General features: G+C 38.3%; 6 protein-coding genes, 1 non-coding gene and 1 pseudogene across 17 annotated transcripts; 4 read left to right on the forward strand and 4 right to left on the reverse strand.

The window, feature by feature from the left end:
- Window positions 1-46,879: 46,879 nt before the first annotated feature.
- NEB (nebulin) lies at window positions 46,880-271,665 on the forward strand. The gene is given in 176 exon segments (XM_019456312.2): window positions 46,880-46,977; window positions 47,597-47,681; window positions 48,207-48,272; window positions 51,924-51,965; window positions 53,638-53,859; window positions 55,648-55,755; window positions 56,232-56,336; window positions 57,039-57,143; window positions 57,819-57,923; window positions 62,846-62,950; window positions 69,366-69,470; window positions 70,095-70,202; window positions 72,697-72,813; window positions 74,679-74,783; window positions 74,870-74,977; window positions 75,075-75,179; window positions 75,577-75,675; window positions 76,721-76,825; window positions 77,800-77,907; window positions 77,993-78,106; window positions 79,512-79,613; window positions 79,715-79,822; window positions 79,912-80,016; window positions 81,023-81,121; window positions 82,143-82,247; window positions 82,792-82,899; window positions 82,985-83,098; window positions 85,756-85,953; window positions 87,604-87,711; window positions 89,189-89,287; window positions 90,061-90,165; window positions 90,254-90,361; window positions 91,730-92,041; window positions 92,141-92,347; window positions 94,402-94,506; window positions 95,205-95,312; window positions 97,115-97,426; window positions 98,546-98,752; window positions 100,543-100,647; window positions 101,726-101,833; window positions 103,232-103,543; window positions 104,107-104,313; window positions 104,782-104,886; window positions 105,041-105,148; window positions 105,794-106,105; window positions 107,241-107,357; window positions 107,359-107,448; window positions 109,067-109,171; window positions 110,163-110,270; window positions 111,767-112,078; window positions 112,219-112,425; window positions 113,110-113,214; window positions 114,204-114,311; window positions 119,164-119,475; window positions 119,663-119,866; window positions 123,109-123,213; window positions 124,638-124,745; window positions 125,097-125,408; window positions 125,849-126,052; window positions 126,599-126,703; window positions 126,790-126,897; window positions 128,148-128,459; window positions 128,758-128,961; window positions 129,429-129,533; window positions 132,447-132,554; window positions 134,179-134,377; window positions 134,380-134,486; window positions 136,908-137,111; window positions 137,425-137,529; window positions 139,026-139,133; window positions 140,321-140,632; window positions 141,300-141,503; window positions 142,223-142,327; window positions 147,031-147,138; window positions 148,259-148,570; window positions 149,925-150,128; window positions 150,596-150,700; window positions 151,659-151,766; window positions 153,039-153,350; window positions 155,329-155,532; window positions 157,091-157,195; window positions 157,337-157,444; window positions 157,834-158,145; window positions 158,857-159,060; window positions 160,390-160,494; window positions 165,476-165,583; window positions 166,942-167,253; window positions 168,053-168,256; window positions 168,739-168,843; window positions 168,985-169,092; window positions 169,482-169,793; window positions 170,505-170,708; window positions 172,031-172,135; window positions 177,117-177,224; window positions 178,583-178,894; window positions 179,694-179,897; window positions 180,627-180,731; window positions 181,323-181,430; window positions 182,471-182,782; window positions 185,527-185,730; window positions 186,100-186,204; window positions 190,122-190,226; window positions 190,327-190,638; window positions 191,377-191,481; window positions 192,075-192,173; window positions 192,369-192,470; window positions 192,605-192,712; window positions 193,127-193,438; window positions 194,789-194,893; window positions 194,986-195,090; window positions 195,464-195,571; window positions 196,365-196,472; window positions 196,573-196,686; window positions 197,114-197,311; window positions 197,927-198,031; window positions 198,723-198,827; window positions 198,925-199,029; window positions 202,222-202,329; window positions 204,288-204,401; window positions 204,699-204,896; window positions 205,198-205,302; window positions 206,183-206,287; window positions 207,935-208,042; window positions 209,405-209,512; window positions 210,707-210,814; window positions 211,364-211,468; window positions 211,568-211,672; window positions 212,315-212,413; window positions 212,773-212,883; window positions 221,332-221,436; window positions 222,068-222,172; window positions 222,437-222,541; window positions 225,158-225,262; window positions 225,420-225,524; window positions 226,142-226,246; window positions 227,264-227,368; window positions 228,677-228,781; window positions 229,395-229,499; window positions 231,188-231,292; window positions 231,672-231,779; window positions 233,811-233,915; window positions 235,539-235,643; window positions 236,043-236,147; window positions 236,813-236,917; window positions 237,007-237,117; window positions 237,826-237,936; window positions 238,180-238,281; window positions 238,391-238,495; window positions 239,147-239,257; window positions 239,998-240,102; window positions 240,641-240,745; window positions 242,131-242,235; window positions 243,478-243,588; window positions 244,014-244,124; window positions 245,200-245,313; window positions 246,052-246,156; window positions 249,254-249,358; window positions 249,902-250,006; window positions 250,663-250,755; window positions 252,005-252,097; window positions 254,533-254,625; window positions 255,117-255,209; window positions 256,192-256,284; window positions 258,013-258,105; window positions 259,062-259,154; window positions 259,720-259,812; window positions 260,365-260,457; window positions 262,191-262,283; window positions 262,582-262,674; window positions 262,997-263,089; window positions 264,132-264,239; window positions 264,346-264,529; window positions 264,835-264,927; window positions 265,818-265,982; window positions 266,300-266,406; window positions 270,888-271,665. Coding segments are annotated over 174 exon segments (24,156 nt in total). The 5' UTR covers window positions 46,880-46,977; window positions 47,597-47,681; window positions 48,207-48,236; the 3' UTR covers window positions 271,062-271,665.
- Window positions 271,666-283,025: 11,360 nt separating this feature from the next.
- Window positions 283,026-354,137, reverse strand: RIF1 (replication timing regulatory factor 1). Of its 6 annotated transcripts, XR_002081776.2 has the most exons (37): window positions 354,003-354,137; window positions 353,512-353,625; window positions 352,652-352,730; window positions 349,793-349,889; window positions 348,566-348,693; window positions 348,378-348,472; window positions 347,055-347,244; window positions 345,185-345,277; window positions 340,668-340,806; window positions 338,026-338,177; window positions 336,528-336,645; window positions 335,495-335,668; window positions 335,170-335,280; window positions 334,453-334,515; window positions 334,086-334,186; window positions 326,277-326,363; window positions 325,565-325,638; window positions 324,935-325,115; window positions 323,238-323,345; window positions 322,731-322,880; window positions 305,672-305,771; window positions 303,540-303,804; window positions 302,152-302,194; window positions 301,406-301,608; window positions 300,758-300,857; window positions 297,670-297,789; window positions 296,559-296,710; window positions 296,098-296,178; window positions 295,756-295,810; window positions 292,134-295,397; window positions 290,078-290,221; window positions 289,686-289,763; window positions 289,482-289,597; window positions 288,276-288,429; window positions 286,582-286,690; window positions 285,743-286,105; window positions 283,026-284,576 (listed from the first exon to the last, which is right to left on the reverse strand). XR_002081776.2 is itself a non-coding variant. In XM_019456042.2 (36 exons), the coding sequence occupies exons 2-36, from the start codon at window positions 353,613-353,615 to the stop codon at window positions 285,891-285,893; spliced, it is 7,419 nt and encodes a 2,472-aa protein (XP_019311587.2). In that variant the 5' UTR covers window positions 353,616-353,625; window positions 354,003-354,137; the 3' UTR covers window positions 284,627-285,890. The 6 variants fall into 6 exon arrangements, 5 of the variants coding, with proteins under 5 accessions (XP_019311587.2, XP_019311567.2, XP_019311576.2 ...); XM_019456042.2 differs by lacking the exon at window positions 283,026-284,576 and having other exon boundaries at window positions 284,627-286,105; window positions 326,301-326,363; XM_019456022.2 differs by lacking the exon at window positions 283,026-284,576 and having other exon boundaries at window positions 284,627-286,105.
- A 10,690-nt stretch (window positions 354,138-364,827) lies between these two features.
- On the reverse strand, window positions 364,828-365,302 carry LOC109269721 (protein phosphatase 1 regulatory subunit 1A-like; annotated as a pseudogene).
- A 1,192-nt stretch (window positions 365,303-366,494) lies between these two features.
- Window positions 366,495-366,710, reverse strand: LOC109270964 (40S ribosomal protein S28-like). Its single transcript, XM_053902282.1, has one exon. The coding sequence runs from the start codon at window positions 366,705-366,707 to the stop codon at window positions 366,498-366,500; it is 210 nt and encodes a 69-aa protein (XP_053758257.1). The 5' UTR covers window positions 366,708-366,710; the 3' UTR covers window positions 366,495-366,497.
- A 13,801-nt stretch (window positions 366,711-380,511) lies between these two features.
- TNFAIP6 (TNF alpha induced protein 6) lies at window positions 380,512-398,101 on the reverse strand. Its single transcript, XM_019456000.2, has 6 exons — window positions 397,926-398,101; window positions 393,058-393,195; window positions 391,205-391,366; window positions 387,169-387,397; window positions 384,924-384,964; window positions 380,512-381,205 (listed from the first exon to the last, which is right to left on the reverse strand). Exons 1-6 carry the CDS (start codon window positions 398,017-398,019, stop codon window positions 381,036-381,038), a joined length of 834 nt encoding a protein of 277 aa, XP_019311545.1. The 5' UTR covers window positions 398,020-398,101; the 3' UTR covers window positions 380,512-381,035.
- Window positions 398,102-411,459: 13,358 nt separating this feature from the next.
- On the forward strand, window positions 411,460-411,544 carry TRNAQ-UUG (transfer RNA glutamine (anticodon UUG)). The gene has a single exon. It is a non-coding gene; the product is annotated as a tRNA-Gln (tRNA).
- A 33,492-nt stretch (window positions 411,545-445,036) lies between these two features.
- On the forward strand, window positions 445,037-468,786 carry NMI (N-myc and STAT interactor). 5 transcript variants are annotated; one of them, XM_019455948.2, is made up of 10 exons: window positions 445,037-445,221; window positions 445,794-445,865; window positions 451,155-451,243; window positions 451,957-452,052; window positions 454,762-454,924; window positions 458,801-458,907; window positions 458,995-459,193; window positions 461,775-461,881; window positions 462,631-462,784; window positions 468,609-468,786. In XM_019455948.2, exons 3-10 carry the CDS (start codon window positions 451,160-451,162, stop codon window positions 468,689-468,691), a joined length of 993 nt encoding a protein of 330 aa, XP_019311493.1. In that variant the 5' UTR covers window positions 445,037-445,221; window positions 445,794-445,865; window positions 451,155-451,159; the 3' UTR covers window positions 468,692-468,786. The 5 variants fall into 5 exon arrangements, with proteins under 5 accessions (XP_019311493.1, XP_019311486.1, XP_053764884.1 ...); XM_019455941.2 differs by having other exon boundaries at window positions 445,794-445,861; XM_053908909.1 differs by lacking the exon at window positions 445,794-445,865 and having other exon boundaries at window positions 445,038-445,221.
- Window positions 468,787-469,116: 330 nt separating this feature from the next.
- Window positions 469,117-481,960, forward strand: RBM43 (RNA binding motif protein 43). Of its 2 annotated transcripts, none has more exons than XM_019455927.2 (4): window positions 469,117-469,221; window positions 475,333-475,549; window positions 478,455-478,543; window positions 479,326-481,960. In XM_019455927.2, the coding sequence occupies exons 1-4, from the start codon at window positions 469,219-469,221 to the stop codon at window positions 480,076-480,078; spliced, it is 1,062 nt and encodes a 353-aa protein (XP_019311472.2). In that variant the 5' UTR covers window positions 469,117-469,218; the 3' UTR covers window positions 480,079-481,960. The 2 variants fall into 2 exon arrangements, with proteins under 2 accessions (XP_019311472.2, XP_019311476.2); XM_019455931.2 differs by lacking the exon at window positions 469,117-469,221 and adding an exon at window positions 472,619-472,855.
- The last annotated feature ends 94,756 nt before the right edge of the window (window positions 481,961-576,716 follow it).

The raw sequence follows: 576,716 nt of genomic DNA on the forward strand, positions 1-576,716 counted from the left end.
AATTTTCCAAAAAGTAAGGATCTTTGAGCATGTGGGTGCTTTGTAGTTCATCATTGCTAATGTGTGTTAGAAAACTAGGGAAATCATGCTTCAGGGCCTTCTTGACAAGAAAACTTCATGGTGGCTGGAGGATATTTATGTTTTTGCAGAGGTTGGGAGGGAGTGGTAGATTGGAGTAGAGACCCCTCAATTGGTAAATCAGTCTGATCAGCTGCTTCGCAGATGTGTTAACTTCAGTATACTTACAACAGTGTTCTTATGTCCATAACTCACTAAACTGTCAAGCTCCAGAAATGTAAGGCATTGGTCAGGTGACCAGCGGTAGGGCCTTGTTTATTAAGAAATAAAGGAATCGTGTTAAGGTATGTTTGAGGGGAAATGACAAATAAGGTTTTACTTGTGAATTTCCATGTTTAATATGTATATTAACTTTTTTTTTAAGTTGCATGTTAACCTGGGATGAAGTGTTGCCTCTGCTTTATGCTTTGAGTAAAAAGGAAAAAAAAAAAAAGATGGGTTAAATTGTTACTCTATTATGTACTATTACATATACCTTTTCTTTTAGAAGGGGTTAATTATAATTATTATTCACAGATCTGTGTTGTCAGTGTTTTTATTCTGACTTATTCTCTGAATATGTTTAGATTTAGTGATGATAGCTTTACGTACTGGCCAGGGCTGGGTTCTGCAAATGCAATTGAAAAGATATGATAGCTGCATTATGCAAATGACGAAAAGATTGTCCTAATCTTCTCTAGGGACTTATGGAACTTAGATAATAAATACAGAGCTTTCTATCTTTTTCATCTGGATATTTGAATTGGCCATGAATCAGGTAAATAGCGACCAGTTTATGTGATTAATTTGTCTTAAAATATGAGAAAAGTCCAGTCATTTAAAATGAGTATCATTAAAGTGAACATTCATGAGAATGTCTGATAGTAAACAAGAAAAATGAAGAAAAGAATTTGGGGGTGAGGAGTTACTCCCATGCATATGCTTATTTGAAAATTGTGTGTCTCCCTCCACTGGAGTGTAAGCTCCAGGACAGCCAGTGACTATGAGTCTTATGTTTACCAGTTGGTATCTCTCCGAACTGAGCACAGTGCTGAGCATGTAAAAGGTGTTTGATTTATATATGTTGACGAATTAATGAGTGAACTATTAATATCTTTGTGGGTTTTCCCTCCACAGATAGGTTTTTCTTACCTATGTAATTATAACATACTGCTTGATTTAATTCTTAGTTCTTATTTAATTCTGCCTTATTTCAGACGGGATTGAAAGTGACTGTATGTTTTTCTCATTAGCTCTTGTGATAGAAATCAGATTTATTTCCTTAAAAATGATGTTCCTAAAAACATCATGCAGTGTAATAAGTATATACAAATTTTATTTATTTGAAACGTGTATGGATTGACAGCTAGGCATGTCAGGAATATACCAGAGTTTATTGTAAGCATCTGCAGACATTGAAATGGTAAATGATGCAACAGCTCTTTTGGAAAAAAATCTCTATCATCTTCCTGATCTTTATGCCTTTTTTTTTCATTTTTACATCTAGAGTATCCCCCTTTTGCTACTAAATAACTTTTGTCCCATGAAAGAATGAAATTTTCACAGCATAAAATAGCCTCTGACATTCCTGTGAACTGGTTTCTTATGACTGGTACCAACGTTTTGTGATTCTGGGACTTTGACTTGCCTAAATGACTAGTTATTCACATCACTACATGCCTTACATTTTAGCAAATCATTCTATATCAGCATGGATGAAATCCTTCTGAAACAGTTCCAATGTTTGGATGCTTCTAGGTTTAGGATTCCCAAATAACATTCTGCTGTATTTTCATTGTTTTCTTGTACCAGGAACATTGTGATGGACATATTCTACTGAAAGCTTTGTTCACAGTTAGGAGTATTTTTTTTGTAGTTAGCAATATTCTTTTGGCTAGAATTTCAGAAGTGCAACTACTCAGATTAAATGATACGGGATTTCAGAGTGTCTATTCATATTTAATTAATATTGTGGGTTTTTAAAAACCCTTTCCACTTAAATAAAAGGATAAGCGTGTTGTCTTATTTTGAACTTAATTATTTATTGATACTATTTTTCTGTGTATTTCAGTGTCTTATTCTTTCACTTTTTTCATTATTAGGATCTTAGTGTTTTTCTTATAAATCAGTCAAATCCTTTAATCATTATTTTTGCAGACTTCCCAGTGTGCCCCTTTAATTTTTATAATTATCTTTATAGCATATAAACATGTTTATTAATATAAAAAATTCACATAAGAAAACCAGGAAAGAGATATATAATAAGCAAAAAGAACATTAAAATCATCCATTGTCCCACCATTCTAAGAAAGTCAGTGTCAACACTTTGGGATGGACATGTATATATTTGAGTGTGTGTGTTGAACATAGAATTCTAAAATGCCCTGTAATTTTCCACAATATGCTATAGACATTTTTCACATATAAAAACTTATTTTAATGATGTATTTGCTGTTTGGGTCGTCCCAATTTATTTAACCTGTCTTCTGTTGATGTACATTAACTTGTTACTTATTTCTCACCATTAAAAACAATACTGCAATTAATACTTGAATTTAGTTTTCATTTAGTCTACAAGTCAAGTATCTGTGTCAAAGTGTATGGACTTTTAAAAGACATGACATATTTCCCAATTGTCTTCCCCAACGTATACATACATATATACAACCATATGTATGTATGTATACGTAGGTAACATACATATATGTGTAACATGCATAAATGTGTAACATACATATATGTGTAACACACACATATATATATAAAATATTCTTCCAGCTGACCCTTTTATTTAACATTGGGTAAGAATACTCTCCAGTTTTATCATGTAGCATTAGATGACCTGTCTTCCTTCTTAGTGATGCTTTCCTGCCAGCATGTCAGTGTACAACTCTCAGCATTCAATGCTATTTCTTTTACTTTTTTGTTAAAGTTTCTTTGTCTTACAGGAAGTTCATATTCGATTTAATAATTTGGACTATACTCTTTCCCAAGTGTGACTGAATTCCCATTTCATCATTCTTTCGTAGGAAAATTGCTTTTGATGAACAAGTTATTAAGTTGCAGGAACACATCTTTGTTTATTTCGAGTGATACTTGTTTCATTTTTTTAAGTCTCAGCTGATCTCTGGGTAAAAAGTGATACCTCACCTGTATAGTTACATTTCTTTGGTTTATAACTGAGTTTGAATATCTTCATAGATTTTTGGTCATTTTATATAAAAGTTTGTATCCTTTGTACATTTTGCTACTGGCTTTGCGGAAGTTCTTTTAAAGAATATTAATCTTTGGCCATGTGTCATTAATCTTTTTACCTTTTTTATGGTATCTTAAGTTGTTCTCATAACAGTTTAAAATTTTAGTTGAATATGTTAGACTTTATTGTTTGTGCCTCTTGTTCAAAATTTTTGTGTGGGTAGGATGGAAAATAACATAGCTAATGGTTGTGGGATATTTTTATCTGTACTTTGAGTGGATAATAGTGACTATTCCTTGCTCTCCTTTAATAAATGGTTTATAGTTAATGTTAATAATGGTTTATAGGATCAGTAAAGAGGATTGACTTAAGTGTTCATAAGGTTTTGCCTTTTTATCAGATCCTACCTAAGCCCTACATTGAATACAGTTCAGATATAAAAATAAGTGTTGGAAGTCCTGTGCTAATTCATTCAAAAAATACATTGAATGTCTATCTGTTAATGTCTGACATACTAAGGGATATATTAAATTACATGATGAAACATGTACGATTAAAATGTTTTTTACAAAGGTTTTAATAACATGGGGAAATGATGATTGTGACATGTTAAGTGGGAAAAATGGATACAAACTTTTAGATGTAGTATGACCTCAAAATAAGTATAGAAAAAAGAGGAAGAAAATATAATATTATTACAAGTTGTTGTAAGGCAATAGCATTATGGTTGGTATTTTTCTAATTCTTTATGCTTTTGTGTATCCTAAATATTCTATATCAGGCATATTACATTGATAATTAGAAAGCAGTATTGGATCATTTTTGTTTGTTTTTAGAATCATCTTGATGGCAAGGAATACAAAAATAGTTTTTAATTTATAAGTAAATGAGATGCTTGGGTTTTGTTTCTTTTTGTTTAATATTACATTTGGGGACATGAAGAGAGATCAAGATAATTAATAAAAATTGATTAACTAATACAATACCAATTGCAGTCTCCATTGCAAAGTTGAATGATTTTGATAGAATTCTCATCAATTGTTGTGGATATAAAAAGATTAACTACTGGGGCACCTAGGTGGCTCAGTTGGTTAAGTGTCTGACTTCGGCTCAGGTCATGATCTTGCAGTTCATGGGTTCGAGTCCCGCTTCGGGCTCTGTGCTGACAGCTCAAAGCCTGGAGCCTGCTTCAGATTCGTGTCTCCCTGTCGCTCTCTGCCCCTTCCCTGCTCGTGGTCTGTCTCTCTCAGTCTCTCAAAAATAAATGAACATTTATTTTTTTTAAAGATTTAAAAAATTTTTTCTTTTAAAGATTTACTGTTTTAATTTATTATCTTGATATTTCACTGCTTTTGAAGGTTTCTTGAGCATAGATCATCTTTATTCAGATGGTGATTTTTAAAAGATACAAGCAAAATGCAATGAGAATTAGAAAAAAGTATTATTTCTAGTGGGGGATTCAAGAAGTTTTCGTGTAAGTGCGGTGGTATTGTAAACTAGACACTGGACTGGATCACAGCCTGGGTTGTAAGCATAGGCCTGCTATTCCGGTATGCATGACTTTATGCATATTTCCAGTGCTTTAAAACCTCAACTTCACCAGTTTTCAAGACCTTTTTAAACAATGGAACCCTTTTTCACAAGTGGTATTCTGTGGAACGCTTGTATAAAAAACAGGTAAAGTTGTTTTATTTCTATGCATTTTCTGTTAGTTACCATAATATTTACTGGGTAAAAACAAGAGCAGTTTAATTAAAATTAAGTTTAATTAAAACTTTACATTTATTTTTAAATTTATTAATGTTTCACAGTCAATCTTTGAAAGTCAGAAAATAATTGACCAAAAATGGAAAGGATTGATTTACTAAAGATAGAAAGAAATGATAAGATTGGAGTTAATGGTCATACTGTACATATAAATGATGCTAACATTTTAGCTTTATGTTAATAAAACTTAAATTATGTTTTTTAGGGAGAGCAATAATTATTTTAAGAAAATGTAAAATCTTTTTCAGATTATAAAGTCACTTGCTTATTTTTGTATTTAAAATTATAGTTTAATGGACTGCTTTTACTAGTATTTGTCAGATAAGAACTTTTAATAAAAGATGGGACTTAAATTTATACAACATTTTATCATGGTGAATATGGCTTTCAAATATTTTGTTTTTTCTATTATTATTTGATTGAATAAACTAAGTTATTTGATTCAGAGAAAATAATTTGCTACCCCTTAAAATGAATATAAGAACCCTTCTATGAAAAAGCAAAATTGATATATGAATGAAGGTCGGAAGGGAATGACCCCAAATGGTTAACAGTAGCTTTCTCTAAGGAATGGGATTGTGGGAACAAGTCTAAGTTTTATATCAGGTCTAAAAATGACTTAGTTATAACTATTAAATTATTTTTTAATTTAATAATTATTAGGTTGAATTGTTAATTAGTATCAAATATTTAACAGTATGTTAATTATTGATAAGTTGGAAAACAGAAGTATAAGAAATATAAATATATTCAATAAATAATGAATATAAGCAAACTATATTATTTCTTAAGATTTTCTACTCTTAATATCAAAATTAATTGTAATACACTGAAAATTAGAAAACAAGAGAACGCTTTAAACAGTAATTGTTTCAAATGTATTAAATGTATTATAATTAAAACTACTTTGACTTTAGAAGGGAATTCAGGTAATTCATGCTAAACTTTCTTTTGATTTTAAGCTGCCAACTGATAGAGTGCAGAAATGATAACTTTCTGAATACTGTTGCTATAAACAAACACCTCTTCGGTTCCTGCTATGTGAAAAGGAGCCAAATGTAATGATTGTGGTCTTATTCAAGGACAGAGTGCTGATGATATCATTTCCATAGACAGCACAATGCTGCAGCTGGCTCTGTCAGTCTAGGAAGAGAGCTCACTTAAAAAAAGACCATGAAGTAATTTGCAATTCAGGGGCAATATTTTAAAGGAAGTGAACTCGAAGTCTACTCATTAAAATCAAAGAAAACCTTGTGCTTTTTTTTTTTTTTTTTTAATATTTTTGTCTCTTCAAGGTGTAACCGTACCAACTTGCATGGCCTACATTAGGAATTCAGGAAAAGGGGACAGTGTTAAGAATTTTGCTTGTTGGAAAAGTTCTTTAGAGTAAGACCTTGGAGGGAAAAATTATATAGGTGTCTGGAATTTAAACCTACGTTGCTAATTTCATGTAAGACATTTAAGAAATGTGTTTCAGAGGTATTTATTAGTTATCTGTTCCCTCACAGTGTCAGGCTGACCAGCATACAAGTGCATGAGTCCCAGTGGCATGAAAGCAGAGTCAGAATTCCCACCTTCCTTGGCTCAAAGGAAACAAATGAAGGGAGTAGCTTTCAATGGACCTGGCCAAAAATCCATTAAGTATGTATCTAATTTTCTTAGGGCAGTATTTTAGCTGCAAATGATTTTTTGATACTGTGTGTATCTCCTCACTCCACTTTTTTTATGCCCAAAAATATACCCTTTGGCTTACTATATACAGTAGCAAAATAAAATTCAGTAGAAAGCTGAGTACCTACCATGTCTTAGAAACTGAGGGGTCATGGATGTAGAGCATGAAACCACCTATGCTCCAGGGTTGCCTAGTCTGCTGGGGGGGGGGGGGGGTGTGGGGGGAGGGAGATATATGAACAAATAGCTTGTGCCGTGTAAAAAACATAACAGATACAAGTATTTCTGCTTCTAGTCATAAAATTTCTGACCTGTGTACTCTTGGAATGGCCCAAAGATTTATAAGAAGTAAATCTGTGCCAGAGCATCTCCCTTGAATTAGCTACTAAGCTAACAAGCTTGGTTCTTCTTATTGGGATATTTTTTATATGTCATCTGACGTTTTCACTCCTGCATTGTGGGTATTTCTCAAGACATGCCATGCTCTGCTACTTGAAGTCATCCAGGGTTTTACCAAACCTCCCTCTCCATCCTTGACCTTTGTTCTTTATTTAGACCCGCGTCACCTACTGACTCATGTTCCCTATGTGATTGTTCAGATGATGTCTGAAATGTGATGTGTATGTCAAAACCACCCACCTCCTGCTTCCTTCTTCCCAATTTTCCCAAGTTTCAGTACCATTGATCTTCTCGTGATCCTGCAAAGTAACAACTTCCTTCAATAGAATGGCCTCTCCTTGTTTTCTTTCTCCCCCTCTCTCTTCTTTCTGTCTTTGTTACTGCTATTTTTTTTTTCCTTTCAAACTCCCAACCTACAAATTTTGGAAGGTTCTGATTCTCATGAAACTCTACTCTGAAGTTTCCTTTTTAAAATACTACTGAAGTTATTTAATCAGTTACAGTGTTACAAAATTGCTGGTATATCAACATACTTTTAAATGACAGACTTAGTAGAACAATAGCATCATTATTTCAAATGGATGATTTCTGGTAATTACACATTTAAGTTAATGTTCTGAATGTACAAGTGTCTTGAATTCTGTGGCCACTCAACAATAATGGGATTAAAAACAATTCTAAAGTATTGTTTGAAAGCAAATGGATAGAGAATAGCTCTGAGTTAAACTTCTAACATATATTTAGAGATTTTGTAGTTGTCGAAACCATTATTCTTTCCTTCAAATATTGGAACAACCTAAATAAGCTTATTGAATCTTTTAGTATATAAGAACCGAAAATCCAAAAAAAAGAATCAGATGCTTCTGAATTCAGCTGGCTAATTTTCCACAGATTTACCTATAAACCAATTCTTTTATTTTTGGTGTAATATTCTTCTTAACAACTGTTCTTTAGAACAAAATAAGTCAGAGATTCCTCGAAGCTGTTTATTTCTCCCATAATTGTCCAGGGCAGGTGTTCCAGTTTGAAGGCCAGGTCCTTCCATCTTGCGACCCCACCATCCAGAGGGACTTGCTGTCATCTGCATCAAGCCTGAAGGTGAACAGAGAATGTGGAGGAGGTATGTCTGCTTCTTAAAGGCCTCAGCCCTAGAAGTGGAATGCCTCACTTCCTTTCACGTTCCATTGGCAAGAGCTAACTGTAGCCACCCTGAGACGCACTGTTGGCTCAGAAGTGTAATCCCTGCTAGGAATCCACTTCTCACTTAACCACCATACCCCAGTCATTGGGAAGCGTGTGGCTTGGTTTGCACGCTGTCACTGAGGGCATTTGGACAAATTAACATGATTACAGTACCACAGTAGAGAATACGTTTAACTCGGTTAACTCAGACCGGGGGACAGATCAAGAGAAGCTTTTGGGAAGAGATGGTATTTGAGCTGTGTTGTGAAAGAAGCAGGTAAGCTAACTAGGTGAAAAAGAGGTAAAAGATTTTAGGCAGAGAAAATACATGCGAAAGATATGCATACATGCAAAAAGTATGAAGGAATATGGCCTATCAGGGACAAAAGTAGTACAGTATAGGTGGGTTGGATTGTGGAACCATGATGATGTGGCAAAGAGTCTTTGGGTTCAAGGGCAAAATTACGTGTTCAAGAGATTTTTAGGATGTAGAACCCACGAAGTTGGGAATGACATAGGACCTCACTGAGGAGGAGTAGTCTGGTCCCTGAGGGTCTACACCGCATGCCAGGCAGAGGGAACCGCAAGTGCAGAGGCCTCAGGTGGGAATGGAGTTGGTGTGTCTGACGAGAATGAAGACTATGGCTGGAGCATATGTGGGAGGAGATGAGGTCTGAAAGGTACAGAGGCCATATCACTGAGGGCCTTTTAAACCATGAGGAAATTTTGGAGTTTATTCTAAATCCAATGGACGTGTTGGGCTCTGTGCTGACTGCAGAGCCTGGAGCATGCTTCAGGCCCTGTGTCTTCCTCTTTCTCTGCTCCTCCCGTGCTCATACTCTTTCTCTCTCTCTCCAAAATAAATAAACATTAAAAAAAAAATTTTTTTTTTTAAATCCAGTGGAGAGTTATTTGAAGATTTTAAGCAGGGAAGTGATATCTTTGTGCAGTAAGACTACACTAAAGACATATGTATTTATTCAGTCATAACAAACATATTCTCCCCAAAATACAGTGTTTTCTAAATGGTGCATGTCAATGCAGTGTACTAGTGTGGAATTCATCATTTTAGATTGACATTGACATGTTTATTTGAATTAATACTCTCAGCTGTCTCATGGTGAGAAAAACAAGTTCATATACAACAGAAATAGAGAAAGACAACAGGTATAGGGAGGGAACGGAATGAGAAAATAATGCCAAATGTTGCTCATCTTAATTTTTTTTTTTTTAATGGAACATTTTGGGTATGGTTTTGCAAAAGCCAAGCCAAGATCGTGTGTTGAAGGAGGTCCCCAACAGGAAAGTTTCTTTCATGTAAGATAATGGCGTCATTTTTCCCACAGGCTGTGCCCTGATTCTCTTGGAGTCTGTGGAAGGCACTGGCCCCACAACTTCATGTAGAGGATTCTGGGAAGAGTTCAAAAGAAATTAAAGAGAATTAGAAATTGGAAAATTCCTGCTTCTAAATAGGAATTTGGGACATGATAATCTGAAAATGCACTTTTAAAAGTGACTTCTTTAGACCCAAGGAATAGTTTTAGAAGAGGGGAAAGAGAGTTCTAGAGCAAACTGACACAGTTACCTATAGAATGTGATATGAGGGGCATTTCTGCAAGGATTTCTCATTCAAAGTGCCTCCCTGCAACCCCTCACTGACCCCAGGAACTTTCCCAAGTCCTTGTCATTAAAATGTCATTCTATTGGTTGGGGTAAGATTTTTATCTCTCTGAGAACAGGGGAAATACCCTTACCTGATACGGTGGATGCATCAACAGCTGGATTGTCTCCCAAGGCACCTAATTCAGCACATAGTCGATGCTCCTCCCCACTCATGAGGGTATTGCAATACTTCAGTGGACAAGTCATGTCGTCTCCACTTTGCTCCATCCCTAGCAGATAAAAGCTTTGTTTCATAATTTAAAAAATCAAGGCTATGGGGTATGAACTTCTTGATTTTCCTGCCCTCCTCAGCCTATTTTTGGGAATTTGTTCCCTCACTAAGACTGACTCAAGTCTCCTTCCATAACTACTCTTGGTTACATAGTCCGTCACATTAATTCCGTAAATGTTTGCTTCCTTCATTCTAAAACATTTTATTGAGCACCTGCTATGTGCATGCCTCTGCTTGAGGCTGGGAATATATATGTGATAATCAAGATGGTCATGGTCAGTTTTGACAAGAAGAATGTTTATTAGATTTTAAATCTCTTTCTCTTGAATGGCTCCATCCTCACAGTCTAAAACCATATCTAATTCTCTCCCTATTATAAACAAATAGAAAAAATTTTAATGTCTCTTGACTTTATGCCCTCTTCTTGTTAACTACTTCTATCCCTCCCTTGTCAGCCAAGCCTCTGGAGTAAATAATTAGTGTTTCTAAAACTTAAGTTCACATGAACATTAAAAAAATTTTTTTTAATGTCTATTTTTGAGAGAGAGTCAGAGCCTGAGTGGGGGAGAGGCAGAGAGAGGGAAACACAGAATCCAAAGCAGGCCCCAGGCTCTGAGCCATCAGCACAGAGCCTGACGCAGGGTTCAAACTTGGCAGACCACAAGATCATGACCTGAGCTGACGTCGGACACTTAATCAACTGAGCCTTCCAGGCACCTCTCACATGAGCCATTTTAAAATAAATTTGATCCATATTTGTGCCCTATAAAAAAATGAACTCAAAATGGAAGATAAACCTAACTATAAAACTTAAAACTATAAAACCTCATTAAAAAAACCTAGAAGAACATTTTTGTGACCTTGGGATAGGCAAAGATTTGTTAGATTATATTAACAAAATATGAGCCATAAAAGAAAAAAAATGACAGGTTGGGCTTCATCAAAGTTAAGAACTGTTCTTTGAAAGACACTGATAAAGAAAAGAAAAAATAAACCACACACTGGGACACGATGTATGCAATCACATCTAATTAAAAACTTGTATCCCAAACACAGAAAGAACTCAAAACTCAACAAGAAAATAAACCAACTTAATTAACAGGTAGGCAAAAGATCTGAACATGCATTTCACTAAAGTAGACCTACAGACGACAAATAAGCACATGAAAAGATGTTCAACAGCATCAGTCATTAGAAAAATGCACATTAAAACCACAAGGAGTTACCATTGCCCTCTGGAATTGCTAAAGTTAAAGGACTGATTAAACCAAGTGTTGGTAAAGATGAAAAGGAACTTGAGCTCATACACTGCTGGTGGGGATGTACAATAGTACAGTCCTTCTGGAGAATAGTTTATCTGTTCCTCAAAAAAGTTAACTCTACATTTATTGTATGACTCAGCCATTTCACTAGTAGGTATTTAACCCAAGTGAGAAAAAACATATGCCCCATACAAGGGCTTGTCCACAAATGTTCAGAGTAGCTTTATTTGCAGTAGTCCCAAACTGGAAACAAGTGAAAGGTCCCTGAGCAGATGCATGGATAGACACATTGAGCTCTAGCCTTATAATGGAATACTACACAGCTATAAAAAGGAATAAACTATTGATACATAAAACAACGAGCATGGATCTCAAAGTTACTGTGCTTGGCATATGCAAGACAAAAAAAGATTACATACCCCAAAATTCCATTTATATAAACTTCTAGAAAATGCAAAGTGATCTATAGTAACAGCAGTTCAGTAGTTGCCTGGAGCTGGGGGACTTGTGGGAGGTAGGATTATTACGTGGCATGAGGAAACATCATGGGATGATAGATATATTCATTATTTTCACAGAGATGATAGCTTTATATATGTACTGTATATATGTCAACTCATCACATCGTGCCCTTAAATATGTGCGATGAATTATATGTCAATTGTACTTCAACAAAGATAATTTTTAAAGGCTACATAATGTTCCATTTCCATTAATATGACATTTGTGGAAAAGCACAATTATAGGGACAAAAAAGTGGCATGGGGGACATTTTTGGAATGATGAAATTGTTCTCTATTTTGATTGTAGTGATGGCCACATGACTATACATTTGTCAAAATTCACAGGGCTCTACACTAAAGAGGGAGATTTTATTGTATATAAATTATGGCTTAAATTTAAAAATAAATAAGTTAATGAACCATCGTGTTTTAATTAAAATTCCACATAATGGTAGACATTTAAATCAAGTGTATTTTTATAAATGATGTTTATTATTTATACATTTAAACCAAAATAAATTTACAAATCCAATTTTAAAACTATAAATTCAGTACCATCCAAATAAGCAACATTAATTCAACAAGACAATGTTATTTTGCTGAAAATGAAACACTTGTGGGTGCAGAATCTTTCTCCGAGACCACTTAGCCGCACCCAACCCTCAGTGCAGAGCATACGCTCTCTCAATTCCTCTCTTCCCTCCCTCCCCCTAGACCTTTACAGCCTCTCCACCCCTCAGGGTGTTGTAACCTCACATATCAGTTGCCATTTTCTGCTCCCCACAGGTCTCCTTTTAGCTCTGAGAGTTTCTGATCCTAAAACAAAAAGAAGAGCAAGGAAGCCACCGCAGGGGCTGACCTGAGAAAAGAAAATCTGAAAAACAAACTGGGATGGTTGCACACCTACTGACATGAATCCTCTTTCTTCCACTAAAAGTGGACGTCCGTCTGTGTCACAGTACAGAAGGACCCCTTCTCTTACCTTAGCCTTGGAAGCACCAGGCTTGAGAGGGCAGAGAGAGGAGAATGCCAAGCTTGTCCTTTAAAGACAGTGGACTTGAAGTACAGTCTTTCATTAATCTTTGTATTCTCAGTGCCTTGCACTACCTGGCATGTGTCAGTTAATTAGTGAATGACTAAATGAGTAAATGAATAAATCATATTCAATTGCAATAAATAAAACATCAATGATTAAATGGGGCAACCTAAATACAAATTAATTTGCCTTGGTTTATCAATATGGGATAGGCATCTGGTTCATGCACCAGCCCTTAATAACACCCAGTTGATGTTTGTCTTTTTGAGATGCTCTATTATCTGACAGAGGCTTTGGGGACTTCACATAGGCTCCTGTGGAACTTGTCTTACTTGTCTTACTAAACAGCCTCAGAATTTCACATGTTTTGTTTTTTTGTTGTTTTTTGTTGTTTAAAGCAATCTACACCAAATGTGGGGCTTGAACTCATGACCTCCAGATCAAGAGTCACATACTCTACCTGCTGAACCAGCCAGGCGTCCCAGTCCACATATTTTTGAAACCAAAAGTACAGACTGTACACTTCGGCAAGTTATTTCTGACATTTAATTTCTTCTCAAATTGAGTAAAATGGGGTTACTAATAGCAACAACTTATTAGAGTTGATATGAAGAATGAGTCAATACACATAATGTGACCATACCCTTCCTTAAGCTTGCTTAGAATTCAAGGAATAGCCATCTGGCACAATTTCACTTGGGATCTCCAAAGGAAATAATTGCTTTTTATTTAAATTTGGGTAGAATAAATTCTGGGCACACAGAGTTTGTCCTTGAGAGAAAAAACAAGGAAGAAGAATGGCACTAAGTTGGAATGTGTTTTTTGCTCATACAGATTCCATAGAATTTGTTCTCTATTGAGTCTCTAGTCATCTAGGTGGAAAGTAGGTTTCCAAAAGGAAGGGGAGTATATGGTGGAGCTGTGTGGAGAAAAATGACCTTGCCCCGTGACCTTGTCTCTGCAGGGGAGTTGTAGGCTGGTGGTCGCCAGCATTCCAGCTGGATTGTTTTGAATCTTCTCTTCATCCCTTACTGGTTGTATGGTTTGGAGCAAATTACTCTCTTAGCCACCTCTTTCAGCTTTTGCTTTTGTTCACAAATGGGAATAGCATCTACTTACGTGAGGATTCAGTAAGGTCATACAAGTGTGGAGGAAAGAATATATGATTTAAAAACCTAATTTCACATGCTCCTGCATGAAAGGGCTTCAACAGGAAAATGTACCCTTTTGCTTAGGAACAGGCATCAATGGACCGTTTCGTTCTTCGTAGCAAACCTGAGCACCCATCTGGATGTGAGAGGTTGAGATAAAGTGAGTAGTAAAGGTAATTTGTAAGTAATGAAGTTATGGGAGTTTAATTTTTTTCCCCTGAAACCCACAAAAAGGCATTTGGACCCTGGAACTAGAGGAAAAAGAGATGGAGAGCTTGTCCAGAGCACTCTTTTGCAACAGGCAGAGTGGATGATAAAGTGAAGTTTGCTTTTCCTTTGGTGCTTTCTGTGTCTTCTACAAAGCTTTCAGCTTCCTTAGACTTGCATTAGCACTGCTTTGGGGAATCAAGGGAAGGTCATGCTCAGAGCAAGCTGGAGTAGCCCATAGGATGGCAATAGGGGATCAAGTTCTAGAACAGAGCAGCAGCGTGTGGCAAGAGGAAACACCAGGAAAATAGCTAGACTCTCCCTAGCTGTTAATATATTTAATATTATCTACTTATTAATATATTTGTATTTTATTGTCTTTATAGTCCTTTGAACTCAGAAAGCTGGAGGGCCAAGGGACAAGTGAAATGCACTTGCCCCTGCCACCCCCTTAGTATAAGCTGCTGCCTTCTCTGGTCTGGACTGTTCCATTGCCTCTAAATTAGTTTCTCTGCATCCTTTGTTGTTCCTTCCAATCCATCCTTTTTTTTTGTTTTGTTTTGTTTTGTTTTTTAAGTTTACTTATTTATTTTGAGAGAAAGAGAGAGGGTGGGAGACGGGCAGAGAGAAAGGGAGAGGGAGAGAATCCCAGGCAGGACTCAATCCCCTGAACCGCGAGATCATGACCTGAGCAGAAACCAAGAGCTGGACACTTCCCCAGCTGAGCCACCCAGGTGCCCTCTAATCCATTCTTTACACAATTGCCAGAACATATTTAAAGCATAAAATGGGTCAAGTTACCGACCTTCTTAAATCTTTTCATTGGCTTCCCAATTCTACCTTGGATAAAGTCACAACTCCTTACCTTGACCTAGAAGGTCCACATCCTCTGCCCCTGCTTCCATGAGCAGCCTCACATGGTATCCAGTGGCCCCTTCACCGACTGCGCTCCAGGACCTCCAGGGCACGAACTTTCCTCTCTTCCTGATCTCCTCCTCCTCCTATTCTGCACGCGTCTGGCTCATCACACTTTCAGGTCCCGGCACCAATGTCATCTCTTTGGTGAGACCTTTCCTGCTCACTCTAGGTAAATAGGTCTCACTCTCTGACCCTTGTCGTTTTGCAGCACCTGCTTGTTTCTTCATTACACTTCATGTGGTTTTCTGAGTATTCATCTTTTTGCTTTCCTATTTACTATCTCCATAGGGGCAAAGGCTTTGATTATTTCACAAACCCCACCATACATCTAGCACCTGGTTCAGTACCTGAACCCTGGTAGACATTAAATAAATGTTTAAAGGATGAATGAATGAACACATATCATTTTATGTACGTAGTATATGACGAATGTTATTGCAACATGTAATCAATGTAAAAATTACTAATGAGATATTTTACATTTTTTCATGCTAAGTCTTCAGAAGCTATTGTGTGTTTTACACTTAATGGCACATCTCCATTTGAACTCATCATATTTTATTTTATTTTTAATTTTTTTAAATGTTTATATTTGAGAGAGAAAGAGACAGAGCATGAGCAGGTGAGGGGGAGGCACGGGGGGCGGGTGGCGGCTGTGCAGAGATGGAGACAGAATCTGAAGCAGGCTCCAGACTCCGAGCTCCGAGCTGTCAGCACACAGCCTGATGTGGGGCTTGAACTCACAAGCAGTGAGATCATGACCTGAGCCAAAGTCAGACGCTTAACCGACTGAGCCACCCAGGTACCCCAGATCTTGTCATATTTTAAGTGTTTAATAGCCAAATGTGGCTATTGGTTCTCTATGGACAGTGCAGGTTTGGAGCATACTAGCGGCCAATATATGGTAGCTACTGGATAAAAATAATGCAAAGCTTCAGAAGAAAGGTTTATTTTAAGAGGTGGGTGAGAGAGCTATACCCATTGGCCAAGTCAACAGGATGAGGCTTCATTCACCTGTTAACATCTGGAACGGGAGGGATACCATGAGTGCCCTGGATGGATGAGTAAGACAGCTGGACCCAGAGGGAGGTGGACATCGGTGCAAAAGCCCTTGACTTTCAGATACCTGTGAAGAGCCTGGAGAGCAGAGGACAGCCCGAGGGCAACAGGCTTTGTTGCAGGAGTGGGAGGAGAGAGTAGGCAGCAGGCTTTGCTGGGAAGGCCTCTGCCAGCAGAGTATCTCAAAATGGAATGCATCCAGACACTATCAGAGATCTTGCAGAAACATACTGTTCCTGGAATTTGTTGGTGGCAGAATATGTAACACCGATTTTTTTTTTCTTCTTTAAAATTCCTTCCGCTAATTTGTGGCCAGCATGTTTCCATGTTTCCAGTTAGGAAGTTGGAACTAGATAACCAGGCGTCTACTGAAAAAAGTTTTACCCATGTTTCTGGGCAGGAAACTGTCCCCTAAAAAGTGACTTTTAGATGTGAGCCACTCACTAAAAATTATTCATCATCGTATTCATGGCACAGTGCTCAGGAGAAAAATCCATTATGTGTATTTAAAACTCAGTTTCAATACTATGAGAGTAAAATGTGTGTAGTGCAAAGAGATAAGCCACTTACTCTGGTATCCAAAGCAAAAACTGTCTCCTGCCCACATTTGACTATTGATTATGTTTCATTGCTCAATGCTGTTATCTCCTGTCATCAGAAGGACCAAAGAACAATTACTGCCAAGCCACCAAGCCCATCTCTTTGCTCCTAGAAGCAATCTGAGTGGTATATTCTGAATCATTTTGTACCGAGGGCTCCCAGAAGCATCAGTGGGGTATCTGTAAGCAGGAGTGAGTTTATAATATTTAAGGGAGAATTCTTCACTGCGGATACAAGAATCCAGCCCACAGCTCAGAGTGAATAATTTTAATATTTTGACTTCTCCAGAAAATGAAGACCCCACACCCCAAGTTTCAAAGAATATCTGCAGTAGTATTTTGCTGGGAATCCTGGGAATCCATGACTTACAAAAGGTATAGTACTTTTGGTGAGAGATTTCCAAGACAGGGGCAAGAAAGGTAAGGGGTTCCCAGGATGATTTCCCCAGCACTCAGAATGCTGCTAACTTGATAAAATATCAGCTGCTATTTGACAACAAACGGAAACACACCATGAAAGCACAACTGTTCTTTTCAGACTGTATTAATAGAAAAATCTGGTAAACAAGAAAGATTAGTACAAGAATGTTCTATCAAGTAGATCCAGTTTCTCTAGGGAGATGTTAATCCCTATTCACTACAGGCTTTCACATTAAAATGAGTCATTATTGTATCACTGATTAAGATTTTATAAAGGTTAACAGGTGTAGAGTCAAATGAGTCTTTTTATTTTTCCCCTTCAAATATTTGTAAGAACATTACAGATAATATTCTTAATGAAATAAAGCATTAAAATATATTTAAAGATTCTTAGGGCCGCCTCACCAATTTCATTCCTCTTTTTTCAGTAAACTTAAACTACACTGTTATGTCTCATTCCTTGCATGTTTTCTACTTGCTGTATATGTACGTATCTATAGATGAAATACAGTATTGCTTTTGCATATTTTTAATTTTAAATAAGTGGTAACTACTGCTACTAGTTTGTGTCTTGCAAAAATTTCTATGAACGTATAAGCATGTATACACACACACACAGACACTCTCATTTCTACACCTTGTGTTTTTCACTTAATGTATCTTAGGTATCTTTTGATATTCATCCATATAGATCTGCCTCATTTGGTTTAACAGCTGTAGGTATTCCATTTTAGATGGACTTTAATTTATTATCCTAATTTCTTATTGATGGACATCTAAGTTGTTTACTTTCCTCTACTGCAAACATTCCTGTATTACAAATACTGCTGAAGTTATTTCTACATACTCCTAAAAATATATCTGTGAGTTAAATTTCAAAAGGTGTGTTCATTTTAAAGTTTGACAGACATAACTAAATTCCTCTTCAAAAAGCATGAGAGTCACCCCTGTCAGAATGGCTACATTAACAACTCAGGCAACGACAGATGTTGGAGAGGATGTGGAGAAAGAGGAACCCTTTTGCACTGCTGGTGGGAATGCAGACTGGTGCAGCCACTCTGGAAAACAGTATGGAGTTTCCTCAAAAAATTAAACATAGAACTACCCTACGACCCAGCGATTGCACTACTAGGTATTTTTCCAAGGGATACAGGTATGCTGTTTTGAAGGGGCACACGCGCCCCAATGTTTATAGCAGCATTATTGGCAATGGCCACAGTGTGGAAAGAGACCCGATGTCCATCAACGGATGAATGGATAAAGAAGATGTGGTATATATATACAATGGAGTATTACTCAGCAATCAAAAAGAATGAAATCTTGCCATTTGCAACTATGTGGTTTGAACTAGAGGGTGTTATGCTAAGCAAAATTAGAGAAAGACAAATATCATATGACTTCACTCATATGAGGACTTTGAGAGACAAAACAGATGAACATAAGGGAAGGGAAACAAAAATAATATAAAAACAGGGAGGGGGACAAAACAGAAGAGACTCATAAATATGGAGAACAAACAGGGTTGCTGGAGGAGTTGTGGGAGGGGGGATGGGCTAAATGGGTGAGGGGCATTAAGGACTCTACTCCTGAAATCATTGTTGCACTATATGCTAAGTAACTTGGATGTAAATTAAATTTTTTTTTAAAAGTATGAGATGGGAATGCAAGCTGGTGAAGCCACTCTGGAAAACAGTATGGAGGTTCCTCAAAAAACTAAAAATAGAACTACCCTACGACCCAGCAATTGCACTACTAGGCATTTATCCACGGGATACAGGTGTGCTCTTTCAAAGGGACACATGCACCCCTATGTTTATAGCAGCACTATCAACAATAGCCAAAGTATGGAAAGAGCCCAAATGTCCATCGATGGGTGAATGGATAAAGAAAATGTGGTATATACTCGGCAATCAAAAAGAATGAAATCTTGCCATTTGCAACTACATGGATGGAACTGGAGGGTATTATGCTAAGTGAAATTAGTCAGAGAAAGATGAAAATCATATGAGGACTTTGAGAGACAAAACAGATGAATATAAGGGAAGGGAAACAAAAATAATATAAAATCAGGGAGGGGGACAAAACAGAAGACACTCATAAATATGGAGAACAAACTGAGGGTTACTGGAGGGATTGTGGGAGGGGGGATGGGCTAAATGGATAAGGGGCACTAAGGAATCTACTCCTGAAATCATTGTTGCACTATATGCTAACTAATTTGGATGTAAATTAAAAAAAAAAAAAGAAAAGCATGAGAGTGCCTGTCTTCCCATATTCTGGGTATTAACAAATGATTTAACATTAGTCAGGCATTGAAAAATGACATTTTGCTTCAATTTGCATTTCCTTAATTATGTGTGAGATTATAAACTCTTTTCATTTGTTTATTGGTCCTTTGTATATTTTTTTCCCCTTTGAACTGCCTATTCGTAGCCTGTTCTCATTTTTTTTTATTGAATTCCTTTTTCAAATCGCTACATGAGTGCTTTTGTATATGAGGGAAATTAACACCATTCTCATAAGTATTGCACCTTTTTTTAAACCAATTTATTTTCTTTTGACTTTGGTCCTGCAGAATTATATTCTTTCTTACTTTTCTTTCATACTCTAGACTGAGTTCTTGCCACTCAATGATTTCCTATTGAACAATTACAGAACCGAAGCAGAGCATTGCTAATAAACCTGCCTCACAGAATTGAGTCTGGGATCCCAGACTCTGGAATGTTTCAGGCAGGCATTAATGTTTATCTGACAGGAATGTTGTGTGGAGGACAGGGAGATTGGATTGGAAGATACTAGAGTTCCTTCCAATTCTCAATAAAGTCCATGGTGCTATGGAGTTTGTTTGAAGTTATTTTGTGGTCTTTCAGAATGAGCATTTTTTGGCTCCTTGGTCTGTGAAAAGTCTGTGGGGACTTTTCTTTCTTGGCTGTGATTTAAACCCATGTGGCACTCAGGAAAGAAAAGAAGTTAGAGCCGCAGCTCAGGCTGTGGCCAACATCCCCCATCCTCAACACACACACACACACACACACACACACACACACACACATTTCTGCCCTTGGAAGTCTGAGCACCACCCCCTCCCCCCCGGTACAGGTGGAGTAGGTTTGTGTAATGTGTGAGGCCCCCACAGGCTGCTGTGGGGTCATCTGTTGATCAGCCAGAACACAGCATAGTCCCCTTTCCGGCACACACGCTGTGTGTTTGCTAGCTACTTCTTGAAGATGGACACATTCCCTGTTCTGTTTACACCATGACACTCAATAAATAGCAAATGGTGGTATTCATAATAATCCTTGGCTGCCTCAAAAAACAAACCCTTGAGTAAAACCAGCATTAGTAGACTCCAAACAACTGTCACTTCTCAGGTGCCTCAGAGCAAGCTTGCTATTTGGTAGCCAATGACCTTTCAGGGCGAGCCCGCTCCTGGCTGTTAGAGAACCAGCCGCTTTCCCAGGGTGCACAGGGGTGGCTTCCGACAGCTGTGTTTGCCCAACTGTTTGAGGTCACCTCTCTATTTAGTCCATGGACTCAATCTGAGAAAAGAAAACACCAAACAACAAACTAAACTGTAAACATGATGTGGCAATGAAAATGGCTTGTTTGCTTAGCTATTGGGAATGCTCCATAGAGGCCAGGCTGAAGGCTGAAAAGGGTGGCTAAGCCAAAAATCTGGGTTGCCCTTTTCAGAATTAAGGCCTTCGAAAGTCCAGATTAGTTTAGCATGAAAATTCCTCAGATCTGGCCTTCCTCCCTTGGGCCTCTGACCAGAGGAGGCTAGTGAAGAGAGTGAACATCTTCCAACGTGCTGGTGTAGAACAGCAGTAAGAGACTCGCAGTGTTTCTGGAGAACAGACTGCTAGTTCTGGCTCTACTTTGGCCGAGACGTTATATTGCTAGGCTTAGTTTATGTCAATTTGCCCATCTATGTAATGGGAGGCTCAGACTTCATTAGATGATCCCTAAGGCCCTTTCTGGCCTCTCATTCTAAGACCTCCAGGAATCTTTGCAAAGTTAAATAGAGACCAGAAACTATCCAGGAGACCTTGACTTCATCCATAAGAAGGGTGTATAAATGTTGTAAAAGTCCTTGGTGAATTTTATGTAAATTTTGGCACTCCCTCAATCACGTTTCTTAGACTTTGTACCCTGAAGAGGACTGGAGAGATGGTGTAGTTTCATGATTTAATTCAGTGGAGTAGAGGGAGTTTGACAAGTTGGAACAATCGCTCCACCTCTTAAATTCCAAGTTCAGCTTTCGTCTGTTGTCACTGGTAACAGAAACAAGTATGTATCGAGTATTCCCAATAAATGAGGAACTTACTATACCAGGAACTTGGCTAAAGACAAAATCAGCTTTGGGGCACTTGGCTGGCTCACTCGGTAAAGCATGTGACTCTTGATCTCAGGGTTGTGAGTTCAAGACCCACTTTGGACATGGAACCTATGTAATATAAAACAAACAAACAAACAAAACCAAAATCTCCCTTGTGCCCAACAGGCTCAAACCGTCAGTGTAGAGGTAAATCTTAAATAACAAGGTAAAACACAGAGGGAGTGGCATTTTGTAGATGTGAGTTGAAAATGGGATGAGATGCTTTGTGGATGGGGAGAGCCCTGACAGGAGTCTTGAAGGAGGAGACCGCAGTGGTGCAGTGAAGGAGAGCTGGAAGCTTCTGCAAGCCAGAGGGATGTGATGAGTGGGACACACAAGAGCCATGTTTGTGAGACATTGAGCGGATGAATCTCTAAAAGGCAGGTCAAGACCAATGAAAGCAAGTGGGCAGTAGATTTGGCTGGAAGTGAGGTTCAAGGTTCAGACCCTGCTAGTTGCCTACCCCAGTATCTTTTCTTCTCTTAACCTAGCCCTGATTTTTAGCTGAGCTTCTTGCTGAGAAAGATTATATTTTCCAACCTTTTTTGCAGTTAAGTGTGGTCATGTGGATGAGTTCTGGACAATGAAATATAAGCAGAAATGTTCTGGGGGACTCTGGGAAAGTGCATGATTATATTCCCCCTTTCTTCCTTTGACTTGGAATGCAGATGAGATGGCTGGAGCTCTAGCGGCCATCTTAGACCAGGAGGTGACTTGAGAATGGGTATCATATATTGAAGTTTATAGAGAAGAAAAGGAGGCTGGGTCATTAATAATGCTTGTAAGCTGCATACTAGCCCAGGGCTACTTATTGCTTATCTTTAGACTTGTTTTACATAAGAGAGAATTTTAAGTTAGTGTTTTTCTATTGTGTGTGTGTGTGTGTGTGTGTGTGTGTGTGTATACATCTCCAATTTAAAGAAGAATCAGATTGTGCTAAATACAGGATTCCAGAATAAATTGTTTAGACTTAATCCTTTAGAAACTAGAAAACCCTACAGAGTTTTAAATCAATCTATAAAATGTATTTTGAACAACTGCTATTATACACTAGAGGTACACTACATTAGATGTAGACCCTAGATGTTGGAGAGATGTTAAGCTGACTTTCTGAAGACCACAATAATTTTGTTCATCTAAATTGAAGTATGGCTTCCTCTATAGCGACATATACATGCACTTTGGCTCATCATGCACCGTTAGAGAAATAGCCTTGGTTATGCTTTTCTTGCCCAAGAGCACCTACAATATACCAAATTCATGAGTGTGTTTGGCTGAGGTGGGAAGGCTGGAGCATTTTAAGCATATAAGCATTAATATGTTTAATGCTTGCTTAAAACATAAACTGGGAGCAAATTTAACAACTCCCTCCATGCCCTAAGCACTGAATCGAAAGTAGGGCAGCTGCCTCAAAGTTGATTTTCTAACCAGCTTTCAATGCCGCTGGCCCACAGACCACACTTTTTCTAGCAATTGTCTAGAAAAATGTTACTAACCCTAGGAAGTGCTTTTATTCAGCTTCTCATGGACCCTGTGCCATTAAGGATGACACCCAAGGCAAAGTAAGGAAAACATCGATGACCAAAGAATATTTGTGCTGTTCTAATGCTACGAATGTTACACCTCCAGGATGGCAATCCATTAGATCTTTAAGTACTCCTTGTAATAGCAATTAAAAAAAAATTATTTGAATTTGGGTATAGTTGACATACAATGTTACATTAGTTTCAGGTATACAACATAGTTTTGGGTGATTCAGCTCTATGCATTTTGCTATGCTCAAAGTATAAGAGTAGTAGCAATTTCTAATAAAGGTCATGATGAAGATGACAATGATTAACGATAGCTAGCCTTTGTTTTGTTGTTTTTTTTTTTTGAGTATTTACCATGTGTCAGATATCGCAAAAAGTATTATCTAATTTATTGCTAGCAGTAACTCTGTACGCTAAGTACTATTATAGTCTCCATATTTCACATGAGGAAACTGAGTCTTGGAGAAGTTCAGTAACTTTCCCAAGTTCACAGTGGCAATGGCAAATATTTCCCTTTTCTTTAAGGCTAGTGAGTCCTCTTTCACCGCAGAGAGATACGAGCTGAGTCAAAGATGCTGAGCAGAGATTTTTAGGCTAATGGGAGGATTCATGTGGCTGTTTCAGAGAAAAGGACATCAATTTCGACTCCCTGAGTTTTGAGGACATTTTGACAGTACCCTCCAAGCATGCTATCTGTGGTGATGTTCTTTTTAAATGTATCACAGAGAGAGAGCGAGAGCGAAAATATCAGAAATATACGTAACTGATTTCAAAAGGCAAACATAAACTCCCTGCTTGTAAATCTGTCTTCCTCCCTAAAGATTCAAAATGATGCATTTGGTATACAAAGATAAGAGCTTTCCTCATGAACCATGGATGAGTCACTATGACTTTAGGAAATGATGATTCAGCAAAATGATTCAACAAAAGATGACAGTAAGTGAACCATTCAAGCTGTCCTAGCATCTCAGGTCTGGAAGGCCGTGGGGTGCTGATGCCCCCCAGCATTCCTAATCAGAGGTTGTGCAGCCATCTTCTCTATTCTTTGAGTTACAATAACTGCTGCCTCACCTTGCAGGCTACCCCTTTTCCAACAGCTCTTAGTTATTAGAACATCCCTCTCTATATTAACCCCATGTCTATGTGTCTACAGCCTACCCTTGCCCTCCCTTGAGCCTTATTCTGCCCTTTGGAGCTGCTCAATTTCTGTCTACATAACACTAACATATGACCCTGTTTCCAAGTTCCAACTCTCAGTTGTCTGCCTCTGATCAAACAGTAACACTGTGTGTGTGTGTGTGTGTGTGTGTGTGTGTGCGTGTGTAGGTATTGGGGAAAGGAAGGAGAAAAGACAAAGTCAGGTAACTATTCAAGGACTATTTGACTACCTTTGGTGCCTGAACATGCATGTTTGAGTCCACCTTTGCAAAGTGCTAAATGGGCTTGTTAATTCTAAAGGCGGTTTTGCCCAGGGATCTCTAGCTTGGAACATCCAACTGTTCTTTCTGTTGTCGCTAAGTTACGACACGAGAGAGGATGAGAGTGACTCCTGGGAAAGGCAGGTGACTTTGACTTTGTCTCAGTCCTTGGAACACTCAGACAAAAGGTGTCCAGATGAGCTATTGTTCTAGAAAGCACCCTCTACGCCCACATGCCTCCCTCAAACCCCCAGCACATGTACCCTAAACTCTGAATCAAACATAGGGCTGCGGCCTCAGAGCTGATGAGGGATACTCAGCAGCTTGTTAAGAACCTGAGAGGCTATAGATTACTGCAGTCCCAAACGCATCCACCAGTGACTGGGACCCCCAAAGGGAGACCTGGAGGCTGCTAGAAGAGTTCGATGTGGGTGCCTAGCTGTGCATGTAGGAAAAGGGGCTCTGGTGTCAGTGCTGCAGCTCATTAGCAAAATTCCTTACCTTCTCTGAGGGCCAGTGTTTTCAGCTGCCCTGTGCAAATCCCTGCCTTGCAGGCTTTAGCACCTGAAGTTTACTAGATCGCTCTTAACTTCCTTTCTTGGCTCTATCTTTGAATGTTGAGGCAGGAAACCACTTACTGAATATCACTTACTTGAATTTCCCTTCCAGTTCATTAGAAACCAAAGACAGAGAGGGACGGACAGTCGGTTATGCGTCCGACTTTGGCTCAGGTCATGATCTCGCAGTTTGTGAGTTCGAGCCCTGTGGTGGGCTCTGTGCTGACAGCTCAGAGCCTGGAGCCTGCTTTGGATTCTGTGTCTGCCTCTCTCTCTGCTCCTCCCCCACTTGTGCTCTGTCTTTCTGTGTCTCTCAAAAATGAATAAACGTTTAAAAATTTTTTTTAAAAAAGAAAGAAAGAAAGAAAAGACAGAGATAGAGAAATCTTGGGCCTGGGAGAATCAGGACCCCCTGGTTCTGCTGCTAACTGGCTGTGTGATTTTGGGGGAAAACATTCTACCTTTCTAGGGAGGCCTCATTTTCCTCATTTCTACAATGAATGCTGTAAACGAGGAAGCAATTTCTAGTGTTTCATAGTATACAAAAAGTCGGACCCTGTCCTCACATTCAAGTTTATTGCATGCCTTTCACACACCAGAATGACCCCCCCCCCCCCGGTCCCTTTCAAGGTGCCTGTGTCCTGGGGAGAGAGACGGATAATAAATGGATGAATACATGGCAAGGGTCAGATGGTGATAAGCCCCACAAAAGGAAATAAAGCAGGGCAAAGTGATGGAGACGGATGTGGCTGGTGGGTGCTGGCTCATACACTGTGGGAGGCTAGAGCTCTTTGAGCGGAGAGCTTAATGACGGGAGGAAGGGAACCCAGCGACTATCTGGGGGAAGAATGTTCCAGGCAAGGGGCCACACAGCGGGTCTGAAGCCTGGAGCTCCCAGCAAGAAGGCCAAGGGATTGGAGCGCATTCAGTGCAGGAGAGGTGAGCCTGGGGGCACAGGCAGGAGGCGGAGGGAGGAGACAGGATTTCATTCCAAGTGTGAGGGCTTTCGTCCTGTGTCAGTTCTCAGAGCTGTAGTTCAGTCTGTGTGTGACCCGTGTCCTAAGTGGCAAGAAGGGAGAGATGGGACTTGGCTGGGAAGAGAAGAGGGATAGGCAGGCATGGTAGGGCTCCTTGGGGAGCTTGTAGGGTTCATGACTGAAGGAGGGAGGCTAGAAAGGGGATGCCTTCCAGTTCATCTCGTATTTTCAAACTCTGAACTCACAATGTAGAGCAATGAGGAGAGAAACCCTGAATCCTCCAACCTTCCCTTTTTCCCGTGTATTTTCTCCTCAAGCGAGAACATAGAGATAATTGATGTCATTGCCTATGTTTTGTCTCTTGGCTTACTTTTAAAATATTGGCAAAAGCCGAATCATTATGTGTTGTGCAGAAATTGTTGTCATATTATCTTCCAAAGTTGATATTTGATTAAAAAAAAAACCTTTTGAAAGCAAAAGAAAAGAAAAAGTCACTTGTTTCCTGGCCCTGGGTTTCTCCTGAGGGAGGGATGGTGTGGCGTGGCTGTGGGGCTGGTACAAGTGGACATCTACTTTCCAGAAGGGGTACAGGCATGTTCACATCCTCTAAAGCAAATAAAAGAACTAATAAAAAGTAAACTGATGGGGTGCCTGGGTGGCTCAGTTGGTTGAGCTTCTGACTTCAGCTGAGGTCATTATCTCACTGTTGGTGGGTTTGAGCCCTGTATCAGGCTCTGCGCTGACAGCTCAGAGCCTGGAGCCTGCTTTGCATTCTGTGTCTCCCTCTATCTCTACCCACCCCCTCTCGCACTCTGTCTCTCTCTGTCTCTTGAAAATAAATAAATGTTTAAACAATTAAGAAAAGTAAACTGATAAATAAATAGGAAGAGCCAGGCTGGAGCTGGATTAATGAGTTTAAAGCAAAGAGCAAATACAAACAATCCACATTGCCCAGCTACTGCTTCTCCCCCAGCACCTTTCCCGGAAGTCTATTGAGGAGGAGCAGCTCCAGAGGTGAGTAGCTGCAGTAAGGAGGGGAACAGGAAGCAGACTGATGCCCAGTTCCAGAATTAGCCCCATAGTGTCCAACAGACTTGGATCAGAATTTACTCTCCACAAGTAATAGGGGCCTTCTGGCCATCCCCGAAAAGTCTGCCAGGGACACCAGCCCACACATCACACCTAATGCCCTTTCCAAGGTTATTGATGGGATCCCACTTCCTGACCCCAAACCTTCCAAACACATAATCTAGACCAACAGCATCTGACCCTGACGTGTATTCCTCAAAGGTTCCTCGCTAATCCCCTCTGTGTCTCCCTTCCAGCCTTCTTGCCTTGGTTTCTGCTTGAATAGGTCAGGCCCATCCCTCGCTCAGGGCCTTTGCATTTGTTGTGTCCTCTGCCTGGAAGGGGCTCCCTCAGACACTCTCCACTCTGGCTGAGGGTTGTGCTCCAATAATACCTCCTCACAGAGTTCCCGTGGCTCTCCCAGACAGCTTGCCCTGCTGCCCTTCCCTCGCCTATTAGGATATTAAGCTGTCTATGCTCTGTTGCCCTCACTAGAATGTCAACTCGAGAGGGCAGAGACTTCATCTCTTTTAGACATTGTCATATCCATATTACAGTTCCTAGCACATAGTTGACACTTGATAAATATTTGCTGGGTGTATGCTTTGAGTTGAGGCAGAGTCCTGCTTGCTGGTCCATCCAGTGTCTGCTGTACAAGCTTGGTTCATGTGCCTACGGATATCACTTGCATTGGTTATATTGCCTGGTTTTTGTTTTGTTTTGTTTTGTGTGTGAGTGTGTGTGTGTGTGTGTGTGTGTGTGTGTGTGTGTTCATGCATGCATTTGCATGTTAAGAATAGCTCTAATAAATTGCAACTTTTTTTAACTTTGGAAAACTGTAAAAATAGTCATGGTTGGAAGTTCGGGATCTCACTTGGCCAGAAAACAGAGGAAAACTATGGAAGTGCAGTCTCAAAGGCTTGTGCTAGTGCGCAGAGAGAGAAGCTGGCATTCCTTCCTGCTGTCTCACCCTGCTGGTACATAGAGGAAATGCTGTTTAGGACAGGCCTGGCCTCTGGGCAGCGCTGAGGACAGATCTCAAAGAGGGGTTCTACCGATCTGGTACTGATGGGAGCTGTGACATATTGGCTCAGATCTCTTCAGGGCCCTCATAACTCCCATGCAGCTCCAAGACCTTGTGGCTTCACTTGCATTGGGTTGGGAGTTGTTTGGTTGTTTTGTTTTGTTTTGTTTTTTTCTGGTTTCTCTGTTCACGTGAAGTGTTCAAAGGTCATGAAAGGACCTCAGGATCTCTGAGTTCTCATTGCCCGGTTTCTTCTTCCTTCCCCGGGGGGAATAGCCGATGCTGCATCAAATGACTGTAGGCAGTCTCAAAAGTAGGGTCATCACCTGTGTGTCATTCCTACAGCTCTCGCTGAGGAGATCCTTTTGGTCTGGCTTGCATTCATAAGCAGTGGCATCATTTAGCATCTGCTAATCCAAACATCACTAAGCACATGTATTTTTAATCTCTTAGGCCATTCAGTAACTATTTACTGGATGCCTGCTATAATGCATTAAAACAAAAAATCAAATTCTGCCTTGCTCTTCAAGAGCTGAATTCCAGTATGTAAAGGAGGGGGGAATGTAGCAATTCTGCAGTAAGCTATTACTGAGGTAACCACTGAGGTTCCAAAGGCCATGGTCAGGAAGTCTCTAGACAAGAATGTTTTTAAATGCTTTAAAAAAACACCTGTTGGGGTGCCTGGGTGGCTCAGTCAGGTAAGCATCTGACTCTTGATCTCAGCTCGGATCTTGATCTCAGGGTCGTGAGTTCAAGCCCAGCATGGGCTTCACGCGGGGCACGAAGCCTACTTAAACAAAACAAAACAAAAATCTGTTCTTTTTTGGTCTGTATGAAAGTTGATTTTAGGTGACTTGCCCCCAGTTTAAACCTGTCTGGTTAGCCCTCTGGCACACTAGTGACATTTCTACTACTTGGCGGGTAGACAGGCCTGAGTGTTGATTTAGAGAAAGAAAGGACTTACAGTAACCAAGTTTCGCATCTAAAACACTTGTGCACCAAGGTATGCATCTAGACGAGTCAGAGTCCTCTAGATTTTCTGGTACCATGTTATTCAAACCGTATTAGGCAGTTAACATTCTGACCGTTGAACGTTAGGTCTATTTACTGTGTTGTGGTCAGTTTAGACAGTGGCAGGAAATATTTTTCTTTTTGGCAGCAGATTGGAACGTGGCTGCCCTGAATACTTGGATTTTCTGGATCTTTTCTCAGGCAATATGGGAAACAGATGGTGAGCACATAGTCATTCTCTTTCCCATCTGATCATCTGGGCAACTACTGAGGTTGACCGGATGGCTCTACTGTTGAAGTCATGATGGTTCTCTGTTAGAAATAACTCGATTTGCATCTAAGGATAAATAACAAAATACAACGTTTTCTGGTGAGATATAAATTGGACGTCTTTGAAGTTATACATTGTGAAGAATTTTAAATGTCCAGCATTTCAGAAAACACATAAACCTTCATGAGCTGATTTTTGTTTTACTATTCTTTTTCCTTTGGTTATTAATTTAATCTTTATATAACTGACATGTTTGATGGTTACATGACAATTTCCAACCAAACAGATGCATGTACAATAATCATTGTATTCACCCAAGTGAAAAGGTCATAAGGTATCAAATTAAATGGTGTAGACACCAACATCAGAAATCTATACACTCCCCCACACAGTACATGTGCTTAATGTATGGAGAGGGAGAAACACTGTATTACAGTTTATATCACCCAGATGTATACTTAACACTGAAGTGATACTCATTTTTAATTTTAAGGAGTTGTTTCCCAGGCAAATCAGTAAGGAGTGCCTTGTCTAGAACTTACTCTTAAAAAGACCCAAAGGCCAAGCGTGTAGCTCAGGTTAGGTAAATGCTGTGTGGTCATCTTGGTGTCCCAGGTCCCACAGTGTCCTTCAGGCCCATTTGCTGCCACCCTGACTTCTCATACCTGGCACCTGGCACCTCCTCATACTTACTAAGTTGGAAAGTAGTTCAATACTTGAGGGCTGGAGGCTGGAGGTGGCCAGCAGGTGGATCTTAGAGGTTCTTTGAGATTTATTTGCTCAAACAAGCAATTATTGAGCAATTGCTGTGTTCTGAGTTACAGGTGAATACACACGACAGCTGTTCATACCCTAGTGAGGGGAGACACTGTGATGCAGGGGACCCTGTTCTCACAGATGCCTTGGGCCACATAACAGAGGCTGTCAAAACAGAGGGAAAATGTAACCTTGCATAATCATTGCCTACAGATGCTGTAACAAAGTGGGTGCCTTAAAACTACAGACATTTATTGTCTCCCAGGTGTGGAGGCTGCAGGTCTGAAATCAAGGTGTCAGTAGGACCATGTTCCCTCTGAAACCTGTAGGGGAGAATCCTGGCTTGCTTTTTGTTTGCTGGCAAGCCTTGGCTTCATTGGCTTGTCGAGGCAGCGCTGGAATCTCCGCCTTTATCTCCACATGGTCATCATTTCCTTTGTGTCTCTCTCTTCTCTATGTCTCCTCTTCTTATGAGGACACCAGGCATACTGGATTGAGGGCCCACCCTATTCCATCACGACCTTCAAAAACCCTATTTCTGAATAAGGTCTCAGCTCCCGGGAGTTAGGACTTCCACCTGCCTTTTGGGGGGACATAATTCCACCCAAAACACTTTTTGAAAAAATAATATAAATTTTTTCATTTTGAAAAAAATAATATAAGGCTTCAGGAGACCCCATACATAGCCTATTCCACTTCCTCTCTGGAAATTCCTGATCTATTAAGAAATAATTTTTAGGGGCACCTGGGTGGCTCAGTCGGTTAAGCGTCCGACTTCGCTCAGGTCATGATCTCTCAGTCCGTGAGTTTGAGCCCCAGGTCGGGCTCTGTGCTGACGGCTCAGAGCCTGGAGCCTGTTTCAGATTCTGTGTCTCCCTCTCTCTGACCCTCCCCTGTTCATGCTCTGTCTCTCCCTGTCTCAAAAATAAAAATAAAAAAAACGTTAAATTGTTTAAAAAAAAAAGAATTTTTAGAAAATGTAGCAGGATTGACGACATTCTAAACATGGTGGGACACTAAATGTTTTCAATCGACAGGTTAATTTGTAACACAAAATAGTTTTAATATAATTATGTTATTCACAAGATGATGGAAGAATTTACTTAAACATCTTTATAGTGTATTCTGGGAAGTGGGATCCAAGTTTTAAGTTTCCTGATGCATGCCAGTTTATTTTAATCCCATCGGTTTATCTTGGTCAGCGATTATGTAACCTCACTAGACATAACTTCAGACGCCTACCCTTGAGGCTTTTTGTGAAAATGAGACTGGGCCACGAGGCCTGGGCTCCCCACAGATAGCATGCCCCCACTTTGGAAAGAAGCCATTTTTTAGTGAAGCGTGCCTAGATCCTTCCCATCTATCTGCTGAGCCACATTTGCTCTGGCATAGCTTTCCTCACACCCTCGTGCCCCTGACTCATGGCAGTGCCTGCTGTCTCCTGCCCTCTCCTTGTCTGCATCCTGCCCACTCTTTGCCAGAGGATGGACATGTTCCGTCGGGCCTGCAGGTGGCTGCTATTTGCAGCAGTGAGCTCTGCGGTCCACACTGTGCCGACCCGAGGTCGTAAGCCTCTTTGCTCTTGTTCAGTGACCCAGAGAAGACTCAAGGGCTTGAGACAGTTTTCCAAGTGCTGCAAGCATTCTCCTGAGACACCGTGATTGCTCCTATAATATATTGCCCACCTCCTGATGCAGAGGGATTGCTTTGCGTGATCACATTGCTATTGCCCCAGAGACATGATAGTAATAACTGAGAGTTATTGAACACTTACCAGGGCTTAGGCACTGTGCTCAACTCTCCACCTGAGTTGTCTCATCTAACCTACACAAAATCTTATGAGGCTGGTACAAATATCTAATTCATGTTACAGGCAAGGAATCCAAGGCACAAAGTAGGTAGGCTACTTGCCCGAGGCCACACTGTTGGTATCTTCGCAGAGCTGCTCACGTCAGGTGCTCTGACCCCAGGAACAAGACCGTTTACCACTCTAGCCACCTATGGAAGACAGTGGATAGATGACCAGTGAGTGGGTAGTTGGGTGGATGGACAATAGAGCAATAGATTGATCTCTGCACAGTGAGCACAGCTGGCCTGTCCTAGGCTATCTCAAGCCCTTCGGACAATGTCACCTACCTACAGTCACAAACATGCTCTTAGTGGGGAGCACACCGGGGTAAGAGTTTGGGCTCAGGGGTAACACTAACTGACTTTGAATCCCAGCTCCATCACTTCCAAGTTATGTAACCATGGGCAAGTTTTTTCCGTGTCTGTTTGCCTCCGTTTTCTCTTACATAAAAATAGGGAGAGCATCATGGTGTCTTTCTCATGGAGTATTACAAGGATTAAATAAAATGACACCTGTTAAACGCTGGGTTAGGGCCTGGCAGATAACAAATGCTCTCTGAACTCTGGCTAATGTAACTATTAGAATTACTTAACAATAATACCTTTTTGTCTTTTACTTTGAAGCTTTCAAAGCTTATTTAAAATGTTTTCTCATTTGAGGGGCACCTGGCTGGCTCAGTCAGAGGATCATGGGACTCTTGATCTTGGGGTCATGAGTTCGAGCCCCACATTGGGTGTAGAGATTACTTAATAAATGAACTTAAAAAAGAATGTTTTCTCATTTGAGTCTCAACCAGCCCTTTGGGATAGAGAAGGCAAGCATTTATCTCTGGTTTACAAAGAGTTTAGGTACATAAGAAATCCTAGAGCCTAAGATGGTAAATGCAGAAAGGGCTGGAAGCCACAAGGCCTGCCCGGGCCCTGAGGGGTAAGACTTCCCTGAGGAAAACTATAAAAGTAAAGAAAAATCTGGCTTTGCTTCCTCCCTCCTCTCTTCACAGATGTAGTCCTAGTTACTTTAAGCTCTAGATTCCCTCCAAAATTTGATGTTGCCTCGAAGGGTTTTTCTTTACATGCCTATGCTTTGTTTAAAGAGGGTCACTTAATGGCCATTAAGACCCTAAGGAGCTGACCTGTGTTAGAAAGATTTCAGTCTTTGAGGGGATGAATGGGGGGGTTGGGAGTGGTGGGTTATAGCTAGTTTGGTGTCTCTGGGTTCCAGGAAAATTAGACAAGCAGGAGGCTGTCATCACCAATGGCCTTGTATGCAGATGCTAAGGACCTCATATTTATGTTTAGATGGCAGGCTGCAATGGAAGCATGTGATGTGCTAAAGGGACACACTTGAGTTTTACACATACGAGCCCAGTGGCTGATGGGAAATAGGTGGGAGGCCTGCAGCAAGGAGGCTGCATTGATAATTCAGGTGAGAAATACTGATTGGAGTCAATGGAGGAGAAAAGAGGTTGCTGTGAGAGTGATTTATGAGGTGGCACTGAGAGTTTGAATGCACTGAATAAATGTGGAAGATGAATGGGAACTGGAGTAAGAGATTTTTACAGCCAAATGAGGGGTGGCAGGAAATACTTCCTACAACAGTAGTTCTCAAGCTATAGCATTCTCAAATTTTGCATAATACTTGGAAGGCTTTTGAAAATAGAGAGGCTAGTCCCCTACCCGAGAGAATCTGATTCCAGAGGCTGGAGCAGGACCCCAAATTTACGTTCCTAGCAAGTTCCTGGGTGATCCTAAGGCTGCTGGTCCTGGGACCACACTTTGAGAACCACTATCCTAGAGAATAGTATAATTACAGGTTGATGTGACTTCTAGAAAAGATTTAGACATAGAGTAGCTGAGAAGATGGAGGAGAGAATTTTAGGTGGGCTGAACAGCATTGGTAAGGCAATAATACAAGACCATGACTTGCCCACGAGAGTGGCCTCCTGAGAATCTACAGAAGCATGGCGGAGGTGAGACTTTCTTTTATAACCATGTCCCTTTGCAGTATTACGTGTTTTTGAGAACTTGACTTCCTCATGTTGTGAAATGGCCATTGGATATAACAAGTCTTAGCATGGTTTTCCCAAATGCAGGCACCTGAGAATGATTTAAGTGAAAGTATTCTATTTAAGAGGTTCAGGCAACTCCAGCAGAGAAAGGCGTGTTATACAGGGAAGAGAAGGCCTACCTATTAGGCCACAGATAAACTGGATTGGTACAAAGCACAAGCCTCAGAAGTAACCCAACCAAGGTGGGAGGGAGGCAGCTGGCGTGTTTGTCCATAAATGCCTGTCATTATTGTCGGTGGTACCTGGTGGTAGAGGTGCTGTGTCTGCGGCTTGCTGGGCCGTGCAGCTCTCCTTAGTCCTGAGGAAAAGAGCCTCGGGCACAGAGAAGCAGACGCAGCTTTAGAAGTGGTGGAATATATTCAAAGGGCTGAGGGAGAGACTGTATACCAATAGAGCACCACCTGGGCTAACCTCTAGCCAAATACCAGCAATGGTCCCTGTTTAGGCTCCTGGTCTGGGCCTGTCGGTAGCATGGCAAAGCAACAACCATTCTTGCGATTCTGCGTTCATTTGCATTTTGCACATCTGATGAAAAAGAATATCAATAAAATGAATTGAGGTGGAGTAGGGAGAAGGATTCCTTTTGCTTTTCTAAGGATGCCAAGCAGTTAGCCTCCAAGAATAGTGCATTTTACAGTTCATATTCTTTACCCATTCTTTCCATGTGGGACTACTCTTTCTTTTAATGTTTATTTTTTTATTTTTGAGAGAGACTGGGTGCGAGTGGGGGAGGGGCCAAGAGAGAGAGGGAGACACAGAATCCAAAGCAGGCTCCAGGCTCTGAGCTGTCGGCACAGAACCCGATACGGGGCTCAAACTCGCAAACTGTGAGATCATGACCTGAGCCAAAGTTGGACGCTTAACCGACTGAGCCACCCAGGTGCCCCACATGTGGGACCACTCTTTACTTCTTCCTTATCTGTAGAAATATTCTCTGCTTATTCCAAGAAGTAGAAGTTGCAAACTCTAATAGGGTTAGGATTTTGTTTTGGATATTCACCTGACATTAACACATTACTAGTTTATCTGTTTACTACTATTACTTTTTCTTGAAAATGTCATGACTTGGGTAATTCTTTTTTCTTCCCAGAAAATCCTATTTTCCTGGGCATCTAAACTAGATTTGCATTTTACTTGCAGATCCTCCCAGTCTCTGCAGCCTTGGATTCATTCTGAGATCAGCTGGAATGATATTCTTTTGGTCACCATTCAGAGGTGAGCAAAATGGCAGAGAAACTAAATGTTTCTGCTAGTTGTTAAGCTCCTGGGGTGTCTGAATGAGGCATACCTATAACCAATCAAGAAGTGTACTAATCACATTGAAAGGTTTTTTTTTTTTTTTTTTTTATCACTTTTCATAAAAAGCAAAAGGAAACAGCAGTAGGAATGTTTTAGGTAAAAAGTCATTATTAACTCCAGTGACTCCTGGAGTAGCTCTAAGGTACATCAAAATGCCTCTTGGATATTTTCCTGTCCAGAGAAATAGCTCAGTAAGTATTGGTTAGCTTTAAACTTTTTTTTTAAATAAAAATCAGGACTATCATTTACATTTATTAAATTAAAAAACATATAGCATTGCTTTATAATGTAATGTAATGTCTTAAAAATAGTGTAAAATATTTTTTCTTGGAGGTCAAATTGGTTTTGTTTGAAAGTTACCCCATGTCAGTCTTCAGCTATAAAATCATCCTGAGACCCAAGATGTGGGACATCTATTTATGGAGAATTAGCTATGGTGCCTGTCACTCAGCAGCCCAGCAGGGCAGTAGAGAGGTCAAGGTCTAAAGTGAACCTCACACACAGGAAGATATTTCATGCCATGACGGAGCTGAAAGGGTCACACAGCTCAGTCATTTTACAGATGAGGAAAATGAGTCCGAAAGCAGGGGGGTGATTTTAAGAGTAACACATTATTTAGTTGTAAATTGAATGGCATGCAGGTCAGAGATAGAGAAGATGGAAAACAGACTGTTCCCAGCCTTGGGTGCCGATTTTTTTCTGTGCCTGTCCAAAGCATTTGGGTTTAGACTGAGGCAGATCTGGAGTTGCCACTGTGGACAAGTGGGATTCACAAACTGTATTTTATGCGATGAAATGCACTGATGTGCTGATGATTGTGCTATGGTTAGGTAATTTTTAGACATGTAATATGAAACAAAAGAAGCCAGCAGGGTTCTTTTACTTTGAGGCTCCGTTTCTTGGAGCCATCACAACTGAATGTGCTTGCAAATCTCAGAGAAGGGTTATAATGCTCTGCATTTCCCACATTTGTTGGCAGTGGAACTCTCTTTTCATCAAACAAGTTGTGAGACTAATGATTCTCAAGAACTCAGATTGGGAAAAGCTGGTCCTAATTCCCTTGTTTACTTATGTGAAAAGAAAGCTACATAGAGGCTTTATGGGACTAGGCTTCCATTTTGGGAAAAAACCGTCCTCGAGTTTAACCAGGGCCCAAAATGTGCCCACTCCAGGCATCTGTCTACTGAAATAATAATTACAAAAGATACCACTTTAAGCTTTGGTTTGCATGTGAGGTTATCTGTTTAATTCAAGGCCCATAGTGCCATCTTGACTCTCCCTAAGGTGTATCTTAGGTCATTGGAGATGGTAGAATTGACCCAGTTTTTTGGTGACTTCCAAACCACTTACATTCAATAGGTCAGCTAGACTGTTCAGTCCATAATGAACCAGATTTTAACAATAGACCTGCGCCCCAGGGATCTTCCTGGCGCTAAACTGGACATGGAATCGACGGGGCAATTGTTGTCTATTTAGCTGCCCATGTTTGCTATATTGTCGAACATTCCAACCTCTAATGTTTTTGGCTGGCCACAAAAATTTATTACTGAAAAACTCTCATTTTCACTTTCCTTCTTGGAGAACAATCTGTTCTGGCCTCAGTGACAATGACAGAAAGATGAGTTAGATATTAGTTCAAACTCCATCAAATAAGTTAGGCATTTCCAGACTGCTTATTACTCATGCAGAGCACTGAGAACTACTTAATCAATCAAAAAAAGAACTATTTAATAAATCATTGTCTAAGGATGGCTTAGGTGGGTTGGCTTGTCCTATATGGGACCTCAGAAAATGCCACCTACTCGATACAGCCTTATCTTGCCAACTAGAAGTGGTACAACAGTTTCCTCCCCAAGACCAGCACATTTGAAAACTAATGATGAACATGGAAATGTATATTCCATTTAGAAAGTTGTCATCTAAGCTAGAGGAAACTTTTATGTTGTAAATTGTGCAACTGCCTCTATATTCGTATTTACACACACATGTATATATAAATAAATACATGTAATGAATAATTTTTTAACATTAGGCCTTATTTTTAACAATATAAGGACTTATATATTCAAACCAGTATTTGGGAAGTCTCTTTCCTGGGAAAGATACACACACATATGTATACACACATACGTATGCACACACACATGTGCATAGACATCTATAATTTGTGTGCAAGGAGACAATTGGAGGTACTTGTGCCTCACAAGTCACACAAGATAATCAGCTTTGCTAGTTTATCTTTATAGGTCATATTGGAAACTCCTTAGAAGTCAGCAATTTAAGGCTGGCATTGTTTTGAGACCCATTCATTTGTGAAGTCAGGGTGGCAATGGGCAGCAGGTTGTAGATTCTAATAATTTACTCCATAGCAATTGGGTAACCGGAATAGTGGGCTCAAAGAACAATTTTGGATAAGACTGTGGAGAGGGGATAATAGGAGCAAAACACAGAAAACCCTTGTTTGTTCTCAGTTCAATGCAGGGATCAAGAGACGCGTTGCCTAAAAAAGTGAGGACTCTCCTGACAATGAAGCTTACTGAAGAGCTCACATAGAAAATAAACCTATGTCCAAGTCCTACAAGAAATCAGGGAAATGGCCCAGAAGGTAATTTAACATTTTAAATCTCCCTGTACCACGTTTATGTATTTTTCATGGGGTTTGACTTCAGTGAACATCAGTAGGAGGAGGTAGGAGTATTTGGAAGGATGAGTGGGCAACATTGGTGAAACTTACTGTGTTCAACATGGATTTGGGGAAGCAAGTAACACCTGGGTGGCTTCATAATTTGAGAAAGCTCTTATTTACAGCTATATATCCTGCTGAGTTACTGGATCTGCATGTTCCACAATTGAATATGCTTAATTTTACACTGTATAATGCATGTTTCTGATGTATTTCCATTTTGCTAATATCTGATTGCCTTAAAGCTCTACACTATATAGAAGAGAGTAGCAACTTGAAAGGTCAGTATATATCATTTTCTACTCCTTAGCTAGGCATTCAGTGTCATCCATAGCATAGCTTCTACTCTATAGTCTTCCATTACTTCTCTACATATATCTTACTCGGTCTAAACCAAATATGCCACACACTTTCCCACCTCTATGTGAGTGTCCCTACTATCTATAATCCTGGAAAGCTCTTCTTCCTGTAATGTCCAACTCTTAAAGTTCTTTCCAAAATTTTCTCAAAATGCTATGTCCTTGCTTGGGATTCAAGATGGCTGACTGAGCACCCACATTTATTTTCACCCTTCTCAAACTCCTAATGAATGTCATAAAAAAAGTTAATAATAATAAATGATAAATCAGTAATAAAAAAGAAACTTGATAAGTAGCAGCTATTAGAAATTCTATACAAATCTCATTTATAGTGAAAATAAATGCTTTCATATACCTAGGAATACACTTGTACTGCTTGATGTCCAAGATCTATATAAAGAAAACCTTAAACCTTTACTGATGGATGTAAACAAGAATCTCGATAGCAAGATTAAATTATGAATGTGGTCAATTCTTGCAAAATAAATCCACAAATTCAATGCAATCATTAAAAAATAATCCAAGGATAATTTTTGTGAAACCTGATAAGCGAATTCTTAGTACTTCTAAAAAAACAAAAGTGTAAATAGCCAAGTGAATTTTAGAAGAATGAGGGTAGCTTGCCCTACAGATATAAAACATACTAAAGAGATATAATAATTAAAACAGCATGATACTGACTTAGGAAGAGTCAAATAGATTGGGGCATCTGGGTGGTTCCATTGGTTAAGCATCTGACTTCAGATCAGGTCATGATCTCACGGTTCTGAGTTTGAGCCCCACATCGGGCTCTGTGCTGTCAGCATAGAAATAAGTCAGAAAAAGACAAATACCAGATGATTTCACTCATATTTGGAATTTAAGGAACAAAACAAACAGATAAGCCCCTCTCCCACTCTTAAATACAGAGAACAAACTGGTCGTTACCAGAGGGGAAGTGGATGGGGGCAGGGGGAGACATAGGTAAAGGGGAATCAAAAGTACATTTATTGTTGGGGTGCCTGGGTGGATCAATCGGTTGAGCTTCTGACTTCGGCTCAGGTCACGATCTCACGGTCCATGAGTTCGAGCCTCGCATCAGACTCTGTGCTGACAGCTCAGAGCCTGGAGCCTGCTTCAGATTCTGTGTCCTTCTCTCTCTCTGCCCTCCCCTGCTCATGCTCTCTCTTGCCCTCTCTCTCTCAAAAATGAATAAACATTAAAAAAAATCTTTAAAAGAGTACGCTTATTGTGATGAGCACTGAGTAATGTAGAGAATTGTTGAATCATTATATTTTACACTTAAAACTAACATTGTATGTTAATTATACTTCAATAAAAAAAGAAAAAAGTTAAAATTTATATCAAATATCAAACACAAGAAGAGCGAAAACTCTCATAAGGATAAAACATGAAGTGGGAGGACTTGCTTTTCCAGATATCAAGGCAGATCAGAAAGCTACAGAATTAATACAGTGTGGTATTGGTGCAGGGATAGACAAATAGATCCATGGACAAATAGACAAATAGACCAGTGGATAGGGTAGGGAGCCCAGAAAAAATTCATACATATCTGGAAAAAATTGATAGCAGAGGAGGAATTTCACCCAGTGGGGAAACAATGAAATTTTTGATAAAAGTTGCTGGCACAATTGGCTATTGATACACAAAAAAATAAAATTAGATCTCTTGTTCATACCATATCCAAAAACATAAAATTTCCAGGGTGATTAAAGACTTAAATGTGAAAGGTAAACTCCAAGCTTAAAAAAAATTTTTTTACATTTATTTATTTTTGAGAGACAGAGGGAGACAGAGCACAAGTGGGGGAGGGGCAGAGAGAGAAGGAGACACAGAATCCGAAGCAGGCTCCAGGCTCTGAGCTGTCAGCACAGAACCTGATGCGGGGCTCGAACTCATGGACCACAAGATCATGACCTGAGCCAAAGTCAGACGCTCAACCAACTGAGCCACCCAGGTGCCCCAAACTCCAGGCTTTTAGAAGAGTATATAGGAACATATCTTCATGATCTTGGGGTAGAAGGATTTTTATTCTCCTAGTCATGAAGGAGAAAATTGATGAAGTTTACTACATGAAAATTAAGAACCCCTGTTCATCAAATTCCAGTATTAGAATAATAAAAAGACAAGCCACAGAGAGGAGGAAGATATTTGCAACACATATAACTATCAAAGGATTATTATCTAGAATAAAGAGCAATAGGCCAGCAACTGAGAAAAATGGGGGAGATTTAAACAGACACTTCTCAAAAAACACTAGAACACCCAAAAGTCTAATAAATGTGTGAAAAGAAGTTCAACTTTACTAGCAAGTCACAGAAATGCAAATTAAGACCATAAGATTATACTACTACGCATTTATCAGATAGACAAAATTTAGAAAGCTTTATCTCTTTTATCTCAAGGGGTAGGCAAGTTAGGAGCATACATGACTGTTGAGAACATAAATTGGTACCAATAGTGGAAAACAGGTAGTATTATTTATTAAAGTTGAAGATGAGCATATTCTTTGACCCATAATTTCCACTCCTACTTACTGGTCCACTTAGCTGCTCCTCTCGTACTTACTCTGATCATTTAATTGTTTATGACCACCAGAGTCCATGTACAAGAGTGTACAGTTTACCTAGTGTCTAGTTCTTAATTGACAAAAGCTGGAAATACTCAGTTCTGCCTCAACAGTAGAAGAGATAAATAGAAATAGTCATATATGGATATTCTATAATAATAACAAGCAACAGACATGATATTAAGTGAAAAGTAAAGTTATAAAAATTGCATATAGCATTAATCCATTATGTAAAATTTAAAAATAGACAAAACTAAACTATATTGTTTAGGAATGCATACAGATGTGGTAAAACTAAAAACAAAAGAAAGGAAATTATTACTGTCAAGGTCAGGATAGAAATGACCTTTCTGTGCCTGAGTGGTAATTACATGGATGCTTACTTTACCATCATTTGCTAAACTGTATACATAAGTTCTTTAAAATTTTCTGTTTATTATACTTCACAATAAAAAACAAAATCAAATAAAGTAAAAAATAAAAATAAAAACCCAGAAAGTAAAAATAAAAGAAGACAAGAAAAATCACAAAGACTCTAGAAACAGACATACACGCTTGTTCAATGTGTGCTGAACGTGGCATTTCCAATTCAACTCGTTCAATAAGTAGTGTCAAAAGTAGAAAGTAGGGATTGCCAGATTTGACCGCAAATAAATTTAAATCATCTCTATGGCTACGGACACCACAAACAACTTGGAGAAAATACTTACAACACCTATAAGACACAAATGACTAATATCCGTATGTTAAGAATGCTTATAAATCAGTGTAACAGGGGAGATATAGATAGTCAATACACAGAATGAAAGATACAAACAATGTATTTGAATTGTTTCAAATATGAAACAATAATAAATTTTATTAGAATTTGATAAAGTACAAAATAGAAAAACATAATATATATACAGGGAAATTTAAAATAATCACAATATAATCATTTGTAAAATTATATACTAAACTTAATAAGCCATAAAATAATTACAAAATATAAGAGCTAAGGAAGTCATTAAAGGATAAGTCTCCTTTTAGCTTTACCATTCTTTTTTTTTTTTAAATATATGAAATTTACTGTCAAATTGGTTTCCATACAACACCCAGTGCTCATCCCAAAAGGTGCCCTCCTCAATACCCATCACCCACCCTGCCCTCCCTCCCACCCTGCCCTCCCTCCCACCCCCCATCAACCCTCAGTTTGTTCTCAGTTTTTAACAGTCTCTTATGCTTTGGCTCTCTCCCACTCTAACCTCTTTTTTTTTTTTTTTTTTTTTTTTTTCCTTCCCCTCCCCCATGGGTTTCTGTTACGTTTCTCAGGATCCACATAAGAGTGAAACCATATGGTATCTGTCTTTCTCTGTATGGCTTATTTCACTTAGCATCACACTCTCCAGTTCCATCCATGTTGCTACAAAAGGCCATATTTCATTTTTTCTCATTGCCACGTAGTATTCCATTGTGTATATAAACCACAATTTCTTTATCCATTCATCAGTTGATGGACATTTAGGCTCTTTCCATAATTTGGCTATTGTTGAGAGTGCTGCTATAAACATTGGGGTACAAGTGCCCCTATGCATCAGTACTCCTGTATCCCTTGGGTAAATTCCTAGCAGTGCTATTGCTGGGTCATAGGGTAGGTCTATTTTTAATTTTCTGAGGAACCTCCACACTGCTTTCCAGAGCGGCTGCACCAATTTGCATTCCCACCAACAGTGCAAGAGGGTTCCCGTTTCTCCACATCCTCTCCAGCATCTATAGTCTCCTGATTTGTTCATTTTGGCCACTCTGACTGGCGTGAGGTGATATCTGAGTGTGGTTTTGATTTGTATTTCCCTGATAAGGAGCGACGTTGAACATCTTTTCATGTGCCTGTTGGCCATCCGGATGTCTTCTTTAGAGAAGTGTCTGTTCATGTTTTCTGCCCATTTCTTCACTGGGTTATTTGTTTTTCGGGTGTGGAGTTTGGTGAGCTCTTTATAGATTTTGGATACTAGCCCTTTGTCCGATATGTCATTTGCAAACATCTTTTCCCATTCCGTTGGTTGCCTTTTAGTTTTGTTGGTTGTTTCCTTTGCTGTGCAGAAGATTTTTATCTTCATAAGGTCCCAGTAATTCACTTTTGCTTTTAATTCCCTTGCCTTTGGGGATGTGTTGAGTAAGAGATTGCTATGGCTGAGGTCAGAGAAGCTTTACCAATTCTTTATACTTACCCTCATAGTCTCAAAATGGCTGCTCTGTCCCCTGACATTACATCTGTGTTCTAGGCATAGACAAGGGAAGAATGGAAGAGGACTATAGTACACGCCAGCTGAATCTGACCCTGCATATTGGTAGAATCGTACCTTTCCCAGAAGCCTTATTCTCTAGAATTACACTCAAATCTTACTGCCAAAAATGACACAGTTTACCCTTAACTCTTAGGGATTTATGGAAGAGTGTGTTTTTAAAATGAGCATATTTCTGTGCCAAACTAAATTATGATTTTGTTAATAAGCAAGAAGTGGAGCATATATATTGCTTAGTCAACTAGAGGTGCTGTGTGAAGGAAACACCTAGAACAGTGTTGGTACATTGTATATACTCAATAAACATTAGTTAGATAAAGGAATGGGAATTTGTTTTTGTTTTTTTAATTTTTTTTAAAGTTTATTTTTGAGACAGAGAGAGACAGAGCATGAATGGGGGAGGGTCACAGAGAGGGAGACACAGAATCAGAAGCAGGCTCCAGGCTCCAAGCTGTCAGCACAGAGCCCGACGTGGGGCTTGAACTCACGGACTGTGAGATCATGACCTGAGCCAAAGTCAGATGCTTAACCGACTGAGCCACCCAGGCGCCCCAGGGAATGGGAATTTGTATGTTACAATCTACATAATCCCCAGAATGACAGGGAAGGGGGATCAACATGAGAACCCAGGACCAGCTACAGAGGAAATTAGTGCAGGTTGAACAGAAGGCTCCCTGAAGTCTAGGATGAAATGGATACAATTATGGAATGTTACTTGAGGTCACTGAAAATACTGACAGCAGATTTACACGTAAAGTTTGAAGTAGTTAGTGATCTATCTCTAGAGTTGCGCTGATCAACACCTCAGCCACCAGCCACATGTGGCTAAGTTTAAATTAAAGAAAAAATATAACAACTCAGTTCTGCAGTCAGAGTCACATTTTGAATGTGAAGCTAGTGGCTACCATACTGGATGGGGCTGGGATAGGATGTTCCCATCATTGCAGAAAGTCCTATTGAATACTGCTTGTCTAGAAGAAAGAAGCCAAGGGAAAAGAGGGTGGGGAGAAATACCAATTCCCAGAAAAACTAACTCTTGTGCAGGAAAAGGAAAAGAATCATAATATATGGGGCTCCTTTGTGAATAAACTTTGCTAATCATAATAATATAAACATTGAATTCTGAATTCCGTAAGTAGAACTTAATTGGGAGGTTGCAGGGCTGAGAGGAGCCTTGTGTCTGGTAAGGGTGGGCGTTCGTGTGGAAGAGAGCTAAAGCTTCACCTTCCAAAGTGGAAACCTAACAGATAATGCTTCTGACCAAAAAAAATCAGAAGAGAGCAATCTAGACACTTTGTTAAATGCGTAGAGAAAAATAACAAAAGATTCGGCTAAGAGAGTTAAAACGATTGTCTCCAGAGAGGGAAAAATAGAGGACCAGGGAACCGATTTAGGAATGAGCCTCGCAAAACTATGTGATTCTCAAATCATGTGTAGATGTGATTGGATTAACATAATTAATAAAACAGAATAAACTGTAGGACAGTTACAGAATAAACTGTTACAATGCCACCTGCTCCATCAAGTCTCTTCTGGTCCGCAGTCATGATTCGTCTATACTTTGGTATTTACGAATGCATCATCTGAAAGTCTGCTCTTGGCACCTAACTGCACCATGCCTTGCTTTGCAGTCCATTATACAAGTTGATAGTCAAACTCCTATTGATTCATAAATTCTTAGACCAACTATCGCCTGATTTCATAAGCATCACAATATTTCAGTCTAATACAGAGTAAAGCATGAAGACTCCAATAAAATGTGTAAAAATGTTGGGGTGCCTGGGTGGCTCGGTTGAGCGTCCGACTTCGGCTCAGGTCACGATCTCTCTGGCTGTGAGTTCAAGCCCCACATCAGGCTCTGTGCTGACAGCTCAGAGGCTGGAGCCTGATTTGGATTCTGTGTCTCCCTCTCTCTCTGCCCCTCCCTCACTCATGCTCTGTCTCTGTCTCTCTCTGTCAAAAATAAATAAACGTTAAAAAAAAATTTAAATGCTAATAATAATTTAGAAATAATAATAGTTAACATCCATGGAGCACTGAGGATATGCAAGGCATACAATAAGAGCTTCCTACCAGTAAGCCAGGGTGTCAATTTATTCTTCTTCCACAGAGGAGGCCATAGATAGGGCAGAAAAATAGAGCAGCTCTTCCATACCCAGGGGACGTAGTTCCAGGTTAGCATTAGAATGTCTATGCTTTTTTTTTTTTTTTTACTTATATGATTTTGTGCTTTGTGTTTTAAAAAATGGGCCTGTATTATTTTTCAATTTAACACCATCTTTTAAAACACGTAACGAATAGTAAGTCAATTGTAGTTTACATCTGCTGGCTGGCGGAATGATCTCACGTTACACGCATGTCACTTGGTCATAGAACCTGTGAGAACATAGAAAACGAACAAGGTATAATCAGTTAAATGATAAAATGATGTGTCAATTTTATTTACCGCCATATGAATCACAGAAGGGGGAGGGGAGAGGTACATATGTTTGAAATGTGAGAATACTTACTAACAGCTAAAAAAGAGCTATTACAATATGTTTAATCCCAAATCCATGTCAAGATACGAGTGACCCACAGGGTTTTTGCCTTGGTACAGAGGAGTAGAGGGAGTTTAAATCTGTGAAAATTGTCTTTAGATAGAAAATTGTTAGGTAATTTTTACAAACTCAATGTCATACACTCTGACTTACCTAAGAGAGCATTAGCTTCTCCTAGTAATTTACTGATTTCGATTTTACCTGCTATTGTGTTTGGAAATTGAACCCTTTTGTGCTTGCATTCACACTTTGCCTCTAGAAGCCACCTGGCAAAAAGGAAAATCAGAAACCCAGTTACATATGAGAGAGGCTCTTCATTCCCAGCACCTGGCACTACTTAAGAAGGGAGTAGAAAATGAGTATGGTCTTGGCACCCCCCTCTGGTTTAGTAACAGAAAAATGATGGGGCCTATGCTCTCTAAATACACCCTGTGGTTATCTAGGGTCACATCAAATATTTTCACCTGTCATTTCGTTTTATCACGACTTTAAACATTGTTTTGCCAACTTGTTGTTTCATGAATTTTATTCCTTTATTTCTTTCACATTGACTCCTGAAACTTACCTGTAGCTCACCTGGTGAGCTGTACAAAAGGGGACAAATGACGTGAAGAAAGCAGCTACAGAAGGGTCACAGCCCCTCCAAGACATGCTTATTTTATCCTAATTTTTTTATGTGAATATGGTATTAAATAGGGTTGCAGGAAATGAGAGATTAAACCTAAATTTGAACTCCATATGCTGGAACTTAGGTAAAATTCCATTACATTTGAATAGTTCTAAGCAAGCAATTTGTTACCCTTTATCCTTTAGTGGAATTGATGAACAGGTGGTTTTTAGAAGATCACTCAGTATATTTAGCTTCTGAAATTCGAGCGACTCAGGGTCTGATTGGCTGCTGTTGCCACGTGATAATTGGGAGCCCAGGCACCAAGCTCGCTCTTGCCTGGGGTTCTCAGGAGGGGAGAGTTGGGAGAGGCTTTGCTGCTGAGGAAATTGATTTGATCGAGTAAAGGTAAGGCCAGTTTATGGCTTTTTCTGACATATTCTTTCTGGAGATGTTCTGCAGTTTCTGTTAAGTATTTTCCAAAGTTTGGGGTCATAACTGGGGAAGTTAGTGATGAAAGTGTGACTGGAAGAGCTTGTGACCCTATTGCCCTACTCAGGCCCTACTTACATCTGCCATGTGGTGTGTGATTAGAGTCAAGTCCTCTACTAACCAACTTACTGCTTGACTGAGTTGGCTTTCTCGTCCAAACAGAAAAATTTTTAAAAATGTTTTGCCTTTGATTTTTTTTTTTTCTAAATATATTAGGATGAAAAAGGATCTATGTTCTGCATTCCTATATTTATCCTGTTCTACTGGGCTTCATTTGCCTCAGAAGGAGTGGCAGTTTCGCCAGCTTAACAAAACCAGCCATGGCGGGGTATTGGTTTACATGGCAAATATCTTTGGGCGAAGGGACAGCTGCTCCAAGTCATCATCCACTTTTATCAGGAGAGTCCCACTCTGGCGTCAAACTAAGAAGGCCTTGGGAGATCCTTTCGTTAGTTCCTGAATTAGAAGCTTGGGCCAAAGACCCACAATCTTACACATACTTCAATCAGTGCTTTAAACGTTTCCTATTTTTCAGGTTTGAGGAAGAGCTACAGAAACAGAAGAGAAAAATCCATAGAAGCCAATGGTGTTCGGGGGGGAAATAACCCCATTGCCTTGAGGTTTCTATTTGTTCTTCTAAAACGATTGATTTGTTTTTCTGTGTTCTAATTTCAAGCGTAGGCTAGAATGCTACCATGTATTAGAGCGGCGTGGGGACCAAAAGCAGCCCTCTTAGAATTTTGATGCTGGGGGAAAGTTCTAACTTCTGGGAGCCAAGCTGACCTCCCTCTCACTAACGCTTTTGCTTGAAAATGTCTTTCGGCAAGTATTTAGAAATAGAAATACTCTGTTTCTTTGAATCCAAACCCTCTCGCTTTCTTCCCTCAACTTCCTTTTGCAAGTTGTACAATGAACTCAATTGATCCCGTAGCTAGAAGTACCAGTATTTAACACGTTCCTGAGGGAATCAAGAGAGAGTAATTTGAAGCCTCAGTTGTTTAGACCTGTATTTAAATATCTTGCTTAGCCTCCAAGAATCTATGGGTATGTAGACTGGATAAGTCTTAAATTCTGTTTTTGTCATGTTATGATTTCAGTCCTAGGGAGAGATTCTAATGTGTTTCTATTTTTTGGAATATGGAAAGTTTGTAGGGTGCCACTACTACTCTGGGAAAATGGCCGATGACGAAGAATATGAGGAGGTCGTGGAGGTAAGACTAAAACACCTGACTCTGACAGCCAAGTGTTTTATGTAGCAACAATCGAAGCTGTGTAGGTGAATTAATCACTTGAAAAATACATTGTCTATTATAACTTCACAAAGACTCATTATTAAAGCATGAGAAAGGAATATTTTATGTTCGGTTTCACTATAATTATGTGGGATTTAGAACTGAAAAGAAATATCACTGTTTCCCACTTGTGCTTTTCTTTAAACTCTCAGAAAAACATGGTGTGGGGGAAAGGCGGGTTTTCATTTGTCTTCTAAAACTCCTTCTTTCCCACCTGCCAACTCTCCTGATCAAAGGGACAGAGGAGATGAAGAGAAAGTTCCGAAAACTGAACTCTATTTTTTAGTTTCTGCAGAGCAATAGGGAAAAAAGAGCTATTTGCTCTTTGCTTCAACCAGCTGATCCTCTATAGGGTGATATGGATTCAATGTTCAGAATAAGATATATGAGATTATACACATATGTAAGACTATATATACACATATATATATATATATATATATATGTAAATGTGCACACATACCTGTAAATAGAAATTTGCCGTACTCACAAGTGACATTTGGAGCCAATCAGGATGTCAATCGGGGTCAGCTTTCTGACCAATCCTATTATATTTACCTAAGGGAACGAGACTAGCTTTTGCTTTTAAATTTTGGGGTGGGGGGAGGAAAGCAAAGACTGAAGTGGACATCTTAAAAAACTTCCTCTGGACATCTGACACATTTTACAAAGCTGTTAATTGTTTTATAAAAATTTTAAAATCACATTATGGTTTTTCTTCACCAGCTCTTGCCTTCAGCTTCACAGTCTAGAAACAAAACCTAAAGGCTTAGGGGCTATAATCCATATAAATATATTGCCATTGAATCTGAAAGTGCTTGATACTTCATAATTAATGATGATCTAAACATATGAAAATCTCCGAGTGCTGATGATACTTGGAGGTAGTTTTGAAAATCTGTGCTGCTTCATCAGAATGAAATTAAGAGCTACCCAGAACCAAATTCCAAATTAAAGTGCCAAAATTTGTCTTTGGAAGATTATTTTAGTGGCCAGTTTATGTTTAGGTGAAGAAAAATTTGTTATTCTACAAATAAAATTGCTTTTATTATTGAAGGATCTAGGGAAAAAAACACAGAATGAATCTCCTACAGTAGAACTTTCCACCTCTCTGGCTTAAGTGCCAAAGGCTACATTCTCAGTGCTCAGTATTATCACTGGTGTTATTGTTTTACATATGTCCTTATGGATCAGAATAATGTCTATTAAAACATTGACACAATTATACATTAGATTGCCTTCCCTATGGTGGTAATACCAGTGATAATTTTTAGCCTCCAACTTAAAAAAAAAAAATCCCTTGTTTTTCTTAAAATAATTGTATTCATTGGTCACTGGAAGTTATCCTCAGTGCTAGACTTGATTGATTTAACTAGATGTCATAAAAACGGAGGGGACTCCGTTTTTTTTTTTTTTTTTTGACATTTTGAAATTTTTAGGCATCTCATCCTTGCCATTTTGTTCCTAGTACTGCTTCTGGGTCTGACCAGCAGTTGCTAAATGGATAGACTTCCTGCCAGAGAGTGTTCAACCAAGGGCTCTCTGACCTCAGAAAAGATGCCATGAAGAACGGGATGGTGGCAAATTTGAGAAGATGGTCAGGGAAGAGTTCAAAAACAAGAGCTAGCTTTAAAAATATATCTTCTGGGGACCTTGGACATCTAAATAAAATTGTGCTATCCATCTCTATTCAAACTTAAACTTGGATTTGGGGCGCCTTGGTGGCTCAGTTGGTTAAGCATCCGACTTCGGCTCAGGTCATGATCTCACGGTCTGTGGGTTCGAGTCCCACGTCAGGCTCTGTGCTGACAGCTCAGAGCCTAGAGCCTGCTTCGGATTCTGTGTCTCCCTCTCTCTCTGACCCTCCCCCGTTCATGCTCTGTCTCTCTCTGTCTCAAAAATAAATAAACATTAAAATTTTTTTTTTTTAACTTGGATAGAAAGGACAAGAAGCAAGGATGTACTATCTAATTAGTGGCACAGCTCTAAAAAAAGTGAGATTTGGCATATATGTTAATGCCAACCATTTGGGTAACATTACTTTTTTTATAAGCTTCTTTCTGAGATACATTTACTAATGGTGAGAGCCCAGCAAAGGTAAAGTTGGATAGCTCACAAAGATCTGCTTTTGCTTGGGGGCTCAGAAAATCCAAAATAGTTGTGAATCATTCATTTTAGTTTAAAATTTCTTCTCAAGTCACTGATGTTTTGTGTGGCCACAGGCATGGCTGTGTGTGGATCAGCATTAAACAGTATTCCCTAAAATGTCCAAATGATATTTCCCGTGTGACGAAGGCACAGGCATATAAAAGAGAAATTCTCTGTCCTTTCGGAGTTTGTGGTTTCTGTCGCTCTGTGCAAGGACACACTGATAGAATTAGATTTTAAACTAAAGAAATAGTACAGGAGCAAAGAAAGCCCAAGAGTAGGAGACAGTAGGTAAATTTTCTCCTATCTTCCTGCAGACGAAATAGAGCCTGCGGCCTATTGACAATGGTTAAATAACTTGATAAGCGTTCACTGAACCAAGGGGCAAAACAACAGAGGCCAACTGAGGGAAATTAAGAAGTCAGTGTTTTACCCTCTCCCTGAGTATGTTTTGGTGGCAGGGAAAAGAAAAAGGAAGCATAAAATGTTATACATTTTGTTGATTGAGAAAATGAGCCAAATGTTTCCTTTTTATCCCTTTCCTTTGTGCCTCGGCCTGAGGCTTTGCTTCTTGCTGGGTGAGGCTGGGGGAAGGATTCCACTCCCCTTACGCATCTGAAACAAAATGTCAGCCAGTTCCCATCAGCATCTATTTATTGCCCGTGATGTCAGAAGTAGAACAAAAGTAGGTTTGATTTCAGATCCAGGCTGCAGGCACCTCGCAGCCGTCAGCTACAAACTGCAGCCTAACTTTCCCACATCTTGTGCTGAGAAATCTGCATTTTTTCACTCTCCCCTTGGCATTTGTAAATTTTCATCTTTGCATCCTTTCAAGACCATTGTGCTATGAAAGGATACACCCCGCACTCTGGAAGAAACTTTCATTCCTTAGTAATCAGGAGGGTGTACGGATAATCGAGATGTGTATATGCTTTCGGGTCTATTATTTCCATGATACAATCCAGTTAAAAATGTTATTCACATTGAGGTTTCTGTTTCGTTTTATTGTTAGTCACAAATAGTGAGTTACGGCAAGTTTTTTTTTTTTTTTTTTCTGCCCAACCCACATACTCAGGATATTGTTAGTATATTTTTTTCTGCAAATTCTGCCCTGGGTACTGTAAGAAAAAGTCTTACCTTGTCTCAAGTTAAATAACTGCCCCTAATAAATAATCAGCCTCAGACACCTTTCTCATCACTCTGCATCTCCTTGCCTTGTCTGGTAGCATTCACTTTAACTCCCCTGAAGTTTCACAAAGCTAAAATGGGTCCCAAAATGTGAAGACGCTCCCTTGTGTACTTGCTTCCCACAGATAGTGCACACTGGCTGAGCTAGTGAAATAATCCAGTGGTTCAGCTGAGGCAGAGGAGAGGTGATTTCTGCTTTGTTCTCATGATGATTCCTTTGTGCTCTATTTATAGTACTACACAGAAGAGACAGTCTATGAAGATGTGCCAGGAGAGGTAAGACCCAACCTGTGTCTGCATGAACTGCATGCTGATTAAAGCAGGCAGAGCCTTCCCCTCTCACAGACCTCCAGGGCTACAGGAGCTGGCAAAGGGAGAATCTGAGAAGAATCCCTCACCTACGTGTGCCCAGCAGCAGATGATACAAGAACGAATGCTGCTTGTCTGACAGAATACGTCCCTGTTCTTGCTATTGAACGTATCCAAAGTGATTGGGGATCATTCCCCCATTGTTCGTGTAGTATTTTTGGTGTAGGTGGTGCTCATTAAAGCAATATCAATGGCCATCACCACTCTGTGACTGCAGCAATCACATAGCCTTGGACATACGATTTGCATGGGAACCAGCTGTTTTATTATATAGAGTTGTAAGTTGTGGGGCACCGTCTCTGCCAACAGGGACAGCACCGCGAAGCCTATGTCCCTGATGGTGCAGTGAAGTGCCACTTAGATTTTAGCACATTAGGAATTCTAAGAAAGCCATTCCCATAGATATTCCAAGGTGGAACTTTTTTTCTAAGGTGAAATCCCTCACTCACGCTTTATTTTCTGAATAGAGCAGTTTTTCTTGATCGTGACAAACAGGGATGGCTATCCCTGGAGCCTGCTCCAAGAGCCTGTGATTGCATGAAACCTAACATTTGTAGATGCTGTGAACTGGTTCATTTCTCACCATCAACTGTACGTCAGTAATAATGGGCAGAAAGCCACCTATTAGCAATGATCTGACAACACTAGGGGAAGTTGTCGTAGAGGTACAATTTCCTTGCTACTTAAGTTTCTCTTCATCATTTGGTACAGATGATATTAGCTGTGAAGGAAATCATGCTGTGAGATGGATTGAAGACTTGTCTGCTTACCTTCTTTTCTTACATCCAGTATTTTTAACCTTGGACCACACCCAAACTTTGGGCCTTAGTTTCTTCCACTATACAGCCTGTTGTAAGAAACAGTCATTTCCCACCTACCGCATGCATAGGACTGTCGTAAGGATAATTACCCCCTTATGTTGTCATCGTTATCCTTGTCCACCTAAACATTTATTGGTGTAAATGGCACTCCGGTTCAGATTAATTAACTGACTAAGCCAAAAGAATGGTAATCACTTGTAATACTGATGTGATTCATTCTTTAGAATTCATTATTCTTTGTGTTAGACTGCAGGGGAGAATGCCCAAAGACCTGGGGAACAAGCAACCAACTTCTTCTTAGGCTCATTTGCAAGTGAATATAAAATCAAGAATTTGAGCTTTATTTGATCATCTTCATCTTTTGTTCTTTGATCCCACGTTTGCTTTTACTTTACCTAGACGATTTAAGATTTTAAACGGTTAAGAATACTGTATTTCTGATTTTCATCCAACCTTAAGGGGTTTGGGTTCTTTTCTACAAATGGAATGTTCTTTTCTACAAATTTCCTTAGCAAATTACTAAGGAGTATACTTTTTGTTCCACGCCATCTTGAACAGTCAGCATTCAGATTTATGTAACGTGATGTACTTTCATATGGACCGAGTATATGATTTACTGCTTTGACTGGCTTTAAATATGTAGGAATAACACTAGGAATGTAAGTCTGACTCGAGGTCAGAATAATGTGTATATACAAGATCATGATATCACGGTTTTTACTTACATAACAATGTTGAACTGCATGTCACATTTTCAGACAATAACAAAAGTCTATGAAACTACGACAACAAGGACAATCACATCTGACTATGAGCAATCAGAAACTTCCAAACCGGCACTGGTACAGCCAGTATCGGCAGAGCCGGTACCAGCCAAGCCACCGGAGAGGAAGAGGGTTATCCGGAAGAAATTGGATTCTTCTAAGTTCATGACGCCCTACATTGTACACAGTCAGAAAATGCAGGATCTCTTTAGCCCTGTAAGTTTCAAACCATTTCTGCTAATCTGGCTCTATTAGTGAGAAATTACTGATCTCTACCGACTCTGTTTTGGATGCTAGCTGGATTTTGTTTCTCAACCTCCTATGAGACAACAACTTATTCTGCAGAAATATAAGCTCTTGTGACTCTTTAATTTTCCTTTCCTCTAATTCATTTGCACCATTGCAGTATCAGGGAAAACATCCTTTCTGAAATTATTCCCACAAATTAAGCAGAAGGCCAATCGTACAGCATTTATTGGTATTTAATCACAATTTGTTAGCCAATCTAGAATAATGAAGTCCTGAATATATTCAGTTGAAATCAGTTCAAAGAAGCTAAATAATGTCTAATTAAAACTATGCCTGAGCAGGATACCCCTAAAGTAGACTAGTTAACCATACGTAAAATGATCTTTAAGAGTTGTATAGCGAAGAAGAATGTGTAGTTCAGAACACCAGGATCAGAGTAAGAACTCCTCTGAAATAAGGATTGGAATGTTCGACTATACCCCAGAACAGTGGATTTTAACTGTGGCCGCACATTGGGATCCTCTGGGAGGTTTAGAATTATGGATACCCAGGCTGTTCTGGTTTTATCCACGGTTGGGACCTGTGCATAAAGATTTTTAAAAGCGGCCCAGGTGGCTCTAACGTGCAGCCTTAGTCCAGAATCACTGCTGTTGAAGGTCCCTCGTCCTTAACTTTCCATGTGCAGTTAGACTGTAACAAGTTATACTGACTGGAAGCAGACTGGATCTCATTTATTGATTGTCCATGTGGGCTGAGGTCTCACTAGGTGGCATAGCCTCCAGCAGCTTTAAAAAAATGAAAAGCAGCTCAGGGGAACATTGGATTATATAGGACTAAATGCTTATGTCAAAAGCATCCTGTTGCGATTGGTCAGTAAATATTTATGTCTGGTTTAGTGTTAACTCCTGGGGACTATTTGGTAAATTTCTAGTTCAGAGTCTCGAATGATCTAAAACCTAGTTTTCTAAGACTTTGATCTGTAAAAACAAGATTATTTTGCCTCCTTTATCCTTGCGGTATTCAGCAAAAAATAGAAAATTTTTTGTCAGTTTGTTGCCATAAAGTCTCAAATTCTGACACTAATATCCTAGAACTTCTGCTAGCTTGAAGAAAATGTTGTCAAAGGTTTATAGTATTTTTAAAATGGTTACTGATAAAATCAAGAGTATAATTTAGATTGCTGACTACATTCAAGAGTACTATTGAAGCATTAATAATGATAAATTATACATGTTGTTATTAAAGTGAGAACTCTGTATATTTAGCAGAAATAACAAAATTGCATTCCTTTTCAAAATACTCCATAATTCAGACTTTCCATTAATTCAGCTGGTGTCTCAGCTATCTGAACCACTGAGATTGAACTCCTGAATGGAATATTTTTGCATTGTATTAGCAATCAAATCTTTTCAGATAATTTCTATATTTGCTAAAATTATTGAGGTTCTGGCTTTTTATGTGTGCATTTATGTGTGCAATAAAAACATTGAGAGAATCATTTTAGGGCATTTCCAAGACAATAGTCTGTAATAAAATTTCTACTGTCTCAAGTATCCAACTGTGTTTAGGAAGAGCAATTAACAAATCTATTTTAGTTTTTGCTGAGAATCAGGGTAGGGGACAAAAAGCTGTTATAACTGATAATTGTTAGAATTTGCAGGATTTTTTTTTTAATCTATTGGAGATAAATACATTGCCTGAAATTTCTGCTGCTGTCTTATCAGGTTTTAGGCTAATATCTGATACTCTTTTCAGAATAAATACAAGGAGAAGTATGAGAAAGCTAAAGGACAGCCATATGCCATCACATCCGATACCCCAGAACTTCGCCGAATCAAGAAAGTACAAGATCAACTCAGTGAGGTGGGCTGCATTGCTAAAAGAAAGAAGATAGACATGTCAAAAACATGCCCATCACTGGGAATTGAGGGCTTTAATTGGTGTAGAGAAAATGAGCAGTCGGATTGCTGTGAGCCAGTCCAGAAATCTAGAGGAAGTATTGGCTATAGATTATGTTGCTCTAAATGTGAACCCCAAGAGACCTCTAAAAGCTTGGCTTAGCAAGTTAGCTTAAGAGATAGGAGATGGTAAATTCGAATTCACTGTGGTCTTCCATGTAGGAGAGCAGGGAGGCTGAAATTCAGCCAGGAAAGCAGATATGCAATAAATGCAGGGACTCTGCAGATTTTTGGAGATCACAGTTTTCTACCTAAAATGTGGAAAGTCTGCTTTGTGGTGCAGACGTTGAGTCATTGGGTTAATGCCCTTTTGTTAGAAGATACCCTTTAGTATACTCACATGTGCATGCCTGTCATGAACTCTGTATATTATTTCTGCAGGTTAAGTATCGAATGGATGGCGATGTTGCTAAAACTATCTGTCACGTAGACGAAAAAGCAAAGGACATTGAACATGCAAAGAAAGTGTCGCAGCAAGTCAGTAAGGTGAGGTCATGTTATGGATGGCTGGGATGCTAAGTAGCACGTAGATTACCTCTACCTGGCCTTAGAGGAGAAAACTGGACAGGCCTGATCCTGCTCACCAGTCTCATTTAAATCCAGGGGCCTCATGAGCTCTGGTATCCACACATGTCAGGAAGGCTGCACAGATGACTGAAGTGGCCGTAGGACCTATGGTGGATTGGAGAGCATATGCCCTGCAACTCAGCTCCAGGCAGCTGCTATACAGAGTGCAGTCCCGATGTCCCCAAAGTCTCTGATTTATTTTTAAAGAGGCTAGGGAGCTTCATTTTTATGAGAAATGCTCAAATTTCAAATGTAGGCAACTAATTAAAAACATTTAAAAATAACACATAAGTCAAAAGAAACACGTTTACTATCCAAATTGAGCCAATGACCAGTAAGATTGCAGCCTTTAAAAGGAATCTATAGAGAATCATAATCATGATTTAGTTAAAAAAAAAAATCAGACTTTTCAAGTAAAAGCTTACTAATGCAGGAAAAGTATTATGGGATGTTGACATGGTCAATGTTTTCACCATTGATGCTAGTAAAACACAAAGGCACAAGGGCAGCCTCTTGTGTGAGGACACTTTGATAATGAAAGACTTCACAACACTGTGTTCTCTAAACCCTCATGCCCTTGGGGGAGACATCAACCACACGTCCTCTGCTCTTTCTGACTAGGTTTTATACAAGCAGAACTGGGAAGACACCAAGGATAAGTACCTGCTTCCCCCTGATGCCCCTGAACTTGTCCAGGCAGTTAAGAACACAGCCATGTTCAGTAAGGTAAGAGCTTCTGCTCTGTCATGACTTCTGTCTTCCTATGTCCTTCCAATGTGTAATTTAGAGGAATACCCAGTACTTTTGATAATCGGGAATGCAGTTCCTCAGTCTTTTTATGAGTATCCTTGAGCCATGCAGGTTGCAGGGGTAGGTGTTGGCAAGGAGGAACTGAGAAGAAAGCTGTGGAGTAGAGGAGAGGAGAGGGTCCTGGTGGGAGCCTGAGCAACCCTGATGAAGGAACACATTGGGAGAACGAAGATGCACCGGGGAACTGGCTCTGAGAGACCCACAAAGTATAGACCCTGGGCTACACTTTGGGTATTTCTGGCCATCACTCTTACTCAATGTTTATTTTCTGACAGAAACTATGCTAAGTGCCTCCCGGCTCCTTACACTTGGATTAGTACTTGTTGCAGGAAGCAGGTGAAGTCCCAGAGAAGAAACCAAGTCAGACACATTTACTCTTCTGAAAATAAGATTTGCCAGGAAAGCAGGACGAGCTATTAATAAATATGACTCTGACTGGGTGGAAAGGGGAAAGTTATCTGTGGATTCTATTTACCTTTGATCTCACCTTGCCCTTGGCTCTTTTTGCTATTGATGGATGAATTCAAAATTGTATATTTCTTGTAAGTGTGAGCTCACTTTCTCATAACTTTTCACTCTTTCCTGATTTAGAAACTATACACTGAAGACTGGGAAGCTGACAAGAGCTTGTTTTACCCATACAATGATAGTCCAGAGCTGAGGAGGGTTGCCCAAGCCCAGAAAGCCCTCAGTGATGTAAGTAAAATACAGTCAACCTCATTGGCAGGGTGGAATCAGAAGACCTCAGATTGTCTTCTGGCCACATGTTCATTGCAGTTCTTCTTTCGAAAAGACTAACTGTCATTATTGCAGATGAATACATCTAGAGTCATTATAATTTATGATGTCTACTTAAATCGGATTTTATAACTTATATTAGATATAATTTAGTCCAATCTTGTTTTTTCATAGGTGAAGAACCTGAGTCTAAGACCACATAGGTCATTAGTGGCAAAGCCCAGATTAGAGGCCTGGTCTTGTGATCTCAAGACCAGTGTTCTTTCCACTGCAGCATCTGCCCTCTGTCCCCTTGGCTGGGGTTGAAGTTTTTCTGTGACGTTACAGGGGCATTTTTAAAAACCTATTGAGATCATAGCCACTTTCCCAAACATATTAAGTGAAAAATGTTATTGAACTATCCTAATTATGAAGTCTGAATTGTGGTCTGTCCCCCTTTTTCTACATGGACTGCCATACTTGTCCAAACATGTTTGTGTAGTTACTTCGCAAAAAGCTCTTGCCATTGGGTGTACAAGGAGGATATTTCAGAGTTAGTAAAAATCAGCAGTCCCCTGGCCAGAATTTTAGCATTTTAGACCTTGAAAACAGTTAATTAGAGGAACTAAAAAGCCTAATAGTTTTAGTCCTTAGGTTGAAAGCAGTGGCAGCAGCAGAGAGCCCCACTCGATTCTAGCACTTTCCCTTGTTTTGAGGTTCTTTATTTCTTGACCCCTGGATTTGTTAGCTGCCGTATTGAAAAGACTACTACTCTAGTCTTCAGGAGAGCACTGTTTTATTATTTAACAAGTTGTTTTTCATTCAGTTGTCAACTAAGCCCCGGGAACCTCTTACATTCACTGTGAATGTAAGTCAGTTGAAATTTTCAACAAGTCAGTTGAAAATTACTGTGATTTACTTCCAGTGGATCTTAGGATCCTATCTTGCCCTGTACTGGAATTATGCATATTCATTTGATGGCATCTCCAGCTTTTGAGGTCTAATTTTTTATTGCCTCTCACTTGATATCATTTGCAAATTTAGTGGGCATATTTCTATCTCCATTTGCATATAATTGGTTAAAATATAGCATAGAAATACTCCTATCTTTCCATAGAGTAAGTTAGGAACTAATGAAGCCATAACAAAAATTTAAGGCCGTCTAATACACAGTACCCATTTTGATGTGTAGGGACCTCTTGTTTCTCTTTTAACTTAGCTTTTCGGTTCTGTATCTCATAAATCTACAATACTGTTGTGTAACCTTTATCAAGTGATCAATAGTTATCTGTTGAAAGTCCATTATGCATGCATACCTAGCAGGATAGAAAAGTATAAGAAGTTTTCATATCCTTTCCCTTGAGAATTTATAATCAGGCTGATAACATGAAAGTGTTATATATTAAATAACATGAAAAACTTTTTAATTTTTTTAATTTTATATTTTTATATTTATATAGAAAGCAAATTCTATAGTCTAATACTTGCTGAAAGACAGGGCACATGCAAGCAGTTAGCAAAGGCCATGTGGAAGTGGTAATCCAAAGGGAATGGGCAGTGATGAACAGGAAAGGCTTTTCAAGTAGAGCGAGCACTTGAACAAAGGGACAGAAGTGAAATGAGTCTAGAGAGGGCAAAGAAAGTGAATGCTGTGTGTGCCTAGTTAGGAGACCATGTTTAAGAAACTGGCAGCAGGACCTTGAAAATCAGGCAAAATCATATCATAGCTTTGACATGATATGTATTCAATAAGAGATATCGTATGATTTTGGTGGGGAAAACAATATGCTAAAAGCAAATGGAAAAATTTTACAGACAATACAGTGCATTGAGACTAGAAAAATTGTGATAATTTTAAGAAGGCTATTTTAAGTAATACAGAAGGATTGAAGGGATGACAGGGACAAAGGAGAAGAAGAACGGAATCTGAAGGTAGTAAGTATTGTAAAAGTGTTAAGGACATTGGATATTGGAGATGAAAGAAAGAAAGGAGCCATAGAGGAGTTAAGGTGAAAGACTGGTAGTCTGGGTATATAGGGGTACAATGGTAAATATGCATTCGTGGCAAGAGAAATGGAGTTGAGATAATGGAACATTCAGATCAAGACATTTTATAGATAAATTAGAAATTTCATACTGTTGCATAGGTGTGAGAGCAGGAAAGAGATTAACACTTGAGAGTCATCAGAATAAAAGTGACAGCTGCAGGCGTGACCATGTATGAGGGAGGCAGAACAGTGTATGCCCAAGGGCAGAGTTTTGGAGGACACCACACTTAGGACATCTGGAAAGGAGCCAGCCACGAACAAAGAAGTTGAAGGACAACCAGGAACTGCCATGTCATGTAAGCCTAGGAAGAGGTTTCCAAGAAGACACTTAATCTCCAAATGTCTCCCTTTACCCATAAAATGGAGAGATGAAGGGACACCTCATGCCACTCTAGTGCTATGGACTTTGAACAGTTAAAGTTGGCCACGTATTTTGAGATCTCTCAGTAGACTACATAATGGAGAATATATAACAATGAAGTAAAATCTTCCCATCTTTAGAAAAACTTGGCAGTTAAGGTATGGCTTTTATTCTTTATTTTTTATGTTTTGCAGATTAACTATGCACTAAGTATCAGATTACCAACATGCCTATGAATAATGTCAGTACCGTAAACTTCTACAGTTATTGGGCACAGAACCCTAAGCAAACTGTTGTTCACAGAACATACGACTGGATAGGCATGTAGATTTCAGACTAAGGGCTTGGATTCAGAGGCTTTCTCTCCCTCTCCTGCACCTTCTTCCAGTTTCTCTGAACCCTACTTACTATGTTTTTCTTGTTATCTAAGCAGAGACAAAATACTTTGCAAACCCCAAGAGAGTCCTTAAGCTGGCCAGAGTGCAGAATTCTAACTATACAGAATTCTGAATAAGATTCCTGAGAAGTTAGGACTTCCAGATCTGATTTCTCTGAAAATTCTTGACAGAATGTCATAGTTAGTAAACATTTTTCTTGATAGGATGTTGCATACTCTCTGAGGACTTAGCCAGCCATGGAAAATACCAATTGCCCTATGCCTAAAATAAAGTCTTCACTACTTAACAACAACAACAACAAAAAGATTGAGCAGTAGAATTAACATAAGTACATTTTAAAATTGCTCTTTTGTATCCCTGTTGATTTAATGTTCATAAAAGCTTTTGTTATAGGCAGTAGGTAGACATTATTAAGCTAAGACATAGCTAGACTTGGTTAAACCATGAAGGAGATGACTGGGACCCTTGAACTATCCAACTTCTTTATGTCGTAAATAAGAATACTGCCACATGGAAGGAGAAATAATTTGTAGAAGTCTCACAAGTGAGTAGGAGAAGAGTTGGGATGATAAATCTCCTTTTGTGATTTCCCCCAATGGCCACAGTGTATAAAACACACATTCAGAAATCAATCATTGAACCTTCACTCTAGTCAGTTTCTGTGCAAGCCACAAGTGTTCACAGATGAGCAGGTATGTTTTCTATCATCCCAGAGCTCATAGTCCAAGGTGGGACAGATGTGTAGGCAACCAATCACAGTGTCATCTGATAATTCCTTTAAAGGAAGTAAGGGCCAAGTTGAGTGAGATCCCAGGAAAAGGTCCTCAGGTTAGGGAGGGGAGACTGTGACGTGGAGAATGAGCAGCAGCTTGCAGGCACATGGGGAGAGTGTGGAGCTGGGGCATTCCAGGGAAAAGGGAACAGCAGGTACAAGGTTCAGAGGCATAAGAGGTTTTTGTGGGTCTGGGGACCTACAAATAGTTCTGCATTGTGGGGGCAGGGCTCAAGATTGGTGGAAGAAAATGTCTAAGTAGTCAGTAGTGGAGGAACAAAGGAGGGAAAGAGTGAAGGCGCTGCATGATTAATAGACATGATACTTATTTTAAGACAAGAGAGGCCTTTCACAGGCTGAAGGAAAGGAACCAATGAAGAGGGAGCAGTTGAAGCTGTCAAGAAAGAGAAGGGGCAATGGATGGATCTAGGTCCAGAGGGCTACTGGAGGGATCAGCTGTCTGAGTACAGGACTCCTGCCCTACAAGGGTTGATTCTCTGAACCATGCAGCAGGTGGGAAGGAGGGATGAGTACAGGGAAAGCTAAGCATATGTATAGCCTCCCTTTACTCTATGAGAGAGGAAGCTGAGAGTTGACTGGGGGCCTAAGGACAGTCTTGGGGTTTTACACTAGCCACTGAAAGTAGAGACTGACCAGAGATGCATAATGGGGTTTTCAAGCTTCATTGAAGGCAAAGTGGCAATTGGATACCATAAACTCAGAGTATCGGGCACAGAGCCCCAAGCAAGCTGTTGTTCATAAGCACGTATCACTAGGTAGGCACCCTGACTTCAAGCTAAGGGCTTAGGTTCAAGAGGCCCCCTCTCCCACTTCTGTACCTTCTTCCAGTGGCCCTTTTAATCATGCTTATCACATTATCATTATCCAATCAATAGAGTTGTGTGATTTTCTTCAGTGTCACTCATCATCCTGGATATAAGATTAGAGGAAGTGTGTAGTTGAGTTGATCCAGAGCTAGGGGTATGGTAGCTGATGTAAAGACAAGAGATTGGGAGTTGAGGATGCCAGTTAACAGAATAATTTCAACTGCAAATCATGGCATGGATATAAATGGAAGGAAACAGATCTAGGATTAATAATCTTGAAGAGGGAAGACTTAACGAAATAGGAATTGCTGGTAATACTGAGAGCAAGGGCGTGTAGCATCTGCAAGGATAAGTTACTGTTATGTGATAGACTAAAGTTTAAGACTTCAAATACAGATGAATACATGGTCTTTTTCAAAATTGCCAACAAATGGAACATGGGAAATAGAATAATTTTCTGTGGCTCATGAGCGTCTCTGTCTTTTATTTTGTCAGATCGCCTACAAAAAAGGTCATGCTGAACAGCAATCTCAATTCACATCTCTGCCGGATCCTCCAGATATAGAGTTTGCAAAGAAAGTGACCAATCAAGTGAGCAAGGTAAGTACATAGGACTGGCCTCCCTTGAAAACTCTGACTTAATAATCTCAAACATCAGAGAAAGTAAGTAAGGGGGATTTAAAGACCCAATGCCAACACTGTAAGGGTGTTTTTGCAATATGACTCTGAAAAGTCGGCAGCAAAAACATTACATCCATGAACATCATGGAACCATGTTAATAAATGTTTAGCCAGCTTAATGGCTCCGTGATGAGGAAATGTGAAAGCCGCATTTTGAAAACAGAACCTGTGCCCTGATGTCATTTAACATTTTGACTTGCAGGAGTGATACTAACAAAGAACTGAGTCCCCGCACGTTTTCTTTGGAGGATCTGATTGTTTTAATTCAGTGTACAGTTTTATAGCTGTCAGTCAGACATGGAGAAAATAAGAATGCATGTGTGATCTCTCAGACATAGCCATTAGTTTGACAGCCATGGGCAGTGCACCTCATAACTTTTAAAGCCCAGGCAAACAGCTTAGTCTGTCTATATTTAGGCTGGTAGGCTAGCTCTGAGGAATGCAGGCCTGACAGAGAATGCAGAGAGACAGATGTCCAACTGGTGACCAGACCCATGCTAAATTCCTATTTTAAATTGGTTCAAATCAGGCCACTTTCTCCTGGGATACTGCTGATTTTAAATACTTTTTTCTTGGCCCTCTGTGGAGTTGAGTCCCAGTTTGGTCTTCTGCTTGAATTTTGATGGAACCTCAAGGTTTCCATTTTGTTTAGGTATTTTGCAGGAAAGGATGTCTCTAGTAAAGAAGAAGGAAGAAAAGTTATGGATGATGAAGTCTATTCAATGATGTTTGTAGTGTCTGATATTGCAGACTACTAACTGTATAACCAGAGGCTATTTGGAGAATCTGCTAAGTACAGTAACTTTTCACTAATAGGAATGCCATGACCCTGAAATTTGCCCAGGACTAAGTGGAAATGAACTTTAGAACTGTCCATAAAGAGCCGGCCTACTGAAAGTGTTGATATTTAAATAAGATTGGGAAACAAGGGTGATGGAAAACAAGGGTGATGGACCTTTTTTTGAAGAAAAAGAAAAAGCTCCTTTCAAGTGGTTATTTGTAAAGAAAAATTTATTTTTAATTTTTATTTAAAACATATTTTAAAAGCTATCTTACTATTGCAACATGCTTTTACCTTGAGTGTGCAGTGTGGGTACTTGAATGTGATAAAAAATAAATCACTTTCACACTGCTCCAGTCTCCACTAATTTAGACACACCAGTCTAGAAGTGCACTCATCAATATAGTAGCCATCATCCACATGTGACTATTGAGCATTTGAAATGTGATTGTATAAACTGAGGGTCTTCTCTGTGTGAAATATACACTGGGAACACTTAGTATGACCAAATGAATGTAAAATAGCTCATTCATTATTTTTATACTGATTACAGGTTGAAATAATATTTTTGGACCTATTTGTTAAGTAAAAATATATTATTAAAATTAATTTCCCACCTGTTCCTTTTTACGTTTTAAAAATTGGCTACTAGAAAATCTAAAATTACACTGGCAGCTTGCATTATATGCCTGTTGGACTGTGCCACTCCAGCCGGATACGGTGGCATCATTAGCCACTTGAAAACCTCACCGGGGCTGGATTTGCCCTTGTGGAATAACAATGTGAGCCAAGGGAGAATGGGGGAGGATGAAAGTCACCATATTTGGCTGTTTATCCCAGTCTTCCCCAAATACCAAGTTCTTAATGGCTGCTGTGCATTCAAAATAACACTCACTTTAGGAGGAAATGCTTATGATCTGTAGCAGTCCATCCAAAAACAAACCATCCAATAAGAGAGGAGTCGGGCTGCAGGTGGAGGAGAAAGAGGTGATTTTGCTGTGGGACCTACCTCTTTTCTCTTGAAGTATTCCCCATGGTCATGGGCTCTGATGCATGTTTCAGTATCATCATTTCCTTTCTTTCCAAAATAGATTAAATCCCCTTATGTACTCACTCTTATGTATTTAAATTCAGCATTTCCTTGTCTGTGTCTCCCAATACATCCCTTTGTCTTATAGCCTTTATTTCATACATTAATATAATGATCGTATATCTGTAATGATTTATATTGCTTATATATTGATTATATTCTGTTTACCAGCTTTCCTTACTGTACCTGTCAGAATCAATTCTCTTACCTTTGTCTTTGGCCAAAGGCACCAGCTCCAATACCAGCACTCATCCTGGCTCAGCTGCATTTTGTAGCCCTAACACAGAAGGACAGGCAGGCAGGGTTGTTCATTAAGCAAGCCTTCCAGGTGAGGACACTATGCACACTACAGCCAGCTGAAAGTGGGGTCCTGAATGCAACATTGGGAAGTCCCTTTAGTTTCTCTGTGCTTGCTTCTCTGCTTCTTTCCAGATTCGTAAAAGGAGAAATGTGAGACTTCAGGTTAGAATTTCCAGTTCAGGGACGTAGAGTTGAAAGGAAAAGCTCTGTTTCCTCTACTCTCTATGCGTACTTCTGCCACCAAATGGGTTTTTTACCACACCAAACAAATTCTCTGACGCTAAATTGGTGTCCTATAATTCAGTTCAATTGACATTATCTTCTTGGAGTTAGCTCAGATCTCACAGGTTAAGGGCCCAGACCCATGAGACTACCCCTACTTCAGACACTAGTCATAAGTCTGGACCTCCCATACTTTGGACTATAAATCCGGGTTCCCATGATCCCCTCCTCAAGTTTAATAATTTGCTAATAATCGGCTCACAGAGCTCAGGGAAACCCTTTTTTATGTTTATTACATGATAAAGGACACCGATGAACAACCAAGAGAAAGAGGAACCTGGGGTGAGGTCCCGAAGGGTCCCAAGCACAGGACCTTCTGTCTCTGTGGAGCTGGGGCATACTACTCTTCCAGCATGTGGATGTGCTTACCAAAATGGAAGCTGTATGAATTGTGTCCTTCATGGATTTTTATGGAGGTTTCATCCCATAGGCCTAACTGATTATTAACTCCGTCTCCAGCCCCTCTCCCCTCCTCAGAAAATGAAGGGTGAGGTGGAAAATTCCAAGCTTCTAATCATGGCTTGGTCTTTCTCATGACCAGCCCCGATCATAAATCTATCCAGGAGTTGTCTCATTGAAACAAAAGACAACCCTATCACTCAGGAGATTACAAGGTTTAGGACTTCTGTGTTAGGAACTGGAGGCAGTGACCGATATATACTATTTCACTAGGATGTTTTTTAAAAAATATCTTTCAGGAAATACTGTTACACAGCATGAAGATGCCAAACTGTGATCTTCTAAAACCACGGAAAGTCCTCTATAATAAAGAATTAGGGGGAGATCTCCATTGATAGCAACAGAAGAGATTTGGTTGAGTAAGGAAAGCATCCCTGGGCCCACTGTAGGCAATGAAAATACCAGTTGGGAACCCCTCCACAATTCTGAGAGGATAACTTGTCTTCAAATGAAACTGTCAGAAGTCCCAGTATTTAGCTACTCATAGAAAAGAGTGAAGAGTGATTAACTAAACTGGCTTTGTATTCCTTCCGTTTGATAACCACATCAAAACCACAGATGCAGATAGGGAAAGTAGAAAATGAAACCATGTGTTTAAGTAGGACATTAGTGTGTCCAATTTGTGGCCCAATGGAAGCACTCTCAGCTCATTTCTGGGGAGGAAGGACTATGGGGAAGCAATTTTACTACATCTGTTAACATGCAGTTACTCTCTTGCCCACAGAAGGTGTTTCATAGCTTGTAATTGACTCAATGTACTTTCCTCTGTTAAGTGAACACAGAATCTTAGAGAATATTAAATTGATTCTTGCTGCCAGATTTCCATTGATTGGCTTTACCTATGACAGAGTTGGACAGAAGAATTAGAGTGGGGTTGGGGGGAAAGTTGGATGTTGGACCCTGGTACGGCTAACAATCTCTGTGTACCACATAAGTACTCAGGCCTTGCTGCCAGACTCGTAGAATAAGACCACTTGGTTGACAGAGGAGGTACCACATAGACACATACCTCACTCTCCTTCTCATTCCTCAAGCTGCAGGCCTTCAGCCTTTTAACTCCTCTCCTACCTATAGATGGAGGGGAAGGCCATAACTTCCTCAATAGATAACAAGCCCCAGCCTCTTTCCTTACAATGAAAATCTTCCCACACTTGGGAATACTCAGGGGTGGATTTTGAGAGATCCAACTCTATGGTGACTGGTTTATGAAGAGGAAGAAGTGGGGAAGGACTTTGGGTGAGGGTGCTGGATGGTCTTGTACTCTTATTTTTCATCGTGTTTTAATATCTTTTAAAAAATCAGACATCCATCTCTTAATGTAAGAATTTTAATTTTCTTAACAAATCTACATATGTGATTCTAATTATTTCTTCACAATAACCCAACTTTTGGATCTCATTAAGAGAATCTGCCTTCTCAATTTTAAATCCTATCACAAAGTTCTGGGGATATATCAGGCCCAATTGCCCCTATCCCCTAATCTTAAAGGTCTCTTCCTTTGCCAGCAAGCAGAGAAAGGGCAGTATTCCACCAAAAATGTGGATTTGGAGGTCTTAACCTGGGGTGTGTATACATCAAGAACCTCTGAAGTTGTGTTTATGGGCATTTTATAGCTTTCTCAGATTTCTGAAGAGGTCTATTAGCCAAAAAGATTAGAAATACTTCTATAGGCAATCAGCAAATCAAAACATCCGTTTTGACCAATTGAATTCAGTCAGTTTTGACTGACTAAAGAGTTGACTTCAATTTTTAAAACTTCCAAAGAAGAGAGTAGGCAAATTGACACTTAAATGTAAATATTAGCTCAACAAAGATTTTCACTGAAGAATACACATGCGTGTGCATACACAGACACACACACACAGAATTTTCTCCAGAGTTTCTTACTCTGTTATGCTAGCAATGTTGGCAACATTATTGTTATAATTATTATACCATACATTTGTTTAGCACTGAAGAGTTTGCAAAGGACTCTTCAGGGTATAAACTTATGTAAACTTTTCAACAGTCCTCTGTGGAAGGAATTATTATTGCCGGTGCTGTGGTTAAGAACCCTGAAACTTGGAGAGGCTAAGCCACATCTTTGGTAATGATGGACTTTAGTCTTGGGCTCAGAGCTTCTGAACTCCGTCCCAGGAATCTAAAATTTATAGTTATGAAAAACACTTGGCTAGCATTTAGCGTATTAGCCTCTTGAGAAGAATGGATAAAGGCATTTGAGAGAGGGCTGAGCATCCTTTAACTCAAACTCACTGGCTTTGCATATCACTCATCCTTGGTACTGGTTCTGTTGAAGGTATACCAGAAAATCACTTTCTTTTTTCCTGAAGAGTGAAGTGGGGGTGTAGGCATGCAGACACTTTGAGACTTGCTGGTTGTTAACACATTTCTATGAGCCAAGAAGGGGAAATTGTTATAACCCAGCTCTGGCTCATATGCCCAGGTTTGGGATTGACTGGTTGAATTTTATTGTAAACATATATATTTTTTTAATGTTTATTTATTTGAGAGAGAGAGAGAGATGGAGCATGAGTGGGGAAGGGGCAGAGAGAGAGGGAGATGCAGACTCTGAAGCAGGCTCCAGGCTCTGAGCTGTCAGCACAGAGCCTGATGTAGGGCTTGAACTCCCAAACCGTGAGATCATGACCTGAGCCAAAGCCAGACGCTTAACTGACTGAGCCACCCAGGTGCCCCTAATTTTATTTTAAGAACACTCTAGGCCAAGGCAGTTTGAAGTCACATATCATGGGCTTAGTTCAGTTTAGTTTTGTTGGACATGCATTTATGAGGTCACTTTTGTGTGATGCATTTTGTGTTAGATTCTGAGGATATAAACATAAAGAAGACATAATTCCTCTCAAGGCTGCTCACAGCCTGGGGTTCAGGTAGAATGGTGTGTGTGAATAAGATGGGGCAATTTTTGAATTACTTACGAGTTCTCATTAAAATTTCAAGTCTAAATTGGAAAGTGTTATTCATTAGCCTTCAAGCCAAATTTTGTGGTGGCATTCCTTTCTGGATAATTAGAAGTTTTGGTAAATCTCAGAAATTTATGGCTAATTTCATCTGGCATGGAAATGTGGGTTGAGTGGTTTTGTTATAACTCTGAAATATAAGTGGAGGATGTTCCTGAGTCTCTTCCCTCAAACATCAGGGAACATCCATAAGTTTTGAATGAACTAAGTTCCCAGACTCAACAAGAAGGTGGTCAATTATTACCTCTACCCTCTCGCCCAACTTTTTTGTTGGGTAAATTGATACTATCCTGGAACATTTGAAGACATCTATTAAGAACTTAAGGACCATAGTTAAGATATGTTTTAAGTTAAAAAAAATTTTTTTAAGCTGCCCATTACCACTTAGTTTTCTATCCTATTTGTCAATTTCTATATTTTCTATATTTCATCTTTTTTTTCTCCTAGAACAAATACAAGGAAGACTATGAAAATAAAGTCAAAGGCAAATGGAGTGAGACACCTTGCTTTGAAATTGCAACCGCCAGAATGAATGCTGATAATATCAGCACAGTAAGTAGGAAGGAATGACCAGATGTTCTTAGGTTGAAAGTGTGACCCTTTCTTTTATGACTTCAGACCCCCAGCTGCATCTAAAGTGGTACCAGAACATTAGAGTCCGGGTACCCCTTCATGGGGGTAAGATCTGTATAGAGTTCCTATCAAGAAAGAAATTCCCCTCTCTTTCGAGAAATACTGCTTTGATCAGATTCCATTATTCATGCCTCAACTTTCATATGAACAATACAGTTTCAAAGTGAGTACAGGTTAAGGGGGGCCCTTTTAAATTTATTCTTTGCCTGGGGAGCCCAAACAGTACATTTATGAAACTGATTAGTTTCTTCCCTGATTTTCTTCACTGAAAAACACTCTTTCTTTTCTCTTAAGTTCTCTACCCCTGGCCTTTTAGAGCTCCTTCTTGAAGGCTGGTTTTCAGCCTATTATAATTGCTCCAAATCTCTGTTAAGTTGCTAATTGTTTTTGTGATGGCACTGCATTCTCTCATTGTAACCTGACTTGTGTAAGCCAAGAGGAGCAGCTTTGTGTAACCTCTCCCACCAGCCCCTGTCCTCCCATGTGAAACCTGTGCACAGTCTATGCCCACAGCCATTCTCCAGTATGTGTAATGTCTTACAGAGGAAATACCAAGAAGACTTTGAGAGTATGAAAGACCAGATCTACTTCATGCAGACCGAAACACCAGAGTACAAAGTGAATAAACAAGCTGGGGTGGCAGCTAGCAAGGTATGAGGGGATGCTCTCATTTGTCATGATGGTCTTAGTGTGGGTGAATTTCCTATAACTCTTGCTTTTGTATATAATGGGGAAAAAAGCATTCTTGGGGAACAACAAAATAAATATTCTGGGGTTATAATAGGGCTACCAATTTTTGAAAAACTTGGCTGTGTGTGACCATTAACAATACTAAATAACCATCTTTAATATTTCATAAATGACGTTTTGATACCTGCAAGTAGAAAGGCTATCCTCTCAGATAGGAGGATCCCCCAAGAAAAGACAACTGGCGACCTTATATGAATATGGACACTCCCACACTCACCATTTCCATTATTTTTCTTATTTTCCTACTAATTGGTGAAAATCTAGTCACAGACAAGATAGACAAATTCATAGATATGCATATACTCTATAGACTAGACTTTGGTAAATAGAGTCCTTAGCATTCTAAAGCACTAGAAAAAGCATAAACTTCAAAGCCAATCAGACTTGATTCAAACCCTGGCCTTGGCTCTGCTGGAGCAGTGAAAGCAGGAGGATCATATCATCTAGGAAGCTATTTCAGGATTCAGGTGCAAAATAGTGATGTTTTGGATCAGGAACAGGGCAAGGCAAGTGATGAGATGTACTTTGAAAGGTAGAGCTGACCTAGTTTGCTTTTGGGTTGGATGTGGGATATGTGAGTAAAGTTTGGGTCTAAGCAACCAGACAGATGGGATTTCCCTTTATCAAGATAGAGAAGAATGTGGAAAGAGTGAATGATTATTTTTGGAGGGAAGACATGAGCTCAGCTTTCAACCTGTAAGATTTGAGATGTCTTTTAGACATCCAAGTGGAAATATTAAGTGGACAGTTGATTGCATGAGTCTGAAGTTTCTGGGGAGGCATCCAGAAGGATTATATAAATTTGGGAGTCATCAGTAGATGGATAGTATTTAATGTCATAAGACTAGAGGCCATTGAGGGAGCAAGTGTAGACCCAAAGCTCTGAGAACTGAACTCTGGAGTATCTCCATGTGAACACATCATCGAGGTGAGGTAGGAATAGAGTCAAGAGAAAGTGGGAAGTGAGTGAAGAGAGTGATCAGTTGTGTCAAATGTTTCTGAAGTGGATTTACCAATAGGTGGTCTCTGGTGAACTTAACAAGAGCAATTTGGTTGAGTCTGCTTAGAGAGGGCTCATGAGTGGATGAGAAGAGAGAAATAGAAAAGTGTAAGTATACTCAAGTTTTTAAAAGTATTTTCCTGAAAGGAAAAGAAGAAAATGGGGTAGTAGCTGAAGGATATGTGGATGAAGAGGGGATTCTTTTAAGATTGGAGACAAAGACACCATGTTTCTATGCTGATGGAAAAAAAATCCAGTGTGGGGCGAAAACGTGATGATGTCTGAGGAGGGAAGAGTGGCTGAAGTAATGCCCTTCAGTAGGTGAAAAGGGAAGCGTTCTGGTGCTTAACAGGAGGGGTAACTTTGCCATGGGTCTTGACAATTCATCCATAAACAGGAGAGGAGACCACATATCCCAGGTACAGGTAGGAAGATAGGAGGGTGTGTGGAACTCCTTTTCTGGTTGTTTCCATTTTTCAATGAAGCACATAATTCTATACTAGAGAAAGGTTATGTCTTTCATTCCTGTAGTGTATCCCCTATGAGTCTTCTTTGTGTGCTACAGGGGATAGTGCACCTGTGTTTCAGTTGTGTATCTCCTGCCTTTGGATACCAAGCTGGTTATGTCTGTTTTTCGAGGCTCTCAAATGTTAGTAGCTTATCTAGGATTCTTTGAATGTTCCTATATTCTATAGTTATATCGCCGGAATAAATGGCTGGCACTGTGGATCAAGAAATAGGATCCATTTCTTGTTCTTCTCCCTTTGGACATGCTCCTGACAGGGGCTTCTGAGCCCTTGTTTAAAGCTTCTGCTAAAGCTGGAATTAAAGGTGTAAAGCAGGAGGGGCAGAAAGAAGAGGAGAGGTTGTCATCCAGCCTCCAGCCCCTTCCTCCTCCTTCTGCATGTACATTAAATACACACATGCTTACACACAGTCATAGATGAGGCATTAAAGGGTAGATTGATGATGCTAGAGGCTTGCTTTCTTTAAAAATATGTTGGAAGTTAGGCAGCTAGAGGCTAAGAGCTCAATGAGGGTTGTGGAGCAGTAAGTGTCTGGGACATGATGCACTATCATTATTTGTGTGGCTATCTCTGTCTTTGAGGGCAGGGACTATATGTTATTCTTCCTTGCACCTGTCTCAGAGCCAGCAAGTAATTGATACCCTATGGATGTTTTTGAATGAATAAATGAATGGCAGGAAGTTATCCTGGAAATTTATGCAGTTTCTCTGCTACTGTTATGAGTTACTATGAGTATTTTGTTTGTAAAATGTCAAGCTGTCACTTTTCTAGAAAGTTGATTTATGGAACTATGTCGTAATATCCATAATAGAGACAAGAGCAAAAATAACCCAGAGAGTTACTTTATCACTTTATTTCGCTCCTACAGGTAAAATACAAAGAAGACTATGAAAAGAATAAAGGAAAAGCAGATTATAATGTACTTCCTGCTTCAGAGAACCCACTGCTCAAGCAGCTGAAGGCAGCAGGAAATGCCCTGAGTGATGTAAGTACATTCTTGTCAAAAAGTGTTTTTCCACCTTAGCTGCCAGAGAGGTGAAATTTCTCTCCTTCTATAATGGCTAAATGCAAGTATAACTTTGCAAATACTTTATGATTCTAGTGTAGCAGTTTCCCTGGAACTGTTTAACCACAGGAAGACATAAATGCCTCTGAGTATGATGTATGTCCATTTTGGGGGTTCTGTGTTCAATGGCAGAGAAATCTTCATTTGCTTATAGGCCCTGGTACTTCTATATGAACAAAGAGCAGGTTGTAGGAGATACATGTGATTTTGACACAGACAGGAGGAGACTTTGAAAGGGGAGGGGAGGGGGGCAAGAGAGAGGGATCAGGTTGTGTGTGTACCCTGCCCTTGTGTTCTTCGAGCCACTGGGAGAAGACCAGTGTCCTGTGTTTCACAGCTTTTCCCCCTCACCACCACCATTTTCTGTGCAGATGCTGGCCCTAGAAACCATCATTTGCAGACAGCATGACTTAAAAGATGGCTCCCTAAGTCTTCACAGGAATTTCTGCTTGTGGAAATAAAAGCCTGACCAATCCAATTACATTTAAAATAGATAAGTGAGAACTGGCATTAAGAGACTAACAGCCCAAAACCACTTTGACTATATAAGAGACTGAACATGTGATCAGTTGAGTTTTTCCCTTAGAGTTACACTGTGTTAAGCTTTCCTAATATTTGAGGATGAAACATGGTTCTCTTTGCAGGTTAGTTATCTTTTCTTTGTCCCTTGAATTCAGTCAGCACTGTAGAGATGCATACATGTGATTGAGGAATGGGGTGAGTGGAGTGGCAGGTGAGAAGGTGTCAGTGGGTCTGTCCACATAGCTCTGTTGGGAAATTAATGCAAAGCCTGTCTCCTGTTTCCTAAATGAAGATCATCTTTATCAAGCATATAAAAGCACAGGTCCAAATCTACTTTGTTGATAAAGAGAGCAATATAAAAATATAAAAACTGAGTTGCACCATTTACAATTTCAAAACCCAACATGAGAAAGTGACAATAGCCCACTTTATCAGTGTGCCTTTAAAATCCAATAGTTGTAGGGACACCTGGGTGGCTTAGTCGGTTGAGTCCAACTTCAGCTCAGGTCATGATCTCACAGTTCATGAGTTTGAGCCCTGCGTTGGGCTCGGTGCTGACAGCTTAGAGCCTGGAGCCTGCTTCAGATTCTGTGTCTCCCTCTCTCTCTGCCCTTCCCCCACTCACACTCTGTCTCTGTTTGTCTCTCAAAAATGAGTAAATGTTAAAAAAAATAAAATAAAATCCAACAGTTGTTACTGTTAGATTTAAATCCTAGCAGAGAAGAAGAGTGAGCAGGTTCATGATCCGAGTTCTTGTATATACCTTAATTTTAAGATATATTATCTGTATAATAAGGCATTTTCCCTTGGTAGAAGGAGGAAGAGAGACTGTCTTTCTCAACGTATACTAAACTTTTTCATGCATGTTTGTTAAAAAAAAAAAAATCACTGCTGCTCAGAATAGTCCTCTCTGTTGTGGCACTGTCAGTGAGGGACGTGTGTGAGTTGGGGCATAGAGGAAGTAGGAGTTCCAAAATACACCCAAACTCCACAACTAAGGGCTTGGTCTGAGGCAGCATTCTGGTTTCTTAATTTTTTTTTTTTTTTTTTTTTTGGTGAATGTTAAAAGCCTAAGCTTTACAGTAATTACTAATAGAAGAAACTTATTCACAACACCCCAGTGTTTGATCATCCGTTTTTAAGACAGTTGACAGGCGATATCTTTTTTCTGCTTCTTTTGTTTAGTGTTGGGAAATACAAGTGTTATAATCAGTGTAGGAGTGACAAGAATCTATTTTAACTGATTTTTTTTTCTTTTACAGAAACTATACAAAGAAAACTATGAAAAGACTAAGGCAAAGAGCATAAATTACTGTGAAACCCCCAAATTTCAACTTGATACAGTTCTGCAGAACTTCACTAGTGACGTAAGTAATCCTGTGGTTACTTCCTGTGTTAAGAAAAGATCCATTATTCCCCCCAATCAATACATGAAATATGTTTTGTCTTTCAGACTAAGTACAAAGATTCCTACGTAAAGAATGTTTTGGGACATTATGTAGGCAGCTTTGAGGATCCATATCACACACACTGCATGAAAGTCTCAGCTCAAAACAGTGATGTAAGTTGTAAGACCATTGTTTAGCTTTCCAGTGAACACATCTTTAGGGCATGAATAAAATGGTTGCATCCTTATGTCTGATGTCTTTTCCTCATAGAAAAACTACAAAGCAGAATATGAAGAAGACAGAGGCAAGGGCTTCTTCCCCCAGACCATAACTCAAGAATATGAAGCAATCAAGAAACTAGATCAATGTAAAGATGTAAGTCCGTAGCATGAACTTTGAACGTCCTGACCTCCATAGCCTCAGTGGTCAAAAGATAGTTAAAATTTTAACACTTTTCAAATATATGCAGGCAAGGAAATTATAAGAAACAAAACTTATTTGGTAGTAAACTGGTTTCCCCTGTGGTCACCAATACATTTCAAGAGCTAATTCTAGTTCATTTTCCCCAAGAAGAGTTATCAGAAATGTGAAGAATGAGAAAGTTTCTTGTACAGTGTGAAGGCATCTCTCAAAGACACTGCAGTCTAATGAGCAAAGAACCATGTGTTTTATTAACTACAAGTTTCTTTTGTTTTGGGCAATGTTTCTGCTTGCTTGGTCTATAGGTCAACTTGGATTTGACTGCTGAAACTATTCCTTTTTTCCTCCACAGCACACCTACAAAGTCCATCCAGATAAGACAAAATTCACTCAAGTCACGGACTCTCCCGTTCTGGTGCAAGCCCAAGTCAATTCCAAACAACTGAGTGATGTAAGTTCATCTAAATGTTCAAGAAATCCAATTATGAGGGATAACATCTCACAACTCCATATATAAAATCCAGTGACTTGTCACATTTACAAAAAAAAAGACTATTTCAGTTTTAGCAAATTTAACTTGTATATATTTGTAATCACCTAAAATAGTTCCTTATTTAGTTGCCTTGCATCTTCTTGGATGGATAACAATTATAGCGAAATGGTTCTATAAGGGAAACTAATGTAGCTTACCACACTGGAAAAGACCATGAGTTTTTGAGTCAGACAAAACTGGATTCAAATTGTACCTCTGTCATTTATGACCTGACATCACAGGCAAATCGTTTAACTTCAGTTTGCCTCATATTTCCCTTTTATAATTTGTGGTTGTTTTGAAGAGTAAATAAAAGGAGATATGTGCATAGTAAATACCCTGACCCAGAGCAGGTATTCAATACAGGGGACTTCTCTCTCTCAAATAAGTTTTTAGAAAATGGAGTCTTGGAGATAAGTTTTATCACATGAGTTTTAAGCATGAACCTCCAAGCTTGTGTTAAAACAAAATAAAACAATAAAAGTAATCCCAGTAGATTTATATCCAGAAATACTTCAGATGAGAGTATTAACAAACTGTAATGGATGTGAGGAGGTGTAAGTTCTCCAATACATGAGCATTGACAATAAAAAGAAAGAAAGGGCTGTGACTCTCAGAATCTACTGATTCTGGGGGCTGATTGTGATATGCATGGAGAGGAAGCATATATGAAAGAGCCACCTCCTTCCAGGACAGTTCTACCATGGTAACCAACATCAGCCACCATGTGTTCAGCACACAGGTTGTCAATGGGGGCCTACCCTAGCTCTAGACTTCTCTCTTGATCTTAACAACATTGCCAGTTGTTATTTATCAAAACGTATTTTACATTTTATTTTATGAAATGTACCACACAAAATTTTTGTATTTTGGAAAAATTCTTCTTCAGAACTAATTGTATCCCTTATTGCCTGTCTCTCTGTCCCTTTCTCTCTCTCTCTCTCTCTCCCCCTCTCCCTCTCAGCTGAACTACAAAGCGAAACATGAAAACGAAAAGTTCAAGTGCCACATACCTCCAGATACTCCTGCCTTCATCCAACACAAAGTCAATGCCTATAACCTGAGTGATGTATGTTCCTGTGTGCTATGCTATGGGATATCCTGACAACCTGTGTTTTTATTTCTGGATTGCTTCACTGAAAAAACATTTCATTAAAAATGGGAAGAATACTTAACATTTGTATCATGTTCCTATGCCTCTGCCCACATATCTTTGAACTCACCTTATAAATGTGGGTAGCAACATTGTTAGTAGCTTCATACAATTAGACAATCTTAATATGTTTTAATCAACCCTCAAAATGCCATCACTCATGTATGTTTAATTGCAAATGATAATGTTAGATCTTTTAGACACACATTCATTTATACTGTGCTATAATTTTCATCCAGGACCTCATTTTTTAGATATAATTTCATTTTATTTACTCCTCAGAGGTTTAATGTCCCTATTTTTACACAAATGGTGCTTATTTCTACATGTAAGAGAACTTTCACTAAGATATAGTGTATTCAGAAGGCATAAGACCAGGTGTCCGTTGCTATTTTTCATTTTCAAAACTTAATTTTATAGACAAGTCAAATTCTCCTTGTAGGGGAGATCTCAATTTCTTCAACAATTCTGTAAATAAGTGCTAAGATTATCCAGCATCAGTGAGTATTGTAATGATTCAGGAAATAATTTTTTCAAAGGACTTTGAGATCAAACTAAAGTGTTATCTTTAGATCCTAAAAAGTAAATTAACTATAGAATATTTGTGCCACTCTGTGAAATACTCCATGTTAGGATCAAATATTAGTATGGTAACTAGAATTAGGTTAATTTGATGAAAGATTCTAATGAAGAGCAGAAAATCTTGATCTTGGAAAATTCAAAGCTTTAGCTTGAGGAGAAATACCTAAAATATGCACGATTTTCTGAACAATGAAAATGATCCATTTATTTCATTCATACTAAGAGTATTGAGATATTCCTTTGTCTTTAAAGTGTGATAACATGCATGTCATTTTTACCAATTCCTTTGTTAAAATTTTTCTGTCCAGAATGTCTATAAGCAAGACTGGGAGAAGAGCAAAGCAAAGAAGTTTGACATTAAAGTGGACGCCATTCCCCTGCTGGCAGCCAAAGCTAACAGCAGGATCGCCAGCGATGTGAGTGTGGCCTGGGCACCTGGGCAGGGCGCCCTCACTGACCTTTCCTGATGGGTGGGCTCTGGCATGTGTGATGTCTTTACAGGTGATGTACAAGAAAGACTATGAGAAAAACAAAGGGAAAATGATCGGAGCCCTCAGCATTCATGATGATCCCAAGATGCTGCACTCTTTGAAGACGGCCAAAAACCAGAGTGATGTGAGTGTCTTTGTGAATCACCCTTATTTTCAGATGTGGTTGTACTTACAGTTTAATATAACTTTGGGTGGGATGTTAGTCCAAGTGAAATCTCAGATTCAGGATAACAAGTCAAGCATGAAAACCCAGTGGTAAAGATGATTAAGCTCTTCATTCTGTACTTTGAGATACCGGTGAATATTGTAAATGTTTCCTTAATCTCTTTAATGCCCTGTTTTCTTAAGGGGAAAAGATACTAGCAATAGCATTTTCTTTATTGTTTTTCTAGAAATGGGTTTAATATCTCAGTACCCATAAGTATATATTTATTCTGTCATGATCTGATCTAAGGTGCTTTGCAAAAATACATACAGAAAAAATTAGAGGAAAGAAGTGAGAAAATCAGGCTAAAGACAAAGTAGGAAAACTAGATGAAGCATAACCTCAAGAACAAAGTATTTTATTTTATAAAATAAAAAATTTATAAAATATTGATCTCATTTTAAAGACTAAAATATCCAAAATAAAATAAAACTCTTTACAAAAATTGCCTCTCTAATTCATGGCATAAAGGAAAAACTCCCTATTCTGTATCACTTATAAATATTCTTATTTTTATTGAGTATATTTTTGGATTTCTATCTGGGAGAATTAAGGAGAATGTGTAGAAATACATGCTACCTACAACAAAATGGAAAAAAAAAATCTTTTTGTGCATTATTACTATAAAGAAAAATATTAGATCTCAATGAGAAAATCCAACTTCCAAAGGTGTTATAAAATGTATTTTCATCGAGTGCTGAACTGAATACTTTTCTAGGACTGTGCCTGAGTATCTAAAGTCCACCTTCTACCTTTTACCTAATTTTGCACTATTTAAAAAATCCATTTTCCTTCAAACACATTCAAATGGAAAGAATTATTTAAAATTTTTTTAAACATGTATTTATTATTAAGAGACAGAGAGTCACAGAACATGAGTAGGGGGGTGGGGGAAGACACAGAATCCCAAACAGGCTCCAGGCTCTGAGCTATCAGCACAGAGTCCGATGCGAGGCTCAAACCCACAAATCGCGAGATCATGACCTGAGCTGAAGTCAATTGCCTAACCAACTGAGCCACCCAGGTGCCCCTGGAAAGAATTATCTTAAGACAAAAAATTGTTTAGAGAGCAGCATTGGTATATCCTGGTTTATTCTGGTGGAGAAATGTTAGGATAAATAATATAAGCATATATATGGTTATTAGCAGCCTAGATTATACAAGACATGAACCTCTGCCATATTCATTCTACTTTTTTTGCTTCATGGAAAGTACTGAAAAAATACAAAATTTTCCTTTTTGGTTAAGTATAGCAATGATGAGAATGGCTTTTATATCATGAGATACATATTTTTTATCGTTGTTTTTCTTTTTCCTTTGACAGAGATTATACAAAGAAAACTATGAGAAGACAAAAGCAAAGAGCATGAACTACTGTGAGACCCCCAAATATCAACTTGACACTCTGCTGAAGAACTTCAGTGAGGTTCGAAAGGCCATGGTTACCCCTGGAGTTTTGGGGCTTTTCTACCACTTGACAAATAACATATGTAATTGACATATTTGTCAATATGTTTTCTCTTTCAGGCTAAATACAAAGATTCATATGTACAGAATGTTTTGGGACATTATGTAGGCAGCTTCGAGGACCCATATCAAATACACTGCATGAAAGTTTCAGCACAAAACAGTGACGTAAGTTGAAGACAAATATCCATGCCTCTCAGTGATATTATTTGGGGGCAATAATAACCATGATCTATTTTTATTCTTTCTTATTCTAGAAAAATTACAAAGCAGAATATGAAGAAGATAAAGGGAAATGTTATTTCCCTCAGACAATAACGCAAGAATATGAAGCAATTAAGAAGCTAGACCAGTGCAAAGATGTAAGTCAGCTGCTCTGAATTCTTAAAATTGGGTTTGGGATTCTTGTGCCATCTAGTGGTAATTTTAGCAGGAGTTTCAATGCTAACATCTAGTGATTAGCAGGAGATGTTAAATTTTAAATTTTGGGTGGAATTGGAGAGCACAAAAATTACTGTGAAGAAAACTATTTGTTATGAAAATATCTTGGGTTTTAGAAATCTTTATGTCCGCTAGTTTATATATACATGGTTTGGGGAGTAAGGGAAAATAGGGAGATTTATGAGACATAGGTGTTCATTCATTTAACAAATTTACATGAGGAGCTAGCTTGTGTCAGACACTGTCCTTGGTGCTGGGGGAGAAGAGGGGACAAGATGGGCTGCCTCTTGGGAAGCATGAATTTTACTGGGAGAGGCAGAAAATAAAGAGCACAGAAACTTAAAAAAGATATCAGACAATGGTAAAACAACCCATGTAGAATGATGCTATAGAATTAAAATAGGATGATGTGGGAGAGAGAGACTGGATGGGCACCATAGACCAGGTGCTCAAGGAGGATCTAAGGCAGGAAAGTGCAGCCATGCCAAGATCAAGGTGAGAGCAACTGGAAAAACAGTCTAAGCAAAGAACAAGGAATTGAAAGGATGAGGTGGCTGAAGTGTACTGGAGGGAGGGATAGTAGGAAGAGGTGAAATGGTAACAGGTGAAGTTGGGGGTGGATTCTGTAGAGTAGGGTTCATCAGCCAGGGTACAATTTAGAGTGAAGCCATGTGCAATGGAGAGCCATTGTAAGGCTTCAACAGGAGGAAGATTAATCTGGTTGCTAAATTGCAGCAGGGAGGCCAGTTTAGAGGCAACTTCAGGAGAGAGAGAGAGAGAGAGAGAGAGAAGAAGTGAAAACATATCAACCAAGTTTTCAGGAAATAAACTCTATGTTTGACTGGAAATTTTTTATATGTTAGCGTGTATATGAACAAGAATATAAAGATACATTATGAAATTTCATTCAAGAACCTTTTTTTCTAGCATACATACAAAGTTCACCCAGATAAGACTAAATTCACAGCCGTCACTGATACTCCTGTACTGCTGCAAGCCCAGCTCAACACAAAACAGCTTAGCGACGTAAGTGCCCTGTTTGTGCAAGTGTGAGTGACCTGGAATGCTGTGTTTCTTTGAAAGAGAAGCATTTTCTTGCTTAATCTTCATGGTCTCATCTGTCATCCCAACGGTGTCATTTTTCAAGATTGGTTTAATAAAATGCAAATGAAGCCGCCAGATTGATTTGTAGCCTCAGGAAAGATGGTGTTAGATGAAAATAAAAATAACGAATATTTCTTCAATAAGTCACCAATTTTCAGTGGGGGATTTGCTCATTAGGATGTGTCACATACCCAAAATAATGCAGACTAAGACTTGATGACAACTTAAAGAAAAAAACAACAAGAGCATCTATCTGTGTAGGTAACAAGGCAAGCAGTCTCCATTCTTGAGTTTGCTAAGACTTTATAAGAAGATAAAAAGCACAGAAACAAGAAAGACACCTGGCAGTAATAAGAAAACTAATATGGGGTCATGAGACAGAATTCAAACAGAGTAATGGGAGAGGGGGTGAGTGGGGGGACACTTCAAATTGGGTGGTCAAAGCAGAACGGTCCAGCCATGTGAAGAACAGGGCAAGAACAGCAGTGCTTCTGAAACATTCACTTTCACGTGGATCACCCAGTGACCCTGCCAAAATATTCTGATTCAGTAGGTCTGGAGGGATATGTTGACTCTCTAACAAGCTTGTAGGTGATGCCGCTGCTGTTGGTAGACCACACTTTGAGTAGAAGATCACAGAATTTAATAGATTGAGTGTCCGTGTCCTGAAGGCACAGCCTAAAACTTTAGACAATGAGTTTCCCATACATACGTTGTGATAGCATTTACAAAATGACAATGCAAACTGGATTCCATCCCAATCCTGAAAGAGGGAGTGAGGGTCAAGGTTCTGTAATGGACTTTGATTGGATGGACTACCTCTTTGAGGCATTTTTTTTCTGAAAAGCGTAGGAGTACTTAGCCATATATATCAACACTCCTCTATATGCCCTCAAGGAAATTCTGATTCTGAACTGTTTGGATATCTTCTACTGTTTTCCAGCTGAATTACAAAGCAAAACATGAAAGTGAGAAATTCAAGTGCAACGTACCAGCAGATGCTCCACAGTTTATCCAACACAGAGTCAATGCCTATAATTTGAGTGACGTAAGTACCAAAGGCACAGAAATCTATCATTGCATGTACCTGCAAAGAGGAGATGTGATGGGTGTTGTAAAAAACCAGATTAGGAGTTCAGCAACTAAACAACTATGGAGATTGTTTTCAGAGTGTGAGTGGAGTTTTAAGGCCTAAATGTTCGGAAGGCTCTTACTTAGCTATCCTTTTTTCATTTCCCACATTCTCTGTTACCATCAGAAACATCCTCTGAATTATGCCCCTGCTAATCTCTAGAGTTTTGTAAGATCTGTCCTATAAATGTTGCATTTCACTTTCTCAAAATGGTTGTCATTATACATTGTCCTTTATACATCAGAGTAGTACAATCTTTAGAAAGTTCACAGAATGTTAAAAAGAATATAGGGGAGAAGCTGGATGACAGATTAATGAATAATTATACTATCATTTTGTAAATATGGTATTTGTAGGTGAAATAAGTCTATATACACAAATTTTCAATCTGTTTCTTTTACTGGATGAATCTGTGCTAGATTCATTCTTACAACTCCTCTGCTGAAATTTTTCTGTCCAGAATGTCTATAAGCAAGACTGGGAGAAGAGCAAAGCAAAGAAGTTTGACATTAAAGTGGACGCCATTCCCCTGCTGGCAGCCAAAGCCAACAGCAGGATCGCCAGCGATGTGAGTGTGGCCTGGGCACCTGGGCAGGGCGCCCTCACTGACCTTTCCTGATGGGTGGGCTCTGGCATGTGTGATGTCTTTACAGGTGATGTACAAGAAAGACTATGAGAAAAACAAAGGGAAAATGATTGGACCCCTCAGCATTCATGACGATCCCAAGATGCTGCACTCTTTGAAGACGGCCAAAAACCAGAGTGATGTGAGTGTCTTTGTGAATCTGTCTTGTTTTCAAGACAACATCCCTGTTAACATGCCCAAGGGTGGTAGCATGTAAAAGGATTCCATATCCAGGGGCACCTGGGTGGCTCAGTCAGTTGAGCATCCAACTTAGGCTTGGGTCATGATTCGTGGTTCGTAGGTTCAAGCCCTACATTGGGCTCTGTGCTGACAGCTCAGAGCCTGGAGCCTGCTTTCGATTCTGTGTCTACCTCTCTCTCTCTCTCTCTGCCCCTCCCCTGCTCATGCTCTCTCAAAAATAAATAAACATTTTAAAAATATTAAAAAGATTCCATATCCATGGGTTCTGTCATGTTCACAACAAATTGCTGAGGAGAAATTTTGGAAGTAGAATTATTTCCCAGATTCTTGTACCTCTCAATTTAAGGAGGGAAATTACTGATTTATACTTGATATCCATTACACTGTGAAAAATATATGCTTTAATATTTAATAGAATATTGATTTTAATTCTCAAAACTTTTTGGAAGACATCAGTAGATATTTTCATATTTTCTCCTAAAAATACCTTTAAAATGATTGTTTTAAAACTGTCTATATATTGGAAGAAAATCATGTATCACAGATAAAAATCTTACTATTGTTCTTTGTTAACTTTAGTCATTAGTATTGGCATAGGTTCAAGAAAAATACTCCATTGATTCTAGACCACCTTGAGAATCTGATAGAAGTCTTGGATCATTCTTCTAGATAGATGAACTTTTTCTTCATGCCTTCTGTCTGAATTTCAGAGAATTTATGAATTCCCTAAGGCTTCCCTATGTCCAAGTCTCATCTTTTGATTAAAATTCTTACTGCAGAGAAGAAAATATCTATTACAAATTGCAGTGTATACTGCTTAAAAAATGTTTAGAGAATTCCTTTAGAGTAAGAATTTCAAAATAGCTTGCAAATATTATTTTTCATAATTAAATAGAAGGATGTTTGTATCATTTACTTTCATTTCAACCGTGTGTTCATATAATGATCTATATATACCTTCTTTAATTCATTTCGCATTTGCTGTATAGTCGTATAACACTTTAAAACATCATATTCAGTATTCTCTAATAACTTCACACTGAATTATGTCAGTATACAGTGCTCACATACATAATACTGCGCTTTTCACTAGATCCTTATCCCTTCTCAACTCAAAAGTTTATAGCTGCCTGTTAACAGCACATGTATCTTTATCTTTTGTTCTTCATCTTATCACAGAACCCATTAGAACACTAAGCACAAAGTAAGTGTTCATAAAATACTTGGTAATTGACATCGGCAACCAAAAGAGATAGCCAATGATGAATCATTCTCACAGAATATCTAGGCTAAATGCTAGGCTGCAGATACAGAATGTGCATAGCTTTTAAAGAGAATCTTTTAAAGCCATTTGGACCTTTTGACAGCATTTTATAGACGCAGATATGTGTGAACTGGTATGAGCATGAACAAAAGAGTCAAAACAATTTAGTCAAAAACACTTCCCCACACTAATCCTGTTGTGACATTGCTTTATTGGTTTTTCAGTGTTCATGCATGCTGTCAGAAAATTTCCATATTTTATTTTTATAAACCAAAGTCTAGGTTTTATAATTAAGTGATAAGTTTATTCAGTAAAAGTAACTGCCCACAAAATATTTAGAAAGAAGATCGTATTCCCTAAGAAAGCTAAAAGATCAGATCATTTGCAAAAGGAATTTCTACAGAAGACTTATAAGGCATATTTATACTTACTAGCCTAGGTCACTGTCTTTAATGCTTATATGATTATGGGGAGATATAATGGGTTTAGAATTTTCCTAGAGGCACTGGGTCAGAATTTTTCTCTTAAGGTAATTGGTGAATGGACATGATAAAGCTGGGGCTTTGACCTAATTAGCACCCTAACATTCCAGAAAACCAGCCAATGAAAGTGCCTTCTGAGGCCCAGTCAAGGCATTTGGTTTATGAGAACACTGTAATAAGTGCCAAGGTTACTTTAATGGCTCAGTTTCACAAACTTTTCTCCTCTGAGGTCTTATTACTGCTGCAGTCTGAAGCTTCTTTTAAATTGTTACCAAAATTAAGCTTGGTATGAAAAACATTTGGGATTCTCAGTGGAGCTTATCTACTGTCAGAAGCATAGTCAGGTTGAAAAATCAGTAACCATTTAAAGATGATGTTAGAAAAGCCAAGCAGTCAAATGTATAGCTCTATTCATGAAGTAGTTATTTTATATAATCAGAAGTATGAAATGATTGTCATAGAATTCTCATCAATTAAAAAATACTTCCTTATTCGAAAACAATTCAAAGTTGAGATGGCTTTGGTAAAAATAATTCTTGTTAAAAGTCCTTGAAAACCCCTGTTTTAAAATAAAGTAATACCTGGTTGAAGCAGAAGCTGTGGGCTCCTAATGTCTGACATTGCTCTTTGAGCTAAAGAGAGATTTGAGAAAATCTGTCCATGTATGATTTTTTTTGGGGGGAGAAAGCATTCAGTAATGTGTAACATATGAACAAATTATAGGAAAAAATAAGTACTCAGATGTTTGAATGTGTTTCTCTAACTCGTGTTAGTTGTTTATGAGCGATTTCTGTGCTTTTCTGGAAATCCATTCAAGATTTGCAGTAATAAATGGAAATTTCCTATTCACAGCGTGAATATCGTAAAGACTATGAGAAGTCAAAAACCATCTACACTGCACCTCTTGATATGCTCCAAGTCACTCAAGCTAAGAAATCTCAGGAAATTGCCAGTGATGTGGACTATAAGCACATCTTACACAATTACAGCTACCCGCCTGATAGCATCAACGTGGATCTTGCCAAGAAGGCTTATGCACTACAGAGTGATGTGAGTAATCAGTTTTTCTCTATTCCCTCTTTCTAAGGTAGAAACTGAAGTGATCTTTAAGTGGAGTCATGTTTTTGACAATTCTCAGAAGTGTCTGCATTGTCTTCTGTATGTAGCAAGTATGTAATGGGAAGATGACCTTTGTGGTTCTATGAGACCATGCCCTTCAGAGTTAGAGAGACGTGACTCTAGCATGAACCCATCACTATATCCCTTCCTTGTAAAACTAGAATAAAAGAATTGTTTTGAGAATTTGAATTCATGCGAAATGCCTAGCTTAGTGTCAGGCCCTGGTGAAGTCTCAGTAAACATTCACTGTTATCATCACCATTGTCACAAAGATCTCCATTATTATCAACAATTTTTTTTATATAGGTAGCTATCTTGTCTACTTTTTGTTTCTTTGAGCTGGACTACTCTATAGACCTCATACATGCAGAGTCACTTGGTATTTGTCTTTTTGTTACTGGCTTAATTCACTTAATGTCATGTCCTCAACATTCATTCATGTTGCAGCATATGTCAGAATTTCCTTCCTTCTTGAGGCTGAATAATATTCCATTATATGTATATACCAAGTTTTGTTTATCCATTTATCTTCCAGTGGACATTTGGTTTGCTTCCAACTTTTGGCTACTGCGAATAATGGTTCTATGAATGTAGATGACAAATATTTATTTGAGACCCTGCTCTCAATTCTTTTGAGTGTACATTCAGAAATGGAGTTGCTAGGTCACATGGTAATTCTATTTTTAATTTTTTGAGGAACCACTCTACTATTTTTTACAGCAACTGTACAATTTGAAATTCCCATTACTAACAATCTTACTTTATGCATTATTATCTTATTTAGCTCTTTAATTTTGCTATGTTTCTTTCTCCTAAGTAGATTGTAAGCCTCTCAAAGGCAGGAAACAAATAGTTTCTTGATTTTTTTTTAATTCCAATTAAAAAGGCCCACACTAAACAGCAATTTGAATTTTGTATCTAGAATGTGAGTTTTAGGTACCTCCTATAGCCAGACAATAAGAGTGGCCTATTATTTTAATAACATTGAGTAACTGTCCCCAAAATAGGAGTAATTCCAAATGATAATGACCTTCCATAAACAAATTAATGAGTGCGACTATTTTAATGCGCATTGTTAATCAACGCAGAAACACTCCTAAACTAATCATTACATATGAAGGGCAATGTGTGCAAACACATATTGCAAATTAACTACTATCATATCTTATCTAATTAGAAAATGAGCGAAATTATCCATCTTCAATGTGGCCTTCAGCCCTAATTTGACTTAGAGTTCTAGCGAGCAAACATTTCACATTTGATTATCTAAATATAACAATTTTATTTCTTCCTTGAAATACAGCTTGCAGGGTAGCATTTGTCCAGTTTGGAACTTGAGTTCCATAAACTTCCCTTCAGTTGGAAATAAGGATCAAATGGAATATATGCCAGCTAGAAGAGCAGTGATAACCTAAGGGCTGTTAAAATCTCTCACGAAGGAAATTTTTTAAATAACCTTAATGTACAGAGGAAGAAGCTTTTCAGAAATCCTAAAAACATCCTTTTGGGTAAAATGTTAAGGGTCTTATGAGTAAGGATGATGCTGAGCAAAGAACAGTAACCTTTCTCTTGATGTTGTAGGTTGAATACAAAGCCGACTACAACAGCTGGATGAAAGGCTGTGGCTGGGTACCTTTTGGGTCCTTGGAAATGGAAAAGGCAAAGAGAGCTTCAGACATCCTGAATGAGGTAAAGCCGTCCTATGTGCTACATACAGAGAGAGAGTTGGGAACGTGCTATGTTAAAGCCCCCAAAACCACGCAAGCACCTTCTTTACTGCTTCATTCTCTAGTAATTGTTGCTGAGATTAAAAAAAACAAACAAACAACGTACCATATGCATGAATTACCCAGGTAGATAAGCATACCCCTTTATGTCACCAAAATCATTTAACCATTCATGATAAAAATATTTTTAAACAACTTTATCAAGGTATGATTTGCGTACCATAAAATTCACCTATTTGAAGTGCACACCTTGACAAGTTTTAATAAGTTCGTATAGTTGCACAGTCATCACCATAATTGAATTTTAAAATGCTTGTAGTATACCAAAGTTTCCTTGAAAAATTCCTGCTTCCATCTTCAACGCCAGGCAACCATAGATTTGCCTTCTTTCTCTATAGTTTTGCTTTTCTAGAAATTTCTTTTGTATTAGACTTTTTTGCACTTAGCACCATGTTTTTGCATGGGTCTGCAATATTTTCTGTATTACTGAGTAGTATTCCTTTGTATAGCTATATTGCAGTTTGGTTGTCTAACAGTGGAACATTCCCATTGCTGTCAGGCAAATCCATCATCAGGGAGGGTAGCCAAATAAAGAAGGAATAGAGGTGCTGAGTGAGGGTTTTCTTCCCACTCAAGTTTCTGTTCTGTGCTTTTGCTTGCTTTTGGTGAGCAACATTTTATCAGATTTTTTCAAAAAACTTCTAGGTTGGTAGTTTTCAGAAGTCTGAAGCTGGGTGGTGCTACTTTGTACACAGAAGTGGGATGTATAATATGCACAAAGGAAGACGACCAGGAGACTAGATGGAGAAGAATATAGGAATGTAGCTAGCAGTTGCCAGCTTCCGATGAGAATACCTTCCAACATCGTCTTTCCTGTGGCTCCTCAGCACTTTAGTGACAACCTGTGTACTAAGCACACGGGGGCTGCAGAACAAAAGTCCTCCCTCTCCTACAGGAACCACTCGCTGTTACCCTAATTCTTCTGTTCCTCCTCCCTCAGCCAGAGAGCTTCTTTACTTCTCTACCTCGGTTGGAGTGACAGGAACTTGAGAACCTGTTAGTGACAGGCAAAGACAATCCAGATTTCCTTGTGTGCTTTTCTGGTAATCCTTTAGAAAACTTTGTGGTGTTTCTGGGTTCTGTTTAGCTGAGAATACCCTCTTTCATTTCATTTTTCATTTCATAAGCAAGAAACAAAGTCTGGTTCCTGAAAGTTGTATTGGGCTGTACTGCCCCAGACAATCCAAAATTAAGCCAATTTTTAAAACACTGGCTTCTGTATTGTATTCATCTTTTCCCCCAAGCCAACCAAGAATCTGTTTACATTTTAAAATCAGGAAAAATCCTCATCTCTCCAAAATAAATTTCAAGGATTTTTTATATATTAGCCTTCAGTGAGAGTAAAATTATTGTTTTTCTTTTTTAAATTCACCAAACAGAAAAAATACCGCCAACATCCAGACACTCTCAAGTTTACCTCGATTGAAGATGCTCCGATTATAGTACAGTCTAAAATCAACCAGGCTCAGAGAAGTGATGTAAGTATTAATCCTATCTGTATTTTAATAAATATTAATTAATACAAGTACATTTGTATTCCTACTATACTGATTACCTGTAGTTATTATGCAGTCTGAAGAGACTCAGTTTTGTGAGCAACTGTAATTCTCCCAGCCTTTCATTAATAAAGCATACCTAATTCATATCTTTAGAGTATTATGTATACTAGGTTCACTGTCCTTTCAGCCATTTAACATTGCCGTCCAAGGAGAAGGTAAGAGGGACTTCTCTTGACGACAAAAAACACTACAAACCTATTTCTAGAAAAGACCAGGAAAATGAACATAGGCAACACATCTTATGGAGGAGTCACATTGTAAGTCAGAGCTAAGACATCATATAAACTACCCCTAAGTCCCATCAGTAACCCACAGATATAATATAGATGGTTTGTGTATCCTACCCAGTTAGCCTCTTCTGTGCTGACCAAAGTGTCTGCAGGTTAACATTTTTATCAGGTTACCTCCCTGGGCTAAGTTCCATGAGGTGCCCCTAACAAAATCCAGAGGTTCCTCAGGCATACCTAAGGACCTTTGCCAGGGCCGAACAGGGACCAAGATAGGGGACCCTGTACATTGCATATGAGACTTTGAAGGCCTACAGATCTTTGCGGGTGAATGTGGAGGTGACACAGGGAATGTCTTTCATAAAAAGCAACTCTCTGCAACATGATCACTCTGAAGTTATTTTCCTGTGTCATTTAACCCCTCTTCCCTACTTTGTTTGTTTATGCACTTTTTCCCTCTTTCAGGTTGCCTACAAAGCCAAAGGAGAAGAAGTGCTTCACAAATACAGTCTGCCACCAGACCTGCCCCAGTTCATCCAGGCTAAAGTTAATGCCTACAATATCAGTGAGGTGTGCACATGAGCTCAGCTGCTGATTGCATGTGAAGCCCTCTCTAAATGTGGCCTGAGTTGTATTCAGATGACTTTTTTTCTTTCAGAGTATGTACAAAACAGACTTGAAAGATTTGAGCAAGAAGGGATATGACCTGAGATCGGACGCGATTCCCATCAAAGCTGCCAAAGCTGCCAGACAGGCGGCGAGTGATGTAAGTAGAGCCGGTGGTCACCTGTGTGTAACTAGAAAGTGTGGGCAGGGTGGACTTGTTATCCCCAAGTCACCATGTCTGTTGTCCCTAATTGGAAGTGAGCCCTTCTGAAAACTATTGAGAAGGGGAAATTCCCTAAATAGATTTGAGTTTTCCTGGGGGTTAGGATTTGTAGAATCTTTACTGGCCAGTTCTCATCAAACACCCTAAGTTAAAGGTCTCATCCATATTGCTACACAGATTCACGTTATTTCTCTCGTGGAAATAAGTCACTCACTATTTAAATCCTTATAGCCTCCTAGTAGTAAGATTTTATCTCAAAACTTGCTTAATTTATATGAATTCCCTCTTTGCCTTACTTCTTTTTACTTCATTGCTTCCAGAGATGGATGAATTGGCCCCAAGTTTCACAGTAATCATTAGACTCATGAAAGTTAGGAATTTTGTTAGTCTTTGTTTCTTTTCCTTATCTTACTTTCACCCAGCTGTGGACTAGTTACTTTCCTCTTTGAGAGTTAAATCAAATTGACTCAAGCCCCTATCATTTGACCTAGAGCTGATGGAGTACCCTCCCCCTCAGCTTGCTGCAGATATTCTGAGGTTTATTGTCTTTTCATAACTCCAGCTCCTGGCTTGCACGTGATGATTTTGCTCTGGCTCACCTGGACTCCCCTACTCTAGATTCACTTCTCTTTCTGGTCTGCATGATCCAGAGATGGAACACAGTCCCCCGTTTTGGATTCCCCTTAAGTCGCAAGCACAACCTCACCGATTGTTTGAAATGAAGTTGACTTTGCACCAATGTAAATAAGTTACAATTGAATAATAAATATCTGTATCCTAAAAGCCCTGCCATCCAAAATTTCTTACCCACCCCCTTTCTCTGTGGGTACTCCTCCAGCTACTCCCCACCCCGACACATACACACAATCCTTCCTTCACGTCTCTGCTTCTCGTTTCCCATGCTTCTTCCCAGATCTCCCCGAGCAAGTTCACTTCTTCTCACCTTCTTATTCAGAGCTGATTCGTGTTTTCATACAACTGGTTCTGGGTCTCTCTTTGGGTATCCAAAGACTCATTAAAATTCTACTGCTACTATAATTCTATCTCGTCACTGATGTGAATTATGGTTAACACCCCCAACCCAACCTCTCTTGGGTGGCAGAAGTAGCTATAGACAATCAAATGGGCTCGATATAACATTTTAATTTTACCAGGCTACATTTCAAACTGTATACAAATGAATATCTAATTGTTTGGTTATTGAAGTAATTTCTGGGGAGCTCCATTGCTTTAAATCATGGTCTCATTGTTCAGTAAAATCTTCATAACTACATTTTAAAATATGCCCACTTTTGTTTCCAATAGGTTCAGTACAAAAAAGATTACGAAAAAGCCAAAGGGAAAATGGTTGGCTTCCAAAGTCTCCAAGATGATCCTAAACTGGTTCACTATATGAATGTGGCCAAGATGCAGTCAGACCGGGAGTATAAAAAAGACTATGAGAAGACAAAGACGAAATACAACACGCCCCATGATATGTTCAACGTTGTGGCAGCTAAGAAGGCTCAGGACGTTGCCAGCAATGTCAACTACAAGCATTCTCTCCATCATTACACCTACCTGCCTGACGCCATGGACCTGGAGTTGTCTAAAAACATGATGCACATACAGAGCGATGTAAGTGACACTCCACCAGACAGTCCCCCTCTGAGGTCAGAACCTGTGTGAGATCCTACCACTCAGGGCACTTACTCCTCTTCTTTCCCATTGCTGTAGAACGCCTACAAGGAAGACTACAACACCTGGATGAAAGGCATAGGCTGGATACCTATTGGCAGTCTGGATGTAGAAAAAGTTAAGAAGGCGGGTGATGCCCTGAACGAAAAGAAGTACAGACAACATCCAGACACCCTCAAATTTACGAGCATTGTGGACTCCCCAGTTATGGTCCAGGCAAAACAGAACACAAAACAAATCAGTGATGTAAGTACAATGAAAGAAAGGGGGCAAAGAACGGAGGGAGGCTTTAACAAAATAAACAGCCGCTCAATTTTTTTATTCTTCTGAGCCAATAATTTTCCTTGTATTTAATTTAAAAATAAAAATTAAAATTATTTTTAGTTTGGGCACTAATATTTTCATTTTCTTCTATCTTGCTATTTTCTTTCCTTTTTAAAACCTCCTTTTTAACTTCCTTTGAAATACTGCTATTGGATAAATTTGTCATGATGAACAAGTTCTGTAGTACTGCACATGTGTGCCTGTGTGCACATACACACAAAACTTAAGCTTAAGTCCCAGACACTTTGGCAAATATATCATATTCAATTCTATATTAAGTTGCTTATATTTGCTTTTCATATGTAAAATACTAACACAGGGAAGTAACTCATATGGGTATATGATTTTGCGTCTCAGAATTCATCATATATAAATATTATAGAGACTTTCAAAACCTTAGGTCTTAGAGATTAGTATATTGTTTGTCTGCCTGTCCATGAACAATGTATATGATCTGGCTAAAGTGAGATCCAAAGGAAAGTTAGATAGAAGAATTAAAGGGATATAAAAAGCATTAATTTATTAATTTATTGAATGAATGTTTTTGAATACCTTCCCTGTGCCAGGCACTGTATTATATGTTGAGGGTATAAAGATGACATAGACAAAGATTAGTGAGATACAGGATATGACAAAGATATAAGATAGGAGTATAAAATGGCATGGACGAAACCAGAGCATTGTCCTACTGAGAGGTGAATGCTACAGGAGAGGTATGTGCCAAATAAATATAAGGGAAGAGGTAACTGCCTGCCAAGGCTTCCCTGGCAAATAAGGGAAGGGTGCATTCTTGGCAAAAGAAAAAAACAGAAGGACCGTCAAGAGGTAATGAGTGGAAGGACAATGAAGGGTTTGGGATTGTTATTTCATCATTGAGGGTCTTGTGTCCTAATTTATACTCTGGACATCGTGGGGTGGGTAATGGGAAGTATTGAAGATCTTAATCCTTGGAGTTGCATTATCAGACTTGTGTTCTAAAAGATAGCTCTGACAAGTGCTGAGATTGCATTGTTGAGGGGAGAGATTGGAGGTAAGGGGGTGGATTAAAAGCTCTGACAGAAATCTAACAGAAGGCTCATTTGGGCTTCAACTAAAGCAGTAGCAATGGGAAAGGAGATGTGTGGAAGGTAGAACTGATGAGATTCTGTGAATGCTGTGAAAGCTTAGCTATGGTTTCTACAGGCAGTGAGGAAGTAAAGATAGCTCTTGGATTTCTGGAATGAATTATTTAGTATTTGAAGGTTCAAATAGATATCAGCCACTTTAGACTTTATTTATGATAAATGCATACCGGTTTATATGTGATGTTGTACATAGACGTGCCTAGGGATTTATAGGATTAATGACAGTCGGGATTGGTAATCTACTTGTGATTTCAGTTGGGTTTTAGTTTTAGAAATTAAGCAATTTCTTTTCTATTACCAAGAAAAGGATACAAGTTCTATACCATGCACTTAGATGTCTTTCAGACATCTGTAAAAGGATAAAGTACGGTAAATATGAAATGGTAAACCTTTTGAGTACACTGGGTTTATGTATAAGCGCCTTCATATACTGAAGAAATTACCATGTGGTTTTACCGCTGCAATTATAATTGGAAAGTTTTTAGCAGAAGTGAAAGACTCATTCTAACTGCCATTTTCTAAGACCTTAAGAAATTTTAATGCCACTAGCAAACGCTGAACGTTTCTGGCTTGGGTGAATCCTGTTTATTCATAATAGGGTTTCACATTTGAACTTATTTTCTATTCATCTCAGTCAAAGATGCCTGTTTTCTATTTTTCTCTCTATTTTAATACACAAAGCTTTGGGATCTTTCTAAAGACAAAATGTTTGAGTTTTTTAAAAATAGGAAAATACCTTTCATGATTTTTAACAATAGGAATCGTGGTGGACTGTGCTAAGTGTGCAATTAAAGCCTTTTCCGTTTTTGTGCTATCTTTAATGCATTTTATTTTTGTGATTGTGTGTTGCAGATCTTATACAAAGCTAAAGGAGAAGATGTGAAGCATAAATACACTATGAGTCCTGATCTTCCTCAGTTTCTCCAGGCCAAGTGCAACGCTTACAATATAAGTGATGTAAGTAGGGTTTTTGATAGTGTGTGAAATCCAGACATGATGGTAAAATAATAGAATTTTAGAGTAGAATGTGGCCTTGCTAATTATTTAGGTCAGTTTCCTACACACCCCGTATGAAGCCTATCTCCTGATGATGGCTCTCGCCTCTTGAGTCAGCCTTTTCCAGGGCAAGAAAACTCAAAAGGATATACCATTTTCCCTTACATGGAGCCCAACATCTGTTCCTCTAAAACTTCGGCTTATTTTTCCTAGTTTTGCAAATAGAGAAAGTTATTTTCCTGCAGAAACATAGGAATAAATGAAATCCTTTTATTACAATAATACTGAAGTTTCTAAAGCTAACCACTTGGTCTTCCCTTGACCTTCCTTTCATAAGACTAGACAACTTCATTTTCTGCAGTTGGTCCTCACATACCAGGGTTTCCAGAATCTTTATTCTAGATCCACTCCAGTTTCTCAGTATTCTGCTTCAGTATGTAGCCAAACCAGGTTTGGGTGAGTAATTGGTACAGAGTCCTATAATTTCATGCTACACAAAGTGTGATATTTTGCTAACGTGACTTCCTAAAACAGAACATGCGTTAGGAGATTCCTTTACTGTATAGCTGGAAAAGAATAAAACAATCCCAGCAACTGAGGAATCACTTTGGCTGATTAATACACAGCATGCTGACGTCCTTTTTCCTTTTATATCCCAGGTCTGTTATAAACGGGACTGGCATGATTTAATAGCCAAGGGCAACAATGTGCTGGGTGATGCTATTCCCATCACTGCAGCCAAAGCATCCAGAAACATTGCCAGCGATGTAAGTAAAAATTTTAGGTGAAATGTGGGTGATTGCCTTTTTAAACGGTAATTAAATGTGTGCTTGTCTAAATGATAAAACAGTATGTTGAATTAATGACATTCAAATTCTCCACAAAATATTGTTTTGAAAACCTGTCACTTTTTCAACATTCTGTGATTCTTTTCAGTTGACCCCACTTGGTAGAGCTGTCATAAATCTGAAAGCCACTTTCTCCCCGATTCATAGCCCAAATTACCTTTACTGACACATTACCCTGACAGCCCACATTTATTTTCAGTGTGAACACCCTAACTGGCACTAACACATTAAATTCAGATGACTGCCTGCATTATAATTGTATTAAGAAGATTGCAAAGATGTTATATAAAATGTAAAGATCTTATAAACCAAATGGTTAAAAGGCCCATTTTTCTAGAATATAATTTTGGCTTATGTAAATTGATGCCCATTTCATCTGTAATAGGAAAAGCATACACTTACATTTCTTCCCGTCATTGAAACTCAAAAATTTCAACAAGCAAGCATGCCCTGTAGACTTCACTGTCACATACTATTTTGGAGGCTTACAATCACGGTTTAGGAAAAAAGGAGAAAGAAACCACCCATGTGTACAGACCACTTGGGAGCTAGCGGTGTAAGAATTCTACAACTTTCCTTGTAGGGATGCCACTGAAAATGTGTTCTTCAAAGATTTGTACACTGTTATGAAATAAATTTCTAGTTTAAGGACAAAGTGAAAGTCTAAAGTACGACATTATCTTTTTTATTTTTTATTTTTATTTTTTTTAGAGCTTGCACAGAGGTTTGTCTAACATGCCTAGAAATGAAATGTCTTGATAATCCGATTGCCTGCTAAACTCTTATTTATAAATCAGTGCATATGTGACAAGAGCAGGGTATCTGCAGAGTTTAGGTGGATTTGCATTCGCTTACCTAAAAATTGAGGTTTTGACCTGTTATATACAGTACGACTCAATCTACATCCCATTGCCAGTTCCAACAGTGAGATACCATGGGCTGCAGAGCTTTTGTAGTTAGGTCTTTACTGATGGGGAAAGCTCACAGCCATTCCTGCCCTTACTGCAGCTCTTTAATTCCTCTGCAGCTGCTTCAGCAGTGAGCTTGGAAAGTACCTGCTGAGAAATTGGTGGGGAAGGCCCAGCTCCCTGCCCAAGCATCTAAATTGATGCCACCTAGAAAGAAGAGGGTTTTTATTTTATTTGGTCAGCCTGAGACAACAAAATAATGTTTTCTACCCCCACCCCAAGAAAAACTGAGTGTGAACTTGCACATGGAATCCTTTAGAGTTTCTTCTGCATCTGTTACATACATATCACTTGGCCAATGGGAAAAGCAAATGGAAGATTTTCTTAATTTCTAATATTCTGTGATGTATGATAACATTCTATGATGGTGATAATATATTGGCTTGGGAAAATTCACATCCCTAGGAAACCAAGAGGTATTGGCCTTATGTTTTGAATGTGTCTTGTTTATACTAAGCATGAAAATTCAACCGGCTTTACGTAAAGTTCTACATGCAAATGCATTTGTAGGATTTATAGCAAAGAAAGAAACGGGGCTTGAATTTATCATGCTACCCACTTGTAACCCAGCAGTATTGGATATAAATGTTTTCAGTCTGAACTTTCTGGAGGCAAATGGGGGTGGGTGGGTATGTTTTGCACTTCTTGTATAATCTCCCAGGAAGTCACAATGTTCTAAGTGCCTTTGTGTATGAATATACTTGCTATACCTATCAATGCCTAGGACTTTGCTAACCAAATTTTCCTTTGCAGTATAAATACAAGGAAGCTTATGAGAAGGCAAAGGGGAAGCATGTGGGTTTTAGAAGCCTCCAGGATGATCCCAAGCTGGTCCATTATATGAACGTGGCAAAGTTGCAGTCAGATCGTGAATACAAGAAGAACTATGAGAACACCAAAACCAGCTACCATACCCCTGGGGACATGGTTAGCATTACTGCTGCAAAGATGGCCCAGGATGTTGTCACCAACGTCAACTACAAACAGCCGATACATCATTACACATACCTACCCGATGCCATGAGTCTTGAGCATACCAGGAATGTGAATCAAATTCAGAGTGATGTAAGTATGTATAACATAACAGACCCAGAAATGTTGGTGCTTGAGGGACAATCATTTCCTCCCATTTTAGTTGACTTCACAATACAGTGATATTTGAAAAGTGCATTTTTCAGGGCACCTGGATGGCTCAGTCAGCTAAGTGTCCAACTCTTGATTTTGGCTCAGGTCATGATCCATAGTCATGAAATTGAGCCCCAGGTCCAGTTTGGCATGGTGCCTGCTTGGGATTCTCTCTCTCTCTCTCTCTCTCTCTCTCTCTCTCTCTGTCTCAAAAGAAAAAATATATATATAATAAACAATCATTATTGAAAGACTAACAAATGCATGGTAGACAAGCTATGTTTTTCCTGGCTTTCTGTGTTCCTATTGAAGTCATTGACATTGTCTTTATTATGGATCAAAGGTAAAACTTATTCCACTAAGTATATAAACCACCTTGATTCTCAACAAGAGGAAATGGTTGCTGCTTAAGTGCTGATATTCTTTATTCTTCTGAACCCAGAAAAGTTTTTTTTTCTTTTTTTAACCAAAAATCACACTCTCATGCATGTTAATCTATGTAATGAGTCATCTAAAATGAACCAGGAAGGCTTTGTGATTGCAGCATGATTCATGGAGAGCTGCATGGGGAGGGTGTTTAATATTCAGGGCATTTCCTTCTGCAGGAACCAGATTTCTGTAAGAATCATCCTCTGTAAGGGAAGATATGGTATTCATTTATAGTTGCTTAATAAAGGTGTCTCTCCCCAGCTGAGACCAGGAATAGCCTAGGTGGGCAGTATGGGTGAAATTCAAAGTGGTGGGGTTTTCAGTGAAATCAAAAAGAAAGCCCAATTTATTGTTGAAAGAGAAATCTTTTTTTTTTTTAGTATTACCCATGGAAATATGTGGCCTAGATTCTCTCTGCACTGTATAATGCACTCTAACAACAGACTGCTTTTTCTTATTACCAAATTCTGGGTAAGAAGCTCAGTGGCAGACATAGTGAAAAGCTTCTTTATAGACATGAGCATGCTGAAAGTGTTGCTATTCATTTCCTTTGGATAGAATTGAAGGTTTCAGAGACATCTTTTGAGTATTCTGTTGGATATCTCCTCATATGAGATTACTCTTTTACAGAATGTATATAAAGACGAGTATAACAACTTCTTCAAAGGCATTGGATGGATCCCTATTGGTTCTCTAGAGGTTGAGAAGGTCAGGAAAGCAGGTGATGCTTTAAATGAGAGGAAGTATCGACAGCACCCAGATACCATCAAGTTCACAAGTGTGCCTGATTCCATGGGCATGGTTTTGGCTCAGAAGAACACAAAGCAGCTAAGCGATGTAAGTAGTTTCCCTTCAAAAGGGTTTGTCCATGAATAACACCCACTCCACCATCCTTCTTTAATCCAACACTTGAAGGTGCATCTGTGTTAGCATATCAACTGCTTTCAGGGTAGAATAGGAAGGTTTCACTTTTGAAGCAACTTGGAACTTGAACATAAAGAGAACAGGGAAGGGAGAAGGAGGATTTTCCAAAGTTGCTTTATTTTCCAAATATAGAGAATATGTACTATTTATAAGCAGACCCCTATCATTATACACATGAAATGAAATAAAATGATTACTCTTATCATCTGTAATTCCATCTGAATGGTAAACCAAGCTATTTATTGCTCTGAGTTGCAACCGTTCTACCTGGTTACACGGGGAGAAGGAGCAATGTCCTAATCCTCTTGCATAAGAGCTCTGTGTTCTGAAAAGCAATCCCGAGAGTGGCCTCTGGGGAGGAGGTAAGCAGTTTACTTTCAGAGTCAGCTGAGTCTCATTTCTGAGCCCAGGTCTATCTGGACCCTTGCTATCTCTACCCTTGGTAGAGCCTAATCACAATATTTGGTGCTTCATCTCATTTGATAATTTCAAGTTCTGTTAAAATACCTCCACCAGAAAGAGAAGAGTAAGTAAAAAGCAAAGATGTGTATTCTTAGCCCCAGATATTAGAAGGTGGGGAATGCTTTGCTTGGCTCAGATCTGAGGATTATCTGTGGATTTTCTCAGGCCAGTCTCTGCTTTCACATTACCATGGATACTTTGAGATTAATTCTTTTTTAGTGGCAATAAATATGTAAATTCTTTTGATTTCTTTTGTACCGAGTGAGAGACTCACTGTGTTTTTCCAGTGAGCTAGGAGAACTGCACACTCACTAATTGTCTTCCCCATCCCAATAAATGCCATCAACATCTACCCAGTTACTCAAGCCAGAAACCTGGATGTTATTACTGATGTCTCCCTGTGTGATCCCTCCATCAATGCATCTGCTGAGCTAGCCTCCTAAATCTCTCCCAGCACCCTATGGAGCACTTTTCTGTCTTCCAGCTGCCCACAGTCCTAGTTTGGGCTTCCATATCTCTCATGGACACTTGCATGGTATCTGGACTCCCTGTCTGGGGTCACCCATGACCACCAGAAGAGCTATCTTAAAATATAAATCACATCCCTCTTACACTTTAAACTTTTTAGTAACTGCTCCTTGAACATCTAAACTTGTTACCTTGGCTGAAAAGGCCCTCAGTTCTGTGGCCATGTTCCCCATCCTGTTGAAGTCTGCCAGACCCCCTCAGCACACTCTAGCCCTGTGACACAGGCTGCCTTCAGTCCCTCACTCTGGCCGTGCTCTTTCCAGACTCGAGAGCTCTGCTTTGGCCTGGACTCCTCCCCTTTCTTCGTCTGGGCATAAATGTCACCTGCTTAGAGAGCCTTTGCTGACCATCCTTGTTTCTTTCCTAAAGTTATTCTATTTACAACATATCATACACTCTAGCTCTTCCAGTTTACATTTTTATTCTCTGTCTCCTCTACTGCACTATAACCTTCAAGAAGACATGTCTGCCTTTTTCAACAATTTACACGCAGAAACCTATCCCCCTACCTAGCCCATAGTGCTGCCCAGTAAATATTGGTGGAATAAGCAAATGGATAGGTCTGCTAACATCCTGCCATTTGATAGTACAGGTATTTGACTTGCATATGGCAAAACATGAATTATAACCTTCCTTTTTAAAGGAGTGTGTGCTTGATGAAACTTACATTATGTTAACTAATGACATTTGCATGCTGCCTCCTTTGTTTGTAGTTGAACTACAAAATAGAGGGAGAGAAACGGAAGCATAAGTACACTATGGACCCTGAATTGCCTCAGTTTATTCAGGCCAAGGTCAACGCCTTGAACATGAGTGATGTGAGTATTTGGCCTGGTGCCAGTCTAATATTGCTAACATGGGCCTCCTCTTTTCAGTTCTGTATAATTCTAGCAGTGAGAATTTTAAGGAGTATGGACCTTTTGAGTCTCTGTTGGAAAGTCATTGTGAAAACATGACTGCTGGTTAAACCTGAGGCTCCTCACCCCCTCCCCTGTCTTTGGAATGTCCATTCTGCCCACCATTCCCACAGTAGGAGACATTTTCAAGGATGCAGCCTTGATAGAGCAGTATGTTGTTGGGACCATCTGACTGGCATACGTGACTGAACCCAGTTAAGGCCTCTGTATAAACTTTGAAGATTGTGGTGGGCAGGTGAGGAGATCTACTTGTCTCATGGCCGCCCACGACAAGCCTTGTGTGTAAGTTCCCTTGTTTATTAAACCTGTCACCTGCCAATCTGCAGTGGTCTCCCTCTTTGTTCGGTCTCACCTTGCCCTCCATGTATGGGGGCCAATTTTTAAATCAGTCAACAGTAATGAATAGTCTGTAATAAGCACAAGTATTGCTTTGTCTAATTTTTGTTTCAGTCATTAAAACTTGTATAAAAGTTTATTATTAATTTTCTTTAGAAACTCTTTTTTGGCATATAAATAGCCTCTTGGGTAGTCTAGATACATAATTGGTGGTGATGTTTAAATTTACTATTATGAGTTGTTTCCTTTTGCTTTAAAAAAAGTTGGTAAATTCTAACTTAAAAATGTAATCAAACCTGGATAAAATTGTTCATTTCTTAAAAGATGTCTTAGTCATTCTTCCTAACATTCTAGGCTCTTTTGTCTCCAAATAAAATTTTTTGGTACTCATTTCTATACTTTTGGTTTATTTAAATTTTTTTCTGCTTTTGTAAGTAATATTTAAGCATTAATTAAATCTGGGTGGTACTACATCTGAATGTTTTATTTTAGTTTTCATACCTTTCTATAAGATTAAATTGCTTCATTATAAAAAATACAAGAAAATTAAAGTATTACATGCTTATTATAGAAAAGTTTGAAAATGTAGAAATATATTCAAGTAGAATAATAAAATAATAAAATACTCTTTCCTTTTTTCAAGGCTCATTATAAAGCAGACTGGAAGAAAACTCTTGCTAAGGGCTATGATTTGAGACCAGATGCCATTCCAATTGTTGCTGCAAAAAGTTCAAGAAATATTGCTAGTGATGTAAGTCTAATCTGAAAGTAGAAAACTCTTCTTCTATTTTTAAAACCTTTACATGGTATACGAGGATATATGAGGTAAATTAGGAAATAAAATATTATAGTATTAAAATATTTCCTAACATCCTAAGTGCCAGTGAATTATATTACTTTGCTTTAAAATCTTTATTTTTTTTTAATTTTTTTTAAATGTTTATTTATTTTTGAGACAGAGAGAGACAGAGCATGAACGGGGGAGGGTCAGAGAGAGAGGGAGACACAGAATCTGAAACAGGCTCCAGGCTCTGAGCTGTCAGCACAGAGCCTGACGCGGGGCTTGAACTCACGGACCGCGAGATCATGACCTGAGCCGAAGTCGGACGCTTAACCGACTGAGCCACCCAGGCGTCCCTAAAATCTTTAGAAATTCAATACAAAAAGAAAATTTTTTAAACTGTGAAAAATGTTTGGTACTCTCATTGAAGTTGGAAACTGCTTTTTATTTGAATTTTTTTTTCAAGAAAAAAACTTTGGCATACTAAAATGTCACTAAGTCAAAAAAAGTCTCCAAGTATTTTAAAAGAATAAAATTTTTTAACATAATTTTCACAAAGAAAAAATATGATAAAATATAGGGGCACCTGGGTGGCTTAGTTGGTTAAGCATCCGACTTTGACTCAGGTCATAATTTCACGGTCCGTGGGTTCGAGACCTGCATCAGGCTCTGTGCTAACAGGTCAGAGCCTGGAGCTTGTTTCGGATTCTGTGTCTCCCTCCCTCTCTGCCCTCCCCTGCTCACACTCTCTCTGTCTCTGTCTCTCTCTCTCTCTCAAAAAATAAACATTAAAAAAAATTTTAAAACTGATAAAATATGGAAAACCAGGAAGAATTATAGATTTAAATGAGAGGATTTTAGTTACTTACCTACTTATTTACTTTTTATAAGTTAAGTTATATTTTCTATGAGTTGATATAATAACTTGGTAGAGTAAAAATTCATTTGGAGTTGAATACACTAATTTGTATAAGAGCTCTGCTGAAATTTACTCAGGATTACACAAGTACTTTATAAAATAATGCAGTTCTTTTTGGAATTGATTATTAAAAAATATATATACACCAAATCCTTACTAGACTTTTCAGGAACCTTTGAGAATACTCAAAGAATCTACTTATAAATAATCTAGATGTAAACCACAAATTACCCCATTCTTAATTATCCCCAGAGCAAATCTCAAGACCCTCCATTAGAAATACTTTCCTAGTTATTTATTTAAAAATACTAAAAAACTTAGATGTTACCTGCATTCAGACCAAATTTGGCTATTGCTTAATTTGTTACGTAAATTCAGTATAACACTTTAGTATTTCCTGTAATTGACCCTATCAACCTTCTGTCTGTTTGTCTTTCTGTTTAATATAGTTCAAGTATAAAGAGGCTTATGAGAAAGCCAAAGGCAGGCAAATTGGATTTCTCAGTCTTCAGGATGATCCTAAACTGGTTCATTACATGAATGTAGCCAAAATCCAGTCAGATCGTGAGTACAAAAAGGGCTACGAAGCCAGCAAGACCAGGTATCACACACCCTTGGACATGTTCAGCGTGACAGCAGCCAAGAAATCTCAGGAGGCTGTTACCAACACCAACTACAGACAACCCTTCCACAGCTACACTCTGCTGCCTGATGCCTTGAATGTGGAGCATTCCAGGAATGCAATGCAGATCCAAAGCGATGTACGTAACAGTCAATACATTGTGGGCATAGAATTAGTTATCCGTTTATAGCCGGTGGGAGGGACAAACAAGAAATTGGCAATTCCATTTACTTCATCTTAAACCTGGCCGGACTCACTATAATTAGGGATCCTCTCCAGAATTTGGAGTTTTAGAATTTCACTCATGTGAACTATATATAGCTTTAACATTTTTGTTTTAGTTAGTGTGTGTGTGTGTGTGTGTGTGTGTGTGTGTTAGACACAGTATATGATATATTCTGTGAAAAGCTAAGAGGTTCAAATGAGTGCAATATACTGTCTTTCCAGTGTAAAATTCTTCTACCTTTTCCTCCAAGAAAGTTAAATTTAAAAAGGAATTATTGGGTCAGGTTTTCCTGTTCAAAATCACCAAGAATTCAATCACTTTGTAATTTGGTTTCTTTTCCAAAAGATGACAGGGAATAAAAAGCAGGTTACTCTCTTTTCCCTCTTTTTTTTTCCTTTTTGATAATGAGTAAATTATCTAGCCAAAGAAACTCACGCTCTGTTTCTGAAATGAAAATGTCCTTTTTCATTGTAAAGAATCTATATAAATCCGACTTCACCAACTGGATGAAAGGGATCGGCTGGGTCCCAATAGAGTCACTGGAGGTGGAGAAGGCGAAGAAAGCAGGAGAGATTCTTAGTGAGAAGAAGTATCGCCAGCATCCTGAGAAGCTGAAGTTCACCTATGCCATGGACACAATGGAACAAGCACTTAACAAAAGCAACAAACTGAATATGGATAAGGTAAGAACCCAACTGCTGGCCTCATTCCGAGAACCCTCATAGAACTCAAGTCATGAGCCTGGCAGTGCCACTATAATCTTCATCAGCATTTTTAATCTTTGTGATGGTCTTGGTGGTGGTGGGAGGGGGAATTCTGTAACTTTCATCATGTCTAGAGAGCTCTCACATACACTGATCCTCAGACCATCTGTGTGCACTACTCAGAGGGTGTGACAGAACTGCAAAACTCCATGTGGTGTGAGGTTGGGGCAACATGGCATGTGCTGTTTCAGTGGAAGGAGACTCCCTTCTTTGATAGGTTTTTCCCTCGTGTGTTCAGTCTCATCACCCCATCTTCTTGCCATTTTACCCATTTCCCAATATCAGATTTAATTTCTTCTATCATGGAGATGTGAGTCTGTTTCTCCTGATACCACTTTCACAAACTTGTCCTGCCTTACAGTCATGTGCCTGTCCTTCTTGTTGCAGAGGCTCTACACTGAAAAGTGGAACAAAGACAAGACCACCATTCACGTCATGCCAGACACTCCTGACATTTTGCTTTCCAGAATAAACCAAATCACCATGAGTGATGTAAGTAGATTGACAGCAACAAAGTGGGAGAGAAGGTTGGAGGGAACTAATATTTATGGGATGCCTCTCTTTTACATACCAACTGCTTCAAACTCAGGATTCCCATTCGAACCCAAATAACAAGCTGCAGGTGTTATTCTATTTTGTCATTTAGAAACTGTACAAAGCTGGCTGGGAAGAGGAGAAGAAGAAAGGATATGACCTGAGGCCTGATGCCATTCCAATAAGGGCTGCAAAAGCCTGTAGAGACATTGCCAGTGATGTAAGTACTTCCACTGGGCTTTCTTTAGGCTCAGCAAATGAGACACAAATGAGCCAAGTTCCTGTGCATATTCAAGAGCTGCAGTCAACTCTACCTAGTGTTGGTGGGATTATCATCCATGGAACACACAAGACACTTTCCTTCACCCAGTCCAAGGACCCTCTAATCATTTGTTCATTATTTGATGTAAAAAGTAACTGGGTCATGTTAAGACAAGTTGCTTTTAGAGTATTCAGATCATTTATAGGCAATCCTGGGTGAATGTAGGGATGCAATCTACACGTTTTACCCAAGAGACCCATGATCTGGCTCTTTCCTGAATTAAAGATGCACCAGGAGAAATTGTGCCTGTAGCCTTTTCTGATTAGACACCTGAGTGAGGAAAGCTGCTTTCTAAAGCACCCTAAAACAACTCATTTATGCATCTCTTTGATTAATTCTGAGATCATTTTCTTTCAATGGAGTCAAGTCTGGCAAGAAATTGGAAGTAAAAAGATTTTGTTCACAGCCCCCATGAGCTTCTCTCTAATTGTACAGTAGCTCTAAAACTGTACACCTATGACAAATCTCATGGCGTCTAATGAATTACATTTTGTTCTCGTTCCTTCACTAACTTCATCACCATGCTTTCTTTCCCATCCGCAGTACAAATACAAGCAAGCCTATGAACAAGCCAAAGGGAAACACATTGGCTTCCGGAGCCTAGAGGACGACCCCAAGTTGGTGCACTTCATGCAGGTGGCCAAGATGCAGTCAGATCGGGAATATAAGAAGGCATATGAGCAATCCAAGACCTCTTTCCACACCCCGGTGGACATGTTCAGTGTGGTGGCAGCCAAGAAGTCTCAGGAAGCAGCCACCAACACCAACTACAGAAATGTGATCCATACCTACAACATGCTTCCCGATGCCATGGGCTTTGAACTGGCCAAAAATATGATGCAGATTCAAAGTGATGTATGTGACAGCCATATCATTTGTAGAACATTTACTCTGGATAATAAGTGGATCATTAATGACCCTAAATCATTATGAAAATCCTGAAAGAAATTCATGTGTAGTTTCCCACCAAATTGTTTATATATATTTTTTAACTTAGATTGAATTTATTTATTTTAACAAAAGGGGATAAATTCTAGAAACTAAAGTCTTATTTTCCACCATTCTTGCTGTGAGGATTGTTGAATGCTGGATCCAGCAATCGCAAATGAAATTTTGTTGCAGAGAGCATGCTGAAGGAAACCTGTCTAGCAAAGAGAGTCAGAAGCATATGGCTTCTGATACAGAAGTAAGGGGAAAGGCAGAAAGTCAGATAACTTGGTAGCTCCTGCCCCTCACTCCTAACCAGCTTTCATTCCACTCCTTCCAACTTTGCAACTTGCTGATGAAACATTGAGGAGGTGAGGGCTGAGGCAGCTACTGGAATGAATGTGAGGAAGGAACAGAATTCAGCTAGAGAGACCATTTATTTGGTGGCTGTGAGAAGGGAATTTAAATTACAAACCAAAGGCAGGCCACACCAAGCATGTGTTTCTCTTTGGGAATATTTGAGCTGAGCTATTATGTACCCCACCCCTGGCAATTAAGTGCTCATATAAAACCAACCATGGCAGAGTTGTAGAGGGCAATATCAGAATTGGGGGGGGGGGGGTGGACCAAAAAATTTGCATAGAGTACCAGTGAGGTTTCTGGCATACCTGAGAGAGTTGTAACAGTGGTGGGTGAGCAAAACTTACAATGAAAGAGAGAACCGGGGTCCCAGTGAGTCCTCGGTCAACCAAGGGAACTTGGGAATTTTTGTAAGAAAGGCCAGCATCATTCCTTTTCTTGAGAGAATAGTCATGTAGTAGTTTAGTTGGTATTTCTTAGCATTTTTTTCTTTAATGAAGGCATTGCAGAAAATAAATCACAAAGATATTACTGCTTGTTTTTAATTGTTCGTGCAAGAAAATGTGAAAAGATACTGTTTGGGGACAAAAAGAGTTGAAGTTTGTTATGCTGTTGGTTGAACACTTAGGGAATATTAAACACCCACTCATAGTCCTTGGAAGTTTGGGTTTCTCCTCATCCATGAACCTTTCCTCTTTTGCAGAATCAGTACAAAGCTGACTATGTTGACTTCATGAAGGGCATTGGATGGCTCCCTCTGGGCTCCCTAGAAGCTGAGAAAAACAAGAAAGCCATGGAGATTATCAGTGAAAAGAAGTACCCGCCAGCACCCAGACACTTTGAAGTATTCCACTTTGATGGACTCAATGAACATGGTTCTGGCCCAGAATAATGCAAAAATTATGAATGAAGTAAGTCATTCGTAATGTGATAGTTCCTAAGCACCGGGAAAAAGCCAGGCATTCTTACATTTGACCTATGGGTTTTGCTAATAGTTTTAGGGCATCACAATGAATGTTTATTCAACTTTGCAAAAGGAACTTGTGGTTGGGGCGCCTGGGAGGCTCAGTTGGCTAAACATTCAACTTCAGCTCAGGTCATGATCTGAGGTTCATGAGTTTGAGCCCCGAGTTGGGGTCTGTGCTGACAGCTCAGACAGAGCCTGGAGACTGTTTCAGATTCTGTGTCTCCCTCTCTCTCTGCTCCTTCCCTGCTCATGCTCTGTCTCTCTCAAAAATAAATAAACATAAAAAATTTTTTAAAAGGGGGGACTTGTGGTTAAAAAAAATGATAGAAGTCAGTCCTAATTCGTGGCCTCCCAAATGTTTAGTGAACCATTTTTCCCAACAGACATAACAAAATAAATATGAATTGTTTCTTTTCATGCACATTTTGTAACAAAATCTTGTTTGTCTAAGATGAAGTTGAGTAGAAGTTCATGATGCTGAATCAGCACATTGTTTGCCTGATAACAACTGGGTATTGCACCCCACCCTGTTTCCTAGCTGCGTCAGTGGAATTGAAGAAGACTCTTAGATTATGTGGCTATGGTAGCATTTGGAGCCGGGACCTTCTGTGGACAAATCATGAGAGCAATTGTTCTCCCATCAGTAGTCCCTTGGATCATTAATTATTCCACCCTTTAGAAAAGGCTTACTGTATTTTTTAAAATTTGTTAGCCATAATAAATATCAGGACCAACAAACACATCAACCTGGTACTTCTCTAAGTTACAAATAATAAAATAATTGCAACAGCATTGTTGTGGATCACGATTTGAAATGCCATTGATTAGCAAAAGAGAAAAAAAACTATTTGGACTTTAACATTAAACAGTCACATAAAATTATGGTTCTACTTGTACTAGAGAGAGCTGTATTATACTAAGTCTCTGAGTAAATCCCTTGGAGTCTTCTGAGAAAGAAAACTGATTGGTCAAGATGACCGTTGCCTTTGATAGGGACTTGCCTAAAAGACAAGGCACAAATCTCAGTGCCTCTTTTAAGATTTAGTATTTAAACTCTGACAAGCTCACATAAACCTTTCATTTCTTTTTCAGCATTAATGATTTATTAACCATTTCAGAATAATGATGCTAAAGTAAGAATCTTCATCCTCTTACTGCAAAGTTGTGGAAATTATAGCCCAGACCTGCTGTGTGTCTTTAGGCAAGGTACATTGCTTCTCTGGGCCATAATTTCCTCAAATCTGCAACAAAAGGATTCAACTGATGACCGCCAAGATACCTCTCAGTGTAGCATTTGCTATTTCTATGATTCTCATCTTGGTATCATTTTACTTTCCATCTTACATAATCTCTATTGTCTTGTTTGAATGAGTATCTTTTCCATAAAAAAAATAAAATCGAGTTAATAAAAATACTTAAAATATTGATGTGTGTATATACATATACATATATACATATGTGTGTGTGTGTGTATATATATATATATAAAATGAGCACATTTTAAGATTTGTAAATACTAACTTTCCTTTTTTCCTTTTTTTTTTCTTTTTTAAATTTTCCAGCATCTCTACAAACAAGCATGGGAAGCTGATAAGACCAAAGTCCATATTATGCCTGATATCCCCCAGATTATTTTGGCAAAGGCAAATGCAATTAATATGAGTGATGTAAGTGTAATCCCCCCGGTTTATTTGAACCAGTATAAACAAATAAAGTAATGTCTCAACTATGAAGAATGAATGTTTTGAAAATAAGAGGAATCCACAAATGACAATCTTTCTCTTTCTAACCTTGATTTGCTAAGAGTTGGAGCAGGCCTGTCAATGAGACTTGGGCCCAGCAGTTAGGAATCTGAAGGGCACTTGGGTTTTGTTTGGGGGGCGGGTATGCCTCCTCAAACTAAGAGACCTGGCAGGAAGAGAAGGGCTTGCCCCCTCCCTCTCCCAGAAGAGAAAAAGGAAGTGAAAATCCTAGGGCTCGGTTCCTGTGGTCTCTCTACCAAGCCTTTGAGATGGTCCTAAAGAGGGGGGTCTCAGGGAAAGTTAAATGGAAAGGGAAGATGAACATTTTGAAGAATTTGGAGCAAGCTCCATAACAAGGAATGTTCCACACTTAGTGTTAGAAAATGCGTAGGTGTTTCATTTCACTTCCTTTCTCAACCTAACCATAGTTGCTAGAAAATCTCCAATCCTACCAGTGTTTTTTCTTCTCTTTGAATTCCATAAGGATTTAGGATTGATGACTCCTTTTTGGATCGTAAAATCCACACAATTACGTGAATAAAAGTGTCACTTGCAAAACAGTGAAGTTTTCTTTTGTTCTAAGAGAATGGTTGTTTCGTAGTCTTTCCTTGACTCTTAATTGATAAAAACGTTATCAATTAGAATCTGCTGGGCTTTAGCGGTTTTAAAAAGCATATTTACAACCTAAGAGATCATTAGCTGTTTTTCTGATGGTTTCTTGAAGATAAGTTTGGGTTTGTAATAGACTTTTTCCAAACACAATTTTGTTATTTGTAAGAACATTTAGCCATTGAACCACCAAGGAAACATTCTGCTTAAAAATAAAAATGATGCCACAGCACTAGTGTTTACTCTTTTAAAATAAGCCCGGGCTTTTCTATTTAGAAGAAAATTATTCCCTTGCCTCTCTTTACAGAAACTCTACAAACTTTCTTTGGAAGAATCTAAAAAGAAAGGCTATGATCTCAGAACTGATGCAATTCCTATCAAAGCTGCCAAAGCCTCAAGAGATATTGCAAGTGATGTAAGTCTGCAGGAAAACACTCACCTTTGTTTTGTTTTTTTTGTTTTGTTTTCTAATTTACCAAAATAATAAGGGCTGAGTTTTGGAAACTCTCAATGGATAAAATATGGGGGGGAACAAAGCATGCCTACTAACAATGGCCTCCTATTCAATGAGTACCTCTTAGGTTTGCTCTTTTGTTGTCTCTGGTATTTCTGAAAAAAACAGAATGCTAACCACATTATGACCACATATCTTTGTGCTCCCCAGCTTATGAGATCTAGGTGAATTTGCTTTGAACTCCATCCCCAAGGCTATGGCCTGTAGAAATCCAAAGCCCTTCACCAAGCTTTCCTGCAGAAAGACTTGGATTGTTCTTGCTTCCTGCCTGTTAGGAACTGTCCTCCTAACAGGATGTCTCATTGTGTGGTGTACTAGGGGTGCTGATATTTTGGACTCATGACAACTGATTATTAAATAATCAGAAATTTTGCAAGCCAGTTGTTAAATTCTTGGTAGCTTGACATCAGCCATGGTGGGAGTATTTACACCACAGAAATTGACAAACACTGCAGATGAGGGCTTTTATCCCTCCAATCACTGGTGTGCCAACACACCATTGCCATAACACATCACCTGTGGGAAATTCAGTTCTTTCATTTGGTTGTTTCCACAAGAAATCTGCTCACAGTGAGCACTGAGTTATTTGGGGGTAATGGGAAGAGCACATTTCAGAGCACTCTTTCCTTAGCCACTCCTGCAATGACACTTTCTCTCTCATTTTACATACTTGCTCTTCATCTTTCCTACCTGTCCATCCTGATGCCACTACTACATTGTCCTGAAATCTCCAAATTCTTTTCCCTCTATTATGCTGGAGTAATTTGGCTCCCCGAGCTCCTGCCCCCTAACTCACACACTCAAACTCACAAGAGACAGGCAGAATAAAAACTTTCCATGTATCAGGATCCTCTCTCTGTAGAAAGAAGTTGAGTGATAAATAAAACTTCTTCCCCATTATGCCAGTCTTAAGGGGAAAGGAGTTCTACAAATACAAAGCTACTCTAAAACGATATCCCATAACTAAGCCTATTCTCAACCGTAAAAGGCTGGCTGATGATTTCTTAGGGCAGCATTAAACTGCTTAGAACATTCTGCTCTTTTCACTCATTTGCCCTACTGAAGTTCTCTTTGACACTAACAACAGAGTATGTGTGGAAGGCAGTGTGGTATATCATCACAGGCTCTGGGTTCTAATACTTAGTGACCTTAGCAAGCCACTCACCTCCCTGGGTCTCAATTTACTCACCTGTAACATTGGGGCAGTAATAATAACTTTGTAATCTACCTCACAACATATAGTTGTGAGTAGCAAGTTACACAAATAAATGTGAAAAATGTGTTTTATAAACTGTAGAACTCTACACAAGTATCACTTTTTATAAATACAGAATATTGACACTAGAATTCTTCTAGTCAAAAGAACTGCTGTAACAAATATTCTAATTTTTTCACAGTATAAATACAAATACAATTATGAAAAGGAAAGGGGGAAAATGTTTGGTTTCCGTAGTCTTGAGGATGATCCCAAGTTGGTCCATTCCATGCAAGTGGCTAAGATGCAGTCTGATCGAGAGTACAAGAAAAACTATGAGAAGACAAAGACCAGCTATCACACTCCTGCTGACATGCTCAGTGTCACAGCTGCCAAGGATGCTCAAGCCAACATCACCAACACCAACTACAAGCACTTGATTCACAAGTATGTCCTCCTTCCAGATGCCATGAGCATCGAGCTGACCAGGAATATGAATCGCATACAGAGTGATGTAAGTCTCTCTTTTTTCTGGGTGATGGTTGGATTCCTAGCCCAGGAATGGAGATCACAGTCTTCTATACTTTTGTGTCTAAACTGACAAAGGTAAAGTAATTGATAAGGTGAAGGAGAATTTGTCTCTTCTCTTTATAGAATGAATACAAGCAGGATTACAATGAGTGGTACAAAGGGCTTGGCTGGAGTCCAGCTGGTTCCCTAGAAGTGGAGAAGGCCAAGAAAGCAACTGAATATGCCAGTGATCAGAAATACCGCCAGCATCCCAGCAACTTCCAGTTTAAGAAACTGACTGACTCTATGGACATGGTTCTTGCCAAGCAGAATGCACATACCATGAACAAGGTAGGCAGCCATCCTTCTATTCAGGTCCTTCCATACAGCTCCCAGGAAGGCAGGGCTAACAGCCTCTGGTTCTTGTTTGGGGAATTTGGTTGGAGTCCACCACTTCTGGGCAGTGACAAACAGTTCCAGAGCATGTCCCTATATCATTTTCTTCTGCCGACTTCTTATTTCCCCTGTTTGGTTTTGGGTTTTTATGAGAGAGAGAGAGAGAGAGAGAGAGTGAGCGAGTGCATGAGCGCAAGTGCAGAGGGCAGAGGGAAAGAGAGAGAGAGAGTCAGTCTTAAGTAGGCTCCACATCCAGTACAGAGCCTGATGTGGGGCTCAATCTCACAACTGTGAGATCAGGACCTGAGCTGAAATCAAGAGGTGGACACTTAACTGACTGAACCACTCAGGTGCCCCATTTCCCCTGAATCTTATCATTGAGTTACAAATCATTTGTTTTTTAAAATTATTATATGTTATGTATTTTTAATCCATTCTAGAAGATAGACCTACAATATTATTTTTAAAAAATCTGAGTTTGTTTTTAGTGTCTTTTCTGAATCATAAGCGACTTTAGTTACTAAAATTAATCTAATTCAAATTGAGTGCATTCAAATGGTCTGTTAAGTTTTTTTCTTTCCTGTGGGTCCTAAAAAGCTATTCAAATTTCAAATGTCTTTTTTCCCCCTAACTTCCTAGCACTTATATACCATTGACTGGAACAAAGATAAAACCAAGATTCATGTGATGCCAGATACACCAGATATTTTACAAGCCAAGCAGAATCAAGCTATGTATAGCCAGGTAAAGTTATAGAAAAATTTGACTTAAAACTAATTAAACTTATTAAATGATGTAATGGTAAATAATTGATGTAAATGCAGAAGGAATGGAAATGAATGACTCACACTGGCTAACTAGAGATGCTGCAAAATATGGCGGTTAAAAGGAAGGGCTTTAGCTGTGACTCTTTTGCTCCATGGAGAGAGGCACTGTGCCTGTGTGATTTATCTCCGTACTCCTTGTACTTGGCACAGAATAGGAAATCAATAAATAATGGTTGAAAGGAAAAAATTGCATCAGACAGACCTGCTTTGGGTTTTGGCTTTTATGAATTATATAACATTGGGTCTAAGCCTTAGTTTCCTCATTCCTAAAATTGGGACCATAATAATGCTTATGACATTAAATTAAATTGCTGTGAAGACCAAATGAGAAATTTCCATGGAAGGCTCCCCACACAGTACCTGTGTTGAACACACACTAAGTCTGGATGACTTACAACTATTTTTATTATTATCCAGTTTTACCCCCCTTGCATCTATTCAATAAATTTCATGCATAAAGATGAATTCATTTATTGTGCCTCATAAAAGGCTTTTCAGTATCTACTACTTTTATCACTTAGATAATCAAAATTTTGTTACCTGACTTTTTTGGTTACCAATTTTTTTCACATCTGTGATTCAAATAGTGAGCCCAGACTGTACTTAACAGCAGGAGGAAAGTACCTAATATACTTGATATGCCCATATTGTGTCTGAACAGAAAAGCAACTCTAAAATTGTATATGTATCTCATAACTGAGTGTATTCTCAGAGTCAGAAAATTGAAGCAAAATCCTGTAATGCTAAGTCAGTGCTTCATAAAAACAGCTTCATTTGTTTTTATCCATATCTTCAGAGATAAGGGAGATGATAGAATCTGACGTCTACTCTCTAGGTAAACTGTTATTCAGTAACTCATTGGGGTTTTAGTATATACTGAATAATGCTAAATTATTTAATTTCCAGAAACTCTATAAACTTGGGTGGGAAGAAGCTTTGAAGAAAGGATATGATCTCCCAGTTGATGCAATTTCTGTGCAGATGGCCAAAGCTTCAAGAGACATCGTTAGCGATGTAAGTACTTGTTTGGCTTTTATGATATGTTATCTGAATCAGGTATCTTAATGCTGGTAACTATTTTTACAGATGGGCCTTACCTTTCAAAATGCAATACTATTTCTTCATCTTCTCTTATCCTCTTAGTTTACCAAAAATTCACTTTTCTTTCTTACTGATCCAGTATCAAAGAAAGGGTTTCTTCAATAGAGGTTGAGTCAGAGGACCTATAAGAGCCATTGTCACACTAACAATGAAGCAACAGAAAGACAAATAAAGAAACTGATCCCATTCACAATTGCACCAAGAAGCATAAAATACCTAGGAATAAATCTAACCAAAGATGTAAAAGATCTGTATGCTGAAAACTATAGAAAGCTTATGAAGATATTTGAAGACGATATAAAGAAATGGAAAGACATTCCCTGCTCATGGATTGAAAGAATAAATATTGTCAAAAGGTCAATACTACCCAAAGCTATCTACACATTCAAGGCAATCCCAATCAAAATTGCACCAGCATTCTTCTCGAAACTAGAACAAGCAATCCTAAAATTCATACGGAACCACAAAAGGCCCCGAATAGCCAAAGTAATTTTGAAGAAGAAGACCAAAGCAGGAGGCATCACAATCCCAGACTTTAGCCTCTACTACAAAGCTGTCATCATCAAGACAGCATGGTATTGGCACAAAAACAGACACATAGACCGATGGAATAGAATAGAAACCCCAGAACTAGACCCACAAACGTATGGCCAACTCATCTTTGACAAAGCAGGAAAGAACATCCAATGGAAAAAAGACAGTCTCTAACAAATGGTGCTGGGAGAACTGGACAGCAACATGCAGAAGGTTGAAACTAGACCACTTTCTCACACCATTCACAAAAATAACCTCAAAATGGATAAAGGACCTGAATGTGAGACAGGAAACCACTAGAGGAGAAAGCAGGAAAAGACCTCTCTGACCTCAGCCGTAGCAATCTCTTACTCGACACATCCCCAAAGGCAAGGGAATTAAAAGCAAAAATGAATTACTGGGACCTTATGAAGATAAAAAGCTTCTGCACAGCAAAGGAAACAACCAACAAAACTAAAAGGCAACCAACGGTATGGGAAAAGATATTTGCAAATGACATATCGGACAAAGGGCTAGTATCCAAAATCTATAAAGAGCTCATCAAACTCCACACCCGAAAAACAAATAACCCAGTGAAGAAATGGGCAGAAAACATGAATAGACACTTCTCTAGAGAAGACATCCGGATGGCCAACAGGCACATGAAAAGATGCTCAACGTCGCTCCTTATCAGGGAAATACAAATCAAAACCACATTCAGCTATCACCTCACGCCAGTCAGAGTGGCCAAAATGAACAAATCAGGAGACTATAGATGCTGGAGAGGATGTGGAGAAACAGGAACCCTCTTGCACTGTTGGTGGGAATGCAAATTGGTGCAGCCACTCTGGAAAACAGTGTGGAGGTTCCTCAAAAAATTAAAAATAGACCTACCCTATGACCCAGCAATAGCACTGCTAGGAATTTACCCAAGGGATACAGGAGTACTGATGCATAGGGGCACTTGTACCCCAATGTTTATAGCAGCACTCTCAATAATAGCCAAATTATGGAAAGAGCCTAAATGTCCATCAACTGATGAATGGATAAAGAAATTGTGGTTTATATACACAATGGAGTACTACAGGGCAATGAGAAAGAACGAAATATGGCCCTTTGTAGCAACATGGATGGAACTGGAGAGTGTGATGCTAAGTGAAATAAGCCATACAGAGAAAGACAGATACCATGTGTTTTCACTCTTATGTGGATCCTGAGAAACTTAACAGAAGCCCATGGGGGAGGGGAAGGAAAAAAAAAAAGAGGTTAGAGTGGGAGAGAGCCAAAGCATAAGAGACTTAAAAACTGAGAACAAACTGAGGGTTGATGGGGGGTGGGAGGGAGGGGAGGGTGGGTGATGGGTATTGAGGAGGGCATCTTTTGGGATGAGCACTGGCTGTTGTATGGAAACCAATTTGACAATAAATTTCATATACTGAAAAAAAAAAAAGAGCCATTATCCTAAGATGCTATGTTTGTAGACATTACAAAGAAACCAGAGATTTCAGTTTTCCCCTGCTTGCCTGAGAACAATTTCCTGTTTTCTATTTGTCTATTTTAGACAAATCCAAAGTGCCAGTTAATAAATCAAACTCAATAACCTGATGTTGATAAATTTTTATATGCACATATTTAAAAATTAGCTGCCAGTTATTTTTATTTAACCCATTCTTGCATGTAAATAATTCTAAAATAGCTAGGGGCATAGAAAATTCAGGAAGTTTCAGGAATTTAGGTTTAAGGTCCAGAGGGCTTAACTTTCTGTTGGGTATTTGTTCTCCAAGGCCACTTTTGGTTATGATTGAAAAGGGTAGTTAATTTGGTAAATAAACTAGGTGTAATTCCTATTGACTAATTAAATGTTTATAAATATTTGACTTAGATATTCTGTGTATAGATAAACATGTCATTATGTTAATTCTAAGAATTAGCCTCAAAAAATCCAGAGAAATTTGGAATTTCAGAGGGAAGAACTACCTCTTAAAATCTTTAAAACAAAACAAGGATTTGGGCTGGAGAAAGTATGTCTAAAGACAGCACCATGAATTCTAAGAATATAAGGGCAAATTCTGTTTACTTTTTTCAAGTTTTTATTTAAATTCTAGTTGGTTACCATATATGGTAAAACTGGTTTCAGGTGTAGAAATTAGTGATTTATCACTCACATGTAACACCCAGTGACTCTCTTTAAATCAGTTAATTTGTGGCATTCCAGAAATGTTAGAAATTAATTAGATGATTTATTATTACTTATTGGCTTGCGGGTCAATTCCTTATTTAAATGAATCGATATACTGATGAACCTACAGCAATAATGATGCTTGAATGTTCCCCCAGGAACATTTAATGTTATGTACTCCCCATTAGGTGAAGATGATTTAGAAACTGAAGAAATAGCATCAGTGATTTTCTCACTACACATTTGATAGGACCTAGTTTCTTAGGTAATCTTTTGAAATCTTCCCCTAAAATTAACTTTAAGTGAACTTTCCCCCCATTGTAGAGATTATATCTCCTCTCAGTTTCAAATGGTTTTCATATTCTATAAAATTTAAGGAAATTAGAGCTATTTTTATGAGTACTTAATTTAATAAATTAGAATCATAGATTTTGGTTAGAGGATAACATGAAGGCTATTTAATTCAGTCTCCTACTCAGTGTCCTGCCTTCTCTCCATCTCCAAAAGATGGCCGTCTGGTCTATGGATACATATGCATATAAGAATTTTTGTGTCCTTCAGGGCAGGTCATTTCCTTGTTAGAGCATCTCTAATTTTTATTATATAGTTCCCTATTTTCAACTTGAATATGTTATCAATCAACTCTAGTTCTGTGTTCTGGAACATCACAAAGGAACTTATTTCCTCTGCCACCTGATATCTCTTCATATTACAAGTTTCTTATTCTCCTTTGGTTTTAGAGTTATAAGTCCTACAATATTCTGAATATTCAATATTCTTTAAAAGTCCTTCACTCTACCTGTGATTTATTATATTTTTTTCATTACCCCTCTCAAGATTGGGCCCCAAAATGTAGTGTTGTTTTCTTGTTATAAGAGGTCAGGTCAGAGTAAATGAGCTTTTTTTCTTCTTTTTTAATTTTCTTAAAATAAAATTTTTAAAAATATTTATTTTGGGAAGAGAGAGAGACAGAGTGCAAGCAGAGGAGGGGCAGAGAGAGAGGGAGACACAGAATCTGAAGCAGGTTCCAGGCTCTGAGCTGTCAGCACAGAGCCCGACATGGGGCTTGAACTCCTAAACTGTGAGATCATGACCTGAGCTGAAGTCAGAAGCTTAACCAACTGAGCCACCCAGGAATACCCACAGTAAATGAGTTTCTGACCTGCTTTTATCTGTGCCCCTACAGAATCCATGACATTACTTTTATAAGAAATTTTATAAGATTGCCCATATCAAGCTTATAGTCAACTTAAACTTCTGAGTATTTTTAATATACATAACCATGAAGCTGGGTAGAACCCAAGAGAGTAGAACCTAACTCCATGAAATGTAATGTGTGCTGGGCATCTAGCATCAAGTAAATGCTATCATTACTGTCATATTATTGTCACTATTACTACTGTCATCCAGCATTAATGCAGGTTTTTCCCAATTGATCTAAATACTGGATTTCACTTTTCTTAAATTTATGTAATTCATTTTGACACATCTTAGCAATATGTTGAGGTCTTGTGGAGTTTTCTTTCTAATCTAATATATTTAGCTATTTTTAGCTACATGTGCATGAAGATATGGATCCTGAACAGGACAAGTTTATAGGACATAACCATATGGCAAACCACCAAAAATCCTACTGCTTAATAAATTAATCTATGCTATTAGGCTTGTTCATAAAATCCTGAACCTTCCTTGTTTTTCTGCCATTCAGCCCATACCTTTCCATCATTTCCATAAAGCTATCACAAGAGCTTTACCTTTGTTTGTCACAAATATTACCCTGAGGTCAATATACACAATGTCTAGCATATCATGGCATATATTTTTGCCCTTAGTTAGAATTAATTTTTTATCTTAACCTCTCTTGATAATGAACTATGTTGCATTTTTTTTTAGAAGCCTCTAGGTCAGTTTTCATATTTCATACTAAGTTAATATGGACATCGCTTTTCTCACTTCAGTTTTGGAAAATAAACATGCAAATAAAGCAAATTGAGTTTTTAATTAAGCTCAAATTGTTGAGCTTCACTTGACCTCTGTTTATGCTAATAAAAGAACTGTTTCCTTTGATTTCAGTTTAAATACAAACAAGGCTACCGCAAACAACTTGGCCACCATATTGGATTCCGGAGCCTGCAAGATGATCCAAAGCTTGTATTGTCCATGAATGTAGCCAAGATGCAGAGTGAAAGAGAATACAAGAAGGACTTTGAGAAGTGGAAGACCAAGTTCAGCAGCCCAGTGGACATGTTAGGAGTGGTGCTGGCCAAGAAATGCCAGGCCTTAGTCAGTGATGTGGACTACAGGAACCACCTGCATCAGTGGACGTGCCTGCCTGACCAGAACGATGTTATTCAAGCTAAAAAAGTTTATCAACTACAGAGTGAGGTCAGTTTATTTTTAATTCAATAGCTTATATGTTGCCACTTGAGTAGCTATTTAGTCAGAGACAGAGAGTAAAAAGAGGAATTATTGTTGAATATCTAAAGTGCATCTGTTTGTAATACATAGAATCACTTGAGTTGTAGGTCCAGATGAGGATGGGGTTTTGATGGAGTGCCTTGTATTTTCACAGAATCTGTATAAGTCTGACCTTGAGTGGCTGAGAGGCATAGGATGGAGTCCCCTGGGTTCTTTGGAGGCAGAAAAGAACAAACGGGCTTCAGAAATCATCAGTGAGAAGAAATACCGTCAGCCTCCAGACAGAAACAAGTTCACCAGCATTCCTGATGCCATGGACATAGTTCTGGCAAAGACAAATGCCAAAAATAGGAGTGATGTGAGTAACTCTTTAGAAATAAATAGGAAAATTTATAGTACCTGATACCTGGTAGGAGCTCAGTAACATTTGCTTAATTAACTAGTAGAATAGCATAGCATATCATACCGCGTGGCACAACATAGCATAATGTTTAATACTTGGTTGCTTCATTTGAATTATCAACTACCCTGTACTGGATCATGTAAAATGAGTTAGTACCAATTTTTGTCACCTAAAGCTTTCTTTCTTATTTACTTGCCTTTTCTCTATTTATCCATCCATCCATCCATCCATCCATTATGAAAATGAGAAAACTATTGAACATACTTTTTTTCTTTGAAATTTGAATGCATTAAAGGCCTAGATTTTGTGTTGTTGTTGGGACAGAGTGTTGAGAGGGCAGTATATTGAGTACTTTGCACGAATGAAGTAGAACTGTTAAAAAGAGTGTATTTTCTGCCAGGTGATTATAATGCATCTTGTTAAGCCAAATCAAGACAAGTAAAGAAGACATACGCATCTACATATGCATACACATATACATATATGTATATATATCATATGTGTGTGTATCCCATCTTCAAGTTATTTCCTTCCCCAGCACTGACACCAGTGTCTAGCATGTAACTCTCAATATTTATTGAATAAAATAAATGAAAGATAGTAGTGTAGAGTAATTCTATGCCAAGAAGGGGAAAGATTACTCATCATTGTTCATTGAGAAGCATAACTCTGAAAATTACAGAAAGTTGAATTATGTGCACTGAGATTCTGGAACTGATAAGAAAATTTAAATTTATATATAATAATTGGGTCTTAGAAGAATCTGAATACTTACAATATCTATATATTTTACACATATCGTATAAATGTTTATATAAAACTTGTAACTAGTTTACAGTAAGCATTTGATAAATTGTAGCTGCTCTTTTCCCAATCACCCCCTCACAGACTCACAATGTTTACACCCAAAATCTATAATAAATGCTAACCTGTTAGTTTTATTGTAAATATTCAAGTTTTCATCTCTTCTCTCTGTTTTTATGATGGCAACTTGAATCCAGCAAGCTAATAAAGCAACAAATTTATGTAAAACATCTCCCCTTTTGGAATCCAAGTTTCTTTGTCTCCATGAAGCAGAGCTGTTTAGAGAGCTCTGAACTAATAAGGTGGCTAAGAGAAAAACCCTCAGTCATGAAGTTTATCAACATTAATGTCTCACAACAGACCTCTTCAACAGTGTGCCCTGGTTGTAGGAAGGCTAAGACACTGATCCCCTCAGGCCTCAGAAGAGGGCCACTTGATCCTTGAGCCTACTCTCTGTCCTTTTGAATAGACCCATACTTCTATCTCAGTATAAACAAATATTAGCATTTTCTCTGTTTTTCAGGGATCAGGGCAGGGGTTGTGGTGAGAGTGACACATGCCATTGAGGAAATGGTCCCGTTTAGTGGTTCTCAGCCAGGTATATTTTTGTCCCACAGGGGACATTTGGCAATACCTAGAGACCTTTGCCGTTGTCACAACTTGAGGGTGGCATGCTACTGGCATCTAGTGGATAGAAGTCAGGGATGCTGCTAAACATTCCAGAAATGTACAGAACAGCACCCCTGCAACCAGGAATCCTCCAGTACACAACACCAGCAGTGCCAAGGCTGAGAATCTCTGGTCTTAATCGGAAAGGTTAGCGCATAACCAGGATAAGCGTATGTGCAAATTCACAAGCCTTGCTTTGTTTTGGTCCTGAAGATCTTAATCAGCTTCTCTGGACTATGTAGTAAGCATGTTCCGGAAGGAGAAAAGTACCAGCTCCTGTACCCCACGCTGCATGCCTCAAGGGGAAATTGGCAAGTCCAAAAAACCAGTGAGAGTTCCAAAATTGTGTATATTGAAATAATTTCAAGTATACAGGAAAGTTGCAAAAATAGTACAAATAAACATATATATATATAGTAAATACATAAATATGAATATAAATATAATTACGTATATATATGTATCTTCACCCCAGTTCTCCAATTGTTAGCATTTATCACATTTGCGTCCCCCCCCCCACTTTCCCTCCTTATTTTTCTTTCATAAATATGTAAGTTGCTTTATGATGCCTCTCTGTCTCTAACTATTTCAGTGTGCATTTCCTGAAAACGAGAACATTTCTCTCACCTAACCACAGTGCGACGATCAAAATCAGGAAATTAATGTTGAAACAATACTAGTCTATAGAACTTATTCAATTTTACCACGAATGTCCTTTACACAAAATAAGAACTATTTTCTGACCCAGGGTTCAGTCCAAGATCACACACTAAATTTGCTTGTGCTATCTGTAGTCTCCTGTCATCTGGACTGGCTCCTCACTATTCCTTTGCCTTCTAAATCCCTGACATTGGAGAAGAGCATGGGCCAGTCATTTTGTAGAATCTCCCTCATTTGGGTCTGTCTTTTGTTTCCTCATGATTACATTCATGCTTTGTACTTAGCAGGACAACACATGTGGTATCTTCCTCCATGTGTCATATCCAGTGATACAAGATACCAGTCTGTTCCATTACTGATCATTTTAATTTTGGTCATTTGGTTAAAATGGTGTTACGAGGTTTCTCCACTGTCAAATTACCATTTTATCTTCTGGAATTGATCAGTATCTTGGGGGAGATTTCTCTGACAATGTAGGCATCCTGTTTTTCATCAAAATTTTACTCCCTTGTGTTATTAAATCAATGAGATTTTTGTTTGAGTTCCCTTGTCTTCTGTTGAAGAAAGAGGATGGCTCTGGGACATGTAAGAGATTTTGGATAAATTCCATACCAAATTCTCTTGGGATCCTAATCCCCCCAGATTATTATAAGGTATAACCATAAATAATAAAACGTAGAGAATGCAACTCCCTAATTTCTAGATATACCTTGAATACATCTTCTTTTGAGAAGGGAAGGGCTATTTCCCAATTAAACATCAAAGGAGACTTTTATAATCAGATGGAGAATTTCTGCTTTATTTGACGATCTTGGCAAAGACTCTGATTACTTGGGTTGATTTCTAATGGGCAGGGTTATTTGTAAATTTGAAAAGGTAATCCACACTTTATATTTTGAAAGGCAGTTATTCCCCAGACAAATCAAAAAATACTGTACCTATTTTCTGCTTATGCTGTCAGTTAAAATGCTTAATTCAGATGAATTTAGTAATCCTGTTTAAAGTTAACGATGTCATTGACTAATCTAACAAAACTGCTGAAAATCTCTTATTTCACATTTTAGAGACTTTATAGAGAAGCTTGGGACAAGGACAAGACTCAAATCCACATCATGCCTGATACACCTGACATTATTCTGGCTAAAGCAAACTTAATCAATACAAGTGATGTAAGTTTCCAAATTCAGCATGTATTTCCAGAAAGATCATTTTAATTTCCTTTAATATTTATTTTATTTCTCAGAGAGTGAGTGAGAATGAGTGGGGGAGGGGCAGAGAGAGAGGAAGACCCAGAATACAAAGCAGGCTCTGAGCTGTCAGCACAGAGTCCAACGTGGGGCACGAACCCATGAACCGTGAGATCATGCCCTGAGCCGAAGTTGGACGCTTAACCTACTGAGCCACCCAGGCGCCCCCAGAAAGCTCATTTTAATTGCTTCTAAGGCAATGAATTTATTTGGAAGTAAATTTGAATGTCTGAATCATTTTAATTAATAAACTACAAGTGACTTAGATTTCTTATTTAGTGGCTTTTAACTTGAATATCTAATTGGTACTCCCTGTCTCAGGCAGAGTTGAGGGTGTGTGCTCTCTGTTCCTTGTAGTCCTTTATTACACATATCATCGTAATGTAATGGTTTATATTGCTCTCCCATATATGGACAGGTATTTATCAGAGTCAGAGACAATTTGTGTTGTTGGTATTGGGCCTGCAGTGTTTAGCTAGTATAGTCCCAACACACATGAAATTTCAAATGAACAAGCATTAAAAAACCATGTAGGAGAATTCTATTTTTATTTTTATCATCATCATAGCATGATCTCCAGAAATCTGTAGGTGTAAAAATTAAATATTTTAAAGACAAATTCTAAACTCTAATAGAAAGACCTTAACATTAAATAATGTTTTAGAATAATGCCACAGATCACTGAAATATAAACACATTCCAAGATCAATAGGCATTTTAAACAATCTGGTTTCTGGATAAAATGCATTAAATTTTCACTTGTTTCATTATGTAACAAATCTGGAGAGACAAATTGTTTCACTTATACTTTTTAAATTCAACATTTAAAGTTTCCTCCCCAAAATCTTAGATTTAAAAAATTATGAAGGATTTTGTTTCCTACCTACAGATGCGGATCCTGCTATGGGCAACCCTATGTTGTAAAATAGACTATATTTTACAATGTCGTAGCTACATGAAAGAGACAGCCCATCAGGCGTAATTTTTCCCCACTAAAAGCATTGCTCTTTTCTAACAAAAACTTCTAATGAAACACTCCAAGGTAATTGGAAAATGGCACCTAAATGATGTTTTATTTCCTTTCTCTATCAATTTGCTTCTGCCTCATACACTGAAGTATTTGGGAAGAGCTGAGATTTAATTTTGTTGATCTGGGTAATTGAAGAGCTTTAAAGTTTAAAATAGGATCTGTAGCAATCAATGGGCATAATTTCCAATTACATTGGCATATTCTAGAGCAGATACTATTGTCGGGGATTCTTAAAATATTTAGCATGTTGCATTCATTCTGCTATAGTTGTTTATGGAAAACAGTTTTTCTCAAAGTGATTTTCATCTCTTAACAGAAACTCTACCGAATGGGTTATGAGGAGTTGAAGAAAAAAGGTTACGATCTTCCCCTTGATGCCATACCAATCAAAGCAGCAAAAGCATCTCGAGAAATTGCCAGTGAAGTAAGACTTTATCCCCTGTTTATACTGATTTGATTGCAATTTATCACTTTAAAGCATTCTCACTTTAATTTTAAATTGAACAGAATCTTCCAAGGAGTAACAAATTAAAGCAGAGTAAAATGATCCCACAGAGGTAGGGTGGGATGAAGATAAACTCAGGTATTTGTAGCTGGAATTTGTGTGAAGCTTATTATAAATGAAACTTGTAGCGTGAGTTAGCATTTAATATTTCTCCTCAAAAAACTTAAACCTGTGGTTCTCTAGGCTTTGTGAAATATTGGGAGTTAATGTGCTTTGTAATTGCAACATAAGTTAATCTTGAAAGGTTCAAGACCTATCTTTTTCCTTTAGTACAAGTACAAGGAAGGCTTTCGCAAGCAACTTGGCCACCACATTGGAGCCCGGGACATCAAAGATGACCCTAAGATGATGTGGTCCATGCACGTGGCCAAGATCCAGAGTGACAGAGAATACAAGAAGGACTTTGAGAAGTGGAAGACCAAGTTCAGCAGCCCAGTGGACATGCTGGGCTTGGTGCTGGCCAAGAAGTGCCAGACCTTGGTCAGCGATGTGGACTATAAGAATTACCTACATCAGTGGACATGCCTGCCTGACCAGAATGATGTCACCCATGCTCGGCAGGCCTATGACCTCCAGAGTGATGTGAGTCCAAGATTTTCCTTTGACCAACTAAAAACCGTGGCCGCTTTCCTAAGAATCAAATTTTCCCTAAAGTAAGGGGAGTTGAATTTACACAACTGAGTTCTATATCCCTAGATTAATGCCCACACCCTATCCAATCCCCAAACATCTGGAGGCACCATTACCCCACAGAGAAAGAGCTGGCAGAGCCCCCATTGCTTTGGTTAAAGACTCTGATATGTTGATCTAGAAGCTTTGGATCATTCTTTTTGTGCTGCCATTTTAGATGTTTTCCAAAATATGCTTCTAATCTGAATTTTCCATCAATTCATAAGACATACCAAAATTTATAAATGTCCCAAGCATTCAAGCATGAAAATGTATAGTAAAATATAATACATAATTTTATTTCTTTAGGGGCATATAATTATGCTTTACTGGTTTGTCACTTATAATTTCAGAATTTGTACAAGGCTGACCTTCAGTGGCTAAGAGGCATTGGCTGGTTACCCAGTGGTTCTCTTGAGGATGAGAAGAACAAGAGAGCTTCCCAGATTTTGAGTGATCATGTTTACCGCCAGCATCCAGATAAATTCAAGTTTTCTAGCCTTATGGACTCCATCCCAATGGTTTTGGCAAAAAACAATGCTATTACCATGAACCATGTAAGTCTTTTCTTCACTTGAAGGGGGTATTAGTGTGTGTGTGTGTGTGTGTGTGTGTGTGTGTGTGTGTGTGTGTGTGTGTGTAAACATGGTAATCTGTTTCTATAAAAGGAAAACCATATTTAATTCTTTTGCTTCCATATTAAAGTGGTATTTAAGTGCTGTATGCTTCTTACTGATATGAGACATCTAGGCCTAAAGGTGTCACAAATACAGGGGTGCCCAGGTGGCTAGTTGGTTAAACATCTGATTCTTAATTTCAGTTCAGGTCAATATCATGATCTCACCATGTGTTGGTTCGAGCCCTGTGTCAAGCTCTCTGATGACAGTGCAGAGCCTGCTTGGAATTCTCCCTTTCCTTCTCTCTCTGCCCCTTCCCCACTCACTCTCTCTCTCTCTCTCTCAATAATTAAACATTAAAAAAATTTTTTTCTAAAATACCAACTCACAGAGTAGACTGTCCTTACTCTCATTAAGAACGAGATTTTTTTAATGTATCTATTCATTACTAGCCTGTACTAGTCACATCTTTTTTGTTTGTTTTAGCGCCTCTATACAGAAGCTTGGGATAAAGATAAAACCACTGTCCACATTATGCCAGATACCCCTGAAGTTTTACTAGCTAAACAAAACAAAATAAATTACAGTGAGGTAAGTAATATATTCATGGTACGTGATGTATTTTGCTTATACTGCACTTTATGAATCAAACCTATGATGATCTATGTCTTTCTCAGAAACTATATAAACTTGGCCTAGAAGAAGCCAAGAGGAGAGGCTATGATATGCGACTGGATGCCATTCCCATCAGGGCAGCCAAGGCCTCCAGAGACATTGCAAGTGAAGTAAGTGCACCTGAAAAGTTCTTTGCCTTGGCTTTGGCTCAAAGATTGCTTTCTCTCTCCTGGTTATATAGTAGGGCAAGTAAGCTATGAGGTTAAAGTTCTTGCTAACAGTCTTTTTTCTAAGTAAATAGTTTTTAATAATGGTAATGAAATTCTCAACACAAAGGTATGATTGAGTCCATAGATGCATTTCAAAATATTGTCCATTTCCTGGGGCGCCTGGGTGGCGCAGTCGGTTAAGCGTCCGACTTCAGCCAGGTCACGATCTCGCGGTCCGTGAGTTCGAGCCCCGCGTCGGGCTCTGGGCTGATGGCTCGGAGCCTGGAGCCTGTTTCCGATTCTGTGTCTCCCTCTCTCTCTGCCCCTCCCCGTTCATGCTCTGTCTCTCTCTGTCCCAAAAATAAATAAAAAAAAAAACGTTGAAAAAAATATTTTTAAAAAAAATAAAAAAAAAAATATTGTCCATTTCCTGCTGAATTAAAGCATTAGATACTTGACTATAGTTAGACATCCTTTGGGCTTTTCCACCTGATATATTCTTATATACAATTGAACTCATTGTAGGATTCCTTCAGAAAAAAAACGCATGCCTTATGAACCAGTGAACCTACAAGGGCTGAGGGAATGGGACACATTATTCATAGTCCATCCACACGTACCATATGTTTACTTCTGTGTCCAGTGACTGGTTGCCAATATTTATTTTAAGTGATGGCTTGGCTCACGTTTCTAGAAATGTTTATCCTTCTATTTCATTAGTCTATAAAGTCAAAAATATTTTCTTTATTTCCAAAATATGGGAAGGTAACCATCATAATTGAAAAATAAGTGTTCAATAATCAGAGAAAGGTTAAAAGTATTAACATATACCAACATAATGTAATACCTGCTGCCATTAAAATTCATGTTTGTAGAGAATATTTAATGACACAGAGGAATCCTTATGCAATAAATGAAAAAAGCAGGTATATACAATATGACTGCTATTCAGTTTTACTCTCTGTCATACACCCACACACACACACTACAAAAAGCAGTTTTATAATGGTTTTCACTGAATGGTAGAATAATGTCTTTGTTTTCTTTTTTTGTGTACATATATGTATTCTTTATTTTCTAAGCGGTTTACAAAGTGCATGTATGTATATGTTCAAGAGGAAATCATTATATTTTTAATGAACAGGAAAATTGGGGCCTAGTAATTGCTTTTTACTAAAAGCTAAAATAGTTGTCTGTATTTCTTCTTCTAGTTCAAGTACAAAGAAGGCTATCGTCAACAGCTTGGCCATCACATTGGTGCCCGAGCAATACATGATGACCCCAAGATGATGTGGTCCATGCATGTGGCCAAGATCCAGAGTGACAGGGAGTACAAGAAGGACTTTGAGAAGTGGAAGACCAAGTTCAGCAGCCCAGTGGACATGTTGGGGGTGGTCCTGGCCAAGAAGTGCCAGACCTTAGTCAGTGACATAGACTATAAGAACTACCTGCACGAGTGGACATGCCTGCCTGACCAGAATGATGTCATCCACGCTCGGCGGGCCTATGACCTCCAGAGTGATGTTAGTATCTGAGAATCATAATGATGTGCAAAGGTAGGAAATCAGTGAATTAACACCCCTTGGAGAAGGTAGCAATAGGTGGAACCAAGCTTACCAGCTCCTGCAAGGCAGGAATAGCATTTCTTCTTTCCTTGTGAGTATTAATTATTTAACCTTCCAGACCAAAAAGGAGTATTGTCTGATATGCTGCCTGTCCATTAAACTGAATTTTCAAGAGTATTCTTTATTTCATATCGTTTAGATGAAAATGTTTTCCCAATGCAAAGATAAAATTTTACTGACTATTTTGTGTCAACAGAATATGTACAAGTCGGATCTCCAATGGCTGAGAGGCATCGGCTGGGTTCCTATTGGCTCTTTGGATGTGGAAAAATGCAAAAGGGCATCTGAAATTTTGAGTGATAAAGTCTATCGCCAGCCTCCAGACAGATTCAAATTTACCAGTGTGACTGATTCTTTGGAACAAGTGTTAGCCAAGAATAATGCCATTACCATGAACAAGGTGAGGTTTCAAATTCAGAGAACCAAGGCAGGACTCCTGACAGCAAAATCAAAGAAAAAGAAATATAATCAAGAAAAGAAAGAAAGCATTTATCAACAAAAGACTATCTATCTATCTATCTATCTATCCATCTGTATCTATTTATCTGATATATGTGTCATTTATATTTAGTATTTACTTCATTAATTCTTTATGGTTTTGAGAAAAAGACATTTTTATGGAAGATCATCTTTGCATAAAAGATATTCTCAATTTCCTTTTGTTAACATACATTTCAGATTATCATAAGGCACTCAAACATCTGTTCTATGAACTGATTACTTGAAGATGTATCTACCATACATAATGTGTATAAAACGTACAACCTTTTGTTATTTTTTGTTTATAAAGTTCTTGTGCCCCTGAAATTCTTATTAACTACACACTGAATTTTTTTTCCTGATGACATTACATATTTTCTTTGATAGCGTCTATACACGGAAGCCTGGGACAAAGACAAGACCCAGATCCACATCATGCCAGACACACCAGAAATTACGTTGGCAAGGATGAACAAAATCAACTACAGTGAGGTAGGAGCAGATACTAATTCTATGAAGTTTGCATGCGATTTCTGATTTCAGTTAATCTGTCCAAGGTGATGTAATACTAAATAACAATTGTATAAAAATCTTTTTTCTTGGTTGGTGTGAATAGCAACTCCTGCATTTTTGAATCCTCATCCTAAACATCAAACTTCAAGTAATGCAAATGATCCCTTACAAAGTGACAATTATAAGAACGAATGATTTAAGCAGTAACCATAAGAATAATCAAAACTTTTTCTTTTATTAATTTGTTTAAATTGGGAAATTAGCAATAGATTGTACATTTATCTCCTCCTAATGCCGTATCACTGTGCTATATCTACCATATATGATTTCCTTTTTCCAAATTGTGGTTTAAAGTCAAAATTTAAGATTTTTAATGTATAAAATTAAGTCAGGAACTAAAATTACAGTATTATCAAATAACACTGAGAGAAAGAAACAGAAACAGGGGATCTGCCAGGGTATATATCAGCGAGTCCATTTCCTTTCCACCCTCTGTGAGCATGGAGCCATGTACCTTCATGTCAGAACCACAGATGTTTAACCCAAGAGGTCATCCCCTCTTCTACTACAAGAGTCCCCACCCAACAGGTTGTCATCCTGCCTTTGCTTAAGTGTTGTTAGTGACAAGGAATTTATCTCCTGAATCAGCCCATTCATTCTGAAAAATTCCATTAGAAGATGCTTGTAATGTACTGAGTCAAAGATTTCTCTCTGCTGACTTCTGTAGTCTTCTGAGGCTGTGCAAAACCAACCTCTGCCAACTCCACGGAGATGAGGATAGCTACTCTGGTGCCTCCCCTGCCACCTCACCCCAAGTTCTCTTTCTAATCCAAACATCCACAGCTCCTGGGCATTCCTCACATGACACTCCTGCTAGAATGTGACCCTCCAAACCAAACAAAATCCTGCAAGTATAGAATATAGTTGACATCATATTGCCTCTTACGGCCGTTTGGCCTCCATTTCTGCACCCTGTGCCTCAGGGCACATTGGCAGCAATATCACTGCCAGGGCACATGGAACTTGGGATCGACTGAAACCCTAAGACATTTTGCATGGGCTTAAGCTAGGGTTCCTCTAGCCTGAATTTACACATTTGGCAACTTAAATTCAGTTGAAAATCAGTTCAAAGATCAACATTTATCTCTGTGCAATTTCTTCTTCTTAGATTAAGCCTATTGGTTTAAGCCTGTGGAGATTGTTGTGAATCTGATTTTTCTGTCAGCTGATGTATGAGTTATTTCTCTCAGCTTTGTGCTACCAGCAAAGAAAATATTGTTTATTTGAAAACATAAGTCAACAATGTATTACTCTTCTGCATGACATAAGTTAGAGGATTTAGCTAGATGAGCCACCCTCTTAATTCATTTTATTTTGGGGAGTGCAAACTATAATTTTAGCACTTACGTAACTAACTCTCAATTGTCACCAGAAACGAAAAACATCCAGTCCTACTTGCAAAGCAAAAAGGAGTGAATTTTTTAGCAAAACCTATGATATAAGTCCTGTATTGTTACAGGAAAGCATGTATTGCATGTGTTAGAATCTCAGGAGACAAAGAGCCTCTGTAACTAGCCACTCAGCATTTCTGGAATTCTGGACTCTGTCTTTGCTGCAAAAGTTCAGAGATGCTGTAGTGTGCTGTTGGTTAGAAGAGACCCAGGGAGAACGCCCTGAACTGAATGCCTAACCTGCCTGATCTGCTTTCTCGGGCTTTTCTCTCTCAGCTTAGTTCAATTCTTTTGTAATTTTTATCTCATTGAGGATAGGAAGACAAAATACAGATTTGATTATGTCACTCTCCCTCAAAGTTTATTGATGGTTTCCTATTTCCTGTGGAATTAAGCACAAACTTATTTTAGCACCAAGCCTTCAGTCCAACTCCAGATTCTTTTCAGTCCTCTCTTGTACTTGTCCCTGGCACTGCTCCCCCCCCCTTCCTTTGACACCCCTGCACCATCACTTCCTTGTGCTTTGATTCCTGCAACTCCCTCTGCCCCTGACTCCCATTCCAGTCTACTGAAATCATACTCATCACTCAAGGTCCAATGCAAAGATCAATCCCACTGCAGGAACTTCCCTGATTCTTAATTTAGGATTAATTACTCCTTCCTGGAGCTCTTTGCTAATAATATGGTTAAATCACCTCTATTGGTAGCCTCCTCTGTGGGTTATCAGTCTTTCCATAACTTCCCCCTGCAACCCTGATGATGGGAGAGACCTCATACTCATCTTTGATTCCCAAGCACCCAGCACATTCACAGCACACAGTTGGGGCAGAATAGGTGTAGAGTGAATTAATTTCCATGATCAAGTCTTTGCCTCTTATCCACATTTTGCCACCTTAAGCCCATGAGTTTCAGCTTAATTTTTTAGATCTCTTCAAAACTGATTCATGAGGGGGTACCTGGGTGGCTCAGTCGGTTAAGCGTCAGACTCTTGGCTTCAGCTCAGGTCGTGATTTCATGGTTTCATAACTTCAAGCCCCACATCGGGCTCCATGCTGACTGCAGAGCCTGCATGAGATTCTCTTCTCCCTCTCTCTCTGCCCCTCACTGACTCATGCTGTCTCTGTCTCTCTCAAAATAAGTAAACTTAAAAAAAAACCTGATTCATGGTTGTAACAAAAAATTTTGAAACAGTGGGTAATATTTATGTTTCGGTAACTCAAGATAAGTTTTAAAATACAAAACAAAGCTGCAGTGGTCTATATACGTATCATTTTTAAGTCTTTAGCAAACAGTGCAAAGGCTTAGACCTCTCAGAATAAGATTATTATAGGCACCTAGCTGTGTAGAACTTGGTGAATTATTTTAGGCCCCTGTCAGTTTTTGGATATGAAAGTCAACATCTAACTGATGTATAATTATATATTTTTTTGCCCAAATTTAGAGTCTGTACAAACTCGCCCATGAAGAAGCAAAGAAGAAAGGCTATGACCTGCGAAGTGATGCCATCCCAATTGTGGCGGCCAAGGCCTCCAGGGACATCGCCAGTGATGTGAGTTTCAGTGTTGCCCCAAGTATATAATCAGTCTGAAGTGACACTTATACTGAACTAAATCTTCAAAAAGAACTTTCCTCACCCTTTGGAAATATGTCCTAATGTATTTATATGGGCTTTTTCAAAAACCTAGTTTTGAAGGAAGTGAAAAATTCGATGTTCAAAAAGCAGTTTATAATTTTTAGGATACAGTATGTTCAATGAAAACTGACCCACCAAAATCAGAGAAAGATCCATTAATGGAAATTATTAGAGTACAGCTGCAAGCTTGGAGATCTAAAAATTAATGCCGTGCTTATGGAAAGTATAACTCATAAACTTAAGTACTCCCAGTGAGAATCAGGTCGTGTCTTTGTATAACATTTTAATATATAATATTCACAAAATTCATATGACACTTGACTTTATAATTCACCCTTCTAAGATTGAAAAAGCAGGCAGTTGATCTATACCAGAGGTGATTACTAGCCCAAGCTAGCACCCTTAATAACAGCTCCTGGCTGTCTAGCACAGGTTGAATAAAACCATCAACCTTTCATGGTGTCTCAGAAGATTCTTGAGGAACAGACCACTGCTCTAAATATCAAGGCCCACTATTTTGGAATATGATAATTCGCTGCCCATGATGTTGTGTTAGTGATTCCCTTTAGTTTATGTGTGTTGGACTGCCCCCACAAATGGATTTATGTCAACCATAATAACAGGAATAACTAGGAAGTGTTGAGAATTCTATGCGAAGAGCTTGACGTGCATTATCTTACTTACACTTCATAACTATCCTAGGATGTAAGTATTGTCATTATCCCTGTTTTGTGGGTTGCTTAAGCCACTTGTCTAAAATCAAACTCCTTGTAGGTGGTGGAGTTGAAACTCCAGACAACCTCATTACTTCCTGTTGTACCATATCGCCTCCTGCTGACCCATCTATACTTTCTTACTTAGTTATCTTTGAGACTAGAGGCATGTGTTTTGAATAACTGGCCCAGATCCCAGGACAACATCATTGGACTTGGAATAGTAAAAACATTCTTGGCCTATGTGGGGGTAGAACCCATGCATTTTCTGGAGCATGCTCTAACCAGTTGGACTGCTACATCAGCTTTACTAGTATAATAATACTAGTATTATATCAGTACACTAATGGTATACTATTACTTTATGATAGTATAGTAAGTAACTAGTATACTAATACTAAACTAGGTCCTTGACATAGAGTACTTCATCCTTCTAGGAACCAGGTACCCATTCTATGACTTATTATGCACACCATGTTACCAAGTGCGACTCTTTCCTGACATACTTTTAGTGCCTAAAATTCATTTCTCCAAGTTCCCTTATTCAAATGGCCTTTCCCCCTGTGAGCACTACCTGCCTCAAGAATTATTCCTTATTACCAAGCCATAGGTGATTTTGAATATGCACTGCAATTATACAGATTCCATCTATTTTCTTAGCTCTATAAGCTTCAAGCGTAAAGGTCAGGATAGCAGCTTGAGTTAGTGCTTATTAGAAAAAGTCAACTTATAACTTTGACGTAAGCAAGGTGATTTTGCACAGACTTTTGACCTTCAAGGGCTTATGATAAAAACCTGATTTGTGTGTTTTTGTGTTTTTGTCTCAGTACAAATACAAAGATGGTTATCGCAAGCAACTAGGCCACCACATCGGAGCCCGAGACATCAAAGATGACCCCAAGATGATGTGGTCCATGCATGTGGCCAAGATCCAGAGTGACAGGGAATACAAGAAGGACTTTGAGAAGTGGAAGACCAAGTTCAGCAGCCCAGTGGACATGTTGGGGGTGGTCCTGGCCAAGAAGTGCCCTTAGTCAGTGATGTGGACTATAAGAACTACCTGCATGAGTGGACGTGCCTGCCTGACCAGAACGATGTCATTCATGCTCGGCGGGCCTATGACCTCCAGAGTGACGTGAGTACAGCATCTATAAAAGAGCTGTGTTCAGCTATATAAAAGTTATCCTTTATATGCAACCCATTGGCATACTTAAGCTAGGATTTATTGATCAGTGAATGAGATTTGAATCAGTGTATAGTTTTATTGCTTTATTATGTGTACATTTAATAGGCTTTATAAGGAAGGGAAGTTTACAAACTGGATTTGGTCTTTTAAAAACAAAACTGGAATTAAGCAATGTTCAAAGTCCACCAGGTGGAGACATTTTCTTTTATTTTTTTAAAGGGGTAGAAACAACACATTTTTATTAAAAAAAAAAATACTCAATTTTTTTAGCTTCTTTGCAAACCAGATAAGGTTATAATTAGTAGAATTCTAATGCCTGTTACGGTGCTAATTGTTATTATTATGAAACAAAAGAAGTTGCTGTATTTGTAAGCTATTGGATCAGTTCACTGACATTTTCTTCTCTTAGCACAGCTCTCTGTAGAGGGGTCACATGGTAGCTAGTGCTGCTGCTTTTAATATCAAATCTGGGGTGTGAAAAGCACGTTTCCTACAGCACATAGTTTACAAATGTTTGAAGGGATTCTTTAAGCATTAGAGGATTTTGGAAAATAAAGTTAATTTTTAATTTATTTTATATCTATGTTTAATTATTTTAAATTAATTTTTAAAATTAATTGGCCATTACTAAAAACTGTACAGCCCACCTGTGAAAATGCCCACATTTGTTCTGTAGTTTTTTGACATACAGAACCCTGTGTGTTTTGCAATTGTGTCTGAAAAGAAAAGCTTTGCCTGCACATGAGTTAAAATGGTTAATGCCACCCATGGAGTTGACAGCATTGACAGACTGCTTACATCTGTCTATTTGTTGAGTGCCTTTTCAAATCAATTTCCCCCACACTGTGATGGGGCCTTAATGGTTATTTGAAAGTTAACAGTCATTGGAAAGTTAAAAAGCACTCCAGAGGTATACAATGTTATTGCTTTCATTCTTGCTGTTGTTATTTAGGGAGCAATCCACATAGTAATCCATTAGGCCAATTCCAATAGGCTTTTTGTGTAGACTGCAAAATATCAATCTGTATTTTCTTAGTTGCTGTTATGGGTAAAATCCTTCAAATGAGCTGGGCAAAGGTCCAATTCCTTTGTTGTGAAGTAGTTAATACTTAATGGGTTAACAAAAATCCTTAGCAGAGAAATGATGTAAAATAAATTGAGAGAGGGATGCTTGGGTGGCTCAGTCAGTTAAGATACTAGCTCTTGATTAAAGCTCAGGTCATGATCTCACGATTCAGGAGTTCAAGCCCCCACATTGGGCTCTGTGCTGAGAGCTCAGAGAATGCTTGGGATTCTCTGTCTCCCTCTCTCTCTGCCCCTCCCCCCCCCCGAAAAATAAACTTAAAAAGAACACAGATTTTTGTTTAAAAACAACAAATCAAGAGAGAAAAGGTATGGAAAGACAACTCTGGAAAGAAGTCCATCTTCTTTTTTTAAAAATTTTTAATGTTTATTTTTTAGAGAGAGAAAGAAAATGAGTGGGCAGGGGAAGAGAGAGAGGGGGACAGAGGATCCAAAGTGTGCTCCATGCTGACAGCAGAGAGCCCGATGCAGGGCTCAAACGCACGAACCGTGAGATCATGACCTGAGTCAAAGTTGGATGTTTAATCAACTGAGCCACCCAAGCACCCCAAGAAGTCTACCTTCTTGTCCTGAGAACTTGGTGGAAAGAATCTGGGGCCTTGGGACCAATGAAATGAGCACCAATTGCCCTGAGCCTCAGACAGTGTTAAAGCCATGAATTTCTGCCTCAATGTATCAGGGGCTCTACATCATTATTATATATTCTTTTTTTGTGTTTATTTCTAAAGAGCTCTACAGATATTTTGAAACATAAGAAAAAAATACATAGAAGGCAACGAAATCCAACATAATCCAACCACTGAAAAAGCCCACTCCTGCTCATGTAATTTATCCACATACGTTGTTTTATGTTTTCCTTCGTGTAATGTTATATTAAGTACCTTTGTACAAGTCATCAATATTCTTTAAAATAAGACTTTTAGTAGCTGCAGAGAATTTCATTTGACTAGGCCTCACCTTTATTGTTGGACGTATCTGTGGTTTCTCCCACTCTGGGTTGGCATTGTTTTCCTGTACACATGGGCATTATAATAACATTCACTGAACTGACGGTAATTTGGATCAGTCCTGTCCTTACCACCAGAAATATATGATCACTTTTTGTTATGGCTAGGAGATGTTTCTGGGTCATTTTTGAACATAGCGCCTCCTTTAGTCTAACACAATGAGCTTATTTTCCACGAAAAGACAACTACCAGTATTGTATGTTATTACTGATGCATTGGCATTTTTACCATAAATCTTTTAAGTCTTGCTGAAGAGTTTGTTCCATTTTCGTCTTTACAGAACATTTACAAATCAGATCTCCAGTGGCTGAGAGGCATTGGCTGGGTCCCCATTGGGTCTGTGGATGTGGTCAAGTGCAAGAGAGCTGCGGAGATCCTGAGTGACAACATCTACCGCCAGCCTCCAGACACGCTGAAATTTACCAGTGTGCCTGATTCCCTGGAACAGGTGCTGGCCAAGAACAATGCCATCAATATGAACAAGGTGAGCCCCAGCTACCTCAAGCTTCTCTAAGATGCCAAAAGATGCTATCATACTCTAACGACTAGTGCAGTTAAAATTATCCATTGAAGTGTGTGTAGGGTCATATTTATCTCCTAAATTATATACTCAAAATCCTCTAATTTCTGTTATTCCCAATTTTAACTTTGATCACTAGTGTTACAACTCAAACCTCCAATTTAAATACCTTGTATCCAAGTTCGGTTTGTTTTTCCTAATTAGATTAATAATAATCATGCTTAACTTTTTATAATTCCCATTTCAAATAGTATTCTATCAACATCTTCTTTGGCAGCGTTTATACACAGAGGCCTGGGACAAAGACAAGAGTCAAGTTCATATAATGCCTGATACCCCGGAGATCACGTTGGCACGGCAGAACCAGCTCAACTACAGCCAGGTTAGGGCAAACTCCTGTGGTGCAGCCCCACACGTTTTATTGTTGTCACTGTTTGTTTTCCTGTACTTGCTTCTATGGAGGTTGCTGCTGTGCCACAGCAATCATGGTGCCTGTGGCTCTGTGACGTGAACACTCAGCCATCTAGCCTTTTATTTCTAGATTGAATATTATCTGCTATAGGATTCCGTGGGCAAACTGAAGTTGCATTTTTAGTTTATAGCCATTGCTGGTGTGGGCAAGGGGACTGAATAGTATTTTCTGCATCTCCAAGGGGGGTAGGATAGCCAGATAAACTAGTGACCCAATATTTCCACTGAAGCACTATTTGTCATTTACCTAAAATACAAGTCCAACTGAGCTTGCTATCTTTTTATTTGCTAAATCTGGCAATCTGCCCAAGGGGACCTCTGATAATATGTAACTTTTCCCTACCTGGATCCTCAGTACAACTGAGAGGTAAAACAAAGGAGTATGAATAGAAGTTGAAATCTCACATTTCTTACAACTAAAGTTAAGTTCAAGGATACATTTGGATGAGAACTAAATGAGCCTAACTGAACCTCAGAATTAGGTTCCCATTTGGTCAGAGGCCACACTAGAGAAGGGCAATTAGCTACACTCCCCTCAGGGGTAAGGTCTTAGGGCTTAGAGACCAGAGAGACAGAAGGGGCTGGGCTTAGTCCAGAGGGAGCGGGTCAGAGCTGAGTGGGAAGTGTCTAGTCATCCCATCCCTGCTAGTTAAATAAATCGGTAAGTCCATGATTCACAGGCAGAGAGTAAAGGATCAGAGAAAGGAGAAAGGTCAGAGAAAAATAATTGAGCTTCTTCTATAGAAAGAAAGCTTCAGGTGTGGGAAAGAAGTGTTCTCTATTAACAGCACTGGGGTTTTTTAAAGTAAAATGCAATTTACTTTAGGCACATGTTTTACTAATATGATATAGACAAAATTTAGAATCTTAAAGTCGTGATTATAGTCCAGTTAGCTGTTTTAAATTGTACTTCAGTTTTTTCCACCTTTCTTTTTTAAACATTATAAAGTATTACATGATTGTGGAAAATGTTTTAAGCAATAAAGAAATGAATAAAAGTATGTACAGTATATATATTTTATATGTAAACTAACAATATTAAACATTGTTCTGCAATTATTTTTTCACTTAGAAATAGATATAGATTGGTCTGTAAATTGATCTAGATTACTAGATTACATTAATATATGTTGATATGCATAATATAACAAACTACATTCTATATATTAATTTTTAACATATATGATAGATTAAAATATCAATCGATGTAAATATCCATTGATCTCATTGATTTCTAAAGCTATGTGTATGGGGTTTTTTCAGTAAGATATAATTTATTTACTTTCAAAATTGCTGGAAATTTAGTTGTTTATAGACCCTCTCCTTTTTAAAATTACTTGGAATGTCACTTAATAATCTCTAAATTGTTGCTGTCAAACCTTTTACTTTCACTCTGACTTTCTATAGACTCTGTATAAACTCGCCAATGAAGAAGCAAAGAAGAAAGGCTACGACCTGCGAAGTGATGCCATCCCGATCGTGGCGGCCAAGGCCTCCAGGGACATCGTCAGTGATGTGAGTAGCCACACTCCATGTATGTACATGGCTGGATAGGATTGGGAGCAAATGATCATTAGTACAGCAGGGAGATGAATCTATGTGCCAGTTAAAGCACACATATTGTGCTTTAAATGAAAAAATGTTTTTCACTGGAAAAAGCTCTTTTATATTTTTAACTCCAAAAACTTTAATATTCAGGTCCCATAGGTGGAGGTGGTGTCCTAAACTTTATTATAAAATTGAATTTGAATCTATAGTTATTCATATCTACAATTATAGATATTTCTTATAGAAATAAGAAAAGGCCAGAAGAGAAAAAAATAATAATTTGGTTACGTGTGTTGGCTCAATATCAGAAAAAGACCTGGTTCAGCCAGGTCTAGGAAAATGTACCTTTCCTTAATCTTGCTCTGGATCTTTGCCAACTGTTTCTTTGGAAAATTACCTTAAGTGATTCCTTTTGAGCTCTTTTTAAACGAAAACAGAAAAACAAAGACAACCAAAAACAGTAAAATGGTGATCCTCATTTCTTGCTCTCTCTGAAAGAAGTGAGTCCTTCGATGAAGAATTATACATATACATTAGGATTTGTGTGATGTTATTTCCTAAAATGAAGAGAAAATATCCATTCAGCACTTACCACCATCACCACCACTAAAATGCTTTCTTGTAGTTATATAATCTGTTTTCTCACTTGAAGAATCCCAAGAAACCCCAGCCAAATTTGATCTCCAACAGAGCAGGGTATGCTGAATAGAAAAGGCAAGCCAGCCCATTTTAGGGACTCAGGTGGTGCAGTGAAAGTCAACAGAGCTAGATTTGGGAGGTGAGAGGGGTGGGCAGAGGAGGTAATATGATACCTGTGGCCTGGGAAGTAGCCTTCTCAAAATCAAATGTAAAATTTCTGGGTTAGTGATTTCACTGGCCCAAGATAAAGAAAAGGTAGTTTATGCTTCCAGTTGATTTTCTGGAAGTGTTGCTGCCTTTTTTTTTTTTCCCAAGGACTTAATGTCTGCAAAACCTTAGAAGTATGTAGTTGGCCCTGTCTTCCCATTAGAGTATTGTTGTGAAGTCAACTCAGAGTTTAGGATAAGGAAACAAGTTGGTATTCAGATGGTTCCAAATTTAAAATAATGATGTTTTAAATCACCAAGATTTTAGCCCTTTCTAACATGTTTGCCTTTTAAATGACTACTTTTCAGTACAAATATAAAGATGGTTATCGCAAGCAACTAGGCCACCACATCGGAGCCCGAGACATCAAAGATGACCCCAAGATGATGTGGTCCATGCATGTGGCCAAGATCCAGAGTGACAGGGAATACAAGAAGGACTTTGAGAAGTGGAAGACCAAGTTCAGCAGCCCAGTGGACATGTTGGGGGTGGTCCTGGCCAAGAAGTGCCAGACCTTAGTCAGTGATGTGGACTATAAGAACTACCTGCACGAGTGGACATGCCTGCCTGACCAGAACAACGTCATCCAAGCTCGGCGGGCCTATGACCTCCAGAGTGATGTGAGTACTAAGACCCGTTGTATACCACCAGTGACCATGCTTACGATGGTAATACACAGTGATACATAGATAATGGTCTAGGATTAGTTAGAGCCCTCAGAAGTAATAACATTTTTTCTCTCCACCTCTCATTCACTGGGCTTTGCTTTTCTTTCAGAGAGAACACGATCCCATGAAAGTGTATCTAATTTGGCTTCATATTTTATATGTTTAATGTTTATTTATTTATTTTGAGAGAGAGAGCAGGGGAGGGGCAGAGAGAGAGGAGAAAATCCCAAGCAGGCTCTGTATTGTCAGTGCAGAGCCTGATGCCAGGCTCAAACTTATAAACAGTGAGATCATGACCTGAACCGAAATCAAGAGTCAGTTGCTTAACCAACTAAACCATCCAGGTGCCCCTGGGCTTCATGTTTGAAAAAGACATAGACATGATGTTTAGCTATTAAAGTTTTTCAGTCTTTTTTATTTTAAGAATTTTTTTTTTAATTTTTAAGTAATCTTTATACCCAACATGGGGCTCAAACTCATGACCCCGAAATCAAGAGTCATGTGCTTCTCTGACTGAGCCAGCCAGGCACCCCAAATTTTACAGTCTTTTTCTTTCATTTTTAAAATCAAGTGTCATAACAGCTTACCTAAGACTTGCTTTTGTGTTTGATCTCACCAGAACATTTACAAATCAGATCTCCAGTGGCTGAGAGGTATTGGCTGGGTCCCCATTGGGTCTGTGGATGTGGTCAAGTGCAAGAGAGCTGCGGAGATACTGAGTGACAACATCTACCGCCAGCCTCCAGACACGCTGAAATTTACCAGTGTGCCTGATTCCCTGGAACAGGTGCTGGCCAAGAACAATGCCATCAATATGAACAAGGTGAGTCCCCAGTTTGGGGGAAACTAAAGTAGAACCATATGCCCTTGAGAATATCTATGGTTAATTTAGTCTTTTAATTGTTTTACAATTGCCATATTGTCTTTAGTGGTTTGCTTGCATTTTCTATTCAGTTACGTTAGGATTCCAAAAATGTATGTGGGAATTTCTGCTTTGACATCTCTTGTGAAAGAGCCAGAGCTAAGAATAGGACAGGTGTTTGGTGTTCAGTTTGTTTGAAGTCAATGAGAGTAATACATGGTTTGATATCAAGGTTTCTTTCCCATTGGGTATTTATCTAAGTGAGTTCAAAACTAGCAAGTCAATGTGAATCTCCATAACATTCATCAAAAAGAAATCTGGAGATGGCATATCCAGTTACATTTGCCATTAACAGACAAATAACAAACAAAACCATGGGAAGGATTTAATGTAACCACAGTGCATATGGTATATATGCTTGGAAAATACTTGCTTATAATTGAATTGGAGGTGATAGTGTAACAAAACACACACACAGGTTTTCTTTTCATATCTTAGTCTGTGTTTCCATTTAGTGGCAATAAATATCTTGTAATAGCAAAGAGATTTGGAGTGTTGGTATAAAGTACACAGCATAGACAGGGAGGAGCCTGGCTTCCAACTTTGTCATGAACTCTAAATTAGAAACTCTTATTTACAACATTGTTTTTCTCATTCATTAACCTGTTTATCATTCACAGCGCTTATACACAGAAGCCTGGGACAAAGACAAGACCCAAATTCACATCATGCCTGATACACCTGAAATTATGTTGGCAAGACAAAATAAAATAAATTACAGTGAGGTAAGACCATTTGTTTTGTTTTCTTGGTCTGACCACATTGATTTTTTGCTGATGTAGTAAAAACGTTAGAATTATGGATTTAATTCTCATGTGCACCAGTTGGCTTAGTTTTGATTTTTTATGCCCATCACCTTACCCTGAATATATGTGCCATTTTTCAAAAAGGAGATACATAAAATGATACAGAAATAGATAAATACAAAAATATCTGTGTCTCAGGAGGAGAAAGAAAACTATCAAAGTCAACTATTAATGATTGAAATTCATTATAATTTTAATTAAAAAATAATGATTGCTATGTATCAGATTAGCACTTCAGTATTCTGTGAGTTTTTCTTCAGTTACCTCACCTGTGAAAATGGGATAAAAATACCTATCTTGAAGAATTTTTGTGGTGGCTGAATAAGGTAGTATATATAATATGCCCAACGTAGGGCCTGGCACAAATAGTTGCTTAATAAACTTTAACTTCTTCCTGTTACCATGCAAATTAGATTTATTTAATATACTCAAAATAACTTGAGCTTTATTTACAAGAACTGAAATGAGAATCCTCAAGTCCATCCATTTCAAAATTGCCTGAAGACAATAAAATATATTTTTTTATGTGTTATCTCCAGCCTCACTAAACGTGTCATCATATATCTTTGCAGTCCAGAAATACTGCTGCAGGGACAGCTTCTTGCCCAGTTGTACTTGCCAAAATCAACAATTACTGGTTTATTCAAGAAGAGATTGTTTTCTCACAAGTTTGTGTGTCTTCGTTTAAAAAAAGGCGGGGGGGGAGACTTTTCTTCAGTTTGAGAACACTAGAAAATTAAGCACCCATTTTCAAGACTTGACCATCTTCATTCTTTTATCTGTATTGACTACTTTTATTTATAATCAGCCCTAAAGAAGAGTCATGCTTCATTTAACCGTGACAAGTGACAAGTGAAATGAAGAGGGTACGATTTCCCTCCCTCTAACATTATAAAACAGACCTGAGGACAAGCCTGATCATAAGTATTTGCTTGGTCTTGGCTTCAGTCATTTTTTGAACGAACAATTTTTCTCTTGGCCACAGAGCTTCTCTGTTCGTTGAGCTTTTCCCAAGAGGTCTGTCTCACCCCAGACAGATGAAGTTAGTTTCTACCCCAAACTGTAATGACACTTTTAAGCCTCTGTCTTTTGTTAAAATGAGGTCAGATGAGGTAGGTGTTTTTTTTGTTTTTGTTTTTGTTTTTTAGCTGCTGAGAGGAAATTAGGCTTTTATTTCTGCAATTTTCAGCTGGATTCATTTTCTTTAAAATGGCATGATCATGTTAATTGCCTAAGGACTATCTTCTGAAGATTAGATTTCATAATGGCTCACTTGAATTTTTTCTCAACCCAATTGGTACCTTCATTCCATACTCAATAAATGTAAACAAAACAAAGCAACCACATCTTTTTTTTCTCTCAAATTCTCATTTACCTATTCTAGTTCTCTTGGGTAAATTACTTACCAAACAAGCTTTAAAACATAGTCTTGATGGTAACCAAAAGCGTTCTCTTCTTTGAAGCCCTGCATCTTTTTCAAATGTTGAAAGAATGAAATAAATCAATTTGTTTGGCCTAAAGACATGAGATGATTTAAACACATTTTTTCCACTTATGCAGAAGGACAGAGTCCTCAAAGGAAAAATATAATAGACAAACTATTTGACTCTCCAGTTACAGAATAAACATTTTAGAATTTTTTAAGAAGTTCAAATGCCCTTGGGATTTTAGCTTAAATGTATCCAATTTATTCTTATTTTTGTTTCAGCTTTTCCTTGTAAAATCTTGGGAAGAATGTAATTTGTCATGTATTGATGATCTACATTAAAAACATGTAATAAGTTCCTTCTAAGACTCAAGTCATTTAAAAATTAAATTATCTCTGCATCATATTTAAAATTCAGACATTATTCCAATATTTTTAATTCAATCTAACATGAGAATGGGGGGTAATGATGAAGCAATTAGTTTTCACTATTTCTGCCACATGTTTAAAATTTTTCCTTACATTTAAAATTTTGTCTTCATGCAGCCTCAACAGTGACAAAATACTGAACATTATAGAGTAGGAAGAAAGATAAAGCCCTAAAGAATTGTAGGTCATTGTTGTTTTCCCCTTAAAACCATAAGCAATTTCTAAATCCTTTTCCAGAACTATCTACAGGTTCTGCATCTACTTGCTCTGAAGCAGTAACTCTCTTAAAAGAGGAAAGGGAGGAAACTGAAATTAAAGATTAAATTATTCCATCATAGACCACTTTAAGAACTATGTCTCTGTTTTGGGGTATAAAGATGAGCTACCTTCCAACTTCAGGTGTCCTTGAGGTAACACAAAGTCTTTCCAGTGGGTACTCTGGCTTGCGGTGTTATAAACAAATCACTTTAACAGGGAGGGCTTCCCTTCCCTACTCTTCTAAATTACCTGCCTGAGGGGCCCTGCCCTCAGTGGTGTCCACTTCCTCTTTCTTAGCCACTCTTCTCTAACTTTCAAACAAAAAGCACAGATTAAAGGCCTAAAAATCTGCGAGAACAGTCAAATGCCACTCGTGCTCCTGAGTTGGATTCTAGGTAGACAAACAATATTGCTATAAAGGACACTACTGGGACAGTTGGTGGAATTTGAATATTCACTGTCTATTAGATAAGAGTATTGTGTCAATATCGAATTTCCCAAATTTAATAAATATATTGTGGTTGTGTAAAAGTGACTTTTTTCTTAGGCAATATATGCTTTAAATATTTAAAAGTGAAACCCATGATGTCTACAATTTACTCTTAATTGGTTCTTATAACTGAAAATAAGATTTAAAAAAACAAATATACATGCCAAACATACACACATAAAAGAGAAAGAGAAAATAAATATGGCAAAAGTGCTAATAATTGGGTAGCTGGGTGTTCATTGTACTATTTTAAAAAAAAATTTTTTTTTTAACGTTTCATTTATTTTTGAGACAGAAAGAGACAGAGCATGAACGGGGGAGGGGCAAAGAGAGAGGGAGACACAGAATCGGAAGCAGGCTCCAGGCTCTGAGCCATCAGCCCAGAGCCCTACGCGGGGCTCGAACTCACGGACCACGAGATTGTGACCTGAGCCGAAGTCGGACGCTTAACCGACTGAGTCACCCAGGCGCCCCCATTGTACTATTCTTAAAACTTTTCTGTAGGTTTGAAGTTTTTCAAAATAAGGAAAATATACATTTATAAATATTAAAACATACATTAAAATATTTGACCAGATAAGATTTTTTAAAGATTTTATTTCTAAAAAGAGGAAAAAAAAAAAAAAGCATACCTGTTCCAGCAGTTAATGTGGTACATGCCTGAGTGTATTTAAAAAAAAAACAAAATATCTGCCAAACAATTTAATTCATTAATATCCACCAAAACCTTTTTCAAGGTTTTCAATCAAGGTACTGTGATTTCCTATAAATCACAAAAGTAACATTAAGAGATCCAATAAATTTTTACTTTTTATGTTTAAAAATTATCACAATGCATACTTTATTATTGATTAATTAAAAAACAATATTAGCAATTATTTTAAAATTTATCTTAACAGTATATAGGATTTGGTCAAATTCTTGTGGGTGGCTCACAAGCAAAAAGTGCTGAATGAAGACTTCTAGTATAGGTGATTTGTTTAATGTACTGGTTCTCAAACTGTGTTCCCACAGCACCTGCATTCCACCTTCTATGTGTATCTCTATCCTATCGTAGAAACTGAATAGTGGGTGTTTTTCCAATTTACAGAATAAATTATCAAATATATTTTAATTAGTTTTGTGTTTTTAACTAATAAATTAACAATTTATAATTAAAATTTTTAAATAAAAAATTAATAATTATGGAGCAAATCAATATTAACAAAGCCATTCAGGAACAGATTATCCTTAGTTCAGCACTATTTGGTTGTAGACACATACATATTTAAGGTGGTGTTGTGTATTGTTACGTAATCATATTCTTTGCTAGTAAAATTGTCCCTAATTCAAATTTGGAGTTAAATCAACACTTCTTGGTTGTTTGATGAGAAGAGCAAGGGCTGAACAATCCAACACATTTGAAAACTATTGACTTCACGTCTAAAATCTGTAAGGATTTGTGTAAAGAGAACTTGCAGTGTTAAAGCCTGCCAGATGTAAAATCTCAGCTTAAATAGCTTGGATAAATAGAATGTAAAAGAAAGAGGGGTGTGTGTGTGTGTGTGTGTGTGTGTGTGTGTGTGTGTGTGTGTGTATGTGTTTAAGATTTAAAGCTGAACATATTAGTGCAGTTAATTCTGCATCCAAAGCAGTCTTCTTTGGACAAAAATACATTTTTAGAGTGAAAGTATTATATCTAAAAGCTACTATTTCTGGGACGCCTGGGTAGGTAGTCAGTTAAGTGTCTGACTCTTGATTTCAGCTCAGGTCGGTAATCTCACTGTTTGTGAGATCAAGCCCTGTGTCAGGCTCAGCACTGACAGAATGGAGCCTGCTTGGGATTCTCTCTCTCCCCTCTCTCTGCCCTTCCCCTGCTTGTGCACTCTCTCTCTCTCAAAATAAATAAGATATATATACATATATATATATATATGTATATATATATATACATATATATATACATATATATATATGTATATATATATATATACGTATATGAACGAATGAATGAATGAATGTTGATACTTCTTTCCTCAGAACTTCTATCGCCAGGCCATGGAAGAAGCCAAGAAAGAAGGCTATGACTTGAGAAGTGATGCCATTCCCATTGTGGCTGCCAAGGCCTCCCGAGACATTGCCAGTGATGTAAGAGCTGAACAAGTCCTTCCCTTTGCTACCAACAGGCCAGCCCTCTGTGCAGGGAAACACAGATGGATGTCTCTGTAGTCATCATCCATGGATCTGTAGTCTTCCACCTTAACTGCCTTCACTGTACAGGCAAATAAATTAGGGTTTGAGACAGTAGGTAACCTGCCCAAGATCACAAGCATCTTTGAGACAAAGTCTGGACTGGAATGTAGTTCCTTTGATTCCTGTCCTTTGGTCTTTGTTTAATAAGATTGGGTACCTTCATTAAGGCTAGATGGACATATGTTGAGCTAGTAGCTCATAAAACCTCATGAGCTCTCCTCAGGATACACTCAAGACAAAGATGCCAGGAAAGGAGCGGGATTTAATGGAGTTCTCCCTCCTGACTTGAGGAAGGACATAGGATAGCAAAAAAGATATGTCTGCATGCTGAAGGATCCACAAAATCAATATTCCTTTACCTTAAAAGTGAAGATATCAGATTCCTGGACAACTTAAATATTAATCTGAATAGTAGCAAATTGTCCATTTTTATAGGCTTTTCTTTTTAATCATGGTTTAAAACATATAAAATTTACTGTCTTAACCATTTTCAAGTACATAGTTCAGCAATGTTAAGTGTATTTGCACTATTGAGCAACAGACTTCCAGAACTTTTTCATTTTGCAAAACTGAAACTCTAAACCTATCAAACAACAAAATTCACCCATTTTTAAACTGCTCCCAGACTATTTGTGCAGAGGAAAATTATTTCTCAGAATGCCCTAGAAAAAAGATTAGGAAAATCTCAGTTGAGTCCACCCATATGACCAACTTCTGAGACACTGTTTATCACTACAATTGAACTCACTAAAAAGTGAACTTTTTAGTCTCTTTTTATCAACATAAAGATTTTTAGCATCATATAAAGCGATCATTGTGGAATTATTCTGTATAAATGTGCAAATGAGTACAACATCCTCTTCATTGAAAGTAACCGTTTTCCAATGTGTAGCATCTCAGCACATGTTGAATGTACCCTAGCGTCTTAAGGATTTCATAGAAAAGCCTCATCACAAAAAGAATGACAGGAAATAGCCCTTGGTGCTCCCTCCTTATTTACTGGTTTCTCTTTCAGTACAAATACAAAGAAGCTTACCGTAAGCAGTTGGGTCACCACATTGGTGCCCGAGCAGTACACGATGACCCCAAGATAATGTGGTCTCTCCACATCGCCAAAGTGCAGAGTGACCGAGAGTACAAGAAAGAATTTGAGAAATACAAGACCAGATACAGCAGCCCAGTGGACATGCTTGGTATCGTTCTGGCCAAGAAATGTCAGACCTTAGTCAGTGACGTGGACTATAAACATCCTCTGCATGAATGGACCTGCCTGCCGGACCAGAATGACATCATCCAGGCTCGGAAAGCTTATGACCTCCAGAGTGATGTGAGTATCCCTGATGCTGGTTCTGCATGTTAAAAGAGGATCTGAAACATGTCCTTAAATTCTGACTAGTGCCAGGAGACTGGAATTTATTTGTATATTTTAAACAATATACCATTAAATGTTTAAAAAGAGTTTCCTATTGGAAGCACTACAGTTTATTTCACAGTTTTTCTCCCCCCAAAGTCATATGTAAAAGAGGAAATAAAATATATATTATCAATTATATATATAGGTACATTTCTTCCTAGTAATTCAGGCTTCCTTTGCATGAGTTAGGTGAAACTTAGTCCTCAGAAGTATATAGCTGCATATTTTTGGCTTAAAGAGAGAGAAATACATGTTGGCATGGAGGGAGGTGGAAAAAGTGGGAACAGAAGTATATTATACTAAATCATTTTAACAAACATTTCATATTTTCTACCTACTGACAGGGAAATACTAATATATTACTGTCTTTTTCAAAACCAATCATCTAATTCTTGTTAACAGTTACCATGTACTAGTGATAGTAAAATAAAATGAATAGAGAAATATATATTATCTTTACAACACCACATTACACACTTGATATTTTGTGATTTTGAAGGCGGAAATAAAGATTTTTTTTAAAGTTCTTTTTACACACCAGAAGTGCAGCTATGTGTAGTGATAGATGTTAACTTGACTTATTGTGATCATTTTACAGTATATACATATACTAAATCATTATGTGGTACACTTGAAACTAATATATTACATGTCAACTATATCTCCATTTTAAAAATGTGAGAGCGTGATTTGCAAAGGTTAACATTACTATATGCTGAAACTCATTACTGTAGTTAAATTTCACCTCTTTTCCTTTAAAAAAGGCAAAAGAGTTTTTGTGACTGCAGCAGCATTGGTCTGAGTGTGGGGTCTTACTGGGAGCTATTAGAGCACATTTTTCTTTTTTTTTTTTATTTAATGTAATTTATTGTCAAATTGGCTAACATACAGTGTGTGAAGTGTGCTCTTGGTTTTTGGGGTAGATTCCTGTGGTTCATCACTTACATACAACACCCAGTTAGAGCACGTTTTTCAGAGCTAGAGAAGCTCTACTTCTGTGTAAAAATCGTGTACTACCCTCAAGGGCAGGTGTCTTCTACATTTTACAAAAGTTCTTTTATCATATTAGTATAATCCTCTGTACCAAAAAATGCTCAGGGGGAAAAAATATTCTCATAAAATATTCAATAATACTTTTAAATGAGTGATCAGCTATGCTGGGAGCTTTATTTGTTCACAAATACTTTGTATTTCCCTAATAGGCATTTTGTGACTGTGAATCTAAAATTCTAATTAGTAAGTGTGTTTCCTATCTGTTCATTTGCAGAATTTATATAAGTCAGACCTTGAATGGATGAAAGGCATTGGCTGGGTTCCGATTGGTTCCGTGGAAGTGGTTAAAGCCAAGAGGGCCGCAGAGATACTGAGTGATAATATCTACCGTCAGCGTCCGGAGACCCTGAAATTTACCAGCATAACTGACACTCCAGAGCAGGTGCTGGCAAAGACCAATGCTATAAACATGAGTAAGGTGAGTTTTTATTCCTCACTGTTAGGTAGAGGAATTTACCATCGAAAAAGGTAAAAATTCTGACATGTTACAGCATTCCTATAATTCCTATAGGATTTATGATACCTTTGTAAATAATTTTTCCATTATAATACCATAGTTACTTAATACTTCAAAATATTAAACTGTTAAAAATACTATGCACTGTAATTATTTCATAATTATAGATTTTAAATACTGCAACCCATTTATACTTTTCAGAACTGCTAAAGCATTTTAATAAGAAACAGTAACAACCGAGTCAATGAAATAGTAAACTAGTAAGCTAAATACTCTGGGAAATAGTAATTTATCTACACGAAAAGTAGGAATTTATGCAACTTAAGTAATTTTATTTCTACTTCGTATAGAGGAGAGGTGACTGACACATATCAAAAGAAAAGCATCTTTGAATGCCAAAATAATTTTTCTAATTTCTTTCTTCATAGCGCTTATATACTGAAGCCTGGGACAATGATAAGAAATCAATCCATGTCATGCCAGATACACCAGAAATCATGCTAGCCAAACTCAACCGAATAAACTACAGTGATGTGAGTAAACTATTGATCATATAATGAACAGAAAGGCAAAAATGAACTATTGTAACGGTTTCCTAAGTGACATGGTTTGACTTATACACACTCCAAAGTAACGTCAGTAGAATAGAGTTCTCTCTTGCTTCAATTTCGGGCTGTGTGGTAGGTCCACAAAGTAGCCAGCCTTGTAGCAACAGGGTAGCAGGGAATGGAATGCTTATGGAGAAATATTTCAATGGGAATTACACTCCTGATGTCTTCTCCTACAGGTCAGTGTGGGTATCAAGCCATTATTTGATTAAACAGCTATTTAGGAGGCACTGTTGGAACCCAGTGAGGTGTCATGCCCTCTGGTATTCTGCTGTTTCAGTAATGCTCTGGTTACCCTTTAAGCATTACCCTTTAAGCAAATTCTTTGCAAGTATTTTTCTAGGCATCTCTCTCAGGACTAGTATTTTCATCAGGGTGATTATTTGAAACCCTGCTCTACATATTGATCATGGTCTGTGATGATAGTCCATAGCAAAATGATAAAAAAACATATATAACACATTGAGTTTTTCATACATTCAAATATATTCAATTTGAAGATAATATCCTTATTCTTTCTCCTTGTTTAGTATTAAGATGGTTTTCTTTCATATTATAATGGTGATAGTAAATAGTATTTTTTTTACATATTCTTGTTTGGTGAAACAAAATTTTGGCAACCACAGGCTGATCTCCCCCCAAGATAATTTGTGTGTGTGCGCGTGTGTGTGTGTTTTAAACTTACCAATTAATAAAACCTCCAACTTTAGAACATGTGCCTTAAAATCCTTAAGCACCTACAAAGCAATTTTGTAGAAACCCACCTAATATTTGATTTTATGGATCTCTTTCTATAGTTTAAATGAGGACAGGGAAAATTTAATAATAACCTGCTTTATTTTTTAATGAAAGGAATAATGATTAATGACTTTCTTTTCTACAGAAACTCTATAAACTTGCTTTGGAAGAGTCCAGGAAGGAAGGCTATGATTTGCGTTTGGATGCCATCCCAATCCAGGCAGCCAAGGCCTCAAGAGATATTGCTAGCGATGTAAGTTGATGTTTTTGGAAGAGGCATTTCTTAGAGATTTTCCCAAATGGCAGCTTTTATAATTTTTCTTGCCAGAATTTTGGTTGTCCCTACAAGTCTCAATTTCGTTTGGTAATTCCACCATGTACAAAGTTGCCAATAAAAACAAAGCAAACCACAAGATGATGTGTCCATGATGATACCTGTTAATCAGTTGGGGTTAGAGGTATTTTCTTGTAAAATGAGGGTTTTATAGTCCCTAAAAATGGGTTCATATTTTTGAGCCTTAGAAGTTGAGCAGCAAATGCTGTGGATGTTTGTAGAAGACATTGAAAGAACATGTACATCAGCCAATATAAATGTGAGTTCTTTCCTGCTACTTCCATCCATTCTGGCATCAAAGGAAGACTAGATGACAGATGTATTTTAGAGTTTTGTTTCATCCTTTGTAACTTTTAGTGAGATGTAACTCTGAAGATGCCCCTAACGGTTGTAAGAACAAATTGAGAAGAGAAACTTGTTCTCTTCTCTGTAGCTTTTCCTTCTCATGCGAAACATCTCCTGAGAGTATCTGGCACCCTTATTCTGTACCATGACTCCTGAGGACCCAAATCCAGGCTTTCCTTCTTCTGGGAGGGCTCCATGCCTTAGACTTAGGCTTCATTCCTTCTATTATCAAAACATTCTCTGGCTGTAAAACAGCTGGAAAAGTCCACACTATGATCATCTTATGATAAGATGAATCATAACATGTTGTTCTTGAATTCTAAAAGTATGGAACAGTGACCCAAGGCATGACTCTTTCATGGTGAAAGTTCAGTGACCTAACAGGGAGATATTTTCTGGTGAGATCATCTAAATGTAGCCCATTCTCTTGATCAGGACATTCAGTATAAATTCTAAAAGATAGATTCTAAAATATTCTTAATACATTTTTAGGAAAAAGCCACATCTTTAAGCAGATGTTTTTTTAGAATGTACAAGATGTTTTACATTTCCTTGTTAAGCAATCAAATGTGAAGTAGGTAATATAGTTTAATAGAACGGAAAAATATTAAGAACTAGAAGCTCTCTACTTGAATATCACCTACTTGTGATGTGATCGTGAACAAATCAGCTAAAATTCCTCTAGGCTTCAGGTTTCTACTTTATAAAATGGGGTTGATAATATTAGCTTTTCTCTCTCTCACTAGTGAAAGGAAAAATCAAAAGAAATAATGTGTGTATGAAACTATAAAATGTTATATAAATGAGATGTTGTTATCAAACTCATATCTTTTTTTCTTTTTTTAGTACAAGTACAAGGAAGGCTACCGCAAACAGCTTGGCCATCACATTGGGGCTCGAAATGTTGAGGATGACCCCAAGATAATGTGGTCCATCCATGTGGCCAAGATCCAAAGTGACAGGGAGTACAAGAAGGACTTTGAGAAGTGGAAGACCAAATTCAGCAGCCCAGTGGACATGCTGGGATTGGTGTTGGCCAAGAAGTGTCAGGTCCTTGTAAGCGACATAGACTACAAACATCCTCTACATGAATGGATCTGTCTGCCTGATCAAAACGACGTCATACAGGCTCGGAAGGCATATGACCTTCAGAGTGATGTGAGTGGGCCTAATATTCATCAGCATGTGTTTATTTTTGTTGATTTTAACTTGAATCTAAATGCCTTTATTAAACAATTCATTAATGGGGCAGCAATCCATCCAGCAAGTAGAGGGTAACTCCAGAGTTGTAAGGAAAAAAAAAAAAAAGTTTTTATAGGGAGGAGGATAAAGGCAAGGAGGTTATTAGCAGAAGAATGGAAAGGATTGTTTCAGACAAGGTCACCTTCCTTAAGGGGAAAGGGAAGGAGGTCAAATTAGGTTAATTACCTTTTTTTTCCTTTGGGGGACAGGGAAGGTCCATGTGACAGGTTACTTCCTTGGTGCTCACCCATCAGCACATTTAAAAGATTTTTTAAAGGAGTTCTAACTTTTTTTATGCCATGGAATCTTTTGGCATCCTGTGAGACCTATGGACAACTTCTCAAGACAATGTCATGAAATGCATAAAATGCAACATATATATGTTTCAGAAGAAACTGATCACATTGAAATATGGTTATGAAAATATTAAACTTTGGGTACCTGAGTGGCTTAGTCTGTTGAGTGTCTGACTCTTTGATTTCCACTCAGGTTGTGATCCCTGGGTCGTGGGATCAAGCCCCATGTCTGGCTCTGCACTGAGCATAGAGCCTGCTTGAGATTTATTCACTCTCTCTCTCTCTCAAATAAAAAGCATATATATTTAACATAATCTATGATGTAGTGAATAGACATGATTTTCAAAACTTAAAAAATGTAGCACTGGGTATAAGAACTAGTTTAATTTCAAAGAAGGAGCATAAATATCTCAAGATGTCTGCAACAATGTAATAGGATATGAAAATATTTGTGATTTTTATTGATGACAAAGTCTTATGTAGTATTAATGCTATTATGATCTATACCTATATTTATAATCAAAATAAATATTGTATTTCAATTAAAGTTTAATAAAAATAAAGATAGTATGTTTTTCTATTCAAGTACATTGATGCCAGGTTCAGAATTGCTGGTTTAACACAACCTAATTTTCCAAATGAATTGATCGTATTATCATTTTTATGATAATGTTCTGTTATTTGTGCAAGGAAGTTTAAGAATGAATTGTACAGATTGAGACAATTTTTCTAAGAAGCTGAAAACAGTAGCTCTCTAGAAATACGTGAGGCACTTTTGTTGTCAGCCAGTAGATTGTCCTTGGGACTCAAGTGCTACCTCATTGGTATAGTAGCTCCTTGTTTTTTTGATCAGGCTCTGACAACTGTCACTTTTGAAAGACTGATAAAAATAGTGGCATTGTAAAAAGGAAATTTCCCAAAGAGCCATACAAACAAAAAGAATTGTTACCTTTACTTATGAGAAAAATGCTCCTTTAGCCAATTACTTAAATTCAAAGAAGAAAAATTAAATACGGATAAAATATCTTCTTGAACTATAACACAAGAAAGGGAATTGAGGATAAGATAAACAAGAGTAAAAATACGTGTACTCTTTGTTTAGAAGCATGTACATAGAATCAAATGATGCCCTTTTTGTTGTCCCCAGAAAACACATTAATTCAACATGTAGTCAACCAGTAGTGTTCATCTTTATGTTATATGCCTGGTTGTGAAGGCCACTGCCCAATGGGACAGGAGCAAGCTGTATTCTAACAGAGTATTATTGATGCACAAGGAGGTACAGGCAATCAAATCAGAGAATAAATACTTTCTATCAGGGGGCAGTCACTAATTTCCTTAAAATGGTTTGGTAGTATATGTGCTACCAAAGTGAGCACAGATTTTATGAGTCTTTAAACTAGAAAACATTAGCTGCCTTCAGGGACAAAGTGTTTGGCTAGCCATTCTACACCAAAGTAAGTCAATCCTGTGGGTCTTCCCAGAAATTCATCTAAGTAAGATTCAGAATTATACATTATCTGTATATGTTAACTCAAGATCTGACACCAGGCTGTCTAGGTAACTTCTATAAATATTTGACATTATTTCATTTTCAGGCTATTTATAAGTCTGATCTCGAGTGGCTGAGAGGCATTGGATGGGTGCCCATTGGCTCTGTAGAAGTCGAGAAGGTGAAAAGAGCTGGAGAAATCCTGAGTGAAAGGAAGTACCGCCAGCCTGCAGACCAGCTCAAATTCACGTGCATTACAGACACCCCAGAGATTGTCCTGGCAAAGAATAATGCCCTGACGATGAGCAAAGTGAGTATGCAATTGTTTCCATTTCCTGAGTCATACCTTCCATGGATTTGGCTCATAAAGTGAGAAATGCCCTGAAGAGTTTCCAGAGAAGGGGGATGTAATGGGCCTGATTCTCATGCCCGTCTTCAACAGAGCATCTGCTTGACTTCTAGTTGGACCTTCATGTTCTTCTCAACACGGTGTCCCCTAATTCTCTGTGTGCATGAAGAAGCAGAGCCTGGGGTAATTTCTCTGGAGTAATGGACACACTCGTTTGAGCAGTGACCTGGAGACATCCACACATACATTACTTTGCCCTGTACATTCTCCTAGGCACAGCGGACTCAAACCATTGACTTCTCTTTATCTATCCCGCAAGGAATATACGGCCTTTTAGCATGTTGTTCTGAAGTCTGGGAAACACAGTGTGTATAGCAGCACCACATTGACTCTTTGAATGTGAACAACTCAAAATAGTTGCTTGGTTTGCCCTTCCGTATTAGGTTGTGGAAGTGAGAAGTGAGAACCTCTTAGGGAAGTGAGCTGCTACTGCTGTTTCAGTATCATTACATAAGATAAATAATCACTTTTTTTTTTTCAGAGATCTAGCAATCTATTTATTGATACTGGGATCATTCTTTATCCAATGGATGAGTCTTTAATGTGCACATTTCAGGTTGAATTTAATGTACCTGAATTCTTCCACAACCTGCCTGGACATCTTCCAGACATTCAGGGTAGTGAGATTGGGTGCTCAGTGCAGAATATGAAATCGACTCTCAGTGAACTCCAAAGCTTGAAGTACTAAAACTCCAGGAATTCTATTTTATACCATACCCATCACAGCAACCACAGTAATAATAACAATAGGAAACCCCGTAAAATCTTTTGAGTGCCTACTATGACTCAGACACTTTACATATGTTATGGTTAATCTTCAAAACGCACTTAGTAAGGGCACCTAGGTGTCTCAGTTGGTTAAGCATCTGACTTTTGATTTCAGCACAGGTCATGATCTCACAGTTCCCGACAGTGTGGAGCCTGCTTTGGATTCTCTCTCTCTCCCTCTGTCTCTGCTCCTCCCCAGCTCTCTCTCTGTCTTAAAATAAATAAATAAACTTAAAAAAAATAGTAGGTTTAAAAAAAACCAAAAAGCACTCAGTAAAAATATGATTATCCAGCTCTTAGAAATGAGGAATATGAGGCATTACGTACCTTTCACAAGATTACACAGCTTGGACATAGTGGAGTTGGGCTTGAATTTGGGATTAACTCTGTGTTAATGGATTTCTGCTGCATCATAATTCTATAGGCAGGCTCCATCCTTGGAGGTCATATGAGTAAGGGTGAGAATCACAGAAAAAAATAATAATTAAGACCACTATATAGCTTCATATTAGCTATGAAGCTGTCATATGGCAGTTTAAATATTGTCATGTTTCACTCTCCCCACTACCCTTTTGCTTCCCTCGCCTCCAAATAGCCTTAAAAAGGCTTTTCTACAGTAAAATGTGTTAAATTTGAAAACAACCGTAATACATGGGCACTAACAGAGGTTCTTACTCCTTTTCCCCCATAGCATTTATATACAGAGGCTTGGAATGCTGACAAATCCTCCATCCACGTGATGCCGGACACCCCAGAAATCCTACTGGCCAAGAGCAACTCTGCCAATATTAGCCAAGTAAGAGGTTTCCTGATTGTCTTTTAAGCCTTTCTAGGATTCCTCAAAATACTTTTCCACCTTACACTTTCCTGTCTGGAATTGACCTATTAACTTTCTGTAACAATTTTCTTTTTCTGTTGTGTATCATCCTCCACCTAGAAACTTTACACCAAGGGATGGGATGAATCAAAGATGAAGGACTATGATCTGAGGGCTGATGCTATTTCCATCAAAAGGGCCAAGGCCTCAAGGGACATTGCCAGTGATGTAAGTGCCCTCCATCCTACCCCCTCTGGACTCACATTGCTGAACAGCCCTGTGCTGCTGGTGGGCCACATTTCACAATTATTTCCACACATATCCCCACTCCTGCTTCTTACTTTGTAAGACGTTTTCCGTTTGTTGTCACGGAGAAGAATAGTACAGTTTGGAGTTGTAGCTAGAGTTGCTCAGGGAAGGGCTTCACCAATGAGGGTATATGAATATACTACACTTTTGCTTATGATAGTGTAAAGAATTTAAAATTATTCAGAGATGCCAAAATGTTTGCAATATGAAATTCTTATCCATTTGCTTGCGGATGTTCATGTTTTCTGTAGTCAGCATGTATACGGTCTTCAAACTTGGTTTCTAAACTGATATTTCTTTCATTGTAGTACAAATACAAAGAAGCATATGAGAGACAAAAGGGCCACCACATTGGAGCCCAGAGCATAGAAGATGACCCCAGGATTATGTGTGCCATACATGCAGGGAAGATTCAAAGTGAAAGGGAGTACAAAAAGGAATTCCAAAAGTGGAAGACCAAGTTCTCCAGCCCAGTGGACATGTTAGGCATCGTGATGGCCAAGCAATGTCAGACTTTGGTCAGTGACATTGATTATCGAAATTACCTGCATCACTGGACATGTTTACCTGATCAAAACGACATTATCCAAGCAAAGAAGGCCTATGAACTGCAGAGTGATGTACGTAACACAAACTTTGGGAAAGATGGAAGGAGAGGACATAGGTTTATTAATTGTCCAGGCAGTGCCCCTATGGGTAGACCCCACCATGGACAGATAGTCATAGAGTGTGCACTGCACAGCCCCAGGAGAACACCACTCACATTGTTTAATACATAATCCATCTTCAGGAGTTATGTCATAGGAATCAAAGAGTATAGATGAAGAGCCCTACTTACACCAGGTCTTTTATTCTGTGACCTAGGTTCCAGACTGTTTTCTTCATGTCATTTATACTTTCTGGCAATGAAAATATGTTGCAGATAAACATAAATTATCTGAATATTTTTGAAATAATTACCACTATTGTGCTATAGCTAAAACATTAAACAAAATTTCCTTCAGTCAGTTATTACAGGATTAAAACGGAATGAGATTCAACAAAATTTCCTTTAAAAATGTTTTCAGTTCTATAATTTTTTGGAAATATCAAATAATTATCATGAAACTCAGCAGTATGATTTTGTTCCTCTTCACAGCTAGTGTATATAATTATGCTTTTACAAATTATCATTGATATTAAAACCCTGGAGTCCTATAAATCTCAGATCCTACTTTTTTTGAATACTATCTACTATGCTCATCAACCCCTCAATCCCATGTACTTGATTTTTCAATTATGAGATGGTGTGTCTAACCGTGGAACCTAATTTCTGCCTAACATCTTTGTAGAGTGTATATAAGTCAGATCTGGAGTGGCTACGTGGCATCGGCTGGATGCCAGAAGGCTCGGTAGAAATGAAGAGGGTGAGGAATGCTCAAGACCTGGTGAATGAAAGACTTTATAAAACACGGCCAGAAGCCTTGAAATTCACTAGCATTACTGACACTCCAGATGTTGTCCTGGCCAAAGCCAATTCTCTGCAAATAAGTGAGGTAAGAACCATCCTGTTACCAAGCATTCCTTTTGTGGGACTGTTTTCAGATGATGCCACCCAAACAGAGCAAGTGGCCTGTTCCTCTTGGAAGACTTACTAACAAGAGCAACTCTAACAATCTGCTAGTTTGGTAAAGACTAGTTTGGTAAAGATAGATTCAAATTAGAACAAATATTTCTTTAACACCTATCAGATACTAAAGCCTGTAGCATATTGGGGTGCCCAGGGGGCTCAGTCATTTAAGCACCTGACTTCGGCTCAGGTCATGAACTCACAGTTTGTGAGTTCCAGCCCCACATCAGGCTCTCTGCTGTCAGCACAGAACCCACTCTGGATCCTCTGCTCGCTCTCTCTCTCTCTCTCTCTCTCTCTCTCTGTCCCCCCCTACTCATGCTCTCTCTTTCTCAAAAAATAATAAACATTAAAAAAATCTGTAGCATAATGCTGCATTTTAAATGGTATAACATTGTATTAGCCATGGTTCTCCAGAGAAACTGAGCCAATAGGAGATATAGATATGTATAGGTATAGATACATGTATATATGTGTGCATATATATGTTTATGAGAGAGATGTAGATAGTTCTGTAGCCTCTATCTGTGTATACACACATACACACACACACACACACACACACACACACACACACACACACGAAGAGAGATTTATTTTATGGAATTGGGCCATATGATTATGGAGGCTGGCAAATCTACGGTCTGCAGAATAGGCTGGAGACCTAGGGAAGAGTTGCAGTTCAAGTACAAAGGTAGTCTGCTGACAGATTTCCTTCTTGCTCTGCGGACGTCCGTCTTTTTTCTATTAACGGTTTCAGCTGATTGGACAAGCCCCATCCACATTACTGAGGGTACTCTACCAAAGTCTACTGATAAAAATGTTAATCTCTTCTAAAAAAAAAAAATACCTTCACAGAAACATCTATAAAAAGTCTGACCAGGTGTGCCTGGGCGGCTCAGTCAGTTAAGTGACCAACTTCAGCTCAGGTCATGATCTCATGGTTTGTGGGATTGAGCCCCACATCAGGCTCTGTGCTGACCTCTCAGAGCCTGCTGCAGATTCTGTGTCTCCCTCTCTCTCTCTTCCCCTCTTCAGCTCATGCTTTGTGTGTGTGTCTCTCTCTCTCTCAAAAATAAACAAACATTAAAAAAAAAGTCTGACCAAATATCTGGGTACTGTGGCCTAGCTAAGTTAACACATAAAATTAACCATCATAAACATTAAAAACATTTTTCCAGGTTTTTAAGGCTTAATGTTTCAGATATCTACTTTTTATCACTGTATTAAATTAATACTTCCCTTCTCTCCACAGAAACTATATCAAGAAGCATGGAATAGAGATAAAACCAACATCACCATGCCTTCTGACACGCCAGTCATGCTGCAGGCTCATATTAATGCCCTGCAAATCAGCAATGTAAGAGCATAAATATGAAGTGTAAATGTCTCTATAGGACAGTATATGTCAGTGTGTGGAGTGTGGCATAATGGACAAATTACCTATCTTAGAAATGTGTACAGTTTTGGTGCTAGACGTTTTCTCTTTAGTACCATTCCCAATGGATTATGAATGGCAATTCTCTCTTTTAAATGTTAAATACAGGGCTGGGTCCCAGGACTACAAGAGTTGGGATATCTGAATCCTACTGGATTCCTCCTTTCAACGTTAAGAGCATTGTCCTATATCCAATGTCCATAGCTCAGTCTCATCGTATATTAATCTAGAGGAATGAAATTTCCTAGTTAAATTTCTCTTACATGAGGGAGAATGAGGTAATAGTCTCTTTTGTCTTTATAGTTTTTTTTTATTGATCCAGAACTTTTTTGCTTGATATTTCAAAGCCATTAGAAAAGCCAAAAGATAATTTTTAATTATACCCAAAGAATAAGATGTGCTTAAATATCTATGTCCCATCCCTTTAGCAGGGACCTCTGAAAAGTCAAAGGGAAATATTAGGGGAGAAAAGTCTTACCAGGTCTTACATGATACCTTGATGAAGGTTTTCTAGCTTCACAGTTGGTTCTTAGTTTTCATGTATTGCGTGCTGGGTATTTTCAGATGTGTACCGTATTGTGATGAAGACAAATATTCAAAGTTAGTAGACCTAGATGTTTAGCTTTAAAATTTTAGTCGGAAGTATCCTACACTCCATAAAGTAAATGGCCAACCACCAGAAGAATTCAGAAATGTCTGTTTTAGACGTCACAATGACTCTAAACCCATATCTTTCTATAATAACACTGAATGTAAATGGACTAAATGCTCCAACCAAAAGACATAGGGTATCAGAATGGATAAAAAAACAAGACCCATCTACTTGCTGTCTACAAGAGACTCATTTTAGACCTGAGGACACCTTCAGATTGAAAGTGAGGGGGATGGAGAACTATCTATCATGCTAGTGGAACTCAAAAGAAAGCTGGAGTAGCCATACTTATATCAGACAAACTAGACTTTAAATTAAAGGCTGTAACAAGAGATGCAGAAGGGCATTACATAATAATTACAGGGTCTATCCATCAGGAAGAGCTAACAATTATAAATGTCTATGTGCTGAATATGGGAGCCCCCAAATATATAAAACAATCACAAACATAAGCAACTTTATTGATAAGAATGTGGTAATTGCAGGGAACTTTAATACTCCACTTACAACAATGGATACATCATCTAGACACAGGATCAATAAAGAAACAAGGGCCCTGAATGATCCATTGGATCAGATGGACTTGACAGATATATTTAGAACTCTGCATCCCAAAGCAACAGAATATACTTTATTCTCGAGTGCACATGGAACATTCTCCAAGATCGATCACATACTGGGTCATAAAACAGCCCTTCATAAGTATAAAAGAATTGAGATCATACCATGCATACTTTCAGATCACAATGCTATGAAACTTGAAATCAACCGCACGAAAAAGTCTGGAAAACCTCCAAAAGCGTGGAGGTTAAAAAATGAATGGGTCAACCAGGCAATTAGAGAAGAAATTGAAAAATATATGGAGACAAATGAAAATGAAAATACAACAATCCAAGCGCTTTGGGATGCAGCGAAGGCAGTCCTGAGAGGAAAATACATTGCAATCCAGGCCTATCTCAAGAAACAAGAAAACTCCCAAATACAAAATCTAACAGCACACCTAAAGGAAATAGAAGCAGAGCAGCAAAGGCAGCCTAAATCCAGCAGAAGAAGAGAAATAATAAAGATCAGAGCAGAAATAAACAATATAGAATCTAAAAAAACTGTAGAGCAGATCAACGAAACCAAGAGTTGGTTTTTTGAAAAAATAAACAAAATTGATAAACCTCTAGCTAGGCTTCTCAAAAAGAAAAGGGAGATGACCCAAATAGATAAAATCATGAATGAAAATGGAATTATTACAACCAATCCCTCAGAGATACAAGCAATCATCAGGGAATACTATGAAGAATTATATGCCAACAAACTGGACAACCTGGAAGAAATGCACAAATTCCTAAGCACCCGCAAACTTCCAAAACTCAAACAGGAAGAAATAGAAAATTTGAACAGACCCATAACCAGTGAATAAATTGAATCAGTTATCAAAAATCTCCCAACAAATAAGAGTCCAGGGCCAGATGGCTTCCCAGGGGAATTCTACCAGACATTTAAAGCAGAGATAATACCTATCCTTATCAAGCTGTTCCAAAAAACAGAAAGGGAAGGAAAACTTCCAGACTCATTCTATGAAGCCAGCGTTACTTTGGTTCCTAAACCAGACAGAGACCCAGCAAAAAAAGAGAACTACAGGCCAATATCCCTGATGAATATGGATGCAAAAATTCTCAATAAGATACTAGCAAACCGAATTCAACAGCATATAAAAAGAATTATACACCATGATCAAGTGGGATTCATTCCTGGGCTGCAGGGCTGGTTCAATATTAGCAAATCAATCAATGTGATACATCACATTAATAAAAGAAAAGATAAGAACCATACGATCCTGTCAATCGATGCAGATAAAGCATTTGACAAAATTCAGCATCTTAATAAAAACCCTCGAGAAAGTCGGGATAGAAGGAACATACTTAAAAGTCGTAAAAGCCATTTATGAAAAACCCACAGCTAATATCATCCTCAATGGGGAAAAAGTGAGAGCTTTCTCCCTGAGATCAGGAACACGACAGGGATGTCCACTCTCACCGCTGTTGTTTAACATAGTGTTGGAAGTGCTAGCATCAGCAATCAGACAACAAAAGGAAATAGAAAGCATCAAAATTGGCCATGATGAAGTCAAGCTTTCACTTTTTGCAGATGACAGGATATTATACATGGAAAACTCAATAGACTCCACCAAAAGTCTGCTAGAACTGATACATGAATTCAGCAAAGTCACAGGATACAAAATCAATGTACAGAAATCAGTTGCATTCTTATACGCTAATAATGAACCAACAGAAAGACAAATAAAGAAATGGATCCCATTCACAATTGCACCAAGAAGCATAAAATACCTAGGAATAAACCTAACCAAAGATGTAAAAGATCTGTATGCTGAAAACTATAGAAAGCTTATGAAGGAAATTGAAGAAGATATAAAGAAATGGAAAACCATTCCGTGCTCATGGATTGGAAGAATAAATATTGTTAAAATGTCAATACTACCCAAAGCTATCTACACATTCAGTGCAATCCCAATCAAAATTGCACCAGCATTCTTCTCGAAGCTAGAACAAGCAATCCTAAAATTTGTATCAAACCACAGAAGGCCCCGAATAGCCAAAGTAATTTTGAGGAAGAAGACCAAAGCAGGAGGCATCACAATCCCAGACTTTAGCCTCTACTACAAAGCTGTCATCATCAAGACAACATGGTATTGGCACAAAAACAGACACATAGACCAATGGAATAGAATAGAAACCCCAGAATTAGATCCACAAAAGTATGACCAACTAATCTTCAACAAAGCAGGAAAGAATATCCAATGGAAAAAAGACAATCTCTTTAACAAATGGTGCTGGGAGAACTGGACAGCAACATGCAGAAGAATAAAACTAGACCACTTTCTCACACTATTCACAAAAATAAACTCAAAATTGATGAAGGACCTGAATGAGAAAGGAAACCATCAAAACCCTACAGGAGAAAGCAGGGAAAATCCTCTCTGACCTCAGCCGCAGCAATTTCTTACTTGACACATCCCCAAAGGCAAGGGAATTAAAAGCAAAAATGAACTATTGGGATCTCATGAAGATAAAAAGCTTCTGCACTGCAAAAGAAACAATCAACAAAACTAAAAGGCAACCAACGGAATGGGAAAAGATATTTGTAAATGACATATCGGACAAAGGGCTAGTATCCAAAATCTATAAAGAGCTCACCAAACTCCACACCCAAAAAACAAATAATCTAGTGAAGAAATGGGCAGAAAATATGAGTAGACACTTCTCTAAAGAAGACATCCAGATGGCCAACAGGCACATGAAAAGATGCTCAACGTCGCTCCTTATCAGGGAAATACAAATCAAAACCACACTCAGATATCACCTCACGCCAGTCAGAGTGGCCAAAATGAACAAATCAGGAGACTATAGATGCTGGAGAGGATGTGAAGAAACGGGAACCCTCTTGCATTGTTGGTGGGAATGCAAACTGGTGCAGCCGCTCTGGAAAACAGTGTGGAGGTTCCTGACAAAATTAAAAATAGATCTACCCTATGACCCAGCAATAGCACTGCTAGGAATTTACCCAAGGGATACGGGAATGCTGATGCATAGGGGTACTTGTACCCCAATGTTTATAGCAGCACTTTCAACAGTAGCCAAATTATGGAAAGAGCCTAAATGTCCATCAACTGATAAATGAATAAAGAAATTGTGGTTTATATACACAATGGAATATTACGTGGCAATGAGAAAGAATGAAACCTGGCCTTTTGTAGCAACGTGGATGGAACTGGAGAGTGTTATGCTAAGTGAAATAAGTCATACAGAGAAAGACAGATACCGTATGTTTTCACTCTTATGTGGATCCTAAGAAACTTAACAGAAGACCATGGGGGAGGGGAAGAAAAAAAAAAAAGAGGTTAGAGAGGGAGGGAGCCAAAACATAAGGGACTCTTAAAAACTGAGAACAAACTGAGGGTTGATGGGGGGTGGGAGGGAGGGGAGGGTGGGTGATGGGTATTGAGGAGGACACCGGTTGGGATGAGCACTGGGTGTTGTATGGAAACCAATTTGACAATAAATTTCATATTTAAAAAATAAATAAATAATAAAAATAAAAATTAAATTAAATTAAAAAAAGAAATGTTTTGTCTTATGCTGTCTTTATTTATATTATGTCTTATGAATCTTATTTTGAGTACTTTGAATATATTCACTTATTTTCAATTCTTGTAAACACACCTGTGTTTCTCCTCAATAGAATCTTTACCAGAAAGACTGGAATGAGGCCAAACAGAAAGGCTATGACTTAAGAGCAGATGCCATTGAAATCAAACAGGCCAAAGCCTCCAGAGATATTGCCAGTGAGGTACGGTTTTATTTCCTTGTGGTATTTTTCAAGAATTTGGGGGGCTTAAAAAATCTATGCAAACAATTGCATTTTTTTTTTACACTAAAGACTTACCCTATTTAAAACCATTAAAATGGAATGAAGCACATTAAGGTTAGTATAGATGAGGTATATGTATAAATGATTTCTAAGTTTTTTCTGAGTGGATGTAAAATAACACAAAGAGACTATGCAGAATTCTTGGGAGAATTCATTACATTTGATTGTTGACCAGTATCATTTTATCCCCCAAATATTTATGACATTATCTATAAATGTAGATAACAGGTGAAAGTTTCACATAAGACTTAAGACTGAAATCGCACCTTATATATAAGATTTTATACTGAAGGTTTATGTATAATGCTCTCAGTAATCTTGTGAAATTCATTTAATAGTAATTTAAAAACTTAAAATAATTATCCTACCAAGCCCCTTACCCCCACTCCCAGCTCCAAATCTTTAAGCAACCCTGTGCTCTTTCTCTGGGTTGTGCTCTATTTTTTATCTCCCATATCTACCTGTTCCTTCTTATTTTTCAATTTTAACTCTAAACACAATAGCCAATCTATAGTATCTGCCTTATTCCCAGTTCTCTTTCTCTCCCTTTTATCCAAACTTTTCTATGTTATCCAAATATAGAAAAGAAACAGATGCTATCTTACTCTAGTCCTAAGAAACTTAGGACAAGTGTGGACAAGATGGAAACTCTTGCCTACAGGCCTTTTGTTGTCGTCTGATTCACACCAATGACCTTGCTTTCCATTCCCAAAATATGCACCTTTTGCTTTATCTGTCTCCAAAATCACACAAATGACTTTTTCCTACTGAGGTACTCTCAGTGCTCTTGGGGGACAATCTGACTTAACATCCCACTTTCCAGGAAAACTTGGGGACCATGATTACACCTACTGTCTTATATTCCACATCTGAAATGTGTGATAATAATAGTATCCACTTCACAGAGATGTTGTGAAGATTGAGATGATAGTTGCTACTACTCAACTATTTTAACTAAAAAATTCAGCAATTTCACAAGAATCAACCTATACATTTGAAGCACTCATAATAGTATTGGGCATTTAGTAATTGCTCAGTAAATGTTAGCTATAATTTTTTGTAATTACTCTCATTCACCATGCTACTTCCCTCCTGATTTACTCATATTCTCTATGAAACTACCAAAAATAGCCCTATTTCCTTACTGAAATATGTAATGACTGCCAATGTTGAGCCAATTTACATTAAGGCAGGGAAAATATTCTGAAAACATTTAATGAAAAGTCCTCTTACTACATTATTTTCATATTTTTTTGTCTGTTTTTTCACAACTTTAGTACAAATACAAAGAAGGATACCGTAAGCAATTGGGCCACCATGTGGGTTTCCGCACCCTACAAGATGACCCCAAATTGGTCTGGTCTATACATGCTGCCAAGATCCAGAGTGACAGAGAATACAAGAAAGCTTATGAGAAGTCTAAAGGAATTCACAATACGCCATTGGACATGATGTCGATTGTTCAGGCCAAGAAATGCCAGGTCCTGGTTAGCGATGTTGATTATCGCAATTATCTGCACCAGTGGACATGTTTGCCAGATCAGAATGATGTGATCCAGGCTAAGAAGGCCTACGAACTGCAGAGCGATGTGCGTATATTATCAGCAGACTCTTGGGGAGATATTTGTCTCTGTATATCATCACAGTGTGTTCCCTAGGGACATAATTTAAGTGGTAATCCTAATAGAGCCTAACTTAATCTGTACCTTTCATGGTAGTAGAGTTATTTTGAACATTCTCTATCTTACAGAGGATTCCTTTTCATGTAGCAAGGCCTTATTAAGACAAAAAAAAATCACCCTCTCATTCTATGTAATTGGATAGAAAATTTCAGTCCCAGTTGTTTCAACCCATTACAGTTGTACAATCAGATATCTAAATTTCAGAAACAAATGTGAACTTAAGGAAATGTTAGATTTTAAGTTCCTCTGACACATATAGGAAAAATATGTATATATATATATTTATATTTAGAGAGAGAGGTGTATATAAGTAAAAGTATATATTTTTTCCTCATTATATATGCATCTAAAGACCTTTTTCTCCCAAATTCCTACAGATGTTATTCTAGTAGTACCAAAATGGCAGATTTCAAATGGTGAGCACAGAAGCTCAACCTTATATAAAAACAAAATCAAGTGCCATTGCTATCTGTCATTCTACAAGTGTCATTTGTCAGTCCTGTTCCAATTCCTGTAGGATATGGTGAACTTCTCCCAGAAATGTGTGCCCAGGATGTAACACCCAAATATTAACAATTAGTGTTGATCCTTCTGTTTCATGGGATTGGCCACCCAGCTGATTAGAGGTAGTGTGTGGCCCACTGGCATTGTGTTCTTGTGGGAAGATTTGACTCTTCTGCCTTCTGTGGTTCTCTCCTTCATGTAGAACGTGTACAAATCAGACCTGGAATGGATGAAGGGTATAGGATGGTTGCCAGAGGGTTCTGTGGAAGTGATGAGAGTGAAGAATGCCCAGAATCTCCTGAATGAGAGGCTGTATCGTATAAGGCCTGAGGCCCTCAAATTCACCAGCATTGTTGATACCCCTGAAGTCATCCAGGCAAAGATCAATGCTGTACAAATCAGTGAGGTAAGCCGGGCTGATGATACATTCAGACATAGTGGAGAAGTCTCAATTGTGAACTTTAATTAATTAGAACTCTCTAATTGCGAACTTTAAATTGCTAATGCCAGCATTAGAACCTTGAACATTTATGTATCCAGATAGAATTTCATGTAGTCGATCAATTACCAGTATCCGCATTTCATTTATTTAGATAACTCTAAATTCTCATAATTCTATAGGCAGGCTCCATCCTTGGAGGTCATATGAGTAAGGGTGAGAATCACAGAAAAAAATAATAATTAAGACCACTATATAGCTTCATATTAGCTATGAAGCTGTCATATGGCAGTTTAAATATTGTCATGTTTCACTCTCCCCACTACCCTTTTGCTTCCCTCGCCTCCAAATAGCCTTAAAAAGGCTTTTCTACAGTAAAATGTGTTAAATTTGAAAACAACTGTAATACATGGGCACTAACAGAGGTTCTTACTCCTTTTCCCCCATAGCATTTATATACAGAGGCTTGGAATGCTGACAAATCCTCCATCCACGTGATGCCGGACACCCCAGAAATCCTACTGGCCAAGAGCAACTCTGCCAATATTAGCCAAGTAAGAGGTTTCCTGATTGTCTTTTAAGCCTTTCTAGGATTCCTCAAAATACTTTTCCACCTTACACTTTCCTGTCTGGAATTGACCTATTAACTTTCTGTAACAATTTTCTTTTTCTGTTGTGTATCATCCTCCACCTAGAAACTTTACACCAAGGGATGGGATGAATCAAAGATGAAGGACTATGATCTGAGGGCTGATGCTATTTCCATCAAAAGGGCCAAGGCCTCAAGGGACATTGCCAGTGATGTAAGTGCCCTCCATCCTACCCCCTCTGGACTCACATTGCTGAACAGCCCTGTGCTGCTGGTGGGCCACATTTCACAATTATTTCCACACATATCCCCACTCCTGCTTCTTACTTTGTAAGACGTTTTCCGTTTGTTGTCACGGAGAAGAATAGTACAGTTTGGAGTTGTAGCTAGAGTTGCTCAGGGAAGGGCTTCACCAATGAGGGTATATGAATATACTACACTTTTGCTTATGATAGTGTAAAGAATTTAAAATTATTCAGAGATGCCAAAATGTTTGCAATATGAAATTCTTATCCATTTGCTTGCGGATGTTCATGTTTTCTGTAGTCAGCATGTATACGGTCTTCAAACTTGGTTTCTAAACTGATATTTCTTTCATTGTAGTACAAATACAAAGAAGCATATGAGAGACAAAAGGGCCACCACATTGGAGCCCAGAGCATAGAAGATGACCCCAGGATTATGTGTGCCATACATGCAGGGAAGATTCAAAGTGAAAGGGAGTACAAAAAGGAATTCCAAAAGTGGAAGACCAAGTTCTCCAGCCCAGTGGACATGTTAGGCATCGTGATGGCCAAGCAATGTCAGACTTTGGTCAGTGACATTGATTATCGAAATTACCTGCATCACTGGACATGTTTACCTGATCAAAACGACATTATCCAAGCAAAGAAGGCCTATGAACTGCAGAGTGATGTACGTAACACAAACTTTGGGAAAGATGGAAGGAGAGGACATAGGTTTATTAATTGTCCAGGCAGTGCCCCTATGGGTAGACCCCACCATGGACAGATAGTCATAGAGTGTGCACTGCACAGCCCCAGGAGAACACCACTCACATTGTTTAATACATAATCCATCTTCAGGAGTTATGTCATAGGAATCAAAGAGTATAGATGAAGAGCCCTACTTACACCAGGTCTTTTATTCTGTGACCTAGGTTCCAGACTGTTTTCTTCATGTCATTTATACTTTCTGGCAATGAAAATATGTTGCAGATAAACATAAATTATCTGAATATTTTTGAAATAATTACCACTATTGTGCTATAGCTAAAACATTAAACAAAATTTCCTTCAGTCAGTTATTACAGGATTAAAACGGAATGAGATTCAACAAAATTTCCTTTAAAAATGTTTTCAGTTCTATAATTTTTTGGAAATATCAAATAATTATCATGAAACTCAGCAGTATGATTTTGTTCCTCTTCACAGCTAGTGTATATAATTATGCTTTTACAAATTATCATTGATATTAAAACCCTGGAGTCCTATAAATCTCAGATCCTACTTTTTTTGAATACTATCTACTATGCTCATCAACCCCTCAATCCCATGTACTTGATTTTTCAATTATGAGATGGTGTGTCTAACCGTGGAACCTAATTTCTGCCTAACATCTTTGTAGAGTGTATATAAGTCAGATCTGGAGTGGCTACGTGGCATCGGCTGGATGCCAGAAGGCTCGGTAGAAATGAAGAGGGTGAGGAATGCTCAAGACCTGGTGAATGAAAGACTTTATAAAACACGGCCAGAAGCCTTGAAATTCACTAGCATTACTGACACTCCAGATGTTGTCCTGGCCAAAGCCAATTCTCTGCAAATAAGTGAGGTAAGAACCATCCTGTTACCAAGCATTCCTTTTGTGGGACTGTTTTCAGATGATGCCACCCAAACAGAGCAAGTGGCCTGTTCCTCTTGGAAGACTTACTAACAAGAGCAACTCTAACAATCTGCTAGTTTGGTAAAGACTAGTTTGGTAAAGATAGATTCAAATTAGAACAAATATTTCTTTAACACCTATCAGATACTAAAGCCTGTAGCATATTGGGGTGCCCAGGGGGCTCAGTCATTTAAGCACCTGACTTCGGCTCAGGTCATGAACTCACAGTTTGTGAGTTCCAGCCCCACATCAGGCTCTCTGCTGTCAGCACAGAACCCACTCTGGATCCTCTGCTCGCTCTCTCTCTCTCTCTCTCTCTCTCTCTCTCTGTCCCCCCCTACTCATGCTCTCTCTTTCTCAAAAAATAATAAACATTAAAAAAATCTGTAGCATAATGCTGCATTTTAAATGGTATAACATTGTATTAGCCATGGTTCTCCAGAGAAACTGAGCCAATAGGAGATATAGATATGTATAGGTATAGATACATGTATATATGTGTGCATATATATGTTTATGAGAGAGATGTAGATAGTTCTGTAGCCTCTATCTGTGTATACACACATACACACACACACACACACACACACACACACACGAAGAGAGATTTATTTTATGGAATTGGGCCATATGATTATGGAGGCTGGCAAATCTACGGTCTGCAGAATAGGCTGGAGACCTAGGGAAGAGTTGCAGTTCAAGTACAAAGGTAGTCTGCTGACAGATTTCCTTCTTGCTCTGCGGACGTCCGTCTTTTTTCTATTAACGGTTTCAGCTGATTGGACAAGCCCCATCCACATTACTGAGGGTACTCTACCAAAGTCTACTGATAAAAATGTTAATCTCTTCTAAAAAAAAAAAAATACCTTCACAGAAACATCTATAAAAAGTCTGACCAGGTGTGCCTGGGCGGCTCAGTCAGTTAAGTGACCAACTTCAGCTCAGGTCATGATCTCATGGTTTGTGGGATTGAGCCCCACATCAGGCTCTGTGCTGACCTCTCAGAGCCTGCTGCAGATTCTGTGTCTCCCTCTCTCTCTCTTCCCCTCTTCAGCTCATGCTTTGTGTGTGTGTCTCTCTCTCTCTCAAAAATAAACAAACATTAAAAAAAAAGTCTGACCAAATATCTGGGTACTGTGGCCTAGCTAAGTTAACACATAAAATTAACCATCATAAACATTAAAAACATTTTTCCAGGTTTTTAAGGCTTAATGTTTCAGATATCTACTTTTTATCACTGTATTAAATTAATACTTCCCTTCTCTCCACAGAAACTATATCAAGAAGCATGGAATAGAGATAAAACCAACATCACCATGCCTTCTGACACGCCAGTCATGCTGCAGGCTCATATTAATGCCCTGCAAATCAGCAATGTAAGAGCATAAATATGAAGTGTAAATGTCTCTATAGGACAGTATATGTCAGTGTGTGGAGTGTGGCATAATGGACAAATTACCTATCTTAGAAATGTGTACAGTTTTGGTGCTAGACGTTTTCTCTTTAGTACCATTCCCAATGGATTATGAATGGCAATTCTCTCTTTTAAATGTTAAATACAGGGCTGGGTCCCAGGACTACAAGAGTTGGGATATCTGAATCCTACTGGATTCCTCCTTTCAACGTTAAGAGCATTGTCCTATATCCAATGTCCATAGCTCAGTCTCATCGTATATTAATCTAGAGGAATGAAATTTCCTAGTTAAATTTCTCTTACATGAGGGAGAATGAGGTAATAGTCTCTTTTGTCTTTATAGTTTTTTTTTATTGATCCAGAACTTTTTTGCTTGATATTTCAAAGCCATTAGAAAAGCCAAAAGATAATTTTTAATTATACCCAAAGAATAAGATGTGCTTAAATATCTATGTCCCATCCCTTTAGCAGGGACCTCTGAAAAGTCAAAGGGAAATATTAGGGGAGAAAAGTCTTACCAGGTCTTACATGATACCTTGATGAAGGTTTTCTAGCTTCACAGTTGGTTCTTAGTTTTCATGTATTGCGTGCTGGGTATTTTCAGATGTGTACCGTATTGTGATGAAGACAAATATTCAAAGTTAGTAGACCTAGATGTTTAGCTTTAAAATTTTAGTCGGAAGTATCCTACACTCCATAAAGTAAATGGCCAACCACCAGAAGAATTCAGAAATGTCTGTTTTAGACGTCACAATGACTCTAAACCCATATCTTTCTATAATAACACTGAATGTAAATGGACTAAATGCTCCAACCAAAAGACATAGGGTATCAGAATGGATAAAAAAACAAGACCCATCTACTTGCTGTCTACAAGAGACTCATTTTAGACCTGAGGACACCTTCAGATTGAAAGTGAGGGGGATGGAGAACTATCTATCATGCTAGTGGAACTCAAAAGAAAGCTGGAGTAGCCATACTTATATCAGACAAACTAGACTTTAAATTAAAGGCTGTAACAAGAGATGCAGAAGGGCATTACATAATAATTACAGGGTCTATCCATCAGGAAGAGCTAACAATTATAAATGTCTATGTGCTGAATATGGGAGCCCCCAAATATATAAAACAATCACAAACATAAGCAACTTTATTGATAAGAATGTGGTAATTGCAGGGAACTTTAATACTCCACTTACAACAATGGATACATCATCTAGACACAGGATCAATAAAGAAACAAGGGCCCTGAATGATCCATTGGATCAGATGGACTTGACAGATATATTTAGAACTCTGCATCCCAAAGCAACAGAATATACTTTATTCTCGAGTGCACATGGAACATTCTCCAAGATCGATCACATACTGGGTCATAAAACAGCCCTTCATAAGTATAAAAGAATTGAGATCATACCATGCATACTTTCAGATCACAATGCTATGAAACTTGAAATCAACCGCACGAAAAAGTCTGGAAAACCTCCAAAAGCGTGGAGGTTAAAAAATGAATGGGTCAACCAGGCAATTAGAGAAGAAATTGAAAAATATATGGAGACAAATGAAAATGAAAATACAACAATCCAAGCGCTTTGGGATGCAGCGAAGGCAGTCCTGAGAGGAAAATACATTGCAATCCAGGCCTATCTCAAGAAACAAGAAAACTCCCAAATACAAAATCTAACAGCACACCTAAAGGAAATAGAAGCAGAGCAGCAAAGGCAGCCTAAATCCAGCAGAAGAAGAGAAATAATAAAGATCAGAGCAGAAATAAACAATATAGAATCTAAAAAAACTGTAGAGCAGATCAACGAAACCAAGAGTTGGTTTTTTGAAAAAATAAACAAAATTGATAAACCTCTAGCTAGGCTTCTCAAAAAGAAAAGGGAGATGACCCAAATAGATAAAATCATGAATGAAAATGGAATTATTACAACCAATCCCTCAGAGATACAAGCAATCATCAGGGAATACTATGAAGAATTATATGCCAACAAACTGGACAACCTGGAAGAAATGCACAAATTCCTAAGCACCCGCAAACTTCCAAAACTCAAACAGGAAGAAATAGAAAATTTGAACAGACCCATAACCAGTGAATAAATTGAATCAGTTATCAAAAATCTCCCAACAAATAAGAGTCCAGGGCCAGATGGCTTCCCAGGGGAATTCTACCAGACATTTAAAGCAGAGATAATACCTATCCTTATCAAGCTGTTCCAAAAAACAGAAAGGGAAGGAAAACTTCCAGACTCATTCTATGAAGCCAGCGTTACTTTGGTTCCTAAACCAGACAGAGACCCAGCAAAAAAAGAGAACTACAGGCCAATATCCCTGATGAATATGGATGCAAAAATTCTCAATAAGATACTAGCAAACCGAATTCAACAGCATATAAAAAGAATTATACACCATGATCAAGTGGGATTCATTCCTGGGCTGCAGGGCTGGTTCAATATTAGCAAATCAATCAATGTGATACATCACATTAATAAAAGAAAAGATAAGAACCATACGATCCTGTCAATCGATGCAGATAAAGCATTTGACAAAATTCAGCATCTTAATAAAAACCCTCGAGAAAGTCGGGATAGAAGGAACATACTTAAAAGTCGTAAAAGCCATTTATGAAAAACCCACAGCTAATATCATCCTCAATGGGGAAAAAGTGAGAGCTTTCTCCCTGAGATCAGGAACACGACAGGGATGTCCACTCTCACCGCTGTTGTTTAACATAGTGTTGGAAGTGCTAGCATCAGCAATCAGACAACAAAAGGAAATAGAAAGCATCAAAATTGGCCATGATGAAGTCAAGCTTTCACTTTTTGCAGATGACAGGATATTATACATGGAAAACTCAATAGACTCCACCAAAAGTCTGCTAGAACTGATACATGAATTCAGCAAAGTCACAGGATACAAAATCAATGTACAGAAATCAGTTGCATTCTTATACGCTAATAATGAACCAACAGAAAGACAAATAAAGAAATGGATCCCATTCACAATTGCACCAAGAAGCATAAAATACCTAGGAATAAACCTAACCAAAGATGTAAAAGATCTGTATGCTGAAAACTATAGAAAGCTTATGAAGGAAATTGAAGAAGATATAAAGAAATGGAAAACCATTCCGTGCTCATGGATTGGAAGAATAAATATTGTTAAAATGTCAATACTACCCAAAGCTATCTACACATTCAGTGCAATCCCAATCAAAATTGCACCAGCATTCTTCTCGAAGCTAGAACAAGCAATCCTAAAATTTGTATCAAACCACAGAAGGCCCCGAATAGCCAAAGTAATTTTGAGGAAGAAGACCAAAGCAGGAGGCATCACAATCCCAGACTTTAGCCTCTACTACAAAGCTGTCATCATCAAGACAACATGGTATTGGCACAAAAACAGACACATAGACCAATGGAATAGAATAGAAACCCCAGAATTAGATCCACAAAAGTATGACCAACTAATCTTCAACAAAGCAGGAAAGAATATCCAATGGAAAAAAGACAATCTCTTTAACAAATGGTGCTGGGAGAACTGGACAGCAACATGCAGAAGAATAAAACTAGACCACTTTCTCACACTATTCACAAAAATAAACTCAAAATTGATGAAGGACCTGAATGAGAAAGGAAACCATCAAAACCCTACAGGAGAAAGCAGGGAAAATCCTCTCTGACCTCAGCCGCAGCAATTTCTTACTTGACACATCCCCAAAGGCAAGGGAATTAAAAGCAAAAATGAACTATTGGGATCTCATGAAGATAAAAAGCTTCTGCACTGCAAAAGAAACAATCAACAAAACTAAAAGGCAACCAACGGAATGGGAAAAGATATTTGTAAATGACATATCGGACAAAGGGCTAGTATCCAAAATCTATAAAGAGCTCACCAAACTCCACACCCAAAAAACAAATAATCTAGTGAAGAAATGGGCAGAAAATATGAGTAGACACTTCTCTAAAGAAGACATCCAGATGGCCAACAGGCACATGAAAAGATGCTCAACGTCGCTCCTTATCAGGGAAATACAAATCAAAACCACACTCAGATATCACCTCACGCCAGTCAGAGTGGCCAAAATGAACAAATCAGGAGACTATAGATGCTGGAGAGGATGTGAAGAAACGGGAACCCTCTTGCATTGTTGGTGGGAATGCAAACTGGTGCAGCCGCTCTGGAAAACAGTGTGGAGGTTCCTGACAAAATTAAAAATAGATCTACCCTATGACCCAGCAATAGCACTGCTAGGAATTTACCCAAGGGATACGGGAATGCTGATGCATAGGGGTACTTGTACCCCAATGTTTATAGCAGCACTTTCAACAGTAGCCAAATTATGGAAAGAGCCTAAATGTCCATCAACTGATAAATGAATAAAGAAATTGTGGTTTATATACACAATGGAATATTACGTGGCAATGAGAAAGAATGAAACCTGGCCTTTTGTAGCAACGTGGATGGAACTGGAGAGTGTTATGCTAAGTGAAATAAGTCATACAGAGAAAGACAGATACCGTATGTTTTCACTCTTATGTGGATCCTAAGAAACTTAACAGAAGACCATGGGGGAGGGGAAGAAAAAAAAAAAAGAGGTTAGAGAGGGAGGGAGCCAAAACATAAGGGACTCTTAAAAACTGAGAACAAACTGAGGGTTGATGGGGGGTGGGAGGGAGGGGAGGGTGGGTGATGGGTATTGAGGAGGACACCGGTTGGGATGAGCACTGGGTGTTGTATGGAAACCAATTTGACAATAAATTTCATATTTAAAAAATAAATAAATAATAAAAATAAAAATTAAATTAAATTAAAAAAAGAAATGTTTTGTCTTATGCTGTCTTTATTTATATTATGTCTTATGAATCTTATTTTGAGTACTTTGAATATATTCACTTATTTTCAATTCTTGTAAACACACCTGTGTTTCTCCTCAATAGAATCTTTACCAGAAAGACTGGAATGAGGCCAAACAGAAAGGCTATGACTTAAGAGCAGATGCCATTGAAATCAAACAGGCCAAAGCCTCCAGAGATATTGCCAGTGAGGTACGGTTTTATTTCCTTGTGGTATTTTTCAAGAATTTGGGGGGCTTAAAAAATCTATGCAAACAATTGCATTTTTTTTTTACACTAAAGACTTACCCTATTTAAAACCATTAAAATGGAATGAAGCACATTAAGGTTAGTATAGATGAGGTATATGTATAAATGATTTCTAAGTTTTTTCTGAGTGGATGTAAAATAACACAAAGAGACTATGCAGAATTCTTGGGAGAATTCATTACATTTGATTGTTGACCAGTATCATTTTATCCCCCAAATATTTATGACATTATCTATAAATGTAGATAACAGGTGAAAGTTTCACATAAGACTTAAGACTGAAATCGCACCTTATATATAAGATTTTATACTGAAGGTTTATGTATAATGCTCTCAGTAATCTTGTGAAATTCATTTAATAGTAATTTAAAAACTTAAAATAATTATCCTACCAAGCCCCTTACCCCCACTCCCAGCTCCAAATCTTTAAGCAACCCTGTGCTCTTTCTCTGGGTTGTGCTCTATTTTTTATCTCCCATATCTACCTGTTCCTTCTTATTTTTCAATTTTAACTCTAAACACAATAGCCAATCTATAGTATCTGCCTTATTCCCAGTTCTCTTTCTCTCCCTTTTATCCAAACTTTTCTATGTTATCCAAATATAGAAAAGAAACAGATGCTATCTTACTCTAGTCCTAAGAAACTTAGGACAAGTGTGGACAAGATGGAAACTCTTGCCTACAGGCCTTTTGTTGTCGTCTGATTCACACCAATGACCTTGCTTTCCATTCCCAAAATATGCACCTTTTGCTTTATCTGTCTCCAAAATCACACAAATGACTTTTTCCTACTGAGGTACTCTCAGTGCTCTTGGGGGACAATCTGACTTAACATCCCACTTTCCAGGAAAACTTGGGGACCATGATTACACCTACTGTCTTATATTCCACATCTGAAATGTGTGATAATAATAGTATCCACTTCACAGAGATGTTGTGAAGATTGAGATGATAGTTGCTACTACTCAACTATTTTAACTAAAAAATTCAGCAATTTCACAAGAATCAACCTATACATTTGAAGCACTCATAATAGTATTGGGCATTTAGTAATTGCTCAGTAAATGTTAGCTATAATTTTTTGTAATTACTCTCATTCACCATGCTACTTCCCTCCTGATTTACTCATATTCTCTATGAAACTACCAAAAATAGCCCTATTTCCTTACTGAAATATGTAATGACTGCCAATGTTGAGCCAATTTACATTAAGGCAGGGAAAATATTCTGAAAACATTTAATGAAAAGTCCTCTTACTACATTATTTTCATATTTTTTTGTCTGTTTTTTCACAACTTTAGTACAAATACAAAGAAGGATACCGTAAGCAATTGGGCCACCATGTGGGTTTCCGCACCCTACAAGATGACCCCAAATTGGTCTGGTCTATACATGCTGCCAAGATCCAGAGTGACAGAGAATACAAGAAAGCTTATGAGAAGTCTAAAGGAATTCACAATACGCCATTGGACATGATGTCGATTGTTCAGGCCAAGAAATGCCAGGTCCTGGTTAGCGATGTTGATTATCGCAATTATCTGCACCAGTGGACATGTTTGCCAGATCAGAATGATGTGATCCAGGCTAAGAAGGCCTACGAACTGCAGAGCGATGTGCGTGTATTATCAGCAGACTCTTGGGGAGATATTTGTCTCTGTATATCATCACAGTGTGTTCCCTAGGGACATAATTTAAGTGGTAATCCTAATAGAGCCTAACTTAATCTGTACCTTTCATGGTAGTAGAGTTATTTTGAACATTCTCTATCTTACAGAGGATTCCTTTTCATGTAGCAAGGCCTTATTAAGACAAAAAAAAATCACCCTCTCATTCTATGTAATTGGATAGAAAATTTCAGTCCCAGTTGTTTCAACCCATTACAGTTGTACAATCAGATATCTAAATTTCAGAAACAAATGTGAACTTAAGGAAATGTTAGATTTTAAGTTCCTCTGACACATATAGGAAAAATATGTATATATATATATTTATATTTAGAGAGAGAGGTGTATATAAGTAAAAGTATATATTTTTTCCTCATTATATATGCATCTAAAGACCTTTTTCTCCCAAATTCCTACAGATGTTATTCTAGTAGTACCAAAATGGCAGATTTCAAATGGTGAGCACAGAAGCTCAACCTTATATAAAAACAAAATCAAGTGCCATTGCTATCTGTCATTCTACAAGTGTCATTTGTCAGTCCTGTTCCAATTCCTGTAGGATATGGTGAACTTCTCCCAGAAATGTGTGCCCAGGATGTAACACCCAAATATTAACAATTAGTGTTGATCCTTCTGTTTCATGGGATTGGCCACCCAGCTGATTAGAGGTAGTGTGTGGCCCACTGGCATTGTGTTCTTGTGGGAAGATTTGACTCTTCTGCCTTCTGTGGTTCTCTCCTTCATGTAGAACGTGTACAAATCAGACCTGGAATGGATGAAGGGTATAGGATGGTTGCCAGAGGGTTCTGTGGAAGTGATGAGAGTGAAGAATGCCCAGAATCTCCTGAATGAGAGGCTGTATCGTATAAGGCCTGAGGCCCTCAAATTCACCAGCATTGTTGATACCCCTGAAGTCATCCAGGCAAAGATCAATGCTGTACAAATCAGTGAGGTAAGCCGGGCTGATGATACATTCAGACATAGTGGAGAAGTCTCAATTGTGAACTTTAATTAATTAGAACTCTCTAATTGTGAACTTTAAATTGCTAATGCCAGCATTAGAACCTTGAACATTTATGTATCCAGATAGAATTTCATGTAGTCGATCAATTACCAGTATCCGCATTTCATTTATTTAGATAACTCTTTGGTTAACATAAGTGTGGTAGACATCTTCATACCCCACAGACTCTGATAACACACTTTGAATACATTTTGAGGTCTTGCCTATAATACAAGTCCACCAGTTAATACCATGATCACTGCCACCTTTCTATTTTTAATCATGAGGTAAGTTGAAAAGTCCAGGGGTGGCCCCAATATTAGATATTATCATAGTTATTTGGGCCAAGAAAGCCAGAACTTGATTAGCAATGTGGATTTTCATAGTTACCTGCATTGTGGGTTTACCTGCCTGGTAATTACATGTGAATTAATGGGAAAGGATCATTTTACTACCAGGTTCTGACTCATTTTCCATTTATATCATATCACACAAGAATATATTCTTGTTGAAGTCACTATTGGCATCTTTTAAATAAAAACGCAATGAAAACAAAATGTGATCTATGTTTTTACCTGAGAACATCCAAGGAGAACCTTTAATTGTACCTATAATTTTATTCATGTAGTAATGGACTTATTTACTTATCACCCACCCTTTGTTTTTCATTTTTACCAGCCATTGTATCGTGATGCCTGGGAAAGAGAGAAGGCAAATGTGAATGTGCCGGCTGACACTCCAGTGATGCTGCAGTCCAAAATCAATGCCATGCAGATCAGTGATGTAAGGAACTATATACATCCATTTGCTTTACACAATATTTTTGGCCTAACTGAAGCTTAAATTGATACGCTCCAGAGGGAGTTAAGCAAAAGGCATTTCCCTACCATTCCTTTTATTTCTAGTCTTTAACGATAAGTGCTCTGTGTGCACACACACATGCAAATGCACTCGTATGTGTATGCATGTGTTTATAAATAGAGATGTGTGTCCTTATCTTTTTTGGAAGGAAAAATGCACTAGTTTCACCAAAAACAACATAAAAACATATATATGCAAGTATAGTAATATTTGGTTCTCTTTGTAGTGGCCCATCATTGATTTTTCCTCTTAAAGCAAAATGATATATATATTTTCTCATTTTCACATGATTTACTGTCTCCTAAATTACTTTCTTTAAAAAAAATGAATTTTAATTAATTTCATTAAAAATCTACTGGCACTTAATTTCAGTATGAAACCAGCCTATTTTATAAATCTTAAGGGGAGACTAATTTTCAGTGTAACTTAACATACTCTCTTAAACACATCAGTAATGCTGACTCAGTGGCTCCCTCTTCAGATTAACTGTGGCATTGCAATCTCCATTTGCAGAAACAATATAAGCAAGCGTGGGAAGACGTCAAGATGACGGGTTATGACCTGCGAGAAGATGCCATTCCAATTCAGCACGCCAGAGCTTCCAGGGATATCGCCAGTGATGTAAGAACTACTCCTTTCACAGACTTAACCAACGCTAACAGACAACACACGAGAAATTAATACTTGTCTAATCTTTAACTTATTTGCAAAGGAATTATACTTAAGTAGAATAGAGATCATCGTGATTAGTGTCTTGTTTTAACATCTCAAATTCAGGAATAACTTTTACAACAGTTTGGTGATGCTTTTGCATCAGGGCTTGGCTCTTCTTATGTTTAAGAACAGATTTTTATTTTCTTTTCAGCATCTTGTCAATATTATTTAATTTACAAGCAGTTATAAAAATTCAATGGATAAAAGTAATTCTGAGGGTTTTTTTTAATGTTTATTTTTGAGAGAATGCAAGCAGGGGAGGGGCAGAAAGAGAGGGAGACAGAGGATCTGAAGTGGGCTGTGTGCTGACAGCAGCAAGCCCAATGTAGGGCACTAGCTCACAAACTGTGAGATCATGATCTGAGCCCGAAGTTCGAGGCTCAACTGACTGAGCCACCCAGGAGCCCCAGAATTCTGTTGTCTCTTGAAGTGCAGCATACATAAGTTGTTCCTGTAATAATTTTATGCAGTTGATGGATAAGCATTTTTAAAAAGTTATGATTTAATGTGTGCTAGAAAAGTATTGATTTTCCCCATTTACATAGAATGATAAATTTTAGAACAAAAATATTTTGAAGTTCACACTTGAAATTTATTTAAACAAAGAATCTAGTTGATAGACTAACGTATGAAGTACTGATAGTACTTGATTGTGGCAAAACGCCTGTGAAGGCGGTAGACAGTGACTGAAGTTTGGGAAACACCACATAAGCCTATATTGGGAATAATGCAGAAGCACAGTTCTTGCCTTCGAGGTGCTCACAATGTTTTCATGCATGTAGACATAGACAAAGCAATGTGTTAAGAATCATAAAACTTACAGTATGGACTTAAAAACAGGGCCGATAAAAGGCTCATCTAAGGGAGATAGAGTTATTTTGAGCAGGCTATTTAGAAAAAGTGAGTTTGGAAAAATAATTCTTCTTTCTTCTGTTCACATACACCAGTATCTATACAAAACTACTTATGAGAAACAGAAAGGTCATTATATTGGATGTCGCACTGCCAAAGAAGACCCTAAACTGGCTTGGGCAGCAAAAGTGTTAAAGATGCAGAATGACAGGCTGTACAAAAAGGCCTACAATGACAACAAGGCCAAGATCTCCATCCCAGTAGACATGGTGTCCATCAGTGCTGCCAAAGAAGGCCAGGCATTAGCAAGTGATGTGGATTACCGCCATTACCTGCACCACTGGTCTTGCTTTCCCGACCAGAATGATGTGATCCAAGCCAGGAAAGCCTACGACCTGCAGAGTGATGTAAGTTGTTGCTTGTGCACAGAGTACCAACTGAGGTGCCTGAGGAATGAGCTGTTTCCCAGGAAGAAAACCTTCCAGAGCTTTGCCTGGTCATTCCTCCTAGGACTCAAATGCAACTCTCCTTACATGAGCATCTCTTTAACATCTTACCAAGTTTACTGATTGCCTACCTTACTGCTGGTCTTATTCAGAAAGTGTTTTTTCTTTCTTTCTTTTAGTAGTGCTACCAGATTTTTTCTATAGATTCCTTAATATATGCTGTGTCTGTAGTTTCCTAAACATAAGAATTCCTATGATCCTTCACTGAATGACAGGGCTACTTCCTTGAAATTAATTTGAAAGGTTAGCAGTGTATTCCAAACTCATTAGTTTCCTTAATTCAGTGTTCTTCACAATATGGTGTTTCGTTAGTCTACTTAAAGTATTTTTCGATTCATATTTTCTGCTCATCCAATCTTTTAGAAATCATGGATTCCATTAGAGTATTAATTTCTTCTGTAGAATGAAAGCCTTCTTTAAATTATTTGAACTTGGTTCCCATAAGCTTCAAGGGATGCTTTCATGATGAATGAATTTGTTATAGAAAAGTGTATCCATCACTTGAAATGAATTGCCAACTGGTCGATTTAGGCCAGTTGCTAGAGAAATTCAGTCTCTCCATTAACCTGAATAACATTAGCATATAATGGAATGCATATGAATCAAGTTCCTAAAGGATGAGGAAGGCAAACTTCAAAATCTATATGTAATCCTTTTTGAGAATCCTTCTGAATTTTGGGTATCCATCATACTTTACACACTAAAATATACAATGTCCTTCTTCATTAAGATAGAAATTTTACTGCATTTTCACTCCTCTTACTACCTTTTTTATCCTGATATTTGTATCCTATTACAAATCCTATTTGTATCCTGGTTATTAAAATACCATTTCTGAAAAACAGAATGATTTTTTTATGAAATTAATAACCGGTGCTTAACATAGAGCAATTTTTTCTGGTTAACCACTTATCTATAGCTGAAAAAACAGGTTTGAATAACCAAGAAAATGCAAATCCCAATTCAAAGGGAGGTGCTATCTTGGAAATGGAAGAAAGAAAAAACAACTGAGATCAAAATTGTGGAACCAGGGATTGAATTCCTTTATTTTTTTTTATTGAAGTATACTTGACACATAAAGTCACATTAGTTTTAGAGGTACAGCATAGTGATTCAACAAGTCTACACTCACCAGAAGTGTGGCTATGATCTGTTACCATACAACACTATTTCAGTACCATTGACTATGTTCCCTATCCTGTACCTTTTATCCCTATGACTTACTCATTCCATAACTGGAAGCCTGTGTCTCCCACTCCCCTTTTACCCATCCCCCCACCTTCCTCCCTTCTTGAAAACATTAGGGTTTTTTTTTTTTGTTTTTTGTATTGATTGGTCTCTTTCTGCTTTTTGTTTGTTTGCTTATTTATTCACTTGTTATTTAGATTCTACATGTAAGTAAAATCATGGGGTATTTGTCTTTCCCAGTCTGACTTATTTCACTTAACATAATAGGTCCATATATGTTGTCACAAATGGCAAGACCATGGTTTTTTTTCTGTCCTGAGTAAAATTTCATGTGTACATGCATACACACACACACACACACACACACACACACACACACCTACCACACCTTTGTTATCAATCCATCTATTGATCGCTTCCATACCTTGGCTATTGTCAATAATGCTGCAGTAAACATAGGGGTGCATGTAGGTCTTTGAATTTGCATTTTCATTTTCTTTGGGTAAACACCCAGTAGTAGAATTGCTGGATCATATGATATTTCTATTTTTAATTTTTTGAGGAACTTCTTATTTACCACAGTGGGACTGAATCCTTAATTATCCCTTTAAAATACACCATGTGCCAAGTACTGTGCTAAGCACTAAAGATACAACAGTGAATGAAGAGGAAGAAACAAGACAAAGTTCTAGACATTAGGGAGTTCATACTGATAACAAAGAAAAAGATGTTAACTACAGAATATCAATAGAAAAAAATCTGATGGCTGAGAAAGAGTGATCCATGGTGCTATGAAAAAGTGAGGAGGAAAACTTACCAAGGAAGTACTGAGTGAGTGGGAATATAAAGGGAGAGTAGGAGTTGGCTCTGCAGAATGACCACCATATGCAAAGGGGTCTATATACAAACAAGAAACCAAAAGTCCATTGGGGTCATAATGCATAGGTTAAAGGGAAGCACATATAAGACAAGGCTGGAAGAATTGGTAAGGACTGGTGCTAGATTATCATCACCTTCTAGTCCATGTTAAGACTTTGATCTTTGTCCTAAGACCAATGGGAAGCCATAGGATGCATGTGGTGCATCAGATTTGAATTGTAAACTTTATGACGATCATTCCAGCTGCTGTGTGGAGAACTTACTGGATAGCCCATTATTATTGCCTTAAAGCCCACCTGAGCTGGTATGATGTTACTTAAATATAACTCAAAATCTTCCATGCATCCCGCAGACAGAGAGCTCCTTCTGCATCACTCTGCTTTTTTAAGAGTGTGTAAAGTGCCCCTGCTGCAAAAAACAAAGCAGAACAGAACACTGCTGTGCATTTGAGGAATTATTTCTGTCAATGCTCATTTTTAATTATTGTTTGTGGAAGGTAAAATATAACATAAAACTGCTTTCTTACTTTACCACAATTAAAAAACACTGCTTCTACTTAACTTTGTTTTCTTTCCCAGGCCATCTACAAGGCCGACTTGGAGTGGCTACGTGGCATCGGCTGGATGCCCGAAGGGTCTCCTGAAGTGTTGAGAGTCAAAAATGCCCAGGAGATCCTACGAGACAGTGTCTATCGGACACCTGTGGTGAAACTCAAGTACACAAGTATTGTTGACACACCCGAAGTTGTCCTTGCTAAGTCAAATGCTGAAAATATTAGTATTGTAAGTCACTTTTCCCCTCTGTGTTAAAATTAAATCATGCTCATAAATGATAAATAATTAACTTGGCAATCTGTTTGTAAGATAATGATGTTGATGATAGCAAAGATTTTAATCCATAATGTTGATAGAGCTGTTTTATTATTGTTCATAAACTTTAAACAAAAACTCAAAGTACTAATAAAAGGTAATCATGAATTGGTACCATTACCAAGTTCATATTAAATTTGAGTAACTTATATGAAAGACTTTTGGAAGTTTTTTTTCCTTAATATGAAAAGATTTTAGATCAGAACAGTTGAAAGTTGTGCCCTGGAACTCGCAAAACTACAAGTTGCAAACTAATTTTGTTATTGTTGGGTCTTTCCATAGCCAAAGTACAGAGAAGTTTGGGACAAGGATAAAACTTCAGTCCACATAATGCCGGATACTCCAGAAATTAATCTTGCTAGAGCCAATGCTCTTAATGTGAGCAATGTAAGTACCTCAACAGACTCCCTTTTTGTTTATAAGTTCACCAGCTGGTGCTATGATATCCCCAGGGAACTCTTCATAGTCAAGGGAGAAAAGATTGACTGGGTGGCAATGGGGAAGACTCCTTACCATAAGTCCTTGACCAGGAAAGGAGCAGGGGGCACCTGAGAGGCTCAGTCATAAAGCCTCTGACTCTCGATTTTGGCCCAGGTCATGATCTTACAGTTTGTGGGTTTGAGCCCCACATCTAGCTAACACTGACAGCGTGGAGCTGCTTGGAATTCTCTCTCTCTCCTCTCTCTCTGCCCCTCCCCCAGCTTGCATTCTCTCTGTCTCTCTCTCTCTCTCATAATAAAAAATAAACTTAAAAAAAAAAAAAAAGAGTGAGGAAAGGAGGAGATCCTTGGCTCTGAGTCGCCCAGCAAGGCCAGTTACTGGTGAGTCAGTGTCAACATGACAGAAAGGGAGAAGGTAATAAGGACCAGAAGGTTTAAAGAGGAATGAAGAGACACATGAGCAAGAAAGGGGAATTAACAACAGTCAGATGAACAAAATAATTATAAGAAGTCTTGCAAAACTTTATACATATTAATTTTAAAGCCTGGATCTGTAGAGGATTTTCTAGGAAATCATAAATTACCAAAATGAGCCCAGGGGGGAAAAAAACATATAACAAGAAATTAAGAGGATTATTAAAGACTCTCCTCCCTCCTCTCAGATGTCAGGGTCATCCAGATGATTTCATAGAATTCTTTCAGACCTTTAAGAAATAATCAAACTATAATAGAGCCTAATGAAAGAAGGAAAGCCATCACAATTTCCAAAACTTGTCAAAGATAGTTCCACAAATGAAAACTGTAAACCAATAGTGAAGAAAATCTTAAATATTAACAAATAAAGTTTAGTAGTATGTGAATATGATACGAGAAAAAATAATTAGAGTTCATTCAGGAATGCCAGGAGGGTTCCATATTCAGAAACCTAATAATGTGTCTGAACAGAAGAGAAAATCACATCTTTATTTTAATAGATTTGAAAAGGCATATGACAAAATCTAATATCCATTATTTTAAAAAATAAAATCCTAGTAAAATAAGGTTAAATGACTATCTTCTTGATGTGACTAAAAGAATAAATCTCAAATCAAAGCCAGACTCATTCTCAGTAAGTTAAGTTTCTCATTCAAGCTGGGAATGAAATAAGGATGCCCATTGACATCACCATTATTTAATGTTTGCTGGAATTTCTAGCTAAGTGAGTAAGCTCATTCAAGCCAAAATAATTACATAAGAGTAAGAGATAAATATTGGGTTTAAAAAGGCAAAATTATCATTACCTACAGGATAAATCATTATGTCTGGGAAAAGGAAGAGAATGAACTAAAGAGTATAATTAATAAAATGAGAGAATTCAGTGGCTAGCTACACACTTTAAGAAATCTCAAGAAAGGTACTGTCTTCATGGATCATAGAGCTTTCTTGTGAGTAGAAAATGTATGACCCTAGAAGAAGTATACTACCTTAATGTTGTTCACCGTGGTTTGGAACTTGACATTTTTCAAAAAATAATAAATCTTTGTGAGAGAAGGAGCCTGCCCAGAAAAGATTCCTCACCACATGCCAACCCACACCATCAATTCTATTATAATGGGCCACTTGGGAGCTAGTTTTTTCCAAGAGATGGGAAGAAAATGAAATTTTAGGGCGTTGATACATTTTTTTCAGACAAGAATAGTATTATGGTACAGTGCTTTCTCATCACCAAACTGCAGCACAAACAAAGTCCTCAGCCTCTTCTTTTCCATCCAGAGGCACCTTTGGCTGGACAATCAGGGAAAGTCTCATGTGCTCTCTTTTGTATGATATATTTCTTAGCTGGAAATACCAGAATCCTACAGCTGATATCTCGATGTAAGCAAGAGTAGTATTTGAAACTACACCAAAAGTTACAAACTTCAGATATTTAGATATTCGATATTAAGACATTAATGAAGGACGCATGTGTGGCTCAGTCAGTTGAGTATCTGATTCTTGATTTCCGCTCAGGTCATAATCCCAGTGTCATGGGATCGAGCCCCACAATGAGCTCTGTGTTGAATGTTAAGCCTGTTTAAGATTCTCTCTCGCTCCCCCTCTGCCCCTCTCCCCTGATCATATGCACTTTCTTGCTCTCTCTCTAAAATTAAAAGTAAAAAGACATTAATGAGAATGGCTTTCTCATTCTCATTATGGGAGGAAATCAAACCTCCCATGTGAATGCTAACCAAAAGGTACATTTTTTTAAAACATGGTGTCACTATTATTATAATCTTGATAAAATCCACTACTTAAAACTGTTTCTATCATTTGGAAAGCACAACTTTTTCAAGATATTTGTATATAATTTTCTAGGTAACCAGCAAATTCATGTTAACTCATTTAATCTAATCACATGAATAAAATATATAGTGCTATTTTGTTTTCATCAGATGGGAGAGTTGAGACTTAAAGTGATTGAGGAATTGATCCGTGTTCTCAAAGTTAGTAGACGAAGTTTTGGTCTCAAACCCTGATTTTTTTTAACTCAAATAAAAAATATATTTGAACACATAAACAAAAATTTAATACATAATTAAAAGTAGTATAACATTATATGTAATAAAATAAAAACAAAATCTAAATAACATGACAAGTTTGCATTAAATATTCTCCATTTAAATGTAGGAGAACACTCCACATTTAAATGTGGAGAACACTTTTATTTTGTCTAAAAATGAAAGTCAATTGTTAAATAGGCCTACCCAAAATTCATACAGAAACTTGAATAAAAATTCATACAAAACTTGTCTACACTCATATTTCAGATATGCAAAGCCCGTGAAACTGTCAATAATTGAAATTCATCCTTCTGCACTTTTAAAGCTTCCACATTGATTGGTATGATTTCTGAATTATACATTTAAATAACTGTTACTTCTTTTTTTTTTAAATGTTTGTTTATTTTTGAGACAGTGAGAGAAAGCGCGAGCAGGGGAGGGGCAGAGAGAGAGGGAGACACAGGATCTGAAGCAGGGTCCAGGCTCCGAGCTATCAGCACAGAGCCCAATGCGGGCCCACGAATCGTGAGATCATGACTTGAGCCGAAGTCAGACGCTCAACTAACTGAGCCACCCAGGTGCCCCTAAATTACTGTTATTTTTGAGTCTTACATCATCAACACAGAATGTGTCCATTTAAATATGAACGTATATTATAAAAGTTATCTGTAAATCACTACCTTAATTAACTTCTGTGTATAAGTAAAAACACACTGCATTTTTAAAATGGCTATTGGGGCACCTGCATGGCTCAGTCAGTTAAGCCTCCGGCTTCGGCTCAGGTTATGATCTCACGGTTCATGGGTTCGAGCCCCGCGTCGGGCTCTGGGCTGATGGCTCAGAGCCTGGAGCCTGCTTCCAATTCTGTGTCTCCCTCTCTCTCTGCCCCTCCCCCGCTCATGCTCTGTCTCTCCCTGTCTCAAAAATAAATAAAACGTTAAAAAAAATTAAAATTAAATAAATTGGAATTATTAACTTAAAGAAACCCAGTAATTTCTCATTAAGTCTGACCATAACCTTATCCCAGTGCTACTGATACAAGAAGCATCTAAAAAAAAAAAAAAAAAAGAAGCATCTAAACGCTATTATATAAACTATGAATAACTACATAGAAGCCATGATTTAAATTAAAAAGAAACAACTCTTATCAAGCCCAGATCTTTGGACTCCACACACAATATCGTATTCCAGTAGCTTGGTGCGGAATTATTCTTTTACCTATCCTCTTTTCAACCTATTCTGGGACTTCAAAACTGTACTGCTCTGATATTAATTCTACTTGAGCCCCTGAAGTTATTGGTACATTTGAATCCAAAATGATAACTTCTTTTTTTCTCCTCTTCAGAAAATTTACCGCGAAGGTTGGGATGAAATGAAGATGAGCTGCGATGTGCGGCTGGATGCCATCCCTATCCAGGCTGCCAAGGCCTCCAGGGAGATTGCCAGTGACGTAAGTGTGGCCTTGTTTAACTTCTCAGTTTTTAAGCAAACATCCTAGGTGCATCAAGAGCACATACTGTGACCCATCTGCTTTGTTTTTCCATCTCCAGTATAAATACAAGCTTGACCATGAGAAGCAGAAGGGACACTACGTGGGTACCCGCACAGCCAGGGATGACAACAAGATCCGGTGGGCCCTCATCGCTGGCAAGATTCAGAATGAAAGAGAGTACCGGCTGCACTGGGCCAAATGGAAGACTAAGTTCCAAAGCCCTGCAGACATGCTTTCCATCTTGCACTCTAAAAAATGCCAGACTCTGGTCAGCGACATTGATTATCGCAATTACCTACATGAGTGGACGTGCATGCCTGACCAGAACGATGTGATTCAGGCCAAGAAAGCCTACCAACTGCAAAGCGATGTGAGTGGGCTACGTTTTAGCATGAGCTCTTTTCTCATTTTGCCGTGACTCCCATAAAGTTTGTCATTAAATTTTATATCACCACTTCCTGTCTTTATACAGCCAAGAAAGTTTGTCATTAAATTTTATATCACTGCTTCCTGTCTTTATACAGCCAAGAATTTGGTTTTAGTTACATCATATAGTATGGTGTCAAAAATCATCAAAGCTGTGAAAGATGTAGATTTTGTATTAAGGAATATATGGTTGTGTGACTATAAATCTTAACTGTGACTGTATAAAGACAACTACTGTGAAAATATTATTTGTGGAATTTATGTAGCAACAAAGGTACAACGTTGGCAGTCTGTGGAAAGGATGTAGGCACAGGTAGGCTTTTTTTCAGTTGATGTAGTGTTTAAAAATCTTGAATTAAGTTGCCAAGGTTTTTTAAATCAGGAAATTTGGGGTACAAATTTGGATTCCCTACTTCTTTAGAAAAATCGGAGAACAAATTCCTGGACATGCATTACGCCCTGGCAACCGTAACTGGAGCCGAACTGAGGCTACCCCCCTTTAGATAGAAAAATGTCTCCCCGTTTTTCATACCTCCTGACCTCCCAATGAATTTACTTATGTTACCTTCCCAGCTGCTTGAGTATGTCATCTTTATATTGTATTTTTCCATCAAATCAATAGATAGAATAAATAGGACCGTATGACCAGAGTTGCTGAGATCACATGGCTCTGTTCCCACAGGCTGTCTACAAGGCTGACTTGGAATGGTTACGTGGGATCGGGTGGATGCCGACTGATTCCGTTTCTGTCAATCATGCCAAACATGCTGCAGATATCTTCAGTGAGGTATTCCAAGATTTTACCTGGCCATTTAGTGCATTTCCTGGGAGACTGGACAAAATTACACAAGCCAAAATGAAGTCATGCCCCATCAGCAATGTTAATAACTGCAATTGCTGTCATTTAAGCCAGAAATATCTTGTCCCAAAACAACCCTCTACTGTCCCTATCACATCATGGGGCCACATCCATAATATAATGTCCAGTACACTCACCGATGCTTGGAATTGTGTAAATGGAAAACTTCTTTTGTCAGCAATGACACCACACTTGGGAGAAGTTTACACAGTTGAAAAAAAACACATTGAGTATCATGATACAATTATTATATATGTATTATATTGTATATATGTATTATATTACATGACTTTGATAACTAAGCAAACCTGCTACTTTCAAAATCTGTGGGAGGTGTGAGAAACCACTCAGTTGTTAAAAAATAAAAGACTACGAAAAAAGGCCAAATTGCCAAGAAGGTGCCATTCAAATATGGCACTCTACACTTCTAGTAGAGAAGGACCCTTAAGTCTAGTATCTCTTTCTCGGCTCAGACAGGACCAGAAACTACAACTGTTTGAAAGATATTTTCTTTCCCATAGAAAAAATACCGCACGAAAATAGAAACTCTCAACTTTACTCCTGTGGATGACAGAGTTGATTACGTGACTGCAAAACAAAGTGGTGAGATCCTAAATGATGTAAGTACATGGCTGTCGTTCTAAAATTGCTCAGTCGTGAAATGTCATTTCCAAAGCTTTCCACCTACTTAAGCTCAGCATGCAATCATTGTCTGAGATACAGATTGTAGTCATTGAGATGATGCTTGCATTTGCTTGGACGACATTATATTTTCTTAACATCAAGTAACTTACCCTCTTGCCTCTCATTTCCAGATTAAATACCGGAAAGATTGGAATGATACCAAATCAAAGTACACTCTCACAGAAACCCCCTTGCTGCACACTGCCCAGGAGGCAGCCCGGATTCTGGACCAGGTATGGATTTTAGCCAGATGCCTGGTACTTTGTGTGGAGACAAAGGACCATAATATAACTGTGGGAGATGTATGTACATGACCAGTCCCTCATTGTGACTCCTTACTTAAGCTTCTGTTGTGGCTGTCTTTTAGTATCTCTACAAGGAAGGTTGGGAGAGGCAAAAAGCTACAGGTTACATTTTGCCTCCGGATGCGGTGCCATTTGTCCATGCCCATCACTCTAGTGATGTTCAGAGCGAGGTAATTTATCCTTATGTGAGTGCACGTTGGAGTGTTCCTTGGCTTAGCAGGCCTGGCTGGGCTTAGGGATGGTTGGAGTATCTGCTCCCTTCTAGTCCTTCCTGTAGGCTTTGGGAGTCTGTTTTTGGCTTCTTTAAAAGCTGTCGTTTGCATGCTTTACTGTTCTTCTATTCCCCCGCTTCCTTAAAATCTCTAAGCTTTCAAATAAAATATAGGCAGAATTAGAAAACAAATATTTTTTTTTCTATTTTTAAATTGCTGTTTCTTCATATCTATTTATTTCACTGCTTTTTGTTATTTAGTCTCAGTGAGGCAGTTGACAAAAGGCTGAGGGGCTGAATGCTGATGTTTCCAGCCCCCTTTGCCTTGAGTGCTTGTCATAACTGATGGAATCTCTATTTTTTCTCCTACCAGCTGAAATACAAAGCTGAACATGTAAAGCAAAGAGGTCATTATGTTGGTGTTCCAACGATGAGAGATGATCCTAAACTGGTTTGGTTTGAGCACGCAGGCCAGATTCAGAATGACAGACTATACAAAGAAGACTATCATAAAACAAAGGCCAAAATCAATATACCTGCTGACATGGTGTCGGTGTTGGCTGCCAAACATGGGCAGGAACTTGTCAGTGATATTGATTACCGTAATTACCTGCACCAATGGATATGTCATCCTGATCAAAATGATGTTATCCAGGCAAGGAAGGCCTATGACCTACAGAGTGATGTAAGTGATTTTGTTTCTTAATTATCTAGAAATGTATGGTGTACTCTGAGAATTATAAGCAGCACTCTGGATGCACCAGTCTTGGAAACTTTGAGCCATAAATATTGAGTTTGTTCCCAGAAGGGAAATAAGGCTGGATATGAAGTAGAGAAAGACCGTGGGCAGTGATTGACAGCTTTGCCTTGACTATGCATTCCTGAATAACTTTCAAAGTCAAATAAAAAAAAATTGTTTTTGTATCATCTTTGCCATCAGCAACATCTCACATCTGCCTGAAAAGTTATCAGTTGATTTAGAATAACAATTGGCTTGGGGTGAGACTGGAGAGCGAGTTGGGATTTTAACAATATTGGATGATCATGTAGTCAAGGACCTGGGAACACCCCATTCTTGCTTTGTGAGCATTTCACTCCTTCAGGCATTTATGAAGGACTTGCTTGCAAAGAATCAAAACAAAAAGGAAACAAAGTACTAATGAGCCACAGGAGGGCCCAGAATCCCTCATGCACAGCTTTGGTAATGCTAGGGTAGAGAATACATGACATAGGCCATCTGACACCGAAGCCTGAGTCAAGACCTCTAGCTACCACCAACAGTCTGTAAGGAATAGAAACACAGTGCATTGAAGTGATGCTTGGGTATACCCTGGAGCTAACCCTGCCTGATATTCTCATTACCAAATCAGAATCAAGAAGTGAAGGACCACCTGTAGCACAGGTGCCGAATTTGAACATCCCACCTCATTGCTGCTACAACAGAGTGACTATTGTGGACCTTTAACCAGATTAGCAGCTCCTTTGGTATGAGGTGGCCCAAGAGAATCCAGGCACTGGGTGGGGGAGAGGAGAGCTAGGCTTGGCCAGAGGGATGTGTCCCCCTACTCTATAATACACGAGCACTTACTTGTGTAATTTCCTTTGTATTGTGTAAATGTCCCACATATTTCTAAATACCAAATACAAGTCCATCTAAAATTACACTCTCCTTGGTAAAACCTTACCTTAGGCTCACTGCTGAAAATAATGGCTTCCTGGCCGTAATTCCCACAGCACTTGAATGTTTCTGCTCTCACAGCACTTACCACCCTTCACCTTGTAAATGACTTCTGTTTACACTAGATTCCTTTATATACTTATCCCTCAAAGCACCTAGCACAGCACCTCACTCATAGTAACATGCTCAAGAAATATTCCCCAGGTAAACAGATGAAATCATGATGGAATCAATGAGACAAGAGCTATGAGACAGAAATCCTTAAAAAGCTCCTGAAAAAGTTGTTTCTGATCTGCTGTCTGTAATCCTATGTCTGAGTCATTTATACCTGCGTTGTCTCTCTCTTCCTGCTCTCAGAATGTGTACAAAGCTGACCTGGAGTGGCTCCGTGGCATTGGCTGGATCCCCCTGGATTCTGTGGACTATGTGAGGGTTACTAAGAACCAGGAAATGGTGAATCAGGTACGCAGAGCCTTTTCTCACCTAATGCCTGACTCCCTTGCCTGCTGTGTGGGGATAGGTACCCAGCCTTAATCATCTCTGTTTCTTTGCAGATAAAATATAAGAAAGATGCTCTTGACAACTATCCTAACTTTACAAGTGTAGAGGATACTCCAGAGATTGTTTTGGCGAAGATTAATTCAGTCAATCAAAGTGATGTAAGTTTGCTTTGTGTATAATGAGGTACATGGACTGGGGAGTTAGCTGTCCACCATTGAATGCATTTGCATAACTCCAGATAACTGCTTGTAAGAAAATGAACACTGGGGTGGGAAACTGTAAGATCATCTTTGGTGGGAATGTCTGAAAAGTCACTAGTAGGATGTATACTCTACTCACTTTTAGATAATATCTGTGTTCTTGTCCAAATTTTTCTGCTATATTAGCTAAAAATGAGCTGAAATTCAACCAGTTGGTTAGTTTTAACCTCTAAATGTAGACTGATTATTATCTTGCTAGGTAGAACCCATGAAACTTTAAATACACATTTACAGTAACCAAAGGCTTTGTTTTGTCTTGTTTTCTCCTTAGATAAAGTATAAAGAAACATTTAATAAAGAAATAAAGGGCAAGTATACATTTTCTCCAGATACACCACATATCACCCACTCCAAAGACATGGGAAAACTCTATAGTACCGTAAGTTTTATGCAATTTACAACTCAGTTCTTAATTTTAAGCTCTTGTCAGTATTCATATCCTTGGCTGATTTTGTGAACAACTGAACATATAAGATCTATTATTTTTATTGTATGTAGTCTTGTTTATTAGAAATAACTAGTCTTGTTTATTAGAAGTAGTATCTGTTCAGCCAGTATTTTTGAGCTCCTGTGATGTGCCAGGCACGGTAGGAGGCACTAAGAAGCTAAACCTCAATAAAGACAAGTCCTTCCTTCACAAGCCCATGCAAATGAGAGGGACAGATATCCAAAGAAATAGATAATAATGTCACAAGTGCTGTACCAGCTCTAGGTGCACATAGGACTGAACATCTATCAACAGGGAAAAGAGAGGAAAAGCTGGTCCTTCTTTAGCAATCATGTATAAATATCTGTAGCCAACAAATGGAAGACTTGACCTCCAAATTTTAATTCAGCTAATTTAAATGATGATTGTGTGTAGGTAGTGTGTATGTTGTATGCCCAATGGAAAGCAATCTTTGGTGATTCTCTCCCTATGTGAAAATTTATTTTTCACTTTTATTAGAACTTAGTTAAACTCTGTTATAAAATGCCTCAGTGTCTGTAGATTTAATTTGCAATAAGCCAGAAGACTCTGCCCTGTTCTTAGGTAGACATGATCATGGCTCTAAATAAAGATGTAAGCTTTGCCTTTAAACATAAATATTTTACCTTGGTTTTACCATTTTCTTTTTAGCAATATCTGAAGGAAGTTGAATACAAACTTGTTGACACACATTTCTTTGTTCTAGATACTGTATAAAGGGGCATGGGAAGGAACCAAGGCCTATGGCTATACCTTGGATGAACGCTATATTCCCATTGTTGGAGCTAAGCATGCCGACTACGTGAACAGTGAGGTCAGTAGTACTGTTTCCTCTCATAGGTTTCAGAGTCTTTCTTGATTGGGAAGGTGGTTAGAAAATCCCAGTGATTCTCAATGTTGTACCTACTTCACAGCTTAAATACAAAGAGACATATGAGAAGCAGAAGGGTCATTATCTGGCTGGAAAAGAAATCAGTGAGTTCCCTGGTGTGGTTCACTGTCTGGATTTCCAAAAGATGAGGAGTGCGGTAAGCAAAACTCACCTTAGTGGAGGATTTGTACCCTTAAGTGTACTATTAGTCTGCCTGTTTGTAATCTGTTCTTTGGTTGAGAGGGACATGGGGTGTGAGGAATGAGTCCCCATCCCTGCCAGTTAGCCTTGTGTACCTTTGACAGCTATGGGCCTTCTCCCCTTCCTTCCTCCTCCACTACCAAACACACAGTGAGGTAGCTGTTTGGAAAAAGGAGAACATGACAAGGTAACTATTTACCCCTCTATTATGAAAGGATGGGAAACTGAAAAAGAAGAATATATTAAAGTATAATTTTTTTAATCTTTGTTTATTCTAAAGGTATTGATCTATGGTAGAGATTAGACTCTAAGAGAGATCAATCTGAATAATTCACACTTTAATTCCTCTCTTCTTTTTGTCTTTAAAAAATATTATTCTTTAGTTGAACTACAGAAGAGATTATGAGGACACCAAAGCCAATGTTCATATCCCCAACGATATGATGAATCACGTGCTGGCTAAAAAATGCCAGTACATCCTCAGTGACCTGGAGTATCGACACTACTTCCACCAGTGGACATCTCTTCCGGAGGAACCCAACGTTATACGGGCCCGAAATGCCCAAGAGATCTTGAGTGATGTATGATGTCCTTTCTGAAGCTTGACTTGGTTACAGGCTTCACCCAACCCTGCCTAGGCCTTCAATGCTCTAATTGTCCCTGTATTCGTAAATGTGGCTGGTTTTTTTTTTACTTTTTTTTTTAACGTTTATTTATCTTTGAGACAGAGAGAGACAGAGCATGAACAGGGGAGGGGCAGAGAGAGAGGGAAACACAGAATCTGAAACAGGCTCCAGGCTCTGAGCTGTCAGCAGAGCCCGACGCGGGGCTCGAACTCACGGACTGTGAGATCATGACCTGAGCCGAAGTCTGACGCTTAACCGACCAAGCCACCCAGGAGCCCCTGTTTTTTTTTTTTAAAACATGGTGGCACAGGTAACCACTTTTTGGTGTAAGAGTCCCCTCTGAGTCCTGTGACACGTATGTTAGATATTTAATCTGTTTTTATACCAGATTTGACTTAGCTGTTGCTCTCCTCCTGAGTTTCTTTAGGTCGGGGCATTAACGACCTCCAGCTGTTGAAAGGCCCACCCTATGACCACTGAGCACAGCCAGCAGCTGATAGGAAATTACCAAAATGCAATTCTAAGTTCAGTTAGCACCTGCCACTTTTCATCACCCCTTCTTTCTTGCAGAATGTGTATAAGGATGACTTGAACTGGCTGAAAGGCATTGGATGCTATGTTTGGGATACACCTCAGATCCTCCATGCCAAGAAAGCCTATGATCTCCAGAGTCAGGTGCGTGCATCTTCCTAGAAGGACTGGCTCACTGTGAATCCGTGGACTTTGTAATGCTCTCCGTGGGTGACAACTAGGCCATCCCTGTGCCCAGGCGGAGAAAGCTGCTTTAACAGTGCATGACCCAAGGAAACCAAAGGATCCCTGCCCAGTAGAACCTCTCCTGGTGACCTCCTCTTGTGTTGGACCTTCTCGGTTTTAGTATCTCCTATGGCTTAAGCATTTGATATTTATAAGAAAAAGTTACCTGGGAGGTGTTTCCTAGTGAACTAACTCTCAAGCATCTGTCCTGAAGTTGATGAGGTTAACTTGCAGAGAGTAAGATGCAAATGCATGCTTTGACCTTAGGTAGATAAGTTCTGAAGTAAAAAGTAGATATCTGGAAAATTCCCCAGCATATGTTTGGGCTCTGATAGGGCAGGTTAATGGAAGGTCGAGGCTGTGGAACTGTAGTCAGGGTTGGGGTACACACATGGAAAAGGAAGAAAGGAAGAGGACCTGGCAAACAGCCAAACTCCACTGTTGGTGAAGACAAACTATTAGTCTTGACAGCCAATGTTGGCAGGAATATAGAATGACAGCCTGTTTGTTAGTATGAAAGCAGAAACCCAGAAATAAAGGCTCATCTAAATTGGCACAAACTGTGAAAGCTGAAATTTTACCATTTCTGCTCACTTGTTTTTCTTTACAGCTACAATACACGGCAGCAGGTAAAGATAATCTACAGAATTATAACCTGGTCACAGATACACCACTTTACGTGACTGCCCTTCAAAGCGGCATTAATGCCAGTGAGGTGCGTCTTCCTTGTACTACTCTTCCAGGACAAGCCATTACTTTCTTTATGTATTTTCAAACAGCAGAAAAGCATAACTCATCTTTTTTGTGTGTAGGTGAAATATAAAGAAAATTATCATCAGATTAAGGACAAATATACGACAGTTCTAGAAACAGTGGATTACGACAGAACCAAGAACCTGAAGAATCTTTATAGCAGTGTGAGTTCTTTTTCTCATCTTTGTATTTGAGTTCTCTTTTTCTCCTTTAGAGACAATAAGGGAATAGTTGGGATAGACACCTTACCCCCAAAAGTTTTTCCAGTTTTTTTTCATGAACCTTCAAATTCCTACTCTATCTCATCAGTAGTCCTAGTTACAATTAAATAAGCCCCACTTTAAATATTGCACCATTTCATGCAGTTGTCACAAATTTAGGAGCTCCTTCCTTATTGAAGGCAGGTGCAGTTGAAGTTATGCTACATTGACCCTGGACTTGTCCTTCCCTGACTTCTCCGGTGGCCAGTGGCTTACAGCCTGCAAACACATTCTTTTTCCTCCTCTGAATTGGTTAATTCAACAAGCATTTTTTAAACTTCATTTAAAAAAAATTTTTTTTAATGTTTATTTCTGAGACAGAGACAGAGCATGAGTGGGGGAGGGGCAGATAGAGAGGGGGACACAGAATCCGAAGCAGGCTCCAGGCTCTGAGCTGCCAACACAGAGCCCGACGCAGGGCTCGAACTCACTGACCGTGAGATCATGACCTGAGCCGAAGCCGGACTCTCAACCAGCTGAGCCACCCAGGCGTCCCTAAACTTCATTTTGAAATAATTTTAGATTTACAAAAAAGTTGCACAAATAGCACAGAGAATTCCAGCATATTTTTCTCTGTGATACAATTATCAAAACTAAAATATTAACATTGTTGCAGTGTTAATTACAGACTTCATCCACTTTTCACCAGGGTTTTCCCACTCGTGTGCTTTTCTGTTTCAGATGCCAGTCCATCATCCCACATTGCATTTAGTTGTCGTGACTCTTTAGCCTCCTCCAATCTGATCATTTCTCAGTTCGTCCTTGTCTTTTTCTGATTGTGACGCTTTTGAAGAATACTGACCAGTTATTTTGTCGAATGTCCCTCAATTTGGTTTTACATGATGACTTCTCATGATTAGATCAATAGTGTGCAGTTCTGGCGAGCATAACACAAAAGTGATGTGCTTCTCTCAGTGCATCATGGCAGGTGGCACATGACATCAATAACTGGTGATGTTGACCTTGGTAACTTGGCTAGGTCACTGTCTGCTGAGCTTTTCCACTGTAAAGTTACTCTTTTCCCCTTTGTTATGAAGAAATATCATGGAGGAGATACTTGGAACTCTGCACGTATCCTGTTTTTCCTCGAACTTTTCTCTCACGTATTTTAGCATCTATTGATGGATCTTGCCTGAAACAATTATTGCTATGGAATATGCCTGTTAGTGATTTTCTGTTTCCTTCATCCTTTCTACATTTATTAGTTGGAATTCTGTAAGAAACAACTCTTCCTTCCTACCATTTGTTTCTTTTATTTGTATCAGTATGGGCTCATGGATATTTATTTTATTCCATAGAATGTAGTCTATAATGTTATTTATTTTCTTGCTCTAATTATTTTACCTTTGACCACTGGGGGCTCTTTCAAGGTGTCTCCTATAAGGCCTTGACATACTCCATCATTGTTTTCCAGCACTTCCTTACTTTCTGGCACCACAACATGCTCATCTTGTATTTCCCCTGTTCTAGACCCACCTCTGTAAGGAGCCCTAGTTTATTTATTGGAGAATGGCATTTCAAAACCAAGATCAAAATACTGGGTGTGTTCATTTGCTGCTAGGACTCCTATGGGGACAGAGCTTAGAAATATATGTATACTAACCACATATGCATACATGTCTGTATTCTATACTTACCTAACCATATCTGTGTTTTAAAACATGAGTTCCTACTGATGTCTCCAATATAACTCTACACCACAGAGTTCATTCTAGCCTTCTACCCTTTCTTATTTTTCCAACTTGTGTTTGTCTTTTTTTAATTTTTCCAGAAAGCCCAACTCTCATCACCTATGATACATGTACTTATTTGTTCAACTCTTATAGGCACATAAAATGTTTTCACAATTGCTAACCCATATTCCTGTGGGAAACAAATTTAGTAACTAGAGTACAGTATTTTGTGTGGTTATTTTGGTTACAGACAAAATACCATTTTCCAAAACAAATTAGTTTTCTTTCTCACTTCCTCCAGTGTAGTTTGTTACACATTTGTAACACAATTAGACTTATTTGTTAGAGTTTTTACCCTATTTTAGTCCTGTCCCCCATTCTGGTTGCTTCTGTGTTTTAATTTACATACTGTAAATTACTCTTTGTGGTATGTAGTACTATGGCTTTTAGCAAGGCATGGAGTCATGTATTCACCACCATAGTCAAGATACAGAAAACTTCTATATCACCTCAAAATTTCCCTCTTGCTTCCCCTCTTTTCTCCCTTGACATCCACAGAGGCATTTTCTGCACTTGTTAAAAGAAAAAAAAATTTTGTTAACCTTTTTTGCAGAATGTTATGTAAATGGAATTAAGAATTATGTAGCCATCAGGTCTGGCTCTTTCTCTTAGCAAAATGCATTTATGTACTACACACATTGCTATATAAACTAGTAGTTTATTCTTTTAATACCATTCCATGGATGTACCACAATTTGTTTATCCATCCAGGCTTAAAGGACATCTGAGTTCTTTCTAATTTTTGACAATTGTGAATAAAGCTGCTGTATACATTTGTGTATAGGTTTTTGTGTAGAGGTAAGTTTTCATTTCCCTTGAGTGAATAAATACGTAGGAGTGGAAATATTTTGGGGGCTCTCAGCTACCAAAAAGTAGGAAAGGATAAATAGATTTTAAGTTAATGGTTTTCATCCTCCAGGAATTCCTAGACCAATGGAGAATGAATATAGCATCAAAAATTTTGTTTTAATTTATGTAAATTTCACTCTTTGTGATGTATAATACTATCGCTTTACAAATGCATAGTCACGTGTCCACCACTGCATTCAAGATATAGAAAAGTTCTTTATCACCCCAAACAAAGAAATAAAGAAAATAAAGAATAAAGAGAATAAAGAAAAGTTCTTTATCACTGCCAAACTGTGATAAGTACTATGGTAGAGAACAAAATAATGAACTGTGAAATTATAGTCATGGCATTAGACCTGTTATTCATGTAGGGGTACGTGGATCCTACTGAAGGTGAAGATCTAGAGGTTGGTAAGGAGTCTCTGAGAAGGACAAATACAGGAAAGACCCCCTCCTCAAGAGCCAACAAGAATGCATCTTTCTGTATTCACAAGATGATTTTTAACCCCTACAGAACCTGTACAAGGAGGCCTGGGATAGAGTGAAAGCCACCAGCTATATCCTGCCTACCAGCACTATGTCCCTGACACATGCCAAGAACCAGAAGCATCTGGCCAGCAATGTAAGTCAAATGCAAATGTGATAGCCTTCCACCCACCATCTGCCTTCCCCAGTTCTCTGCTCCTAGAATCTTTCTGGTTGTGTCATATGGATTATGTTGTATGTTATGTATATTGTAAAAGAAAATCCTAAATAACATGATCTATTTAGATCTTTAGTCTTTTGAACCCTTTATGCCTAAAGTGTTCTTAAAACTTAAGTAAGCCTCTTCTAGAGACTTTTACCACTTAATTGTGAACATTTTACATAGCATTTTAGATCAGTATTTCTCATACCTTTTTTTTTTTACCATGACCCACAGTGAGAAATTGATTTGATATTGCAAGCCAGCATGCAAATACATACACACGCGTGCGTGCGTGCACACACACACACACACACACACACACACACCTGAAGTTTACATGAGTTCCTTCTGACATAAATATTTTACAGAAGAGAGCATACTGCTACACTAAAAACAATGCACTCTGATCATTTCGATTCTGTTCTATTCATTTAAGTGCTAATGACCCAGTAAATTGATTTCACTGCCTTCTCATGGGACCTAGAGATGTGTAATTAGGAAAGGACTTTGTTAGATAATATATGGAATTTAATTTTTACCTGAAAGAAAAACGAATATATGTGATTTTCTCAGACCCAAGTCTGTTTGGAAGACTGCAAACAGACTAACCCAAAGGAGCAAACTTCATTTGGAAAGAGAGGTTTTGTAGATAGAATTGAAAAGCTCAGCAGATATTTGCTCCTTTAGTCATAAAAAAAGTTATAGAAGCAGAATTTTCAGCAACTTGTTTTTGGAACAAGGTGGGACACAGAGAAATTAATCCCTTAAAAGACAGATTTCAACAGTAGCTTAAAAAAAAAAAGGTGCCTTTGAATAGTATCTTCTTTATAACTGAGGAATGGTTTAGATGTAAGGAGCATGTGAATTAATGTTCTGGAAAATTCTGTTGGGAATTTTTGTTGGTTTCCAGTCAGCAAAGGGCTTCACTGCAATTCTTACACAAATAATCCCATCTTCCTTTTTTTGTTTTGTTTTTGTTTTTGTTTTACTAAGTTGTGGGCCTTTGAGTTATGAGAGAAATTTTATCATGTGCTAGGAGATTGGATCTTCATTTCTGTAAGGGCCTTACCTCCTAGTTCATGTAATCATGGAGCATTAATTCATAGGCAATATGTCTTAAGAATTAAAAGTTGGTTTTCCCATAGAAACTGGTTACAGTGTATTTTTGGGAAACCTCATAAAAACTGAAATTCAAGGACTATGTCTCTTAAGCATCAGGCTTGTCAATTACTAAAAACAAAGAACTGAGCACATTTTTCATCTTTCATTCATGGTTGAGAAAATCAAAGTCATTATCATGAAAGAGATTATTTAAAAAATACATAATCTTTAAAATGAATTAATTTTAGTAGCAGAAGTATTGGTACAGGCATTTTTATATTTTATTTTATTTTTTTGACGTTTACTCATTTTGAGAGAGAGAGCACATGTGCATACATGCATGTGAGTGGGGGAGGGGCAGAGAGAGAGAAAGAGAAAGAATCCCAAGCAGTCCCTGTGCTGTCAGAGCAGAGCCCGACATGGTGCCTGAACTCACAAACCATGAGATCATGGCCTCAGCTGAAATCAAGAGTCAGACACTTAACCAACTGAGCCACCCAGGCATCCCGGTATGGGCATTTTTAAAACAGTAACTAAAAGTTTATACCTCTCTGCAGTTTACAGAGTACTGTCAGGTATAGTTTTATGTAATTCTCAGGGTCACCCTGTGGCAGGCACTAGTGCTGTATGTCCACCTCTATGCAAAGATGAGGAGACGAGCCCAGAGAAGTGGTGACCCCACGTTGGTTGGATCTCAGGGTTGGGCCCTTCCTATTATGTCCCCTACTCTTTAACAATATAAATCCATTACTCTCCAAAACTTTTTCTCCCTTTGTACTTTCTCTCTGTAGATCAAATATCGAGAAGAATATGAAAAATTCAAAGCTCTTTATACTTTACCAAAAAGCGTCGAAGATGATCCAAATACAGCACGGTGTCTCAGAGTCGGCAAGTTTAACATTGATGTAAGTAATCCCAAAGACCTTCCTTCAAATCAAAGCCAAGTAATATAGCCATCTATCATAGATCAGAACATTTCCTATTAATGCACATGGCACTGACTGTGCATATGTGAAGAAGGGAAGTGTTATTTCTGCTTCCCCTGCCCCCATGGATCTGTAGGAAGTGTCAGAAAATTCCAGATCCCACCTGATTGCTGTAAGTTGGTTACCCTGACTTCTCTGGTATATAAGAAAAGCACGTATTGCCAGGATACCTTGCACAATTTCCTGTATAATTGGCATGTTATTTTATCTTCATAGCGCCTATACAAATCAGTTTATGAAAAGAACAAAATGAAAATCCACATTGTTCCTGACATGGTGGAGATGGTTACTGCTAAGGATTCTCAGAAGAAAGTCAGTGAGATTGATTACCGCCTACACCTCCATGAGTGGATTTGCCACCCTGACTTGCAAGTCAACAGCCACGTCAGAAAAGTCACAGATCAGATCAGCGACGTAAGCCCATTGCTTATGAAGGTCCCCTTCCCTGGCTCCATATCCCATTCTGAGGAGAAGCAGATTCCCTGTTGCTTCCCCTCAGCCTTCTTCCACTATCGCTTTCCTACATACCTATGGGTCTGTCCCTGGAAGCAGGGCTCTGTGTGCCCATGTTTCCATGGTACCCTCAGCCTCACAGCGTAATGCCTTTTGATTTTCATTCCATAAAGTCATCCTGGGTCCAGAGGGTGTTAAAGTTATGATCAGTTTTTTTTTTTTTTTTTTGGTCTGATTCCTTCTGTCTGCTGCAATCCTTTAGATTGTATACAAAGATGACCTCAACTGGCTAAAAGGCATTGGCTGCTACATCTGGGACACTCCTGAAATTCTTCATGCCAAACATGCTTATGATCTACGTAATGATGTGAGTTTGCCTTGTTTTTTTTGTTTGTTTGTTTGTTTTTTGGCTTTTTTTTAAAGTATGTTTCCTTTTCTACATAGTATAAGTCAGGGGGAGAGTTATGGACATTGTCACAGACCAGCTATGTCATAAGTGGTGTTGAGGATGGCTGAGCTGGAGAAAGATGCTAAGGAGCAGAGAATGGCCATTGCACAGGAATGCCTGTAGCTTTCCAATGAAACACTGCATTCAAGCTGTCCCACTGTCTTCTTGTGGCAAAGGGACCCCTGGCTCTTTTCTTCTGTCTACATTTGGACTATTTCAAATATTGAGCACATGATTTGCATATTAGGAAAATCTCATTTGTTAGGAGTTTGTGGTGCTATAGACAGGATCTATTTATAAAAAGAGGATTTGCTAGGCAAATTAACAGTGTAATCAAGATTTCAGTAAAAAAGCTCCAATGTTCCTAGAAGAGCAGCTGTCAAGCCTGCTAGAAGGCTCTGGAAGCTCTATAGGACTATAAACATTGATTACACAGATTGTCATAAAATTCAAATGCATCCTGGTCAGTTGAATAAGTGCTAATGAAAGTAAACATTGGGGCACCTGGGTGGCTCAGTTATTTAAGTGTCTAACTTCTGCTCAGGTCATGATCTTGTGGTTTGTGAGTTCGAGCCCCACATCAGGCTCTGCACTGACAGTGTGGAGACTCCTTGGGATTCTTTCTCTCTCCCTCTCTCTCCACCCCTCCCCAACTTGTGCTCTCTCTCTCTCTCTCTTGCTTGCTCAAAATAAATAAACTTAGGGGAAAAAATTTAAAAGCAATCAAACCCTCTGTGAAAACCAGCAATTTCTGATACAGTGAATGGTCTAACACAGGTTTATTTTCTTCTCTTGGCAGATCAAGTACAAAGCTCATGCGCAGAAGACGAGGAATGACTACAAGTTGGTCACTGATACTCCACTCTATGTGCAGGCTGTCAAAAGTGGGAAACAACTAAGTGATGTAGGTGTATGGGGAAGTAGTGTGGACAGTAGTAAAGACAGACTGCCACTCAAGCAGAAGTGGCAAAAAAAAAAAAAAAGTGGTCTTTTCTAACTGGGAAACCAGAATTAGTACCTTAGAAAGTACTTACAGCTCTGCTCTTGTTCTCTGAAACCTGATGTGTTCAATCAGTTCCCAGTGAGGAGTTGTAAGGGATCTAAGTCTACTAAATACTTGGTGTTTTAGAGCGTCCGAAGTTGCTTCTTGTATCCTTGTGTCAAGAGCAACAGCTCTGTCTCACTGTCTAAGAATTCTAATAAATTAGAGCAAATGACACTAGGGTGAGGAGGGAGAAAACTCTGAAGTCAGAGATGTGGACAGTCACTACCACACATCCTTCATGAGGCTTGGGAAAAGCCCTAATCCCTCTGAGCCTCGGCATCCTTATATTTACACCACATATATCCATTACGCCTGAAAAACAGCAGATGAACCCAGCACAAAGCTGTTCTTTCTTATCTTCAACTAACCTCCCAGGTCAATAAGTAAATGTCAAATCCCACCAGTGAGTTAGAATGTTAAAACCTATTCTTTTGACTCCCTCACACCTGTCAGAATGGCTAACATTAACAACTCAGGAAACATAAGATGTTGGCGAGGATGTGGAAAGAGAGGATCTCTTTTGCGCTGTTGGTGGGAATGCAAACTGGTGCAGCCACTCGGGAAAACAGTGTGGAGGTTCCTCAAAAAATTAAAAATAGAACCATCCTATGATCCAGCAATTGCACTACTAGGTATTTATCCAAAGGATACAGGAGTGCTGATTCATAGGGGCAGTTGTACCCCAATGTTTATAGCAGCACTATTAACGATAACCAAATTATGGAAAGAGCCCAAATGTCTATCAACTAATGAATGGGTAAAGAATATGTAGTACATATATACAATGTAATATGACTCAGTGATCAAAGAGAATGAAATCTTGCCATTTACAACAATGGAGATGGCACTAGAATGTATTATGCTAAACAAAATAAGTCAGAGAAAGAGAAATATCATAAGATTTCACTCATATGTGGGATTTAGGAAACAAAACGGGTGAACATAGAGGAAGGAAGGCAAAAATAAGATAAAAACAGAGATGGAGGCAAGTTATAAGAGACTCTTAAACACAGAGAACAAACTGAGGGTTGCTGGAGGGGCGTTGGGTGGAGGGATGGGCTAAATGGGTGATGGGCATTAAGGAGGGCACTTGTTGGGATGAGCACTGGGTGTTATATGTAAGTGATGAATCACTAAATTCTACTCCTGAAATCATTATTGCACTATATGTTAACTAACTTGGATTTAAATTTAAAAAAAGAAAGAAAAAGAAAAAATGCAAAGGGAAAAAAACCCTATTATTTTGAAACTTATAGTGGTAAAATACCCACTCTTCCTCTTCCTAAGCCTGAGCCATCTGTTCTACTTCTCTCTCAGTGTGGGGAGCACACACTGGTTGTGATCCTATTAATAAGACACATTAATAGATCAGATAGAGTCCCCTAGGCAAAGGGAAGCAGGCTACCTTTTTCTCATTTTTTAAGAGAGACTTGGGTTTCCATTTACTTCTTTCCAACAAGGCTGCTGCAGTCTGAATCAGCTGACCCTTCTCCTCTCTGCACACAGGCTGTTTACCACCATGACTATGTGCACAGTGTCAGAGGCAAAGTTGCTCCAACGACAAAAACTGTGGATCTGGATCGGGCCCTCCATGCATACAAGCTCCAGAGTGAGGTGAGTAGTTAGAACCCAATACAGGGCCCAGCAGAAGTCCAAGATGCAGCCTAAAGGGCCAGGCCACTGGCCTCTCTAGAAGCCACTTGGGCATGTATCTAGAAGGCTTGGGCATATATCTCAGCCTGACCTTGTCATTTATAAATGCTGTTCCATTCACAAGAGTTAAAAAGCAAAACAAAGAAAAAACCAAAATAGTACATAGTCTGTCTTCCTCTTGGCTGGCAAGCCAAGCAAGCAATGGGTACTTTCTGGAGCAATATTTATAAGATACAATGAAGAAAGCCAACTTACTCTCTCTGCCTAAAAAACTTAAAACCAAGGTGACGAAGGCAAGGCACATAATCATAAAAGACTTCACTTAAGAGCTAGAGCTAGAAATTGCTGTTGGAATTCAGAAGAGAAACTGGATTCCACTCATATATTTAATATCCCTATTCTGTATTACCTGGTGTGATGCTACATTGGTCTCACCCTTTAATGTTACTCTCCTATATTGAATGTTAAAAGTAATTTAGTTTTTAACATTTCAAACACTGTTCCTACTCCTGTAGCTCCCTTTAAAGACAGACTTGTGTATTTATTTATGTATTTATTTATTTATTTATTTTTATTTATAGTTTTTATTAGAGAGTGAGCATAAGCGGGACAGAGGGGCAGAGGGGGAGAGAGAGAGAGAGAGAGAGAGAGAGAGAGAGAGAGAGAATTTCAAGCAGACTCCACACTCAGTACAGAGCCTGATGTAGGGCTCAATCCCACAACCCTAGGATCATGACCTGAGCCAAAACCAAGAATAGGATGTTCAACCTACTGAGCCACCCAGGCACCCCAAGACAGACTATTTAAAAGGTCACAGAGAAACTCCTTTCCCTTTTCTACTAGGGATAGGAGTATCTTGACCTCTTCACAGCCTGACTTCAAGATGCCACGTTTATGGTGGGGATGGGATTCCAAAGATGTGCCTTATAATTATGACTGTCTCAGGGATTGCTGGTGATATGAATAGCATCTAAGAGTGGGGTTAATGACAGAGGCAGCACTGACTGCCTGTTTTCTCTACTTTTCCCATTTTCTTGCTAGATTGTCATGCAACTAATGGGGCATAAATTCAAAAACAGAGAATTATTATTTTCTATAAGCTCCTTCGCTCATCACTCTTCTTTTCAAAAGCAAAAGTTAAGAGTAACTTAATTCATTGCCTGACTCTTAGAACTTACTTAATTTCTTCCTGAAATCAGTTTGGTGATCATAAGAACATTAAGTATCTAATTGAAAATCTATTGTGTACTGCATGTGACTTGTTTAACTTAGATCAGTTATTTGATGTAGATGTCATTTACCTACTCTTCCTCATTCCTGCAGGGTCTATACCGAGGAGCTGGCCGGCGCACCCTGCCTACTGGATATAGGCTTCCCGTGGACACCTCTCACTTCAAACACATCAAGGACACCCGATATATGAGCAGTTATGTAAGTGGTCTCCTCATTAAGATGGGGTCTGAAGGTGGTGGGAGCACTAATATTCATTAATAGCCTACCTAATGCCCTTAGTCATACTCTGAATGCTCAACATGATATAATGATGGGACTAGATAAGGGGAGACAGTGTGTTTTCTAGGGTTGCTATGGAATTGGCTTGCTCCTGCTTTAGCAGTATCTGTGTAACCCAGGGGGTTAGCATAGGGCTTTTGTGGGATTGCATCTGCATGAGTCAGTTACTTCAGCTCATGGTTTATGGCTGTTAGGATACGTCTACTTCTGTTGGCTTTAGCACAGAAGAATCCTGAACTATTCCAAGCCATATACCAGTAATGGAAGTTCGTACATGCACTGCTGATGTGTGGCAACAGTATTACCTTCAAGATACAACATCACTGTATATTCCTTTGAAAAAGAAAGGACTTCTTGCCTTGCTGCTGGCTCTGATACTTGCCCCACTGCTTACCTTCTGTGCTCACTTAAAAAAAAAGCTCAGAGGGGTAAATAGGCTCTCACCACTTGTAGCTTGTCCACATGTCACTGACACTAACCTTCCCTGGATTTAAAAGTTCCACATTGGAATGTGATGCATTTACCCTATGGCAAAGCCTAGGGAAGTGTTACTATGTCTGTGACTCTGGCCTGCATACCATACACACAAATCAACCATCAGTTGAAGAATAAGCCGTCTCTTCCATGTTGCCCTTTAGAGTCCTGGGAATCAAACTTGCTGGCCAGGTAGGGTCCAATAGCCAGGGGCCCAAAAATATGGTTTCCAAAGCAGAGTCACAGACTGAATAATCTAACATGTCATTTTTTAAATCAGTCTGTAAGGCCATTCATCAGTGTTAAAAGTAGTCTCTTATGTCTTCTTTGCATTTTCTAATTTCCTAGCTGTACTAGGGCTAAAAATACAGGGTTTTTTCTTGTATTTTTCTTTCCTGCCTATAAACAGATTTATCTAGGCAACACTGAATTTTATTCCTTTCTGGACCTGGCTTTATTAGCAAACAAAATAATTTTTAAGACTCAAATTACTATAGAAATTTTGTCAAGGACTTTTCCTTATACTTAATGCTTAGAGAGTAATTTTCAAATGAAAGTGACAGCTCTTTTCTATTTGAGAAGTATAAAGCTACTCTGTGCTTACCCATCTGTGAACTCATTCTGACTTTGCTTTTGCAGTTCAAGTACAAAGAAGTTTATGAACACATCAAGGCAAATGGATATACACTTGGTCCCAATGACGTTCCATTTGTCCATGTCCGGAGGGCCAACAATGTTACCAGTGAGGTACTGTGAATGCGGATTCAGTTGGGCAAAGACTGAGTTTCAAAGACCATGGCTTTGTTTGAAATGCATTAAAAGTTAATTATATTTTAGCTATAAATTCACACATCAGCAAGGAGTAAGAGAGCCCTTTTAGTTACCATTTTGATACTGGTATCCATTGGCAACATTTTTCTATATTTGCTGATGCCATTGCACAGATCCAATTTATAGATTATAATGCAAATTAATTCATTTTTTGACATTTATATACAAAAAACTTTAATAAATTTGCATTTTAGTCTGACTCATGACCCTGGTTTTCTACACAAATGATTGGTTTGTATATCTGATCCTATCCAATCATCTGATAGTATGTGGAAGGTTTGGTGGTCAAAATTCTTCACCTAAATAAGATAAATACCATTTTCTCTTTTTTCCTAATCCCAATCACTTTTTTATGTCCTTAATCACCCCTCTCATGGCTCTTTATGTAAAATATTTGCTGATTAGTCAATGGATGCCCCCATCTTCCTACACTAAATAACTGGAATGGTTTTTCCTCCAATGTAGAGACTGTATCGACAATTGTACCATAAACTGAAAGACAAGATTCATACAACTCCTGACACACCTGAGATCCGCCAAGTCAAGAAGACACAAGAGGCTGTTAGTGAGGTGGGTATTTTCTTAGGAGAGAGGAAAGGCTGTGGAACCCCGGCAGGAATGTCAACCATTCAGTCTCTGATGTGTGTTTCTGGGTGTGTTTTTCTTTAGTTGATCTACAAATCAGACTTCTTCAAGATGCAAGGCCACATGATCTCACTGCCATACACACCCCAAGTGATCCATTGCCGCTACGTGGGAGACATCACCAGTGATGTAAGCATCTCCTAGGGATCTTTCTGACGGGCTCTTACCAAGAGGCTGTCTGCATTTAAGCCACCACTGGTCTTTGAACAGCCTTCTGCATTGAATACTTCTAAACTGAATATACAACTTGGAGGCAAAATTGTGTGGAAGTAGGACCACACATTTCTCCAGCTATGAAAACAACAGTAAGAGGAACACGTGAGAATGACAAAAATTGCTGACCACCATTCTGCATTCAACACTGAATCATTACCAGCTCCTCACCATACATGACCTCTGATCCTAGGTCCTGTTTATATTATCTTTCTCCTGCTCATCCCCACTCTCACCCTTTTTAGCAACTTCCTTCTACCATTTTTTTTCTCCTTAAATGTTTCCTTCTCCTAAAAGGCCACTCCATTCAGCCTATGCTTTTCTCCCATCAATATAATAATAACATAATACTCTGTTCTCTCCTCAGCTCAGAATTAGAGATTAAATTTTAAAACCTGTGATTCATTTGGGTGCACGTAAACTAAGAGTTTTCAACCAGGTAGATGCGTTCAACCAAAATGAAAGATATATCAATATAAAAAGTGTCACTACTCTATCTTCTTTGTTCCTGGTTTACATTTACTCACAGCCTGCTATATTTCTGTTTCTGTGACACAGATTAAATATAAAGAGGACTTGCAGATTCTCAAGGGACTGGGCTGCTTCTTGTATGACACTCCCGACATGGTCCGCTCCAGGCACCTGCGCAAGCTCTGGGTGAGTGCACATCTTCACAACACACGGCTACCCCTGGACAGCCTCCATATGTCTCATTACCAGCCTCAAGGTCCTAGACAGAAAGGCTCTTTGCCTGCAGCTACTTTTAAGGGTAAATTTACCATTAACCAATTTGAATAAGTCATGACCCACTTAAGATGCCATGCGCCTCTGTAAGAGGTGATGAACTCAATTAAATGACAGTTGTCTTTGTTCCTTCCCCGGGAAGACATCCAGGACACGTGGAAGGCCTGCTCACATTGCACATACCAGCATTTGAGAGAGAGTTATATGACCACGACACGCAGTTCCTTAAATGACTAATTAACTTGTATTTCCATTGGTTTTTTTTCTCTAAGTCTAATTACCTGTACACCGATAAAGCAAGGAAGATGCGAGACAAATACAAAGTGGTTCTTGACACTCCAGAATACAGAAAAGTACAGGAACTGAAGACACATCTGAGTGAGGTAAGGATGCTGAACCTATCACTATAAGTGACTTGTTCTTCCGGTGACTGTTTTTCAGGCAACTACACTAGGCAAAAAAAATCTCCACTCTGCCTTTAATTACAGACACGTCCATCATGTCTAAGCAAGTCAACTGACCTCATTTTGCCTCAATTAACTGATTTTGTCCCCTTTTGATGAGGCTGTTGATACTTGACTACCTGTGACTAGGGCTGCTGAGAGTTCACATGATTTTATAAATTAGAAAGGTCTTCTGTCTTATGCTATTGTTGCAGTCTCCAAACTGAATTTATTTCAAAACTATCTCTTTAATCCCTGCTATCAGATACCCTGAACACAGCACTGCCATTTGAAAAGTCTTATATGGTTCCCTGCTCTGCTGCCCACAACAGATTCCAAACTACTATGTTGTTTCATTTTCGGTTGGCACTGAGACTTCTGATTTATTATAAACAGTTGTGCATAGATATCTCATGCTCTCACCTGCATACTTGGTTCAGTGAGGGTTGGACCCCATCTTATTTAGTTGTGTATCCCACAGTGCCTTGCTGCCAGTGACTAAATGTGCTTTGTAAAGATCAGGGTATTTCACAAATGTAAATGGTTTTTCTTATTATAGAAGAATTGGCTGTTCTCATTCAACTTTCAGTTTGTCTTGTGGCCTCATCAGACTTCACCGAGCTAAGCCACATGTTAGCGGTCAGGCCACATCGTTGACTCCCCATTCTCAATAGTTCTGATGCTGCTAATTAGGAATCACTTATGCTCTTAGACCTTGAGATGTCCTGGCAAACCAAATGTTGCCCTCAGTGGAGGGGATGTGCAGCTTCCTACACTCCTAGTGAGCTAGAGGCAGAGGATGATTAATTCTTTAGTTATTGCAAATGCTACATTGAGTGCATTTGCTTTCCTGAAAGCTTACTTGTGTTACTTCACCCGGCACGAGCACTTTTCCAGGAATGCTTACGTTCTTCTGTCTCAGCAAAGTTGTGCTTCTCCGCCCTGGCAGAGTATCAGGATCACCTGGGAAATGTTTCTAAACTACCCTTGAGTGGGCTCTAACTCCTCAGCCTCACAGCAAACTTTCTGATTGTCTGTGTCTGGGCATCTGCATGCCTTTAGCTGCTCCAAAATGATTCTAACATGCAGTCAGTGTTGGAAACCACTGCTTTAAAGTATCCCATCTGTCCTCCAGCTACCACATAATAAAACATAGTTTGGTAACTTAAACTGTTTATTGGTATCTCTGAAATACCTTTATTTCTCTTGGCTGTTTGGATTCAGAATTACCTAAAACTTTAATTTCTCCTTTTCCTAATTCCTATTGGGATTTTCTGCATCTTATGCATCAACACTGAGGAAAAAGAATAGATATTCTTCAGTAGTTCATTTCCTCCCACACTTGGCTCACCAGAAGAATGACGTGGGAATGATAAAATATTGACCCACCTCTTCAATTTTTGAAAGAGTTTGAGAAGGATTGGTGTTCATTCTTTGAATGTCTGGTAGAATTCATCAGTGAAGAATGAATTCATCAATGCAGAATTCATGCATGCTTTTGATCTTGGACTTTTGTTAGTTGGGAGGTTTTTGATTATTGATTCAATATCCTTACTAGTAATTGGTCTGTTTAGATTTTCTATTTTATCACGATTCAATGTTGGTAGGTTGTATGCTTCTAGGAATTTATCCATTTCTTCTAGATTGTCCAATCTGTTAGTGCATAATTGTTTATAGTAGTCTCCTTTATACTTTGTATTTCTATGATATCAGTTAAAACATCTTGTCTTTCATTTCTGATTTTGAGTTCTTCGTGAGTCTAGTGAAAGATTTGTCAATTTTGTTTATCTTTTCAAAGAACCAGCTCTTTCACTGATCTTTTCCATTATTTTTTTAGTTTGTATTTTATTCATTTCTTCCCTGATCTTTATTTCCTTCCTTCCACTAACTTTGGCCTTCATTTAGTCTTCTTTTTTTTATTTCCTTGAGGTGTAAAGTTAGGTTGTTTATTTGAGACTTTTCTTGTTTCTTAAGGTGGGTATATATTGTTATGAACTTTCCGATTACAACTGCACCCAGAGACACCTGGTTGGCTCAGTCAACTCTTGATTTCTTTCAGGTCACAATCTCATGGTTCATGGGATCAAGCCCTGTGTTGGGCTCTGTGCTGATAGTGCAGAACTTGCTTGGGATTCTCTCTCTCCCTCTCTGTCTGCCTCTCCCCAGCTCATGCAGTCTCTCTCTCTCTCTCTCTCTCTCTCTCTCTCAAAATAGATAAATTAACTTAAAAAAATGCATGCATAAGTTTTGGTATGTTACATTTTCATTTGTCTCAAGATATTTTTTTTATTTCTCTTTTGATTTCTTCTTTGATCCATTGTCAGAGTTGTTGTTTTGTATCTGTTGTTTTTCAGTATATTATTTAATCCCTACATATATGTGAATTTCCCAGATTTCTTCATGTAATTAATTTTTAGTTTTATTCCATTGTGGTTGGAAAAGATGCTTGACATGATTTCAGTCCCCTTAAATTTGAGACTTGTTTTGTGGCCTAGCATGCAATCTATCTTGGAAAATGTTCCATGTGCACTTGAGAAGAATGTATATTCTGTTGCTTTTGGATGGAATGTTCTGTAAATGTCTGTTAAATCCATCTGGTCTACTGTACCATTTAAAGCCAATGTTTCCATATTGATTTTCTGTCTGGATGATCTATGCATTGAAGTAAGTGGGTATTAAAGTCCCCACATATTATAGTATTGCTGTCTCTCTGTTTAGGTATGTTAATATATGCTTTATATATCTAGGTGCTTCTGTGTTGGGTGCATATTTACAAATGTTATATCTTCTTATTGGCCCCTTTATCGTTATGTAATGCTCATCTTTGTTTCTTATTGGTCTTTGTTTTAAAGTCTGTTTTGTCTCATGTAAGTATAGCTACTCCACTTTTCTTTTGGTTTCCATTTGCATGGCATATCTTCTTCAGTCCCTTCACTTTCAGTCTCTGTATGCCCTTACATATTAAGTGAGTCTCTTGTGGGCACCTGGATGCTTCAGTTGGTTAAGCATCTGACTCTTGATTTCAGCTCAAGTCATGATCCCAGGGTGGTGGGATCAAGCTGCATGCCAGGCTCTGTGCTGAGCAGGGAGCACCTCCCCTGCTCACATGTGTGTGTACACACTCAACTCACACACAAAAAATTAAAAAATAAATAAGTGAGTCTCTTTAAGCATCATATAGATAGATCTTATTTATTTATTTATTTTAAAGTTTATTTATTTTGAGAGAGAGTGAGAGGGAGAGAGCACAAGCAGGGAGGGGCAGAAAAAGAGGAGGAGACAGGGAGAATCCCAAGCAGGTTCTGCTCTGGGAATGTGGAGCCAGATGTGTGGCTCAGTCTCATGACCATGAAATCATGACCTGAGCGAAAATCAAGAGTCAGATGCTTAACCAGCTGAGCCATGCAGGCACCCCAGTAGGTCTTGTTTTTTAATCCATTCAGCCACTCTATATCTTTTGATTGGAGAATTTGGTCCATTTACATTTAGAGTAATTATTGATATGTATGTGCTTATTGCCATTTTATCAATTGTTTTCTGGCTGTTTTTATAGTCCCTCCTTCTCTCTTTCTTCTCTTGCTCTCTTCCTTTGTTCCTTTGTGGTTTGATGATTTCTTTTAACAGTATGCTTATTTTTCTTTCTTTTCATCTTTTGTGTGTTGCTTATAGGTTTTTGCTTTATGATTACCATGAGGCGACTTATAGCAACTTATATTTATAGCAGTCTATTTTAAGTTGATGACAACTTAAGTTTGATCTCATCGTAAAGGTCAACATTAGTACTTCCCATGTTTTATGTTTTTGGTGTCACATTTTACATGTTTTTGTTACGTGTATCCCTTCCCAAATTGTAATCGTAGTTATTTTTACTCCTTTTGTCTTTTAACCTTCATACTAGTTTTATAAATGATTAATTCACTGTATTTACCATATATTTACCTTTCCATTGAGATTTATTTTTCATGTGTTCTTATCACTAATTAACACCCTTTATTTTCAGTTTAAAGAAGTCTCTTTAACATTTCTTATAAGGCTGCTTTTATTTATTTATTTTTTATAAGGCTGCTTTTAATGGTGATGAACTCCTTTAGCTTTTGCTTGCCTAGAAAACTCTGTCTGTCCTTCATTTCTGAATGATAACTTGCCAGGTAAAGTATTCTTTCAGCACTTGAAATATATTGTGGCACTCCCTCTGGTCTGCAAAGTTTCTGATGACAAATCTGCTGATACTCTTATGGGGGTTCCATTGTATGTAACAAGTTGTTTTTCTCTTGCTTTTAATAGTTTCTTCTTGTCTATAACTTTTGACATTTTAATTATCATGTGTCTTGGTGTGGGTTTCTTTGGGTTCTTCTAATTTGGAACTCTCTGAGCTTCCTAGATCTGGATGTCTGTTTTCTTCTCCAGGTTAGGAAAGTTGTCAGCCATTATTTTTTCAAATAAGATTTCTTTCCATTTCTCTCTCCTCCTTCTGGAAGCCCTATGATGCAACTTTTAGTCCATTTGATGCTGTCCCACAAGTCCCTAAGGCTATCTTCACTTTTTTTTTTTTTTTCATTATTTTCTCTTTTTGCTGCTCTGATTAGGTGAATTCCACTGCCTTGTCTTTGAATTGACTGATTCTTTCTTCTGCTTTATCTAGTCTGCTGTTGAACCCCTCTAGTATATTTTTCAGTTCAGTTATTATATTTTTCAGCTCTGTGACTTCTATTTGATACTTTCTTAAATTTTCCATCTTTTTGTTGACATTCCCACTGTGTTCATTCATTCTTCTTTCCAATTTGGTGAGCATCTTTATGACTGTTAATTTAAACTATCAGGTAAATTATTTCCATTTTACTAAGTTGTTCTGGGTTTGTTTTTATTTTTTTAGTTTTATCTTGTTCTTTCATTTGAAATATATTTCTCTATTTCTTCATTTTGTTCAACTCTCTGTGTTAATTTCTATACAATAAATGAAGCAACTACCTTTCCCAGTCTTTAAGGAGTGGCTTCATGCTGGAAGTGAAACTTGTTATTCAATCATGTTTCATTTCTTGGTTGTCTCTCAAACCTTCATGCTTGGGCAAGTAGCCTATTATCTTTTTAATAGCTCCCAGTAGTTGAGGATGTGCTAACACCACCCAATGTCCCAAAGGGAAGGATTTTTAGCATCTAGATTTAGGCTGCTTGCAAGCCAGACCCCCCAGGCATCAACTTTTAAATGTATGTAAATACATACAATCCTAAGGGACTTCAAGCATAAACTCTGCTGGCCACCAGAGCCAGACAATCTGGAGTTGTCTCCTGGCTGGTGGTCATAGAAACTGGGACCCCAGACAAGCATATACATTTTTTTCTAGATGAAACCAGTAAGCTGGAGCAAGGCAAAGGTAGAGAACCAATATGGCATCCACAACCTATGTTCCTTGTTAGCAGCTCTATAAGCTACTAAGTGTGTGTCAAACCTAAAACCTACCCCTCAGGCCAAAGATTCAGGAAAAGGAAAAAGGCCTTCTTCATAGAAAGACTAGGAGTATGCCTCAGTCTGTGCCCTTGGGATGGTAGCCTACCAAGAACTGTCTTTCCGATTGTCATAGTCCTGTGGGACCCAGGAATGCAAGCCCCCCAGGCTACTAGTGCTAGGCAGTCAAGGGGTGTCCCCTGCTTGGCAGCTGCAAATCCCAGGCACCAGCTGTGTAAAAAGTTTCCCTCCAGGAGATTCTGGTGCTCTGAAGCACAGTGGAGGGTGAGCATAAAGATAGCACATGCCCTCTAAGATCTCTGAAAAGGATTATAGTCAGCTCCAAGATACATTTTTAGTTAGAAGCCTGCCCCTCAAGCTATAGTCATGATGATTAGCTAACAAGTCTTTACTGAAAGAATGAGGTCCTAGGTCTGTTGTCTTTTGCTGTGCCTCGGGATGGTAGCTATTTAGGAACTTTTTCTCCATTGGTTAAAGTCCTATGAGACCAATAAGAGTAGGCCCTACCAGCCACTAGACCTAGATGGTATAGAGGTGTCTCCTGGCTGCAAAAATTAGGCTCCTAAAAAAGGCTATGAGCTCCTTTCTGGATGACCCTGCTTATAACAGTCCTATGGGACCAGAAACACAAGTTCCCCTGACCTTCAGGGCCAAGTGACCAAGAGGTGTCCTGAAAGTGGTAGCCACAAATATTGGAATGAATGAAATCTTGTCATTTGCAACAACTTGAATGGACCTCAAGGGCATTATGCTAAGTGAAATAAGTCAGAGAAACACAAATACCATATGACCTTTCTTATATGTGGAATCTAAAAAAAAATTATATATATATATGTATATACATATAGTGGGCACCGTAGGTGGGGAGAAGTGAGAGGGAGAAATTTAGTTTAAATAAACTGAATTTAAAAAAAAAATACTGATCCAAGCCACTATTCTGTATTTGGAAAATCTTCAGTAGAACCTATAAATCTGTTTTAATAAGGACTTTGGGATATTTTAGGATCAGGAAAATTTCATAAATATTGTCTGAGTAAAAAGTTTGATGGCAAAAGGAAGTTCAAGTTCTTGACTTTTGAATTGTCTTTGAGTTGTATAGACTCTTGACTTTTTATACATTGTAATACTAGGAAGCAGGGATATTGTCCCAAGAAGCATGAACAATGCATACCTAAGTATAGGGGAAAGAAAGGACAAATAAAATTATAGAAATGGCATGGGAGAGTTGAATTTTTGTCCCAGATTTATTTCCCAGTTTGCCTCATTATATTAAATTCCTTCAACATTTATCAGAGGACTACTATCTTTCAGATCTTTTATCCAAACACATGGTGATTAAAAAAAAAAATGATAGAGCTGAGCCCCTGCATTCCATGGGCTCATAATGTGTGAAAAGAAACAAACATCAATATGATAAATGATATCCTGTAGGGATAATCAAGACAGTATGTACTCTAGGAGCTTTCCAGGCAGATAAGAGGGGGGGAACATTCTAAGCAGAAAAGGCAGTATATGAAAATGGCCATCATCAGTTCTTGAAGTTGGAAATAGTTTCAAATAGCACAAAGGAAGTGTAGAAGAATGTTAGGAAAAGAGACTGGAAACATAGGATAGAAGCCAGCTTATAAAGACTCCAGGGCTCTATCTTAATATTGGACTTGATGAAAAATCATTGAAGAATTATTTATGAGCATTAATAAAATCTTCTCAGATTTGTGAAAGATGAATAAGCCATATGGAGTGGTCCAATGGGAGACTTAGGAAGGTGTTTTAGGAGGCTCTTGAGGATGTGTAGAGAAGAAATGATAAAGGAGGCTGAACTAGGGCACTGGCTGTGAGAAAGGAGAAAGTGGATCAGACTTAAAGGATATCACAAAGTTAGGAGCCCAGGATTCATGACCATTTATTGTGGGAATAAGGGAGAAGTTTAAGATGACTCCTCAAGTTTCTGTCCTACATGATAGAGATCAAGGAGCCATTTAGCAAAGTAGAAGAGATAACAGGTGAAGAAGCAGGTTGGGGCTGGAGATGGTAATATAAAGAATGCCACATTGAACATGGTAAGTTCAGGACATTGTTGAAAATTTGGGTCTGGCTCAGGAAAAATAATGGATATATAGATTTGGAAATCCTCAATCTCAAATTGATGATTGAGGTCACAGATACAAATGAGGTTATGCATGGAAAATACATAGGGTGAAAGAGGCCAACCCTGACTCCAGCTAGTGGCAGCTAGGGCAGAACCATAGAAGGAAGCCAAGGAGTGCCTTGAAAGATAGGAGGCCACTTAGAATGCTGGAGGCAGAAAAGAGCACTTTTGGGAATGAAACTGCTGAGCAGTTTTAGTTGCTACAGAGAACTGTCTGTATTTGGCAGTCGTAAAGTTTTTGGTAGACCTAATAAGAATGACTTCATTGGTGTGTTTGGGTGCAAGCCAAACTGTTGCCTTGAGAAATTAATCAAAAGAGAGAAAAAGAAGAAATACATAGTATTTCTTGGCTGTGAAAGGCAGAAACAAGGTCATCAGTAGAGATGGAAAAGGCTTAGTGAAAGGGAAGGGACTGGAATTTGTTAGCAGATGAAGGGGGAGGGCTGGAGAAACAGGAAGGTTGAAGGTGTAGAGGGGAAGGGTATAATTAATTGCTAGCACAGGCTTCTAGAACGGAACAGGGGAGCATAGGACCAAGAACACAGTAGGAGGCTTGAATCTTGAGCAGGTTGTAGAATGTCTTATTTTGATACGAGGGAAAAAGAAAAGGAGGGCTAGGGAGGTAAGTAAATTATTGGTTTATTGGGCAGAAACTGAGATTGTTGCAGTGGGGCAGGCCCTGATTTCTTTATGAAGTAGGTAGTAAAGGCATCTCTCAGCAGAGAACATAATGTGTCAATGAAGCAGAAATAACGGTAATGACTTTTATGTCCAGCTGGTGTACAGAGCTGCAGGCAAAAAGCAGAAGTCTATCTTCACCTCAGTTCCTGATACGCCTGATCTTTTAAGAGCCAAGCGAGGACAGAAGCTTCAGAGTCAGGTAAGATTCATAAACCTACAGCGCTGGCAGCACGGGGGGGTGGTTATGTGTGGCTGACCACTCCAGGTCAGTGCAGCCCCTCACACTTGGTTGTCCTTGATAAAGCCTAATGGCCCTTAACTTCAAGAAGTAGTTTTCTTTTGGGCCATCATAACTATGGTTGTGTTTTACATAAACAAGTAATCCCATGTCTACTTTTCTAAGTTCTATGCAACTTCTGTTATTGGATGAGTGATCTATGGACTAAACTGCTTGATTCATTCAGTAGGACCTATCTGATGTTCATGACAAATGAAACCACAGTGTATGCATTCAGATGAAAATGGGGAAAGAATGTGTTGAGGGCTTTGCCAGAACCTTCTCATTCTCCCCTTGGCATTCTTTATCATGGGGATTTAGATTGGGCCACACCCAACAGTAAGGGTATTAGGTAACTAGCATGTTGTACACGTATTTCCAAATGTGAAACACAGAAATAAAAGAACAGAAATACATATGATAAATAAAAAACCAGGACAACAATAGGTAGACATGGCCCTCCCATTTAGTGGGTAGAAATGAGTGAAAATAACTGGATACTAAATAATGAATGTTTTATCTCTATCACATCTGATCCCTATTCTCTGATTAGTATCTGTATGTTGAACTTGCCACCAAAGAAAGACCCCATCACCATGCTGGAAACCAGACCAAAGCCTTGAAGCACGCTAAAGACGTAAAGGACTTGGTCAGTGAGGTAAGTTGGGAATTTGGCACCAAAGTGCACTGGGTTAAAGAAAAAAAAAAAAGTATTCCCTTAAAACCTTCACTTGCTGCCTCTGATCAGAGAGCACACTTCTATAATCGTGCTCAGCAGCATTAAAACATGGAAGGTAAGCTATTCTCTTACTGAGCCTGATACAGCATGTTTCTAGGCTGGATCTGTGATGTGGTTATGAACTGGGAAGGATAAAAACACTTGAACTTACATTTGTCTCTTTTTTCCATCTTTATGTCTTAGAACAAGTACAAGATTCAATATGAAAAGATGAAGGACAAGTACACCCCCGTTCCAGATACGCCAATCCTCATCAGAGCCAAGAAGGCCTATTGGAATGCCAGTGATGTATGCATCCCTTTCTTCTTTTCTTCTGTTATGACAGGGACAGCCCAGGTCATCATACCTAAGAAACAGAAGATATTACAGTCATCCATACTTCAAAGACCTGGCCCACAACATGGGTCATGAGAACAACAACACTGAAACCACAAAAGGGCATAACTAGTATCAGTCAGGCACAGTACTTAAGAATAATGCTGAGAGATGCTAAAAGCCCGTTGTTCTTCTCCTTGCCCTTCTGGACAAAACTATGACCTTTTCTAATAGTTCTCTGGTAGCATTTTCAGGGATATTTGACAACTAATTGTTACTTGTCCGTAGCGTCATGGTCTTGGAATCAGCCAAACATGGTGTCAAATCCTGTTGCTGTCACTTGCCCGCTGTATGACTCTGTTATTTACTTAGTTTCTCTGAGACTCTGTTTTCTTATATGTGAAATGAGGATAATTAGACAAAACAAGATAATGTACATAATATTCCTGGTGCAGTGCTGGGCTCTTAGTTGACACTCAGAAAACGTTTGTTCCCTTTCTTCTCTTGACCACCTAAGTCATGAGAATGACACATTCATTAGAATTAGGACAGTGCTCGCTTCGGCAGCACATATACTAAAAAAAAGAATTAGGACAGATTTTCATTTCCCATGCCACATGATCAAGGACGTGACTAGCTTTTAATGGTAATGGGATTACCTGTTAATAAAGATAGGAAATTAATCAGCTCAACGTAGGTAACCAGTTCTTATCAGTTTTGTATCTCAGAGCCCATCTGCAAATGCATTGCACCCATTACCAGAACCAGAATCCTGGAGGATTGGGCATATTGGGACATAAACTCAGGCAAAATCTCAAGCAACCCTATAAGCCCTCAATTTAAGAATATTGCTCTAGGGGCGCCTGGGTGGCTCAGTCGGTTAAGCAGCCGACTTCACCTCAGGTCATGATCTCGCGGTCCGTGAGTTCGAGCCCCGCGTCAGGCTCTGTGCTGACAGCTCAGAGCCTGGAGCCTGTTTCAGGTTCTGTGTCTCCCTCTCTCTGACCCTCCCCCGTTCATGCTCTGTCTCTCTCTGTCTCAAAAATAAACGTTAAAAAAAAATTAAAAAAAAAAAAAGAATATTGCTCTAGGATTTCAAGGCATCTTAAAGTCATTACAGTGATCTCTAAACAGAAATGTGAAAGCATACAGCAAATTGAAACAATATCTCAGTTCGTTTAGAGCTGAAAGGAGTTTGCTAACTGGACTAGCCCCTTGGCTCCTGACCCTTTGGGATACCTCAGGTCCCACCCCTGGTGTACAGTTGCACAAGATCCAATGGCCCGATAAATGGGCTGAGCATCTAATGCCAGCATCTCCTAAAACATCCAAAGTAATTAGCATGCTCTTCACTAAAGGTAAAATGTCCATAGAAGTGGTCTAGGTGTTGCTCAGCCCTGCAGCGTACCAACATACCAAGGCACTGGTTTTACACTCTAGGGGTCCAGGGGCAGAACATTTTGCTTAAAATATAAGCTAAGAAAGTCATATACTACCCTCAAAATCTATCCCCTAGGGTATTTTTAGTCGTCTTGTGACATCCTCATCTTTATCACTTCAATGTTAGCTGTTGAATATGAATTTGAACAAGCCTACTCTACATCACCACTCTCTGGGAGTGGTCGCACAGTGAAATTGGCCCCCGGGGCTCATTATGCCCCAAATGGACAGCCCACCCCTAGAACTTTCTCATACCAATGCTGATAACTCTAACCTTTAAGACAGTCCAGTGTAACCAGGGTTGTATCTGGCATTGAGTTTGGCTTATGTATAGGTGGCTGTCCCCGCAAGTAGAGCTAAGCAATTTTATAAGATCTGAAAACTAAAGTTACCATGTCAGGAGAAAAGTCATCTTCAATTACGTATTTGCTCAGCTACCCCAAAAGAAAACACTTACTTGAGATTGAAAACAGACTACTCAGAGAAGTACCCATCTTGTGTAAATGGGATGAATCTTGTGTGATAGTCTTAGGTTTAAGTCAAGAGATGTTGACAGATCAAGATTATAATATAGCACAAAGATCAAGATTATACCACAAAGATCAAGATTATAAAATAAAATTTTAAGACTGCCTCATGGAGAAGGCATTTTAATACTAAGAGAAACTAAATCTTTCTCCTCTTTCCACGTACATTAGTAAGTCTTGGGCTCAACAAGGCTGTTTTCTTTTTTCCTCCTCCAAATTAGCTTTTTGTTTGTTTCAGATTTAAATAAACTTCTTAAGTAGTTTTAGATTTACAGAAAAGTTGCAGTGATAGTACAGAGAGTTCCCATATACCCTACATCCATTTTCCTCCCTTGTTAATTAATGCCTTACATTACCATTGTACATTTGTCACAACCAATGAATTCATATTGATATGTTATCATTAACTAAACTCTATATTCAGGTTTCACAATTTTTTTTTTCCCAATGTCCTTTTTCTCTTCCAGGATGTGAAAATGAGCTTTTTAATCTCTCCTAAATTTATTCAAGAGAGAAGACTCAAGAGAGTTCAAGCTGAAAAGAACTCAATTATTTAATTTGGTAGTTTTTTTGTTTGTTTGTTTGTTTGTTTTTACAATCTGTGTGCTTTTTCTCTTTCCAGCTACGCTACAAAGAAACATTTCAAAAGACCAAAGGAAAATACCACACTGTGAAGGATGCTCTGGACATTGTTTATCATCGCAAAGTCACAGATGACATTAGTAAAGTATGTCCCTACTATTTCTACTTGTGTTGGGCTTAGTAATCTACCACTTTTTTTTTTTTAAGTATTCTTCCTTTCCTAAAACTCTCTAGAGAAAAATAGACTTTTTTACATTAAAGTTGGGTAAGACTTTATAGCTGTCTTCGTGCTTTTACCATAGGTGAAATACAAGGAGAACTACATGAGTCAGTTGGGGATCTGGAGGTCCATTCCTGATCGCCCAGAGCATTTCCACCATCGGGCAGTTACTGATGCAGTCAGTGATGTGAGTTTTAAAATCTTCTGTTTTTACATATAAATTCATATTCCCGTGTGACTTATAAAATTAAACACTGAATAAAAATTGAACACTTGGCTAGATTTTAGATCTTCTATATGGATGTTTAAATCCTAAAACTCCTTGCTAAATAACTGAACTTTAACTTAGGAGAGAGAAATCTATATTCAAATTTATAAACCTACCTGCATAATATCATATTACATGACTGGAAGTGATATGCTTCATTTAAGAAATAGCGTATTTTTGATCTTTTGATGAACAACTTCATGAATCAATGAAGACACATAACAATGCTCATCTGGAAATAAATTTCAGCTCTCTCTCTGAAAATACAGCTGCTGAGGTAATATACTTTCTAGGAAAATATGCCCATTTAATTTGAACCGCTTTAATTAGTATTAAAAAATAAAATCTCCATGTAGAACAGTACACCATAAAATGAGCAAAAATCAGTATTAGTAGAAACTTCTGTTAAATAATTGCCTTAATCCTTGAATATACGTCAGCAGTCAGAGCTGCTATTTGGCCTACCTGTATTGACCGTAACCTACTACTGTTTGGAGACGGGTTCGTAAAATTCTTTGATGATGTTCTTCTCCCAGGTAAAATATAAAGAAGATCTGACCTGGCTTAAGGGCATTGGTTGCTATGCCTATGATACCCCTGACTTCACTCTGGCTGAAAAGAACAAGACTCTCTATAGCAAGGTATGTCTACTCAAGTATAAGAGCCACCTGCATGTAACATATTCCAGTGCCCACAGAGAGAATTAATACCGAAGAAACAACTTTTCATATGTCCATCCCTGTTCTGTTTCTAGACCCTATAGCTAGAGTGCATACTGAATTGTTCACTCTGCTTAGGAAGTTTCTTCGTACTGACTTCACTGACTGTAGTCACCATTTATTTGTATCATTTATTTGAATTTGATAAAAAGTCATCTCAGTATAACTCCTCATGGCTCTTTCAGAATTCCGTCCCTATTACTGTGTCTCTGAGTGACTTACCTTGTTAGAGTTGATATGTTAGCAAATATAAAGTGGGGTTATTTTAATCCACAAATCTGATGTGTGACTTAAAGCAAATAACTTGGTTTTTCTGTCCTCATTTTCCTATTTACAAAATAAAGCAGTTGGACTAGCTTCCTCTGAATTCTAAAATAGGAGTCAACAAATTTTTCTGAAAAGTGCCAGATAGTAAATATTTTAGATGTTGTGGACCATGTTCTGTCACATAGTCTTTGTTATAATTCCCTAAAATTATTTTAAAAAAATATTTTTAGTTCATGGGGTCATTTTAAAACAGATGGTGATTTAGATGTTAGCTCACCTCTGCTTTAAAGTATTATGATTATCTGATTAATTACTGGAAAATCATTTCAAATTAATGGATTAAAAATGCCCTCAAGTTCACCTGGAGTAAAACAAAATAAAATAATAATCAGTATAATATATAGAAACAAAGAAGAAACTAATTTGTATTTTTGCCTAGAATGGAAGATGGGTTTGACATCCATTCAATAAAGTATGTCTTGTGGGGCTAGTGTTTAGGGTTTCCATGTGGGTATACTTTTCATTGCCTTAGGAGACAAAGTAAGTGTTCAGTAACTGCTTGTTAGCCTCCACTGAATAAATTGTCTCAGTTGTATGATAAAATAAATGACACGTCTTGTTCTTAAGGTAATCACAGCCTGCTATCAAGTAACCATGTTCTGTTTTCTCTAGTATAAGTATAAAGAGGTATTTGAAAGGACAAAGTCAGATTTCAAGTATGAAGCAGATTGTCCAATCAATAAGCATTTCAAGTATGCGACTCAATTGATGAATGAGGTATGTATGACATTATCTAGTTCAACCTATTCTGTTCCCTTAAGAAGTCTATAGAGTTATTTGATTGAAGCCCAATACATAAAATGACAGGAAAGTCAATTTAAATATTGATTCAAGATAAAGATTTGGGCTCTTATAATGTCACCATCTGATGGGCTCTGCCAAAAGCAGAGGGAAGAAACTGTCCAGTAAATAAAACAAGTGAAGGGACTGTCCAGAGTGGTGTAAGGGTCCCACAGCCATCATTGCCTCTGTTCACACTAGCATAGGGCAGCACAGCCCTTTAGGTGACAAGAGGAAGGAGGTCAAGGATTTTGTTGACTAACAGCTGAACTCCTTTAAAAATGATATTGTGGAGCGTTGGGAGACCCAGAAGCTCAAGGTTCATTTGGAGTCCCTTACCAAGGCACAGAAATGGCAGTGGTTGAAATAACTACCCCTAAAGGGATAGTTGTGATTCATGCATTCAAATGTAGTGTCATTTGTTTCTCATTTGGTGCAGAGAAGTATCCATTTGCACCCAAATCTTTTCTGGAACTGTTGTAGCAATAATTTAAATTTAGCTTAAAATGGCCAAAAATGAGCAAGCTATGGATTAACTTATGTTTGGATGGCTTTATATTTAATTTCCTATCTTTGGATTTTCCATGGATTTATGTAAATTAAAAAACAATTTTAGAAAATTAGTAAAATGTATCTAACAATGAAAATGTAGCCAATAGTATATTTATTTCAATATATGAATCTTGTGTTGTTTCTGTTATTTTTAAACTTGATATCGTTTATTTTCAGTAGATTTCCAGGCAAGATGACTGAAGAATTACTGCAATAGCTTCCTAGGAAGACAGTATTGATATATTTTCTTTCTGTTTTCATAATTTGCAAAAGATTTCCAGGGTCTCTTTTATAATCAAATTCACTACCATTAGAAGACTGGTAGAATTTGCCCATGAATATGCTTTTTTGATTCTCACAGCCTTAGATAGTAAACCTGTAGTTCATCAGTGCCTTACTTAAGATGCCACAAAACCTAACATTGCTAATGGCATCATATTTAAAGATGGAAGATGTTTACGCACAAGGTAGTCCAATTTTGGTGTCATCAGTCATATCTATCCCAAGCCCCAGCCTTCTCTAGGTGATCTTCACTTGACTCTCTTTGCCTCCATGTTGTTACTACCCTGGATGCCTTAGGAGCCCACCTCTAGAAATGACCTATTTCTGGTTCTCTGGAGTGTTTATCTGGGGACATTTCTGTGTAGCCTTGAAGTTGTACTCTTGCTATAATTTGATATGATGTTTGAGCAGAAAAAATACAGAGCTGATTATGAGCAGCGGAAAGATAAATACCACCTGGTAGTCGATGAGCCTAGACATCTGCTGGCTAAGATCGCAGGCGACCAGATAAGTCAGGTACTGTGATGGGGCTGGCTGGACAGCCCAGGCAGGACTGTGCTCCAGATTTCTCATGAGATGTCGTTCCGTCTGCTGCAAGGATGTCATAGGTTCTGCCTATGATATTGGGATGTTCTGTTTCAAATATCTGTCTAGCCACCCAAAGAGCCCATGAGCTGTTTGAGTGTGCCAGTCCATGCTCTGTGTCCTCACATATGCTGTGGTGAAGATAAAAAGAAAAGCTGGGGCCCCTCACCTTTATTTTTCTGGAGGGTCTAATTGTAAGCTGCAAATTGAGTTGCAAAAGCAAAAACAAAGACAAAAATTCACGGAAGGAAACATCGTCGTGGAGTTTTCTACTCCAACGATGTCTTCTTTTCCTGTAAGGCAATGCTAGCGGAATGAGCTATCTTACCTCCCATTCACAAGGACTGCGGATGCTCAACTGCGAGTATTGCAGTCGTTCTACTTGGCAGTATAATGGGTTTAGTGTCTTCACCCACATGTATATTTGAGTACATAAAGTGTGCGTGCCTACATCTCTTCACTCAGAAGTGATTGGGATATAGAGCCATGTTCTTTTCTGTCTTCATAAGTCTCTTCTGTGCTTCACTGCTCTTTGCATGAACAGAGAAAATATAAATCTAGTGCCAAGATGCTTCTGAAACAAGGATGTAATGAAATTCTGCGTCCAGATATGTTGACTGCCCTCTACAACACACTCATGTGGAGCCAGGTAACGTTTGATAATGATGTGAAGAAGAGATTGAGAGGCCTTGAAGGCGTTCACTTTTACCCTTCCCTTGATTGCCTTCCCCGGCTCCCTGCCCAAACTGGTTTCGTGTGATTAAGCTGCATAAATATTCACTCTTTATAAATGAACTCTGGCTTGGCCAAGAGTGATGATGCAGCAGCCATCATCTGTACATCATCTAGTAACTCCTAGTAAGATTAACCGAGACTTTTTAAAATTTTATTTCTAAATTGGTATAACTTTAATTTCAATTTTTTTAATATTTTCCCCAAGAAATGGGTTCCTGGGGCGCCTGGGTGGCTCAGTCGGTTAAGCGTCCGACTTCAGCTCAGGTCGCGATCTCGCAGTCTGTGAGTTCGAGCCCCGCGTCGGGCTCTGTGCTAACAGCTCAGAGCCTGGAGCCTGCTTCCGATTCTGTGTCTCCCTCTCTCTCTGACCCTCCCCCGTTCATGCTCTGTCTCTCTCTCTTTCAAAAATAAATAAACTTAAAAAAAAATTAAAAAAAAAAAGAAATGGGTTCCTTATGGATTAAGGAGATTAAGTAGATTCAATGGCTTCTAAAATATATGAATAATATTTTCATCATCTAATACCTGTTGTTCAGTGATCACTACAACTGTACCATTTGGGAGGGATGAAGACCGCAGGGCAGCTCTCTGAATCTTGCACACATTTATGGCCTCTCGTTTGATGCTGATTTGCTAGGTTATTTCCAACATATCTGTCCTCACACACACACACGTGTTAGTGATGTTTCTGGTGACATTGCCTTCCCACGAGGTCAGTTGAAGCTCACATCACCACTTTTCCATCACATGCTGAGAGGTACATTTGAAGCAGCGAAACAAAAGACAAAAAACAAAAAACAGTGATAATTTTGCTTAACTACCAGATATAATGTTAGTAAAATGCCATTGTTCCCCCCAAAAAACACAATTTTTAATCAGTCTTTTGTATTAGAAACTCATTTTATCACTTACGTTTGACACCAAATCAATACATGAAATGAAGGGGATGAGGTCTACATAGAAAATCCAGTTTGCCTGAACCTTTTCCTGTGTCCTGCCTGATGTGATCAGCAGATAGTTGTGCATGAAATTTTGTTGTGCTTTCTGTATCTGTAACTGCTTTAAACAGCTTATGTGCATGAAAACAACCCGTGACTTGGAAATTACGAAAGTGTCTTTTTAAAAATGATAAGTACTTTATACCATGTATACTCCTTTTTTATTTGATATCTGTTTCATCTTTGACATGGATACATGCCTTAAGACATTATACATATTTGATGCAGCGTATTGTAAGTAATCATTACCTGTCAGAGTCCAGAGAACAAGGGTCCAGTCCTGGACCTGAGATTCACTCTGTATGTGTCCCTTAGTTCAGTCTTTTAACCTCTCTGGGCCTGAGTTTCCACATGTATGCAAATATAGAAAATGTCACTTATTATTTGCTACTCCATTACACTGTCACTATCAAATATGGACTTACATTAAACATTTCTGTTAGGATTAAGAGAGAAAGTATGACACCATGCCCCACATTCCCCACATCTGTGACTTATGTATTAATCCTACGATTTGCTGTGGGACTCTCTCAAGAAGAAAATTAGATCGTTAAAGCCCTTGATTCTACTTCAAGTTAACTTGTTCTTCTCTTCTACAACTTAGATCAAGTACAGGAAAGACTATGAAAAATCAAAGGACAAATTTACCTCAGTTGTGGATACTCCAGAACACCTGCGTACTACCAAAGTCAACAAACAAATTAGTGATGTAAGTGCAAGAAACACTGAATGGATTCTCAAAGTCAGGGAGCATTTGCAAATACGGAGAGACATTTTTGATTGTCACAACATCTGGAAGATTCTACTGCCATTTAGTGGGAGGGAGACGGGGATGTTAAATGTCCTGGTATGCTTACAACTCTTCTTTTGTAATAAAGAATTATTTCAACTAAATCGGCAGACACACTGTTTTAGAGGCAGTGGAGCTTTTGCAGAAAGCATGAAATTACCTGTTGAGTTTATAGAATTGTCTTTCCTTTATGTACACTAAAAAAATCCAAAAAAAATTGTGTCTATGTTTTATATTACATTGTATTATAAATTGAGATGTACCATATTGTCTCCTTCTGCTTTCACTTCTCCTTCAGATACTTTATAAATTGGAATACAACAAGGCCAAACCCAGAGGCTACACCACAATCCACGACACACCCATGTTGCTGCATGTCAGAAAGGTCAAAGATGAAGTCAGTGATGTAAGTACAAGAATGGCTTTGCAGCACCTGTTATCTTGGGCTCTTGCTAACATGATATAATAAACCCTTTTCTAGTTATCTATTCCTGTGTAGCAATCATCCTAAAATTCAGTGGCTTGAAACAAGAATCATCTTTTTTTGCTCATGATTCTGTGAACTAATTGGGCACAGATGAGTGGACCCTCTCCATCATGTGCTGTTGGCAGGCAGCTGAAGCCCAGGTGGGCCAGGACATCTAGGATGGCTCACTCACATAGCTGGCAGCTGAGGATGGCTATGGGCTAAGAGCTGAACTGTTGCATAGACAGGAACCCTTGTATGTGTCCTTTCCATGTGGTTTGTACATGTCAAAGCACAGTAGAAGGGTTCCAAGAGCCTGGGATAGAAACTTCCAGACCAGGTAAGGGCTACTCTTAGAATTGACAGAGTCACTTTCACCATATTTTGCTAGGCAAGGTGCATATCCAGATTCAAGGGATGAAGAGATAAGTGCCACCTTGGATGAACAAATGGCAAGATCACATTGCAGAGAAACATGGAGGGGGTGCCGGTAGGGGTTGTGGCATTGTTGAGGCCATTTTGAAAAACGCAGTGTGCCATAAACGCAGTGTGCTATTAATGTTCTGTAAGCTTTATCTTGACCCAGAAGAACAAGGTAACCATTAAATTCTAACACTCTGAATTTGAGGAGAAATTGTATTAATAAATTTTCAGATATGTAGCTAGATTCTGTGGTTGAAGGCTATCTCCCTTTTAGTTTAAAAAATAGATTAAAATTTTTAAAGAACTCCATGGCTATATGGGCACAAGAAAGAATAGTAAAGACAACTGTAGAATAGCTCATCCCTACCCCAAAACCTTGACTATGGCTGGTGCACAGGAATTCTTTGGTAGGTAAATAAATGTGTTCACACTGCTGACCCGGAGTTGCCGTGAAAAATGTTAATTACGTCCAGTGCACTGTTTATGAAGGCAGAAATGTATAGAACATTTTAAAAATGTTTTTTATGTGAAACTAAGTTTTGGCACTTCAAACATGAACATCACTGGTTCATAAACACCTATCAGATCCTCTGTGTGGAGCCGTCCATTCCCTCTAACTGTAGAAAAACGAAGCATTTCTGTATCCATTCCCTCAAACTTTCTGATTATAACAATAACCAGAGATATGAAAAATGTGGATTTTTCCCTAAAAATACTGATTTACTAGGTCTATGGCAAAGTGGCAGACGATCGTGATTTATATCACGAATCATATGATATAAGGGACTTCCTTAGAACAGTTTGACTTCAGGCTGAACACTAAAACCCAAAGTCCTCTGCAACAAGTAGTGGGAAGACCCCGAGGGTGTCCCAGAGCCTGGATTTAAGAGGAGCAGAAGTGGGTGAAGCTAGAAACGCCAGGCCCAGGATGGGCAAGTACCTGTTGAGCCCACAGAGTCTAAGCTTTCCCGTTCTCTCTCTCCCATCCAAACCCACACACGCCCAACTTGCTAGATGTGGCTCTGGCAATTATGGTAGTGGACAGCACCCATCAGTTCCTTCGTTTTTCAAAACCTGGTGCACAATCTTTGTCCTCAAGGGGTTCAACTTAATGGAAGAATAGACTGGTAAGCACATAATTACAACACAATGAGGTAACAGCCAGAAGTGTGGGGGCACAGAAGGAGGGCAAGACTAACAACATCTGGGTAAGCTAGTGGGGGGATTTTCTCTTCCATCAGCAGTTTTCAAGATGTGCTGAACTCAGGACTTTCTGATTTGGGGAAAGGAAAACACACATGGCCCTTTCAGCCAAGCTTAGGGGACATAAATCCTACAGTGACCCTGGTGAGCATACTCCATCTATTCTGGGGAGCTAGTTTTAAGACCTGAGACAGGAATGTGCATGGCTACATTCTTTCTTCACAACAGGTTATTCTGTCTTAAGAAGCATTATGTATTACAGTCGTGGTTTTAATTTTTTGTCATTTTTTTAAAATGCTTAGGTCACCAAAAAAATTAACATTGTCACTGTGTTTCCTCCCACAGCTGAAATACAAAGAAGTTTACCAAAGAAATAAGTCCAACTGCACCATTGTGCCAGATGCTGTTCATATCAAAGCAGCCAAGGATGCCTACAAGGTCAACACCAATGTAAGTTCCAGAAACTTCCCTAAGTCTAATGAGGGATTTATCAGCTTCTGCAGGACACATGACCTCCTTTTACATCTCTTCAGGTGACTGAGCTATAATGAGTCTGGATCAAGAGTTAGGCCCCAGCAGCGTGATTAATGATGCTGGAATCTAAATGCTGCCTTTGGTTGTCACAAAGGAGACGGGGAAGAGCACAGGTGGCCTAACCCTGTACAACAGATGGCACGCCCCTCAGCCTGTGTGCTAGGTGGCTGAAGAATAGGAGATTTTATTCTGAAATAAGTGTTTCAGCATCTTTCATTCCCTCCACCCTCTGTATCCTCCTTCTGCCTTGAATCCTAGAACCTGCTTCTTCTGGAAAACACATGCACACCCACGCATGCATGCGCAAACACACACACACGTGCACGCACACACACACACATTTCAATTACTTGAGGCTGTCAGAGGTTGGCCTAGGCCTTTCTCCTTTTCAGATCTCCCTGCACGGATTCCTTACTTTTTTTGTGGTGGGACATCTTAAAGCCTCAACCACAGAAACATTTTTTTGTGCATTTAGAGGAGTATTGACTTTTAAAAGATATATAGATGGTTAAATAATGAAACCGTAATAACTCAATGAATGCCCACTAGTGCCAGAGGGAACATATATTTATCAGGGTCAGCGGACACCTTTAGGGGCTGGCAGGTATTGTAGGTGTCCCGAGGTTGGATTGAGCGATAGGTAGCAGGATGGGTGTGTGAAAAAGCAAATGCAGTAAAATGTACATTGTAGAATCCAGGCATGTATGGATGGGTGGGTATTCTCTCAGATTCTTGCAGCTCTGTTGTATATTTGAAAAATTTCATAATAACATGGGGGGGGAACTTCATAGAATAGCACCAAAAGCAACCCTGTCAAAAGCATGCAGATTTTATTATGTGCAAAAGGTACCTTGACTAAAAAGAAAAAGAGTGAGGAAAGAAATGTGCCTGACAGTGAGGGCTCTTCCAAGGAAAAATTAAATTATGTAGCACCTGTACCTCAGATTTGTCCCCAGGCCACCAGCTGCTGAGCTCAGGTGAAAGTCTAGCAAGTGTGCAAGTGTCTCCAAAGCCAGTCTCTGCAGATTCGAGTCCCAGCTTTGCCATTTACTAGCTGCCTCCCCTTGGGCAGGTTGTTTAGCCCTCTCCTCGGTTCTTCAGCTGTCAATTTCATGCGGTTGTTATAAAGATTAAAATGAGTTCATAGTTATGAAGCACTTAGAAGAGTGCCTGGAATGAAATAAATACTATAAGTTTAATAATTAAAAAGACAATTAAGCCTGAGTTTAGCTAGAAATTAACGGCACTTGACTCTGAAGATGATAAAGCTGCACTGGCAGATAGATTTAGGATTATTTCACCTGGAGGCCTTTAAAATTTTTAGCCCCTATTTTGAGACCAAATGGTCCCACAAGATGACCTTTTAAATGGCTGACTAGTTGTATAAATTGTACAGAAATGTTAATTGGGGCTCTCTCTTGCATAAAGAACAGTGATAATGTTGTCTGTTGAAATGCAAGAGGAGTCCCTCTGTGCCACATGCGGTTATGAATTCAGTCCACTGACCAAAATGATTGATTTCCATCTTGTTATAAACAGCTGGACTACAAGAAACTGTATGAGGCCAACAAAGCCCACTGGAGGTGGACCCCTGACCGACCAGACTTCATCCAGGCAGCCAAGTCATCCCTGCAGCAGAGCGATGTGAGATGGGAGAGAGGGTTGGGCTCTATGACACGCCTGAGGCAGAAAAAATGAAAGACTACTCATAATAGCCACTGTTGCGGGTGTCAGCCTAGTTCACTTGAGATCCAGTAAGGATGGGGGGAGGGGCAGTGTGAGGGGTGGAAGGCAAGTACAGGAAGCAGAGCCGCTGCCGTGGAGCCTGGTCTCCTGCAGGTGGGGTTGGAAACTGGGGGTGAGCAGGCTGGGAGGGCTTGGTCCTGGCCACGGGGCTGGAGAGGGGGAGCCCAGCACGCAGTGAGGGGCCAGGAAGCCTCTGCCCCCATTCCAGCAGCAAGTCGTCATAGTGCCCTTCAAAGGAGGATCCCTTACAAATTTAATCAAATGCCCGCTTCTTCCTCTGCCTTTCTTCTGTTTCAGTTTGAATATAAGCTGGACCGAGAGTTCCTCAAGGGTTGCAAGCTCTCTGTCACTGATGATAAAGACATGGTCTTGGCCCTGAGGAATTCTATAATAGAAAGTGATGTAAGTATCCGGTGCCTTCCATGATGGCTCACCTCACTCGGGGCTGTCCTCTGTGGCACAGTCTCCAGCCACACCCAAGGAACGACAGAGAAGGCTGCTGGTGTAGGAGCTCAGGCTTGAGTCCTGAAATACGACCCTGCCCCTTGAACACCAGCCACATGGCGGAGTAGGGCCACAGCAGGGGAAACCATTAAATCCAGGTGTTCATTCTTGTTTTATACTGCACCATGAGATAATTCACACAGCAAGAATTGGGAACTGAAGTTCTGGCTGGATTCTATGCAGAAACATTCATTTTTGTGTGATCATATTCTTCCTCTGCTGCTGTTTCCTCATCTGTAAAGGAGAAACAGTAATGCCTCCCAGGCTTCAGGGTGCAGATCACATGACATATTTGAAAGTCCTTTGAACTAAGGCGAGGTGTATAAAGAAAGATTCATCATGAAATCCATTTTGATTGTTATTGAAGCCTCAACTTGCAAGAGAGAAAGAACATCTCTTTTGTACATTTTCCAAGATTTCCAAACATCGAATCTTTTATTGAGTTTAATGTTCATCCTGTGTCAGTGGTGCTGTTTTCCCAGCTCTGTCTAGTGATTTGGGGACTGAATAAATATATACAGGACACCCAGACTAACTAAAGAAATATTTTTTCACCCCTGTAGCTGAAATACAAAGAGAAACATGTCAAGGAAAGAGGAACCTGCCATGCTGTGCCTGACACTCCTCAGATCCTCCTGGCAAAGACTGTTAGCAATCTGGTGTCTGAGGTAATCCTCTAGCAACCATATGCTCTCCTTCCATCTTGGGCTAACGCCCCAAGCAGACACTCTAACAAGCTCTCTGTGGATTCCCTCAGAACAAGTACAAGGACCACGTCAAGAAGCACTTGGCCCAGGGCTCATACACAACACTGCCAGAGACCAGGGATACTATTCACGTCAAGGAAGTGACCAAGAATGTCAGTGATGTAAGTGACCAGCCCCACAACTCTTGGCACAGCAATACCACTTTACCGTAGAACCCAGGGAAATCGGCACAAGCTGCCTTTTTGCTTACAAGGGCTTTCCTTTATGTCGCTTCACCCTTACCATCGATGCCCATTTGTGAATTTTCAATTCTGCTTCAAAGGGGGACTTGATATTTATTAGGTTTCCAATTATGGCAACTAGAGAAAATGTGGGTTTTACCACAGGGCATGTTATCTGCAGGATAAGATGTTAGTAACCCAGCGTTAATAAAAGGTGGAAGCATTGCTGATTAAGAGTGGCCTCTCTTGTCATTAAACTGCTCAACAATTTTAGAGAAGTAAAATCACTACTTTGTATCTCCGTAATCTCTGCCCACCTTGTCCTTATCAGTGATGCTTTAATAATCATGGTATTATGTTTTTAAAGCCCTTTATGGTTCCATGTATTTTTCCCAGATAGAAATGGCAAATGAAAGAACTTAATTGGCTTGTAGTCAATTCTCCAAAGATTGCTATGTGTTTCCAGTGTTGGGTTCCAGGACAGAAATGACCGGGAAGAGCTAGAATATGGATCAGAGATCCAGGTTCCACACTGAGGCCAAAATAGCAAGCCACAGATTTTCCTGGAGGTCTTCTCACAGTTCCTCAAGTAAATCAGTTCTGTTCCCAGACTCCTCTGCTCACATAAATAATTCTGTCTTTATTTAGACAAATTACAAAAAGAAGTTTGTCAAGGAGAAAGGGAAATCCAACTACTCCATCATGCTGGAGCCCCCAGAGGTGAAACATGCTATGGAAGTGGCCAAGAAGCAGAGTAATGTAAGTCCCCCTACCCCTCTATACTCTCAGGGGTTCTGTTGAGCCGGTGGATCCTAAATTGGAGCATATTGAGCTGTTTCCTGTGAGTGGTAGCCCTACTTTCTCTGTCTGGTAGTTTAAAAAATACGGTAGCTTAAAAAATTGGCTTGGTTTTAATAAAAAGTTTCCTTGTGCTTAATGAGGACTTTTTCAAAGATAGCGTATCTCCCAAGTGAGTAAACACTCTTTTTTCTCCAAACAAAGGTTGCTTACAAAAAAGATGCCAAGGAAAACCTGCATTACACCACAGTGGCCGATCGGCCGGACATCAAGAAGGCCACGCAGGCAGCCAAACAGGCCAGTGAGGTAAGGGTGTGGTTAAAATGTACCTGCTCCCCAGAGGTCACCGCCACCAAGTAGTACAAGGCACCCACCCCCTAGAATGTATTGCCCATCTTGGTTTTCTTTGATTCAGGTGGAGTACAGAGCCAAGCACCGTAAGGAAGGCAGCCATGGGTTAAGCATGCTTGGTCGCCCAGACATTGAAATGGCCAAGAAGGCAGCCAAGCTGAGCAGCCAGGTAATACAGATGGGCGAGTGGCAGCTCTCATGTGAAAAACCTGTGGGAGGAAGTTGTTCCCAGAATGAAAGTGCAATAGTAGCAACAAAAGAGATCCTCAGTCTTTGATAAAAGTGCTGAGCTTGGAAAAGTGGTATCATGAAGGCGTACCAAGGACCTTCTCTCTCCTTTCTGTCGAACATCTCAGGCCTTTCTCATTCCCCACTTTTCCACTTGTGGGTGTGTCTAGATGTTTGTGTGCTTAACTGTCTTCATGGAAGAGAAACATCGATTGTGAGGGCCTTACTGGCACCTCTCCTCAGGTAGTAAGATTACATCCCAAGGGTGGGATTCATACTTGGGTCAACTGTGGGAACTTAACAGGCACGAGTAATGACATTTGAACTTCTAGAACCCACCCGGATGCAGCCACCTTTATTCTTTCATTCAGCATCCGTATATTTCATGACTGGGCTAAGACCTAGGGGATGAACGGATGAACATAACTATTAGCTATGCTTTTCTTTACGCTTCCAAGTGTCCTATTCGGATAACAAGTTGTATGATCACTTTACATAGGACATGTTCTTTTGTATTTATATTTCGTCTGTTTCTTAGTTTTCAAAATAATTGATGTTCAGAAATAATTTGGAGTTTTGCACTTCCTGTTAGGTTAAATACCGAGAAAATTTCAACAAAGAGAAGGGCAAAACACCAAAATACAATCCAAAAGACAGCCAGCTCTACAAAGTCATGAAAGATGCTAACAATCTGGCAAGTGAGGTATGTGTGTGTGTTTTTTTAATTGTGGTAAAATATATAACATGAAATTTGCCATTTTAAATATTTTCAGATGTACAATTGACGGACGCCTATCTGGCTCAGTCAGAAAAGCATATGACTCTTGGATCTCAGGGTCATGAGTTCAAGCCCCACGCTGGGTGTAGAGATTACTTAAATGAATACACACACACACACACACACACACACACACACACACAGGATGTATAATTGAGTCCATTGACTATATTCACAGTGTTGTCCACATACCACCGTTCTCTCCATCACCCCAAACAAATTCTACGACCATTAAGCAATAATTCTCCATTCCTCTCTCCCCCTAGGCCCCTGGTAATCTCTATAAATCTCTTTTCTGTCTCTATGAATTTGCCTATTAGAGAATTTTATATGAGTGGAATCATACAATATTTGTCTTTTTTTGTCTGGCTTATGTCACTTACCATGTTTTCTAGGTTCCTCCATGACATAGCATTTGTCAGAACTGAAGTTCTTCCTATGACTAAATAATAATCCCCTTGTATGTATACACCACATTTTACTTCCCCATCTGTTGATGGACGCTTGAGTTGTTGCCACTGTTTAGCTACTGTGAACTAGGGGTGTTATTTTCATCACCATCTCCAGCACTTGTTTCAGGATATGGGATATCGTAGCATGGCTTCCATTAGTACTGTTTTCCATTTCCTATTTATGTGATTTCTTTCTTTCCCCTGGACTTGCAGGTTAAATATAAGGCTGACCTGAAGAAACTTCACAAACCTGTGACTGATATGAAGGAATCTCTGATAATGAATCACGTGCTGAATACGAGTCAGCTTGCCAGTTCTGTAAGCTCAGCCATTTGCTACAGAAACAGCATGTTTCACCCATTTGTGGCTGAATTCCTTTGCTGAACTCACACACATCTTCTCTGCTCCTGAGATGCTAGCTTTAGAAAACTCTTCTGTTGTTTCAATGCATTCTTCCAAATTAAACATTATCCATTCTCCACTGACTGTAACATCTCTCAGAATATAAAAATGCTTTTATTCTTCAAGTATTTAAACTTTTATTTCCCAATTAACTAAGCCCTTCCCTCCTTCTAAGGACATGGAATTATGGTTTGGAATAATTTCTTTCACTTTTCACTTTTAAAACCTACTTTGAATAAGCCATATAACCAATGTATTTACCATCCTGTATTAACTGGCAGTACAGAATGTGGATCTTCCTCCTTTAAAAGGTTTTCGTAACCGCCCACTTACTGTTTGCTGGTTTTAATTTGGTCTTGATGCTGCTGCTGTGTAAATGTCTAACCTAAAGAGGAAAAACAGAAATGCTGAGCAGTTTTTCTCTCAATGTGCCTTTATGCCACCTTCCCCTCAGTACCAGTACAAGAAGAATTATGAGAAGAGTAAAGGCCACTACCACACAATACCAGATAATCTGGAGCAGCTTCATCTAAAGGAGGCCACAGAATTACAGAGTATAGTAAGTCAATCAAGACCGCCTTCTGTCCTGATGCTCGTTCAGCCATAGTGTCAAAAATGTTCATGGATTCCCCCTCAGAATGGTAGTTACAGTTTTAATAACCATTGCTGGAGAAAACTGCCCAATGATATAAGGGGGCTTGGAATTTAGCGGCGTTTTGAAACAAAACTTTATGTTCTAAATAAGAGCATCGACGTGTATTGGAGACACGGTGCCGGTGTATGCAATGTGTGTTATTCAGATTACTGACAGGGGCTGGAAGCATGCGTATTATGTTACAAGGGGGACAGACCCCTCACACCAACCCCACTGTGCCCTCACAAGTCTACACCCCCACTAAGGATGTAAGCCTTACAATGATGATAGAGAGCCTTGGGAGGATTTTGAGCAGAGAAGTGACCTGATCAGATATACCACCGAAATATCTGAGGGTATTTAAGAAATTGCAAAATTTGTAAAATAAAGTTTCTCAAAAGAAAGGACTCAGAGAAGAAGTTTGTTGTCACACGACTTCCTATATCACAAATTATTTAGGTTAGCATTATTTAGGTTTCTTGTTGGGCATTCACAAAGAGGGCTAAATTACTGGAAGTGTCTTCGTGTCATCTGGGAAGCAGCCCGCATCCCCAGCTTTCTACTTTGAGCAAGATTGCTGAGACTGAGCATTGCCATTAAGATGCTCTGTGAACAAGGGCCTCTGTCTCTCTGACTTTCAATTTCTGAATATCTATGGGCTGCCCCCACTCCTAATCACATGTAATGAGGATGAGAACATTGTATTTGTAAAATAGCTCAGAGGGGTCTTTTGTGAAGGTCAAATTTATTAAGTCATCCAACATGTAAAGTAGTTTTCATTTCTATATGAATTTATATTGACTGCATTGAATATGTGACCAGTTATGATCGACCCAGTTATTGACATATAAATAAAGTTGTGTGTGTTAGCTATCAAATTAGGACCCCAGGTCTCTGATAAAAGTCCTTACGAAAGAAAATCTAGAGATATTTCTCAGAAATATGGTTAGATGCTATGGTTAAAATGTTCACATCTACACATACCAGATCTTGTCCAACCTTCATCTATGGGTGGCTTTCCCCATGCATTTCCTTCCTCAACATTTCTTCTCTCAGCTGATTCTTCTGCAGTGATTCTTTCGTCTCCTTGGATTGAACATAAATCCTATTATGCCTTGCAGACAGTAATGGTATTTTCTCCCAGGCAATAACAAAAAGTACTAGATCTGAAACACTACAGGAACCTGTTTTGGGTGGCAATGAGGTGCCACTCAGGTGGACTAATGTATCAGTTACAAACTATCCCTAAACTGGCCTCTGTCTGTGAATTGATCAGAGGAGTTATATCTAATAAGGCTTTTCATCACTAGGTGAAATACAAAGAAAAGTATGAAAAGGAACGAGGAAAGCCCATGTTGGACTTTGAAACACCAACGTACATCACCGCCAAAGAGTCTCAACAGATGCAAAGTGGGGTAAGTTCTACAAAAACACACCACACAGCAAACATACATCAAGCTGTTAAAAACAAACTCTGCCCTCAAATGTGTCCAGCCTTCTGTTATCCAAAAGTTGTAGATGACGGAAATTTTACTGACATGTGGTCACTAAAATTTTTCCATCTCAGAAATCTTATGATTCGGTTATAACAAATATTCTGAATAGTAAACATTTATTGTATATGTTTTATTTCAACTCTCATTTCCATAGCCTTAGAGCATAGCAAACTACTCCTAACTCTGAAACAAATTATATTGAATGTAATATGAATTTTTCTTTGACAAATGAAGAGTTTCCCTCTGCACAGACCCACCATTGGCTTTGGATTGCTCTTGTCTTAATAGGAAACCCCAACCAAACAAAAGATTAGTAATCAAGATGTTTATCAAAACAGCAAAAGCCAAGATGCCATATTTCCTATTTTAGAAATGTAACCGGAAGCATCTAAAAAAATTGTTTTTTTTTCCTTTTTAACCAATAGCAGAGAAGAATGGAATCTTATTTTGAATGTTAGGAAGTCTGTTTTCACTGGGAAACAGACTTATTTTGGATTGCATTTTACCTCTCCCCCCATGGGGCATATCTCCAACTATAAAGATAAATCGTTGTTAATAAAGTAGCATTTTACAGAGCTTTCTGGTATATAGAAGGCCAAATAATCAAAAGTTAAACATAGTTTCATATGATTAGTGAATGTGGGCAAAGGGTTTGTGGGAGTTCCTTGTACTAGTCTTGCACCTTTTCTGTAAATTTAAAATCCTATCAAAATTAAAAAGGCCAAATTTGCATTTGGTGCCCTCAGGCTCTTCTTCCTCTGCATTGTTATCTTCCCGTCACTTACTTCTAGTTCCAGAAGTAAAATCTTTTGTTGCCTGGGGAGAGATGACAATGGATTCAGAGTCTGATGGCGCTTGTGACCTTCTGCTGTCCTGCCCTATTGTGAAGCAGGGAGTGGGGCCGCCTGAGTCACAGCGTTTGACAAGTGAACAAGGAGCCCAACAGGGCTTTTCAATAGCTGAGTCTCTTTTGCTGTAGACAAAGAATTTCCAGAATAATCAGACTCATTTCAAACGTGTGACTGTTAGCAAAACTATGATCCAGTTAAAAGGCCATACATAGAAGGTCAATGTTATAATCTTTTTTTCTTCCTAGGTTTGAGAAATAAGTTGTGATAAAGATTCTTTTTTTAATTTGTGTTTCCTTCCTACTCACATTAGAAAGAATATAGGAAAGATTATGAAGAGTCCATTAAAGGCAGAAACCTGACGGGCCTGGAGGTCACGCCAGCTTTATTACATGTCAAATATGCAACCAAAATAGCCAGCGAGGTAGTGCCCACTTGGTCTTTTCTTTCCCTGTTGATCCCAATAATTGCACTAATGACACTCATCAATGTTCCTTCTAGCAAGTTCATCACTACCTAACTTTCGCGGGTTTCCAGTTGGGTTCACATGTGTTTGGTATTACCATCTAATCTATTACCCACGTTAATACTTCTCATTTTTTAATTGAATACCTAATAAAATATGCTTACCTTAGCATCCTGTTAATGTCTAGTTTCTTATCTGATATTTAGTATTAACCGATGAAGCTTATACCCTGCCTTTATGCATATCTTTAATCACTAAACTGTAACTATCTAAAATTGGAAGGGTATTTTTTCTTTTTTTCTTTTTTTTTTTTTTGGCTCTTTATTTAAGAGGAACAATCCAGGTTTTCTTGTCAGTGATGTTGCTTTTATTTTGTGATATAGAAAGAATACAGGAAAGATCTAGAGGAAAGCATCCGTGGGAAGGGTCTCAGTGAAATGGAAGACACACCTGACATGCTAAGAGCAAAGAACGCCACTCAAATCCTCAATGAGGTAGGCCCACAGCCAACTGCATGCATATAATTAACAAAGCATCTTCTTCCTCCAAGCCAAGTTACCCTGAAAAAGGAAGAGAGAAAAAGAGAGTTTTGAATTTCAAATTCCATATCTAACATGGTTATTAACCATTAAATAAGTGATATCTCAATTTCTGATGAGTTGATATTATAAGTTTGTATCTAGTGGCTATCATAATCTATTTACCTATTTGATAGATAAATGGATAGACAGATAGATCTATTTGATTTAACCACAATCCATTTGGTGAGCTGGTTTAAAAAATTTTTTTTTTAATGTTTATTTATTCCTGAGACACAGACAGAGCATGAGTGGGGGAGGGGCAGCGAGAGAGGGAGACACAGAATCAGAAGCAGGCTCCAGGCTCTGAGCTGTCAGCACAGAGCCTGACGCTGGGCTCGAACTCACAAACCGTGAGATCATGACCTGAGCTGAAGTCAGTTGCTCAACTGACTGAGCCACCCAGGCACCCACAGTGAGCTTGTTTAAATTAAAATACCATATTGGAGTGTTGGGCACCTAGGTTCAAAACTAGTTATGTAGCAGACCAAATTTAAAATTTTTTTTATACTTTGGTTGTCTTTTTATTTATTTAGTTTTGAGAGAGAGAGTGTGTGTGTGTGCAAGCGAGGGAGGGGTAAAGGGAGAGGGAAAGAGAGGGTCCCAAGCAGGCTCCATGCTCAGCACAGAGCCCAACATGGGGTTCGACCTCATGACTGAGATTATGACCTGAGCTGAAATCAAGAGTCCGATGCTTAACTGACTAAGCCCCCCAGGTGCCCCTGTACTTCGATTTTCTAAGTAGAGAATGCTAAAAGTGTTTAAAAGGAAGGCTTCCATGTTGATGTGAGTAGAATAGTTTCCTATTCTATTCCTGCTTCCTATTCTATTCCTATTCTGGGTTTCTGTGGTCACTATTGCCTCTGACCACATGGAATGGTGAAGGTGAACACTAGTAACAGAAATGGTATATTATGTGGATTTATTTTCATGCTATACATTTACTACCTAGTCGTGAAAGTTAGGTAACTGTTTTTTAATGCTACTACAGAAAGAATATAAGAGAGACTTGGAGCTGGAAGTCAAAGGAAGAGGTCTGAATGCCATGGCCAATGAAACTCCCGACTTCATGAGGGCCAGGAATGCTACTGATATTGCCAGTCAGGTCAGTGTCATTATTTCAGGTCAATCTTGAAAAAAAAAAAAAAGTTGTGATTACAACAACACATATTGTCCTTCTATTATCTGACTTGGTCAATAACAGTCATATGTATATAGTGGCATTTTTAAACATCTGCCTGGTAGAATCCATTCTAATATAAGAATCAGAAACCCTATGCCAGGCCTGCAAAGGGGTTGTCTGTCTTTCTGAGTCTATAACCACAGAAGACATTCAGAGCAAAGGGTAGAACTTGGGGAACTTGGAGCTAGGGCAGATTCTGACATCTTGGTTATATTTGTTCATCAATTCACCCCCCATTCAGCACGAAGAATTCCTTGTTTAGACTATTTTGGGAGTTCTTTCTTTTCCTCCTTTCAAGACCTAAATTTAAACGTAGTTTTTAGACATCTCACATTGTCTTTTGCTTATTTGTCCTGCTCCCAGCTCTTCTATATGTAAACAATCCATGCCTTACTATGTGTTGATCATCTTGCTCCTTTCCCATTACTTCTTACCTCCCCAGCCCCTGTGCCAAATTACATAGTAAGTCTTTCAATAGCTAGGACTCAACCTTTCTGACTCTCTCTTTCATACAAAGCTATAAACACAATAGGAAAAAATATCGAATCTCAAATGAATGAATCCTTTTGGAAAAGAAATATTGACCACCTCGTAATGAAACAAAATCAACAAACATGTACATTGTAAACATTTACCCAATTTTGGGGTGCTCTGTTGCAGATTAAGTATAAGCAATCAGCAGAAATGGAAAAAGCCAATTTCACTTCTGTGGTTGATACTCCAGAGATCATTCATGCCCAGCAAGTCAAGAACCTTTCAAGCCAGGTAAGGACATTCATTGGAATATCACTCATAGACCCCAGGTGTGAGGAACAAAAAAGTCTTTCCATGAATACCTAAGCAGCCTCTTTCAAAACACAGTTTTGCCCAACAAAAGAGAAGTTGAGATTGCTGTATCCAAATTAAAATAGATTATGGGAGGGAACTTTAAGGTGCTGACAAACTCTTACATGGTACCACCCATGTTAATGAATCAGTATTTTAACAAGTAAAATCTCCTATAATGTAGATGTAAAATTTATGTGCAAATCTGGAAGAAACAAAGTAGACAGTCCCTATCTGGATTATCAGTCTCCTTAACCAGATTGAAATAGGTCATCAACACCAACCATGCAATCTAACCCCAATTCTTCCCATGAGAGATAACTATCTTCCCACAAACAGAAATGAAGGGAAGTAGAAGTTCTTTTATAGACCAGGATATACCCTCATTTGCTTTCATTTTCAGTGATATCAGGGATCTGCAATTTGTTTAAGAACCTACAAGGTAGAATTTTTGCTTGTCTTCTGAGCAGTGAGTTATAAAGCTGTGGTGACCTGACTAGGCTATGCATTATAAACACCTGAGAATATAATTTTCCTAGTCCCACCCTGGAATTTTAAAGCTACTAAGCCTGATGTAGGCCCTGGAAATCTGTTTTTATTTGTTTGTTTCTTTTCAGTCGTCACAGGTGATCTCTCAATGGCCAATTGCGTCAGGGAAATTATGGATTTAAATCCTATACTATCAACATATAATTTTATATCATAAAATTAGACATGAAAAATCGTTATCACTAGAGAATTGTTTATTTAAGAAATAGATATATTCAAATGGGAGAAATAAACCTTTTGTTTTGGGGATGGGTGGGGAATCATTTTATTAACAAAATTATATGGGCCCCAAACTACCATGTTGTGTTCATTGGGGGAGGTCAGCATTCTTGGGGCTGTGAGAGGCTTGCCAGCTGTATAACCTTGAGCCTTTTGACACTGCTGATCTTTCAAGAAAACCCCAGAGTGCAGGCCTTTTCCAGGGAAGAATTAAATCACTTACTCTGTTCTCCTGGGACTTTCCTCTGCTAGTTCCTCAAGGCATAAAATATGGCCAGACGAGTTACTTCCCTCCCAATTTAAATTAGTATTTACCTTTCAGTGATGTAGTAGTGCTGGTGCTTTCTACAAAATTGCTTCTTGGTTTCCAGTGAAAAGTACATATTTTATAACTTCTAAATCTCATACTTGGGGGTTAATGCAAACAGTCTAAATGGACCCACAAATTCAGGATAATATATTAAATACTTTTTTTTTAATTTTTGTTTTTAATGTTTATTTTTGAGAGAGAGAGAGAGAGAGAGCGCGCGAGCGCGCGAGTGGGGGAGGGGCAGAGAGAGAGAGAGAGAGAGACACAGAATCTGAAGCAGGCTCCAGGCTCTGAGCCATTAGCACAGAGCCTGATGTGGGGCTTCATCCCCCAAACTGTGAGATCATGACCCAAGCTAAAGTCTGGCGCTCAGCTGACTGAGCCACCCAGGTGCCCCATATACTAAATACTTCCTAATGCCAGGGATCTGGGACTCTTGCCTCTCACAACACCCCTAAGTTCCAAATACAAACTGATCACCCCTCTTAGTGACCATCACTAGCTTGGCCAAGCAGTTAAGGCAGCTTTTGCTCAATGTTAAGAAAATAAGAGGAAAAGAAAAGGGTACCTGGGTGGCTCAGTCTGTCGAGTGCCCGACCTCGGCTTAGGTCATGATCTCACGGTTTGTGGGTTTGAGACCCACATCCGGCTCTGTGTTGACAGCTCAGAACCTGGAGCCTGCTTCGGATTCTGTATCTCCCTCTCTCTGTGCCCCTCCCCTGCTCGCTGGCACTCTAACTCTCAAAAATGAATACACGTTAAAAAAATAAAAGAAAGGAAAAGAAAAAAGAAGGACTGGTCTTACCCCTTTCCCAGAAGAAAGAAAACTCTTTGCCTTACATTTGTGTAACTAAGAAAATTCATTCAGGTTACTTTTTCCTGAACTGGGAATGTGACGAACTGTTCTTTCCTTCCAGAAATCTTTGTTTTAACTGGCTTCCTGTTAAAAATCTAAACTGAAATCTCTTATTGACTGAAACAGCTATCATCTTTGAAATTAAATCTTTCAACATATAAATGTAATTCATAATGTGTGTGTAGTACAAGTTAGATGAGAGAGCTGTACAAAGAATAGTTTTATCCCCTTGCAAAAGTAGCTAGCCTTTCTGCCACACCCAAACTTCCCTGAAAAGTGGGAGAAACTGGAGCTAAACAAAGCTGGAGAGAAAAGTGAAAGGACTTAGTGACAAGCAATAAAAGAAAAATCTGGTTCTCAGGCAGAGTATGTGTTCTGCTGCAGAGATTAACCAAAGTGAGTCAGTTCTGTTGCAGGGACTGACTGTATAGGTATCTGGCAGAAGAGCAGACCTGTGGGCACAGTGTCCAACCAAAGGCTCGGCAGGGGCAGGAAAGCCTGAGAGAGGTGAAGGCCAGCTCAGAGCCTTGGCCAGTCAGTTGGTCGTAATGCTGTTTAGCAGAGCCCCCAGTGCTGCAGCATCAGAGCCACATTCTGGAAGTACCTGCTGGTCCTGCCTGCCTGGTGCATCCTGTGGCCAGGAACCCCAGCCACACATCAGCTCAGCAAAAATCTCCTTGTCACCAGCTAAGGCCAGCTTTACAGAGGCCTGTTGATGGCTCCTAACCCTCCTGCTTTTCTCTCCCTGCCTGTGGAAGTCCGGCTCCTGGCTGGTTCCCTATCCAGTTCACAGTAGGCACCCCATTGCCAGGAGCCTGGTTGTCCCCTTCCTCGGTGGGCCAGCCAGCGAGGGCCTCCTTCTGCCATCTTTGCCGTGACAGTGGGTCTTACTGAATGCCCAGCCTCAGCTCTCCCAGAAAGAAAAGGCATGGCACTCACTGACCAGAGAGGGCCGTGCTTTAGAACAACCTAATATCCAGGAATAGTCAAAAACCTACAAAGGACTTTCCTTCTGCTGACTGAGCAGGAAGGGCAGTTTTAGGTCCCATTGGCCCATATTCCTGTGGTGTTCTCCATCCTTATTTCTTGGAATCTATTCTCAGAAAAAGTACAAGGAAGATGCAGAGAAGTGCATGTCCTATTATGAGACTGTTTTGGACACTCCAGAGATGCAGAGAGTCCGGGAGAACCAAAAGAACTTCAGCCTTGTAAGTTTTTATTGAATCTAAGACCCAGCCCACTGATCCCTGGGATAAGGCCGGCACTGTGGATGCCTCTGGGCCTACACACTTGGGCCATCCCCCTGCAGTGGGCCTGTGCGGTGGCCCTTTACAACTCCCACCAGTGGCCCAGGAACTGTGTGCTCCATTCTGCTCCGGGATTACCTGATATTTCAGTACCAAATCATAACGTGAAAGACCCACCTGCTACTGTGTTAGTAGCTTCTTGCCACTGCATGTGAACTGTCTCCATCTTCCATTCGTGCTGACATTGGTCTTTTTCAAAATCGATTCAGGAAGGGATGCATTTTTAAGAAACTTAATTTGATACTTTACAAATTTTAGCGTCTTTAAAATTTTTTTATATAAAATTCTTATTAAAGAATTTCCCTTTGGCTATCGGACCATGATTATTGTGGCATACATATTTTTTTTTAATTTGGATTTTAACTTCCTTTACACAATATAGACAATTTAAAATATATTTTAAGATGTTGAGATCTTAACAAGATGTTTACTCTTTCTTCATAGCTCCAATACCAGTGTGACCTTAAAAACAGTAAAGGAAAAATTACAGTTGTTCAAGACACGCCAGAAATACTGCGTGTTAAAGAAAATCAAAAGAATTTCAGCTCGGTATATTTACTATTTATTTTCCATTTAATGCTAACCGAATAATTCCATTCTCCTCTGTAGAAATATGCTAGCCTCTTGTTGATTCAGACAATTAACATCTAACCTCCCCAGTTAATACCAGCGGTTATTTGATCGAATTTCCCATACTTTGCTCTAAAAACATCACGCCGGGGACCATTAGAAATAACAACTTAAATCTGCTAACACAGTAACTTTTCTTTCTTCCTAATTTTTTTAATCCCAGAGGAGTAACGTGTGTTGTCTTGTTCCATGAAGATAGATTTCTTTTTGACATTGTGATTTCTTTTGTTCTCCTTCCCCAGAATAACTGACTTCACACTTCTTTAACGGATTTTGTGTTTCATATGGGAGGGTTTTCTTTAAATCAACATTTTTCTGGTTTTTCTCATCCTGTGTTAATACAGTACGGTAATCTTAAAAGAGCTCTCAAGATCTGGAAAGTTATCCGTGTTGTATATATGGTAGGAGTTACTGATGCTGATGCAGATGTCAGATCGTCAGATACTCCGGTACCTTGCTAAGGACATTCTCTAGGGTCTTTTGTTTTCACAGAAGCCATGTTTCCTAGTCTTCCTCCAGGAATCGCTGGGCTTTCTTTTCCTCTGTGTAACATTGTCCTGATTGTGAATGGCCAGGTTTTATATAAAGAGGATGTCTCTCCGGGAACGGCAATCGGAAAGACCCCTGAGATGATGAGAGTGAAGCAAACACAGGACCACATTAGCTCGGTAAGGACGCCTCCATGAACTCACCTGCAGTGTCTTCTGCCTCCCTTTGATAATTTACTTTGAGGGCTGAGCTGCCCTCAGAACCTTTGTCGCCAGGAGCTGCTGGAATGGGTGCCTGTGCTGAGCACCGTCACACAGTCAGTGCGGTGTTGAGCAGGTGTCATGAGGGGAGGTTATGTGTAGGAGATGGAGAGGCTGGTATCAGAGCAAACCAGAGCTAGATGCTGGTTCAAGACGTAAAAACAGATTTTAGTCTGGACTGTTAAAATAGGAGAAAGAGATCAGAGTATAGAACTGGGCTCAATTTCAAACACTGCAAGGAAAGCTAAGAATTTATGGGGCACCTGGGTGGCTCAGTCAGTTGAGCGCCCAACTTTGGCTCAGGTCATGATCTGGTGGTTGACGAGTTCGAGCCTCACGTCAGACTCTGTGCTGACAGCTCAGAGCCTGGAGCCTGCTTCGAATTCTGTGTCTCCTCTCTGCCCCTCCCCTGCTCGTGCTCTGTCTCTCTCTGTCTCAAAACTAAATAAACATTAAAAAAAAATTTTTTTTTTAAAAAGAAAAGGATTTATAATTGGGGGTGGGAGCAGGGCAGGGGGGTAAGGAGGCAGAGGGAGGACAGAAACTTAGAGAAAATGTCAGGGGTAGGGAGGGTTCTGGCTGAACCTACCTAACCAGATTCTTGCTGGCAGCAGGCGAGGGGGACCAGACTTTGCCTAGTGGGCTAAGGAATTTGGTCAGATAACAAGAGTGATGAGATACCAAGGGTAGGGGGATTCTGGCTAAAGGATTCTTGCTAAATTTGGGCAAATACAGAGACAGACTTGGAAGTCCAAAAGTTGAGGCCTGATTGGAAAGAGGAATCAGAGGACCCTGACTAAAGTTTGGTCTAGGAGAGACTTTTTGTCATTTGTAAGAAAAGAGAATATGTTAAAGTAAAAAAATCAACCTTCCTAGATATATACATGTGAATATATCTGTCCTGGCCAAATGAACTATTGGGCATAAGAACATCGGAGTGCACGGAAAGATGAGGGGCTACAGTCTAAGTAAGGACTCCTCCTTCACCCCACCATTAATTGATAGGAAAGAGATCAAGTGTCCTTGTCCATAATTGTTCTCCGACCCAGCATCAGATTGGGTCCCCGTCCACACTAAGTGTAGAGTTTGTATTATTTAAATTGTGACTTTACAAACTGCAGAGCTACTAACCAAACACATGCACATGTTCCCATTTTTATATCTGCAGGTGAAGTATAAGGAAACCATTGGACAAGGAACGCCAATCCCTGACCTGCCTGAAGTAAAACGTGTCAAGGAGACACAGAAGCATATTAGCTCGGTAATGGCCCGTGTGTTGGGCATGTATTTGTGCAACCAGCCACCTCCCAATTGCTACCTACCTTTCTGCCATCCCTTCTTCCTCCTACCAAGGGCTTCCCATGCCTTGAGGAGGGTGTGAATTTCCCTCCCTCCATCCTAGATTAGAAACTTCTGTCTTCACATAATTAAGGAGCAGAAGGGACTTGGCTTCTTGATTAATCATCATGCCTGCAGTTTCTAAAGTAAAAAGTTCCAGCAGTAATAAGATTATCAGAATGATTTCAAGTGAGTTAAAAGATATCAATATAAAAATACAAAATATTACATATATATAATTGCATATATATTGTATTATATATATAATTATATATAATTTTATATAAAAATATAAAAATATAAAAATATATAAATATATATTTATATATATAAATATATATTTTTATATATATAAATATTTATTTATATATATTATATATATTTATATATGTATTTATATTATATATATAAATATTTATATATATAATATAATATATATAATATAATATAATATATAATATATATTATATAATAATATAATGTATATATAATATATATATTTATATATAAATATTTATATATATTTATATTATATATATTTATATTATATATATTATATATATATTTATAAATATATATTTATATATTTTTATATATATATAAATATATAAAAATATATATATATAAAATTATATATATAAGATTTTGTGTTACTCTTATATATATCTTTGCGTGAGTATGCACCTCAGGTTATTCTCCCCCATCCAGGAAAACTCTAGGTAGACTTGTGAAGTCTATGCAGCCTTCTCCTCTCCCTTTCAAGATCTCTTGCCCTGTATCGTCTGCTGTCTTGCAAATGCATTGTGTCTCTAAGGTGCCAGCTGTCATTTATCTACCCACAATGACATATAGTGAGCATGTTCTGTATAGGAATTTCAGGCACCTGTGCATAGTGTCTATCTGTGGGGGAAGGGTGTGAGGGATGGGGGTGGTCCCTCACACCTGAAATAATCAGGTTAAGCATATGTTTCTCCTGACCTCTATCAGGCTAGCCTAGCCTCTCCTCCCCACCTCCCAACACTGTGTGCACGTACACACGCGTGCACAAAAACGCTCACTCCCTCAGCTTTCCCATCTGTAAGCAGATTCTAAGCAAAAGCTGGCTACTAGCAAGAGACACTGTGGAGCTTGGGAAATAGTTGATGGCCAATAAAAGGTGACGACCTTGGTCTTATAGGTTCTGCTGGTCTCTGGAGGACTGAACTCTCATTGCCATTAGGAGACCCTTGATATCTCTCTTGCAAACTGCTCATATTCTTTAGACCTCACTCCCTTTTCACTCTTTGCTTATACTCTGGCTTCCTTATGGTACAAATTTCAATCCAGATTTTTGTGACCACCAGTCGAAGAAAACTCCTTTAGTCACTTTTGATTACAACTTCCTGTCTTTCTCTGGTTACGTTTTGTTCTGTTGTCCATGACCAGGTCTGCTGCCTTGCTGGGTAAAGAAACACAAGTTTGTCTAACACGGTAGATTTTTAAAGATCCCTAAAAGTTTCTCAGCAAAACAAAGATATCACCACTAGTCTGTCAGTGATTTTCAGAATTAATCTGTGACACAAACTCCCACGTTGTTCATGTTGACCCCACCCATGCTCAACTACACCATAGGATATATTTATTTAAAAAGAATTCATTCATTTCTTTAGGCTGACAATTCTTAACATTAATCAAGAGGGAAGAAGGTAAAGAAGGAGGCCAGAGGCTCAAGAAGTTCCTTGCTCTTTTCATTAAAATTTACAGACCTTTGATATGACCCCTAAAAAATAGGGACATCCCTCAGTTTGAAAACTAGTAATTTACATGATCCAACAGTCATCAGTAGAAATTTCAAGGGAAGAATTCCTAAAAAACACACTGTTTAAATCTTGTCATATTAAGGGCACCTACAGACTAGGTGCCGCCTAGGAATTTTTAGTAGAAAACACAAAACAAAATTCTCAATAAACCTGAAAGAATAGTGTGTCACATGATTATAAGATTTTAAACCACATAACCTATGTATTAAGTACAAATCTACCGTGGGCCTACTGATACTAAATGTCATGAAATGGTTAGATTTTTCTCATTGTTGAATTTATTACCACTTTTTAATGAATTTTAGGACTGTATTAAGTGTTGACTATAGAAAATGTGTACTAAATTACACATTTGTGTGTAAAGTAGTCTTCAAGGTAGTAAAATTACTACTTTTGAAGAGGGAACATAAAATTTTGTGGAGTTTCTTTTGCTTATCCCTTGAGTGTCTTATCTGAAAGCAGATTGTTTTTAGGGGTTTCCACCACACAGCCCACACATGTGGCTATAATCTAAAGGATTCATGGTCATTTTACCTTTTTGGCTAATTATCTCCTACAGGTTATGTACAAAGAAAACCTGGGAACAGGCATTCCAACCCCTGTCACTCCAGAGATTGAGAGAGTCAAACGCAATCAAGAGAACTTTAGCTCGGTATTTACAAATATATCAAATAAGAAACTCTATTTCCCCATTTAAAAATTTACCAGAATAACCCATTATCCTTTTTTTTTTTTTTTTTAAAGTAACATCTTAACACTCCTGTGTGTGCGTGTGCGTGTTATTACCTGACCAAAACCATCTGGACTTAAACATAGTGACTCACTTTTCTGATGGTACTTTAACATTTTTAGTGACTGACAAGTATGGATACTTAGGTCTGAATTACCGTATGGAGAATTAACACCAGATCCCTCATCATTATACTCATTTCCTATAACCAATGTACTTTTTCATCCCCAGAATTAGCATGGTAGACTTCATCATTAAAGTGGTGAAGAAAAAGGAAAAGCATTATCCTTACTAAATTAATTACTCACCAAAAGATTCCCTCTTCACACCAACTCCCTGCCCCTGATTTTCTCCCTTCCTTAATCTTTGTGCCTGTTTTGAATGTCTTTTGGGTGCTTTCTTGTATCTCACAGGTTTTGTACAAAGAAAATTTGGGGAAAGGAACCCCAACACCTATCACTCCAGAGATGGAGAGAGTCAAACGCAATCAAGAGAACTTTAGCTCGGTATTTCTTAGGGGCATAAATAAAATCCCTTAATTCTTATTTAAAATAATATTTTTAACACATTACAAACATATGATTTTTCTCCCTGTAAAATTACTAAATTCATATAATGAAAATAATGATACCAAATATTACCTCAGTTTTCAACCCAAATCTAATTTAGTAGTTACTTGAGTTCTGGTGTGAAATTTTTAACTGTTTTCCCTAAAACATAACTATTGGTCACTTCCTTAAAAACCCATAATATTCAGTGTTCTGTGTTTTTCCCCTCTCAAATCCTCCTTTAATAACAATAAGTGTTTCTAACTGTTGTGGCATAAGTCAAAAGTAAAAATCTAACATCCTTTCAAAAGGTCAGTGTTAATTAGAATTTTATTTGTGCTTATTTTGGCTCTGTTTGATGTTATTTTTTTGTGTTTGTAGCCTTTTGTAGAAGAATGTGACTCTTAATATTTCCATTCATGAGACGACAGAACAATTTACAGTAACTCAGAAATGTGGCTCAGTTAGTTTGTGTACCACATCAGATATAAATGAGGTTTACTTTGGAATAGCTTAAGGACCATTGAAAGCTAATGTTTATTTAGCTTCTAATACTTATTAATATTTATTTTATTTCCCCCAACCTCTCTCTCTCTCTTGTTCCCTATTTTAGCATTACCAACAACTCATTATGGATATTAATTTCAATGAACTTGAACACTATTTGATCAGGCCTAATACCTCTGTCTTTGAGAGAAGACCTATATTAGTGACTCCTGCCTGCAGCCTGGCAGCTGTGTCTCTATTAATGCCACTTAGAGACAGACATCCTACTGTGTGTGACGAAATGTCAAAGTGATTGGTTCTATTTCTTAAAGTTGGTCAGGCCTATTTCATGCCATTATGAAAATAAACAAAAATACTTTTAAAGACTAATTTGAAGGTTAATTACCTAAAAGATGGGTCCATGCTGATGTGATTGTTGGTTTTGTGCACACAGATTTTGTACAAAGAGAACTTGAGCAAGGGGACCCCCCTTCCTGTCACTCCTGAGATGGAGCGAGTCAAACGCAATCAAGAAAACTTTAGCTCGGTATTCAGGAGAAAGCTCCTTTAATTCCATATTTTAAAAATAATAACAACTTTCTATAAAACAAACTTCTCACTATTAGTCCCTTTAAAATAATGAGTTTAACATTTTTTAATATCATCAACTGGATCCTGTTTTCACGTCTTTTACTTACCATTTGATTCTAACATTTTATACCTTCTATAATAGTCCCTTAAAACTTTTAATTGGTTCCTTTCCTTCTTTTTTCAACTTTTATGTTGCCACTGGGACTTTTGAAGTTCCTTGATATCCAAAAAACCCAAACACCATAGCTCTTATTTACTCAGAACTCTTGTTATTTGATGCTTCTGGGTTAGCAGAAGTCCTAGACATAGGACTTGAGACCACATGCAGAACTAGTGGCTCTTGCTTGGGAGCAGTGGTTACTTTAACCTAGATCCTATCTGGATAAACACAGGACAGAAAAAGAAAGTAGCTCACTGTTGGAACCCAAAGCAATCTTATCTTGATACTTGTGCTGAACAAGCTATTCCATGAATACAGATCCAGACCTTCTGATTTTTTTTTAATATACAAATCAAATCATAAATGTATATTTAATGTTATTTTTTCTTGTATTAATGCTATTGAAAAATTCCATAATACTCAGTCTGTGAAACTGCTATATAAGGATCCTAACAGTCACTTATGCCTGAGATAGAAAATCAAATATCAACGGGAAAATTTAGCTGGATTTTTTTTGGGGGGAGCAGGTTTGATCCAAAGTGGCTTTTATTGTCAGTTTAAATATTTTCAGAAAGTTTTATTCTTCCACATAATTAGATCAGTAACTTTCTTTGGTCCCACTGTCTTTTGGTTTTGTTTTCCTTTGTTTTTAATTACTATTCACTAACAACCTTTTGATTTTGTTAAATTGTCAATGTAAATTAATGTTACCTTTGGAATGTTATAGTCATTATTTTCCCTGTGGGGGGATGACGATGATGATGATGATGATGATGATGATGATGATGATGATAATGATTTCTTCTTTTAGAAGAATTAAGGTTTGCATTAATTTTCAAAACTATATTTTAATTATTTTCTTCTACGTTAGAGTAAGTATACTGTTTATATCTGAGATCGTAATGATCCTGACAGTACTGGGCAATTTTTTTTTCCTACGTAACCATTGTGTTCATTTTTACACAGGTTGCATTTAGGCAAAATTGTCTGGTGGTGCATAGAGCTTTCAAGATTCTGTGTGAAATAAATAGTACTATGTATTAAAACATTACCTTTCTGACTTGGCCACCTCCACAATTTGAATTTACTCAACAAAGACCAATTTTGCTATATTGCATAAATTTGGCCTGGGGATTTAAATATCTATTATTCTGCAAAATAGATGTTCTATGTAGGTAAAATAGGTATTTGTCAATCTAATTAAAAAATAATTTTTCTATTGTACACTAAGCACTTTAGTGCCTTTATGAAATTATTTGTAATTTTTTCCTTAATTCCCAACACAGGAAACAATCAGTATAATATGAGTTGATATTGAGTTGAATACCAAATACACTGGCACGTTAGCTAAGGAAATATGGAGCGTGTTCTCATCCAGATCTGTATTTGAAGAGCTAGGTTGACTTGGTGAATTTGTCTTTCCTGTTTGGTGTCTGTAGTCTCGTACGAGGGTCCCTACAGGACAGATGAAAGGGCTGTTTTGACTGCTTTTGCTTTTTCTGGATGCTCTCTTGTGTCATACAGGTGTTGTATAAAGAAAACCTCGGGAAAGGGATCCCAATTCCCATCACTCCAGAGATGGAGAGAGTCAAACACAATCAAGAAAACTTTAGTTCGGTATTTAAAAGAAAAAAAAATCCCTTTAACTATTTTTAAACCAAAAATTAATGGCTATAATTTTAATCTAATCAGCTTATCCCAATAAAAACTTTGACATGTCTTGTTCACAACTTAATGCTGCCATTTCCTATGAATCCATTTCCCCATTTTGGTTAAGTATTAATATAATCATTTGACTTATAAAACAAAAAAGTGTTCAGTATTCTATCCCAGGCTTTAAAAACATAACCTTCTCAGTGTCTAAGCACCCACATTTATCCTGCTTTGGCAAATCTGATCTGAATGTAAAGCTTATAAAAATTTATTTAGCAAAGATCAGAATGTTGGTCTCATTTCTGTTCTAACTTTCTCTGCCCCTACTGGTGTTTGTACAGATTTTTTGAAGTTTCCTTTTTTAGAATCTTGTCATTGCTCTCCATTTGCTTTAAAAATAAGTAATTCTCCCAATGTGTTCACCCAAACTAAAAATTAAATACTTGGACTTCTTTTGAAAAGTCAACAAAAGAAGGTTTGTGTAGGTATCTTCATATATACAATGTTTCTAAAACCCAAATACCCTTATGTGGATTATTAATAACATTTCCAAATCAAAAATAACTTCCTGGGTTCTCCTTTTGTCTCTTACCCTTTTAATTTTTTTTCTCCTCCTCATAACAAACTGGGGGCACTAATCCTTCCCTTTCATGGTGCACTCTGTTGCTCAGTGCTACAGGGATTTGTTCAAACAACAAAAATAACAAAACTTTCCTTTCCTATCTCTTCGTTTTTGCTGCTCTTTCCTGCATTCCCTTACTTATGTCTCTAGGCTCGTACAGGTTGGATCTAGAAGCTTCTGGTGTTTCCTTTCCTCTAACTCATTCTCTTCCTCTTTGCCCTTCTACTCCCCACTTCTCCACAAGTGGGGGAAAGTGGTTGATTGCTCTTTTTGTTCTGGATGCTTTCTTATCATACAGGTGCTATACAAGGAGAACCTGGGGACTGGAATTCCAATCTCCATCACCCCTGAGATGCAGAGAGTCAAACACAATCAAGAAAACCTTAGCTCGGTATTTTGGAAAGAAAGGGAAAAAGAAGATACCTCGTTTAACCTCGTTATTAAATAGATACTTAACATTTATTCCTTTTTAAAACCCACTACCCTTCCTTTGTTTCTAATATACCTCACTTAACAAAAAGACATACTTTTACATTTTTATGTTGCTACTATGGATTCATTTTTTTTATATTTTAGTTAATTGACTTCTATTCCATCTGGTATTTAAAAAAATATTTAAAAAAAAACACCACTGGTCTTTAGTTTGCTTGGATAACAACAAAACTGAGTTCTAACCATCTCAAACCCCCACGTGATTGGAAGGCAGTGTGCTCACAGAAATGGAACAATAACATGAATAACTGACAACCTTTCCCCAGCAGCTGAGGTCCTTGCTGCCCTACAGTCTTCTTCCCCAGCCCAAGAATGGCTGCCATTAAAATAGTTTGTGGCAAATTGTCAACCTGTAACTCCTGTGTCATGTGGTAACAAGGAAGTTGAACTTGTCTTTAAGAATCTTAAAAACCAATGAAATATTACTGATGCCTGTTTTTTCTGGATGCTTTCTCATCACACAGGTGTTGTACAAAGAAAATATGGGCAAGGGAACCCCTATACCTGTCACTCCAGAGATGGAGAGAGTCAAACACAATCAAGAAAACCTTAGCTCGGTATTTTGGAAAGAAAGGGAAAAGAAGATGCCATTTAACCTCATAATTAAATAGATATTTAACATTTATTCCTTTTTAAAAACCCCCTACCCTTCCTTTGTTTCTAACATACCTCACTTAGCAAAAAGACATACTTTTGCATTTTTACCTTGTTACTATGGCTTCAGTTTTTAATTTTAGTTAATTGACTTCTATTCCATCTGATATTTTAAAATATTTTTGTTTAAGCCACTGGTCTTTAATTTGCTTGGATAACAACAAAACCGAGTTCTAACCATCTCAACCCACGTGATTGGGAGGCAGTGTGCTCACAGAAATGGAACAATAACATGAATAACTGACAACCTTTCCCCAGCAGCTGAGGTCCTTGCTGCCCTACAGTCCTCTTTCCCAGCCCAAGACTGGCTGCCATTAAAGTAGTTTGTGGCAAATTGTCAACCTGTAACTCCTGTGTCATGTGGTAACAAGGAAGTTGAACTCGTCCTTAAAATCTTAAAACCAATGAAACATTACTGACGGCTGTTTTTTTCTGGATGCTTTCTCATCACACAGGTGTTGTACAAAGAAAATATGGGCAAGGGAACCCCTATACCTGTCACTCCAGAGATGGAGAGAGTCAAACACAATCAAGAAAATATTAGCTCGGTACTTTGGCAAGAAAAGCAAAAACTACTTCTTTAATGATTTAAAATAATACTTATTAATCCTACTTTTAAAAAACAACTTAAATTTTGTGAATTTTGTTTATCACATGTATCCTTCTTTCCTAGAAGGCTACTCTTAGCTTTAACCCTGTAATAACAAGATTGCTTTAATCCATAAAGTTCTAATATCAGGAAGTAACAGACTTTCCAATAAAATATCCTTTCACTCATCTCTCCCCAAACTTACTCTCTATCTACTATCCTCAAGGTCTCTTTGTTTTATGCACTCATGAAATTTGGGGGGTGGGGTAGGTATGAGAGCTCTTTCTGGAACATTGGAGTTGTGATCTTCTTCAGCTTTTGCACCTATGACTTTTGGTTCTAATTTATCCTGTCAGATTTAAACAAAGAGACCTTGGGGAAATAACCCCTGATTCTCTTCTTCAAGGATAATGACATTTCTATTCCATCGGATATTTGTAAATATTAAAAAAAAAACCCACTTGTCTTTTAGTTTGCTTGGATAACAACAAAACTGAGTTCTAACAATCTCAAATCCCCATGTGATTGTTTGGAGGTACTGTGCTCATAGAAATGAAAAAACTAAGATCCACTAGTGATTTCAGCACATGACTGTCAATTTACTTAAAAAGGAAAGTGTCACTCGAACTGTTTTTGCTTTACCAATTTTAATTTTTTTGTGTGTGTGTCTTTAGTGTGGTCTTTAACTGTTAGCTTTAGTAAACCATTTCCTGTAAGCCTGTGCTCTGTGATATTATATATGTTTAGTGATTACGGGGGGGGGTGGAGCAGAGATTGGGATTCGTATGGGGAGGACACTAGCTCGTGTAAGGAAGAAGCCTGCGACCCCTCACATCAGCGCTATGTGTGGGTTTCTCCAGTACTTGAGCACAGGGCATCAGAATTACCCGGAGCACTTGTTACATCAGATTGTAGGGCCCTGTCCCCACAGTTTCTCATTTTCTGGGTCTGGTGTGGGGCCAGCAAATTTGCAATTCTAGCAAAGCGCTCAGGCGATGCTGAGCTTGCTATTCAGGGACCCCACTTTGAGAACCATTACTTGAACAGAATTCCTTCTCTTGAACATCATTTCCCAAACCCATTCCCCATGAATGACAGTGAAGTGAGACACTGAGGTAAAGGATTTATGGTGATGCTAATGATGTAATCGCTGAGAACATTTTTCCTTACTGAGAAGTTTGCTGGTGAACTAAGGTAGGAGACAGAGCACGGATGACAGCAGGGAACAAAAGAGTAGGAGAAATCCTTGTTTGTGGGCCCAGGATTGTATGGATGTGTCTATATACAGAGTTGCTGCACAGCCAACCATCCAGTCGCCCACTCCTGTGTAGGGACCGGCCCCGCCTTCTCCGTGTCACTCAAGCGCATTCCCCTACAGTCCTTTCTAGATGATCTGTCTGGTGCTTGAAATTCATGGACTAGTGGGCAAATGAAGGCTGTCTTTTTGGAGCACACTGCAGTTCTGTCAGGCGGTCTGCCAGGATGTCAGGGCAGGGGCCTACCCTGGAAATGTGTGTCTGGCTGTAACTATACTCAGCTTCCTTTGGAAACATACCTCTTTCCGCCTAACCTTGTTGCCTAAATGGTTTGACACCCTGAACCTCATAACAAATTATGTATTCTGTTTAATCTTTTGGTAACTGTAACTTTTTTTTTTCTTTTTGGCTTTTTGGATCCATTGGACCCGTGTAGGTTTTGTACAAAGAAAATGTGGGGAAAGCCACCCCAACCCCTGTCACGCCAGAGATGCAGAGAGTCAAACGCAATCAAGAGAACATTAGCTCGGTATTGTCTTGAGAAACGAAAGTGCTTTTAACTTTGCAAAGTAACCCCTGCAGTTTGGCCTGCTCCTAACTCCATCCCAGGTTAAAAACCAGCAAAATGCCAGTTTTTTTAGAATCTACTGTAAATGACCTACTCCATGTATTATTGCCATTAACTATTTTTTTAAGCTTTCTTCTTGAGAGCCGTTCTCACTAATGTAGTAGATTAAACCTGGAGTTTTCTTCCCCAAATCGCATTATATTTAATAGCCTGAATATTGCCTCTTGGTGATTTTCGGGTCCAACTTTGTATCTCACAGGTGTTATACAAAGAGAAACCGGGGGAAGCGACCCCTACACCCTTTACTCCTGAGATGGAAAGAGTCAAACGCAATCAAGAAAACTTTAGCTCGGTATTTCGGAGAGGAAAAAAGAAATCGTTACCTTTTTAATAAGCCTGGCAATCATGGTTATATCACTAATTTACCTCACATTTTTCCCAGAACTTTTAAGTTCATCTTTACCCACTTAAAAACAACCAACCAACCCCTCCAGCTCAAACTGATTTAATTCTTTCTTCTTCTCTGGCTTTATACAATAACATTTTAATGGCTTTATCTCCCTGATGCGTTTCTTATAGAGTGTGATATAATTGAGCCGTAACACAAGCTAGATGATGGTTTTCAGAACTGGTTTCTGCTTTCTGATGTCTGGATGCTCTCTTGGCTCCTCTAGGTATTATACAAAGAGAATATGAGAAAAGCAACTCCGACACCTGTTACTCCAGAGATGGAGCGAGCTAAGCGCAACCAAGAAAACATTAGCTCGGTATTGTCTAGGATTAAACACAGGAGTAGTGCAACAACTTGGAAAATAACATTTTAACATCATAGAAACACGCCTTTCTCATTCACTTGGAAAGCACACTAAAATGAAAAAAAAGAAATGCAACATCTTGGAAAATAACATTTTTAACACCATAAAAATGTGCACCTTCTCATTCAACTGAAAATTTACATTAAAATTAACACAACTGTGCTTTTAAATTCCAAATGATCATACTAAGAAATAACAAGTTAATTGCCAATGTTTTCTCTTACCTTTATTTTACTCCAAGGTAGTCTTATATAACCAACTAGGTAGTCTTACATAACCAACTGTAACAAATTGACTTCCTAACAGCCTCAATCTTCTGCTCTCCTTTATTTTTAAGGTATTCTATGAAACAGGTAATACTCTGAGGTGGATGCCTTCTTTGGCTTTGGTATTTTGGGTTTTTCATGTCTGGAGGACCTTGATTTCTGTGTTAACATATGGGTTTATGAAATCTGGACATAAACCTGTGAAAATGATCACTTGTTTGGAAGGACAGTTGTTTAGGGGCACCTGGTTGGCTCAGTCAGAAGAGCATGCAACTCTTGATCTCAGGGTCATGAGTTCGAGCCCTGTGTTGGGGGTAGAGATTAAATAATACATTAAACTTTTAAAAAATTAAAAAGATAGTTGTTTTCAATGTCAGAATCACACCTAGTGCCAAATACCATCCAGTCTGCTGGTGCTGCAATTCCCAGCAAATCCAAGAGACCAATTTCTTCCGATCCTCTTTGAAATTCTGTGCTCTATCTCCCTTGGAAATCAGAGTTGCATTTTCAAAGACAAAACTTGTCCTTTCTCTCCTGATGAGAGCCCTGCCCATTTGTCCTCATGCTAATCTGTTCAGCCGTTAGTCAAGGGTATCACTGGGTCTTTTCAGTTGACTCAAGCTTCCCTTCCCAGCTACTTTTATCTCCATGTGCTGGAAAAGTTTTGAGACTTCAGAATTAGAACAGTACCATGACCTGGACTTAATTCATGGTCTCTCCTCTACCAGGTTCTTTATTCTGATAGCTTCCGGAAACAAATACAAGGCAAAGCTGCCTATGTCCTAGACACTCCAGAGATGAGACGGGTGCGGGAGACCCAACGTCACATCTCAACGGTGAGTCCGGGATTCTTCAGGATTGACGGGCCAGCCTGCTGGATCAGGTGGAAAAGGAAATGATCACACCGTCATATTTTTACAAAGTGAATTAATGAAATTTCAGGTGAAATATCATGAAGACTTTGAGAAACACAAGGGTTGCTTCACACCAGTGGTGACAGACCCTATCACTGAACGAGTAAAGAAGAACACACAGGACTTCAGTGACATTAACTACCGAGGTATTCAGAGAAAAGTGGTAGAAATGGAACAAAAACGGAATGACCAGGATCAGGAGACTATTACAGGTATATGAGGCCTACAAGGAAAATCAACTCTAAACTGAGGGGGTAGAAGAACAGGAGTGGAATTACCCATAGGAAGGCAAAGGATAAAGGGACCTCAGTCTCTGTTTTCACTAGTTGTAAAAGAAAACTTATTTCACGGCTTGCAAAGCTGATCTCTCTTCTTTCTTCTGCTTTGTTCTCCTCTGAGAACTAAGCTAAATTGGTGTTCATGGTCCTGTGGTTAATTAAGCTCATGCTTTGCTTTCCAAGATGTCAGGAGTCCTCCAAAAACATCTGTTCTGATCCTTAATTTCGCTCAATCTTAGGTTTACGTGTCTGGCGTACTAATCCGGGCTCAGTTTTTGACTATGATCCAGCAGAAGACAATATACAATCACGAAGCTTACACATGATTAATGGTATGTTATAGCTTATGACATAAATGTCACCATTTAGTGGGCTAGCATCAGTGACCTCAAGGAAACTCAAGGGTCTTCAGTGTTCTCAGTTGTCATTCCGCAGAGAAACACCTCCCTGACCGGTGGGACAATATCATTTTCTACGAAAATTTAAATCAGGGAAAGATTGCCTCACTGCCTCCATGTAAATCTCCTTAGGCCCCACTATTATCATTTTGTTTCTCAAGAAAAAGTAGTACATCTTTCTATTGGAGACATAATGGAAAAAAATACATAGGCACTGGGAAGAGAATGAATTTGACCTTTGGCAACTTTCTGAACACTCTTATGTCATCCAGGAAGATTATTAACAAGACAGGCCACATGCCTTTGTGTCTTCTGTTCATGTTAAAATGTAGAATGACACATAGTGTTTGTCCTTAAAGAATTTCCACTCTATTCTCCTGATGGAAAGACCAGTAAATCAGTGGTTACACCCTGACACGTGCAGTTTTAAAGGTCTGCACACAAATTGTAGGAACTCAGAGAAAGGGATCTAAATTAATTTGGAAGTGAGGGAGGGCTTTCTGGAGGAGTTTAATGTGGAGTTTGTGAATTTTGATGAGCCAGGAAAACGGACAGGGTGGAGGGAAGGGGTTGTGGGCCAGGACAGGCTGAGATTTGAAGCGTGGCTGTACCGTTTAGCAGTCACGCGCCCTTCGGTAAGTCACTTCAGCTGTCATGTGGAAAATGAGGATGACAACCACATAATATACAAGGGTTTCGAGGGTTTAATCCGTGGAAGTCTACCGAAAACCACGCTTCGCAAATCCCCCACCCCACCGAACTGAGATTCATTACAGTCAGGCTTTGCTACCGCCTAAGTTTCACGCCTGCTCCCCGCCCCCCAGCGCAAGCGCAGCGCCGGAGCCGGGAGCAGTCGCGGTCGGCCAGCGCGCTGAGCGTCAGCGGCGTCAGCGGCGGCGGCGAGGACAAGTCCGAGCACTCGGAAGCGGCCGACCAGCGCCTCTCCACCTACAGCGACGGCGGCGTCTTCTTCTCAGCCACCTCCACAGGTACAAGTGGGTGGCGCTGCCCTGGACAGTCGCGGCCCGCCCGCTGACTGGGTTACTAGGGCAGATGCTTTCAGTTAAAATTTTTTTTTAAATCTGGATTTTTAAAAATCATTTCTAATGATGAGAAAGGCCTAGAACTGTGGAGAAGCACATGAAACCAGATGTTTCATTCATTAACTTTTATTAGAGCCTCCTTTCTTGGAAATCGTTCTTTGTAAGTTAGGGGAAAAGAGAACACTGCTCCACTGTTTGACACTGATTAAATGGCGTCTAGCCACCATTTCTTCTCGTAAACTACTTTCCCCCCTACCGTGTAGCTTACAAACATGCGAAAACCACGGAACTCCCACAACAGCGATCCTCTTCAGTTGCCACCCAACAGACAACGGTATCCTCTATCCCATCTCACCCATCTACCGCGGGGGTAAGTAAGCAATCAGGAGCTTACTGAAATCATTCTTATCTCTTCATACGTGCAATAATGATTATCGCTATTCTGGTCTTTTTTTTAATTCCAAGTTTTAAATTCTAGTTTATTAACATACAGTGTAATATTGGTCTCAGGAATAGACTTTAGTGATTCACCACTTATATAACACCCAGGGCTCATCACAAGTACCCTCCTTAATGCCCATCACTCATTTAACCCATTATATGCCCACCTCCTCTCCATCACCCCTCAGTTTGTCCTCAGTTTGTTCTCTGTAGTTAAGAGACTGTCTTAGGGTTTCCTTCCCTGTTTTTATCTTATTTTTCCTTCCATGTAATGCTTTTAATACACATCTCATGTTACCAGTAATATCAGAAACTTTTTTTTTTTTTAATTTTTTTTTTTAACGTTTATTTTTGAGACAGAGCATGAACAGGGGAGGGGCAGAGAGAGAGGGGGACACAGAATCAGAAGCAGACGCGGGGCTCGAACTCACGGACCGTGAGATCGTGACCTGAGCTGAAGTCGGACGCTTAACTGACTGAGCCACCCAGGCGCCCCATCAGAAACCTTTCATTACCAAACTCAAGTTAATTAAAAAGCATTATTCAGTGATTTAGAACAAACTAAAGCAAATGATCATTTGGGGCTCATTGGTCCTACCCACTATCTTACTGTATTTGCTGCTTGGAATCATTTTTTTTTTTATTTTTTTTATTTTTTTTTTTTAAATTTTTTTTTAATGTTTATTTTTGAGACAAAGACAGAGCATGAACGGGGGAGGGGCAGAGAGAGAGGGAGACACAGAATGGGAAGCAGGCTCCAGGCTCTGAGCCATCAGCCCAGAGCCCGACGCAGGGCTTGAACTCACGGACCGGACCGTGAGATCATGACCTGAGCTGAAGTCGGACGTTTAACCGACTGAGCCACCCAGGCGCCCCTCATTCTTGAAGAATATATGTATGTGTGCCCATGTCACACATATAAACATGTCATTATCTTAGATTTCCCTTGTTAATATCCACTGAAGAAGAGGTAAGTCAAATCATGTTTACAGTTCACCAGATTACTTAAAAAACTGTTAGTTTAAAACCCTGGACTCATTCATAATATCACAAAAACATCAATTCTTTAGGGTTGAAATAAAAATATTTGTATGAAGAAACTATCTTTACTAAAACACATAAAGATCTAAGTATTGAGACCCATTATATTTCAGGAAGGGAATCTTGTAAAGTTGTCATTTTTGCTGAAATAAATACATAAATTCAAGGCAACTCGAGTCAAAATCCTAGAGGAATTTTAAACCATTTTGTATATTAATCCTAAAATTTATTTGAAAGAGTAAAGATGCAAGAATAATCAAGTAAATTTTGAAAGTGACAATAGGAACTTATTAACCAAATAAGAGCAACACATACTATAAAACTGTCATTAAATATGGATCTTAGCATGGGAAAAGATGTGAAAATAGATGAGGTCCAGAAATGGACCCTTAAAGAATTACAGATTAGCAGGGGGAAAAAAAATAAAAATTGTAAAATACTATAGAAAAGCGGAGACTACTTCTATAATACTGGGGACAGGGGAGACCTTCCTCAGCAAGTTCTAGAACCTAGGAATGTGTAAGAAAAGACTACATATATTTAACCATAAAACTTTAAGTGTTTTTATAACAAAAAGAAACATGTCAAACTGGAAGAAATATTTGCAGCATACCTAACAAAAAGATTTATATCTAAAAAGCATAACACTGAAAAATTCATTGACAAATTATTCCCCTTCCAGTCAAAATAAGAAAGACCTGTACGCAAATGAATAAACAACTTACAGCAGAAGAAATAAAACACCCAACAAAAAAGATGTTCACCATGATTGCTAACCAGGAATATGCAAATTAAAACAATAATAAAGTAGCATATTAGAACATTATGGTAGTGAATAAAAAAAAATTAACATGCAGGGGCGCCTGGGTGGCTCAGTCGGTTAAGCGTCCGACTTCAGCTCAGGTCACGATCTCGCGGTCTGTGAGTTTGAGCCCTGCGTCGGGCTCTGGGCTGACAGCTCAGAGCCTGGAGCCTGCTTCCGATTCTGTGTTTCCCTCTCTCTCTGCTCCTCCCCCATTCATGCTGTGTCTCTCTCTGTCTCAAAAATAAATAAACGTTAAAAAAAAAAATTAAAAAAAATTAACATGCACATACCATTTGACCTTTCACCTTTAAAAGCTTTTTTTTTTTTTTTTTTTTCTAAAATACTTGCCTGAAGACAAACATTCAGGGATTAGTGTAAGAAAAAATGATTAACAAGTAAATGACCAAAAGTATAGACCTGGCTAATTTGTGATATTACTAAAATATGGAAAGACCTCAAAGCTGTATTAAATGGAAAGAACAGTAAGTATTATTTATAGTATTGTTCTACTTATACAGCAGGAAAGGGGAAACCTATCGCTGAATATGAATATATGTATGTATATTTCAGAATGCTAGGAAAAAATATGTAGGTTATATACTAATTACTAATTAGTGCCTGTTCCTATCAAGAAAATTTGGGCACTTTCAATCTTTGTTTTTATCTCCAAATTGTTAGTTTTTAAAAATCTTATTTTGCTATTCTAAGAACATTTAACATGAGCTCTACCTTCTTACCATATTTAAAAAAAAATTTGGGGGGGGGTGGTGCCTAGGTGGCTCAGTCGGTTAAGCATCTGACTTCGGCTCAGGTCAGATCTCACAGTTCATGGGTTCAAGCCCCCATCAGGTTCTCTGTCAACATGGAGCTTGCTTCAGATCCTCCCTTCTGTCCCTCTCTCTCAGAAAGATCCTCTCTCTGTCCTTCCCCCGCTCATGCATACTCACTTGCTCTCTCTCAAAAATACATAAAACATTAAAAAAAAAAACTATTTTTGAGATGAGGGGGAGGAAGGGGCAGAGAGAGGGAGGGAGAGAGAATCCCAGACAGGCTCTGCACTGTCAGATGGAGCCCAACACAGGGCTCAATCTCATGAACTGAACCACGAGATCATGACTTGGGCTGAAATCAAGAGACAGACGCTGAGCTGATTGAGCCACCCAGGAGCCCCCCCTTCTTACCACATTTTTAGGTGTTCAGTACATACATTCTTGTTACTATAGGTTCAAGGCTGTGTGTACAGATCTCTAGAGATCTCCAGAACAACAGATCTCTAGAGCTTATTCATCTTGCTTAACTGAAACTTTATGCTTGTTGACTTTAATTCCCCATTTTCCCCTCCCACGTTACAGGTTTTTTTGTTTGTTTTTTTAACATGTGGAGGATAGCTTGTAGCAACTTTTACTACTAACATGCTCCCAAATTCCGAAAGTGAGAGATACATGCAATATTGCTATGGTTTTTCAAATTTTTCTTCTCCAAAACACAAGATTGACTTCCTCAAAAGGGAAGAAAAGGCTATATATAAAATTCTTTTTTCATACAATTTTATGAATATATTAACATACTATTAAGTTCATCATTTGAAGTGTACAGGCCCAGTGATTTTCTTTGTTATTCAACCACTACCATAATCTAATTTCCTAATATTTCATCACCCTAAAAAAACCCTGTACCCATCAACAGTTACTCCCCATCCCCCACCATCCAATCCTAAGTGATCCACTAATGTACTTTGTTTCTACTTGCCTATTCAAGACATTTCACGTAAACGAAATCACACAATATGTGATCTTTTGTGACCAGATTCTTTTAACTTAATGGTCTTAGTTCATCTAGTTGTATCATACAGCAATAATTCATTTCCTTTTATCAACAAATAATATTCCATTGTATGAAAATCTCACCTTTTCATTCTTCATTCATCAGTTGGTGGGCATTTGGGTTAGTTCCACTTTTGGGCTGCTATCAGTGGCAGATGTAGAAGTTATTATGTGGACGTATTTACCTACGTAGCACCGGAATATGCTAACTCTGTATTTAAGATGGGAGAAACTTCCAAAACTCTATTCGGAGTGGTTGTACCATTTTACATTCTCACCAGCAGTTTATATGGGTTCAAATTTCTCCATATCTTCCCCTAAACTGGTTATTGAGTATCACCATTCTCGTGTGTGTGAAGTGGTATTTCATTGTGGTTCTCCCTGATGACTACTAAGGTTTGAACATTTTTTTCAGGAGCTTACGGGCTGTTTGTACATCTCCTTTGGAGAATTCAGATCTTTTGCCCTTCCCCCCACCTTTTATCAGTATTGAATTATAGTTCTTTATATTTTCTGGACGGTAATTCCTTACCAGATAGATGATTTGCAAATATTTTCTCCTATTTTGTGAGTAGTCTTTTTACTTTCTTGGTGGTAGTTGCTCATTCTATTTTGTGCAACTTAAATTTGTGAAGTAAGTTGTAAGAGACCTTAAAACTAGGTGTTTAGGGTACTTGTTGCAAATCTAATATGTATCTTTTTTTTTTTTTTTTTTTAACCTTTTTTCATCTTCACAAATAGAAAATCTTCCGTGCCATGTACGACTATATGGCTGCTGATGCAGATGAGGTGTCCTTCAGAGACGGAGATGCTATTGTAAATGTTCAGGCGATTGATGAAGGTTGGATGTATGGCACTGTGCAGAGGACCGGCAGGACCGGCATGCTGCCAGCCAACTACGTGGAGGCTATTTAAGCATTTCAAGTATCGCACCTGTCTAGAGGACCTGCAGAACCTCTAGTCAGTATTTCCGTTCAGACACTCCACTGTTACTCAAGCTGCCTAATGATCTTTTTGTGTCAACATGACTAATAGTTATACCATCCCTTAATTTGTTTCTATATGAACTTCAGTAATTCTTCAAGGAAAACAAATGTTAATATCACCCATCTGTTCAATTATTAAACTAGATTTACTTCATTATTTTCTGGACTTGGATATAAAACTTAAGAGACAACATTAAACCCATAGGTTCATTATTTTTAAAACTGTCATTAGCAAATTTTCCATAGGATTTTTAAATAAGTTTAATTATAGAATAGGCATTTTAAAAGTCTATGCAATGTTATTGCTGTATCAACCCAGAGTCTTTCTCCATTATGAAAATGTTTAACATTTAATACCAGGATTCTGAACATGTTAAACACATTAAGGAAAAAATGGCAGAAATACTCCCCTTTTCTTGCTTACCGAATGCTGATGCTTTTAATTCTATTCCAGTTCTGAAGTTATAAAGGTGACAGTTGATATAAACTGTTGATAAGCTAGTAACTAATAAAGTCTATAATTCTGCAATAAACACCACTGATGTAATGACTTATTTTTTAATAGTTTTAAGATCTACAAATAAAAAATTTCAATAAAGCAAATCCATTACATTAGACTTCACCAAAAAAAAAAAAAAAAAACTTTAAAAAATGTACTGTTAAAAATGCACAAGCATAGGCTTTCTCATATCTATACTGTGTTCAGTAAGCTTCCCTTATGGCTCAGCTGATAACATTTTAGAAACAGCTGTGGGATCAGCAGGTGACAACCAGGAACTCAGTGGCACAGCAAGTCCCACCACTACTATTTCCCGTTGACCTGCCCCCTCCAATATGCCCTTGGCAATCTCGGAAAAGGGGGCAGGAAATTTATTTGAAGAAATAAAAGCTGAAAACTTCCCAAACCTAAGGAAGGAAATAAAATTCAGATCCAGGAGGCACAGAAGTCTCAACAAAATCAACGTCATGGAGTTCCATACCAAAAAACAGTAATTAAAATGGCAAAATTACTAACAGAAATTTTAAAAGCAGCAAAATAAAAAGTTACTTACAAGAGTAACTCCATAAGGCTATCAGGGGATTTTTCAGTTGAAACTCCACAGGCCAGAAAGGAGTGGCATGACATAATTCAAACTGCTGAGAGATAAGCACCTGCAGCCAAGAATATTCTATCCAGCAAGGTTATCATTCAGAATAGGAGACAGAGTTTCAAAACAAAAGTAATTCATGATCACGAAATCAGTCCTACAAGACATATTAAAGGGGACTCTTTGGAAAGGAAAGGCCATAATATAAGAAAAGTTGGAAGCACAAAAGCAGTAAAACTAAGCATAAAAATCAGTCAAGAAATTCATAAAGAATGTAAAGTATGACGCCATTATACCCAAAATGTCGGGGAGGGGAGGGCAAGAACCAAAGAACGGGTTCAAACTTAACGGTCAACTTAACATAGACTGCTAGGTACAAAAGACATGTTATATGTAAACTTAATGGTAACCACAAATCAAAAACCAGTAATAGATACACAAAAAATAAAGAGAAAGGAATCCAGGGGTACCTGGGTGCCTCAGTTGGTTGAGTGTCTGCCTTTACCTCAGTTCATGATCTCACAGTTCGTGAGTTTGAGCCTGCACTGGGCTCACTGCTATCAGCAAAGAGCCTGCTTCAGATCCTCTGTTCCCCTCTCTCTTCCCCTCCCCTGCTTGCGCTCTCTCTCAAAAATAAACCTTTAAAAAAGAGAGAAAGGAGTCCAACTACATCACTAAAGAAAGGCAGCAAACCATGAGAGAAGGAAACAGGAGAAGACTGGAACAGAGAAGAACTACAAAACAACCATAAAACAAGTAACAAAAAAGCAATTAAGTACATACCTACCAATAATTACTTTGAATGTAAATGGAGTAAATGTTCCAATCTAAAGACATAAAGTGATGATGGAATGGATAAAAAAGCAAGATCCATCTTGATGCCGCCTATATGCAAATGGAAGTGAAAAGAAAGCTGAGGTAGCAATACTTACGTAGGACAAAAAAACACTAAAACAAAGACAAAGAAGGACACTATATAATCATAAAAGGGACAATCCAACAAAAAGATATACCAATTGGGGGCACCTTTGAGCCTCATGTTGGGTGTAGAGATTACTTACATAAATAAACTTTTTAAAAAAAAGATATAACAATTGTAAATTGGGGAGTAGCCAAATACATAAAGCAGCTAATAAAAGACATAAAGGAATTGACAGTAATACAGTAATAGTAGGGGACTTAAACATCCCACTTACATCAATAGATAGATCATCCAAACAAAATCAACAAGGAAACAGTGACTCTGTATGAGACAATGGACCAGATCGATCTAACAGATATATTCAGAACAGTCTATCCTAAAACAGAAGACACATTCTATCCTAAAACAGAACACACATTCAAGTGCACATGAACATTCTCTAGAATAGATCACATATTAGGCCACAAAACAAGTCTCAACAAATTCAAAAGATCAAAATATTACTATGCATCTTCTCCTACTGCTGCACTATGAAACTATAAATCAACCATAAGAAAAAAATCTGGAAAAAACACAAATACATAGAGGTTAAATAACATGCTACTAAACAATGAATGCATCAACCAAGAAATCAAAGAGAAAAAAAATTACATAGATAAAAAGGAAAATGAAAACACAAGGGTCCAAAATCTTTAGGACACAGCAAAAGCTGTTCTAAGAAGTTTATAGCAATATAGGCTTATCTCAAGTAGCAAGAAAAATCTCAAATGAACAATCAATCTAACCTTACACCTAAAGGAGCTAGAAAAGAAAGAACAAATAAAACCCCAAACCAGGAGAAAGAAAGAAATAATAAAGATTGGAGGAGAAATAAAATAGAAATTAAGAAGATAGAACAGATTACTGAAACCAGGAGCTGGCACTTTGAAAAGATTAACAAAATTGGTAAACCTTTAGTCAGATCCATCAACAAAAAAACAGGACTCAAAAGCAGAAATTAAATAGGAGAAATAACCAACACCACAAAAATACAAAGGATTATAAGAGAATATTATGAAAAATTATATGCCAACAAATTGGACAACCTAGAAGATTTGGATAAATTATTAGAAACATATAACCTCCCAATGCTGAATCAGGAAGAAACAGAAAACTTGAAAACTTGAAAAGACTTATCACCAGCAATGAAATTTAATCAGTAATTTAAAAAGATCCCAAGAAACAAAAGCCTAGGACTACATGGTTTCACAGGTGAATTCTACCAAACATTTTGAAGGTTAGGTTAATACCTATTCTTCTCAAACTATTCCAAAAAGAGAAAGAAACTTCCAGGTTCATTCTATGAGGCCAGCATTACCCTGATTCCAAAACCAGATAGACACTGAAAGCAAAAATAAAAAGACTACAGGCCAATATCTCTGATGAACACAGATGCAAAAAGCCTCAACAAAATATTACCAAACCAAATCAAATAATACATTAAAAAAATCACTGGGGCGCCTGGGTGGCTCAGTGGGTTAAGCGTCCGACTTCGGCTCAGGTCATGATCTCACGGTTCGTGAGTTTGAGCCCCGCATCTGGTTCTGTGCTGACAGCTCAGAGCCTGGAGCCTGCTTCGGATTCTGTGTCTCCCTCTCTCTCTGCCCCTCCCCTGTTCATGCTCTGTCTCTCTCTGTCTCAAAAATAAATAAAACATTAAAAAAAAAAAATTAAATCATTTACCACAATCAAGTGGGATTTATTCATGGAATACAAGGGTGGTTCAATATTCACAAGTCAATCAACATGACATATTACATCAAGAGGATATTTTATTTATTTTTGAAGGAGAGACAGAGTGTGAGCAGGGGAGGGGCAGAGAGAAAGACACACACACAGAATCCAAAGCAGGATCCAGGCTCTGAGCTGTCAGCACAGAGCCTGACACGGGGCTTGAACTCATGAGCTATGAGATCATGACCTGAGCCAAAGTTGGACGCCCAACAGACTGAGCCACCCAGACGCCCTCACATGATCATTTCAACAGATGAAGAAAAAGCATCTGACAAAGTACAGCATTCATTCATGATAAAAACCCTCAACAAAATAAAGGAAACATACCTCAACATAATAAAGACCATATCTGAAAAACCCACAGCGTATATCATACTCAATGGTGAAAAACTGAGAGTGTTTCCCCTAATGTCAGGAATAAGACAAGGATGTCCACTCTCACCACCTTCATTCAACATAGTACTAGAAGTCATAGCCACAGCAATCAAAGAAGAGAAAGAAATAAAGGGCATCCAAATTGGCAAGGAAGAAGTAAAACTTCAACTATCTGGAGAGGACATGAATACTATACATAGAAAGCCCTAAAGACTCCACCAAAAAACTTCCAGAACTGCTAAATGAATTCAGTAAGGTTGCAGTATACAAAATTAATATACAGTAATCCATTGTATTTCTATACACTAATAATGAGGTACAAACAGAAATTAAGGAAACACTCCCACTTACAATTGCACAAAATAATAAACTACCTAGGAATAAACTTCACACAAGGGAGGTGAAAGACCAGTAGTCCAAAATGTATGAAACACTGATGAAAGAAATTGAAGACAACACAAAAAAATGGAGAGATATTCCATGCACATGGATTGGAAGAACAAATGTTAAAATGTCCATGCTATCCATAGCAATTTACAGAGTTAATGCAATCCCTATCAAAATCCCAACACCATTTTTCACAGAAGTAGAATAATCTTAGAATTTGTATGGAACCACAAAAGATCCTAAACAGCCAAAGCAATATTGGAAAAGAATAAAACTGAAGGTAGCACAATCTCTGATATCAAAATATACACAGAACTGTAGTTAACAAAACAGTATGGCACTGGCACAAAACAGACACACAGATCAATGGAAGAGGATAGAAAGCCCATAAACAAACGCACAATTATATATGACCCATTAATCTTTGACAAAAGAGGCAAGACTATGCAATGAGAAAAAGATGGTCTCTTCAACACATGGTATTGGGTAACTAGACAGTTACATGCAGAGGAATACAAGTGGACCACTTTCTTACACCATACCAAAAAAAATAAAAATAAAAAACCAAAATGGATTAAAGGACTAAATGTGAGATGTGAAGCAAACTCCTAGAACAGAGCACACACAGTAATATTTCTGACATTGACCACTGCAGCATTTTTCTAGATATGTCTCCTGTGGCAAGGGAAACAAAAGCAAAAATAAACTATCAGGACTACATCAAAATAAAAAGCTTCTGCACAGGAAAGGCAGCAACAACAGAACTAAAAAAAAACAGCCTACTGAATAGGAGAGATACCTGCAAATGACATATCTGATAAAGCCCTAATGCCCAAAATATATCAAGAATTTATACAATACCAAAGAAAACCAATCCAAATGAAAATAGGAAGACGTGAACAGATGTATCTCCAAAGAAGACACAGATGGCCAACAGACACATGAAAAAATGCTCAACATCACAGATCATCAGGGAAATGCAAATCAAAACTACCATGAGAAGGGCACCTGGGTGGCTCAGTCAGTTGAGTGCCCAATTCTTGATTTTGGCTCAGGTCACAATCTCAGGGTCATGGGACTGAACCTCATGTTGGGCTGCACACAGCATGAAGCCTGCTTAAGATCTTCACTCTCCCCCTCTGCCCTCTCTCCCTCTCCAAAATTAAATATAATTAAGTAAATAACTACAATGAGAGATCACCTCACACCTCTCAGAATGACTACAATCAAAAACACAAGAAACAATAAACAATGGCAAGGATGTGGAGGAAAAGGAACCCCTGTACACTGTTGGTGGGAAATCAAACTATCGTAGCCAAAGTGTTGTGGAAAACAGTGTGGAGGTTCCTCAAAACATTAAAAATAGAACTACTCTATGATCCAGTATTTACACTACTGGGTACTTATCCAAAGAATATGAAAACGCTAATTTGAAAAGTGCATCTCTATTTAATGCAGCATTATTTACAGTAGCAAAATTATGGAAAAGAGTCCAACTGTCCATTGGTAGATGAATGGATAAAGCAGATATGGTATGTATATGTGTATATATATATATACACATATATATATATGGATCTAGAGGGTAAAATGCTAAGTGAAGTCAGAGAAAGACAAATACTGTATGATTTCATTCATATGTGAAATTTAAGACACAAAACTAACAAAGATAAAAGAAAAATTAAAAAAAAAAGACTCAACTATAGAGAACTGATGGTTAGCAGAAGGGAGGTTGGTTGGGGAAATGCATGAAATAAGTAAAAGGGATTAAGGGTCCATTTATCATGATTAGCACCAAGTAATGTACAGAATTGTTAAATCACTACATTATTCACCTGAAACTAACATAACACTGTTAACTATACTGTAATTAAAAGCTAAAAAAAAACTTCATATAACTTACTTTCAATACCAACTTATTATTTGCTTAATAATACAACTTGCTTCCTTGTTTTTGCACTGCATGGTGTTGGGGGAGCACCGTGGAAAATGGTGTCTACACAGGGAGCTCATGGAAAATGAGGAAGCTTTATTTTTTTTTTAATATTCACTTATTTTTGAAACAGAGCAAGACAAAGAGCTAGGAGAGGGGCAGAGAGAGAATCTCTAGCGGACTGTGTGTGCTGTGTCTAGCGGACAGCACAGAGCCCAATGTGGGACTTGATCTCACAAACCTTGAGATTATGAACTGAGCTGAAATCAAGAGTCAGATGCTTAACCGAGCCACCCAGGCACCCCATACAATGAGGAAGCTTTAAACATGAGTAGTCTCCCTCTGGCTCCTCCACTTAGGGGAAATGTGGCCTGAGAAGGGCTAACTACAATGAAAAGTAGGTAGTTCGCCTCCCCTGATATACAAATATATATCCTTAAACACTAATTTAAATTTTGAAATAGGTAATAAATTCACTACAGCAAAGCTAAAAGTTAAACTTACAAAAAGGAAATAGCTATGGGATCGAATCCTAACTGCAGGTATCTTTCTAATCCACAGCCGTGGGCTGACAGCACATGCGAAAGGCGTTCAACTGCTGTCCCAAAGCTTCTTGTCTCTTGAGGAAACCCACAGTAGGCACACACTAGTAGAGTGAACACCAGTGCAGAGTGCACACATGTGGAAATGATCAGAGATCACACTGCATGCAGGGGTTTGAGTGATGAGCCAGAGACAGTTGGTGTCCTCATGAAACTTAAGAGTCCTGTGAAAAAAGCAGGCCATGCCTTAAAAGTGTAATGGTGGGCAAGACAGCCACTCTCTCCTCCCATCTTCAATCTTCATTTTAACTGGGATAAAATCCAGGTTAAATGACAGCAATACCATTGTGCATGGTTTTCCAACTTCCAGAACAAAGTATAGGCTGTCTCAGTTATAATAAATGTTTTAGTTCTGAAATTTCACTTTTTAAGACTGCCAAAGCACACTTTGCAGTTGCTATTAAACAGACAATTTTAACCTAACTCTAGGACTTTTATTTAAAAGCTTGGAAAATTTTCAACATATACAAAAGTAGAGAATCCAACTATACTCACTTCCTAGCCTCAAAAGTTTTCCATTCATGACTAATCTTGCTCTGTCTCTACCCTACCAATGCCCTCCTTCCATTACCTTAAAGTGAATCCTATTAATCACATCTTAAAACAATCACAATGGATACACCTTAAAACAGACAATCCACATCCAGGGTTCAAACTTTCCTGGCTCATCCAACTTTCTATTTCTAGCCTCCTGTTTGAAAGGCTAGACCCCCATTTTTGTCAGTACAGCGATACCAGGGAAGTCCTTTGTACAGACACCTACAAATTACACAAATGTGAAGACCTAAGGCTGCAAAGATCCTCAGTGACTAGCTGTTCATACCATCTTCAAGAGACTATAATAAAGAGAGGAACTGATGAAGTTATACTGGAGTCACACAGTTCCCCTGATAACCAGTGCTCATGGTACTATTATTCAGGGCTACTCTTGTGAAATTCACGTTATGGGTTCTTCAGGTTTCCACAACTCCTAACCCCTAGTGCCTCAATGTGACCTTATTTATGACTAGGGTCCCTGCAAAAGTCAGTAGTTAAAATGAAGTGAGCTCAGAACCAACAGAACTGATGTCTATAAAAGAAGTCTGGACAAATACACACATGGAGAACACCAGGTGAAGATGAAAGTGGAGATCAGAGCAAAGCTTCTACATGCCAATCCAAATACTGCTAGGAAAGCACCAGAAGCTAGAGAAGCACGGAGGTCTTCCTCACAGCCCTTACAAAAAACCAACCCTGCCAACAACTGGTCTCAAGGCTTCGAGCTTCCAGAACTGTGAGACAATAAATTTCTGTTGTTTAAGCCACTCCGTTTGTGACTCTTTGTTATAGCAGCCATAGTAAACTAATACAGTATTTTTCAGTGTCATTAAGTCTATTCAATTTTAATATAGATATGTTATCTAGAAGTGTGAAACCTATAAAACTAGGACAAGAAAAAGAACCTCTTCTAAGGCTATGATAGGCCATAAAATATGAATAGCTCATGTGTTTCTGGAGGGACAGTGTTCACTTTATGTATGTTGATTATGCTAATCTTATGAATTTCAAAGCAAAAACAAAACAAAAACAGTGCCAGAATTGCTTAGTTTTTATAGTTTTATTTCAGATTAAAGTGCATTTCTTTAAAAATGTTTCAATATCCAGTTTCAATTGGCAAGTGATAACAGCTCTCAATAGATCATGAAAAGTTTTATGGTGGGTAAGACAGAGATTCTCCCTCCTTGAATCCGATCATAATGAACCTGAAAATAAACTTTTAATATTGGTCTACCTGCTTCAAACACTGTATAAAGCATTACACAAATAATACTGACTACATCCTTATTTCCCAAATACTAGTGCAGTTAATTGAGTGATGAACAGGTACTTCTGTGAAATTTCAACTTAAGTCATTTGACTTATCAAATATAAATATTTTCAATGTAAAACTAAGTTCTCTTCGAGTTTATCAAGTGGTGGGAACAAAAATTATCATAGGCTAATAAATGACTGATTTGTCTTCTCTCAGTCTAAGTGCATTTAGTCAAGTCTATCCACAGGAGGTAGTGTTAAGATAGATTGAAAGCATTAATTCCTCACCAACACAGAAAGCAAACTCCCTAAACTCCCAATTTATTTCACAGGAATGACAGAACCACTGAATGTCAGATGCCTTTCCCTCACATCAACGCCCCTCAACATCCATGGCAAACACAGAACTATAATCTGAGTTTAAATAGGAGGAAAAAAAGTATACATAAAGAGTACCAGTACCTCCTAGTATATATGTATTTGAGCAATATTGTTAAGATATAAGTGGAATCAGGAGAACACATTTTTGTAAAATCTAAGTAACAACAATAAATTAAGGATTTAAGGAAGCAAGATCCCCGTTTTGCCATTTAGAAGCAAATGACCAAATGGACTTACGTGCCATATATGAACAAACATACCCTTTGTACCAGGGAACAGTAAACTTTATGCAAAAGGGCCAAATATGTGAACATTAGGTGTTAATAGGCCATACAGTCTGTCACATTACTCCAATCTACTGTTGCAGCAGGAAGGCAGCCAAAGACAGTATGCAGATAAACATGGCTGTGTCCCAATAAAACCTTATTACTGGCACTGAAATTTTAATTTCATCTTTCATGTGTCACAAAATATTACTTTTTTCTTTTCCAACCTTTTAGAAAATGTACAAACTATTCCTACCTCTCAGGAAGTATAAAAAACAGGTGGCAGGCTATAGTTTTTTGACCTGTTCATAAAAACTTACTAGGTTAGGACTGACATCTTTCAGTTTCTACACTCAAATTCTTTGTTAATTTCATTCTTCTTTTAGAAAATTCCCATTCTACAAAAATAAAAATTTCTTTAGACATCTAATTACTCAATTATCAAAACAGCTATTACACAATATTCCATTTTCCATTCCGTGACTTTATTTTGAAAGTGAACTTCCTAGTTATACCCAATTTATTCATTTAAGGAATGATTCTGCCTATTGTTGGAAGTCGTTTTATCTACTGTTTTGGGGGGCAGAATATTAGATAACGTGTATATATATATTTTAAGATTTTATGTTTAAGTTATCTGTACACCCAACATAGGGCTCGAACCCACAACCCTGAGCTCAGGAGTTGCATGCTCTACCAGTGACCGAGCCAGATGAGTAACCCATAAATAATGTAGATCTCAATTATTCAGGGTATTTATTAGTACCAGTTCTGGTACTATGTGTATAGGATATAAGATAACTACCAGCTATTTTCAAAGTATATAGGACTGTTCCTATACTAAAAGGCTATATACTTCTCTTATTCCATGTGATATCAATTTAAAATACTGCCTTCAATCTTATACTCTCAGGTAAAGGGAGAGATTATCTTTTCTTCTAATGGTATACTTCAAGAAAGTAAGCATTTACAGCTTGGCACTTCATGTTTGGTTTTAAATATTCTTTGGTATTTAAAGAAAAAAATGGTTAAGACCATGTTATAAAATTTAACATTCTATTAAAGAACTGAGTGAATACTCAATTCTACTCTTAAATATCTAAGGATCTTCAAATCCTCGTGACTCAGATTTTAATACATACTTTCAAAAAGCAATATACAGGGGCACCTGGGTGGCTCAGTTAAGTGTCTGACTTTGGCTTAGGTCACAATCTCAGAGTTCATGAGTTCGAGCCCCACATCGGGCTCTGTGCTGACAGAGCCTGGAGCCTACTTTGGATTCTGTGTGTGTCTCTCTCTGCCCTTCCCTGCTTGTGCTCTCTCTCAAAAATAAATGAACATTTTAAAAAAATTAAAAAAAAAAAAAAAAGCAATATACAAAGGCTGGCATATAACAGACATTATCATCAACTGGACCATTGCAAACCAAAGCCCAGATTTATTTTACAGATTAAAAAAAAAAAAAATCAACAAATTTTGATACATCAATTTAAAAAACCCATTACCTAACTTCTGGCTACATTTTCTTAAGTGCTCGGAAGGAGTGCAATCCACACAAAAAGCATTTAAAATATGTTAGGGAAACACAACATAACAATGCCCAGAGAAACTCATTTTTTGGGAAAAATTATTTGTTTTTCAAACACCATTTTAAGATGACACAAACTGTCAACAATGTAATGGCAAAGTAACCAGAAGTCTTTAGTAAAATGACAACTCACATCTTTTAGGACTTATTTTGGTACTGCTAACTTTACTGCCAAGTTAATCTTAATTAGGGGTAGTCTGTTTTCAATGTTTATTAGTAAAATATGAAGCCCCATAACTTAGAAGGCAAGATTTAGAGACTAAATACATTCCTAATATTTGAAATTTTACTTTTATATTAGAAAAATGAGAAAATAATCCACATACACTAATGAAAAAGGTTCAAATCGTCTAATCTGCTTAGTAAGGTTCTTTACAATATGAAATATAGAACTGCCTACTTAAAAACATAAATCTCTCCAATACCGTAAATCTTCCATATTTAAAAAAGGCTCCAAATGAGGCAAAATTCTACCTTTAACTCTTGAAAAAACTTTGAACTTTAATTTGAAGGCTTCAAGACCAGTCTGTACCCCCAAACATAAATCTGAAAAAAAATTATTTTAAAAAATACTAATCTTTATCTTTTGTAGCAACAATTCCTGGGATTTAAACCTGCTTGAGTTATTATCACCTAATTCGCAGCCTGAAGCATCTTAGGCCTACCCACAGACATGAGCATTTGTATGGATCATGTGGAAATTTTTGGCCATGAACTATTAGGCCTCAAGCCCAGAAATGCTGAATCATAATCTGCATTTTCATACATACAGGCCAAATTTGAGAAGCACTGTTAAAAGTCAAAACTTTAATGTTTGTATACAATGTACATAACCTTTCTGATGGCTTAGGAATAAAACAGACAAGGGTTGTGCTATTGAGCAAACAGCTCTCTCCCTTCCACCAAAATCGTAATATTGTCAATAGCTGCTATTTTATGACCTCCTAGCCCAGCTGCAAAGTATCTCCCTGAAAATCAATAACAAAGAATGTTAAGACGGAAACTAGGCCCTTCTTACTGGGTTGTAAAGTCAAGTTGGAAAAGAATGGCATTAAGGGAAAATGTGACCCCTTTGACTCACATTTTCTGTTAAATTCCAAGAAAGGTTTTCTAAATGGCACTTATTTTTAATTATTTTAATTAAAAAATTTTTTAATTTTTTAGAAAAATGCTAATTGTAAATTTTACACACACACACACAAAGACACACCCCTCTCCCATTTTCCCCCTAATTTTGTTTCTTGCCCTGCCACTTTTATTTTAGGCAAAACATAATCCAAATTGCTTGACATTTTTATGGTTCTTAAAATATAACAGAATCCCTGACTACTTTCAAGGTGTAAAACCCGATTCATCTTAGACAATATGGAATTAGAACAAAAGCTCCATACCATTCAACAATGGCTTTCAAACTTGTTCAAATGTCACAGCATTTTGAGAATGGGCTCACTGCAATGCTGAAAATTTAAATCCACTATACAAAGTCCATTTGGAACATAAATTGTACTATGCTTCTGCAAGCAACCAGATTCTTTTCATAAATGCATAAAATAAGAAATCACATTTAGATTCTCTTACTAATATTTGCCATTTGTTTTATTAACCCTTAGAAAATAGCTGGAAAACTGATGTTATTTTAATAGTGAAACAACACACTGAAACTGATCAAGGAGTGTTAATACTTTTTGCTATTCAGGAATCATTCAGGGGAAAATGTGCAGAAACATTTAAGGCAAGAATATTAAAATTAAGGTGCCTCAAATATACACTTACAACTATATCAGGAATGAAGATTTAGAAAGCTGGTTTCTGCCTTCAAAAAACATTTTAAAATACATCCTTGTGCAACTATAACATTTGAAAATTAATAGCTGTGCTTGTATCAAATTCAGTGATTTAAGTAAATGATAATCATTTTAGTCACATTTTCTGCTATACTGTTCACGTTCCCTAGAACTCATTTCACCAACCAGTTAACACAAACATTAAGACACAGTAAGAAATAAGCCAATTTTAACTCTCCAAACAAACACATACACACACACACCTTCTTACATCTGTTAACTAAAAAAACTTACGTGCCTCTTTACTATAAAAAAGAATCTGGGAAAAGAGAGACGATATAAACTACTATTTTATAATTATGAAATTGACACCAACTTTGCTGGCTGACTGGTGGTCCCCTTCTGAGTATTATAAGAATTAACTAGACACAAGGATTAAACTTGCTGTAACTTGCTGAATAATGTGTGCCTTTTCAATCTGGTTAAGTTCTGAATAAAGGATGAAACTGAGGTCACTCACTCATTCTATTCAGAGAGCAAATGAGATATTCTCACTGTGAAGAGACGAAACAAATGTGGGAAGTCAGGCACTAATACTAGATGGTAAAATTTACAAACGTTTTAATTATATACACCCTATTCTTTTAAACTATGCAAAACATACATATTTCAAAAGAACAATTTCAAATTTCTTCCAAGTTTGCTTTAGGTATAGGTGAAAAGAGCAGATAAAGTCTAGATTTCTTATAGTCCAAGTTGTAACAAAAATAGTCATACTAACTCTCCATTAAAAAGAAATGTGATGAAGCACGTTTTCTAGTGGTGGACACCCTCCTTCCAAAAAAAAAAAAAAAAAAAAAAGTATAGGTATGAATAGCAAAGTTCTTATGTAACACTTTCTCATTTCTATAACTCATTCTGGTTACTTTAGAAAATAAACTCATGTTTTTACTAAGACTACTAAGTACAAAACTATTTGTATTTGTAGATACAGAATCCTACAATCATCTGCAGCAAGCCCACAAATCACTTCTAACTGTCCATACTGATCTCTCAGCATTTAATATATACAAAATAGGTTTCTATTAAACAAAGGTATTCACAAGTAGCTGCAGGAAAATTCATGCCATTAACAAAGGCTGAAATTTATAAATTAAAAACATTTAAATCTATACATAATGTACAAATAGTCATGCATTTTAAAATGAATGGGGTAGGTCTCAAACGACTAAATTTTCACCAATGCTGTTGCACAAATATTTGCTAATGCAAATGAATGGAATTTTAGTAAATTCGGCTTTAATATATTAACCCCAAAAGTTGCAACTTTTGGTATTTTTTTGAAATGTGTCCAAAATTGACATCTGCGAAAAAACATTTCAATTCTTCTGCATCTCCTTTGAGGTGTTCTACAAAGAACAAATTTCTTAAACCTCAGGCACAACAAATATAAATTAAAAAAAAAAAAAGTATAAACAGTTTTACCAGTTCAGCAAAAATTCAAATAGAAATGTTCAATTTTACTTAAAATAACGTATTTTACATGAACATTTCATCAGAATATCCAGGAGTTTAAGACGTGTAAAATAAAATGCTTTTGTTTCTAGTTTTTGCTTTTCAGGTTTCAGCAAGGTATTTAAATTTTTCAAAAAGCTATGCATAGCAGCCAAGAAAATGTATGAACAAAAATTTTACATATGAACTTACAAACTGAACTTACGTAATAAGTCACAGCCCTTCAGGGTTTGAAATATCAACTTTGCAAACAGTCAGACTGAAACTGTGCTGTATTTCAGAACTTATTTTATGAATCAAAAAAATCCAGTGATGTTAAAAAAACAAAAAACCTTCAATTTTCTCTTAAGATACTAAATGGAATTTTCATGGGCTGGTGACCTCCAGCGTGACTGCAAATTTTTTATTATTGAGTTTGCCATGCTACCAAGTTTCTCATGCATTTCAAACAGCTGGCTTCCTGAATAATTATGGAGATCTTCTGAATCCAGTTGAACAGCAAGTGCACTAATCTGTGCCATAAGATTTTTAGGTAATGAAGTTTCTAAAGCAACAGGATCAATTAAATCTAAAAAGAAAAAGAAAAAAAGCACAATTTATCCGAGATAAAAATTAAGTTGTATATATCTCTTTTTACGTTAATACAAAGTTTAAGTACCTAGGATTTAAGTTGGGAGTGCAGGCTGTATCCCTGCTCCTCAAAAGGAAAAGGCCAACAGAAATATCTACCATAGTTTGTTCTGTGCCATTAAAGCAATGGTCAGGCAATTTCATTTTTATTAACAGCGTAACTGGAACACAATGTTTAGTTTATATCCCTATTTAAGACCTTGATGGAATAGCAGTTAACAATTAGATAAAAACAACTAGGCATACTTGAAGTCAAATCAGTTGCTTTCTCATGCACCTGGCCACTAGCACAACAACACCACAAAAACTGGTCAAATTAACAGAGCATGGTCAAATTAAAACTAGAACAATAACAATATTTCTTCAAGTTAGCTGATCCTATAAATAAAATTGTCCCACTTTGTTAAAATATACCTGAGGCAAGTCTTTCTTCATCAGAAGGGAGAGATTTAGTTTGTATTCCATTTATTGTTTTTTCAGAAATATCAAAAACTGGTATCTCTTCTAGTCCACGAGACTTTACCTTGATTATACATTCAGGCCAGTAAAAAAAAAAACAAAATCAACAAATTGGAAAGTTGTTTTTAAAACGACTAAAAAACACTAAAGCTGGAAAAAAATCTGACATAGTATGTTTCCCAGCCTATCACATGACTATTAACTTAGCTAATAATACTGCTAAGAAACTATGTTCTACTTACGACACAAAAAGCAGGATTACAAAGTGTTTTCTCAAAGAGCTGATTAGGAATTCGTATTTTCTAATGGACTTCTTAAGAGAAATCCATGATAGCCAAGAAAATTACATTATATTTCCCAAGTTTAGAAGCATGGGAAAAGAAAACCCAAGGAAGAGATTTCTAAACTTTAAATAACATACAGAATTTATATGAAGATTTTATATTTTCATACAATAGAATATTATTTAGCCATAAAGAAGAATGAAATACTGATACATGTGAACTTTGAAAACATTATGCTCAAGGAAGCCAGTCACAAAAGACCACAGGTTTCATGAACCCAGTTTTGTGAAATGCCCACAACAGGCAAGTCTATAGAGAAAAAAAAATCAGTGGGGGGGTAAGAATGAGGAGTGATTGCTAAGGGCTATACAGGATTTCATTCTGGGGAGGTAATACATGCTCTAAAATTAGATCATGGTGACAACTGTGTAACTCTGTGAATATACTAAAAATCAATTGTGTGCTCTGGATGGGCCTTACAGTATATCAATGTATTTCAATAAAACCACTTTTAAAAAATGTTAATTTTCAGAGACAAATCCCAGGGCCCACAGACCACTGAGTATACTTCAGACACTGAGCTCCTGATCTTTGAGACTGAAAATTACTAATATAGTCTTTGTTTGTTTGTTTAGCAGGTTTTTAAAGATCACAAATAATCTTTCAATCAAAGACTTTCAAGAAAATAGAAGTCTTCAGTAGTAAGGTGCAGTCTCAGAAATTCTAACATAAACACTGGTTTTTCAATCTTAACATCTCCCCCCCCACATTTATTCACAATTTTGCATAATCTCAATGGACACATAAAGGGTCTCTGAATGGGTTTCAGTACAATCTAAATCCTTCTGAAATAATATACAGAATCTTCTGTATATATTATGGGCAGGAGGGGGGGGTGGGGGGGGTGGGTGGACAATCTTCAAAAATGTCTATAAGCCAAAATATGTGCAGAAAGTTGATAAGAGCAAGAAAAATTAGTCCCAGTCGTCTTGGATATCAAGACCAAAGTACTGTTGATTACAAATTTTCAAGATTTTTATTACAATGTTTAGATTTGAACGACCAGGTTTTAGGAATAGCAGCCACAGAACCACAATCACGAATTTGGTGGAAACGAATGAGACAAGGGGGTAGGAGAACTGAAGAAGAGATGCATTACACAAAGACAGTATACAAACTCAAGAAGCCAACTTTGTCTATAAAATTATAAAGTGACCTTCTAAGTTACTCTTACCTGGGGGCGGGGGGTGGGGGGGGGGTGGAGGGGAGGTGACATAAAATGAGTTTTTAAGCAACAGTACAAACTTCTGTAATTGTATTGCTAAATCATTTATCTATACATGATTTATTAACATTGAAGTTTACCTGTTGCTCATGATAAACTCTGAGAGCCTTTTTTACATTGGACACTTTTGGAGAACGGATAGGAAGAGTTTTTATTTCAGATGCTGTAAGAGTACTCAAATCACCAATTGTTTTTATATTCTTAGCTCTAATGAGCTGTCCCAGTCCTCTTGCCCTAAAGAGGTAAGAGAAAAAGGAGAAATACGTCATCATATAGTTTTATAGCTATTTTTTAATGTTTACTTATCTTTTAAAGTTTACTTATTTATTTTGAAAGAGCACGAGTGGGGGAAGGGGAAGAGACAGAGGGAGAGAGAATCCCAAGCAGGCTCTGCATTGTTAGCGCAGAGCCCAATGCAAAGCTTGACCTCATGAACCATGAGATCAAGACCTGAGCTGAAGTCAGATGCTTAACAGACTGAGCCACCCAGGCGCCCTAAAGTTTGTTTATTTTTGAGAGAGAGAGCTCAAATGGGGAAGGGGCAGACACACACACACACACACACACACACACACACACACACAGAAGCTGAAGTAGGCTCCAGGCTCTGAGCTGTCAGCACAGAGCCTGATGTGGGGCTCTAACCCAAGAACCTTGAGATCATGACATAAGCCAAAGTCAGACACTTAACTAAGCCAACCAGGCAACTCTATAGTTATTCTATTTGTGATGGCCTATCCAGTTGAATTTCCTGACTTATGCTCAGTCATAACTGCATTTATACAGGCACACTTAACCCACTCTGAGGATAGCCACATGTACATTTAAGTTAAAACAAAATTTGAATTTGACATGTTTGTCCAGCTTAAGCAATAGCAGTAGACACAGACTAAACCCAATGTGTGTCAGTCAGATTTCACCTACATTATGATTTAATGGCTACCTGACTTTGGTGGATTAACTTTTGTAAACTTCATCTTATAAAGTGGAAAATAATAAATATACTCCTTATGGGACTTATAATTAGGATTAAATAAGAACATATGCAAAGAGTTCAGCATAGCACCTGGCAAATATTGAGCACAATTATCTTAGACATTAGTTAATTATGATAGATGCTTCTCTGATTGCCCTATCTGCCTCATCTTCCCAGATAAATTTTTATTTTTCAAATAAAATGTGTGAAAGTGCATGTAAATCAGTTCTAAATAGGAGAACCTCATTTAACTTTTCCTCTTAAACAAGTGGCATCTTGAAGTATTAGACCAGTATAAATAACTCCTTACCATATATTTGATGTAATCTGAGGTAAAATGATATCCACTGGAGCCACACAGTTCACCAAAGCTGGGTAAACACTTTCTGCTGGACACGGCACAGGTTCTTTAGCCATTTCTGTAATCTTAGAATAAATTTCAAAAGCCGTTAAACAGAGGTCACCTGACTGAACATGAAAAATAAAGTTGCATGAAAACTAAAGCACTTCTTACTAAACACTTCTTTGAGCTCTTAAATTTAGGGCTACGTGATCCTGAGGACAGAAATCCTTTGGTTGAAGTGGCATTATGCTAGACAGAAGAAAGAAGAGAAAAAAAAAACTCACTCAGAACCCTAGAAACTCTAATTTTATAATTTTATTACTTAGATTGCAGTAATTTCCTAAAATTTTGAGAAAATGAAAAAATGTAATCAACTATTACCTAATCAATTACTTGCTGTCTTACTGTCTCTTCCCATTCTTCGTGTTTGCTTACCATGTCACAGACAAAACAATACATCCAAACCAAAGAAATTTTGTTCTTTATTATTTTTAAGACAAATTATACTTAACTCATTTCTATGCCTGAATACATATATGCATATTTCAAAGCCTACAGCTTACCTTAGATTGTGTAAGTGAAGTTTTAACACTTTTTACTGTGGGAGAATTATTTGAAGAATGGGATCTAACGATAGAGCATCGCCTATCAATGTCATCTGCCAATCCTGCTTGGTATATTGGATCTGCAAAGGAGACACGGCGAACCTGAAAACACAGGTCATGTTTTTATTTAACATAATTAAAGTTAAAAAAAATTCACACCATAAATTCTCATTATCAGGCCTCCCTGAAATAGAATGTGGGTTTAGAAGCTTAATTTACTTCAGTAGAAGCCAACTGCACATTGCTGTAGTTCTTCCTAATGGCTGCTTTCATAGATATTACTTAATACCACAGATCATTCCAATCATCCATGTTCTAAATAGTCTCTACATAATATATACCAACAAAGACTGAAACAGGGACAGTGGCAGAAACAATGAAATTGTATGCAGCAGTTGAAATTGTATCATCAAATTCTACTCACTTTGTAGGCTTACTACAGTAACTTAAAAAAAATAAGGTAAAGAGGTAGAAATGGTACTAACTGGGCTCTGGTGTGTCTTACTAACCTCTGTTCTAAACTCTTTGAGGATACCAGAATCACAGCAACTGAGTGGCAATTTTTGTCTTTCTTAGTCCCAGCATGAAGTCATTTTAGCTTCTACTAAACTCTTATGATGTGTTCATTCATTCAGCTATTTGATATAAATACACAATAGAGCATTTATGCCATTAACTATATATATATAGCTTCCTCACGTTATGAGCAAAACAAAAAAACTATCATGAGAAATCCTCATATATATATATATATATATGTGTATATATATATATATACATACATATATATATACATACATACATATATATACATACATATATATATATACATACATACATATATATATATATACACATACATATATATATATATATATGTATGCCCAAGAATGGGCAGATTCTGTATGTATTTGCTATAGGAAACTACAATGTCTTACTGTTGCCTACATAAAAATTAAATATGAGGTACTATCAAGCAAAACATAACTAGTTAACTTTTATCACCAATCTAAAATATATATACAGAAGAAAAATAAATTATACTGAAGAAAAAGCATTCTATCTTCATACTTTTCAAAGACTTCTATGGACAACTTAATTAAACTTAAGATACTTACAAAACACACACACACACACACACACACACATACATACACACACAGCCTCAAAATAAAAGCAAAGCAAAACAAAACCAAAAAACTGAACTGTCAGTGTAAGAATTTTTGGTGTATTTGAGAAGTCTTCACAATGTCCTTGCTAAAGGCAAAATTAAGTATATCTTAGGTCTATAAAGCATGTTTGTATATATAAACACACATATTCTGCAGTAAATGGCAGATTCAATTTTAAAGTTAAAGAATGCTCACATACCTTTTCAGAACTTCTTTGCTAAGCAGAGGACAAGCTCAGCTATGTAAGCATGTGTAACTTTTCCTTTTTTAATTTATTCAATCAACAAACTATGTGTAAGTTATAGGGTCAGGAGCTAAATCAGATACACAGATAATCGATTTTCACAAACTAAAGGAGTGACTTTAGTGAAGATGGGGAAATAAAATTAGAAATGCAATCCCATCCAGAAATTGATAAAGGCACAGCCTGAGACTTTTTCATTGTAAGGTCTGGAAATGAGTTTATATAAACACTTCAATGTGAAACAGACCATACAATGTCCTACCACACAGTAAATGCTAACTAAAGCTGTTTTACCACCATTTCTAAATGCTTCCTCATGTTATGAACAAAACAAACAAAAAAATTATGAGAAATCCTCACCAATTCTGCAAAAGGTGAAAAATGTACATGGCTGAAAATCTTCAGTGTCCTCAAATAAAGACAGATCTAAGTCCCCTTTTATCAACACTTTTCCTTCTGCCTGCCCTTTTCCCTAGTCACCTTGGTAAACATTCAAAAATAAGTGGCCTAATATTCTGTCATTCAACAGGTGTCACTGTATGACCAAAATACTCAAAGTAAATATGGGCTAATTAATATTCAACCTCAATTCCCCTACCTTGTGAACAGGTGACGATATCTCATCTTCATGTGGTCTTTTTAATCCTCTCTTTAAAATGCTGGTGGATGGAGAAGCCAAAGGAGACCAGACACAGCGTGTCTGCATGCCACTAGGACTGCCATTTGCTGATAGAAGTAAAGGATCAAGTTCCCTTAATTTTTGAGGAGATGCATTATTGTCTTCTGTTATTAGTTCGGAGATGGCTGTTTCAGATGTCAGAGACTGTGAGGTTTCCTCCACTTTCTCTGAAGTATGGTGAATTTCTTGTAAAATTTCATCATTCCCTTCTACCATTTGATTGTCATCTAATGTTGTTTCTTCAGACTTACTAAGTTCAATATTTGCTTCAGTTTTATTAGAGTCCACCTTTCCTTCTTCAATACTCATCTCAAGGGTGTTGAAAACAAAGCTGTCGATTCCCATAGTCAATGTCTTTGTATTGGCCTGTACAAGCTTAGTAGATATTTTAGTCGTCAAGTCCCCATCCTCTGTTTCACTGACTTGGTCAGCTTCAGCATTTACCTCACTAATCACTGTCTCTTCATAATTTTCCATTTTAGCATTCATTTCTTCAGATGAGTTTGGACTAGATTCATCACTTCCTTCATCTAATTCCCCAAGTGCTGTTTGTTCAGGTATCTCTGCCTGAGCACTCACTTTTATAGGTGTGGTATCATCAGAATAACCAATACCAGAATTAAATTCTTTAGTTACTGTTTCTTCGGCATTCGGTTCTTCAGCTGCCTCTGCTTCAGAGTTATCACATCTTTCACTGTTTATCTCCATTACCTCTTCTTCAAAAACAACAGTTTTGGCATCCTTTTGTTCAGATAAGCCTGCTTCAGATTGATCACTTTCTGTATCCAATTCAACAGCTTCTACTACTTCTGGATTAAATATTGCTTCAGCTTCACATGCATTTGTTTCAACACTGGCAATGTTCTCTATTGTTAGTTCCTTCTCCAGGATAGCCTCTGGCTTTTCTTTGTTAATCTCCAAAGTAGAATATTCCAGTGAATTATCTCTGGAATCATCTAAAGATGGGCCAACAGTTTTACATTTTTTATTGGACGGCCCTTGGCTCTCAAGAGATGTTGCTTCTGCAGAATTCGTATCACAAGTTTCTTGTTCAAAATTCACTACTTCGGAAGGAAGAGGGTTTTGGACAGTATCTTCTTTGAACTCAGTCTCAGATATGACTAACGAATCATTAACAGTATCATTCTCCTCCTTGAGACCCAAATGAAAATTCACAGCATGATGCTCATCTGAAAGTTTTACCTCCGAGTACAGATTAACTTTAGAAGTTTCTGATACAGGTACAGCTGTTTGCATGTCTGTCTTTTTTGTTTCAGTGACCTTTACATCGTAATTTTCCATATTCTTTAACCCAATGAGTGACTTTTCCTGAGGTTGTGATTTTTCTCCACAGCACTCACAACTTTTAGATCGCCTTACCCTCCTACTTCTCTTATGTTGGCATTCAAGTGTTTGAGAAGATTTTTCAGAAAGCAAAGAAATGTCTGATGTCCCTATTTTTGAAGATTCTCCCACACTGTTATTTTCTACAGAATCTCGTTTTTGTAATCTCTTACTGGCATTTCTAGTCCTGAGATTTGATTCTGGCACTGATGGGTTTGAAAAAGAATATTCTGCACACTTGTTGGTTTTGATTTTTCCCTCGTAAGTATTTGATACGTCATCAGAAACCTGCAATAAATCTGAAGATACTGTAGAATCTTCAAGAGTTACACTACTCTCATCTTTTTGTTCACAAATCTGAGACTTTATGTCTCGGTCTACGTCAGAATTTGCTTTACAATCAAGTGTCTGGTTTTCAATGTTTATACATTCTTGTTTTACCACTTTCTCTTCTTGATCTTCAATGTCAACACTATCGCTGCTTTTGTTTTTCCATTTTCCAGATCTCTTCTTTTTAGAACCTTCTTCTTTTGCCTCAGAACTATCAGATTCTGAGTTTTCAATGCTGGATAGTAAACCTTGGGATGCTCTTCTTGTTTGATACCGTGTTCGTCCACTTACTGGTTTTTCAGAGGACTTTTCTGCAATGTCCTGAGCACCGTCGCCCTCAGATTTAATATTCTCAAGGTCTAGCTTTCTTTTACTTTCATCAATTTCAGCATTAGTGCTGGTTTCCCCAAAAGTCTTCTCATGTAAGTTAGTTCCTTTCTCTACATTTTCCTGCACAGTTTGTTCAGAAATCAGTTTTTGCTTAAGTAACAAGTCATCTTTTACCTGCAATGGGCTCTTCTGAAGAGGTTTTTCTTCTTCTTTACGTCTCTCTTTTTTTTGATTATTTTCTTTCTCTTGGCTGTCAGTGGTGGGCTCTGCTATTTCTGAACGTCGCCTTGACGATCGTCTAAGGGTTTTTTGGCTTGGAGTTATCTGAACAGTACTATCGTCATCTACTATTTGATCTGCTGGTGTTACAGTTGGGGGTGTATTTTCTTTGGATTCTAAATTAATTCCTAATGTTTTGTCTTCTACAGTACTGTTTTCTAATAACACTGCATTTTCTATTGTTGGTTTAAGCACCGTATCCTCATACTCCATTGCAGATTCAGAGAGATGAGTATGGTTATTATCTAACATACATTCTGTCTGATTAAGCAAACCAGGTTGGTTATTTTCTAAGGCTACCATTCCATCAACAGATTCCTGAGTATTTTTCTCCTGCTCAGATCTCATTAAGAGCTTAGACCTTTTATTCCCAGTTTGTTCACCTTTACTCGACTTTCGGCTTGATCTCTTAATTCCATGCACTATTTTTTCAGAGTCAGATTTTACAAGAGCTATTTCTCTTTTCTTTGTTTTTGATGGAATATCTGTTTTACTCATGTTTTCCTGGTTATTTTTCACTGTAACAGTTGATGACATATTATTTAAGGGAGATGGACTAAAAGGTCTATTTTCTGAACCATCAAACTTCTCCAAAGTAATAAAAGTTTGCCTCCGACTTGTAGGCTGTGGGGGAGTTCCAGAAATGATGACATTAGAAACTGAGCTACTGTTGACACCAAAAGTATTTTCTGCACTAGATGCATATTCAGTTGGTGTTTTCGTTGATGAAATTAAAGCTTTCTTTCTGGCATCATTATTACTGCTCAGTATGTCTGCGCTGGTTTCTTCAATAGAACCACTCTCATTATTTGAAAGGGAACCCTTTTCAGGATGTTCATCCATACCACAGTTTTCTGTGACATCTTGAGGAATGACAATGTCACTCTCCATTTGTTCCTCCTGCACAGAAAAGCACACACATATATAGATTAGTCTGCAAATAAGTCTGACTTTGTGAGGATATCTTAGTATAAAACTTCAGTAACTCAAAAGGTAACACTTGACTTTCAATATTTTGCAAATATTCCAAAGGTGGTGGTGGCCACCCGTTAATTTGTGTTTCTAATTATAAATATTTAAAAAAGCCAAATATATTTATTTTAAACACACAAATACCCACAAATACAATGACTACAATTCTGCCAAAGTCTGCCAATAAGAGTTAAGAGATTATGCAATACATCTTAAAATTAATACACAAGACTTCATAATGGAATGGCAATTCTAAAAACCCTAAAATATGAAATACCAAATATACCTTAAATATCACCTTGGAATCTTCCTTTGATTTTTCAGTTAAAGTAGGAACTTCCCTGAAATAAAAATGTGCAAATTAAAATACTGTTTTTAAAAATTTTATTTATTCTTTTTAGAGAGAGAGAAAGAGAGTAGGGGAGAGGCAGAGAGTCAGGGAGAGACAGAATCCCAAGCAGGATCCCTGGTGTCAGCTCAGAGCTCGATGTGGGGCTCAAAACGAGCTGTGAGATCATGACCTGAGCCAAAATCAGAGTCAGACAATTAACTGAGCCACCCAGCTGCCCATAAATTACTTTTAATTAAAAATTAGAAAACCAGTTACTTCAACATCTTCCATACTTACAAAGACTCTTCAGGAGTATACTGAGAAAACAAAGTATCCTGTGAAACATCCAGGTTATTATACATGGCAGGAATATCGCACCTAAAAAAGATCTTACATAAGTAACTTCAAAATGCGACATTTCTACAATTAGAAATTAAACTTAAAACTGTACATCTAATTGTCTTTTAAGAACAATATAAAATCAAGGCTTAGATGCTTATTTTCCATGAAATCATCTTCCCTATCCTCTCCTCCAACAATACCTCCATTAATGATTCACCTCTGAATTCAGAAATATTTGGTACATAACTAAGTTACCATATGCATTATGAAATGCAACCATGTATGGCATATATTTTCTGGCATTAAAATACAGATTTTACATACAGTACCTCAGTTCTAAGCAGAAAGTTATAATTGCTGCACGACATCTAAATGTGAATACAGAATATCTAATTCAAGATAAAAGGACTACAAACCTCTTTGTTTTGAGTACTTCTTTCTGATGTTCAGTTAGTATTCTTTCCTTTGCTTCTTTTCCTTCGGAAGGTATAAACACAAAGTCGACAGCCTTTTCTTCTTCCAAAGGCATTTCACTCTTTGTTTTTGGAGAAGGCGACTCTAATTTCAACTGCAAATTTTAAAAAAGCAAACGTACCAATCTCTCTTCTAGCCCTCTAGAAAAGGTCTTCAATAATGACTAAGAAGTTTGAAATTCAAATCTATATGATATCCTTGGTTAATAATTAGTACAATGTCGCTCGCTTTCATTCTACCTCTAAAAAAAATTCGGAAAGTAAAAATTATTACACCTTTTTAAAAAGTAGGCAAGTTACCAACAAAGCACAGGCAAATATGGTTTTCAGGACAACATATGAAAATCAAATGGTTTGGCAAGAGAGTGTATCACCAGCTCTCAAGCTGAAGCATAAACTAGTCAAGTAAAAGTTGTCAAAAAAATATGCACTACAGACCAAGAACACTGCTACTGTTACTTTTACTATTTTTCAATGCAATTGTTTTCATTCTATATCATAGTTGCTACCTGACTGTATTGGAGTCATTCCTTAAAACATAACATTCTTTCATTTTGCCAAAGGCCATGGTTTCAAGACTCCAGAATATCCTTATTGGACGTCACGGAAGAGACAATTATTGTCTGAAGATCAGTTGACTGGCAACTAGTTAAGATTATGAGTTTTAGATTTAGATGTCTTACCTCTGTGTTCTCTTTTACCAGAAGTTCTAAAACAGTCTCTGATGCTACCTATTCTATAATTATTCATACCTATAGTTGATTCCATTTCAAGGAACTTAACGGATTAACCATACTTAATGGATAGGTGCCTGAATTAACTATACTTAATGGATGCTACATATTAAACAGACTTAAACCTCAGGAAGAATGAATCATCTCCCAAAGTTTCTAGATTTCCATGCTATCCTAAGTTCTTTTAGACCAAACTCTCTAATTCTTCTTTAATCCTTTTATTTAGCCTTTAGTAGCTTTTTCTTCCAATTAGAAGTTATACATTCTCAAGCTACCATATAGTCTAAAAGTTCTATTAAATAAATTTTGGAAAAACATACTTGGCCTGGTGGTTTCATATTTTCTTTCGCATCCTTTGTTTGTGCCAAAAAAGAATCTCTTTTTCCACTTGATTTTCTTTCCATGCCACTTATCTTCATATTTAACTGTGAATTCTCTGTCTGTTTTATTAAAAATAAAACAATTAAAAAAATTTTTAACGCTTTTGAGAGTGAGTGTGCACGTGCCAAGTGGGGAAGGGGCAGAGAGAGAGGGAGACACAGAATATGAAGCAGGCTTCAGGCTCTGAGCTGTCAGCACAGAGCCCAACACAGGACTCAAACCCACAAACCATGAGATCGTGACTTGAGCTGAAGTCAGAAGCTCAACTGAGCCATCCAAGCGCCCCAAAATTAAAACTGCTAAAAAGTACAAATGCTCTACTTCTCCTTTTCATGCTTTGAAAATTCTAGTGTAATAAATGCTCATTTCAAATATTAAAATTCTTTCTCATTATTCAAACTTATTAAAGTCATGTCAAAGAAAAGAGCCATTGTATAATTCAACATCAAACAGATTTGACATTTCCAACCTACACAGCTCTTGTGCACCATTTTTAGAAATTTTATAAAATCTGAATGCTTTGAGAATTTTACAAATTCTAAGAATAAGATACATCATATAAACACTTAAAATGAATCAAATTACTGGACTCAAAGACCCTTCCAATTACTGAAAATATTTCTAAGAAGAAAAATCACAGCCATGAAACTTTAAACATCATACAACCAATTAGGTATACATGATTGGCCAAGAACTAACACTAGAGTACTCAGTTGGCCATTAACTTTTCTCTTACGGGTTCTAAACAAAGAACAGCTAGACTCCATCTGTTGTTGCTGAATAGAAACAAAGTTGTCTAAGAATGTGGTACCTTGTGGACATGCAGTACCCATGTCTTTACTCCTTGATCCTCAGACAGTAATTGTTACTGGCCAAAGTACCCTGGTTTCAAGTGGGTGTGTGACAACAAATATGTGTTTTTCTGACAGAAGGAATGAGGGATTTGATGGAAAGAACTGAGAAAAATGAAGGGTAGCTCTTGCTTAGACATGGACCAACAATTATTATTTTGGTTTATCTGAAGTAACACTTAACCATGTATTATAATAATTACAACATTTGCAAAGGAATATATATGAAATGCCATAGTTCAAAAAAGATAATTAATGAACAAAAACCAGACTATTTACATGAGAATCTATGGTGAAATTTAATGCCCTTAAATCATAAAAGTATTTCAGGTCAATGGGCAACAAAAGCTAAAATAAATGAAATTCCATCGAATGGAAAAACTTTTGCACAATGAAGGAAAGCATCACCAAAATGAAAAGGCAACCTACTGTATGGAAGAAGATATTTGCAAATCATACTTCTGATAAGGGGTTAGTAAACAACTTAATATTTCTAAAAATCCCAAATAAAAAATGGGTAGAGGACTTGAATAGGTATTTTTCCAAAGATATACAGATAGCCAACAGGCACATGAGAAAATGCTCAACATCACTAATTATCAAGGAAATGCAAACAAAACATGAGATATCACCTCACACCAGTAAAAGTGACTATTAATGGAAAAGACAAAAAATAACACGTGTTAGCAAAAGTGTGGACAAAGGCGAACACTTGCACTATTGGTGGAATGTAAACTAGTACAGCCACTATAAAACACAGTATGGAGGTTCCTCAAGAAATTAAAAATACAACTACCATACAATCCAGCAATTTTACTTCTGGGTATTTGTCCAAAGAAAACAAAAACACCAATTTGAAGAGATGTGCACCCTCAACTTCACTGCAGCATTATTTACAATAACCAAGATACGGAAATAACCTAAGTGATCAATGAAAAATAAATGGATAAACGGATAAAGAAGATATATACAAAAAAAAAAAAAAAGATATATACACATGATGAAATATCACTCAAACATAAAAAGGAGTGAAATCTTGCCCTTTGTGACAACATGGATTAACCTAGAGAATATTATGCTAAGTAAAATCTAAATAAGATTAGATTTACATTAGAATACAAATTAAATAGAAATTAAAATTAATACAAATTAAATACAAATTAAATAGAATACAAATTTAAATTAGAATTTAATTAGAATACAATTAAATAAGATTGTAATAAGGTACAATCTAAAATATAACATGAACAAACAACACAGAAAAACTCAAAGACAGGAAACAAACTGCTGGACACCAGAGCAGGGATCAGGTGGGAGCAAATGAAACAGGCAAAGGGGATTAAGAGGTACAAACTTCCCGTTATAAAATACACGAATCAGAGCAATTGGGTGGCTCAGTTGGTTAGGCATCTGACTCTTGATTTCGGCTCAGGTCAGGATCTCAAAGTTCATGAGATCAAACCCCACGTCAGGCTCTCCACTGACAGTGTGGAGCCTGCTTGGGATTTTCTCTCTCCCTCTACTCCCCCCCGCCCACACTCTTTCTCAAAATAAACATATAAAAATAAATAAATAAATCATAGGGATGTGATGTACGGCACAGGGAATAGTTAATAATACTGTCATAACTTTGCAGGACAGATGATAACTAGACTTATCATGAAGATTGTTTCATGATGCACAAAAATATCAAATCACCAAGACGTAAACCTGAAACACAATATTGTATGTCAGTTACACTCAGATTAAAAAAAAAAAAAGTATTCAAGCCAGACAACTGAGGTTATACAAAAATCCTGTATTATGATGTTCTTATGTTCAAGTTTTACTTAAGTCAGTAACATATTTTAGGTTTTTGTCTTTAAAAAAAAAATTTTTTTTTAATGTTTAATTTTGGCAGAGAGAGAGAGAGCGAGAGAGCGCGAGCGAGCATGAGTGGGGGAGGGGCAGAGAGAGAAGGAGACACAGAATCTGAAACAGGCTCCAGGCTCCGAACTGTCAGCACAGAGCTCAACTCGGGGCTTGAACTCACAAACCGCGAGATCATGATGGGAGCCAAAGCTGGACGCTCAACTGACTGAGCCACCCAGGTATCCCTAGGTTTTTGTCTTTTAAAAAATTACACGAAAATGGAATAAATGAACAACACTGAGAAATAAAAAAAATCCCAACTTACTCCATCTGAGTATGGGCCACTGGATTCCTCCATAAATTCAACATTTTCCAAACCAGGCAAGAGGAGCAGAAATTTCTGTTTGGCTTGTCTTAATATTGGTCTTTAAAAAAGTACATAAACATATATACCTTGAGTCAAGTAATACTGGTGAATACCAACGACATGTAATAAGGACACTTTAATTACAATTTTAAAGTGACAAAATACATCGAGTTTAAAGACTTTCTCTATATACACACACAACTAGGAGAAATGTAGACAGTACATTTAGTTTCTTTGCTACATTCTTCAGTTCCCAAATTCTCTTATTTAATAAGTTTCCAAATTTGTATCATACAAAATTTTCAAGCAGGAGTAGACTTTTACATTAAATACCCATGTACACATCACCCAGATGTAATAACCGTCAATTTCTTGTCCTTTGTATTTCTTTTATCAAGGTAAGTTTTAAATTGCTTTTTATGTTCCTAAAACCAAGGTTACTCGAAGGACCAAAGTAAACCAAATAAAGTTTAGTAATTACCACATCCTCAAAATAACATTTCAATTGAGGAATCCTCTGCAATGATTCCTCTAAGAAAAATTCATTTTAAAACAAATATCAATTTACATATCACAGTAACTGTATGAAATAGGTTATTAGCATACTTTAACTCTTCAGGATAAGTCAACATCGTCACTTTAGCAAATGTGGCATTCCAGAACTGAGCGCTCTGTTTTCGAATCTGTTTATTCTTGTGCAAAAATATTATGCATAATAATGGAGAGATCTGTTCAAGAAGTTCGCTGTCATAAGTTCCAGTGTAGCTGAAGTGCAGACAAGAAATTATCTCTCCTAATAGCTTTTCTAACTAGGAAAAAGGAAAATTTTGTTAGGATAACATTTGGAAATGTGCTTTTAAAACAGTAAAGATAAAAGCACAAAGAATTATAAATTAAGCAACTTACAACATGCTACCACTTCTTCAATTTTTACAATTCAAATGGTTTTTAAAGCACCTATTTCCTTAAATACAGGTTTATTATATAAACTGACAAACTGTCAGGTGAAATTAATTATTGATATAAGATTTGATGTCAAGCTTATTTTCCATTAACAGAAAAAATTGTTTTCTCATGAACAGAGATTAACAGCTGGCTACACAAGTTTTACCTATAAATACTCTCCTATATAAAGGGATAAGAGTTAATAAGGTCTATGAATTTAAAGCAATGTTATTCTTCTTTAAAAACTATCTTGTGAATGTGTCCATGTCATGTTATTAAATGCCTATTAAAACTGAAAATATATAAACCTTTTAAAAATCAGAAGTATATGTAAGGAAGACAACTATCTGAACTCTAACATTTTTTCTTCATGAAGCTATGTTTTATAGACAATTGTCTATTTTTACCTTGTTGCTCATACAACTATACACTTTAGGAACTTCATCAAGCCTGGGAAGAAAAACACAAAAGTACCACTTACATTTCAGAAAGTTAAGCCTAAAAATACATAATGCAGCCATAAAAATGAGACATGTGTAGTGATTTTAAAAGGTGCCCCAAATCTTCATCTAAAAAATGTCAAATTACCAAACATTAAGCATGAAACAAACCTATCTTTAAAAAAGTAGTCCAAGAAAAACATCTGGAATAGACCTCAAACTACTAATACTAGTTTACTTGTTATTGTACCTTTTTTAAAAAGCACAAATTATTTTTGATGAAACTTAAAGACTGAAAGACATACAAAAAGTTGATGTATTTAGGGTTCTACTTTGTACTTTGTAAAATTTGTTCCTGAAACTTTCTCTATGAATATAACTTTAAAAAGATGGACAATTATGATTGAACCACATAAGCTTGACAGAAAAGACATCAATGAATCCTTTCAAGCTGCTTTTTAAAAAGTATGCTATTTGGGATATTTTCATGGTTTTTTAAAGCAATGGTTGCTTCAATTCAAATGTAAAGGATAATGTAAATTAAAATAAATTTTTACAGGATAATTCACAAATTTAAATGTGTATACCATTTGGACCAACAATTTAACTTCTAGGGCCTTGTTCTGCAGACGTAGTAGGAAATGAGGACACTGATGTGTGTACAAATATGTTCAACTATAATATTGTTATGAGTGAACAGGCTGGAAAAACACGTATGTCCACTAATAAAAAATTGGGTACAAAGTTTCATGGAACGCTATGGAGACATTAAAGACAATGAGATTCTTATATGTATGGTGCAAAATACATACAATATTTTAAGTGCACGCCATATACTTAATGGCAAAGTAGCATGTCAAATATGCTACATGTAAGTCACACACTTAACAGGTGTATTTATTTGTATTAAGAAATCTAAAAAGAGATGTACTAAATTGAAAAGGGGGGTTGAGGGGTGCCTAGGTGGCTAAGTTAAGTCTCTGACTAGCGCAGGTCATGATCTCGTGGTTCATGAGTTCCAGCCCCACATCAGGCTCTGAGCATCAGCTCCGAGCCTGAGCCTGCTTCAGATTCTGTGTCTCCCTCTGTCCCTGCACCACGCACACTCTCTAAACATTAAAAAAATTTGTTTTTGAAAAGGAGGGTTGAACTACCATACAAAATTAAAAACTCACAATTTCTACCTCGTTTTATGTATGATTTGAACTATCTTTTTAACAAAAGCAGAGTATATTGTCCTCTTCACTAAATTGTAGATTACCATTTGTAACCACACGCTGCTAGGAAAATGACCAAAGTTTGCTACCTATATCCAAGACGCTTAATTTAAAGCTATTAAGTCAAAAAATACTTACTTTGAGTTTTCATAAAATAATGCCAGAGGTCTTGATAAAGTTGCAAATATTTTTCGGATCATAGAAGGCAAAGAAATACGTCCAAGTACTTTGGAAAGAATACTGGTGACTGAGTTGCCAACAGTGAGGAGAGTATCAGAATGTACTTCCTTGAAGCTCAGAGTATGGAAAGAGTAGATCACTTTCACAGTAAGTTTAAATAAAGAAGCCAATTTCCCTAAAGGTTCTTTCTTCTTTTTGGACCAATCTGAAGGTCTCTGTGGTGCTAAGATAAAATTGAATTTATTAAAAAGTCAAGTACTTTGAAAAGTGTCATTGTACATCTTTACAATTTATCTCATTTCAATGACAGATACTGTACATCTCATATACGTGTTTCTGTAGAATGATACTCAAAATTTTAAAATGATATGCCATTATTGGATATACACCATTACAACCGTATCTTTAAATCAGAAGCAGAGACAAAGGAAAACTATTTGGCAGATCTAGAAGAATTCCAGAAAAGTGGGTGTCTTTTCTCTAAAGAATTATAAAACGCATTTCAAGTTTTTATATTCTCTGAATTTCAACTAATTCGTAAGTACTAAATTATGTAAGTTCCAAAACTAAATTTTAAAATTCAATTTTTAAAACAAAATTTCCCTTAGAAATTATTGCTTCCTGTATAATAAACTGAACCCTACAAATAACATTAATCAAATCACAGATCCAAATCCTCAGCAAGAATACAGGAAAAGCTTAAATTTAAAGAAAAAGATGTATCTTAAAAGCACTGTCCGACACTCCTGTTTACTATTCTTAGATTCTGCCTCTCTTCAGATACCTACCTACAGGGATGAATCCACTTTGTCAAAAAAACAAAACAAAAAACATAGTCCGAAATTACCCGTTTCCCTCAAAGAATCCAGTCTCTAAAAGTAGAATAGCTCAGATTTAAGAGAAAACTCTCCTTCTTCCCTAGAATCTGTTTCCCAGATGAATATAAATTAGAATCGTCCCCCAGAAATTCCAGGCCAGGATGTTAAGGCTGACTAGACAGCCCATGAGTCAGGCGACACCTATCCCAAACCTCTACTCAAGAGGATCAAAAAGCAGTGACATCTTAGTCACAATGACTAGACCTTGGTTTCTAAATGCCATCTTCAGCAAAAGGAACCATGTTTCTTGGAAATATGTCTGGTTCCAGGCTTAAGGAGGGAGAAGTAGTACAGAATGAGCCTGATTATCTTATGCCAAAGTTCTCAAAAAATAATGGAAACACATGAAATGGTCAAAGAGGCCAACATGAGCATAAATATTAATAGCAATGAATTATAAACCAATGAATAACAGAAACTCACAGTGGTAAAAATAAAATGGGACAAAGGAAGTTCTATCTTACATTAGGATGTCATTTGCACCTGGAAGTGACTGGTGCCTAACAGTGCTCAGTAACGGCAGAATGATTTATTAGAATGAGATAAATAATAGGGACAGCTTTTAGAATTAAAGACAAAGGAGCTAAGTATCTTGACACAATTTAACATAATCAAATGAAACAATGAACTATTCTTCTGGTAACATTAGTGTTTCAGGCAAAAAGCATTAGTGGATGATAAAATCATGAGTGAAAACTGGCTGAGAAAAAAAGTATATAGTCTCAAATAACCTGCCACAAAACATTAATTTATTAATCATAGGTACTCTACAGTAGTTTACAGTGGAAAACTTGGCAGATATTGTCTTAACCAACTAGCAAATGTTAACATTACCAGTAATGCGACAAATAACAACATTTTAATAACAAACATCAAATTTTCCTGCCCAGATAATCCCTTGTATAAGATGGCAAGTAAAATCACTCTTACTACACAATCTCTAAATAGGATAATACTGATTTTTCAGTGTTATACAAAGGAATAAAGGTATGTGGGTGCGTATGTGACAGAGAGAGAGAGACTGTGAGCATGGGCATGTAAGAGCATTTAAGCTCCTAGCATACCAAAGTTATATAGCAAAGTAGGACATGGTTATACATCAAAAGTCAGCAAAATGAGGTCAGAAAAAATATTAGGATTTGCCTTGACAACAGTTTAGACAGTCGTGTTTATCAAATACTGGGTGAACAAAATAAAAACAAAAATACTTACATTTAACTTTTGGCTGATATTTAATATTATATGGTGAGAAGTCAATGCAATCAACCATTACAGTAATAATATGAATGATCCTATCTAAGAGCAACAAATTCTGGGGAAGAAAAATTAAATATTATATTAGAAACTTCCAACTACTGGCATAGATTCCAAATATAGCAAGCATCAACAAAAAATATAAGACATTCATTCCCACATATAACCTATAAGGTACATGAAATACAGTTATGAATACTTGCTCATTAACTTCTGTGTGCCAAGTACCATAATTTTTGTTTCTCAACATTTAGGGAAAATAAATCATTTTTAAGATGCCCAGTAGACTCAGCATATAAACCAATAAATTGAGTCTGATGAACAAGGTTCCCTTTCTTTTTTTAACTTATAAGTTCATTTATTTTTTTTAGTAATCTCTACACCCAACACGAGGCTCAAATTCATGACCCCAAGATCAAAAGTCACAGGAAGAGTTAACACCTATTCTCTTGAAGCAGTTCCAAAAAATAGAAAAGGAAGGAAAACTTCCAATGCATTCTATGAAGCCAGCATTACCTTGATTCCAAAACCAGACAAGGACCCCACTAAAAAGAACTACAGACCAATTCCCTGATGAACATGGATGTAAAAATGCTCAACAAGACATTAGCCAACGATATCCAACAATACATTAAAAAAAATTATTCACCAAGACCAAGTGGGATTTTTACCTGGGGTGCAGGGCCGGTTCAATATCCACAAACAATCGATGTGATTCATCACATTAATAAAAGAAAGGACAAGAACCACATGATCCTCTCAACAGATGCAGAGAAAGCCTGTCACAAAATACAGCATCCTTTCTCTCATCCCTCATGAAAGCAGGGATAGAAGGATCATACCTCAAGATCATAAAAGCCAAATACGAATGACCCAATGTTAATATCATCCTCAACGGGGAAAAAACCGAGAGCTTTCTTTCCCGTTAAGGTCAGGAACAAGACAGAGATGTCCACTCTCGCCACTATTATTCAACATAGTATTGGAAGTCTTAGCCTCAGCAATCAGATAACACAAAGAAATAAAAGGCATCCAAATCACCCAGGAGGTCAAACTTTCACTCTTCGCAGATGACATGATACTCTATATGGAAAACCCAAAAGATTCCACCAAAAAACTGCTAGAACTAATCCACGAATTCAGTAAAGTTGCAGGATATAAAATCAATGCATGGAAATTGGTTGCATTCCTATACACCAACAATGAAGCAAAAGAAAGAGAAATCAAGGAATTGATCCCATTTAAATTGCACCAAGAACCATAAAATACCTAGGAATAAATCTAACCAACAAGGTGAAAAATCTATACACTGAAAACTGTAGAAAGCTTATGAAAGAAATTGAAGACGACACATAAAAAAATAGAAAAAGATACCATGCTCCTGGATGGGAAGAACAAATATGGTTAAAATGTCAATACTACCCAAAGCAATCTACATATTCAATGCAATCCCTATCAAAATAACACCAGCATTCTTCACAGATCTAGAACAAACAATCCTAAAATTTGTATGGAACCAGAAAGACCCTGAATAGCCAAAGCAATCTTGAAAAAGAAAACCAAAGCAAGAGGCATCATAATCTCAGACTTCAAGATGTATTACAAGGCTGTAATCATCAAGACAGTATGGCACTGGCACAAAAACAGACACTCAGATCAATGGAACAGAATAGAGAACCCAGAAATGGACCCACAAATGTATGGCCAACTAATCTTTGACAAAGCAGGAAAGAATATCCAATGGAATAAAGATAGTCTCTTCGGCAAGTGGTGCTGGGAAAAATAGACAGCAACATGCAGAAAACCAAACTTGGACCACTTTCTTACACCATACACAAAAATAAACTCAAAATGGATGAAAGACTTAAAGATGAAAGACAGGAAGCCATCAAAATCCTCGAGGAGAAGAAAGCAGGCAAAAACCTCTTTGATCTTGGCCACAGCAACTTTACTCAACACGCCTCCAGAGGCAAGGGAACCAAAAGCAAAAATGAACTATTGGGACCTATCAAAATAAAAAGCTTCTGCACAGTGAAGGAAACACTCAGCAAATCTAAAAGGCAATGACAGGATGGGAGAAAATATTTGCAAATGACAGATAAAGGGTTAGTATCCAAAATCTATAAAGAATTTATCAAACTCAACACCCAAGAAACAAATAATCCAGTGAAGAAATGGGCAAAAGACATGAATAAACACTTCTTCAAAGAAGACATCTGTCCAGATGGCCAACAGACACATGAAAAAATGCTCAACATTACTCGTCATCAGGGAAATACAAATCAAGACCACAGTGAGATACTGCACCTCACACCTGTCAGAATGGCTAACAACTCAGGCAACAACAGATGTTGGCGAGGATGTGGAGACAGAGGATCTCTTTTGCACTGCTGGTGGGAATGAAAACTGGTGCAGCCACTCTGGAAAACAGTGTGGAGGTTCCTCAAAAAATTAAAAATAGAACTACCCTACAACCCAGCAATTGCACTACTAGGTATTTATCCAAGGGATACAAGTATGCTGTTTCAAAGGGGCACGTGCACCCCAATGTATTATAGCAGCACTATCAACAAGAGCCCAGAGTATGAGTCCACATGTCTGTCAATGGATGAATGGATACAGATGTGGTATATATATAAACAATGGAGTATTACTCGACAATCAAAAAGAATGAAATCTTGCCATTTGCAACTATATGGATGGAAGTAGAGGGTATTATGTTAAGCGAAATTAGAAGAAGACAAATATCATATGACTTCACTCATATGAGGACTTTAAGACACAAAACAGATGAACACAAGGGACGGGAAGCAAAAATAATATAAAAACAGGGAGACAAAACATAAGAGACTCTTAAATATGGATAACAAACAGAGGGTTACTGGAGGGGTTGATAGAGGGGAGATGGGCTAAATGGGTAAGGAGCATTAAGTGATCTACTCCTGAAATTACTGTTGCACTACATGCTAACTTGGACGTAAAATAACAAATAATAAATAAATATCACATACTCTTCCAACAAAGTCCACTAGGTGCCCCATAAGAACAAGGTTCTTTTTTCTTGTTTTTAATGTTTGTTTATTTTTGAGAGAGAGAGAGAGAGCACAAGTGGCGGTGGGGCAGAGAAAGAATCTGAAGCAGGCTCCAGTCTCCAAGCTATCAGCACAGAGCCTGATGCAGGGCTCGAACTCACAAACTGTGAGATCATGACCTGAGCCGAAGTCAGATGCTTAACTGACTGAGCCACCCAGGGGCCCCAAGAACAAGGTTCTTAATTAGAGTCTTTATCAAATTCTTCATGAAAATTACATGTGTTCACCGGAACCCAGTGACAAAACAAAACAATGAAAAAGTTGCTAAGCTCCCTCATACCCTTTCCTCCTCCCCCTCTAATCCAACTAAAACAAAAATAAAATTCATAGAAGCATCAGAGATTTTCTGGAAACATTTTTTTAAAGGCAGGGAGACTAAAAACAGAACCAAGAAAATCCCAGCACCATGAGTTCCAAAAAAAAAAAAAGCACCTCCAAAATAGCCTTCCTAGCAAAACTTTTTTTTTTAATGTTTATTTATTTTTGAGAGAGAGTGTGTGCACAAGCAGGGGAGGGGCAGACACAGGATCCAAAGCAGGCTCCAGGCTCTGAGCTGTCAGCACAGAACCCAATGCAGGGATCGAACTCACAAACTGTGTGATCATGACCGGAGCCAAAGTCAGATGCTCAACTGACTGAGCTCCCAGGCACCCTCCTAGCAAACCTAAGTAACAGAAGACACAGTGAGAGTTCTGAGAAAAAAGTTAAAACACTACTGAAATTAAAGATCTATAAAACAAATGCACTTTCTTCTCCCCTTATTCTCCATTACTATCCACTTTTCCACTTCACTGGGATAATTCACATGTCTGCCCCCAAAGACAATCTCCCCCAATGAGTATTAAGAGCCAGGAGGAGGAAAGCAGCAGTGCCCCAATGAACCAACAAAAATTACACAGAAAGTCCACATGACAATCCGTATTTTCATATACAAAAGATGTTAAATCCCCAGGTGTTTCCTTCAGGCTCCAATGACCAAGTAAAAGATGCCTCTAACTTCAATTTGCTATCAAGGCTGGAAAAAGAGGGGCTCTCTCTAGGAAACACATTCCAGATACCAGTATTGCTCAGTATTAGCCTTAATCAATAACATGCACATTCACAAGGAGAACCAGTCCCATGGGAAAGGTGGGCTAAACATCAACAGTACTAACCCATGAGGAAAAATCTAATAACAAACAAAAGGAAATTAATATGCCAGAGGAAGAGGAAATATTATCGACTTAAAAATAGTAATCACAGGAATGCCTGCGTAGCTCAGTTGATTGAGCATCCAACTCTTGCTTTTGGCTCAGGTCACGATCCCAGGGTCATGGGATCAGGCCCCATATCAGGCTCCATGCTGACAGTGCAGAGCCTGCTGGGGATTCTCTCTCTGCCCCTCCCCCACTCTCTCTCAAAAAAAAGAGAGAAAGTAATAATAACTAAAGAAAACACTAATTAAAAAAACAAAACCATTATCAAACACTTCAGCATTTAAACCACAAATTAAGTCACAAAGTAACCAAGCTCCTAGAAAGCAGTACCAAACAAAACACAAACAGGTGTAGAGAAAGAAAAAGAAGGGACACAAAAGATAAATTCAAAGGCCTAAAAACCACCTAAAACAGTACTGAAAAACAGAAGGGACAAAGAACACCATTAAAGCAAGGCAATTTTTCTGAGATGAAGGCACAGCTCTTTAGATTGAAAGGGTCTACTAAGCATCTAACTTCAGCTCAAGTCATGACCTCAGTTTAAGAGTTCAAGCCCCACACTGGGCTCTCTGCTATCAGCACAGAGCCTGTTTCCAAACCTCTGTCTCTGCCCCCCCTCTGCCCCTCCCCGTGTGCACCCTCTCTCTCAAAAATATTTAAAAATGATAATGACACCACAAGAGACACCCTGCTGAAATGTCTAAATTCCAAAAACTAGAGATCATGTAACTTTACAGAACAAAGTTATTAAGGAAAAAAAAAAAGTATCAAAGTATGCATCTGCAACAATATAAGCTATAATAAATAATTTTAGTCAAAATTCTGTGATCTAAATTTTCTGGAACCTAAAAATTGTAACTAATCAATACTGATTAGTTATATGTACCAAACAAGGAGGTTATCAGTCATATGAGGGTGTGTGTGTGTATCTTATATATTAGTACCAGGTAACAGTCATCATATATATATATATATATATATATATATACACACACACACACACACATATATACATATGTATATACATATATATAAAATGTGTGTGTGTGTGTGTGTGTGTATATATATATATAAAAATCTGTTTTTTTCTTAAACAAAGGAAAATAATAGGATATAGGAAACTAGGTTGAGCAACAAAATATCCTCAAATTTTGTAAACTTACTTATTTTCCAAGTTTTATAGTACCCTGTATAATAATATAGTAAGTAAAACTTAGGTTTTTTAACAAAACCTGAAAGGTGGTAAGTATAAAAATTTGTAGGAGAGTGGTATCAATGTCTTTACTTGCTGGGGTAGAATGTTACGGATATGAACTCTTCAAATCTAAAAGATGAATAGAAGTTTTAACACTATATCTGAAAGAAGCTAAAGATTAAAACACATACTCCATTTCCTATTAAATTCAAGATTAAATCTACTTATTAAAAAGACTTCCATATTTATTTATATGCTGCAAAAGACACATAGGAGGAGCATCTGGGGTGCTGACAATGCTCTTTAACTGACCTTGGTGATGGCTACAGAAGTATTTTGTATAATAATTTGTCAAACTGTATTATTTCATGCAATTTTCTTTGTATTGTTGGGTAAGTTTTTTCATTTGTTATTTTTAAAAATGTTTATTTATTTTGAGAGAGGGGGAGCACGCAAGTGAGCACAGGAGGGGGAGGAGTGGGTGGTAGGGAGAATCCCAAGAAGGCTCCACATCCAGCACAGAACCTGAGGAGGGTCTGGGTCTCAGAAAATGTGAGATCATGACCTGAGGTGAAATCAAGAGTCAGACATTTAACCAACTGAGCCACCCAGGCACCCCACGGCAAGTTTCTTTTTTTAAAAAAGATTACACAGGGCACCTGGGTGGCTGAGTCAGTTAAGCATCTGACTCTGGCTCAGGTCATGATCTCACAGTTCTTGAGTTCAAGTCCCACTTCAGGTGAGCTTGTGCCCCACTTCTGCTTCTCTCTGTCTCTCACTCACTTGTGCCCTCTGTCTTTCTCAAAATAATAAAAAATAAAATAAAAAAAGATTACACAAATTCTCAAAAAGGCATGAGCATATTCATATCAGTTAACATCAAGTAGGTAAAATTCAAAAAGGTAGAGAGGAACTAATTACCATGAAGACAAAGTCACGAACCTATAAGCATGATGATGTAGCATCAAAATATGTAATAAACATGTTCAAATATATCAACTTCACAATCAGGGAGATACTTTACCAAGGTTCTTAGAAACAGGTGGTAGGGGGCACCTGGGGGTTAAGCGTCTGACTTCAGCTCAGGTCATGATCTCACACTTCGTGGGTTCAAGTCCCGTGTCAGGCTCCAGGCTGACAGATCAGAGCCTGGAGACGACTTCAGATGCATGTCTCCCTCTCTCTCTGCCCCTCCCCCACCCCCCTCAAAAATAAATAAATAAACATTAAAAAAAAGATAACAGATGGTAGGGGGAAGATGACAGAGTAGAAGGAGACTAAATTCACCCTATCTCCAAAATACACCTAGGTAACACTGACATCAGTGCAAATCACCCAGAAAACAACACAAAGACTGGCAAAACATACTCTCCATGGCTAAATGTAGAGAAGGGGCCATATGGAAAACAGCAGGAAGGGTGGAGATGCCTTTGGGAACCAAGCTGACTCACAAAATGGTCCCCAGTAAGGAAGGTGACAGCAGGCACAGAGAAGGGTGAGAAGCAGACCCCATGCCAGGCACCAGGGAGATGAATCCCCATTAACATATGGCTTTGAAAAACAGAAGGGCTACTTTGGGAGTTCTTACAATCAGTGGGGCTCAACACTTGGAACTTCAAAAATCAGCTGGTTGGGCCGGGACTGCCAGGAGAAACTTGAGTCCCCACCCATAAACAGCATAACAAACAAACTTACTGAGATACAGCATAGACGCAGCAGTTTGAGAAACACCTGGAGCATAAGGGAAAGACATTTATGACTAAACTTCAAACAAGTGCTGGAGGAGCAGGGGTCCTTTGGAGACTTCTGTAAGAACAAAAGAGCTGCCAGGTCCAACTTCTCTCCCAATGCCCGGGCTAGACACATGGACATACACAGGAGCTAGCGCAGCATGAACATTCTCCAATTAGCATGCTAAAGTCTTGCCCTGCACCTGTGTTTTTCTGTGGACTTGCCCCTCCAGCCCGCCCATGGTATGGCAATGGGCAAACAGTCCCAACAGGAATCACGAGGACTCCAAAGTGACTCCTACCCCAGGAGAGGGGAACATAACCACATACACCATTCTAACTGTGGCTCCAGCAGTGGACTCGGGGCAGACATCAGGACTGCCTGCAGGCCCCACCTACCAATGAAAGCTTCTCAGGGAACATAGGGAAAGTAACACGGAGTTCCTTGCTATTGGCAAACACCTGGTCTGACTCAACTCAAGCCCAAGATGGCACCAAACTGACCTACTAACAACATAGGGACAAACCTAGTCAACAGTGAGAACCACTGCAGACAACTGGACTGAAGACAAAAACGACTCAGACACAACAGCAGGGCACATACAATACATGTATGAGACACCCTCAAGAACGAGTTTCTGGTGAATAGGGGACACTGAAATACAGGGCATTGCAGGACCTCTCTTTATAAGGCCACCACCTGCAAGAGCAGGAGATGCAGCTGACCTCCCTAACACATAGAAACAGAGTTACATAAAATGAGGAGACAGAGGAACATGCACCAAATGAAAGAAAAGAACAAATCATAACAAAAGACTAATAGACGAAATGGAAATAAATAATACGCTTGATAGAGAATTTAAAGCAATAGTCATAAAGATGCCTACTGGACTTGGAAAAAGATTGGAGAATCTCAGTGAGACCCTGAATAAAGAGATAGAAAACATTAAGGAAATTCAGTGATACCATCAAGCATAATAATATCCACATTACAGAGATCTCAGAAGAAGAGACAGAAAAGGGGGCAGAAAATTTGAAGAAATAACTGAAAACTTCCCAAACCTGAGAAAGTCAACAAATCCAATTCAGGAGGCACAGGAGAATCCCCAACAAAATCAACCCTAGAAGGTCCACACCAAGATACATAGTAATAAAACTGGCAAAAAGCAGTGATAAAAAGAGAATTTTAACAGCAAGAGAGAAGAAACAGTTATATACAAGTGAAAACCCTTAAGCCTATAAGCAGATTTTTTCAGCAGAAACCTTGCAGACCACAAGAGGGGGACATTAAATATTCAAAGAATATGAAAGAAAAAGAAAAGAAAGAAAGAAACAAACAAACAAACAAACACCAGCAGCCAAGTATGCTCTATCCAGCAAGGATATCATTCAGAATAGAAGATGAGATAAAGAATTTCCCAAACAAAACCTGAAGGAATTCATGACCAAAAAACTAGCCCTATAAGAAATGTTAAAGGGGACTCTTTGAGTGGAATGGACCTTAAGTAGAAGAAAACCAGGAAGCACAAAAAGCAGTAAAATGAAGTATATCTATAAATATCAGTAAGGGGATTCACAAAACAAAAGAATGTAAAGAATGACACCATATACCTAAAAGACAGGGCAGGTAGAGACAGGAGTAAAGAATGAGTTCAAACTCAAGTAGTGATCAACTTAACATAGATTGCTATCTACATGCAAAATATGTTGCATACAAACCTTATAGTAACCACAAATCAAAAACCAGTAATAGATATGCAAAAAATAAAGAAAAAAAGGAATCCAAATAGATCACGAGAAAGAAAGCCAGGAAACTCTGAGAACAAGGTAGGAACAGAGAAGAACTACAAAAACAACAGGGAAACAAGAAACAAAATGACAATTAAGTGCAAACCTCTCAAAAATTACTTTGAATGTAAATGGAGTAAATGCTCCAATCAAAAGACAAACAGTGGGGCGCCTGGGTGGCTCAGTCGGTTAAGTGTCCGACTTCAGCTCAGGTCACGATCTCGCAGTCCATGAGTTCGAGCCCCGCGTCGGGCTCTGGGCTGATGGCTCAGAGCCTGGAGCCTGCTTCCAATTCTGTGTCTCCCCCTCTCTCTGACCCTCCCCCGTTCATGCTCTGTCTCTGTCTCAAAAGTAAACATTAAAAAAAAAAAAAAAATTTAAAAAAAAAAGACAAACAGTAATGGAATGAATAAAAAAAATACAAGATCTATCTATATGTTGCCTACAAGAGACACATGTCAGACCTAAAGACACATGCAGATTGAAAGTGAAAGAATGCAAAAGAATCAATCAGGCAAATGAAAGTGGAAAAAGAGCTGGGGTAGAAACACTACTTCTACTGGACACAACAGATTAAAACAAAGACTGTAACAAAGATACTATATAATCATAAAGGATAATCATAATCCAACAAGAAGATTAAACAATTGTAAATACTTATGCACCCAACATGAGACCACCCAATATGTAAAACAGCTAATAACAAACATAAAATAATCCATAGTAATACAGTAATAGTAGAGAACTTAACACCCACTTACATCAATGGATAGATTATCCAAACAGAAAATCAAGAAGGAAATACTCTTGAACAGTACCATGGAACAGATGGATCTAATAGAAATATTCAGAATATTCCAATCTAAAACAGCATAACACACATTCTCTTCCAGTGAATGTGGAACCTTCTCCAGAATGAACCACGTTAGGCCACAAAACAACTCTCAACAAATTCAAAAATCAAACTCATACAACCCATCTTTTCCAACCACAACCTTATGAAATGAGAACTCAAGAAAACACAAATACAGAAAGGTTAAATAATATGGCACTGAACAATGAATGGATCAACCAACAAATCATGAAAACAAATGAAAATGATGGTTCAAAACCTGTGAGATGCAGCAATAGTGTTTCTAAGAGGGAAGTTTATAGCATTACAGGCCTACTGCAGGATGCAAGAAAAAAATATCAAATAAACAATCTGATCTTACATCTACAGGAGCAGGAAAAAGAACAAACAGAACCCAAAATTGTAGAAGGAAGGAAACAAATGAATTAGAAACTAAAAAAAGCAATAGAACAGATCAATGAACCAGAGCTGCTTCTTTGAAAAATCCAACAAAACTGCTAAACCTTTAGCCAGACTTATCAACAAAAAAAGAGGACTCAAAACAATATCAGAAAGAGAAACAGAGCCAGAAAAGCATGAGACTCTAGACCTTAAGGTTGTGTGTTTGAGACTCACTTAGGGTGTAAAGATTAAAAATAAATCTTTGAAAAAAAAAAAAAAAAAGGAGGAATAATAACTGACACCACAGAAATAAAAAATATTATAGAAGAATATTATGAAAAGTATATGCCAACAAATTAAACATCCTAGAAAATATAGATAAATTCCTAGAAATGCATTAGGAAGAAATAGAAAATTTGAATAGACCAACTACCAGCAATGAAATTCAGTAATCAAAAAACTCCCAACAAACAGAAGTCCAGGATCAGATGGCTTCACAGGTTAATTCTACCAAACATTTCAAGAAAAGTTAATAACTGTTCTCAAAATATTCCAAAAAACAGAAGAGGAAGGAAAGCTTCTAATTCATTCTATGAGCGCTATTACCCAGATACTTAAACCAGATAAAGATACTACAAAAAAGAGAACTACAGTCCAGTATCTCTGATGAACAGAGGCAAAAATCCTCAACAGAATATTACTAAATGGAATTCAAAAATACATTAAAGAATAATTCACCATGATCAAGTGGGATTTATTCCTGAGATGCAGTGGCGGTTTAATATTCACAAATCAACATGATATATCACAAGAGGAAGGATAAGAACCACATGATCACTTCAATAGATGCAGGAAAAGCATCTGACAAGAACACCCATTCATGATAAAAACCCTCAACAAAGTAGGTTTAGAGAAAACATACCTCAACACAATAAAGGCCATATCTGAAGAACCCAGTGTACATCATACTCAATGGTGAAAACTGAGAGTTTTCCCCCTATTGTCAGGAATAAGACAAAGATATCCACTCCCATCACCTTCACTCAACATAGTACTGTAAGTCCTAGCTACAGCAATCAAAGAAGAAAAAGAAATAAAGGGCACCCGAACTGGTAAGGAAGAAGTAAAACTATCTGCAGATAACATAATAGTATACCTAGAAAAAAACCTTTAAAAAACACCACCAAAAAACTGCTAGAATTGATAAATGAATTCAGTAAGGTCGCAGGATACAAACTTAGTTTACAGAAATCCATTGCATTTCTATATACTAAAGAAACAGCACAAAGAGAAATTAAGGAAACAATCGCATTTACAATTGCACAAAAATAATAAAATACCTAGGAATAAACATCACCAAGGAGATGAAAGACCTGTAACCTAAAATATATAAAACAATGATGAAAGAAATTGACGATGACACAAATGGAATCATATTCCATGCACACAGACAGGGAAAAAAAAATATTGTTAAAATGTCCATACTATCCAAAGCAACTGACAGATTTAATGCAATCCTTATAAAAATCCCAATGGGGCGCCCGGGTGGCTCAGTTGGTTGAGCTTCTGACTTTGGCTCAGGTCATGATCTCGCAGCTGAAGAGTATGAGCCCCACACTGGACTCTGTGCTGACAGCTCAGACCCTGGAGCCTGCTTCAGATGCTGTGTCTCCCTCTCTCTCTGCCCCTTCCATGCTCATGCTCTGTCTCTCTCTGTCTCAAAAATAAGTAAATATTTTAAAAAAAAATTAAATCCCTTTAAAAAAAAATCCCAACAGCATTTTTCACAGAATAAATAATCCTAGAATTTGTATAGAAACACAAAGAGAACAATACTAAAGCTCTCACAATCCCCAATATCAAGATATACTACCAAAGCTATAGTAATCAAAACAGTACAGCACTGGCACAAAAACAGACACATAGATCAATTGAACAGGACAGAAAGCCCATGAAAAACTCATGACTATATAGTCAATCTTTGACAAAAGAGGCAAAAAAAACTATCCAATGAGAAAAAGATGCTCTCTTCAACAAACGATGTTGGGAAAACTAAACAGTTATATGCAAAGGAATAAAAGTAGACCACTTTCTTACACCAGACAAAAAAAGAAACCCAAAATGGATTAAGGGCCTAAATGTAACACATGAAATCATAAAAATCCTAGAAGAGAGCACACACAGTAATTATCTCTGACATTGGCCATAGCAAGATTTTTCTAGGTATGTCTCCTTAGGCAAGGGGAAAAAGAAGCAAAAATAAATGACTGAGTCTACATCACAATAAAAAGTTTTGCAAAGTAAACAATCAGTAAAACTAAAAGGCGACCTATGGAATGGGAGAAAATATTTGCAAATGACACATCTCATAAAAAGGGCAGTATCCAAGTAAAGAACTTCTACAACCCAACATAAAAAACAACAAATAATCCAGGGCGCCTGGGTGGCTCAGTCAATTGAGCATCCGACTTCGGCTCAGGTCATGATCTCGAAGTTCATGAGTTCAAGCCCCACATCGGGCTCTGTGCTGATAGCTCGGTGCCTGGAGCCTGCTTCGGATTCTGTGTCTCCCTCTCTCCCTGCCCATCCCTCTCTCATACCGTGTCTCTCTCTTAAAAATAAACATTAAAAAATTTTTTAAAATGGCAAGAAGATATGAACAGACATTTCTTCCAAGAAGACATACACATGGCCAAACAGACACATGAAAAGATGCTCAACAGCACAAGTCAGGAAAATGCAAATCAAAACCACATGAGACACCACCTCACATCTGTCAGAATGACTAAAATCAAAAACAAGTGTTGACTATAAGGTGGAGAAAAAGGAACCTTCATGCACTGTTGGTGGGAGTACAAACTGGTGCAGCATGTATGGAGATTCCTCAAAAAATTAAAATAGAATTACCATATGATCCTCCACCATAGGTATTTACCCGAAGAATACAAAAATGTTAATTTGAAAGACATATGCACTCCTAGGTTTACTGCAGCATTACCTACAATAGCCAAATTATGGAAGCACCTCAACTGTCCATTAATTGATGAATGGATAAAGATGCGGTGTATATATACAATTGTTACTCAGCCAAAAAAAAAAAAAAAAAAAATGAAATCTTGCCATTTTCAACAAGGTGGATGGATCTAAAGGGCATAATGCTAAATGAAGTAAGTCAAGGAAAAACAAGTATGTCATTTCACTCATATGTGGAATTTTAGACAAAAGAAACAACATCAAGGACGCCTGGCTGGCTCAGTCGATTAAGCATCTGACTTTGATTCAGGTCATGATCTCACAGTTCATGGGTTCAAGCCCTGTGTCAGGCTCTAGGCTGACAGTGAAGGGCCTGCTTGGGATTCTCTCTCTGCCCCTCCCTGACATGTACTTTCTCTCTCCCCCAAAATAAACTTAAAAATAGTAACAGTAACAACAGCAAAGAGGCAAACCAAAAAACGGACTCTTAGCTACAGAGAAGAAACTGATGGTTACCAGAGGGCAGCGGCGATGGGTAAAATAGATGAAAAGGATTAAGAGTACACTTATGGTGAGCACTGTGTAATGTACAGAATCACTGAATCACTGTATTTTACACCTGAAACAGTAACTTAACACTGTACGTTAACTATACTTGAACCAAAATAAAAATTAAAGAAAAAATTAATATCCTATAATCATTAAGAGCAGTATTAAGAGTAGCCTTAGATGCATATATTGGAAAAGATGAAAAAGTGACACCTTCAGATGTAAGCTAAAAATTTACCCAGAAAAATGGAAACAAAAACATTCGGTGTAATATAGTAATGACACTGAAAATTTAAAAGTTAGAAACCCATCTTTTCAGAGTTTTTAATGTACTTTCAACATTTTTAAAATTTTTAAAATTTGAGAATAATTTACATACAATGTCAGTATCAAGTATAACATTCTTCTCCACAATACTGGGATAATTCTGATTACTGTATTTTTATACAATAGAATTTATCAGTGACTTCAAAAATGGTGTTAATCGGGGTGCCTGGGTGACTTAGTCGGTTAAGCTTCTGACTTCAGCTCAGGTCATGATCTCGCGGTTTGAGCCCTGCATCAGGCTCTGGGCTGACAGCTCAGAGCCTGGAGCCTGCTTCACATTCTGTGTCTCCCTCTCTCTCTCTGCCCCTCTCCTCCTCACACTGTCTCTAAGGTAAATAAAACATTAAAAAAATTTTTTTTCAATGGTGATAATCAACGAACAATACAACTACAGATGACGTTCTTACACTAGACAAAAATTAGACAATGAGGAATTTCCATCTCACTAACAGAGATACAGGCAAAAATCTTAAAACACTATATATATGCAACGTTTGAAAAGAATTTCACTGTGACTAAGGGTATCTGAAGAAAAAAAGACTGGTTCGATATAAAGAAATGCACATCAGCAACAGCTTTTATAAATACTACAGAAACAACCACGTTATGGGTATTTGTGTGGCAGGTAGGAATAGATGGACCTTTTTAATGGCTGAAAGCCAGCTCTTAAAAAAAGAAACAAAACAAGCAAGATAGGTTAACCTTAGAAGAGCTAAATATATGAACACAATTATTCTTAGATGGGAAGATTCAACATAATAAAGAGTACTTCTCAAATTTCTCTATGAATTCAACGTAACCAACCAATGCCAAACAAAATCTAAAGAGTATTTCATAAAACTTAACAGATTCTAAACTTATTTCAGAAGAGAACAAAGATGAAAGTGTAACCAAGACAGTATTTAAAAGATGAAAAGTGTGGGTTGACAGTCTCCCTAACAGTTATAAAATCATTCAACAGGGGCGCCTGGGTGGGTTGGTCGGTTAAGCGTCTGACTTCCGCTCAGGTCATGATCTCGCAGTCCGTGGGTTCGAGCCCTGCATCGGGATCTGTGCTCAGAGCCTGGAGCCTGTTTCAGATTCTGTGTCTCCCTCTCTCTCTGCCCCTCCCCTGTTCATGCTCTGTCTCTCTCTGTCTCAAAAATAATTAAACGTTAAAAAAAAATTTTTTTTTTAAAAATCATTCAACAAATTTACTATGTGCCATTTACCCAAAGGACACAAAAATGCTGATTTGAAGGGCATAAGCACCCCATGTTTACAGCAGTACTATCAACAATAGCTAAAGTATAGAAACAGCCGATATGTCCGTTGACTGATGAATGGATACACAAGGTGTAATATATATAATGGAATATTATTCAGCAACCAAGAAGAATGAAATCTTGCCCTCTGCAACAACATGGATAGAACTGGAGTGTATTACGCTAAGAGAAATAAGTCAGAGAAAGACAAATACCATATGATTTCATTCACATGTGGAATTTAAGAAACAAAACAGATGAATATAGGGAAAGGGAAGAAATATACAATAAAAACAGAGAGGGAGACAAACCATAAGAGACTCTTAAGGACACAGAACTGAGGGTTGCTGGTGAGGTTTGGGGGGGGCGGGAATGAGCAAAATGGGTGATGGGCATTAAGGAGGGCACTCGCTGGGATGAACACTGGGTGTTATACGTAAGTGGTGAATCACTAAATTCTATTCCTGAAATCACTATTGTACTATATGTTAACTTGGATTTAAAAAAAAACATTCACTATGTGCCAGATAAATGCCAGGGATACATATGAAGACAGAATGTACTTCATGGAGTGTTAAGTAACATAATGAAGTACACAAATGCTTCTGACAGAAGTGCCAAAAAGGAAATAACAAGGTGCTACCATAGATATTGGCAAACTTAATTAGGAAAGACCCCTTGGAGAATGAAGTATCAGCCTCACGGGCAGTTGTAAGTAGTTTGGATTTTTACCATAAGTGCTACAGAAGTTTTTTTCAGTGATAAGATGACATTTTTAAAGTCATCCTGACAAATTCTATCGTATCAAAATTGTACCAATATTTTTAAAAAGATACTATAAGGGCAATAAAAAAATCTGAAAGATGAATTTCTAGCTCTTGTACCTCTTTTTTTTTTTTAAGCTTATTTTTATTTATTTTGAGGGCAAGCAAGAGAGTGGGAGGGGGGCAGAGAGAGGATAGAATCCCAAGCAGGCTTTACAATGTCAGTGCAGAGCCTGATGCAGGGCTCAAACTTACCAATCATGAGATCATGACCTGAACAGAAACCAAGAGTCAGATACTTAATCAACTGAGCAACCCAGGTGCCCCAGTGTCTCTACTTTTCTTAACAGTGATAACCACTATCAAAAGATAGAAGTCCATATTTCCAGATGAAAAAAGCATGCTTCAGAGTTATATAACAGAATTCAAGTGGCAAGAACACAGTACTCATGTACATAGGTATCAATATGTAAATTATTTGTGTGAATACAAAAAAGAAGTCTACTCTAGTGATATAAACCAATTGAAAGCATTTGCCTCTTTTATTAAATAAAGGAAAGGTACAAAAACAGTCCTCCGCTGTTAAGTCTACAAACTTCTAAAGGATTGCCTTTGAAGATCTAACAGATAAATAGGAGAATAGCTGGCTCCAGGACAAGGTCCTTGTGTTGTTAATCTAGAATGACACAAGCACTGCCTGTGTAGGAAAAGTACTAAAAGTGCCTCCATGTTAGTGGTCCTGAAACATGGACTTTAGAGTCTTGTAGACCAAAGACACAAAACTGTTTTGCAATGCTGTTACTTGTTTATGTATTAGTCCCTTATCAACTAAAAGCATTAATAAATGATAGTTCACACATGTCATCTCAATTTATTTGGAAAGTATTCTTTAAATACAACCAAGGTCAGTATAGGATAAACTCACTGAAAAGCCTGCATCTTCTAAACTGGACAGGATCTTGGAAGAAAGTTCCTCACAGCACAAATTCTCTTCTGCAGTTGCCACCAAAGCAGCACAGCGGGCAAATGCTCTATATAATTCTGACCAAGTTCTAAGTAAGGTCTTCATGGTAGCCTAAAATTAACAGTAAGAAAGAAAATTTTAAAATGTCTATCTGCATATAAAACACCTAAGAGACTATACCTTAAAAAGCCACTGTAACATTTAAGGTGTCATAGAAGACATTAGTGTACAGTATTTAAGTCCGCCACCCCTCCAGAATTCTATTTGAAGAACTGTAATAATGCCACAACTATCAGAGGTCAAGAGAAATTTCTTTCTTCCTTCACCATTTTCGTTTACCCTAAGCTAATTAAGTCATAAGGAAATCTCATTTCAGGAAAAATTACTGTAGGAATTCATTATAAAGGGTGAAATAACATTTTCAGAAAATTGTAAATTCTTCATGTAAAAAATGTGACATTGCCTTACCACTGGAAATTTCTGTACTGAAAATATATGGTTTATTGGTAAAGTCAATGCACCATATATGGCACTAAAGTTATGTTCTAAGGCATCACCTTGATTCACTTCATTGGTCTGAAACAAGAAAGATAATGAAGAAATTAGACAAATTACCATCTATTTCTAGTCTATGTAATACCATTTTATTATCTATAGTAAGAATATGTCCCCCAGTATTGAGATATTCAAGAGGTAGTGCACTCCTAAGTCCTCTAATTGCAAATATGACCTCATTTGGAAATAGGTACTTTGCAGATGTAATCAACTTAAAATGAACGCATGTTGGATTAGGGTGTGTCTTGATCCAATCATTAGTATTTTATAAGAGAAAAGGAATTTGGATAGACAAAAAAGACACAGGTAAGAATGCCATGTGAAGATGGAGGGAGAGATTAGAGTGATGGGTCTACAACCCTAGGAACAATCAAGAACTGCCAGCAACCAAAGGTAGCTGAGAAGAATAGAACAATTCTCCCACAGGGCTCCAGAAAAAACCAAGCCTGCCAACACACTGATTTTGGATTTCTGGGCTCCAGAATTATAAGACTAAATCCCTGACTAAATCCCTGTTATTTTAAGCCATCAGCTTACAGTAATGTGTTACAGCAACCCTGAGAAACAATGCACGGTGTTTAAGTCCTTAAAAAAAAATCCCAGAAGTAAGTCCAAAATTTTCTACTATACATAGAAGGTAGGATTCAAGCAAGAACTTGAATTGCTATCCTTCAAATAATAGAAAACTATTTAGGAATGTAAACTTTTTTCTTCCAGAAGAATGTTAAATGATGTGAATTGAGAAGTAAAAATAATGGCCATTATATTATCACTTAATGAATTTTGAGTCTTCAGTTTATTTCAGAATCACAGCAGAGTATTTCCCAGAACATACTTCCATTTAAAGACTGACAAAGGGGCCCCTGGGTGGCTCAGTCAGTTGAGCATCCGACTTCGGCTCAGGTCATGATCTCACAGTTCGTGAGTTCGAGCCCCGCGTCGGGCTCTGTGCTGACAGCTCAGAGCCTGGAGCCTGTTTCGGATTCTGTGTCTCCCTCTCTCTCTCTGACCCTCCCCCGTTCATGCTCTGTCTCTCTCTGTCTCAAAAGTAAATAAACGTAACAAAAAAAAAAAAAAAAAAAATTTTAAAAAAATAAAAAATAAATAAATAAAGACTGACAAAGCAGCTGATGAACCATTTATTAGTAGTGACAAAACTTGAGCTCCTTACCCCTGCCAGTAATGTAACTTTTTAAAGTATTTAAATGATAAGGGTTAGTCAACTCTCAGCAGATTACTGGTTCAGGGACTAGTATATGGCTTTGCCACAATCACCAACATGGCTTGCCCATGGAAATCTTAATATACAGTCTGGTCGAGAAGAACATTATTCTTCCATAATAGTACAAATAATGAAATAAATTGAAATATAAATATGAAAAGTTGTATGTAACAGACCTGAGCCTTCTGGCTTTATAATCACTACTGGAAACAATGGAGCTGATTAGTCCCCATTAAGTTATACCTTCTCAAAAAAGGCAGAAATGCAATGAAAAGAAATCAACTAATATAAAGAATAGGAAATTAATCCCACAGGAGAAAATTTTTAACATCTTCTATTCAAATTCAAACTTAAGTTTTAGGGGAAATATGTAGCACTTATGCCATACCTGATTAATCAATTCAGTTAGTGGGGTGACTATAATACTCCACATTCTCCAGAGATGCTCCTTGTTTTCCAACAGCTTTGCATTTTGATTAATAACATTTAAAACAGAGTCACTGAAAGCTAGTGGTGAAGTTGGTCCAGAAAGGACACAGCCTACAAGTGTTTCCAGATTGAGAAAAAACCTGAAGAAAAAATTTTGAGCCATGCATTAACCAGAGTGCATTTTGCCAAAATACATTAGTTACACCACACTACTAAAATTCTAAAAGTAACTGCCAAGGAAACAAGAAATGATAAATCCCAAGTTTTATTTTGATATTTTTAATTTAAAAAAATGATATAGTATATAATTCAAGACTCTCATTCATCAAACAGCCACCTTTCCAAGTTTATAAAAAGGCTAGTTTCAGGGGGCGCCTGGGTGGCTCAGTAGGTTGAGTGTCCTACTTCGGCTCAGGTCATCTCCTCACAGTTCGTGGGTTTGAGCCCCACATCGAACTCTGTGCTGACAGCTCAGAGCCTGGAACCTACTTCAGATTCTGTGCTCTGTCTCTCTCTGCCCCTCCCCTGCTCGTGCTCTCTGTCTCTCAAAAAATAAAACATAAAAAAGCCTAGTTTCAGTTTAAATTACCTTTCATCTTCTACACCATATTCCAGGAGATTATTGTTGAAAATTAACTGAATTAAGAACAAAGCAGGAGTCCCCTGAAGAAAGACAGGAGATTGCAGTCAATCTTCTTGTTATAAGGAGTATAATCTTGTTACACGTTTCCTACAATTATGTTAAATAGGATCCTTTTAAGCTACAAATAATTTAACTTTACCTATTACTTAGGATATGACACAATGTCAGCAAATATATTTCTATAAGCCACACACAAAAATCAAGCTCTTTCTATTTCAATGACAGCTATTCCATCTACATGAGCAATTGAGGAATGGAATATTCCAGACATAAAAAGAACATTAAGTTAAAACGTCCTGGACTAACAAATACCTACATCTTGTAGTTATGTTTATTTCACCATAATCAAGCAACTGTTACTATGCTTCCAAATTTTTAAACAGTAACCACCACTATTACTATGTATAAGTAAATAGAAAACTTTCCTTCTAGAACTTTTTATGTAATTCAGAAAAACAGTTCCATTAATAGTGCCATATTTCTTTACATTAACTTATTACTGTTATCAGTTTTTCCCTTTAACATAATCAGCATTCCAAATCTAATTCTCTCAAAATTTCACAATTTATGTTTCACTACGTTAGGGAAAACAACAACTGTCATGGAACTTTTTTTTTTTGGCTAATTTTAACCATATCATTACATTTAAGATACTTGCATTAAGAATATCCATATTAGCAACCTGATATGCTGGTGAACCTAATACTTTCTGGGGCAGTCCTTTAATTGTAATTTCCATGAGGACCTAAGAAAGATAAAAAGTTTTGCTGTAAATTAGCCATAAAACTACTTTACTTAGTAAAAATCTAGTAGCGTTAGCTATATTCTATATTTTCAACAATTTATGGTTAAGTAATGCTCATTCATTAATGTAAATACATTCCCAGTTTAAGTTTCAAATACAATGTTCATACGTTAATGTGAATATGTTATTTTTAAAAGTTCAAATACAGAAATACAAAAAAATAAAACAATAAAGTCTTTTATCTCCAGTGAAAAATCAATGCTATCAATTTGGAGTTTATGTTCAGGACCTTCTAAATTTCCATGTATTTTAGTACACAGAGAAACATAACTTCCTGGGCTAGCTGTCACATATAAAAATACATAATTATTTTTCTTATACCATTAATGATATTACACTGTGAGATACTCTGGAACTGACCTTCATCTAATTATGTTATGGAGTTTTCACATCAATATACGTAGACATTTTTTAAGTTTACTTATTATTCTTTTAAGTAACCACTATGCTCAATGTGGGGATCAAACTCATGACCCTGATACCAACAGTTGTACGCTCTTCTGTGGCATCTGGGTGGCTCAGTTGTTAAGCATCTGACTCTTGATTTCGACTCAGGTCATGATCTCACAGTTGAGCTTAGTCCTGTATCAGACTCCACGAGACAGTGCAGAACATGCTTGGGATTCTCACTCTCCCTCTCTCCCTGCCCCTCCCCCACTCACTCACTTGCAGGCTGTAACAGACTTAAAGAAAAAAGAGTTGTATGATCTTCTAAGTCATCCAGATGCCCCCTATGTAGACATTCGTAACTACTATAGGAACATGCATAGTTTATTCAAACATTTTTCTATTAATGGCCCTTGAGGGTATTTTTTTCATACCACAAAAAGATATTGTGCAATGAATTATGTACTCACTAGTGCCAAAAGCAAGTATTTCAAAGGACTACTAACTAGAAGCTGGGTCTAAAGACACACTCTTGCACTCCCTACCAAAATAACACCAGCATTCTTCACAAAGCTAAAGCAAACAATCCTAAAATCTGTATGGAGACACAGAAGACCCCAATTAGCCAAAACAATCCGAAAAAAATCAAAGCTGGAGGCATCACAATCCCAGACTTCAAGATGTATTACAAAGCTGGTATCAACAACACAATATGGTACCAGCACAAAAACAGACACAGATCAATCGAACAAAATATAGAATCCAGAAATGGATCCACAAATGTATGGCAACTAATCTGACAAAGCAGGAAAGAATACCCAATGCTACTGGAGTCAAAAGAAAGCTGAAATAGCCATGCTTATATCAGACAAACTAGATTTTAAACTAAAGGCTGTAACAGGAGATGAAGAAGGGCATTATAGCATAATTACGGGGTCTACCCATCAAGAAGAGCTAATAATTATGAATGTCTATGCACCAATTCAGGGGCACCCAAACATATAAAACAATCACAACATAACCAATCTTACTTGTAAGAATGTGGTAATTGCAGGGGATTTTAAAACTCCAGTTACAGCAATGGACTCATCATCCAGACAGAAAAATCAAAGAAACAATGGCCCTGAATGATACACTGAACCAGATGTATTCTGGTTCTATATTGTAGTTTGACAGATATATTCACAACTTTCATCCTAAAGCAGCAGAACACACATTCTTCTCAAGTGCACATGGAACACTCTCCAATAGATTACATACTGGTTCACAAAAACAGCCCTCAATCAATATAAAAGAACTGAAATCATACCATGCACATTTTCAGGTCACAATGCTCTGAAACTTGAAATCAACCACAGAAAAATCAACCTCCAAATGCATGGAGATTAAAGAACATCGTACCAAAGAATGAATGGGTCAACCAGGCAATTAAAGAAGAAATTTAAAAATATATGGAAACAAATGAAATTGAAAACATGACAGCCCAAACTGGGATGAAGCAAAGGCAGTCTTAAGAGGAAAATACGTTGCAATCCAGGCCTATCTCAAGAAACAAGAAAAATCCCAAATACAAAACCTAACAGCACACTTAAAGGAAGCTGAAGCAGAACAACAAAGAAACCCCAAGGCCAGCAGATGAGAAATAATAAAGACCAGAGCAGAAATAAACACAGAATCCAAAAAACAAACAAACGTAGAACAGAACAATGAAACTAAGAGCTAACTGGTTTTTTTCAAAAAACAAAATTGATAAACCCCTAGCCAGACTTCTCAAAAAGAGAGGCCCAAAGCAGATAAAATCACAAATGAAAATGGATTTACCACAACCAATCCCTCAGAAATACAAGCAATTATCAGAGATTATGAAAAATTATATGCCAACAAACTGGACAACAACCTGGAAGAAATGAACAAATTCCTAAATACCCACACACTACCAAAACTCAAATGGGAAGAAACAGAAAATTTGAAGAGACCCCCATTAACTAGTGAAGAAAATGAATCATTTATCAAAAATCTCCCAACAAATAAAAGTCCTGGCCCAGACGGCTTCCCAGGGGAACTGTACCAGACATTTAAAGCAGAGTTAATACCTATCCTTCTCAGGGCACCTGGGTGGCTCCGTCGGTTAAGCGTCCGACTTCGGCTCAGGTAATGATCTCATGGTTCATGAGTTCGAGCCCCCCGTCTGGCTCTGTGCTGACAGTTCAGAGCCTGGAGCCTGCTTCAGATTCTGTCTCCCTTTCTCTTTGCCCCTCCCCCGCTCACACTCTCTCTCAAAAATAAATAAAACATTAAAAAAAAAATTAAAAAAAAAAAAAAAAAGAGAATACCTATCCTCAAGCTGTTCGAATAGTAGTAACAGAAAGAAATTTTCCAGACTCATTCTATGAAGCCAGCATTACCATGATTCCCAAACCAGACAGAGACCCCACAAAAAAGCAGAATTACAGGCCAATATCCCTGATAAACATGGATGCAAAAATTCTCAACCAGATACTATCAAATTGAATTCAACAGCATATAAAAAGAATTATTCACCATGACCAAGTGGGATTCATTCCTGGGTTGCAGGGCTGGTTCAACATTCACAACTCAATCTATGTAATACATCACATTAGTAAAAGAAAGGATAAGAACCATATGATCCTGTAAACAGATGCAGAAAAAGCATTTGACAAAATACAGGATCCTTTCTTAATAAAAACCCTCAAAGTCAGGATAAAAGGAACATACCTAAACATCATAAAAGCCATATGAAAAGCCCACTAACATCATCCTCAATGGAGAAAAACTGAGAGCTTTCCCCCTGAGATCGGGAACGTGACATGGATGTCCCTCTCACCACTGTGGCTTAACATAGGTTCGAAGTCCTAGCATTAGCAATCAGACAACAAAATGAAATAAAAGGCATAAAAATTGGCAAAGAAGTCAAACTTTCACTTTTCGCAGATGACAGGATACTCTCTACGTGGAAAACCCGAAAGACTCCACCAAAAGGCTGCTAGAACTGATACCTGAATTCAGCAAAGTAGCAGGGTACAAAAACCAATGCACACAAATCAGTTGCATTTCTATACACCAATAATGAAGCAACAGAAAGAGAAATCAACGAAGTGATCCCATTTACAACTGCACCAAAAACCATAAAATACATTTTACAAAGATGTAAAAGATCTGTATGCTGGAAACTATAGAAAACTTACGAAGGAAATTGAAGACACAAAGAAACGTAAAACCATTTCGTGCTCAATGGATTGGAAGAATAAATATTGTTAAAATGTCAATACTACCCCAACAATCTACACATTCATTCTTCTCAAAGCTAGAACAATTCTAAAATTTGTATGGAACCACAAAAAGACCCCGAATAGCCCAAGTAATACTGAAGAAGAAAACCAAAGTAGGAGGCATCACAATCCCAGACTTCAGCCTCTACTACAAAGCTGTAATCATCAAGACAGTATGGTATTGGCACAAAAACAGACACATAGACCAATGGAATAGAATAGAGAACCCGAAACTGGATCCACAAATGGATGGTCAAACAATCTTTGACAAAGCAGGAAAGAGTATCCAATGGAAAAAAGACAAGTCTCTTTAGCAAATGGTGCTGGGAGAACTGGACAGCAACATGCAGAAGAATGAAACTAGACCACTTTCTTACACCATGCACAAAAATAAACTGAAAATGGATGAAAGACCTAAATGTGAGACAGGAAACCATCAAAACCCTACAGAAGAAAACAGGCAACAATCTTTGACCTCAGCTGTAGCCATTTCTTACTCAACATATCTCATCAAAAAGCTGCTGCACTGCAAAGGAAACCAACAAAACCAAAAGGCAATGACAGAATGGGATAAGATATTTGCAAATAACATATCCGATAAAAGGCTAGTATCCAAAATCTATAAAGAACTTACCAAACTCCACATCCAAAAAACCAAATAATCCAGTGAAGAAGAAATGGGCAGAAGACATGAATAGACATGGCCAAAGACACATGAAAAGATGTTCAACATCAATCATCATCAGGGAAATACAAATCAGACCACACTGTGATACCACTTGACACAAGTCAGAGTGGCTAAACCTAACAAGTCAGGAAACAACAGATGCTGGCAAGAATATGGAGAAACAGGAATCCTCTTTCACAGTTGGTGGGAATGCAAACTTGTGCAGCCGCTCTGGGAAAGTGTGGAGGGTCCTCAAAAAATTAAAAATAGAACTACCTTACAACCCAGCAATAGCACTACTAGGAATTTATCCAAAGGATACAGCAGTGCTGATTCATAGGGCACATGTATCCCTGTATTTATAGCAGTGCTTTCAACAACAGCCAAAATATGGAAAGAGCCTAAATGTCCATCAACGAATGAATGGATAAAGAAGACGTGGTTTATATATACAATGGAATACTACTTGGCAATGATTAACAATGAAATCATGCCATTTGCAGGAACGTTGATGGAAGGTATTATGCTGAATAAAATAACCCAGTCAGAGAAAGACAGATACGTGTTTTCATTCATATGTAGATCCTGAGAAACTTAGAAGACCATGGGAAAAGGGGAAAAAAAAAAGAGAGGGAAGAAGGCAAACCATAAGAGACTCTTACAGAGAACAAAGTGACGGTTGATAAGGGGGTGGGGGAGAGGGGCAAATGGGTGATGGGCACTGAGGAGGGCATTTGTTGGGATGAGCACAGGGTGTTGTTGTATGTAAGCAATGAACCACGGGAATCTATCCCCAAAACCAAGAGCACACTTCACACACTGTATTTTAGCCACTTTGACAATAAATTATATTAAAAAAAAAAATCCTACAGGAGAAAGGAGGCAAAAAAATCTCTTTGACCTTGGCCACAGCAACTTCTTACTCTGGAGGCAAGGGAAACAAAACCAAAAATGAACAACTGGAACCTCATCAAAATAAAAACCTTCTGCAGAGCGAAGGAAACAATCAGCAAAACTAAAAGGCAACTGAGAGAATGGGAGGAGGTATTTATTACAAATGACATCTCAGATAAAAGGTTAGTGTCCAAAACCTATAAAGAACTTATCAAACTCAACACCCAAAAAAATAATCCAGTGAAGAAATGGGCAAAAGACATGAACAGACACTTCTCCAAAGAAGACATCGAGATGGCTAACAGATACATGAAAAAATGCTCAACACTTCACTCACCATCAGGGAAATACAAATTAAAACCACAATGAGATACCACCTCACACCAGTCAGAAGGGCTAAAATAAACAACTCAGGCAATTTGGTGAGGATGCGGAAAAAGAGGAATGCAAACTGGTGCAGCCACTCTGGAAAACAGTATGGAAGTTCCTCAAAAAATTAAAAATAGAACTACCCTACAACCCAGCAATTGCACTACTAGGTATTTATCCCAGGGATACAGGAGTGCTGATTCAAAGGGGCACATGCACTCCAATGTTTATAGCAGCACTATCAACAAGAGCCAAATTATGTAAAGAGCCCAAATGTCCATGGATGGATAAAGAAGATGTGCACACACATATACACACACAATTACGGAAAGAGCCAACAACAGCCAAATTATGGAAAGAGCCCAAATGTCCATGGATGGATAAAGAAGATGTGCACACACATATACACATACAATGAAGTATTAAAAGAATGGCACTCAAAAAGAATGAAATCTTGCCATTTGCAACTACATGGATAGAACTGGAGGGTATTATGCTAGGCAAAATTAGCCAGTCAGAGAAAGACAAATATATGTCAGAGAAAGACAAATATATGATTTCACTCATATGAGGACTTTAAGATACAAAACAGATAAACATATGGGAAGAGAAGCAAAAATGATGTAAAAACAAGGATAAGGCAAAACATAATAGACTCTTAAAATATAGACAACAAACTGAAAGTTGCTGGAGGGGTTGTCAGTGGGGGGGATGGGCTAAATGGGTAGGGGGCATTCGGGAAGACGCTTGTTGGGATGAGCACTGGGTGTTATATACATAGAGGATGAATCACTGGAATCTACTCCTGAAATCATTATAGCACTATATGCTAATTTGGATGTAAATAAAAGTAAAACAAACAAGAAAGAAAAAAAATAAAGACACACCTCTCAAATGTGACAGAGCCTATCAAACTGCCATCCAAAAATATTGTACTGGTATTAACTTGAACTTTAACTTCAGTGACATAATGATATAATAGAAAGTTTAGGGCGCTTAGGTGGATGTACGTTAAGCATCTGACTCTCAGTATCAGCGCAAGTCATAATCTCAGGGTTCTAGAGTTCAAGCCCCATTATCGGGCTCTGTGCTGACAGTGTGGGGCCTGCTTGAGATACTCTCTCTTCCTCTTGCTCTCTGCCCCTCCAGTGTGCACTCTCTCTCCCTCCCTCCCTCTCTCAACAAATAAACTTAAAAAAAAAAAAAAAGAAAAGGTTATGTTGGTGAATATGTTTTCACGTTCTCATTTGATTTGAATCAAACACTAATGATGATAATAATAATAATAAATTGCATTTGTGGACTCATTTATTTCATTTCTGGCTCATCATGCCCTTCATGTACTAATCATAAAACTACTACTACATTCCCTTAAAAAAAGGTAAGGGAGGAGATAAACTTCCCAAGTTCACTCAGCTAATAAATAATTTGGCTGCGATTCAACCTAGTCTGCTCCAGAGCCCTTGCTATTAACCACTATGATCTACTGCCATAGTAGTTATCACTGTCCCAGTACACAGAGACTCAGAAGGAATTTAAGTACAGTCTATTTCATCTGCAGTTTATCTTGGGGAGACTCACTATTATAAAAAAGTATATCCAATTGGTTTTTTTCTTCTCTACTATAGGATAAAAAAAAGTGTTTAATACCAAAGTACTTATCTCAGTTAAGGAGGGTTAATTTAAATTGCACAAGTCCCAAAGATTATTACCAGCTTAAATGTACAAACTAACAATTAGTGGAGCTAGGCAATCTTATAAAATTAATGTTTAGTTCAGTTCACAGTTCATGTTCTTAACCCCAATTTTCTCTGTATGGCTCATTCTTATGAAAATGGAATATTTCTGTATTGCCGGTATAGTCATTTACTTTACTGGGGTTTCAGACAACTCTGAAGTCAATAGAATAACATTTATTACAGGGCTAAATTGCTGATAAATACTTGATACAAAATGTCTTCTCAAAACATGGTCTGTGTAAGTAGTATTTTTTCCAATAAAAAATTCAATTTCAGAATATGATTTTTAAATTCCAGCATGAATTATCTTACTTACCAATGTTTTTGATACAGGAAATACTTCTGACTTTACTATGCTTTCTAACGATTTTAGTAAAAGGGTCAAAACTTCAGAACCTGGTCTCTCTTTTTTGTTACCTATCAAAAAGGAAAAGGAAGAATGTGGTTCTAAACATACAAGTATTTTTAGGGGTGAAAATACAGTATTTTTAGGCATAAAAACATATACTTAGCTAAGAAAGGTTAATTTTTAAAATAAATCAATAAATTGCCTCGTTTAAAAGAAAATTACAGTCTGGAAGCTATATGCTTCAAAAATTGACTCTTAAAATAATTTTATTTATAAAAGCCAAACAATTCACTGAGTTCTATAAAAATTATTTGATCAGTATTACAGTAGTTACCTGATTCAGTGATTGATTTCATCAAGCTAATTAGTTCCTTCCAAATAGCATTGACAACTGCCTCTGCCAAACAAAACAAAACAAACTTTAGAAATGAAGCAGACAGTACTATAAAGGCTCACCCTTTTACCCTTATGCTAAAGAAGTTGAGCAATTCTTAGTCTAAAATAGAATTCTTATAATATTCAGCCTTGTAATCAGTTTATGAAACACTATCACAACGCTGTTTAAAGAAATGTTTTTTCAAACTGTAACACATTAACACTGGGTCATGGAACTTAAGGATAATTATTTTCTCCTTTCTAGTACCTGTATTTTCTTTATTGAACACCTTTTGCTGCTGACAGAAGGAAAAAAATAAAGATTCAAAAGGACACCTGAAAACCAGCCAGTTAAATAGCTAACGATTTCATTTTTGAAATTTCTTCACAATATCTGACAGGCTATGAAACATAGGAGTTTTGAGTGTGGAAGCTGGAGCCACAGAGCCCAGGTCTGAATCACAGCTCCACCACTTACTATGTGACTTTGCACAAGTTATTTACTTCTATGTACAACGCAATTTCCTCATCTAAAAAACAAAGGTTATTCTAAGGATTAAATGATTTATATGTAAAGGTCCTGCAGCATAATCTGGGCAAAAGATGGCAATATGTAAATATTTCCTATTCTACTTTTTTAAACACAGGTTTAAACAAACAAATCTTAAGTATTTACCAGAAGCATCTTTTCCAACCGCAACAAAGCTATCATGAACAGCAGTGATAAGCGTACTTGCATGTTTGGAAAAAAAAGAAGAGCTGCTGATTAATGGATGTTCGAGTGGCTCTAAAAAAGAAAAAAAAAGACAATTATGCCGATCCATAGCTTTATGAAATAAATGTATCGATATAAAATTTTAGGTGGTTCGACATGTGTTTTCTATTAAAAAGATTTATGCTTATATCACACAGAATTCCAGAATATTTGGGCTGTGGGGGAAAAAAGCATGTCTTCTCACCCCAATGTACTATGATCTGAACAGTTTTTAAAAAGTAAATACCTAAGCTCAGTACAAGTTTGTTTTGCTTAGCAAAACTCAAGACTTCTGGACCCAACAAAAAATGAAGCAGCATTTCAAGTCCCAAAAGTTGAATAGAGGGGATTGTGGCCATTCCACCAAAATTTGAACTTAAGTTCATCCGAGGAGTTACAGGAGTTCCATATGGGGAAGCACCTTTAAAAAAAAAAAAAAAGAAAGAAAAAAGAAAAAAAAAAAGGTAAGTTACATAAGCTAAATTAGCTAACCAAATGAACATATTTTGTTTACTTCATTTCAGTGAAATGTATTTTTAAAAGTAAATACTTTGTTTCTCAAATAAAAGTTGAGTTCTTGTTTAAAACCTGTTAAGAGTTCCTAATTAGTAGGTTAAGAACAAGATTACTGTCACTTACCAATTCTAATGTTTTATTACTTATTTTTTGAGAAAGAGAGCATGAGTGGGGAGGGGCAGAGAGAGAGGGAGACACACAGAATCTGAAGTAGGCTCCAGGCTGAGCGTCAGAGCCCAACTTGGGGCTTGAACTCACAAACCACAAGATCATAACCTGAGCCGAAGTTAGACGCTTAACTGACTGAGCCACCCAGGTGCCTCTGTCAGATACCACTTAAATGAAGATAATTTTACTATGAAATATTAATATGCACACATTTCTAACACTTAAATATAAAAATCTGACTATAACAAAATAATATACAGCAAATCATTTTCTTTCAATACTATATATGCTAAGCCACTTTTTAAAAAACATCTGTTAAGATCTGTTGTTTTTAATAACTCTAAGGTTCTGGTTCTGAAACAAACTCAACAGTCATTTGTAATATATCTCACAGATACAGTAGAAAAACGTAGATCTTCAACTACAACAATGCAAGTACAACAGTAACACATAAGGAAAACAAGAGTATAGAATGGATTTTGTGATAAGGGAGCCAAAATTACAAAGTGCTTCACTTTATATGAATAACACTTAGCAAAGGTTTCATTTCAAGTCCTTTTTAAAAACAGAAGAAGAACCAAGTATGTCTACCTTACCTTTGTGTATAGGAGTCATGGGATTTAAACCGGGAGAAGTAGCTACACGAGATGAACTGCCTTGAGGCAAAGCATTAGAATCGATGCTTATTGTACTCTGAATCAGAGGCACGCACACCTATTGGGGTTAAAAACAAAAAGAAAGGGAAACTATCTCTAAACTACCTAATTATCCATAATTTTTTTAAAGTCTTACATAATACAGTTAAATTTAAGAAGCAATCTAAATTCTTTTGATATGTTGAATCCTACTGGCTGTTTGGATGCACTGCCTAAATACTAAAATTGGAAAAGTAAACATTTTTATTACAACTATATTTGCCATGTGTAATACCTGTAAGTTTCATTACTAAATTCCAAATGGGAAATTATATCTGTAAATAATGCCTGAGTTTTAATGCTATTGGTAGAGACTCATTTTAAGCTTTTAAAAAATTCACCCTAAGAAAATATAAACTAAGACAACCTCAAGCTCATTTTCTAAGATCGTTCCAGTACCAATCAAATCTAGCCAATGCATAACTTCAACCAATGAATGTGTGGGACAACTGGGTAAGATAAGCCCACTAGGACCTCATAATGGTAGAATTTGGAAAAATTATGATCTCAAGTTACATATTACCATTAATGCCCAATTCTAATTAACTCATGCTATTAAGTTTAAAATCTTTAATACATTAATTAAAATTTTACAAACTTTCTAAAAATTCCAGTATATTACAAAACCCCAAGAATATACTATACTCACTGCTGTGCAATTGTGTATATAGACAAAAAGACTAAGACTACAGATTTAAAAGTAAAATGTACTCCAAAAACCCAGATAAAGAAATGAAAAAGATAAAAGAAATTATCAGAGCTATCCTTTTTTTTACTTATTGTACAAATATTCAGAAACCAAAGATGGGATTCATTGCAAAAATAAAGGAAGTATAAGTAAGATTAAATAAACTTTATGTCTAAATGCCAGCAAGGGCAGTTGGCAAGATGGTGCCAGCAGGGGGGTGAAGCTGCTGCTGGGCCCCAGTGGGTCCACCATAGCGGCTGCCAGCATGACCTGACCAGCAAGGAGGAAGAGGGCCAAAGCCTATGGTCCTCAGATTAGACAGAGAATTTGTTACCATTTTGTAGCCTAGAAAGTTACAAAAAAATAAGAACTGATCCAACTTTTATCAACCAAGTGTAGCACTTGATTTCTATTTCAGTAATGTTGATTTTATTCTCAATTACATTCTAAATGTTACGGAATTTCCTTTCAAAAATCTTTCAAAATGACTTTAGATATTTGAGTGTTTGCTGGTTGAGAAAGCTTTAGAGGCTCCATTTCACACAACTGGAGAATCTTTTGAGGGAAATAAAAAATTCTGTGTTAGGAAGAAAAGATTTTTTATATATTGTGATCTGCTAACACAGCAAATGTAATACTGAAAGAATAGACTGTTAAGAATTTAAGAACACGTTAAAAAATTCCAATCATTAGAGCCAAAACTTATATTACCTGTTCAAAATTAGCAGGAAGATGAGGTCCAAGTCTCATTAGTAAATACCACCAGACTTCTAGTTTTGTTAGTGCTAGAGTTTCTGTTCTCACATGGATGGAACTCAAAGGCTGCATTAACAACTTCAGTCTTTTCGCACTGCATAATATTTCTTAAAAGAAAATAAGCACATGGGCAAAAACATGTAAGAAGTTAAGATAAATTTTGTGGTTTTGCTAAAAACTAAATTTTAAAACTAAGTATGTAAGTCTCCTTTTATCATCGCAAGAGAATAGATTAAAAATTTTTTTTTAGGGGCATCTGGGTGGCTCAGTCGGTTAAGCGTCCAACTTTGGCTCAGGCCATAGTCTCACAGTTCATGTGCTCGAGCCCCGTGTCGGGTTCTGTGCTGACAGCTCAGAGCCTGGAGCTCACACGTTCCCTCTCTCTCTCTCAAAAATAAACATTAAAAAAAATTATTTTGGGAGGCACCTGGTGGCTCAGTCAGTTAAACGTCCCACTCCGGCTCAGGTCATGATCTAATGTTTCTTGACTTTGAGCCCCGCCTCAGGCTCTATATGCTGACAGCTCAGAGCCTGGATCCTGCTTCAGATTCTGTGTCTCCCTCTCTCTCTCTGCCCCTCCCCTGCTTGTGCTTTCTCTCTTAAAAATAAAAAATACTTTATAAAAAAATTTTTTAAACCACCAACAAGGTGTTCTTGTTACACCTCAAATTTTCACTTTGACAAACTCCAATACAACTAGATTGTACTTAAGATGGCCATAAATAAATAAATAGAATAAATAATGTTTATTAGATACTGTGTGTGCGCCAGGGACAATTTTCCCAAGAGACATTTGGCAACATATATGGCATCTCTGGCTGTTAGACCGGAGAGGGAGGAGGTACAGAGAATGCTGTTGGCATCTAGAATGCACCCAGGGATACTGCTAAACTTCTTTCAACACATGGGATAGTCCTCCACAACAAACCATCCAGCCTAATATTCCATGTGAGTGTAACAACTGGGGATACATAAAAAGACCTCTGTGCTCAAGTAAGTTATCAAAAAGACTTAATAGGGATTTTGAAACATCTGTCCAGCTGTGTTATTTGATGAAATTGCATTAATATTTCTGACAGTTACTTTGCCATTTAGGTTGCACAATTAACATTTCTATAAAGAAAATAAAGTCAAACCACTGTGCAAACAAATACTCTAATCCTTTTTGAACTCCTACTGTACTTATGAGAAGAGTGCTACAATAATATCCCTACAGCAGAAATTGACAGTTACCATATTTTTAGTTACCTCTTTCACTCAGGACAGTGATGGATACCCAATATTTTATTCCTTTACTCAGTATCCCATTTAGCCATTCTACCCAATGAGATTTAAAGGGAAGTGTATGTAGAATTTCTGGAAAGCTCTAGAGATAGATGGCTCAGCTGGGAAGAAATTCATTTTTGCTCTTCTGCCTTCTCCCTTTCCTGTAGTCTATAATTAAGGCATACTGAGGATAACAGAAGAGAAAGGCAGGCAGCTGATTCCTTAAGACTTCTTGGATCCATAATACCAGGGCCAGACTTTTTAACTCTGGACTTATTTCAAATGAGATAGCATTTTATTTACCTTCTTTAAATTATGTCTATTTTATGCTTTAACACTCCACTTTTACACAAGTCCAATAGGTTTAGTCCAGAACGTTAACTTGCATTACCAGTTCATAAACAAAAAGGTAACATTTACAATTTGTGCCTGGCAATGTACTTTTACCAACATTTTCAATGAAATTATAGGTAATAAAAATAATCACTTTATAAAACACACTAAGGAAAAAGGGATTAATGATCTTCACCAGAGAAAAATATAACATGAAATCAACATTACTTAGCAGATCTTATAAACATCCAATATTGTTTGTATCTAAGGTAAGTGGGTACTCACACTGATCTACTTTTGGGCTACATACTTTCTCAAATTTACAGTTGACCCATCAACAATATAGGTTTGAATTGCATTGGTCCACTTATACAGATTTTTTTTTTACAGTATAGTACTGTAAAGATATTTCCTCTTAATGATCTTAACGTTTCTTTTTTCTAGCTTACTTTATCCTAAGACCAGAGTTTACAATACATAAACAAAATACAGGTTAATCAACTATTTATGTTATTGGTAAGGCTTCTGGTCAACAGTGGGCTACTTGTAGTTAAATGTGGGGGGAGTCAAAAGTCATATACAGGCTTTCAATTGTGGTGGGGTGTTGGTGCCCCTAACTCTCACACTGTTCAAGGGTCAACTATATATCAAACACCTCTGCTAGGCAACAGGAAGATAAAGTAAATCAAAAGGAGTCAATTCTACACATTAGTAGCAATGACCCGCTATTAGGTACTGTTCCAAAGGTCCTGAAAAAGTTCATCAGTCACTGATACTTTTGTTCCATAGCAATCATAATTTTTTAGCTGTAAATTTCAAAAATGCCTATCCTTTTAAATTCTATTTTTAGCTACAAGTTTATTCTCTTAAAATAAAAAAAAAATATTTAACAGGTTATTTCAATATAAAGCCCAAAAGATCAGAAAAGCTTTGTTCTTTTCATCTTGCTTGAGTGAAACCCATAGAAAAATAAAAAATTTTAAATAAGACTTACTTACCTGGATTCAAAGCAAAATTATCTATTAAACTCTTCCAGGCAATAAACGCTATTTTTTTAATCATGGGTGCTCCACTACGAAATCCTAGTTCTTCCAGCTGTAATAGAGAATTAATGAAACTCCCACTTCGATGCAAGGTCTAAAAATGAAAAATCATTAGAAAGTTATTTACCTGACTAAAACAATATACAGGCACTATTATTAACCTAATTCATTCAGTGTTAGCTATGTAAAGTCTTAAAAACTTAAGTTTAAAATGTACTGATTTTTATACGTACACTCAAAACTCAAGATCACAAAATATAAGGCTCCATAAAGTACATAATGCATAACACAGAACATTTCTAAGACATTAGAGAAAATGAGGAAGGTTTAAGAAAAATCTCAAATTTTACCAACATAACGGTATCCGTAAGAAAATCAGTAATTAAAAAAAGTAAGAAATGTTGAACCCTGAAACTAATAGTTTTTTAAAATATACTCAAAAAGACAAAACGTTAAGGGAAAAATGGACAGATGACAAGTAAATTATGAATAACAAGGAAAAATATGTTAAAAATGAAACCACAATCTCAACCGGCTGTAAATCACATCCAAACTGAACAGAATAACAAAAAATAACTTGCTTAGAGAATCCATAAGTAAAAGCTAGTAGAGCTAATAAATTCAGTATACAAGATCAACACACAAAAATCAGCTGTGTTTCTACACAACAGCAATGAACAATCTGAAAAGGAAATCAGGTATTTCCATTTACAATAGCATCTAAAAGAATTAAAACTTAGAAATAAATCTAACCAAGGAGGTGAAAGACTCGTACACTAAAACCTATCAAGTATTGCCGAAAAACATTTAAAAAGACCTAAATAAATGGAAAACCATCCCATGTTCATGTATAGAAAGATTTTTTAACACCATTAAAATGTCAATTATTACACAGGGCAATCTACAGATTCAACACAATACAAAAATAAACTCAAAAGGAATCAAATATAAAAAGTTATGAGAACTAAAACTATAAAAATCCTACAAAAATGCACAGGGAAAAAGATTCATGGCACTGGAATTGGCAACAATTTCATGTCTATGACACCAAAAGCACAGGCAATTAAAGAAAATCTAATTTTTATGGGACTTCAAAACTAAAAACTCCTGGGCACCTGGGTGGCTCAGTCGGTTTAGCATTCAACTCTTGGATTTAGCCTGAGTCATGCATGATCTCACAGTTTGTGAGTTCAAGCCCCACATCTTGGGATACCCTCTCTCACTCTCTCTGCCTTTCCTCTTGCTCATTCACTTTCTCTCTCTCTCAAAATAAACTTAAAAACTAAAAACTCCTGTGCACCAAAGGATATTATCAATTGAAAAGATATTTGAAAAAAATATTCGAAAAATATTTGAAAATCCCATACCTATAAGGGTTAACATCCAAAATAAAGAACTCCTCCTACAACTCAACAACAAAAATGAACCACCCAAATAAAAAGTGGGCAGGGCTGCCTGAGTGGCTCAGTCGGTTAAACATTCAAGTCTGGATTTCAGATCAGGCCATGCATGATCTCACGGTGGGGTTCTAGGATCAAGCCCCACATCGGGCTCTGTGCTGGGCATAGAGGGTGCTGAAGATTCTCTCTCTCTCTCTCTCTCTCTCTCTCTCTCTCTCTCTCTTTCTCTCTCTCTCCCCCTTTCCCCCAACAACTCCCCGGTGCTCTTGCTCTCTATAAAAACAAAAACCCACCAGCCACAAAACAACTTATTGAGTTACACTATAACTACTATGGATATCACTTGGATTACCATGAGAAAAACCAAAAGGAAAGCTCTAGAATTTTCAAACTGGTGTGAAAGCTAAGCACTACCATAAACAGCACCATGCTAAAAAAAAAAATACAAATAAAAACTACGATTAAGAAAACGTATTAAAGGGAAACACCAAACTTAAGAGTGACTAAAAGATTCACAGGGAATAGTACCTGCTATTTACTGGACACAGTGGGACAGCCCTGAGCTAAAGTACTTTCAAATATGATTAAAACCAGAAAGGGGAAGCAGGAAAACGGGAAGGCCCTCTGCCCAAGGTTAATGCCCAGGAAGAAAGAAATTCTAAGTTATTCAAACAGGAAAGGGAAAGAAGAGGTTGGTTGCTGTAACTAGTCTGCTCCACTGGAAACGGCTTTATACGAAAATCACCTAAATGTGAAAAATTCATTAGGCCAATAGACTTATGTTTCAAGAAGGCCGACATAATACAGCTCAGCCTGAAAGTCACCTTTTACCTCATCATATGGTATAAAGAAAAACCCTTTATCCCCACTATATACAACTTTGGGTATTACTACCAAAGGTATTGTCATGGACAAAGATGTAAGCAAGCTGGGTCCTGTGACACAACAAACACGTAAGGTTATTCTGGAGAAATATGCCCAAGTTACTAGCAATCCTGAAAATGATGGATGCAGAGATGCGGTCTTACTGGCTTGACAGCAGTTACATACAAGTAACTCTTTACAATTACTGAAGACTGCACACCAATCAGGAAAACCCACCATTACTATGATTATTTCTTGTATGTCTGCAATCACCAAGAGAACTATTTACTGTATTGTCAAAAACATGAAAATGGCCCAGTTTTATAAAACAAAATGTTCTGGAATGGCTATCATATCAAAAAACAACAACAACAAAAAAAAACAAGTTTGGCAAGGATGTGGGAAAATTGGAGCCCTGGTGTATTACTGGTAGGAATGTAAAATAGTGCAGCCACTGTGGAAAACAGTTTGGAACCAGCAATTCCACTCTTACACATATATCCAAGAGAACGAAAAGTAGAGAATACAAAAGATATTTGTACACCAAAGTTCACAGCAATTATTCACAATAGCTGAAAAGTAGAAACAACTCAAATATCTGTCAACAAATGAGTAAACAAACTGAGTTATACACCATGAAATATTCAGTTGTAAGAATGAAATTTAGTTAATTCCTACAACATGAATAAAACTTGAAAAAATGATGTCTAGCATAAACCATAAATAGAAAGACAAATAGTGCATGATTCCATTTATGTGGGATGCCTAGAATTAGCAAATCCATAGACAGCAAGTAGAACAGCAGTTACCAGAGGCTGGGGCTAGGAGACCAAAGAAGTTCTTGCTTAACATATATAAAATTGTTGGAGAATATAAAGTTTTGGGTATAGATAATAGTGACGTTTACAAAACTTATGTATATATTTAATGACAATGAAATGTACGTAGGACGGTTACAATAAATAGGTTTATTTATCACAGCAAAGAAAAACACCTCCCCTATCCTTAAAAAAAAACCTGGCGGGGCGCCTGGGTGGCTCAGTCGGTTAAGCGGTCGACTTCAGCTCAGGTCATGATCTCACGGTCCGTGAGTTCAAGCCCCGCGCCGGGCTCTGTGCTGACAGCTCAGAGCCTGGAGCCTGTTTCAGATTCTGTGTCTCCCTCTCTCTGACCCTCCCCCGTTCATGCTCTGTCTCTCTGTCTCAAAAATAAATAAACGTTAAAAAAAAAAAAAAAAACTTAAAAAAAAAAACACCTGGCTTAAAGAAGACAGAACATGTGGTTGATCCTCATTATTCATCAAAATTAAGTTCTATAAAGTCCACTGCAAACACTGTGTTAGCAAGTACTGAGCCCTTGCTCCTAGGGAAGATGCAGGTTAGGTTCCTATGAGAACCTTTTCTGTCAACCAATCGACATCAATATTATATTTATTTCTGTTTAAAGATACCGTATGTATTGTTGATTCACGAACAATGAACTCACAGCCAACAGCACTGTAACTCATGCCTGAACAGAGCTTATCTAATACGTGTAATTTCTGAGGCGCCTGGGTGGCTCTGTTGGTTAAGCGTCCAACTTCATCTCAGGTCATGATCTTGTGGCCGGTGGGTTCAAGCCCCGCGTTGGGCTTTGTGCTGACAGCTCAGAGCCTGGAGCCTGCTTCACATTCTGCGTCTCCCTCTCTGTCTGTCCCTTCCCCGCTCATGCGTGCGCTCTCTCTCTCTCTCTCTCAAAAATAAATACAAACATTAAAGAAAATTTTAAAAAATAATACATATAATTTCTCCCCAGGGCACATCACATAATCTTCCTGTGCTTAAGAATCATGGACAACACTTTGGCACTAAGCCTGAGGGTCATTTAAAACTAAATTCACCAAGAAAAAGTACAAAACGTGGAAAATATGTCACCAAGCGGATTATGAAAAGGACACCTGTTTACAAATGAATACTGAGAGCTCAAATAAAAAGGCAGAGCATAACGTTGCTCTACCTCAGCTGGGAACCTGCACGCTGGGGTGGATCTCTTTTGCCATTTTGCAGATTTGCAATTGACTGGAAAAGCAAAAGTATTTACAGTGGGTTTGCAAACAAATTTTATTAAGCAGCTGAATTTACATCTATAGGATCAGCTCCACTATATAAAGTTAAGAGACGAAAGAAACTCATGTATAAACTATGAAATATTCATGATCTGTGGACTTACCTTCCCAAGAAGTTTGACAAACAAAGGCCACAATTTTAACACATAAGTCTCATTCTTACTCATAAATAGCTTTTGGAGTTCTGAAAGTAATTTCTGCAAACAAATGCAAAAATATTTACCAAAAGACTCTTGGGAAAACAAAATATGCAGTATCAGACTATCTTAGTTGAATAGCTTTTCCCAATATTTTATTAGAAAATTTCCAAGTATATAGCAAAGCTGAAAGTTTTACATTGAATTTCCAAATATAAATACATACCATTAACATCTTACTATAACTGTCTTATCACAAATCTGGCCATTCCTCCATCTATCAGTTGAGCTTAATTTTCTTCTACCAATATACGTTTCCCAGAAAACCAGCATGTATACCATAAGAGTTCAAATGATAACATTTTAACTTAAAAATACATTAACAGCTTCATGGGTAGCAGACACCTGAGAACATTTAAGTTCAAATTTATGAAGAATTTTATATATACTCTTGGAAAATAAATTTATCAAAATAAAAAAACTTGCAAAGACATTGGAGCTACTTTAGTAGTCTCCAAACATTACCATAAGGCCTCTCGAATTTTAAAAAATAAACAAAATCCCAGGTTTAAAAATCTGGAAGGCTCCCTCACTACACCTGGATTACTGAAGTTACCTCTGAAGTACCTTCCCTTCTTCTACTCAACTCCTCTAGAGTCTATTCTCAACACAGGCACAGCAATCCCTTTAAAGCCCAAGTCAGTACATATAACACTCAATACTCAAAACCTTCAAATACAGTTTTCAATAAAAGAAAGTGAAAAATTCCTTACAATATCCCCCAAGGTCCTATGTGATTTGGCCCTCTGTTCCTCTGACATCATCTCCTATCCTCTCACCCTCATTCACTCTATCATATTGCCCTTGCCAGTGTTCACTGAACACCGACTAACACACAACCATCAGAACAGGGCCCTTTGCTCTCAGCTTCTCCTGCCTGGAATTAACTGACTCCATATTATCCAAGTAGCTAATTCTTGTACCACTTTCAAATCACTGCTCAAATATCCTATTCTTTTTCCTTCCCTGACTGCCACACCCTTCCTCTACAATGGCACTCTTCATCTAGTCTGTTTTCCATCATGTTCTTCACTGAATATACTGTATTCTTTACTGCCTCTCCCACTAGACAATAAGCTCCACAAGTTCCTTTTGTTCTTTGCTATATTCAGTGTCTAAAACAATGCCTGGCATATACAGATGCTAAATAAATATTTGTTACAAGAAATAAAGATAGAAAAGCTTATTAGGAAAAGTTATTAGTAAACAATACATTATATGCACTTATGTGCTTTAAATTTATACCTACTGAGATTGTGTAAAACAATCCAAATAGCACTCAAATTAATGTTCTCCCTTTTCCAGAAATGCAATCCCTTTCGGGGCGCCTCGGTGGCTCAGTTGGTTGAGTGTCCCAACTTCGGCTCAGGTCATGACCTCACATTTTGGGAGTTCAAGCCCCACGTAGGGCTCGGTACTGACAGCCTGGAGCCTGCTTCTGATTCTGTATGTATCTCTCTCTCTCTCTGCCCCTCCCCTGCTCATGCTCTGTCTCTCTTGCTCTCAAAAATAAATAAACATTAAAAAAAAAGAAATGCAATCCCTTTCAATCACTATTCATTGGTGATGAAGTAAAATGCCTAGATCCTACAAACACTGAATAGACACTCCTTCCTTAATCTAGGAGCAGTGTGCCTACACTACCTTAAGCAATTACTTATGTTTTATTCGAAGAGGAGCTTCCTATATCATAATGAAATGATACTACTATGAGCTCTAAGCTTGGGCCAGAAATTTACAATTCAGTATCCAAAAAAATCCTTAAAGTAATACTTACAGTAGTCATAAGCTGCTCTGTGATAGATGCTATTTCTTGTTGTTTTTGAAGCAACAACGGCATTCCCATCTCTAAAGCAGTTGCTCCTCTCAAATGTACCTTTTGGGCAGAATGAACCACTAAAGGTATGACCAGTTTTGCCCACCTAATTGACTCTTCTCCCATTTGAACTGGGGCTTGTTCAATTAGCCTATAATAAAAAAGTCAACGAATAAATTAGCTTGACCTCACCTTTTATGTCTAAACTACTAGGAAAATAAGTAGCACAAAGAAATATACCTAGTACGGTCCATTTGTTTCAGAATATGTACATATACGCATACACACACACAGATCGAACTTTTACTTGCTAATTTGTAGATTTCCATATTACTTTTTTTTAATGGTTATTTATTCGGAGAGAGAGCACACACACGCAAGCGGGTGAGGGGCAGAGAGAAAGAGGGAGAGAGAATCCCAAGCAGGTGCCGCACCGTCAGTGCAGAGCCCAACTCGAGGCTCAATCTCAAAAACTGTGAGATCGTGACCTGAGCCAAAAATCAAGAGCCGGACACTTAACTGAGCCACCCAGGCATCCCTAGTATCAATGTTTTTATACAATTGAATTTAACATTCTTTTAGAAGATAGCCAGAGAATGGTAACATGTGAGCATCACTCAGGGCATCAGAACACTAAGTAGAGTTAAGGCAAATAGCTCAATTAAAGAAAACTTTAAAGAATGGAAAAACGACGTAAGACAAATCACAGCAAGAAAGTCTTTGTGCTGTCAGTATGTCCTTTAAAGCACAGGGATGGATAGGAAGTTAGGGGATTTTCCTGTTCTCCCATTTGCTGCTAGTCACTGTTATTGCCTTCTGACATATCCCCTAAGTCTACTTGAAAGCCTATTATTCTTTAAACTCTTGCAAAAGCTTTAATGGAAATAATTTTTAAAATCAGAACTCTGTTACCAGCATCAGCACAACCAAGACTTTTTCTTTATTTTTATGTACACTCTCTCCCCAACATGGGGCTCAAACACATGACCCCAAGATCAAGAGTCGCATACGTTACCAAATGAACCAGCCAGGCACCCCAACCAAGACTTTATTTTTATGACTCAGTAAAACTAAACAAGGAAACCTACTAATTTAAACTCATCTAATTCCTTCTTTTTCCTGTTATCTTTTCTCCTTGAGACTTTTAGAAGACATTTTCGTTCTTTAAATGTCTAACTCAAAAAAAAAAAAAAAAAAAAAGTCTAACTCAAGTTCCCAAAGTCCACTCTTTGAAGTGAATTCTAAATGTACTGCAATTATTCTTCCAAAGCAGCAAACTCATACCTTATGATGACATTTAATGCTTCATAATCAACAACAGCAGAATGCAGCTCTCCTCTATTAAATACTATTTCTAATGAATCAATTATAGTGGATACCTAAAAGACAGAACCAAATAAATACAAATCAAGTAAACCTGAATTTTTTAAGTGGTGCGTAGTTACGAAAACTTATATAAAAACCATACTCACTACTTTGCCAATGATTTCAGTGGAAAACGTCTGCTTGGATATCACCCAAAGTGCCCTAGTACGTACATTTTTGTCTGAGCTCTTAACACTATCATTCAATTTTAAAAGCAGTTCTTCAATATCTGTGTCTGAAAAACAAGCAGCTTTAATTATGTAAAACAGTTTATATCCTTTAAAATCTCAAATATAGAAATAGAGCAAAACATACTCTACATTGTCAAAAAATTAAATGCATATCCAGAGATTAGGATCAGTGAACCAATGTTGGTATCAAACTTCTTCCCAAAACACAAAACTTTATCAGAGAAAACAAACAGATTTAATTATGTGCAACTGAAAAAACTGTATAGGCATCATTAATAGCCTTGAACATATAAGACAAATTTTGGCAAGATGTTATAAATCCTATACCTCTGCTCTAAAATGAACAACTTCTACTTTAGATTGGGAACATTTCCACATATAAAAAAGAATGGGCAGAAACTTTATACCTTCAGAAAGAAAGATGGTAATAACTTTAAGGAATCCTTATTCCCTATCCCTGATTTCTCCCTCTGTAAAGTTCACCTCCAAGGTTTGCATTAAAATGGCAAACTACAGGGGAGCCTGGGTGGCTCAGTGGGTTGAGAGTCAGACTCTCAGTTTCAGCTCAGGATCTCATGGTTTGTGGGTTTGAACCCCCCCCCCCACCCAATCAGGCTCCACGCTGTGAGCACAGAGCCTGCTTGGGACTCTTTCTTCCTCTTTCTGCCCCTCTCTTGTTCTCTCAAATAAATTAAAAAAATAAAATAAAATGGCAAACTACAAAAGAATAATTAAGATTACTTGAAAACTTAGCTACTTTTGGTTCCAAATTACCCCAATACCACTACGTGAAAGATTTTCAATTCAGCATGTTCCTTAGTGCATATGCTTGTTTTATACTACAATAAATGACCATCTAAATTACTAACTTCTAAAGCAGATATGCTTTGTACAGGAAAAGGTTCAATTTTCACTGCAATCATTTTTAAAATAGACTTATGCTCTTTTTAGAGCAAATTTTATGGTATCAGAGTTAAAGCTACATCTAGAAAAAAGATCTTCTAACGATGACAAAACATCATTTCTTTGTCAAAAGCAAATCCTAGACTACAAATCACAAAACTAATAGAAAAGTAACAGTACTTTTAACATACCAAACTATATTTATAAACTCTAAAAAATATTAAGTCATAATAAATTTACCTGATAATCCTGAGGTAATTTTGGGATTATACAAACAAAACCCCAAGGCCTGTAGAGCAGCACTACTGAGGTCTGAGTTTTGACTGGAAATGTGAATCTGTAAAAACAAAAAGCACATTTATTACAAACAATTACAACCGTAAATAAATTCTTAAGGAACAAAAGTGGACCAGAAAACAAAATTATTTTAGCCTAATCAATCAAATGTTTGAGTAGATAAAAAAGGAATAAAATCAGGAGTCATGTACACAGCTTGGCCAAAAAAGGAAGAATGGCACTAGAGACAGACCACCTAAAAAAAAGTGTTCTCTTAAAAGATAAAGAATGTCTCCAACTCCACACACCTGAAGGCAATACAAAAAGACAACAAATGGAAAATGCTGAAGACACCTCCACAAAAGATAGGCAAAAGACTCAAAGACAAAAGCTGACATTCTAGCTTTAGAGTGGAGTGACACCTCTAAGACAGGGAGGAATTGGAATGTAACATTTACTGAGAATCTAAAGTGATAGAAGCTTTAAGCATTATCTGAATCTTTTAAAAGAAATCCCTACTTTGCAGATTGGAAAATTTGAATGTCCATCTGGAATTCAAAGCCCAATCCATATTACGTATGTGAAAGCTGTAAAATCCCAAACCTGTCAAAGGTAATCTTGCTATATTCCCCAACCCTACAATTATTTGTAACCCTGTGTTTTTCTTGGTACCATTTCCTATTCCAAAGGGATTTATCTTCAAATCCTCCCACTGCTCTGAATCAGATATCCAAGGAATTCTCAGCTATTTGCTGCTCTTGAGCAGGAAAAATAGTCAAGTATATGAACAGACACTTCCTTGGGACACCTCTTTTATAATTAATCAAACAAAACAATAAAAAAGACCAAACTCTGGAGCATATAACAGAACAACCAGTTCAAAGAACCACAAAAAGACAGTCTTAAACACCTATGACTTTGAGAGCTACTGCTGTATCTCCAGGAGAGTATCTATGATCAACTTTTATTAAATATATATTGCCTGAAGGTATTCCTTAACAGTGTTGTCTTCAAGAATGCTTGGGGGGGGGGGTTGCGGGGGGGACACCTGGGTGGTTCAGTGGGTTAAGTCTCTGACTTCAGCTCAGGTCATGTTCTCCAGGTTCAGGTTCGGGAGTTCGAGCCCTGTGTCAGGCTCTGTACTGACAGCTTGGAGCCTGCTTCTGATTCTCTGTCTCCCTCTCTCTGCCCCTCCCCCCCTTCATGCTTTGTCTCTCTTTCTCAAAAATAAATAAACATTAAAAAAAAATGTTGTGGGTTCCTAGACTTGATACTAACAGTATTCTAAATACAGAAACATGTTGTATTTCGACCAGCCTGGTTCTTGTTCTAAAGGAGTTCAATTATCCTTGCGGTGCTTAATAATTCACCCAGAAAGCTTTTGTTGATTGTCAAGCTTCTGTTGATTTTACTATTAACCACCCACATGCTTCCAAATAATTATTCATCAGGCATTTAAGTTACAAATTCTATTAACAGTGCATGCCACTGAGTTCCTGATCTTGCATGTTCTCAAACACCAAATTTATAAAAATGCATGTTTTCATCGCATCCAATATACTGCTGGAATGTGAAAAATGTAAGGAAAAAAAATGAGACAATACGATTAACGTTGTTTAATAATACTATTAACAAGCCTTGAACTACTACACAAAAAAGCTCCTGCTTACATGAACAAAAAGCACTGAGGACTGTAAGAGGTACACTTAAGGATAAGGAGTACCTTAAATGCCTCAACATTTAGGCAGAAATCATGCTAAAATGTACACTAAATATGACAGAATACTTTTTTTTAAAGCACAAAAACACAGTCATAAAAATAAGAACTCTGGAGATTCAGTTTAACCTTTTCATTCTAAAAAGCAAGGAATTTAGAAGTTGGGTGTTAGGGGCAGTCACAATGCCACTGTATACTCAAGTGAGGATAACAACAGAAGTCCTCAGTCTGATGTTAAACACCTCCCGAAAAATAAGCAAAAAAGATAACAATAACAGTTTTTTAACCAGGCAAGAGTGGCAAAAACTGATGGTGAATGAAGGCTTTAAAAAAACAAAACAAAGACAAAATTACAGAAATCGTTTACCTAGAAGTACACTCCTATCAAAAGGCAGAAAACATGAAATAATCTCTGATAATTGCTTTTAAATTAAAAGCACAGGTTTTAGATTATGTAGCCATAGGCAACATTAGGCAAGTTAAACCAATTTCTTCTACAAAGTGGGGATTAAAGAGTACCCTCATAGGGACATAGAGGATTAAGTGGCAGAATACATGTAAACTAATTTTAAAAGTACTTGATACATATTAAGTACTCAAAATAATCCTGCTTTTGTTTCATTTCAAAATTTTTTTGAATTTATTCATTCTGAGAGAGCAGGGAGAAGCAGAGAGAGAGAGGAGAGGGAGAATCCCAAGCAGGCTCCGAGCTGTTAGCTGGGAGCCCAACTCGAACTCAGGAACCATGAGATCATGACCAGAGCCAAAATCAAGAATCAGAGGCTTCACTGACTGAGCCACCCAGGCGCCTCTCATTTCAAAGCTCTTTTGAGTGGGGCACCTGGGTGACTCAGTCAGTTGAGCATCTGACTTTGGCTCAGGTCATGATCTCACGGTTGGCGGGTTGCAGCCCTGTACTGAGTTCAGAGCCTGGAGCCTACTTAGGATTCTGTGTCTCCCTCGCCGTCTCTCCCTCTCCCCTGCTCACACTGTTGTCACTGGCTCTCTGAAAAAATATTATAAAAAACAACAACAAAGTTCTTATGAGTTAGCTGGTAAAATCTTTTTCCCACAAGGTAAAAACTATTCAATAAACAGAGACATACTTTTAAAACTCTGAATAGCCGAGAAAGTTTTCTCTCAATTTCCATAATGACTTCTTTTCCATCTTCTCCAGTCATTCGACTTAAAAGCAGAAAGAACACAAGGTTATGCAAATGGCACACAAAAGAAATTATAATCATTCCCTAAAATACTCACTTGTATACTCTTTTCTACAATTTGTTAGAATTCTACCAATTTGGTCCAGTGCTTAAAATACTTAATACCTGTATATACAATTTATCATGTAATAATGTCCAAAATTAACGCAGAAAAAAACCCTAAGAATAACTTTTGCATCCAAAGTGTACACATTTGGACAGTATCACTATGTGAAAAGGAAACATGAAAACCTAGCTCCAATTACCAATTTACTAGAAATTTACTGTGCCTTTATAGTTTTGTGCCAATTGTTACAATTGTTAGCATTTCCAAATAACTACAGATAATTCAGCAAAATATGATTTGCAACGAAAAAAATACTGCAAGGCATTTGCAATTAAAAATGAAACCCAGGTTACTGCTCCCTATTAAAAAAGCAATTCTGGGTTGCCACGTTGTCCCAAATACATGGGCAACTTACACTGAAAACCATCCGGCCAGCACACCCACTTCTCACGCAACTTAAAAAAAAAAAAAAAAAAAAAAAAATGCTTCGCCTGCGAGACGCACGTGCAGGCTTCCTCATTCCAAACACACGCCCTGAGCGCTGCAGCAACACCGGGGACGTCACTTAGCACGCAACACCACCCCCCCACCTTGCCCACGACCCCGGCCTCCTCATAGCAGGCAGACTTCTAGAATACACAAACTGTTTTGCGTGCCCCACCGCAACTATCTCCTCCCCAACCCCCGCGGGCCTTACCTGGTCAGAGTCAGGTAAGCGTCGGTCTGCTCTCCAAGGGGGGCGGAAGGGTCTTCCAAAGTCTCCAACAGCGGCGCCAGGGGGCTTGCACCCGGGGCCGTCATGTCGGCCACCCTGAGGCACGAACCGGAAAAGGAGAAAATCCAGTGACCGACAGAAACAGCCCCGCAGTGGCTCGGTCGGAGTCCGGGCCCCAGACCCGAGCGCCCGACCCCAGCTTCACTGCACCACTGCGTCTACATGCCTGGCCCCTGGCCCCCAAATCCAAGACTCTAACCTCCTCCTGAGCCTCGCAACACGCAGCCGGGTCCACGCTGCGCTCCGGCCCAGGCCCGCTCCCGCCACCACTTTCCCGGGCAGCTTTCAACAGTGGGAGGAGACCCGCGGGGGGCGGGAGAAGCCCGGGGAGCAAGGCACCTAGCCGCGAGGGGGCGGAGGGTGAGCCTCACTGAGGGTTCCTCGCGGCCTAGCACCGTGACCCAGATATTTACCCCACGTATGAAGATCAGGACTGCGTCCTCTCCGCCGCTAACCCGCGGCACCCGGACGAAGCCGGAACTCGACTTTCCCGGCTCGGGCTGTTTACTCTCGCGTGCGGCTCGCTCCCGCCTAGGCCAAGATGGCAGCGGGGGCGGGCCCACGAGCGCGCGGGAGCAGGGCAGGCCTGACGGGAGAGCCTCGAGCCAATCCAACAGGCAGCGGCGCGCCTAAATCATCGATCGCCTCCCTGTTCTGTCGGCTGCTTAGTCTCTCCCATCAGGGCATCTTGCAGGTGGGGGTGTTCGGGCCTAAATTTAAACGGCGAGGGACATGAAATTCAAAATGTGAGTGAGTCGCCGAAGTTCATCAGACTAAACTTAGTGGGCCTTCAGACTCTTTTCAAACTCCAAGCCCCGTGCTTCTTGAAATATTAGCAACAAATCATATAGTAAGAGGAGATGGGACCATATTGTAATGTTTAAGACTAGGAGCTGCATTGGGGCGCCTGGGTGGCTCAGTCGGTTAAGCGTCGGACTTCGGCTCAGGTCATGATCTCACGGTCCGTGAGTTCGAGCCCCATGTCAGGCTCTGTGCTGACAGCTCAGATCCTGGAGCCTGCTTGGGATTCTGTGTCTCCCTCTCTCTCTCTGACCCTCCCCTGTTCATGCTCTGTCTCTCTCTGTCTCAAAAATAAATAAACATTAAAAAAAAATTAAAAAGACTAGGAGCTGTATCTAGATTGTTGTATATTCAAAACCTAGCTCTGTATTTTTAGCAAATTAAACAACCTTTCTATGCCTCAATTTCCTTCTCCAGAATATAGCAATGATGTTTGTAACTACTTCAGGTGAAAGTGAAGTGATGAAAGGTAGGAGAAGCCTAGGGTTTCCAAATTTTAAGTGTACATAACAATGGCCTGGGGATATTCATGATTAAAGTGCAGATTTCTGGGCCCCACCTTTAGACATTGTGATTCTGTAGATTTAGGTAGCTCCCGAGGATCTGCATTCCTTTATTTAGGCCCCAGGTGTCGAAGGGTGGGAGGTTGGCCAGGACTTCGCACTTGGAGAAAGGACTGGAAACCCTTGACGAACAATTAATATGCTGCTCCCCTTATCTTAGGCCTCTGAGCACTGTCGGTATCACGCAGGATTGTATCAACTTCAACCCAGGCATCTAAGGCCCAACAGCAAGTGGTTCGTCCACTTCAGCTTAACAGGTTTCATATCCCCTACCCCAAAAGTCTCCTCTTACCCTGAGCACAGCTATCAGCTCCAGAGGTCAGGACTGCCTTTTGCCCTTCTCTGTTCCTAGCCAAGTGTCTGCCAAACTAAGTGCTCAATACAGAGCATGTTTCTTAAGCAAAAAAAAAAAAAAAAAAAAAAATAAAAGAAGAAAGGGAAGGAGACATAAACAGATCTTGTGAGCCAAACTACAGAAATTGAGGGCTTAAAAAATTGTAAAGACTTGTGTCTGGGTGAAATGTAGAGACACTGTAGAAGAAATGGTAGAGAAAGGTTTTCAGTGCAGCCTGGTAATGAGTTCTATAACCTTCAGAGGGGAATTTGTTCCTCATTTTCTGGGCTTTGGCAAGACAACACAGATACTGAAGAAAGTAAAGGGATTATTAGACAATAAATGAAATGCGTGGTTAGGTTCACAACATTAAGATTTCAGTATAGTAGAGTTGTTGTGTTGGAAAGTGAGAGAGGACTTGAAACCAATTTTTTTAATGTGACTATGAGATGAGATTAGTGAAAAGAACATTGAGTTTGCCTTAAGACAAATACCTCCGCCCAATCCTTTTATGCCTTCCTCTGCTTTATTCTTCCAGCACTTATCACTACCTGATATTGTATCATATGTCTATTTTTTATTGTCTATCTCTCCCCATGAGAATGTAAATTCCTTGAGTATAGGGACCACAAAGAAGAGGTTGGGGTGGTCATGTTGCTCGTACCTCTTTCAAATGCATAGTCCTTTGATCTTAGTAAAATGTTTGGTAGCATTTTATCATTGTCACTGCCAGTGACTGAAATCCTTCAGTGGTTCCCATCAATCATAGGATAAATTTCAGGGGGCGCCTGGGTGGCTCAGTCAGTTAAGTATCTGACTTCAACTCGGGTCATGATTCCAAGTTTGTGAGTTTGGGTCCCATGTCGGGCTCTGTGCTGACAGCTCAGAACCTGGAGCCTGCTTCAGATTCTGTGTCTCCCTCTCTCTCTGCCCCTCCCCTGCTCCTGCACACATGCGCACGCTCTCTCTCTCTCTCTCTCTCTCTCTCTCCTAAAAATAAATAAACATTAAAAGATTTTTTTAAAAAAACTATAGGATGAATTTCAAAACATGGAGGCCTATGATGATTGGGCCACTGCTAACACTTCATATCCAGCCTTACCTCCGCTTCAGCCAAGTTCGAAACAGTCTGCAGGGTCTCTATTCTGTCTTTGAAGATCTGTGTTGTTCCTTGTGTTTAGGACATTAATTCCCTTTTTCAAGTGTAATAAACAAGGGTGTATTAAAATCACAACTTTTTATTAAATCCTTCCCTTATCTACTCTTCCCCCGAGGAAAAGTAAATGCTTGCACCTCCATGCTGACATAGCTCTTTATTCAGAGATCTGTTGAAATAAGTATCTTGGTAATTTATTATTGTTTATATATGTCTGCCTTATATGTCTGCAGTGGCAGAGTTGAGGGTTGGTCTGAGGACAATTGTTCTAGCCTAATCTCAATCAGTGCCCCTCCCTCTTTTTTGGTATTTTCTCAGACCTCAGCTAAAGTGCTAAGAGATTACAGAGTCATTAAGACAAATCCCCTTCCCCACCCATACCCCTCTCTCCACACCCTTCCAAATGAGATTACTATCCCCGAGCTTCTCTTATAGAAATTCTAAAACTACCACCATGAATCTTGTCTTGCTAGGCAATAAGTTCGTAGTACCTGGAACCCAATAAGTACATTCTGAATTAATTTTTTTTATTAAAAAAAAATTCTTTTTAATGTTTTTATTTATTTTTGAGACAGAGAGAGACAGATCATAAGCAAGGGAGGGGCAGAGAGAGGGGGAGACACAGAATACGAAGCAGGCTCCAGGCTCCGAGCTGTCAGCACAGAGCCCGACACGGGGCTCGAACTCACCGACTGTGAGATCATGACCTGAGCTGAAGTCGGAGGCTTAACCAACTGAGCCACCCAGGCGGCCCATTCTGAATTAATTTCTTATGTATTAATTCATCCGTCTTTTCATTTAATCATTTAACTAATATACAATTTCTATCTTCTTTGCTTATTCAAATCCTGCATCTCTTTTTGTCCTCAGAAGATCATGAAAAGCCTTGCACCTTGCACCTTGCACAATCCAATATTGCTTCTAACTTCACAATTTCTGTCTTTAACCACATCATTACTCAGCAGATATCAACCCTATAATCGTAGGTCTCTCAATGACTCCTTTTTCCTACTTGCCCCCAGTAGTCCTTATGATTCTTTCTATCTAATAATTCTTAGACCTGTCCACCTAATATCTACCTAGGGTCTCAATTTATGACCTTAACATAATCATTTCAAGATTATAGCATGCTTTTCAACTGCTTTTTATTGAGTGCTAGGTGTTGCCTGGACAGTATCTCTTTTATTCTTCCCAGTGGTTTTAAGACAAAAAAGTACTTTGCTTGAATTTACAAATAAGCAATGTGAAGCTTACCTAGTAAAATAGAGAACTTTAATGTAGTCATAGTAACTCTAGAGCTAACCTACTTAAGTTACATTCATTCATCAATATTTAATGAGATCTCCCCTGCATAAACCACTGTGGTGGTGTGGTTTTCATACTAGATTTATTCTTGAACATGGTAAGAATTCAATATAAAGAGTCCTATGGATGCTCACTATTTACAGGACCCCTATAGTAATTCATTTAGTGAAGTTTCCATCTGTAATCCAAATTACTAGAGTTAATGCAGTGGGCCAGCTTTGGAACAAAATAGATTCAAATACTGGTGCTGCCACTGTGTGACTTGAGATCTTCCAGAAAGATGCTTAACTTCACCATGTCTTCAACAATAAAATGAGAAGAAAAATACCAACATCAAAGTTCAGTAAATGGTAACTATTGTTGCCCAGTGTCTAGCATAAATGCTAGCACATAGTATTTAATAAGTGCTTATTACACGAATACATGAATATACTAATTAAAATTTTTGCAAATTTTTTTCTGAAATGTATTCATTAGTTTAATTTTCATCATTTAAAAATTGTGGACTTGGGGTGCCTGGATGACTCAGTCCGATGAGCATCTAACTCTTGATTTAGGCTCAGGTCATGATCGCAAATTCAAGCCATGTGTTGGGCTCTGTGCTGACAGTGTGGAGCCTACTTGGGATTCTCTCTCTCTGCCACTTCCCTGCTTGTGCTCTCTCTTTCAAAATAAATAAAATAAATAAACTTTAAAAAATAATAATAAATAAAAATAAAAATTGTGGAGTATAAGAGTTCTGGGAGACATTTGAAATGTTACCCACCGTGGTAACTATTTTACAGAATTTATTTAAAGAAAGCTCCACTTTGAGGTTTTTTAAGTTCCGTGTTTTCAATCGATCCCCTGATGGACTTTGCAACAAGTAACACATGAAGAAAAAAAAGGTTTTTAAAGATTATTTTATCCCATCAGCTAGTTCATATACAGTAAATATACACAGCTAATAATGCCTAGTGACCTGTGACTAGCCTGAAATCTGTTACCTTGCATTCAGACCTATCCCACAATGTTATCAAATCGTAATAACCAAGAGGTTCTAAGCTTTAATCTTCCCACTGAGCTGGGCAAAGAGTTTCTACTATTTATGACCAAACCAACTCTTTTTTAGATGAGAAAATTGAGCCCCTTTGAGTTCAAATGAAGAGAGGCAACATAGTATAAGGGCTAAACCTGGAGTCCAGTTGATAAGGTTTGAATCTTTGCTGTGTGGCATTGTCAAGTTACTCAACCTCTTCTACCTCAATTTCTTTATCTGTAAAATGGGACTAATTGCACTTACCTCATAGGTATCTGAGGTATAGGTAAGTTCATAGACAGAAATTGCCCAACAATGACTGGGTACATGTTATAAATATTCAGAAAATGTTAGCCAGAGATTCATTAGTTTCTCAGATTCAAGTAAGACAACATTTATAAAACCACAAACGCTTCCAAAAAGAAAACCCCAAAACCCAAACCCTATTTTCATTTAAAGTGGTTTCCTAGTCCATATTAAAATAATGTGACTATAGCCGTCAGCAATAACTTAATGTTGTATATCTTGAAGTGTGATTCCAGAATCAGTGCATCAAAATCCCCAGGGAGCTTCTTTATATGCAAATATCTGGACCATACCTCTCAGAGCTACTGAACCAGAAGTTCCAGGACAAGCCCCATAATCTGCATTTTTAATATGTACCCCAAGTGATTCTTTTTAGCATCAAATCTGAGATTCCTACTGTGTACAATGCACAAATTTTCTTTAACTTTTATAGCAGAAATCCTTTGCCTATGTCTCAAAACATTCATGGAGAAAAACAAAAGTCTTTTATAAGCTCAAGAACTACAAAAATAATTGAAACTGACAGCTTTGAGGAGCCAAAAGGGAAAGTGATTCATTGTTATGCTTCAGGCCTTTCTGGACAAAGAACATAATTACAAATTTAGAAAATTAATCCATTTTTAATTCATCACCAGGAGTAGTCATGGCAGGATTAAAGGTTCTATTTTTCTTGATCACTGGGTTAAGGAAATTTTTCTTAAACTGTCTAGTCTATTAAATTAATATAACTGACAATTTTAAATCCCCTAAGTGTAGTATGGATAAAACAGAATTTTTATTTGTAAGCTTGGTTGTCTGCTCTCATATGATACTAGTGGAAATACAAATTGGTACAACCTCCAGGAAGGACAATTTGTGGTATTTATCAAAATTTTAAGTTCTCAAAGTTGTTTTTTTCATAAAAAAATTTTTTTTAACGTTTATTTATTTTTGAGACGGAGAGAGACAGAGCATGAACGGAGGAGGGTCACAGAGAGAGGGAGACACAGAATCTGAAGCAGGCTTCAGGCCCTGAGCTGTCAGCACACAGCCCGACACAGGGCTTGAACTCACAGACCGTGAGATCATGACCTGAGCCGAAGCCCGATGCTTAACTGACTGAGCCACCCAGGTGCCCCAAGTTCTCAAAGTTTTGATGCAGAAATTCCACTTCTAAATGATTACCCCACAAGTGTATTCACTCATGTGTAAAATAAACTATGAAGACTTTTGTTCATTGCAGAGTTGTTTGTAAAAAAAAAAAATTTTTTTAGACAAAACCAGTGCTAAATAGATTATGGCACATCCATACCATAAAATACTATGCAACTCTCTATGTGCTAATATATAGTGCTTTCCAAAATATATTTGATGGAAAGAAAGTTTCGCTAAAAGGAACCAGACCTTCTTAGATAAATAGCTAATTCTAGGACTGGGGCTGAAAAATGTATAAGAGCCTGGAACATCTTTTTGTGTCAGAAAACAAACAAGTGCTTAAAAAGTTAGGAAACATGTTAAAAGACTCCAGAGACAGCTTGAAGGGCTCCCATGACTGAATCTGGAATGATAGATTATAAACTATTAAATAAAAAAAGAATCTATGAGCCCCTAGTGATACTAAAATATATAAATAAATAAATGCAAAAATAAATAAATTTATATATATTAGAGAAGGAATAAATAATAAATATATATATACATGCATATGTATATGTATATATATGTGTGTGTGTGTGTGTGTGTGTGTGTGTGTGTTTATGTATGTATATATATATATCAGAGAAGGAATGGCAGAGTTAGGAAATCACCATTTTGCAACCATGATTGTAATAATTGATTTGGGCAATAATCATCAGTAGGTACTAAAACCATTTAACAATGCAGCACCTGAGTGGCTCAGTTGGTTAAGCATCCAACTTCAGGTCAGGTCATGATCTCACAGTTATTTGAAGTGTACATTTAAGTGGTTTTCAGTATATTCATAGGAGTTGTACAACCATCACTGAAATCCATTTTAGATAATTTTCATCACCTCAAACAAAAAATCTTTGTACTTTTTAACTGTCACCTCCTTCTCCACCTAATACCACTCCATCCCATCCCCAAGTAACCACTAATCTACTTTCTGTCTCTATAGACGTGCCTGTTCTGGATATTTTATATAAATGGAATCATAATATGTGACCTCTTGTGACTGGCTTCTGGTACTTAGCATTTTGTTTTCTAGGTTTACCCATGTTAGAGTATGTATCAGTACTTCATTCTTTCTAATTGCTAAATAATATTCTATTGAATGGTTATACCACTTTTTGTTTATCCATTTATAAGTTGGTGGATATTTGAAGTTAAATTAAAATCCTGGTCCAAAGCCAAATTAGGGGTTATAATTAAAGAACTCCCTAATCTTCAGAGATATACAAAATTTTACTATGGAATCCAGAATGCTTTATAGATACTTATTATTCTGGACTATAGATCTGTCCCAACTATAACTTAAAGGGGAAAATGTCTAAAATCAGTAAGGCATGAAAGAGTTGATTTTAAAAATGTAGCTGTGAAAAACTTTCAAATAAAACAACAACAAAATACACCACATGCACATGTGCACTTTCTTTCTCTCTCTCAAAAAATTAAAAATAAAATAAAATAACAACAATAAAAAAAAAACAAAAAACAAAAAAACAAAAAAAAACGAAGTGCCTAGCTGGCTAAGTTGGTTGAGCACCCGACTCTTGATTTTGGCTCAGGTCGTGGTCTTGAGGTTCGTGGGTTCAAGCCTTGTGTCAGGCTTTGTGCTGACAGCATGTGGAGCCTGCTTGGAATTCTCTCTCTCCTCTCTCTCTAACCTCCCCAACTTATGCTCATACATGCACTTTCTCCCTTTCTCTCTCAAAATAAATAAATAAATTTGAAAAAAAAATACACTACGTAAAGCAATTATAGAAGCCTTTCCTTTAAAGATAGACTAGATAAAGATTTAAAAAGTTAAGTAAAAATACAAAATATACTTCAAGAAACTTTCAAACAGTACTCTATTTTAGATTCAGTATCTGAAGTGAAAGGAGGCTTGTCTTCTATTTTTATAAGTGGGCTTACACCTAAATTAGAGGACTTAATAAAAAATAAATTAATTTGAATGTGTGAGCTTGCCAGTTTAGAAAATAATCTGTGGCTCAATATTTTGAGATAGCTTTAAAAACAAGCTATAGGGGCACCTGGGTGACTCAGTCAGTTGAGTATCCAACTTTTGATTTTGGCTCAGGTCATGATCTCACAGTTCCTGGGATCAAGCCCTGAGTCACTCTCCTCTCTCTTTCTCTCAAAAATAAATAAATAAACATTAAAAACAAAAAGATAGAAATCAATACATCTATGGCTCTCAAGGTGAAATAACCCAAAACATCTCTGTTTTCTAAGATGTGGGAGCCTATACACAAGAATATTTATAAATATAATGAGCAGAAGGGCCATTAAACAAATTACATACCACACTGGTGTGAAAACAGGACAGCTGTCCACAAATCTGTCCAGTGATACAGGTAGCTGCAAGGTACACAAGAGCACTCAACAATCCCCAGTCCTTTTTCCAATTCCCAAGGGGAAAAAAACTGCTTTCCTGTTTATCACTCTATCTAACATTAGTCTCACCTCTATAGCAGAGCAAAAATTCAAAGTTGCCTAAAAAGGAAAAAGAAAGACAAATGGACTTTTCATGAGAAAAGAACAAAAAAATTTATTATTTTAGTTTGAGAGAGAAAGCGGGGGAGGGACAGAGGAAGAGAGAATCCTAAAAATGCCCCGTGCTCAATGCAGAACCTGATGGCATGGTCGGGTGGGGGCGGGCTGGATCCTAGGACTCTTTATTTTAGTTAGAGAGAGCAGTGGAGAAAAGACAGAGCAGGAAAAGAGAGAGAGAGAGAATACTAAGAATGCCCCATGATCAGTGCAGAGCCTGACGGGGGCTGGATCCCAGGACTCTGGGATCGTGACCTGAGCTGAAATAAAGAGATGGACGCTCAACCAACTAAGCCACCCAGGCACCTGAAGAAAACAATTTTTATTAACATAAAATGACAGTGCCAGATTGTTTAAAAAAAAAAAAAAAAAGATCAAGTTGAACATATACAGTAAATTATGAAAGAATTGAGGAGAGATAAACTTTATTTTCTTTGGTTTAATAGAACCACTCAAGTAGTCAAAATCTTTAACAATTCAGTGTCTCAGCTATAATTGATATTTTGAGATCATTATCAGAAGAATATTCTTTATTCTCTGTGGTACAGTATCGTACAGAAAATAGTCAACATAGCAGGCCTGAACTGCTATCCTTGAAAAGGCACGTTTGCGAGATTGGCTCTTAGCTGGTATCTGGGAACTTAGGTTTTGGGAAGGTTCCCAACATTAACTGATAAAGGTGCGTTACTGAATTTTTTGTATGAATAATATGCTTTTTACTGAATATTTGCTCTTCTTTTTGAGAGTGTGGAATTTGGGTATGTGCCAGGTAGAGGGTGCCTACACGATTAGCCCCCAGTAGAACCCCAGGCACTGAATCTTTAATGAACTTCCATGTTTGGCAACATGGCACATGTTTGTCACAACTCATTGCTACGAGAATTAAGCATGTCTTGTGTAACTTCACTGGGAGAGGACCCTTGGAAGCTTGCGTCCAGTTTCTCCAAGAATATGTCCTGGTGCCTTTTCTCTTTACTGATTTTGTTCTAAACAGTATATTGCCTATACTCTTTAGCCTATACTCTTGCCTATACTCTTTAGCCTATGAGTCATCCTAGTGAATCATTGTACCTGGAGGTGGTCTTTGGGATCTCTAATCAAAACACTTACAAACGTAATAAGTAAGATTTACTTTTAGAGAAAAATATACAGCAGCTCTTATACACAATCAGATTATAGTACATCTTGATATGAGAATTCATATACTATATATAATTTAGGAAACTACCCCCCAAAAAGCTATGGTTCCAGAATTCCTATGGATGAAAGACTCCACAGACTAGGCATTTTAACTTGGAGCAGAGCCTATAAGATTACAGATTGATTTTTTTCCTTGATTTATATAAATCTTTCTTTTTGTACAAGCAAGCATGTACATGTTAGGCCATGCTCTATGGATCTTAACTCATTAGAAAAACATTGCCTATAAAACCTATCCCTTAAAGAAGAGGCAAGGGGCACCTGGGTGGCTCAGTTTGTTGAGCATTCGACTTCAGCTTGGGTCATGATCTCATGGTTCAGGGGCTCAAGCCCCACGTCAGGCTTTGTGCTGACAGCTCAGAGCCTGGAGCCTGCTTCGGATTCTGTGTCTCCCTCTCTCTCTGCCCCTCTCCCACTCGTGCTCTGTCTCTTGCTGTCTTTCAAAAATAAATAAACGTTAAAAAAAAAAAGAAGTAAAATATAGAGCAGGTGGATGGAGTTGTTGGGGGAGGGCAGTAGAGAAACAAAATAAATACACTTCCTTCTCCCAGAGCAATTACAAGCTTCAACAAATATGTCAAACTAGCCTCAGATCTCATATTAGACTTTAAGTCTATGTTGGTACACATGATAAATCACTGTGGCTAGCAGAAACCACTCAATATTTTTTACTTATTAACTAATTATGAATTATCATTATTTTCTCTGTATATAACCAAATACTGTTGTAGCAACTTCATAACCCTACCCCACAAAGGAGAACTCCATACTTGTGTTTCTGTAATTCAAGATTTCCATGATCAGAACAGAACTTTTCGTTGTTGTTTGGTTGGTTTTGTTGTTGTCTTTAGCACCAAATTTATCACTTTTTAAAAATGAGATTTTTCCCAAAAGTGAAGAAAAAGAAACAAATCCAGTGTCTGCATTCCCAACTGCAGCCTTGATTCTGGGATACCTTCTTCACTCTGAGACCAAGTTGGCTCTCTGGGAATCCAATGGTGTCATATGGGTTGAGGGTTCCTCTGTGATGGGTTTCTCTCTGCCCCTCTCCTGAGTTTTAGGGATGGATTTTTCATTGTGGGTGTGGTCCTCCTCACCTTCTTCCAGTGCTGTGGAGAGATGGCCAAAATGGACTTGAGAGGAAGGTTGGAGGTCCAATCTTCATCTATCTCTGGGGATGACTGGTCACTGGTCAGCATGAGGGTGGCAGGGGTGGGGCGGTGTCTGAGAATCTGCTCTACCAGCTTGGGGTCAATGGGCAACTCCAGCAGCAGGACTATGAACTGGATCTTCCAGGAGTTGTTGTCTTGCACCATGGGTGGGGCTCAGCGCTGGGGCAGGTGCTCTCCCTCTTAGCTCCAGCCCAGCCCCAGCCCCTAGAACAGAACTTTCGATGCTATCCTACCAAATCTCAACTCAACATCGTTTGTTGACAGTTTTATATTAAAAATAAAAATATATATATTAGGCTTAATATATAAAATATCATCTTGTATCTCTTATAAAATCCAATTTCTTACCAAAAGCCAAATTATTCAAATAACGGAACTAAGATCCTTTCTAGGGTGTATTAAATTGTTAGTAAAAAAAAAAAAAAAAAGTAATTTTTAAAGTAATTTTTTTTTAAAAGTAAGCTTAGACAATAATTTGCTTCTTGTTAAATGCTTTTTCTGCATCTATTAAAATTATCATGTGGTTTTTATCCTCCTCTTGTTGATGTGATGTATCACGTTGATTGATTTGTTCATATTGAACCATGCTTGGATCCCAGGAGTAAATCCCACTTGATCCTGGTGAATGGTTATTTTAATGTATTGTTGGATTTGCTTTGCTAGTATTTTGTTGAGAAATTTTTCATATATGTTCATCATAGATATTGGCCTGTAGTTCTCTTTGTGTGTGTGTGTGTGTGTGTGTGTGTGTGTGTGTGTGTGTGTGTGTCTTTATCTGATTTTGGAATCAGGGTAATGCTGGCCTCATAGAATGAATTTGGAAGCTTTCCTTTTTCTTCTATTTTTTGGAATCATTTGAGAAGAATAGGTGTTAACTCTCCTTTAATAGTTTGGTAGAGTTTACCTGTGAAACCATTTGACCTTGGACTTTTGTTTGTTGGGAGTTTTTAAATTACTGATTCAATTTCATTGCTTGTAGTTGGTCTGTTCAAATTTTCCATTTCTTCCTGATTCAGTTTTGGGAGATTATATGTTTCTAGGAATGTATCCATTTCTTCTAGGTTGTCCAATTTGTTAGCATATAACTTTTCATAATATTCTCTTATATTCCTTTGTATTTATGTGGTGTTAGTCATTATTTCTCCTCCTTCATATCTGATTTTGTTTATTTGGGTCTTCTCTCTCTCTCTCTCTCTTTTATGAGCATGGCTAAAGGTCTATCAATTTTGTTGATCTTTGCTTTTTTTTTAAACATACAGTATAAATACTTTATTAACAATTACAGATCATCCCTGTGAGCTGAATGGTTGATCCAGACATCAAGGACCTAGCCACAAGTTCAGCACAACCTCTGAGCTTCTTGCTCTGACTCCAAAAGGGTGAGAATGTTGCCCTCATGCTTGGGGCCTTTCAAATTGCAGAAGATAGAGTAGCTCATGTAGTCCATGAACGCCACACGCACCTGTGTGCACTGTCCTTGAGAACCGGTCCTGCCCAGCACCTTGGTGACCCTGGCCAGCTTGAAGGGCTGCACACAGCTTGTGTCCATGATGGTGGCAGGGTGGCCGTTGGGTGGAGAGCTCAATTTTGTTGATTTTTTCAAAAAACCAGCTCCAGGTTTCATTGATCTCTTCTATTGGTTTTCTTTTTTTAGTTTCTAATTCTTGTATTTTTGCTCTAATCTTTTAGATTATTTCCTAATTATTTCCTTCCTTCTACTGGTTCTGGACTGTTTGTTCTTCTTTTTCTAGCCTCTTTATATGAAGGATGGGTTGTTTATTTGAGATTTTTCTTGCTTTTGAGGTAGACCTGTATTGGTATAAACTTCCCTCTTGGAACTGCTTTTGCTACATCCAAAAGGTTTTAGACCTTTGTGCTTTCATTTTCTTTTGTCTCCATGTATTTTGTGATTTCCTCTTTGATTTCTTAGTTGATCCATTCATTGTTCAGTAGCATGTTGTTTAACCTCCATGCATTTGTGTTCTTTACACATTTTTTCTTATGAGTTAATTTCTAGTTTCAAAGTGTTGTGGCCAGAAAAGATGCATGGTATGACTTCAATCTCTTTGAATTTGTTGAGACTTGGTTTTGGCCTAAACATGTGATCTATTCTGGAAAATGTTCCATGTGCACTTGAAAAGAGTATATATTCCGCTGTTTTAGCATGGAATATTCTGAATATATCTGCTAGGTCCATCTGGTCCCATTTGTCATTCAAGCCACTATTTCCTTGTTGATTTACTGTTTGGATGATCTTTGGGGTGTTAAAGGCCCCTATTATCTTTGTATTACTATTGATTATTTTCTTTATGTTTATTATTAGCTGCTTTATGTATTTGGGTGCTCCCATATTGGTTGCATAAATATTTACAATTGTTACATCTTTTGTTGTAATTGTTGGATTGTTGTTTTGTTGGATCATTCCCTTTATGATTATATAGTGTCCTTTTTTGTCTCTTATTACAGTCTTTGTTTTAAAGTCTATTTAGTTTGGTACAAATATTGTTACCCCAGCTTTTGTTCCACTTCCATTTGCATGATAAATGGTTTTCTATCCTTTCACTTTTAATCTACACTTGTCTTTAGGTCTGAAATGAGTCTCTTATAGGTAGCATATAGATGGGTCTTTTTGATTGTTTTTTTTTTTTTATCCATTCCATCACCCATTGTCTTTTGATTGGAGCTTTTAGTCCATTTACATTCAAAGTAATCGTTGATAGGTATGTAGTTGTATCATTTTATTACTTGTTTTATGGTTGTTTTGTAGTTTTTCTGTATTTTTTTCTTCTCTTTGTCTCACACAGTTTATTGGCTTTCTTCAGTCATATACTTGGATTTCTTTCTCTTTATATTTGTGCATATCTATTACTGGTTTTTGGGTTTTGGTTACCGTTAGGTTTATATATGATATGTTATGCATATAACACATAGCAACTTAATCTATAGTAAGTTGATGGTTGCTCATGTCCGAACCCAATCTTTACTCCTCTCCTTGCCACATTTTAGGTATATGGTGTCATATTTTACATCCTTTTATTTTGTAAGTCTCTTGACTCATTTTTAGAGATATACTTAATCTAACTGTTTTTGTGCTTCCCACTTTTCTCACTCCTACTTTTGGTCTTTCTTTTGCACTCGAAGAGTCCCCTTTAACATTTCTTGTAGGGCTGCTATACTGGTCATGATTTCCTTTAACTTTTGTTCATCTTGGAAACTCTTTACCTCTCCTTCTTTTCTGAATGGTTTCCTTGCTGGATAGAGCATTGTTGGCTGCAGGTGTTATTCTTTCAGCACTTTTAATATGCTGGCCTGCAAAGTTTCTGCTGAAAAATCAGCTTAAAGCCTTATGTGGTTTCACTCATATGTAACTGTTTTCTTTTCTCTTGCTGCTGTTAAAATTCTCTCATCATCACTACTTTTTGCTATTTTAACTACTGTGTGTCTTGTTATGGACCTCCTTGGGTTGGGAAGTTTTCAGCTATTATTTCTTCAACTAAATTTGCTGTAACCTTTTTTCTCCTTTTTTTTTCTGGGATCCCTGTAATGTGAATGTTATTATGCTTGATGGTCACTGAAGTTCCTTAGTCTATTTCCCTTCTGTTCATCTTGATTGATTTCCACTACTCTTTCAGGTCACTGATCTGTTCTTCTGCTTCCTCTAATCTGCTATTTATTCCATCTAGTGTATTTTTGAGTTAAGAGTTCTTCATCTTTGATTTTTTGTTTGCTTATTTTCTATGTCTTGTTCAGGGTCTTTTCTCAAGTCCAGTGAGTATCTTTATGATCATTACTTTCAATTCTCTATCAGTCACATTACTTATCTTCTGTGCCATTTAGGCCTCTTGCTGTGCTTGTCCTCTTCTTTCATTTGGGACATAGTCCTCTGTCTCCTCATTTTATCTAAATCTCTGTGTCTGTTTCTATGTGTTAGGAAAGTCAGCTACATCTCCTCCTCTTGAAAGTACTGGACTTATTAAGAAAGAGGTCCTGTAGTGGCTCTCTTTGCCTGTTGTGGGCAAGGTTTGTTCCCTGTGTTTTTAGTGGGCCATTCTGGATCCACCTTGGGCTTAAGCTGAGTCAGATTAGGCATTTGCCAGAGATGTGGTAGCACTGGACTTAAGTTCAATGAGAGTGCAGGGTGTGTGGTGTCAGCACCATAGGTTCTAGTGGGAGGGAACCTGCAGCTGCCAGGGATAGAGGTAGACCAGGTTGGAGGGGGTGGGTCCATAGGAAAATGCAGGATGTAGGGCTCACTGTTAGTAAGTTAGGTAGGGGGTGTTGGAACCAGATTGGTTCCTGCAGGTATCCATGTGTTTGGGGGGGGGGGGGGGAGGGAGGCAGAGAAGGTAAATGGCACCTGCCAGCTCCTTTGTTTCTGGAGAAGTTTTCCAATGATCCCTGTCCATCTAGTACAGGCTCTGAGATTAGACAATACATCTTCTTCATGTATACCGCAGGCATTTTTCAAAGTGCTGCTTCCATGCTATATCTCCATGGACTGGTTGTTGTGCTCTCTCTGTAAGAGCAAAGACTCAGCTTCCTTTCATACTGCTGGCTCTCCCATGCACCCAGTGATTTAAAACAAAAAAAATTTTTTTTTAAATTTTTTTTAATCTTTATTTATTTTTGAGAGAGAGAGACAGCGTGTGAGCAGGGGAGGAGCAGAGAGAAAGGGAGACACAGAATCCGAAGCAGGCTTCAGGCTCCGAGCTGTCAGCACAGAGCCCAACGCGGGGCTCGAACTCATGAACCATGAGATCATGACCTGAGCCGAAGTCAGATGCTTAACCGACTGAGCCACCCAGGCGCCCCTAAAACAAAACATTTTTAATGTTTATTTATTTATTTTGAGAGAGAACATGAGTGGGGAGGGGCAGAGAGAGAGGGAGAGAGAGAATCCCAAGCAGCCTCTGTGTTGTCAGCGCTGAGCCTGATGCAGGCTTGATTTCACAATTGAGTGAGATCATGACCTGAACCAAAATCAACAGTCAGACACTTAACTGACTCAGCCACCCAGGTGCCCTGCAGTGATTTTTAAAGTTCCAGGTTTTAAACCTTGCTGATTGTAAGAACTTGAAAAATTCAGTCCCTCTGGTTTTCAAAGCCAAATGTTATGGAGATTCATGTTCCCTGTGTGGGCTCCCTGGTGTTAGAGTCTGTTTCCTTCCCTCTCTGCACCATGGCTCACTCTACCCCACAGACAGTCCCACAGGTCTGTTTAGCTCCCCACCCTTTCTCTGCCCTTCCTGCCCTCTTCAATGTGGCTTCTTCTCTACATTTAGCTAGGGATTGTCTATTTTACTAGTCTTTGGGTTGTTTTCTTTATAATTTTTTAAAAATACTTATTTTTGAGAGACAGAGAGACAGAGCACAGGTTGGGGAGGAACACAGAGAGAGGGAGATACAGAATCTAAAGCAGTCTCTAGGTTCTGGGCTGTCAGCACAGAGCCAAACACGGGGCTTGAGCCCATGAACCATGAGATCATGACCTAAGCTGAAGTCGGATTCTTAACCGACTATGTCCCTGGGTTGTTTTCTAGGTTATTTACACTGATGTGTTATCTAGTTGTATCCATAGTATGAAGTGAGCTTAAGGTCTTCCTACTCCTCCATCTTCCTAGGAAGTCCCCATAATAACTTTTTTCTTTTTAGGAGAAAGAGAGATAGTGTGAGCAGGGGAAGGGGGCAGAGGGAGAGAGAGAGAGAGAGAGAGAGAGAGAGAGAGAGAGAGAGAGAATCTTAAGCAGGCTCCACACTCAGCGCAGAGCCCAACACAGGGCTCAATCCGACGACCCTGGGATCATGACCTGAGCCAAAATCAAGAATTAGATTCTCAACAAATTGAGCCACCCAGGCGGGCCCCCATGATAACTCTTGAAGATAGAAAATGTGCCAGTGTTCTATTTATTGCTTCTCAGCTCCAAATACTATCTTATTTGCCTCTGAAAATGAGTCCTTTAAAATGTATCCTTTGGGGCACCTGGGTGGCTCAGTCGGTTAAGCAGCCGACTTCAGCTCAGGTCATGATCTCACGGTCCGTGAGTTTGAGCCCCGGGTCGGGCTCTGTGCTGACAGCTCAGAGCCTGGAGCCTATTTCAGATTCTGTGTCTCCCTCTCTCTGACCCTCCCCTGTTCATGCTCTGTCTCTCCCTGTCTCAAAAACAAATAAAACGTTAAAAAAAATTAAAAAATAAATAAAAAATAAAAAAATAAAATGTATCCTTTATGTGTAGTGCAGATTATTAAGCTATGTCAGTAGAGGGCACTGGAGAGATGGAAGGAAGGAGCTTTCCATTCTGGTTGCAGTGTGCTTGCTCAGCAAGTTTCTGCATTGCACAAGGCTTCTTCAGCAGCCAGCTTCTACAACGGGTCAGCAGCTCCAGCTTTTCCTGGCAACCACCTCAGATGATTTTGCCATTGAGGGTCTTCCACAAGACACCTCTTTTTGAACAGGTTCCCTAGGCAGGGTGCTTCCTAGCAAGTTCCACCAACACTACACCACAGTGACTTCTCTGACACCCAGGAACCATAGAATTCATTCTCTCCAGCAAGGTCTGGTTTTCTGGGGCGCTTTTCCTCAGGTCCTCTATCTCAGTCATAGGGATTGTGACAGCTCCATTTATCTGCTTATATCTCCTTGTATATTTAGTTTCCACTGGTCAATCACTTGTTGTTCCACTCCCGTGTTGTAGTTAATAATTCTTTGTTACGGGTCTTTATATATGTTTTTAAAAAAATTTTTTTTTGAGAGAGAGAGAGTGTGTGCACTCACACTCACAAGTGGGAGAGGGGGCAGAGGAAGAGAGAGAATCTTTTATTTTTTTTTAGAGAGAGATCATTTTTTTTAAGTTTATTTATTTTGAGAGAGGAGAGAGAGAGAGAGAGCACAAGCAGAGTAGGGGCAGAGAGAGAGGGAGAAAGAGTAGAATCCGAAACAGGCTGCATGCTATCAGTGCAGAACCCAATGTGAGACTCGAACTCAGGAACCGTGAGATCATGACCTGAGCCAAAATCAAGAGTCGGACACTTACCCAATTGAGCGACCCAGGAGACCCTAGAGAGAGAGTCTTAAGCAGGCTCCAAGTTCAGCACCGAACCAACAGGGGGCTCTATCCCACGGCCCTGAGATCATGACCTGAGCCAAAATCAAGAGTCAGGCACTCAACCGAGTCACCCAGACACCCCTATAATTCTTGGTATTACAGTTTACCCGTTCAGATTTCTTTATGGTTTCTGTCTCCTGATTGAACTCTAACTGATACAAATATAAAACATACATTCTCTATCACTTAACTCTTGGCATATAATAAGAATGTATAGATAGCCCCCTTAATATTCTCCACTTGGCTTTATGATTTTTAAGCTAATTATATTTCATATATCATATTTCATTCTAAATAAAAGACTAATACTAATTCATTCCTTCACTTAATTAAGGATCCCCTATGTCAGTCTCTGTTGCAAAGGCCTACAGATACAACAGTGGAAAACAAAAATCCAGCCAAAATCACTGTTCTCATGGAGCTTACATTCTAGTGGGAGATCAAATCCAGGTAAACAATTAAACTATGTAGTATGCTAAATAGTAATAAGTTCTAAGGATAAAAATAAAGTAGGGAAGGATATATGAAATTTTAGGGAGAAGTTAATTGAAATGAAAGACCCAGGAAGACTTTATTGAAATTGTGATTTTTGGGTGAAGATCTAAAGGTGGTGATTGAGTGAGTCAGGTGGCTATCTGGGAAGACTATTCCAGGCAGAGGGAACAGCATTTGGCTTTGAAAACCAGAGAGGCTGAATTGTGCAAGTTCTTACAATCAACAGGGTTTAAAACCTAGAACTTTAGAAGTCACTGGGCTCATAGGAGAGCCAGGAGGATGAAAGGAAACTAAATCTTTGCTCTTAAAGAGAGAGCACAAAAGCCAGCCCATGGAAATATACTCTTGGAGGCAGGAGTATGCTAATGTGTCAAAGTATAATAAGTACACCAGTGTGGCTAGGGTACAGATGATGGTGGTGGAGGGAGTGAGGGGAGAAATAGGAGATGAGCTGGGGGGAGTTAGAAGAGGGAGCCAGATCATGATGGGTCTGGGGGTTGACTTTGGCTTTTCTTCTGAGATGGGAGGCTCTCACCTCCATCAATATACTGTTATTTTAAGAGTTCTTGTTTGTGCTTGCAGAATATTGATTACAAAATACTTGGTACTTTAAAACAGAAAAACAAAAAGAACCCTTTTAAGATTGTTCTGTAAGTGATCCCCATTCACTGCAACAGGAATAGAATTTCAGAAAATGATGTGAATAGTTATTTGTGTACTATGTTTTACATGTAATTTCAACTTAAATGAACATCTTGATTCAATTAAATCTAATATTGTGTAACTTTTTGGGGGGACATCATGAGATACACTGAAGTTACTGAGCCTTAGGCAAGTAATAATCCTATTTATAATTGTTTGACAGTCAAATACATACTCAAAAACTATTTTTTATATTTTATAAATACTGTTAAGGATATGGCCTTAGAGTTGTGGCCCAAGAGCCTTGTTTTCAGGGAGTTTGCTTTTATACATTTAGGTTTTGTGGTATATAATACCTTCTAGTGGTTTTCTTTGCTGGGCGTTTGTTCAAAAGGAGATTAAACAGCTGTGAATATATGTTTTCAGTATTTTTAAAGCAACACAAAACATGAAAACAACTTGCCTTCACAATAACAGAACCTGAAAAAAATTTTTTGAGGGAGACCAGTTGTAAAGTATATTTCTAAAAAACTTCCTTTTCATAAAATGTTCTTTCCAGGGGTGCCTGGGTGGCTCAGTCAGTTGAGCATCCAACTTCCTCTCAGGTCATGATATCCTGTTTGTGAGTTTGGGCACCATGTCTGGCTACTGCTGTCAGGACAGTTCCTACTTTGGATCCTCTGTCTCCAGCTCTCTGTGTCCCTCCCCCCTTCCCACTTGTGCTTTACCTCTCTCAAAAGTAAATAAACATTTAAATAAATAAACAAGTAAGTAGGGGCACCTGGGTGGCTCAGTCTGTTGAGCATTTGACTTTGGCTCAGGTCAGGATTTCCCAGTTTGTGGGTTCAAGACCCGAGCTGACAGCTCAGAGCCTGGAGACTGCTTGGGATTCTGTGTGCCTCTCTCTGCCCCTACCCCCCTCACATTCTCTCTCTCTCAAAAATAAATGAATAAACATTAAAAAAAACTTTTTTAATTTAAAAAATAAATAAAACATTCTTTCCAAAAATCTGAACTTGAATGTCATATTAAATAAAATACTGAATGTATACATATATGAACATCAGTACATTTGTTTTATTTTCAGAGAATGATATTGATATAAAGATCACCTTAAGTTGAAAGTAAGCATTACTTAAAAAGGAATCTCCCAAATCCACATATAAATATGACAAAGAAAAAAATAGAGAAAAAAAATCTTTAAATACACCTGCGCAGGTATTAAATTGAAAATGTTCTAATAAAGTAGAATTACTATTAGAATACTAAAGAATACTAAATTAAACATGCAAAAGGATGCTAAATTGAAGAAAACAGAAAATCAAGTTGTTGTTTTTTTTTCTTTTAATGTTTATTTTTCATAGACAGACATAGAGTGTGAGCAGGGGAAGAGCAGAGAGAGAGGGAGACACAGAATCCAAAGCAGGCTCCAGGCTCTGAGCTGTCCACACAGAGCCCAATGCAGGACTCAAACTCACAAACCATGAGATTGTGACCTGAGTTGAAGTTGGATGCTTAACTGACTGAGCTACCCAGGCACACCAAGAAAATCAAGTTTTAAAAAATGCTTTACAAAGTCACTCAATAATTCACACACACACATACACACACACACACACAATCATCTATACATATTGTAGCTCTTCCTGTCCAATTATTTTTATAGATCTCAGAATATAACTATAATATGTCCTACCTCAGAAAGGTTTGTAAATGATTCAATCAGATCTCCAGAAATCATTATAACCTGTCTCTGACCCTGTGTATCCTTCTTTCACTATACTATTGAGATATAGGAGAATCTAGATCAGTGGTAATAGATGGCATTTAATATCATTTTAAATATTTTAAAATCTGAATATTAATTTCAAGAAAATCTTAGAGAATTTTCATTAATCATCACCATCATCATAAATAATAATACCTTATATACTAGAGTACATTATACTTTTCAAATTTACTCATACTCTTCAATTTCCTATTAAATTCCAATTGAGACTTCCAAAGGAAACAAACTGAAAAATGGGGATTCAGATAAAGACCAATAAAACTTACAGAGGTGAGGAAAAGAGAGAGAAAGAAAGAAAGAAGAAAAGGAGAGAAAGAAAGAAAGAAAGAAAGAAAGAAAGAGAAAGAAAGAAAGAGAAAGAAAGAAAGAGGGAAAGAAAGAAAAAGAAAGAAAGAGGAAAGAAGAACAAGGAAATGAAGAAAGAAAGAGGAGAGTGAAAAAAATTTCATGAACAAGAATGTAAAGAAATATTAGGTGTAGGCAGGAAAACATACAAACATAAGTGTTATACTAGTCTTAAATAATATTCAACTAAGTTAATTTCTCTAGAAAAATAGCTATCTTCTGTTTACTGTTTCTTCTTGTTTATGCTTTGTCATCTTGAGTTATACTTTAATTCCTCAAAGTCTAAGCCTGCATGAAACTGATTAGGAGGTGTATTAACTATCTATCACTGCCATAAAAAATTATAACACACTTAGTAGTTTAAAACAACACAAACTTACTATTTTACAGATCTGTAGTTCAGAAGTCCAACATGGGTCTTTTTGGATCAAAACCAAGGTGTCAGCAGGGATGCATTCATTCTGGAAGCTCTAGGGAAGAATCTCTTTCTTTGCCTTTTCCAGTTTCCAGAATCATTCACATTCCTTGGCTCATGGCTCCTTTCTTCCATCTTTGAAACCAGCGGTGTTATATCTCTCTCTTGTCCTATCTCTTTCTCTGATTCTTTTTCTTTTTAATGTTTATTCATTTTTGAGAGAGAGAGAGAAAGAGAGAGACAGAGTATGATCAGGGGAGGAGCAGAGAGAGAAAGGGAGACACAGAATCAGAAGCAGGCTCCAGGCTCTGAGCTATCAGCACACAGCCTGACACTGGGCTCAAACCCACAAACTTCAAGCTCATGACCTGAGCCGAAGTTGGATGCCCAACCGACTGAGCCACCCAGGTACCCCTGATTCTCTTTTTCTTATGCCTCCCTCATCCACTTTTAAGAATCTTTGTGAGTACCTCTGGCCAACCTGGATAATCTAGCATAATTTCCCATTTTAAGGCCATTAACTTAATCCTATGGGCAAAGTCCTTTTTTGCCACATAAGGTAACATAGGTTCTGGGGATTAGGACAGAACATCTTGGGAAGGGGGAGCTATTCTGCCTTCCACAAAAGCTTATATTTAAAGTCCCATTCTCTGACCTCCTATCTCTCTGCTACATCCCCTCTCATCCTCTGACTCTTAGTCCTTTGAGTCCTTATGGGACCTTCACTTCATCGAGTCTGCCATTTCTTCACTGTCTCTCATTTCCTCAAAGTCCTCTCTTCCCTCATTATGAAACTAAATTCCATGAATTATTATCACCACAGTCCTTCCTTTATGCACTCCCTACTCCCTTTCCTACCTTCTTTCTTACTTGCTTGACAAAAACCCTGCTCTGGTGACTCCAGCTTTCCCTCAATCTGTCTTTGTACTTTGTGTAACTGAAAACAACTAGAGGAAAACATAGCCTTGCTGACCAGTCTCCTACTCATCCATAACACAAACCTTGCATGGGCCTTTGCTTCTGCCTGGTATCTACATGCTATTTGTCTGGTCTATTCTCTTTCCCACTTTCCTGGAAGACCCTCTCATGCCTTCTCCTGCCTTCTCAAACCTCATACAGTTATTTCCCAATTCTCCTTCTTGGCTCATGACTTGACTCTTTCTCTACTGAGAAATGCAAAACAAGCAGAAGAGAGCCCTACAGATTCCCACATATCTCTCTACAGGTCAACTTCTCTCTTCACAATCTACTTTCCTTCTAACGGATCTTTGGATTTAATCCAGGCCATCTCTTGGATGCATTTTTATTTCTAATAACTCTTAACCGAAATCTAGCATTTCCTTCAATTGTGAATATAGGTAGTAAACCACAGTGGCAATACCTATGTTTTTGTCACAAGTAGACATCATAGGGATTTTTATACCACTAAACAGTTTTGCATCTACTTCAGAATATTATACACATATGTATCACTACTTTGAAATTATGATAGTTATTAGATGCACCAGTAGTTATTATTTATAGCATTAATATAGAAACACATGCATTAAGGTATCACAGATTTGATTTTAAAAATGATTTTGTAACTGTGTTTCAAAATAATTAGATTTCTTTGTACTCTGACTTTTTTTTAATGTTTATTATTTTTGAGAGAGTGCAAGTGCAGAAGGGGCAAAGAGAGAGGGACAGAGGATCCAAAGCAGGCTCTGCACTGACAGGCTGACAGCAGCAAGCCCCTTGTGGGGCTCAAACTCACAAACTGTGAGAGTATGACCTGAGCTGAAGTCAGACACTCAACCAACTGAGCCGCCCAGGCGCCCCATGTACCTCTCTGAATTTTATGCATTTAAAAACATAACACTGAGAAGTGTTCATAGGTTTCAACTGTTAAAAGATTCATGACATAAAAGAGGGACTATAGAGGGACTGTCCATGTTCCTATCTAAAGCCAGTCCCTCCATTTCTGCACTAGAACCAGTCTCCTCTCATCCATGATGACAGATGTTTTCCTTTCACCTTTCCAGGTCTATGCTTTAACTTCTTGCTTGGGGGCCAGGAGCTGATCTCTGTGGACAGCACCAACCAGGTTTCCTTGTATTCTGATTTATGCTTGGGTTCAGACAGTGGGAAGCACCAGCAGGACATAAAAGCCTAGGAGGAAGAAGAAGTTGGGGTATTTACCTCAATCCCCTCGCAGAGTCCTGGGTTGGCAGAAGCTCTGTTTCAGCTTTATTTGGGTAATCCTTTTCCATCAAGGAAGCTCTCTCTTTGGATTCATAAAACCACCCCTGATTTTTCTCCTCTGGGGAGGGGGTGGGGTCCTTCTTCTGTGGTGGGCATCTAATGATTCACAATCCCCTGAGAATTTCCTGTAAGTCAGCCCACACTCCTGTGATAATCTCTTCAGTTTCCCAGGACCCTGACTACTACCCAGACAGAAAAATGGCCCCAGCATCTCTCCCTTCTCTAAGTTCATTATCATCAAGAAAGCCTTCTTTCAACCCAGTTCAACCCTGACAGCATCATTTCCTTGATAGCCAGACTCATCTTCTCCAGTGATCTCCTCTACCTCACTCTACAGGACACCCCAGGGGGTCTTTGTCTCCTCCCTGCTCAGACTGCTCCTCAAGGTCACCAACAATCTTCAAGTTGCTAAACCCAATGGTTATTCTCAGCACTCATCTTTGTAAATCTACTGGCAACATTTAATACAGTTGATCACTCCCTCCTCCTTGATGTATTTTTCACTGGGCTTCTGGGACCCCAAGGGATTTTCCTTCTAATTCACCCTTTGTTCCTTCTCAGTCTTCTCTGCTGATCTTCCTCTTCCAAGGCTCAGTTCTTAAGCCTTTCTTTTTTTAAAATCTATACTCATTCCATTAGTAATTTTGTAGGCAACACTCTCTAATCTTTTTTTTTTTTAAGTTTATTTATTTATTTTGAGAGACAGAGAGTGGGAGCAGGGGAGGGACAGACAGAAAGGGAGAGAGAGGTGCCAAGCAGGCTCTGTGCTGTCAGTGCAGAGCCCAGACATGGGGCTCGACCCTATGAACCACAAGATCATGACCTGAGCTGAAATCAAGAGTCAGTCGCTTAACTGACTGAGACACCCAGGTGCCCCAACACTCTGTAATTTTTTTCTAACATGTAGTTTAATAATTTACCATGTTCTTTGTTTGTTTAAGTTTATTTATTTTGAGAGAGAGAGAGCATGCGCACGTGAGTGCACTCACATGCTAGATCATGGGAGGGGCAGAGAGAGGGAGAAAGAGAGAATCCCAAGCAGGCCCAGCACAGTTAGTGTGGAGCCCAACCCAGGGCTCCAAGTCATGAACCGAAAGATCATGAACTGACCCAAAATCAAGAGTCAGACACCAAACCAACTGAGCCACCCAGGTACCCCTGAGAAGAAAAGCTAGTAAAAACAAGATAAAAGGGGCCAGCCAGATGTCCGAGGCTGGATACCCCCCTTATATGCTTTTGGCTTCTGCAATCTTGCTTTCCTCCTGTGTCCACCAACTGCCCACCTAGCACCACTGATTAGTGCCCCCTACCCCCTCCCTTTTTTTTTGTCTCTCAACCCCTTACCATCCCAACCATAAAAGGAGGCTGATGCCAAGGTTCAGGGCTCAGCCTTTGGAGGTGACTCCGCTGGGCTGGTCCTGGTGGGCAATAAACGTTTTATCCTGGTTCCTGAGTGCACGTGGCTCGTCTCTTCCTGGGCACCGAGTATGTATTATAACACCCCTACTAATTTATCATGTTTAATTATTGTCTCTCTCCTCCTACCAGAACATAAGCTCCCCATACCTGAGGATTTTTGTTCATTTGGTTCTTGAGTGTTTCCCAAGTGTCCAGAACAATGCCAGGCACATATATTTCTGCTGAGTTTAACTGGACGGTAACCATTACCTCTCATATAAGGGGTAACAACTATGACTTTTTCCTTCTAAAACAGCAAAGCCATAAAGCAACAAAAATAAAATATTAATGAATAAATATATAAACTTGTAATGGGAATATCCATTATAAATATAACGACAAGAGACTGCAGCAATATCAGTATGATAGCAAATAAAATTTAACCTTTAATACATTAAAAAACATTATATAAATCAAACTTCACACAAAATTAAATTGCAACATATAGGAGAGACGTGAAATTATATATCTGATATGTAATGATTTCTTATAAATCAATAAAAGATTGTGTAAGTAAAACAATGGATGAAAGACATGAAAAATTAAAAAAAATTGATCAAAAATATATAAACCAACCATCAATCTCACTGCAAGTTGAAACCATAATGATATGTCACTTTTGCCCATAAAAAAGAAAATTCTATTTTTTTAAAGCTGTACATTTATTTTATTTTATTTTTTTAAAGTAAATTCCACCCTCAGCATGGGGCTCGAACTCACAACCCCAAGATCATGAGTCATATATGCTCTACCAACTGAACCAGCCAGGGACTTGAAGAAAATCCTATTTTAATTAATATCTGAGCCAGTAATTCTACTTCTAGGACCCTATCCCCAATAATTAGAGAGCTGTATAAATACACATGTTCAATGATATTTATTGCAGCAATATTTATGAAAGCAACTTAAAATTCCCACAAAGCAGATAGGCTTAAATAAAGTATGGAATAATCATACCACAGATTATTTTACAGCTGTTCAAAATTATGTTATTGCAGAATAATCAACGATATGGGAAAATGCTTAAGCCATAAAGTTCAAGTTTAAAAAAACCAAAATATTAAAACTGTACATGGAGCAGGATTCCAAAATTTCAAATACAAATACAAATACATATAGATACATATATACATATACCACAAATTGAAAAATAACTAAAAGAAAAATATACAAATGTTAATATTTATTATTTTTATGCAGTGGGATTATAAGATATTTTATGTTTTCATTTAAAATTTCTGTATTTTCCAATTTTCCCCAAATTATCAGTTGTTGCCTTTCACATTTAGAAAAATAATAAATAAATGCTACCACTAATAATATAAAAGTGAGATCAAAGGGGTTCCAAAAGATACAAACATCAACACTTGAGTGTCCTTATTTGTTTTATAAATGGCTAAATCTCCCAGCTAAAAAGTTTTTATTTCCAGTAGAAGCAGCACTTGTGTTTTTTCCTTGACTGGATTTGGATAGAGGATCCACAGCAGCATACTTGATTTGGAAACCTCCCGCTGTCACCGAAGCGTCACTTAGAAACTTCAAGGTCATGACATTTCCTGGTGAGACAGGGGAGTGCAAAAGAACAAAGATGTTACTCTACTTTGATTTGGCTGACAGTCCAAAGACTCATCATCCTTATAGGAGAACATAAAAATTCATGAACCAGACTCCCAGGATTCAGAGCTGGATTCTGAAGACGTGGAATCTGTGCTTCCTTCCATTGTCAAGTACAGCAGAGTGGGAGACTTCTCTATTTCCTCCTCTGGCCCTTCAATCTGTCCTACAGGAAATCTTGCTTATTCTGTTTTAAAAAGTATTCTTTTTTTTTTTTAATTTTTTAAAATATTTATTCATTTTTGAGAGTGAGAGAGACAGAGCATGAGCGGGGGAGGGGCAGAGAGAGAGGGAGACATAGAATCCGAAGCAGGCTCCAGGCTCTGAGCTGCCAGCACAGGGCCTGACTCAGGGCTGGAACTCACGGAGTGCGAGATCATGACCTGAGCCGAAGTCGGACAGCTTAACCGACTGAGCCACCCAGGCGCCCCAAAAGTATTCTTTATAGAAGGAACATCCACTGAATTACAGGAGAGTGGCAGGCAGTTTAAACCAGTGAGGTATGGATGGATTATTTAGAAGTGATGTCAGGGCAACAAGCTTTCCATTGTAAGAAACAAAGTCACAACACTAATTCCCTACTTTACACAGAATACCTAAATACATTTTGCCTGCATTAAAGACCAAAATGTGCTAAAAGGGAAAATTTATTATATAAAGTAAAATATAGGTGTATTTTTCTTTTTGGGGAGGTAAAGGCCTTCTTCATCCACATCACAAATCCAGAATTCATTCCAAAAAAACCCACATAAATTCAATTGTTTGCCAAGCACAGCTTTAAGTGTGTTTCATCTATTAATTCATTTATTCCCCACCACATCATGAGGTGGATATTAAAATTTTTATGTTACAGGTGAAATTGAGGCATAGAGAGCCTGAGTTGTCCAAAGCTACAACAAAGCTAATGTGGCACAACCGGGTTTGAGCCCAGGCAGTCTCTGCACTGGTCAGTTCATGCTCTGATCCACTACACTTTTCTCAGACTTGGAAGAGTTGCCTAAACTAAAAACAAACAAAGAGAACACATTTTACAGATTACTCAACTAGTTGATATACAAATTGGCAACTGTAGGCCTAGTGCCAGCTTGGCAACGTCTATCAACATTTAAAATGAAATCACTTGTGACCCCAAATTTTCACTTCTAGGAATCTCTTTAAAAAAGAAAGCAAAAGGGGCGCCTGGGTGGCTCAGTCGGTTGGGCGTCCGACTTCAGCTGAGGTCACGATCTCACGGTCCGTGAGTTCGAGCCCCGCGTCGGTCTCTGGGCTGATGGCTCAGAGTCTGGGGCCTGCTTCTGATTCTGTGTCTCCCTCTCTCTCTGCCCCTCCCCCGTTCATGCTCTGTCTCTTTCTGTCTCAAAAATAAATAAACGTTAAAAAAAAATTAAAAAAAAAAGAAAGCAAAACAAACAAACAAACAAAAAAAACCAGCACCACAAAGTAGAGGTTTAAAAATATCCAGTGAAACGTTAAATAGTGAAAGGAAAAAAAAAAAAAAAAAGAAAGAAACAACCATCTGTAGGATGTTAAATATTGGTACATGACAAATTATGTATGGCACACCCATACAGTGACATACTGGGCAATTATTAAAATGAATTTGAATGATCTACATATTATATGGTGACTTGGAAATACTTCCATGGTGTGTGTGTGTGTATAATGTTTATTTAATACAGGAAAACACCTGGAAGAATGGCTAATGTCTTTCTTGGGTGGGGACAGATGAGGGGAGTGGGTATACTCTTACTTTATATACCTTTTATTAAAGTGATACAGTTTACGGCTAGTTCTTAGTTCATTCATTTTCTGTTTTTGTTTTTTAATATTAATATTCTGGAATGGACCAGGATATATTTAAGAAGAAAACCAAGTCAGGGGCACCTGAGTGGTTCAGTCAGTTAAGCCTCTGACTTCGGTTCAGGTCATAATCTCATGGTTTGTGAGTTTGAACCCTGCATTGGGCTCTGTGCTGGACAGCTCAGAACCTAGAGCCTGCTTCACATTTTGTGTCTCCCTCTCTCTCTGCACCCCCCCCCCCAACTCTGTCTCAAAAATAAATGAACATTAAAAAAAAATTTTTTTAATACAGAACACTAGATCAAATGTTAACAGCATTATACTTGACTGATAGGACTATACTTCAAATGTATTTTAAATGTTTTTCTGTTATTTGGTATCAATTTCCTGCTCTTGCTGTTTTGCTAAATCTTTGGCTGTTTTGTTTCACTGTTCTCTTCTGTGCGTTCATTTGTTTCTCTCTGAATCATAAATTGTGTGTTGTTTTCAGTTTCTTGCAGTTATGCTAGAAAAATACTGATTTGTTTACATTTGCAGTAAGTTTAGTCTGTTTTAGATAAAACAAGAAAAATGTCAAGTTTCAGGCATTTGACTCTCCCTGTTTAGTTTTTTTTTTCTTTTTTAAGAATAGGATTCTCCTCTCCCAACTACCTCCTACAGCTCATGTCTTCTTTTAACTTTCTGTTAACGTAAAATATGACCTCGAGAAAAGAATGAGACAAACAAATAGTTTAATAGTTTGCCCTGACCAGGGAAATTGTAACGTAGAGAATGAATGAATAACATTTAAGTATTAATCATTCAAGAATTGAATAAGAAGTTCCATCTTTTGTAATAATGACGCATAAATGAGAATTTCATGCACCTCAAGGCTAGGGTGTGGGAGTAATTGAGCTAGTGGTGTCTGAGCTTAAGGACTACTTAGAAATTGTAATTCAGTGTATTTTGTTGTTTTTAGTTGCAGAAACATTGTGATAATTTTATAACTTGGAGGAAAAATAGAACAAGTAAGAATGCCAACTACTAGTGCTGGGGATGGAAATAACAAGAAAAAAATAAAAATATCTAAGAAACTAAAGGTTTTCAGCCAGAAAATAGCAGTTTGGGTCAATGGCAGTGGAATTGCTTATTGAACTAAATATATACGACTATACTTGAGGTATATTGCTTGGAACAAAGTCACAAATAATTTGCAGGAGTTAAAAAGATTTGGAACACATTGCCTACCATAGCTCGCCTTTTGACATTTACTTTGCATAATTAGCATATTAAAAGCTCTCTGACATCTTCCATTAAAGAGATTTGTTTAACATTGGTTTAACCCAATGTTTCCCAAATTTACTTGACCTTAGCGTTCTTTTCTCATGCAACACCTATTAAAAATATCTCCTACAACTGTGTTCTTTACAACACTGTGGGGAATGCTGTACTAAGATCAAAATGCAGTTAGTATGACACAAACTTTTTTTCAGTGACAGAAGGTGTTTTTCTTTTTGACAGAAGGTATTTTTACAGCTTTAATGCTTTTGAGAATACTTTTCAATCCTTTATTGATGAAACATTTTGGTGTATTACCTCATTTTATGGAAATCATAACCTACAGCAGTTATCAGGGATTTGCAGATTCAAGACTATCTCAGACTGCATTCCTCCACATAACGAGTCTACACATTTTTAGTGTAAGGTGCATAAGGCTTTAAGAAGAGACAAAGTCTGCATTTTACAAGCTAGCAGGCTACATCTGTCCCAATTGTTCTCTCAACTTTAAAAAGAAAATAGTAGTAACTACTGAGTTCTTAATTTTCTGTGACACTATGGGAAAACAAACCATAGTCTTACACCTCAATTTAGAGCCATTACCTGTACTAATGATGTCTTCTGGAAGCTCATCTCCACAGTATCTGAAAGGGAATTTTAAAAAAAGAGAAGTCACACGAATGAATATTACACAGCTATTGCAAGTGGCTCTGACCTATAATTAGAGTGCTTTATTTTTCCTAAGTAATGGCTCACTTTCCTATTATTTTATATATATTTTTTATTGTTTTGGGTTTTTTTTTAACTTGAAATTGTAAGAGAGAAGAGTTAAAAAAAAGTTTGCTGTTTGAAATAACCTCACAGTGTTGAGATTCTTTTTTTTTTAATTTTTTAAAAAAAAATTTTTTTAACGTTTATTTATTTTTGAGACAGAGCATGAATGGGGGAGGGGCAGAGAGAGAGGGAGGCACAGAATCGGAAGCAGGCTCCAGGCTCTGAGCCATCAGCCCAGAGCCCGACACGGGGCTTGAACTCGCAGACCACAAGATCGTGACCTGAGCCGAAGTCGGATGCTTAACCGACTGAGCCACCCAGGCGCCCCTGTTGAGATTCTTAAAAAAAGAACATGTGGCATTTCTACTCTGTGTACTTGCAGAATTATTTGTGTAGTAGACAACTTGAATGTATTTGGAAAATTTTTTAATTTGTTTCTGATTAATCCCATAAAGCTTTCTTCACAGTTAAAGAGGAATAGGTATATGGCTGATAGTATTAATATTCTGAATTCTAGTGTAGACTGATTTAAATGCGGAAAATTATGTTGGACCTTGTAAGAGGGATTGATTTTTATCTGAATCATGACCTGAAAGGAATTCCCTTGCACATTATATAAAAGGGATGGATTTATCACATAATATAAATACAATAAATGGCAAATTAGTCTATTGAAAACCTTTTAAAAAATAGTATGTGATTGTATCTAGGGCTGTAATTGATTTCTGAAACTAGGTTTAGAATAAAAATATCATCTTGATTCTCATGGTAGGATGTCCATTCTTTCAATAAATACTTAGCTCTTAATTTCCCCAACCCTGCTTCATATCTTCTTCAACCTATTTTTTAAAAACTATTTGTATTTTTTCTATTGCAGTGGTCTGTCAGCCAAAGAGCAAAACAAAACAAAAACAATTTCCCTCCAAAAATTGTTGTTCATTTATGCAAGAAATGCTTGGTTTTTCTTTGTATTTCAGTTACATTTCACGTCACAGCAAACTACTGAGTCTGTCATTTTTAATTGTCCTCACTACCATTTTCTTTCATTAAATTACTGTCATGGATAATAGAAAATTGATCACTGATAGTCTATTGATAATGGATAGTCCAAGATATGCATTATGAAGTGGGGGCTATATAAATAAAAGATATAATTATATACTTTTTGATTTGCAATATTTTGTGAGACATTCAAAGTTTAAACTATATTGATGATTTAGGATGGGAACATAAAAATATTGTGTCCCAGCAAATATTGTCTCCCTTGATAAATCATGGGAGAAATACTGAGGAAAGGAGCACGTGTTTCTTATGGCAAAGAAAGCTATTTTAAAGCATATTTCCATTGTACTTCTAAGTAAATTGTACGAGAGAAGGGGCTGTACTTCGCCTATTCTTACATTCATAATGCTTAACACAATGCTTTGTACACAGAAGAAAGACGATAATTACTGAATTTATCATTATTTTTAGGAGGTTGATAGAAATTAGAATACTTGAAACTTTCTCAGTTCTCATGTGTCTTGTTCCGTTGTTAATTAAATCTTGAGGTCTTTTTAGATAGACTGTTTAATTCTTACTGCTGATTACTTAACAGTAATCAAAAGGCAGCTATCACTATTTCAAAAATATGAACATGTAGCAGCTGACTGGCTTAACGTGCTAAGAAAAATCTTTGCTAAAAAAAGATATGGTGTTGAGGTGCCTGGGTGGCTCAGTTAGTTGAGCGTCTGACTCTGGATTTCTGCTCGGGTCATGGTCTCACAGCTCATGAGTTGAGCCCCTCATCTGGTTCTGCGGAACCTGCTTGGGATTCTCTCGCTCACTCTCACTCTCTGTCTCTGCCCCTCCCACCGCTCTTGCAAGCCCACGTGTGTGTTCCCTCTCTTTCTCTGACTGTCTCTCTCTCAAATACATAAACTTAAAAAAAAGCACAATTTTTAAAGGATATGGTGTTGCAGGGGAGAAAAAATACTGGAAAATCAATAACTGTGGGGACAGGTAAAGAAAATGAAAGAACCATCAAACAAAATATTGGATGTATTTTTAACTTTTTATATGGGGAAACACATACCTTCCCACAAAGCCATGGACATCATCGTAACTGTCATATATTTCAACATAGTCAGCCAAGCAAGCTGGGTCATCTTCAAGGTCAAAGTCCAAAAAGCTCAGGTGAATACGCTGACCATACTTGAGTCTAATGTGCCAGTAGCAGATCTGGTTATCATCATACTCATTTGGGAAGCCTGGAGATTTAAAAATTCGCTTTGGATCTGTAAAGACACCACCACACTCTTTTGCTGAAGTGGATAAAAAAAAAAGAAAGAAAAGAAAGAAAGAAAGCATTAGAAAAAATATTATCCCTATTTTAAACTGATATGCACTTCTTAGTGCCTATTTATTGCTTTTAGTGAAATATTAAATATGTATACTTGTAGTTAGAGAATAAATGAATTTTTTCATTATTCATTGCTAAATTTTCTCAAATGAATATAGACTGAATTTTTTAAAGAAAGTAAAACAGCAAGAAAAAACAGCAATTTAATTGTGCTCTTGTTTACTTTTTTTCCTTTTTATCTTTTCAGCTTAGAATGTGCAGGTCTCATGTGTATATATTTTGATGAATACATATACCAATTTTACCAACAGCCCAATCAAGATGGCTGGGATTTTGTCCCGTGGTGTCAACACTGTGTCTTCAAGACTCTTGAACATTTAGAAAAATGAGTCCAATAAATTCTGTTTGGAAAATCATTATAGAATTTCAGGATCACAAGGGACCTCGGAGGTCACTGTAATTCAGTTAAAAAGAATAATTTACAATCATTCTATACTCCTTTTACTGGTTTTAAACTAACACCTTGATCCTAATATTTGAGGATTTGATGGAGATATTAATGTTTGTTTTTTTCAAGTAATTTATCATTTTCTGGATTACTGTCATCCTTATAACCTGGATGAGAACAAACCTCATGCTGGATGAGACCAGCAACCTCTGCCAGTGATTTTACAGTGTGACCTTGAGGGAAAGGTATGGAAAGGCCCTGGTTAATTTTAATTTCAGATCAAATAAGTGTCTTGTGTCCTGAAAAAAAGTACAGTCTGGAAACTCAAAAATTACACGAGAGGTGGTGGTGGTGGTGGTGACTGTGAGAAGCATTCGAAGATATCTTTCATTATATCAGTTAGAGACTTTTTCCAAGAATGTTATCCTTTAAAACAACTATTTAAAAAAAAAATGGGTTAGGGGCGCCTGGGTGGCTCAGTCGGTTGGGCGGCTGACTTTGGCTCAGGTCACGATCTTGCGGTCCATGAGTTCCAGCCCCACGTCGGGCTCTGTGCTGACAGCTCAGAGCCTGGAGCCTGCTTCATATTCTGTGTCTCCCTCTCTCTGACCCTCCCCTGTTCATGCTCTGTCTCCCCCTGTCTCAAAAATAAATAAATGTTAAAAAATAAAAATTTAAAAAAAGTGGGTTAGAATCCTGAATACCATAGAAGGTAAGGAAGCTTATCTCCCCAAGGACCCAACAGAATCTTAGAAAGACAGGGGAATGACAAAAGAAAGAAGGTCAGGGATCCAGTCTGAGTTCTGTGACCCCTGGATACTTCAGTTTCTTCATTGGTAAAGTAAATATAATGTATTATATTTACCTACTTCACAGGATTACCTACTTCACAGGATTATTCTTAGGATAGTAACACGGAAGATAACTTAAGGGTGTTACATAAAATGTAAGCTGTTCTTATTGTAATATTAAATATTATATAATACATAGCTCATATGTGTACATAAGCATGTACAGTGCCAACTTTTGGAGTGACTTGCCCTGTCCCCTACCATCCTATCTTTATTGTCTCTACTGTTAGATTAGGAAACAATTCAAATATTGAACAATTTGTCTATTTAGCCCTATCTATCAGCTCTACATTTTATTGATTAATTGATAATCATTGCTTTATTTTTATGATATGGTTATGATTTTTTCCTTCCAATTATTTTTCAGTGAACTGTTCTTCCCTCAGTGCTAGTTCAGGTGGTCCCAGGTCCCCTTCAGGCTCACCACATCCTAAAAACTCAGCCTGTCACCGAATCCAAAAGTAAGCTGAGAATTGAGTAAGAACAAGTGTCTCAGGATTCTGTACAAATATTCCCAGAGTAAAAAGGATTCAGCCTCTATGAGAAACAAAAGCAATTTATAAAAATTTGTAAGTTAAGGTGGCGTTTGTATAAAAGGGCAAGGAAATACTGTAAGAAACTTCCAATTGGCACTTCTTTGTCTCCCCTAGATCTTGACACATGGAAATGATTGAATAGATGCTCAGAGATCCTAAAGTTTATCAAGCAAAGAAAGAATCAGGGAATATACTTAGAAATAAAAGTTACTCTTAACAGTAAACAGAAAGTTGCTTGTATGAATATATTGAAGAAAAAGGAAGAGAGGAAAAGGGAAGGAAAAGAAGGTATATGGACTATTAATAATGTCTGAATATAGAACTAAATATAAAATAGATTTAATGTATGCTAAAGTGATTTGAAAATTATAGTCCTACATAAATGCACTGTAAGTGTTTATCCATATTTTGTCGAGTGGAAATAGATGGCTCTAGGCAAAATTCTTTTCTACTTAGAATACACATTATTTTAAGATAAAGATTAGTTACAAACATGAGAAACTATTTTCCAATGGTTAATATCATTATATAATAGATTCTATAATAATATGCTAAAACTTCACTATAACTTATTATAACTTTACTATAGGGACTTTCTTACAAGGTAGATCCAAATAAGGCAACACCAGAGGGTGTTTGTGACCCTAAATGTGAGACAGATGGTAACACGTTATAATTCTTCGTAGTATCGTCCTGGGGAAAATATATCCAAAAAGAACAATCTATTTTTTCTCCAAGAACATGAATAAAGAATAGCTCTTTAGAGTAATTATGTTGAATTAATTTTCTCTTTAAAAATTTCCTAGCTACAGTTAACCATGGGAAAAAATATGAATAAAAATATACTGTATAATAATAACTAATATATCCAGTATATAATTGTGAAAACAAATCACAGAATAAGAGTTGCTTAGTTTGGTAGTTTAAGAATTTACGCACAAAAAGAAATTAGGGGAAGGGGTGCCTGGGTGGCTCAGTCAGTTACGCATCAGACTTCAGCTCCGGTCATGATCTCACGGTTTGTGAGTTTGAGCCCCACGTCAGGCTCTGTGCTGACAGCTCGGAGCCTGGAGCCTGCTTCAGATTCTGTGTCTCCCTCTCTCTGCCCCTTCCCTGATTATGCTGTCTCTTTCTCTTTCTCTCTCTCTCTCTCTCTCTCTCTCTCTCTCTCTCTTTCTCTCTCAAAAATTGATAAGGATTTAAAAAAAAGTAAAAAAAAAGAAATTAGGGAAAGAGTTTATTTTGTCTCTTTTTTCCCCATTCTATCAAAGAGGTAATTTTGAACAGTTAACATTTGTAGCATCGCTTTGTTGTGTTAGCTAATTAACCGTGACAAGTTTATAACCTGCTTCTCCCCGTTCCCCAACCCCCCCCCCCCCCCACTTTGTGATTGGGAATAGAAAAAGATGTAGCATAGAAAAGGCCTGAATCCACGATACAAGCTACCTGTTAATTATTAGATATCTGAATTGGCGTAAGTTATTAGACTTTGAATTTCCTAATTTTTAAAATGGGTATAACAGTAGCTTCTTGCAGAATTGTTGCATTATGTGACAGTGTAGATGAGGAAGGAGCATGAGTCAGTATCTGGCATTGCATAATCATTCTGTGAATTGTTATTATTATTTTTTTAAATGTTTATTTTTGAGAAAGAGAGGGTGCAAGTGGGGGAGGAGCAGAGAGAGGGGAGACAGAGGATCCAAAGCAGACTCTGCATTGACAGCAGACAACCCAATGTGGATCATGACCTGAGCGGAGTCAAACGCATAGCCGACTGAGCCACCCAGATGCCCCTGAATGGTTGTTATTATTAATAATTATCATCGCTAGGTTGATTTATCTCTGGGAGAAGGAGCCATTTTTTTTTAACATCTCTGTTGTTGTTAACGCGTCAACTGTTTTTGTGAAGTATAAAATTATTATTTTTAACAAACCATGTGGGTTGTAGCAATAGGCATCCCATCTTTCACTCCTATTAAGACGGACTCCATAATCAATAATGCCAGTTTTTCCAAATCCACAGTTGGGCCCGGGTTTCACAATGGGATATCCAACTCTGCCCTTGGCCATCCACCCAGCAGCACAGACATGAAATCCTGCAAGAGAAGGAAAAGGTTATAGGCCTAAAGGGTAAAGTTCCTCAGCTGAGTGAAGGTCAGCTTAATAAAAATAGCCGCTTCTCAACTGCCCAAATCCAGTTATGGAAAAGGAGAAAAATTGTTTCCTTCCTTCCTTTTTCTTTTTCTTTCTTTTCTTTTCGTTTCTTTTCTTTCTTAACTGTTTTCTTAAAAAATAAAATAAAGTTTGAATACATATAAAATATAACATCTGACATGTACTAGAAAATGACATCTTATTTGAAAACAAAGAGGCAGGGGCACCTGGGTGGCTCAGTCGTAAGCATCCGACTCTTGGTCATGATCTCACGTTTTGTGAGTTTGAACCCCACATTGGGCTTCATGCTGACAGCACAGAGCCTGCTTGGGATTCCCTCTCCCTCTCTTTCTGCCCCTTCCCTGCTTGCTCTTTGTCTCTCTCTCAAAATAAACAAGCTTAAAAAAAATTTTTTTTTAAAGAAAAAAAGAGGCAGATGGACTGGAAATCATAATACCATGGATATGAAAACAATCCAAGTTCAGAGCTGGCTTCTTTTCACGAAGGACCTATCTAGGGGCATGAAGTAATTTCTGAAATTACCCATCAATCCTGGAAAAGAATTTTTTTCAAATGATAATTAATTTCTATTCCAGGATCAATTAACATTTGCTAATATTTTTACAAATTTGCATAGGGATAAAAATGCTCATAAATTTCGAACAAAGCCGCAGCCCTGTTTTCCTTGCCCAGCTTCGGAGGCTGTTTAAATATTTGCCACTGCCAGCCAAGAGCAGTTTTATTAGAAGTCCAGGGCAGTTAGTAAAGGCCCTGGCCTCTGTATCCATCTTTCAGTTACTGCTTCACACATAGCCTTATGGGTCTAGACTGAGCAATCTGGTGGCGAGACTTTGGGGACTTGAGACAACACCTTTATTTTTATCCTGAGTAATATGTAATAATAACGTAAGCTTTGCCAGGTATTTTTCTTCCAGCAAAGGAGTTTCTTCAACAGAGAAGAAAGCTCTGAATGGGGGTGGGCTTCTGGATTTTCCTATAAGTCCAGGAGAAATTATCAAGGTGCATTTTTTTTTTTTTTAAGAAGCAACTAGCATTAGTTAGTCACTGGGTTTACACCAGGTTTCCTGACATCATCTTCTCAGTTTCTTTTTCCTGTTATATTATAACCTCTTTATCTTCCTTTTGATCCTAAAGTACAAATGTATTCTCCCACTTAACTTTAAAAAATTTGAAAAAAAAAGCCACCAAATTCAATATTTCTTCTACCAAGCAAATTTCTTTGTAAAACTCAACACAGTAACATTAAATAGCTGAGGAACCCATACTTGGACTTTAAGAAAAGATAGTATTAAAAATAAATAGAAGTGGCATTAAAATTAATGAGGAATAGAAATGATGTTGACATAATGATATCTTTGTTTTCCTTTGACTTTTATTATATTAGCTCATAATGGCTTGTGACCCCCAAATAAGCTGCTAGTACTAAGAACTTTTCAGTGGCTCTAGGGAGAGAAGGTGGGAGAAGCCAGAGAGTAGAGATGTCACAGGGGCTTAGAGAAACTATTGGAAGTACTGGTGAGAGAAATCTTATGAAGGGATTCCAGAAAAGTGGGATGCCCCCCTCTTCCCCCCAAAGGTGAAAAAGAAGAAAAATCATTGTCAAATCAGTTACCAATTTTTCTGGCTGCCTCTAGTTGCTTGTAGGTGGCGAGACGGCCACCTTCATATTCACACACTGCCTTGGCTTCTGCGTAGGTGAGCTTGTATTTGCCAGACCTCGCTTCTCTGTGGTACACACCTGCTGCTTGTTCTGTGAATTCACAAAAGGCCATGAATACGCTATGATCCATTCTTGCGGAACAAAGGAAATTTTGTGGTCTCATCTAGAAGATTACATCAGCTATTGTTCCTGCCAAAGAGTTTCCTGGGTCAGTGGCCTTGGGTGGCTAAGTTTTCATTGTTAGAAAGCTTTGGGGAAAAAAGAAAATTTGAGGGGAATTTTAGGGAAATTCGAGGACAGAGAGAGAAACTTGAAGCTAAATTATGTTTCTGAACTGATAGCCTGAAAGAAAGCTGTAATACAACATTGTATTTCCATACTAGCAAAAGGTGACAAAGTTTTGACTTTTTCGGGCTTTGTTTTAAATCAAATAAAAAAATCAAGGGCGCCTGGGTGGCTCAGTCGGTTAAGCGGCCGACTTCAGCTCAGGTCATGATCTCGTGGTCCGTGGGTTCGAGCCCTGCATCGGGCTCTGTGCTGACCGCTCAGAGCCTGGAGCCTATTTCAGATTCTGTGTCTCTCTCTCTCTGACCCTCCCCTGTTCATGTTCTGTCTCTCCCTGTCTCAAAAATAAATAAAACGTTAAAAAAATTAAATCAAATAAAAAATCAGAAAGGTAAACCATAAGGGGGAAAGGAGGTAAAAGCAAAAAAAAAAAAAAAAAAAAAAAAAAAAGGAAAGAAAGAAAGAAAAGAAAATTGATCCATTATGTAGGTTCACAATGATGGAAGAGAATAATCCAAAATATCTATGTGAGGGAAATGACTAATGCAATATAATTGAGACTTTAGTAAACAAATCAAAAACTGAGGAAAGGTTTGAAGGAATCCAAAGCAAATAAATATTGCATTAAGGAAAAAAAATATTCAAACACAGCAGAGAAAAAACTGGGCACACCAAACAACCAGTTGGTACATTCTTTTATCTGGTTTGTCTTTTTTAGTTCACATGTTGTTCCCAACATATTTTAGGGAGTAAGTCATAAATGAATTGTCTTCCAGTAGATCACTGTTTAAATTGTTTTGAGTTTGGAGTGCATTTTGCCATAGAAACAATGTGAAAATATTTCCAGGACAATAGTCATAACATTATCTCTAGTAGTTCTGTGTAGGCTATCAGATTATGGTTAAGTCTTTGTACCCTGACCTGTACAATCAGCCACCATTAAGATCATTTCCAATGGGGACACTGCGTGGCTCAATCCGTTAAGCCTCCGATTCTTGATTTAGGCTCAGGTCATGATCTCACCGTTTGTGAGACTGAGCCCAGCACCAAGCTCTGCACTGACAGTGGGAGCCTGTTTGGGATTCTCTCTCTCCCTCTCTCTCTCTGCCCCTCCCCCATGCATGCTTTCTCCCTCTCTCAAAAATAAATAAATACACTTTAAAAAATAAAGGATCATTTCTAATGAAAACACATATGCCTCAGCATGCAGCAAGACACAAATCCAGTAGTGTTACAAATGTCATTGATTACTCTCTTCCCCAAGCTGAAGCTGACACTCCCATACTTTAATAGGAATAGCGGCTTGGCACTTGCTTTCTTTTCCCTGGACTGCAGGGGAATCCTGCTCTTACATATTATATGGTACAGGGGAATCCTGCTCTTACATTTTATGTGGTAAAGTCCCATCACTTAGTCAATTCGATGCTCTTAGGGCAGTGAACACAAGAAATATCAAAGTTATCTTCCTGTTTGAAAGCTGCCTGCTGCCCAAGTGTCTGTCCTTCATATGGTAAAGCCTCATAAACTAAACTTTCTCTAGTTTCCAGTTTGGTCATTTTAAGAATATACTGTGAGTTTTGCTAAATGGATCAAGTCCTGTTCCCAAGCAACTTGGACACTAGTGGGCAATGGAAGCACCTTTATTTTGAGGTACAAAAGTACTAGGGCTTTTAGTAGAGAAGGGGGACATTTTGAACTTACTTTTGTATCCTAACAGAGATTATCAAAAATGTCAAAATTGTATCTATCCCTGAGAATATAGACTATGAGGTCTTTATTAGTATGAATTATTTTAATGCCTGCAAATGTTTCTCAAACTAAGATTTTCTTGGTATTTTACTCCCTAATCAAAAGATGATGTGTGTAGGAAAAAAAGTTAATGGACAGAGGTTTTTGAAAAATAATTTTAAGTTTTCCTCCCAGTAATATTTCCTAAATTTTTGGGACTGGAACTCATCTAATAATAAGATAGTAACTTGAATATGCTATCATTTTCAATTCATTAAATAATATTAATATCATACATGTTTCCTGAAAGAGAAACAAACTTCTGTTATTTTGCCTTATGAACAGGTTGAGAACTCTTGTTGTAATATTTGACAATTTTAAGCAGACATTTATTTGAAAGTATTCCTCAATTCAGCATTTTAAACTACTAAGATGGTCCTTTGTACAATGTGTCCTAATTTTATTATTATTTTTATTTATTTTAATATATGTTTATTCATTTTTGAGAGAGAGAATGTGGGTGCACTAGCAGGGGAGGGGCACAAAGAGAGGGGGACAGAGGATCTGAAGAAGGCTCTATGTTGAGGGCAGTGAGCCTAATGACAAGGGGCTCGAAATCACAAACCATGAGATGACTTGAGCTGAAATCAGATGCTCAACCAACTAAGTGAGCCACCCAGGCATCCCGAGTCCTAATTTTAACAGTTTTACTTTTCAGAAGAAATAATAATTTATTAATTTTTATCATCCATAGTCTTTCATTTAAACTGTATATCTATTTAACCAATACATTTTTTTTGTTTGGTTACAAAGGGGCGACAGTAGCATGTTGGCTCTGGTTTCTCCTGTTGGTTCTTCAGTGGACACATGGTGTATTACTGCCCAAGCCTCAATTTCCCCATCTATCAAATGGGAATAATGATAGCTATTTTTGGAATAAACAGACCATTAAAACCCACAAACATAACCTCTGGATCCTAGTAGGAGTTCATGATAATGTTACCTGTCCTTCTTCTTTTTTGCATTCAATACAGTGGCTGAAAAGCATTGCTTATTTGTGCAATTTTGATTTTCATAATCTATGTAAACTAGGTGATGTGTCTTATCCTTACTATTAAAAAATTACTATTTAAGGCATATTAATTACTATTTAAGGAACTGGAAGATATCAGAGTTACAAATGAATCTTAGGGATCCCCTACTTTGACCTTCTCGTGTTACTAGCGTGGAACTGAGACCAAGAGTTTAAAATGCCTTGTTCGTGTTAGTTGCTAGCAGATTCCTGCCTTCCTACCCAACTCTCTTCCCTCTCTAAATAGTTTCTAATACCATATTGACCTAACCAACTGTAAACAATTTGTGTTAGGCTGACTGGTCAATAATTTGTCCCAGATTGAAGCAATTTGCAATTACCCCGAGCCTCAGATTTGCAGCATACTATTAACATTTGGGTGTGCTCCTCTCTACCTCTAGGACAGAACTTCTATTGTCTAGGTTCACATTTTTGTAATATACAGCATCACTTAAAAAAACAACAGCTCCAGATTCCTGGATCATTAGAGAATTTGACAGCATTTCAAGATTTTTGCATATGGATTTAATTCTTACTAGCTTTATGGCAGTTTTTTCCATTTCTAACAAAGGTGTGTATATTTCCTAAGTTTGATGATGTGCAAGGAAAATAAACAAAGAGACTTGTTCACTCCTCGAGAAAGTCCCAAACACCATCTTGGCCAAATGGATTGCACTGTTCAGCATTAAACTAGTTCACTGGCTCAAGCTGAAGAAAGAAGGGGCAAGGCTGTGCATTGCAAATTGAGCTTTTTAATGAAATCCGCATGGCTACAGTTATTACCAAAGAGAAACATGCTGAAAGGGAAAATATTCCATGTCCATGTGCTGCTTAGCAAGCCAAAAGACAAGATCTAGGTTAATTTTGCTTTCTCTTTATCTATTTTATACAAGAATTTGTCAATTTTCTTCTCAAGTAATTCAGAATTTTTTCACTATGAAATATAGTAATGAACATAAAGCCATATTAATTTGTGTCATGAGAAAGCATTGTTTAGAGTACTATACAGGGTATTTTGAGTTTTCTCTATCTGGCCTTTTTTTTGCACAGTTAGGCCCATACCTTTCCTTACATTTAACAAAACAAAACAACAAAAGAAACTTTCCTTGTCTGACAAAAGGGGTAGAAAAGTATTTATATGGATAGTTCAAACAAAAGAAATCAGAGTGGTGAGACTACATTCAGAAATACAAGCCTTTTTCTTTTTCTTTTTTTTTTTTTGTATTGCAAGCTGGTTTTGCATCCAACTAGTCAAAAGATGTTTGGAAATAGCAAGATATACCTTACAGGTCAGAGTACCTGGGCAAAAGCTTATAAAATTATTGTATATTCCAGTTTACCTGTTATGTTTCTGTTTTGATTACCTGTTGTGAAATCTGAATGCAAATGCATCGAAAAAAAAAACATGGTGTTTTTATTTTGCTAAACTTTCCCTACTATTACCGTCAGATCTGCTTTGAAAATGTTAAAATATATTTTCATATGGAATATAAATATTACCCTCTATTTTTCTACTGAATAGCTCACTTTGTAAAAAGAAAACTATTTTTAATTTAGAAGGCAAGAACACTTTTTTTTAAAAAGAGGCATATGCATTCCAATAGCTGTTTTTCCTCAGCATTTTCTTTGAAAACATCAGCCTTGAACAGAACAAAAAAATTTACTGCTTTGATTCACTTCTGCATGAATTCAAAGTAACATCCCCAATAAGAAGCTCATGAGTGAAGTTTCTTACCAAGCCATATGGAGTTATGAAAAATTCCGTTCTTGAATCCCCATCCGTGAGCCTCTTCCCACAGCAAGACAAATAAGTAAATTAAGATGATCATATCTCAGTTGTAGAGAAGTTATAGCCTGTTTGGGGCTGCTCAGGATGAGTTCTCAGAGCAGAGGCTGAAATGTGACTGAAACATCTGGTTTCCACATCTTTTAAATGGTTTTTTTCAGCTGTGAGGTCAGCAAGTACTCTCCAATGGCGTTTTTTGCTGTAGAGTTACACAATTAACTCAGTGTCTGGAGCAAATCCTCTGACTCATTTGCATTGGCAACCAAAACTAAGGATATAGAATGATGATCTACATTTTAAAATTCATTTACTTAGAAAGCGGTTCATTTTTTCTGCCTGTCACAGATGCTTTTCTATTAGGAAGTTTGTGTAACTTGTTGCAGATTCAGCAGTGATGAAAACAAAACCAAAAAACTTCAGTAGGAATTTTAAGAGAAACCTTGAATGTCTTAATTGCAGTAAGTCAATTATGGAGTGTGGGGTTTGGGCTTAAACACTAACCTTGAACTTGACGATAGTAAGTTTAATCTTCTCTAAACATTGCCAAGCTTGTATAGAAAATTTAAAACAAAGGTGGGCATAGTTTGGTGAACCCTAAACTATCTCCAGTGATGTAGGATTTCTTTACCCTTTGTGTTTGTCCTGGGGTGGATCTGTTACCGTCCCTGGCTTATTGTGGTCAGCAGGTAAAGACATCAACTTCCGGAAAAGTAGCTCTGTTTCAGAGCTTTAGGACATTCCAGCAGCTTTGGGGCATCTTATTATAACACAAATTTCCCGAGGCCACAATGCCTTGAAGTTGTGGGAGGAAGGTGGGTGGGTAGAGAGTCAAAGTTAATAAAAATACGGCCCTAGCTGCCCCAAACCACTCTGTGAAGATGATCAAAATGATAGGTAATAATTATTAGTAGCAGAGTCACCATGCCTTAAAATAATCCAAGCTTTCCACTCCTTTTGTGTAGAGTCCATGGGTCTAGTAATATCCCCACTGCTCTGATACTAGGAGCATTTCCTGTTGATTGAGAGCCATTTTGGGGCAGCATTTGCCTCTTTCTTATACGTCATTCTTTGCTATTTAGTGTTTCTACTCTTGCTGCCACGTTGCTTTCCCTTTGCTTTCATATTCATTTTTCTCATGCTTTCTTAGGCCCTCCAGCGATACTGGAATCCTTAGAAAATACCAATTTTCTAGACGCGCCTGGTCTGAAGTGAGCCTAGACTCCCTTAGGCATCTTTGCAACGAACACTGAAGGCATACTCTCATCTCATCTCTCCTCGAAAGAGCGGTTGTGGAGATGTAGGCTGAGGGTACAGAATTTACTGGATGCTCACTGAGTTATGCACAAAGTTATTAGGGTTCAAAATCTCTATTCTGGGCCTGCAGCAAATGAGAAGTGACGGAATTGTGTCACAGCTCACTGTCAGGGTTAGAGAGTTTCAGTTTGGTGCAAAAGAGGATATAGTCTAGACCAGGTGGGTGTAACTGTGAAGACCACAGTCATGGGCAGAGAGAACAGGATGAATAACTAGTTGGAAGGAGCAAACCATGATATTGCTCTGGAAAGTAGAATTATATGAGTATTTTAAGTTTGTGGTTTAGGAAGTAAATATAACTTAACTTGTTCAAGGGTACAGCAAAACCATCACAGCCTTCCCCATTCTTTGGTCATATTTCTTTGGCTGTGCCCTTTCTGCATTTCTTCAAAATACCCAATTTCTTCTGGCTCCCATTTATCAAACATTACTCTCAGGAAAGGGTTGGAAGTGAATCTTTACTTAGGTCAAGTAACTAACAACAGATACCCATCTTTGTTTATTTGCATTTTAGTGAAGCTCCAAGTATGGAAAGGTGTGAATGTACACTTTGTTTTAACATAAAAATTTAATGATTGCTTTGAGGGATTAACCCAATCCAGCGTAGAGGATTTCTTTTCCTCTCTCACAACTTGATTGGGTGGGAATCAAGGGGAAGACAACTGGGAGATGAAGAGTAGCAAAGGGAGTATAGCCTATGAACTTACCTTGGTGCCTAAGGTAACGAGTCATCCCCTGCCCAACCCTTAGTGCATACTACCCAAGATGTTTCTGGGGAGCTGAGAGAAGATACACTTAGAAAAGTTCCTTTAAAGAGGTCCAAAGACTACCAGTCAAATTGCTCTACCTCCTTAGATGAATGCCATGCCACACCTCTCTGCCCCCAATCTCTTCATCGGTCCATCATGGTGTGCAGTGTCTCCTTTTGAGCCTGTCAGTTACTGGCAGAAAATCCAGCAACACTTTTTTTTTGTAGAGGCAGCCCCTGTTTTGGTTGCTTTTCCAAAATGTTCCAGTACCCATATACCTAAGCAGCTACTGGATACCCTAAAAACATGGTGGAGAGAACTCCACACCTGATTTGGGCTAAGACTGCACTAATCAAGCTTGAGATCTCCTAGGCCAGCACAGTAGTTTAGTGATGTCACTATTACACAAATTAAAAAAAAAAAGACTCTAAAGTAGAATTTCAAATATCTGTTGGAGGATGAGAAGAGGCGTATTAAAATTTTTTTGATATACTCAGTCTCGGCCGAGAGGAAAAAGTATGGAGAAATGTCAGATGGATATGTAGAGAGGGGAGAAAAGGAAAGGAGGGAAGAAAAACAAATTCTAAGACATCACATACATATCTGATTATACTTTAAAAAGACTGGATTTGAATAGCAAGGGATTGTAGGAAAATTCTATTCTTTGGCCACAGTATGAAAACTAAAACATAAATTATATCATTTATTGATTATATTTTGCAATCTTGGAAAGAGAAGGAAAAAGCAAGAGGAAAAGAAAAGGGTGGAGTTCAGTGAATTACAAAATATGTCAATAGAAGACATCTTTAAGAACACTTCCAGTAAGACCACGAAATTATATTACAGGAATGCGTCATCCACCCTAAGATCTCCATATGGACTTGTATGGAAATAAAGGCAATAATGGAAATTGAGGTCATTCCCTTCAGCCTGATTTAAAACAATTGGAGAGAAATTCTGATGCATGCCATAGAACAAAGTTAAAGAAATAAAATACGTGACATTCTACTCATTCATTCAATAAATGCTTTCAAATCTTCAGGTGGAATGCTGCCAAGTTTTACAGGGCCAGTGAGCAGGTTGGGGGCAATGTAGAACAATGGGAAATATATAGAAAAGTGAAAGATTTAATTGTTTTATATCAAAAAGCTTTTAGGAAGTGAATGTGACACTGAAACTGACGTTGGATTTCCCATAGGTACATGGTGTGATAGTCATTAGTAATGCCCACTAAGTATTTCTGCTTCTCCACCTTCTGGCAGCATGTAGCATTAAATTCTTTGGTTTTCTGGTGTTTGGTGGGATCACGTGATTGTTTCTGGCCAATAAGATGTGAGCAGAAATTATTTGTTATCTCAGAGTCAATGCTGATTTGTTATCAGCATTTGATTGCTGATGTTCCAGAACTCTTTCCCTTTGGCATGGAGAAAATATTTGAGATGGTGGCTGCTTTATCACCTGGATTCCTGATTGATTCCTGATGTTATGTAGCATGAACAAAATATAAACTGTTATTGTTTTAAGTCATTGAGATTTTGAGGTTGTTCATTACTGTTAGCATAACTTGATCTTTCCTGATTTATAGGAAGAAGTGATCTCATATGGGTATTAAAGCAAAGGATGACTTCAGAAGGTTGGGGGCCTAAGGACATTCAGATGCAAAAGTTAAGACAAGAAGAAGAAAGGGGAAGAAGAAAAGAACAAGGAGATGGAGGTAATGATTAATGTACTTAATATCTTCCTTCTCTCCCCATCCCACCTCCTTACAAAACACAGTTCCCCAAACCTGCCTCTGATCTGCCTTCTGAGGTTATTTACTGGTACTCCCCCATATGCATTTATTCCAATCAAACTGTTCCCTACACCTCTGGTAAGTCTTGAAGCTCTGCCTCCTTGTCCCTACCTCTTTCTCTCCCCTGACTTTTAGTGAAACAATCACAGAACTCAGTGTTGGAAACTTAGAGATCACCTGGTTTGAATTTTACCTGTGTTGTGAATCCCTGCTGTGCTGCCCTTCTTCTGTTGACCTGAAAACTTTCAGTTAAGCTTTGACTCATTTTTGCTATTGAGGCCCATAGAATAAGCCTTAACTACACCAGCTTTCAGGAAAAAGGACCGTGATCTATAAAGCTGGAAGAAACAAGCACACATATTTGAAAACAACTTTAAAATATGCTCACTTAAAATTTGCTTTTTAAATATTTTTTTCAAGTAGGTTCAAAAATATTAAGTTCAGAGTGATCTTATCTTGATAAAGGAGGGATATGTTATAAATATATATGAAAAGAAAGTCCAGAAAGATGTACATACTAATGCCAAATATCTGCATGATGAAGTTATGGGTACTTCCTAACTTCTTTTTGTTTTTTGTTTTGTATTTTATACATTTTTTCCAAATACATATGTATTATTTGTGAAATGAATGAAAAAAGTTATGACTCATATACACATATTCAAAGGCATTAATTTGATTGACAAGACAAAGAGACTGTTAAAGAATACCTACTAAATCATAACTAGAACAGAATATTAAGGTTTTATAAATACCTAAGAAAACTGAGTATTGTGTATCTTACCAGGTAAATGGGACATAGGACTAATAATCTTTCCAAGGAAAATGAGATTAGTCATAATGCGATCAAAGTCAAAGCCAAACCATAGTTCATAAATTTATGCTGAGGTTGCCTGGCATACATGGTTGCTTTTGGATAACTCTCCAGGGCACTTGCTGTATATGACAAATCTTGACCTTAACCTCCACATAAATATTTAATTCTTCACAAATGTTTACAGAGGATATACTTTATGTTAAGTATTATGCTGTATACTAGGTGGGAATATGAAGATTGATAAAACATGATCTCAAAGAGTTCATAATTTCCTATTTGGAAAATCATCAAGCAGGCTTGATTCTTCATGTGGAAGTTTTTGAGAGGAGTTTAGTTAAAGGCACACTACGCCCATTGTCTTTCCATGTCCTCTGACAAGATGAAGGGAGAATCTACCAGGAAGATAATTGGTCTTAGCATCTTCAGTTCTGATAACACTGACAAGGGCAGCTGCTGCCTGCTGCCACCAAGACTGGTGACTGCTCACGAAGTATTAGGTATAATTAGGTGAGTACATCCTTCTTTAAAAAAAAAAAAGCTCTATATCATCAGAAACAGCTTTACTTTTATAGGAGGAAATAATTTCCTCCTTCTCTGCCTTTGTGTTCTGCTCAGTTGCTGTGGGCAAGATCTTTGTGTCTCCTTCCACTCACCATCCCTTCTTTTAGTACAACAGATGGGGCTGAAGGAAGGAGAGAAATCGAGCATATCTCCTAGATCTTCTTTCCCCACGGTTACCAAGCACCACTAGTGAGAGAAGTCCTATCTTTCTCTCACCAATTTCATCCAGTCCATTTCCATGTCCTGTGGTCTCTACCTCCAAAACAAAATGGTGGCAGAGATTGTTAGATGATTATCAAACCAGGTTCCTTTTCTATCTGGACACAATCATAGACTACATTTCTCTGCCCCTTCGGCAGTTAGGTGCATGCACTATGTGGCTAGGTTCTAGTTAATAGAGTGTGGGTTAATTTGATGTATATCAGTTTCAGAATAGAGCCATAAAAATCTCCAACAAGTAGTCAATCATTTGCATCTGATGACTAAATGGGAACTTTTGTGGCCCTAGAGGAAAGTATAGTCAAGAGGTGGAAGGAGCCTCATTCTCTGTGGGACCAGATAGAGAGAAGAACACCAGTCAGGAATACCAGCCAAAGTTCTACTGTGTTAAGGCACAGAGATCAGAATTTACTTGTCATCCTAACCAATACACTACCATCAAATTGTGTTAGATCTGCCTTCTTTTTTAAAAATTCTTTTTTATGTTTACTTATTTATTTTGAGATAGAGAGAGCTGGGGAGAGGGGCGGGGGGTGGGGGGAAGAAAAATCCCAAGCAAGCTCTGTGCTGTCAGAGCCCAAGGATGGGACTCAATCTCACAAACTGTGAGATCATAACCTGAGCAGAATCAAGAGTCTGACACTCAACTGACTGAGCCACCCGGACACCCCTACATCTGCTTTCTTCTATCTGTATGCTTCCACCCTAGTCCATGACCCCATAATCTTTTGCGTGGACTATTGCTGTCCTATTTCCGTCCTTCTGCTCTTGCTCCCTACAAGTCATTCTCTGCAAAGCAGCCTGAGTGATCTTTTGAAAGCATACATCAATCAGAACTTGTAACTCCCCTGCTTAAAAACCTATTTCTGTGGCACTGAAAATAACATCAGTCTCTTGATGTTGGTTTCTAACCCCATCCTGTTCTGGTTCTTGTTCACATCTGCAACCTCCCCCACTTTGCTGTAACTTGACTAATTCAAGCTCATTCCCACCACAGGGATTTTTCAGTTACTCTTTCCTTTCTCTGGAACAATCTTTCCATTCATCATCTTCCTTGTATTCAAATCTCAACTTAATTACTACACTCTTAACGAAGCCTTTGTTGCTCAATCTAAAGTAGCCTCCTGTCACTATTTTGGGGTAGGATCCTATTTTTTAATGGTCAGGTTTATTGAGATATAATTTACATATGGAAAGTCACTTTTTATAAGGTATACTACTCTATGAATTCTGACAAATGCATACAACTGTGTAACCACCACAATTAATATGTAGAACATTTTCATCACCCCAAAAATTTCCCTCTATATTATCCTAGTTTAAGGCTCTGCATTAAATTTGTTGCAATCTAATATTCTCTCTTGTTTATGTATTAATTTATAATTTCAGTCATTTGTTTTGTTATTCGTTATGTTCTGCTAGAATATAGGTCCACGAAAGCAGGGGTCTTACCTCCTGGTTTGCCTCTGTATCTACAGTACCAAGAATAGTAGCCGGTATGTCACAGACTCTGAAAAATATTTAAATATTTGTGGAAGGAAGGAAGAAAGGAAGGAAGGGAGGGAGGAAGCAAGAGAGAAGGAAGGACCTCTTAGAGTCTTTATATTTTCATTTGTCTTTGGGATATGTAATACCACCTTCTGAGAGTACTGGTGAGAACCATAGGATGTGTGGACTCTGAAAGCCCTAGCACCATGCTGGCATCCTGTAGTGTTCAGTATATAGAATTCCTGTTACATTTGAAGTCAGTTCACCAGTCTTCCTTGGCTTGTTTGGCACTTTCCATAGGACTGGTCTTCTTATTTTTCCTTTTTGCTATTTTCTTCAGTGGTGCTGCCCTCCACTGGTGCAGGGCCTCTCAGTCACTACCGTTAAGTCTTCAGGTCAGGGTGGTCACTGACCTCCCTCAGCATCCTCCATACTAGCAGGAGAGAGAAGCTTCCAGGTTTCTTTTAATTCTTGCCAGTGATTGCACACGTGTCTTTCACAGGACCCGTACTATATACGGAGCAAAATAAGGAATTGTCTGTTGTCTCTGGTCTCTGTGGCTCCAGTAACCCAGCAAACTGAGCACCTCACCTTGCTCTGAGGTTCTTGGGTTCTTGCAAGGATTTACTCCCCTCTCTAAGCCCCATTTAGTGTTTCACCATAGCCCAGACCTCAAGGGAGTCAGCCCCCTACCAATCCTGACATCCTTTTCTGAGGGACCACTGCCCACAGTGATGCTCATTTACCTTTAGGTTGTGGCTGTCAGATTTCTTATGACATTCAAGTGAAAACATTTTGTCACTACTCTCTAGGTCCCATCTCAAGGGGACTTTTATCTGCATACACTGGAGACCTTTGTTTTAATTCTTAGCCAATTTGTGGTGGGGACAAAGTCCAGAGCACAGACTTTTTGCTGTAAGTAAAACAGAGATATCTTTAAAAATATACAGCATCTTACCAGGATGTTCCCTCTAACATTGTGTGTAAGAAGACCAATTAGAAGCAATCATGATGTCAATAGACAAAGAAATGTTTAAATAACTAGTGGGGTGTCTGTATCACAGAATACTGGGAAGCAGTGCAAAGGATGAGAAGGAAGAACTCCAAGATTCAAAAGGGACATTTTTTTAAATTAGTATTATTCGAGTACTTACATGGTAACGTAGTCAGTGAGTAATTAAAATTAAATTAATATAGAAATGTTAAAAAAAAAACCCAAAATTTATTAGATCTATTATCTAGTTTGAAACCTGGCAGAGAGCTCGGGGAACCTCTTTCTAACATCCTTACGTAGAGGGTACATCCTGAATGCAGAAACATAGGCCCAGGGACATTAAACTGTCTTGGCTTATCAAGGTCATATTTATCAGAATCTGGACTAAGACCCAAGTCTGTTGATTCTTGTTCACACATCATTAATAAAGTCAATGTGTGGGAAATTTCTTTTTTCCTTTCTTTATACCTGTGTAATACGTTGTCACTGCATAGCCAATGCTCTGAGACATTGATGGCCTTAGGATCAAGTGGAGGCTGGCACATATATCATGCTTGAAAAGGAAGATAACATTGCCTATAATGGGGCTGAAACATGGTAACTCATCACAACAAGCTCACTACCAGTTGGATTTTTTAAACAAAGGATTATCTTTAAACACTGTTAGTATTTGGATGAAAGAATGTTGGTAGGGCCAGAATGTTCCAAGCAAAGAGAAGCATACACATGGAAGTTCAGAAAATGAAACAGCTGAGTCCTCTGGAGAACAGCAAGTTCTTTAGCATAGCCGGGGAAGGGAGCTCAGGAGGATGGGGAAGTGGTCAAGAAGGGCCAGAGGGGAGCACAAGACAAGTCTTTGCAAACCTAAAGAGTTTGAGCATTATTCTGGAAGTAGAGGACAGTTCTTAAGGACCAAGAAACTGTCTACGACATGTTTCTTTCTTTAGTTACTTCAACCTGCAAGACTCTTTTCAGGAGACCCCTTGTTCATAAACTTCTATGACTCCCCAGACCAGTCAAGTGCATTTATTTGAGAGATTTAAGGACAACAATCTGTTTTAAAGAAAGGGACCTTTTAATCTAATGGCAAAGTGTGTGTGTATGTTTGTTTATGCGTGTGTGAGCATGTGTGTGTGTATTACCATATATTTGGTGTATCTTGACATTAGGTGTTATTCGGAGAATAAATAAATTAAATACACACACACAGAAACGTATACATATTTTTGTTTATAATGTTTATTTTTTATTTTTTTTTAATGTTTATTTATTTATTTAAAATTTTTAATGTTTATTTTTGAGAGACAGAGAAAGACAGAACATGAGTGGGGGACAAGTAGACAGAGAGAGGGAGACACAGAATCCGAAGCAGGCTCCAGGCTCTGAGCTCTCAGCACGCAGCCTGACACGGGGCTCAAACCCACAAGCTGTGAGACCGTGACCTGAGCTGAAGTCAGATGCTTAACCTCCTGAGCCACCCAGGTGCCTCTATAATACTTATTTGAGAGAGAGAGCATGAGCGGAGGAGGGGCAGAGAGAGAGAGAGGGAGAGAGAATCCCAAGTAGGCTCTGTGACATCAGCACAGAGTCCAACGTGGGGCTCAATCTTATGAAATGTGAGATCATGACCTGATCCAAAATCAAGAGCCAGGTGCTTAACCAACTAAGCCACCCAGGTACCCCAGATACATATTTAAAAATAATTGATGGGACACTTGGGTGGCTCAGTCAGTTAAGTGTCTGACACTTCATTTCGGCTCAGGTCACGATCTCATGGTTTGTGAGATCGAGCCCCATGTCAGGCTCTGCGCTGATGGCTTGGGATTCTCTCTCCCTCTGTCTCTGCCCCTCCCCTTCTTATTCTCTGTCTCTCTCCCTCCCAAAATAAATATTTAAAATAAAATAAAATAAAATAAAATAAAATAAAATAAAATAAGATAAAATAAAATAAAATAATTGTTTACCCATGCTTCAAAAGCACATGGGTATCTAATGCATACCATTAAGTTTGAAAGTCCTCATCCATAGAGACAGATTGTAGCCCTTAAATCTCTCTTATATAGAAATTCCACAGCTGCTACAAAAGAAAAAATTAAAAACCAGTATATTCATAGAAGGACTAAAACCAGGAAAAAATGCTATCATCAAGCAGAAATTTTGAAAAATTCTGAAGAGAAACAGATGTGGTTAGCTAAGTAGAGGAAAATGCATTAGCAGGAAAGTATTTCTATTAAAGGTGGGATTAGTTCCAGGATTGCTCTGAATGCATAGCAGTGGCTGTAACAAATAGAAAAGATCCCTCCAGCAATCATTAGTGTGATTGGGGAAGCATCCAGAATTCTCAACTAAGTCAACTCTGTCCTAGCTGGAGGAAGACAGCAGAACTGTTCCTGCCTAGCTAGAGCAGTGAGGGTGGGCACTTGGGCCAGAGGCAGGGCTGCACCCTGGGTGACTTTTTACCCTCAGGAGGGAAGAGGAACTGGTATTTACAGAAGATAAGCTATGTAACATCTCAGTAGGCATTGGATTGTACCCCTTCCCAGCAATAACTGGTACAGAGTTGTTTAACAGAGGCAGAATTCTCAGACAGACACACATGGGATCTCAAAGACACAGATGAACTACAAACCATTTTACCATTAAGGTAAAAATCACAACTGTGAAATAGAAACACTGAACTCAACTAACAGAACTAACATCTGAGGAAGCTGAATTTATAGAGATAAGAGTGGATTGTAACCATCAAACAAGAACAAAATATTATGTAAGAGAACCAGTAAATGATGACGGTAATGATAAGTATGATCATTGAAATGAAAACTCAGTAGATGAGCTGAATAGCAGAATTGACACAATTAAAGACTGAGTACAAGCTGGAAGGTTGAAAAGAGAAATTATCTCAGAACCCAATGGAAAAGGACAGAAATGAAAAGTATGAGAAATGTTGAGGTATGATTATTGATCATTTGTATTTCTAGTTCTGGAACTTCTTTGTTTATGCTAGGCTGAACCACTAAAAGCTGGTCAAGTTTTAAGGATTGACAAGAAGGTTGACAGAGACTTGGCTGAGGTTACCTTCCCACAAGGTCAAGTACACAATGTTGCAGACATGCTTCTTTCCAGTGCTCCTCCTGGCTGTGGAAGCATGCCCAAGATTTATAATCTGGGCTACCTGTAAGAATGTCGAATTCTTCAGATTAGGATATCCCAGTTCTTGGGCCTTTTATCCCTTTTTGGCTTGGGGAGATGGAAATAAAGATCAGAAATGTCAGCACTCATGAATTCTCTTATGATCATACAAGGGATTTCAAGTATCACAATGATATATGTTTCAGTATGTTTCAATTAACATTCCTTGGACCCACTCAGAGTTTCAGTGCTAGAGACCTGCATATTGCTTTTCACACAACCTTTGCCGTTTTTCACTGGGTGTTGATATTTGCCATCTTTTTTTTTTCCAATGTTTGTTATTTATTTTTGAGAGAGAGAGACAGAGCATGAGTGATGGAGGGGCAGAGAGAGAGGGAGGCATAGAATCCAAAGCAGGCTCCAGGCTCTGAGCTGTCAGCACAGAGCCCAATGTGGGGCTTGAACCCACAAACTGTGAGATCATGACCTGGGCCGAAGTCAGATGCTTAACCAACTGAGCCACCCAGGTTCCCTGATATTTGCCATATCTAAACATACTACATACATCTATGTTTCCCTTCCCTCCACCAGAAAAAAACCTATTTATTATTCAAAATTTTGCTCCCTCTCTCATCATGAAACTTTCCTTTATCCTACCCAGGTAGAATTACTTTCTCTCAGGGCACCTGGGAGGCTCAGTCAGTTAAGCGTCTGACTCTTGATTTTGGCTCAGGTCATGATCTCATGGGGTTTGTGAGTTCAAGCCCCACATGGCACTCTGTGCTGAAACTGCAGAGCCTGCTTGGGATTCTTTCCCCTGCTCAAGCCACACTCTCTCTCAAAATAAATAAATAATAAATAAATAAATAAATAAATAAATAAATAAATAAATAAATAAATTAACTACTAACTAAAAAAACCCAATTTATTTCTCTTAGACTTTCTTTACAAGAGTTCATCCTTATGATAACAACATTTTCTGAATCAAAAATGAATTCACAACATATCATTGGCACATGTTAAGGTTTGTTTGAAAACAACCGTGTTCTGCAAAAGTTCTGCCACAAACATAATTGCTATTCCATCGAATTCATAGGTGTGGCTTGGAAGATAGCACCTTCAACCTGAGAAGCATAACAAACATAATAATGATAATTTGTGAGAGAGATAGTATGGTACTGAGAAGAAAAGAGATTTAAAATCAGATAAATTAGCTTTGTGACCCTGAACATGTTGCTTTATCTCACCGAACTTCAGTCCACTTGTCTGTAAAATGTGGGTAAATATGCTCTTTGCAGGATTCCTGGGAGTGTGCTAACATATAAGAATGACTTCCGGTATGAGGTACACAACCCACACCCAGTGATGCTAATTTCCTTGATGCTTTATGGCACATTTTTCAAAGAAGTTATCATCAAGTATTACACTGAAGTATCACAATCCAGATAACATTCTTAATTTTGGAAAATTAGTTAGGGTCCACAACAACTAGCCCCTGAAGATTTTATTTACAGATTAGAGTAAAACGTGAATCCATACTTTAAAAGGTCTTCTCTTTAAGTTGTCATTATCCTTACCTCCCCCCCCCCCCCCCAAAACAGCAGGAAGGAGATGGCAGCAAGATTGCAAATTAATGGCAACTGAATAACTTCAAATTCCTTCTTCCTCCCTTGTTCCCACGGTCCTGCTGTCCTATTCTCCCTCCTTCTTCCTTTTCCCTCTTCCCTGGCCTCCCCTTCTTCTCTTCTGCTTGTTCTCTTTCTCTCTGTGTCTCTCATATATGCACACATACAGAGACACAGAAACACACAAGAGACACACACATAGACACACAGACACAGACACACACAAAGAGACACAGAGACAGAGACACAAAGACACAGACACACACACACACACAGACTGCTTGGGGAAATAAAGAGAAAGAAGCTGTTCTAAGAGACAGTAACGCATTCAGGGACTTTCCAAGTGGACTTTCCTCTCTTTCTTTCCCTTTTCCGTGTTCGTCCTTCCTAGCAAGTCAGAAATGTGCATGGCAGGATGTGAGGGGTGGGGGTGTCCTGAAGAGCACTCTAACCACTGGCCGGTCCCCTTCTTTGTCAGAGATTCTCCAAATAAGAAGAGATTGGGTGGATGGAAGAGGAGGCCTTTGAAGGAGGAGAGAGAAAATCACTGTAACCCGGGGAGAGGAGGAGAGGAGGCTCAGAATGCCTGCAGACATTGCTGTTCCTTTTTCTTAGTTAACACCACTTAACTGCCAACTGCTACCTGCTGCATTCACATCTTGCTATTTTTTAAAAAATGCCAAATTCTCATTTCTATCACTCTTCCTGGTGTGCTTGTGGATGAATGGTTATAGAAGTTCATATGTAAAAGTGGCCAACATTACTCCTTTATTAAAATTGAATGTTTCTCGGGGCGCCTGGGTGGCTCAGTCGGTTGAGCATCTGACTTTGATTCAGGTCATGATCTCATGGTCTGTGGGTTCAAGCCCCACGTCAGGCTCTGTGCTGACAGCCCAGAGCCTGGAGCCTGCTTCTGATCCTGTGTCTCCCTCTCTCTCTGCCTCTCCCCCATTCTCACTTTGTCTCACTCTGTCTCTCAAAAATAAATAAATGTAAAAAAAAATTTTTTTAATTGAATGTTTCTCAAAATAGCCAATATGGTTACTATAAAGGAAATATAATGACCACCTTATACACATCCTTCCACTTCTTGCTACCTTGGCTCTCCTTTTGCATAGGATGAATTCCACTTTATTTTTGTAATTATTTGTCTCTATGTCAGCCTTGTTGTTTTGTCTTTTTTTTTTTTTTTTTTTTGTGGCTGGTGGGAGGGAATGCTATAGATGGGCAATTGCTTGACTTCTGTCTACATTATGACTTTAAAAGCAATATTTGCCTAACTAACAAGCAGATGGTTTTCTCTTCTTCTTGTCCATTGGTTTTCAAATGATGAGACTTTGCCTTTAGACACTCTCCATCCACATCAGAAGTTTCACTGTTAATGAAAAAGCCTTGCCTTTTCATGTCTCTTTATGTTTGTGTAGTGGTGTATAATTCAGAAGAAGAGCAACTACAACTGGAATTATTCACATTGTCATGGGAAGTTTTATTACCACAAAATTGTGTCTAGGTAGTGTCTCTTTTATGATGGGATTTTGGCTTCTCCTGAACAATTAATCACTTGAGTCATTTCTGCCTCTGTGTTGCAATAGCACATGGGATGACACATTTGTACTATACACAGTATGATATTCTTATACTTACTTATCTGTCTCCTCCATGTAGACTGTGATGGGTATGAATGTTTTAAGAACTTTTAATACGTAATACCAGCTTGTCCTCTAGAAAGGTTTGCGCTAATGTATACACTATCTTCAGTATGAGTTTCATTTTACCTCTATTCCAACAAACACTGGATAGCATAATTTTTAAAATCTTTGCTAACTGAGTAGAGCAGAATTGGCATCTCCTTATTATTTAAATTTACATCACATTGATTACTTTTGAGATGAAACATTGAACCATATGTTTTATATAGTAATGGCTATTTGTGTTTTGAACTAATCCTATTTTGAGGTTGATCCAATTTTGTTATTTTATTATGATGTGCCCCACCCACCCCAACCTCCTACCCCGTGCTATTCAGCACTTCTGGGGATTATGATGCTTATTTCGCAAAACATTGCACTATGGTATTCTGATTAAATTACCTCATGGGAAGATACTATTAATGCCATAACATTTTCCTGGAAAATGGTAGCGCTGAATCAGTTCTTCATAGTTATCTCTGCCCAGTTACACTACTTCTGAATTACACATCACTACCAGTAAGTCCAATAAAAATTTATTCCAGATGACCTATCACTAATAAATCTGGAGAAAATTTGAAAAGTCCCTGGGAGTCAGTGGAAAATTACCTTTTTATGCTAGTAAAATTTTATAATACATTTTGTATCTTTGTGTTGAAGAATCTTATCAGGGAAAGAGGAAAGGGATTTAGAAAATGGTTAGGGAGTTTTTCAATGTTTGATTTCATGTGAATTTTAATAGTTCCCTATTAATGACAATAGTGATGATGAAACTAACAACTTAGTATAGCTAAGACGGATTGAGTGTTTAAAAGGTGATGAGCATTATTCTCCAGGTTTTACACATTTTAACAGATTTATTCTTTACTACTTACCCTACCCATCTCCACCCTACTCAGTTTCCTGGGAGGCTGAGGTTTACAGACAATATTATTGCAGTCTCTTGCCATCCAGCCTTCAGGGTGTCTGGCAGGTGGGAAGAATGAGAAGGAGATTGGAGGGAGTCAGGAGGAGAGAAGTTGGGGTATGTATTTCCTGGCTTCCTTCCTGCTAGTTTGAGGCAGTTTTTGGCATCCTCTACTAGAGGATGCACCCTTGTTCTGTGACTCTCTACACGCAGCTACGCTCTGGATGTTGGTAACTTGTTCCTCCCTTTGTGCCTCTTGTGATAACGGTGCTCTCGCCAAACCTTTAAATTTTTTTTTTTTTAACGTTTATTTATTTTTGAGACAGAGCGAGACAGAGCATGAACGGGGGAGGGGCAGAGAGAGAGGGAGACACAGAATCGGAAGCAAGCTCCAGGCTCTGAGCCATCAGCCCAGAGTCCGACGCGGGGCTCGAACTCACGGACCGTGAGATCGTGACCTGAGCCGAAGTCGGACGCCCAACGGGCTGAGCCACCCAGGCGCCCCTCGTCAAACCTTTACAGCCTGTCCCTTTATTAACCCTCCACCATTATCCTCCTGGGGTTCACCATCTCTTCCCTGCCAGGATCCTGGTTGATACATTTGATTGATAATTTATAGAATTCTTAGTTATAAATAATCCTCCTCAGAATCTTAATGACATCTCTTCATTGCTTCAAGCTTCTAGTGTTATTGAAAACTCTGATAATATTTTGATTCCTGAATTTCTATCTTTCCAACCCCAGAATCTTATTAAATCTTCTCTTTGTCCCTGGTATTGAGAAATTACACAAAGTTGTCTTCTTTTTATTTTAGAAAATATTTTTGTTGGATCACCTGGGTGGCTCAGTTAGTTAAGCTCCAACTTAGGCTCAGGTCATGATCTCACAGTTCTCAAGTTTGAGCCCCACATCAGGCTCTGCATTAACAGCATGGAGCTTGCTTGAATCCTCTGTCTCCCTCTCTCTCTGCCCCTTCCCAACTCATGCAAGCAGGCATGTGCTCACTCTCTCTCTCTCTCTCTCTCTCTCTGAAAAATATTAAAAAAATTATTTATTAAATATTTTTTATTTTATTTTATTTATTTTACTTATTAAAAAAATTTTTTTAATGTTTATTTATTTTTGAGACAGAGAGAGACAGAGCATGAGCATGGGAGGGGCAGAGAGAGAAGGAGACACAGAATCTGAAGCAGGCTCCAGACTGCTGTTAGCACAGAGCCGGATGCAGGGCTGAAACTCATGAACCGCGAGATCATGACTTAAGCCGAAGTCAGACGCTTAACTGACTGAGCCACCCAGGCGGCCCTATTTTATTTATTTTTTTAAGTAAGCTCCACACCCAATGTGGGGCTTGAACTCATGATCCTAATATCAAGAATTGCACACTTTACCAACTGAACCAGCCAGGCACCCATGTGTCTTTCATGAGAAACTTTTTTCACTATGGTGTTGGACAATGTGTTCTAAGAATCTGGAAGTTTATGGTCTTGTGTATTGGGAATTTTTCTTTTTCTTTTTCTTTTTTTTTTTGTAAGTTTTTTCATTTTGAAGGAGGGTGCTGAGTGAGGGAGGAGCAGAGAGAGAGGGAGAGAGAGAGAATCCCAAGCAGGCTCCATGCCACCATCAGTGCAAAGCCAGTGTGGGGCTGTGAGATCATGACTTGAGCTGAAACCAAGAGTCAGATGCTCAACGGACTGAGCCACCCAGGTGCCCTTGGGAATTTTTTTTTATTACTTTGTTGCTGATTTTCTCCTCTGTGTTTCCCAAGTTCTCTCTTTCTAGCATTCATATTACTGTGGATTAGATGTTGGAACTCCTTGTTTTACCCTATCGTTTTCCTGATCTTTTGTCTTTTTCATTTTTTTGTCTTTTTTATTTACTTTCTGAACAATTTACCTCCCTTTATCTTTCAGCACTTCTACTGAGTTTTTCCATTTCTACCATCATTTTTTTTTTTTTTTAATTTCCAAGGTCATTTTTTTTTTCCTGGAATAAACCATTTTAAAACTAAGTATTTATATTTCATGGATATAATAACTCCTTTAAACTGTATGAGGATATTGGTTATGTTGGATTTTGAAGTTTTCTTTTCCCTGCTTGGTGTCTGTTTCTTCCAAGTTCCTTTTGCTATTGGTTTTCATCATTGTTTTTAATATCAATTACCTCCTCAATTTCTGGCAACCCTTGAACGTTTGCCCTATTTAAACACTGGAAGTAAAAACATGAATGGAAGCCCTGAGTGCATGTGTGAGTCTTGTAGGTCATGATCTGGCTGAGGTGTATTATTGGGAAATCCATCAAGGTCAGTGTCTTTAGGCCTGTGCTCTTAGATTGGTCCTGTTTTTCAGATAAGGATCTTCCGATGACTTGTCTGGAAGGTATAGCCTGGCTGCCATATCTGGGGGCTGTATGGGGAGAGAAAGCCAGGGCCTCATCATTAATTATGGAAGTATCCACTTAATCCCCTGTCTTTAGTACATTGCTTCCACTCTCCATTATAACTGATTTTGTCCTGTCCAGAGATCCTCTGTTCTGCCCTCTTCAAAGAAAACAAACAAACAAACAAACAACAAAAACACATTCCAGTCTTCTGTAGGGGGAGGGAAAGAGCAGTGTCCAAATTGATCAGGATTAGGGAGTTGATCTGGGAGTTATGATGATTCCTCAACATACTTTCAATCAATCCTCACATTCTTCCCACATTTACAAGTATATGGTACTATCAATTCCTGAGTTTTTTTCTTTTTTCTCTACAATGTAATTATTACTTCTCAGATTCCCTCACTACTAGTTCTTTCTTTCTTTCTTTCTTTCTTTCTTTCTTTCTTTCTTTCTTTCAGTATTTTTATTTATTTTTGGGAGAGAGACAGACAGAGAGAAAGAGAGAGAGAGAGAGAGACAGAGACAGAGCATGAGTGGGGGAGGGGCAAAGAGAGAGGGAGACACAGAATCCAAAGCAGACTCCAGGCTCCTAGCTGTCAGCACAGAGCCCAACACAGGGCTCGAACTCGTGAACTTGAGATCATGATCTCAGCCGAGGTCAGACGCTTAATGGATTGAGCCACCCAGGCGCTCCTAACTGCCTTATTTTAAAACTGGTAATTTGTGGGGCGCCTGGGTGGCGCAGTCGGTTAAGCGGCCGACTTCAGCCAGGTCACGATCTCGCGGTCTGTGGGTTCGAGCCCCGCGTCAGGCTCTGGGCTGATGGCTTGGAGCCTGGAGCCTGTTTCTGATTCTGTGTCTCCCTCTCTCTCTGCCCCTCCCCCGTTCATGCTCTGTCTCTCTCTGTCCCAAAAATAAATAAAAAATGTTAAAAAAAAAAAAAAAAACTGGTAATTTGTATCTCTTAATCCCCTTCATCTATTTTGCCAACACCCTCCCCTCCTCACAGCAACCACCACCTTGTTCTTTGTAGTTATGAGCTGTTTTTGTTTTTGTTTGTTTGTTCATTTGTTATGCACTTCTCTATACACTGAAGCACTCCCTTCTCTAACATTTGGCTTCTTATTGATTGCTAATGAAACAAGACCACTTTATAATTGTTGAGATCGCTAAGATATATTATTCTTCGAGGGACATTTTTCTTGTGAAAAATTTTTCTTGTGAAAAATCAGAGGTAACACGAAAACTGTGCTATAATACTGCTATTAAAGCACCATATTAACAAGTTAATAATGAGTCCATAGTTGGGCTAGATAATTTTGCCCTTGGTCATGGCCACCAAGTGAACTGGCATTTTGTTTTAGCATTCTCATTTACCCATTGATTAATTTTTTAATGCATGTATTTCCAGTGGGAGGAGGTAGCCACCTTGACCTTGACAGATTCAGAAGACATATGACTTTGGACTCTCCTATTGGACACTCTGTCCTGTACTTTGTCATGCAAGGTTGTAGAAACAGATGTAGGCCAGATTTATCATAGAGGCAGAGACCTTGTTGTCTTGTGGGGTGACTGTTGCTGGGTTTCTGTTGCTCAACCTGGTTATACAGTCCTCCCTGAGATTATTCCCATTTCTCAAGCCTGGCCATCTGGCCTCTCATCAATTCAGTCAGCCCTGATGACCTTCTAATAAACTGGTCTTTTCCTTAAGATAGCCAGTGATGTTTCAGTTGCTTGCAAACAAGAGCTCTGACTGATAAACACAGCAAACATAGGAAGGCAATTTGCAAGTGCCACAGGAGGCTGGGCAGCTAGAATGTATAGATACAAATGCAACAAGTCTTCAGAAAATAAATTTAAAATGCTTGGCCCATTAGGAATGGATTACCAGTATCCTCTCTCAGTGAAAACAATGGTGGACTTTTTAGAATCTCTGCTGCTTATAGTCTATGAGTAGGTCAATGCTTACTTCTGTGCCTCTGAAATCCCATGTTTGTTTAATCAGAGCCAAAGGGAATGACTCACTAATGAGCACCAGATTTGCCTTTGTCTAAAATGCTAAGGGAGTTGCTTAGTAATATTTGGGAGCAATCCCTGAAAAAAACAGCACAAATATAAAAGAGACTAATAAATTAGGTGGGAAATTAAATTGATTTTCAGGCTGTCAATATTATATCATTTCTATATAATCAGATAAATCTATAGATTTGATTTCACTTATGGCAGGAGTTATATGATGTTTTTAGCGATCTAACACACACACAAAACATATCTTAAAATATCATAAGTACTACAGAAGATGTCTGAAACATACTTATTGTAAAATAATTGCAAATAATACAGAAATATGAAGTGAAGGGCACCTGGGTGGCTCGGTGGGTTGAGTGTCGAACTCTTGGTTTTGGCTCAGGTCATGATCTCCCAGGGTCGTGGGATCAAGTGCCACATTGAGCTCTGTGCTGCGCAGAGCCTGCTTAAGATTCTCTCTCCCTCTCCCTCTCCCTCTCCCTCTCCCTCTCCCTCTCCCTCTCCCTCTCCCTCTCCCTCTCCCTCTCCCTCTCCCTCTCCCTCTCTCTCTGTCTCTCTTTCTTTCTCCCTTTATCCCTCTTCCCCACTTGAGCTCTCTCTAAAATAAAAAAAAAAGTAAATAAGTAAAAAAAAAAAAAAAGAAAAGAAATATAAAGTGAAACCTATAAGGCTTCTTCGCTAAACTTTACCCTCCCCAATCTATCCCCAATGCTTAATGGACCCTCCCCAATCTATCCCCAATGCCATTCCTTCCCCATATATAACCTCTGTTAACAGATGTCTGTGTTCTTCCCAACCTAGCAATGACTTTTTGTTCCTACATATCTCTACACACATTTATAGATTTGCATTTCTATATATTTGTAGCCTTATACGTTTTTCTCTGTGACATGCTTTTTTCATTTGTCCAATATTAGAGATCTTTTCATGTTGACACATATAGATCTCCTTCATCCTTTTTAGAGACTACATGGTATTATATAATATGGTGTTAAACACAATTAACTTGGTGTGTCCCACATTTATGAACATAGGTTGTTTGGATTTTTCTCTATTTTAAACAATGCTAATGTGGACGTCCTGGGTTATATATTTCTATATGCATTTATATAATGCATGATAAATGTATGATAAATTATTCCCAGAAGTAGAATTGTTGGTTAATGACTGTGCATGTTTAACATGAATGATCCTGCACCACAAAAAGTTTCCTATGACTTTAATTTGTATTTCTAAGCTTACTAGACCATTTGAGCATCTTTCCTCATGTCTTTGTTGTGAAATTGCCTGTTTATCCTATCTGTCCACTTTTCTGTTGGGTTGGTTAACTCTTTTTTATTGATTTGCTTGAATAGCATGTTCATAGTAAACTATTTTCATGCTATGCAGTAGAAGTCTATAAACAAATGGGAATCTCACCTCTTTACCCCCATTTTCTTTAATTGAAACAATATAAAAGCCTAATGGCTTACTCAGCTTTTAAAATTACAGTGCCAAGGAGTCAACAATGCCAGCCATATCCATCAATCTAATGTATACTATATATCTCAAAATAATTTAAAAAGACAAATAAATTACTGAACTAATTTAACATTCTCTAGATAGCTCTGTTAAATTATATGCATTGAATTAATTTAAAAGAAGCATATTTGTAGGCATAGAAAAATTTATTTTAAAATTTATATGGAAAGGCACAGGTCCTAGAGTAGCTAAAATGGTTTTGAAAAGGATGAATAAACTAGGAGGAATAACCCTACCTGATATGAAGGCCCACTGGAGAGCTATACTGATTAAGACAACATGGCCCTGCTAGAGGGATAGACACAGAGATCAATAGAACAGATAAAGATGCCAAAAATAGACCCACACAAATCCAACTAATTTTTGACAAACATGAAACAGTAATTCAATTAAGGAAAAATGGGAATAGACTTTCAACAAGTGGTGCTGGAGAAATTTGACATCCATAGGCTAAAATCTGAACCAAGGCTTAAACCTCATATCCAATTTAAAAATAACTGAAAATGGGTCAGGTACTCAAGGTACAATGTAACACTAAAACTTTTAGAAAGAAATAAAAGAGAAAATCTTTAAAATCTAGGACTAGGCAAAGACTTCAGGAATGAAAGATTGGGTCTTAGACTAAGACCCCAAAACACTATTCATAAAAGGAAAAATTAATAAATTGGACATCACCAAAATGAAAAAAAAACCACTTTGCTCTGTGAAAAATTCTGTTTTGGGGCACCTGAGGAGCTCAGTCAGTTGGGCATCTGACTCTTTATTTCAGCTCAGGTCATGATCCCAGGGTCATGGGATCAGGCCCTGAGTCAGGCTCCATGATGAACGTGGAACCTGCTTGGGATTCTCTCTCTCTCTCTCTCTCTCTCTCTCTCTCTCTCTCTCTCTCTCTCTCTCTTTCTCTCCCTGCCCAACCCCTCTCACTTGCTCGTGTGTACTCTCTCTCTAAAAAAAGAAAAAAAAAAGATTCTGTTTGTAGGATGAAAAACTGGGAGAAAACTTGAAACCCATAGATCTGACAAAGGACTAATATCTAGAATATATAAAGAACTCTCAAAACTCAACAGTAAAAATCCAAATAATCCAGCTAGAACATGGGGGTAAATACATAAACAGAATGTATAATTCACTGAATAAAGTACACAGTTGGCAAATAAGCACATCAACAAGATGCTCAGCATCCTTAGCCATTAGAGAATGCAAAATTAAAACCATACAATCACTGTACAACTATCAGAATGGCTAAAATTAAAAATAATGACAACACCAGATGCTGATGAGAATGCGGATAAACTGGAACACTTATACATTACTAGCAGGCATATAAAATGGTACACAGAATGGTAGTTTCTTATAAAACTAAACATGCAAGAGACAATCCTCAATAGGAGAAAATATTTGCAAATCATGTATTTGTTAAGGGTCTAATATTCAAAAAATATACAGAATTCCTATAAGTCATCAATAAAAAGACAACCCAGTTTAAAAACTGAGAAAAAGATGTGAATAGGCATTTTTCCAAAGAAAATATACAAATGGCCAATAAGCACGTGGAAAGATGCTCAATATCCTTAGTGAACAGGGAAATACAAACCCAAACTACAATGAGATACCGCTTCATATCCACCAGAATGGCTAGAAACAAAAAAACAGGTAATAACACATATTGATAAGGATGTGGAGAAATCAAAACCTCCATACATTGCTGGTAGAAATGTCAAATGGTACAGCCATTTGGAAAACAGTCTGGAAATTTCTCAAAAATTTAAACATGGAGTTACCATATGATCCAGCAGTTCTACTGTCATATATTCCTAAGATGCCCACACAAAACTTGGACATGAATATTCATAGCAGCGTTGTTCAAAAAGCAAAAGGTGGAAGCAACCCAAATGTCTACCAACTGATGAATGTGATATACCAATATAATGGAATATTTTTCAGCCATAAGAAGAAACAAAGTAATGATATATGTTAGAACATGATGAACCTTGAGAACATCATGCTCAGTGAAAGAAGCCAGGCATAGAAACCACATATTATATGATTAAATTTATATGAAATGTCCAGAAAAGGCAAATGTATAAAGACAAATTATGTTACTGGTTGTTTGTTTAGGATTGGAGTGTTGGGAGAATGGGGAGTGATAGCTCAAGGGTTTGGGTATCTTTTTGAGGTGACGAAAATGTTTTAAAATTAATTGTAGTAATGGCTACCCAAGTCTGTGAATATATTAAAAACCATTGAATTTAAATAGGTTAATTATATTTGGATAAAACTGTCACAAAAAAATACCTAAACATGCAACTACTCTCTAACTCAAAAATTGTACTCTCGGGCATTCATCTTAGAAAAATGGAAGATGTATGTCACTTAAAAACCTGTACACAAATGTTCATAAAAGTTCTATTTTTAACAGCCAAAAACAAAAAATCAACCCTAAGTCCTTCGATGTGTGAATGGTTAAACAAACTGTGATTCATCCATACCTTAGCGTACTACTCAGGAATAAAAAAGAGTGTATTATTGATACGCACGACAACTTGGATGAATCTCCAGGGGATTACACTGAGTGAATAAAGCTAATCCCCTAAATTCACATACTATGTGATTTCATTTATAAAGTATTCTACCCTTGATCCTAGCCAAAAGGCCGAGAAGTGATTCATTTATAATGTAGTCTATAATGAAACAATTATAGAAATGGAGAACAGATTAGTGGTTGCCAGAGGTCAGGGATGGAGTGGGGGGAAGCAGAGGGAGGTAGGTATGGCTGTCCAAGGGCTGGAAATCTTTCTCGTGAAGGAATGGTCTGTGTCTTGACTGTACCAATGTCTTGACTGTATCACTGTTAGGACTGTATCACTGTTATGTTATAGTTTTGTAAGATGTTACCACTGAGGGAAACTGGGTATAGGACACATCCAATCTTCCTGTATTATTTCTTACAATTTGCATATGAATCTATAATTTTATCAAAATTAAAAGTTTAATTAAAGGAAAAAAACCACTAGGCACATTGAGGGAAGTGCTGTTCAATTTTTAGCAGAAAAGTCAATTAATGAAAAATTAATGTATGTATCTTCAAGTCAGCTTCATATTCAGAAAAGTTCCTTCTTGGAAAGGAAACACTCATGTCAACATTATTATTATTATTTTTTTTATTAAAGTTTTTTTTTTTTTTAACGTTTATTTATTTTTGAGACAGAGAGAGACAGAGCATGAATGGGGGAGGGTCAGAGAGAGGGAGACACAGAATCTGAAACAGGCTCCAGGCTCTGAGCTGTCAGCACAGAGCCCGACGCAGGGCTCGAACTCACGGACCGTGAGATCATGACCTGAGCCGAAGTCGGCCGCTTAACCTACTGAGCCACCCAGGCGCCCCAACATTATTTTTTTTTATTTAATTTTAAATATTTACAGAGTTAAAAAATCAGACAGTTGTATAAGACTTAAAATATAGCGGCTTCTTGTCTGACCTCTCTTAAACATGCTCTATCCCCGTCTCCAATTCCTATTTCCCGAGTCAAGATTTTAGATTCCTTCAGTAATTTCTTTAGGTATTAACTCTGTATTTCTATTATAATAGGCTTATACTGCTATTTCTTAGGTTGTCCACGTTCAGTTATTATGGGTTGGCTTTCTACCAAAAAGGGTAAGGATTTAGCTCTGCTATTTCCTTCCTACCCCTTCACACTTCCCTAAATCCATCCTCCCAATATAGTAATATCAGAAATGGAGACAAATATTTGAGTTCTTATTTTCTTATGACTATGTAAATACTCTTATTTGCTGAACCAGGTAATTTGCTATGGTTAAATGTCCATTCTTCTTTTTTTAAATGTTTATTTATTCATTTTGAGAGAGAAGAGAGAGCACACATGAGCAGGGGAGAGGGGCAGAGAGAGGGAGAGAGAATCTTTTTTTTTTAATTAAAATTTTTTATTTTAGTTAATTTATTTTAAGAGAGAGAGAGAGAGCAGGGGAGGGGCAGAGAGAGGAGAGAGAGAATCCCAAGCAGGTTCCACACTGTCAGCACAGAGACCACAATATGAGCTCAAACTCACAAACCATGAAGTCATGACCTGAGCAGAAATCAAGAGTCAGATGCTTAACTGACTGAGCCACTCAGGCGCCCCGAGGGAGAGAGAATCTTAAGCAGGCTGCATGCTCAGGACAGAGCCTGACTTGGGGCTCAATCCCATGACTGTGAGATCATGACCTGAGCCGAAATCAAGAGTTAGACAGTTAACTGACTGAGCCACCCAGATGCCCCAGTATCCATTCTTGTAAAGTCTTTGTTTTTCTCTGAAGATAATAGTTGCCTTTTTAAAAATTTGCTTAGTTTTCTCTATTTCTTGCTATTTCAGCTCTAAACTTCCCACAAAATTCTAAAATTGCTTTCACTATAGGTAAGCATATTAACTAAACTATCCAAAGTTGCTTGGAGACATCGCTCCCCAAGCCCTCTGCAGAGGAGGGACAGTTAGTTACCTGGCTGTGTATGGGCGGGGCGGTGAGATCTGGTGCTTGAACTGCCTCTAAGCCAGCCATCAACCAGTCCTTTTGTTTTCAGTCTCATCTGCTTCCTGCATTCTGAGACAGCTTATGACTCTAATTTCTGGGTTTTGCAGGGTTTGGCAACAATCAGCTTGCTTCTTGGTATCCTCCGCCCTCACCCCTACTGCAGAAATTTCATTTCACTTCTCTCTGGTCTGCTAAGTCAGTTGTCCTGTCTGTTGTGGTGACATCCCTTGCCTGCTATGATCGACTCTCTGTTTGCTTGTTGGTTTTTTTAGGTTTTCTTGAAAAAAAAAATTTTTTTTTACTGTCATTTCAGTGAAGATTTGAGTAATGACGGTTATAAACAGGTGTTTTACTTTTTCATATTTGTATTTTTGTATTCTAATTTAGTAAATATAAATGACGACTGCTTCCAAATGGTCAAGCACCTATATTCTGAGGACGTCGGAAGACATCTGTGGCACAGTCTGCTAATTGTTCTCCTCTAATTCCTGGCCAATAGAACATAAAGAATTGATTAATGCTAATGCTGCTACCTGGACCACAGCCATGGACAACGTGGGTGAAGGATGCCCTCTAGAGATGGCAGAACAACAAGATAGAAAATCCGAATCTTTGACACTGTGGTGCTGTCACATCCTTATGCTTGGAAAGTGATGTTGGAGAGAAATTAACTTTAATGTCTATTTTGTGAAAATTTCTCATACTGCTTTTTGTTTGTTTGGTTTAGTGCCACTAAACCAAGTATCTTACATAATAAACAACAATATTTTGTTTTTTTAATTATTCTTTAAAATTTAAAAAATTTTTATTTTTGAGAGACAGAGATAGGGAGTGAGCCGGGGAGGGGCAGGGAAAGAGGGAGACACAGAATCTGAAACAGACTCGAACTCATGGACGTGAGATTATGACCTGAGCCAAAGTCAGATGCTTAACCAACTGAACCACCCAGGTGCCCCAACAACAGTATTTTGTTAAGGAAGTCAAGGATATGAGAATAGTCATAAAGAGGAAGGGTGAAAAAGAAAGGAAAAAAAGGAAAGAGAATTTATGAAGAATAACCTTTTCCTTTGAGTCACTTTGTATTTCTTTTTTTTAAGATTTTTAAATTAAATTAAATTTTTAATTTTAATTTTAATTTTAATGTTAATTTTTGAAAAGGCGAGCGAGAGCACCAACAGGGGAGAGGGGCAGAGGGAGAGAGAGAGATCTTAAGCAGCATCCACATCCAGCATGGAGCCTGATGTGGGGTTTCATCTCATGACCCTGGGATCATGATCTGAGCTGATATCAAGAGTCAAACACTTAGCCAGTTCAAACACTTAACCAACTGAGCTACCCAGGTACCCCAAGATTTTTTTTTAAGTAATCTCTACACCTAACGTGGGGCTTGAACTCACAACCCTAATATCAAGAGTCATGCTCTATCAACTGAGCCAGCCAGGTTCCCTGAGAAATTTTATATTTCATAAAAACAAAACACCCTTTATTTAAGATTTAGAGTGGAAAATTTTTTATTCTGCTTTTGGAACCCTTTCAAAAAAGATCTTCTATATATCATATAACTTTGATTTTTTAAAATATGAAAATGTTGGAGAAAAATAACATTAAGTGCCCCTTGGTAGTTGACTGATCTTAGGTTTATTTTTTGTTACTAGTGAAAAATGGAATGATTTCTTACATTACATTTTAGTCAGACATGATATCATGCAGATTGATTGCATTTTAAAATACAACTTTTCTCTGGTGATTCAACATCTTTCTCATTTATTGCTTTAGGATGTCTAGGTTCTTGGGTTGGAAGAAGATGATGTTAGACTAGTATGTTGTATTTAACATTGGCTAAGAGTTCAGAATGTTGGTATTGTATTACTTTCCTTAGCTCGTTATAATTCAGTAAAACTACCTGAGATTCATCTTTGTTTCTATGTGTATTCATGGTTTATACTTTAAAAAAAAATTTTTTTTTAACGTTTATTTATTTTTGAGACAGAGAGAGACAGAGCATGAACGGGGGAGGGTCAGAGAGAGGGAGACACAGAATCTGAAACAGGCTCCAGGCTCTGAGCCGTCAGCACAGAGCCCGACAAGGGGCTCGAACCCACGGACCGTGAGATCGTGACCTGAGCCGAAGTCGGACGCTTAGCCGACTGAGCCACCCAGGCGCCCCTATACTTTTTTTTAGAATTACTGAGTAGTATTCCATTGTATGAAAATACTAGTTTTTAAATCTATTTTTCCAGTGGATAATTATGGTAGGCAGCTTCTGTCATGCTTCCAGTGATCCTCACCACATCTTGCTATTCATACCCTTGAGGAATCCCCTCCCTTTGAGCATGAGTTGAACCTCATGACTTTCTTTTAATGAATAAAATGTGGCAAATATGATGGAATGTTGATTCCAAGGTTTGGATATAGAAGACTTGACTTCCATCTCCTTCTCTCTTGTTCTCTCTCTCTCTCTCTCTCTGGTTCTTGTTTGCTTGTTCTGATGAGGCAACCTGCCATGTTGTGAGCTACCCTATGGAGAGGTCCACATGGCAAGGAACTGAGGGAGACCTCCAACCAATAGCCAGTGAGGAACTCAAGCCATCATTCCAGCATCCTGTGAGGAACTGAATCTTGCAAACAACCATGGGAGTAAGCTTTGAAATAGAATCTTCCCCAAGGTGAGCCTTGAGATGACTGCAACCCCAATCAACAGCTTCACTGAAGTCTTGTGAGAGAAGAGACTGCTTCTTTTTGCTGAGATTCCTGACTCACAGAAACTATGAGATAATGAATGTTGTTTTAGTCCATTAAGGTTTTGGGTATTTCTTTTTTTAATGCAACAGCAGATAACTATTGAAATAGACATTTGGGTTGCTTCCAATTTCTTGACTATTACAAAAATAAGACTTCTATGAACATTCTTGTGGTCTTTTTTTGCAACTTGTTTTACTTAAAATATGTTTCCTGAAAATAGCATATCCATGCCCAGTCTGACAATCTTTACCTTTTAACTGGAATGTTCAGTCCATTTGAACTTAATATAATTATTGCATTGGTTGGATTTAACTCTATGATTTCATCATATTTTTGTTTTTTTTTTTATTTGTTCCACTTGTTCTTTTATGTTTCTTTTTTCTTGAAATTTTTTTGGGCAAGATCAACCACTATTTAAAATTGTGTTCTAGGGCTCCTGGGTGGCTCAGTCGGTTAAACATCCGACTCTTGATTTCAGCTCAGGTCACAATCTTGGGGTTTGTGAGTTCAAGCCCTGTGTTGGGATCTGTGATGACAGTGTGGAGACTGCTTGGGATTCTCTGTCTTTTCTCTCTCTGCCCCTCCCCTACTCATGTGCGTGTGCACACTCTCTTTCAAAGTAAATAGATTAAAGAAAATATGTTAAAATTTCATTCTATTCCATCTATTAACATTTTTAGCTACATCTCTTTAGTGTTATTTTTTTAGCAGTTGCTCTAGTGATTACAATATCCATCTTTATCACTAACTTCAAATAATATTATCCTATTAAACAATGTAAGACTCTGCCACTGTGTACTTCTATTTACTCCCCCTGAATTTTGTGCTCTTATCATGTTACTTCTACAATATGCTGCTATACATTTTTGTTATAAATATATTTAAATACCCATAAAGTATATTTAAAGGAAAAAGAATAGTAATGTATGATGGGTTATAGATATGATTTATAGCAAGCATGATAGCAATATATTTAATTTAAAATGATATCTCATATTTATCTAAATATTTACTGTTTCTGGTCCTCTATATTCTATCCTGGAGATCCAGTATTTCATCTGATAACATTTTCCTCAGCTTTTAGCTTGGAAAATTTCTCTTAGCATTTCTTGTAGTGCAGATCTGTTGCAAAGAAATTCTCTTAGTCTTTGCCTGAAAATGCCTTCATTTTGACTTCATTTTTGAAAATTGTTTTTTGTATATTTTGAATTCTGGGTTGAGGGGCTTCTTTCTCCTAGCATTTTAAAGACGTTATCCATTTGTCTTCTGGCCTTTATTGTTTTTGATAAGAAGTCATTCATAATTCACATTTTTATTTCCCTGTGTGTATGTATTTTTTAGTTTGTTTTTAAGATTTTCCTATTTTTAGTTTTCAGCAGTTGGACTGTAAATGTTCTTAGGTGTGTTTTCTTTGTGTTTATACTGTTAAGTTTTATTGACCTTCTTGGATCTGTTGTTTTTTTTTTAATTAATATTAGAAAATCTTTTTAAAAGGATTTTAAATAAATTTGAGCTTTATTCATGACAAGAGTATCTCCAGTCTCCTGAGAGCAAGTAGTCTAGATATGTGTAAGATGTATTACTGGTTCCACATGTAGATAGGACTTGGTGCCTAAATGGATACAAGAAATACATGGAATAACTTTTGCATTCACAGGTTGGAAAACACAGCTTTGAATGAAGCTGACAGCTTTTCTCCAGGGTTTCTGGAGGTGCTTTTCTTGTCCTTTAATGCAAAACCTGAACCAAGAATGCAAAGAAAGAAATGCCAAGGAGTGGAAAGCCTGCAGAAAACAATCTTTCCAACCAAGTTAGAGTTTTGTCTCCACAGCCAATCATTGTCAGAGTAATTAGTTTACTGGTTTATTATAGAGGGCTATAACTCAGGAATAGCCAGCTGGAAGAGATGCACAGAGCAAATATGTGGGAAGGTGCATGGAGCTCCCATACCCTCCCCAGGTGAAGCACTCTCCCAGCACCTCCATGTGTTCAACTTGGAAGCTCCTTTGAAAATTCTTGACCACTAACTCCTCACATACCTCTTCTGTCTTATTCTTTCTCTCCCTTCCTTATGGGAATTCAATGCCTATATGTTGTTGGGACATCCCCTGCACATCTCTAATGTAACACTCAGTGCATCAAATCATAAATCTTTTCTTGACTGTATTCCCCACTCTGGAGCAGAGGAAACCTAAGTATCAGGAGGGTAAGGGTTTAGTTATATTAGTGTTTGTTTCCAAAATATCACCTGGTATATAATAGAAATTCAATAAGAAATTTTGAGTAAGTGATTGTATAAGTGAGCCTGTGTCATGGACACAAGATTAAGTTCACCAATTCTGGAATGACAACCATCCTCTTTTGCACATATAGCAAATTTCTTCATCAGTTATTTGCTTCATGCCTATTCCCAACATGGCCTGAATAGGACATAAAAAGTCCATGATTTCATGGGGTTTACATTCCAGTGGCAGTGACAGATAATAAAGCAACAAATACATATTATCAGATAATGATAAATGCGTTTCAGAGCCTCACTGTGGGAAGATATGTTAGGGAAAGACCGGGGAGCTACTAGAAAAGAAGATCAGGAAAGATCTCTCTGACAAGGCAATCTTTAAGCTTGGATCAAAATGATGTGAAGGAGACAGACTTGCAAAGATCAGTGGCCAAGCTTACCAGACAAATGAGAAGACTGGAATAAAATTTACAGGGCAAGAATGAAGTTGGTCTGTTTTCAGTAACAGAAACAGACTAAGAAGATGGAGCTAATGAGAAGGAAAAGCAGGCCATGGCCAGTACTGTGTGGTTCTGTAAGGCATTTGAGGAGTATGGAGTTTAATCTACCTGTGGTCCGAAGCTATTGGTTTTTCTTTTCTTTCTTCTTTTTTATTTTATTTTTTAATTTTTTTAAGTAGGCTTCACACCCAGTACAGAGTCCACTGATGGCTTGAACCCATGACCCTGAGATCAAGACCTGAGCTGAGAGATCAAGAATCAGATGCTTAACTGACTGAGCCACCCAGGTGCCTCAGAAGCTATTGGTTTTTAAGCAGGAGATATTAAATCATAATATCGATTTAATTTATGTTTTTAAAAGATCCCTTTGAAGTTTATTCAGAGAATAACTTATGGTGGGTTAAGAGAGAAAGCAGGGAGTCATGTAAGGAGGCTGATACAGTTGTCCAGGAAGAGGAGATGGGATGGGGCATGGACAGTGGTGGTAAAAATGGAGAAGGGGAAGCAGTGTATTGATTTGGGGAATATTTTGAAGGTTTCCTCTTGAATTTGATAAGCAGAATTAAGAGATATGAGCTTTCAAGGATAATTGAATGAGTCTAAGTCCTTTATTCACCTTTGTTACCAGCTGAGTAAGAGTTTGTCAAGAACTCTTGACAAAGAAAATGGTGTAGAAGAAGATTCAAAGATCTTGTTTGTAGCTATTGAGTAGAATGCGAAGGTGGAGAAGAGTATGTCCTTGGATGGAAGTTGTCCGTGGAAACACTGAGTATTCCCTTGATGAAGGGAGTGCCCTGTCTACCAGTACTTAATATGCCCAGGGAAGATACTAATACAGACCAGAAGAAGATGCATAGAATCTACACGTGCCAGCAATATCAGAAGTTGAAGATGCCAACATGACAGACAAAGGGACATGGCTAATTAATGATTTTTTTTTTAATTTGAGAGAAAGAGCATGAACTGGGGAGAGGGGCAGAGGGAGAGAGAGAGGATCTCAAGCAGGCTCCACACTCAGCATGGAGCCCAATGTGGGGTTCAATCTCACAACTGAGAGATCATGACCTGAGTCAAAATCAAGAGCTGGACACTTAATTGATTGAGTCACCTAGGCACTCCATTGAAGTATTTTTGAAAGTACCTTTTAAGAGAAGCATCAAGTTATCTACCAGATTACTTTTTTAGCCAAATAGGAAAAGCATGAGTGCCTTAAGGGCAAGAGTCATGTCTTTGTCATCTTTGAATTCCTACTTCAGGTTTAGCACTACACTCGACATACAATAAACCCTAGGGTTCAACATGTGTTGAATGAATAGCTCAAGCAGAGAGAAAATGACAATAGTCTTGGACTGTAGCGAGCCCTTTGTGCTCTGTATTTTCAACTTCAAGTTTGTGTATTAAGGTTTGGCTTTTATCCTATTAATGATAATCTCTCTTTCCTTGGAAACATGAGATCAGTATCAATTTCTTCACTCCATTTGCTTGATGAAACTCAATTCCCCAAATTAATTTCAATATTCATGTTTTTTGTTCTGTTGCAAGTTTTGTATCTGATGACAGTCTCCACCTCCTCAATTCTGTTCATATATGTAAATAAACATACTTTATAAATATTTTCTTCATTTATTGAAGAAATCATAGCCCTTAATTGAACAAAAATTAGAAAATACAAATAAACAAAGGTAGAAAATAAAGAGATGACTTTACTTGCAAAGGAATTTTATATTTTTGTAGAGACTTTTCTCCTGTACACACACACACACACACACACACACACACACACACACAAACTCACCCGTGCACATTTGGGAGGGGACCAAAATGGGATCCCTGCAGACTTACTATTCTGAATTAGATTTAAATACTATTTTAAAATATAATCAAATATTGAGAATAACTTTAGCTCTTTTTTTTTAAGAATTTATTTTTTTATTTTAGAGAGATTGAGAGAGTGTAAGCAGAGGAGAGGGGCAGAAGGAGAAAGAGAATCCTAAGCAGGTTTCACACTCAGCCAGAGCCTGAGATGGGGTCACATCCCACAACACTGAGATCATGACCTAAGCCAAAATCAAGAGTTGGATGCTTAATAAACTGAGCCACCTAGGAGCCCCTAACTTTTATTTTTTAAACTAATCTTTTCTTTTAAGTTTATTTATTTATTTTTAGAGAGAGAAAGAGAGAAGGAATCTCAGGCAGGCTCTGCACTGTCAGCACAGAGTCCACCAAGGGGCTGGAACCCACGAACTGTGAGATCATAACCTGAGAGGAAACCAAGAGTCAGATGCTTAACTGACTAAGCCACCCAGGTGTCCCCCTAACTTTTATTTTAAATTAGAATATGTTTACTTCCCTTTTTCTCTTTTCCTTGAGAATAGCTTGTTTGTTTGTTTTTTTAAATTATTCTATGGGCCCACCTGGAAAAAATGAGTGAAAAATCAGCTAAGTAAGATGTCAGTCCAACGTATGGAACAATCCTGTAGAGAGGACTCAAGCATCTGACCAGCAGTTGGACTAGATGTCCTCTGAATTCCCCAGCTCTGAGAGTCTGTGACTGAGGGCAGGAGACAGGAATTTGTAAACTGAAGGGACTGAAAGAATTGTGGGAAGTTAGATTGGAAATTCAGACTCAACCCAGTTGCATTTGTGTCTTGGATCCAAGGCTGGGTGTGTAAGTGTGCATTGGAGGAAACTTGTGGGAACAGATCTGCATAAAAGAAGAGTGCCAAGGTCAAGAATTTTCTCTTCCTCTTGTCTTTCCTCCTTCCTCTTGTCTCTTTCCTCTTCCTCTTTTCTTCACTTTTATACAGAATGATCAAGTTCTCTCAACTTTCTGAGTCTCCTCTTTCTTGAATTCCCATCTGAAATGACTGGAGCTCACTTCCCAAATAATGAGGGGAAGTTCCATGTGAGAGAAATCTGTTTTCTCTTTGCCCGTCAATCTGAAAACACTAAATCTTCAAAAAAACAATGACTGATTTTACCTACTTCATTCTCATGTGCAAATCGGACTGAGTAAAATTTTTACTTTTATTTTTAACTGTGGTAAAATACTCATAAGTAGAATTTACCATTAACCATTTTTAAGTGTACAGCTTAGTGGTGTTAAGTACATTCTCATTCTTGTGCAACCATCACCACCATCCGTCCTGAGAAACCATTTCATCTTCCCAAGCTGAAACTCTGTATCCATCAAACAATAAGTCTTCATTCTCCCCAACTCCCAACCCCTGGCAAACATGGTTTTACTTTCTGTCTCTAAGAATTTGGCTACTCTAGGTACCTCACAAAAGTGGAATCATACAGTATTTGTTTGTTTTTCATCAGTTTATTTCACTTGCCATAATGTCTTCAAGGTTTATTCGTGTTATAGCCTATGCCAGAATTTACTTCCTTTTTAGAGTTAAATAATATTCCAGTGTCTGTGCATGCACGCGTGTGTGTGTGTGTGTGTGTGTGTGTGTGTATTTATACTGCATTTTGTTTATTCATTCATCTCACTAGAAATTTTTGAATGATAATCCTATAATCCATAGGATCACATCACCCTGCTTTCGGGAACTGGAAGAGTTACCATCACCCCACTTGAAAGTTTCCTAACATTTCCAGGGGCACCTGAATGGCTCAGTCAGTTAAGCATCTGAGTCTTGATTTCGGCTCAGGTCACAATCTCGAGGTTTATGGGATCGAGCCTTGTATCAGGTTCTGTGCTGGCAGCATGGAGCTTGCTTGGGATTCTCCCCCTCTCTCTGCTGCATCTCAGGCTCCCACCCCTGCCCCCCAAAATAAAAAAATAAACTTAAAAAAAACAAAACAAAAAGAAAGTTTCCCAACATTTCTAGATTTTACTTGACAGCCTAAAATTCTTTGGGATGTTTTTTAACTCAGACATAATTGCTGTTCTCCCAGGAAGTAAGGCATGTTAGGGCCAGGGCTGTGGTGTAAATAGGAAAACAGTGTGGTCAGGGCCATAAGTTGGTTCATATTACCTTATTCCACAAATATTCTCAGGTCACTCCTCTGTAGAAGGTACTGCCTTAGTCACTCTGGCAATCACTCTTCCCACAGTGGCCAGATGCCTGTTTGGTGGAGAGAGTGGACATAAGTGTTAAAACAGTAGGCTTAATACTCTTAAGTTCTGCACGGCATAGCCAAGATAGATATTGGAGAGAAGCTGTGCATTTCACTTGCACACAGGTGTTGCCATAAATCAAGAACCAGCAGAAGATGGTCAAGTAACTTGTTGCTTTCCCCAAACCCCACTTCGGATAGCCTGGTTCCGAGAGCATACTGTAAATTAGCTGCAGAGGAGGACCAGGGTGATTGCTTCTTCTAATGCTCTTTCCTAGTGCTCTGTGAATTCCCTTGAATCTTGCATTACCATCATGGTATTTTCAGTAAGGATCTATCCATATGTTGGGCAGGCACAGCACTATACAGAGTGATGTATCAAGATTTAATTTTGTCCTTTCAGACACTTTCACATGTTATCACAGTTGTCAAAGCAGATGAAAAATAGGGCTGCTGCTGAGTCACAGCCTCCTCAGTCACACACCCTCTCTCCTACATGAGTCCAGAAAACTGATGTAATTTCTCCAAAGACTTTTTGGAAAACAGTGACTTTTTGGTGTTTCCCAGTAATATTACTTTGGTTTATGGCCATAAAAGCATAGGTTGGGTCTAATTTTAATCAGCATTTATGGAACTAGTTTTTCCTTATTAGTTTCTTCTTGGGTTCTTGTCGCTATCCATGTCTAACGTCTTTGTAGTAGTAGTGTGTTCCAAGAAGTTACAGACAATAGAAACCAATCCAAAGTTTAGTAGTATGTAGAAGATTTTATACTTTTTCCCAAGAAGTGAAGGAATTTAGCATGAGATATGAGGAAGTGTACTTTTTCTAGACTTTCATGTGTCTACCATAGCAGGGAACTTCCCTTGTAAATAAGTTCTCTTCTTTCTTCCAGAGAGAATTTTATTACAAAGAAGCTAGTTAACTACCTTAGGGAATTGATGGAAGTCCCATCTCTTTGAGTCATGGTGCGTAACTCAGTGGGAGTCAATTCCACACAGGGTTTCAGTGATGATGACCTCACTATTTTATGCTTCATGTCTACACTTTAATTTATGTACCACAGTTGCTTTCCCTGATGAACAAAGTCCTGTCTAAGACGAAGTTGCTCTTGCATTTTCGTGTGTCCCTTTTCCCCTCCAGTTAGACATGAATCACACTCTTCATAATTTGGCATGTGGTACTTGTTAATTAGTTCAACCAAAGATGCTCTCACTTTAGATTGTTACTGCAACTTGTTGTTTGACATCTACGAGTATAACTGGTAATAAGTGCACGTTCGCTGAAGCCCTCAGTTGGCAGTAGAACACTTGTGGAGGACACTAGACCACAACTGCCAACTGTGTGGGTTCTGCTGCTCTTCTGCCTCCCAGAGAGAGGGAAGGAGATAAGCACTTAGATACTATGGCACAAGCGTTGGAAAAGGAGGCGCTCCCCTCAAGTCTCTCCCTTAACTGGAATACCAACATAACATCAAAGTTAAGTCTTAGTAGTTGGCTGGGGGATATTGGTGTGGCCTAAGCCATTTTTCCTGTGCCAGGATGCTTATTAAAAAGGTTTGGATCCTTCATGAAACCCTACTATACTCAAGTTTACCTGGAGATTTGTCTAGGAATGGCACTGATGGTCTTTATAGTTTACAAAGTGGAGAATACTGATAAACGAAGTAAAGCTTTGAAAACTTTGAGTCCTGGTCTTGCTCCTGGTCATCATGAACAGCTTAACTTGGAGTGCAGATCAGATGAAATGTCAGTCTGGCTATAAATTTAGGCAAGCGCTGTCAGATAGGAACATGGAACATTGCTGTACACTTGTATGTACAAGTGCTGTTTCCTTTATGATTAAGTGTAAACTGTCAGATGCAAAAAAATTCTTTTTTTAATTTTTAAAAAAATGTTTTATTTTATTTTTGAGAGAGAGAGACAGAGTGCGAGGAGGGGAAGGGCAAAGAGAGAGGGAGACACAGAATCCAAAGCAGGCTCCAGGCTCTGAGCTGTCAGCACAGAGCCCAATGCAGGGCTCGACCTCATGAACGGTGAAATCATGACTTGAGCCAAAGTCAGGTGCTTAACCAGCTGAGCTGCCCAGGCGCCCCCCACACAGTTAAATCTTTAGGTTAGTGTTCCAGTTTCATTTAAAATTTCATTGAAAATTTTTTTTCTTAATGTTTTTATTTATTTTTGAGACACAGAGAGACAGAGCATGAGGAGGGGAGGGGCAGAGAGAGAGGGAGACACAGAATCTGAAGCAGGCTCCAGGCTCCGAGCTGTCAGCACAGAGCCCGATGAGGGGCTCGAACTCACAGACTGTAAGATCATGACCTGAGCCAAAGTTGGATGCTCAACGGACTGAGCCACCCAGGCACCCCTAAAATTTCATTTAAAACACAGTCCTTAAACCATGTTCCATAGACTCCCAGGAATCTATGATGGACTTGGGGGATACATCAGATATCTGAAACTGAATACACAATTTTGTGTGGCTATGTATGTTTCTGGGAAGAGAGACTCTAGCTCTTATCAGAGTCTTGAAGATGTCTGTCATTCTCTCACTCGCTAAGTGGTTTGAAATGACTGCGTTATGATGCGTGTAGTTCTCAATTATTCAGTCAGCCAGTTTTCATTAATAAATATAGGATAAGTGATGGTCTAACTGTATTTGACATTAAGGAAGAGACAAAGATATAGTACAACTCTTGATTTCCAACTTCTTGGGATGAAGTGCACAGTAGTCCTTGAAAGATAATTAACAATGCAAAACTATAAATGTGCCTAGTAATTGGAATGGGAAAAATATGCTAAAATAATTTATGGGGGTGGGGGGAAAGGGATGACTGTCCCTTGGTTTGTTGGACAGGAGCTTAAGTTGATCCTGGAGATGAATGAGCAAAGCTCGACACTGGCATTCAGCCAGTATGATCTGGGTGTTCAGATGCTAAATAATGAAATATTTTAATGCCAGTTGATTTCAGTCTTCTCCATGCCCACCTCAGTGCCTCCAGTGCCCTGGCCATATCATTCCCTCCATCAGGAATTCCCAACACTTTGCCTCTACCCCCCACCTTCCTAGGATTCAATAACTGTAGGATTAATGCCTGGCTGAGAAAGAATCCTCTAAGATGCTGCTCCAGTACATTGCCTAGAACCTTTCTCATGATTCAATGTCCATACTGATCAGTTGTTAAAATTTTGAATATCACCACTGCATTTAAATTGCAATATGTGTTTGTTGGAAGTTCACTTGCACAACTGTGTGACTGAAATAATAGGAAGGAGAGGGAAAACATCTCATAAGGGGGAAATAATGAGAGGGAGAAGAAACTCAGTTTGCTGATAAGAACATTCTGGAGTTGGATAGCTGAGTAATCAGTTGGACACAGAGAAGGGGAGTAGTGAATACAAAAGTTAAAAAGACAAGCTGCAGCCAGCTTGTTGTGCAAACAGTTTGGGGTGGGGAGCATGGAAAAGAGGGTAAGTCTTGTGCTCTGAAGCTTGGCTGTATATATTTGATGTCACTTGCAAGTGCTTTAAGGTGTGGAATGACATGATGAAAGTAACACATTTAGAAAAATAACATGCCAAGGGTGTGCAGGACGAAAGGACCAAAGGAATCATTAGCTGGGTAAATTGCAGTTGTAAATTATCCATCTTCAAAAGTCTTGTGGAAATGAGACAATCAACTGTGAATTTTAATGCAAGAATGTATGAAGGAAAAGAGGCACTGGCTGTGGCACACCAATAAAGAATATTTGAAAAGGAGTTTTAAGAAACCTGGGCCATCTCGTCACATTGTCCCTTGGTGGAGGGCAATGAGGTTAGTGACCACTGAAGGGAAGAGCAGGGAAAAATGCATTGTTGCGTGGGGTATCTTCAGGGGAGAAAGATAGAGGCTACATCACAAAAATGCCGCTCAACAATTACCTGTCTTTCTTATGTAACATTCATAAAATGATAAGACAAACATAGTTGAGACACAGAGAGAATGAATGGATCTTAGACTTCTTATTTGATTGACTTGGTCTTACTTATTCCGTCCAATTCTAGGCCAGCAATGAATCAAGTCCTGACTGCCCAGAATCCCTCTCTAGCACACATTGCACAATCCTAGGAAACACTGGGAGACATTGTACAGTGAACCTCCAGTATGGTTATATGCAATTACCTTGGTGATACCATGAGATCTTACATTTTATTTAAATTATCTAGTTATTTTCTCCCATCCCACAATCACCCCTGAAAATTAGCTCTTCAAATTGGAGCTTAAGACCAGAAGGCAATATTAATAATATTATTTTACTTTGCATTTACTGTTTAAAAATATTTTTATCTATGTTAGTTCATTTAATCCTCACAAAACACCCTATAATTATTAGGTAAACATTATTGTCTTCGTTTCGCATTTGAAGAAACTGAGAAACAGAGTCCCGGAGAGTTAAAGGGGAACACAATCAGAGCTCACATTTTCTGAGCAACTATTACAGGCCAGACCCATTACATATGCCCGAGTTTGCAGAGCTAGTAAGGGTCAGCGCAGATTCAGCCTGGTTCTCTTGGTGATTTTAAGGTGGTGACAAGCCAATCTACCAGTCATTATTCATCCACCTGAGAAAACTTTGTTTTGAGTATTGGCATCAAAGCTAGAGTTTTTATCCTTCAAATAGTTGAAGAACAGCTGAGGTCAACCTCCCAAAAGGCAGTAATGTTTCCATTCCAATTCATAAAGTCACCAAGCAATAAGATCCGGAGGACACTTTTTTTGTTTTATTTTGATTGGGGATGAAACCTGTTTTTATATTATAATTTCTCTGGAGGAGTGTAAGTGCTGAAGGGATGAATTTACCTTTGGTTTTATGTATCCAACCAACATCACCAGAATGCCCCAGTAGATATTATATTATTAAAATGAATGGTGTGTGTGAGAGCATTGTATCTTGTTACATTGTATATTAGAGAAGACTACTTAGAATAAATTGAAATGAATAATTGATGAAGGGGAAAGAATGTTTCTTTCAAATTTCCCAGATACACTAGTCTTGTTCTTTCTTTCTTTCTTTCTTTCTTTTTTTTTTTCCTGGCTTCTCTTACTTCCTCTTTCCATTTTTTTGCACCATCTTGACCTGTTCACCCTCATGGTTTATTCCTTCCTTTCCATTTTAGAATAGCTGTGATGGCTTATTAGCTGCAGATAAGGAGCCATTGTTCTCTGAAGGAGGTGGCATGGAAGACAGGAATAGCTGTTGCCCTTTCTACCACGGTCGCCTGGAAATGCCTTGCCTTCTATCCATGGACCCACCCACCAGGATGGCAAACAGGAAGAGGGTCCTATGCTCACTGACTAAGCCAGGACAAGGAGAGCCACACGGTATCCTTACACTGGAATGACACTTTATGGTCACTGCTCTTTTAGCGAACTGGTTAGTCTACAGGCTCACCACTCAAAGTATAGTTCAAGAACCAGCATCATCAGTGTCACCTAGCAATGTCTTGAAATACAGAACCTCTACCCCAAACCTGTGGAATTAGGATCTGCATGGTTATCAAGATCCCCAAATCCAAATGGACATTAAAGTTTGAGAAATACTGGTCTACAGGACGTCCTTTTGCCCACAAACTTGATTTCTCTTTCTTATAACTTTGGCACATGCTGCAAGGAAAATAAGCAAAAATCATACACTATACTGAGAGATATCTTAGTGGAAATTACATTCTTACATATAACTAGGTTCACTAATACCAAAAAAAACCAAACAAACTTAACTTAGAATAAGAAGTTGAGCTCTTTTGCCTGATATGTTTTTAGTACACCAAATGGATCAGTGAACTTCCTTGTTGCAATGATTTGCCACCTTTTGTGGATTACTGTTTAAACCGAGGAAATAATCAGAAACAACTTATTCAAGCAACAACCCAAATTTTGCTTTTTGGTGATTTCTAGAACTCCTCATACAGCCCTTCAGGCAAAAACAAACTAGAAATCCCCAAATCAGAAAACAAAGATAGTAAGAAAAACAAATTTCTTCTAACATTTTTTTAAGCTGTTTTCATTATGTTTAAGCATATTCTCTTAACAGCTGACCTCCCTGAGAGGCTGCATAGATCCATTTGGATGTTTTGCCTGATTGTTTCTCATTGGGGGATTTTGTGATAACACAATCAGAATTTAACATTTCAATTTTCTCAACATTCTAAGGCTATGTTCATTTCATTTTATTTAAAAAATTTTTTTTTAAGTTTTATTTATTTATTTTTGAGAGAGAGACAGAGAGAGTGAGTGGGGGAGGGGCAGAGAGAGGGAGAGAGAGAGAATCCCACGCAGGCTCTGTGCTGTCAGCACGGAGGCTGACGCGGGGCTCGAACTCACACACCGTGAGATCATGACCTGAGCCGAAACCAAGAGTTGGACTCTTAACCGACTGAGCCACCCAGGCACTCCTTTGTTCATTTTAAACACCCTGAGAATCTCAAGATTTTTTTTAAAGTTTATTTATTTACCTTGAGAGAGATAGAGACAGTGTGGGGAGGGGCAGAGAGAGAGAGGGAGACAGAGAATCCCAAGCAGGCTCTGCACTATCAGCACAGAGCGCAATGTGGGGCTCGAACTCACAAAACCATCAGATCATGACCTGAGCCCAAACCAAGAGTCAGATGCTTAACTGATGGAGCCACCCAGGTGCCCCTCAAGATCTTTTTTATTTTTTTGTCTCCTGTGATTTTTTTTTTAAGTTCAAGCCTAACAGTTTGGTTTATCCTTCCATCAGTTCAGCCTAAGAGCATTCTGTCAGAAGCAGTATTCAGTTTGTAATGACAAGCAAAGCAAGAAAACATTAGTAACATTCCCAGATTTCCTTAAAATAATTTCCTTAATATACTCTTGAGGTTTACTGCTTGCTATCTTCCAGGCTTGGATATTAAGGATTGACGTTTATTTTTGAGCCTCTAGTTCATGAGCAAAACACTCAATTGTTCCCTTTAACAGCACTGTCAAAGACAATGCTTCATTTTCTGAATACTTTAACAAAACAGAATTTTCTGACTGATCAGTTACATTTACATGATAAATGAGTGGCCCAAGGAAGATTCAAGAAGACAACATCCTTTATTCTTTTATTATTATTATTATTATTATTATTATTATTATTATTATTATTTTCCTTGGATTAACTTTTATTTTTAAATGTTTGATCTATCTCACAATATTTTATTCACATGTACAAACTTGTTCATACACATTAATACAAAAACCCATACAAAGGGGTTATAACATTGGGTCCAGAGCATTTGACTCCTACTCTTGCATCTAACCACCCGTTAGAAATCAGTAGTTGTATGGGGCGCCTGGGTGGCTCAGTCAGTTAAGCATCTGACTTCAGCTCAGGTTGTGATCTCTCAGCTCCTGAGTTTGAGCCCCGCTTCTGGCTCTGTGCTGACAACTCAGAGCCTGGAGCCTGCTTTGGATTCTGTGTCTCCCTCTCTGTCTACCCCTCCCCAACTCACATTCTATCTCTCTCTCAAAATAAGTAAACATTAAGAAACTTTAAAAAATAAGCGAATAAATAAATAAAAGAAATAAGTAGTTGTATAGGGTATACTAGGTATTGTTATCGGATTAGTAACCCTAGGTGAGACAAAAGAAATTTAAAAATGATCTTTGTCTTAAAACTACTTCTCTAGGTAGGAAGACAAAGCAGAAGAAATGTGTAAGAAAAAAATGGAAACAAAAATCTCAGCAATGTTTAAAATAGGGACAGCTACCGTGTATTGAGCTTAGCCCTGGTGGGACGGACACTGTGCTGAACCCTTAACATGTAGCATGTATCTCATTCACAACAGCTCCATTTTACAGATGAGGAAACCAAGGGTGGGATACTTCAGTAACTTCAAATGGGTACTTAAGCCTCCATCTGATACCAAATTGTGCTCTTAGCTGTGTAGTATTGCTTGCTTGGTAGAGAATAAGGGGTGGGGTACTTATTTTGCTTTATTTAAAAAAAAAAATCTGCCACCTGCTATTTTTTTCCAGCTTTATTGAGATATAATTGACATATAACATTGTGTAAGTTTTAGGTGTACAACTTATTGATTTGATACACTTATATATTGCAAAATGATTACTGCCACAGTGTTTTAGTCAACACCTTCATCACATCACATAATGACCATTTCTTTTTGGTGGTGAGAACATTTAAGATCCACTTCCTTAACAACATTCCTTTACTTTTATATATTCCAATTGCAAACCTCTTGAAAACTAGAATGATGTTACATAATTCCTTTGTATCCCCCAGGATCTTGCACAATACTGGCATCATTATAAGTGTTCCAATTTCCCCAGGGGGGATCTGAAAACCAGGTCACCAAAATCTTGGCAATAGCAGCATAAGCTTGAGGTACATGGCCTTTTCTAAAAGGAAGAGTATAATGTATAATGGATTTCAGATAGTTTCCTCATTTGCATACCCAGAAAATTCTTGGTGCCTCTCTAGTTGTTTTATGCCCCTGGAAGTTTTCACCTGACCCTTGGTTTCAGCCTACCTCCTGTAACTTTAGGTGTCAACTTTATCTCCAGCTCTTCTGTAGAGAAAACTTATCTCCTAAGATAGAGGGGACTACTCCCTCCATTGTATTTTGCTCCTTCCCTGTCCCTCACCTCTTCATAGCACACATTATATTGTAGGTAACACTGGTGTGTGTGTTTGTGTGAATTTACACGAAAGTCTAGAGGAGTTCCTTGCTATCTGATGGGGGAGATAGATATGTAACACAAAGTACATCTCATATCATGGCAGTACAGGTTTACCTAAGATGTCCAAGACATCTCATGTATGACACAATATTCATCAAATGTGTTATAGACACGCAATAATTATTATATTAGGAGATGGTATAATTTAGTGTAGGGAAGGAAAAAGTTTTCTTGTGTGTCCTTAGGGTCCCTAACTGGGTCTGAAAATTAAATTGACAGATTAACAGGAGAAAAGCCTACAAATGTATTTAATACAAGTTTTATGCGACATGGGAGACTTCATAAGGAAGTGAAGACCCAAGGAAACAGGCCTGGGTATTTTTATGCTAGGTTTAATGAACACTGGACAGTCATGTAGAAATATGTCAGATGAGAGAGTATGAGGCAATCATGAACTGGGGGAAACTTAGCAAGTCCTGCTTGTTAAGACTCTTCTCTGTGTCCCTTTGTCTTCAGCGATAAGAATTCTCCTTTCCTTCAGGTATTGGGAAGGCACCTCACACAGGAGGGTTCATGACCTGTTTCAGAGGAGAAGAGCGGTATAGGGGAAAAGGTCACAATGACCTTCTTGCTTCTACTCATTTTTCAAACTCCTTCAGTTTAAAATACTCAGTGTCATATTTTGAGGTAGCATGTCCTGAACCCCATCATTAGCAAAGCATCACTCAAATTGTACCATTAGAAACTCTTTGAGATTTTAATAGCTGCTTCATGAAAAAAAAAAAAAAGGATTTAGTGGTCAAATAAGTTTGATAAATTCAAGGTTGAATAAAGTTAAACTTTTTAATTTGTAGTTTAATTTCTTCCTGCAATACTTAAAACTCTTAATTTTTTTTTTTTAACATTTACTCATTTTTGAGAGACAGAGTGTGAGTGGAGGAGGGGCAGAGAGAGAGGGAGACACAGAATCTATAGCAGGCTCCTGGCTGCACAGAGCCAGACACGGGGCTCGAACTCACTGACCGCGAGATCATGACCTGAGCTGAAGTCGGACACTTAACCGACTGAGCCACCCAGGTGCCCCAATACTTCTTAAAACTCTTAATGTGCTGATGTGCATTGTGAATCTCCAGAAGTGAATCCAGTATGCAACATTTTTCAGTCATATTTGGCCACAGAATTCTTTCTTCTCCAGGCACCATAGAACACAGTGTGGAGACACTTGATTTCATGGCTGAGAGTAAAATATGATATCGATGTCATCACATATTAGTTGCTTAATTTTCATCACCTCTTTAAGCCTTAGTGCCCTCATCTGCACATGCGGATAATACCCGTATCTCATATTATTGGCAAAATAAAAAGGGTTATAAAATGTCCAGGAGTTCTCTGTAGATGTTAGCAGTTATGATTGTTAATAATGATATGTCCACGAGCTGACTATGTTCATCGTTCGAAGTCCCATCACTCTGCAGGGGACTGGATCTGAAGACTGTTACACATGACTCAGCTTTAGTATGCAGGTGGCCCAAAGGCTCCCCTACTACCTGTATCCTTTGCCCTTTAGCAGGGTGAGTCAATATTAGATCAGTCTTACTCTGCTTATCATCTCATGAAAAACTAAAATAAGATCAAAGAAGAAATGGTTGAACTCAATAACCTCTAGAGTTCACGCTCTCTAAAATTCTAAGGTGGAACAGAAATAATTCTCAAGCTGCAACAGATGGAGTTTTTGTACTTTCTAGCTGGGCTGATGAGCACAAAAGTCCTTGTCATGCACTAAAGCAACTTTATTCCCATTGTATTCTTGACATAAATGAATTTGATTTTTGTACATCTGTTATTTTCGACCACTGTGTCGATTGTTATATATGACTGTATAGTGCTATATAACCTAGAATGTATGCCTGGAAATCATTTTGATACATCTCCTCCTTGACCTCTATTTATGAGCAAGTGCAGCTGTGGGGTGGTTCTTTGTGTAGGATTAAGAAATACGGCAGTTCTTGAAATAAGCCAGATGTTTTTATTTTCAAAGGAAAAGATCACACTTAGTGAAGCATTTATTTACAAGTTTCACAACAAAACAAAAGATTGTAAGAAAGCTTTCAAGGGACATGGGTCACAGAAACCAAGCGAACACCACAGCTTTTTCCCAACTTCATAGCCTAGAGGACATTGCAAAAGACACACAAAAATTGACCTTGTGCTGGCTGTAAATATTTATAGATTGAGATTATAATGACCAATGACTTATCATGAGAGTTACTATCTTGAAGAGAGACTTCCACTTTGACCTTATTTGGTTTCTATCTACTTTTCCAACAACATGTCCAGGAATATACACATAAAAAGGGTTATTTTAAAAAATACATCCTGAAATTAGTGCTTATGCAAACTTCAGGAACACTTTGCAGACAGACTCCTTTCAAACAAAAACAAAACAGCCACTTTTTTAAAAATTGAAGTATAGTTGACTTACTATATCCTATTAGGTTCAGGTGTACATGACAGTGATTTGATAATTGTATACATTACCAGGAAATGATCCCCGTGATAAGCCTAGTTACCACCTGTCACCATACAAAGTTATTAACGATATTATTTACTATATTTCTTGTGCTGTACGTTATATCCCTGTGACTTATTTATTTTATAATTGGCAGTTTGCACATGTTAATCCCCTTGACCTACTTCGCCCAACCCCTCTGTGCTTTGGTACCTGACAGTTTATTTTCTGTATCAAAAGAACCACGTCTTAAAAATCGAAACTGAAAATACTTACAACTCGTGAGTAATTCATCATTGGAGACACCACATTTGGTATTCCAACAGTGGTTAGGTTTTTTTTGGTTTCTTTTTGTTTTTGTTTTTCTTCGGGCGAAAAAAAGGTGATTTTATTAAGTCTCGGGGGACAGGACCCAGGGGCAGAAAGAGCTGTGGGAACAGTGGTTACTTTTAAAGAAAATCTCCATATGAGCAACAATTTCGTGTGTGTCTTTTCCTTCTCCTTCCCTCCCTTTCCCTTTTAACGTCTTTTCCTTTTTTTTTTTTTTTTTTTTTTTTTGCGGGGGGGGGGCGGCGGGAGGGGGGTGCAATTGTTTTTGGTTTTAGCAACCAAGCTGTTGCTCCGAACTACGAACTACGACCATTTGGGGATAAGGCAGCCCTTGCGTGCGACCCCGGGACTTCTGGCGACGCTCCTTCCGCGCTCGGCCCGGTGAAGTTTCCGGAAGGGCGCCCTCGCTGGGAGCCGGGTCCCACCGGAGAGGCGGGTGAGTGCGCCCTGCCCCCCCCGCCCCCATCCCTGCTCCTAGAGAGGCCCTGGGTGGGGAGGGAGACGGGTTCCGCGGGTCCCGGGGCGGCAAAGGGGGCGGCGGCCGGCAGTGAGCCGAGGGGTCGCTACGGTGACACAGCCGCCAGGGTGCGTGCAGGGCGGGGGTGAAGCGGGCCGCGTCTGTCTCACCACCATCCCCTCCCCCGCTCTGGCCTCTGACCCCGTCCTCTTGGTTTGCTTAATTTGGGAAATTGAAACTTAAAATGGTTGGTGTTTCCTCAGTGTTCCTGTGAGAGTGTCTCGATGTAGTTCTTAGGGGAACTTGATTCCTTAAGATTTACTCTCCTTGTCAGGTGCAGGGTTTGGCAGTTGTGCCTCACTTTTTGGAATATGCAAGGATTTTCTTGAAAGAGATCCAAAGGAGAACATGCAGTTTTTCTGTCTCTAGAACATGCATGAGTTTTTTTTGTTTTGTTTTGTTTTTTTAAACTATATATGTGTACCGCCATTGTATTAAAAACCACTTCCTTTCTTCCTTCCCCTCATTTCCTGTCATTTGCTGCGGGGCAGGCGTATGGAAGGATTCCATTCTATCAGGCCTGGCACAAAGTGATATGAGTATATTAGGAAAATAGGTGGTAGGTGAGTGGTGATGATTTGCATTGGATTTTTCATTCGCTGTCATAAGAATTACCATAGACTTAGTGGCTTAAAAATCGCAAATTTATTATCTTGAAAGTCTATAGGTTATTGTGCTAAGTGAAATAAGTCATACGGAGAAAGACAGATACCATATGTTTTCACTCTTATGTGGATCCTGAGAAACTTAACAGAAGACCATGGGGGAGGGGAAAAAAAAGAGGGAGGGAGGGAGCCAAACCATAAGAAACTCTTAAAAACTGAGAATAAACTGAGGGTTGATGGGGGGTGGGGGGGCGGGGAAAGTGGGTGATGGGCATTGAAGAGGGCACCTGTTGGTATGAGCACTGGGTGTTGTATGGAAACCAATTTGACAATAAATTTCATATATATTTTTTTTAAAAAAGTCTGTAGGTTAGAAGGCCAACCTGGATCCCATTGGGCTAAAATCAAGTGTCTGCAGAGTTGCTTTTCTTTCTGGAGGCTTCTGGGGTGAACCTATTTTCTTTTTTTTTTCCCCCAGTTTCTGTATGCTGCCCTCCTTCCTTGGCTTAGTGATGTTCTTTCTCCATCTTTAAAGGCAGCATCACTGCATCTCTCTGAACATTATTCTGTTGTCACATCTCACTCTGACTCTGCTCTTTGGTTTTCCTCTTTACTTTTAAGGGCCCTCATGATTATATTGGCCCCATGGATAATCCAGAATGATTTTCATATTTTAAAGTCGTCTGATTAGTGACCTTGATTCAATCTACAACCTTAATTGTAATCTGACATATTCATAGATTCTGGGGATTAGGCATGGGCAACTTTGAGAGGGTCATTATTTTGCCTACTATTTGATGGTATAAAAGGAAGCCTATTACTGTACATCCCACTAAGCAAAAAGGGGAAGTATCCAGACACTAAATATACCAAAAAAAGTTCTGGGAATATTATGTAGTAGACCATTTATATGAGTTAAATATGTTGAGAGTCTTTATTACAAACTCTTAAAAATATTGATTTAAAAAAAAGCAATCAGACAAATAATGTTGCCATTTCTGCTTTCCGGAAATGTAATAAGAGAACTTCACATGTATGGAATGTCCTGAGCAGAACAAATAATAGTTAAGATACCACAGTTGTCAGTGTGTATTCTTATATTGTGCTCTGAGTGGATGCAAGGAGGAGTGGACATGGTCCTTGGCCTCAAGGTCATAACCATCTAGTCATGGAAAATGACACAGGCACACAAATAATTAAAGCTCTCCAAAAGAGATAAAAGAGGGAGAAGTAATGTCCTTTAGGGGAATCAAAAGGCTTTAAAAACTTGGGGGAAATTTGGGATGGACCTTGAAGAACAGTAGAATTTCATTAAGGTTGAGAGGAGAGGAAGTATATGACATATTGAGGGACAGGAGGGAAAAGAGGGACCTTCAAGTGTTCATTATGGTTAGGGTGCTTAGTGTAGAAGTTGTCTGAATAAGACTAGAAAGTAAGTTTTGGTTAGATTGTGTAAGACCTCAGATGACTGTTGAGTCTCATTAAAAGGATTCTGTAGTTGGTGCAATAGGGAGCTACTAATATATTTTGAAACCATCTCATACTTACAGAAAAGTTGCAAGTACAATACAAACAACTTTCCTTTTTCCTGAATTATTTGAGAATAAGATTTTAACTTCAAGACCCGTTGCTCTGGAATTCTTGAATATATATTTCCTACACAAAACATATTCTCTACATAACTAAAATTCAGTCATCAAAATCAAATTAATATTGATACATTACTGCCATCAAATCCTTGGATCCCATTCACATTTTGACAGTTGTACTAATAATATCCTGAGTAGCAAAAAGGCCCAATTCAGAGTCATGTACTGCATTTAGTTGTGATGTCCCTTTAGTCTCCTTCTGTCTGGAAGAGTTTCTCAGCCTTTCACTGGCTTTCATGAGCTTAACACTTTTGGAGAGAACAGGCCAGTTTATCTAATGTTTCCTCATACTGAGATTCAGATTATGTATCTTTGGCAGGAATATCATAGAAGTCATGCTGTGTTCTAAGTGCACCCTATCAGATGGCAGATGATTTTGGCTTATTTCATTATTTACTTTGTTTATTTTATTATGGTGGCATCTGCCCGGCTTCTTCAATGTAAAGCTACTTTTTACCCTTTGAAATTAATATGTTGTATGGAAGTATTTTTTTAATTTTTTTAACCTTTATTTATTATTGACAGAGAGAGAGAGAGAGAGAGAGAGAGAGAGAGAGGCAGAGAGAGAGGGAGACAGAATCTTAAGCAGGCTCCAGGCTCTGAGCTGTCAGCACAGAGCCTGACGCGGGGCCTGAACTCACGAACCGTGAGATCATGAGCTGAAGTCGGACACTTAACCGACTGAGACACCCAGGTGCCCCAGTTGTGTGGAAGTATTTTGAAACTAACTGGATGGTCTTTTTCTTACCAAAATTTCAATTTATGTATGTATGTATGTTGGTATGGACTCATAGATTTTTAATTTACTCAGTGGACTTTTTTTATGCTTAATTCATAATGATACTCAGTGTCATTATTTATTTTTATGCTTTATTTAGTCCCAGATTTGGCCAGTGAGAACCTCCTCAAGCTGGGTTTCATGTCTTTTCGACATGCCCTCATCATTCTTTGAGCACTTCCTTGCTTTCTGGCAACATTAGGTGCTTATTTTGTATTTTTCCTGTCCCAGTCCTGGTATCAACCATTTCTCTGAAAATCCTTGGTTCCTTGTAGTGGAGGATGGTATCAGAAACCAAATTCTGGGGGCTAGGTGTACTCATTGCTATTGTCTTTTCTTCCAGGCCCTCTCAGCAGACAGAGCTAGGTGTATATATACAGATAGATATGTACAGCATGTATGTATCTTTCTGTCATTCTGCCTATGGATATCATGAGATTACACTGATATCTCCATTTCTAATCCATAGCATTCATTCTAGTTTTCTTTCTATATTTATAATTACCTTCCCTGGCAATGAAAAACCTGGCTCCTTTTATCTTTTGTATATTTACTTACTTGAAAAACCCCCTTTATGTATGTTTGACCATTGGAAGCTCCAGGCTTATCTTGTATATTTCTTGTCCCATAGGTAGAATCAGCCATTGTTCCAAGGAGCCCTGGTTCTGTTTATTGGAGAATAGATTAGAAACCAAGATCCAGGTGCTACGTGATTCCCTCTGTTTTTGGAAACTGCTAGTGTTCACACTATTTTTTTTTGCCAGTCTTCTATTTTATTTAATTAATTAATTTTAATTTTTTAAAAAAATTTTAACATTTATTTATTATTGAGAGACAGAGAGAGACAGAGCATGAGCAGGGGAGGGACAGAGAGAGAGGGAGACACAGAATCTGAAGCAGGATCCAGGCTCTGAGCTGTCAGCACAGAGCCTGATGTGGGCTCGAACTCACAAACCGCAAGATCATGACCTGAACCAAAGTCGGAAGCTTAACCGACTGATCCACCCAGGTGCCCCTAATTAATTAATTTTAAAATGTTTTTTTATTTATTTTGAGAGGGAGGGAGCAGGAGCAGGGGAGGGGCAAAGAGAGAGGGAAAGAGAATCTGTGGCAGGCTCCCTGTTAGGGCAGAGCCCGATGTGAGGCTCAAACTCACGAACCATGAGATTATGATTTGAGCTGATACCAAGAGTTAGATGGCCAACTGACTGGGCCACCTAGGCCCCCCAATCTTCTGTTTTATTTTTAAGGAGGGATAAATATTTTTCCTGTTTCTTCTACAGGAGTAGTGAGAATTTAGCTCTTGAATTTTTAGAGGATTATATTATATCACAAACTGGTTTTTAATATGTTTTTAAAGCAATAAAAATAGTTGTTATATTATTCCTTGTCTCAATTTTGATCTGGGACTTACATCTGGTAAATTCATATGCAGGCGAATGTTTATTTTTTTTGTGCCATGGATTCCTTGCCAGTCTGATAAAGCCTATAGGCCTTTAAATTTTTTTTTAATGTATAAAATAATATATAGACAATTACAAAGGAAACCAATTATATTGAAATATGATTATCAAAATATTTAAAAAAGCAAATTTTTGATATAGTAATATACATCAATATATTACAGCATATCACAATACCTAGTAATGAGTTTAATAGCTGCCATCATTTTGAAACAAGGTTAAACACAAACATATTTCAGGACTTCTGCAACAGTTACAATATTTTATGAAAATATTTGTGTCCTCTTGGTGACTTTTGTCCAGGTGCTGCAAATACTGTGTGGCTTGTTGCCTTATGTTCATATCTGAAGAGAGATGTTTCAGTGAGAGGTTGTTAGAAGTAAAGTTGTAATTTTTGGGGCACCTGGGTGGCTAAGTCAGTTAAGTGACCAACTTTAGCTCAGGTCATGATCTCACGGTTCGTGAGTTTGAGTCCCGCATCGGGCTCTGTGCTGACAGCTCAGAGTCTGGAGTCTGCTTCAGATTCTGTGTCTCCCTCTGTCTCTGCCCCTCCCCTGTTCGTGCTCTGTCTCTCTCTGTCTCTCAAAAAATAAATAAATGTTAAGAAAAAAAAAAAGAAGTAAAGATGTAATTTTTTTCCTATTCAGGTGTCTGGACAGGGGAGGATTTGTGAAAATTCTGATAAGAATTTCCGTACATGCAGAGGAAGGGTGTTTGGGGCCTTTCTACTCCATTTACATTTGGGGAGTACAATAGGAAGAATTAGATAAATCAAAATCTTTGAAAAGACCAAAATAGTAATCTTTTAATATGGGGCACCATGTTATGATTAAGATGTGAACCTCAAAGGAATATTAATACCTGTTATTTTCTTTCCTTTTTCAGAAAATTTTAGACTTGTGTTTTTTTCTTTTAAATTTATTTATTTGTTTTTTAAAGAGAGAGAGAGAGATTGAGCACACACATGAGCAGGGGAGGAGCAGAGAGAGAGGTAGAGAGAGCTGTGAGCATAGAGCCTGATGCAGAGCTCGGCCTACTACCATGAAATCATGACCTGAGCCAAAAATCAAGATTCAGATGCTTAACTGACTGAGCCACCCAGGCACCCCTGTTATTTTCTATCATTGTGTTGAAAAGCAAAGGATTTCTAGACCCCTTTTATGTCTGTATAGGTATGAAAGTTATTTGAAATGTAGGCATTGTTCAAATATAAGCCACATGATAATAAAAACTTTGATGATAGGGAAAAAATATAACAAAAATACATTTCTTCTTCTGTAAAAGGATAAAAGTTATTTCTTCTTGAATTTGTGTATATGTATGATTTTTAAAATATTTACTTTTTTGTAATAATTAGGAATCATGGCAGACAGTGGAAATAACAAAAGCCAAGTTCACGAGGAGCTTTGGTTAGAGGAAGAATTTATGAAAGATGAACAAAGAGAGGTAAAAATTACTGGGTACTATTAAAAATTAATTTATATCTATTAGTTTTGCAGTGAGGCATGTTTTGTATGTTTTTGTCCAACATTACTTTGAATTTTTTTCAAAAATTTTATTTCCATTATTCAAACCTTACAAAAAGAATCGTATTTCTGTTCTTTCTCTTACAAGGCTTACAACATTAGCTGTTTTCTTTCACTCCCTTCCTCCTTTTTTTGATTTGCACCCAGAAGTTAAGAGCTTTCTTAGCAATTATCTGATGAGACCCATGAGGGGATGGGGGTTCAGGTAGCTTAAGCCACTTACCCAGGGCCATATGTGTGGCATGTCAAGGCAGCTGTACTGTGGGAATCATAGCAAAAATTTTTTAAATTGCCTTTGAGTAACATATGTCCACAATTATAGTGCAATTTAAAAGTCATATTGTTGTCACAAATAGCCAGGCAAGGAGTTACACTGAAATGAGATTCAGGTCTGGGTCTCAATCCTTGCCCCACTATAAAAATGTCTGTGACCTTGGTCTAGTGTGAAAGGTAGTTTCCTTGTTTGCATGATGGAGATAATACTACTTGTCAGTGGTAGGAGAATTATTAGGTGATAATGATGATGTCTTTCTTTGCCTTTATCAAGATGATAGAAATTTAGCTTCTTTAATTTGTTTAGAAAAATGAAGTCAGGAGCTGTTTAATTTTTTGGTGCTGTTTGATATTTTTTAGAGATTAATTGATAAAATTGCAAAGGAGAATACTCAGTTAAAGGAGGAGATCCAAAGGCTTGAGGCCGAGTTACAAGAGTCCACCATAAACTCCCAGGTACCTCTTTATTTTGTATATCACATTCTTAACGGACACCATTTTTCCAAAAAAACAATTTAGTTACACAGAATTCACTTTTAAAACACTGTAAACATTGATGGCACCATTGTTTGTAATAGCCCCAAACTGACAACAACTCAACTGTCCCTCCCCACTAGACTGAATTATTAATTTGGGGTGTATTCACACAATGGAATACCATACAGCAATGAGAATGAACAGATCACAGCTATATGCAGCCACATGGATGGATTTCATAAACACAATGTTGAGCCAAAAAACGTAAAAGAGGATATACCAAGTGCTTCCATTTATTTTTATTTTTATTAATTAAAACATTTTTTTAACGTTTATTCATTTGTGAGAGAAAAGAGACAGAGCACAAGTGGGGGAGGGGCAGAGAGAGAGGGAGACACAGAATCCAAAGCAGGCTCCAGACTCGGAGCTGTCAGCATAGAGCCTGACGTGGGGCTCAAACGCATGAACTGCGAGATCATGACCTTAGCTGAAGTCAGGTGCTTAACCCACTAAGCCACTCAGGTGCCCCCATATGCTTCCATTTAAATAACGCATAACAGCAGGATGTTAAAAGTTAGCATCCTGGTTGCCCTTGGAGGCAGGTAGGAACTGGAAGAGAACCCAAGAGGGTTTCTGGGTGTTGGTCATGTTCTGTTTATTGATCTGGGTGCTGGTCACATGTGTGTGATCGTTTTGTAAAATTTCATCTGACTGTACGTTTCTGATAATACATTTTTTTATATTTATGTGTATGTTTTTAAATTTTTATTTATGTATATGGTAATGCAAAACAAAACAAAACGGTTATTATCAATCACTTTGGGATCAAATTCTTCGTCTTCTCACTAAGTGCCTTTATTGTTCTCTTCATGCAAGTAACTTAAATGGATTTCACAGTTTAAAAAAATTGGACATATATCTTCACCATTTAAATCCTCTCCTAAATTTTCCTGTATTTGAATTAGACATAACTTTCACTCCTTTTTCTCCATGACAACTCATACTGTTCCTTTAAACAGTTAAAATGCATAAAGCATTGTCATATTTTGTTTCTGAAATGGGGGATAGGATATTGAATATCAGGAAGTGGAGTTCCCCATGTTTATGGGACTTATGGGACACTGTTACAATTGTAGTTACTTCTCAGACTGGAGATGAAATCAGCCAGTCCTGTCACTCAAAGGATCTTGGGAACCCAGCCAGCTCAGCTGATACAGTTTACAGAGGACTGAAACTATGGTCCAGAGAGCATGCATGCGTTGCTCCTGGCCAAGTGTGCCCAAGACCAGAATCAGGCACTTTCATTCCAGAAAGCTCTCGACTTTTCAAGGTATATTGGGTATTTCCACATTATTGGGAAACACTCCGCCTATTCTCAGACACTGCCAATTGTTTTGAAACTGGACTTATGGAAATCAGAGATTCTACTGAAGTTACATGTGAAGATATAGAACAAATGTGAAATTAGGTCAAATAACTCATTGAATATTTCTTTAAAAAAAATTTTTTTTTTTAACGTTTATTTATTTTTGAGACAGAGAGAGACAGAGCATGAACAGGGGAGGGGCAGAGAGAGAGGGAGACACAGAATCTGAAACAGGCTCCAGGCTCTGAGCTGTCAGCACAGCGCCCGACGCGGGGCTCGAACTCACAGCCGCGAGATCATGACCTGAGCCGAAGTCGGACGCTTAACCGACCAAGCCACCCAGGCGCCCCTCATTGAATATTTCTAACCCCTTTGCAATAACACACAAATTTTCTTTCAGCATGTAAAATAATCATGGGAAATAGAAATGCAAACAACAGATTCATTCGTGCATTTATGTATAGTTGTATATGTCTGTTAATCCCAATGATTTTAAACAGATAAGTATAACCACTTAACTTTATCCTTCAGATTATGAATCTTGTTGATAGTGTCCCTTCACATTTTTATAAATCTAAGTTTGGTAATGGTTAAAAAGTTGATGGGCACAGTCCGACTTCAGCTCAGGTCATGATCTCACGGTCCGTGAGTTCAATCCCCGCGTCGGGCTCTGTGCTGACAGCTCAGAGTCTGGAGCCTGCTTCGGATTCTGTGTCTCCCTCTCTCTCTGCCCCTCCCCTACTCAAGCTCTGTCTCTCTCAAAAATAAATAAACGTTAAAAAATTTTTTTTTTTAAAAGTTGATGGGCAGGTGTTGGGGAAGGGGGAATTTAAATTTGACAATTATTAAATCATATAATTTGGGAGGCTTTCTTTTTGGATGAAATTATCTGGGTTTGCTATTAAAATAAACTTAGTATATATGCAACTCTGATTTATAACACTTTGCAATGAGAATAAACATATTGTCTTATGATTCCCTTGTAGGATACCCTATTATTGGTATAGTTGTTTAAAAGGTACTTATCTACAGGAATGATATAGACTTTAGAATCGAACACCATCCAATATTGGCTAGTTTAAACATTGATTAGGTAAAATGAGAGATTATATACTTATAATTTCATCTGGGAAATAATATTAAAGGATCAGCATCTGGGAAGAAGTAATTACTAAAGATATTCACTAAGACCACACTTAGCATTCTGTGGGGTTCTGAAATCAGTGGAGAATGAATTATTGGATGATCAAATCACATTATCACAAGAAGGGCTTAAGTTATTTCTTGTCTTCATTTTAATCAAACATTTCTGTTTAAATTAGATTAAAGAGGATATTCCTGAAACAGAGATGAAATTCACATCTTTAGAGAATCCTGAGAATGACAGCCAGTTTTTAAATGTCTCCTGTTCATTTCAAGTGAGCTCGCAAGTTCTTTATGAGCTACAGAAAGGACAAGCCCTTATCACCTTTGAAAAAGAAGAAGGTATGAGTAATGTTCAAAAATTCGATCATGTTACTTTTGGAAAGCACAGGCACTTTCAAAGAGCTTTCATAGATATTTGGCTATTGCTTTATAATTTTAATATTTGTCATTTCATCTCATCTCATAGTAACACCTTGGGGCAGGTAGGATTGTCCCCATTTTTTGATGAGAAAACTGAGACATTAAGAGTGTTGAGTGGGGCGCCTGGGTGGCTCAGTCGGTTGGGCGTTCGACTTCAGCTCAGGTCATGATGTCGCGGTTTGTGAGTTCGAGCCCCATGTCAGGCTCTGTGCTGACAGCTCAGAGCCTGGAGCCTGCTTTGGATTCTGTGTCTCCTTCTCTCTCTGCCCATCCCCCGCTTGTGCTCTGTCTCTCTCTGTCTCTCAAAAATAAATAAATAAATGTTAAAAAAAATTAAAAAAAAGAGCGTTGAGTATGATCATTTGTTCAGAACATGACTCTGGGACTCAAGGTGTTGTGATGTCCAACACTAGTGTTTTTACTCCCATCTGCTACCTCCAAATACTACTAGTAATACTTTTTTTTTTTTGAGAGAGAGAGAGAGATAGAGGGGGGGGGTGCAGAGGGAGAGAGAATTCCAAGTAGGCTCTATGCTCAGTGAGGAGCCTGATGCAGGGCTCGATCCCACGACCCTGGGATTATGACCTGACTCAGGGTAGGGGCTGAAATCAAGGGTAGGACACCCATCCAACTAAACCCCCAGAAGCTCCCCCCACTTTTAACTAGTAATAATATTTTAAGGTAGTAGAGCTCTACATGGTTCTCAAAGTTCTTAAAGACATCTCATTTTATACTTACTTGACTCTGTGAAAGCAATATGATAGGAGAATTACTCTTTGCATCTTATAACCAAGAAAACAGATTCTCAGGTGTTTAAGTGACTTACCTAAGGGCACATGACCGGTGAATGGAAAGAGTGCAAGAGTCTGAGGTTTAGGAATGGGACCTGATGTTTGCTAAGTCTGCCATGGTGTAGGACTCTATTCTCCTTAGTGAGGAGAATCTGGCTTTGTATGCCAGATTTTCCCATTTCTAGAAGTGTGATTTTAGTTGGGTTCTTCCTAAATCTCAGATTTTTATGGCAGTGGTAGTACCTATCTCATGGGATTTGCGTTGAGTATTAAATGAGAAATGTTGGTAAAATACTTCGCATGGTATCTGACACATAATAAACACTTCATAAATGTTAGCTGTCATTATTGCTACTTGTTGGGAATTTTCCAGATAAGGAAAGATAAAGAACTCGCTCAAGGTTCATACAGTTAAAAATTGCAAAGCTGAGAGCCAAACCCTGAGGACCCATGTCCTTTCTCCTAGACCAGCAGTCCTCGGAGCAGGCCACTATGCTGGGCCTTCGTTCTTGTATTTGTCACATTATGGAGTGGGGCCAGATGGTCTTAAGCCCTTCCGGTGCTCAGGTTCTGAGAATCTATGGTTATAACTTGTGTCTCCGTACACCTGGTCCATCACCATAGTCTGCAAATAAATGTTAAAAGGAAAGACATTCTAGCAGGTTAGCATAGGCACATACTGTTCGTTCACCATGGGTCCACCCTTGGTCTGCTTCTACAGATGAGGATGCCAAGAGCCCTGTGTTGGCAGTCGGCAATGGTGATGGGGATATAATCAAAAGCGAGGATTTGGGAGGCAGGGATTCTGTGCAGGAATTACCTGGGAATGCTGGGAATAGGGTTCTCTTCAGAAACAGCTGCATCGCTGTTTCCACTCTTGGCCCAGCTCTGAGGTCTTGCTCCCCTGGGACAACTTTGGGCTCATACACAATTAAACAGAAGTTGGCTTTTGATAGTCAGAGTCACAAAAGCTGAAAAGCAAGTGGTCCCTTTCAGCTGCGTCAGATCACCAGATGTTGGAGTTTGGGTCGGGGCGGGGGGGTGTGGAAGGGAAAGAACATCATCTAACTGTTACTTCATTGACTTTTTCTGTTATTGTTGCCTGTTGCCACTAACAAGAACGTAAGTTGTAATTCAAGTTATCCAGTCATATCTCAGTACAATGAGTGTGAATTCCCACAAGACAACGCCCTGCCTTTTAGCCTGTTTCTCTCTTCCTTCATCTGTGGTGCGTATGCTGTTCGGTTGTCACAAACACATGTGAGATTTATAGGACTGGGAGTGGGCATCTCTTATCTTTGTGACAAATTAGGTTAAACAGCTCTGTATTAACAGTTGAGGTGTTACAAACTCTCATATCACATAATTAAAAATAAATACACACCCACATGCATTTTAAACTGAACTATAGTTGCTGTCTGGAGTTTTAATTTTTGGCATAATTATATTACTGAGCCTCTCCCATTTGCACAAATAAATTAGATTTGATAGTTTTGTGATTGGTATAAGCTATCATCTTTTTAATGAATGATCTCCAGGGCATTTTAGCAAAAGTAACATTCTTCATTAAATATGGCAAAAAAAAAAAAAAAGATTTGCACTTTGATATTCAAGCCCATGTGGTCTTTAATATGTAAACCTTAAGAAAGACAAAAATGAGAATTTATTTCTTTGGTTTTTGGTATATTAAAGAGAAGTGACAAATGATAAATAAGATTGTCAGAATGACACTGACACAAAAGTTTTTCCAGCTTACTTAACGTGGAAGAAGTTTCTGGCTGTGCCTTAATGCACTAAGGAAATTCTCTGGTCATTCTGTGAACCGTGGAGAGGAAGGGTGTGTGGCTGTGCTGAAATAATATATGAATTTCTAAAGAATCACCAGGCTTATCTCTTAAGAGCTGAATCTAGAACTTCATGAGAATTTCTTTTTTTTTTTAATTTTTATTTATTTTTTTTAATGTTTTTATTTATTTTTGAGACAGAGAGAGACAGAGCATGAGCAGGGGAGGGGCAGAGAGAGAGGGAGACACAGAATCTGAAACAGGCTCCAGGCTCCGAGCTGTCAGCACAGAGCCTGATGCGGGGCTCGAACTCACGGACTGTAAGATCATGACCTGAGCCGAAGTCGGAAGCCCAACCGACCGAGCCACCCAGGCACCCTGATGAGAATTTCTACACTATCACTTGTTTCCAGTTTTACTGAGAAATAATTGATACATATCACTATGTAAGTTTAAGGTGTACAGCATGATGCATTGATCTACATGTGTTGTGAAATGATGACCACAGTAGGTGCAGCCAACATCCATCTTCTCGTTTATGTGCAATGAAAAGAATTCCTATAGCTACAACAAAAAAAAAAAAAAGGAAAAAGGATTTTTTTTTGCTTGTCATGAGAACACTTAGGCTCTACTCTCTTAACCCCTTTCCTGTATACTGCACGGCAGTGTTGGCTGTAGTCACCATGTTGTACATGGCATCCCTGGTACTCCTTCATCTTATAACTGTAAGTTTTGTCATTTTTGCTGATGTATTTTGATATTTTGACGTTAATATATTTATTTGTTGCTTTGGTGGCAAGACCATTATCACTTAGAAGCCCTAAGAAAATTAAAAAAAAAATTAAATCCTTTATTTTATTTTATTTTATTTTATTTTATTTTATTTTATTTTAATTTTTAAAAAATGTCTTATTTATTGTCGAGAGAAAGAGAGACAGAGCATGAACGGGGGAGGGGCAAAGAGAGAGGGAGACACAGAATCTGAAACAGGCTCCAGGCTCCGAGCTGTTAGCACTGAGCCTGATGCCGGGCTCAAACTCGTGCACTGCGAGATCATGACCTGAGCCAAAGTCGAACATTCAACTGACTGAGCCACCCAGTCGCCCCTAGATCCTTTAGAATTCAAGAAAATTTTAAATATTTAGGATAATTTGTTCTTAACCAGAAGTGAAAAAATTTATTGAAACATTGGAAATTAATACTCCCAAATTATTTTTCAGTTGCCCAAAATGTCATCAGAATGGGGAAACATCATGTGCAGATAGAGGATGTAGATGTGGAGGTTATGGCCAAGCCAGTTCCATTAAATTCGGGAGTCAGATTCCAGGTAACATGTTGATTAAAGCTTTTTAGAATTCTGTTAGATGTGAGCACTTTTCTCATCCATATTTCTGAATATGAAACGATTTCCCAGGTTCATGTAGAAGTGTCTAAGGTGAAGATCAACGTTACTGAAATTCCTGATGAATTGCCTGAAGATCAGATGAGAGACAAGCTAGAACTGAGCTTTTCTAAGTCCCGAAACGGAGGTGGAGAAGTGCTATGCGTGCAGTATGATAAGCAGTCCCGGAGTGCTGTGATTACATTTTTGGAAACTGGAGGTATTCACACATGTAGGAAGTTAAAAAATACTCTACCATTTATATTTATGTTTGCCATTTCTTTAAAAAAATGTTTTTAAACGTTTATTCATTTTTTGAGAGATGGAGAGAGACAGAGCATGAGTGGGGGAGGGGTAGAGAGAGGGATGAAGACACAGAATCTGAGGCAGGCTCCAGGCTCTGAGCTGTCAGCACAGAGCCCGATGTGGGGCTCAGTCCCATGGACCGCGAGATCATGACCTGAACCCAAGTTGGACACTTAACCGACTGAGCCACCCAGGCGCCTCTATGTTCTGCCATTTCTGAAAGTATTCCTTTGCTACTTCTTCTATTTGGAATTTATTAAGTAGAATAATAATAGATTTTTAAAAAACCTTTTAAAATGGTGGAGTCCTGATAATGATTTCTGTGAATGCTACTGAGAATAATATTTCAAGCACATCAACTTTGTGCATTCTCAGCACATGCCAGGCAAAGAGCCAGGTGTTCTATACATGTGTCTCCTCTTATCCATAGCACAATTCTGGAGACAGGTGTCGTACCCATTTTATTGATGTGGAAACTGAGTCCTAGGGAGGGTAAATAATGAACCCCAAGTTATAGTGAGTATGTGGCAGAGAAATTTAGAAACACATGTGTAAACTATCACTTCCTATCCCACCTATTAAGATAGACAACGGTCTCTTAGTTGGAGGGAGTAGATTCCAGGGAAGGCAAGGCATGAATGGAAAGAACAGTGAGACATCTGTTCCCTTTTTAGGTAGAAATGGAGTTTTTACCAAATCATCTCAGGGGGCTTTACATTCTTATGATTAAAAATATACAATTTGGGATGCCTGGGCGGCTCAGTTGGTTAAGCATCCGACTTCGGCTCAGGTCATGATCTCACAGTTCGTGGGTTCGAGCTCTGCATGTGGCTCTGGGCTGACGCCATGGAGCCTGGAACCTGCTTCAGATTCTGTGTCTCCCTCTCTCTCTGCCCCTCTCTCATGCACGCGGTCTCTCTCTCTCAAAAACTAAACATTAAAAAAAAATACACAATTCTACAGCAGCTGCTTTTGTTAATATGTTCAACTGATTATCAATGTAAAAATATCTTGCTCTAGTTAATCCAGTTCTTAGGGTTTCTCCTGGGTTGGCATATGTAAAAGAAAGCCAGGTATACAATTTAACAAAAACATTGGTTGATTGTTTATTTCATAACAAAGTAATACATGCTTTTTAAAGAAACTTGATAATAAAGAGCAGGGGCTCCTGTCTCGCTCAGTTGGTGGAATGTACAACTCTTGATCTTGGGGTTGTGGGATCGAGCCCCCTGTTGAGTGTAGAGATTTACTTAAAAAAATAAAATTAAAAAAAAAAAAGAAGAGCATTAACTTAGTAAAACTGGAGACATTTCCTTAAACTTGCCTTTCTCCTACTATTTAGTTATGGTTACTTGAGTGGCTTTCTAGATCTTTCTGGAAATCCTGGATCATATGGTGATTCTATGTTTAATGTTTTGAGATGACATACTATTTTGCACAGTGGCTCTACCGTTTTATATTCTTACCAGCACTGTACCAGGGTTTCAATTTCTCCACATCCTTGCCAGCAGGGGCCTGCCCTCTTAACCACTGCACCATATTGCCCATCCAACATGGACTGGTGAGAGGCGAAAAAGCATACATAGTGATACGATATTCTTAAGTACTGTTTCTGTTAAACTTGATGCAATCTGAAACATTATTTTTTTCCCCTCCAGGAGAAAAATGCTGCTCAAAATAAATCTGATTATTCTTTGTGCTGGAGAAAACTGATGAATTTTTGTTATTTGCCTTCAGTTTCTAGATAACGATCAAATCCCTCCCCTCCCTTGGTTAACATCATTATATCAGCTTACTGAAAAATATCATGTATTAGTTATAGGACAACTAAGTAATTTTATATAAAATTTTATGTATTGTAGTAATATAGTAATTATATATGTGTGTATACATGTATATTATAAAATGTATATATACAGTATTCTTTTTTTTTAAAGTTTCTTCTATTTTGAGAGAGAGAGAGTGAGTGTGTACAAGCAGGTGAGGGACAGAGAGGGAAAGAGAGAAAATCCCCCACAGGGCTCAAACTCATGAACTGTGAGATCATGATCTGAGCCTAAATCAAGTGTTGGATGCTTAATCTAGGGGAGCCACCTAGGCGCCCCTATATACAGTAATCATAGTTTTCAATTATACTTCTTGAGAAACTGGGAAACTCACAGTCTTGTTAGGATGGGTGGGCTACTTTTTGCATATGGTTATTGCATTTTATGGAGCTCAAAGTAGATCTGTCTGAGGACATCACAAACTTCTGCATTGACTGATTGCAGTGGATAGTTCAAGACAGAAGATCTATTTAAACCCCATTATTGTTTGGTCTTATATTTTCCAAAATTATGTACCGCCAAGTCTTTAAAGTGGACTGTTGAATTTTTTGTAGAATTTTTAAAAATGTAATCACTAAATTCACTATTTACTGTGATGTTGCATTTGAAGAAAGTTTTAACTTTGGTTAAAAATGTTTATGATATTAAAAAGAAAATAATTTTTTTTAAATTTACTTCTAGTTGCTGACAAGATTTTGAAAAAGAAAGAATATCCGCTTTGTATAAATCAAAACTACTATAGAGTTATTGTTTCTCCATACATAGAAACAGACTTGAAAAATTTTCAGGTAAAGTCATCTCTTTCCTTCATTTTGAGAACTTATTGCTTAACCCCACCTCACAAGAAATAAAGAAGTTGTGTCTGTTACTGTTTGAGACTTATTAGTGAGCAATATCAAAATAGTTTCTTCAGATCTGCTTGGTGCAAAATAAGTGTGTCTTTTTTAAAAAATATTTTAGTGTGAAATTATACCTTATTTAATTTATTACACTCTTTTTAAAAACTGAAAGTACTCAGGTAATGACATAATATTTTTGTATATGGAGACATAGCTACATATCTTTCATGTGTCTACTGTCATTGGGCATTAAAAATGATTCTTCCTGCTCATTTTCTCTGAACTCATTATCTGTACCCCGACCTCCTTTTTTCTGTTCCTACTTAGGTACTAAATGGCACCACAGTCTTACATAGTCCACCAACCTGAAAGCTACAGCTCATGCTTAATTCCTCATTTTGCTTCACCTCCAACATTCATTTGGTCATTCAGTCTTGTTACTTCCACCTCTGACTACTTCTGTCACTATGGTCCTTCTGTCCATAGGGATGCCCTTCTTTCCTCCATTTGTCATAATGCTGCCTGAGTTATCTTTCTGAAACTCAGATCCGACTTAGATATTCTGTTGCTTGAAAAGTCATTCTGAGGCTCCTTGTCTCTTCTAAGATAAGATCTGAAGTATTAAGCAGAGCTTATAAAGTTTTGCAATTCAAATGTCTTAGAAAAGTTTCTATTTATCTTTTGTATTTTCCTTTTAGGCATTTTCAGGAATATCTAGGAGGACAGTGCTTCTCACTGGAATGGAAGATCTTCAGATGATGGATGAAGAAATCTTAGAGGATTTAGTTAACATTTACTTTCAACGGGAGACGAATGGAGGTGGAGAAGTAGAAGTGGTCAAATGTTCTCTAGGTCAGGCTTGCATAGCATACTTTGAAGAATAGAGGCATGGAATTAGATGAATATTAGAGCTTCTGAGCCCAAAACACTGTCCATGTGTGACAAAAATGAATATCCCTTTCCTTTAAAAAATGAAAACTTGAATTCTTAAGTGTCCATTTATTCTTAGATACAAAAATATATTTCCATGTTTTTGAATTCTTGTTTCAAACTCTGCTGCATGCTTACAAGTGCAGTAAATGTACTGTATTAAAAAGTTTTGTTTGTTCATAAATGTTGTGGACAGGTGCCATGTCCATTGAAATCAATCATAAGTGATGCAGTTGTCCCCCTGCTATGTTGGCTCATTCTGTCGTGGGCATGTGGGCCAATTCTCTTTTGGCCCCAGGTCCACCAACATGCAGACTTCGCTCAACATTTCCCAAAGAACTGTTATATTCAGCTGTTTGTGATTTCTGTAGACTTTGAATTTCAAGGAACTTCAAGGGTGATCATTTCCCTCTTTCCCATTGTATAGCATTTTACTCCAGAGCCCCAAAGATATTTTTCAGAGCTGAGTGTGGTCTTTTTATTTAACATTTTCTTCTCCCAGAGTGTCAAGGGTCCCCTGATTCTTTCCAAGACACCTTCGTCAAATAGAACTTGTAAAGGCCATAATTGTCTTTCCTTTACACTTGTAAGGGGAAGAATAAGCTTAAGGGAATGACATCCTTAGAATAAAGGGAGAGGTAAATGCAAAGCTAGGGACTCCTCACTTATCATGCTGGATGCAGGGGAGTGCCTGAAGATGAAAGCACATGCCTTTGAGTTTGAGAGAGACCCAGTTCCTTAGCATCCCATTGTTTTTAAGTTGTAGAAACTAAACAGTAAAATGCAAGGTTTCTATTCAGAGAAGGTAAAATTCTTTTTGGTAAAGAACGTGTGAACAGCTTTTATCCTAATATGGTATGTTTCATAAGGAGCCAATGGCAGAAGTAAGTTTATATTAAAATGTTGGCAGAAATAAAAAGCTTTAGAAAAAGATTCTATGCCTAAACTTAACTCATGCTGCCTGCCATCTAAAATAAAGGAAAGGGGCACCTGGGTGGCTGAGCCAGTTAAGCATCTGACTCCTGATTTCAGCTCAGGTCATCATCTCATGGTTTGTGAGTTTGAGCCCTGAATCGGGCTCCGTGCTGACAGTGTGGAGCCTGCTTGGGATGCTGTCTCTCTCTTTCTGCCTCTCCTCTGGTTGCACTCTCTCTCCTTCTCTCTCAAAGTAAATGGACTTAAAAGAAGATCTCATTGCTTTCACATTTCTCTTTAGAATGAGAGATGGTGCCTAAAAACTGGAAATTTATAATAAATCTTCATATTCACTGTTTTAGGGGAAAAATGTCTCATATATCAGTTGTTCTTTGGGAATAGTAAGCTTATTTCAAGCTCAAAATATTGAGAAAAATTTGAAGAACCTTATTTAATTTTGATTGGCACAAAAGGTATGATTTTTAGCCTGTCGCAGACAGACGATCAGAAAGAATGTTTTCCTAATATTTAAGGCAAGGTTTGGAATAGTCACTTTTGTTTCTTTTGGGAGCATTTTTTCAGCAGCAAAATAGATAATTTCATTCAATTCTAAATATTCACAATTTTTTGATAAATGTTTTTGATAAATGTTACTTACCATAGAAAATCAGACTTGGGCTCCTTTCACCAGTTCCACCCTTGTGTAATCTGCCCAGATCTCAAAAATCAACCATTGGCTCTCCTGTCTATTTTTAGAGTTTTAGAGATTTTACAGGAAGAAAGTTTCCTTTGAGAATTTGCCAAAAGATATCGACTCTTGTGTATTAAGTTAGGAAGCCTTAGATTGTCTAGGAAGAGACAGCTCTACTTAATGTATGAAAAGACACTGTCAGCATATAAGTCAGGAAAGATAATTATGTGAAATCATGAATCCTTCTTGCCCTTTGTAGATTTATCAGTCAGGATAGCTTAGGTTATGTTGTATTAACAACCTCCCAAATCTCTGAGGCCTAATGAAACAAAAGTTTAATTCTCATTCATGTTGAAAGTTCAACAGAGGTTGGTAGGGGGAGTCTTTTTGTCCTAATCACTTAAGGCCCCATCTCAAGACACGCTTCCCAAATCATGGAGGTGGAGAAAAATGAAGTCTGCAGAGTCTTGCACCAGCAATTAAATGTGGTAATTTAGAAGTGCTGATGTCATTTTGTCTCACATCTCATTGGCCAGAAATAGTCATACGACCTCACTGAAACAGAATAGAACTAGAAAATTGTATCTTGTAAAAATGAGGAGAACCAGATATAGTTGAGCCAAAATATCAATGAATATAGTTTTTCCTGTCCTAGTGATCATCAATATTTGTTGTTTTGTTTGTTTGCTTATAGTTTTTTTCAATGTTTATTTTGAGAGAGACAGACAGACAGACAGAGACAGAGACATTGCATGAACAGGGGAGGGGCTGAGAGATAGGGAGACACAGAATCCGAAGTAGGCTTCAGGCTCTGAGCGGTCAGCACAGAGCCCAACACGGGTCTCGAACTTGCGAACTGCACGATCATGACCCGAGCTGAAGTAGGATGCCCAACCAACTGAGCCACTCAGGCGCCCCTGATCATCAATATTTAGATCACTCTTCTTCATACACAAAATGCACTCACACCAAAAAGTTGCCCTAAGTCATAGGATCAAACTCAAAAGTGCATGAACTCTAGGCGGTGTGTGGTAGTTTTTATAACAAGTCTGAATGTTACTCCTCTTTATCCAGAGACCCCCCCCCCCCCAGTATTCAGTAGTGGAACTGGAACAAGATAATTGCAAAAAACTCTCTCATTTGGAGAAAGAGATCAATAGGAGACATATAGTGGCCTCTAGGCCAAAGCCATTCTGCCATCTCCCTGAGTAGATATATACTCCATACACCCTGGGTGTGGAATTTTGATTAGGCCATGATTCCACTCTGGAAATTCTTCTCTTGCTCATTGTCCTCATAGTTGCTGGACATTCTTCTTTTTCCATTATTCTCCTTTACCATATATAGAATATATCCTTCTTGGAAGCTGAAAAGCTTGCTTACTGTTTACACTGTGATCAATGTGATCAATGTTTGGGACCAACGTTTTTAAAGTTTTGAACCATTATAGTCTCTTTACTCTGGCTGGTGGCTAGTTGGCTGGTACAGTTCAAAAACTTGGTAGGCTTCTTATCTACTTTTTGGGTGAGCTTACCTGTGCTAACAGCCACACTGGCAGCTTTTTCTAGACTTCTTACAGTTGCTGTAATTCTCCACTTTCTTCCCTGTTCTTTTCTCTCCCTATCTTTACTTAATTGTAGGTATCAGGCCACTTTTAGTTTCTTTTCCCTTAGCTAGTTTGTCTAGTTGAAAGGGTTATTGAATTCAGAACATTAATTGTTTCTTGTTGCTGTTGTTGTTGTTGTTGTTCTGAGGGACCTTAATCTGTTCAGAGTTCCAAAGCTTGATTTGATCATTGATTTGAGCCTCCCAATAAAGCAGAGTTATAATCAGTCTTTGTTACTCAAAGGTGTTATCATTTGGAAATGAGCAGTATTTTTCCTTCCAATCCTACAAGTTCCCATATTTCTGGACTTTCTCTATTTACTTTCATTCTGGCATTCAAACTGGCTGATTCTTTTCTAAGCTCATTTCTTTTTTATATTCCTTTGTCAAATGCACTCAGTAGTAACAGACATATGCTACTAATTTTGTTTTTCACACCCTGTTTCAAAAAAAACAAGCTAATTAGGTACATATCTGCCTTCCAAGCTATCACATGTGACAGTTTTACCAAATGTTTTCCACTACATAATATGGATCGCCATCCTTCTAATCTCTGATAATTATTTTCTAATTATTCGCCAATTGTCCCTAAACCAAAGCCATGTATTTTAGATTGTGTTGTGGATTGTGTCCCCCCACCCCCAGCCCCCCTCCCGCTTTTGGCTAAAGCAATACTCCACTTCAGAATACCAATTCTGTATCAATCAGGATAGATTACATGATACTCATGTGCTAAGTTATCTCTAAATTTCAGAGACCAAAACACAAAATTTTACTCCTTGCTTATGCTACATGTCCATGATGGGTCAACAAAAAGAATGCTCATCGTAAACACTCAGGGACCCAAGCTAATGGCAGCCACCATCTTTATTGATGAATATCATGCCAGAGGAAAAGAGCTGTGAAGGGTCTTGAAGTGGTAATTAAATTCTTGGTCCAGAATGACCCTTTCATTCTCAACCAGAACTAGGTATATGGCCCCACCCAACCGTAAAGGAGCTTGGATGTACAATCCTATCATATGCTTGGAAGGCAGAAAGCCAAAAATGGCATTAATGATATCTGGTTGGTATTGAAAAAAAAAAGATGCTCATACTTGAAAGATACACAAAGTATAATGAAAATAATAAAAATTGTCAAAAATTCACACCCACATAATGGTAACATTTTTATGTCCTCCTTTCCAATTTTTTTTCCCAACCATATATCACATTTTATTTTGTGAAGATACCCTATTTCTAGGGTTACTATTTCCCTATTGTAGGATATTAAGATTGCTTCTAGTTTTTTACATGTATATGTGCTATGATGTGTATACATCCTTTTATATCTTTTAATATAAATCTTTTTCTGCAGTTCTGATCCTATTTCAAGGTGATAATTACTAGGTTCATAGGGTGAAGGATACAAATTCTTTTAAGGATCATGATGTGTATGGATACAATCACATACAATCACACTGCCTTTCAAAAAAGGCAGGCATTGGTCTATATTTTATTAAAAATGTAATAAGGACTATTTTGTTGCTCCCCTTTCAGCATTGAGTACTACTCCTTTATTTTATTTTATTTTTTTTAATTTTTTTTTTAACGTTTATTTATTTTTGAGACAGAGAGAGACAGAGCATGAACAGGGGAGGGTCAGAGAGAGGGAGACACAGAATCGGAAACAGGCTCCAGGCTCTGAGCTGTCAGCACAGAGCCCCACGCGGGGCTTGAACTCACAGACCGCGAGATCATGACCTGAGCCGAAGTCGGCCGCTTAACCGACTGAGCCACCCAGGCGCCCCAGAGTACTACTCCTTTAAAAGTGGCTTTCTTTTTATGCTATTTTTAGAAATCTTCACAATGTATGCTACATCTTTTGAAATTAGATAATTAACAAGATAGAAGTGAACTATCGATAATGGGTTTTGTTTTTGTTTTTTGGTATCACAAAAATATCCAGGAGAGTGTCAACTAATTTGATTTTACTTAAGCTATGATTCAGAGAAAAGTACAGGAGACGGGAGGCCCCATAACTGGGGCTGTAAAGGATTAAAATATTTTTTTGGATGCAGTTTCAGTAATAAGCTGCTAGAATTATTTTGGCCACATTTGGAGTCAGGCTTCCTCAAGGATTGTTTGGCACTTTAGGGGAGGAAACAACCCTCCTAGAGTCCTTGGCTGGATCTGGAAATTAAACTGACAAAGCCAGATTAACAGGAGAAAAGCACAGAAATGTATTTAATATAAATTTTATGTGATGTGGGAGCCTTCATAAGGAGATGAAGACTTCCACTTGTGCACTGTAACTTCATTTCTTAAAGTGCAACTGCTAAGTGTAAGGATATGTGCATTTTCACACTTTTCACTTTACATTTTGAAAGGGGCCAAAACCCTTAGAAATGTTTGCACCTGTCAATGTTTGCACTAGTATGGATTCTTCCTCACACTCTGGCCAACACTGGGTATTACTGCACTTTTTAATTGTTACCAACCTCATGGTGGAAACAAGGGATCTCATTATAATTTCAATTTGTATTTCTTTACTTAGTAGTGGAACCGAGCTTCTTTGTATTTGCCAGCCATTTGCCTTTCTTCTTCCTGCTGTCTTTGACTTTGAAGCCATGTATGTAGATTACTCGTGTCCCCCTAGGTGCCAGACAAGTCCGAATGGCTTGTGCAAGGTCAGCTAGGTTGACAGGGACCGAGCGCTTTTCAACCCGTGCCCTGTGCACCTGGCCGCCGCGCGACTGGCCCTGGGCTGGTGGGGGGAACAGGTGTGGCGTGGTGAAGAGTCCCACGAGTGGGGGCGCAGAAAGGACGGTCCAGATTCCACTGAGCGCGGGACAGACACAGCAGCGGGAGAAGCCCCGGAGTACTGCCGGGGATTCCTTCTGGCCCCTCTCCAGCGTGGTTTCAAAAGTTATGGGACTACAGAGGCAGCAGCCATTCCAGGTCTGAGCTTCACCCGGAGGCCAAGAGGCGCAGAGCAGCGGGATGCGGTGGAGGGGCAGTTTTGTGTTTTTTTTTTTTTTTCACATCATCTCCAGGCTAGCGTCAACAAAGAACTGAAAGCAAAACCTTCTTCCGGCCAGCCTTGTGGCCTGTGCTCTGCTAGATTTGGGCCCTGCAGGCAGCGGAAGGCGCGTCTCTTCTCCGCCATGGCAAGTTACTTTTGTTCTGGCTTTTACCAGTCAGGGTCTTTCCCATCCCGTTATCACGGTCCCACAGGAGCTCGCGGAGCCGGCCGGGCGGGGGTGAGAGGCTGTCGCCCGCGGCGCGCGGGGAGGCCCGGTGCTGGCGGAGAGCCACCTGCCGCGGAGGCCAACCCTCCGGCAAACCTTGCCCTGACTTTTCTGCACCTGCTCCTGTGGCAGTGTCGCGCGCGCGCTTGAAATTCATAGCAGGCTGTGCGAGACAGGCACAACTCCAAAGGGACAGAACGCCACGGCCGCCTCCCTCACCCAGTGTCTCGTGGTCAGGGACACAGCTGTCTCGTCGAGGAGTAGTTTCGCAGGCTGTGTTTGGGCTTAACTGTTGCCTCCCACTCCTCCCACTCCTTGGGGAACAACAGCGGAGAAAATTACCCAGAAATAGAGGCCGCTGTTTCCTTTTGAAAAGGGCCAGCAAGAAGGATTCGAGCCAAGGACTCAAGTTGGGAAGGCATCCTGATGTCTTGTCTGCATTAGTGGGAATTCTCTCTGGTGGCCTTAGTTCTTTTTCCAGGCACAAAGGGCTCTGTGTTTTCGCCATCTGTGCTGGCTAGCAAGAACAGTTAGCAAGTTCAAGATTGAGCCTTCTGTGTTCTTTCCATCAGGCGCTTGAAGGCAGTGGCAGGGCCTTTAGTTATTAGGGTCCCGGAAATGCCAAAGCAGTTGTTAGATTCCAGTATGATTTTGTTTATTGGTAGCAGTAAAGGCAACGTCAATGAAAATAACTGATTTTTTAAAAAAAGAAATATACATGGATGCAAGGAATGAATCTAATTATTTCTGTCTAGTGCCTTACTTACAAAAACAAAACTAACAGTTTTTCTTTATATCTTCTGGCTTTCTGACACTATGGTCGGAAGTGTATTAAAATATATCATTGATACTGGAAAATGTCATCACCTTAATACCTCTTGTCCAAAATGCTTGTCTTGCTTCAAAATCCTGTATCTCTGTGGTGACTGTTGCAAGAGCTATTTTCAAGACATCTCTTTTTCTTATTGCTGGATAGAAGAGGTTAATAGCTGTCAGGGAGAAGTTCCTTTAATTTCAAGGATAAATTAAATGCAGACACTTGAATAAAGAAATAATGGTGTTAGTATTGATGAGGGCACAGGTGGAGTAAGATTTCCTGAATTTAAATTTATTGAAAGTTTTTCTTTGACGTTGATGAAAAGCAAAAAGGAAGCTAATTTATTAGCCATTTAACCATTGAGGTTGGTGTGGACTATTAGAGCCAGATGTTGTATCCAGACAAATCTCCTGTGAAGTAGAATTCCTGAAAAATCTCTTGTCATTTCTTTTCCTCTGTTAGGAAGAACTATTTTGGGATAATTATGTCATACCAGTTGGGACTAGGATGGAGGAACACATATATTTTTACTATTTCCTATGCAATCTAGTTGTGAATATTTGAAGAAACTATGTTTTCCTCCATTGAAAGTATCTTTTGTAACAAATACTTGATAGATTATTATGAGTTTCATTTTTAGGAGACACTCACTTTGTTTTATATGTCTCAACATGAGCCATTTTCGTCTCCTATTCCTCTGTCCCTTTGCTATTGTTGTGAACTCTTCTTTTGCATTTTTAAATTAAATTTGACCATTAATTAAAATTTGACCTCAGCCTTCAAGGCTTTTCTTTCATGAAGCTTTCTTTGACTGCTTTAGCTAGAGTTAATCTTGCTTCCTAATCCTGGATGGTATCTATTGTATATTTTAGCATTTTATTTTGGACGGTCTTGTATCCTTCTCAAATCGTCTGTTTTCCTGTGTAGAGAAATATGTCTCCTTTTGTGTGCGTACCAAGCTCTGTTGAAATGATGTATTTATGTGTCTGCCTTTCTCTCTCATCCCTCTCTCATCCATAAGGTAGAGGCCTTTATTTTAAATATTGGTAATCCTAAGGCCTATCCAAGGCTATCCCCACATAATAAAGCTCAGTAAATTTTTATGGGGGAACCAAATTTTAGGGCACGGGGTATGTTTTATTTCTTTGTATGTGTCATCTATGGTACCCATTATATTGCCAGACATAGAACACATGCTTAGTTATTACTGTATTTGTTAACTGATTAACTGTATTTTGTACTACTGTATTATATTAACTGTAGTTGTATTACTGTATTTGTTAATTGACAAGACACTATATAGTCTAAGAAATTCAGTGTACACTGTGAACTTAAAAACACTTTTTCATCAGGTGCATTTTTGCCACCTGATTTTAACACTTTTTTTTATTTTTAGTTTTTTGATTAATTAATTATTTACAACCGAAATCCACCAATTTTTTGAGAAAATGTAAATGCCATAAAATGAAGTGCAAATATCACCAAGTGAAAGAATCAACACCTAACGAAAGAATTACTAGAGCACGCAGATGATTTTTAAGTACCTTGCAACATACTACTCAACACTTAAAAAAAAAATGTTTATTATTTATTTTTGAGAGAGAGAGAGAGAAGAGAGAGGCAGAGCATGAGTGGGGGAGGGGCAGAGAGAGAGAGAGACCTAGAATCCAAAGCAGGCTCCAGGCTCTGAGCTGTCAGCACAGAGCCGGATGTGGGGCTCTAACTCACAAGCCATGAGATCATGACCTGAGCTGAAGTTGGACTCTTAACTGACTGAACCACCCAGGCGCCCCTTGCCACCTGATTTTGACAACTACTAGCTGAAATACCAAAGAGATGCTGAGAGAGTATATATCCTGGGGGCAGGCATCATTGACTTTCATCATTTTCTGTTGAATTCCTACTATGATAAATGAGGATTTCACTTAAGTAATATCTGCCTTTTCCTATCTTCCAAGTTTGAAAGTTTTAATATTATTTAAAAATTTCCTATGGCATATTTTTATAGCTTCCATAGTATTCTTAAAATTTTGATGGAATGACATGCTTTTCAGTAGTGTAAGAGGAGATTATTTTGTTCTCAACTTCTGTTAGTTCAGCCTTTATTCTTAAATTGGCAGGGTTGAATGTTTCCATTTTATTCTGTAGTCATACTTAAATCTTAGCATTTCAGAGACTTAACAAAATTAGTCTAAAGTTGGTTTAAAAACCAATAGGAGGGGCGCCTGCGTGGCTCAGTCGGTTAAGCGTCCGACTTAGGCTCAGGTCACGATCTCGCGGTATGTGAGTTTGAGCCCCGCGTCGGGCTCTGTGCTGACTGCTCAGAGCCTGGAGCCTGTTTCAGATTCCCTCTCTCTCTGACCCTCCCCCGTTCGTGCTCTGTCTCTCTCTGTCTCAAAAATAAATAAACGTTAAAAAAAATTAAAAAAAAAAAAACAACCAATAGGAGTGTTTACATTATTATGCAAATAGTAAATACTGTTTATAGCCACGCCTAGTACTGTGCTGTGATTACTTTTTCTCCTTTTAGTCCAATGTCATGTGTATTTTTCCTTTTCCACTTGACAGGCAAATGTTCCCAGCAGCAGTGTCAATTGGACTGGCAATTTTTGGTACTGCATAAATTAATTCAAATCGTGCCACACTTCAGTTTGCTTATGAGCTTTAGGTTGGAGTCCCTTCAAATGCCAGAAAGCAGTGGAGACTTGCTATAGGTGCCAGCACCCATACTAGCAGGTCAGATTCTCCCTAAGTGTTCATTCAGTTTTTTTTTTAAGGTACAATAATCTTTAAGTCATCTGCCCCGGCCCCCCAGCCGCAGGTTGTCACCCAGCTGCCTTCACTATCCTCGTGTGTGTGTGTGTGTGTGTGTGTGTGTGTGTGTGTGTGTGTGTATGCAGGGAGGGTAAGGAATGTGGAGAGACAACTGGAGAAGTTGTTTTGCCACTAGTTTTTCAACTGATCTTTCTGGTTTTGGTCCCTTTTTTCATTTCTGTTGTCACCTTTCCCGTGAAACCCCCTTTCCTTGTTCAGGGTTAGATCCTTTTCTCTCTCTTATCCTTCTCATACTTCTATATATTTTCAGTCTTCCAGAAATGTGTCAACTGGGCTTATTCTCCTTTTTATTCTTATTCTTTACTTTTATTGTTTTACTTGCTGTTGGGATGGACAGGATGCTGTGTACTTAGACTGTCTTCTTGACCAGAGGTCAGAAATAGCTAGCTTACACCCAGCGAAATCCTATTCTGAGTACAGAGTCCTCTGAACTGACAGCCTGACACATCTTTGTGATCTGTTAGCCTTATGAGATATCCTGTCTTCCCTGGAGGTAATTTAGGATAGATTAAGTCTGAACTGTGTTATAATCAGGCTGGACTACCTATGTAAGCACTGAGAACAGCTGATAGGTCCACTTCCCTAAATGGGCTGGGGAACAAATCAAAACATTGAAACCAAAGCCCTTTACCTGAATAATGTAAGAAGTTCGAAGAGAGTGAGCTCAGGGAAGGGTCTACTTGCAGTTGGTGCTCTGTGCTCAGCATAGTGGCGGGGTCTTCAATAGCATATGCTCTTAGTTGTTGAATTCTATCTCATGTATGTGCCTGAAGGCAGGATTTACTTCACTGCAGCCCCACCGTTATGGCCAGGGTTGTTTTTTGTTTTTTTGTTTTTTTGTTTTTTTGTTTTTTTTATGGGGCCCTTTTTTTTCTAATTCTGACCCAAAAAAGTAGGGGATGTGTTTCATAGTGGGTTATGTGCTTTGGACTGTACAATTGAGAAAACATCTAGCCAGACACAAATAGACACTTTTCTAAAGAAGACATCCAGATGGCCAACAGGCACATGAAAAGATGCTCAACGTCCCTCCTCATCAGGGAAATACAAATCAAAACCACACTGAAATATCACCTCACACCAGTCAGAGTGGCTAAAATGAACAAATCAGGAGACTATAGATGCTGGAGAGGATGTGGAGAAACGGGAACCCTCTTGCACTGTTGGTGGGAATGCAAACTGGTGCAGCTGCTCTGGAAAACAGTGTGGAAGTTCCTCACAAAATTAAAAATAGATCTACCTTATGACCCAGCAATAGCATTGTTAGGAATTTACCCAAGGGATACAGGAGTGCTGACGCTCAGAGGCATTTGTATCCCAATGATTATAGCAGCACTTTCAACAGTAGCCAAATTATGGAAAGAGCCTAAATGTCCATCAACTGACGAATAGATAAAGAAGATGTGGTTTATATATACAATGGAATACTACTTGGCAATGAGAGAGAATGAAATCTGGCCATTTGTAGCAACGTGGATGGAACTGGAGAGTATTATGTTAAGTGAAATAAGTCAGGCAGAGAAAGACAGCTACCATATGCTTTCACTCATATGTGGATCCTGAGAAACTTGACAGAAGACCATGGGGGAGAGGAAGGGGAAAAAAAAGTTACAGAGAGGGAAGGAGGCAAACCATAAGAAACTCTTAAAAACTGAGAATAAACTGAGGGTTGATGGGGGGGGGGGCGGGAAGTGGGTGATGGGCATTGAGGAGGGCACCTGTTGGGATGAGCGCTGAGTATTGTATGGAAACCAATGTGGCAATAAATAATATATATATTGTATATATATATATATATAAATATATAATATATAAATACTACACACATATAAATTATATATAATAAACATATAATATAAATATAATAATATATAAATATATATAATATAAATATAAATTTATTTATAAATTTATAAATATAAAAATATATATAATATAAACATAAATATATATAATATATATACATTATATATATAAAGAAAACATCTAGCCATCTCCAAACTACCATATTTTGGGGTTGGCTTGACTTGTTTTCAAACTTAAATTTTTACCATGTGTATTTCTTGATCTCTTCCTTTGTGATTGCTATTACTTTTAGGCCTTTCTAAAATCAGGCAAATATTAACTAATGTTTTCCATTTATAAAAAAAAATTGAGTTCACTTTTTACATTGTACCCCTCAAATTCATGTGGGGTTTATGTTGGTATATGACGTGAGGCAAGGATCTGTCCTTTTTTTTTTTTTTTAAGTGTCTGATCAGCTATACTAGCACCTTTATTGAATAAAATATACTCTCTTCCACTGGTGTGTGATGATGGCTATATTAAGGAGAATCTTATTTTTGTATTTAAAGAGTATCCTACTATTGTTCTTACAGGCATCAGTTTTGAAAGGCAAGGACTCCAAAGCTTCTGAAAGAATGGTTGAAGTTGCTGGTCATCCGGTTTGCCTTTTTAATGATCAATTACTGACCACAGTAGTGAAGACTCACTTTCAAGATATTAAGAATAAAGGCAGAGTTGTTGAACATGTGATATATCCAACAAGAACCAGGGGCAGGGGAGTTGCAAATGTGACATTCAAAGAGAAAAAAGGTATTTCCAAATCAAATTTTGTAATTTTAGAAATACTTCTGTAATGAAATCAAGAATTGAATTTCATTAAAATGATTCATGGGATTGGTAGAGTTTAAAGTAGCATTTTGAAAATATTATTGTATTCTGAATATATTGGTACAATATTGTATTAACAAGAATGTATGTGAAAATGGCTCATGATAAAGTTGTTAGCAACTGCCAAATTCTTGAAGACTTCTTTCTATATTTAGAATCTGTCTGGATCTTGGGATGAAAGCGATACATTTTATTGTAGAAAACTTGTAAAATACAGAAAAAAAATGAAGCCCCCAAGAATCTATAATCTCACAAATATGATAACTCTGAATTTTCAAGTGGCTTCAGCAATATAATCATACCATTAGCTTCTCTTTGTTCAAACCTACAAAAAGATATTCTAATATAACATCACCTTTATCACCGGTAAAGTTGGATTGGATGAATAGCTTGGATCTGAGATCAGATTGAACCATTCTGTTCCTATCCCATCCCTGACATAGGTGAGGAGGTTGGATCTGCAGGGGATATTCATCCCTCCAGCCTCATGGAGAGGGGCAGCCTTCTTTACAGCTTAGTAACTGGCAAAATATATTGCCAAAGAAAGATGAGGCTCCATGCCAGCGTCTTGGAGGTAAAATACTATATGGGGTTAGAAGCAGAAGAGAACTTGCTTTTCCTGAGGGAAGATAGGTTCTAGAGAGAAACCTAAGACTATAGATTATAGCACCTTTACCTGTCACCATAGTTAAGCCATTCCTTCTCAATGGGGATGTTATGGTAGGGAGCATGTGAGGGGCTCCTTATTATTTCTCTCAGGGGATTGTTGTGTTTTTGGAAGTTAATATTTTAAACGTTCAACTGGTACCATTGAACCAAAGAGAGAAAGGGAAGGCTCATTCATTCATTTGTTCACAAATATTTTTGACTGCTTATTATTTACCTGGCACCATTCTAGGCCTTCAAGATACAGCAATGAGTGAAGCAGGCAAAATGTTTTCTTTCATGAAACCTACATCCGTGCAGGTGGACAGATAATAAACTAGCAAATAAATGAATATATATTATATGTTGGGTGCTTGATTAATTTATATATTTATACATTATATATTTATCTTTATGTTTATACATTTATTTGTGTATATTAACATGTAATGAGTGCTATGAAAAAATATAAAACAGAATAAAGGGATATAATGTGATGGAGAGTACTGCTTTATTAGATAGAGTGGGTGGGGAAGTACTCTTCAGGTGACATTTGAGCAGAGACCTGAATGAAATAATGGAATGACTCATGCAGATAAGGGGGAAGAACATTCTAGGCTAAGGGAAGGACTAGGAAACATTTTCTGAGAGGGTAGCATGCTGAGCATTTTATTTTTTTTTTATATTTTTATTTTTTAACGTTTTATTTATTTTTGAGACAGAGAGAGACAGAGCATGAACGGGGGAGGGGCAGAGAGAGAGGGAGACACAGAATCGGAAGCAGGCTCCAGGCTCTGAGCCATCAGCCCAGAGCCCGACGCGGGGCTCGAACTCACCGACCGCGAGATCGTGACCTGAGCAGAAGTCGGCCGTTTAACCGACTGAGCCACCCAGGCGCCCCAACATGCTGGGCATTTTAAAGACAGCAAGGCAGCCTGAGTGGCTGGAGCGGGGTGAGCAAGGGAGAGAGTAAAAGGAGATGTGGTTAGATGGGTAGCTGGGCACCAGATTATGTTAAACAGCCTATAGGTCAAGGCAAGATATCTGGATTTTATTCTGGGTGAGATGGAAAACCATCGGTGGGTTTTGAGCGGATGACTGATGGAATGTGACTGCCCTTTCTTCGGTGGTCGCTCTGGCAGCCACGTGGAGAGCACAAGTTCCTGGTCATCTCTGGTTTTGACTAGGGTGGTAACAAGGCTGTTGACTGGGAACTGGTGGCCATTCAGGATTTGCTGATGGATTAGGTGTCATTTTCTGAGATGTGGAACACTGGAGGAAGAGTACTTTTGGAAGGGGAATAGTTATCAAGATTTGAATTTTGGTCATTGAGATGTTTATTAGGATAATAAAGTAGAGATTTCCACTGGCAGATGAAAGTGGAGGCCAAAGAGAATTTGGAAATGATGCATTAAAAAAATCTTTTTTAAATGTTTATTTTTTTTTTGAGACAGAGAGAGAGAGAGAGAGAGAGAGAAAACATGAGTGGGGGAGGGGCAGAGAGAGAGGGAGACACGCAATCTGAAGCAGGATCCCGACTCTGAGCTGTCAGCACAGAGCCTGACGGGGGGCTTGAACTCACAAACCGTGAGATCATGACCTGAGCCGAAGTCAGGTGCTCAACCAGCTGAGCTACCCAGGTGCCCCAGAAATGATGCATTTAGTGATAGTATCTAAAGTGGTGGGATTGTTGAGATAAGTCTGGGGTTGGGTGTATGTTTGCAAAGAGGTATAAGTCCTGAGGCCTGGGGCATGGTAACATCTAGAGAATGAGAAGAGAAGGAGAATTAGCAAAGGAGACCGTGAATTAGAGGAGAACAAAAACAGTGTGGTATTCTGAATTTAAGAAGGTGAAGTCTCCTTATGGCTATAATTAATAGAGGGAGGATTTACTTTTAGGTTTTTGTTTTCTATTCATATATACATTCATATATATACATACATATATATATATACACACACACTTGTGTGGTTTTAAAAATATGATTAGGATCAAATGTACACATGAAATCAACTTTAATCTGTTAAAGTAGAAGGGAAAACTATTTAAGTGTTGAACTTAGAGGAAAATGAAAAAAAATCTTAGGCATGTTGAATAATAGAGTTGAACATTTCTATTATTAATAATTAATTATTAGTGTGTCAGGCTGCAAACACTTCTGATGGCAGTGTTTCCACTTAGGTGCAAAAAATGTCAGCAGAAAACAGAAACACTGTCAGGCAGAAAAGGTTGGACCTGCTCAATTCACAGTCTCTCATTTTGGTGAAAAGGTAAGGTGTGATGCCTACAGTCCTGGATCCTGTTTTTTCTGTGTGTTCCCTACACAGGAGACACAGAGCACTCTCATCTCACGACTCCTACAAAAGGAAATGCCAACTTGCTAACCTGAGTGCTAAACGCCAAGCCTGTGTCTTGAAATTTTTGGCTTATTGCCTCATCTGTTTCATGTTCCTATGTGTGCCTTTTGATGCTTTCAAAGTGACACAGAGTTTTTATGCTTATATGGAGGATGTCAGGTAGATACCTAAAGACTTATTTTCAGGAAGAAAAAAAAGTAGGATGAACATTAAAAAGGAGCTTCAAAGAGGCAGGAAAGGTAGAATTAAGAGGAAAAAGTTAAAATTCACTGGTCTGAAACTATTCACTGAGAAACGCAGGGTTCTGGGCCGTCATCTGATGAACTTAAGTTGGAGGACTCTCCAGGGGAACTCCTGTCCATAGAGAAGAACCAGAACATTGTGTATCTGTACCTCATAACAGTGTATGGATTTTGCTTAAGACTTTGGTTCAAATAACATTCTGCCTCTAAAACATATTTGACTAGCTCTTTTTGGGAAATGCACTGAGGGACCGTGAATCCCAAATTGAGCATTATGGCCTTGATGGGGTTGTGAGATCCCTGCTGTGGCGTCAGAAACTAGTCTGTGCTAGGCAGGCGGGGTTTGGTTTAGGGCAACTGCTGTAGAGATGGAGAAAGTGGCAGGAAAAAATGTGTTTATGTTGTCCACTCCCCTAGACAGTGCTGTTTTCATTTCTCTCTGTTTAATTTTAGGTCTTCAGCTCTGTAAAAGCTATCCTCGATCTTTCTGTTTTTCGGAGTCAAGTCATTCTAGAAAGCCTGGTAACGGACCTGACAAGGAAAATCCCAACTTTATCCTTCAGTCCTCTGGAACCCAATGGAAGAGTCTCTGTGCAAGGGTCATTTCTGGATATCCTGAGGCTTAAAGAAACTTTGCTATTAAAAGCAAGTTCTCTTTTAGAAAAAAATAGGAATTTTATCAGTGAGGAAAAGTGGAACAACAGCCAGGGCCCCAAAAGGGATCTCCAGAGAGGCAGTAACTCCTCAGAGTCACCCGGGTCCTCAGTACCTGAGACCACTAGGAGCGGAGAAACACTTGTTCTCGATACAGATGTATTCCTTTATCTGAAAAAGAGCAGATTTTATGAAAGCACATTGAAAAAATGTCATGTTTTCTGTCAGGAGAGAGTGGATGGTGAAATCACCACAATCTGTATAAGAAGTGCTCAACAATGTTCTCACCCAAACAATGCAAAGCTTGTGAAAGCACTTATTGAGGAATATTCACTTGCTCTTCACTTTGAGCTTAAAAAAGAGACACTTCTTTTGAAAGGAAAGGAGAATAGAGATAAAAGAAGGATTAAGTCGGCCTGTGAACAAGTAAGTTTGAGGTACCCTAAGGTTCTGATTAATTTTTACGAGACGCACATTGATATTATAGGATCTTCTTCTGACACACACTTGTTTAAAAAAGAGATCATGAAATTAATAAGGCTAAAAAGTTAGGTAATAAAATCTCAGCAATAGTGGTAGTGGCAGTCACTCTCCCTCACTGAGCAGAGGCAATGCTGTGTATGATGCTAGCTTTACACACATTAGTCATTTAATCCTTACAACCATCCTTCATTGTAGGCATTGCTATCCTCATGTTCTAGGGGAAGAACCTAGGATTTGGAGAAGTTAAAACATTTGTCCGGAGTTATCGAGCAGGCAAAGAATGGGGTTAAACTTGGCCTATCTGACTACAAAGATAATATCTAAGTCTTAAAACTTTGAAAAAAAAATCTCATTAAACTTTGAAGAAATCTCACTTTCCCTGAAACCCCAAATTCTTAGAATGTATCTTGCTCATCTCAAAGTAAACAAATGTGATTGTGATGATGTGAACTGTTTAGATCAAAAGAAAAGCACAAGACAAATCTCTTTCTATGTTTTCATTTTTCTTAGCCATCTAAATCCCAAGTATTTCCATCTTTTATTTAAAAAATCGTTTTTAAGTTTATTTATTTTGATTCTACACTGTCAGAGCCTGCTTGGGACCCAGTGTGGGACTCAAACTTATAAACCTTGAGATCATGACCTGAGGTGAAATCAAGAGTCGGAGGCTTAACTGACTGAACCACCCAGGCACCCTGTATTTCCATATTTTAAGATACAATATTTCCTTGTTGTTTTTGTCAATGAGAAATTGCTCTTTACATCAAGTGCCCAATAAGATGTCTTTAAATTTAAAGTGCTTCATTTTTATTTTGCTCCTAGGAGTTTGTCTCAGCCTGGGTTCAGTCAGGAGAGAGAAGGCACGCAGTAATATGAAAAGGGAAAGTTTAATATAAAAAATTGTTAATTATAATAGGGGATTGGAATAATGAGGAATTGGCTAGGAGGAAAAAAGAGAACTCTAAAAAACATAGGAATAGCAAATTTAAGAAGAGTTTAGGTAGAACACCATGGAAGAGTCCCCCTCGCCCCCCATCCCAGGACTGAGACCTTGCTGGGGGGTTTGTGCCAGGGGATCTTGCTGGAAATCCATCCTCTAGGTTGCTGGAGGAATCTGTTCAGAGGAAATGTCTCACCAGAGACATCCCATTACAAAATGCGTTAGAGTAGCTGGGGTAACCTGCTAGTCACTGGGTGCTAATGGCCACCGTGCACTTATAGGGCCTGGGAAGGCCTTGTGTGCTGGCGGCTGGACATCGGAGCAACTGTCCATGCTGCATGAACCTGATGTTGGAGAAGCTGCCCGTGCCGCAGACGTTGGGTATCGGGGGAAGTTTCTTCTGCAGAAAAACCGGATCCCTAATAGCCTGCCAGCTGAACAAGTTGGAGTAGGAAGAAGACTTTTGTCCTGCAGTGTCTCTCCAGCGCCCTCTACTGAGAAAACAACATCCTATCAGCTACAGAGGAAAAATACTTAAGGGTCCCAGATCCATTTTCACAGAGAAGGCACATAGGATGAATTGAAAGCGGAGTCAATAAGTTGATAACTGGCAGAGTTTAATGAGATACCTACTAAGGCTTTCATTACTATGACAAATTTAAAATCAATAGAATAGTCTTTTTTTTTTTTTAAGGAAATAGAAGTTTATTGAATCCACCGCAAGGGTGCGCAAGGGAGCCGCAGGCAGGACAGCAGAGGAGAGGCTGTGTGCCTAATACCAATAGCCTTTAAACAAAGAACTGGGTTACAAAAATGATGCTCATTCCATATTCTGATAGACTTTGATTGACAAGTATGGATATGGCATCTTCTGCTTGAGGATATTATGTATCAGACGTTTTTTACATATTGCTGTGTATTTTAGAGTTAGTTTAACAGCACTTTCCTTATAATATGCTACTTTGTGTAACCAATTTCTATCTTTAATAAAAACTGACATTTTTTCCCAAAGTGGTAGTAGTGACTTATTAAAATTTATTTTTGAAGGTTAGTGATGCCCAGGCAGATGGTGTGAATTCCATGTCGTTGTCAGGCCTAAACTCTGTTGTATGTCTTCCACGGGGGGAAAAAAACCTATCATTTAAGTAGATAATAAGCTGATACTTTTCAGAGAGGCTGCAGTAGTGAACGGAGCCATTATCCAGAAGCTTCAGATCCAGATGGACAAAGGAGAAGAATGGGAGAAAATGTTCGGAGGTACTTGGGTAAGAGAAGCATTCAGGAATTCTTATTGAGCTCATCCTCTGGGACAATCCTTTTACGGGGTTCTGGAGACAACAGTGGGATGTAAGACAGCTATGTTCACTAATTTCTTAGAAGTTACTGCTTGGTCTGACAGAGAAGGCAAACAAGCCATTACCTTAGTGCTTGCTATAGAAGTAGCTGGGATAGGGTAGAGGGAGTGTCAATTCTTTCCTGGGATATGTTAATAATTTTCAAGTTATTAGCATAATTTTCATAAAAAAGATAGTGAGCATGTGTCAAAGCTTTATTTACCTTATTATTGAGGAGTGAACTAGCACAATGACAATACTGTTTCAAAAAGAATATGAGTAATAGAATTTAAAAATCAGTAGCATGTTAATAAAGATTGCTAAATGGGAAACAAAGCTGATCAATGTTCAATAGTGTTATAAAACTGTGATTTAGGGGTTGTTTTCTCTGCTAACCAGAAAAATAATCACACTTTATCATGTTTTTTTTTTGAAGTTAAAATTCTAACTGTACAGAGTTGTAAAGTGTCAGTGCCCTAAACAATTGCAATAATTAAGTGAAACAAAGTTACGTTCCCCAAAAGAGATGACCCACCAGTGGGCTTATTGGACCATGTCTAGCAAGGCATTAAAGGGTCACATAATTATTTTTTGCCTTGTTTCTGTGTTTTGAGTAATTTTCTTTAATAAGGGTCAGAAGAAGCTTCCCAGAGGCAAAGAGCTGATGGATGGGTGTTAGCCAAAGGGATGAGGAGGGAGGGCAAAACAGTACTTGGTTTGGTAGATGAACACCACGTTTAGGGATGCCTGACTTTTGACAACTTAGTTTTTTGTTTTTTTTGTTTTTTTTTTAGAATAACTTAAAATATTTTAATTGACAGCTTAGTGTTTACAAATTTTATCTGATGGACAAGATTTCCTTGATTTTTCATTAGAGAGTCATACATACAAATGTCCAACTTCCTTTGTGAATTTCTTCATATAAGCCATGTTGGTGACAATGTATGCAGTTGCCAAAGACAGTAGTTTAAGAAATGTAACTCTCCTGGGGCGCCTGGGTGGCGCAGTCGGTTAAGCGTCCGACTTCAGCCAGGTCACGATCTCGCGGTCCGTGAGTTCGAGCCCCGCGTCGGGCTCTGGGCTGATGGCTCGGAGCCTGGAGCCTGCTTCCGATTCTGTGTCTCCCTCTCTCTCTGCCCCTCCCCCGTTCATGCTCTGTCTCTCTCTGTCCCAAAAATAAATAAAAAACGTTGAAAAAAAAAAAAAAAAAAAAAAAGAAATGTAACTCTCCTGCCTAAATTTCACTACTCTAAGGCCATTTCCTGGTATAAATACTGGCCTATGAAATTAAAAACCCTTTTAACTCCAGTGGGCTCTGTTCCATACTCGCCACTGACCCCTTCTCTCTCATTTTTCACTTCTTCCAAACTGAGTGACTCTGGGAAATTTCCTTACCCCATTAGCTTCAGTGTTATCAGCTATTATTGTGAATTTTTAGAAATCGTAGCAAGTAATACATATTCAAAAATAGTAGTTATTATTCTAAGAACTTGATAGTACCAACACCCCAAGGAAAGCTCCCTCTACTTAGAATGTCTCATCTCAGGGCTGGAGCCAACATGTGACTCAAGCTAGAAAACCAAGAGTTGTTTAGACTTCTTCCCCCTCTCTCCACTACCTTAGATCAGGGTTATGTCACTTCTTGCCTGGTTTACTGGGTTGAATAGTATCCCCTCAAAGTTCATGTCTATCTGGAACCTCAGAATGTAACCTTATTTGGAAATAGGGTCTTTATAGATGTGATTAGAAAAGATGATATCTTACTGGATTGGAGTGAGGCCTTAACTGTTGTCCTTATAAGAAAGGGAGAGGACACAGAGACTCAGAGGAGACAGAGGAAATGTTCACGTGACAATGGAGGCTACTGATGTAGCTATAAGCCAAGGAATGCCAAAGATGTCTGGGAACCACCAAGAACTGGAAGAGGCAAGGAAGAATTCTTCCCTAGAGTCTTCAAATGGATCACGATCTTGCCATCACCATGGTTTTAGACTTCTAGTCTCCAGAATTGTGAAAGAATAAATTTCTGTTGTTTTAAGCCACCAACTTTGTGGTAATTTGTTATGGCGGCTCTAAGAAACCAATACACAAGGCTTTTTTCAAATAAGTTCCGGAGAGCCTCTGAATCTTGCAGTTGGTTTTGTGTGGGGGTCCCTGTTGTGTACTCTACACTCAGCTTTCTTGTGACAGTATTTCACAGTACATTTAGTTAGTTGGTTTCTTATCTTCCTTTCCCACTATTGGCCTCCGTGAGGCCAGGAATTTTGTCTTTTTCTGTGTTATTTATCCTCTGTTTATAACAGTACTGGCACATAGTAGACATTCCACAAAGACTTATGATATGTATGAACAATTTTTGTGCTCCACCCAGAATTTATACAGGATTTTGTACTAAAATAAGTATCTTATAAATGTGTGTTCCTTGGTCTAGGAATTTTCTTTTTATACAGTATTCCCACTTGCCAATGTCATAATACTAACATTAATCTCTTACCCCTTTAGAATGTGTCCTCATTTCCTACTTGTATGATTTCCTTCAATGTAGGAAATTCTGGCAAGAGAAACTCAAATAAGTTATCCCTCCCTTTTATATTCTTCTCATGCAAGTTGGTCAGTAATTTTTCCTGGCAGGAAGGCACTAAGCATGTTCCCTAAAAGTACTTGGGAGGTTCTTTCCATTTGCATAGTTCCTGACTGGGTTTCACCAGTGAGACAAAAAGTCCCTTGTGATTTAATTAGATAGTTGTGAAGTTTTGCTGGGTTTGTCTACTCTTGTATCTGGAGGTCAATGGGGGTGGGGGGGAGTGGTGGTTCTCAATGTCTATAAAAAGTCTACCCATTAGTGCTTGATATATTAAAATATTTAGCTAGCAGAAAATACTATATAGCCTATGTATGTGTGTCAAGACTGTCCTGCAGTTAACATATTTCTAGCAATACTGAGAAAAGCAATAGGAGCAGAGTATGCTTCCTTTTGATTTTTTATGAAATTTAATCCTGAAAGAAATTAGTCTAAAAATATTTTATTGATTCAGATATTATAAGAGTATTAACTTCAAGAATAGGGTCTTCCAGCGGTTGGGGGAGGGAAGAGGGATATAGAATATAAAAATGGCTTTTTTGTTGTTGTTGTGGGAAAGACCTATTTAAAATAATATGTGATTTCAAGAAGGTAATAAAAAAATAAAATGTAAAAAGTGCAGCATTTTCGAGGGATGTGCGTGAATATTGGGAAGAACAATTTGTTCCAGAAGAAGGTAGATGTTTATGGGTTAACTGTTTAAAGTTTATAAAAAATGTCAACCAAAGTAGACACCTTACCCTCCTTTCTCCCTGGCAAGGTGCCTCTTAGACTGAAAATCCCACAATTTCCTTCTCTCATTCTGTAAATGACCAAACATTTTGGATTCTATCTCCATACCATCCCTTGTATTTGCTTCCTCTTCTCCATTCTGTGTGCCACTTCTGTGATTAGCTCATATCTGAGTGGGTGCAATATTCTCCTAACTTGCCTTCCTGGCTCCGCTCTGCCCACCCCCATGCCCTCACTCAGTTCATCCTATACGCCACTATCAGATTAATGTATCTAAAATGATTAGTGATATCTGGGAGGCTTGTGCTGTCTGGCTGGTGTTAATTGTCCTACCTTGAAATTACTTGCAACATTTAATCTTATGTTCTTTCTTATCTATTTACAGCGTGTGTTTTCTGATAGGTATAGCCTACTCATGCTCATAAAAGATTAGTATTGCATCATATATTAACTAATATTTTGTTTTTTTAATGTCTAATTTTCAAATGAGAAAATGTCTTTTCCTTTTTTTTTTTTTAAAGTTTATTTATTTTGAGAAAGAGGGAGAGCATGAGCAGGGGAGGAATAGAGAGAGGGGGGAGACAGAATCCCAAGCTGTCAGCACAGAGCCCAATATGGGGCTTGATCCCATGAACTGTGAAATCATGACCTGAGCCAAAAACAAGTGTCAGATGCTCAACTGATTGAGCCTCTTTTCCTTTTTTTACTAAAGCTAGTAAGCATCACTTATTCACGGGCAGCACTGTGTGTGGGAAGAACACTGCTTATGTGGCAGTCATACAGCAAAGAGACTGAGAGCATGGGTTTTGTAGTTTTGTAGATCTAAGGTTAAATTTTAGGAACACTATTTGCTGACTTGCAACTTTGGGCCTTCAGTTTCCACATCTATAAAAAGGGAATAAAAACTATGACCTTACAAGATTTTGTGATAATAAGACGAAGTCCTTAGCCTGGGGCTTGGCCCCTTGTAGCAAACGGGAGCCATTCTTACCATTCCCTGTCACTCCTAGGGGAGAAGGTGTCACAGTTCAGAGTAGCTACAGTAAGATGATTTGAACAGTATTCTTTACATTTGCTTTTGCTTCAGGCCTTTATTAATAATAGGAGGTGCATGGTAAGGAAGATACTGCTTGATGTTATAAAACATCTCTTCTAAAAGAGAATGCCCCCTGGTCTCCCCATGTGTACAGAAGTTGAACTGAAGCAGGGTTCATTGTTTCACTTCATAATTTTGGGAGGGGATATCAGAATTATGTCTTGATGTTTTTTTGTTTTTTGTTGTTTTTTTTTTATGTCTGGGGGAAGAGGGAGTGATTTTTGTCCAGGCTGTGACAATAGGTGACTCTACCTCTTGATCCCCAACAGGGCTGAGCTCTGTCTTTATGTTAAGAGACACTTGACTTTGTAGCTTTCTGCCTCCAGGATGACTTAGATTGGGTTAGATTAGATTCTTTTAGCTTTCAGCTTCCACCCTTGTAATCGGTGTATATGTATTCCTTTCTTTTTTTTTTTTTCCTGTGGCAGGGGGACAGGAGTGCGATGGGGTATACTTCTGCAGTTAGCTGTATGTTGTAAGCCATGCCACACAGGAAATTTCTTTAAACCCTTTTAACTATTCTATTGTATCACATTGGGTGTAAGGTAAGATTACACTCTTTTTAAATATTTAAATGAATGACTTCTATTATTATTATTGTTTTTTTAAAGTTTATTTGTTTTGAGAGAGAGACAAAGTGCAAGTGGGAAAGGGGCAAGAGAGAGAGAGAGAGAGAGAGAGAGAGAGAGAGAGAGAGAATCCCAAGCCGGCCCTGTACAGTCAGTGCGGAGTCCAATGCAGGGTTCAAATTCATCAACTGTGAGTCCTGGGGTCCTCTCTTTGTCTAATTCTAAAAGCCCCAGGAATACTTACTCGGCAGAGAGGTCAGGACTGAAGGAAAGAAACCTGGTAAGCCTGCTCAGTTTACCACGGGAACCCATCCTGGTTAAGGTTTGCCTCTATTGGTGTCATTTCAGTGGGCCACCCTAAATAAAAAGGTAAACTGAGACAAGCGCAAATGACCAGAAGTTGAGTTTATTCAGGAAAGGTGGAGGAATTGCAATTTGGGAAACGCATGCTTAAGGAGGCTGCAGGCTAGTCCCTTGTGGATTTGGGTGGGCTGTATTTATAGGCAAGGAGTGCACAAAGGAGGAAGTGCAGCCAGAGCTCAAACAGTATTCGTATTGGCTTGAGGATGGGGAGAGATTTTTCGTGGCTGCTCATTGGTCAGGGGAGAAGTCTTGGTCTTCTGTGAATCCGGCATTGGCGGGAAATCAGTTTCACTTCAGTTCCGTTTCCCTAAGGGCGCATGCGTGAGATTTGTCCTTTTGTAGCCTCAGGTTCCATTTTAAATGGAAACCCTTTCACCCGCGGGGTCTGTATCCTCCTGGCGCTCCAGCCCAGAGACTATCGCTAATCTGGTAGTCGTTTCTGCAGGTGAAGAAGGAAGACTCTCTGCCCGTCTTGTACTCAGCGGTGCTTATGCCAAGGTAGGTCAGCCCCTAGGGATGCACCTCGGAGGGACAGAGGTCTCTCCTCACAGATACAGCCTGTTGTCCTTATTTGATGGATTCTGGGTTTGTGAATTCACCCACTCGATAAAATGTATTTGTAGCCCCATTCCCGGACATGCACAAAAGGTAAAAAAATTTGAGTGGCGTGACTAGCTTGTTCCCAACATGTTCCCACGCGTGTTCCGGAACAGGGGGTGACACTTCTTATTTCAGCACTCTCGCTGTAAACAGGTGTCCTTTGTGCGGTGTTTAGTGCCATGTTTTTCACGTTACTGAGCGATTTTGCTGTTGGGAGTGGCCCGGGGAGCAGTGCCGGAGTTCTGTCTGGCGTGTCTAAGTGAGCAAGGCTGCGCCGTGCTTTACCGAGAAAATACTGCGCTGATAAACTTCATTCGGGCGTGAGTTACAGTGCTGTTGGACACGAATTCAGTGTTAATGAATCAGCCGTAGACATTAAATAATGCGTCTGGAAGCGGAAACCCACATAAAACAAGGTTACGTATTGAGAGGTTGAGGAAAATGTTGTGACCAGAGGCTTGGGGGGAATCCAACCCTGTTCTTTCCCCTCAGGGCGATGACTCCATATTACTAACTAACCGGTGTTCGCAGCGACTTTATAAGACATAACCACCGTGAGTAATGAGAATTGACTGTAGATACAGCCATTGCCCTCAGATATGCCCAAGATGCCAGGAAGAAGGAGCCAGAAATTGCCCTTCCCAGGGGCGCCTGGGTGGCTCCTCCTTCCGTTAATGGTCTCTTGGTTTAGGCTCGGGTCATGATCTCACTGTTGATGAGTTCGAGCCCCAAAGGGGGCTCTGCGCTGACAACCCGGAGCCTGCTTGGTATTCTCTCTGTCTCAATGCCCCTTCCTGCCTTCTCGCTCTCTCTCTCTCAAAATAAATAAATAAATAAATAAACAAAAAATTAAAGAAAAGAAATTCTTTCTGTGAGATCTGGAAGGACTAGACTGCCTAGTTTTCAAGGCCCTGTCTCTCTTGCTGTTCTCTAAGGGGCTGGCACGGAGAAGGGGTCTCTGGCTTCTTTATCACACTGCCACTAGCTGGGGTAGGGTGGTGGGGATGTAGCGTGGTGGGGGGGGGGGGCGGGGGGGGGCGGGGAAGAGGCGGGCGGTTAATAATCCAGGGATGTCATGGTGCAGCTCACCCTTGCCTCTCTCTTATGCAGCCTTCCACCAGCCCTACTCCTGTGGTGTCTCTCCTTTGGCCCCAGATAGGCGGAAGATTCCTCATTCTGGCTTCAGAGTGATTTGTAGTGGGGACATCTACTGTCTAGTTCTCATCCCTCCAACATATAATTGCAAAAATAAAACAATCTGACACTGGTACATTTCCTAAGCTCTGAGCTGTCCAGTTGTAGCCAAGGTCACTCTGATACAGAGTGATATGAACACTAAAAACAGTTCTCTGTAGGCCCTGTTTATATCATTCGTAGAATAAAACCTGAGGCTTCATTGGGGAGTAAGGAGTAAATCAACACTGACCACACTCAAGTCAGGTTTGAGCAGGGCTGGAGAATGAATTCATGTTTAATCAAAAGTGTATTGGATTTTGTTGTTGAACCTTAGCTTTTAGTGAAAAATTCAAAGGTGGCAATGTTTTGCTAAATTCGGTATTCTTTTGACACAGCTGAAAAGATTTCTCGCATGTAAAAGAGACCAGTGTTAAATAACTAAGTTACTGCTACCCTGAGAATTTCTGTATGAGTGACTTTGGGGGTGTTCACCCAGTATTTAAGAGATGGGGTGGGATTCAATTTATTCTCTGCCTCCTTTTCACTTTAATTCAGCTTTACTTCTTTCAGGAGTGCATTTTTAAAAATGGCCTGTCACACAACAATAAGGATTTTTGAATATAAATTGCAAAAATATCTTTAAAGCTTAACATTTTGGCAGGAAATGCATGCATATCCATATACTCATAGATGTGAAAATCATTCAAGACAAATAAGTCTTGCTTAATTAGGTATATCTTTTCTTGCCCCACTTTCTTTTTTAGAATACCAATCTAACACTTTGTATAATCAATTATTATTTTCAAATATATTAATTTAATATATGTAGATTATATATAATAGTGTCTATGCCCCCCTTTTCTTGCTACCTGGTGCTATGTCCTAGTCTTAAGAATTTTTGTAATCTGTGTATATGTATTCCTTTCATTTTATCTCTCTCTTCTGCTCTATTATTCATCCTTCTATGCAATGACAAAAGCAACTATGAGACATCGAATTGCTTTTAGAGAAATGCCTGGCTACTCCCCAAATAGAATACTGAATGATATGTAACAATAGTAGTTTGAAATAAAGGGGTTATTAAAACAATAGGGATATCTTGGAAACAGCAGCAAGATATTCTAGAGTAAATGACGGTAATGCTACTTTGAGTGATGGACAATGACATCCTCCATGATAGGAAATATCATGAGGAACTGACTCTCTACTTGGCATTCAATAACTGTTATCTTTAATTATTAAAATGAAGAAAATAATTCCCCTTTTACTGTTGGATAGTATGTTTTAAGAAATACGTGGCTACAAGATTATAGTATGGAACTATTTACATCAAGATTATTTTTCTGTTTTTACTTGGTTTGAGTTCAGAGACAGCTGCTATCTGAAAAAGCACTAGAGGGAGCCAGACCCCTTTCTGATGAATTCTTCTTTGTCCTCCAGCTGGATTGAGCACAACCTTTGACCACATATAGATCAGTTTGTAAACTTGTGGATTTAGTGCTCATCTCAGTCCACAGACGTGATTATGTGTGTACCTGAAATTCAAAAAACCACAAATTTTAAAGAGTCAACGGTTAGGCATCAGAAGGGCCTTATGAGACCTATTATCTAAATACAATCTATGGACCTTGTTTGGATCCTGATTCAAACAAACCAGCATTAAAAAGATGTTTGTGGGACAACTAGGGGAATTTGAACAGCTGCTGAACATTATATTATGGAACTGTTGTTAATTTTATTAGGTGTGATGATGGTATCTTGGTAATGCTAAAAAACTCCTTTTAAATGCTATTAAATGTACACATGGAAAAATTTTGTATGAAATTATACGATGCCTATAATTCATTACAAAATATTCTACAATAAAGCAAGTGCGTGTATCTGTGTGTGTTAATAGATGAAACAAGATTGACATCTTGCTAATTGCTGGAAGTGAGGTTCAGTATACTACTTGTTCTACTTTTGTGTTTGAAATTTCCCTTCAAAAGTAAAAAAAAAAAAAGCACAGATGGTATTTTCTTATAATTTATACTTATGGTCTAGTTTTGGATCACTTATGGTTAATGTGTATTTCTTAGATTACAAAGTCAGATATACAAGAAAATATCATCTTTTCCCCTAAAGGGTAGCAGATTATGCCACTCCAGACTGTGACTGTTGGAGTTCAAGACTTTCCACGTCAAATATGCTGCTATGGTATATTGATTATTTTGAGCTGAAGGTACCCTAAAAACACCAAATGCAGGGAGAGGCTTTCTCTGAACTCCACTATCTGCCTAAAGATATGTTTTCCAAAAGAAATCCAATTGTCATAAATCCCCACCCTGGGAGTTTTATCAGCCAGGGAAGATTGACTCTTGTCACAAGAGAGAGGACTAGAAGTTGTCACCATGCCCAGATGGACCTTGTCACAAACTATCATCATACCTCCTTTATTTTATTCTAAGGACTCCTTTATCTTTCCTAAAAATAATTTACTTTTCCCTGAAATATCTACATGCCTCCTCTTGTTTCATGATTAATATGGTACTTAATCCTGGATTCTAAGCCACCTTGAGGATTACTTATTTTTTCCTGGTATTGCCCATAGATCTCATGTTAATAAACTTCTGTTTGTTTTTCTCTTGTTAATCTGTCTTTTATTACAGGACTCCCAGCTAAGAAATCAGAAGGGTAGGTGGAAAATTAATTTTCTTCCCTTATGCTCCCTCCTCATAATTTAATTTATATTTTGAGTTTCTATTCCAGTAGATATCAGAAATTAAATAACATTTAATTCAGAGTAATCTCACGTTGCACTAAGTCAAAAATTTAATTCACAATAAGCTTAGTCCATTCTGGATTTTACCACCCCCATCGGCACAGCAGGGTCTAAATCTAGTAATGAAAACCAGTGAGTAGGAAGTAGTGGTGGTGAGGTGGGAACTGGTCCATGGTTGTCATCTCTCTAGTCAGAAGTCTAGAAGGACAACTTTGATCTTCTCTCCTGTCAGTTTGTCTGGCAAATGACATCCGTGTTGCCCGACATGCATCTGCAAGGCCTCTCTTCAGTAGTGCTAAACCTCTCTTGGAGTGGGGGAGACATCCAGAGGTTTTCTTATCCCACTCTGGCTTTTTCAGCCCTGCCCACTTAGCCCATTTCTACTCTCCTCATATGTCACATTTGTCATGGAAATGTGGGAGGGCTGGAGGATTTCTCTAGGACACTTGCCACTTCCCTAGGCTGTATTTGGGGACAAAGACACGGGTGTCTTCTGCTTTCAAATTCCCTTACAAATCTGGGGGATCTGGGATATACTCAGAAGAGAGGGACATACACAGGTCACCTTCTTAAGGAAATACCACAATATCCAAAACATCTCTTCCTGAAGCCCGCTGTGTCTCTGTCTGATCTGGTGGGTCTTCTACAATGATTGCTTATGGCATAAACATGCCCAAAGTCCTTCAGAACTCTGGATGCAGAGAAGGGTCAGGGTTAACAGGAATTTTGAAGAAACATTTTAATTAATTAGTATAATAAAATGTTATCCTGTAGAGTAAGTTAAATTCAAAACTTATCACTTGCTTTTCATACAAAAATGAACGGGAGAAACAGTAGTAAATGAATGGTGATCAAGAAGGTGGGTTCTGGGCTTAGATAGACCAGTGGTTTTTTTTTTTTTTTAAACAAATGTTTATTCATTTTTGAGAGAGAGAGAGAGAGAGAGAGAGAGACAGAGATCATGAACGGGGGAGGGCCAGAGAGCGAGAGCGACAGAGGATCTGAAGTTGGTTCTGTACTGACAGCAGAGAGCCCAAAGTGGGACTGGAACTTGTGAACAATGAGATCATGACCTGAGCTGAAGTTGGACACTCAGTTGACTGAGCCACCCAGGCGCCCCACCCGGCCACCCAGCAGCAGTGTTTTAATTTTGCCTCTGTGTTCTTTAAGTAGGGATCAGGTACACATTTTTTATTTTTTAAGGCTGTTAAACCTCAATTTTCTTATGTATAAAGCAGAGGCATTAATATCTAAAACATATCTATATATGTAGAAGGTACACAAAGAGAGTTTGGCCCTTTGTATAGAACCAATAAATGGCAACCATTTTTACTAAGGTTAACAAAAGCAATAAATAAATAAATAAATAAATAAATAAATAAATAAATAAGGTCCATTTGCAATTTTTCCAACTGGTTGTTAGACCCTTCCCCTAGGACTTCCCAAGCTATTAGGTCAGGTCTCACAGGACCTCATGGGCATTTGGGTGCAGCTCCAGGAAACTGAAACTACTACAACCTAGAACAAATTGTCTTTCTATTATTTACTTTTAGCTGTATAGAGCCTAAAGTCTTGTGGTATTTTGAGAAACAGCTGCTTAGTTTTCATTCCCAGTGTGGCCCATCCTTTACAAACTGTCAGTGGAAAGGAAGCAGATGAAAGGAGGAATTCCAAGAGTATAATATCACCATGGCCTCGTGAAACAGGGGGAAAGAGACCAAACAATTTATAGTGGACAAGCTTCCAGATGTTTATTGCCAAGACCTTCTGCTCAGAGTAAAAAGAAAATCCAGATAAAGGCCATGTCTTTCTCCTGCACTATAAGAAAAAGCAAAGTTACTTTACTCAGCTTTTTTTCTTTCTTTTGTTTTCTACCCTCCATTATGGCTTTGGTATTCTGGATAGAAGAAAAATAAAATAGCATGTTCACAAGTTTTGGGGATTAGGATATAGACATCTTTCTATCTATCTAACATAGTCTGTCCTTTGTCTCATGAAGATTTACTTCTGTCCAGAGGTAAAATACATTCATCCCCATCTCAACATCTCAAAGAGTGTCAACCTGTTATAGCATTAACTCAAAGTCCCAAATCTCATTAGCTCAAATATCCCACTTCTCATCAGGTGTGGGTGAGGCTCTGGGTAATTCTGAAGCACAATTAATTTCCATCTGTGAACCTGTGGAACTCAAGAAACAAGTTACCAGCTCCCCAAATACAGTAGTGTAATAGGCATAAGATAATAGACATAGACATTCTAGTTCAAAAGGGGAGAAAATGGAAAGAGTGAAGAAGCCACCAGTTGCAAGCAACTTCAAAATCCAGCTGGGAAAACATTAGGTTTCAAGGCTGGGGAACAAACCTCTGTGGTTTGCAGCTTCACCCTCTGGGCTGGAGACTATGCCCTTGGTCGTCCTTCCTTCTCATGAAGGAGAGCAGGTGTTTGCAGATGAGTAGTTTTATCCATCTGTTTCCTGCTTGCAGAATCTTGGGAGCCTGACAACTTTCATTTCATCGTCTCTCTATCCCCTTTAGTCCAAGCTGACAGTGTTTCTACTGCTTTAATATTCTCAAGAATCTTGTGGATCTCCTGTGTATGTCATGGGGATTTACTCCATTAGATAAGAAGCTCTCTGCAGAGATTGCTTGGATAACCCAATCTCTGGTACTCAATTCCTGACTTCTGAGATAGTTGAGAGGATTCATGAGTTACATGCCTAACCTCTACAAAGAACCCTCTGGGACTGAACGTTCTAACTTTTTGATCCCTGTGAAGGTTGTTCATCTACACCCTCAGCTTTTTCTCCAGAGCATGATTTCCTAGCAGTGACTCTCCTAATTTTAGTGTCTTTTGAGATATGGATAGGTTAAGAGTTTTTCAAATCATCTAGTCCTAATTTCTTTTTGGCTGAATGATTCTTCCTTCAACCTGTCTCTTCCCTCTGGTGTTTTACTGTAAGCAGCATGAAGAAACCAGGCCACACTTTCAACACTTCGCTTGGAAGTATCAGCTTTATATCCAAGTTATGATTTGTAAGTTTGCTTTCTACATACCTGCAGGATATGATTCATGTGCATTTTTTGTCACTATATAACAAGGACCACTTTTCCTCTAGTTTTCGATGACATGTTCCCAGTTTCTGTCTGAGCTCTCATTAGCACTTTTAATGTCCATATTTCTACCAACAGTTTCTTTGTGACAACTTAGGTATTCTCTGAGACTATATATATGTTTTCTGTACTTGGCTGTCTTTCTTCTGAGTCTTCACTTGTGGAATCATTAACATTTATATTTCTATAAACAGTCTGTAGGCAATCCAGGCTTTTCTGTCGTGCTCCTCATAAGTCTTCCAACCTCTCTCCATTGCCCAATTCCAAAGCCACTTCCACTTTTTTTTTTTTTTTTCTAACAGCTACATCTGACTTCCAGGTACCAAAATTTACATTCATTTTCTATCGTAACAAATTGCCTAACACTATGTTTGTTGTTAAAGCAATATTTATTATCTTACAGTTCTGGAGGTGAGTGTAAAATGTATCTCATTAGGCTAAAATCAAGGATCATCAGGGCTGCATTTTTTCTGTGCTCCAGGAGAGACTATATTCGATAATTTTTCCAGCTTCTAAAGGCTTTCCATATACCTTAGTTTTTAACTCCCTTCCAGCAACCATGTTGCTGTAATCTTGGCTTCCACTGTCACATCTTCTTCTGTGACTGACTCTCCTATCTCCTTCTTTCACTTATAAGGATCTTATGATCACATTAGTCCCACCTGTATAATCTGTGATAATCTCTCCGCCTCAAATCCTTAATTTAATTATATCTGCAAAGTCCCTTTTGCCATGTAAGCTAACGTATTCACATGTTCTGAGGACTAGAACATGTACATCTCTGGGGGATTGTTATTTTGGTTGTCCGAGCATCTTAACTGTCTCAGGTTGGGTTCTCCTGACTCAGACATTGAAAGTCAGATTGAGATGCAGAGATTTTTAGGGATTAACACTTAAGGAAGGAAGCAAGAATGGGCAAAGAAAAAAGTTGGACTTTGATGCAAGTCTGATAAAACCTTGGCTAACTCCAGGCCAGTTGCTATCAAAGTTATCCTGTGTTGGGCCAGAATGGTCAAGGTTTTATACCCCCACCTTATTCATTCACTGAATAGACAATGCCTACAGTGAAGTAGCTTTCTGCAGCTGAGGCACACTCTGAAAGAGCCAACCCTTGGATGCTGTCTGCTGATCGCAGGAGGAAATTCTTCCTTATTGGGAAATCTGAATCCTGCATCGTTGTACTTATCACAAGTATTGGGTCATGGTGAATGTGGAAGAGATTAGAAATTAGGCCCATAGTTCCTACATCCTTTGAATATTGAGTTGGAAGTTTCTCCTGTCCTTGGATAGTAGCGGTACAACTATCATAGTATTTAGTGCAGCCATTTAGCTTAGGAAAGAGCTCAATGGGGCTCCAGGGACCAATGGCCTTCATGGAAGTTTCCCTCTACACTTAGGTCATTCCTTCTAGAGGTAGGTTGTTGGGGGAAAGTTTAGTTTATTCAAAGCCCTGGCCCAGTCTTCTGTCTTCATGCCAATGGTTATTGTCATCACCAAATTTCATATTGCTATTATTTATTGAACACTTGCTTTGTTCCAAGCACCGGACTAAGTATTTTACATGTAGCATCTTATTTAATCATTTCAATATGCCTGGTTCAGGAAGTAGATAAGTAGATGTGACTTAAGTCAATGCAAGGCCCAGTGATCCTTCTTAGGATGTTATATCACAGCTCAGCAATAATAGATCCAACAACAGGTCACCATTTTCTTTTGCTCAGGTCTTGACATGTAACTACAGTATGTTACAACATGGAATGGGGGTCAGTGAGATCCGTTGTTTGAATTCTAGAACACTGAGCTACCTTGCCATTCAAACAATTGTACTCTGTTCTGCTAAGTTCCACTGTTCTCTAGAAGGTGCCGAATGGTCTCATTCTTTTTAAATTTAGTTTTGGGCTCGTTGTTGGTGGGGTTGAGGCCAAACGAGAGGAGAGATTTGTCATGCTGTTTGTATCTTTAAATTCTGATTACATGACGAAAGTGACAGTTAAGACCATTAGTCTAGCAGTTATATGCAAAGCAACCCTCCTAATTTTTTCTGATGCTGTGAATTTTTTGTGTCTTTTTTCCTATGCTCAGTATTTATTGTGATCAAAAAAACAAGTCATATTATATGTCATATCATATATAAAGATATTTGCAAACATGCTCTCATTTTATGTGTGATATGGTGTCTTTTTGAAGTTTTGGGCTCAGCAATGAAAATCTGTTCTGCTCTTGTAGTTTTGTGTAACTAAAATTTAGACTCTTTTTTAGACGATGGGAGAGATCTATGAAAGACAAATTAAATCCTCTCATTTGTAATTTTGTAATTAAATTTTAAGGTTGCATGTTTGAAGTCTCTTGCATGATTATAGACTGCATGCATAATTTCTCTTAAGTGCTAGACACTTTAGAATTCTCTGAAATAATCTGTAACTTCCCAAAGGATATTTATGTAAACAAGATTTTGAATTCTAAATGTATATGGATTTTTAGTTGGTTTGTATCAGGATTTTGAGTTTTCTGGCAAGAAGTAAACTTGAGATAGTAGCTTTCTTATAGCTACAGAATTCTCTGGATAAATCATGAATGCAGTCCTTCAGAGACGAGATAGGCACAAATAACTACATGTGTGTTTGGTGGGACAAGACTTTGATAATTCTCAGTTAGTGGATCTTCTCTACATTACATAGGAGAAGCCTTGCAACTAGCCTTTCTGAGTTTAGGCTTTCACTGTGTTTACCCTGTATTAATTTTGTATTGCTGCTGTAATGAATTACCAGCAACTTAGTGGCTTAAAACAACACATATATTATAGTTCTGGAGGTCAGAAGAAGCCCACAATGTGTCTTCCAGGGCTAAAACCAAGATCTTGGCAGGGCTGGTTCCTTCTGGAGATCTAGGGGGGAATAGGGGAGAATCCATTCCTTGCCATTTCCAGATTCTAGGGACTGCCTGAATTCCTTGGCCAATGGGGTCAAATCACTCTGATGGTTATTTTTCGGTTATAACTGTTTATCTGGCTTAGACCACCTTGCCTCCCTCTTTAAAAAAAAAATTTTTTTTTTAAATCTTTGTTTATTTTTGAGAGAGAGAGAGAGAGAGAGAACAGGGGAGGGGCAGAGAGAGAGGGAGACACAGAATCCAAAGCAGGCTCCAGGCTCTGAGCTGTCAGCACAAGCCCAACTCGGGGCTGGAACTCAGGAATCGTGAGATTGTGACCTGAGCCGAAGTTGGATGCTCAACCGACTAAGCCACCCAGGTGCCAGCCCCCCCTTTCCTCCCCCCCTTGCCTCCCTGTTAAAAGGACCCCTGTGATTGTATTAGGCCCTCCTGGATAATTCAGGGTAATTTCATGCCTCAGTTTCCTTAACATAATCACATATGCAAAGTTCCCTTTGCAGTGTATGGTAACATATACACAGGTTCCAGGGATTAGGAGATGGACTTCTTTGGTGGGCCATTATTCAATTTACCACGTACTTATTTGTACTGAGCCTTCCAACTAAAAGGGCTCCAGTTAGACCTCTTCAATGGCTTCCTACTTTTTCCCACATCAAATCCATACTTACTTTAATGTTGTTTAAAGGGTTTTATATTTGGAACCATCCCTTCTTTCTCATTTTAACTTCTTCCTTGCATTTAAACTCTGTCATGATCAGGCTATACTTTGCTCTAAATACAGCAAAGTTAAACGATTGTGCCCTTGTTTGTGTTCTTTTACTGGAGATGCCGGTTCTTCAAACTGTCTAAATCCTACTCATTATTCAAGGTTCACACTCACATTTTGCCTCTTATTTGAGACTAACTCCAGTGACCCTGCTTTGTTTGTTTGTTTCTGTCTTTATGGCCTTCTAAAGCATTTGTGGATTTTGTACACAACTTTTACATCTATGTTTATATGTACAATATCAGTATTTTATTACTTCACTTTATGTTTTCTTTGCATCATTTTGATCACAAATTATTTGAAAGTAGGAGAAATAATTTTTGAATATTGAATAACTCTTAGCTTGGTGCTAAGCACATGGTAATGCCAAGTAAATACTCAGTCACTGCCTTACTCAGAGTTTTCTTTTATTAGCCCATGGTTTTTAAAAACTTACACTTCCAGTGTCATAAAACAGATCTCAACTTGGTATCTACTGAATAAAGAATAGAGGATTCTGTATGGAGCTATTCCATAACCCACTGTATAACTGGTTTTCCTCATTTGTGTTTTAAGACTTGTAATTTATAATCTTTTAACCACACTTTCTCAGCATTGTGATAAATGCTAAGTGGTATGCAGTGCATATGTTGCCTAGAGTGACTTAGCTTTGTGTATTATTGTGGTATTCCTCTGGTTTATGGAGGGCTCTGTCTATCCTGAGCAGATAAGGTTGGCATCCTACCATTAGAAATTGTTGCATTGGCCTCAGAGTGAGCCTTAGGTGTAAGGTGACTTTTGGGGGGCTTGAATATAGATGGTGGACATTTCTGAAACTTAAAGTAATAGACTGTGTGGCTTTTTGTGTTTGCTTGCTAGTAATTGTTGACGCATCTGGTGGAATTTTGCCAAAGACCTGTTTTCATTATAACACTCCACCAAGAGGAAGATTGCGGATAAAGGGAAAATGGTCCCTTTTATTTTTAATTGTGGAGTTTATCAAAGAGGCTTTTGTTATTTACCAGAAGAAACTGATGATTGCTGAATGGCCAATTTGGCTTAGGTCAGTTTTCAATAATGTACCTATGAGAATGATATTATTATCAATTATTATTATTGCCTTCATTTTATAGATGAGTATACTAGGGGATGTAAAATCAAGGGACTGAACATTGATGAAGCTAAGATTTAAATCTAGGCGGTCTGACCTGAGGTATATTTTTTATCTTTATGTGAAACAGTTGATGTATGCTTATATTCACCTGGGGTAATTGGCAGATATGATTTATGAAGACCATAGACTGCCATATAGAGTACTGCAAGAAAATGTTTAAAGACTTGAAAGTATTGAAATAAAATTGATTCTTTTCTTGACTAGTAACATTTAAAAGGAAGGTACATCTTTTGTACATTAAGCATATTTTGTTTCTTGCTTCTATTGCTATGGAAGAGAAGTAGGAAGGAACTTAATGATTTGCTTCAAGGTAAACTTAGTGGTAGCACCTTCCCTGGAAGGAATTTATTGCCCAGATCTCCCAAGATGGTGTAAAGGGCTGTTAGCCTGTGTAGACAATGTAGTTATTTACATAGTAATTGATTCCTAAGTATACAAACCGTATATATAGAGTACTGTATATGGAATGTATATATATGGGACATATACACACATACATGTATAAATTTATTCCATAAAGCTGTTTTGATTCATTTCAAGTAATTCATTTTTCTCCGTCTTGAAATCTCAAGTTAATGGAACTTTTCCACATATTTCTTTAGCCAGAAATACTCAAACCTTCAAAGAATATAAATATTGACTATAATGAAATGTCAACATGTTGCTTTTACGTGATTATGGATATTAAGTGATAATTAATTTTAACCAAAGGCATTTACCCATTTACATTGGGGTATCCTTTTCAGTAAAATTTATGAAACACTTAAGATGGAAAAATAAAAAAATTGACTCTTAGGGGTAACTACTGATGTCTGATTTATGCCCTGTGAGCAAAATATGATACAGCGAACTGTACTGCTATAGATTATGGAAAATTAGAATAATAAAAAAACTACATTTTAGAAAAAATACAACAATGCAAAGTGTCTTTTCAATTTTTCTTACTAGCTGTTAAACTCATCTCAGCCAGGGAGCATCTTTAATCATCATCAAATGAATAAATCCCTGCTGTTACTCATCTTGGAGCACAATTTGTAGGGTTTGCCCACATGACAAGCAGTGCCATCACGAACCAGTGCCTGTATTATTTATACTGTTTGCCTTTATGACTTTTAATTTATGGTCCATGTTTAAAACTACAGTTTATTTTTTCTGTTCAAAGAATTTTAATATGTATGAGATGTTTTTTTTCAGACCATTAAGCAACTTAGTATCTTGTGCTTCAGTTTCAGCTGTTTTTAAGAATTATAGTCTGTATTTTTGCTGTGCTTTCCAGGTTCTCCCCAAACGTATTTAATGAACACTATCATATAGCTTTTCTTTTTTTCTTTTTCTTTTTTTTTAAGTCCAGGTGATTCCAAACATAAGTCCAACAAATTTCATGAGTCTGATCAGGTATTTTTTACTTGGCATAGTAATAGACAGCAGAAAGAAATTTAATTATTTATATAAAGTGGAAAGTGAGACATAGAGACATAACAAGACAAGGCAATAGTAATAATAATAATAATTATTATGGTAATAACTAATCCCCAAGTTTGCTGGTCTTTTCCCTTTCTTAATGGTACCTCTTAATTAACAGAAATTGTAAAATTAAATGAAGTCTGGTTCATTGATCTTTTTCTTTATATTTAGTACTTTTTGTGTTTCTTTGAAAAAAATCTTTGCCTGAGCTAAGATCAGGAACACATTTTGTATGTAATCATATGGGAGGTTTAGTGTGTTGCCTTTCACATTTAGGTCTGTGATTCATTTGGAATGAATGTTTATGTATATACATGGTGTGAGGTGGAGATTGACATTTTCCCTCAGTTGATCTGGAATCATTTATTGATAACCTCATTCTCTCTATAGTATTATGGTGATACCTTTATTATAAATTGGGTTACTGTAAGTGTCTAGTTCTATTTCTAGATTCAGTTTTTCCATTGGTCTATTTGTCTGTTCTTATACTAATAACACATTTTAATTTCTTCTTTTTTTAAATATGATTTTAACCATTTTATTTTATTTTTTACTTTCTTGAGAGAGGGAGACAGTGTGTGAGTTGGGGAGAGAGGCAGAGAGAGAGAAAGAGAGAGAGAGAGAGAGAGCATCTTTTTCTTTTTTTTTTTTTTTTAAGAGAGAGAGAATCTTAAGCAAGCTCCACTCTTACACAGAGCCCTGCGTGGGGCTTGATCCCACGACCCTGGGATCATGACCTGAGCCTAAACCAAGAATCAGGTGCTTAGCCAACTGAGTCACCCAGTCTCCCCACACATTTTAATTTCTGTAGCTTTGTAGGATGTATTGATATCTGGCAGTGAAGTCCTTCTACTTTGTTCCTTTTCTTGAGTATGATCTTGGCTGTTTTATAATCAGGTTTTTAATTTCCCCTTACCTTATCCCTAATTGCTAGCATTTTGATTGGTTTTACCTTAAATCTATAGATCAATTTGGAGAGAATTGGTATCTTTCTAATATCACATCTTCTAAACCATGTACATGGGTACTTCCTGCATGGAGGTCTTGCCCATCTATTATTACATTTAGTTTTAGGCATTTGATGTTTTTTGATGCTAGTATAAATGATATTTTTCTAAAGTTCATTGCTCAGATAGATAAATATTGATTTTATTTTTATTTTTTTAAATGTTTATTTATTTTTGAGAGCAAGGGAGAGTGCGGGTATGCACATGGGGGAGGGGCAGAGAGAGACAGAGGATCTGAAGCAGGCTCTGCACTGACAGCACAGAGCCTGAAGTGGGGCTTGAACTCATGAACCATGAGATCATGACCTGAGCCAAAGTCTGATGCTTAACTGACTGAGCCACCCAGGCGCCCCAAAATATCATTGATTTTAAAATATCATTGATTTTAAAATATCAACCTTGTATTTTATGACCTTGCTAAGCTCTTTTGTTATTCATATTTACTTTTAGATATCCATATATTTTTAGACATTCTGGGTAGTAGATTTGTTTATAATTATTCTGTTCATGACATGGTTGTATATTTTTTAATCTAAGGAAACATGCCTTTCATCAATTCTGGAAATTTTCCTGCCTTTGTTTTAGTTGAATATAGCTCCTTCATTCCTTCATTTTTCTAATTTTTATTTTTTTGTGTTTTAATTCATTTTTCTAATTTTTAAGTTTCTCTTTCATTTAGAGATATTATTGTAAAACTGCACATCATCAAAGACAAAGAAAAATCTGCCAAGCAACTTGAAAGAAAAAGATTAATTTCAAAGGACCAATAGATCGATTGACAACAGATTTCACATTACCAAATAGAAGCCAAAAAACAGTGAAACAATACATTTAGAGTGCTAAGACAAGCTATCAACCTAGAATTCTATATTGGGCCAAACTTTCATTCAAGAGAGTGTGAAATAAAGACAATTTCAAAGAAAGACTCAGGTAATTTAATTCTCCAGTAACATTACAAAGAAATCCTACATCATATACGTATGTCATGAAGATAGAGAATGAAGAATAAAGCAATATTAGGGCAATAGGGAGAACATGTAACTACAGGGTAGGGAGATTTAAACAAATGTTCACAGTTTATCATGAATAATTTTCTACCAATGCATTTGAAAACTTATATTAAAGGAACTATTTTCTAAAAAATGAATTTTCAAATTGGATTAAAGAAGAAATAGAATACTGAAATAGATCAAGATTCATTAACAACATTGAGTAAAATAAAACATTCCATATAAAAAAGTACAAAACACAGGCCCAGATGGTGTAAGTGTGAATTCCAACAACCCTCCAGAAACAGATTACCTATATACAAATTATTGTAATCAATAAAAAGGAATATTCTACTCTCAAACTTATTTTGTGATACTTGTGTAACTCTGATTATAAAGTAAAATGTACCTGGACAATACAGGGAAAGAAAATTACGAACATAGATATAAAAATACTAAAAATATCAGCAAACAAAACTTGCAAGTGCTTATCATGATGAAATATATCCCATCTAATTTGCTTTTACTCCAGGAATAAAAGACATTAACATTAGATAAAATGTAATTGCAAACCAGAAACTCTCCCTAAGCTTAAAAAAAATATGTCAAACTCACAGCGTGTATCCTGCTTAGTGGTGGTACATTTGAAAAGAAAACAGACTGCACTCTGCTGGGCAAACATGTTATTTGTCTGGGGTCTATTTAGGATAACTGAAGAATGTTCTCTTTTGTATCTCAAAGAACTATATATTTGAAAACTTTTGTACTAAGTGATAAACTGCAGTTTCTGTTAGAAGAGCTGTGATCTACACAGGTAGTTTATTCTTAGGTGTCAAACAGTTCATTCGAGCACTTCTAGGTATCAGTGCTAGGTGTTTGATTTTGACATTTAGACAAAGACAGACTGCTTATATTTTAGAGTATTCCAACTTAAATTCATCCTTTAATCTGATTATATGCACATTTCATATAGATCTTATCCACATATGCATATAATACACTGGAAAAATTCATAACAGAGGTATTACTATTAACTTATGTAACAAGGTAATGACTGCTATATAAACATTATGCTGAGACTTCTGCCCTTGCATGCCACAAGCAAGAAATATAAAAGGTATAAGGATTGAAAAGCAAGAACAAATGGCTGGCATTCATAGATTATATGATTGTCTCTATAGACAATCCAAGAGAATTAGAAGCTGTAAGAAAATTCAATAAGTTTTACTAGATACAATAAAATTATAAAACAGCTAATGGCATTTTATTCAGAGACAAAAAGCAATTAGATAATGTAATTAGAATAGAGATCCCATGGACAATGGCCACAAAAATGATAAGGAATCTAGGAGTAAATTTAACAAAAGACACTCAAGACCTACCTCATTTCTGAAATTATAAAACCTTATTGACAAATATGAAGGAAGATCTAAATAAATGAGAGGCACTCTCTGTTTATGGATGAGGTTACCCAATACCATATGACAGCCACCCCTAAATTAATTTATAAACAATGGAATTTGAATGAAAATATCTATAGTGTTATTTTCTTTCTTTCTTTTTTAATGTTTTATTTATTTCTGAGACAGAGAGAGACAGAGAATGAATGGGGGAGGGACAGAGAGAGAGGGAGGCACAGAATCAGAAGCAGGCTTGAGGCTCTGAGCTGTCAGCACATAGCCTGACGCGGGGCTCGAACTCACAAGCTGTGAGATCATGACCTGAGCTGAAGTCGGTCGCTCAACCGACTGAGCCACCCAGGCGCCCCAGTAGTGTTATTTCCGTTTTAATGAAACTTGGGATCCTGAGCCAAGAAAAACTTGAAGAATATGTGTGTTAGCCCTGCTACCACATATCAAGAGTTAATAACTTTTAATATATTAAGTATAGTAATTAAAATAAGTTATAGATACAAGGATAGATAGACTTTTGGAAGAAAATTAAAAGCCCAGAAATACATCCATATAAACACAGAAACTTGGTGTATTTATTCATTCCATACTTATTAAGCACTCTCCTTTTTGCTAGTGGGGGCTTCTTCAAGTTGTCTTCCAGGTTCTTTTGATATGATTCTAGCATTCATTGGTAGCTTACTTACTATTGACAACATTTTCCGGACTCACCTCGTACATCTCCTGCTCCTAACCTGGAATCAGCCATTTCTCCAAGACGTCCTAATTTCTCTTATGGGAAGTAGGATTGCAAGGCCACCTCCAAATGTTAGGGATGCTCATTGCTATTGCATTGATAAGTGTTTCTAGGCCTTTTCAGTTAACAGAGCAAAAAATTAAATGTATGCTTTATATACACATATGTATATGTATTTAATATATATTACTATATTATATATTACAAGTATTATATGTATTTAAGGATAAAAACCTCAGTGTGAATTCACACTGATACTATCAACTGAAATTCAGGAATACACGATTTTTACTTATGTTTTCCTATGTTAAATCTGTGTCTCCTTTGACATTGGGAATCATGGTTGTTAAGGACACGAGGGATGGGAAAATTACAATGTTATCATTGCAAGATTGCTTTATCCTCCATTATATACAGAATCATCTCAGAATAATAATTCTAATACAACCACTGCCAGCGCGATCACAGAAAACCCTTAGTTTTCTTGTAAATGTTGTCTTTGCCTTTTGGGGTTTGTTATATAGTTGGTTTTGTTTGGTTTCAGGTGGGGATTTGGGGGGATTCAGATCTGTGTTGCTGTTTCCATAGCAGTATGTACTAGCACAGAATTCCCTTTTGAAAGTTCTGAAATTTCCTTGGGGAATTAAACATATGTAAAGAGTAATCCAGTTGGCTGATTACTGTTTAGTCCAGGCTAGAATGTACTTTAGGATTTATTTCTAAAGGCCACTGTATTACCATGAGTCCATGTGGTGGGCCTCTCCAGACCGACTAATCCTGGAAATTCCAGAATAAGGTCAAGCAAACTATAATAGCAATCGGGGGAATGTCTTTGGAGTTGTGGTCAGAAGAGGGACCAACATGTGGCTTGGAAAGGTTTAATTTAGTAATCTTCAGCAACCCTTCAAAACTACCCAAATAAAGATACAATCTAAGTTAAAGCAGTGTGATTGCTATCTAAATGCAGCATAAAGAAAAATACCATTGCTTCCATTCAACCAGACTGCTACTTCTATGGAGAAATTCTGGACTGGCATTTGTGATAGTGGACTTGTATTGTGTTTCAGTAGCCCGTCACTCGTTCCCCCTACATGATCATAAGCACACTAATTCCTTTTTTGTTGTCTTTTTTTTTTTAATCAATTTTTTAGAGCAGTTTTAGATTCACAGCAGAAGTAAGGGGAAAATACAGAGACTTCTCATATACCACATACACCTTGCCTCCACGCACGCAGAGCCTCCCTCATCAACATCCCCACCAGAGTGGTACATTTGTTACAATTGATGAACCTATATTGACGCATTCTAGTCACCCAAAGTCCCTAGTTTACATTATGGTTCACGCTTAGGTTTGGACATGTCTCCATCATTAGGGTATCATACAGAGTTTTTTCACTGCCCTAAAGATCTGTGCTCCACCTATTCTTCCTCCCTCCCTCCAACCCCTGGCAACCATGAGTCTTTTTATTATCTCCATAGTTCTACCTTTTCCAGAATGTCACAGAGCTGGAATCTTACAGTATGTAGCTTATTTCCTTTTGAAGAATTATCTCTCCCCCTAGAAATTTTCTGCCTTTAGGGGATTGTCTACCCCCTAGGAGGTGACTCCAGCTAAATTAATCAGATTCTTGTGGAATTTCCGTTATTGATTGGAGTGATGCAGAAAGGTTACGAGATGGTAGGAGATTATTCATTCCAGTGATAGTATTGTGATGAGAATGCTGTTTATTTCCCTTTGCCTGGGAGCTTCCCTGATTCTTGATTTTTTTTTCCAGCTTGTTTCTCCAATCTTACTGTCAAATTTATGTGTACTCTGATATCCACTTAATATGTTACTCTTCTGTTTAGAGTTGGTTTCTTTTATAACAAAAAATTGTATCTGATTCAGTGGTGATCCCTAGAGTACATTAGAGATGTTCAATCTATTTAAATTGCATTCCTCCTTCTAATCATTCTTCTGATCCTCCTTTCTCTGCTCTATTGAAAAAAATACTTACTTTATTTATTTTTAAAATTTTTTATTTGAGAGAGAAAGAGAGAGAGCATGGGGGAGGTGCAGAGTGGGAGAAAGAGAGGGGGGGGGAGGGAGAGAAACTTAAGCAGGCTCCTTGCTCAGTGCAGAGCCTGATGTGGGGTTCAGTCCCATGACCCTGGGATCATAACTGAAATCAAGAGTTGGACACTCAAACGACTGAGCTACCCAGGCACCCCCCAAAAATACACTTAATGATTTGCTTATTATGTTTATTGTCTGTCTCCTCCTCTAGAATATAAGCTTTATGAGGACAAGAATTATTATTTATTATTATTTTTAAATGTTTATTTTTGAGAGAGAGAGAACGACAGAGAGACAGAGTGAGAGTGGGGGAGGGGCAGAGAGAGAGGGAGACACAGAATCCAAAGCAGGCTCTAGGCTCTGAGCTGTCAGCAGCTTGAACTTGAACTCACAAACGGTGAGACCATGACCTGAGCTGCAGTCGGATGCTTAACTGACTGAGCCACCCAGGCGCCCCAAGAATTCTTTACTTAAATCTGCTTTTTTAAAAAAATTTTTTAATGTTTATTTATTTTTGAGACCGAGAAAGACAGAGCATGAACGAGGGAGGGTTAGAGAGAGGGAGACACAGAATCTGAAGCAGGCTCCAGGCTCTGAGCTGTCAGCACAGAGCCCGACACGGGGCTTGAACTCACGGAGTGTGAGATCATGACTTGAGCCAAAGTCAGACGCCCAACCGACTGAGCCACCCAGGCGCCCCTAAACCTGCTTTTTTGAACTGTACATTCCAAGTACCTAGGATAATTCATGGAACATAATAGGTACCCAAGAAATGCTTGTGAATTTAATTAATAAAGTTTCTAAGCCACTGTGTTTTTTAAGTCTATTTATTCCGAGAGAGAGAGAAAGAGGGGGAAGCAGAGAGAGAAGGAGAGAAGGGATCCTAAGCAGGCTCCACACTGTCAGCACAGAGCCCAACTCAGGGCTCCATCTCACGAACTGTTAGATCATGACCTGAGCTGAAATCAACTGTTGGACCCTTAGCCAACTAAGCCACTTAGGCGCACCTCTAAGCCACTGTTTTTTAAATCTCTTGATTGTCTCTGTAGGAAGCAATGCTTAGTTCTAGTTCATTGTTAAACATTGGCATGTTTTTGCTTCAGATGGTTTTGGTACGTTATCACTGTGTGGTTGGGAGAAAATGTAATTACATGGAGGATAGTAACCAGCTGGGCTCCACCTCCAAGGAAATGAACAAAATCCAAGGGCTCAAATGGTTAAAGTTCGACATTGTCTTCCAGATCTTGATATGGAACATAAACCCATTTTACTTTTTAAGGGAAATTTTGGAAATATTAGTGTCACGGGGCGCCTGGGTGGCGCAGTCGGTTAAGCGTCCGACTTCAGCCAGGTCACGATCTCGCGGTCCGTGAGTTCGAGCCCCGCGTCAGGCTCTGGGCTGATGGCTCGGAGCCTGGAGCCTGTTTCCGATTCTGTGTCTCCCTCTCTCTCTGCCCCTCCCCCGTTCATGCTCTGTCTCTCTCTGTCCCAAAAATAAATAAAAAAAAAAAAACAAACAAACAAACAAAAAAAAACGTTGGAAATATTAGTGTCACAATAAGGTAAAACTATATTTGATTAAAGGACTAAAACATAATGCGTTGATTTTAATAAAAATGTAAAAAAATTAAAAATTGCACTTATTCCAACTAAATGACATTGTACCTAGCTGAGACTAAATGTCCTAATCAGAGGGAGGATCTCAGGTTGACAAAGACGGCCAGGAGAGGATGGCTAGTAAGTGATTTGAGGCATTATAGAAACTAAACTCACATTGAGGTTATTACCAGAATGTTACAGTTGATAGTGGAGGGTATATTGAACAACTCATCTTGGACAAGGAAGGGGAATTAGTACGTATTAAGCAAGTCTTTTGTTTCACATAAGCTTTCCATATATTATTTTACATATGGCTTTCATGTTTTTTTTTCCACATTATCCTCAGAATAAGCCCATGTCTTAGCACCTTTATTATTATTATTTTTTAATGTTTATTTATTTTTGAGAGACAGAGACAGCATGAGTGGGAGAGGGGAGAGAGAGAGAGAGAAAGAGACCCAGAATATGAAGCAGGCTCTAGGCTCTGAGCTGTCAGCACAGAGCCCGACTCGGGGCTTGAACTCACGAGCCATAAGATCATGACCTGAGCCAAAGTCGGACGCTCAACCGACTGAGCCACCCAGGCACCTAGCACCTTTATTTTTTAAGAAAAACTGTGAATGAGAAAATTTAGTGAACTTACAGTTGCACACCAAGAAAGTGCCAGACCCAAAGTTTAAATCTAAATTTCAGGTTTACCTACATCTCCTACTTTTTCTACTGCATCATCTCTGACACAAGAAATTGAATCTGAAACTGGAAAACAAACCACTTTCTGTGGGTAAAGATGGTGGATTGAATATGTGCAATAGCTACCACTCTTTTGTCAAACCCCAAACCTTTTAAAAACAATAGTACGTTTTAAATTTTACTTATTAATTTTTTAAAAAAATATTTATTTATTTTTGAGAGAGAGGGAGACAGAGTATGAGCAGGGGATGGGCAGAGAGAGAGGGAGACACAGAATTAGAAGCAGGTTCCAGGCTCTGAGCTGTCAGCACAAAGCCCGGCATGGGGCTGGAACTCACAAAGTGGGAGATCATGGCCTGAGCCAAAGTTGGATGCTTAATCGACTGAGCCACCCAGGTGCCCCAACAGTAGTTTTTTTTAAAGACATAAATACATGAGGACAAGAGAGCAAGAGAGGAACAACAAAATTTGGGAAAGTGATAAGTAGATGGAAAAGAGATAATTGACTAAGCAGACTTAAGATAAGTGAATCCCAAACTGGCAGTCAACAAAGTTGAGTAACAAATTGACTTACCCTGTTGAATCATCAAGGCTCAAGACTTAGAGCTGAGAGCTGTGTAAATTCAAGGTGGGCGGTCTGATTCTGAAGGGGTAGGCTCCCCAGATCCACATCCAACTCCACAGCACTGTACAGTGACCCACTTCTTTCACATCTCGGAAGACTGAATATACATTCTCTGGAGAAGGTGATGCATAAAGTCATGGAAGATCCCAAGCACATTTGAGGACAGGAGCTATACTGAAAGCTTAGGAAAGAGTTAAAGTTTGCATACTAAATAGCGAAGTCACAGACTCTCTTTCCCCACACACCTCACAGAAAGCTGGCAGCCAGGTCCTTAACCTGTAGGTGAGGAATTTGGGTGATGTTCTCTGGGGATCTAAGCAGCCCAAGGCTGTCTAAGAGGAAAGATATAATGACAACATCAGCGATTCTTTTATTTTTTTTTAAATTTTTTAAATGTTTCTTTATTTTTGAGAGAGAGAGAGAGAGAGAGGAGAGAGAGACACAAGCATGAGCAGGGGAGGGGCCGAGAGAGAGGGGGACACAGAATCCAAACCAGGATCCAGGTTCTGAGCTGTCAGCACAGAGCCCGAGGCGGGCTCGAATCCACAAACTATGAGCTCATGACCTGAGCTGAAGTCAGACCCTCAACCAGTTGAGCCAACCAGGTGCCCCTCAACATCACGGATTCTTTACTGAAATGGTTCACTTCATCAGAACTGAAGCCCTTGTGAGGTGCCTGGGTGGCTCAGTCGGTTAAGCATCCAACTTTAGGTTTAGGTCATGATCTCACAGTTTGTGGGTTTGTGTGTGGACAGCTCGGAGCCTGGAGCCTGCTTCGGATTCTGTGTCTCCCTTTCTCTTTGCCCCTCCCCTGCTCGCGCTCTGTCTGTCTCTCAAAAAATAAATAAACATTAAAAAAAAAATTTAAAATACTGAAGCCCATGCAAACTAGCCCCCACCCACCTGTGCTCAGAGCTTCTAATCAACATTTAAAAATTAAAAAAAATTAATTGTTAAAAGCATATAAAATTTCCCATCTCAACTATTTTAAGTATGTAGCTCTGCACCATTAAATATTTACACAGATGTTGTACAATATATTCCCAGAACTTTTTCACCTTGCAAAACTGAATATATCCTATGAACGACTCCGGCAACCATCATTGTTCTGCCCCTGTGGGTCTGACTACTTTAGACACTTCTTAGAAGTGGAATCATACAGTATTGTTTTTTTGGTGACTGGCTTATTTCACTTAACATGATGTCCTTAGGGTTCATGCATGTTGTAGCATGTGACAAGATTTCCTCCTTTTTAAAGTCTGAATAATACTCCAGTTTCTAATAATTTTTTAACATTTCACTGTTAAATATGTGCAGGAATGTACAATTACCAGGCATCAGAGGAAAGTGTCTTGCATGAAAGATTGAGAGACACAAAAAAACATCAGACTATTCAGAGATAAGGTCACTTTTTAAAACCTATCAATTAAAATGTCAGAGAATAGAAGATATAACACAGGAAGCAATAATGGAATAGCTATTTTTTTTTAAAGAACAGTAAAAACAATGAAAAAAACAAAAAAAAATTCAGGAAAACTCAATGGTGGAAATATCAAGCTGAAGATATTTCTCAGAAAGTGGAGAAGAAAAAAATGAGAGAAATGGATGAAAATGAGAGAAAAGATGGAAAATGAGAGAAATAAGATAAAATTATGTCAATAGGTCAGAAAATCAAAAATACAAAACAGTTCTAGATAGAACAGAGAAAATGGAGGGGAGGTAATCAACAAAATAATATACAAAAATTACCCAGAATGTAAGGGAGTGAATTTTTCAGGTGAAAGACACATTATAGTTCCTTGCAAAATGGCACACCATCATGATATCTCAGGACAGCAAGGACAGTAAGAGCACTTTGTAATTTATAGAGTGTTAAGAGATTTAGAAATTAGAATGATGTCAGTATCACAACAGTGTGGAAGCTAGAAGACAGTGGAGAAAGGTCTTCAAAACTTTGATAGAAAATGATCTCCAATTTAAAATTCTATACTCAGCTAATTTATTAATCATGTATCTAATGAATATTAAACTTGTGAGGGCCAAGTCTCTACTTTATCATTTCATATGCTGTGTGCTGTCAGAGAAATGAACATAAAAGAAGATAGGTCACTTGTCTGTATTTCCTTTTTGTGTTGTTTTTAAATAAGCTTCTTGCATATTTCAGATTTACAGAAAACTGTAAAGAAAGTACAGAGTTCCCATTACCTCCCACCTAGTTGGCTTTGCCATTAGCATCCTATATTAGTATGGCACATTTGTCACAATTTGTGAACCAGTGTTGATATGTTATTATTAACTAAAGTTCTTACTTTTATCAGATTTCCTCCATTTGTCCCTAATGTCCTTTTTCTAATTTAGGATCCTGTTCGGGATACCACATTACATTTAGACATCACATGTCCTTAGGCTTCTCATAGCTATGATACTTTCACAAGCTTTCCTTAGTTTTTGATGATCTTGATAGTTTTGAGGAGTACAGGTCAGGTATTTTTTAAATGCCTCTCAGTTGGAATTTATCTGATGTTTTTCTTATGATTAGACTGGGATTATAGGTTTTTGGAAGGAAGACCACAGAAGTAAAGTACCATTCTCATCACACTGTATCAAGGGTACATAGTATTAACATGACTTATCACTGTTAATGTTGACCTTGGTCACTTGGCTAAAGTAGTGTTTATCAGGTTTCTCCATTGTAAAGTCATCCCTCCTTCCCCCCCCCCTTTTTTTGTACTGTACTCATTGCAAGGAAGTCACTGTCTGTAGCCTACACTTATGGGGTGGGAATTAGGCTCTACCTCCCTGAGGGTGGAGTATCTATATAAATTATTTGAAATTGTTCTGTGTGGTAGGTTTGTCTTTTCCCTTCTCATTTATTTATTTGGTAATTTATTTATGTTAGTATTGATTCCTGGATATTTATTTTATAGTTTAGGTTATAACCCAATAGTACCATATTTATTTTGTTGCGTATTTCTTTTTGTAACACTTATTTCAGAGATGCTGTGTCACAAAGACCCAGAATGTTCCAATTGTCTTTCTTCTAATCTATAGCCTTTAGTCTAGATCCCAAAGCAGATGAAATTGATGTACTGAAAAAATGCTCTCCTACTTGTACACAAGTCACAGACTTTTATTAAAATAAATGCAGTCAGCAATGAAATGTTAGCAGTGAAAACCATTCTTTGGAAAGCATAGTGCCTGTGGAGCTTACGATCCATTCACTTACTGTAATGCCATTTCCCCTGAATTAGGTCTGTTGAGATGAATTTATGTTGTAGTTAACCTGAGCTGCTATAGAACTTGAGCCATTAAAATGCCTCTTACTGTACTGATTATCGTTTGACTCCTACCCTTGTCAATCAATATATGTAGGGAAATGTGTTTTCTTTAATTTTGAAATGACTTTATAGCAGAGAATTATATTTAGAGTACATACAGCTTCTTCAGCAGGTTTACAAAAAATAATTTTCAAAAGATTTAGATACTAAATTTTGAATATTTCTTTTGAAAATTTATTTGTTTGAATTTTCTAATTAGTTTCTCCGTGATCTTATGGATTTAGACTGTATACCTTCAATCATATAAGTGCTATAACTGTTCAAAACAAAGACTCATGACAAATCATTAACCTTGGGAAGGTTAAACTGAACAATGTAGAACAATAGCAGAACAACTTTAATGTGAATGTTTCTTAAATTTCATCATTCAGTGTGACGTTTTCCATTGGTTGCTGATATAGCTCATTTATCAAATTTAAGCAATTTCCTTCTATTCCTTGCTCAGTAAGATATTTTAAAAATTGAGAATTAATGTTAAATTTATCAAACACTTTATAAAACTGTCATTTTTTCCCTTTAATCTGTTAATGTAGTAATTTGCATCAGTAGATTTCTGTCTAGATTTTCTATGTTGACTATTCTTGTATTCCTGGGAAAAATGCTAATTGATTCACATGAAATATAAATTATTTGTTCCTTGAGAGCTTGGTAACACTTTCTTATTAAACCGTCTTGGTCTGGCATCCTTACTATAGGACAGATCTTTTACTACTTAAAAAAATTTCTTCTATATTTATTGATCTAAGTTTAATAAGACTTCTTGAGTTAATTTTGTTAATTTATATTTTCCTAGGCGATCACTTATACCTAGATTTTAAAATTTGCCAGTATAAAATTGTACTATATTATCCTGAAATAAAAAAATAATATTCTTTATATACATCTTATATTCATTCTCTTTCTTGGTTCTGTTTTAATGTTATTTGTGTTTTCTTTTTATTTAAACTTACCAAAGTTTGTCTATTTTATTGGTCTTCTCCAATAACCAATTTTGAATTTACTTGATTTATTTTGTGATTTCTACTATTTTTAATAAACAAGATAACACACCAAATAGCCACTTAAAGAACTTAATCCTTTGTGGAAAAAAATTTGACTGGAAATGTATTGATGATGGAAAAAATATCCAAAGAAGTCCTGCTTCCCAACAAAAATAAAAGTTTCAGGTCGCTTAAATTGTTCTAATCTCTCTCTTTTTTTAGTAGTAGAGAAACTTTATTCTATAGTGGTATTCACAGATTTGCAGATTTTCAAAGGTCTTAGGATCCATCCCATGAGAATGTCAATGGTGTTTTGCCTTTAACAAACTGACTTTGATGGAATTGCAAAGATCCCAAACATAAAAGATGACTCCTGCTTTAGTTATTACTGTCAACTTCTCCATAATGCATAAAGTTATACGGTGATAAGGAGAGTATATAATGCGCAGGGGAGAAGCCCACTTGGGTCAACCAACTTATATAGCAAAATAGGTAAATGATTTTGCGCTAAAATTATGTATCCATTTTGAGTCTGCACCTAAAATGCATAGAAGATTGGCTTCTTAGTAATATTTGTAAATAGCTGTATCAGTTCTTTACTGCCTCTGGGGTCCTTTTATGACTATCCCTGAAGAAAAAGTTCAATAATGAAGGAGAAAATAAAAATATTTGTATTTGGAATTAAGTTTTGCCATCACTTTCTATCTGTTTCCCTTTATTTTTACTGATATGCATTTGGGCAAACATGAAAGCCAGAACTGATTAGAACAATAATTTCGTGGCCCCCAGAACACATGCTAAATCAGCACTGTTGTCTGGAAGCTGGACATTTATCTTTCCAAGCCAGGCTAACACCTAATTGTCTCCACATTGTGAGAAGTGTAAAGGCCATCACGACAATGGGGCAGAAAGTTTAGCCAATTCAATTTATTTAACACCTCATAACACTGTGGAGTTATTCTTCACTGCCCAGGCTTGAAAAATTTATTATGAACCTTTAATCCCTCCCCCTGCTTTCCTGAGAGTTTTAAAGTGAAGATAAAACAACAACAAACAGAGTCTATAAAAGCGTTTCCACTGCAGCCGCACATGTTGCCTTGCACGTGTTATGACTATAGGCTTGTCAGAGCCTTTAAAAATTTGTCCCAAATGTGTTAGTCATTTTAGACAGTCTTGTCTAGATTTTGGCTTTCTTATTTGAAAGAGATGTTAAAAGCAAGTCGACATTTATATGGATTATATTCCTTACTCTGTCTTTGCTTTTTAAATATTTATGTTATAGAAATATTTCTGTTAAATTAATTTAAATTTTCTATTAAATTGATTTAAATTTCTATTAAATTTATTATTAAATTTTAATATTTATATTAAAGATAATATAGTCACACAACAAAAAACCGCAAACACTATTACTTTTACCATAAAGACAGTACATTGACATGGGAAAAAATTAAAACATTACAGAAAAGACTAAACTACACAGTAAAATTCCCTTGTCTTCATTTCTACTTTTTGCCTCAAGGTACTTTTTTGTCTTTTTTTTAAGTGTGAGACATGAATATTGACATGAATATCACCGATTACTTCAAAAGACTGAACTGTATTTACAAAACCAAAGTAATTAGTCATCAGTCACCAGATTCTAATGACAGATCAACAGACAGAAAATAAAACAAAACAAAACCCAGGAAAGTTTCTGTGATGTCAGATTACTAGGTGTCATTTCCAAAGGCAAAAAATGATGGCTTACTTTTCCTTCTATCCTAGTAAAGAACTAACAATGCATATTATTACTTTAAAGGGGGAAGATCCTTGCTTGTGAATGACACTGGACCATATAATTTATCATACGAATGGACAAAAGACATAAACCAGAACAATCCTGGATTGTTCTGGACATGTGGTCATCCCATATAGTATATTCAGTCTGTTCGGTTTTAGCATTGATTAGTTACTGCCTGATACTGTTATTTTGTTTTATGTATGAAGTCTTGTTTTACAATTAAAAAATTTTTAAATTTAAAATTTTATTTTATTTTTCGAGAGACAGAGGGTGCAAGTGAGCGAGGGGCAGAGAGAAGGGGTAGAGAGAAAGGGAGAATCCCATGAGGCACAGAGAGAAAGAGGGAGAGAGAAGCGAGGCTCACCCGAAGGTGGGACTCGAACTCACTCTAAGCAGGGTTCTAATTCATGACCGTAAGATCATGACCTGAGGCACAATCAGATGCTTAACTGACTGAGTCACCCAGGTGCTCCTTTAACAGTTTTTAAAATGTTTATTTTTGAGAAAGAGAGAGAGAGCATGAGATGGGGAGGGACAGAGAGAGAGGGGCACAGAGGATCTGAAGTGGGCTCTGTGCTGACAGCAGGGCTCAGACTCACGAACCTGTGAGATAGTGACCTGATCCCCAGGTTCCCCAGTCTTGTTCTACATTTTAACACTCAGTTACTTATTAACAGGTAAGCCAATATGCATCTAACAGAATGTTTAGTAAGAATTGGTATGTATTAATGGGAATTGAATGACTTGTCAGAAATGATAGTAAAAATTCAATATGTTATTTTTTCTTTTTTTGACAAAGACCTTAATTACTTCTAAGACTTTTCTGCCTTTGCCTCCAGACCATCAGCCTCTTACTTGTGATTCAGTGGGTTGTTGGGTTTTCCAGTCTTTTTTCAAAGCTTCTGAAATCACATAGAGACAAACACAGGAGGCCTCCCTACCTGCTTTTGGGAGGTCTGGATTGGCTACCAATTCTGTGGCCCAGAATGTGCAGCAACCTGTCCTACTGAATTAACTGATGGTCTCACCATATTTTCAAAGTGGATGGACCCATTGCTGAGCTTCTAATCTATTTCTCTTGGCATATGGTTGTAGTATCTAATACTTGTTTGCTTGCATTTATGGGATATGCCATCCCAAACAAATGAACAAAAAAAACAGATTTAGTTTTTCTTTTCTTTTTTTTTTAAAGTTTATTTATTTTTGAGAGAGAGAGAGAGACAGAGCATGAACGGGGGAGGGTCAGAGAGAGAGGGAGACACAGAATCTGAAACAGGCTCCAGGCTCTGAGCGGTCAGCACAGAGCCTGATGCGGGGCTCGAACTCACGGACCGCGAGATCATGACCTTAGCTGAAGTCGGTCGCTTAACCGACTGAGCCACCCAGGCGCCCCCCCCCCCAAAAAAAAAAAAAAAAACAGAGTTAAAGTGAGGCAAGATAAGAGGGAACAATGATGATGATTGGAGGAAAAAACCTCATTAAAAGCGTTTTTTGTTGTTGTTTTTTGTTTTTTGTCACGTCAGAACTCCTTTTCACTGGAATTTCTTTACTTGCATTATTAAGTTTGAAAATGATTCTGCATTCAGAGTTATATAATAAGAGTCCCAGCCTGCTAGAAAGACTGTTGGGAAGACAAATGCTTGAGCAAATAAATGACCATACAGTATTGTAAGAACAATGATAGACAGACTTAGGATCACTCCTGGAGAGAGTGACAAGCCCTCTTAGGGTGGGAATGATGAGTGGGGTGTGATGTTAGGGCAGGTGCATCCTGATCTGGGTTTTGAGAGATGGATAAATCCATTATGAACCATAGGCATAAAAGGATCACGGGAGACTTGTATGCATGTAAAAATCCCATAATTGAAGTGTTGGGTGTTGGAACTACTGTTAAAATTGATTTGTGTGGCTGGTTACGTTCTTTCACAAGAGGTATGAAAATATGAGTTATTTCTTTATATACCACATGTTTGTATAACAACTGATCCAAATGGTATTTGAGTGATTTTTCTGTCTTAATAACTATTACATTGTTGAAAAGATATAAATACAATTCACATAATTAAAAATACATATGTACAAATAAATGGAGTGTACATATTTTATATATACTCAGAATTAGATTCTGTTTCTCCTAGGCATCTGTTTTTTAAAAAACTGTTTAGATCTCCATGGAGGTGCCCTATTTTGCAACAAAGTAAGGTCTTTGAGGTGCCCCAAATTTATAAACCAGTGTCCAGAGATTATAACTTCCTTAGTGAACCATAAAACACATATGCTCAAGTAATTAAAGGTACTTACGGGGTTAAAGCATGCTTGAAACTCCCAAACAAGTTTGTAAGTACTTTTCCAGAGAACCACTTGCCTAAGAAAGATTATGCCAGTTCTTCACAGAGCAGTGATTCGCACCACTGAATTCAAAATACCTGATGACTAGCTTTCCTCAACAGAGATTTGATCCTTTGTTTGTTTTGTCCACGATGAGAATATATTGTTGAACTTGAGCTTGGGAATACTGTGAGTTAGTAAGTGAGGGAAATAAGAGTTTTTTTTTATATGAAATTTATTGTCAAATTGGTTTCCATATAACACCCAGTGCTCATCCCAACAGGTGCCCTCCCCAATGCCCATCACCCACTTTCCCCTCCCTCCCACCCCCCCATCCACCCTCAGTTTATTCTCTGTTTTTAAGAGTCTCTTATGGTTTGCTTTCTTCCCTCTCTGTAACTTTTTTTTCCCCCTTCCCCTCCCCTATGGTCTTCTGTTAAGTTTCTCAGGATCCACATAAGAGTGAAAACATGGTATCTGTTTTTCTCTGTATGACCTACTTCACTTAGCATAACACTCTCCAGTTCCACCCACGTTGTTACAAAAGGCCAGATTTCATTCTTTCTCATTGCCAAGTAGTATTCCATTGTATATATAAACCACAACTTTTTTATGTTTTTATTTTTGAGAGAGACGGAGTACGAGTGGGGGAGGGGCAGAGAGAGAGGGAGACACAGAATCTGAAGCAGGCTCCATGCTCTGAGCTGTCGCCAGAGAGCCTGATGTGGGGCTCGAACTCATGGACTGTGAAATCATGACTTGGTCTGAAGTCAGACGCTTAACCGATTGAGCCACCCAGGCACCCCCAACAACTTCTTTATCCATTCATCAATTGATGGACATTTAGGCTCTTTCCATAATTTGGCTATTGTTAAAAGTGCTGCTATTAACGTTGGGGTACAAGTGCCCCTATGCATCAGCACTCCTGTATCCTTTGGGTAAATTCCTATCAGTGCTATTGCTGGGTCATAGGGTAGATCTATTTTTAATTTTGTGAGGAACCTCCACACTGTTTTCCAGAGCGGCTGCACCAGTTTGCATTCCCACCAACAGTCCAGGAGCGTTCCCGTTTCTCCACATCCTTGCCAGCATCTATAGTCTTCTGATTTGTTCATTTTAGCCACTCTGACTGGCGTGAGGTGATATCTCAGTGTGGGGAAAATAATTTGATTTGTAGGGAAATAAGAGTTTTAATTTTCCTGGTTAAGATTTATCACCATTCCTTGATGTTGCTATAACTAAATGTAGGATGTCTTCCCATCATGGTTTGATTTTGGTTTGTTCTCAATGATCTAGAGCCACTGATAGTTTGACAGGTCACCGCTTTGCTTGGTGCACGTCATGGCTTTGGTGTGGTATGTGGAAGGAAGTGACTCTGGTCATCTTGGAGTGGGCTTATTCCCTTTGTCAGTTTTTCTAGCTTCACTGTCTATAATGACTTTTTTTCACAACTCGATCAGGCCCTTTCCTTTCTTCAACCTTTTTCTTAGGGGAGAAAGATGTGCAGCATAGCACCACACTGTGGGAATTGGTACTGGGGGGACCAGTGCAAGAACATGCTGTTAATTCTGTCTGTTGCTGCTATGGTCAGTAATAAAGTCCTTTATCGCTGACCCTAGGAGTCTCATTGTCTTCTGCCAGCACCCATGAAACTGTGGCAAGCTAACATGTTAGTTTGCAAGTTAGATAAAATCTGAGTCTTCACAGTTCTTGACATTTCTCTTATAAGACTCTCTGTGGTCTAATTTCTTTGCCCATCCATTAAATATGGGTGTTTTCCAAAGTTATGCCTCTGGCTCACTGCTTTTCTCTTTGCTCATCCTTTCCTTTGGGTGATCTTATTTAGTCTTGTGTGTAGTTCTAAATGATAGAGAATGCCTTCCAAATCTGCATTTCTGGCCTCAAAACTCATTTGAGCTCTGGAATCATATATCCAACTCTGATGCTCAAACTTAACATGTTTCATACTAACTACTTGTACCTGCCTGGGTTCTCACCTCCTTCTTTATGTCTGTTAGTAATGTCCTTGACTTCTGTCCTCCTATAAAACCTCCACATTTTTATCTCTAGTACCACTGATTTTCCTTCTTAAATCATTTTCACTTCCAGCTTTATTATCACTACTCCAGTTTGAGTCCCCATTATTTGGTTCTCAGCCACAAGAGTGTATTTGCATTCTCCACAGAAATAGAATTTTATATACATAAAGTACATCTGTACCTATATGTCTCCAATAGAAGATGGATGGATAGCCAGCTAGGTAGGTAGATAGATTTATTATAAAGAATTGGCTTATGCCATTATAGAGGCTGGTAAGCCCAATATCTGGTGGTGTGGGAGACGTAGGAAGAGCCAATATTTTAGTTCAGAGGCAGTCAAGTAGGATGAAGCAATGTTGCAGATAAAGTTCAAAGGAAGTAGGCTGGAGAATTCTCTCCTGCTCAAGGAAGGATTGGCCTTTTTATCCTCTTCAGGCCTTCAACTGACTGATGAAGCCCTCACACAATATGGAAATAATCTGCTTTCCTCAAGTCTACCGATTTAAATGTTACTTTTACCCTGAAACGCCCTCACAGAAACACCCAGAAAACTATTTGACCAACTCTCTGGGCACTTTATGGCCTAGTCAAGTTGACACATAAAATCAACCATTACAAATAGCCTCCCAAATGGCCTCTCTGGTTTTATTTTTGTTTCTCTCAAATCTGTCCTCCAACGACATCTATCCAAAAGACATATCAGACCACATGACTCTACTACTTAAAAGACATTCAGTGATTCCGTATTACCTCCAGAATAAAGTCCATACTCCTAAACTCAGCTAACACATAAAGATCTAGGCTCTTTGCCCATATTTCTGCAAATTAATTTCTTGCTACCCCTCACCTGACGTACTGTGCTCTGTTGTGACATTTAGTGTTATAATTCCTTGGATGCACAAAGTCAAGACTTCTGTTCTCCTTCTAAGTAGGATTCTCTCCTGCTCCCCTGGCACTTGGCTAATTCCCACTTCTGACTGTCATGTCACTCAAGGGTAAACCCTACGGAGATGCCTGGCTCTTCCTGATTCCCCAGGGTGTTCTCTTCTGTGCATGCTATATGGTCCATATTTTCACCATAGCTTTACTACACGATATTAGAAATAACTGTTTGTCAGTGTAAACATGGGACTGACAAGCCAACCTCTTTTATAAGGGAAGAGATTATGTCTTAATTTATCTTTGTAACCTCTGTGTCTGAATAGTGTCTGACATAGTATTGCTCAATAAATGTTTACTGATCCACTGACTGATTTGAAGTCTACAGAAGCTCCATATTGGAGTGGGATGGAGGAAATAATGGAAGAGAAAACAGAGATCTGCTTTAGTGAAAACAAAAACTGGAACAAAAATTAATTGCACCATAAAGTTTTAGATTTTTTGGAAAGTAACTTTAAACAACTTTTAACAAATCCAAAGCTTCTCATTGAGCATGAAGAATACCTGTAAGGGGGCGCTTGACTGGCTTGGTTGGTGGAGCATGTGAGTTTTGATCTTGAGGTTGTGAGTTCTAGCCCCACATTGGGTATACAGAATACATAAATATTAAACTTAAAAAAAAAATACCTGTAGGACCAGAGGCTGCGTGTGACTTTCTTCATCATAATCACAAGGCCATTTTGTTCTCTCCTAGACATCTGTGGAGGGTTGGGGTTGTAGTGCAGGGATAAGCCTGACAACTGAGAACAGGGAAAAGTGATTGCTGTCACACTAGCAGGTAAGATCAGCTGACAGTTAAAAAAATTATTATTAATCATTATTATTGTTATTTTTAAAAGATTTCAAATGCCTGAGAACACTATAATTAGTTTTTTTGTGGCTTGTACTTAATACACAGGCATTTTTGCTGCGAGGCACTATTTAGTCCATACACCATATTCTGGGCACCAGAAACCATGGCAACCATGATTTCCGATCATTTGTAGGCAATTTAATTTGGTTTAAACATTTAGAGGCATTATTTTGCCAGTTATTTCTGGAAATGATTTAAAAAACACTTCAACAGGCATACATTTGATTTTCTTCTGAACCATTATCATTATGTTTCTTTCTTTCTTTCTTTTTTTTTTTTTTTTTAAGATTCTAGAGGTAGAGAGCGATTTACAGCCATAAGACTATTCATATATTTATGTACCATTGACTTAGTCTTTGCAATATGGCTCAAAGATTTCGGTGTAGAGCAGAGACAGGTATTATCTCTTAAAAGAAGTCATAATGCCTCTTTCTCATTTTCATGTAAGTTAACACCATGAGGAGTTCAAGTACTTTTAAATCCTGAAATGCAAACTGAGATAAGAAAGACAATTACTGATGGTTTTACACGTGTGTTGGAAAGTAGGATGGTATCATATTTTAAAGCTCTTAACTATAGGAGGAAATCCAATTTCTAACAAACATCTTTTTTAATCCAGTATCTCTGTAGCTTTTCCATATATATTAGCTGAATCATCTATAGATTATGAAGATTTGTATCACAAAATAACAGGCTGGGTTTCAATACTAAAAGCTCAGGAGGAACTACCATCCTTCACAGGCTTCTCAGAATTTAGAAGCTCCCATTCAGAATGACTCAAGATAAATTCCCCACATGTCAAAACTTGTGGGTATATAAGGAAAATTTTCTTCTATCCAACTTGAGGAGGACAGTTTTGTTCTCTCTCATAGTCAGTGGGTGGGGGAGTGCTAGTACTTCTTGTTGATAAAATATTTGTAAGGCAATATTTTCAAAGTTATAATTGTGATGGTAAACACATTTATATGAAATTTAATGAGGCCAAGTGGGAGTGTAGTTAAATATCTTCTTAGAAATTTTGGCAAGTTACAATGGAGATTAAGATTCTAAGTCATTTTAAAATAGGATTCAGTAATTTGTTATCTTTCAACCCTTTTGTAACTGTAGTGGGGAGTCATACAAAAAATACAAATATTAAGATTCCTCATGCTGATATTTGTTTGGCTTCTCAGTATCTCTAGAGCTTCTTTCTTTGTTCAGACCACACACTTGGCCTAATGTTATCATTTGAATTTTGATGTATACACTGAGTTTATTAGTGGCAGAAATATCTTTATAAATAAATTAGAAGAAATTTTAAAATGTTTCATTTCTGTATGTAAATATCTATTGGCACAAAGAGCCTCATTTCCTCAACAGTACTTTCATACTATGATAGAGTTTTGTAATATGCGGTAAAGAAGCATTAAAAAATTGAGCAGAGAGTGCAGGGAGTCTTGGTCTAAAAAGAAAATCTCCATGGGGCTGATGCCCTTCTAAGCAAGTTCTATTAGGAATTGATGGGGCGCCGGGTGCCTCAGTCAGTTAAGTGTCTGACTCTGTGTTTCGGCTCAGGTCATGATCTCACCGTTGGTAAGTTTGAATCCCGTGTCGGGTTCTGCACTGATAGCATGGAGCCTGCTTGGGATTTTCTATCTCCCTCTCTCTCTGCCCCTTCCCTGCTTGCTCTCTCTCTGTCTCTCTCTCTCTCTCTCTCAAAATAAGTAAATAAACATGAAAAAAAAAGACTTGAGATTATTATTATTTTTTTAACTTCCAGATCATTCTCTACATTGTAATAGAAACCCAGAGGCCCTAAATATAAAGTCAGCTGGTACAAGTTACTTAAAAAAATTCACTTTGATTTTTGAAGCAAGGTAGTATGATAGGCTTTGAGTCTTGCATTTTATTTATTTCTTTATTTATTTAATAAGTGTTTATTTATTTTTGAGAGACTGGGAACGGGAGAGGGGCAGAGAGAGAGGGAGACAGAGGATCCAAAGAGGGCTCTGCCCTGACAGCAGTGAGCCTGACGCAGGGCTTGAACTCATGAACCGTGAGGCATGACCTGATCCAACTTTTTGTAGTCCTGCATTTTAAAAGCTCCCTCAACCCCCCATGTCTTAAGAAACTTTAGCTTCTACCTGCCTGACCATCCCCAATCTGCTTAGGGGAGCTGGTTTCCCGCAGTGTGTTTAGGATGCCCCCTGTTTGCCTGGCCGCTCCTCCTAAGTCACACTAAACTCAGCTGCCTTATGGCAAGAGAGGCTTGATGTTCTCTCTCTGAGCAGCATTGGACGGTAGGATGCATACTTGACCAGTGCTGCTGCATTGTATCTGCCGGGTTCCGCTGATGGAAAGACTGCCCTTTGGCTGGACTGGCAATGAAAAATTCAGTTTCCTGAGAACCTGAGGCTGCCATGCTGCACCTACTCCCCCATCTTGACTTCTCAACCATCATTATGTCCTCCCTAGAGTGTTGAGAAAGATTTATTTCCTCTCTTAGGCTAGAGGTACTCCCTTTCTTTCCCATTGGATTTGAGACGTTGGAAGCAGGCATCAAACCCTCCTTGTCCTTTTATCATGTTCTGGAAGTCTGTGTTCCTGTGTAAAGGTATACTTCCCTAGGAAAAAATAAAAGCATGCTCTTGGCCTCACCTAAGGACCTAGAAAATTCATCTTAAATTGGGCCAATTCCCTCTGCCTGATATGGTCATTGTGATCTCATCTTCTTCATTATCTAATTTCTCAGTCATCTTCTTAATGGCTCAGCTCTCTTCCTTCTGATTTCTGTGGATATATGACATCAGAAGTTACACAAATGATTACAGATTAGGTGGGGAGAAAAATACCCAAAGTTTTATTTCCTTAATAGAACTTCATTCCTTTTTAAGCCACTGTTCTCACTTGGCAGTGGAAAACAACCTTGTCACCTTTATGTATTCTAGTCAACTGCATTTTAAATGTTTCTTTTGTGTAAATATTCAGTCAGGTTTGTGTATTATTTTCTCAGCTGCCCCTGCTCACTCTCTGGTCTTTTCTTTCCCCTGCTTACAGTCCTACTTCTGTTTCACTGGCTCAAGGCTCCATTAGCTGGCTGTGGAGGGGAGAGAGGGAGTTTGCTTATGTGGATAGTATATGGTGTGGCAGCATGGAGGTTGGTTCACTCCCTCAGTCTCATTTCTCGCCCAGATGCCAATGCAGTCCAGCTATTGATGTCCATAGTTGAGTGTCTAGATATGGATGACATCCAACATTGGCTCCTTTGTGTGTCATGTATGTCATCTTCTGTGTCCAGCTAGTGCCTTTTGTAGCATATTGCAGGGAATCCTGAGGAGGCAGCAATGCTTCCCTTTTGCTCTTTCCCGTAGGTGCTGGCACCTTATTGGCCAGCAGCATGTCTCTGATCTTCTTGGATCCTCCTTGGATCTTACAAAGCCCACATCCCCCTGGATGTGAGGCAACAGTTTCTCCAGAGCTGAGTTGTTCTCCAGATGCCCTGAGATGGCCTTGTGCATCATGGTGTTCTTGCCCATCAACACAATAGCCCTCTCGCAGAGGCACGTGTGGATCCGCTGCATCTGCTTGGAGCCCACCTAGTCTGCTCCCACAATGAAGCATTTTGGATAATCATCCAAAAGTTAGATTAGCTTTTTTTTTTAATGTTTTTTTTTTAAATTTATTTTTGAGACAGAGAGAGACAGAGCAGGGGAGGGGCAGGGAGAGAGGGAGACACAGAATCCAAAGCAGGCTCCAGGCTCTGAGCTGTCAGCATGGAGCCCGACGCAGGGCTTGAACTCACGAAGTGTGAGATCATGACCTGAGCTGAAGTCCGATGCTCAACTGACTGAGCCACCCAGGTGCCCCAAAAAAGAATGAAGAGCTCTTTCCAGGCATCCTCGTGAGAGTGACATGATCTTTAAACCCTGCTTGGCAATCCCTGATGCACTGCCCTGATGCCTAGGGAACACAGAATGACCTGGAAGTCCAACTACTTCCTTAAGATAAAAAGATAAAAAGGAGAGGATATGAAGATTTATTCTACGTCGCTATCCTTCTCTTCTTGATGACAAAATATACAATAAGTTGGGAAATCATACTAAAGAAAAAGAGTGAAAACCATATGTGAAATACCTCCCTTCCTACTTCCTACTGTAATCCCAAGGGGAGGGTGGGTGCCTGAAAGCATCTCCCCATAAGTGTAGGGGTGATTTTGGATGGAGGGGATTGCCAACATCTTAAGGAAGTAGTTGGACTTCCAGGTTGCCCTGTGTTCCCTGGGCATCAGGGCAGTGCATCAGGGATTGCCAAACAGGGTTTACAGATCATGTCACTCTCACGAGGATGCCTGGAGAGAGCTCTTCATTCTTTTGGCTGGTCTTTTTTGGGGCTAACAATCTCAATCATCTCACCAGGTACTTTCAAGTGACTACTGTAAGTTAACAAAAAAACTAGAAATCCTCACTTCCTCAGACTTGCTGCTTAGGAAACCAGAAGTGATGCTTGCCTAACCCTGCCATACCTTGTTCCTTCTCCTTCTCCCTGCTGACCCATTTCCCAGGCCCTCCTGGCATCCTCCTGGGTCTCCTGCTCACCATAGAAGTGGTTGGCAGTCCCCTCCATCCAAAATCACCCTTACACTTATGGGGAAATGCTTTCAGACACCCACCCTCCCCTTGGGATTACAGTAGGAAGGGAGGTATTTCACATATGGTTTTCACTCTTTTTCCTTAGTATGATTTCCCAACTTATTGTATATTTTGTCATCAAGAAGAGAAGGATAGCAACGTAGAATAAATCTTCATATCCTCTCCTGACTCTTTTTATCTTACAACCAGCTAGATGTGCACTGAACAATTTTAACCGGTGTGTGTGTGTGTGTGTGTGTGTGTGTGTGTGTGTGTTGGGGATTTGTTTTGAAAGTGGAGAGTTGTTACAGGGAGAATGGAAGTTGAAATCATCACTCTACGTTTCAAGTTGTAGGGTGATGGAAATGACCCATTAGGGAGAGAAGATTTGATGTATGAGAGGGGAGAGCATTGCTGGAGGGATTCCTTAAACAGGAGGAGGGGTTATGGCTAGTGCTCTGTCGGTCTGCCTGCCTGTACCTTTTGCCTTTCAGTTGAAAGTCTCCTGCCTTGTTTACTTTTCCTTGATTACTGCTTTGGGCATTCTGAATAATGTTAACAGAGCAGTTAAGGATCAGAGATGAAATCAGAACTTTTGAGAGGTCCAAATTTTGCACTTTCTAGATTTTTCACAACTTTATCTTGTGAGTTTAAAGTAGCAATATTCAGCCAGGAGAAAGCAATAAAAGCTTACAGATAGTCATGGGTAAGTTTATATAGTGATAAAATGCAAAAATGCAAACTTCTCCCATAATGGTAATTGTTAGTGTTGGAGTTGGGGAAGCAGCTGGGGCATGAATTCAGGATAAGAGGACCAGGGGGTCAATGTCAGAACAAGGTTGAGAGTGCCTTATTGAAAATTATTTTATTTCTAAGTCCAGTGAGTTGTTGTAACATCATTGACATTGAAGGATATTATCACAACTCCCTGAACTTGTTAATTATTAAGCAGTCATTCCTATTTGGGATGAACATGTGCATCTGTGCTTTGCTTTCCAAGAATGAAAATTATGCTTGTTTTACAACTGCATAAAGTTTAGCGTAACTGAATGTTCAGGTAACTGCTTTAAAATACTGTTCTACAAAAGTGATATCATTTTGAGCTCAGAAAGACAGGGGTAGGAAATCTTCTTAGGCTTCAATTGCTGAATGCACAGAGTCCTTAATAAACTATCTAGACATATCAAGAGTCAGAAGTGGGTTTCTTTTAGTGGAGGGGTATGATAGATCAACAGGGCTGTCATCAGAATGTTAGGAAGATGGATTTGGGAAGGTCCAATAAAGAAAATAGCAATGCTAGGTGATCTAGCAAGAGACAAAGATGTCCAAATGGAATGAAAGAGAATGTAGGCAGGAAGCCCCAGAGGGGTTGGAAGTTTGGAGACCAGAGGAAAGGGTGGAACAGAGGCAGAGGGTGATACCAAAAGAGGGCCAGATGTCCAGGGGAGTAAGGCAAGCTTGACAGGTCTCACAGGTTGAAACAAAACGTTAACTAGAAGCCTAGAGAGAGGTTAGAAATAAGGTGGTCAGAATCCAGGCAAGAAAGTCAGTAACATTTATGGGACATGAGAAGCAACAAAGATCAAGAGCTCAAAATAGGATTCTAAGCCCAAAACTTTCAAAGACAGAGACCAGATATGGCCTTCATGATGGAGATAAATAGGTTCTTATGGTTACTAAAGTGAGTAACATGGACAAGGTATTCTAATGCTCACTCTCTACAATATTACACACACACACACACACACACACACATACACAGGGAGAACTGAAAAATTAAAGAGCACAATGTTCACAAAATCCCTGAGAAGAAGGGAAATATGAGTGATTTCATTTTCTTTTTGCTTCTGTATGCTTTCTGAATTATCTGCAATGAACATGTGTTATTTAAAAAATAATAATATAAAAATTAAAAAAAATTGATCCAAATGAATTGCAATGTATATATAGAGAGAGTGAGAGACTTTGGTATTTTGTTCAGTGACTGGTGATTGATCCTGCCTAGATGGGGCTCAGGTGTAAAACTAAATTATTGCAGGGCACAACAGATTCTGTTGGAATTGTGTAAAGCCCATATTCAATCTGCTTGCCTTTTATCTTGTAGTGAAAATTTCTTAGTGGACTGGTAGAACAGCCACTTTTTTCCAAAACAGTCATTTAGGCTGGATCTATCTAGGATAAGATGAAATAAGAGTTGGAAATTATTGAGCTGAGGTGATTAATTGGAAGGACTCAAACTGAATAAATTAAGATAGGACCCCAATCCCTGTACTCAGCTGGGTACTTTTTATTGGCTGATTGAGCCCATAATGGGATAATAGAATAAGAAGAATGTTGGGATTTATTTTTTAGTTCATTTTGCAAATGAGGAAAGCCTTAGGCAAAATTCCTTTTGTTCTTAATGCCAAAATATTTCACCATTAACCGAACATAAAATGTATTAGATAATAATTTTTTAGAAAATACTGGACCAATAAACCTCATAAAATTTAAAAATGTTTCCTGTCCCAAATATTTTCATTAACCGCAATGATACAAATAGAGCCAAAGATATCAAAAATGAAAAGATAAACAAATTCTTCTCAGTTAAAGCTTTTATTCATACCTCTGGAATTGGGTTATAAGAAAATAAATATTTGGTTACATGAATGAAATGGACTATTCAGATGTATTACACACACACACATGTACGTGACTAATTATAATTCTTTGGTCCAGCTGGAAAGTCAGTTTGAATACACTCATGATTTTAACCTGTTCTTGTTCGTGTGTGTCCTCTGAATTTTGGAAAGGCATAGTTGCATTGGGACAATAATAGGATGGTTTGGCCATAGATTTGGATGTTAGATAACTCACATGCTGTGTCTTTAATTAATGCAAGGCCAGTTATGTTTAGCAAGGGGTAACAAATGGACCATTGTCATGCTCAGTAGGTTCATACCACCCTTACCCATGGGTTGGGTGGATAAAGATCACAAAGGAGCCCCTAAGGAATATAATGATGCTAAATAGACCCTAAATGTGCTATTCCCCACATAAGCACCAATTGAGGTTGTAATATGGACTCTGCTAATTACAAATCCTTTCTATTCCTTGCTACAGTGAAATAATGAACCTCGTTTAATATTGTCATTAACATGCTGTGAGCCCAGCGATTACTCCCATCCACAAATAGTCTCCGTGTGACCCCTAGGTGGGCGGTGGACAATGCATGTTTTTTGATTCAGTTATTTGCTCTGTCATGAAGGCTTTGGATGAAATCATTCAGGCTGAACGAAATTTGATTGTTAGGAGGACAGGTCTGGGATGATTAGGCCAAAGCAGCAGCATTCATTTATGTATTCCCATCTTTTATGTTCTACTTAACAGATACAACTCCTGATAACACCAGCTCAGGGATAAAGATGTGCCATTTTTTCCTAGTTGATCCTACCATCGATCCTCTCCCATATATTCGTACAGACTTTCTTACTTCTAGAAGATAGTTATGAGACTGCCCTAGTCACCCTTCTTTTATGGGTGTGCATGGGGACACTGAGCCCCAGCATCCAGTGTCCTGCAGTCTTGGCTCCCCTGTATCACCATCACTGCCCTGTTGGTACTGTGTGCTGCCTGGGGGTAGAACTGGAGACATTGGAATGGCTTCCCTAAACTTTAGTTCCAAAGTGGGATGTCCTTTCCTTTCCTTTTTCTTTGTAGAGGGTTAAGCCGTTCAGGCCCAGGATCCAGGCTACATGGAATCCCATAAAAGCCCTGGGCCTTTTCTGTGTGATCCTTTATTTTTTGTTCTAAGCAACTGGTAGAACCTAAACAAGTTTGTCTTTGTGCCTTCCCCATGTCCTCCTGCATCTGTCCACTTAGGATCAACTATCAGATTCCCTAACCACTGGGAGCGGAGTTGGACAGAGATGCCCATGATGGCTTCTTGTGAGCTGCTGTGTGCTGGCACCAGCTCACCACTCTCTATGGGGGTCTCTCACTTTGTGTTGTGCTCCTAATTACAATTAGGAAGTTAAAATGCAGGGGAGTCAATAGTACAGAGGTGTACTTTGCTTAATGCAGTAGAAATGGCCCTGAAAGTTGCACCTGAATAGAATATTTATTAATCATAAGGGAGGTCATTATTTCAGAGAAAACTGTGGTGAAAAGCTTAGTAAAGCAAAGATTTCAAAAAATATATATGTATTTTTTCAAAATAAGCCATGCCTCCTGATTTATCAGACTTATATACTTGGAGTTTATGTTTCACATTCTCTTTAAAGTAATATATGCCTATAAAACTAAAAAAAACCTTAATTTTATGGGGGGCTGGGACTTGAGCAGGAGTCTTTCATGAATCTTTCATGGTTTTAAATTTTTTTTAAATTTTACTTATTTTGAGAGAGAGAGAGAGAGAGAGAGAGAGAGAGAGCAAGAGCTCTCATGAGCATGTGAGCAGGGCTGGGGCAGAGAGAAAGGGCGAGGGAGAATCCTAAGCAGGCTCTTCACTGTCAGCATGGAGCCTGACATGGGGCTTTATACCATGAACTGTGAGATCATGACCTCAGCTGAAATCAAGAGTCAGACACTTACTGACTGAGCCACCCAGGTGCCACTGAATCTTTCATTTTTTAAGTTATCTCCTTCCTTTCAGATGGAAAGATGACTGGTTTCTTTGGCAGCTTTTGACAGGCCCCTAGGAGTCACCTGCAAGGACATGTTTTCTGGGAGAATCTGCATTTCTTATCATGTACTTCCTCCGTTCCTTTGAACAGAGGCATAAGGAAGTAGGGAAGTTGGATTTGGGCCCTTGTTCTACCCGATGGCTGCATGGTTTGAACAAATGAAAAGGCCTGAGTCTCCTTTTTTTTAGTAAAATGAGAAGAGTCTGCTTAATGATTGATGAATTTGCATCTGGTAGTGCAATTTTAAAAAAACAAAAATGTGAGTGTCCATCTTTGAAAACACCACCAAATCATGAATTTCTCTATTCATGTTCAAATGCTAACTACTAAGGACACATGTGCATTTACGAAGGCAAACAATGGCACAGAACTTTGTGGAAACTTACATATTTAATAGAGCTAAACAATTCATGCCTAGCAGAGGCAAACTGCATTCTTGAGTAATGGTGGAATGTATTTTCTCAGGTGATCGCTTAAACTCAGTTCTACTGGGGCTTAATTAAGGAGTGATGTCTGTAGTCATGAGCAATTCTGTGGAGTAAAATCACTGAAGAAATAGAAATGCCCAAGAAAGCAATGCCAGTCTTTGGCATTGGAGGAATAATGTGGTTTAGTTAGTTTGGGTTCTTAAATTTGAAGGAGATTCAAGACTCTGTTGAATGGATCAGGGGTGAATCCCAGTGGCCTTGGCCTGTTAGAAAGAGCCAGGGAAGTTGATTTTGTGTCTGGGCTGTTGGGCAAGTTCCTGAAACCAATTTTCTGCTGGAAACAGTGTGTGTCCTTCTGGCAACAAGCTGCTTGAGCAATGAGCTGTCACATTTCAATGCAGAAGCCTTTTGTTTGGCAATGAGATAATTTTCGTTCTTATTCTATCAGGAATCTATTTAGAAATTCAGCATAAATGCATTTGGAGTATACTAGCTTCTTCACGGGGGAGCTAAGGTCCAGAGCAAATCATAATGTGGTTTTTTTTCCCCCTACCTTCTCATATGCACCTCCTCCCATATGACGTGTTTTGATACAGGAAAAAGAACACCAAAGGGAACCTTGAAAGGTGGTTCTCAAAGCACAGTATTGTGCAGAGTGTAAGGAAGTACGTCCATTCCTTGCCTTACCGATGGAGGTCAGAGAATGATTTAGAAGCTGAATCTGTATATATCCGTCACTGGAGTTCTGTTGTCATCTACTGGCTTTTGCACTAGATAAGCTTTATCAGCCTTCTCAGCTTTAAACATCTAAGATACTGAGACAAAACTGGTAGTAGTATAAAGGATGTGCTCAAATTAAAATTGTTGAGGGGTCTGCAAAGACCAACCATCCAATTTGCTTTATTTTTTATCTTTATTTTTGTAGTGTAAATTGTCCATTTGTTCTTACATGCTACTAGAATGGCCTTCAAGCACACTTTCCAGTATCATTTTGTGATCCTCTATTGCGTATGCAAGGAAAAACAGACAAGAGAAAATTACATTGCTTTTAAGGTGGCTTAGATGCATGTCTTCTAATATAGAGCTTAGTGTAAAATGTAATTTGAACAGAATCATGGTGTCTTCCTTCCTTTCCAAGAAATTCCTGTTCACTTATCTTTATTTATGTACCAATAGAGACCAAACTGCAGCTTTTCCTTTACATTTCCTTATATTTTCTCTGTTCACCTAACCTTTCAACAACCCTTTTGGATTCAACAGAGCATGTAATTATTGCACCATATAGAAACAGTTGGGGGAAACAAATGGCATAGTGCAAAAGGTGTAATTTATGGTGGTAAGTCATCCAGAAAAACGTGGCAAGAATGTTCAATTTATTTTAAATATCTTAATACCATTGCCTTTTTTCTTTCAATTGTGCACATTAAATTCTTTGTGTGACACATGAAAAATTATTAAACACAAGATTATATAAAACTCCAGCAGAAGTTGCCATAAAAATTGAAATGTCCCAATTTAAATGACAATAGGAAACCAGCTGGGTTTAAGGCACTTATTTTCTTGGTTCAAATATGTGACTATAACTAGAGTCACGACATTTTCGTTTGTCAGCAGCTCAAATCACTTCTTGTGTTCTTCAATCTTAGAAAGAGACAAAGGTGAGATTCTGGCCTTATAGAGCACCAGCATGAAGTAAGAGTGTGTGTGCACGCACGTGCGGGTGTATGTGGGGTGGGAGAATGGAGGTACTACTGACACTTTGCTGTGATGTTAATTTTATCTCAAAATCTGCTGTAGAGAATATAGGACTGCAGCAATGTGAAAATAATGCACTCATATAGTCATATTACCAGATTTATGTTTGTGAATATGTAAGTGTATGCATATGTGTGTGTATACATTGTAAATTTATAAATAGTATGCTAACATTTAATTCAGGAGTGAGTATTTCCAAAATAAGCAGAAGTAGAGTATAGTATATGTGGAAGCATTACTTTGAAGTGTTTACTTCATTATTTAGGCTCTTTGGCTTCTATTAAATCTCAGTGTTCAACTATGGATTTCACCATGTTTTAGCTCAGGTGCTCTCAACATTGGATTTAATAGATTATCATCTAGGGAACCTTAAAAAATTCCAATGCCAGGAGTCCATCTCTGGAGATTCTCATTTAATTGGTCGGGGAGTGGGGCTGGGCAATGGTAATTTTTAAAAGCTCTCTTGATGAATCTAATGTGCAGTCAGGGTTGACAGTCACTGCTTTAGCCAGGCGTTGTCAAGCAATCACTGGCAATATCTAACAACCACCACATGGTGATCTTGAGTTAGCTCTGAGATCTTTCCTGCCATGGTGACTGTGGAAGCCCAGAACTGCTGAAGTGTGCCAAAGGGTGCCATCTATAGTTTCAGGCAAAACAAAAACAAAAACAAAAACAAAAACAAAAACAAAAAACAACCAGGAAAGGCAGTGCCATGGAAATGACTCAGGAAGGACCAAGCGTTAGGTGATTTGCACATGATTATAAGCCGAGGTAGATTCAGGCCTTGAATCCAGATCTTCTGTGGTGATAGGGTTGAATGTGAGTCTTTGGAGTCAGATGGGTGTATCGGTTCCTGCACTAACTGGCTGGTTGAGTGACAATGGGTATGTCATTTATTTGTCAGTCTGGTAAAGACTTTGGGTCTCTTCACTTTTGAGCCAGGTATGTTTGGGGAAGAAAAATGTAGTATCAGTCTTAATCTTATGTGGCAGGTCTTAGTTACTTAACCTCTTTTGGCCAAAGTTTTCATACTTATAAAATGGAGGTAATTATTATCATGCCTGCTTTATAAGTTGGTTGGTTGAAAGGATTAAATGATGTAATAAATGTAAAACCACTTGTGACAGTACGTCACACATAGTATCTCCTTAATATTATTGTTATTATTACTGTTTTTGACTCCACAATCTATTCTTTCTCTTATACTATGCCACTTCCTCAGAGTCTGTACATAAATCTCAATTTTAAGTTTTTTTTCTCATGAGTTGGAATATTTTACTCCTAGGAGAGGACACTAAATCTGATTCTTTTCCTTAACACTTAATGTGAATGATGGGTTATTTTTCCATTTTCTTTAATAACAGTTCCTTGGATGACTTCAGTTGCCTTTTCTTCTAAGCCAACTACAGATGTAGAAAATATGTTTCTTATTGCTTACTTTTTCTTATGTACTAGAAATAAAAGAGGCTAGGTGTAAATAGAATTAATATACATTTATGTCAGTGCTTTGAAAATACAAGTCTTGCTGTAATAATATTAACTGCTATACAGTGCTTAACACATGCCAGGTAGAGTTTAAAATGTTTTACATAAAATATTTAAAAAACTTTTTATTATGGAAAATTCCAAACACAAATAGGAGTACCTATGGATGGAGAGTGTATGAACCTCCACGCACTTAGGATTCATTTTTAACTATTATTCCCTCATGGCCAGTTTTGTTTTCTATAGCCTTCAACCCCACTCTCTTAATATCATTTTTCTCTAAGTAGTTCAGTATGCATCTCGAAAAGATAAAGACATTTCAAAAAAAATATTCTCACAGTACCAATATCACACACAAATGTATAACCCTTATAAAAAACTCGTATGTTCAATAATTTTAGTATCCCTATTTTACAGATGAAGAAATTGAGGCACAGAGACATTAAGTAACTTCTCCAAGGTCACACAGCTAGTAAGTAACAGAGGTGGAAGTTGAGACTATGTGGTCTGGCTACACGATCTGTGTTTTTTAACTACTTTGATGTACCAGCTTCTCTAATGAAGAAAATGCAATGTACAATAATTTCTTTTTGACGCATGTGAGGTTTCAGTGTTCTTAACGGCTTAATTAGATGGGTGTCCTATTGTGCATGAGGATTTGAGTTTGGTCTCTGCAGTTGCATGGACTTAGGTTTCAGACAGACTTGAGTTTGAATTCTGGCTCCATCACTTATTAGTCATGTGACTTTGTGCCTATTATGTATCCTCCATCAACTGCAGTTCCTTTGTCTATTGTATGATGGTGTAACAATAGCCACCTCATGAAGTTGTCGTGAGTTAATGTATGCAGCATGCTTTGTACTATGCCTGACACATATTGGTACTTCCGCACTATAATATGGGTACATCAGGTAGGCACTTACGTATCTCTAGGAAGACAGGTGTATATTTCCAAATGTTTGCAGTATTTAAGTATTTAAATTCTAATGTTCGGAAGTGTTTTTTGTTTTTTTTTTTTAAACCTTTGAAAGGATGTAGTGCACTTGATTAGATTGACTCTCTTTCCTTGATTGGTTAGGCAGCAGTCCCTTAAATGGCCAAGAAATACTTTGATATAGACTTAGTGCAACTGATTTAGAAATCTCTCCTGGGGCACCTGGGTGGCTCAGTCAGTTAAGCGTCTGACTTTGGCTCAGGTCATGATCTCACGGTTTGTGAGTTCGAGCCCTGCATCAGGCTCTGTGCTGACAGCTGGGAGCCTGGAGCCTGCTTCAGATTCTGTGTCTCCTTCTCTCTCTGCCACTCCCCAACTTGTGCTCTGTCTCTCTGTGTCTCTCAAAAAATAAATGTAAAAAATTTTTTTAAAAAAGAAATGTCTCTTAATTTCCAGCTGGGAAACTGCCACCTTGTTAAAGCAAAATAAATGTTATAATATATTAGCTCATATAAGCAAAGGAGCATAATTTTCAATGAATGATGTGTCTCTCTTTGAGCTACTGTAAAGTCATTTGTCAACATCCTTCCTAAGGATACAGTGAAAATTCTCACAGAACACACATGTGTATCTTTTGTTGCCTGGCTTTTCCCACTCTAGCCTTCAGCTGGTTTCTGTACTGTGAACAATAGGATGAAGTGTGAAGAGTCTTAAAAACAGGAGAGTGTAAATGTGTGTGTGTGTGTGTGCGTGTGTGTGGGTGTGTGTAGGAGTCCCTGTGTGTGACTGCCTTTTAAAATTAAATATAAATTGTTTCTTGATTACTTACTTGGAATTTATGTGCATTCTTATACACCACTACTTTGGATAAGCAAGGTTTGATCCTTATTTTATGGTATTTTCCCTCTGCTCTGTACCATCTGATGTTCAGAAACTGTATCCCTTTCCAGATCTTCTTTATTTTTTCCTTGTTCATGTTAGTGCTTCCCAGGATTTGTACTGAACAATTCAGTCTTGTCAAAGAAGAATCATGCTTTCACAATATTGTACTTAATTGTGTGGACTGTTACTTCTAATCTGTGTGATTTATATACCTCGCACACTTTGTCAACAATAGCATTCCTTTTAATATTCCCACTAGGTAAGAACAACACCTTATAACCTTGTTCTCTCTCCTTTCTCTTCTTTGTTAGGTAGAAATGAAAGGGTTACTTTGATTTATAAGTAGCAGCCTAACTTGGCTCTCACCTTCAAGATACTCTTTCACAGTGAAGAAAGCAAATGTATTTTCTCTATATAAACATTATATTAGAGAATTTTCTTCACATGTCCTTAAACATCTTGCTCCTCGGTTTGGAATCCCTCCCTCGGCATGGAAAGGGAGAACTGTGGAGGATGCTGATTCTTGGAAATTCTCTGTTGAAGCCACGTTCTTGCCTCCAGCAGTGTATATATGGGGGGCATTAGGTTGCATGCCTTTTCTATAGTTGTGTCAGGATAATAATTCATGTTGTCTGATCAAACATTTGGTAGGGCTTGGGTGTCATGCCTTCCTTTTAGAATTTTGCATTGACATTTTCTGAATGACATAAAGACCGCAAATTATATTCAGTTCTGGGAACTTGATCCTGGGCATAAAATTAGAAAATTGGGGATGGTTTGTCACTTGGATGAGTTAGGTTTTGCAGTCGGCTGATGCTCCATATTATCTATCTATCTATCTATCTATCTATCTATCTATCTATCTATCTATCTATCTATCATCTATCTCTATCTTTCTACAATCACTTTTTTGAAGGTGATACTTTTTGTACAATAAAATGCATCAATTTTAGGTAGAATTCATTGACAAATGTATATATTCAAGAAACCACCACCCCAACCAAGTTATCAAACATTTCTGTTACGTCTGATCTTTTCTTATGCCCTTTTCAAGGTTAAGAATACCTTTCAGAGACTGTCATTCTTAGATGAAGACACATTATCAAAACCCAGTTATAACTGTGTGGCTAAGACTGGCTTTACTTTAACAAAGGCAGCATTCTCTATAATTACTTTATTGTAAGTAGAAACATGCAGGGACTAAAGGAGTTGCTACTCTTGACTGGCAGCTCAGGGGAGGAGGGGAGGAAAGGGTGGAAGTGATGGATGTTGGGCGGCAGCTTATGCACTACAGTCAGCTCAGGATGCTGGCCTCGGTTTTCGGTTTTCAAGGGACATGCCTTTCTGTGGTTTTAGCAAAAGGCATGAATTACAGCCGATATCTGCAGTGAAGGACAGCAAGATGACCCAAAAGGAAAAATGTCACATGTACGAGAGGTCAGAGAGCCTTGCTGAATTGTTATTCAATAAATGCAAGATTGGTAATTAATTATTATTCAACAAAAGCAGGTTTGGTGCAGAGACCAAAGGCAGCTGCCAGAGAGCCAAAAGATGTTAGAGGTATGTGTTCAATAATAGAGAGTATACCGAGTGTATAGAGTATACTGGTCAAGGTATTGGCCCTTTATTAAATCAAAACAATTCTGTCTGAGCAAGGCAAAGGTGAGACTTTACAATGGTTGGTGTAGTGGGTAGGGAGGGTGAGACAAAGGCAAAGAGGCTGGTGATCCCAATTAAACAGGGTTTATTTTTGATGAGATAGGTCTGGGTTCTTTCCCCACCACATCTCTGTGGGCGTTTGATATCGCTCAGACAGCTCAATTATAGGATTTTGATGCCTTTAGTGACTCAATCAATCATTTGTAGTAAGGTTGGGGTTGTTTGCGTGCTGTAATGTGTTGATGAAGATGGCAGTTAGCTCTTTCATTGTAAGAATGGAGGGATTGCAGCAGGGGAAACACTAAAGCTATTTCTGATTTAAGCTGCCTGCACACAATTGGATTGGAAAAGAATAGTTTGGATGACAGAATAAGATGGAAGCCTCAGTTTTACCCACATGCCAGGACCTGTTTATTTTTTATTATTCCATTTATGCAACATTATTAAAATTGAAGTACATGAAATTTGGTCCAAAGACATCTAACAAGTAAGACTTCTCTGGAGAGTGGATTCAGAGCAGTTAAAACAGAATATTACCAAAGGGGGCATTTGGGTGGCTCAGTAGGTTAAGTGTCTGACTTCGGCTCAGGTCATGATCTCGCAGTTTGTAAGTTCGAGCCCCGTGTCCAGCTCTGTGCTGACAGCTCAGAGCCTGGAATCTGCTTCAGATTCTGTGTCTTCCTCTCTCTCTGCCCCTTCCCTGCTTGCTCTCTCTCTCTCTCTCTCTCTCTCTCAAAAGTAAATAAACATTTTAAAAACAAACAAACAAACAAACAAACAAACCCGAAACAATTGCATAAGGAAATAGGGAGGAGAGTGCAGTGGCTACTGTGGTCGAATTTCAGATCCAAGTTTGGAATAATTTTCCAAAACAAGAGGATTCTAGTGATGTCAGGACATTGGGCAGTCTCCAGCAGTAGGCACATTGGTGTTTTCTGCCATCCTGACGAGGAAAAATGCTGGTGGTTTAGATGATTTTATGGACTCTCTGTGGATGCCTGAATTCCCCTTTCAGATTGTATTTTACCAGAATTCAATCTATTGATCTTTATTTTGACCCTCCTCAGAAATGGGTGAGCTGTTTGTTTTACAGTGTGCTAAAATACCCTTTATCCATGACACATGGCTGCTCACTAATTTTTAAATAATTTAAATAATCCTGAAATAGGGATGCAGTTTTTTCATACACATGTACTTGGAATTACCAACTGTTTGTTGTTTAAAAAAAATTGCAGCAAACCAGTGTGTTTGATGGCTGCATTTCTCCTATGAACAAGCCTGTTATTTCACTTTTAGTACATGCTAATTCTCCTAAGACCACAGTCCTCAATTCATTTCCTTGGAGACAGGGTAAGAAAGTCCTAATTTATCAGGATCAGAATATCGCACACTTTGAGAAATTTTAGTTATGATTTTTTCCAACAAAAGTATATTTCAGTCAAGCAAAACAAGATGAAACATATAATCTTCCTAATTCTACAAATCACCTTTTAAATACAGTCTCTCTTCTTTTCCCCAACCTATGGAAAGACTAGTTTTCTTCTCTGTCAGTTTTCTCTGTTTTCATACTTTACATGTGGCTGGATAACAAGGACTTTAACTTTCCACTTTACAGCTAAAGACCTTGGCCTGTTGGTTCTAATAAAGAGTTATGAATCATGCCCTGCTAAAATGACCTCACTCCCCCCTCCCCTCTCACCTCGATAAATTCCCTTGGTGGGTGATAAAACAATGGATTGAAGCGGACACATTTGGTCTCTGTTAAAGCTATTTGTGGTGATTTCTCTGCAGCAAGTATTATACTTCGGGCAATCAGATGCTCCTCTTTCAGGGTCCATCTTGTAACATATTCTCTCAGTATCCCAGGAACTCCTTGGGGGCCAGCAAATTATCCTCTCTCCGCAAGTACAGGTAGATAACGTAGCTCCATTCAGGAGAAGCTATGAATATGGGGAGGAAAGAAAACAATGGGAAAGCCACCTTTAATTTAAAAAAAAAAGATCACTTAACAAACACCATTTGCTTTCTCTTTGTCCATATGCTTAGCTTCCCTTTGTGAGAACTTTAGAGGTGGGCTGGCAGCTGTCTGGAGAACATGAGGGATTTTCACTGTTCCCTGTTTTGTTTCTGAAAGGGTACAAGCTGCGTGAGCCATCTAACAGCTCAGGGCAGCAGATATCTGTATCTTAGAGTTTATTCTGAGGGCCCTTATTCTCAGTTTTTCTGATTAATATATTGTGTGCTTTTCTCCATGTGTCCTCTTGATGATGATATATTGATTAAAAAAAGAAACTTAAAATCAACTCTTACCCCAGTGCAGTCTTCTCTCAGAGCATCAGGCTTTAACGCTTCTAGGGCTTTATGTTTGAAGAAGACATTTCTGAAGATCACTGTATTTATTTACATCTTTGGAAGATTTGGATGATCTATTATAGGTTACATTTTGTCAGTTGGATGTTTGGTGTTATGTTACCTCTTGAAAGCTTCAGCACCCTCCATCTTTGTCCCTGTCCCCGGGTCTATTGGCTTTTTTTTTTTTTTTTTTTTGACCAACAATAAGAATATTAGCACTAATAATCTTGTTAAAACTGCAGTCTGCTTTACCTCTTAAACATAGATGAGTACTTCTATGTAAGCTCTTAGGAATGTGAAGAGATTCGTCTTTATTCCTCCAGGTGAGTTGCCTGGGAGCCCAGAGAGGGCAGAAAGGGTGTGCTAGACCAGAGCCTTCCCCCCTTCAGGCTCCCCATACACCATTGCTTCTGTTCCACAAGCAAATTGCATAGATGCCAGCTGTAGAAAACAATATCCCCAGGACAGACTATCAGATTTCATGGAGGCAAGGTACTTTTCTTCTACTGTTTCAAGAAAATAATTTTCTTTCAGCAGTGATAGGGAAATGAGTACTGAGAATTATATGGCATCTTTCGTCTCACCAGCTGTGAGAAGTCTAGTCTGTGGGAGCAGATTTAAAAGAGAACAGCTCTCTGTTTCTGTTTCTTCAGGGGAGAAATCGGTGTGAAAATTGTATGATGCTCTACCCCAAAGCCATTGGCAATGGTTGGCAGAAAGTAGGCATTCAGATGTTGGCTGAATTAAAATTTCCATATTAAAAATATCTGTGAACTGGAAAAAGAAAAAGAGCATTTAAAATATTAAGTTCCAATAATGGTTGTTGTAGGAAGGAGATGACACAATTAATGTTGATGCATGCACATACGTTCATAATGTTTATATACAGTTTGTGGAGATTTAACATTTAATCCTTTTATGATTGGATAAAATTCCCTTGTTTTATATTTTGACCTTTGACTATTTCCATAACTTACTTTGGAGCTGGCCCTCAGGATCTAAGTTTCCTGTATGTAAACATGCCATATTTAAAAATCATTTTGGAAGCCCTGATATAATATTTCAGAATTCAGTTTTCTGAACTGAAGTCTGCTTTTGGGGAAAACAACAACAACAACAACTCACTAACCATCATTTTACACTTTGCACTAGACATTGTGTTAAGTGATAGAGATACAAAGTTGATTTCGGTACATTTTCATACCCTTCATTATCTCACAGGCTGTTGGGAGGATAAATGTTTCCATTAGAATCTGTCCTCCATGAAAGCAGAACTTTGTTCTATTCATCTGCATATCCCCAGTGTCAAGAATAGCTTTTGGCACACAGCTCTATCTCAGTCTGCTCAAGCTGCTGTAACAAAATAGCATACAGTGGGTTGTTTAAACAACATAAATTGATTTCTAACAGTTTTGGAGGCTGGGAAGTCCAAGATCCAGGTGCCGACAAATTCAGTGTCTGGTGAGGGCTCACTTCCTGGCTTGGAGACAGCTGCCTTTTGCTGTGTGCTCACATGGTCTTTCCTTTGTGCACACTCATGAAGAGAGAATGAGAGAAAGAGAGCTCTCTTGTCTCTTCCTCTTCTTATAAGGACACTAATGCCATCCTGGGGCTCTACCCCCCAGGATGTTATTTAAGCCTAATCACCTCCCAAAGGCACCACCTCCAAATATCATCACATTGGGAGTTAAGACTTCAACATATGAATTTTGGGGAGATACATTCAATCCTTAACAGTAGTTGCTCAATTAATAACTTTTACATATAAAATAATAGATGGATTTTTGTGTTGAAGTAAGATTCTGATTATGTACTTGCATGAGAAATGGTCAATAGTAGAATTGAGCTTTACTTCTACCCAGTCTTCATCATCATCTATAGAAGATCACAAAAGTTCCCACACTTTTCAAATTCTAGATTATAGCCTGGCATATTTGGATTGATTTGTATGTAAACTTCACATCACCTAGTGTTGTCTCTGGGCCATTTTCCTGCATAGGACAAAGCATAAATTAGTGATTTTAAGATGGGTAAGTGTCTGGGAATTATTCTGCAAGCACTGAATTCTCAGTTCTCTGTCTCAGGAACAGGAAGAAGAGTCCACCCTATTGAAGCTGGCTTACAGCAAAAATGGTCTAGAAAATCTAGGTTAACAGCAGCTTGACAGGCTACAGAAAACAAGCATATCCCATAACTGCCTCATCCAGAACAGGTGGGTTTCTCTGCCAGGAGAGTGACGACAGGTAGAATTACAATAGCTGGCCTCCAAACTGTTGTGATCCAAGAGTTGGTCAGTTAATCAACAAAATAAGATTAAAGTGAAGAGTCATAAAAAAGGAGGCATGATAACTAACACAATTTATTTACATGTACTTTAAAACATGTATATACATATTCATTATTCAATATTTTGGTATGGGGTTAGGCATTCTTTAAGTACTATTCTATTGATTGGAATACCTGTTTTTCTCTCAGTTGCAAACAATAGACATTGACTCTTGAGTGGTTAAGTAGAAAAAGAGTCTATTAGAATGCATCTTCCTCTTCCATGATTTGCAGTGTCTGAGTCTTTAGATTGAAAACTTAAATATAATTGGAAAGCATTCAGAGAACAGAATCTTTCTATATTTCTATGATTTTCTTCAGGTTTATGGTTGTAAATCTCCCAATTCATCACCAGTTTGACTCTATTAAATCCTTTCAAAACAATAAATTCATTTTATATTAGTATTTCATTATTTTTCTCCCAATATTTTTTCAAAAAAATTTTAAAGTTTATTTTTTTGGGGAGAGACAGAGAGAGAGAGAGAGAGAGAGAGAGCGAGAGTGAGAGCACAAGCAGGTGAGGGGCAAAGAGAAGGAGAGACAGAATCCCAAGCAGGCTCCACACCATCAATGCAGAGCCCGATGTGGGACTTGAACTCAAAACACCGTGGGATCATGACCTGAGCTGAGATCAAGAGTCAGACGCTTAACTGACTGCGCCACGCAGGCACCCCTATTTTCTCCCAATATTTTATTAAATTATGGAATTGCAATAGCAAGTACAATTGTCATTAATAGGTTTCAGAACAAACTCACCTGGTTCTTGATAAGAATCAACTCCATGTGTGGCAGCAGAAATGCATACCGAAAAGTAGTCAATTAGCTGTGAGTGGGAAAAAGGTTTAGTAGATTTAGCACAACCTTTGCCTTGAGTGGCCTGCAAAACTGTGTTTCTAACAATGATTCACACTGTGAGACAACAAGAAACAACAGGTAAGACTTTTATTGGGTGAGGATCTATAGCTCATACTTTTAATATAATTTTAAAGTAATTTCAAGAAAATACAAAATATAGCACTGACTTAAGCTTGCTTGACAACTCAAGAAGGATTTGTTTATTTGTGTCAAGAGAAACAGAATAGTGTAAAGCGTACTTGATGTGGAGTTGGAAAACCCATATCCATGTCTCAGTTCTGTCACTCATAGCTGGGCTTCACTCGAGCCATCTCAGTGTGCCCAGCTGGATATCTGAAAGTTGTAGCCTGAATAAAGAGTTACACTCAGTCCATAGGGGCCCAAAATGATCACCATTATTAGAAGAGCTTTTGGAGAAGTGCATCAGTTTTATAGGAAATTTATTGCATTAGTCAGAGCTCTCAGCTGCAAACAATAGACACCGACTCTTGAGTGGTTAAGTAGAAAAAGAGTCTATCAGAAGGATATGGGGCAAATTACAGAATCCTCCGAAAAGCTGCAGTGCCAAGACAGGCAAGTCTGCCAGAATCAGCATCCCAAATCACGCACCCAGACTGGTCTGATCAGCTGCCACCAAGACATAGATGCAAACATCTGTACCACTTCTGCACCAGGAAATTGCTTTTGTTACAGCCACAGCCAGTGCCGACACCACTGTTGTTAAGGACTCAACCATAGAGCCACTGCTTCCTGCTACCACTGCACATGTGTGTATCTGTGTGTGCGTGTGTGTGCATGTGTGCATGAGAGAGTGGGGGGCGGGGCTAGAGAGAAAGAACACACTCTCCTTTCCTGTTGAGTCCCTAGATCCTGAGTCCAGTCCAGTGTGGATGGATCTCTTGGTTGGTTACTAGCTTGAACCTGGTTATACATAATGCTAAGACAGTAAGTATCTAGCATTTTTGGTGTCAATGGCAAGCTGTTCAGATAGGAATGAACCAAACATAGAACGAGTTTAAGCTCTGAGCTGAAATGAATGTCACATGTCCACCTAGGCACAAAACAACTGTGCTGAAACCACCATGAAGTGCAGGAATCCTGAAAAATATATGCTTAAATGAATACAAAGTGTCCAGAAAGGAGAATCAAGAAGACCTCTGTCCTCATTTTAGAAGGAGGCAAGCCACTGAACCCTCCAAAGTTTGAGGGAATTCTATCATGGTGATTGCTGAGAACTGCAGTTTCACAATTGTTCTCAAGGTAAAGAGAAGAATTGAGGTGGGTGTCCAGGCCTTAATTAGCACTTTTTAAGGGTGATGAATGAGCCCTTTTATCTGCCCGCTGGAATGGAAATAGGAATAGGATGTATCCCTAATGGGATAATGGAGCAGTGCTACAGTGCTTTAATTTCCCAATTTTAGTGGGATTTAGGCAGCTGTGATTAACCTGACAAATCAAGGAGGGGATGGTTTGAAGGGATCCAAACAGCTGAGCCAACCTGGCACTCCTTCCCCTGCATCCTTGAGGGCCTCATCAGACAATGGCTCGGCTCCACTCTTGGTACAAATTCCCTGTCAGGCTTCCAAGATGAGGTCCCAGTGATGCCGAGTGCTGAAGCCAGGGCCAAGATTCTCCTGGCCGTGGTCCCCTAGTGTGCCCCTGGATGCTGTTTCTCATCCTATTTTGGCACGGGCTGCAGTAGGGAAGATCTCATTTAGAGATACCCAGCCAGCAGTTATCACACCCGAGGCGGCCTTTGGATTATTGGCCATTGATATCTACAGCAAATATTTGTTGAACAACCATGGTGTTCAGGACTCAGTGTTTGTACCTTGGGGGTTAGAGGGAGAAGAGGAACGGACAGCCCTGGCTTCAGGAAGGTGAAAGGAAAAGACTAACAGTGTGTGGAGCTCTGACTGGAAGGGACTCTTTATATGTTAGTGTAACAGAAAATATTTACCCTTTTCCATCTTGGGCTGCCTTGGACTGTGAAAATCATTCTTCCTTGGGTAGCTGGTGATGCCTGTCCGTGAGCCGATGGGCACTGGACCTGCTTGGCACTGGTTAGCGAGGGTAGATGAGGCTCCCAAGCCTCAGCCCATGCTTTTGGAATTAGCTGCAGCCAAGTCCCAAACCTCCAGGTGTGAATGCCAGATCTACTTGGGACAGCCTGGTTGGGGGTCTTTTAGTTGCCAGTTTAAGGTTAAAATAATACTCTTTATGTTTCAACTTCTGCCAGTCTGTCTCCTCTGTGGCTTATTTTGCCTTGTTTTTAAGCACATGGAAAAATAAGCTCAGGTGGTCAAAAGAATTCTAATGAAGTCAAGTTTCTACTTCAGTTGCTTTGAATCTGAGAGTCTCCCATAAAGAAAGGAACTGTTTCCCCTGGGTCCTGCCAATGCTTTTATTGTAAAAACAAGAAAGTCCTCTGTGAACAAATGCTTTGATGCTATCAAGAACTATTCTAGACACATCCCGTCCAGGATGGGGAGTAGGTCCTTCAACAGTGAAAGTTCTCCAGCAAATCGTGGGGGGCTTTTATGAAAAAGGTCCAGGCACTGCAAGAGGCAGAGTATGAGTACCGAGTGCCGTGTGGGATGAAAACTGCTTGCTTCTCACACATGACAGTGTGTACAAGCACCAGCAAATGCTCCTCTAGAGCTTCTCCGTCAAGCACAATTCTTAGTGTGTCCATAACTTGAAAACTATGCTACATTCTGAGAGATTGATTCTATTATCATCCCTCTCACATTCAGATGAAGAGACTAAGGTACAGAGAGGTGCAGAGAGGTTAAGCCCTTGTTCAAGGTTCATGCAAGTAAGCGTAAGAACTGGGTGTGAACCCCAGGGCTTGTACCTTTAGCCCCTAGGCCAGACTGGGTTTGGGGGATAGTTTTTCTTGGGAATAGAGGAGATACAACTACTGGACAGGGGGTCTCTGTTGCTGTGGGCCAGGCATTCTGTCCATTGTGACCCAGTTGCATCACCTTTTGGTTCTACTGTACACAGATCAGCAGCCCTGTGTAGTGAGAGAAGAGATGGATGTAAAAGGAACATGATCTAGGGTGTCATTCGCCTTTTCTTCCTACTCTGGTCATTCTCAAGTTAGTCTCTAAGTTCCTTGCAGTCAGGGATAATGTCTTATTTAGGGTTGCAGCCCTTTAGTAGCCAGTGAAATATCTTGGCCTGCAATACCTCATGGAAATGACTGAAACTCCTTTCCTGGAGTCCTGCTTACCTGTGGAGGGTGGGCCCTTGGGCTGCTATAGGAAAATTTGATGATATTATTCGTATTTATAGTTGTGTCCCCAACCTCTAGCACTTTGGGCACTACTGTTGACACTGATATTTTATGTTAATGATTTGGTGAATTTGCAGTTCCTGCAAAAGAAGAAAATAATCCTTGCTTGCTTTCTTTATCACCTGGTCTGGTGATCCTGTGCCTAAATTGGAGATTCCCAGGACTGTCCTGACATCCTTTATTGTAGTGAGAGCTGAGGCCTGTGCTATATATATTCCAGTAAAGCAGTGGGGCATACATTGGTAAATGAGCTCTTTTCCTTATCTTTCTTAATGAAATGCCAATTTTATGGGGAGAGGGACAGGTATGTATTCAGCTAAAAATGATCACTTTTCAAAACAACCAGAGGTGGTCATTTTTCATCGTGCCAGCCAGTGAAATTTAAATTGGGTTTCATGGCAAGCTTTTGGTTTCTGATATAGGTACTTTCCCTTTTTCCTTTGTTATTCTTTCTGCCTGGAATAATGACATGAGGCCGAGGATGCCACATCTGTCTTTTTACAACGAAGCAATAAGCGGGAGGACTAAATCCAACATGCAAGGGATGGCAGAGCAGGAAGCAAGAGTCTGGGTCATTGACAGCATACTTGAAAAGCTGCAGCAGATCTGGACTGCTTCAATTCAAATTTCTTATTCTGTGAAACAATAAACCTTGTGGTCAAGGTTCTATAAATCAGGGTTGTTGTTTTTTTTGTTTTTTTTTTTTTGCTTTTTTTTGGTTATTTTAGTTGGATGTAATTCCTTGTGATCCATGGGGCAGCTTCAGACCTTGAAATTAGTAAAATGTTGAAAACTGAAGTAGAAATTAACAATAATCATTGTTCAATGCATAGAATTAACAACCTACTGAAGGAGCATATTGTAAACATGCTTTTTATTTATGAATCTTTTATTTATTTATTAAATTTTTTTTAATGTTTATTTATTTCTGAGAGAGACCAAGAGGCAGAGCATAAGCAGGGGATGGGCGGAGAGAGAGGGACACAGAAGCTGAAGCAGGCTCCAGGTTTTGAGCTGTCAGCACGGAGCCCGACGTGGGGCTCGAACTCACAAACCGTGAGATCATGACCTGAGCTAAAGTTGGACACTTAACCAACTGAGCCACCCAGGCACCCCTATTAATCTTATCTTTCAATGTTTATTTATTTATTTTGAGAGAGAGAGACAGAGAGCATGAGTGGGGGAGGGGCAGAGAGAGAGGGAGAGAGAATCTCAAGCATGTGCTCTCAGTGCAGAGCCGGACACAGGGCTTGATCCTAAGAACCGTGAGATCATGACTTGAGCTGAAATCAAGAGTCGGATGCTCAACTGACGGAGCCACCCAGGTGCCCTATAAACATGCTTTTAAAATGAGAGAATAACGTGTTTCTGAATCATTTCATCGGGAAGGGTTTATTTTTTTATTTTTCTTTTTTTGATATTTATTTATTTTGGGGAGACAGAGAGAGTACAAGCAGGGAGGGGCAGAGAAAGAGGGAAACACAGAATCGGAAGCAGGCTCCAGGCTCTGAGCTGTCAGCACAGATCCTGACGCGGGGCTCAAACCCACGAAGTGTGGGATCATGACCTGGGCCGAAGTCGGATGCTTAACCAACTGAGCCACCCAGGTGCCTCAGGAAGGCTTTAATCCAAAGTACAAGTAGTAAACATTAAATTTTTGAGAATTATATAACATGAGCTATAGTTGTCCCATACCTCACTGATAAAGAATTCTTAATCTGGAGAGTAAAAAATTTGTGAATTCACCATTGTTGAGGAGAGATGGACTTGGTTCCAAACACCAATACTAGTTATAAGACTTATATACCTATCCATCAGTGGACAAAGGTGATTTATCCAGTTCCCTAGACTGTGAGCTTGGGGCCAGCAGCATCAGCATCACTTGGGAAGTTGTAAACATGCAAATTCTTGGGTCCTATTACAGACCCACTGACTTGGAAATGCTAGGGGTGGGGTCCAGCAATTTGTTTTAACAAGCCCTCTAGGTGATTCTGATGCCAGCTGAAGATTGAGAATCCCTGCTTAAAATTACTTTCCATGCTTTAGATTAATTTCCATATATTAGGCTAACCAGGACTGTTTTCCCCCCTAGTTCTAGGGTCATTAACATCTTTCTGATATGTGACTTGGTCTCCTAGTGACCATCTCCAGAGGGAATATCCTGTGGTGGTAAATTAAGAAGTTGGCATTCCACTTCCTAAATCAGTGTCATGTAAAATGTAGTCCTTTTATCCCAGGAGCCCTAGGTGAACCGCTAATACCACAGTTCTAAATCTGAGTTGATCTATCTTACTGAGGGGAGATCAGTCTGAAGCAAATGACCTCTTTATATGCATCTTTACTACATTAAGAGCTCTTGAATCATACTAAAGTTTATTTTTTTTAATTTAAAAGGCATAAAAGCTAAAAAAAAATGGTATTTGTTACCAATCATCTAGAATGTGAACAATACAGTGTTAGCTAATTGGCTATTGAGTCTAAGTAGACAAAAGGAAAAACAGAAGATAGGTCTTTCTAGCTAGCTACAATGATTTGCCCATTTAAACATTTTATAAAAGGTAAATTAAATTTACCAGACACAAAAAGGGTAAATAATATATGGGAAGTTTTGTTTATGTATTTGCTTATATTAAAAACTGTTAAAATTAATGACTTACTTCTTCGCTCATAAAAAGTCCTTAAAATGAAATGTACCCACCTTTAAATTAAGTTTGATTTGATTTATTCTGGAAGGGAATATCTTAAATCTTCTCTTGCTTCACAGTTGTATTATAATTCATTGTCCCAGAAGATGAAAGCAGGTACATGCAAATGAGGAATCTGATAGTAGTACAGCTTATGTTAGAAAAGAAAAAGTCCATGAACACATGTTCAGTAGGAGTGGTCTTTTTGATTAAGATGTTTGACTTTTAGGAATAAAATTAATTTCTGACTTTATCATAGGGATATTTTCTGGTATATGTTTATGGGTATTTTTAGATGTGGTAAGGCGTGTGGAGATAATTTGACTCTGCTAAAAATGGTGAGTAGTAAGTACTGAATAAAAATACATCGAATCCTTATTATAACATCTGCCATAACAATGTATTTAAAGAGCACAAGTCCATCTGGTCTCTTTAACTGTAGTCTTCTCATTAACAAGTATATTAATACACTTTCACTTTACTCTATCACCTGTTGTTTATTGAAGATTCAAAGTGTTTACGTTGAAGACTGTAGTAGTGTAAGTCATAAGTGATGGGCTGATGTTCAATTGGTAGGCATCAGTAAGGCCATGGGTTCCCATACTATCTTCATAATTAAATGTTTTAACTATCACTTCTGAGAAAGCACAACCTTGAATAGTATATAACAGAGAGAGCATGGCTAAGAAAAGTGAGTGAGGGTAATCGCTCCGGCTTGTCCTGGGATCTGTAAATATATTTTCTTTCTTAAAATTAAAAAAAAATTATTTATTTTGAGAGCAAGTGAGAGAGAGAGAGAGAGAGAGAGAGAGAGAGAGAGAGAGAGAATTCTAAGCAGGCTCCATGCTGTCAGCACAGGGCTTGATCTCAGGAACCATGAGATCATGACCTAGCCAAAATCAAGAGTCAGACTCTCAACCGACTGAGTCACCCAGGCACCCCTGGAACATTTTCACTCTTAGACACATCCAGATAGGACACAATATTTTGATTCCATACTGGGAGTCCTGATAATGGAAAATGATATGTTGAGTAGGGAGGAGAGAAGATCATTGAGTGGGGAAAGTGGGTAGAGATAGACTAAATATAAAAATATAAAAAATACTAGGGCAGAGTGAAGGGAAGTAGGGATGTCCAGAGTCTCAACATACTCCCAAATGTGCATCTCTAGTTTATAAATTACCCATCTTCTGGGCTAAATGTGCCACCTACATATGTCCCTATTCCCAGTTGTCTTTCTTCATTGCCACATCTCCTATTTTATAGAGACTTTCTGTTGATTGGTGATAGAAGGTTTTAAATCTAATAATCAAACTATCCAGCTATGAAAGTATTTGTGCCACAGGACCTAGTTCCAGCCAGGTTGACTTTGATGATCTGTCATAAAGGTACTTCTGGGTCTTCCTTGTTTTGACTCTAAGAAAATAAATACACGGAGAAGAAGAGCCTGGGGCAGTGATTTACTCAACCTCTGTAGACTTGTGCACAGAACCAAGATGCAATTCTTGGTTTGTTGACGAAGGCGGCTCTACCAGACATGCTGGAGCTGCTCTTTGAGCTGTGCTGAACTCTGCTGATCAGTCTTCCTCCAGCAGCTCCCATAACTCAGAACCCAAAAGACAGTCTAACTTCTTATTTGCCAGTTCGATGAAAACACCTCAGATCTGTTTTTAACATGTATAGGGAAAGATCAGCTTTCTGAGTGAAAAACTCAGATTCATAATGCTAAAGAAGTTATCCTATCAGGGACTGAAGTAGGGAGTGAAGTGAACCCCAATTTGGAGAAGGGACTTACCACTCTTCCTTTTGGAGCAGGTCTGTCTTTTTCTGTCTTATACGTTGGTCTTCCCTTTGATTTTGTTCGGTATTCAGTATTCCCATGCTAAAGTTAAAGTGTGAACATCTTAATGCAATGATTATTCTATTTTCAAAAGGATTTCTAGTGCAAGGAAAATGCTTCCAATAAAGGCTCATGTATCAAATATCTGGAACCACTACTTTTCTCAGATGCTTGGATTCTTTTGTGGAGTCTGTCTCTGATTGCCAGGCAAGTCTTCTCACTACTCTCCACTATTTTTTTTCCTTAAGGGCTCTGTTTTGCAGAGATGCACATAATTTAGCCAACTCTGGTCCTGTCTCTAAAGTGGGCACACAAGTCTTATGAGTTTGGACCTTGAGTGTACACCCATTCCGTGTTCTTTACAGGTCTGTGAGCTCCATGCACATCAAAGGATGTGACTAGATGGAAGGAGCGGAATGTCATTTAATTCCTCAAGTTAGATAGCCTTAGACTTAGTTCCAACTCTTTTGGAACACACACACACACACACACACACACACACACACACACACACAATTAGCTCCTTTGAAACTTCAAAATATCTTCTCCCTATTGTGTTTATCTCTCTTCAGCTCTACTTTTCAGTTTGTTTGCACAGTGTCAGAATGATGGTTGTGTCTGCTATGTACAGATTTAGCTAAAGAGATAGATACACTTCTTTTTCCTCTAGTTGTAATTTAAAGACTTGTAAACCACTCTGCTTATGGTTGATATTGTAGATGCCGTATCCCAAGCATTGTATTAGTTCCTACTCTTATTTTGACACATGTTAATCTGAAGACCCTTCCCTGGAAATGATGACTCCACTTTTGACTGCCTGTGTCCCTAGTGTCCTTGTAGTTGGCAGCTATGGTGTGGTTCTTAAATGCTGCCTCTCTTTCCACAGTATGGGCCATCCACTTAAGCCAGGGAGACCTGTTGTCCGTTTTCCACATCAGAGTTCTGTGTGCCAGAAAGCGCAACTTCTGTGATGTAGGAATTAGCCTTTGATTGTTCCTTTGTGGTGGTGCCTTTTGATCCTGGCATCCTGGGCAACTGTCTGAAGAGATTTTTAAAAAATATCAAGGCCTGGTTTTCCACTTCTAGCAATTCTGATTGAACAGGAGGGTGGGCCCAAGCATTAATATTTTTAAAGAGGTCCCCATGTGATTATCTTCATCCAGAACTGAGAATCACTGCCTTGTGGTTAGTGGGACTTTCAGGTGGTAATCACCCAAATAATGTCACCTGAGGCCTCCCTATGTCTTTGGAGCTAGACAGGATGTTACTCAAAGTGTGATCCCCATTCCAGGAGCATCAATACTACTTGGCAACTTGTTAGAAATACAAATTCCTCAGGTCCACCCCAGACCTACTGAATGACAACTCTGGGGGTGGGGTCAGGGAACTGTATAAGGCCTCTGGGTGATTATGATGCAAGTTAAAGTTTGAGAACCACTGCTTGAACCCACCGTTTCCATGGCTTGATTACTTTCAAGACATCGTTTAGATTCCCCATGTTCTCTGGGCCTGTTCTCACTGAGCCCTCCCTCCTCCTCCAGGGTTTGTGGCTGCACCTTTGACACACACACTTCTAAGAATTTAAACACTTCTAAGAATCCACTCACAGAAAAAGCATTTGTGAACATGCAGACTTTACTGATGGTGAGTAGCAGAGTGGCAAGCAAGTCTTTATATCACATTCCTCACAAGAGATGATTAACAATGGCCTATGAGAAAATTCTGTTCTTGCTTTTCAGCAGTACTGTCCTTGGGGTTGTTCTTTTGACTCATGCAGCGTATGGCGCTCAGCTCCTTCCTTTCCCATTAGCTCCTTTGGATCTTCAAAATGTAGTCTTTCTATGGTGTTGATCTCTCTCAGCTCCTACTTGCCAACTTGCATTCACACACCCATAAAGGCATGTGTAGAACAACAGACCTCTGCCCTTTAGTTGGATTTATCCTGTCAGACAGTAGTTATAGATCACACATTGTTTCCTTGTTTATTTTCTGCTATATAACCAAAGCCAAGGGGGCTGTCTAAGGCGGATTTGGGTCTCACTGCCATAGAGAGTATTAAATATCATGGTGGCTCTGCTCTCTGTTTCGACTTGTCGCTTGACCCCATACACTAAAAGAATCAAGATGGTGCCAGAATAAATGACTGAAACATGAAAATTCCAATCAGCTGGTTGTTTTGCCTAATACCAAGCCACCAATTTGATACTTTTTAAAAAAATTTTTTATATGTTTTTCTTCCAGAACTGAGTTTTTGGGAGTGAGGGATGGTGTCATGCAGATATAGCCTTTATTCATCTGTCTTCAAAATGATGAGTTTGGTCTACTTCATTTCCAAGTGGGTGATAAGGGAAACACAGTACTTCAAAATTAACAAGATGGGAAAATTCTTTAAGGGAATAGATTCTCTAAATGCCAAAGGACAAGTTGAAATTTGTATTAGACTTCTCTAGAAATAAGAACTATTAATGAATAAATCAGCTTGGTAGTGATTTTGAATGTGTCCAAGATGAGGAAGTTTTTACTTTACTTGACAAGGAAATAAAGACAGTGAATAGGTTATTCAATGGACTGCTGATGTGGCTTCACATCCATTCTGGCAGGTGCACTGTGCTCCAATATACATGATAATAGTTTAAATGTAAATAAGGTTAATGAATTTTAATATTCCTCTGAATCGTGTATTCATACCTCCATTTGCATAGTGACTTATTTCACAAGTCCTTTTGTAAATATTGTAATGAAATAAACATAAGAGCCGAGCACAAAGGAGTTCATACAATTAGCTCAGCAGACAGCCCTCCTTGAAGGCAAATTGGAATCATATCACAGGATCGCAGACGTCAGGGATGGACGAGTCACATTAGTAAACCAGCTGATCCTTCTTTTCTGGTGGGGAATTATTCGGTTTAGGAGGTTTTCAAAAAAGTGGTTTGGTTTACCTTTCCGTGCCTCAAGTGACAAGGTTTCTGAACTTGCCTTCAATAGGATATCTGCTGTGCTTCCCTCTGAAGTGATCGTGGTCCTGGGGTAGTGTGTAACGGATGAGGGAGAACAGAGGTACCTACCCAAGCCACCTTGGGCATAAACATTGTCAGAGCCGGAGGCAGCCTCTCACCACTGGGCACACGCAGGCCCCAGAGTTAATCTGGGAAGCATTGTGGCACAGAGCAAGACTCACTTCCTTTAGACTTTTCTATTTTTCTATTGCCAACTTGGAAAAAAAAATATTTCCCCTTACCACTGTCGTCCTGGCAAAGATAAGATGTTGGTCTTAACTCCAGCCGATTAAGACTGCTGTGTAAATTTAAGGCAGTAAATGATGATTGTATCTCTCAGCTTCTTCTATACCCCCAAGCTGTTATATTACAGCAACAACACTTAACAATGTCTGCTCTTCACTGAATGCACTGTATGTTGTTATGCCTCCGAACCTGTGCTTGTGCTATTGCAGGCTGGAGGCATGCATGGGTGCTGGGGAGAGCCCAGAAACGGGAATCAGGACACCCACACTCAACTCCTGTGTGTAACAGGAATATTAATAGTAGCTCTAACACAGGTTTGTTGAGTGGGTTAAATGAGTAACTAACTACCTGTAAAATTTTGGAAGAATGTATGGCATTGTTAAATGCTGACAAGCTTTTAGCTCTTGCTAGTTTCTCTGCTTAAAGTGCTCTTTCTCCTCCTCTTGTGCTGGGGGTCAAACGTTGTTCACTTCCCTAGATTTCTCATTCAAGGCAGAATAAAATGCTTGTGCCTCTTGTTTCTCTGACACATTTTACATATTTTTGCTATCATGTAGCATTTGTCAAGGTGTATTACATTTAATCCTCAAATATTTCTCTTATTCCTAAGCTATAAATTCCTTGAGGGCCGGACCGTATTTTATTTATCTATTTATTATCCTTCAAGACCCAAAACAAGCCCTGGGTAGAACACGTGCTTGGTATTTATTTGCTGGATTAAGCATAAAGAATATAGAAGCATTCATTTTTTTGAGTAAGTCTGGCTGAGCACTTAGTGCATCCCAGTATTGCTCTCGATGTGTGTGCATCAAGAGAATGCTTACTGCTCTCTGCTAACTGCAGGACCTGAGTCATTGGTGAATGTAATTGTGTTTTATAAAATGGGCAAGACCAGGGGGATGGAGCCGGAGGGGCCTGGGACTCTGCTTTGTGTTTAGAAACTGAAGCCAACATTTGTGAGATCTCTGGCAGCTATTTTTGAATAGCTTTCGCATATGCAATTCCTATGTTCTGAGTCTCAGTGTCACTTGCAGTGAGGGCATAAGTGTGGGAGGCTGGGCTTCCACTGAGACATACCTATTGAGGCTTTGTTTTGAAAGAATGAGAGGAAAAATGTCAGTTCTGACTTATATCTTCTGATTATGGAAGCAGTGGACATTCACCTGCAGTAGAGGTGATTAAGGGGGTAGCATTTATATTGGAGGTGGTAGCAGGTCCAGTAAAGTCAAGTCCTGGAATTAATTCATGGAGGTAGCAGCATGTCCTCCTTAGGCTAGTTCCGTGGCATTGTTTGGGGGCATTTTTCCGGAAACTGAGTCTCTAGGCTCCCTATGATTTTGTGAGTTGTCTAAAATCCTTTATAAATTTCTTTTCTGCTTAAATTAGCCAGATGGGACTTTCTTATTTTCCACTGGAAACTCTGACTAATAGAGTCACTATTGAACCACTTTCTTTTGTGTAAACTTTTCAGGGGCTTGTGATGATACTAATCATATGGTTTGTTTGGAGCCAAGGACTTAGAATCAGAGCAGCATGTCAGTAGGTTCCTCCAGATATCATGTGACAATGTTCAGCTACAGAAGGAATGTTGAAATCATATAGTCCAGTTACTTTTGAGTGGAGTTTTTTTTTTTTTTAATCCGTTTTGTTATTTATAGAAGGCTGGACCCATATAGTCTGAAAGGTGCCTCCAAGTTCAACCAAGTAACATATTCTTTTCTACAATCACTGGAGGTTACAGAGCAGGAGTGTGAGTTAGTGCTTTCATTTGATGTCTGCCTAGATCCTTGAAAGCAAATTGGTTACAATCAGCAGAGGGAGCTAGAATCAGGAAACTGGAAAGCTCAAATGAAATGAAGCAGAGAGTTTCCAGGGGGGAAATTATCCAGCATAAAAGGAGGTCAGGAAGAGTTCAGTTAGGATTTTCTGAAGGAGAAAAAAAATGGGAGAAAGTAAAGGGATCAGAAAATTATTATAAGAGAAATAATAGATCACAAAATAGGGAAGAATTAAAAGATATGATTAACAGCTGTCACTACTTCAATTGACAAAGCTGGTTAATTGCCCGTGTAATCCTGGTATATAATTTCCCACCTAGTATACTTCACTTCGGAGAATCATAAATGAACTGCATATGTTACTTTTGTTAAGCAGCTGAGGACACAAATCTGGGCAATGGTTTTGACTTAGAAGGAACAACAATGGTGAGACCATTTCCTCTGTCATGGTCTTTCCTGTTTGCTGGTTGAAGGTGTTTTAGAGCTGGGTTAAAAACAGGGATGGTCTCTGTCCCTTTGTTAAATGGATATAAAGCTAAGGCTCAGATAGCTGCACTGACTTGCCCAAGACAAGCTTCTGAATGCTGTGTATTGTGACATACGGGGAATTCAGTATTAGACTCCTTGCTTTGTAACAACTACACAACCATCACATGGCAGTCCCCGGGTCTAAAAAAAAATCTTCCTTAAGTATGCGTTCAACTCCTGTTCTTCTCCTTTATTTACTCAATGCTTGACCATGTGGGAAAAGACGGTGATCTCCATTCATACTCTGATCCATGTGGGACAGAGGCAAAGCCTAAACAAATTGCTGGGATGTGTTTCTTTATCTCGCTCTTTTGTTTTTGTCCTTCATTCCTGATACTTGACAGATGTCAAATTCAGAGAACAGCAGGGTGAGTGCAAAAGGCTTTCTCACTCTTTTAAAGCTTGAGCACACTTGGATATTTCTTCAAAATATTCTAGTCTGCAAACACTGGCAAGGATAAGCTTTGTTTCCCTTGCATTTCAAGTATACAGATTTTTTTCAGTCTACAAGAGGACTTTTTTTTTTTTTTTCTCTATGTGTCTTTGGATTTTTAAAGGTTTAATACATTCTAGGTGGGAAACAAGTTTGTCAGATTCAGGCATTTGGTTAAGTCTTTGAGCCAGTGAGAAAAGCCTGTCTAATACCACCCGTTAGCAGTTCCTATATTGTGGCAATCTATAGGACCGGAATTTAATTTCATTATATTCGTGGAGCTAGCATTACTGTGCTGTAAATCCTATTACTGTCATTTGCCACCCATTTCTTTCTGTGGTTTACTTGGATTATTTTAGTGATCCTTTGAAAATCTTAAAGGAATCGGAAGTTATTAAAAAAAAAAAGGCATTTTCCTTGGTCAGTGCATAAGCTTTCTCCTGTTTTAAATTGTGATTTCAGCTGTGGAAACCAAAGGTTATTTATTGCTGGAATAAATGATAATTGTGTGGTCACATTTCTGTGCTTTTCCATTGGGATTTCTTTTTTGACCTTAAAAAATTGGAATATGTTTTCTTGGGTGCGGTAGCAATAGACTGGTCTTAAAAGCACTTAACATGTCATTACTTTTGGGGTGCCTGGGTGGCTTAGTTGATTAAGCATCGCACTTCAGCTCAGGTCATGATCTCATGGTTGGTAAGTTTGAACCCCACATCGGGCTCTGTGTTGACAGCTCAGAGCCTGGAGCCTGCTTCGGATTCTGTGTTTCCCTCTTTTCTCTGGCCCTCTCCCCCCATGCTTGCTGGCATGCACGTGCACACACTTTCTTTCTCTCTCTCTGTCTCTCTCTCAAAAAAAAGATTATTCGTAAAAGTATTTACTTATGGAAATAAGTGTGCTGTAAATGGGAGTAGAATAAAAGGGATACTTGCTCTTATATGTTAGAAGTATCCTAATATTCAATAGACTGCCTACGTACGGCGATCCCTCAAAAGATACTACCTGCACAAGGAAGAGTCGATTTAATTTAGACTCTCCAAGGCTTGTTTCCTTGATCCTGTACTTGTACAAGCCATTTTTAAAAGTGAACCTTTTGATAATTCCATGGTGTTGTTTTCTGAATGTTAAATCTTCCCATTTTAAGCCATCAGAGTCTTTTGATGTCTTTTTAAAGGCTTCCCAAGAATATTTATAAGCCACACTGTGAGTTTTGCATCATTATCAGGTAGTCAATGGGAATTGATCTTTGTCCTTTGAGGTTTGGCATTTGCAGTTTGCAGTGATTTCTCTTGGATCGCAAGGTCCAAGCCTTCTGCAATTTTGAAACAGTGTGAATTGAGGTGGGGTAAAGGATAGTAGGTGATAGCCCAAAATTTGCTTCCCAGGATAGCTGCCTATTTGCGGTATTACAGTATAGTTTTAAATGTTTGTTTATTTTGAGAGAGAGAGAGAGAGAGAGAGAGAGCGAGAGCCAGAGCCAGGGTGGCGCTGCCAGGACACAGCCCATTGTGAGGCTTGAACCCATGAACGGTGAGATCATGACCTGAGCCAAACCAAGAGTCAGACGCTTAACCCGCTGAGCTTAACCCACTAACCCAGGCACTTCCAGTATAGTTTTAGTGCTTTGTTATCTGCTAATTTTCACACATAATGGCTGTGTGTGTGTGTGTGTGTGTGTGTGTGTGTGTGTGTGTGTGTTTGAAAATGTTTGTTGAGCGAGAGGGTAAAACTTGAGTGACGTGAAAATCTGTCTAGGAAACATGTGGCTCTTGGTGAAATATGATTTGGAAGAGAACCAGGAGATATCAAAAACAATTCTGATTAAAAATTTGGGAATTTATTAATTTTGGGAATGTGTACTTGTGAGTGTCAAAAGGCTACTTTATATGCATTTTAAATAAATCTAGGAATTGTACAAAAGAAGGATAAGAAAGTGTTACTTCCCTGCAAACATAGCCCTCTGTGACTTACCTGAAACATCTCCCAGTTTCATGTTAAATTATTTATTATTTTCATAGGCTTGTTCATTTGTTTATGTTGGATAAAATAAATATTATAAAACTCAAAGTATTATTAATAGTATTTTCTTTGAAAAATAAACTTCATATTCAATTTGGGTGTGCAAACAGAAATAGCTGAGTAAGTTTATTCAGAAGGATGAATAATATTTTTTCATAATCTTACACTTTGGCTTTGAGAAATCCTTAGATTCATGCATATGAGCTAGATTCTAATATACATGATGAACTTCACAGACTTGTTGGTTAAGCAGTTTAATTACCCTGGATGGGGAGTCCTCTCTAAAGACTTTCTCTAAAGCTCTTCAGGTCTGGCTCCAAAGAATGAGAACTATCATGAGCCTTTCCTGGCTCTCTCTGGTCTGAAGAATGATTTCTAGGGCATCATGCTGGCCTGCCTTGATTCCAGGACAGGTATGAATCTAAAACCTAAGAGAGAAGGGGGATTAAGCACTGACACTGCAAAGTGCTGACTCAGTTGGCCAAGCAAAAAATCTGTTACACGGCAAATTTCTTCTACAATAGTAATGTGGAAAATCCCTACTGTGAAATTCTACCCTTATCACATTGACTTAACAGGATAACAACTCATCAGAAGTAGGGGCTCTGGTCAGCTTAGTACCTTGGTGACTTGATCTCAAATTAACTAGATATATAGGTCAGCCAAAAGCTGGCTGGCTGACTCAAAAACACATGCAGAGTATTTATTACAGGCAGTATATAATAAGTGAAAGTCAGAGGAAAGTAGTTTTTATAATGTTTTTTAAAGAAAGGAAGCTTGAGTATAAGTCCCAAAGGTCTTTTTCCCTTTCCTTTGTTTTGTTTGTTTTGCAGTGTTAATTTGGTCCAGTTTTTCAGGGGGTGCCTGGCTGGCTCAGTTGGTAGAGCATGCGACTTGGTCTCAGGGTCATGAGTACAAACCCCTCAGAGAGCTTATTTAAAAATAAATAAATTAATTAATTAAAAAGAATCCTGCCTTTAATTCTGATGATCTAGTTATTCAGTTTTTGTGTTTAAAGTTCCCTTGGGCCATTTGTTTATGAAAAAATGGAAAACAATTTCATGATTTGTTGCTCAGTCAAACAGCTAGAGAATAGGCCTCATCACTGAGTTGAAAACCTTTAATGTTATGCATTTTTTGGTCTCGTTAACCAGATCATAAGCTCTTTGGCACCACAGATTAACTCCGATGGTTTGAATCCTGATACCACCTACTGGAGAGTTCTAAAGGGATTTAGCATTTTGTACACTTTTCCTTAGAGTCCTTGCTAGGATATAAAGTTATATTTACACTATCATTATAGTGATGTAAAAAGGCCAACACAAATGCATAGGAGGAAAAAATGTAGGAAAATGCCAAACTACTAAATTGAACATGTCAAGATGCAGGTGAGCTTGTTGCTCTTGTCTTTTTCAATTTTTAATTTTTGGTAGCATACAGTAGTGGAATAATTAATCTCTTAAAAATAAAATATAGTTCTGCTTCTGGCTGTAATAGAAAGTTTACATCAGATCAATCCTCCCACCAAGAACAGACACACACACACACACACACACACACACACACACACACACAGTGCTGTTGAAGTCATCAGAAAACAGCCAGAACTTGAAGGGCCAAGACAGAAAAGAGAAACACACTGAGGTAACTGAAATTCTCTGCCTCTTCTCCCTCTAGGTTTTTTTCTGATTTGTAAGGAAGGATGAGAGTCTGGGTAAAGAATAGAGGCCCTGGGTTATTGGCTTTCTCTTGGTGCTAGGGAGACAAAAAACCCCAACCCTAATCAAAGCCAAAAACACCCAACCTCAAAGCAAAAGAAAATCCCCCAAAACCCAACTAACCCACCAAACAAAAGAAACCCACTGGTGTTCAGAATGCACCAATGAGTAATGCCATGGTAAATGCCAGAATTCAGACTGTTGAAGGACTAGACATCATGATCCACCAGAAAAAGACCAGTTCTCTCAAGGCTGAAAACTAGTCTGAGGGCATTTCAGATCCTAACTGGATCTGCCTGTGGTCTAAATGCTTTTGGAAAAAAAATTAAACGCTCTCTGGAGGAAGCTAGCATGTTCTCTATAATTTTTCATACACAGTCTATGGTAATTAAGAGTTAACTAAGATGCCAGGAGACAAAACTACATGACTAAAACCCAAAGGAAAACAGATAACATATCCATGGATGATTGAGGTTTTAGAGCTATTAGACAATAAGCACTAAAATGACAAGATTAATGTGCTCAAGGATGGAGATGACAAGATAGGCAATTTCTAAAAAAGACTCATATGAAAAAGCAAGACAAATGTATTGGACTGGAAGTTTCTAAGTTCTCTTTAGGTTTTCAAAAAGCATATCTTGTTATGGATTTTTTTCCCCCTCTTACCCTATTTGTTTTCCTGGTGGTGGCCTCATGCCTCTGTGATTCTCTACTGTCTTCTTTCTGGTGAGCTCAGCCACATCAGAGGCCCATCTCACTTATGAAAATTCTAGCTGTATTGACAAACGTATTCCCAAATATGTCCCCTTGTTTTCCCCCAACCCCCAAGTCATTTCCTATTTTGTTGGCTGGAACTTGGCAGGGCTATGTAAAAGCAAATTCTATTTTATAGCTTACAAACTTACTTCTTCATCCTTGGGAAGTGTGCTCATCAACAGAATGGACTCTAGATTGGTAGTTTTATTCCCAGTTCTGTTTCAGTGTCTCTGAAAGATCAGGGACAGACATAACCAAGCCATCAAATCATGGTTTCCCACTGAACCCAGATGTAGCTTTAGAATCTTTGTCAGCAATACATTCAAATCAAGGCAGCTAATACTAAATGATCAGGGTTGCCATGGAAGTTAAAACTTATTTTCTATCCTTGAGAAAGATTATCTCTGAAAGGTCTCTGGCTCTAGAATTCTGTGGTTATATCTAGTAGTTGGTTTTCAGTTGCTGTTAGTACATTTATGTGCAAGGAGCTTGAGGTATGGGTAGTGGCAGGAAGGATGATCTGATTACAGTTACTGATACATTTGTTTAACCTAAAATTGTGTCTCTGCAGTCTACATTTTTCTGCCCTGGAAGATACATTTGATGAGGTGGACCTTGCTACAATACGTGTCAGTTGTCAAGTTAGTTGAAAGCTCTGATCTGGACTTTTTCAATGTATTGCCTTTTGTGGTATTGGACACAACTAAACCCAACTCTCCTATCCCTCAAAGTGGCACCTCATCAAGCTCTACCAGCCACGATTCCTTCCTGCTATGTGCAGCCAAGCTCTGTTGCTTTCCATCGATTTACACTGGCTGCACTGGGTGGTGCAATTCATCTGAATGTTTTAAGTGTCAGAAGCATGCTACCTGTGCATCCAGTGTCAGTAATGATTTCTAAAGACTCCACAGAATAGAAGGGAAAAGACTTTGTTCCACCGGAGAGACAAAAGCCTTTTTTTTTTTTTTTGGCTTTTTAAAGAAGTGTGGTAAAATATATGTAATATAACAGAGCATCTCATCTCAGCCATTTTATTTTATTTTATTTTAGATTTATTTATTTATTTTGAGAGAGCACGACAGCAAGAGCACGTGTGCAGGAGGAACAGAGAGAGAGGGAGGGAGAGAGAATCCCAAGCAGGCTCTGTACCATCAGCATAGTGCCTGATGCAGGGCCTGAACCCATGAACTGTGAGATCATGACCTGAGCTAAAATCAAGTTGGACGCTTAACTGACTGAACCACCCAGGCATCCGATCTCAGCTATTTTAAAGTATACAGTTCAGTAGTGTTAAATATATCACATTGTTGTGCAACCAATCTACAGAACCCTTTGCATCTTTAAAACTGAAATTCTGTGCCCACTAAACAACAGCTCCCCATTTCCCCTACTCCCAGCCTCTGGCAACCATATTCTACTTTCTGTCTCTACAAATTTGACTATTCTAGGTACTTCATGTAAATGGAGTCATACAGTAGTTTTTATCTTTTTAATGTTTATTTAACTATTTTTTGAGGGGTGGGAGGGGCAGCGAAAGAGGGGGACAGAGGATCCAAAGCAGGCTCTGCACTGACAGCAGCAAGCCCAATGCAGGACTTGAACTCACGAACCGTGAGATCATGACCTGAGCTGAAGTCAGAAGCTCAACCAACTGAGCCACCCAGGTGCCCCCATACAGTAGGCTTTTGTTTTGTTTTTGTGACTGGTGTATTTCCCTTAGCGTAAGATCTTCAAGGTTCATCCATGTTGTAGCCTATGTTGAAAATTTCCTCCTCTTTAAGGCTGAATAATATTCCATTTATGTGTATACCACATTTTATTTATACAGTCATCTGTTGGTGTACACTTAGATTGCTTCTGCCTTTTCTCTATTGTGAATAATGATGCTATGAACATGGATGCACAGATATCTCTTTGAGACCATGCTTTCAATTCATTGGGGAATATAGCATATGATCCAGCAATTGTATGGTCATTCTGTTTTTAATGTTTTGAAAAACCACCATACTGACTTCCATAGAGGCTGTATCATTTTACATTCTTACCAGTAGTGTGCAAGGGTTCCATTTCTTCACATTCTCATCAACACTTGTTATTTTTATTTTATTGTATTGTATTTTTTGTTTCTTTTATATAGTAACCATTCCAATGGGTGTTAGGTGGTGGCAAAAGCCTTTATTGAAATGTCTTCTTGCATTTACAATTACTCTTTTGCAATTGTTTGTAACAAATGTGTAAGGTGAACAACAGACACAGACAAACTCATTACACTGTTGCAAGCCACCAGTCTTTAAAACCTTTAGTTTAAATAGTTTCTTTGGAAAATTTCATGTCAGTTATCTGCTATGTAATAATTGGCCAAAGAACCAGGGGCCTAAATGAGCTTAAAGATGATATTCCATTTTTACTCGAGTTAGGGCCTTAATGAATTGGTGAATTGTAGCAGACAAAAGGATTGGAGGTCAGAGTAGAAACATTAAGCTCTAATATTTCTTCCAAATTCAATAGATATCTTCACGGAGGTGACAGCTGTATCATGTTCTTCCAGGCTGTTTCAGAAGATATAAGTCTTTCTAGGACCAAGAGGCTAGAACTTCCCCCCAAACCCTGAAAAACACTTGATATGCTGAATCAATTAAAAAAGCACATCATCAAGGTTCAGTGATCACCATGCTGTAAGACAGATTTCTTGTATAAAATTTCATGTGTCTTTTGAATTTTGGAGACTGTAGACATCTAAAGAGGGATATAAAAAGCCCAGCACTGACTTTTATTTGTTTCAGGACTATTTTAGCATTTCAAAAAGCATTTTTAACCCAAAAATCCATCATTATTTGTAAAGAATTTTAGCTATTCCTGGAGTCATAAGTTGACTGTATTTTAGATGAGTCAGGAGAAGGGAAGACTGTCTTGCTCCAGCTGGGTCTGTAATCAGGCCTATTGTTCCCTTCTAGGCAGCGAGGAGGTTGGTGCAGGTGTACACAAAGTGCCTTTACCTGCCTTCACCCCTGCCAGGAGGGGCATCCCTTTACTGCCTCCGAAGGCTATGATTTGCATCCTTCTTTCCAAGCATGGTGCTCTATCTATACTGTTTGGCCTCCTACTTTGGTGGCTTCATCATCTTGATTAAGATTGGAAAACCATTAAACTTAACCTGGGGGAATTCTGACTTCTGGTGGTTGTGTTTCTGAGCAGTTTTCCAAGGAAAAGCCGAGTTTTAAAAATGTGAACATAGTGAAAAATATCAAATATCAAATAGCTTACAGGCAATCATGAAGATTAATAAGCTTCATTTTTCTTATTTCTCAGTTCAGTTTGGAAAGAAACTTCAATATAGGTTTTTAAAAGACATTTGTATATGGAACATTTCAAACTTATACAACATAAATAGTATAATGGGCTTCCATGTACCTGCCACCCAGCTTCAACACCTGTCAACGTCTACCATTCTTATTTTATCTATACTTCCTTCCACGTCCTGCCCCCACCTCAGTAGTTTTGACAAATGGATACAATGGACATAGGTTTTTCAAAAAACTTTGTTCAATGAAGCATTGACAGTGGCCGTTCTGATTGGAGATGAAGTGTAATACGCATTTTATCTTAGCACGGTTATCTAAAACGTGATGGGAATGCAAGCTGGTATGGCCACTCTGGAAAACAGTATGGAGGTTCCTCAAAAAACTAAAAATAGAACTACCCTACGACCCAACAATTGCACTACTAGGCATTTATCCACGGGATACCGGTATGCTGTTTCGAAGGGACACATGCACCCCCACGTTTATAGCAGCACTATCAACAATAGCCAAAGTATGGAAAGAGCCCAAATGTTCATTGATGGGTGAATGGATAAAGAAGAAGTGGTATATACATACAATGGAGTATTACTTGGCAATCAAAAAGAATGAAATCTTGCCATTTCCAACCATGTGGATGGAACTGGAGGGTATAGGCTAAGCAAAAGTAGTCAGTCAGAGAAAGACAAAAATCATATGACTTCACTCATATGAGGACTTTAAGAGACAAAACAGATGAACATAAGGGAAGGGAAACAAAAATAATATAAAAACAGGGAGGGGGACAAAACAGAGGAGACTCATAAATATGGAGAACAAACAGAGGATTACTGGAGGGGGTGTGGGGGGGGGATGGGCTAAATGGGTAAGGGGCACTAAGGAATCTACTCCTGAAATCATTGTTGCACTATATGCTAACTAATTTGGATGTAAATTACAAAAAAAAAAAATTAAATTAACAAAATAAAAGAAAATACATTTAAAATAAAAAAAGATAAAACATGTGAAAACTATTTCATGTGTTATCAATTCAGATTGAAAATAATTTATCTCACAGTAGCAGCAGGCCTCTTTTCACTCATTCAGTTAATATTTAGTGAGAGCCTACCATGTTGCAAGTAGGTTTCTAGACACTGGGAAGACAAAGGGAATAAAACCAACAGGAACTCTTGCCTTAACAGGATATATTTTCAGATAAGCATGTGTGTATGTGTGTGTGTTTGTGTTTGAAGCTGCAGTATTAAACAAGGGAATTAGAAAGAGTCTATGGGAAGATGCTATCTATGTGGAAATATGAAGACTGTCACTGTATAGTCAGAAGGAAACAAGCACAAAGGATCAGAGGTGGGCAGGAGCCTTGTTTGTTCTGAGAATAGCAAGGAGGCCAGGATGGCAGAAAGGGGTGAATGAGAAGGTAAATGAGGGAGAAGGAACGAGGAGATGAGGTCTGAGAGGTAAGAGAAGGGCTGGCAAATAGTTTAGGGATGCTGAAAGGACTTAGGCTTTCCTAGGGAAGTTGAGCATGAGCAGGAGGTATAGTTGGCTAACGGAATAAGACTGAGGAGCAAAGCACTGGTCTGGTTAAGACAAATGGGACTAAGGTGAAGACAGTTTATAGTTTCCCCAAAGCTAAATTTCCTGCAGTAATTTGGAAAGTACCAAAATTTTGTTCCCCAAATCTATCGGGTTGATGATATCCTGGGCTCATTTATTTTTCCACCAGTTGTTTTATTCAGGTCTTTTAGTCCAACTGGGTTGTTTTTATTTGCAAAGTCTCTCTTATTTGCAGAGTCTGCCTGATAGACCTTTCAATGAGCTAGGTTTCCTTAAACAAATCTAATTCCTAATCCTGCTTCTTATTGATGGTTAACATTTGCCCAGGATCTTTGATAATGGACTTATTTAGCTTGTCCGGTTTCTCACAGAGCCCCAGGAAATTATCTGCTGCTCTGAGTGACTGTGTAAGCTACTCAGATGCGTCATGCTGTATATTGATGTGGGGCCATATTTATTGTATCACTACTTTCATAGGCAAAATTGCTTTGGGAGGTTTCAGACATACTTTAAGTATGCGTGATGTGCTTTTTCACTTTTCAAAAAAGAAATCAGAATTGGAAAACAATTGCTTTGCTTCTAGTCAAATACTAATGTAAAGCAATTATTGATTTCTTCAGCTGTGTACGTTTTTACGTGGTGGTTCAATATTGTCTTGGGGCTAACGCATTTCCTTTCAGGGGTAGCCGGGTCCATTTATTACACTAAGTGAGGTCACACAAAGAGGGGTGCAGGAGAGGATCATTATGAGTCATAATTTTCAATCACTCACATCCACATTTCAAATTCAATTTGAGCTGGTATAAATGGGAAGTCATGGTATATGATTAAATTTAAAAGGGGAAGTAGGATTGGATATCCATCTGTGAGAATCAATTGGATATCTTCTGAAGAATGTGGAGGCAAAATTATTTTTAGTAGCTTGCATAAAACATGCTTAGCAGGTTTTATATGTTTGCTTATAATACCAATTTCGAGGAGGTTATTTACCTAGAAGTTTGACTGACTACCTAGTGTAAACCCATGACTGTACTGTGTGCTGGAAGGGACAAAAGATTTATAAGACATGGTTCTTGCCTATGAAGTAATCTTAGAACAACACAAGACACCTTTTATTGACTCACCAAATACCTTTTGAGCACTCACACTACGGGGGGTGGGGGGGGGGCACTATGTGAAGAGGTAATGAAACCTACCTTTATAGGAAATATTTGTAATTTTTCCTTTGTATCAATTGTCTACACGCTCAGAGAAGCCCCGGCCAAATGATAAGAACTATAACTGGCATTTGCATGATTGAATTACAAACTAATGCGTTTTAATAACACAAATACTGGCTTTGTGGGTCAGCAGCACAAAAGCAAACAGAAACAAAAGAGCCAGCCTGATGTCTCTACCTTGGTTTTAAAATTATCATTTTTGAGTGGATGAAATGACCCCAAACCAAAGGAAACTAATTATAGTCTGATATGGTCTGATAGAGGCTAGAGTTTGACAGCATAACTTGGCCTCACGGGACTTTTCAAAAGGTATGAGGAAAGGAGGATGATTAGAATAAAGAGGGCTATGACTTCTATTTGCCACAATACAGCTATTCTGTTATTTTTTTTCCCCAAACTAATCCTCCTCACCCCCGCTTGCTATTTTTAGCCTTTAAAAATAGTCACTGACTTTGATGTTCGAATTGTGGCTAAGCTGGCCTTCTTTCACTAGAAAAAGACAAAATGGAGTTGTTTTTTTTTATTTTTTTTTTCCATCTACTCATTCACCCACCCTCTCTTAATTGTTATTCAAAGAAATTGCTCATGTCACTCTTGGCTCTTGGTTGACTCACCAGCCTTGCTAGTAACCAGTACTGTGACTCCCAGCAGCCCGCCCACCGACACGAGAGGGTTGCTAAAGATGGTCTCTTAGCCTGCAGCACAGATGTAGGAGAGACTTGCACAGCTGAAGGTTCCAGCATTCATGAGTGGAGGAAAAAAGAAAATGCATGTCACTGTGGATTTGCTGATAAACCGAGGAACATGCAGAGCCTCCTTGTTTAATGCACTCTGCCAAGTGAGCTTGGTTGGAATCATCCCCTGCACTGAATGATAAAGAGCCTTATATAAGAGAGAGCTGTGGTCAGCACCTCATTAGAAGTAGGAAGACCCAATGCCTGGATCAACAGCGTGGTACTATATTTAGCTCATGGGAGAGAGGAAATAATCCCTTTGTCTCTGTATTTTCTCCTTTAAGCTTTATCCTCATTTAACTTTTTGTAGGGGATTTTGTACAAAAAAATGATAGGGCTTTTATATAAAATACATAAAAGTAATTTATATATGATATAAATTATAATGTATAAGTTTCAGTATCTTATATAAAAATAAAATGTTTCTATTTTTATATAAAATAAACTGTATCAGATTATGTTCTTCCTGCAAAAAGCAATATATCTTTATAGATAATTAAGTAGATACAGAAAAGTAGAAGTGTTGTCCCACCACTGAAAGACAAGACAATGTGCACACATTTCACATTTTGCCTAAGTTGAGTTTTAGCTTAGTTGATACAGTTTGATCATACTGCATTTCCACTCAACATAAACATTTTTTCTCTTTTATTTGGCAAGAGTGTTTCACTTTAAAAGGCTCTATTCTTTTGGGAAAAGTAATTTATTTAATGGTTCTGCTATTACTGTTCTATTCTTTCCATTTGTTTATTGTAAGCAGTCAATCTGTAAACAACATCTTTGTGCATGATGTTTCTCTTATTTAAAAGAATTTTCTTAAGACAGACTTCTAAGAATTGGATAGATTTTTTTTTTTAATTTATCTAGTAGGGATCAAAGTTTTTTTGTTTTTTTTTTTTGAATTAATTTACTTTTAACATTTCTAAGGTCCTTGATACAGTCGTTTTCCAGAAATAGTATACCAATTTGCACTCCCACCAGCAGTATGAGGGAATGGTCACTGAAAGTTTGACAGAGGTAGGTTTCAATCTGCCCATGCTTATGATTTTGGACAGGCAATTCTCAGAGGAGAAGATGGAAGAATGGCTCTGTATGTGTTCACTCTGGTTTGAATTTTGCTTTCCTGACTCCCCCCGCCCTCTGCCCTCACCCATCTTTATCTGTCTTGCATTTTTTTTAATTGGAGACAGAGAGCGAGCAAGGAGGAAGAGACAGAGATAGACAGGGAGAAAATCTTAAGCAGGCTCACCCTCATCATGGAGCCTGACGTGGTTCTCCATCACTCGACCCTGGGATGGTGACCTGAGCCGAAATCAAGAGTTAGACGCTCAACTGACTGAGGCACCCAGGTGCCACCTCTTGCATTTTATACTTCATGGCCTTGGACTTATTTCTGCACAGCACACCTATTGTTTGGGTGTGCTACAGACCTTCCACTCACTATTGGTTTCTTTGTCGATGACATTTCTCAGCTGTTCTTCCTCCTAATTGTTTATTTTAAAAATTACCCGGCTCAGCCGGTGAAGTGTCCGACTTTGGCTCAGGTCGTAATTTCACATCTCATGGATTTGAGCTCTGCATTGGGCTCTGTGCTGACAGCTCAGAGCCTGGAGCCTGCTTCAGATTCTGTGTCTCCCTCTCTCTCTGCTCCTCACCCGCTTGCATTCTCTCTCTCTCTCTCTCAAAAATAAATAAACATTAAAACAATTTTTAAATTAAAAAGTGGGAGGGGGTGCCTGGATGGCTCAGTTGGTTAAGCATCTGACTTAGTCTCGGGTCATGCTCTCACATGGTTTGTGAGTTCAAGCCCTGTGTCGGCTCTCTGCTGTCAGCACAGAGTCTGCTTCAGATCCTCTGTCCTGGCCTCTCTCTGCCCCTCTCCCACTCATGCTTGATCTCTCTCAAAAATAAACATTAAAAAAAATTACAGAGTGTGTCTGGGGCAAATAGAATACAACATGAAACAAGGAAAGGACTCAATCCATGTTGTATTTAGACAAGTATGCAAAAGGTTGATGACTGTAGGAATTTGGCTCTTATCTCAAACTTACATTTATATGCAGAAGACTCTGTGCTTTGAAATGTGACATGAATACACTGTGCAGACTGGTAGAAAACACTTGGCTCAATAACGAATTGTCCGTGGCAATGATCTTAATGTCTAAATCTTCATAACTTGAGAAGAGGAAGTAAACAAGTATATTTGTAAAGAATTTTGATTATTCCCAAGGCAGTTTGGGTCAGATTTTGTCATTGGTTTACATGGTATGAAAAAAATTCAAACCACTTTTTGGAATCATGAATGATGCCTATTTAACAAATTGGATTCATGCAGCATCCAGAACAACTCTATCTCCTGTGCCCCTTTGTTCACACCAGGGGCATGTGAGAAGCATCCAATGAAGGAATGTGTATGTGTTTGCATGAAACCAGACCCTCGGTCTTTTGTCTTGATTTTGACTATAGCCTATTTAGTATGTTTCTCTAGGACAGTTGGACAAAGTGAGAAATGACAAAAGATACAAAGAGGAGAAATGTATTTTATCAGAATAATTGGTCAATGCAATATGTATATTGAAAAGACCTCTTTGCTGTTTTCAAATCAAGAAATATACAGTGTGGCCATCACCTTCTTATATGTCTTCTAAGATTCTCCACTAATGATGATTTGTATAAAGAAAGATATAAACTTCAAGAATCAACACTATTGACACTAGATGGAAAAAAGGTCTTTTTTTAAATGACAGCATACTAGTTTAGACAAGAAACAGACATTAATGGGCTGTGTGAAAACTTCCTTTGTGAAATTTAATTAAAAAGTAATACTTTTTCTTTTTTTTTTCTTCCATGTTTTTATTAAATTCCGTTTAGCTAACATACAGTGTATTAATAGTTTCAGGAGTAGAATTTAGTGATTCATCATATACAACACCCAGTGCTCATCACGACAAGGGCACTCTTTCATATCTATCACCCATTTAACCCATCCCCCTGCCCACCTCCCCTCCAGCAATCCTCCATTTGTTCTTCATGGTTAAACGTCTGTTTTCTGGTTTGTCTCTCTCTCTCTTTCCCCTCCCATGATCATCTGTTTTGTTTCTTAAAGTCCAAATATGAATGAAATCTAATGGTAATCGTCTTTCTCTGACTTATTTAGCTTAGCATAATGCTCTCCAGCTCCATCCATGTTATTGCAAATAGCAAGATTTAATATTTTTTAATGGCTGAGTAATATTCCAGTGTGTGTGTGTGTGTGTGTGTGTGTGTGTGTACACCACAACTTCTTTATCCATCAGTTGATGGACATTTGAGCTCTTTCCATAATTTGGTTATCGTTGATAATGCTCCTATAAATATCAGGGTGCATGTGTCCTTTCGAATCAGTATTTTTGTATCCTTTGGGTAAATACTTAGTAGAGCAAGCAAAGCATTTTCAATCTATACCACTTCCCACACTGTAGAACTTGTCGTTAGATAGTTTTGTGTTACAACCTTTGTCAACTATGAATGAACCATCTTCAATATTTTCTTCCAGTTTTAAAAGTTGTAGATGCTAAGTTTGTATCCAGATAAAACGCAAATGTTCCCTGCGGTCTGATGTATCTAGATAAGTCCTATCATTGAAAATGCATGGCTGTAAAGTGGGAAAATGTGGAAATTTCCTAATTTCAAACAGCTGTTTTATTCGCTGCAGCATGTCAATGCCAGACAATTGCAGGTTTACTTATTATAGGCAGAGACTCTGTAATTACAGCTCTCTAAAGAAGCATATAATGTATATTGTATTTGATATATTACACAGAATTACATTTGCTTATTCAAATGAAAGTTTGAACATTACAAATTCAGAAGTCATTTCTACCACTGATGAAAATATTGAAAACAAAAGTTAGTAACCACAGCAAAACATTCTATTAGACCTAGATTGTCTTCCCGAGTGTTTTTCTATTTATGTTGTATTGGTAAATAAACGTACACTGGAGTAATAGGTTGTTTGCAAAGCATATTGCAAATGTAGGTACTATTTAAATAAAATAATTGATATGGTTAAATGTATCTGATATAAAGTCTGTATTTGTTTTTTGTTTTTTTTTTTTTTCTTTTTTTTCTTTTTTTTTTTTTTCCTTTTTTTTTTAATTTTTTAATATATGAAATTTACTGTCAAATTGGTTTCCATACAACACCCAGTGCTCATCCCAAAAGGTGCCCTCCTCAATACCCATCACCCACCCTGCCCTCCCTCCCACCCCCCATCAACCCTCAGTTTGTTCTCAGTTTTTAACAGTCTCTAATGCTTTGGCTCTCTCCCACTCTAACCTCTTTTTTTTTTTTTTTCCTTCCCCTCCCCCATGGGTTTCTGTTATGTTTCTCAGGATCCACATAAGAGTGAAACCATATGGTATCTGTCTTTCTCTGTATGGCTTATTTCACTTAGCATCACACTCTCCAGTTCCATCCATGTTGCTACAAAAGGCCATATTTCATTTTTTCTCATTGCCACGTAGTATTCCATTGTGTATATAAACCACAATTTATAAAGTCTGTATTTGAAATGTTAGCATTTTCCTCCTAAATCTAAAGGCATGCTTCATTTAGAATGTAGCAAACTTAATTTTCTACATAGATGGAGAGGAATATTAGCATAAATAATTTTTAAATGCACGTAATCTAAAATATTTTTACTTGACTTTGGAAAGTATTATGTAATTTTTATTTTGGTTGCAGATACATTCTTGTAATTGTGTTATTTAAAAATCAATATTAAATTTTGGTTTAATTCAAGGAGCATTCACCGACTGATAGGAGAATATTTTAGTGTTTCCCTGAAATGAACTTGGTTCTGGTAGGTTGCCTTTTCAAAAAACATCAGGCACATTTCTTCCACAGTGGCTATGTTTATTTTTCCCTATATATAGAGATGAGTTTATGTGACAGATGAACCTGGGTTTAAATGGTAGCCCCACCAATTACTAGCTGGAATAGGTTTGAGCAAGTTTTTAAATGGTTTTACACAATTCCAGTTTCTTCATCTGAAAATGGTGATAATAATGCTGACATTTCTGGGTTGTTGCAAGAATTGGATAAAATAACATGCTTAGCACAAGTGTGTGGTATAAAGAAAGTGCTCAGAAATTGCCAGTAATTATTGAGAGATGTTTGACAAATGTCAGTTTACTTCCCTTCCCTCCTTTCCTCTCTTTAATTCTGCTTCTCTAAATTCTGTGGATTTTTAAAGATGCACTTTAAATTCAGTCTCTTTTATGGATACTTCCTTGACCAATTTTTAAAATCTTCCTAATTTAAGTATTTAAAGGTCAATTTGAAATAGACAATACCAAGTAGTACAGAGGGCTGATGACAGATAGCAAGAGCACTGCCTCCCTTGTTCCTGTCTCTCAGTCCCATAACTCCAGGGTGTGGTACTAATGCTCCAATTCCAAGTAGCAACACTGTTGAAAGGTAGCAGGATAAAAGATGGGATAGAGAACAGGGCAAAGAATGACATTCTACTTTCTCGTAAAGGAGTATATTAGAAGCTGCCGTATTTTATTTCTATTTACATGCCCTTGGCCAGAATTCAGTTACATGACCACACCAGCGGCAATGAGGCTGGGAATTATCTTTATTATGAGAGATCATATGTCCCCTGAAAATTCAATTTTGATAGAAGAAAGAAGCATGCATATGAGAGGCAAAAACTGGGTGTTTGAAAGAGCTGGGCATCCTAGAATCCTTTCTTTTCCAGATATCTATCTCTTTCCCCTTCCTAAAGTACTTTGATACGTTTTCAATTATCTTGCTCTCCTTCAGGACTCAAAGTAGATTTGGTAATCTGTATTGGTCACTTCTATATTGGTCACTGCCACAGGTCCTTTAGATTCATCAGAATGAACCACATAAGAGATAAAAAGACCCCTTCATTTTACTTAAGTAAGCTGCCTTTCATAGACAACTTTGGTGCATGATTGCGCTAGATTGCATTTTTTGCCAGTATCTGCTTCCCTCCCCCTGGGGAAGCGTTATATTCCCCTACCTCATTGGCCATGTGACTGGCTTCATGCAACTTGACATTAATGTGTTTTCACTTTGGCAAAAAACGTCAGTAACCGGTTTGTGCTTCTACTATTTTCTTTTTTTTCTCTGCAACCTCATTCCAGAAGGCACTGCTCCTTCAACCTAGGTGCCAGAGTGAAGAAGACATGGAGCAGAGCCTCCTCCGAATGCCCATGGACACATAGCAGGAGCAGGGAGTAAGCCTTTGCAGCTCTGAGACTCTCAGATCTTGGGGGCAGTTAGCACCACAGCGTGATCTTGTCTATACAATTATTATGCTAAAATCATTTCCATCTGGTTTTCTTTTTACCTAAGTCACCTTCACTTCCCACCCAGGAAGGAGTGAAGAGGTAGGGCAAAAAGGGAATGAAAGGAAAAGAAAAGACCATTATGTCACATTAAGACTGTAATATCACCAGCTGCTTATTTTACATTCTAATTTCCAAAATATACTTGACATTTTGTTTTGGCCTTTCCAATGATATATAAGCAAAATGTTAAGTGAGGTGATTTTGTCAGGAAAAAAGTGTCCCCTAAATGAACCTGTTTATATCTGGTTTATTATCAAAAATAGCTGTCTAGGAGCATTGATATTAGTAAGAAAAAAATTAGCACGTCTCTTGTGTTTTTATTTCTGAATTTAACTCTGCAGTCAAGGGTTCATCTGACTGAGAGACTTTGTCTTAAATA

Source organism: Panthera pardus, unplaced genomic scaffold (assembly GCF_024362965.1).
Source record: "Panthera pardus isolate Hobbes unplaced genomic scaffold, ASM2436296v1 HiC_scaffold_10, whole genome shotgun sequence".
In the NCBI taxonomy this organism is placed as follows: domain Eukaryota; kingdom Metazoa; phylum Chordata; class Mammalia; order Carnivora; family Felidae; genus Panthera; species Panthera pardus.

What these genes read in the sequence shown, in the direction of transcription:
- RIF1 (XM_019456022.2), bottom strand. Translation starts at nt 353,615, where the DNA reads ATGACGGCCCCGGGTGCAAGCCCCCTGGCGCCGCTGTTGGAGACTTTG. An exon ending in CTAATATGGATATTCTTAAT is followed by an intron (nt 325,639 to 326,276) that starts GCAAGTATCTTA and finishes GTCTTTCTTCAG; the next exon opens with GGGACTCCTGCTTTGTTCTT. An exon ending in CAGATTACATCAAATATATG is followed by an intron (nt 288,430 to 289,481) that starts GTAAGGAGTTAT and finishes TTACCTCTTTAG; the next exon opens with GGCAAGAGGACTGGGACAGC.
- LOC109270964 (XM_053902282.1), bottom strand. Translation starts at nt 366,707, where the DNA reads ATGGACACAAGCTGTGTGCAGCCCTTCAAGCTGGCCAGGGTCACCAAG.
- TNFAIP6 (XM_019456000.2), bottom strand. Translation starts at nt 398,019, where the DNA reads ATGATCATCTTAATTTACTTATTTGTCTTGCTGTGGGAAGAGGCTCAC. An exon ending in TCATAACTCCATATGGCTTG is followed by an intron (nt 393,196 to 397,925) that starts GTAAGAAACTTC and finishes GTGAATTCACAG; the next exon opens with AACAAGCAGCAGGTGTGTAC. An exon ending in GTCCATGGCTTTGTGGGAAG is followed by an intron (nt 384,965 to 387,168) that starts GTATGTGTTTCC and finishes ATTCCCTTTCAG; the next exon opens with ATACTGTGGAGATGAGCTTC.
- NMI (XM_019455953.2), top strand. Translation starts at nt 449,268, where the DNA reads ATGTGGGCTCGAACTCACAAACCGCAAGATCATGACCTGAACCAAAGT. An exon ending in CACCTTTGAAAAAGAAGAAG is followed by an intron (nt 454,925 to 458,800) that starts GTATGAGTAATG and finishes ATTATTTTTCAG; the next exon opens with TTGCCCAAAATGTCATCAGA. An exon ending in AGTGGTCAAATGTTCTCTAG is followed by an intron (nt 462,785 to 468,608) that starts GTCAGGCTTGCA and finishes TTCTTTACTTAG; the next exon opens with TAGTGGAACCGAGCTTCTTT.
- RBM43 (XM_019455927.2), top strand. An exon ending in GACATTCAAAGAGAAAAAAG is followed by an intron (nt 475,550 to 478,454) that starts GTATTTCCAAAT and finishes GTTTCCACTTAG; the next exon opens with GTGCAAAAAATGTCAGCAGA. An exon ending in TCTCTCATTTTGGTGAAAAG is followed by an intron (nt 478,544 to 479,325) that starts GTAAGGTGTGAT and finishes GTTTAATTTTAG; the next exon opens with GTCTTCAGCTCTGTAAAAGC.